We start from the raw sequence: 543222 nt of genomic DNA on the forward strand, positions 1-543222 counted from the left end.
CAATAAACGCAAACACAGACACATAACACTCACATGCATATAGCCATCGACATCTACACAGTCGCACATACATACATACACAAACGCCAAGGACTGACGCTTCCTGCCATATATACTTAAGGATTAGAAATTTACTGAAATGCTTTTCTTTCTGCTTATACGAGAGCCAGAAGTTGGGACATACTCGTAAAATGCAACGACTGCAAAAGAAAAGTCAATGCGCAGTCGAAGTGAAACTTGTCAGTTGCCGTCAATCAGCGGACAGCAGGACGATGTGGACGGGCTTCTGAACCTGCCACCCAAATAGAATAACATTGGGACAGTGGGATTGCTAGTAAATATATATACATACATATTTATATATATGTATGTGGGTGTGTGTGTGTGTGTGAGAATGCCGGAACGGAAAGAGTGCTGCAACTTTTGCTCGTCAGCAACAAAAATTGATGTGCTGCAGATGAAACGCCAAAAAGTTTGCCCTCAGCCAAAATAGAAGGTGGAGAATGGGGAATACGGCAAGAATGAATCTAGAAGCTGAAGCAAAGGCAAAAGATTAAAAAACGGAAAATGTGCATGGCAAAAGAAAGAAAAACATTAAAGACACCAGACAACGAAACGTCCGTCCAAATGCTAAAGACGAAACGAGGTCGTCCCCGAAGGATGGCCAAAATATTTTACTGATTGTGTGCAAACTTCGATACAAACTTAGAGAAGCTAACACAGACTTGCGAGTTGGTGGGGATGATGAGACCGACAACGTTGACATTTTCTGACAATATTTGGTGATTGCACAAGATGCAAAGTGTCAACTGATGGTGCAAAGAGAAAGAGAGTGAATGGGAGTTCAAAGTTAAGTCCAAGAAAGCGAGAGAGCTACAAAAATGGAACGAAACAGACGGCTACAGCGACTGTTGATATAAGAGTAAATAATACAAACTCGACATGAGGCAAGACTAATTACAATATTTTTAAAAGGCATCAAATGTTTTTAGTTTATAATAACAAATGCATTTCTGAATTTATATAAAATTCTGTCTACAAGCAAACCTCACAACCTCGCCCACTCTTACAGCCTATATGAGCACCCTAGCGCCGCACAGTTGGGCCTCTGCTCGGATAGCGTTGCAAAAATACGTTTTTTCATGATCGCGTTTGTTTATATATGCAATCGATAGGAAATACTTCAGAGATTATGAATCCGAAAAATTTTTGAAATCGGTTGAGATTCATGGGTGCTAGAGGCGCCCAAAGTTGAGACATTTTTACTGAAAAGGAAAAAATGATAATTATACCATACACCCATAGGGTGAAATGGTATATTAAAGTCGCCAAAATGTATGTAACAGGCAGAAGGAACCATCTCCGACCCCACAAAGTATATATATTCTTGATCAGGATCAAAAACCGAGTCGATCTAGCCATGTCCGTCTGTCCGTCTGTCCGTCCGTCCGTCCGTCGTAAGAGCTAGAGCCACCAAATTTGGTATGCAGTCTCGTGTAGTATGTACGCTTATCGGGTTTGTTTCAAATTTTTGCCACGCCCCCTTCCGCCCCCAGAATTTACATAAAACTGTTTTTCTTAAAAAGTATAGCAGATAGAAACATCAAATTTGGTTTATATACTCGTTTAGTTAGCGCGCAGAAAATAATTGTTCCAACTTTTTGCCACGCCACCTTCCGCCCCCGGAATTTACATAACTCTGATTTTCTTAAAAACTATGAAACCTACCGACATTAAATTTGGTATGTAAGCTAGCTTAATAGACGCGCAGATATTGACTATTTAACAATTTTGCCACGCCCATTTCCGCCCCCGAAGATTAAACAAAAAAGATTTTCTCAAAAACTAACAAAGCTAAAGTCACCAAATTTAGTATGTATATTGGCTTAGTACCCGCGCAGAATACATATATTTTAATATGTTGCCACGCCCACTTCCGCCTCCATAATTTAGAAAAAACCGATTGGCTCTTGCAATTTTCTGACCATCGCGATCAAATTTGGCAGACTAATAAATCTTATCTATTTCTATCATACTACCAAATTTGATTGAAATCGGACTAGAAACATACAAAATATACGTATGAACGTATTTTGCTACGCGATCCATAAGGGCAGAATTGGCCGTTGGCTAGTGGCGGCACTAGAGTGCTTGTGTGTTTGTAGAGTGAGCGAGATAGCAAATGGTATGAGGCATATTAAAACAATTTAGTAGACATACATTTGGTTTTCGAAATTTTAAATATTTGTTTCACCTGGTGTATGGTATACCCAAGTCGGCGAGACGACTTACTTACTTCATTTTTAAAAAAAATCGCAACTTTAAAACTGAATATTGGGCGATTTCAACAATCGATCTTGGATTTTTTGGTTTTATCTGAAAAGTATGTTCTTTTTAATAGCATGTTTCATTATTTAATTTAATAATTACTTAAATCGTTATTGAACTAGAAGCGTTTAAAAAATGTACTAAATATTGGCATTTTTTGAACTTTGATGGAATAAAACTAGCAAGACTCAACGAGTATCAATACCGGACTACATACACTAGGTAGGTGAAATATTTACCTATCATATGTATATAGTCCCAATATGCGGAGACCTGCGACAGCCATGCGTAAGCCATAAAACTAAGGCAACCTCGCCTAAAAAATGCGCTGCAGGTATAAGGAAGAAGAAGAGCGCATGCGTATTGGCCTGTAGCGTCTTTGTATTTAAATGATGCTTAATGCGTAATGCTGTTTTGTAAATACTAACTGGTTATATATATGCCTTTCTACAATGTTAGATTGCTAATTACCTGCTTTGGAAAAACTGACAAGACAGGTAAATGTTATTAAAGTTGATGAAAAATTTGTCCTAGTTGTAGGTTGGTCGTTTTTATTTCCGTTTACCTAATTGGATGTAAATACATATTAAATACAAAAAGGGTAATACCAATTTTTCGTTCTACCTAGTTAATTAAAAAATATATAATATAAAGAGCTAATTATTCCTCTCGTTTGCGACAGTTTATTTTTAACTTCATAAGTGTAATCATGGAAATACTTCTAGGAGTTTTTTTTTTTTTAAATAATAAAATGACATCTTTAATAACAGGGATAAGTCAAGAGATCATTAAAAGGTTGGCTGTTATCTTGAATGTTAAAAATTGCAAGGAAATGGAAAATGGTAAAAAATTTGCCGAATATACTTCAAAGACTGCTCATCTTTTGACTGAATTGTATCCGCAAAAAAAAACTTACCCTAACGGTACATATGATTTTGGCTCACGTAAAGGATTTAATAGAATTTCAGAATTACAGAAATGTAAAAACAAAAACTACAAAAGGATTAGATACACTAATACATTAAAAACTTCTCGTGTTAGATAAAATTAAGACCTTTTTAACAAGCTGGCTGCCTCTTCGGACCCACTTATTGCATCACTGAGACACGTGCGATCACGAAAGGATTTGGAAAATAGCAACTATAGTCCCGAACTGTTGAGTTTATTAGATACTGATGTAAATATTGAAAATTATTTTGAAGAAAATCAGCCATCAATAGCAAATTTTAAAATTAACCTAAAAAAAAATTTAAAAAAATTTTTTTTTTCTTTTTGTAATTATGTTAAAAAATCAAATTAAAACATTAAAAAATGTTACATAGTCGTCTAAAACAATGAAGAATTCCATTTGTGATTTAAAAAAACCGGGTTTCGATCCATTTTTAAAGGAAAAACATGCTTGGAAATATTTTCTGACTTTGACCTTGAATATTACAGCACCACGAACACCCAGCACTTTTGAGAAAACATTCATTTTGAAGGTATTTTTTATCATATGCTTTTTAAACTTTTGAAATCGCTTTATTGGTTTAGATGCTATGATTTTTGCAATGCTAAATGCCAGAAGGCCCCACTGTGGGCCCCAGCAACCAAGGGACCCCCTGGAGAAAAATGCTTATATGCATAACTTGGCTATTTTTATTGCGATTTTGATCAAATTCGGTACGATGCTGAATATTAACCACAAATTTAAGTATACTGAATTTAATTGCACTAGGTAGCAAATTACGGAACTATATGTTCTTTTTATTTTTAATTTTTTAATTCCGGGGCATGGAGGCACTAGAGTATAAATAAATTATTGCAACTTTAATATACCTTTTCACGGATGTATATAGTTTATTTTGGGGTGACGAATTGTTTTGCAATTATGAATAACCTAGTCCTAACTTAGTTGATCGAATATGTGATGGTAAATAATAGGATAAAACTATGATTTATTGATTTAATTTTTCTTTTCATTTTATCAACGTCTGAGTTCAGTTTTGTTGTTATTCAAACCGGAACTGGAAGCCAAATAACCTTAGCTAAATATGAATTGAGATTGACAATTAATGATTAATCCAATTGCTGCGATATATGTAAATATTCGTATGTGTAAATTTGGCACATTCAATAAATGTGACATTTGAAAAACCATGAGACCATCGACGGTCGTCTGACATGTCAAATAAATTAATTTGTGCAACGAGAAATGTCAAAACTAATTACGACATCGTTGGAACGTCGATTTGACCGAGCGTAACCGCGAAGGCTGACTTATATGGACATACACAAGTGGGAATGGCTGTAGAAAGGTCATCGAGGGCAGACAAAATATATTAATGACGTGTCAGAATTAACATTTCATTATGCGAATTTGTAGTCAAGTTGAAAACGGCTGAATAGTATGTACACATATGTAAGTACGTACAATAGGTACATACATTCGGCCACATGTATGTACATATCTAAATGTCTACATGAATAAAAGAGTATGTATATATGAATTTGAAATGCATCTCTATCAATTGCGAATACCTATCCCTTACTACAACACAGGCAAAGTTTTCATTATTACCCATTAATCTTGTGCTGGCGCCCTTGGAAAAACAGTTCCCAATATGTCGCCTGTCAATCAATCAGCATCCGCTTTCCTGACTCTCTACGACGCCATTCTACTGACCACCAATTCCAATTGATTTCGTCAATTGATTTTAACACCCGTCAGACATCAACGTCAGTGGCAAAGGCAAAAGAGAAAATAAAAACAAAATGGCGTCCCTACAGACTGCATGTGTGTCTGTGTGTGTTTGTGCCATCGTCAGCGTCAGTGACACGTCAATATTTTATTAAATGACATTAAACTGTCTCTATCGGCTTAATTAATTTATTGTTGCTGTATTGTCGACTCACAGATACTTGTGCACATATGAACACGTATTTTCGCACATACATACATACATATGTACATATCTATATCCGTGCGTATAACCCTCCCTATATGCATGTGTGTGTGTGTGTGACATTTTTATTATGCAAAATCAATAAAACAATCTCTCACTCATTCATTCGGTTTTGGAGAAACGTTCCGCCAAATGTTCGGTCATGTCCCTTTTGACACCGACAGGCGATGGCCCCTAGTCCACCAGATATCCTTGCAGGCCGCAAAAAATGTTTTAAATTGTTCAATTAATTTTACATTTTTTTCTCTTTTACCTTGACAGTTTGTCAATCGCAATTGGTCTGCCCCTTGCCGTTCGATGCGGCAAATGAGCGTGCATCTGATCTACTCCATTGAGGTCATCTTCCATCGATTCCAAAAAACAAATTCAGAACTGGTCACCATTGAGTTCATCAAATGTCCAGCACATTTTTTTTGTAAAAGCAAAAATAAAACAAATCAGAGAACCAGGACTAACTTTAGCAGTGCCGAAGTTTGTATACCAATCCAATTTTTTCTTCTTACTCTTCCATTATATACTTTCCCAAAAATACAAGCAGCTGCGAATGTAGCATGCTCTTTTGTCATATGATTATAACACAGCTATATAATATATAATTTAATATATTTAATTTCGATAAAAATTTCTAGACTTATATCTAATTGTAAATGCGGAAGTTAATTACCTAGCTACCTAGTCGTAATAATCACATTACAGCAAACAGAATTAGTATGACCAAATTATCCGACTGTTTCTATAAAGGCTGCATGTATGTACATACATATGTACATAAATGATCCGATGTTCAAAAATATTACACTGTTATTTGTAGTTATGTTATTCACACATAACTTATTTATTTTTTAAAACTAACTTTTTGAGAAAGGTTACTGTTAGTTTCTCATTTCTTTGTATGGTAGCTATACGGTAGTGTTGATTTGATCCAGATATACTTAAGAATGGACAGACATGACTATATGAATTATACATGAAGTAATTCATATCGGCGACTTATGATCCGGATATACTTAAGGACAGACAAACATTACTATATGAATTATACATGAGTATGTAAGTAAATCTTCTCGCCAACTTAGTCGAAACAGGTAAGGTTTCTTTTACGGTGTTTTGAATTGTTGAAATACGATGCAGCAGTAAAACAAATACATTTTTTAAAATTGTATTTAACAAATTAAATTCTGTTTACATGCATTCAAGAAGGATATCTAAGTTACTCAATCACTCAAGCATATGAGCACCATAGCGCTACCACCAGTGAATGGGCAAATGGCCTTATGGAAAAACGTTTATATCAAATTTGAAAAAATTTGGTATGTTACTGTATTTCAATGGATCACTTTACCTACTATATGAGTCTATAGCCTCCGAGATCTAGGTGTTTATACACGGGAACAAACGAATATAGCTAGATCGACCGCATATTGCCTTCCCGCTAACGTATGGATATTTGCAAGGGTATAAAAACTTCGTCGCGGCCGAAATTACGCGGGCCGTTTGGTTTTTGATTTTAGTTGCCAATCTCGTTTTATTTTGATATATACTAATTTCGACAGAGTCGAAGATAGCTCATTGGGTAAATTATTTATAGCCACAAAAGGTCCCATGAATAACCCTTTTCTAGGTCAAACAAAGTTCTGTCATTACCACAGTCTGTTCACTGTTACGTCGATGTTGGTGAAATTCTATTTGGGATTAATATGTCAACGTTTTTTTGTATTAATGACAGATGGAAAACTTTTGCCATGACAAAACTTCTGATGCTTTTGATGTGACGGACAATTGAGAGTTTTTTTTACCTGTCGAAAAGGAATGGATGTCGACCTGGTCGGCTTTCATTTAAGTGGACATGACATATCTTCGAATGGTCGATGACAGGCTGCACTCTTTATACCGGAAACACATCGAATACAGATCTGGAAAAGATTCAACACCCAATTCTCAAGTAAAAGCGTGCGAATTTTTGAATATCATCGCAAGCAAAAATCGGTGTATAAAAATCATGGCATCGACTGTAAGATACCCTGTCAGAAGCCTGAGCTATCTAAATATTCCTTGTTTATTGTGTCTTTTACCAGATATATTTAAAATTGGCGAATATACCAAACAAAAAGTCGAAACAGGTAAGGTTTCTTTTACGGTGTTTTGAATTGTTGAAATTTCGGTTTTCAAGATTTATTTACATGATTAACATTATTCTTCTGTTGTGGCCAATGTCCATTCTTAATCCTAAAGCGATTGTTATAAAAACAAAACACATTTACTTGAACACACACCACCATCAACATCAACATCAACATCATCACCAGCACCACCACAACATATTGTACCTCCACGTACACAAAGCCATAATAAGACCGTCAAATAGTGACGTTGACATTGTCAACTCACTTGTCAAAGGCGCACATCAAAGGCAGACGACAGATATGGTGAAGACTCCCGACTCCTGGTACTTCTCCCGTTTACTTAGTGAATGCGTGGGTCCTTTGTCATTTCCCGTGGATGTGTTGGTGTCATTGTTATGGCTGTGGTTTCTGCTGATGACGCCCTCAGATAACAATGTCGAATGTTTACCGCTGATTAATTCGCTTCAAGTTTGAAAACAAAAGGATTTTTACCCGATAGGCTCACATAATCTGAGCTGGCCAATCGCTAAAGCTTTCAGCGTAATTAGTCCTCGCCAACTCAAAGGACCGATGGGTAAAGCTGTAATATTTGAAGCATGAAGTGTCCTGGGTATCCTGTGTATCTTCTGAGTCAGTAATGTTGTCAACAATGATTGAGTTAGCACATCGTCATTTTGCATCGTGTGGTCACAAATAGTTCTGTGAGTAGAAACTAAACTATACCAACTATAATCAGCCGACAACTGCTTTTTCATTGTCCATGCTGTATGAGCGTTTGATTAGCCAGCACGAAGACTAATCCTTGTCAAATTTTCGGCCTTCTATGGAAATCGCACCCTCTCAAGGCGACACACTTGACAGTAATTGCCCAACGGTTTTCGCTAATGCCCCAAATTGGCTGTTGACGACAAATCTCGCATTCTCAGTAGGCCAGAAAGCACTTCACCTCCTTGGTATGCCTTTCGGAGTCATAGTTAGTGTTACTGTTGTTCTTGCTGATACTGTGTAACACATGGACAGCTAATTATAATCGGGATTCCCATTTGCTGTCCTCGTGCATGCAAATTTTCAGTCCGTGTATTGCTGGAATTAAGACAAAGCTTGATAATAGTAGAGTAAGATGGTAAATAAGATAAATAAGTATGTATACATAATTAATATTTTATCCATATGCTACATATGTATGTTTGAGTTACATTAGACCATTGTCAATTCGCTCCGGGAATTGCAATTTAATAAATTTCAAATTTCCCTTAAAGCATCTAAAAGTGCTTTAAATTTTAACCCAAATTGAAAGTGTATTTCAATGTGGCACAAGACACATTTCCACCAGCCCAACAAGTCATTGAAGAATGCAATCACACACACACACACACACACACACACATAGACAGGGACAGAAAGAGACGAAGACAATCCAAGCAGACATAGAACACCCCGTCGAAGGACTCGAAATGGAGAAAGAGGGCACTCGCTGTGCGGTTGGAAATACACAAACAAAACAAATTGCGAACAAAGTGCGTCTCTCTCGTCCCTAAAAAAATGGAACTAACAGTGTATGTGTGAGCATGCGTGCGAGAGTGTGTGTGTGTGTGTGTGTGTGTGTATGTGAAGTCCTTCTTTAGTATGAGGGCGGATTTATTACGGAGGCAAACGTCGGGCAAGGACAATGAACTTGTCGCTTTCATCGTCACCGTCCTCGTCAGCTTTGAAGTCAAATGTCAAGACGAAGACGAGCATGGAGTCGAAGGAGGCACATTTCGAAGACACCCGAAGGCTGTCAGTCACATAGCGACGGGACAGGGCCCTGGCATAAAGGATGATGGATGAATTTGTGATTTGCAGGTTAAATAAATACGTATCTGGGATGGGTTGGACAGGCTTGGCTTGACTTGGCTGGCCTGGGTTGTGCTGGGCTGGCTTCGTCTTCAGTCCGCTTCAGCTCTTGCTAATGAAGTGATTAGTGCAACGCCTCCTCGTGCAGAATGTACTGCTTCTAGAAAGGGAGACAGAGGAGCAGTTAAGACGAATAATAAATTGGCCCTGCCTGTGACTTGAGCTTTGCACATATTTTCTAAAAACATAGAGACGGAAATAAAACAAAGCACTTTCCATCGATCACAAATATTAAGCACATTTCTTATTAACGCCCTCGCTGAAACTATTCTCCGGCATACAAAACTTTGGCACTCAACTAGGAATCGAATTGTTGAAGAGGGGAGGTGGACGACGGAAGGCACATATGCCATAGATGCAGATAAATTTGTGAAACGTGCATTGGATGAGGCATGGACTGGTTCGGGTACACTGGGTATGGGCTTTTGGGGGCGCTGCGAGCCTAATCAATTCCAATTAGTAGTCCAGCTCTCTGATGTATTCGCTGAAATTATTATTTATCATTTGCCAGTTTCTTATTTATTTCCTCGCATATTTTGTCTTATTTGCTTCAATTCGTGCGTCCATAGCCTAATTCTGTTTGACCATGGGACATGAGCTCGCTTTTGATCGAAATTTTGAAAAATATTGAAATATTTTCATCCGAATTTCATTTTTCAATTGTGTTATTAAGATCAAGACTTATTGAGCGGCTTATAAAGAATTGACAGGTTTTTGCGGGGCGTGAGCGTCATGTAATGGCCCCCAAGGAGGTGGGGAGGAGAAGAGGCAATATGACTGTTGGGTTGTTTCTTGTAAGTTGTTGATGTGGCTATTAATTAATGTGTTATGGAATGACACACCAAGGCAGCCGGGTAAATTTATGGTGATGTGTACACACACCTACACATACGTAATACATATTATGTATGTACATAAGTATGTCTGTCTGTGTGAGCAAAAGCATATTTATGGATTATGCGGGAATAAATCTGAGTTGAGTTTTATCAGCAAGGCAACAGTCCATAGCATAGCGAAATATAAGTGGGGCCCACAATGATGATGGAATATGCGTATTTTTTTAATTAGCTATATTTTCACAGATTTATGAGTGTCCTTAGAGTATCTATGTATATATGTGAGTGTGGGTGGATGTGAACGTGTGTGCGTTTTCGCACTAATGCCGAACATTTGGGGGACTTTTGGGACTTATCTGCAGACGTGCCAGGACCAATGATTTATGCATTCGTTTAATTGAGAAGTTCGAGACTTTGATGGCAAAATCCACAAAGCTTTGATTATAATCGCACCTGAGAAAAAAGTAATTAGCAAGCTACATGAAGGCGAGAAAAATGCATGGAAATCGAAAAATAAATAATTAAGATGAGATAATTCCACATAATTAGCAAATCTCAAGTGATGATTTTCAATTATTATTGGCATCCTCCACCAAACGAAGCTGGACTACCTTCAGCTTGCTCCACAATGATTTTTTTGTGCCCTTTGCAGCAATTTTTTTCGTTTTCTTTTTTCGTCCAAACTTTAGGGCGCATCTTAATTAATTCCTGTTTGATGAAAAACACTTTTACAAATTAATGTAACTGAGGAAAAACTTTTACCTGTCCGCCATCGTCATCATCACGAGTATTTTCTTCTCGTTCTCGTAGTTGGTTCCTTGTCAGCTTCAATGACCCTCTCCCCCACTGTGCTTGAAATCCGTTTTGTCAACTTTTTACTACCAACCTCTTTTCGTTGTCGTTGCCGTTCTCATTCTATTTTCTATTTTCCGTTTTCCCCTTATTCGCTTTCTTTGAGTGAACTCAATTTCTGTTCATAATTTCGCCGTGTGCACATATTGAGTTCGTCCTTTCAATCAAGCTAGGTCGCCTTGGAAGCGACCCAGCAAACAATAGCACGTCCACATCCGCGTCCATCTGTCAGTCAAGTGGCCTACCGTCCATCCCCGCCTTACTATCAGTCCGACTGTCAATTTGAAACTTAACTTGCAGCGCTTACCCTGGAATAACTAGAAGATGAAGGCGAGTGTATATCTCGAAGGGAACTCGCTTGTGAGATATTGATTGACTTTCTTAATAGACTTTATCTCTCGTCAAATTTAAAAAGACCTCTCGATACAAGTTTTTTCAGATTTCAGACAATAGTTTAAATATTAAATTTTAATCTTTCAGCTGGTGTTCTTTTGTGATTGTACGGTATAGAAACTACTTCCAATTTATTAGACGAAGGCCCTTTAGCAACTGCTCGGCAGTACGCTTGCCGGTTAGTGTACCTAACGACCAAGCTGGTGTGGTGTGAGCAAGACGCCTACCTTTATAAGAACTTATATGACCATGACGGAGTCCGATATATACTGGAAACTCTTTACTTTTATAATTAAATATCTCTGTTATCTGTTGTCTAATTGAGATCAAGTTTATCAATTGAAACCATCGGTCCAATTTTACTACAAAAAAAAAAAATGTAATCTAGAAATATAGAAAAATCTTTTTAAAGTAGGCTTAATGAGTAATATGTCATAATAGGCAAAATGAACTTATTGAAGAAAAAGTTTATTGAAGCTTACTTCTGTGAATTGTTTTGGTTTTAGTTAATCATTAATCGTCGGAATTCCTAGAACTAAATGTTGAATGCCAAAAACTAAATATCTACATATTTTGAATAGATTTCGGAACGCATTTACAAATTATCTTTCGTCTCTTGACACAGCTTGTTTTGCGGTCCGTCATTCCGTGTCAGCCACAGTCAAAGCCATCCATCACAAATAGAATCCCCATCTTCTTCTACAACCAAATCCACATCGTCGCTGTCGAAGTCGTTCAATGCATGAATTCGATTTCACTGGCGTCGGATTTGAACAGTTTGATGGATCAACTTGTGCACGTCGTCGTCATAACTCACAACACTTTCGATTCCATTGCGTTCTGACCCATCCGCAAGTCCTTCGCTTTGACATTTGACGTGAGAGCACGTTTGATGGAAGATCTGTCAGGTCGGAGGCATTCAGCCTTGTTCCCACTCACTGGCGGCTGTACGTTCTCTGTTTCAATGTTGGCCAATTTGCACATAGAATGATTGGCGGCGGCTTTTGTTCTTCGACCACAAAAAGTAATACTCTCCTTTGGTCTGATTTATTGGCAATTAATATAATTGAAGCGTCATAACTTATAACTGATAACTCTTAGTATCGTAGAGCCAACCAAAAACATTTACAAAACACCACTAGAAGATTTATAAAAAGGTCTTTATAACCTCTACCCCGAATTTTACTTATTTCCTGAATATTATTTTAAATCAGACGATCACATTGACAAAGAAACAGTCTTGGGTGAACGTTAATGATTGACAGGCCATGAAAAATCCAGAAGAGAGTACAAGCAATTTGATCAATTGAATAAGCCGCTACCCAGCAAGCTAAGAAGCGGTCTCAGTTTGATGAATATACATCACGACAAGGATGAAACCGGGCAAGCAGTGGAATATAGAAAAAAGGGGAATCTTCAACGATGATGATGACGACGATAAGCGTCGGGCCTACAGGGCGTATGCGGCTGGGTTTTCCTGATTGATTGATGACGCATCGAGCGTCGTAATTCATGTTCAGAGTTGAACAATTTGCGTTTGTCTCAGGCCAGAAAGGTGAAACAATAAAAATCCATTGACTTGCTTGTTGCTCTAAGACGACGGCCGTGAATTTTGTGTTTAGGACCTGCGGGAAGTTTTTGTTTCTGTTTTTTGTTTTGCCCCTCCCAAACCTACCACCCACCCATAATCAATGTCTTCTTTTTATGCACATTGTGTGCACAAACACACAGTGAATGAGAGTAGGGCAAGGCCGCATCAGAATAGAAGAATTATATCGCAAAGGCCAAACAAACCCTCACCAGACCCTCTTCCAACCTCTCCCTTCTCTCAATCAGGGGATACGGCTAGGTAGTTCGCAAAAACACAAAGAAAAAAGTTCGGGGAAAATTTTTTTCTGCTGCTCCGTTCGAACTTCCTTGGCGAGGCACAAAAACCTCCGAATAGCAATTTTTTCACGTTTTAATGTTGCCCTCCTGCATCGTCCTTTTTTCTACATACAAACAAACACACATATTCACACATAGAGAATTCTCTTTGGTTTATGTGTGCGTGTGGCAAACGAGCGTCTGCCTGCCGTCTGCCTTTCCCGAGTTCAAGTGCGCCTCAGTCCTCCCTCAGCCCTTCCGTACCACCGGCACACGTTCCATTCATTGAACTCGATGGCAACTTGTTGATCTTCTATGGAATTCACATGCAAAAACCAAGCCAATTTCGCCCTTCATTGGCGTTCGCTTTTTCCTTCCTTTTTCGTCCTGTTTCACTGTTTATTTGGTGTGTACCTTTTATTTCATCTTGCACCAAACTATGCTAAAAGTGGAAATCAATAATCGATTTTTTAAGTGACGCAATCGCAATTTTAATATTCAAATATAAAAGAAACTAATACTAATCTCTCTTTAGGTATATCTATATATATTCAGGCACATAATCCGAGTAATAAATTGTATTAGTGGTCCGATCCTGGTAGCTCAAAAACTTAACCTTTACGTGTGGTAATAAATACGTCAAAACGTTGAAAGATTGATTAAACACCACTTTTCTTTTATATTTTAAGGGGTCGAAAAGAATTTGACCAATTTTATTTTACCATATTACCCAGTATCTATCATAATGACTTATTGTTATTTGAAAAGAAAATTTAAGAAAGCATTAATCTGTGATGCCTTGACTTGAATTTTGTCGTGTGCTTTATTATTTTCGTTTATTTACCAAATCGGTCAAAAACCATACACAATGAAACCTGATCTTATATCAACGGCGTCCACATATAAAAATTTGCGGTTCGCTCATCATCTGTGACAACGGCTTAAGTAATTCCATTGGACATTTCACGCCAAACTGAACGCAGACGACACCCAATCAAAGGGGCATTGCTAATCGAATGAACAAAGGTGCAACGAAATACAGTTTTACCAATTAAAAAAATGGTAACTAAACGAAACAAAAGTTATGCACGGAAGCCGCCTCCAAGAGCGATATCCAGGAGTGTTGGTAATAATTAAATAAGGTCCTTTTCAAATAGCTTGACATTTATGAATTTCCGATTAGGTACGTGGAATTTATGTGCTACTGAAATTTCGGTGAATTAAAACAGGGTTCGAATTACCAAACTTTGAAGATATGATTGGTACTTATTTAAACGAGATTTCGGTGCATCCTAATACAGTTCAACAACTCTCGTATTAATTGTACCATGAAATAAGTATTTTTCTTACCCAAAGGGTGATATTCAATACTAAAGTCGTCATAATGTATGCAACAGTCATTAATGCTTTAATTTTACAGATTAAGACTTGCTATTAAAATTTATCGGAACTCCTAGTTTTCTAACTTTAGAATTTACTTGAGTCATATAATTTTTTAAAACACAAAGAATGCAGCCTGATTCTTAAACACTAAATTTAGTTTTAATCAAAACAAAAAACAAAATCAGAAGGCCGGGGCTAACCGGACCTCGTCAAAGTTTGTAAACCCTTGCAACTTTTCTGGTAACTTTTTCCTTACCGATAGCCATCAAAGTGGAAAAACGTTTTATCTAAAAAGGCGAAAGAACCGCCTACAATCTTAGCATAGGAAATAACGCCGATATTGATCAAAGTGACTGTTTTCCACCGATTGTTTCTATGGGAGCTATATGTTATAGTCACCCGATCTATATCAATTTTGGCATAGTCATTAACAAACATATTAAACTAACAAATGTTTAATTTGAAAGCAATCGCGTCAAAAGTCACGAAGTTATTCAGAAATGTCACTGTTTTCGACCAATCGTTCCTTTAGGAGCTATAGGATATAGTCACCCGATCTTGATCAAATTTGGCACAGTCGTTTATATGTGTAGTAAACTCACCAATATTAATTTTTACGACAATACCTCAGAAAATAACGAAGTTATTGAGAAAAGTCACTGTTCGTGACTTTGCCGTTTGTATGGGAGCTATACAACCTGTGCACTATATACAAGCCTACATGCAATTTCAGCTCTGTAGCTCTTACGGTCTAGGAGTTTGCGCTGATCCACACGGACGAAGAGACGAACGGACGGACGGACAGACATACGAACATGGCTATTTGAACTCGTCTTGTCATTCTGATCAAGCATGTATATACTTTATACGGTCGGAGATGCTTCGTTCTATGCGTTGCACACTTCTGACCAAATTTAATATACCCTTTTTGCAAGGGTATAAATATCAAAGAAGCTATCTTGCCGAAGTTTATATAGCCTTGCAGTCCTTGGCAGTAATATTTTTACTTTTTGAAATTTCTTTCTTTGCAACTCAATTCTTCAATACACAAACAAAACATTATTTCTATTTCTATCAGATTCAAATTTTGGGATCTGAGGTCTTATATCCTATTGGATAATACTATCATAGTGGTAAATTTCATGTGGATACTCCAATTTTTATGAAAATGTTTCTTCTAGAGCTATACTCATAGTGGTCCGATCTTGACAATTTTCATACATTACCTGCTCCGGGCTATATAAGTTCATCCCGATAGCTCTTAAGATGGCGACGTGAAGTTGATTTGCACAGACGGACGGACGGACGGACGGACATACGGACATGGATATATCGACTCAGCTTCTTATGCTATCCGTTGGAATACATCTACTTGCATTTTCCTTACCAATTATATAATTTTGGAAGGCGAGGAAAAATTAATTAGGTCGACGTCCCGGGCAAGCATCAAGTAAAACAACTATTCCTCCACAGTGTGATATTCTGGATCTTGTGGACAGAAATTCATAGTATAAATCGGATAATCCATGAGCTCGCAAATTTGGACGTAATCAAAGTTAGTACCGTCCTCTGATTTGGTTTATCTAGTTTCGACTATTCTCTAAATAGGACATGTATTTGCATTGTATAATGTCTATTACCACTTTTGATCGCCGAAACAAGGAGTTGCAGGCACTTATCTTACCCTTCAAAATGTGTATATTCTTTAGTCTGAGTTTGCACAATAGGAAACAAGTAGGAAACAAACATAAATAACTCAATGATACAAAGTGATCTAATTTGACTGGTAAAATTTGAGATTTAACATTTAATTTAGACGAATACGATATATAAATACTGCAAAAACAAGTACTATTATAAGTTAATACAGACATGTCTTCTAAGCACAAATAAATCGCAATAGCAGTGCAACTGACTATCACATCCATGATAATGTGTGTTTTAGCTTTTAATTTGGCTCCCTTCGCTTTCTGTAGGTTTTTCACTCGATTATACTGAGTCCTCGATGCGATCCATGTGACGAATGGCTGCTACTGACTTGCTGCACTAAGAGATGTCCGAGGCCCCCGTTCGCTGCAATTACACTGCTGAAGGGCTCAACCGCCGCTGGTGACATTTTAACACCATTTTCGGTGCGATGATATGGCATTCATCTTGACAGACATAACTGTCTCTGATGGCTGAGTTGCATGTACCGGCGGATGTTGGACCAACCCCAGCTTCAGCTCTGCTCTCGGACTCACGATAATTTACTCCATCCCTACGTCTACGTTGTCAGTATGTTGTGTTCGTGATGCATTTGCGTCACTTACTTCAATGTTGCAACGCATTTTCAGTCACCCAGGGCACATATATACATATATCCCATACATTTCACTCTGACAAGGACAGGCAGAGAAAACCGGGGCAAAATAGGAGCTGAAATATATTGCGTAGTTGGCAGCTCCTGGCTTCAAACCAAAAAATGTCCTTGACACTTAATTCACGCTGCATTAATACGAACTGAAACTGAATGAAGTTGTTCTTTTTATCAGATACAGTGGGTCAAGAACAGTTTAAAATGTGTTGATCTTATTGTGCGTGTTTATTTACCTCGTCTGAGCATTAGCTCCGTCTATTAGACGGGGCCTAACCAGTTTAATAACACGCACAATTTGAACTCCATGAAGTCCTTTCTTGTTATATCCACCCGAACCAACGGTGCTGCGTACAATGACCACTTTCGAAAATATCATTCTTTCAAATTTAATAAGCACAATTTTTAATTTTGTTAATTTAAACGACAAAATACAAATGATTAATTCAAGAGAGAATAATTTAAACAAACATAAAAATGCAGATATTGATAGAAAAATCAAAGCAATTAGCATTTATCTTATTTTTTATTTTTGTGTCATCCTTTAAAAACGGACCACGGTGCGTCCCACGCCACTATAAATTTAGTCTGGTAACTTGTAACCTCAAAACACTTTCACAGCAATGATCTCTCACTCTCCTTTTGCTTATAGCCCATGTTTTTACAACACTTCTCGCCAAAAACTAAAATGCAGGCAACACATTGCATTCCCATTCTTGTGGACATCCCAAAAAAGCTCGTAAATTACTGGACAATGTGGAATGTACATGGAGAACGGGGCGTGCAGGTCCTTGCAAATATAAACATCAACAACAACAACACTCATCGCTCATGTTGGTGATGATGCATTTTGCGGTCTGTCACACAAAATGCAATTTGACGGAGCTGTGCAAAAACAGTTTTTCAAGCTATCAACCAATTTGGCCACGGCTGCACGCCGACCCGCAGACCCTCTGTCTCTTGCCCCATCGCAGTCTCTGTTTAGAACAGTATGAGCTGATGGTGATGCCAGGCCGCAACTGCCATACGAGTTGCTACTGAATGCCATATCATGGCCAGAGTTTGGGAGGATGACGCGTCCTAGGTGCCAACGATTACCAGCAGCCGTTTCTGCATTCATGGACGCATCCTCCAAACATTTTTCGTTTGCCATGAATTCTTTTTAATACTCTTTTTAAAAAGTTTCGAGTATTCGACCATATATACATACAGGAGCTATTCTAGTATATATCATCAGTGATATATTTCTATCAGACTGCGGATCGTTTTTCGACAACTTGCTGAAAATGCCTCTTAAGAAAAATATGGAAAAGAACTTAGCGATTGGCCAATAATTTATATATACACACATATATTGGCATATGAATATAAAAATTATATTTTTAGTGACATAAATTTAATATGTTTTGTCGGAATCTGATATCTGTTGGCAGTCAAGGGTATTTCACGGACGGCGTTAGCCAGTCCCTCTGTTGGCTGTTATTCCCCTAGCATTTTAGACAGGACATGCCTTCGTACCGTTGTTGTCCTTTTCGGTTTATATTTTTTTTCTAATATTTTGTGTGTGTGTATATGTGTGTGTTTTAGTGCGTTGTCTCCATGTTCAGATGTCCTAGCGTCCTGGCTGGAGTGTGTTTATGTTGGCGGATTCATGTCGTCACTGTGTGAAATGTGTGTGGCAGATGAAGGGGCAGCTCCTAGTAGTGTCTGAGCGAAGTAAGCCCAGGCCAGTTTTGAAATTTATGTAGCGTTGGTGAGTTGGTTATTTTTTGTGTGTTGTGTGTGAGTGTGTGGGAAGAAGCATCATGACCATTAACTGCCACTGTCCATGTCCAATGTCCAGTTGCACATGTCAAAGGCAAGTTCTGCTCCCACTCCCTCAGCTACTCCAGCTGTTGATGTTGATGGTCGTAAATGTCAAATGCGCGTGTTCGTTTGGGCAGTTAATGTCTTTAGATGCTATAACAGTTTTTTTTTCTTTTTATCAATTTTGTATAGTTTAAGATTTGTAGCACATCAAACGTTCATAAATCACTAATCGCAAACAATAATTAAATGGCAAAATGGATTTTATACAAATTACAATAAGGGAGCATTAATGTCCCGATGCTTAAGTTCGCCAAACACTTCAGGGAAGAGTAGTGCTTTTAGCTGACTCAGTGGCCTTTCATGCTCATTCGCAACGGGGAGACGACCATCAATTTATTGCCGATCATCATGCGATGAAACTGGAACGTTAAATCTATAAGACGAGGAAAAGGAAGGAAGTCAGGATGAACTTAACTAGCTTGGAGCAAGCAAATAATTCCGTGTCACAATATTGACACTCAACTGTTACTTATTTCTACTTTGCGTTGCATATGTACACACGTATCCAGTCCTTATGGCTTTTGAAATATACATATTTGAATAACCAAACACTTCACTTGCCCAATAAACCAATTTATGAGAATAGTCTCTATGCAAATCTCTAGTGAACTTATCATAAATATAATAAAACAAGAATTCATATAATGGTGCGAAAATGAAACATCAGGACCAGACGAATACGTCATGAATGTATGACAAAATATTTAATAGGATAATCGTCCCGCCTTCTTTGATACATATATCATTCATCAAGTTGGTATTATTTGTCAATGTATGCGTATAGACAAAATTCTTTGCACATGATATGGGCTACCTCGCATAGAAGCATGACAACCGCACCCAGCGTACATACATCCCTTTCGATCCCTTTCGATCCGATGTTTGTACACCCTTGCAAATATTTTGTTAGTTTTGCTTACCTACAGGTCCCAACTCTGTATATATGTTTGTTTATATGAGAGCCATATACCTTCTGTGTCGGAAAAAATTGCCAGAATAGTTATAGTTGTCTTAGTTTGGTGACAGTTGCATTAGAGGAACAAAATTTTCTTACCACAATTATGTTTTGACCCATCGTCCCTAGGAAAATACTCATCCGATCTTGATAAAATCTTGCATCATTAACGGCTCCTATTAAACTGGCAAATATTTTTATAACTATCGTTTAAAAACTAATGAAGTATTGGTAAATGTCACTGTTCTAAAGATCACTCCTATGGGAACTACACGATATATTCGCTTGATCTTGATGACATTTTGCACCGTCATTATTTGCTATATTCAACTGATGATTGGAAACCAGAATTAGAAAATAGAAAAGATATCGACTGCAGTATAAAGAATGAAGCCCACTTGCAATTTTACCTCTCCAGCTTGAACGATCTAGGAGTAGTATACGTTGGTACAGACGAACAGGGCTGAATGAACACTAAACTAAATAAACTTGATCTTCGTACAGACTACACTCGATGTCTTACAGGCTCCGAGATCTAGGTGTTCATACGGAAGGATGGTCGGACAGACAGACTAGATCGACTCGGCTCTGTATGCTGATTAAGAATATATATACTTTAGGGGTCGGAAAAGATTCTATCTGCCTCTCTACCATGGGTGCAGGCAATAAAAAAGAAAGACAAATAAATATTGATAGAACATTTAGGCGTAATAAAATTTATTTCGAAACGTTAAGCATACATATCATAAAAAATTAGCTTCTTTATTTAAGGGAGTTTAATCGATCCTCCTGTTATCAATATATATAGTTAAAAGAATTATTCTAGAATAGAAACATGGATAAGTAACACGTCCGTAAATTAAAAATTGTCTAACAAAGCCCTTGGACAATGTTAGGAGAGATGACCACCAATTTGTAATAAGGTGAATGGGAGGTAGGTGTAAAAATATTATCCATGTCTGACCTAGTCGACAGTCAGAGATTTACATGTAGAATGCGAAATGCACAATATCCATTCACAATTGGTTATAAGCAACGTCCAACATATTATCCTATACTCGTTTTTTTAAACTCACTGTCTGCTCCAGACATTTGGCCCAAGCAGACTCTACTCCGTCCCACCGTTCTCGTCAAATGACTCCCTTAACTTCAGAACGAAAATGTTACGTTTTTTGGCTAAATTATCCAATTTTGTTCACTTGATTGACTGCACTTTTGATGCCTCTGCCAGTACCATAAAACCTCAATGCAGATGCAACAGCACTCCTCCTTCTTTCCAATCATTGAACCGCTGCCGTCGAATCCCTCTTCATGTTGCTTTACATAGCCCAGAACATGCCAGGAAGCGGCACCAGTTCAGTCTCTTAATGGACTTTCGCAATCAGCTGTCAATGCCTCACCCTGACTATTTATTTTTGCCTCAGTGCCAAGTGTCACCGACTATACAGCGATTCCATCAATCAATTGCTGCGAATTATAAATAACCGAACCAAACTGAACCGGCCGGCCGACCGATTGCAAGTGACTGACCCAAGACATGGCATGCCCGTTCGATGTCCGAGTTCGTGTGATGGTGACGATTTTGAAAAATTGCCAATCAAAGAGAAACCGCAAAGAGTTTCCGTCCCCGCCGCGCTCTAGCTCTCGCTCTTGTTGACGACCCCGAGTCACGTTGCAGTTGACATTTCGCTGGGCAAAAACAAAGAAATGTTTTCTGTTTCGCCTTACCTCGTACTCCCTTTCCCTCACCCGCGGTCTCCGACATTGTCGTTTTATTGTTTTTGATGGATTACACACACCGTTGATAAAGTTGTACAAATTTCACAGTGACAATTGTCAAATGTCAGAATGGCAAATGGTTTTTGGGGCGCACTTTTAATTGCCTTGATTGTTTCTGTTCTAACAAAGCAAATGCTAACCATCGATAACAGACAGAACTGAAATAGTAGCGCAGATCATCTCGGTAAGCATGGCCCCAGACTTTCCCCAATTCTGACTTTTTTTTATGTTCGTCTCGTTTATAGATATCTGAAAAATTAAGTAAGCGGTGGCGTATGGAGAGCATCCTCGACAGAATAAATTTCACTTGCTTTCACTTGTCATCTCTTCAGGTGCGGTGAATCAATCAGTATTGGAATCCAACCCAATTCCCTCTACCGAAATGAGCCCGAATATAGCATGACCGGCAAACCAATTGAACACAAACCTTTTGAAGATATCATTGCGCATTATCATTTACATGAGAACTGCTGTGTACCTACAAATTGAAAGTGTCTCTTTATAATGTCAATGAATCGTCATTGAACTTGAGTGGCGAGCGCTTGAATTCCAAATTCCTGATTTCATCGAACTGCGCCGGATTTCTCCGATTGACAGACATCATGGGGGCATTGTGGTAAAGAAAAATCAAAAATCCGCGTAAGCAAATGCATGCATTCGCACTCGAGTTGGAGTTGAAGCTGAATCCAGATCTCACATAGTCACTCAATGTCATTATCAATATCAACAACATGATTGGACGAAAATGAAAACGAAAAACGTTAATCCAGCCAAGCCAAGGCAATGAATACGAATCGATCTCTCGGTCTTTTGATCGTGTAAACAGAGACGCACTAACCGCACTCAATCAAAAATTTGATTATTTTGATATGAAGGTGCTTCAGACGCTGACTCCCCAACTGACTGATAAACCCAACAGCAAAATAAACACACGCACCTAAGTACCCCGAGCCTATAATAACAATAACAGACCTAGGAATCAGAATCACAATCACAATCAAAACGAGAACAGGCAGCTGCATCTGCATCTCAATCTGCTTGTCAGCATATCCATATCCATGATATTCGTGGAATATCCACTTGAGCGCTTCAATTGAAAGAGAATATGAATTTAATTGCAGAACACAACCATGGGGGGAACGAAGATATTGAAGATTTTTCAAACTAGATTGGGACAAGTCCAGTTCGAAGCTCGACGGTCGAGGAAATGAGAAAATTATCAAAGATGTGTAAAGCACAGCGAGGTAAGTATCGTAATTTGAGTAGACTCGAGATGATTAGGTAATAGCAACTAAACACATTATTCCAGATCCGCCTTCAGCTGCCAGACATTGTTCATTATGAATATTGACATTACGGGATGCTTGTTCTACATTTCACCTCTTCCTTTGTGCATGTACGAATAAATACGTTAGTGGTTAGCAAACGCACCTCTTTGCCTATTAACATTCCGTTCCATCGAAACATATAGGCACACAAAAACATAAGAGATACATAACAAACATCAAGTGGGGGCAACTTGGGATCAACTTGGTATCGTTTTTTCGAATCGATCTACGATGATTATTCGTCTCATGTGCTCCATTGCTGAACTCGTTTCGAGTTACCAGAACCACTTGTTTGAGTGAGTGAACAAGTATGTGACATGTTTGATTTGTTACTTTGATTGATTGATTGCTGAACGCGTTTGCGCTCTGTTGTGAAGTAATGATTTTCGATTTTTTGCATGATGTAGAAATCTTTTGGTCTGATACGTTCCCACAAATAATGACATGGCGACTTTTGCCATATGCTCATGGTATTCACATCGGGCGGCGGCAAAGAATTGGACCTACGGAATTCTGATTGACAACTCACTGTGCGAGCCGTGTGTATAGTACATGCATACATTAGTGCGTGACTGCTAAGAAGACCCAAATATTTAGCATGGTATCCGGTAGACGGTACTCAGACTAATCAACAATGCACCGATATCAAGAGACTTTAACCTCGCTTTCGGTCCTTCTGTTCTCGTGAAATGCCGTCACCGATGCAGTCGATATCTCTTTTTTAAATATCCACACAAAGTTGCAGACTTGGGTCCTCGATACGTCTTCTTCGTCGTGGCAGAAACTCTGTCCTCGTCTGGCGTTATATCTTAACAATCTGTGGCCATAAATAAGCTTAGGACAGTAGAATGTTTCGACACAAGGGTTTCCATGTGGACTTGTTTCGGCTCAAGGGTTTCGCTTTGGACTTGTGTTGCCTGTTGACATACGAGTAAGTGGACAACGGTTAAAAAACGCATTCTCTTTCGGCTCGGTCATATGCATTTTGCAATCTGCTCAAATCACAAATCAAAAATCAACGGTTGATGGATACTCCGGATTCAGTTTACTTCGAATGTTTTGGGGGTCAAATATTAATAAATGGCATAATGCCAGAATCTATAAATTGTTACTATTTAATATTACTGTAAGTGTCCTTTAAAAAAGCACAAATAAGCACAATCTCAATGAGAAATGACGTTAACTTGATCTATGTTCTTCAGAATACAGGTAAACGAAATTCGTAAGGTGTCAACATAAAGCTCTCGGGTTCTCGTTTGCAACTCTTTCTTTGGTAAGACTTGCGTGTTTGTCCCGGAGTCATATCAGTCAAGACGAATCTCCTTGGTCGTAGTTGAACAAGCAGACAAAACAGATGAAAGACTCAAAGTGAGAAGCTGCTGTAGATGTACTCAATGTTGAAAAGAGATAGAAGCAATAAATGAGGGAGAAAACAAGAGAGAAGCCGAGGGATTTTAATTACATATACGGTTGAGCCTGCGATTCAGACTGGGTCTGTGGTTGAGGCTGAGTCTGGCAATTATTTACATTAACACGATCACAACTCAGGGACACTGCACATGCATCATCGTGTTGCGATGACGATCGAGATCTGGAACCCCAGACTCAAATACACATCTAGACAACAACAGTTTCCAACGTCGTCGTCGTCGAAGTCTTGGTTCCTGCCATGTATGCATATTAATTTATTGGAATCATGTTAGTGAGTCGATATTGATACAAATCCATTTTCGATCGAGTTGCTCTGATACCCCAGAATGATCAGCTACGGAAAGAGAGGAACTGGGGAAGAGGCTAGTGGTGCTGAGGCAATGGCAAAAAGGCAGCAAACATTACACAACCGATCAGCTACCAAGTGCAGCTTTTGGTCCAATGTCAGTGGGCAGCTTCTGTCTTCCTCGCCCTCCACTCACCGTGCATTGCATGATCATCGCTCGTATTGAGCGTAAATCGAATGACTATCATGCGATTATGGACGGGCAGGGCAGTGTTGTACGCCAGTCACATGTGAAGATCGAAAGAGTGGTATCGTCGGAGTGACAGCTTCCATGTTTTGGGTTTTCTTTAAATTAACGTCAGTTTGAAAAACGATTGAAAATTAAAAAGTTCAAAAACAAAAGTCAATTTGTCTAAAGAGGATATACCGAATGACTCCAATTTTTATATTAAACAAACAAGAAAAGTTTACAATTTGAACTATTTTTTCAGATTAACCGCGTCGATGTTAAGACTTTTCAGAAAAAAAGTCAGAATATCTGTGGCCTCCTGAATTCTCATGGAAGTGGGTTTGCCGGCGCCGTGACCAGCATTTGTGTATACTCTCAATAAAATTGGATTTCTTTGGAATCTCGAATTGCGCACGGCTTCTTGCAAGGCGGCCGCAAATTTTAAGGAATGCAAAGGACTCACACGGTCATCGTGATCAGCAGTTAATATCAGTGTTGACGGATATTCCGTTTTATCATTCTCAGGGATATGAATATTATGTAGTGGCGAATACTTTAAAAGATTTTCAAAGTGTTTTTTCTCGCTGGGATTCCCATAATCAGAGACCCAAGCGTGCCCAATAGTAAAATTGCAGAATCGAAGCATATCCATGACACCTACTTGAGCCACTGCGGCGCCAAATAAGTCCGGGCGCTGATTGATACATGCGCCTACAAGAAGTCCACCGTTTGAGCCACCTTGTATAGCCAATCGATCTTTGGTGGTGTAGTTTTTATCGATTAAATAGGCTGCTGCAGATTGAAAGTCATCGAAAACGTTTTGCTTATTTAAAAGTCTACCGCCATTGTGCCACTTAATCCCATACTCGCCACCTCCACGAATATTCGGATAGGCCAAAACTCCATCGAAAGTATCGATAAACATTAGCCCGGTAATACCGAACGATGGCATGATACTGTAATTAAAACCGCCATAGCCGTATAGAAGGCAAGGACGTGGTTCTCTATTCTCTCGCTTCTTTGATATTATAAACATTGGAATTTCGGTTGAATCTTTACTCTTATAAAATATCTGCTCTATGGCGTAGTCAGCCCTACGGAAGCCATCTAGCTTAAACTCGATTTCAAGAATAACTGATGGCGGATTATCCGGTTTCTGAAAGTCGTAATGATAAATCAGTCCAGGACTAAGAAACGACGAGAATTGGTAAAATATTTCAGAGAGCTTCTTTTTTCCCGAAAATTCAACAATAGTGCCAATATCCAGATCGAACTGCCTAATTAATTTTCCCGTTTTCAATTCATAAGCTTGTAAAATACTTTTCACATCTCGTATATAACATACCATAAGTTTATCGTCGTGAACACATTTAACCCAGTCCATAACGTCTCTTTCATTTTCAGTTATTACTGTTGACCAATTATTTTCAGCCGGCGCATCAAAGTCAATCGAAATCAGACGATAGTTGGGCGCATTTTTATTTGTGCAAAAATAGACTTTCGATCCTACATTGGTTACGTAGTGATAGTCTGCATCAAATTCTCGAACAATCGGTTTTATTTCTAGTTTGGTTGTTATATCTTTGTCTAGATCCAGATCAGCGTAATATATCAAATTGTCACGCACTGTGACGTGAATAAGCAGTATCAAATATTTACCGCAGTCCGACACTTCAGGTGAAATCCGCCATGCAGGTTCTTCGGGAAACTCCGCGACTAAGGTATCTTTATCTTGACATTCTCCTATTCTGTGGTAGTATAATTTTTGATTCTCATTCTGTTTTGTCTCGGATCCATCGATATTGCCCTCTTGATGGGGGTACTGGGCATAAAAAAAACCTTTATTATCTTTTGTCCATGAGACGTTCGAGAACTTTATACGCTCAAGCACCTCAGCATAGTCTTTGCCAGTTTCAACGCTTCGTATTCGTATTTTGTTCCAATCTGATCCATTTTCGCTCAGGCCATAAGCCATATAGCATCCATTTTCAGAAAACGATTTTGTGGTTAATGCCACTGTTCCGTCATCAGATAAAGTATTCGGATCGAGAAATATTTTGCTTTCGCTATCCAATGATTTTAGCTGATACAGAACACTTTGATTTTGCAACCCCGTATTACTGAAGTAATAATAATATTTTCCATATCTCTTGTAACATCCAAATTTTCGGTAATTCCACAAATTCTTTAGTTTTTCGTTAATTTTTTTCCACTCTTCACAATTTTCCAAGTAGGGTCGAGTAATGCTGTTCTGAGAATCCACAAATTGTTGTGTTTCATCCGCATCCGGATTTTCGAGCCAGCGGTAAGCGTCTTTGATCTCTGTGCCATGGTAGTTCTCTACAATTGTATCTATACGCGCCTCAGGATATGTAGGATTTGAATCCTTTGTGCTTATTCCTGACATATTGAGAGCGCAGGTAATGGATAATTTTCTGACTTGATGTAGCAAATGGAAGTCTAACAATAAAGTCCGAAAAATTAGTTCATGTGTACACATAGGATATACGCTTTTCATTTGATTAAAATTAAACTTGAGCCTCACAATTTTAAATCACCTGACAGATGTTGCCAAACATTTTCTGTTTAGTGTGATTGTGTGTAGAAGTGTTTTAAGCCTACACCTTCTTTAGCATTATTACCCACAACCCCAGGTCCACAACAAAAATCAAACCTACCAGTCGTTAACTATAGCGATGAAGGAAATCTCTGTAAGAAAAGAAACGTATTGTAACAAATGCAATGGTGGTAATGGCAAAGCATCTCTTTAATGTAAAGGATACTAACCGCTACGCATACAAACTTTGCAATAATGGCATCAATTAATATTGAAAGACCAAAGACACTTTAAAAGTGATCTGCAATGGCGTGTCCAATAATTCCATCAATTTCCAACATCTCTTCCTTACGGCTTGTCAAGCTGTGATTCAAGATGGAGCAGGAGTAGCAGCCAGACACTGACATCTTCTGTGCGCCTAAGCATGCTGGGCTTGTCAACAAACCAGGGGCTACAACTCGAAGAATTGGCAGCGAACCAAAGCCAAAACCAGAACCACCAACAAGTCAAAGCGCTGACAGCGACATGAGCGCAACAGCAGCGAACAGCATGATCGTCATTGGGGCTCGATCGAGATAGGAATCCCAAGTTTGTTCATCTTCATCCCTGTCACACACACACACACTCACACGGCACACTCACACAGGTATACACATAGACATAAACGCATCGATCAGATTGCGATCTCATTAAAGCGAATTATTTGTGTTGCTGCTTATGTTCTGGCCCGTTGCATCTCTCACTGCTCTTTGAGAATCGGTTCCTGCTCCTGCAATCGTGATTGTTATCGCTGAAACAAAGTTGTTGCTGGTGGTGGTTGTCGATTTGCCAATCGTTTAGGCCCCAATATCATTTGCCTTCCTCTCTTGTTGCTGTTGGTGTTGCAGGTAAAATGTGCGATTAACGCTTAGCCACCTCCATAATTTATGCCCGTCTCGTTGTCACTTGTTCTGTCACATGGTCTTGACTTACAGTCAAATTTATGCACATACGATTTGCCCAATGCAGGTAAATTTGACCAGAGCTGTTTAAAAATGAATTTCTAGCAATTTTTAATGGGAAGTGCCAAGCAAAGCACCTGAAACAACCAATACCTACACACATATAACATGTTGTGCACAGAATTCCGTTTAGTTTATGCTTCGAACTGAATCATACGGTTAGAAAAAAATAAAGATAGGGCCTTTTTATGCTTAATGCAGCGTTTTCCGGATAACGATTGGATACATGTCTCCCAAATTCAACCAGCGAACTCAAATTTTGTGTTTGCTAAATAGCATTCTCTAGATATGTCATTTGAGGATGAGTTATATTTTAAATCCACGGAGCGCATCAATTTTATCTCCTGTCGTCTCGCAACCACAACAGATGAGATGGCTTTGCGTCCCTGGAGTCTAATTAGGATGTAATTTGAAGGACACGAGTGATGCCCAAGCATCAAACTATACTGCTTGAGACTTGCTGTGACTTATTTCCGGTGACTTTTTTGTGTGGCCTCCCTGAGTTTTTTACCCTTTTGAGTTTTTGGGCTACTATGAGCTCTTACTTTTGCCGGACATTTGCCAAATGAATGGTCAGTGATTTGACGGCAGGGCTCTAAATAAATGAATGAATTAGTTCCTAAGAGAATTCATGGGATTCTGTTGTATGTGGTCGAGATTTGGGACTGTTGATAGATGTGTTCCCCGCCTTGAAATTTGTTTTATTGATAATCAGTTTATTTGGGATTTTCCTAAAAATAACATTAAATATTTATTTAAATTTGAAACTGAAATATTGAACTGTATAGGTGTTGAGAGATTTATGAGTTTGTATCAAACTGTGAGATAAATTACCAACCAATTGAAACGCAAAACAAGACTGTTGAATAAAACGTTGGAACTGTTTACATAAATATGCTGTCTGTAGAGTGGGAAAGCCTAATGCGGCACGTAGAAATAGTCGGTTTCCTAGGCTCTTAATCAATTAAAATATCCCGAACTGCTTTAAGAAGAAGACCAATGTAATTAGATACATACGCAATTTTAGGATCGGAATGTTAGCGACGACTTTTTCTACATAAATGGATCTTTGCGGGAATACATTTGGGATGCCATTGACTGGTTGCACGTGGGTCGAGTCGGAGTACGAAACTGTTGCTGCTGCGCATGCGTTTGGCTAGTTTTCTATTAATTACACTGATTTATGTGTTCATTGTCCATTGTTGTTAAGGTCCACTCACTGCTCGCTGTTCTTGTTGCTGTTGTTGTTAAGCATAGATATCTCAGGTTGACTTTATGATGGTTAACTTTTAATGGCAGACAAAAAGGGAAACAGAAATTTGGCAAAAGCATTTGTTCATTGTTGTCGTGGCCAAAGAAAGTTGATTAACATTCGCGACCAAAAATAAAATTTGGCAGTTTGGGAGCAGCAAGTCCAACTAGATGTCGGGATTTGTATCTAAGTATATGTTTTGGAATCGATGAAACCATTTTCCACAATTTAAACTGTAGTCAACTACAAATTAAGCAATTCTTTCTGGAGTTAGTTTCAAGTTAAAGCATTTAACTTTAAGACTGCGTTCTAATATTCACGTTCCCAAATCGACGTTGACTATACGTATCTCTCTAAGAGTCAATCGACAACTTCTTTTATTTTTATTTAAATTGTTTTGTGAGTTGAATCAAGAACATAACGAATTTGTATTTAAAAATGTGCATATTTCATGAAAAAATAAACGAAAAAGGTAGATCACAGTTTTTTCCAAATTATTGTACCTACATACATGTTGGACCTCTCAATCTCTTTCCCAGTATTTCCCAATCGTTCTCTCCCTCAGTCTGTATCTATTTCCCTGATTACTTCGGGCCTCAGATGCCAACAGATTTGAAACGGATGCAAACCACAGATACACAATCCTTGCGATATGCACGTCTGTCAAAATAAATTTCATGCAAACGAGCTCAGGCAGCAGCAGGCCCGTGAATAAATCAGTTTGTAAACATAAATAAAACAACAGAAATAATTTTCGCACATTTCGTGCATGGAAAATCTCATCCAACGCCGACTCATCGTCATCGTCATCGTCGTTGTTGCTTCTGACAATGGACCAAGCGCGAGAACTTGTTACGATACTGGATATGGGATCATCTCTTGGATTTCGTCAGGCATCGGCAGCAGTCATAACTAAATTTATGACTCTAAACTGCTTTATGGCCATCAAAATACCAAAATTAACGCATTATAAATAATAATTTTTATGATTTGATAAATATTTCTTGTGGATCCATTGAAAATTCTGTGTTTCATTTGAGGGAATGGAAATTTAAATCGCTCTATGCCACATAAGTGCGAAATTCCTGAAGGCTTATGTATGTCGGTGTAAGTTAATTAGGTCTATAAAATGTAAAATTCGAATATTCATTAAAGGTTTATAACCCGAATCGCTTAACTCAATAAGAGCATAGAAAGGGTTAGCCCTCTTTAGTTCACACTAAATGCATAGCTTGAAGTTATCCAGTTGAAACGATTTAGATGTATTGATCAGTAACCATTATGTAAAATCGAAAAGAGATTTCCAATGAGTCATAATCACACTTAAATAACGGACAAACAAACATCAGTCCTACATGCATGCGTTAATTCAAACGGTTCCATGCTGAGGTACATGCAAGCATATGTACATACATACATAGTATACATATGTATATATTTTACATTTAGTATAATGAATGTGTTACTTTTCGAATTCAGAACGTACGCGATTTGTGGTATTTGCTGCTTGTGCTGTCGATATTTGAATTATTTCCATCGCCACTTGCCGTAACCCATCGCCGTTGTGGGCCACTTTTGGCCACAATTGTGGCCTGTAGTGTTGGAAATGCACTTCCGCCCTTGGCCTCCCACCTCCAAATACCCGAGTACTGTTGTTTAAGTTGTTATAGTTCGATCTGCCCATGTCCCCTACCTCTACGCTGAGTGCCTAACTGGCTGTCGATGGGTTTACAATCCGTCAAAACATTTCCCATGGACTAAAGCAACTTCATCATTGGCACTTGCGACCTATTAGGAACAGCTTTAAATAAACAAATGTAAGTGAAGTATGTTGCTAGGAAAATAATGCAATATATGTATATAAATTGGGGAATGATTATACATAGACTATGCGTTGGGCTATGGAGTCACACAAATTAATCTTTGTTGAATAGGAGATAAACTTGAATAAAATTTAGCAGTATATGACCATGTTTTAGTAGTTTCAATGCATTTGCATAGTAAATGTTTTAAATGTCATATATTAATAAACAAACGAACAAATTACTTTAAAAAGATTAACACTAAACTCACACTTTGCTCTGTAATCGATCGACTGTTGTGTTCAACTAACCAATAAGAAGCCTTCTCCGACAAAAAAACCTACTGCAACAACAACAAAAATGTAACAATGCCAGCAGCTTTCAAAAGTTACAGGCTGGCGATGTATCAATGTCGCTGAAAGAAAATTAAGAACCAGGAACAGTGCACCGCGTCTCGTGTTCTGTATGAAGTCACCGCGCCTACCATTGGTGGACCAAAGCAACCATTGTCTGGAGGAAGCACCGGCAAACTGGTAACGGCCAGCCCAAATGTCAACATTTTGAGATGTTCCTCCTTTGGTGCTCCTCTTATTGGTGGAACTCGGTTGGCCATTGTTTACCTCAGTTTGCCCCTCTTCTACATATATGGACTGTTCTCGACGTTGCATTTGTAGCTGTCAACACCGCGTCAACAAAAAAAAAAAACAAAAATAATAAAAACCAATGAAAATACACACACGCAGACGTAATCGCATGCCAAACAAAAACACTCCATAAACAATAATAAACAAATCTTTCAAACCAAGACAAGTATCGCGATCCCTATTCCCATTTTGCGGTTGACCACCCGCACACGAGACGATATTGATTCGCGCGCAAGTCTGTCAAGCACGCTACAAGGTAGATTTCGCATTATTTCCACAGACATATGTAAGAAGCGTCTAGCACCTACCGGCTACAAGCTGTCGAGGCACTTGATTCGAATTTCCATAATTGCATGCCTTTGTCAGATACTTGCACAAGGGCCAAAGACTTGAGGATAGGACCCAGAACTGCTATTTCACATTTCTTTAACAGAGAACTGCGCGAGATTAGGTCTGCCCGTCTGTTGATTAAAAGTGGTAATCAGATTTACTTTATGTATTTCTGATCAGCAGCAACTTGAACTCATCCCATACGTAATATACATATCTATCACAAATCCCACTTATGTTAGAAGTAAGCACACGCGTGTTTCAGTGGACAATCCAATCCAAATAATCATTCATATTCTGCGATCTCCACTGGAGGCCTTGAATTGAAATAGAATTCAAAAACAATAACACATTGTAAAGTTCTTAACAAATTCATATGTGTATTACCATACGAATCCATCTTCACTTGCTATTATATTTATGTTTTGCACTGTAATCTCACTCACTGGGAACGTCTATCACGGCCTGTAAAGCACACCAACTGCTGTGCAGAACGCAGCATTCGATCTTGTAAATTGCATGGTGAGCTGTCTGAGTAAACTCCTACAACACAATCCAGCGCAAATCAACCTCTTCCAAATGGAAGATCCAAACTGAACGCACACTGGAAACATTGCTCGGAGTTCGCGCCTGTTGATTGCTTGAGTGCATATGAGTATCGCTTCAGCTGCTGCTTATTTTAGTTGGGCAAACTGTCAAAGATATCCCAGCTTGCTGCCACTACCAACTTCCCCTTGCCCAACGCTCTCTCCTGCCATGTCTCGTTCCCGCTCGTCTCGCTGGCGATGCCTTTTTTGTTGCTTTGCGGATCGCTTGATTGATGATTTGTTTATTTTGATATGCGGGGGGATATTTCTTCGCGCCCGATCGCCACGGATGAGAAATAAATTTTGCCAATATGTTTGTTGGTGAGTTCTCATTCTTCGTGTTAGATTTTTCTATATAGAGTAGCCAGCAGCTAAGCCACCCCGGCGCGAAAGTGCAAAACTGAAACGGTATTTCTTTTTATACCATACACCCATAGGGTGAAACGGTATATTAAAGTCGCCAAAATGTATGTAACAGGCAGAAGGAAGCATCTCCGACCCCACAAAGTATATATATTCTTGATCAGGATCAACAACCGAGTCGATCTAGCCATGTCCGTCTGTCCGTCCGTCTGTCCGTCTGTCCGTCCGTCCGTCTGTCCGTATGAACACCTAGATCTCGGAGACTGTAAGAGCTAGAGCCACCAAATTTGGTATGTAGACTCGTGTAGTATGTAGAGTGATCAAGTTTATTTCAAATTTTTGCCACGCCCCTTTTCGCCCCCGCAATTTAAAAAAAGCGTTTATCTCAAAAACTATTCCAGCTAAAGACACCATATTTGGTATGTATATTCGCTTAGTAAATGCACACATTTTGTATGTAAAAATTTTGCCACGCCCTTTTCCGCCCCCGTAATTTGAAAAACTTTATTATCTCCCGTATTTTTTTACCTTATGCTCACACTTGGCACACTTAAATTTAATACTAATATCTAGCAAAATACCAAATTTCATCAAAATCGGACAAAAAACAGTCGAGTTATGCATATAAACGTTTTTCCATAAGGCCGGAGTTGGCCGTTGGCTGGTGGGGGCGCTAGGGTGCTCGTATGATTGAGTGAGCGAGATACTAAGATATGCTTGTAAAAAGCATGTGAAAATGCATTTGTTTAATAAAGTTGAAATATTTGCTTTACTGGTGTATGGTATACCTAAGTCGGCGAGACGACTTACTTACTTCATTAATTTATGAATTATAAATTTTTCATTCGATTGGCAAGAAAGTTTTGGCAGCTCAACAAATTGCCACATAGTTTTGATATACAACAGCAATTAAAATCGATCATATACAGCGAATACATACAACATACATTCACTTTAATTTCGAGTGTATCAATCACTGAACTCTGCTGGGGTCGTGTTGATGGAGATTGTTCGACTGTTTTGGTGGGTCGAGACGGCGCAAATCTGCTTTTTGTTATTCTCTTGCAGGAAGGGTATATTAGTTTTGAAGGGCGCAATTTCGACATATATAAAACATATAATTATATTCTTAATCAGCCATGTCTGTCCGTCCGACTGTATGAACACCAAGTTCTCACTGTTGCTACTGTTGTTGCACCCTGTTTGCTGGCCAAGTCCGACACTAATTGCTAAGGACACATTTCTTATGCTTGCCGTCTGACACTGACGCCTTTTTCTCATCCCATTCCTAGAAACAGGAGGCTCTGTGCAAGTCCACTTCGTTGTTGCCTTTTGCTGTTATCAGTGGAATTTTAAAGCGCATCTTGCAAAGCCACAAAAAAACCGAAAGCGACTTGGACATGGGCAATATAACCCCTCCCCTATACGGTTGGATGTCTTGGCGGCGTTGCTAATTCGCTGGCATTTTCTTTATTTTACCCAAATGCGTTGTCCCAACTTCTTGTGATGACCGTTGTCGTCTCTCCTTTTTTCTTTCGGTTTCCTCTTCACAGCTTCAATTGCCGCCTCCACGTTGGCCAAGAAATGGAATTCTTGATATCTTTTGTTTGCCGACACTGACGGTCTGCCTGTCCCAACGCATCTTTGTCCTTTCGTTTCTCTAATTAAAAAAAATAAAATGGAGGTTGGGAAAAGGAGCTGAGTGACCGCACTAATTAGCCTCAAAGCAAGCCACATTTGGTATGCTTTTGATTTGTAAAAGATTTGAGCGCGATTCCAAAAAGAGAGTTACAAAAGGGTAATAGCTGAGGGGCGCGCGGCAAGGTGACTTCAAAATGAAAAGACTTTAAATTGCAATTCCTTCAGTAATTACAACACATGCCTCAATCTCTCTAATTTTCTCTCTCTTTCTCTTTCCTGTTCTATCTGTCTCAAGTCTTATTGCCGATACTATCAATGAACCATTCGGTAAACATGTCACATGCAACTGAATCAATTTTCGAATCAATTCGTATGTATTGTGTATAAAACTGGATGCCATGTCCATCTTCGAGTCATTGTTGACTCTTGCCGTCAAAGACGAGAGAAGCATTATAAAATAACATAAAATGCGATTTGTTCCAAAATTGCAACAGAAACGGAATTGGAAATAATTCTTGTTCTAATAAAAGATACTAAGGGGGGGCCTCCTTGAGAAAGAAAAAATCAAACGCCAGCGCGTTTGTTTCAAACTGCTCCTTTAGCTTCTGCTGATGATGCAAGGATGACGGTGATGGCTTGACTTGGACTTGGCCAACGCGACTCAAGTTGTTGTCGGCTGTAATTAAAAGCAGCATAGCGCTGGATGGAGAGAGTTGGAGCACTGGTGTACTTGTTTGCACACATCGAAATTGCGCAGACACTTGATGACAGTTTCAGTTAAAAAAACTTGTGGAAACACATTCTTTTAAGAACCCAGGGAGGTAGGGAATATGTGGCCAAAGCTGAAAGTATGTAACGAGAGAGAAGACGCTCAGAAACATTTTAATCATTGAAGCAAAACCAACCCACCACCCACTTGCTTACACACGACGGCGACGAATTGCTTTTGACCAGCCATTTGGTTTTCGTTTGCTGTGTCTGCGTCTTTCGAAATTAGCAATAGAATCGAAAATAGAAATCACAGATAGACAAGGACAAATAATGACAAGCCAAAGGTCCTGCTAACGTTTGCTATATTTTGCCCCAAATGTAATGATGTGGGAACGTGTGAACGGATGACGCAAAAGAATCGAAATCAATTAGCCAATTGCACTCAAAGATGCCATAGATAGAGATGTTGCCATTATCTCGACCTACAGCTTCCAATCAAATGCTAACCCTAGACCAAGGTTCTATTGTTGTGTGTCGACCTGTCCGGTTTGATCAGGACATGAACTTTAAGGCAATGTAGACAGCGAACCACACTCATTGCGGTTACTGCCTTCTTGAATTCGAAGTTGGGATGCAAAGTTTAATGTGATGAATATAAACCATTCATTCGTTTGCACCCCAGTTGTGCCACTTGTGTCCAGTTTGTTGTATTTGCTCATGTGGCACATCTTGACCACATTTGATGCAATTTTCATGCACAAAACAACAGCAATTAGAATGGATGAAATGTGTGCTTGAATTATTGATGAATTCATCATTCTATTGAGTAGAGCTAAAAACATTCACATTGTCCAAAGTGTGAGTTTCAGTTCAGGGAGCAAACGGAGAAAGGATTCAAGCAAAACCCCTTAGAGGTCCAGCTGGTCGAATGGTGAATGGGTAATGTATTGCACATCATCATGAACAATGATTTCATGATTTTGTTTTCGCTCTACCTCTATTGCCTTTTTACTTTGGTCAGAGCCCAAGCTAGGGGTTGATTTGGTTGGGCATTCTCCACTAATGGGTCAACCGTCACCCAAACGGGCGTCAAAGTGTCTGTAAATCACCCACAACAACAGAAAAAACCCAAACAAAAATTACAAACCGACTGGAGCGGCACATGGTAATGGACATAGACATTGAGGTGAGGCCCTGGGTCTGGGACAGGACAACGAATACATCATGAAATATCGAGCAAGGGTATCACCTCTTTTTTCGGGTTTTTCTTTGGTTTTTTTTCCTTTCTTTTTTGTGTTGTCTGGCTATCTATCTACCTCACCCGCGTCGCCTGGCCCACACATATAATAAAGAAGGAAAGCACGTAAATTACTCTCGACGGTATAATTTAGTTGCTCACTTCCTATTGTTGTTGCTGCTGTTATTGTTGTTGTTGTTGGCTTACATTGTAGGTATGTATATATGTGTATTATAAAGGCAGAACATACATATACATGCAGAACGAACCACCAAGTACCAACTAAAATTGGTATGTCCCAGAGATTGAGAGTTACCATAAAGCCCTCAAATTCTTTTAAGGAACAAAATCAAGCAATTTCAAGTTTTTCCGTTGTTCTTGTTGGAACTTTGCCCTATTTTATGAATATGTTGTAGACAAGATATGTAGACTTATTTGTCTAATTAAGAACTTGTTCTCTACATTATATATCTTTCGTAAATAGACATTATCAATTGCCACTCTTAGCAAAAGAAGAGAATTCAAAACATCCTAAAACTATCTTGCCTTTAAGCCAGTATACCTATATTAGCCATGATTCACCTTTTAAAACATGTGCCTAATATACCAATTTTAAAACTAAATAGCTTATCTTAGGCTGTAGCCTTCTATCTTATGAAAGTCCACCTTTTTGAGTACTTGGCACTGCAACACAAATATTAAAAGCCGAAAGGCAATATTCATTAAAAATACCCATAAAATGTGCTCAACTTGATGAGCAGGTTTGGTTCTTTCTTTTTTCTCTCTCCTCTCTCTTCGACTCTACAGAATTTAATTCATTGTTCATCAAAGGGTTTGGGTTAAGGCTGGGCCTGGTAATGTTGTCGTTAGCAAAGCTCTGGAGCTCTTGACTGTGTGAACATTTCATTTTAATGCGCCGACTAGCCATGTGAGAGGATGGGCTGAATTGGGGGAGGGCAGTATAAGTTGGCGTTCTGCTTGCTCTTTTGCCCAATGCCCGTCTTTTGCTTCTTCATATTTCGTACTTGAAACGTAATTACTTTAGAAAATAATCGTTAAAAGTAATGGTCTGTATCAAATATATTAAAATATAACGCAACGATGGCGACGACGACGACGACGATGGCGACCATGAGAGCGAGTGCCTTGCCAACGTCAGCAGCAGCGGCGAGGAGAAGAAAAACTGGTATCAAACTGGGCAATGGCAATCGCACTCGTCATGTCAGGAGTCGTCAAAACCGACCCCAGCATTCGTACGTCAAGGAGTACGAATGGAGTCTCCGCTTCATTGGATGCCATTGCACAGTAGCCAAAAGGCACTCGACAAATCTACAACAAAGTGTGCAAGTTGTGCAAAATATTCACTTTTTTGTAGACTTATCCTTGGATCGATATGCGGCACAGAAATAGTTCCAACAAAATAAACATCATTCTAATATACTTTGAACCACTGTGGTTCGCTAGCAAACGCTTGGATGGCACTCCGCTTGGGACTTGGCCATCAGTTGAAATGAGTTTTTATCAACGTCTGTCTGGACTATAGTAGTCAGAGTCGCCGTCACAGTCACAGTCATCGTCATCGTCACCGTCGCCGTCGCATCTGGCAAGGGTAAGGATCTGGGTTCATGTCGGAGGTCCTGGGCACATTAGTGAGCACAATTTTATTGTACCTCTGGTTCAGCTTCTGTTTCTGTTTCATTCATAATATAATATAATTCTCTATGCCCCGGACTCTAGAGTTGACATTAAAAAAAGCAATTCGCGTTCGGCATTTCATCTACAGAAATAGTTTTGTTCTTTTCCCACTAAGACATCGCTTTTATAATGCATAAGGCAATTCCCCTGCCCAGAGGCCGAATCGCTCGCTCTTCTATAGGTATCTCCTCCCCGTACAATTTCTAACTTCCTTTGTAAGTTAAATTTAATTTCTTTTGTTTCGTTACTCGCACGTCATTTGCAAAATGAAATTATTACAAACTGTTTTTCTCGCTCTCTTTTGCCTCTGTTGCCTCATTTGCTTGTCTTTGAGTTTGCTTTTACAGTATCCATTTTGCAATTTCTTTTTATATACCCTTACCCTTAGAAAAGCCAACATAGAATATTCTTCAAAACAATCGACAAATCCACATTCAGGCTTTTGTTTGTTTGTAATGCAAATATAAACCTATAGTACTAGAGTATGGAACTTTTTTGTTCCGAGATATCATTGCGTTTTAAATGGATAAGTACATAAGTCCATCTAGTATTAATAACAATTTATTTAGGACCTTTAAACCAAGCTGTGAAGAGTATTTAAAGTTCGAGGCTCCTAAATCATTTCCTAGGATCTTTTTTCTTGTATGTTTAATTTTTTGTTATTTTTTATGTGCTTGTGCATTTTTCCTTTTCTGGCTTTTTCTCCATCTCGAGCAGTAACAATTCCCGCGGGCATATCATCTGCTCCATCACTGACTTGGGTTTTGCCTCTAACTTACCATTTCACTTGTATTTCTTCGGATTCTTTTTTCATTCTCTTCTTTCCTCTTTGCATTTCTTAATCATTTTTGACTGTCTTAATCTAACTTGTATACTTCGGTTTTAATTTCGAGTATGTTGTGGGTGGGTTGGTCGGTTAACTGGCCCAGATACTATCATTACCTTAACCTCAGTTGTTTCTCAGTTTGGTTTGCAAAACGAAACGAAGTAGGCCGAAGAAAAATCGTTCAATTTATTAACAAAAAAATGAAGTTCTATGACAAGTGTGATCACAAATGAAAATTTGATTAAGCAAAATTGAATTTCATTTTAGGTGAAAATTCAACAAAAAGTTTAGCATTGTTTTATATTCAAGTCTGCTAAAATTGTGATTAACTGTTTAAACTTTAAAGTGTATTTTTTAAAGGTGTGTAGATACAGGATATAGGATCTTTTAATCCTTCTCCTGTAATTTACATTCATAATTGCGGAATGTTTGGGTTTATATAACTACTGCATTGTGTCATTCAACATCGCAAAGGCATCTAATAATTTAGTAAACTGAGATCCATTTTATGGGTATTAATTTCCATTAAAATATCAGCTAAAAACTCTACAGAAAGCCATATTAAGGCCGCGCAACATCGCACAAAAAGTTGACAAATGATAAAGTCAGCTCAAAGTAATTTCTTTCAATTAGGACGATGCTCAGGCACATTTCTGGACAAGAGCGTCGGACACCTCGTCCACTTTTGTTCGTCGCTGACATTGACATAACGCGCATGTGCAAGTAGTTATTTTTCTCTTCCTACCTCCCTATTTCTCTCTCTCCCTCACTCTTTCTCAGGTACGAATCAAATTCGAGTCTCTGATGTCAGTTATTAATTTTGCACATTTTGCGACTTAATGGCAAATTCAAAAGTTGACAGATGTGCGTAATTTATTCAGGTTTCTCTTTTTACACCATGGGCCCATAGCGTGAAAAGGTATATTAAAATCAGCCAAATCAGTATGTTATACATCCCATTTAGAGTACATGTATGTACGAACAATTATGATCTGCATCAACCGGCCCTGCTTATATGATTTTGGATTGTACGCTTCTACGAATGAGCGAGATTTGCCAGATAAATTCAAAATTTACCTACATCCCAATATCCCTTAGACTGAGGAACTGCACAGATCGACCTGACATCTAGCGTTATAATATTTCTACTGGGGATAAGAATTGCAAATAGGTGATCCTTTTGGTGCATGGTATACCGAAGTCGCCGAGAAGACTTAAGTACTTCATTTTTTTTGTTGCAATCTCGTTCTGCAACAGCATTGATCCTCCATGGTGTCGTGGTGGCCAGTTGATAAACGATCCCAGCATTGTGGTGTTGAAAAATGTTGCAAAAAAAGGAAAAATATGATGAGGCCATCATGATGGCGACCGGTGATAAAGCACTCAGACGAGCCATCTCAGAGTGTGTATATACATGTGCATATACACTGAACAGGCTGTTACCACACAAAATGGTGTAGAAGACTTTATTTGTATTCACATACACATATTTGTATGTACATACAGTCAGTGTCAGTATTCAAAAACTAACTCAATTTGTATTTTTTTTATATTCCCATTTTTCGTTTCATTTGAAATAATTTCGGCTTATTCATATTCATTTTGGTATTGCATCCTTTTATTGTGCAGCTCCCATGCAAATTCGTGTAAGACTCTTTTCACCATATTAAAGATCAGAGATGTTGTCCTACCTTCATTTAAAAGAAGAGTTTTCGCCTTAAGCCGAGAGGTAAATCTACTAGTAGCATTTTGTTAGCAAAAGCTTAATCTAAATAGAGAACGCGAATAACAATAAAAAACCAGAGGGCCGTTGCTAACTTTCACCGCGTTAAAGTTTGTATACCCTTGCAACTTTTTTGGTAACTCTTTCCTTACCTATAGCCATCAAAGTGGAAACACGTTTTATTTAAAAAGGCTATTGTTTGCGAAAGAACGGCCTACAATCTTAGCATAGCAAATAACGAAGTTGTTGATCAAAGTCACTGTTTTCCACCGATCGTTCCTATGGGAGCTATATGATATAGTCACCCGATCATGATCAAATTCGGCACAGTGATTAACAGATATATTAAAATAACAAATGTCAAATTTGTAAAGCAATCGCGTCAAAAGTAACTAAGTTATTGACAAACGTCACTGTTTTCGAAAGATCGTTCCTATGGGAGCTATATGATATAGTCACCCGATCTTGATCAAATTTGGTACAGTCGTTTATAGTTATAATAAACTCACTATTATTCGATTTCAGGATTTCAATAACGAAGTTATTGAGAAAAGTTAATGTTCGTGACTTTGTCGTTTGCATGGCTATATAGTGGTCCGATCCGGCTGAATCCGAGATATACAACCCCTGCAGTATATGCAAGCCTACATGCCTACATACAAATTTCAACTCTGTAGCTCCAACGGTCGATGAGGAGTTTGCATTGATACAGACGGATGGAAGGGCAAGGCTATTTGAACTCGTCTCGTCATGCTGTTCAAGAATATATATATTTTATATGGTCGGAGATGCTCTCTTTTATGCGTTGCATACTTCTGACCAAAATTTATATACCCTTTTTGCAAGGGTATAATAAAAGTTTTTTTATGAAATTACATATCTGTGCTTAAAATCTCCCAAAAGTAGTTCTAACAAATGATTAAAGGATGAAAGACAGGCTTTATTTAAAACTTGTGTACCGATCTGTAGAATTGAATCGTTCTTTTCTAACTGATTAGTTCTTCCATTGCTAAGCTAATTACATGTCTAAATTAGCTTTATAAATTAAAAACGGAATAACTAAGAATAATAAAGACTTTTTTTTTAATACCACACAAAGCGACTAATATCTCTGCGATTGACTTAGCAATTATATTGTGCCTATGATAAATAAACCTGCCAAATTATCGCAAATCAATTTGTCCCAGACACAACTCAGATTTTAAGGTTTCAAACCAGTTTCGTCAGACTTGTCTGAATGACAGCGGCAATCACAGAGGTCGGTGGCGGGCTTTATGTGGTATACGGAAATTGTCAGCCGTGGCCAAAGTGTCGACAACAATGCAAATTGCTTAGATTTGTGTTGGACCTCAAAGCGACACCTCGACACCTACGACACTGGGCAGGTCCACGGGGGGGAATCAAAAGCCAATGTCGCAGGGGTAACTATAGCTGGTGTCGGTCCTGTTGTTGAAGGATTCACGATGTGACAATGTCCGTCCTGCCTGCATACGACCATAATGTTGCTCTTTGGACGACAAAAACTACACAAACTGTCGTTACTAAAAAACTGGAATGGGCCACATCAACAGCCATAAACTTGGAGTTGACAATTGTAAAAAATCCAAAGACAGGCACATGTGAGACCCAGGCCCGTTCTGGGCCTGGCCGACTTCAAATGATGCTATAGCAACAACAGTCAACAGGCAATCATAAAATCAACAAACTATGAAATTCATCACCGCTCCAGTGAAAAGGCCTCGCCTCGTTGACACTTCCGCCTGTAGCTGTGTGAAATCTCTCAACTGGATCTGGAGTTGGATCAGGCAACACTCCGCACAGTCCACACAAATGACACTCGACAGGCAGCATCATCATTCACGGCCGGCGACGGGTAAGTGAAATTAATTGCATTGTTTTTGGCCAATGAATTCCTAGTTGCCAGTTTTTGTTTTCGGCTTAAACGCCTTGACGCCTTTTTGTGGACAAACATACAAACGCAAAGCGAAGGACGGCCTTAGTTCGCGTTCCCCTTCCTAAATCATCCCCCTTACCACAATTTGTGATATTCTACAGTTCATCACATGTGATTGCCGCAGTATGTTGCACAAAACATTCAAGTGCACAGTGGGACAATGACTGTCGATATGCAAATTTTTTTTTGCTACATTTAAAAGTTGTTCGAATGAACGTGGTTGTAATTGAAATTAGTTCTTATATCGATTTCATGGATTCTTAAAACGAGTTCGCAATTCAGTAATATGGATAGTACATACATTTGAATCCATTTCCCAATGCTGTCTATGTGCCGTGTGCCGACTGTGCATCACTTCTGACTCTGTTTGGAGCTGCTCGTTCTGCTGCCTGCGCCTCCACATTTCCCCATCTCCTCACCCTACATCCGATTCCCATCCCAGTATTCCAGCTGTATCGCGCAGTCTCTGGCTCTTGCTCTAGTTAGTTACCATCATCAACATGTTGACATGTCTATGACTGGATGTGGTGTGTGACGGTATTTGTGTGTGTGTATGTGTGTGTGACAGAATGCTGGTGTTGGTGTTGGTGTTGGTGTTGCAGTTAGGCGCTAACCAAGCTCAACAGTGTTTATCACTCATGCTTATGGTCTTGTTTTTGCGGTGATATATCACACTTGACACTCATTCATTCAGTTTAGAGTTTAGTGTTTTGGGCTTGTAACCCCCAGGATTGTACCCCCCGTACCACCCACCTATGTATGCTTAGAAATGCTTCCATTTGAATTTCATCACTTTTGAGGCAACGCGAACCCAAAGTTTGCTTTTGCTGTCTCTTGCTTCCTCCCATCCCCATTTGTGTGTTCTCTCTGGCAAGGGCAATTGCATAGTTAACTATCGTCAACATGGTAGGACCTCAGCAGGATCCCATTCTCCGACATTTTCGGCATTTTGGTGGCTTGATAAATGAAGCCCCCCCTCTTTCTGTTCTGCTTGATAGTCGTCAGAGCATCGTCATCACCATCACTGTTGTTCTTGCTTCTCTGTGTGCCTGTTAATTTGTTTATGGATACGGGATGGGTAAGGCTCTTGGAACGGATGGGGCAGCAATTCATTCACTCCCGCATCACTCACATGCATTTTCGACACTGTTTTTTTGGTTATTTGTCTTATTGTTGTTGTCGCTGGTGATGTTGCCTGGTCTTGTTTGTTTTTCAATTGCTTCACAAATGTTTATGCAGATGAATTGTATTTTGAGTTGTGTTTTTGTCTGGCTGAATCCTTTCCTATTTGATGAATGGAGGCAAATGTTTGCTAAGCTTTTTATAATGTGACTGTAAGTTGTGGCCGACTCGAAATAAGAGATATATATCTGAAACATATACGTAAGTTAAGGATAAACGTTGTCTGGCACCAAAACTTGTAGTTGTTATAGTTCTGCAGTTAAACTTTGTAAAGGACTTCTAAGGAAGTCAGAACTGTGGAATTGGACAAATGCCATTACCGTTATTGTTGATTACCAATTATCAAATAACTATAGCTATTGACTCTAAAGTAATCGCCCAAGAAAGGACAACAATATATTCGAGTTTTTGTTAATTACATGCATCTATTTTCGTGAAATTAAATACTTTAAAGTTAAAACCAAAAGTTGATTGAGACCTACTGAGATTGGTTTCAAAATATTAAATTACGCCACGACACCGATTTAATCGAAACCAAGAAGCTAATCTAGATGATTTCACTCTTATAGGTCTCAGTGGATAGAAAATCACAAAAATTGCAAGCGATAAATAATCCAGGAGAACAGATAAATAACCTGCGGCTCTCAGAAAAATGTTGCCCAAAAACTCTGACAGATGCTGTTAACCACAATTCATAAACATTTACACACAAAACTGTTTCGTAAAAAATTGTATAAATGTTAGATAGATTCTATTTAACTTTTCCTCGCTCCTCTTGTAATTGTAATTTATCTTATATAGAGAGGGGAAGCAGAAGCAAATTTGAACGCCATTCAAATTTGAAGTTGTTGTTACTGTTGTTCTGATGCAAAATGTATCTATGAGTTTGTAAATTGTATATGCAAACGTGCATGAGATGGTGTCTAAATTTAACAGTCAAAAACAAATGTTTTGGAAGCATTTTTCATGCACTTAGATGGGGCAAAAGCGGGTGTAGTGCGTCTATGGGAGTGGAGTAAATGTATGGCGCCTGAATTTTTATGGCATTCGGCGCGACGTTGCAACGTCTGGACGCGTCCGTCACCGCAAAGGTGTCAAAAAATTTTGCATGCTGCATTTTTGACAGACGAACAGCATTGAAAAAGAGAGAGGCTAGGGGAGGTACATGATAAAATCGTGCGTCAATTCGATTTCTGACGTTAACCGACGCCTAAACAACAAGAAAAACAACAGCAACAACTCTTTTTATTGCCGAGGTAAGGCTGGAGGGAGTGGAAGCAGTTCCCTGACTCGAATAGAATCGGACGCGGTACATGACATTTGTGGCAGACAATTGGCAGGCAGCAATGTTGCAACAGAGCCACAGTTAAAACAACCTGACTGAATGTTGAGAGAATCGGTGTGAAATAAAATGGAGGTAAAGCCCAAGATAATCGAATGGGGGTATGTCTCACATTGACACATTCGTTGCCTGGGCAATAAAAATTAAATCAAATATATAATAAAACTCACTCTTGGTCTCCTTGCCCCTCTCACAAGGTTCCCTAAGTTCTAGGAAACGTAAGTACATATGTACTACCTACTTTAGGAATATTTAAATTTTGAGAAGCAAGTGATTAAGCTAAATCGACTCGCATAAATATGCACAATTATCTATTTGGAATCATAAAAAAAAAAACTAAAAAATCCCTTCAAATTGTCGATTAGAAAAGAGTATGGGATCACTCCTACACATGCCGGCTCACACACCGAAAATAATCAACATATTATCAACATTCAATTAAAAGTTTAGGAAAACTTTAAAATCATATTAGATTATTATTTTATACAAATTTAATAGTAGGCTCTTAGAAGCATTTTGGTAAATTTTTGGGAACAACTTTCTAAAAATATTTTCTAAAAGTCAGTGTTTGATTATGTAACAGGCCGATGGAAAAAGGAATTGGGTTCCCCAGAAGGTATATATATTTTGGATCAGCTTTAACAGTCGAGTCGATCTAGCGATGTCCATCCGTATGGTGTCGTATAGTATGGAAAGTGATCGAGTTTATTTTAAATTTTTGCCACGCCCACCTTAGCACATATTTGGACTTATAAATTTAATACAGTTGTTCCACTTGATGCATGGTATACCAAAGTCGGACAGAGGACTTATATCAAATATGAATTTCTCAATGGCCTGCTGACGTGTTTTTTCAAATATCTATTTTTATACCCTTGCAAAAAGGGTATATTAATTTTGGTCAGAAGTGTGCAACGCATAGAAGGAAGCATCTCCGACCATATAAAGTATATATATTCTTGATCAGCACGACTTGACGAGTTCAAATAGCCATGTCTGTTCGTCCGTCCGTCCGTCTGGATCGACGCGATCTCCTACTAGGCCGTAAGAGCTAAAGAACTGAAATTTTGCATATAGGCTTGTATATACTGCACAGTTTGTATATCTCAAATTCAGCCGGATCGGAACACTATATCATAGCTCCCATACAATCGTCAAAGTCACGAACAGTGACTTTTCTCAATAACTTCGTTATTTTCTGAGTTATTGTTGTGAAATTAAATATTTATATATTTAATTTACACTAACAAACGACTGTGCCAAATTTGATCAAGATCGGGTGACTATATCATATAACTACCATAGGACCGATCGGTCGAAAACAGTGACTTTGGTCAACAACTTCGTTATTTCCAAAGCCGTTTTTTCGCATACATACATTAGACCATGCAAGGGTATACAAACATTGACGCGGTCAAAGTTAGCCCCGGCCCTCTGGTTTTTAGCCATTTGTGTCTATTTTAGAGTACTAATAGAACTTTCTATACTTACTAAAACATAGTAATACAAGCCCAATATTAGTACAATATTCACTTCACAATATTCACTCTTTATAAGATCAAGAGCAACTTGATATACATATACAAATGTGCACCTTATGTATGTATGTATTTTGTATGTATGTTGTATACTTGACCTATGTATGTACATACATACATATGTACAATCATTTCATATTATAATAATAGATTATAATTAAACTCTCAAAGCATTTCATGTAAATACATATGTACATACATATTTAGGTACATATACGTACAAATATGTATACATATTTTTTTTTGAATGTGAAAACAATGTTGGGAAATGGAGCGACAATTTTATACAATTGCTAGTGTTAAAAGGGGCGTAATAGTAACGGTGGAGGTGTTTCCGGTACGACACAATTCTAGTCCGCAGAGAGAAATGCAAAAAAAGGGACCGAAACCAAAAATGCCAGCTTGTCCAACTTTTGATGACTGACAGCATTTGATTCTGCATTTTGGCCGCAATTGTCAGGTGTCGCGATATTCAAACGCCCGTCAATCCGATTTTATTCAGATTCTATTGGCACAGATGTACTGATATTAATCCACGTTATTAAACAAGGAATATTGAAACATGATTCAAATAAAAATGCAGTGCTCAGGCAAAGTTTTAAACCTGCCCGAACAGAATAGCCCTGTGTATAGGGAGCTTTCAATGAAATGGTGAAAAGAAAAACTCTAACAGAACAGAAGCACTTTCCCCTGCCGTCTTGACATGACGGCTGCGAAACGTGGAAGAAGAAACAGCAACTCATAAAGATGCGTAATGGTTGCCTGCGCACAAATATTGGAAAATAATTAGATGTAATGAGCCAAGAAAATATGTGTGTATTTGCGCGAATTTGTAAAATAGAAAATGGTGTGAAGTAAAAAAAAAGAGTTAGAAAATACTTTGAATGGCAATCAATTTTTAATGCTTCTGCATATATACATATGTATGTACATATATGTATGTATGTATGTACATACATATATAGAATATGGCAACCTGGTGGTGTGATGTCTGGTCTTGATAAGAGGATTTTACCTAAGGCGCCATGCGTTCATTCACATAACTTTAAGTCCGAATAGATATTGTCGCAAACAATATTATTTATCAAAAAAAACTCCTTCAGGTGATCACTCCTACAATATTTGGGGGTTCAACCGGGGTAATTAATAACTAATACATTTTAATACATATATTTCACTTACATAAGCATATATGTACATAGGTATGCAAATACATATGTATGTATCTATACTTATGTTCCATTATTTTTGCTACAAATACAATGCTACCATGTGCCAGTTGGGAAATGACTATTAAATGGACATTTCAACAGGATAACGATCCGAAACATACCAGAAAGATTGGTTTGCATCCAAAATATTGATGTTATGCTAAGGCCACCTCAGTCCCCAGATCTTAATCCGATCAAGGACTTAAGGGGAGATGTTAGGCGGGTTGTGGCAACATCAAATCCATCAAAAAAAACGGAGCTTTGGCAAATAGTTCAAAAGCATGGTCGCAAATCCCCTTGAAGCCTTGTCAGGACCTTATCGATTTGATGATCCGCCGATGCGATGTCGGTATTTAAAAAAAAGGCTATACAACAAAGTATTAGACATTATTAAGTGAGAAGAACTCAAAAAATCACTTTTGAATTAAATTAAACTGTTTTTTTTTTGCCTCCTTTGTAACCACTACTATAATTATGAACAGGCATTTTTTGGTGTATTTGGCAAAAGTCATAAACAAATTATAAAAAACAATATAAATCAAACGGAATCTTATCACTATTCTCATCTTTATATCCCATTCTTTGAAAAATATTAAAAAAAAATTTTAATTTTTAATGTTTAACATGTCGAAAAATTAATTTTAATGTTGCAAGGTGATGCGCTACTATATTTTTGAACACAGCTGTATGTACATAGGTATGCACATACATATGTATCTATACTTATGTTCTATTATTTTTGTCCGCCCGCAGGAACTGTCGAAGAAATTAAAAAAATTTTATGATTATTGATGTTCATAACAAAGTTAAATTGGTCGAATGTAGACTGCTTAGACTTTTTTTGGTTATGCTTAAAAAGTAAGTGGTAAAAGCGACGTTTTAAAACGTTTCGATGTTAATAAGATATAAAACCAAAATCAAGGCTTGCTAATTTTCATAATCGTTCAATGTCACTTTGACCAGTAAATACTTTTTTAAGATTGTCTGTTTTAACTTTTGAAATTAACCACTAACATTTCCATTACGTTCTGTTAAAAAGTGTTTTTGGTCCGCCTGCGAGACATGTATTGTGTCAAATAGTGTGTGCGTCCGGCTCTGGGAGCGGGTGCCCACGGGCACAAATGTTGTATGAAAATCATGCTAAAACTATTAGGACTGTAGAATTCGTCTGGTTACTCTCCAGTACATATGTATGTATAAATGTAATTATTAGTCCCTAAAAATTCATTGTAAGTACATATAAACATACATATGTACATACATACATACAATACAAGTCAAATTAGTTTTTTGCGCTTCTTAACGGCTTTCTTTACAATTGTCCATGCGGTCGCGAAAAGTAGCGCATCGAAGCAACAATTGTTCGGCAAACGAAACACACCATTCTTCCACCCAAAGCGAAGGAAGAGGAAGAATATGAGCGAAAGCAACTTTATTTTCAGTATTCGCGATTTTTGCAATGCGTGTTTTGATGCCACCACCGCACTCCCGCTTGCTCCTGCTTCATTTTCAATTTCAATAAATAACCTTGATTTAAGTGGCGGCGACGCTGGCAGCGTAGCCACCCACCCGCACAGCCGTTTGACCAGCTGCAATACAAACAAAACTTTACACACACACATTCACACAGACAGACGGTTGCCAGACCGGCCCCCACACACAAACACCTGTCACCGAATGCGCTCTTTTCTGTTCTCTCATATTTTTCATTCTCTCTTTTTCTCTCTCTCTCTCGTTTTCTATCTCCTTCTCTCGGTCTCTATCTCTCTTTATTGCTCTCTATCTTTCTGTTAGTCATTGCTCTCTCAGAGTAACACTCACTGCAGCTGTTTCAGTTCTGTTCCGTTTCAAACAAAACTTTTTCTCCTCTTGCATGCTCAGTCAGGCTCATAAATCAAAACAAAGTGCAGCTGCAACGCATGCGTCGACACTCCAACAGCAACAGAAGCAGCGCAGCCAGTATCTCCCTCTCTCACTGAGCACAAACACATCAATTTAATGGGGGAAAACGTCGTCGTCGGCGTCATCCTCTCTCTCGTCTTTTGTATGTCCTTGTGCTCTGGGCCACAACTCATTTTGATTGCCTTCGGTACGCTCTCCTCTGTTGCTCCCAGTGTACCGTTGCTCAGTGTCAAAAAATTGGTCGACAACGGCAGTGGTGAACGAAATCATGTCGCATATTTTCATAGTTGGGTTTTTCGGAAAAAATTCAACAGCAACGGCGACAGTGACAGTGGCAGTGGCAGTGGCAGTTAGAAACTTTTTGGCAGCGCAGTAGCAGTGCAACGTTGAAACTGCAACGTGCGTTTGTTAGCTAAAGTTAGAATCAAATTTTAACGTAATCAGTTTGAGGGAGCAAGTTAACCAAAGAGAAATTCACTATTTAACAAAAAATTCGCGCTAAATATACCCACATACACATACATGTACATAAAAATAAAAATAAATTCTTGTGGCAAGCCGTCAGTAAATCATTAAATTAATAGCTCCACACACACACACACATCGACATCTGTTTTTGTTTTCGTTGGAGCTAAGAAGAAGGAAGTGTGCTTGGAATTGGCGGCAGTTTGACCGCAGCAACGTCGCTTGCAACACACACACTCACATGGAGCTTCGCACATACACACACTCGTACGCGTTCGTCATCAAACTAAGAGGCCTTGCCGCCCCACTCTGAACCCCTACCCCTATTCCTCCCTCTGCGTTCACCACCCATTGTGACATTTGATTTATTTGACGTGTGTGTTTTTGATAGAAGCTCAACACGAAACTGACACACGTTCTGGCACACACTACCAATACCACTACCACGGCGAAACAGAGACGCTTAGTCGCCCAAGAATTTGTGTAGTGGGCAAAAATAAAATACATTTCATATTTGCCCTAAGTGTTTATACTGTGGCAATATTCATGAGAAGAGTCACATTAAGTCGAAACAAAACCAAAGTCAATGAGCGGTAATACATAGTAAAATTTGTTCAAAAAAGCTGTGGAATCAACAACAAGAATCTAAAGAAGAAGAACATAATATATTTTGCCAAAATGATGCTACACGAGGCAGTTATGTTGGAGATCTACCGGCAGGCACTAAGTGCAAGGTGATTATCAAAGGGGCTTACTATGCATACATCATACATACGTATAATGTGCATACATACATACATATATATAATCTACATACATACATACATATGTGACAGAGTGTTAACAAATGTTCGAGGATGCCTTCCTGAACAGTTACGAAATGTGTTTTGTGCTTTTTGTAAAACCCTATACAAACATAAATATGTATATATGTATGTATGTACATTGCTTTTGTTGTTTTATTTTGTTTAAGTGCCCTAAACTGAAATATTCGAGTGGCTAAATATTTTTCTTTTTTTGTGTAATTACTGAGATGAGTCATTATAATCGCAATTGGAAATACATGTACATACAGAATTCGATTTGTAAATTGTGAAACATTTTCGTTATCAAAATATTTATGTGGCAAATATTTTTGACAAATATTACGTAATAATTACAAAAATCAGTCATTTATTAAATTTATAAAATGAAAATTCGTAAGAATACATGAAACATGTAACATTTATACATGACATAGACATTAAGGTTAATCATTAGAGAGAGACTAATTGTTAAAATTATATAGTGCACCAACGTTTCATTTCGTTTTATTTTATGTGTTAATTTTATTTCTTTCCTAGTGAGCTGGCAAGTCCTCGTTGTCAATCCCGAGAATCGAGTGCCTCCGCTGCACCGGGCGACATTCGCTGTCCGTCTAATGAATCGCATTGTTCGGCCAATAACGATTGCCTTACTCCAGCGCCAACACCCACATCAATTACACCTTCTTCACCGCCAGTTGGTCTACCACTGACAGCGACTTTGGCGCCAGCGGCAGCAGCGGCTTTGCTTCCTCCACAATCTGCCGCGATGGCGGCGTACTTGGCAGCCGCGCAGCAGAATCACTTGCTGCTAACGAATCCCTTGGCAGCAGCCGCTTCGCTGGTACAGCAGGCGACGCAACAGGCTGGATCTCCTGGCAACAGAGGGCTAATGGAGGAATCGCCAGCCTTAGATTTCAGCCGAAAACGCACGCATAGCGAAGGAGACGAGGACGAGGAGCGAGAGGATGAACGCGAACAAGAAACCGGAGAAGGTGACACAGGTCCATTAGACCTTTCCGTAAGCACTCGAAAGCGGGAGTTTTCGAGTGGGGATCATGATTCGCCCGTCCGTAAACTTCCTCGTACCAATGACTACAAATCACCACATCCTCCAGCGAATTGGGCACCTGCTTTGAATCCCTATCTGGCCGCAGTTGCTGCAAAAACTAGCAATGAAGTTGCCAGCAAAGCATTGGAAAAGATGAGTGAGATGTCACGATTAGATGCACCTACTTCTGCCAATAGGAATCCCCCTCAATCTTCAGGTGGTGGTGGTGGCCGTCACAGTGCATGGCAATCGCACTGGCTCAACAAGGGAGCCGATGCGGTTAAGGATGTCTTCAAATGCGTGTGGTGCAAGCAAAGCTTTGCTACGCTGGCGAATCTCACCAGTCACATGAAGGAAACGCAACACTGCGGTGTCCAAGTGCCATCTCCATCGTCATCATTAGGGACAACACAAGCTGGACGTCAGCCAACAGTATCGACATCAACCGGCTCTACCACCAGCACAAGCTCCACATCATCATCATCTAATTCCAACTCTTCAAAGTCTGAGCTAAATATGCTAATTAAAGAGACCATGCCGCTACCAAGAAAATTAGTACGTGGACAAGATGTTTGGTTGGGAAAGGGGGCTGAACAAACTCGCCAAATACTGAAGTGCATGTGGTGTGGACAGAGTTTCCGCTCTCTGGCGGAGATGACCAACCATATGCAGGAGACCCAGCACTACACCAACATAATATCTCAAGAACAGATAATTTCCTGGAAGTCTGGTGATGAGCGCGGGGGGGAACGATTACCCCAGAACGGTGCTGTAGGAGCTGGATCATCTTCATCATCGGCACAGGGACCAGCTCTGGCGTCCAGTGTGTCTGCCGTGTTAACCTGCAAGGTATGCGATCAAGCCTTTGCCACTTTAAAAGAGCTTAGTTCGCACATGGCTCAGCAGTCACACTACAAAGATCCGACCTCGTCATCCACCTCGTCTATATCGCCACCAGCATCTAATCCAGCACCACCGACTATTGCTTCAGTAAAAAAAGGAGGCGGTCGCCAAACTCGGAATGAGAAGCGCAAAAAGTCATTGCCCGTACGAAAACTTCTTGAACTAGAACGATCGGCAACCAGTGTGGGTTCCGGGTTGGATTCAGCATTGAAGCCGCTACGGGATTTTGCTGCGGCAACAAAGATAACCTGCGAGAAATGTGGCGGTAAGATCGAAACGGCTCTTTTTGTGGAGCACATACGTAAGTGCCTGGGCGATAGCATTCCAATTCCGCCACGCAGGCCTCCGGCTGAGCGTTTGGCCAGTCCCAGTGCCGGTCCCACAGGCGAAAAGCCACCTTCAGTCTTAAATGCTTTGGAGCAGTTGATTGAGAAGAGTTTCGAATCCAGAGGATCTCGCTTAAACCAGGGTGGATATTCCGAGTCGGGAACTCCTTTGGGCGCCAGCATATTGAAGCGCTTGGGCATCGATGATAGCACCGATTATACTAAACCTCTGATGGACGCCCAGGCTATGCATCTCCTCCGCTCTTCTTATGCAGTACGTGATCGCAGTGCAAGTGAGTCAAGCTCCACAAGCCGTGTCGAGTCAACATATACACCGGATAGACAGCAGACACCAAGACGTACACCGGAGACTCCCATTTCGGCTCCCGTTCTTCCCCTGCCACCACCACCGCCCATTATTAAATCGGAGCCACTAGATACTGAAGCAGGTGAAGCTGATGTTGGCATCAGGCAACAAATCAATGTAAAAAAAGAGTTCGCAATGGAGCCAACAGCTGCGAATCAGCGCGATAGTCCAAAATCGACCAGTGAGCGTTCAAGTATATCTTCGCCCACTCCGACAACGTCAACACCTGCTGATAGTGGTAGTCTGCTCGCCCTAAACACAATGTTTGATCAGCTTAGCTCAGTGGAGGCCAATAACAACAATAACACTGGTGAGTATACTGGTATGGAGTCGAAGATTTCTTAGCAGATATGTATGTATAAGTGGTTTGAATTTTCATTGGCACATTTTACTTCATTTCAAAACATTTACTTTGGTTTTTTTTTGTTTTCAGGACAATACAACCATAATAACAGTTCTAGTAGTAACTCGAAAAAACCAAGAGCTCATCCCTTGGCCGCACTACAAAAGCTATGTGAAACCACGGATCCACCCTCGTCAAATACCCGGAGTGCATCTGCTTCTTCGACATCTGGTGTCAACGGCAACGATTTAGTGTCCTTCAGTTGGGCCTGCAATGAGGCTGTGCTCAGCGCCAACGCAAATAGTGGCATCGATTCCATCATTAAGTGCTCATTCTGTGATACACCCTTTGGCTCTAAAGGTGCTTATCGACACCATCTTTCAAAGGTGCACTTCGTCAAAGATGCGGGCGAGGATTCGCCAGTAGAGCAGTCACCCAAATCTTTGCCACTGGCGTCACCAAAGCGAGCGGCCTCAAGGAGTCCGGCATCGCAACAGCAACAGCCGTCACCATCGCCCACCATCAATCCGTATGAAGAGAGTCCGCAGTCCAAGTTTTTAAAGTACACGGAGCTGGCCAAGCAGCTGTCCTCAAAAAATGCTTAGACCACCTTCAGTTACAGCAATCAGGATTTGGATGAGGATGATGTGGTGGAAACCGCAAGAGGGAATTCTTAAATAATGCTTTTTTTTAGTGTATTGCGTTCCATTCGTTCCACTCCAATACTGATTTCTGATCAATGAGAGAATCTGCAAGTTCTCTATTTCTCTCACCAACATGTTGTTCTTTGCAGCGCCAAGTGATTCCCCTACTTTTGCTGAATTTCCCCAGTTTGTGTATTCCCCTCTTTGAGGCTGGCAGTGACGTCACTTCAATTGTCAGTCCGTTTGTTTTTATTGTTTCCCAATCAGACATAATGCTATCTCAGTCGTTCATGCGCGAGAGGGTCGTCTCTTTGAATTCAATTACCACCACTTTGACGAACTGCTGTCCATCATCAGAGCGGGCGGACGCCAAGCACGTACATACAAATACATATACGAGATTACGAAGAGCAACAGAGATGGTTATAGTGCGCACTGCTATTTGACGAAAAGCGACGACACGAGTTCGTCAAAGTTGGACCAAAAGCAAAAAAGAAACTGAGAACAACATAAGCAAAAACAAAACTGACCCATGCGATTGGATGGAGCAAAGCATGAGCAAAAAGCAACAACAAACCCAAAGTAGGTGGGGTAAATTGAGTTTATTTGGAACCAGTCTGAGTGCAAACATTTCGCTATTGAGTGAGATAAATGCATTGAGTTCATGTTGAGCAAAAATAACGAAGAGACTTGCTAATAAGGCAATTGAGTTTTTATGTCGGGGTTTTATCGTTTTTTAAAGGCCACAGGTTTGACCCAAAAGAAAATAGTGTGCCAAAAATCTACATATACATATAAATATATATATATATATACATACATATATAGAGATACCTATATATATACATACATAGAATTATATAGATCTTTGTAAGTTACTACAAAAACGCAACGCAGTATACGTAAAATTATCGAAACACTATGAAAGTTAACCTCATTTTAATGCATTTTAGTTAAAATATTCGTTAAAAATACATACATATATTGTGCATGTATGTAAATAATCAGCAGATTGCACTTTCCTTCCATATGCCTAAAGAGAAAATTAATAATAAATAAACATATTAAAAGTTACTATACAAATACATATATACTTAAATATAAACATATAATTGTTTCTACAAACATATGCATAAAAACGTGCATTAAATATCTTCTATATAATAATATTAAAGAGAAAGTCAAATCAAAATGTAACCACACCGCAACCTATGTATACGCATGAATTACATTAACTATAGATAATTCAACTTAAGTATGTATGTATGTACACCACATACCACAGAATAGTTTACAACCCAATCCCAATATTAATGAAAAATGAAAAAAACAAAACTAAGGAACTATTCTATTTGACCTAAGAGTATAGTTAAGAAAAAAGCAAAATGGACTCTTTAAAAAAAGATAAAACGAGTGTAAGGCATTCCATAATATTATTATGGAAAAGCCATTATCATTCATCCATACATACATACAATACTTATAATATGTATACGACTTGTATTTAATTTTTGTGATATTATTTTTAAAAACCATTCGCTTCCTTTTCCACCCTATTTAAGATTTAAGAGCAAGTTATTCAAATCAACATTAGGAATATTGCAATGATTTCTCTTCTTTACAACCAAAAATATTCGATTTTAAAAGTGTGAATATTGTGAGTTGTCTAACTTGTGTTAACTGAAGCAGCTCAATAAAAGAATGGCAACTTACTAACACGTTGCATCAAAATCCAAACTGAACATTTTATTTATTACAATCCTTATTGTTGTTTATTGTTTGATTCGATTGACGGTTTCCCGTAGACAGACAGTAATATGCAGTTGTCGATGTAGTGTATTGGCTAATCTACAGTGGCCCTTCACTTGTATGGCTGGCAGTGTTCTAACAAATCCCAGTTAATTGTGAAACAACCCCCCAAAACATGGCATATCAAATTGTAAACTAATATTTGCTAATAAACACGCAGAGTTAATTAAACCTGAATTATGGGGCACATGGCACAAATATGTATGTAAGTGATGTTGTGTGATTGCGGGTGTGGATGCGGGTATGGGCCGTGGATAACACAGGAACAGGAACATGCGCGAAATGTGAACGCGAATCGCTGATTTATGGGCAACATAGGATTAAGACAACGCCATCCAGATACAGATAGGAACTTCATATGCTCTTCATACGCACATCCATACACAAAGAGACGTATCGCCATGTATGCTTGTACATGTATGTATGTATGTATGTATGTGTATGCGGCTCGACGTTGATGACGATCCAACGCCAACAAAATCTCCTCGAAAACTTCAATTGCCAAAGGATTCATTTTCACTTAAAATTTATGATGTGTGCACGCTGTGGCCGGGGAAGGCCATGATATGCCTGAGGGCAGGGGAAGCGAGAGGTGGTCGTGAAGGAGTCTGCCATGTGTGCTGGGTGTCGCATTTGTGTTAAGAGATAATTTTTCGAAAATGTTTCAAACAACTTTTCCCTGCCTTTGCGCCTTCCGCCTTCAGTTAAGTTTCAGTTTTCAGTTTTTGGGCTTCATTGACGGTTTTGTTTTTAACATACAGTCGCGATGCTCGGCTATTTCTTCTTGCCAAGTTTCGCACGGGCCACGGACACCTTTGGGCCAAGAACGGCCCCCAAACCCCACCCTAGTGCTGCTGCTGCCGCGCTTAATGAGATACAAACACATAAATTCTCAAAAGTGTCATGCTTCGTACATAACGGTTTACTTTTTTGCTTTTTGATAAGCGCATGTGTGTGTGTGTGTGTCACATGGAGCGGTAAAAAGACTGAGGCGCCTCAAGCATTGATGACGAAATCAAATTTAAATAACGAATGCTCAACTAATTATAATAAATGGGTCCAATGAATACATACATACCTACATACATATGTGTGAATTATTTGCAAAATTGATATCCCTTACAATGTTACACTTAAACTACCTAGAGCAATAATATATAATTGGGGAGTGAGTTATTATGAAAATATAAGTAAATATGTTCAAATATATTCAGATACATACCTATTTATACATGTATTATATATATATGTACTTATATGTATATGATGTGAGTCTCAAAAACTTTAGACAATATTGGCGTGTGTGGCACGATCCAACGATTGTCTACATTAACATTTTGTCCCTTTTCCTTAACAACTACCGACCGACCATTGTCGACCATTGATCGTCGATTTAATGGATATCCGTCATTTCCCGTGATGGTTTCAACAATCAACAAACAAACGAACGCTTGTAATTCCGAAAGGTCCAAATACAGTAGAATCCGGTTATACCGACTCCGCTTATAACGTCCGTACGGTTATAGCGACTAAAGTTTGATGAGTGATTGGTTGGTCCCAATACAAATTAATATTAAAGGGCCTCCGTTTAGTACGTCTTCCGGATATTACGACGAAAATAGTTGGTCCCTTGAGCGTCGTTATAACCGGATTCTACTGTGTGTTTGGTTACCTTTACGAAAATTACAAACATTAAATCCGATTGAAGATCTATATGCTATATTCGTTTCGTTTGTGTAAAAATACAAGGCCAACTTTAAACTGGTGATAGCGCCACCTGGTGGCCATTAATGAGCACATAATACAAATCTTCTCCGTGCAAAATTATATATCTACATTCATTTTTATATTCAATTATTATTATATTGTTTTATTTATGTTTAAAAGCGATTATCTTATGCCAGTGGCGTGGCGTGGATTTAGGGCGCCGGGGTGGAGGAGAATTTTGACGCCCTCTTTTTTCTAGAATCAAAGAATTTGGCTACTGCAACGCCAAAAATAGTAAAATCAAATAAAATTTTCATTTATTATTGTGTAATTCGAAATTCCTTTCCAGATCTGCCTAAGTATACCACTTGTAAATAATGATAAGATTGTTCTAACTTAGAATTTTTAACTTTTCTACTCTTCTTCGATTGGTTAGGTTGGTTCTCCATTGTTGTAAGTGCAACAAAAGAAAGAAAAATTCATTTGCACTAAATAGTTTGAAATTTTGCCAAACAAAAAAGTCGAAATCTACATACTAATATAAGGTTTTATGCGTGTTTCTCGGGCTGATGTCAAGTTGTAATAGATAAAGAAATTAACATTTTAATTATTATGTTTCAATTGCGTTGCGGCACCCACAAAATACAAAGCGCCAAAAGAAACTCATAATTAACTGAGAGCCCAGTTCAATATTTACCCTTATTTCTTGCCCTTTGAGTTGGTGTTGTTGACTATTTATGGTGAAGCAAATATTTGTTACAGTCGGTCTATTTGGAATATATGTAAGTCATGGCTTCTTCATAGTGAAACAGTTGTTCTAATGCCGCTCTTCTTCTATTATTTTTATGTTAAAGTCCACTGGGGACAAAGTGTGACATAAAAACGGCTGTTTGGTATCTTGTCTTTTATATTGACTTGGTTTATGTACACTTTTCTATTTTATCACATGACATTTATATATGTTTGTGTATGATTACGAAACTTCAACTGTGCGCCCTTTTGATAATTTAGATAAATACATTTATTCAGACGATCTACGTTTGTGCATCAGTATTTGTTTTGGGCCTATTAAGTTGCTATAACTATATACACAAAGTGTTTAAAATTATTATTTCTGGGTCGTTCAATATTATAACTTTAATATCAAGTCAAAGTGTTCAAACTAACTATATCTAAGGTAAGAAATACATAAGATGAAATGTCCCCTAAAATGATTTAGAAACTAATTTCTGTTTAAATACTTCTACTCCATCAAAATAAATCTATATATATGTATATTTGAAAAATGATTTAATAATACGAACTTTCATGCAAAGCGAAATATTTCCTACGTTTGTGTTAAAAGTCAAGATAGGCAACTAAAGTTAACGCCCACCAACATTACGGCGAGAAGAGTCAGCAATAGAAGGGACTAATGAGACTAACACGCAGGACTGAGGACGAGACAAGAAGCGCCTGCAGTGCACAAAGTTTTGCAAAAGTGTCAGAAAATGTGAATGCGATTGTGGGCAAAAAGGAGCGGTCGGAGATTGTTGGTAATGTGCCGAGGTAAACGGCAGTAACGAGATGGATGATATCTAGACGAATGATGCATGAGTCGCATTGGGGGCGGTTGTCCTGGCGTTGGCATGTGGGTGGCTTCGGGGTCCTACATAAAATTCCGACGCTTCATTCGCCAGGATACATGCCAGAATGGAAAGAGCATGAGTTTGGGGGAAGAAGAACGACTTTGCTGTCGCTGCTGCCATTGCCAGTGGTATTGGGAAGGCAAAAGGACGCAGGCGTGGAAGGCAACGAATGAGCATGCAGAAAGAGAAAAAGCAGCAGCAAACATATCCAACTCGAATCTTGTCTACAATAAATCAAATTTTATTACACTTTTCTTTATGCATGCCTCACAGGATATGGCAAGCGTATGGCTCACTGATGAGCACACAAATATATAGAAAGCCACAGACATAGACACACACACACACACACCCACAATTACAAATCTGAGCAGAGATTTTCGCATGCTCATTTAGTGGGAGTCCTTCGAATGGGGTCGCAAAATGGGTGGAATTAACTACAGGCAGTATTCCCTGATAGACATCGTTTTGTATAAAAAATATTGAATGGAGTATAAAGTGTACCTAAATTTAAGTGTGGAATTTAAAAATAAAACAGGAGACACATATATTCCTGCATATTTACAATCCTTGCCACAGTTATTGACAGTTTACCCATCAATGAGTTGATCCATCAATAAATTATGTATACGTAACTTTTAAGATTTTTAGTAGTCTCCCTGTGGGTGTGGATGTGTATATGTTTTTGAAGGAACTTTTGCATTATGGCTGACGGAGACATAAATCAAAATTCCATTACGCCCAAAAGCGCCGCCCATATCAGGAGACACAACCCATGCTGTGATTTATTAGAAGAACTGCAAGGGAAAAACCAAGCAGAGGAAAAAAAGAAATGCAGGAAAGAAAATAGAAGCAGAAGCAGAAGCAGAAGAAGCCGTAACGCGTTTTCTTTTGATAAAAATTTTGAACTAAATCAAAACTTCATTTCACATCGGTGCCATTTCTTGTGCCAGGGCCTCAGTTTACAGTAGAGTTGAGCTACGCCACGCCCCCGCTTCTCAACACCGAGTTGCAATACACAAAAAGAGTAAAGAACAAAATAGGAGACGAGACGAGAAAAGTGCACAACATCGAAACAAGAAATGGCGGCAGAACTAGAAAGTGTAGCCAAGCAGGAAGCGTTGAAACGGGCAAGGAAGGAGTAGGAATATGAGGTGAAATAGTCGAAGCATCCTTCGTCCTTTTCCTCATCGGTGTCGCATTCAGCGACTAACGACGAGGATGCTAGTTGTCCTGCGACTTGACTCGACAAAATTCACTGCTGGCTGTCAGTTCAATAAATCATTTGCGTTTTGACACGCCGCTTCACCCCCTCCGGCTATAAAACTAGCTGCGCCAATGAAAATCCATAAATACAAAAACAAAACGAAAAAAGCAAGACATGGCCACCGAGACGCGACCGAAACTCAGATCCCAGGTTCCATGTGGGATGCACATAAATTCCAAGCTGTAGGGAAACTCTTTGCGTCCTTGTCTCCTCAAGCCAAACGAGGGAGGTCTGGACCAAGCCAGCCAGCAAGTCGAACACGAAAACGTTGCCTTGTAAGAGTCTATAGATCACAGAAAATGTATGGCCTGGCCTGAGACAGCAGGTGGTAATGGAAGGGGAGGCTGAACAGAATGATGATGACGATGATTGCGATTTCGTCGCAAGGACGAGTCCAGCTTCATCATCCAACTTAGAAACTTTTACACACAGCAAGAAGGTATGCCCTTGTGTTCAGATATTATCCAGATATCAGACCGGTTAAGGATATAGGGTATATAGCCAACTGTATCTACTGCTCGACCTAACTATAAACCTTAACGAAATTGCGTACGCTTGCTGCTTCAGTCTATGGCGCAATCTCTGAAAAATGAACAGGTTACCCCAAAGTCTGAAACTCAGAGCTATAAACGAGTTTTCCGGGTTGTATCAGCATCTACCCCGCCTAATGCTGTCTGATGCTGTCTGCGCATAAAGCATAAAAGTTTGTGACATAAATCAAACCCTTTTTGGACATTTATGATCGTAAAGTTGAGAATAAATATAATATTATGTACAAGGCATAAAAATCAACATTATTCGCGAGACAGACGCTGTAATAAATACGCTCAAGTCAAGGCAACTGAATAATGAATACAAGACAAAAAACCTCACGTATACTACACATAAGTCTATCAAGTATCCTGTGTGTATATGTATGTATACGGCATCCTTGCCGTTAAAGTTAACATGTGCCGACTGCATGAAGAGTTCATTTTCATCTACGGGGCGGAAATACATGATTAAATGAAAATATTGAGGTCACAAGATACAAGTGAATTACAATAACCACTACGTTCCCAGGATCAACTGCGTGAGTGAGAGGATGACTGGGTGTTCGGGAGGTTCGTAGGATGTTGTTGTAAATCATTCGTTTAATTACACTCAGAGAACTGGATAAGTCCAGTAGAATGTATGTATCTCAATTTCATTTGTTTTGTGGCAGCCAGCACTTTTCACTTGATTCGGAACCCTTTGTAAATTATATACACACATACATACATACATGGAAACTTGGCAACAAACTTCAATGAAATATTAATGCATAGTGTAAGCAAAATTACAGAAAAAATCTAAAACTAACAAACACACACAAGCAAAGAAAAACAAATGAAAGAATGAAATGCGCCAAGCGACAATTTCTAATTACAAATTCGCCACAGCATTTAACCCGTTTTTGCCGGACACAGTCGTGCATACGTGGAGATAATTTCCATTCTAACTAACACACACACCTTTCCTCAGGACGAGAACAAACAAAATGGTTCGAGGAAAAAAATAAATGGTGGAGGAAAAAGCTCAGCTTGCAACATTTTATGCTGATCCCTGTCAGGCAACAAAACACACATAATCTTCAAAAAGGAAAACAAGCAAGAGGGTGCGAAAGAGAGGAAGGGAGAGCGTACAGAGAAAGCAAACAAAATATTTAAAACTGAGCAAATGGTTTGGGGGAACCTCGGAGCTTTGTCTTTTTATGTAAAGTGCCGGGGGCCAGGCCAGGCACCAAACATCAACCAATAATGCAGACGCGATTATGTCCAGCAGCCAGGAGCAAAAATAGTTACGGCAAGCAGAAGGAAGGACAACCGAGCTCCAAATGTGAAGTTGACGCCAAAAACGAAAACCCACAGATATAGCAACCAGAAAGAACAAAAAAGATTCCAAAGGAAGCAAAAGCGACAAATAAAATAGACAAAAAATAAACAAAAATTAAAAACAAACAAAAAACGAAAACGATGAAAACGACAAATGGGAAGTGGAAAAATGAAAAGCAACAAGAACAAAAAACGAAAGTGTTGCACAATGGGCGTTGCTCCAAGTCTGACACACACTCACAGGACACACCAACACTATCCCCTGATTTATGTCACTGACGACCACTGGCAGGGCGCAGTGAACTGCACTGGCAGAAATAATTGATTAGAAATCAAGGGCTGATGCCCTGAAAAGTATGCTACAATCGAGAGCATGCCTAATTTCTTCTTTAAAAACTCCCAGTACATAAATCTATGTAGTTGGAAATTCTTTTTAAAATCAAATACTTTGATTCAAAAATAATATGTGAAAGTACTCATAGAACTTAAGAAATATCTAATGTATGGAGTAGCCTCCTCTCGGATGGCTTGCGAAAGATTTGAAATGCAGAAACCAAGTTTTTCTCAACGTGGAGGGACTGCGAGGCTAAAGAAAACATACGATGGAAAAACGGGGAGGACGACATTGAGAACTGAGCTCGCTTTCTCGAGTCGGGGTCGGTTGATGCCACTGACGAGTAACAACGAGCAGCAACGGAAACAAGAAAGATCCTTACATCTTCCACTTCCCTCCTCCCCTGCTAATGGATAGCACGGCGCTCTGCGCAATTCCTTTTCTCGGAGTGTCCTGGCCAATCCTTTCCCGTCCCGTTTGCTCGACTCACTGTGTGCACTTTGGATTTCTTTTTGTTTCCTCGCAGCCATTTCGTTCAGTCACTCGACAGCCAGTCAGCGACATCAGCGCCAAGTCTCCCGTTTCTTGTTGTTGTCGTTGTCTTGGTTGCGTCGAAGGACGTTTTGCAGGCGCACCATAGTCCTCCTAACAAAATTTAATACTTATTGTGCTTCGCTTGCTCGCCGCTGCTGGCATAAAGAAACGCAAACAGAATTTATGTTGTGACATTTTAAATTGCGCAATTTTTATGAAATCCTTTTGCTGCGCCTCGCATATCCTTCTGAAATTTACAGCAACAACTCTTGACTGCAACAAAAATGCGAGCGAATTTTTGTGTGGTGTTCTTTTTTTTTGTGTCTTTTTCTACTGACTATCCATAGATCGAAAAGGTATATCCATACATACATACATACATAGGTCGTACTTTCAGTCTTTGTATCCAAACTGAATAATAATAATAATATCTAAATATTAAGAGCTTAAGATTAACAAACAAACTCTTGCAACCATTTATAAGCAAAATATGAATTATTTGTCAATATATAATTAATAAATGAAATGACAGTTGCCCGACAGTCAGAAGACAAAACCTCCGTCTAGATGCAGGGTATCTTAGTGTCGGCCCAATGACTTGTTTTCACATTTCGTAGTTTGTTTCGTTTCATTTTGTCTGGCCATTTCAAGTGCGAGTCGAAGTCCCTGTTCGAGTGCAAGTGCGGCTCCTAGTCCGAGTGCGAGTCCGAGTTCTGGGCCGCTGTCAGAATGGCGTTTATTTATTTTTATGTTTAGAGAGTCGCCATCGTCCAGAAACCGAAAATGTCCGAGGCCAAAGGCGCACCGTGGTTCTGTGGTGCCCGAGGCAAATTCAAAAAACCCACCATGATTTACGATGATGATGTGTTTTGGAACGCTGCAAGATGCCTGACTCTTATGTCTTGCTCTGGTCCAGCCTGATGTCCTGTCCTGTTCTGCCTTTGATGCAGTTGGTAAGAAGCTCTACATATTTCCACAAATTCTTTCAGTTTTTGGAATTTATTTACACTTGAAATTTTAATACCGATCTGGTAGATTATTTTAGCGAAGTTGCATGGTGCAAAAGTACACCTTTAAAATTTTGTGTATTAAAGCAATGAAAAGTAGGAGAGTAACATTCTGATTCAACCCGGCGATTGATCCATTATTTATGATATATCTATGACCCTCTATTCTACTCTACTCTCTATCTATCTGAGGCTCCACTTAAATTGGGTCGTTAAGGATGCATAATTTAAATTTTAAAAGATTGATGGGTGAATATTACATTATACTTATTTACAACATATTTACCAGATAGTCAAAGACCTATAACGATTTCACTTCAATTACCTTAATAACATTTTTACATTCATTTGAAGAACTCCCCTCTCTGTGTGATTGTATGTATGTAGATGTACATATGTATATCTATGTAGTTAGTGAGGCTACTTTTTGCTGTGCATAAAAATTTATGATTATTGTTTTCACATTTTTCATGTTGGCAATATTAAAAACATTATTTTTCACGCGAATTGGCGTCAATGGATGGATATCGAAGGATGTGGACATGTTCTGTTCGTCTGAGTTTTTATTGAAATTCGCTGATGGAAGAAACAACAAAAAAAAAAAAACAGACAAAAATTGCAGTGCTGGAATCGCATTCAATCCACTCATAACTCAGCTCGGCGCCAGGCTATGCGATGCAAGGACATTGGACACATCGACAACCCATTGTTGAAAGAGGATTCGGACTCGTATTCGGCACAATTGTCAGGCAATAAATCGATGTGTGTAGTGGTTGTAAATTTTTGGCGGATGGCCGATGAAAAAGTGCATATTATGCAATTCGACAATACGCCAAACATGTCGTTCGACCTACGCACTCACCTACCCGCCCAATCGCCCATCTCGCTCCCACCCTTTTGGCAAAAACGGAAACGCGCTGGAACAAGGTCTCTTCTTCTTCTCTCTTCTTTGACTGCTCATCTTCAATGGTTTGGCTGGCCCATGCAACGCTTTGCATATCAATGAAAATGCATACATTTTTTTTTCGAGGATTTTCTCTTGTTGCTTGCATTGCCCAATCCGAATCCTGGCGTCCATCAAGAGGCATAAATCAGTTTGCAGTCTAGGGGAAAAAAACTGGCCACACGCATCCAACCGGATGCTTCAGGTTTGACAAAAAACCCAAAGCTTCCAAAAACTGCAACAAGCAAAAACATCGAAAATCCATAAAAATGCATCATAATTTGTGGACATGGTGTCCATTTTCATGGGTATAGTCCTTTCAACCGAATCTTGGGCATGTAGAACAGGGCGAAATTACCAACAAACAGACAAACATGTCTCCATTTCAGATGGAACGGAAAAGAAAATAAAGCATGCGGATATTCGGTATTTTTTTCAATCATTTATACAACAAAGGCAACACCCTCTGAAGGGAGTCTCTATTTTAATCATGACTAACCCAGACGACTTGACTGCACAGCCAGAAATTCAACAGAGCCCATTCACACTTGCAGTTCGTAAGCTCCATATCAACAGTCAAAGTGACTTTAGTCAATTCCCATCAAATTACGAGCACGTGACCAAACCGAGGATCTGAGCCCATCCTCGAGTACAACCATCCTACAGAGGGCTGTTCCCCAGTTGACACGTGGTCCAGTGCAAATACGTAGTCGTACTCGTAGTCCGCAGCTCCGTGGGCTCGGTTTAATAGATTTGCATTTTCCCAACCATTACTCGAGTGCACATAATCACAGGACGCATCATTCTGCCGGGCCGGTGGATGTTAATTTTTGTTTTTCTTCAACATAAAAACAAAAACGGCCGTAAATTTTACTTTTTTCTCTCCATGAGGTTTACCTAGCCGACATTCCGAGAATCAGTGCAGACGCATTTGAGTGCATTCAAGCGAATGCGCTGTTGGCATGTCATACTTGTATTTATTTACTGAATAATGACCATGGCACGAAAAACCTCTGAGAGGGGCATGAAAAGAAAAGTCCGTCTAGGAATATATGTATAAGGAATTATTTGTATGAACACATACTGTACTTCGATGGCTTTATACCAGGAATGAGTGAGTCATACCTTATTGAGAGGCGGAAATGTGGGGGAATTGAAATTTGGCGATCAAACCTTCTTCTTTGCCTCCCCCGTCTTTTAGCCTTCTTTAATTCCACTACTCAAACAGAGCACTATCATACCGACCCAGAAAAGCGGCAGGTGGCTTCTTAGATTTTACAAAACACGGCAAATATTTGAATGTGGCAAATGTCGGCAATGTTTCTTAATTGTTTCTAATTTCTTTTGTTGACTCTACACCAACAAGCACATCTATCCTAGGTGCCGGCGCGAAAGCAACCTAAGGTAACGCTATCTCCTGTTGACAGACACCCACACACATGCCGACATGACGGGAGCTCGTTACCATGTTGGTTTTTGGTTGCTCACGCAGAGCTTCACATTTTAATTGCCCAAGATTGTGGAGTGGGGATAAAGAATTCTTTGAGCTGCCGCTCCAAGCACGCAGACACAGACTTTATACAATAATGGATTTGCCGAATAATGTACAATATTCATACCTTGTTGATTAAGTTTACGATGACTGTACTACTTACCGTATGGATCTTTTTACTTCTACATTCCATTGCATTCATATTTAATCTCAGGAGAGCTGCAAATGGCAGCATTATTGCTTTTGATAACCATTACATCACTTTATCTTCAAGTTTAATCAGTAAATCTAGCCCAGGTACGCTCATAAATATATATACATATGTACATATTATTTTTTGTTTGAACTTTGACACGCTTCACAAACTCATGGGCTTCCATGTATTTTGTCACAATTCGATGAACAGATAAAACCCCAAATCGATCCAAAATGTTCCACAATGCTGAGCTCTGTATATCAGTTGGTTTCCGATCGTCAAAAGAACATGAATTACTCACGCGTGCTTCGGGCTACCAACATTCTGCTGATTTTGACCGGCTACCAGTTGCATTGGTTCGATAGGAAATCTCGTCGGTTTGAAATCTCCTTAATAGCAGTTGTAAATGTGTTTGTTCTGGGCTGCCTATACGCCGCCTGTTTTGCCCAACATTTTAGGCCATCTTCAATGTTAAAAGTGCTTCACGATGTGTCACCGCTTCTGTATGGCTTAACTCGTGTCCAGCTTATGTTGGGACTAAAGGTATTCGCCTATGCCATTTACTCATCTGCGAGAGCAGTGGTCGGGATCAACTCCTTGATCGAATCTTTTCCAGCAGATGGACGCGCCCTAAACAAAGCAGAAAGTATAGCTTATGGCTTTCTGGGCTCCACCCTCAGTGTTCTCTTTGGATTTGGCGTCTATATAGCCTACAAAATGGATTTCAAGTTGCCCCTTCTACAAGAAGCCATGATAGGCATGGCTCTTTTCCTTCCACACCTGGCTCTAGGAGGATCTGTGCGACTTTACTGCATTCTCGCGTGGCTCTCATGCGTGAGATTAAAGCAACTGAAGAGAGAGGTGGTGGAGGAGTTTAGCACCAACTTGAAGAGAGATGAAGCGGACTCGGCGTCCACATCTTTCAGTATCTCTCAGCCACCGGTTACCCGCTCTAATTCAGATGGCCTGGAATTAAAACGAAGGCAACTGGAATCGCTAAGAAACCGATTTAACTTCTTCTTCAGGGACATGCAATTCTCATTGCTTTTTCTATGCACCATCAATGCGAATTGCTTGCTATCTGGAGCCTACTCCTATGTAAACTTCACAAATAGCTGGCATCTTTTGTTCGAAGAGCGGAAACAACGCATCTTCTATGCGGCTAATGCCTCGATTTATGCTTGTATTGGGTGTGACTACATGTGCCTACTTTTGGCTCAAGTCTTGATGGAAAAAGAGGTAGCTATACCTTATTTGTAACTAAGCATTATTATTAACGCTGCTTTGTTTGATCAGCGACTTGGATTTCTGCAAAAGCTGGAATCAGTCCTTGCCCAACGAAGTTCTTTGCCCAAAAGCATACATTCGCTGGCTAAGGGTATGAAGGAGATACTTTTAAACACATTTCAAACCAAATTCTTTTCGCTTTGGCCCTTCAAAGTAACTAATTTTGTCCTAGTAAGTCCACGATTTAGAAACAAAGCTAAAATTCATTTCAATTTGAGTCTCATTTTTATTTTAGCTGCTTCTGCTTCAGTGTCTAACCATAGCCCTGGTCATCGTCTTTCACTACCTAAACGATGAAATAATACAACTAAAAGAACAACTAGAAAGTATGAATGATGAATAATATGAATTATGAATATTTTATATAAGAGTTTCCTTTCCTATGTTCCGTTCCTCTACTAAATAAATTGGACAAAGAATGTAAAATATTTATTTTCATCGTAGCTTTCTTTCAAGTTTAAGACAAATACTACATTTGTGGTATACAATTATGATTATGAATTCTTATAAACAGCTTAGGCCATTAAAATAGAAATGAGTCAAACGTCGATCCGATGAACTTTGACTCGATTACTGACGACTAAAATTATAATCTTACACCACACCGTTTTAACATTTTCTGCGTGATATTTTAGAATCGATGATGATTTATTTGCTCTGATGCTAGTGAAAAGAATATGACTGCCGTTTTGTTTTTGTTTTCGATAAACTTTGCGCACACATACACATGGTGAGGGAAGGAGCCATTAGAAACAGAGGCATCACAAAGTGTACGCCAAGCAGGCGAATGAGCATAATTCGTGTAAGGAAATCTACATAAAATTTACTGTGTCGCTACCACCAGAAGGCCACCCACACAAACGTATAAACAAAAGTGAACAGGGGCCATGGCCAAACCCATGGCAACTCTGTAGAGATGCTGATGAGCAGATAAATTCATTAGGCAAAACCATGTAATTGTTCCACCAGGACGACGGCGCCGACGACACAACAGCAAGGATAGCAAACAACATCCAAGCGATGCGGCCATTTGGCTCAGCTGGCAATGCAGGCTGGTTGCCTTCTGGCAAGGCAGACGGCGACCACAGATCTTAAGTTTTGCAGGGGAGTTAGGGGTTGGAGTCACGTAGCATGAGCCAGAGCCGACAGAGCGTTACTAAATACAAATTAAACAAATCCATAAATAATGTTTAATAATATTAACAAGGATATTAGCAGAAAGTACTCACACATGCACATAAACCGAAAGGAACTGCCACAGATGCGCTCGCTTATTGCAATCATTGTATAACTTTGTCTTGCCTGTTGTCTGGGACTGCAGTCGGCTTGGTTGGGGTCGGCGTTGTTGTGGTTTATGCCTTGCAGTGCTTCTCCGTCCTCTGCCCACCGCTCACGGATACAAGATGTTCACACAAATTAAATTGATCAATTCCAACGACTTAATTCATAAGGTATTTTTCTTATTAAACGGCTACAGTATGAGATTCTTAAATTTAGATGTGTGTTAGATGTAAGAAAATTCCGAGTTCTGTGATGTGAGACATCAGCATTGTCAAGTTACTGCATATTTCTTCTCTTTGCAATTTGATCTTCAACAAGTAAGAGCTTCATTAACAAGTATTCTTGACGCGACTTTTTAGACCTGCCGCTTTTCCATCCATCCTTTTTTTTGGATTTGCCTGCAGAAGCTCTGGCAGAAGACTTTCTAGACGAAGTTTTTTTTTTGGTTTTGCGACGATTTTTGTTGCATTCGCTAGATGATGAATTATAAGTTGATAAGTCATAGGAAGTCGAAGATGAATCTTTGGAGCTTGAAGAACTGCTGCTTATCAAACGTCTCTTCCGTGGAGCATTTATTACGTTGCGCGCTGAAGCACGTGGCGGGCTAAGAGAGGGTGTTCGGGGTCCCCGGATGTGGCTCCGTTGGCATCGGGTTTTCATTGACTTGGAAGTGAAATACCTGCTCTTACGCTGATGGCTTCGACCGCTAGCTTGAGGATCGCTCGAAGATTCCGAACTTGATATAGAAGAGCTGCTGCTGCTACTACTTCTGCTTCTTCTAGACTTTCTTTTCGAATTACGACTCTTCGATGGCATCCGCTCATCAGCGGCTTTTTGATGATGGTTAGGAAGCAATTTTGGGCTTCTTGATTTTCGAAGTGGCGTCGAGGCACGTGGAATTTTGATTTCCGAGACTGAGGTCGATGGTGTTGGCAGAAGGGTAACGCGCTCCCCAGGGGAACTGGGCTGATTCTGCGGATAATAATATGCACTGTTGTTGAAACTAAAAGTCATTGCTGGTGACTCTTGAAATTTTCGATTTAGAGTAGGAGGAAAATAACCCGCCTTTTGCATCATTTGTTTCACGGATAGCAAATTGCTGTCGAAAGAGTTTTCCAAACTGGTCGTAATATTGGAGGAGTACGCTGCCCACGCTGGGAAAAATAATAATTTAAATCTTGTAAGTACAGACTAGTTAGAAATAATAAAATCCAAAGAACACGCTGGTGAAACCCAAAACCAAAAATACGCAATACTTATGAATACAAAGCTACGTCAAGAAAAATTAAAACAAATAAAGATATGCATGTATTTTTATACCTGGAGAATACACTACGGGCGGGAAAGACACTGGAAGCTCCTTCTTTTCAAACATAACATAGTTGCCATAATCCTTTGAGGTGGGGTGCTCGAAACGGCATTTACTGCCCCAAGTGCAAGCCTTGCGTAGGAAAAAACGACAGATATTTTGTGTGTCGAGAGACGTGGCGGTCGACTTATCGTTTTCATCATCGGCGGAGACCTCGCCATCTTCCAGTTCTTCCTTAACGGATTGATTCGACAGCTCTTCCTTTGCAACGATACCGTATTCACCACATTCCCTGGCATTTTCTTTGACTTCGCTCTTTATAAAAGTCAATCGTTCAGAGTTTTCTGCACATTCGTCAATTTCCTCAACTTTATACATCGTTTCTTGCTCGAGTTCAAAATGTTCTTTTTTAACATTTACATTGTTTTGAGACCCATCTTCATTTAAAGTTGGGTCGTCTTTTATATTTATACTTTGAGCAATTTCCGTGGTATTTTCACTCTTATTTTTATCGGATGATATGATCTCACCCTTAATATTGATTAGAATATCTTTTTTTTTTAATAAAGTTTGCGGTTGTTCCCCATCTTCTCGTTTTGCGTCTTGCACGTTCATATTCAGATTTAAATTTTCCTTAGTAGAAACATCAAGTATATCTGGATGTCCATCTTTTTTGCAGATGGCATCGACTTCATTATTTGAAAATGCCTGCATCTGAAGTTCTTTTCCAGTCGCCAAAGCATGCGTATCATCAACGTACTTTTTCTTTTTATTAGGGGATTTGGATCTCATCATGCTTACATCGTGAGTCAAGTTCTGATTTGTGTTTGATTCAACACACGGCGCCCTCAATTTGGTTGATTTTGTACATGAAACTGCATTGTCATTACTGCAAGATGGCTGCGATGGGCTCCCAATTGGGCATTCTTTTTCTGAAGACGACATATTCATTTGCGGAATTTGCAATGTTGGGCTATTCAGTTAAAAATGTTGGTCACACTGTTAGGAAAACTCACAATAAGATTAAGAATTATTTCAAATTTCTTTACCAATTTTTTTGGGGTTTACCAGATGAAAAAACGTTCTTTGCGAATCATCCTTTAGTGCCAGCAATTTTTTTTGTCAAAGCGAAATCTGTTTAGGGTTGCCACTGTTTCTTTCGATTCGATAAAACTCACAAAACGATTAAAGTGATTTATCAAAATGGTAAATTGTCAGGCCGACAAAAGCCGACCAGGTAAATATTTACTTAAGCTACTCGAGTTTTCAGTGTTGAAAAGTGAAAAAATCGGCTAAAGCTAGATTTTATTTGGCGCGTTGTTTGACCGCCCTGGCAGCCGAATATTGTAATTTGAACTATATTTGTTCTCTAAAATCAAGAAATATTATAAACTCAACAATATTTTCGTTTGTTGATAATAGTGCGAACAAATGTTTTAAAAAGCCCGCGTATTCCAGCATCTGGCAACATCTTGCTCGTGGAATTTTTCTTTTTCGTTTGATACCAAATTTATGTAGTTTAAGCGCGTTTCGGGCCCGAGTAGCTTGAGTAAATATTTCCCCGTAAAGAAGAAAAATGATGACGCAAACTTCAGAAAACGGCTAGATTTATATTTAGTGTTGGTAAACGTTGCCAGAGCGTTCAATTAATTAATAAGATAAACTCGCCAACGTTTTTTCTACAAATCTAGAATTGTACAATTATTACTCCATCTGAAAATCGTCATCATTGAAATCATTTTCGACGTCACGTGTCTCTAGGGCATAATAAGAATCACAGCCATCTCGGTAGTAGCGGATCTTCGTGTGGTGAAAAAGGGGAAATTCCACCACAAATTAAGACACACCGCCAAACTCCACCTTTTATCTTCAAACTTCTTTTTCATGACTATTTCTTTTTTTTTTGACGAATAGCTTAGGAATATTTCGATTACGATAGACACTTGCACTTGTCTCTATAAGAGACTTGCTGGATCTAGCACTTTTAGTCTGCAGGCTCGAAATGTTGGGCAAAAATTTTAAGCAAACTTCGATCGATTCATCATCATATTTAAATTCCCATTGAAATTTGAATTTTCTGGTCAAGAAAAAGTCTTTAATGAGCTGCTAAAAGCGGAGTGCAAATGTTGGGTTGTGCTTTAACTACCCTGCAGTACGCGTCTGCGGAGACTCGAGTTTGCGGGGACATGTCCGCTGTCTTGGGGGACATAGCGGCGACACGCTCATTTGAGTTCCGGCGACATTTAACATTAGATGGCCTAGCAATAAGGACAATCGGGACAACTGAGCGACAAAGTCGACGGTATGTCCGCGGATGGTTTAATTCTGCCGACGTCGGTATAGTCGACGATGCGGCGACATTGTCGACCGGGGACATTTGGTACTGTACCTACGAACATATACACATATAGCCGCGGTGAAATAATAGCACCATAGGAAGTTGCGAAATTCAAAGTACGAAAAGCACGCCCATACCATATATTAACCCCCGTGCTCCACTGTTTTTTTTTGTGTACATTGGTCTGTACTCCTTACTTGGTGGTCTCCGAACGAAAATACGAGATCCTATCCCACAATAGTACGTATGGTTTCAACAGATGCAGAAATTTTGAAATATTTTTTAAGCTCTGTTGCTGGCTTAAACGGCTCTTTCTTGCTCTGTCTTACCAGACGGTTGACGAATATGGCGACGTCCACTTTTGGGACAAATTTCTTGGCGTTACTGATCATTTTGTTGGAACAGCCCAGTATACGACCTATTTCGGCCAATGTTTTGCCTTTTTTTTAATCATTTTTTGGATAACTTTCCTTTTTTCATCACTGCAATGCTATCCGCGACCGATATTAAAATAATAGCTATTATTTTTGTTTTTAAACTATGTTTTTCTTTAAAAAATAACTTTTTCTAAACACGAGAGTTTCTCAATGATAATTTTCGCGCAAATGCTTTTCTTCCATGACAATATATGCTTAGTGCTATTTTTTTCACCGCGCTATTTCGCATTCTCCTTTCGATTGTGCTTTTTTGGTCAAATTTGGTATGTTGCTCGATATTGGCAACGAATATTAGTTTTCCAAATTTATTTTTAATCGCATTAGTTAAAAAGTTGCCGAATACAATCGCAAAAATATCCGCGCAGACTGTGGACTCGTACCACATATGTACCAAATTTGATGGCTCTAGCTCCCATAGTCTCCGAGATCTAGTTATTGATACAAACTCAAGGACGGTTGGACAAGGCTAAATAGATATACATATATATGTATAGGGTCGGAAAAGCTTTTTTCTTAAAATATGGTATTTTCTTTTATTTAAAGAAGAAATAATGAACATTTAATTGCCAGAATGCGTTCTGCTTCGTTCGAATGGTGCGAACGTTTAAACATTTTTATTCATACCTAAATACATACATACTTATATGTAAGTATGTAACCAAAAGACTAGAGAAAAAAAATTAAATATTTGAGAACTAGTTTTTCGATATTGTTTTTTCAAATTCCGGTAATTTTAAAATATTTTGCGTGTCGGCAATATGTTGCTGTGTGTGTGACAGTGTGTAGCTCGTATTCAGCCAGACTGGCTATAGTGTTTAGTGTTTATATCATAACATATCACTAAAACGACAGAAACGATCGTTGGAAACTATTGGATTTTATCAATAACTTCAATAATAGGTGCACAAAACTGACAAATATTAATTTTGATGACATTAGCCTAGAAAATAAGGAAGTTATTGAGAAAAGTCACTGTTGATGACTTTGCCGTTTGTATGGGAACTATATGATATAGTTATCCGATCCGGATATGAACCCGAGATATACAACCCCTGGAATATATACAATTCTACATGGAAAATGTTAGCTCTCTGTAACGGTCTAGGACGAGATTGCATTGATCCAAAAGTAAGGACGGACATGGCTATATGACTATATACATATGTGTATTGCTCGTGCTAATTAGAATATATATACACTTCTGACCAAAGTTAATCTATCATTTTTACTGTCGAAAAGTAAATATATTGCGGATCAAAGTGTTGTTGTGCTATATAAAAGCTATTTTATTAAAACTAAATTGGTTCGATATCATCATAAAGATACCTTAGTACATCATCATATTTAAAGTAGGTATTTAAATTAGGAGTCTACCCGCAGGCAGCAGCATCAGCTCCCGCAAAATTACCCCACTAAATTACCATACATACTCGTTCCAATTCTTATTTCCCTTTCCATTCCAAGCAGAAGACGGGGCGAAAACTAACGGTAACATATCACGGCAACTGGAGGAACGAAACAAAAAAGGCGACAAGTGAGATGCCGAAGACGAGACGAAACCCAAACAAGGAAATTGCGCGAAAAGCGCAAACATCAGCAATGCGGTAAAGCAGCTACGGCATTTGGTTGAAAGATTGAGGCGGCGAAGAGGGTAGAGGTGGAAGGATGTCCCACAGGACTTGTAAATAGCAACAAGGCAAACAAGTTAAAAAGTTTTCCTCTTGTTCGCATTGGCATTTCTTTATGCTGGCCCGGGCCCCAACATAATCGTTTCTCATTTCAATGGTGGTGGGGTACCGGCAGCTACCTCGCACTACCCAGTCCAATCCTCCCCAGCAACACCTCACGCTTACCTTTTGTGCTGGCCCGCAATTTAGTTTTGAGCGTAATTTCTTTTAATAGCGCCAGTCGACAGATAAAATTCACCACGACTCTTTACCCCTGAGAACATGAATGAAGGCAAAAGGTGGTGGGATGAGGGAAGGTCAAGGGGTGAACGTGAATGCTGGCGGATATCGCAAGTAAATTGCTTAATTTTGGCCATGTCTCCGAGGTCTCGGGTTAGGCTTGTTTTTGCTTTTGTTTTATTGGAGAAGGTCTGGCAAGCCCCGGAGTCGAGTAGTGGTTGGAGGTTGACGTTGTCGGCCATGACGATTTCATTTGCATTTTATGATAATTGAACTTCATAAATATGTCACAGCAGCATCTTAAAAGTGCCAGCTGTAAGTACACACACCGTTGGTTCCCTGAGATACAGATGTAGAGTATCTTTGGAATCGGAGCAGGTCGGCGACAGTGGGTAGTTGGTGGCATGTGCTTCATAATTATTTTGAAGTGTCGCCATTAATTTGAAATACTTATGTGCGTATGGGCCTGGACCATAAAGTGCTATACTGAATGTGGATTACGTTTACCTTTTAAATATGCTAAATACATACATACATACCATACAATATATGTAGCTAAAAATGTACATACATATATGTACATACATATGTATGTATCTGTGACATTTCATGACATTTTGTTCTTGTAATAGGAGATATTTATTAGGCAGCCATATTATAAGCATATACACATACATATGTAACTAATGGACTAGTTTAACGGGTCATTAAAATCAGGACATAATCGGACATACTGAGGAATTAGAGTTAACCGTCAACGCATTGAACAAGCTAAACTCAATCTGGGTATAAGCAGGATATATGTGGCCGCAAATCCCAACAGCGTCTTAGGCAAGCGACAATGAATATTAATGAGATGTCATCACTCTTTCGTCAAATTAAAGCACACAGCACAGCGGCCCAGAACGGTGTCGCAGTCGAAGACATCCAACATCCTTGCCGGGCTTGTTGTGCGCACATCCTGCGGTAACTTTTCTAATTGTTGCCAGCACAACACGAATAAATCAGCTATAAAACAGGAAGAGAAGGTTGTAAAGGCGAGAACTAAGACACAAGAGGGGCGAGAAACAAGCTGTGAGTTTCCATGGCCGTGAGGAATTTCGGCTATTTGTTTTGCAGTAGTTAAGTCTTCTATCAAAAGGACAATGGCATGGTGGTTGTTCAAATTATTGTTAGGGTTAGGTGAAGTCAAGTCATTTCAAGGCTAAACCCTTCTGCGAAACGTCACACGTCAGCGCACTATCATCACGCTTGTTTACACGCATAATTATGTGTGCCGGTACCGGATTCCGGGAATAGCGCCGTAGACATATACCTTTCTCCTTACTACCATGCCAGAATACGTCACTCGCACCACATCCCATCACCACCCCCACAGGATATGTATAAGACTCCTTGCGGCTTTTGGTCTGGCCTCAAACGCAATTTAATGCCTCGTGACAGATTTCTCACTTGAACCTAAGATGACGGGCCGTGTCACAATTTGATGCTGATAATATGTTAATGAGGTTTGTTTATTTGATTTATATTCCCCTTGTCATTGGGCGAGGAACCACCAAGAAGGATGGCTGTTGTTTATTCAAATCACAGTCAAGTGGAAGTTAATCGCTTGTGGAACTTAATCTCTGGTAAGAATACTTTTCTGTGAATATCAATATAAGTTAATGTAACGCATCCAAAATGTAAGCGGGTTCCATTATCATGAAAAAAGTATCTACATAGTTTAATTGCAGAATTAAGTTTCACGGCAGAACAGAGCTCAAAATTGACGTTCGAGTTAGTAGTCTTGGGCTTAACATTGGACATGAATAGTAATTATGTGTCTTTTTTTCGATTGGTTAGTGTCGTTTATTTATAAGTTCGTAACAACGATTTAGGACTATGTATTCCGCAACACGAACGGAGCCAAGCGAATGACTGCACAGAGAGCAATAAAGACAACAATATTGGCCTGGACTTCTTCCTTCCCTAGCAGCTCTTCCTCGACTGCCTCAATGGGTCGTGTGCGAAACATGTTGATTGGAACTGCAAAGGAGTTGGCCAACTATTTAAATTGAAGCCTCAATTTGAAAAACCACGTACTTACAAATAAAATTTTAATTTTGTACTTTGACTTCGATTGGGGAAGTGTTATGCTGTGCTGTGTGATTGTAAAGTGATAGCAAATATCGAATTGAATAAGTTGATTTAATGAATTTTGACAGACAAATGATAACTAGCTAGAACTTTGAGTCTAACCCATGCGCCATAAGTTCCGGCAAACTAAAATGTCAAGGCGTACGGTTACGGCACTCGTTTTAACCACAAGCCGTTGAATTTCCGCAGTGGTGTAAAAGTCACTGGGACGATGAGAACGACGAATTATGAGCAGAGGCCACTGAGGCTAGGAGAGCGAAGAGCTGTGAGATCAGCAAAAACAAACTGCAATTCGTCCTCTGGGTATTTTTTGTGTTAATAATAAATAAAGGGGATACGGCAAAGCCACCTTACCTCTTTGCTTACAATTTGGACACTCCGGAGCGCATTTTAATGGACGAATGCAGCCGCACTTGGGTCTCGATCCGAAACCAGGCACACCTTTTTGCCTAGTGCATGTGTGACACCAAGCATCCAACTCGCTTCCATCTACTCCTTGCCGCAGCAGAGCGGTGCCCTTGGACCCCACCACCAGCTTGAAAAACAGCATTTGCTCGTCCATCTTTTGATTTAGCACCGACATAAAAATGATTTATCAGTGACATTAAAATAATGCACACTGTGGCGCATTTTATGTGCGAATGGATTTTCGCGCCTTTTTGTGTTCTTTGCTTGGTTGTTGTTGGTGCACATTTACCCCTAGACTCCGGCGCATCCCCGCCCGGCTCTCTGGCCACTAACTCACCCTCCGCTCCCCTCTGAAATAGCTGGTACGTCCGTCGTGGGGTCTGTCAGTCTTTGTGTGCTGCCGTCAGCCGAATGTTTTACGGCCGAGGTGTTTGTGTTGGTGTGGGGTATTTGTGTGTGTTGGCTAGGCTTGGGCAAGAGCACGGCCCCGGGATCCGAGTTGGGGTTGGGGATAGAAACAGGGACCTGCACCTATCCGAACCTTCTGTGCCGAAGCATCATAAATGTAAACTTTTATGCGATTATCGTGCTCTCTTTCCAGCTGCAATGCTCTGCACTTTTCGCAATGTGCAAAATACACTGAAAGCAATTAAAATACATATGTAGGTACATACATATATGTATGTCTGTGGATATGGTCTGGGTTGTAATGTATGTACATATCTCTTTAATATATCGAAGATACTTTGGAACGCCATGATCACACATCTTTCTAGATTAACAATATCGTATCGCCTTCTCATTTTCTAAATGAAAACGAGAAGCCACTCATATGTACATATGTATAATGAATATTCTTCCAGTGTGTGTGGTTCTGTTTGAAATGTGCCATAATTTGCAACCAGAAATGTGACACAGAAGCAGAAGTAGCCGGCAACTGGGCTGGCTATCAACTGGAACGTTGGCTAGGATGCCACCAAAAATGGACGACAACATATGCCCTGTGCGGGGCCTGGCACTCATTAGAGCGGGCGTCCGACTCTCCGCCCTAGTGCGTGTGTATGTGTTTGTGTGTGTGTGTGTGTGTGTGTGTGTTTAATGAGAACAGTAGCAGAACGGGCGCAGGCGCTGCACTGAGAAACAGGTACCAGTAGCAGGCACATGGACATGACTGCACATCTGCAGCAGCCGCTGATTGCCCAGTCCCAATCGCAATCGCAGTCCCAGGACCAGTCTCACTCTGACGCCAGTTGGCAGAGTCAGCATAATTTCCTGATGCTAAATGCCAAACGCAGGACGAGAACAGGACGAGCAACCATCCAGCCGAACACTTAAGCCCATCCGCCGTTTTGCCATTCGACTGACCGACGAAGCTGGGAAGCCAGCAGAGTAAATGGGTGGAAAGTCGGCACGGGACAAGGACATACATAAGTGTAGTGAGCAGAGTGATGGCCACCTCCTGTTTCTGCTTCTGCTCTCCAGTTGTAGTTGTGGCTGTGGCTCTATGTCATTGTCTCGCGTTGGGGCAAGCACTGGGGCCAGGGCAATTTAGAGAAGCACACACACACACACACACACACCTGTTTTTGGGTAATTTATCTCGAAGAATTATTATTTCAAATATTTTGGAACTGCGGAAAGGGTCTGGTGTGAGGGTGACGCACCGAAATAAAAGGATTTTAAAATGGTCATTTGATATGAATTATGCATGTTGGTGCAATTACAGAGACTCCGCCTCCCTACAACCCCAGCCATGGTTGATGCCTTTGTCTGTCTATGATGCGGTTGTCTAACGCTCAAAAGAGGTGGCCCCAGTTTGATTACTTCCAGCGCTCTATACATCGCCCACATGTAATCGGCCTGGGTCGGAGTCCCATTTCATGTTCATTTCGCGACTTGAACTTCATCGTTTAATAATTAAATCAAATGCTAGACTAATATATTCCCTTAATAGCGAGTAACTCATTTTAGCGTATGGAAAACTGTCCAAGTCATGTGGCCCATTTCTGATTTATGCACCAGCCCAACACCATATGCGGAGGATTACGCAGTGGATAGAGCCCAGTTACGGACAGTCATTGGCAGACGTTGAAATCAATTATGGGTGGCATAATTGTAATCTTGATTCATTTCTGCCAGCTAATAAACAGTTTTCAAATAGATCCGAAGAAACATACTAACACATATAGTATCTGTATATTAAAAACAATATGGGTATTCCAATAATATTTTATATTTTAGATAAAAACTTTTCTATATATACCTCCAGCAAATGGTTTCCTCCCTCCTTTTTCTCCTCTTATTAGTTAATATAGTTATTTTTAAATTTTAAGCAAAGTTTTACTTTTCCCTTCTTATTTTCTTTGCAAGAAATTGTTATTGTTATAACTTTTTTTTTTAATAAGTAAACTTAAATGAATTTACAAAATGAAATTTATATTTCAAGTAGCACTATAGAGATCGATTAGAGACAGTGTCCATAACATATATGTAGTTATATACATATAAAGTAAAAAAAACATTTTTAATTATTTCAATAAAAACATCTGTGTCAACAAACCTTTTGTTTTTCTCTACAAACATGTGCTGTTTTGGTCTTTACTTTTTCAACAAATTTCAGATCGAAGAGCTAAGTAAAGCAAACCGGGCTTTCTTGGATATCTAAATTCGACCAGATTTTTAAGTATACAAATCAAAGGGCAAAGTTGACAAAAAAGATTTGTGTTTTGCTTTTGAAACGCACAAATTGACAAGGGAAAAGTAATCGTAAGATTCTTAATTTAAGTCTTAAGTCCATCCGGACATACATATGTATGTACATATGGGTCTCTTTACCCCTGTGAAATGTCGTACAGCTAGCAAAAATAAAGTGAAGTCAAACTTTCACAAACATTTCATATATCCTACATTATTCAAGAGTTTTTCATTTCTAAATTAAAAAAATTATTCCATAAGCGAACGATCTTTTCGAACCAACGGTGTTTTACGAAAAAGTTAACCTCATATCAACGAACCCTCCAATAACCGAACGAGAACACTCATTTTTGGTCAAAAATACAATTTATGTTGATGAACTTTAAATACTGAATCGGAAGATGAGTTTGAAACAAAAGGTGTAAAAAAACGTTGGGTGAAGTCCCGTGTCCATTACAAATTACACTGATGAAACTTTTCAGAATGTTCGGAGTGTGAAGTTCGATATTATTTTTCTGAATTTGAAAGAAAAGCAAGTGAGTTTGAGACAATCGTTTATAAAAGATTATTTTTAAAGCAATCAAAAATGAACGAATTTTCTTTAAATAAATAAACTTTATTTTTGGCCCCTCCAAATTGCGAATAACTTCCTTTAAAGAACAATTTTGTCGGTTGTATTAGTGTAGTGTAATGAGATACAATAAAAGAATTTTGAATTTAATAAGTGGCCAAGAACGTCAAAAGTAATTAGATATAATATTTTTTAACGATTACATTACTAGTTGTTTTTTTTTCTTTTAATAATTTTTGACATTTGAAAGCAAAGCATAACTATCTCTTTGTAATTTTCATTGGGTAAAACAATTTATTTATGCCATTAAATGTCACCTATATACCTATGAAAAATACATATGTAGCTGTGGCGATTTAAAAATATTTCATGCATTCGAGTCTAAGCCATTGTTCAAAAAAAGGACTTTAAATGAGAAAGATTTGAAGGTCACTAAAGAAAATTTATATATGTATGTGCGGAATGAACCTTTTGCTTAACCAACGAAGCTCAGAATAATCAATGAAAAATCAACAAAAACGTTAAAAATAATTGCAGTAGCGCCAAAAGAACTCTCTTCCCCGCTCAGGCAGCGAAGGGGTGAAGGGTTGCAAAAATTGAAAAAGGAAATGTAAAAATAATCGGCAATAAATTTAGGAAAAGTGTCGAAACCGGCATACACACAGACACACACACACTGGGAGTCGGAATACTGGCAGAAATTCGGCCACGCCAAGAGCTCATAGTTCAACGTCCTGTGCAGGCGATGCCAGAGAAGTATAAGGAGCTAACCGGGGGAATAGGGGAGGCTTAGGACAGGGAGGTCACAAGGTTCGTGGCAACCGCATTTATAATAAATTGAATTGCAATAACTCAACTTCAATCAAAAATCATAATTCATGGAATTTGACAGGCCAGAACCGATTCGAACCCTGATTCTCTAGTTTTTTGTGTCCTTTTGGACTTGCAACTTGCATCCGGCGACGACGACGACGACGCAACCGAAAATTATAAATCTACGATTTGACATGAAGACGCGTGCATGTACATATGCATGTATGTGTTAGTGGGTAAATGTGTATGTGTGTGTGAGCTGAAGTCATGGATTTATAGACGAAGACATAAATACAAGTGGACTCAGATCCAAAGACACTGCAAAACATTGGAAAGTGCGCGTGAGCCGAACACGCTCAAAGCCCATAAATATCCTTGTAGCAACTTCAAAGGGGGAGCATGGAGGAGATGCACATTTTAGGTGAAAATAATCACCGCTTCACATGAAATCATTTTACCCAAACCCCGGACAGTAAATGTGATCGGCTCCAAGGCGGACACTACGGAAAAAAGCGGCCAACAAAACGGCTCTTTAGTGAAATATATCCACAGTACGCTCCCATCAAGGGCAAACAAATCAAAAGAGACAATTTTACTTTGTTCTTATAGAAATCGTTTAAATGATTTTTAGCACTGATTTGTGATGAGGAGGCCACCGATTTAGGTTGGCGAAAAGGATACGACTTGTATGTCTGCTTGAATTTTATATAATGCACTGTTCTATAGTTTAAGGTATGAAAGCACTTACGTACATTGTAAACGCATATAAATAATTCCAAGAGGATGAAAATGTATTTAGCATGAAAAGCCTCATATTCGACGATTTCGATACCCTTTAAAAGGGTGTTTCAAAACTCAACATCATACATCTTTGTAAAGTCTTTATAGTCGTTCAATTTTATCTTCAATGTCGAAGCATTTGGTCATCATATATCCAACTCTACCCAGTGCGGATATTAAGGTGAATACGTTGTGTAGGACATTTATAAGTGTAATGGGCATATCTAGAGTTTAGCATACAGAGTGTTTTAATATAATGTTTTTTGCTCCTGTTTGAATGTTTATTTATATGTAGATTTTTTCTGTATTATTGCAAAAAGGACAAACCAAAAGGGACTAGAAGACAGAAAAAGGTGGCGGATGTTTGTCGCCGGATCTACGAATATTTTGGTCTTCCTTTTTTTTGCGTCCTACCAAGTACACAACACCTTTTATTACTGAGCGAGGAAAAAAAGGATATTCAACAAAAGGTCGCGCGGAAGTAATTTACAATTTTGGATGAACACAAAAATAATAAAAATCATATATAAAAGCAAACAAAACTTGCAGGATCAGGATGTGTCTGGTTGCGACGTAAATTGACAAGATTTATATTCAATTAAAACAAGCGCAGCACATTATCCTTTAGCAGAAGCATCAGCGAAAGCGCTGGTGAGTGGAGAGAGGGAGGGAGGAGGGTGCTGTTTTTATTGGCAGAATTTTATGTTTCTTCGCAATTGACAATAAATCAAAAAGTGGTCGTCACATTTCCACATTTGGGATGGCTTTCCACCCCTAAGCCGCAACCGCACACAGCTTTGATGAATGACGAAGGACATGCACATGTAGAACATACATACATACATACATATATACATATAAACATGCACAATATAAAGCGCAGACCAACAGGACAGGACACGACAGGAGCCCAGACACGCACACCGATTGGCTGCTGGCGATGCACACGTCGACGTGCAATAATTTCATGTGTCCTGACGGGCAATGAGCAGAGGAACAAAAAAAAAAGAAAGTAAAGAAAAGTGAATGAGGCAGAGAAGTGTTGAGGAGGCTGTGCTGCAGTCGCCTCATTGTTGTCCTGGTTATTTATGGCCCATTAAGGCAAGCGGCAATTGCACATGTGTTCTTCGCACTGTGAGACCCCACTAGACCCAAATCTCTCCCAACCCGTCCGCCCATGTGAATCCTATTTGTGTCAGTCTCTCTTCAGCGCGAATTGCTCTCGCCTTTAATTGTTTGCCCAGAATAGCACAAATGTTAATAATTATCCCTTGAGCCCATCCTGAATTCGCCACGGAATAACCGTATCATACGGATAACCTTTTGTCTAATAATCATAAGACATATTTCATTTCAAATCGTGTTTGTCGTTGAATTTATGACGACACTCCGCCCACACATGATACTTCTTTTATTTCCATTTTGGCACGCGGAACACAATTATTGCCAGGCTCCACCCAGTTCACTCCACTGCCTATGTATGACATTCGCATGCTTATTTAATTGCCTGGCCAAAGGCTTCGAATGGAGACATTAGAAAAATCTGTCGCCGGCGACAGGACACACATCGCTAAAAATACGACAGTTATCTCGTTCAATGGGGCTGTAAGGGAACATTGAATTGGTAGGACATAGAGGCATAGAGGGAGTCAGGATGGGAGAAGGTGTGTCTCTAAAGTTAGCATAGGAGCGTACTCACACAAATCGGAATCATGCCAGCATGTGCTCCTTAAGTTTATTGAATTCGGAGCGTAGCATGTTGCAATGGCAAGCAACAACTTGATTAAATGAAAAACTGCAATTCGCTGAGTTTTCATCATAAATTTAAGAGCACAAAAGAGATAATTCGAGATGTGATCCCACCAATTACAACCCGGCACTTAGTATGCCCAAATGCCATTTTCTTTGTCTGCGAAACTTCAAAATCATTGCGAAGTGACAAAATAAATAAGGAAGCATATAAATAAAGTGTAAGTTGCGCCACCGAGGGGACACAAGGATGCCAGGCGCAGGACACTAACTTAGTCTCAGCTTGCATTTTTCTGACTTGCGTGGAAGCAGGACACAAAATTTATGCGACTTCAAATAGAATCCTGCGTTATCCTTGTCAAGTGGACAGTAACGAAGCTAAACAGATTTCCATTAAAATAAAACAAGTGCATTGCATTAGATTGTGGCACTTGAAGGAGCACCACAGAAGCGGATTGAGGTTTAGTTTCAAAAAGAAACCAATTTCACGAGTTTATGAAATTGTAGAATTCGTCATATTATTTAGTGATTGGAATAAACTTGACGATCTTTAACTTGTATATCGAAAATGGCGACTAATCAACCTATAGCAATAAGAAACATTTTCGATTAATAAAATTAGTTACAAATCATCTAAAGGGTGTTTTATTTTTATACAATGTACCCAGAGGGCAAAAGCGTATTCAATATATTCAAATCCGGGGTATCCGGACCCCCATTACAACTTTTAATTACTATAGAAGGGATCGAGCTATGCCGAATCATTCAAAAGCCGGAACCCTATTATTATCTTATTTATTTATTGTGCTCAAAAAAAAAATTTTAAAATAACACCAAAGTATATTTTTGCAAGATAGCTCTTACTAAAGAAATTGTCTTCAATTAATTTCAGATATTAACATGAAAACTTTCTCACAATACACCCATATGAATAAGAGAGTTTGCTAAAGTTTGGACATTTTTGTTAAAACGACGTCTGAGGGCGGGTCGGCCCGGAGAAGTCCATAAAAATATTCGGTACCCAGCCATGGAGTTAATGTCATCAACCAGTCATACTGAAAACTTGGATCTTGTCGTCCTGAGCTCCTTCAACGCCAAATGTTTAATTCTACCAACTGAAAAATGCATAAATACCATTTTAATTAGAAAATTAGCTAAAATATGCAACTCACGTTAATCGCATGACGCTTGCCTTGCCTTTGCTTGCCTTGGCTGCGATTGTCTTTGTTGGGAAATGGTTATTGCTAGAAGGGAGTTGCGGGGCATGGCTCATGCAATATCCAAGAGATGCGACAATAACCGAAAGCCATGGAAGTCCTTTGTCGCTTCTCCATCCTTTGCTTTTCCATCTGTGTACCTCTATACTGACACCCAAAATCATTGCCACTCTGGGGGATTCGAGTTGCTCGCTTCAAGCAATGTTTGTTGCGACAAATGCCGTTATAATTATTTATACCGTAAGCACATTTTATGGTGTCGCAATTTTAAAATGCAATTAGACGCGCGCTCTCTTGTTGCAGAAACCTTGCCAAAAACAAACAGCACGTAAAAGGAATCGGAATAGAAATGGAAATGGAATACAAAATCCGCAGAAAAAGGGAAAATTACTCGTAACGCGAACGGGAACGTACAAATGTAATTCTTAATGGGGTTTTGTCATTTTGCCTAAAATGTTATGCAAGCGTCACCAAAAATTGGCCACTTCACTCGTCTCCTCCCACAAAATGAACCCACCTGAGTCACCTGACTGAAGTTCTCTGGCTTCTTTCAGTACCCTGTAGTGATAACATGGCTCAAGCCTACAAGTTGTATGCATTCATACATGCAAATGGGGATCTGCTCGTATTCGTACAGATTACATCAACCAGACACAGAGTTCCATTTACAAACTTTGAAATAAGTAATTTGCTACTTGGTGCAGGGTATTTCCAAGTTGATGTGAGGACTCGGTGTTCGGCACTGTTATTATTATTTTTTGTCCTTTTTCGTTTGGCTCCTGAGCAACCGCTGTTCCCTGTTCCTAACCCAATCTGAATATCGTCCTAGCGACTGGCGAAACGAATCGAACGAGCAACCACAGCTGTTGTTTGGTTTTGTCGTTTTTATCTGTCATTTAGTTTGAATATTACAAAATATGAGTACGTACGTATTACGTAGAATATGTTGGCTTTTCCTAATTTAGTGAAACCTCCATACATAGACTGCAGCTGTCATTTCATTGCGAATCATAATGAACTAGAATGTTTTGATTGAATTTGCATAAAATTGACTTCACTGCAACCTTAAAGTTTTGTATACAAAACTGTCCTGAATCCAATCGTTATATTCACCTGGATATGAACATCCGAGTACACAGTGAGTTAGTTCTTAATGTGAAACTGAAATTCAATTCAAATATGTAAGTAAATTAAATTGCTTGCTCTCGCATTTATCGGACTGCGGTCGTAAACCATTTGCAGCAATTATCTCGCTAAGTTCGCTCGACGCTTTTGGGGAAATATGCGGCAAATTAATATGGCCAAGTACGAAACCAAACCGGCATCACCACCAAGACAAGGACAGGGACCGCGGCTAGGAACAGCACCAAGACCTGGACAAGACGACTTCGCTCGCAACCCTTCTGTTACTGCCAATGAGTTTTTAAGCACAAGTTTTCCTTAATTTATAACGAGGATTACAATAAACAAACTAATCTAAGGCAATAAACACTAAAAATCCCCCAAAAGTGTTGCCGAGGCACTCCTGGGCATTGGCTTTAGTTGTGTCTCATCTTATAAGTTAAATCGCAAAGCCAATCCTTTCGCCTTTTAAATATGCCATTTCCGTTGCGAGATTATTTTTCGATATCGCATGATTCGAGATGTTTACGAGTGTCCAGTCTCCCAAACGGGTAACATTCGTTTGACCATAGCCCCAGATACAGAGACGGGATACAGACGATAGGCATCGGCAATAAGAGGGTATTGTCAGCATTTGGGTTAATGTCCTTGTGTACGTCCCAAGCATTCGATTTGATCCTTTTTTTCTATTAACAATAAATTTGTACGATTTTGCTTCTTATTTTTTTTGCTGTTGTGTTGTTCTTCAACCGCAAAACCGAAACGAGGTGGTTGGTTGTCGTTGCAGGTCGACTTTTTGGTCTAACACATTTAATATTAGAGGAAAGCTTTCCTTTTAATTACCTAAATGCATCCAATGACAAAGGGTGAGCACGGAACCGATCCTGTATCTATTCAATCCCTCACAGTGACAATGACAGGATGCCCATGACCAATGGCCACGTCGAAGGGAATGGGACGGAGGCAGTAGGATGCGCGTGATGCCCGAAAAGAATGCCATTACAGACAACGGTTACAATAGTTAGTGAAGCCATTAGTTCGGAATGCCAATATGCGACAATCACACAAACGCAAACACAAGCACAAGCATAAACACACTGTCCACCGCAAGTACATAAGTGTATAATTGCAAGTGGAGAAAGGAGATATGGCAAGTAATAACTTTGAACATCTTTCCACTAATGGTCCGCCCGCTCCGGTCACTGTGGGGGAATGGGATTGAATCTGCGTGAGAGTCACGGAAACGAAGCATTGGTAACGACACCAACGAAACAATAACAATAAAACAAAGCCCAAGTCCGAGTAACTGAAAATAATTTCAGGGATATTATTGCTAGTGTCGCGTCCCAAAGCATTGCCATCGTCGTCTACAGATGTCCCAAGTGCGATATGAGAAGGAAAGGACACAAGCACATCAACATAATGTCTACTTTACAATGTGGATAAACTTGCAAAGAAAACAAAATCACATCCATATCGAGTCCCTCACTTCCTCCACACCTGACTGGACTGAACTCAATTGAGCTGGACAAAACTAAATTGAACCACATCCCCTCTTTGCAGTTGGCCACTCGCACGCCACGATGCAATAAGTTACGGCTGCCTCCGCCATTACGACGGGCGTGCCGTACCAGGAGCAGGATCAGCGAGCAAGTAGAGCCGCCGGCTGGCCGGAGACAAATCCGAAATCCATACTCGTAAACAAATGCAACTAATCGCCGTTCATGTTGAACGTGTTCACGGCTAGGCAAACGTAAAATTGTGGCCAGTTTCAATCTCATTCTCCCCTTTTCGGTCGTTTTGTGGGGTGGCGTACCACTCCATTTGGCCAAGCTTGCTGTAGATACCTAGAATGGGAGAGAACATTTGTAAGTTTTTGAAATTTCAATATTTCTTGGTTTGCTTTAAGTGTGCTTGGAGAAAAACGTTCGACCAAGTAAGTTTGACATTCAAAAAAATTAAATCCCCTAGAAAAAATATACGTAGACAAATCAAATTTATTATTTTCCATAAGTTGGTCAATTTAGCTGACGCGATGTCTGACTTAAGCAATATAAAAAAACGAAGGCGACTTATTATTAAAGCCGAAGCTTTGGAGGATGGGGAGATCATCGATAATCAAAGCCCCGAAGTTCAATTGGAGCCATTTAGGGGTGGATTTAATGAACAGCAACTGAGCGACGGTACAGAACGGAATCGATGGCAGAATTTGAATGCGCTATCTCGAGAAAACGAGATTTGTCATGCTAATGTGGGCCAAGACGATTTAAATCGCGATTGGAGCTTCCAATCCCACTTGGACATGAAGTCATCTAAGGAGCCCTATTCGACAGAGGTTGATATAAAACAGCGCTCAAAGGTGCGACGCCTTAGCCTGGACGAGCAGCGTGCTGGGAACCAGCGGGAGAACGCCTTTGGACGCCTGAAAGCAATGCGGTATAATAAATTGATGACGAAGCAAGCCCCAGAAAAGTCAAAGATGAAAATCGAGACACCCCAGCAAGTACCCCTAAGGAAGGTGAAACTGAAGGCAACTGATATCTACTCCGACGATTCGAGCAGCAGTGACTATGAAGTGGCCCAGGAGCATCGTCTGGTCTCTACGCTTAATGAACTTAGGCGGGCTGTGCTGACACGTAGCCAGCTCGAAAGCTTTTTAGACAAACCAATATTCGGGGAAACAATTACAAATTGCTTTGTAAGAGTCAATGTAGGCCTGCCAGGTATTCATATGAATCAGGTTTACCGCATATCGCAGATTGTCGGCTTGGAGCATTCGAAACGAGAGTATCGTCTGGGCTCTCAAAACACGAGTTTTATTTTGAAATTGCGGAACGCCGGACAGTATGTGTACAGTCAAATGGATGTCGTGTCCAATCAGCCAGTGACTCAGCACGAGTTTGATGTGTGGATAGGTGCATGCCAAAGGGAAGCTTGTCCCCTGCCACAACTAGCCATCATTGAGGAGAAGCAGAAAGCTATCAAGGAGGCATCCAATTATTCCTTCACAGAGAGAGAGATCGAGAAAATAATACAGTCAAAGCTAAAAGATGGAAAGAAGAAAGTAAGTACTGCTTGTCAAAAGGTGTGTTTGATCATGGAGCGTGACATGGCCGTCGATTGGAATGACTTAAAGACGGCTAACCGCCTGGAGAAGAAAATCCGAACAATGGAGCAAAACTCAGAACCGGAACGCGAACAACGTGTGCGGCCTATTGGGTCACGGCGCTCTTCCCACTTGCCTAACGTTTTACATACAAAGAAATCTTTAACAGAGCGTCTGCCGAAATCCAATGACATTGATCTGGAACGCTATATGCGGCGAAAATATAAGAAAAGTGCTGTTGTCAGTCGCACCCGCGTCGATGCTGAGGAATGTAATGATGATTCCTCAGTGTCTGTGCCTTCTAAAGAGGGGGACAAGAACGGCGAAGATACTGAAAATTACGAGGAACAAAAAATATTAAATCTTTATGAATTAAATGACTTCGAGGTCTTCCTGGATATCAGCAGTCTACGTAAGTGTGGGAAACAAATGTATAAATTTTTAAATACATACAATAACATTATTTTTTAGCTCCACTTAACATAATCCTTAAGGACATCAAGATTTAAACCTTTGTTTGTGTAATGGCCAATGATAGTGAAGACAAAATACCTATGCCCACAGACACACACGCACTCACATTTGTTCTCTTAGTGGTACCGTATAGATCGTAGGTTCCAATCAGAACGCACTTAAATCCTGTTCGAAAATGGCTCAAAATCCGTTCCCTGGAAAAGCACATATGTATGTATGAATGTTTTCTACAAAAAAGCTAATATTGACAACGATCGCTTATATTAGATTTTCAGTGAACTCCAGGCCGACCTCAACTATGATTCCAAAGTTTTGTAGAGGGGGCACTGACAATCAGCGAAATACTTCGAGCGGAGTAATCATTAATAATACAAACAGAAACTCATTCATAGTCTGCACACTGAACCCTCAACTCGTTTCATATGCCAAGGAGCGTTTGTCTGATAGAATTGGAATCATCATAATTGAGGATTCCCACTTCCCATCTGTCCTTGTTCCATAGGTGACAAGGGCATCCACAATAAAAGAAATGCCATTTACTGATGAGTCATCAACATAATTTTTACGATTTTTGCGCCCCATTCGATGAATAAACAAATAAAAAAAACCAACTCTACTCTGGACCGGACCCTGAACCTAAACCTGAACTTAGACTGGGTCTTCTACTTGGACATGGAGTTTAACTAGTTTGAGCGTGTCACGAAAACATTTCGCATGCATTGACTTTTTATGGCCGAACCTGGATCCAGGCCAAGTGCCGCACACCACAAAGTGAGAGAAAGTAAGAAGGAAAAGAAACGGTACAAGTTGGAGGGAGTATATACATGTATGTGTGTGTGTTTGTGTGTTTGTGTGTGTGTATGTGTGTGAAATCAGACAAATAATGCAAAATCATTTAGTTGAACTCCGGCTGCGACTCCATTGCCAACGTCGAAAGTCATAAAATGCCGCACCGAATGAATTTCTCATCAAGTGGCAAGTTGGCACAATTTCACTTTGCCTTTGATGCTAAGGAGCCGAGCACGGATTGGTCAGGCACTGGCCTTTTCTCCTTCTGTTATTCCTCCTCCCTCTGCTTGGCAATCGCGCGTGACTAACGTAATCAGCTCACGTAACACCCGAATGAGATGAGATGAAATCAGCATACGCTCCAGAGGTCGTACTGCACAAATGTGGAATGTGTGTATCTACAAACGGACATATCTTCCTATTCGAGAGTCGCTCCAAAAGTTTTAGAACACATACTCTTTGTCGCTTTTGCCAATATTTTTCATTGTGACGATTTGGGGAACTACAAGAAAAACAATCGTTTAGAAAACTTCAGCCAATTCAACAATCCATCACATTATGTTTGATTACAAATCGTTCAGAAGTAATAAACGATATTTTTTTTTACGGAAACTTTTAAAACCACTCTCGTGTTTTTATATATATCTATTGCCAAAATAAAGCTCTGCCCATTCGACCAACTGTGGGGCATCATTCACTTCACTCGAAAGCCAAGTTAATGTTTTTGCAGATCCTTAACACGCGATACAAGAAGGTATTGGCCTATAACATTTGATGAGGAAATTTAGTCAGTCTGTTCTCTTGCAGTTTTTCAAACCAACCAGGTATCGAATTTAAAACTCGTGAAAATGGCACGTTCATTTTTATTCCTCATTAGTAATGCCGCATAAAAATGTAAAAGAGGGAAAGGCACAAAAAATTCAATGGGAAAAAATTGAAACATCACGCATAAGTTTCATTCTATTTTGATTTTTATGACTGTTTGCAATACTGTGACATTTCCAAGTCCCACCTGGATCACTTGCTAAATAACCCAAGCCAACGGACGAGCAACAAAGGTCGGGGAAAACACAAGATGGAGTTACTGATTGGGAGGGGTATGGTTGTCCATGGCCCATGTCCCATGTCCATGAGAACTAAAGCGGAGAAAATGCCTATTTACGAGCTTGCATGTTGCTGGACACATGGTAATCATATATTTTGGTCATATCTGTGGCCCATAAAACCAGTGTCCTTATGTGCCTGTCAATGAGTTGTTTCATGACATTTATTTCGCTTGTTCCTCGGTTTGGGGTTGGTCTCTCATTTTGTTACATTTTTTCTTGTCTTTTTTTTCTTTTTTTTGGGCTGAGAGCTGCGTGCAGATGGAAAATATTTTAGTGTCCATTTAATGTCCAATCTAAGATGAGCTCGTAACTTTTGATCGACTAAACGAGCCCGCTCGTAGCAAGGTAGGGTCGTTGTTAAGGGGTGGCATGTAAGGGAAGGGATTCGATTCGATTTTCAGGCTGCAGCACGCAACCTACATCTCTTGGGATAATTCTTTAATTTTCTCACTGATGCCCCCACGCTGACTGATAAGAAGAAGTTATTTGGCAGCTATTTGGTTATTTTATTAGTGGATTTTTTGTCGAGATTAATCTGGCCAACAGTAATAAATATTTAATTAGAATCAAAATTACTTTCCAAAGCTTGCTTCACCTCACCTTAGTGGTTTCACCTGTCCGTCTTGGCCCTAATGAAAAGCATCACGCCCCAGTACTAGACCTTGGCGTAGTTTCTTCTGACACATTCCTCCTCCAAAACACTTCGCAAAAGGTGCTTCGTTAAAAATTCGCCTGCGAATCCATTGCTTGGGGAGCCATTCAGTTTCATATATCCATATTTGAAATCCCCAATTCCCTTTTGACGGACGCTGAGGCGGATAATTTTGATTTAGTCACAGGGTTCAATGGATATGACGATTAAACATTTGTTAAAACTGAAAAATCATGAAATATTGTAGCATCTGGAAGAAAAACAGGCGAGTCGAAACAAATATATATACATATGTAGGTATGTAATAATTTTTAATTTATTTAATTTTAAGGTAAAGAGTTGCAAATATAATAAATTTATCTAATTTACACTGAAATATTTATTGGTACCTTCCATTATTGACCATAAGTAGTGTAGAAAGAGCTAAAAGAAGAGGCAAACTTCTGGGAAATGAATCATTTCTTCCGTTTGCTTGATTTGAAGTGACCAATGTAAGAGGAATGCCATGGAGATTCGTGGATTCTTTCTATCAATTTGGTACTAAAATTTTCTCATCAAGTATACTGAATATCTCTAAATCATTTAGTTTGTACAGGAACCCATAAAACTGCGAGTCCAATGTCGGGACAAAGATTTGCTTTTGGTCTCTACTTCTGCATCCGACTTCTCCTGTTTCTGTTCAAGCAGTTTTCGCTGATTCTCTTTAAATTTTTCAATCGGGTCATCAAACTGACGATAGTAGTGGAGGACCTCCCGCACATCGTCAACCTTGTGCTCAGCAATTAATTGCAGGAAGGCAACTAGATCAAAGAGCTGTACATCATCATCGTTACCAAGCCATCGGGACATGACAAAGGTATTGTCGGGATGCAGCGGTGAAGCCTTTCGATCCCAGTCGACTAGAATCACACGGCTTAGGTTGCGATTAAGGCGATTAAGGTTTTTGATGTGCTGTCCATCTACCAGCTGAGTGGCATCTCGGACCAGCCGATAGCGAATGAAGCCGAACTGATCGAGAGCGTCTAATATGGGAAACGCAGTAGTGCCCTGTTCTGAGGTGTACACACATATCTCATAATGCTTGCTGCATTGCTGCAGAAAGTAATCCACACCAGGACGTTTTTTGAAGCGCCATCCTGTTTGATAGGTCCAGTCGGGATGTACTAACACATCGTTTATCTCAAGAACCAGCGAATAGCGTGGTTGAATGTACGGTGGCTCCAACTCATTTGGCAGCAGCTTGGTGGGCAGTGGCTCCTCTAACATCTTCTGGTAATAATGAAGGGATCGCCACATTCTCTGCAGATACTGCTGTGGGTAAGGAAGTTCGCTAAGCTCGTCCTCAATGGGTTGGCTACGTTGATCTAATTCAGGCTTTCCCAGCTCATATACCGCCCAGAGGATGCAACTACTCAGCGTCCCCAATAAAATTGATCCAAATATCTGTCTTTTCCGCCGAAAGTTTCTACCTAATATTTTTTTAGCTGGTGATTCGGGTGAAGGACGTGATGCATCTGGAGGTTGACTAGAAGCCCGTGGCTCACCGTTAGGCTTAGAGGCGGATCCACTCACGGCTTTTGATGTCTTTTTAGTATTACGGTAGCTGCGCCACCAATTCCTGAAGATTCCGATTCTTTTTATGGACCACGTCTCTCGACCGCGGCGGTTTTTATGCTGCAGCACTTTCATCCATGTGCCACAGTTAACCATGTCTGTAACTTGTATAGTCTTTGATCACAGAAATTTTCAATAAATTTCGATGTTTTCGAGACATGATTTCAATTTATCAATAAATGAGTTAAATGAAGTAAGTAAGTCGTCTCGCCGACTTGGGTATACCATACACCAGGTGAAACAAATATTTAAAATTTCGAAAACCAAATGTATGTCTATTAAATTGTTTTAACATGCCATACCATATGCTATCTCGCTCACTCTCCAAACACACGAGCTAGAGTGCTCGCCACTAGCCTGCGGCCAATTCTGCCCTTATGGATAGCGTAGCAAAATACGTTCATCGTATATTTTGTATGTTTCTAGTCCGATTTCAATCAAATTTGGTAGTTTGATAGAAATAGATAAGATTTATTAGTCTGCCAAATTTGATCGCGATGCTCAAAAAATTGCATGAGCCAATCGGTTTTTTCTAAATTATGGAGGCGGAAGTGGGCGTGGCAACATATTAAAATATATGTATTCTGCGCGCATACTAAGCATACATACTAAATTTGGTGACTTTAGCTTTGTTAGTTTTTGAGAAAATCTTTTTTGTTTAATTTTCGGGGGCGGAAATGGGCGTGGCAAAATTTTTAAATAGTCAATATCTGCGCGTCTATTAAGCTAGCTTACATACCAAATTTAATGTCGGTAGGTTTCATAGTTTTTAAGAAAATCAGAGTTATGTAAATTCCGGGGGCGGAAGGGGGCGTGGCAAAAAGTTGGAACAATTATTTTCTGCGCGCTAACTAATCAAGTATATAACCCAAATTTGATGTCTCTATCTGCCATACTTTTTAAGAAAAACAGTTTTATGTAAATTCCGGGGGCGGAAGGGGGCGTGGCCAAAATTTGAAACAAACTCGATAAGCGTACATACTACACGAGACTGCATACCAAATTTGGTGGCTCTAGCTCTTATAGTCTCCGAGATCTAGGTGTTCATACGGACGGACGGACGGACGGACAGACGGACATGGCTAGATCGACTCGGTTTTTCATCCTGATCAAGAATATATATACTTTGTGGGGTCGGAGATGCTTCCTTCTGCCTGTTACATACATTTTGGCGACTTTAATATACCATTTCACCCTATGGGTGTACGGTATAAAAAGAGAACATACCTATGTAATTAAATCAAGCACAGAAAATCATCTTCCTTGAAAATGTGGTGTACGTTTTTATGCCTGTCAATGAGTTGTTTCATGACATTTATTTCGCTTGTTCCTCGGTTTGGGGTTGGTCTCTCATTTTGTTACATTTTTTCTTGTCTTTTTTTTCTTTTTTTTGGGCTGAGAGCTGCGTGCAGATGGAAAATATTTTAGTGTCCATTTAATGTCCAATCTAAGATGAGCTCGTAACTTTTGATCGACTAAACGAGCCCGCTCGTAGCAAGGTAGGGTCGTTGTTAAGGGGTGGCATGTAAGGGAAGGGATTCGATTCGATTTTCAGGCTGCAGCACGCAACCTACATCTCTTGGGATAATTCTTTAATTTTCTCACTGATGCCCCCACGCTGACTGATAAGAAGAAGTTATTTGGCAGCTATTTGGTTATTTTATTAGTGGATTTTTTGTCGAGATTAATCTGGCCAACAGTAATAAATATTTAATTAGAATCAAAATTACTTTCCAAAGCTTGCTTCACCTCACCTTAGTGGTTTCACCTGTCCGTCTTGGCCCTAATGAAAAGCATCACGCCCCAGTACTAGACCTTGGCGTAGTTTCTTCTGACACATTCCTCCTCCAAAACACTTCGCAAAAGGTGCTTCGTTAAAAATTCGCCTGCGGAGATGCTTCCTTCTGCCTGTTACATACATTTTGGCGACTTTAATATACCATTTCACCCTATGGGTGTACGGTATAAAAAGAGAACATACCTATGTAATTAAATCAAGCACAGAAAATCATCTTCCTTGAAAATGTGGTGTACGTTTTTATACCCTTGCAGAGTGTATTATAAAATTGGTCAGATGTTTGTAACGCACAGAAGGAGACGTTTCCGACCCCATAAAGTATATATATTCTTGATCAGCATGAGAAGCTAAGTCGATATAGCCATGTCCGTCTGTCCGTCTGTCCGTCTGACCGTCTGTCCGTCTGACCGTCTGTCCGTCGGTGCGTACGCGTTTTACTCAGCCATCTTAAGAGCTATCGGGATGAAATTTTTTTTGGGAGCTTTTTTTTACCCGGGTGAGATAAAGTATGAAAATCTTTGGGATCGGACCACTATATCATATAGCTCTAGAAGAAACATTTTTGCAAAAATTGGAGTATCCCCATGAAATTTACCAATATGATAGTAATAGATATAAAATCTCAGATCCAAATTTGAATCTGATCCGATAAATAGAACACAAGTTACAGTCAATATAAATCGGTTCAAACGCTGCCGGCAGCGCTGCTTGCTGCCTACTACTGCCATCATCAAATCAACAGAGCACACGCATACACACACAGACGCAACGCTACATGAACTGTATGTGTATGCGTGCCGTGCTTTGCTTAGAAAATGATGGAAGAAGAAAAACTTGTGGTAAAAAGAGAAATAATATTTTGTTTGTGTATTGATGAATTGAGTTGCAGGGAAAGAAATTTCAAAAAGGAAAAATATTATTGCCAAGTATACTGCAAGGGTATATAAACTTCGGCATAGCCGAAGTTAGCTTCTTTGATATTTTCTTTGAATTTTGAGATTTAATCAGGTTTAGTATTGTTATTGTTCTCCTATAATCTTGCCTCAGCAAAGCAGACAGTGACGAGATTATATTAATTATTTTGGCAAGTGGATCAACATTCTTGACTTATTTAGGTACATTTTTTTAATTTTTTAATATCTCCCTTTTTGATCTTGAAAATGATAAGCACATTTAGATTTTTAGGTTGTGGTTGTTCCTGCGTCCCGGTCGCATTCTGATAGTGAGCCTCCTTGTTTCAGGCGATCATATTTGACACTTATGCAAATTATTTGCTTGAGCTTAATTTCACAAATTGAGCTCCCATTGAGGGCTGGACAATCGTTACTTGGCCTTCCTGTTATTATTTAAATGGCGCATTATCAGTGGCTAGCAGCGGACTGGCCAGTCAGCTTCTCGAAATGTCATAAACAATCAAAATCCATTTAAAATTGTATATGCAATTTGGTCACTGTCTACCTGGGCAGGAGGGGCATGTGGCAGCCAGCTGCCGACAGCATCAACGCCTCGTCAATTTGTGTGGGAGGCGATGAGGAGGTGGAGCACGTTACAGCTTGTCCATTGGCTGTCCCTTTCCTGTATGCCACTTGTCAGCCGTGTCCTGCATCCTGCATGTCTGTATGCATGAGTGTGTGTGTGTGTGTGTCTGTGTGTCCTACGCCTGTGTATCGTTGATATGATAATTGGCATGAGGTAATAATCCACTTGGATACGTTGACAATCGTTTATATCGCAATCAGTGTCATGCCGTCTGCCTTCTGTATGGCTGCTGTTTCTACTGCAAATCCTGTGTGTCCTGGCATAAAGTATAATTTCCCAGCTCCATATTCTCTCTCGTCCTCAACGACAATGGCGATGGCAAAGGCAACAGCAACAGCAACAGCAACAGCAACGTCAACGGCAACGACAACGACAAGGACAACGACGACTGCGACGACGTATTAAATAACAATGAACTGCAATTGCCCAACGACTCTCGTAATTCGTATGTAATGCGTGCAGACGCACAGATTTGAGTAGCACTCGTCTGTCCTGCATATCCTTCTCGCCCCAGATTTCTCGCCATCTGCCCACAGTTTGGTGTCCGTTGTCTGCTTGTTTCTTTGTCACTGTTTTGTTTTATGTGCTTCCAACTGGCAATTGTCCTTCGCATTCCAAATAATTTCTGATTTTGGAATTTAACTCGTTGCCTGTTAAATTTAATCACTTTTTCACATGAAACAAAAAACGAAAGAACGAGCAGGAAAGATGTGAAACGACAACCGAGATCAATTTGGGGGAAGTGGCAAGGCAACACCAATTGCAGTGAGTTTCCCAGCAGTCTCTTCATTCATATTTTTTGCACTATTGATACAATTTTTTAATACAGTGCCAATAATAGCCATATAATAAATCCATTCCCTCGTGAATAGTCCCAGCTAAATATTTAATAGATCTCTAATGTGTATACATATGTATATCTTATCGTAACACTGATATCTTAGGATAGGTTAGACAACATTTTTAGAAAGCTACCATTGGTGTTACAGTGGACCCTCGGTTGACAAGCACAATTCGTTCCACCATCTTGTAAAAATGGAAACTTACTTAATGCGTTCCACTTACACTTATTACATGCCTCAACTGTTATTGAACTGTTATTAAAAGGAACTAATTTAAAATGCATCAAAACTTTTTAAGAACTTCAAAATTTGCCACTATATTTTTAATTCAGCTTTTATTGAGAGTAAATCTAATAACACATTTTAGGCAATATGTATTGAACGGACGGATGTCTGAAATGGATAAAGTGAGTTTGGAAAAATTTTTTTTTCAGGTTTCCCCAGATTTTTTTAGAAATTTTACGTGCAATTGAGGTTTCCATCCTTGTTATTAGCCGTTAACCGAAACTTTTTTTTCCAAAATGTCTTTGTTTGAAATGTTCGTTCAGCGAGGTTCCACCGTATATTATTTGTATAGTAAGATATGTATTTCTTCCATAGGTCTTCGGTAAACTTTGAATGAAAATGAATATCGATAGAACATGCAAAATGTTTATTGACCTGTCATAAAGTATATTTACAATTAAAAGCACTTTGTTTCTGCAAAGTCTAGTTCACCCCTCTCTTCCCTTCTATGGCACAGGTGAAGCCGTATTAGACAACTGAGGACCACATTCAGGAATAAGTATAGTGCCGCCTTCAGTGGAGACCACTTGGAGGGCACTTTCCAATGCAAAAAACGAAACTTGCATGCGCAGAAAGCTTCTGGTCCGCGGTCTAAGGAGGGTCGGAGGGACATCCGGCCGGAACCAACGCGCCACTTTTACGCTTGACCTTCTGCTTAGCCTCTTCAGTATGTGGATGCGTGTCGTAGGGTAGGGCGTATGTGGGGAGATGGTCCTACAAAGGCACACCGAATGGCTGAGCGTGGTTTTTTCTTTATGGGACACCGCTGGCGATGAAAGCATTTCCGCATCCGCCAACCAAACCGAAAGAAGCAGCTCTTGTCCACCCAGCTAGAGTCCACTTTAATCTTTGTTTTGTTTATAATTTACGCGACACAACATCAATTAAGTGCTTGGCCGGAGCCGGAAAAGCGCATACCTGCAGCTGAAAAAAGCTGCCATAAATTCTCGCCCCAAAGTGGCGAATGCTGCCGCACACTCTCACATCGTCCGATGTCCATGTTCCTTTGATTCACTCCCATGGTCTACCAGCTGGGATGTGCTGGCACGTAATAACCAATACCATTTTGTATGCGTAGTTTTTATGTGTCGCACAAATCATTTTACTGAATTCATACTGTACAGTCAAGTTTCTGTTTATTATTTCTCATTATAAACATATAAATATATTATAAATGAACCGTCACTGGTAGGGCTTGTTTTATCTCTCAAGTTCAGTTTCAGTGAGATTTTGATTATTATAATGTCACAAAAGTGTGGGTGAATCTGGTTATTAATGAACCTAACAAAATTCTTAGCAATTGACGTGAAGAAAATCAATATGGCTTATGTTTGCCCGTTAAAAAGTTCTTTACCGAAGCTGCCTAATTGGTATTAACAAAACAATTTATGGGCCAAGTTGGTGTGATTTGTTGAAGTGACATTACGATGCGGTAAACGAGCAAGGAGTACCATGGACAAATGATGGTGAGTGCGCCATAAACTAAAGATTGCAGCCTGGAGATGAAAATGGGTTCTGGTAAGTGAGTGGCGTTTGCAGACGTAATTTGTTACACTAAAAAGGGCCATAAGGACATTATACAGCAGCATAAACAAAACTCCAGACGAACCCTCACACACACACACACACACACAGGTTCGCAGATACACATGTACCATTGGTCCAAGGCTCAGTACCTTTAACAAAAAGAACACATTCGCTTTAAGTTTAGTTCAACAAACGTTAATTAATTAATGTTACCATCAATGAGGGATCAGAGAAAAAAGATTTTTATTTCGAATAAAATCGATTTCGATCGATTTCGATCGATCGATTTTTAATTCTATGAAATATCTTTTTTTTAGATCCAGAATGAGATTTTGAAAGGGACTTTAAAATATAATATTTTTTTTTTGTGATACATAGAATCTTAATAATGCTGAAGTATTTTGCTGCTCGACTTAGGCCATCTTCAAAACTCAATCATAAAGTACATATCATTTGGATTGGAGAGTGATTTTATTGTGGTTTGCTTGACTATTAAGATCGAAGGCCTCAAAAGGAACTGCAAAAGGTTTTACATTAATATTTGTATATTAAAAGATAATTCAATGACTTTGATTTTCGCACTGTTTAGCCAAGAAAAATAAAGTAAGTAAGTCGTCTCGGTATACCAAGGACCAAGTGAACAAATATTAAATTTCAACAACCAAATGTATGTCTATCAAATTCTTTTCTGTGATTATTTGGTAATAAGTTTGGTGGGTAGTTTTACCCACCTCTGTAATAATTAGTAAGACTAACATCTCATTTGATTTCGATAGTAAAAAATTGCGTGAGGTAATCGAGACAAAATTATTAAATAATCATAATCTGCGCGCATACTAAACCAGTCTATGTACCAAATTTGGTTACTTTAACTTTGATAGTTATCGAGAAAATCACTTTTATTTCATTTTTTGAGTCAGAAGTGGGCATGCCAAAATTTTGAAACTAACGAGAGAAGCCAGTATACATACCAAATTTCGTCTATAGTAAAGTCTTTAAAAAAATCGGTTTAATCTAATTTTGGGAGGCGGAAGTGAGCGTGGAAGATTTGAATCAAACTCGATCTTCACCCTATGGGGGCATGGTATAATAATGAGCTAAGAAATCAAACAGCTTATTGTTTGGAATGTAGTTATATGTACTTTACACATATGTATGTATGTAGTTTGCAAACATCTACCTCAAAGACGAGAAGGTCAGTTGGACCCGTTTTTAATGCCAAAACTTTCACCTAGAACGGTCTAAGCCAGAGTCGCAAATAATAACAGATCCGTAAACTTTAGAGTTAGACTCTAAACATAAATAGAATAAATAGTTACAAGTAATAGAACTGAACAATCCCGAACTTAGTGGATCGGGCTAATCTGTGGCACTGCTGTTTACGATAGCTGCTTAAAAAAGATGTCACATTTGGAAGCAGAGTTTTAGACTGGTGGCCTTATATGTGTGTATGTATACAGTTAATTGCTATTTTATGCACAGGACGAGGAACTTTTAAAATTAGTTGATCATAAATTTGCGTTAATTGCTAACAGAGATGCACTCGGGATAAATTTTAGCATTTTGATTTCGAAATTGTACATTCTGGTGCATTTTTGACTAATAACGCAAAATGGTTGCAGTGGGAGCGTGGTGGGGGGAATGGAAGCGCTTGTAGCGGTGGGCAGTCGACAGAGTGGGTCACCGCAGGTACTTCTAATCTCATGTAGCCGCGAATATAAATTGTTGCGTACTTCATTTCGGCCAAAATAATAACATGAGTAATTAATTTAATGTATGCCAGCCACATACAACTGGCAACCAAGCCAGTCGGCGGGACGTTGCGACGGGGTTGGAGGGAAATTGGGCACAGAACATTGCGTAACAAATGAACTAATGTTTATTGCAATTGTCGCGTAAATTACAATGCATTGGCAATGCGAAATCTATGCAGAGGGCAGCAGCTGCACTCAAAATCTGGCAAATGGCTGAAATTATTTTGGCCGCGGTTGCTCCAACTTCGCTCTAAATCTCCTATTGCATGTGATCTAAATTTGAAATGTATTGCATATTTAATTCGGTAACGGTTTCTACCTGTACTCTAGTAGCCTCTACCTGCTGTTGTACATCGAAATCCAGTGCAAACACCAAATTCAACTAGCATCACAAGCTTCGGCCATTAATTTTATTATTTTTATTGTAGTACTTTGCGAATGTCCCTTGAAATAAATTCGTCCTTAGTTTATGGTGCGTGAATAAATGGATGAGTGCAGCAAAACATTCATTTAAATATTTGAGTACCGCACCGTGTAACAAAGGGAATGGAACTTTTGTCCATAACACCTTCAGTTATGGGGGGGATTTAACAAATACTTGGCATCCCACGATAATTCTTGAAAATGTAATACATTTTTAAAACTAAATAGCTAAAGCTGAGCTAATATCAATCAACTTGGTTTGCTGCGCAAACAATTCTATTCTAATAAATTTAGACTCTATGACCAACGGCTTAAAAGGAGACGTATCCATTTTGATAAGATTGTTAAGCTTTAGCTCAGCATTTGAATCAACCGGTGGTTGAGACTGGCAACACAATCGTTTCCTAATGCATCCTTCTTGTCCTTGTTCTGCAGGCCAGTAACTGTTTCAGCGGAAGGATGGCACCGCCGGAAGTATTTCCTTGCCTATCCCAGCATCCTGATGTATGATTACGTTCAAAATACACGCACAAAGCATACGCCAAGCCGAGAAGGACAACAGGACAAGCGGACACGAGAGCTAGGTTTGGGGATTGGTATTAGCCAACGAGGCGCATCTCCCCCATTTACATATTTGCATCCCGAAATTTGCACATGTTCAAATCGAGATTTACGATGCCGAAGTGACATCATTAATCAAGCGCCTGATTGGTGATCCTGTTTCTGTTAATTAATACAATAATGGATTGCGTGGAGACTTTTGGTGAGCCAAAGACGACGATGGCTGCACAGGATTTACGAGCCCACCCAAGGAAGAGTATATTGCGTGTGTGTGTGTGTGTGGAAAGTGCGTTAGGAAAAGGAAAGCAAATAAACCGAAAACCAAAATCAACACGAACAAAAAAATGTGCAACAACATTGATTTAAAATTTACAACAGTGAGCCAAAGGTTGCTCTTACATGACCATATGTTGCATTGATTTATCATTAGAAGCCCATGGCGGTGGCCCAAAATGGAAATCTTTCGCAGCTGCCGCTGCCTTGGACACCAAATAAATTGGCCAAGGACCTGGACTGAACCAAGTGAGGGATATAAGCAGAAGAGAGCAGAATGAGATGCTCTTGTTCAGTTCCAGTTCCGAGCACACACAAATTTCAATTAACAATTTTACCCTTAATTTGGCAAAAACAACAAGGGAGGCTAAAACAAACTAAATTACAATTTGGTTAGAAGCACAACCCCCTCATGCCACACCCACACTCCCTTCCCACATCAATTATGATTATCGTCACGTTTTATGAGACGTTTTCTGGCAACTTTATGACTGCGGCTAGCTTGTCAAGCGCCTAAAAGTATGCATACGTATAATGAATATTGACAAAGGATACTCCTCCGGTACGTTCCTGAAAGGGGAGCAGGTAACTATCTTGGTGCCCTGTCATTAATTCATTAGTGGCACGGCTAGTCAAGTCTTTGGGATTTAGTTAACAGACTTATTTGTCACGTCAGTCGGGGTGTAGCAACAGAGAGACAACTAAAATCAAATAACTGGCATTCGGTTGTAATGGGAACTCCCTCGAAAAACGTAAAGAAAAACCTTCCTAAATCTAAATGTGAGCACAGTTGCTCTTAATTGTCTTACACCAAAAAATACAGAATTGAACACAAGCAGATATTAAAAAGGGGTAATGCCAAAGCATTTCAAGAGACAACCCAAAGCCGCAATTAAATTGCACAACAAACGAAATTTCAATTAGCGGCACTTAGCTCCAGCTGCCATAATCCAAAAGCTTCACGTAGAAAAAATATCTAATAACAACTAAGCGATTTTAGAGAGAAAATTAGCCAAAACATTTGTGGAATGAGTCAAAAAGCAAATGGCTTAAACCGCAAGCATTGGACCAAAAAACAATTTCATTTGCAAATGGTATAGAGTTGCATTTCGGTTTGTGATTGTGTTTCGTTTTTTGGCTTTGGTGTTCTTTTTATTCGGCACCATCCTCTTATGCTGCAATAGAAGTGCCTCCAATTAGGGCTTAGTGATTTCTTGATGTCCCTTCTCTCGTAATTGGCATTGGTACTTAGCTTCTGTTGAAATTGTAATTGCAGATACCCAATTAGATTTCATAATCAACCAGATATTGCATTTTCACAAAATGAAATTTGAATTTCACAACGCAAAAATCATTTTTGTTCTTTTCATACCTCAAGGGTGTTCTTAAGAAGGTTGCAATGATTTGCCCCTAGTATTTTGACTTTTAACCTGAAATGCAAAATCGAACAGTTTATTTACGTGGATCCGAAAACTTGTGGTGGATAGCATATCCATACTATACCATACTTAGAGGATCCAAATAATTAATGAATGGCCAAATCCGTTTACCACAATTTAAAAAGATAAAAGAAAAAATGTATCATAAAAGGCAATGAACGTATTGAGCTGAAAAGGCATTAAAAACATATGATGTTCCCCCATTTCAATCCCTGAATCCAACATCTCAAATATATTGCACTAGTTGCTTGAAAATGTCATGGTATTTCGGTAGTCTTTGAAATTATATAAATTAACAGAGGTTTTTTGTTGGTATATGAATCCCAATACAAATCCTATAACTCTTGGGTCTTTTCTTGAATGCACTGAATGTAGTATTTGGCAAAGCCCAGAAAAAAAATTGAGGCTGAAGTAGGACTTTCTGAAGACTTCTGAGAACATCAAACATTCCATGCCATTAGCCATGCACCCGTAAAGTAAGCATGAGCACTAATGGTCGGCTTCCCCTGTTGGGTTTCTGGTACGAACAGAGTACTTTTGCAGGATTGTCGAACATGCGAAACTTCTTGAAGATAATAATAATTTAGTGTTGTTGAAATGACTTTTGACCATCACACACAATTGATACGGGGACCCAAGCATCCAGGCTTCCACACGTATCGTCATATCCCCTGCCCTTCTCAAACTTGGAATGCAGCTCCGTTGTATGTATGATGGTGCAGGCAGTCAAACTATAGGCTAGAGCAGGCATCTCAAAGAAATAAACAAAAACGGGGGCATGCCGCCAATGCGCCACAAAATCCACACATCCTGGCAAAGGAGAGCCACTTTGCATACATTGCAGACAACTTTCCGTTGGATTCCTTTTGTGGGATTTGTGCAAACTTAAAATGAATTCGTAAAAATTCACTCGTAATAATTTCTCGATTTTTGGTAAATTATTTGATTACACACACGTGTGGAACGGCTTCTACGTCGTCTTCCTGCTCCTTCGCTTGGCAGGGCGTGGGCCATAAAGTAAACTTCATCCTCCCTTCCTGGTGCTTTGTGTTGGTTAGTTGCAGCAGTTGGTGCGCCCGTCTCCTGCGGCCCTGCCCCGATGTGCGCGTTCATTCGCAAAAATGTGCAAAACAAATAAAATAGTTTGTGGCATTGGCTGGAAAATGCAGGAGATCCATTACGGTCTATTATGGGCGTCGTAATGCGCGTGCGAAAAATTCTTAAATTTATTTAACGTATTTAATCGTCTTTAAAATTTATTATTAACACAATTCATTTCACCAGCACGTACCTTTAAAGATGTTATCAATATCTTTAGTTTTTTTAAATATCAGTTTTTGATATTGAATTTGACTATAAGAGGCTTACCTACATATGTAAGTCCCAGCTATTAAAAGAGATTTCTTAGGAACTTTTGTAATTTAATTTGTAAATATTTGAACTTTAAGAATTCTCAGTTGGTACTAGTGGAAACACGCAAAAGAGAGCAAAAACATTTGTTTTCTAAAATGAATTTGTTTATTAACCAAATATTTTTCCGACTAAACAATGTGGAGTCTAGAAAGTTGACTTGTCTCTTTGGAATTAAGTGAAGTTTTGCCTATAAATATTGCCTATTTAAATATGGCGCGGATCAGCTTGCCCGTTTGAGCCAGGAAACAGATTAAACTGAGCAGCACTTGCGCTGTTTTGGTTTCCTCTTCCTTCCGCTTGTTAAATATTCAGGCCTCTTCTCGAAGCAAATAACACGCAGGTCCAGGTCTAGGTCGCCCCTTTCGACTGCAGCTTCTCCCCACGTCATGACAGCCAAAAGCACAAACTTTTCGAATCTTATTTAACAAAAAAATAAAAAAAACTGTTGTGTGGTTTACCATTTTCCTGGCCCACAGCGTCGTGTAACAATTTCCGTATCCTCATAGCCCACGCCGTATTACCCGGCGAGACCCGCCCCTGCCCTGCTACCGTTGGCCTCGTCGCATGCTTTCTGCATTAAATAACTTTCAATTTGAGCCAAGAACTCGCGGCCGTGCCTATTAACCGTATGCCAGTGGTCTTTCCTCCCCCGGGGCACCGGTAAGGTTCAAGAAGAGTCGGCAATTTGTGTACTCCGTTTCCGTTGTGTTTATTAGTTAATTTTGGACTAGCTGCAAATACAACTTACGTTAAATAAAACGCCATGAAACTGTCTAAATTTAACTAATTTGTTTGGAAAAAGAAAACAGCTAAAAGCTCATCAAATTTTGAAGAATGAAATGGAAGTGTAAAATTTGAAATATCAACAATGTAGGGATTTTTTATTCTTGGACTTGGCAAACAGTTGCTGTGGTCGCCAGTTGAACTTTGTTCCGCTGATAAACTGTCAGTGGACACAACATAATACAGCACTAGTTAATCGCTTCATGTAAATCACCTTAAACTTAGTTTATTTAAAATTTTGCAATTATGATGGAAATGAATAGACAATTTGCTTTTATCTTTGCTTCAATGACTGGGAGCGAACACGAATCTATGACCATGTGTCGAGGGCGAATATCTATGTACATAAATGAGGTTGTAGCTAAGAATAAGATTATGGGGACAATCAAGCTCGTTCTAAAGACAAGTCAAGAACTAACGACAATGGCTGCGAGATATCCTGTTTAAGGACGACGCCCCTTATTCGCTCATATTTAGCTTGTCGTCCCGTATAGAAAGTGGCGGTGTCATAAATTAAAACTTAAACTTTTGGAAATGTCAAGTATAAAACGGTAAATCTCCGCACACATACCCATACGTAGTTGCCCCACTCACCCGACCGCCTCTTGGAAATGAATTGCAGCAGAAGGAGCAAAGGATCCCATTGAATGCGCATGTTTTAGTTGCGGCCTGCGTTTTTCGGCATAGACATAGAGAAAGTGTGAGTGTATGCGAGAGGAAAAACTATACAGGACACCAAGAAAAAGCACAACAACAGCAGCAACAATAACTGACGGTAAGAGGACCCCAATGAGGACGGGCCTGCTAGTGTGGGTGGGGCATGGATTTGGGCTTGGGCACGGGCAATGTGGGGCTGGTTGTGACTCCACCCGTTTCACATAAATTTCGGCAAAAGGCAAACTTACAGATTATCCGCATTTAGTTGTAAAGGTTCCCCACAAAATGTGTTGTATTTCATTTTGTGCTCCTCTTTGGAAAAGTTTGTCTGTGGCTGTCGATGATTTACATTTGATTTACTTTCGCTTGGACACTTTTTTCACTACTCTTTGTTTTCTCTTTTTTTTCTTTTAATTTTTGTTTTTCCTTATGAGCAGATTGTGGGCGATTTTTCTAGTGTTGCCCATTTGCAATAAATACTCATGCTTGACCCCCAGGAAAAATTTCTAATTTCTAATCATCATAAAATCTGATTATCATTTACATAACTAAGTAACTCTCTCTAGCAACGAAACTTGACACATTAAGCAGCTGCTTGTAAGAGGGGGCAGAATAAACATTTAAGTGAAATTTATGAAAATTAAAAACCGAAACAACTTTTCGGTCATTTGAAAATTTAATTGATCTCATAAATTCTATTCTTTCCTTAGCCTGCCCATAGCAGTTTGAGTTTCAGGAAAGGTAAGCAACAACAATTTATGTCAATTTTCCATGGTTCATACGACGAATGAACTGTAACCGCGAACATAATCAAATTTCCTTGGCGAAAAAGGGAAAAACATAAGTTCTGCAGCTATTTCCATCCCCACCTTGGTCGTTATGAAAAAAAAGAATGGTCTTTTCTTGTGTGTAGACTCGGAGTATTGCTATCCTTCAATTAGTTTAGAGATATTTCTGAAACTTTTCACATCTTAAGGCCATCCCCTTACAATTCAGACAATTTTAATTTTTCTGTCTAGGAATCCATTTCCATATTTTATGTGCGACAAGTGAAAACTTATAACGTAGTAGCTTGTTATGCCTTATACAATTATTGGTAAAAAGTGGGCAATTAGTGGCAGGAACACGTTGATGTTTTAATTTGGTCGACTAAGCTTTATAACGGTCTAAATTGAAATTGGGCCTAACTTAGGATACGCACACTGATAGTTTTTAAAAGAATGTTGAAGCAGTAAGTTTCCCCCACCTTCGACAATCAACTTTTAATTTACTAATGACGCCTTCACGAGCTGCAGTCTATAGTTTTAGGTTGAAAAGAAAATCCCTTAGTTTTGGTCGCATAACATCCCAGCAAAAAGATGATGAATTTGGACACTCAGTGTGAGTGTGTACGAGTTCAGTAAAGTCACTTGCTGAAAAGTTATCAGGGATTAAAAGAGTTGAAGTAAAAGCGCCTGTGAAATCTGCTTCATTAGAGGAAACATACATAGGAGAGAGCTTTGGACTTGCATTCGAAAGATTGGAATCGGGATCAGGAGGCAGAGTCGTGTATGTGAGTGTGTTGTGTTTACTTACCTTGGGTGAAACTTTTTGAAAATCCTAAAAGGAAATCACTTTAGACGCGTCCAAAGAGATGCCGTAAAGTTTCAACCCTGTCACCATGCCCACGTCGGCCTCCCCTGTTTCATCTTTTACTATACCACATGGCCTAAGTTGTGCCCAAGCAGAGGTAGTGTGAACGATTATGAGAAGACTTCCAAAAAGGCGGTGGCCTTCTTGACAGGAACTCTCTCCCAATCCATGCCTGGATAATATTTTAATGTTGCCCCGTAGAACTTTTGAGACATCTTAATTCCTTTCGAGATAAATCAGAAATAAGTGGCGGGTGGAGCCCCTTCCCTGCATCTATTCGATTTTAAATATGTATTTTTATTTACACAATTTTTGGGGAACTTATGCATTTTTATGTGCTGGCGCTTTGTTCGGTTTATCCTTTCATAAATGTGTCCAACGGCCAACTGATTTATGCCACCGCAAGCTGAACTCCTCCAGACTCCTCTGCTCCACACCATAGCTTTCTGACATCCTGAGCAACAAAATAACAAAACATACAAAAATTCCAGAAAACAACATAAAACCGATTGATTTATTTTGACAATGCTACCATGCAGTGTCTCGACCAACGCCACCAACCCGACCATCCCCCATCAAGCAGCCACTACGGCTGCCATTGTTTGTCGTCCTTCCGACACCGACACCGAAACCGACACAGAAAGGGACGCCAACCTCTTCTCCACATGCTCTGTCCGCATTTCGGACCACCAGCCATCACCCAGTCCAACTAACAATCCAGGACCACCAACAAAAAGTTGTCCTCGTTGTCCGTTTTGTAAAATATTTTATTTGCACATCTTTCTTATTTTAATCCTTCATTGCATTCTGTTTGGTTTGGGTGACTCAAGTCTGGCTCTTCCAGGCAGTTCAGAGGTGGGATCGAGTGGGAATGAGCAACATCAGGGGTGTAAAAATGCGGGTTGCGTATCCTCTGAAAGCCATAAAACACACGTTAATTACCCTCAGGCCACCCCAACCTTAGATATCCCAAATAGAGAGAAAATGTTACTTTGCTGTATGAAGAGGAACTTTGAATTGTTATTCTCATGGATTTGTTATTGACGAAACTATAATTCATAATTTTTTTAATTGGATCGACATAGACCTATAGTTCATAGCACGCACTCGATTTCAAACCGTAGATTTTTGACAGATTTACCAATAAGAGTTGCCGTTCATACCATTAGCTAAAGCGTCAAAAAAAGATTGTAATATTAAATTCGCTTTTCTAAATTCGAATGTCCTTAATTTAGTTTACCCGCATAGGAAGAATAATTACTGCTGGAAGACTGCCCATCTCCACTACGGTAACGAGCAGAGTCATCCATGGGAGAGCTGAGAATATGAGGGAAATAATATTTGAAAGATGTCCCCAAAATTGGCTACTGCAACTCACTATAATCCATTGCGCGCCTGCATCTCCCTGATCCGTTTTCTCTCACGGGCCATACCACGGTATGCCGAGGCACCTGACCCCTGATAGGACGACGGATTTTGTCGGTTCACATTGGTATTATGGGAGCCTTCGGACATATTTTCATAGATTTGATGAGTCTGTCCGAAATTTCCAGAGACGTTTTGGTTTGGCATCTCGGGATTTTGCATAACACTCCAAGGCCTGCCACCGTTAATTTCAGGATAAAAGGATTCGGGTGCTGGCATCTCGACGTTTGCGCATCCAACGAGTTGGGCATATGTTGAATAGTCCATCTCCATATTTGAAAACAAAAATTTGGATAAATTAAGAAAAAATATTTTTTTTCTAAAGAATTGCTGACTGGAGAGAATTTAGAATTTACTGATAAAAGTAAACCACATCTGATGTCACCTGACTGAATTGACAGTAGGCAGAAAAATAAATGAACACTTGATTTACAAAAAACAGTTGTCAAACCAATGACAAACAAAAATGTGATTAACATCAAAAGAGCCCAGTCGACAAATATTAATTCAAAACGCAAATCACTCTCAAAATGGAACGTGGACATAAAGATTTGCGATATAAATTAATTAATAAAATGAGAAATCGTTATCCTCCCCGTGATGCTCGAGAAATAATTAATAAAAAGATTGCCCGTCGCAGGAACAGAAGGCTACAAAACATGGAATCAAACAAACACCATGTTAGTTGGCTTTATGCAAAAGACAAAAAGTTGGTTCGGTGAGTAAAATAAATTGTATATTTGACTGTTGATTTTCAATATCCTCAATTTCCCAGCAACCACGATGACGTCGAAATGTTTGACTTAAGCAAGGGCAGCCTCAGAACTAGAATACCTGAAGGCAGCTCCTTTCAAATTAGCATTAGTAATCTATCTTATGCTGTTACTATCAAGGACGTTCACGATCTCTTCTCCAAGTGTGGCCCAATAATTCATGCCAGCCTAGTTTCACCCGGAAAAGCGGTCGTTGTCTTTGATAAACATTCTGAAGCGGTTGATGCTTGCAAAGCATATAATATGCGTAATTTCGAAAATCGCGTTATGATACTGTCTCTCCATATAATACAAAAGTTATAATAAAAATAAACACAAAACTGGAGAAGCAGATGGCCAGAGGCCATCACCCCCAATGTATCACTATGGGGAACAGTTTTAATACTTAAAGCATTTATTAGGTACATCATCCCAAACATTCCAAAAATTTGTGTTAATTGTGAAAATACAAGAAAAGACTCAGTAATACGAATTTCCAGAGCTATGAGATTGGTAGGACATCTGGCCTTCATTTCCGCCGAGACCCGGCAAGGTATAATAGTCACCCCGACCACCGCTCACACGCTGCTGATCCATAGGTGAACTAAAAAAGAAACCGTGAGGTTTTTTCCAAGGTTTTTTCTTGACACTTACTATAGACCGTTCCGCGAGTTCATCTCTTTCAATGCTTTGCTGTATCTCAAAGGACTGCGATAGCCGGGTCCACCAAATGCTGCCGAACCATTCTGACAATTCCTAGACTCGTCTTGAGGCTGAAGACCATTACCATAGCCGCTTTGGTCGGCATAATATCGGGGTTGTCCACCACCCATTTGAGTAACACCCATTTGGTTGTAGCCCTAGAGAAACTCTTTTACAACCACCTATACCTAACCGAGACTTCTACATACCTCCGCAGGTGATGACATGCCATAACCCTCCATAGACTGGTACTGCATATAACCGTTTCCGTATTCCATTTTTAGTTTTTGTACACTAAAATTTTGAATTTTTGAATAATTTAGAAATTTTTGTTTTTGGAGATCTGTTTAGTCCGAAAACGGAAAGATTAATGAACAACAATCGAGCAGTACAAACGCACAATGCCAGAAATGGGAAAGACATACAAGGCTAAGGTAGTTTGATGGGATCATATAATATTTTTATTTTGTCTCCATTCTCAGCCCACTTGGCAAGCTGCGTATTTAAGTATTATTTCACACGCGCCCAGCTGCATATTTAAATATTTTTTTACTATCCCGCTTCTTGTGTTGAATAACTTTTGGTCGAATTTCTAACCCATTCAAAAGGCTTATCTCATTTGCTTCAGCCAAATAGCGGCCAAAGTTTCTTTTAGCCAAAGGGAAAAATAAAAATCGCCATAATGGAAATCAAAGCGATAACCCCATTGCCCATTCGCCGACCCCTACCCGCCCACCCCCCTCGAATGCATCCGCCCCATTTGCACCAAAGTGCAAAATGAATATGCAAACTGCAGACTGAGAACGTCGCCGAATAATTAAAATCGAGAAGCTACTTGCCGACTCGCCTTCTTTCCTTTACAGGATTAGAGATTGCAGAGCACACTTTACGGCGGACAATTAAGTAGGAGAGGCGACTGCCTCGCGTAATCTGTCTGTCGTAATTATGGCGCTGCGGTGTATTTATCTCTGGCAATTAACGCCAAGCAAGACACGCATATATCACCGATTTAAGTACTGATTCGAACTGAGACCCCCCAAACACCACAAGATTGCAGAATTGTATTACTTAAGTGCTGTATACATATCTTTAATGAAAATTCAAGATGTAAAACAGAAGGAAACGATGGGCATTTTATAAAAACTCGAATACATTGCTTATTCAGATGGATTCTGCACAACAATAATGAAGAAGTTCTCCTCCGGGACGATAACCACCTCATGCTTAGAGGTGCGCAGGCGTAGCGATGTTAATTCATTGGTCATGTCTAGGCTGTGAACCATTTTCGAGGCCTTTGACAAGAGATTGCTGACCAAGGTCGCATAGTGCACAGTCAAATTGTAGTCCATTGTCGTTTTGATGGGTATCGCAAACAAGTCGACAATAATAATCCCAACAACATTGGGATAGTTTTGAAAACGTTTTATTATATCCTCGATTTCCGCTGACATTTTAAATAGTATGTGTGAATATTATGAGATTTTCAAATATGTGTGTAGATACGTATGTATGTTTGTGAATGACGTCCATCTCCCGACGTACGAGGTGAAATTGTAAATCAAAATTTGACACCCGAAAATTAAATGTCAAACTATGTGTTCATTTATGTGGCATAAAATCTACATTACTTTTTCGACTGTTAGGATGTTTAACAACTTTTTCTACTAAAATTTTAATAAATTTTTTTTCTTCAAAAATTCTTTCCAAATTATTGGTTTCTTCTGCAAATCCCGGTTTATTCAATCTTTTATCATGGAATACGCCTTTAATGGACTTCCTAACGATAGTGGTGCCTATCATCAAACGATGGACTACGATGGACACATAAATCAGGACCCTCGAGTAAGTTCCATTTCGATTAAAATTAAAGTTGGTAGCCTAGTTTACGATTGTGCTTTTAATACCATGCCCAGAAGTACACGGGCATCCATCAGGTAGCCGATCACAGTCGTTTCGGATTCCACTATTGGCCACAATCAGGATCTGAGAGGTATGAGTCCGAAAATTATCAATCTAGTGCTACGCTTGGTGGTGCTGGATATCGCAGTCCCTTAAGACATGGGCGTTTCATGAGGGAAATGAACTCGCGAAATGGACTATAGTAAGTTTTATGTAGTCTCAGATCTTTATTATTAATTATAGTGTTGTTTTAGCTCTCCACTGGAACAAAGTGGCAGACGCGGTGGCCCCGAAAATTACCATACTTCTCTGCCCGGCTTTGGAGCATTGGAGACACCCACTTTTAAGCCCGGCAACACAAAGTCCCCATGGTAGTGATCAAGAATTGTAGGAATTATTTGAAATTTTTGTTTTATTAATCTCAGAATTACGAGCATTAAACTACATCTATTTATAAATATTCGTTAAGGCTCTATTTAACAAGACCTATTATCTACCTAGAGCAAACGGATCACTGGAAGACGTTTTTACGTAGTAAATTCCATTTTTTCGCATCGACGGCTCTCCACCCATTTGTGTAGATTGCCTCTGACTTTGGTCGCACTGCCATTTATTCTGGTTTCGTGTGCATGGGGTACCCCAGAATCCGCGAATGGAATTAATGGACTCGGCAAACATCTGATAGGAACGAATGTGCGAACAGCCCAGATAGTAGCAACTGCGCTGATACAATCCATAATTGGGATAAAAGGTGGCACTGCCAGTTGGTCGAAGGAAACCAAAGTTGCCACTAGTGTGTATGGACTCGACGTATTTGGCGTCGGTGGCATCAATGCGAAACTCAGTGCTGCGATGTCTGAACTTCGGACCTGCCGGATCCAATGCGAAAATTGTGTTATACTGCTCAGGATGGAGACGTTTTCCAGCCGCTCCGGCTATCTGGGCACCCAGAGAATGGCCGATCAGGTACATATCATCGTAGTTGGCCTGGAATTGGCGGTTTAGCTCCCGTGTGAATTGAACTAGCTGAGCTCCAAAACTTTCAATTAGCTTTACGACTGAAAAGTAGTTAATGTTAGCAGAATTAGTGCTCCAATCGGTCACTATGACGTTATAGTCGCCCCGTTTTAGATAGGCGTCCTTTAGGTCCCTGTTGAAGGAACCACGAGATTGACTCATCCAACCGTGTATCATAATGCGTGTGGGTAAAGAAGCATTATACCCTGATTGGCTCCACTTTTTCTCATTCATAAAATCCATTTCTCGTCCACATTGAGGAAACTCCCGTTTAAACAAATAGAACTGCATTCGAAGTTGTTGCCGATTTGCAAAGGGATTCAAATTTTTTGCAATCTTCTTAAGGAATGGTAAATCGAGAAATTTTCCTATGCCCTTCGGTTGACTGAGATCGTTGTCACATTTGTTCCACATGCCGTGCTGGGCTTCAGCGTGTTCATCATCCTGAAGAGTAACCAGGATATCATCAGCTTCAGGCTCTTCAGAGAAATCGGATCGTAGTCCGACATCATCGGGCAATCGTTCATGTGGATCTGGTATTAAGTCCATAAACTCATTCATCTCGACATCATAATCGCCCTCTATGCCAATTGCATTAGAGCTGGGCTTACCTTGAGCTGTGAGACAGACATTTGTTTATGTGCTTTTGTTCTTTTATTCCCATTACGAGCTTACCTAGTTGTAAAAACAACAAAAACACGGCAAAACAGCTAACAGTTTGCATACTTTTACTTTACACTAAACTAAAATTATTAGATCAGCTGTGATAACCGAAGAATACTTTCAACTCGAAAGGCTACTACACTCTGTTGATCTTAGCGATCTCGTGTGCGGTTTTATATTGTCTGACATCGAGTTAATCTATTTTTAAAATGCTTATAAAATGCAGTGCTACACACTCGGCAACCTGTGTCTAATCGCTGCAGCATCGGTCAGTTGCATCGGCGGTTTGCGAATTTTAATCAGAGGCTTAGCACAACGACGGAGAGGTGCGTCGAGGTGATCGATGAAATAATTTTATTCCGTTACATAGGCTCTGTTTGTTTATGGGAAACTGAGGCTTTACTTATTAATTAGTTCAACGATCCCCCTCACACAGCCACTGCCATTTTGCCAGCACAATCTCTTTCCCCACTTGTTTAGGCAATACCCATTGAGAAGTAGCCGACTAGACGCACTCGTTTCCCATGTAAAAACTGACAATTCCACCACCTTGCATTTGGCATTACCACATAGTGACGTAGCAGGTCTGTAGTGAGACAAAATGTAGTCACGCTTATGGGAATTTCTCAAAGTCATTGGCCACACTCTTTAAGAATTTTTGGCATTTGATTATCATCTCATTGCTGATAATGTCAATGTCTGTTTTTATGTAGTCAATGGGGAAATATCACAGGTAAAGTGTTTCTGATCTAATAATTAGTTGTTTGCGTTTTGTATTTACACATTGTATACGTCACTTACACTGACATGTTTCTATTTAAGTTAGTTATATTTTCAAACTAGCATAATTATATCTATGCAAGAAAAACTATATTATTTTTGGGCTAGAGTTTGCAACACAATTAAGAGGACCAATCCAACCACATCAAAGGTATTTATTCTTAATCAGCACGATGAAGCGATTTTATCTAATCACATAATTCTGTGTGTATCGCCAGTCTTATTTTATGAATGTAATTTCCTCCTAATCGCTTAAAGCTAGTTCGTTAATAAATCAGGATTCGAATCCAAAGTAATGCGTACAAGCCACAAGAAAGTTCTTGCTGAATCCTTTTGCAAATAGTCTAATAGTTTGCAGTGTGTCATTTAGCACATATTGATATGAGAGTAACATTGATTAATAAAGAATAATAAAAAGTCATGTATCATGTAAAGGTATATTAGTAGGTACAATACGGTTCACGAGATATGTGGGAATATTTTAATAACGTGCCTAAAAAATAGCTTACCGCGATTTTCTGGAAAACGGTGCTTAAGAATAAGCGGATTTCACCATCGGGTTCCTTAATTTCAGCTTATTAGATACGTCTTCAAATCGGAGTTTCACTTTTGGTGTCAATTAGTGCTATTAAAAGCAATAATTATTTTGCTTCCTTTTAAAATATCTTGGGCTATAAACTGTGTTTTTCAAAACTGTTATATGCGGGTGCGGGGCCCCCAAAAGCACGTGAACCATCACGTTTTCTACTCCTGCTACGTGGGTGATTTGGTACTGCATATATGTATATGTATATCCGATGCTGATTTTATATACATATATAGTACATATTGCATATATATGTAAGTTAAAGTTGAGTACATATTGTAATTTGTATAAAAATCCCTTGAACGTTTTCTTATTAATGTAGTCGAACAATTATGTAAATTTTTAGAGTAATAGGTAAAAAGAAATATCTCACGGCAGTTGAAAATGAAGGTATTAAAAAAAATGAAGACATTCAAAAAAGAAAAACTAAACTAAATAATGAAAAAGTATTGTACTGCAATTATATAACGGAAAACATCTTTAAGGATGTTTATTTTATTTTTTTTTTTTTGCTTTTCGAATATCTATTTTCACGATATTAAAAAAGGAATAACACCTTTCTTCATCATAGCGGTGAAAAATTAAGTTATGGTATGGTAACTAACAACTAAGATTAATGCAGAAAACTATAGACATTTTTGAAAAATTCTACTCCTGAGATTAACTTTTATTGAAGTTGTAACAATCTACACAATCCTTTTTTACATACTTATGCCAACTTAAAGACGTTCTGTTTTTCAGTATAAGAGCCAAAACCATTCTTTAAAAAAAAGTAAAAAAAAAAACATTGCTTGTGCTTTTTACGTACATATGTTAATAGACAACTTGAAGTAAAAATATCATTGATTCAGGCAAGATCAATCGTTGATGAAACAAAAGCTGTTTTCCAATCGGTAGCCATTTTGTCCTCGATTAATGTGACTGAAAAACTGTGGCTCATATCAAATTTGGAACAGTCTAAAAGTTAAACACTACTATGTGAAAATCTGGTCCAGCTTTCATAATTATCTTTTTTCCCAATGGACACCATGTGGTAGCCACATTACCATGTTGCAGACAACTACATATGTATATCTTGGTTGTATGCATATATTTGAACAAACTGAGCATAACTTGGTTATTGTCCACCTTGTCTTCAAAAGAGTGCACCTTACCGTCGATTTACACGATTGATTAGAAAAAATTAAATCGAACTAAAAATTGTACCACAGACCATCGTTATTTATTTAATTATAATAATGTAATATTGAAAAATACCCACAATTTCAATTATCAGATATGACATTTCACTTTATATTTTTTTTATTAAAAATTATTTGAAATTAAAAATATTAGAATTCATTAGATTAAGTTTTATAAACATTTCCCTGTTTGATTAGCTGATGTGATAAAAAGAGCTTAAGGTATTTACTTAATTTTTAATAAAGAAATCAGTTATTAGTGTTTGGCTTTGTCTATTGTTTGAGTCTTTATAGACCTCCTCAAATCTAGCAAGACATCTGCTAATATCGCGTTTAAATGCCATAGCGGCTCCACATTTGTATCTGTTTTAAAAAAATGGTCTCAAAATTTGCGGCCCAAATCTAAACCTTCACGAATTGCCTTTGCAGTGAATTGAACAGGTTCAACTTCTTCCTTCCTCCGGAGAGGTATCATCGAGCATTTCAATAAAGTGCACATCATCAAGTGCAGTATCCTCCATAACTTCTCGAAGGTCCGTATCAATAAGATCGTCGAACCCTTCTCCTCCAATTGAATTCGCCATCTCTATTATTCCCGAGCCTTCTAACGCCAATGGCAGTTTTAAATGCTATTGCTGGACAATATTTAGCCATATATTTTTCCAGCAAGCGCTGAGGATGTTCAGGCGCATTATCAATCAATAGAAGCGCTTTAGGTGGTAGCCCCTTTTTTTTTAAGTAGCGCTTAACATCTGGCAGAAAATTATCTTTAAACAACTCATTGAAAACGGCTGAGCTGACCCATGTTTTTTCCAGAGAAATAACCTGTCTCTTTGAACACTTTTCCTTTATTTCTTTGCGCATTGTAGCGTGTCTAAATATTTCCAATATGTGGGACTCCCCGCATTATGGCAAAACCAAAGCTCGTAAATGACTGTTGATCGTTTTTTTGACTCAAAACTAACTTGAGTGTTCATATACATACATAATTTAAAGAAGAGACAGTATTACCAAAAGATTAAATTACTTTAATTTAAAAAAAAACAATTTCCGCCTTACCGTTCAAAAATGAATTCGTGTAAAAAAAAAGTATCCCATTGAGCGATTAACGGGCAAACTGGTTACAATGAATCCGAAGCCATGTTTACCCTTCACAATGTCAATTGCTTTTAAGACGATGGACATGTATTTCCCTTTGTACCTAAAAAAAATCCTAAATTGATTAACTGCATGTATTTGGAGGAAATTGTCAAAATACAAACCAGTGCTAAGATATTCCTATGTATGTACATATGTCGGCTATGTTGTTGTTGACAAATCCAGTGATGAGAATACCGTCGGTACTATCGATATGAAAAACATCGATAATAGTTTCAAACAGAAAATTGTGTAGTGTTATCGCACTTTACCAGTTTCATCGATACCATCGATGGATTTGCCAGCTCTATTATAGTCCTCGTAACAATAACAAAACAAATTGATATTGGAATCAGATCAATAGAATGAGCTTGGACGACGTTGTCTATGTCCTCTGCCTGTTAGGGTGCATTGGAGCCGGAAGCTATATAAGAAGAATTCAAGATGAACAACAGCGAAAACTTATCTCAACTGGTCTGGGAATCATAGTCATTGTAGTCGTTTCTGGCTTCCACAGTTTGCACTGTTTCATTTCACTGGCTTTGGGATCAGCATGTGTTCTTTTGGTAGAGCCCAGGTGAATATAGAGTACAAAACATATATTCATAGGAATCTAATTGATAACCCCTTACCCTACATACATGTACATACATATGTATATCCCGTTTGCCCTTCTAGCAAGTGTCACCTTGTCACGTTTGTTGTCATGTTTGGATATTTGGTTTTCTTCCGACTCTTCGATTTCTATCTAAGCATTCCCGGGCATACGAATATGATTCAAATGTTACTTACACTTAAGGTTAGTTGCATAACAAAAATACACGGTATAGAAGTCTCATTTCTTCTGCGTTCTTAAGGTCTCTGGCATAGCCTTTGAAAAAACGGCTTCTTGGAAGCGACTCATGGCTAGAGACGAACAGACACAAAACGAAAACCGAGATGTGAATAGCGAGACAACTATTGAAATTACAGACTATGATGTGGAACTACAGCAGCTGAGCGCTGCCGAGATTCTGCATTACAGCTTTAATTATATTGGAGTGCTAACGGGTAAAGTATAACCCTAGTTATAAACTGAAAAATCGTTTCTGGCATTGCCTTTTGAGATGATCCGGATCCTGTTATATACTTGTGATCTTGTAGAGTACTTTTCCTGCCCTCTCCAGTGCATGGGGGAGGTGGTTTATTTGATTTGTTATTCTTTTTCAGTTACAAATGATTAAGAATTGGGGCAAACGTGTTTTAATTTCCGGAGTTCAGATCCCTATCTCTCCGACTCGCACCGATGGTTGCCTTTATAAGCATAATGATTATAATTATATTGATATTACAACGGGCAAACTTCGAAAATATGTAGATAATTATATTACGATAGACATGTGCAAGGAAAGTCGTGCTATCATCTTGGCAAGTCAAAGTCCATTCATACGTCGAGTGTCTTGATAGTCATTTATTTATAGGTGTAGATTGTTTTCCAACATATACATACATGACCTACGATATATTTTTAATTAATTTAACTAACCCAGGTAATTTTTTTCAGGTCCATACTATCGCTATAGAACATATCGCGATTATTTCGAGATGCCGTTCAAGCATTATGCCCCAAGCGTTGAGTCCACTATTGAAAAGCTTAAATATGCTGTGTTCTACTGTAGTATTTATCTCACTACCAACTATATTTGGCCTCTTGAAGTGAGACAAAGTCTGAGTACAAGTAAAAACATAAATGAATCATTGGATTGTACTTTTCTAGTATGCCCTAAGTGACGAGTTCTACAATGAGCGATCCTTTGTCTACCGCTTGTTATATGTTTGGCCAGTATTCTTCGTTTTCCGGGCACGCATTTATACAGGTCTCACGCTCAGCGAATGTGTATGCACCATGGCTGGATTCGGCGCTTACCCTGAAGAAGCAGATGCTAGCAATGGCGAAGGACCTCGAAAGCGTTATCAGCATCTAAAAAGAAATGCCGAGAAACTTAGCTACAATTTCACCACTATAGTCAACACTCGAGTGCTCGAAGTGGAAAAGTGTTGGACTTTCCGCGAGGGAATGAAACATTGGAACGTATGTGTTCAGTATTGGCTGGCAGTGAATGTGTACAAGCTTTTCCCCAGTAAAAAGTACAGGTTAGTTTATTGACAAAAATAAGTCATAGTCTACTATTAATTTTAATCGCAATATATTTAACTAATCGCTTATGCTAGAACTGGCGCCACTCTGTTATGTTCAGCCTATTGGCATGGGTTCCGACCGGGACACTATTTCTGCATTATGGGTGCTCCATTCTATGTAGCATTGGAAGATATGTGGCATAAGATAGTGAGAAAGGATGCAACTGGCCTAAGCCGCAATGTGATTGATGTAATTTTCTGGATATTTAAGTGGTTTGCGTTTAGTTACTTGGGCACTGCCTTCCTGTTGTCTTCATTTAGTCGCATTTGGCATTTCTACAACTCGGTCTATCACATTGGATACATAAGCTGGTTGGCAATGATTTTGCTTGGATTGTATCTGACAAACTTAAAGAAAGCAGCAGAACGTAGACAGAAACGAAAACTAGAAACTGAAGCTAGTGGAGATAGGGAATCCACTGCTATCAAGGAAAAAGCCCAATAGGCTTTTTCACAATTGTAAACTCCCATGATTTTGTTATATAAACGGCTTTATTTTTATGACAACTTATTGGTAGTTATTTGTTAAAAGGTATGTCATAAATATATGTCGTATAATTGTAGTTTTCATAGTACACATACTTATTTTGTAAAATATATTTCCATAGTCATGTCCAAAACTGTTACTTGACTTAGGGCTCTTTGATTGACTGCTATTGAATTGGTTTTTCCAAATTTATGAATCGCGATTGTCCACTATAAGGCTTTATATACATACATTCTACTTCCAGTGCCATTACTAAGGTGCGTCTTTCATTATAAGCATTTTAAATAAATGATTAATAAAAATATATATTAAAAAAAAATTACTACGAAATTCATCTAAATTAAATTCAAGAGAATAATGAATCAATCAAATCAATTATTAAAAATGCTGTCAGTTAAATAATTATATGTATACATAAGTGTATCTATATATGTACTAGCAGTCCCACAAGACTTTGTTCTGCTCCTGCAATGTTTTTAATTTCTAATTTCTGTGGCCTCGGGTCAAAACTTGGTATTCCTATTTGACTTAAATATATAGCTTAGAAAGTAAACAATGTCAGACCTATATTTACAAGCGATTTGCAATTGCAATTCCAATGTACAGTGGAATTAGATAAATACCTACTTATACTTCAGTGTATCACCATTCTACATCGATGTGCTCAAAAACTTTGGACAATTTTGGCGAGTAGTCGATTGCCTACAATAACATTGTCCATTTTCCTTGACAACTACCGACCAACCATTGTCTGCAACTGATTGCCAACCATTCAATGGATATCCATAATTTCCCGTGTTGGTCCGCTCTGCCGAAAATGCAGATGCTGCAATTATACATTGATATGCAGAATACAACCGTTTTTCTTTATAATTGATGGCCGAGAATTAAGCCTAAAAACTTAGTTGATTTTAGGCTTGAAGTTAATTAATGCGACAATTACTTTGTATAGCTTATATAGGTCCATCGGTCCATACAGAAGATAAAACGGAAACAATTTTTTATGATTTCGGATATTTAAAATCCTCTTCTGAAACATATGCAATAGCTGACATACAACATATTAATGGTCAGTTAATACATCATTTTTAAAAACCTGTTGTTCGAACCAAATCTATAGTTACCTTAGTCAAAAATATTATTATTATAAGATGGTTTTTTATGATTTCGGATATTTAAAATCCTCTTCTGAAACATATGCAATAGCTGACATAAAACATATTAATGGTCAGTTAATACATCATTTTTAAAAACCTGTTGTTCGAACCAAATCTATAGTTACCTTAGTCAAAAATAGTATTATTATAAGATGGTAAAGCACTAAACTAACCGTTAATATTATTTGGTTAGGACAAAAATTTAAGTACATACCTTGCAACGAAGCGTAAAATGTGCCATATGTCCACATGTATAGGCATAGGTATAATTTTTGTAAGTATTAGATGAGTTTATGTAGGTTGTCTTTACTAATGTAAGACAGATTTATTTAGATAGGCGTTTTAAATGCCAAATATACTTGGATGAAATTGTACAAATTTTAATAGAAAATTCGAAATTCCTAACAATAACGATGCAAGAAATCTATATTCAAATTCGAGGACAATGTTTTGTTTCTTTTAAAGGTAATAACATACGGCTTACTAATAAGAATTTACCAATGTTAAATACTCTCTAATGCTTTAAAGAGCCTTTTGTGTCTAATTTTATATATGCATATTCGATACCAGCTCGAATTTGGTCTAAATTCAATACGTTTCGACTTCAGTTTTAAAAATTTAGTTTCATCATGTGCGGGAGCATGGCAAGAGATTTTCTGTTAAGCGGATAGAGGAGAAGCGAGTGTCATGCCGAGGAAGGCTCATCGGTAACCAGAGATAGTCGACGCTTTACATCCTGCGTGGTATTGTAGGCGCCGCAGTGTGCGCACTTAAGGCCGATGAAGTGGAATTTCGTTTTGGACGTCTGCAAAAGTCAATCAACATAGTTATATATCCTGACTATGAAAGTGAAATTACATACCTTGTGACAATCGTTGCAGAAAATGTGCACACGCTGGTTCTCGTATTTTAGCGACACGGGCATGCGCAAGGCCTGGGCATCCAAATACTCCCAAAGTGCCGTCATATCGATCAGTGAGGTCTGACACGTGGGGCAGGTATAGTGACCAGATGCTAACAATTGATCAAAGCACAACTTGTGGAGCAAATGGCCGCAGTCGGGAATATGGCATGGAATGCGGGAAGTATGAATGTCGCCTAAACATACAGGACAATTAGACCGTGAAATGTTCTCAACGCACTGAAAAATGTCAAACGAGAATTTTATAAGTTACTGTGCATCTGAAGTTTTAATAATGACATATTTGAACAGATATTGTAGAATAAAAATTATAGTTAAAATTATAAAATTTAAATTTTAAAAGAATCGCTTGAAATGTACCGAAGATATAGGTCCAAGATCCGGGCTGAAAACAATGCATAATTTCGGCTGAAAGGTCTAAGGGGAGTTGACATTGATCTTACCAGACCGACAGGCAAACGAACGGATATAAAACCGGTCTATATCTTATGCGTTACACATTACTGACCGAAATTGATCTACTCTTTTTGCAAGGGTATATAAAAACAAGATCTGATTAAGCAGTAAAATTACCGGTTCAATACTATTCAGAGCCTGTTACGGATCCACACCGTTTGCATACTTATTATGTATATATATGTAGATCTGGTTGTAAATTTTTGCCATCTCTTGAAATTCGACAACTGGATTTCCGACCGAAAAATCAAAAGCAATTAGTTTGGCAACCGGTTTACCAATGATTTCGCACTAACTTTAAGCTTACTTTGAATGCTTTCAAATTTCGGAGGTCAGTCTGTGCATAGACCTGTGGATTTAGCCTTACAAACTATTGCATTTTGATGTCAGTGTCAGAATTGGTATATGTATATGTAACAACATTCTATCAATATACTATACATACATATGTACAAATAAAAATAACCACGACGTTTAGGAAAACCCCAGAAAAAAAACAAAAATGGTAATTTTAACGAAAACAAGTACACATTTTCGATTCAAGTTGCTTGGGAATAGTACCTTGACACTATGTATGTATGTATATCAGAATGTTATCTACTCACCCTGTGACCATCAATCTTTAACTGTATCGGCAGACACATGTTGCAAACTTCGCAATGAAAGAAATTGTCAGCTCCGCCAATGCGGCAGATGCCGCATCCATGACAATGAAATTGCTGCTTATCCGCATCGTCGAATAGATTGCAAATGAGGCAAGTGTACTTAAAGAATTCGCATTAGTTTTGATAATGGCAATACGCAGATAAAATATACTTACTTTTCCAAAGCGTACTCCACACTTTTCGCACTGCTCCTGGACTTTTTGTCGTGTGTTGCACTCCGAACAAATTAGTTCTGTGAGCGTCTTGCGATCAAAATGATGCGACGTTTCATTTTCATCGTGGCAAAAACGGCACTTGTAGAATTTACTACAGCAGGGCGTCTAAAAATAGTTAAAGAAAAAATAATTATGTGATGCCACTATAGATATACACATACATATGCATGTATTATTAAACTAACACCTTCAAAGCTTTAATATATAATATCCAAGGAACAGGAAATATAAAATAATATAACACAATTATTTAGCGATACATTAGAACCGAAATGGTCGAAGTCTCAGAATTTTAAATTGAGCTGCTAATGAAAGATTGAGTGAGGGATATGGAAACTGTCAAATAAAAAGGGTATCTTCGTGACGTTGGTAGACACAGAAAACAATTCCATTTGACGCCTTTCCACGTCATCCAGGCATGGCCGATTGACTTAGCGTTACTATAAACCCAATTTCATAGCCATTGCACAATTTCACAATTTTATTCAGTGAATCATAAACCTTAATTAAATTAAGAAGAGAGACATAAGCCCTAAGTCAGAAAAAGGCTATGAGGTAGACCAAAATATTTGAACAACAACGCTTCTCACTCAAAAACGCGTCGGTTCATTAGATCTTCGCTAATTAATTACATGAATTTAATTGTTCCGACCTAAAAGCACATGGAAAAAAAAACACGCTTAGAGAATGGGACTGAAATTTCACAAGTTTTGGACCTCAAGACATTTCTGAGCAATCTCTAGAAACGGTGTGACTCAAAACCATTTCTATTTTGCCTAATGTTAGGCAAAGTTTAAGTCGTGATACCATAATTAGTTTCAAGAAAAGGGACTATCGAGCACTTAATCCATCCACGCTTCAGTAGTGAGTATAACGATTTTATTGAATACACATTATCTTTTATCATTATTAATACGCAGAATATGCATACATACATTGTACTCATGTACATAGTTAATACATAGGTACATACTCTCTCAAAAGGTGTACATACATAAGTTATCATCTTAAGTAGTAGGGTGTTAAACATTGCAAACAAAAGTATGCCCAATCATTCTGTCGTTCTAAAAATGTTCTTAAATGTTATCCAAAATCAATATGCATACTTTGTTTCCATATAAGATGTTGTGTCAAAACTAGTTATTCGGTAGCATTTATCGGTTTCGGAAGACAGACCAGGCCAAGAGAAAGAAGAGGCGAAGAAGAAGAGCATAAATTATTCGATACGACAAAAAAAAACATAAACAAAAATTATTCTGTTAAATGCTGAGCTTAATTAGTAAACATTTGATGATCTATCCACTTTTGTTATAACAGATGTTTTGGAATTAATGTGCAAAAGAGAGAGAATATTAGAGTCCTATAATACACAACAAATTGAATAAAAACTACATTTATCTGGATACAAACAATTACGAAAAGTTTAAACTGTCCACATTGTGCCCCACACTGAACCTAAAACTAAAAATATAAGGTCATTTCATGAATAAAGTCATATTGAATATGCATTCTGAACTTCACCTGATTCAATATTAGCCAGCGAATGGTTCTACATATATAAATAATTACATGCGTGCGCACACAATGCCAAAACCCTCACGATAATGGGTCGAAAAAACTGGGAGTGTGCTACAAAACTTACGTGACATTTCTCCAAAATGACATTTACGAGCGAACACACTATAATTATTTTTTGAGAAAGCCGCGGTATGTGCCAACACTCGCGCCTCTACTTTCAATTTTCCGCACTACACACAATTTACACATGTGTACATGACTATCTACATATATTTAGTCTTGATTACTTCATGATTTTACACAAATATGAGAAATTCAAATTCCAGAAATTGAAATACCTATCTCCATTAATTGATGAAACTATTGTAAATAAGAGTTGAGTTTAAATTGAATCACCATATAAATGAATACATGCAAAATTCTTTCATTCCAATTTTGATAGCATTCGAGTTCTTGTAAGCATAAAAACTATCGGGAGACATAAATAGGTTTATAGATATGTACTTAATAGTTGGCACCTATCAATTCTCAGTGCAATTATGAACTTCAACAAAAGCTCCAAGTCGAAAAAGAAACGATAACAACAATTCAGATTTCAGGAACACAAAATGTAGGTGCTAAAAAGGGCAAACGACGACTTTGCGATACCCTTATTTGAAATGTCTTTAAACATCATGTAACATACGTCTTATGCGAACAACCTACCCCTTTATGTCAAGGGTATGAAAAAGAAAATACCGAAAAGGAATGGCTCATTATTTACCGAGATCAATGGAGAATAGAGGTGTTAAATAGCCACTCACTTCTGCGATTTTGCTGCCAAGTATTATTTCTGTGAGAGAATCGGAGTAATTATAATTTAACCTACCTCAGCAGTTGTTGTTGCCAATTGAACTTAAATTTTACGGCCACAAGTCGAAATAAAAGAATTTTAGCTAATGATGCTGCTTCTGTACGTCTTCGGACAATTGGTAAAACAATTTTTTTTTTTTATTTTTGTTTGTTTAGAATCGCATAAATTTTGTTGAAATGTTTAAATTCCCATTGAAAGTGAACACAAAAATGTGCCATAAACACGACAAAGCTAAAGCAGATGGCTTTACTTGCCACATAAAAGTTCCTGATATATAGACCACCCAAACCCAATCATGGTCCAGAAGTGGTCTCAAGTTCAAAACTTTGGAATAAAATAAAAAGAAACAAACGGAAATCGTAACATAGCATCATGGCGAGCAAAATTAAATGAAAAACTGCTAAAGTAAATTGGATGCATGACATAAAGAGGATCGCTCTCTTTTGCAATACTTTTAATTATTTTGCATTACCCATTGTGTCTGGTTCTGTGTAACAATATTTCTGTAAAAGTAAAGTTTCTTATGGATAGACAAGTGCCAAAATTACATTTTATGAATTTTCGTATACCACACGGTATATTTTCGAAACGATCGTATCACGGTTTTTTATCAACAAATATAAGCCAATGCCTTTAATACCTTAGTTGTAAGGTTTATTTAAATTTCATTATGCCTTTATAACTCAATATTTCAGCAGTATAACGCAGCTTAACGGTCTAAAAGGATTACATGATCTCGCCTCGTTGTGCTGATCAAGAATGCACATGCACGGATCTGGAAAATATTTTCGGCGGGTGTCCTATCAGAAAATTAAATTTTTGGGCCATCATTTTCTAGCGGGACATTTTGATAGTTTTAGGATCCATCAAAATTGCTCGACCACTTCGAAGATTCATAAAATGATTAAAAATATTGATATTTCTGGGGGTGTCCACACACCCCAGACTCCGCCCCTGGATCGGTCCAGGTATCTGCTTACATCTACTATCTAAATTTTAAACAGACAATCTTGAAGACTTTTTAGTTGTAGATTGCTCCTTAAACCACAACATTTTAAAAAGTCGCTTTCAGTACTCTAAAATTCAAGCTTAAATAATTAAACGTCTAAGCCGTCTACAATTTTTATCAAATGTAATGTAAAAGTGGATTTACAGAATTCGCTTTCTTTTGTAAGTTTCATCATGTAAAAAGTGCTTTTTCACAATGCAAACTAAGTCAAAGTTTAAGGCAAACAAAATCAATTCGATTTTTCAAACAGTCATCGATTCGACAACCACAGTCCTAATAATGTCTTTGATTCCAAATCTGAAGTTTTTAAATTACACTACATTACACACATTTTCTGGGCTTGTACCGAAGCAAAACCAATGTGCATCACTTGCATATTGGATTGTGCGGCTAATGGAAGGAGTAATATGTACTTTAAAATACTCGTATAAGAAACTGCATTATGTAATTTCTTTTTCCACTTACCACAAACATGGCTCGACGTTTATAATGTGTGCATCCGAAGCGCAATGACTCTGGTGTCGCATTTGCTATATTATTGGAATCGGAATTGTTATTGCAGTTGACGCTGTTGCCAGTCTCGTTCCCGATGAACCGTGAAAATTGATCATGATGGAGCTGGTGCTGTTGTTGCACCTTAAGCTGCTGATGGGTGGAAGTTAAGCCACAACTGGCATTTAGTTTTTTTGAATCCGGGGCTTGTTGCCCAACATTGCTGCCGTCGCAGTATTGAAGAATCGGTGTGGAGTGCGATTTTCGTAATTTGGCCGACGAGTAGTAAGTGGCGATGGATGATATGGAGGAGGAAGAATGTGCCGCTATAGTGGGCGACATAATAATATATGTCTCTTGTTGTTGTTGTTGCTTTAGATGTTTTTCCTGTGGTATCTCAGTGGCTGTATCTGTAGCTGGAGATGCTGATATCGGACACGGATTGTGACCCTCCGACGAGGTCGTTGTTGCTATTGTCGTTGTCACTGTTGCTGACGCCAAATATGAATTTAAATTGACTTGATTGGGTTCTTTTGTATTGGTAAAAATTTGTATATCAATGTTGTTGTTGTTATTATTGTTGTAGCTGTTGCTCAAGTGTTTGTTGCCGTTGTGGTAGTTTTCATTTAGCGATATTCGCCGCTGCCGTTGTCGATTCTTCATTTTGTTACTGCACTCTCTTCTTCCGTCTCTCTCTCTATCTCAATTTGTTTCTCCGATTTTGTGGGTTGCAGCAGAGAGCAATGGAGTTATTTCTTTAATTCGGCATTGAAATAAATTAGTTTTACGACATTCAAGCCCGCTTCGACAGAACTTCTTTATTTCTCTCGTCGATTTCGTTGTATTTATCTTTGTCTCTTTAATTTTTATTTATAAGGTGTAATCGAGTTTGGTAAATACGAATATCTACATATATACATAAATACGCGATTCTTTAGAAGAAAACATTCTTTTGAAGAGATGTTACGTCTGTTTTAATGAAAAAATTAAAATTACAAAGTTAATTACATACACAATTACGTGTTTGTATTCAATTCAACCTTAAATTAACCAAAACCCACTAAAATTAAATTGAAATTTACTAATTTCTAATAGAGTTCGAGTGATTGGTTTTTCAATTACAATTTTTCCTTCTAACTGTAATAACTGAAATAATTTTTAAAACTGTTTATGTAGGTTTTTCATTGTTTTTCCTAAAAAGTAAATGCACTGGATAACATCTAAATAGTTTTATTTTTTAATAGTTTAGTTTGCTTTTGAATGTTTCATATGTATGCAAATTGTGTTTTATTGCTAACTTTTAAAGTGGACAACCGTGTACAATATACATACACTCATGAATTTTAATGGCTGAATTATAACACTTTTTGCATTGCTGCTCAAGTGAAAAGGGGAAGCATGATTCGCAATGTGTGTGGGACACTGTGCAGCGGAGGAACACTTGTTAACATAGTAATATATGTACATATGTACATATGTATGTACGTATGTTTATGTACATACATATACATATATGTATGTAAGTAGCTCCGACAAGACGACTCTGCGCGCAAGACTTTCGCTTTTTCTCATAGAGAAGTTTGGGTGTGGAGCGAGAAGGGGCTGCCAAGGTTTTTTCCTTTTATTATCATTTGCGGTTTTTTATTTGCATTGAGCTTGGTGGAAAAATCATTGTGCCTATACAGTTTTTCGCAATTATACAAAAGGGAGCAGCAGCGCAGAGCCGAACCGACAATAAATATTGAAACTGTGCAAAAATTAAATACACAATGAGATAAAAAGGCCAGCCACCAGCTCTCAAGTTAAAAACAAAACCCCGAAAAACTTGATTTCGGATCATGTATACGCACTGTCTCACAAACATGACCCGAGGAAACTGGATGCATTTGAGCAACAAAGCAAATGAAAGACATCGTATGTACATATGTTATAATCGTTAGTCAATTTTTAAAAGTTTTCAATGTAAATCCCCCCTCGAAATGTTTCTCTATATGTAAACACAACATATGTACATACATACATACATATATATACATACATACATAACTCGATGAGTTTTACTTGTTTCGGAATTTGTTCAAAATCGAATTTTAATTAATTGTCATCTATGTATGTATGTATATATGTACATATGTATATATATTTTATTTGTTAATTATAACGTATTAGCATTAAAAGACGCGTTTAAAGATAAACACACCGCAAAGATCAGCAGCAGCAATTGTCAATTAAATTAATAGAGCGGCTCAACAACAACGAACGAAATTCACAATCCCATCGCCATTATTCCGCCGTCGCGAGCATCCGCCACGAGTTGAAATTTTGAACTGAGGAGCGCGATCACACATGTCGTCACTTGTTGCTGGCAAACGCTCTCGTCTCTTGCTTGTTTCAGGCAACAACTTTCTCTCCAGCTGATCGGCAAGCAATTCGGCTGGTCGCTACGCTATAAACATTGTCTTTCTCGTCTTGGTGATATTGTGATAATGTGTGTATGTATGTATGATCGTTTTGTTATTAGCTTAGCTTTGAAACAAAATGCAATGAATGAGTGAGTGTTAACTTGAGGAATATATTTCGTTTGATGCTACAATATCTGCTTCTAAAATACAACACTTAATTTTTATTTGAAAAGCAGGTTATGTATGTATATAGAGTACATGTGCATATATAATCATATACTTAACCTGCCTATGAGCCTCTGTGGAGCTTGCAGATCAAGTCGCATTTAAAAGCATAGCCGACTAAACTGCATTAATATAATGATAATAAATATTTTTATGATGGTTATTCCCCTAGACTTTTTCAATTTGAACAAATCGCTCCCTTTTATATTGATCGTAATAGCTATCTACGAATTTGAGACGACCCTGATATTTTAGATTCATAATAGTCTTGACCAATGGCGGATGTTCATTGCCCAATTCCAACCAGAGTTTGCCGCCAGAACGAAGGTAACGACAGGCAAGTTCAAACACCAAACGGGCTACTCGCAAACCATCCGAACCACCATCTAGGGCATTGAGGTTTTCGTATCTACAGTTGAAATTATTATTAATAGATAAGCTGGATTCAATGATATCCTTATTTACTTACACTACAACTTCGGGATGTAGGAACTGAAACTCCTCTGTTTTAACATATGGCGGATTCGATATAATTAAATCATATTTCTTATCCTTAAGTTCATCAGGCATATACTTGTCCTCCTCCATGGTGTGGTTGTATACCTTGAAACGTTCTTGTAGCCCAAGCAATTTTGCATTTTCCCAGGCCAGAGCAGTAGCCGCTTTGCTTCTTTCAATGGCAATGGCGTCCACAAAGGGTAACCTATGTAGTATAGACAACGACATGGCTCCGGAGCCACAACCCACTTCCAGCATGTTTACTTGCTTATCATTTTTATAATTTTCTATAACTAATCTGACAAACTCCTCCGTTTCAGGGCGGGGTATAAACACAGTTGGAGCCGTCTTCAATGTGATATCCATGAAATCCCATTCCCCAATAATGTGCTGTAGTGGCATGCGGGCACATCGAGCTTCCAAGAACCTCTCAAAGTCCGACAACTGAGATGAATTAAACTCGAGTTGAGCAAAGTCATCAGGGACAGTATTCTAGAAGCAATAGATAAAAAACAATTAAAATGCATTTTGTCCCTGCCATTGTTGAGTTTGGAAAATTACGAATTTCTTCTTCAAGACATGCGACACTATGCATTTCAAATTAAAATCGGTGTCTTCAACGCCAGCATCTTTTAATTTCTCTCTCCAACCTTTCAAAGCATTTGTCACCGGTAAATTTCCACTGGCGCTAGTGGTATAATTTCTTTTAAGGGCCAAACGAAGTGTCCTTGTTGTAAACTTAAACATAACTTTATCTTATTTATATAATTTACTTGCACTAAAGAAAACCCTACAGCAATGTTTTCTCAGCTGATGTCAATCGATTGTAAAATATCATTATCGATTATCGATAAAAATACAGAATTGGGTTCAAATACGATATTGGGGTACTCGATATTTATAATATAAATGAACAATATTTTTATTCAGAGATGATTCAAAGTACAACCAGCGAGAAAAAAAAAAGCCGCACTTTAAGGTTGGTACAACTTTTACTTCTCTAGTTCGGGGTTCCCCCAAATGTTATTCTATTCGCTTAACTTTAATTTTTGGGAGTCCCGAGATTGTTTTCTTCACTTTGTGACCAATTTTTGAAGTGACAGTTGCTACAATTTTATTTCACGGAGGTGAACGTTAACAAATCGTGCTTAACGGAAAACAGATGATCATGAAATAGCGCTGAAAACTAATTCAAAAGCGAGGACCCGAGCGCTGCCTCAAAGTTCGACGCAGAAAAGGAGCACGATACTCCGAAAACTGCTGCGTTGCCACTGTGAAGCATTCGCCTTTTGTAATTGTATGGGGAATCATTTCAAAATACAAGACAGAATCACTGATTATGCTGCAAAGGATGGTTAATACAGAAAAGTACAAAGAAATTATTCTCAGTGGACTTGTGCCCAGCTTGGAGTCAGTAATATAGAGGGAAAGGGAACCCATATTCCAGGACGTTTCTGCAACTTGTCATCGGGCGCGTTCTTTTAATGGTTTTTAAAGATTTAGTTTCTGATCATTTTATTCATCAAATTTAGCTTTTCACAAACCACAGGTATCAATTTTAATGGAAGAATTAGGTATAGAGTCCTTGGATTGGCCAGGAAACAGTCCCGACTTCAATCCTGTTGAATAAAGTGGTCCCTTATGAGTGCAAAAATAGGAGAGAAAAAACCAAAATTTAATGCTTAAATTGATGAAAACAAAAGAAAAATTGTGGTTTTAGGCCTAACATAGGAATATCTGGAGGCTTTGTATGATTCCATGTCCAATAGAGTCAAATATGTTATCATGGCCAAAGGTGGTACAACCGAATACTATTAAATGTATAACTTAATTTTTAAATTCAATTTGAATTATTTTGAATGTATTGTAATTTATGTTAGTAACAAATAGCTTAAATAATAAACCAAAAATAGTTAATAGTTTATTTAAAATTTTTGTTCTTTAAGACGGTCAAATTACTGAAAGGTCAGTTATGTTGCGTTATTTGACAAAAAAAAAAATTTAAATAAATAACATATATGTAACACTTCAAAATTTGATGTGAAATTGCTTGAACAGTTTGTAATATTGTGCGGATTTTTTTTCGATCTTAGTATATATACACCATGTGTCTAACTTTTCCCACATTAGAATCTTTTCGAACTTTAATTTTGAATGATGGAATACTTGTTTTACATAAGAGTGATCAATTCCATTCACATGCTTACTCATAAATAATGTTGGCAAAAAATTTTGGATATTGCCAACCATATAACCCGATTGAAAGTTCCGCCCCTACCGATCACAATAAGCCAATGTTTTTACTTTAATGTCGGACTCCTCGTCCGATTGCAATTGGCTGAACTCTTACTCTCGAATTTAAACAGAATATTTTTTACTTCATAATAATGATCATCAGCAAGATCATCGTCAAAAGATGCTTAACGCCCGATCCCATCAATGTGTCCGCTGACCAATCGTATCTTATTGACAGCGTCGTGAATCCTATTCCTGATTTATTTAATTTTTTTGATATATACTTATGTATGTATATTTTGAGCCGCTCTCGATGAGTAAAAGATTTTGGGGCCAGAAGCAGTCTGAGTATCTTTATTTTACAGTTAAGTTAAATCGTTATCTATATAAGGTTTTGGATACTTATCCTTAGTCACAATAATTTTAAATATTGAACCCCAATTTGATAGGGGACCAAACGTTTAAAACGATTCGCTGACAGTAACTTGTACCATCGTCCAAAATGTAAACAATCATAAGTTGTCCAGGCGTTGCTTTTCTAAGAAAAACACTAAGTTGTTTCCTTTTTGGTTTCCCAATGTATCCCTATTGGAGACCGCCTTCAGGAGATTATTTTTACACATTGATGTGGGTTTAGTCTAAAACTAAGTTTTAAACCCATCTCTATTGTTTTTTGTAACTATATGTACATAGTTAAACCATGAAACAATAAGATGATAAGTCGCCCAAATATACGTAACAGTCAGATGTAGGTCTTAGGTGTAAACTTTAAATGCATTTGTAGAGTAGAAATTTAGATATCTATCTGTGTACCTGTCTGATTGACTCAACAAGAGAGCTCGAAATAAAAAAAACATTTCTACAAACGTCGTATGACATATAAAAGCTTCATTTAAATACTATAACGTCTCGGTTGCTCCCTGAATCAAAATAATCTTAAGATACAGTTTTTTTAAGTCCTACTGAGCCTTGCTACACCCGAGCATTTTCTGCACATTTGGAAATAAATGGCGAATGTGCGTAAGGATATTATAAAGTTGATCAGCATAAGCCAAATTGATACACCCATTCTTCTCTGTCCGACCGACTGTATGATCTCCTAAGCCTCGGAGACTACAAAAGCTGAGGTCACCAAATTTAAAGTCTAGACTCGTGCATTATGCAGGCAGATCGAGTTTTTTTTTAAATTCGAGATGATCTTAAGCTTCAGACAAAGATTTAAAATTTATCTCAACAAAGCAAAAATAGCCAAAATTGATCACTTAGGTGTAGATTAAACATTTAAGAAAATGAAACTCATCGGATTTAGTCTATAACTACAGATATGAAATTTATAAATTTACAACGTATTTAAAATTATGTATATATTATATATATTAACATAACGATTGCACAATTATTTACCAAAAACAACAAAACAAAACCAAATTAGAAATTTAAAAACATTTTACAAATTTGATTTAAGTACTGCCGAATTATCGTGGGCTTTTTAAACCCTAATTAATTATTGAGGAATCAAAGAAGAATCTTATATTGCAATCAGAGATGTCCGTGTAGAGGATCCCGCGTGTCCCTCAGATAAACAGGACTTGTAAAGGATTTTCCTTCGACCTGCGAGGCGAGATTCTCTCCGGCATATGTGATGAATGGTGAAATCTCACAGACTTCACCATGAACAAATCCGCCAGCATCTTCAATGTATTTCTTGTGCAGCCGATACAAATCTGCCCGGGCCGTCTTTGGGCAATCTTTGCCTGCCACATCAGCATTCTTCAGAGCACTAAACTCTTCGTCGCGTGGCACTTCCATAGCCACAAACTTTTCTGCAAACTCAAACACATCAAAGACGAATTTCTCAATTTTAATGCCATTTGGCTTATCTGGAGTGAGACGCTTTCCGGCATTGTCAACAAACGGAATCTTCTTTTTGGCAACATGCAGTTTTAACTCTTGTTCAAAGGAGCTCCCAATCTTCTGCAGAAAATGTGCACTAAAAAAGTGATTGCAAATGTTGCCGGCACTAAAGGTTAGTCGTCCATCGGAGTTACGCATCTCTGCAGTTTTTGCCGAGATTTCAGAGTACTCCACCACTTGGTATTTTCCATCAACAATAGCGACAACGCCCACAGCCTCGTTTGGGGCTGCCTTCTCTACCACTTTCGCAGCACAATCGGCCTTCTCCTGTACACAATAGCCAATAAATACGGGGTCAGCCACTTTGATAAGAATATTATCCACGCTATGGGCATGCAAATATAGAACGCCGCGTTTCTGCATATCATCCAAAATTCCTTGCCGCTTCATGGCCCTGTATATACCCCCGTTGCCATCCGGAGCTCGAGCCACACGATGTCGCTCGTCCAAAATGATGCGGCCGTCGTATTCAAAACATGGTAATGAGCCCTGCTCAAAAAGCAAGACATTTTCTGATTTCAGTCCAAAGAAGTTGTTGGCCAAGAAATATTCGTAAGTCGGCTGAACTGTATGCTCTGATGTCATTATGTACCATGTGATATGGCCACGTTTCCCAGTTGCATCCTGAGCCAATTCTTCCAGCTTTAATATACGCTCAGCCTGGATGCGGAAAAGAGTTTTCCGTGACTGTAAGCCCACATCGTACATACCCTTGGGATGATCGAAGCCAAGTCGGGTGCCTGCAGAATAAAAAAAAAAGTTGAATAAGTTGAATTTGAAACAAAGAACCTCATTTCAAAATTAGGTTGAAAAATGTAAATTTGCTCCACTCTTGTAAATAATTTAGTCAAAAATCTTATCACAGGGAATTGTTAAAATAAAATCTATAACTGATTGCTTAATACCTGAAAAAAATGTATGAAGATCACCGATAATTTTAAAACACCCGTTTTCGTGAAACGAGTTTTGAGTTTTAAAGATTTGTTACTCACACTCTTAAGAGAGACTTACAAATTAAAGTTATATCAAATTTCAGATATTGATAAAAAAGAATTTAAGAGAAAAAGATTTTAGTAAAGGAAGTAAAAGCAAAAGAAAAAAAACAAAGACAACAGAGGAAAAAAAAACATTCCATTAATTACCACTAAGTAGTGCTGTTTTTAGCCGGTCGACCTTAAAAACATGTTTCTTTTTCGTCAATGGTTTTGCTTTCGATTTCTTTTGTTTACTGTCCGCTATTTAGCATTTAAGCAGGCTTAGCATAAGGCCATATCTACAAAACTACCGGTTTTTGATACATACATGCGTCAATATGTATACAATATACTTCTGTGAAAAGTCATTTATCTGCATCGGTTATCGAGTTACATTCATGTCTTGTTCAATTATAAAGATCTCGGTATTTGTTTCTTAATAAAAAGAATACACAAATTTGTGCGTTTCTCTCGGTATATAGCCTGTTACGTGATTTGACTTTTAGCTATACTCCGCCCGCATAAGACCGGGAAATGTCAAATGACTCCAATTGTTTCAAAATGGCGCTCAAACAAACCAACGAACGAAAAGAAAGGCAACGGGAAACATACATACATCGACTGAACAATGGGCCAGATTTGCGCAAAATTGAAAAGTTTACAAAAAAAAATGACTAAAACCGAGCCTGATCGTCCAAACCGATGTTTTTTGAGACACCATTACGCGTTGAGATACATACTTTCAAAGGGATCACTTATAATTTTTTTAGCGAAATTTCTGAAATCTGTCCCATCGTCAGCCAGTTGAAAGAATGGCTTAAAATCATGGTTGATGTTGGCGTGTCTTGTACGCGGAATTACAATTACAATAACAAGGCAGCTACATGAGAGAGTGGGCACTACCGATTGAGATTGAGGGCGTGTGTGTGTTTGTATGCATGTATATCGGAGAGTCTTGCAGTGAGCTTGCTGGAGCATTTTATGTCAAGTTAATTAGCTTTTTCACATACACAGCTATGCACATGAAATATACAACAAGCCAGACAAATGACTGAAGTTGTTTCTTTATTTCATTTTCAACTTTGCCCACTGCATTTCAAGGCAAAGTGAACTGAAGATACATACATATGTACATACATATATAAGTGTGTATGTATATAAAGTGATTTCAGTATCAAAGGATTTCAGCAAAACATTTTGTTGTTGTTTTGTTTAATTTGCTTACAATGAAGATCGAATTATTCCGGTTTTTGAATTCCATCTATAGTAGAATCTAGAAGAAATTTAATGGAATACAAATTATCTAAAGTAACAATCGCAGAAGTTTGTAAATATAATATAATAGCATTTCTCCTATCTTTTATAAACAAACAGAATTCATGGAATTCTCTTATCAGGAGATATAAACTTTGACTTCTATCTCACTTCATATGTATATATGTACATATATATGTACTTAAATTGTTTCCTGCATTGTATGTATAAAGAACTTTGGTTCTAAATAGAGCTATTAAGAAAACACCTTCCTCTTGAATTTAGATACTTGAATTTGATAATATATGCACAAGTGTTAGGTATTTCCCCAGGTGTTTGCACATTTCAGTATCTACCCTTTCCCCTGCATTCAACTCACCTTGTCCGCCTGCCATTAGCAGCACAGCGACATGTCCATTGCTAATCTGCTGCAATCCTTCATCCCGATAAGCATTTAGTTTCTCGCCAGATGTTCGAGCAATGGATATTAACTTTCCCTCGGGAATGGGCTGCAAACGGTTGTCCAATTTAATACCATTCTCGTTCATTGAGATGGTGGCTCGGTCGAAATACTGTTTGATTTCATCCAGATTCAACTCCTCGATGTCGCGCACCAGATCGGCGCGTTCGTCCGTTGTTAGTTCATGCCAAAACTTAAGTAAATGCTCCTGCCCCACTTGGGTGAGTCGTGAGTGCATTGACAAATAATCTGTCATTGTTGGCTTTGCCGTGGTTGTCGTGGCACCAACTAAAAGATAGTGAAGTAGAGGGGAAAGGTAGTTTAATGCATTTGCCGAGGCCGAAAAGTTCAGTGCAAATATACTTTTCTCTCTTGTGTGTAAATGTCTTGATTGATAATTTGGCAAGTGCGATAAAAAGAAACCAATTCGACCAGCGCTTTCAGAGTCCCACCGAGCGAACCGTTATACGTGGTAAGCAATAAGCGACTGAGCGCCAACCGATCGCCCTCAGTGGTTTTTCTTGCTCAAAAGCATCGTCGGTGCTTGAATGAATGGCAGGCGCGCATGTGTATTGCCGTGTTTTGTGTGCGCCCGTGTGTGTGTGTGTGAATTTTGACGTATTTGCAGGCGCATATTAACATGGCTATGTCCATTATTATGATTTCCTAATGGGGTATATATATTTAAGCGTACTTTTACACCACTTAAGTAACAACCCATCAAAGAAAATATGTTAATATTAGATTTCATTGATATTCGCGTGAGATTGTCTTTTAATATTGTTTCAACCAAATGTTTTCTCAGGTATTCAGCTTTAAAACAGAATGTTATGTTGTTGTAATTCACTGACAACAACGACAAAATATCTTCGAAAATAAAAGTTGCAAAAGAAGGTTCATTGTGTAAATACTCTTGACCACTTCTGTACATATATTAACGGAATTCCCATGGGTATTAATTAGTCTACCTCGATCAGTTCACTTCGATCTTGCTTGGCTTGATCGCCTGGGACTGCTGCAATCGCTCTGTCTTCGGGCCATGGTGCAAATTCAAAATTCGAATGGCCCTGATCAAAAAGCAAACACAAATTTTACAACATGGGACAGGCGAAACTGAAAGCTTTTAACGGAAATACATAGTACAGAACAAATCAATTGCTTAAGTCGGCAGCATTTAATCAGGTATAACTAATGTAATGTCGGTTAAGTCGAAATTCCGCTCCTAGGTTCGACTAAAACTAGTTTACATCTGAGTTGTATACAAGTTTCCATATTAAATGGAAAGGTTACGACTGCTGGCATTTAAATATTGTATAAATATTTATCCATGCATATGAGTGTACATACATACACATATGTATGTACATACATATGTATAAAAAGAACTGACAAAAAGTTTTAACTGATAGCGGGACAAAGTCGAGTTCGTCCGGTTTGTTTAGTTCTTGTTTTTGCCACGACTCTAAATTGCAACACATACATACATACATATGTACATGTAGGCATTCATATAAAAATATTAGGCGCTCTTACTCACTCTTACGCACACACACATACTTTTCAAAACGGAACGAAGTTGTTATCGATACGTATGGCCTTTCCGTTTTATCTTCAACATGGTGTGGGTCGCAGTCGGGGCAAGGGACGTGTTGTTCACTTTCTTATCACTACTTTAAAATTATTTGAATTGTCTCACTCACCATTGCGATGGCGTCGCACATTTATGTGCTTGTAATTATGACCCATTTTGTTTAACAACAAAATTCTCTTACACAGCCACCCACAAAAATGCAACCCACAGGGTCACCCTGTACATCAGCCACTTGCCAACAAAAAAAAACCAAACTTGTTTTGCATTCGCCCTTAATTTGGCTTTCGCTACGGCAACATTTTATAATTAACTTTAGTCCTTTGTCTTTGACTTGTAGTGAGAAATCAATAAATAAGTTAATTTAAGCAAAACGCTCGGAAGACTCGAAGACTACACGAAATCACAAAATAAAATTGAACAAAAACAATAGGCCATATTTTAGGTGTTGGTAAACGGATATCTTATTCAAAGCTGCCAGAAAAAAGCGTTGCCAGACTATATAGTTTTAGTACCGCTTCATTTGAAATTTGATAAGAAAAAACGGGGTAAATACTATGTAAGGTTTTTGTATCAGGTAAAACAAGTAACCTTGTAATACAATTTTTATATGCTTTTAAACCGTTTACGAAATTTGTCGCAAGCAATTGGAAACCATTGTGCCAGTAAATCACTCGTAACATTTATTAAAAAAATAAATACTTGGAAACTGGAAGAAATTACAAATCTTAGGATTTGTAAATTCTTTGTTTTTAGCATTTTCTGTATAAGTTTTAATAAAAAACTCACACTACTAACTGAAGTAAAAAAGGCCTACCAATCACATAACCGGCTACGACCCACATAAAAAGAAAACTAGTTTTTAATACTCATAAGATACAAAGGTGATACTGATCTGATTCAATTTGTATGGTCTTAGCAACTTTGGACACGGAAAGATCTATGAGTTAAATGATATATTTTTGGGTTTTTAAATATCTATATATATTTACAGTTATTTAACTAAATAAAGCATATTTTCTTTTTTCAATTATATATAAGGACGACAACAACAGAAATATTTTCTTTTTGGTATTCCGTTGCATCATAGTGCAAGGGCAAGCAGTAATTAAAATCGAAAACATAGACAATGTTAAATATATGAAGAGGATCAAATAGAAATATCAAAAGGAATTAATTTATGTTAAGATGGAGACACACATCTAAGCCGTCGATGATGTCGTGGATGCGACGTCGTCCAAATTAATTAAAGTCGATTTAGAAACATCGTTGCCTTCTTCATCATGTGCCCCCTCTTTGGGTGGCGGAGCAGGCATGGGTATTGCAATAGTGCTCATTGTGCTTATCATACGCGGCTCAGATCGCGACGATGTAATGGGCAGCTGCGAACTGGAAGTGCTGCTGCTGGGCTTGAGAAAGTCTGGTTGTGGTTGGCTTTGACCAGGACTATGGCTATGACCATGACTGCTGTGACCGCTATGATGTTTTTGCTGATGGTGATGTGAATGCTGGTTATGGTGTTGATGATGATGATGTTGCTGCTGCTGCTGTGGAAATGACTTTGGCAGCTGAGAGTGCCGGCTGGAATCCGTGGCCTTCAATCGCTCGCTTAAAGCCTTTAGAGCGATTTGTCTGAAATATAAATAATAAAATAAATACCGAATGATTATAGCATTATGTTAAAAAAATACGCACGAATTTACGCAATTCGAATTCAAAAAAAAAGGACTCAAATGTTTTAAAAGTTAGATAAATCCATTTTTGTGTTTTAAGAAAACTAAATGAACGATTTTCGACTGTATCTTTTCAATCGAAAGGATAAATTTAAAACACAAATAAGCATACGTGATTTATGCTATGATCGCCAATAAATCACAATTATCGGGATTGCCATATGCCACCCTAAGAACGCTTTGGAGTTGCAGAAGTCCCAGCTCTAATCTTAAATATTACGATTTATTTTAAAATTTTCCCAAACTACTCACCGTCTTCTTTCAATATCATGCGGATCCACTCCTGGCATTTGCACAGAGATCGATGTTAAACTTGAAGTTGATATCGTTCTCAAGGGCGTCGGTGTCTTGACCACGCCTGCGCGTAGGCAACAGTTGTAAATGGGGTTCACCAACATGCTGATAAAAGACTGTGATACATTGGGAAAGAAACTAGCAAATGTGAAGCTTTCAGAGCTATCTCCACGACCATTTGGATGATGCTGATAGAAACGCAAATATATCCAAGATACCAAAGATCCAGAGGCAAACATGGCAGGGTAAGTACCATCCAAAAATCCAATTGCCCAGCATATAATAGCCAAGATGAGAACCGTGAGAGGGACATTTCTAGGGATATAGAAAGGTAAAAAATTATAAATTGCTATAGTCTCTTCATTTATTTAACTGACCTGTTTGTAAGTCGTCCGTAGCGTGTCTTGAAGATTAAATGATCTGGCATGATTTGTCTAACAGCGACACAAATCCCTGCCACATATCCGGCCAAGCCATGAATATGCACATCAAACAATATTGTTGGGTTCTTCGTAATCATATAGTAGAAAAGGTAGTAAATCGTAGTGAGCAGCGACACACCAAAATTGCTTAAAGCAAAGAACTTGAACATCTCAAATTGACCCCAGAGGGGCTCCAGCATCTTTCCACATAGTCCAACGGTGACAACGTCAACAGCCACCTTCACCAATGAAGTGGAATCATAGTAGGAATTCATTAACTTTTAGCAAAATATACACAAATCCATACCTCCCACCAATGCAGTTCAATAAGCCAAAATGTGAACGCGGTCCACAACCAGAATTTCCCATTTGGCAAGATATATCCTGGAGTGACACTTAGTAGCAGAACGGCCATTTCAGAAAAGGATAAAATGTAACCAACAGTAGTGACCAGGCAGATTCCTGTGATCACTGGCGATGTATTAAGGAGCAGGGCTGTCATCTGCTGCCTGAGATAAGGCCAATTTCGGGTTAGCGGAGCTGACATGGCCTTTTCCTTTTTAATTTTTTTTCCTAAATATTTTGTTGTTGTCGTGTGTTAAGTGCTGCTTCTTCCAACATTATTAAAACAATCGGTCATCGACGTTATCGGTACAAACATTCGATAAATTATCGATTTTCGACAAAGGCCCGATAGTTTAGCTGCGTGGAACCAGGATTTGAAAACGGAGAAAACTTTCAAACGTTTTTCTATTGCTAATTCTTTTTTCGTTTAACTTTCGAAACTATTAAAACCAAAAGTCGAAGCAATAGCAAAAATCCGAAATCAAAAAATGTCACAGCAGTAGCAAGAGCTGTGCTGTTTTGTGTGACGTTGTTTTCTGTCAGTTTTTTGCTATTGCTGCTGCTGGGAAGTTTTTGGGTTTCGGTTTTCATGTCCAGCACCCATAGGGGATACCATTAAGGAATGTAAGTAACAGATAAAAAAAAAATTTGAATTAATTCAATTTTCTAAAACTCAGGAGATCTAGTTTGTCGGTGTAAGAGTAAATTCAAAATCTTTTAATGCTTATATTACTGGTTCTAATATTCTATAATGTCTGACATTAGTTGGAGTATAAGCATATAATATAAATCATTTAATGGGAATTCAATTTGTTTATTTCTTTTATGATTCCTTTTATTCACTCTTTGATATTCTCTCGAAAGTTATCCAACTTAAAAAAATGCGTGTTAATATCATAAGAAGTTTTAAAAAACACTTGGTTCATTATATTATACTCTATATTCAGTCTCTTATTAAAAGTTCAAGGTGCTTTATACTCAATACTATACAAACTATCTTTAGCGTTGTGAACAAAAGTTTTCCCGTGATGCTAGGAAATGTTATAATTATGTGAATTCTAAAAAACATTTAACACCGATGAGTTTTGTAACTTTTTCAAAACATTATTATCTGTGGAATCTTCCTATTTCTTTTTAAGTCTTTAGAGACACTTTGCTTTTGACACTATTCATTAATGATTCCATCAGTCAATATTTATCCGCGTGCTTATGTATGTATGCTGACGATGTCAAACTTTGTCTCAATTATAGAGAAATGGATTCATTTAGCCGGCTACAAGCTTATATAAAAAATGTTCAATCCTGCACCAAGTGTGAGGTAATGACTTTGCATTGTACCTTCCCTCAGCTGGTCACTTGTTTTTTACACAGTAGTCCTTTAGGACGTCTTAAAAAAATTAAATTACCTTTCAGCTTACAAAAATCCACAATTCTTTCATAAAAAGATGGTCAAACGATTTGTACTGTGTTAGTCCGTCCGATCTCAGTGTATGGATTTTGCCTTTGGTCGCATCAGACTAGGCTTGAATCCTTTCGAAAGCAGTGCTTGCTATTTGCCTTTGTGTACTTAGTGGACTTGTTTTGATTAACCTTTCTTCTTTAATTAACCGTGGCGATATTGACATTATCTTGTGTTTTGTATATGCGATCGTTTTTACATTTGGGGAAACGATGTTTTATATTAATGAAGTAAGTAAGTCGTCTCGCCGACTTGGGTATACCATACACCAGGTGAAACAAATATTTAAAATTTCGAAAACCAAATGTATGTCTACTAAATTGTTTTAACATGCCTCGTACCATTTGCTATCTCGCTCACTCTACAAACACACGAGCACTCTAGCGCCGCCACTAGCCAACGGCCAATTCTACCCGTATGGATCGCGTAGCAAAATACGTTCGTACGTATATTTTGCATGTTTCTAGTCCGATTTCAATCAAATTTGGTAGTTTGATAGAATAAGAAAAGATTTATTAGTCTGCCAAATTTGATCGCGATGGTCAAAAAATTGCAAGAGCCAATCGGTTTTTTCTAAATTATGGAGGCGGAAGTGGGCGTGGCAACATATTAAAATATATATATGCTGCGTAGATACTAAGCCAGTACACATACTAAATTTGGTGACTTTAGCTTTGTTAGTTTTCGAGAAAATCAGTTTTGTTTAATTTTCAGGGGCGGAAATGGGCGTGGCAAAATTTTTAAATAGTCAATATCTGCGTGTTTATTAAGCTAGCTTACATACCAAATTTAATGTCGGTAGCTTTCATAGTTTTTAAGAAAATCAGATTTATGTAAATTCCGGGGGCGGAAGGTGGCGTGGCAAAAAGTTGGAACAATTATTTTCTGCGCGCTAACTAAACGAGTATATAAACCAAATTTGATGTTTCTATCTGCTATACTTTTTAAGAAAAACAGTTTTATGTAAATTCTGGGGGCGGAAGGGGGCGTGGCAAAAATTTGAAACAAACCCGATAAGCGTACATACTACACGAGACTGCATACCAAATTTGGTGGCTCTAGCTCTTATAGTCTCCGAGATCTAGGTGTTCATACGGACGGACGGACGGACGGACGGACGGACGGACGGACGGACGGACGGACGGACGGACGGACGGACAGACGGACATGGCTAGATCGACTCGGTTTTTGATCCTGATCAAGAATATATATACTTTGTGGGGTCGGAGATGCTTCCTTCTGCCTGTTACATACATTTTGGCGACTTTAATATACCATTTCACCCTATGGGTGTATGGTATAAAAACTATCACATTAGTATATTTTACAGGCATACTTCAACTACTTCATCTACTTTTCGTATATCACTAAATGATATCGTGGTACGATCCGCATAATTTTTTAAACATAATCTTACCCGCATCATAAGTAGCATAAATACCAATTTTCGTTCCAATAGCTTTGCACCGGCGCACGGACGAGAACTCGGACATAGCTATATCGACTCAAATTTTTATGCTGATCAAGAATATATATATTTTGGAAACGTTCCCAATATGAATTCCATTTTGAACGCATTGTTAAAAAAAATTAGTTGATTTCAACATCAGCTTAAGCAATCTGTAAAAAAAATTGTCGGAAAAATTGTTCAATTTTTTGTGCTGCAAAGTGCAATATATTAAGAAGACTGTTTATGGATATTGTTCATTTATAATAACCGAAAAAAGATTTATCAGATATGCCAAGACGAACTCACCCGCAGATCTTATAATGAAAAACATTTTAACGACTGAGAAGAATATCAACAATGACTTCCTCATTTTAAATAATTCAGACGCGAAATTAGGGAGGATGCAACAAGGATATACAAATCTGATGCGTATACTAGACTTCTCAGACAGAAAACATATGAGTTCCTACGAATAGGACATAAAACATATTACACAACAAATATATTCTAAAACAATACAAAAAGTAAATTAGATACGGGAAACTAGCACAACTAATATTCTAAAATATCCTGCTGTGGAAAGGGCAATGAAGAAAGCGATAAAATATATGTAGGAACAACAAAAGGGATAGCTATAACCAGATTATCCGGATACACATAGATCAGAAGCAAATTAAAAAAGTAACAAAGGAACTAACTAAATAAATACAGGTTATTCAAGCAACCAAAATGATCCATAAAAGTAAAATTACCATGGTGTACTTCCATTATTTATTTTAACAATAATTGCTTCAAACTCTAGTTAGCAATCCTGATTCTGAAAGACACAACTTCACCCTTCCCCACAACAAAAAAAACACAATATTTTTAATTAAAAAAGTTATCTAATTTACGTTATTTTGTTGACAGTATTATTTTCAATTTCAATGTACTCTGTGTGTGTGTTGTAATTCAATTTTAAATATTGAATTTAAAACAAACATTTAATTACATTGAAATTCATTCAATTCGCTGAAATGTTCAACTTAAGCAATAACGTCTCACATTTGAATACAACTAAAAACTATTCAAAATCGGAAAACTGAACGAAAAATAAATTTATTTTTTGCTTAAATTGTGTTTGATGGGCGTATGAAGTGTAGGAGAATGGGAACTATGATGAAGTGTTTAGCTCTATCTGCTTAAAACAGCAGTGTGCCCATGCCACCCATTTCGGATTGCTCCTTAACGAAAATCTCAAAGTACTGGTATATGATAGTCACAGCCAGCAGGATACCAGTGCCGGAGCCAATGGCACCCAGGAAATCGGCCATGACCGACAGAGCGCCAATGCAGAGACCGCCGAATGCAGCGGCCGTAGGAATATAACGATTAAGTTCATGGATCATGGAGTTCTCGCGATGGCCCCGCATCACCATGTGCTGTTCCTTGAGCTGTTTGGCAACCTGGCGAAAATAAAAATGTATCAGATTAGATTAATAGTTGGCAAAAAGGCAACCCAAAAAGTACTTACATCCTTGGCTGAGCTGCCGGAGACATCGATCCAAGTCTTGGAGAAGAACGCACAGGAGCCCAACATAAAGACAATGTAAAGAAGTGCGTGAATGGGATCGGTCAAGATGTGACCGACACTCTCTGGCGGTGAAAGATAATAGCACAGGCCACCAATTGGATAGGACCGAGCTGGGCCACCGCCGCCTACATCAGCCCACACTCCCAGCAAGTTGATGAAGAAATTACCCTGGAACTTGACGGCCAACATTTGCGAAATGACATACAAGTTCGAGACCAAGGCGGATTGCAAAATAATAGGAATGTTGGAGGTGTAAAACAACTTAATGGGGTAGCTGCTGTACTGGCCGCGATAGCGGGCGCTCTTGATTGGCAGATCCACGCGGAATCCTTGAAAGTAAATGACTACAGCAAAGACTAGAACCGTGGCCAACAAGTTCATCAAATTGGGCAGATTCTGGCGATAGAAAGCCTCACGCAAGGCGCGAACCTTGTCATTACGGGTTGCCATCAGGTGGAAGAGGGCAATCACTGCGCCCTCGAATTCAGTTCCACGTCCTGTGGTCACAGTGGTAGGAGAGAACGCCTTCCACACGATTGTCTCGCAAATGTTTGTAGCAATGAAAAGTGAGATACCGGATCCCAAACCATATCCCTTTTGCAGCAATTCGTCCAACAGAAGCACAATTAAACCGGCTGCAAACAGCTGAATGATGATCAGCAGGCAAACACCGGCACCAATTTCCGATGGATCTCCATACATGCCAGTCATAACGTAGACAATTGCCTGGCCAATTGTGATGACCATGCCGAACAATTTCTGAGCTCCATTGAAAAGAGCACGATCCTTTGGCGTGTCACCGACCTCAATTATTTTGGCGCCCGCCAACAGCTGCATAATCAGACCAGATGTCACAATGGGTGAGATACCCAGCTCCATCAGGGTACCACGATTGGAGGCCAGAATCACACGAATCCAGTAGAAGGGATCGGCGGAATCGGAGCTCATAATGCCAAACAAGGGAATTTGACAGCAAACAAGAAAAATGAATAGCGTTATGGCAGTCCATAATACCTTTTCCCTGAATTGGATCTGCAAATTAAACAAATGGATAACCGACGTTAAGTAAATATCACCAGAAATATAAAATAATATTAAATATTACACATTTGCATTGGGTTTTCCAATGACCTTTTATGCTCATGAAACTATTTTTTTGTTCTTCTTTGACTATGCTACGTTGACCTACATGCACGTATTGCTTTCGCTGTGTGTACGTCAGTTAATATTTAAACAAAATCAAATCATATGGTAGGCAACAACAACAACAATGACCAATCGGGCACCGAAGCTGACGTTGGAAATTCAGTCGGCAAGCCGAAGTTTGACATTTCCACGTCGATCAGTGTTGCCATCTAGTGTTTTTTCGTATCGAAAAAGTAGTTAGTAGTAGGTATGGCAACAAGTAGCAGGCAGGGAAAATAGGAGTATCTGTGATAAGAAATGTAGGATGAGTTGGGTGGGCATTTGAAAATTTTAAAAGTTATGAATGAAAATCTTATTGAAGGACAACCAAATTGTTTGCCACGTAAACAGAGTGCATAAAACGATTAATTTAATTCAAAATATGGGGTATTGGGACATTTAGTACTTAAGAGTGGCACTTGAAAACGTGCATAAAAATCATAATTAGCACATAGTTTAGATCAGATTTTGCCAATACACATTATTTTCATTGCCCTCTCCACTACTAAACGAAAAAAGGAAATCCATTTGTTTGCGTGGCGCATTTGTTTTTTTTCCGACAAGTGAAAGCAAGAGAATAAAACGTAAGCGATGGTAACACTGGCAGTGGTGACGGTGAAAAGAAACCAAAAAACAGACACTTAACTAATTGGCAAATATTAAAAACATATATATTATACATATATGTATGTCAAAAATATGCAGAGCAATCTAGGAAAGCTAAACACTCCAATGCAAATCGTTTTATCAATATTTAATACTTTTCATACGCACCTTACGCTCCGGCTTTGCAATTTCAGGTAATATACTGCAAAAGGGTTTGATTACTTCGAGAAATTTAACTGCAAATCAATAAACAATATTTTAATTAGACATGGGAAAATAAAGTCTAATAAACTCTAGCAAAAGTCTATGTTGCATTTATTTATAATCACACATGTCAAAAGATTTTTCATTTTTTTTTTTTTGTATACGTAAGCAACTTGAAGACTGATGGAGGGTGTGCTTAAGGTGAGGGGTTGTAAAAACATCACTTTTTCCATTAATAAATAAAATATTACGATTACTTACTTCCCATCCTGATTTATTTGAGTTTATAACCGGTGAAAAACTAAATGCAATTTTCCTTTTAACACTTTCCACACACAAAATTTAGAAAGTTACACTTATTCCCTTTCTTTTTAGTGCGCGTACACGGTGTTTCCGCTTTGAAATATGAGAACCGAATGGCGCCGCCGACCCGAACTAAACCCGAACGAAAATACGACCACGTATGAACTAGAGCTGTGAGTTCCGTCGATAGGTCAATGTTTTTCATTGTTTTTATCGAGCAACTCGCCGTAAAAAATTGAATATTGGCAGTAATAAATTGAAAATTCGCCGCATCTCACGGAACCACTTTGAAATACGAGAACTCTCGCTCTTCAATTCGCTCGGGGCAATAATAATCACAAGGCCGAATTCGCCTAGCCGTTAAAAAAATTGAATATTCGCCTTAAAAAGTGAATATTCGCCCTAAAAACACGAATAGTGACCGCCGACCCGAACAAATCCGAAAAAAACCGACCACGTATGAACTAGAGCTGTGAGTTCCATCGATAGCACAAACACCGATAGGTCAATGTTTTTCAAACGAAACCCGATCAAAATAACAACACGTATGAATTAGAGCTGCGAGTTCCGTCGAAAACACAACCGATATGTCAATTTCGCTTGTAATGTTTTATTTTTAATAATACTTACTTATAAAAATCATCAAAGGTTTAATCCTTGGTCAAAATCATATCAGCCCGTTGAATGAAACTCTTTGAACATACTAGATTTTAGCCTTTATCGGCTCGACGGTTTTTTTATTTTTACATATTTTGTATGGTAAAAATCATAATTGGTAAAAATAAATGCAGCGTTCTAGAAAACTGTACTCCTTTTATTTTCAATCAAACATAATGGTGATATAGATGGGGAATAATCTGGCACTTAATCGTCATTGACCCGAGATTTTGGTAGAGACCTTCAAAGCCATTTTTCTTCGGCAATAGGCAAAATATTTTATGTTTAAAACCCACCAAAAACAAATGATTAATCTATTTTTAATCAAATTGAGATTTGTTTAGTTCAAATACATACATGTCAATGACAAATCGACGTTTTGCTCCGCATACCGATGTAAACACTGATATATGTATGTATGTTTACCAAGTGTTTACTTAAACACCATGGGAATGTGGAATGTGGGAATGTAGCAGTTTTATCTGTGACGCTAGTGCAAAAAGCAAAAATTAATCGACCTCTTAATAGTGTGACTGCACCCAGCTAAAAATATCGAAAAGTGAAATTTGGAAATGTGGCAACGTTAGTCTCTGCATAGAACTCTCCATTAAAAAACGTAGACTAACAAATGCAAAGCAACAACACAAACACGATTGTAAAGCGACCGTAATTTAAGGCATATGGAAAAAACTGTAGTAACGTCGTTGTAAATAAATCAACTGCTACTAAATTCACGGATAAGGGAGATGGCATCAGCCTCGGCATCGGTCATTTATGTTGATTTAAGCTCGGACTCGGAGGATGAGGTATAAAGCAAATAGGGGGTAAATGGGCGGTTGTAGTACAGTACAGCTTATTTTAATTAGGTTTTCTCGAAACTTATAAGTGTATGCGGAAATTCGTGCATGTGTGTGCGTGTGTGTTTTACAAATATATAATTTTTCGCGCTGCTGCGAAGAGCGTGTGCATATCACACATACTCATTCGAATTCACACACACACACATGGACAAACTAAAAAGAGCAAAAAGTGTTGCCAGAGAGTTTAAAGAGGATTGGAGACATTTTCAAACTCTTGCAATGGCAAATTATAAATGTTAATTGCATTTAAGTGGAACTCAATCTGTTTGTGTGTGTGTGCTCAGTGTGTAACCTATGTAAGACGCAATTAAGCCAGAGTGTGAAATGTTTTTATTTACTTTGCACAACAAACTCTACACATAAATTTAAGATTTAACGGATCTTAGTTATCTCTACACTACATCACACACACACATCAACTATGCTTTCTGTGGTTTTTGGTTTAAATTTAAATTTAAATTAAGTCAACAGGTTGCCGCTGAATGTGTCATTAAAGATATTTCTAAAAGAAGCTTTATGTTTTCCAGCAATCACCTCCTGGGCCTAAGCGAAGGCGATTAGAGCAACCGCAACACAAAAGTGCAGGCACAGGATTGGCGCAGGCATTTAGAAAAGCTTTGCCCAACAAATTGGTCAACATACAGAAGGCCTCTTTACCTGGTGGTGGCGGTACTTTGCCAAGTGGATTAACAGTTACGAAACATACGAATAACAACAACAACAACAATAACAGCATCAACAAAATCCCATGCAATGGCAGTTCCGTTAGCATGATTCTACCAGGAGGCGGATCACTTCAAACATCCGCATCAAGCAACATCAAAAAGATTACAAACAACAACGCCACTATGCAAGTAAAGCCTGTTCCCTCTCAGAAAATTGCCTGGTCCATGGCACATAAGGCTCCTAGTCCTAATGTCATGCTGCCGTCGATACCCCGCCACCAGGTGAAAGTGACACCAGTACTGAAGAGCGTTGGAAAACCCAATCTGCCTGCTAAAACTATTCCGTCTCCCGTACAGTTGACATCACTTCCCGCAGTAAAATTACAAAAAACGTTGGTGGTTAACAAGTTGCCCACATTACAGAATTCTCATTTGGCCCCACTGCAGAGAAATCCGCAGACACCGCAACAGCATCCATCACAACCAGCGCCATCCCAACATATTCAGAAACAACAAAAGTCGCCGGCGCCTATCTTGAGTAAATCTCAGCCAGCAACTTCAATCCGCAACCTGAAACAGGGACCGAAGTTGTCTTTATCTAAGACTGCCACACTGAGTCGCGTAGGAACTGGACTAGTGCACGCGGGAAATTTTACAACTAAGCCGTTGGCCAGCTTAACGACAGTCCCGCCTATCAACACCACTAATGTCATGTCCACTGCAGCCCGTACGTTGCCATTTCGCTCCACTAGCTTAGTTCAACAAGCTGCGCCTTCTCTAGCTACTTCTATGGCCGCCAGTGCAGCGCCGCCACTGCGTCTTTTGGCCACGCCGCCTCATTCAGCTGCTGCTCTAAATGAGCCACTCCTTCTAAATCTGCCGCCAACTACCAGCATTACACCCCAACTAACACCAACAACGACTCCTCCGCCGACGCATGGCTTGCCGGTTCATGCAATGAACCAACAACAACAGCTGTCCAAGGGCTCAACGTTTAAGTTATCTGCCCTGCCCGGCGCCAGCCTCTCACCTGTCAGCGTGACGGTTTCAAAGGCAAAACGTATTCAACCTATCACAGTACTTAAAAAATCTGATGAGGAATGGCGAAATCACGTGATCGGACAGCAACAGAAGCTATCTAAGGATCAGCCACTGTCGACGCCTCCTACTATTGTTTTAGTGGAGTCACCGCCGACAACTCCACCCACAGAGAAACCAGAAAGTGAAAGAGCGAGGGGAAAGGTTACAACTCCAACAGCAGCAACAGCCGGAGCCACAGCAACGCAGAAATTAGCCATTAACAAACCAAAAATAATTTCAGGTATTACGTCAAACCCAGTGAAAACTACATTAAAGAAGGAACAGCCAGCGAATCTTGAGAGAAAAAATAGAGTAAACCTTGAGCAAAAGATCGTTAACCTTGTTGATCCCATTGAGAAAGAGCAAGTAAAACCTGAGTTAAGAAAAGAGCAACAACCGCAGAATGATCCTCAATCTAGTGCGAACATAAAGCCTCCGACACAACCGCCACCTTTGATACCAGAATATGCTGAACTTCTTCAGTTAAGCAGGGAAACGGATAAGTCTTCGGACATGGAACGTCTCATCGATATTAAATTAATGAAATACTATAACAATGTTCACGAAAAATTTGTCAAATCTCGAGGATTTCGTAAAATGGTTCAATCAACCATAGAAAAAATTAAATACGATCCGGAAATGATCTACCTACACCTGAAGGGTGTAGTCGATGAATTAAGAGTGCGACGCAAAGGAAGAACTATAACGGCCATAGAGGAAAAAAAGGAAGAGAATACTACAACTGAAAAACAATCCAATCAGCCTTTAGCTTCAACCAGCACCGAAACGTCCCTAGGCGATAAGCGTTTAGATGAACGTGTCCGAAAATTGAATCGTACTTTGTACACGATAACCAAGCGGATTACCGCTTTAGAAGAGGCGGATGTCGATTGGAACGATGACGACGACTCCAGCTATCTTCAGGTGGAGCGATTTAAGAAACGTGCCTGCCAAATATATGAAAAAATCTGTGATCTAACTGGGGAGAATAAGAGCGCGCACAGCCAACTGAAGCAACCCTTTGTCTTTAAAGACACTCCCTATCCCCAATTTAATCGGACTCTGTCGTCGTTTGTAAATCGCATGCAGGAATTTCCAGATTATCACGATGTGCTGCGCTTGTTGGAGCACTGCAACAAGGAAAAGGACCTGGGATTGGCCAACTTCGAAATGAAACGAATAGGTAAAAACAAAAAATACTCCTGCGGAGTCCTTTCACTGCTCTGAACATTCAATCTGATTTTATATTTTTAGCTCATGATGCCTTCGTTAAGGTTGGCCGTTTGCTGCAGGAAAGACGCAAAACTGACCTTTATGAAACTGTTACTCACTTTACGGCAAATGCTAAAGATCCCGCAGCCGCTGATCCGGAGCTTCTGGCCAAGCTGAAAGATAATCAAAAGAAGCAGACTAAAATCAGTGATGTTTTGGCCAAGTAAGTTGCGTTTTAAAAAGACTAAACGATATATTATGAATATAAATGGATTTCAGATATGCGCGAGAGCAGGAACTCACCGCGGAAGAACATCGAGAAGCGCGCCTTAAAGAGAAGCTGGCGAAAGCAGCCCAGAAATCGGCATTGGAAGAGTCCACCACCACAACACACCCCATTCAGGATGACGATGATGATGATGACAAGCCCTGCACCAGTGCTCAGGCTAGAGCAAAGGCCATGAATGGTTTGTTGAAGAAAATGCAGATAGACATAGAGAAAGATCAAATTGGCGAACTTGAGGAGGAGGAGGATGGGGATACCACTTCAGATGATTCCGAAGATGAAGAAGATGTAGATGCTTTTGTGGATAATTTTAAAGAAAACGGTGAAGTGAGTGATGCTGAATCTGAAGCGGAAGAGGATCGGCCCGGATTAAGTGAACCAAAGACAACTGCGGATGTGATAGATGATAGAACGACGAGAGTCAAGACTGATGCTGCTGCTGTTCCTACAAATGAAACGTACGAGTCCATGTCCAATGGCAAATTGAAAATTATGTCTGTATCCAGTTTAAACGCGAGCCTCCATCAGACGAAGACAAAAGGGCCAGAGAAAAAGCCGCTGGAGACAATTTCTGCTGAGATTATCATTTCCGATGAAGAGTCATAGTCGCACACATTATTGACACCTTTTGCCTCTATTTTGTTATAATTTATATTATTTTCATTATGTTTACAGACTATTATATGTACATTGGCCATAGAATTTGCTTTCAGAGTTGTCCCCAACGGATTGACAGATATTTAAATCACAGAAAATTTCCAGCTTTTAAATTTCATATATATTATATATTTTAAAAAAAGTCTTGAGTCCGAAGTAAGGACAACTCAGAGTTTCCTTCGGATCTGTTTTGATTGTGTACATAGAAATACTTAAGTTAAGTATGATGGTAAATGTTTTTCAAAAACAGCTGAAGCATTATTATTAAATCGTACTGTGAAACAAAACTTATCAAGTAAGATTTTATGCATTTCGTTTTAAAGTAGTGCGTGCTGCAAGTAAATGGATATATTCGAGTCATCCTTGGCCGTTTCTTCGATAATATCGAAATGATCGTAATTGTCAAACATTTTGAAAGTAACAGAGAATCCAGCTTTATTCAAACACTCACTAAAGGAGCGGCTTTGTTCGATGAATGTCACGCTCTCGTGCTGAGCGGTTAGGACATACAAATGAGTGTCACCTGCTTGCCAAACCGAAACCTCTGGATAGTTCCACAACATAGGAGACAGAGCTCTCGAATTTGTAGCGTTTAAACCAAGTATATTATTGGGATTGACCTCAGTCAAGGGCCAAAGTTCTCGCAAGTCGTAAACTCCACAGATAAAGAACAATCGCTTTACCTTAAGACGCCTCTCAGGTGTCGTGATATGTGGCACATTTAAAAGTATCGCCAAAAGATGTGCCCCCGCGGAATGACCAGCAAAATGAATCTCACTGGTTTGCGTCTTTTCAGCATAATCGAAGATCCAGGCAAGGAAACTTTTGAACTCCGAAATCAATTCCTCCAAAGTCACTTGGGGGCAGATGTTGTAGTCCATAATAGCAACACGATGATTACGTCGCAGCAATGGTCCCACAATGGAGCAAGAATGGATTTTCTCCAGCATTTGCCAATAGCCTCCATGAATATAGACGAAAAGTGGAGAGCCCGTTGGTGGTGTGGTTTTGAGATGAAAAATATCAACCACTTGCCGATCGTCTGTACCCCCATAGCGAAGATTTTGAATGACAATGCCAGGATCGCTGGTTAACTCCTTTTCATCTGAAAAGGATTAAAGATATGATTGAAAATAATGTCAAGCTTGGAAACCTGTTCTACCTCACGTTGCAGTGTCAGTTGGATAAAATTTTCCTGCACAGCTTGATTGGGATGATTGGAGTTTTGAAATCTTGATGAATGATAACTTGGCAAGTATTCTCGATTTAAGTCATCATTGAGGTCTCGTTGATTGTATAGAGACATGTTATAATCTCTACGTGTCGGATTGGTGATAATCAAATGAAGCAATAAAGCAAACACGAGGTTCAAATAGAATCTAAAAATAATAAGTAAAATTCTACAAAGTCAGATAAGCGTAAATGTTTGTTGTTGAAGCCAAAATGTCTTGAGCTGAGAAAAGTGTAGTATCGAAAGTTTTAAAAAATACCAAAAAAAAAAGCTAAAAAATAATGGAGATGTACTTAGTATTGGGGTTTGTGCCATCTCGATAGGGAAGTTCTTACACATTTAAAGTAAAAAAAAAGATATAACTTTATTTTATACTCAAGCAAATGCAATCTGTATTCAATATTTTGTTTTCACACAGAAGGCCTCTTGATTTTGGGCACAATGTAAACTAATCTTTTTCCATGTCAAACGAAACTTAGACAAGTTGGCTATAAAAGGGTATAAAAACAGACTACACTCTGTAGTCCGTCTGTTGTATTCAATATATTCATCCGATTTTGATTTGGCAGAATTGGATTATTATATTTTAATAAAAGAATAGAAACACTCGCCCAAAATTTAAGTAGCTTTAAGATTCCAAAAATCGTTGGCGTATACTTTAAAATTAAACCATCTTTATTGCTAGGGTATACAAATTAGAGTCCTGCACGAATACACTCATTTGCCTCAGTCTTTCAAATACTTACAAATTTTCCTATATTTGGTTTGATAATATTGCTTCGGAACGAATGAAACGAGATGAAAAGTCTCGAAGTTTTGTGTTTCGTAGTTCCTGAATGTATCAAGTCGAACAAACAAAAACAAAATCAAAGCAAGCCGAAACAAATAAAAAAGACTACAAACGAAACCAATGAATACGGTACTTCTTTCAAGTTACTTGGTACTTCCAAGTACTCGTGAGTATGGTCATACTTATGAAATGTCAATAATTTTCGAATGCCAATTTAATTTCGGTTTTGTTTTAATCGCACTGGAGTAGTTGCAAAGTGTGTATCTTTTTTTTGTGCGTACAAAAATGAACAGCAAAGAAAATCTGCAAAATAATTCGAATAATGTAAGTATGCTTAAATTAAGTTTATGATTGTTGATATTTATGTGTAAAACTAACTAAATGTGTTGTTCTAACTAACTGTGCTGTCCTTTTTTAGTATCAATTTGTAAAAGATTGTATGTATGTATATATACTAAGAGTACTTTTAAAATTAGTTTAATATTCATCTATGTATGTACATATCCAAATGTATAAGTACACTATACATATACATATCTTTTTAAATTAGCATGGAATTTCGGAAAGCTCAGGAGTAATGGAGCATTTTGGATCGATTAAGACCAAACTGCTGACAGGAGAATATAAATTTAAGAAAAAGAGAGAACGGAGTGAAGTCTGAAATACATTTGGTCTGGTCATGGATGAGAATGAAGAAATAGTCTCAGTTTATTCATATCTTCACAAAAAATGTTTGAAAATGTGTTAATAGTTATTGTTAAGATATCATTGTTAAATTTATAATAAAATCATGTTTTATTTTTATTAAATACTGTAAATATTTTTATAAAATGAATTTATTTTCAGATGTTTCATATTATATACAATGAGTCTGCTGTCAGGTACTTGCTTCACAATTCGGTATACCGAGAACGAGCAAGACATTTGAACAGTACCTAGTACTCGGTTCGATTTTCGGTATTTGCTTCTCGATATGCTCGGATTTGCTTTACCGGATTTTTCGGTATGACCTGCTCGTTTAAACTCATTCGTTCGTTTGAGATGCTTGATATACTCGATTTACAAATACGAGTAAGTGTGAAAACGAGTTTCGAAAGTGTAGAGGGATTTCGTTTTCCGTTTCGAATGTACTCGTGCAGGTCTCTAATACAAATTTAAAAATGTCTCTCGGTGTTGGAAAACGTACAGAAAAAGGCTAATAAGGCACTACTGTTTGTCCATATGGTAACGCTAAGTTCGTGGTATATAAAGTCTGGTTACACTGAAATACGAAAAGCCAACTCAGCCAGATTAATAATTTTCAATTTTCTTATTAAACTGAAAAAACACTTAAGTACTAAGCAATGAGCCGAAGCAACGAAGATGATCCGAGCTCTGTGCTGTTTGATGCTCGCAATGAGTATTTTGTAGGCAATTTCATGGGCTCTATTAACTTCGTTCTTCCAGAGCAGAGCACGGCTGGATCCGAACTTTTATCATATATGTATCTCTCATACCTGGCTATAGATTCCGGTCGTATTATTGCGTCCGACATCAAGGAGACCGACTCTACACCCCTCAAAGCTTTGCGCTATGTTCACGAGGCCTTTGAGCAACCGTCCCGATGTGAAGAACTGCTGGAGAAGCTTACTGACAAGGTGGCTGGGCAAGAAGATGAAACGAATATTTGGCATATAGCCACCGCCATTGTCTACTGCTACGATGGACAATTCGAGAATGCCCTGAAGATACTCCACGGTTCAACAAACCTTGAATCCATGGCCTTGTCCGTACAATGTCTTTTACGGCTGCAGCGTGTCGATTTGGCCAAGCAGTTGGTGGCTAAAATGCAGGAGATAAGCGATGATGCCACTCTTACCCAACTGGCTCAGGCATGGGTGGCCCTCAGTCAGGGTACAGAACAGATGCAAGATGCCTTCCACATTTACCAAGAGTTCTGCGAGAAATTTAAACCCACTCCGGCTCTGCTGAATGGTCAGGCAGTAGTTCATTTGGGTCTTGAGCGCTACGAGGAAGCAGAAGCTTGTATACGCGAAGCTTTGCTGAAAAAACACAACGACTACGACACCCTAATCAATATGATGGTCCTATCTCATCTCACCGGCAAGCCTGTGGAGACCATCACTCGCTACCTCGAGCAACTAAGGCAATTCTACCCCAAAAGTGAATTTATCACAGATTTGGACAAGAAGTCCACCGAATTCGACAGACTGTGCCTACAGTATGAGCAGCCAAGTGTGGCCGAGGAGAAACTTGTATCAGTGTAAGAAATTCCAATTATATTCCGATATATACGACCATTAAAATACGAAAAAAATGATTCTTTGAATTACAATAAAAATTTATTAGAAGTGTATTCCTCAATGTTGCAAATCAATAGCTAGAAAAAGCAAGTAGAACGAAAAAGTTTTAAGTTATCAGTTTTTGGGAGGGACAAACTAAACTCACTTTTGTTTGAAACCATATTTCTTGCGCTCGTAAAATAAATCAGTCTTGGAACTGCCCAAGTTCACAATTTTTGGGCAACCATCGCGCTAAAATAGGAAGAAAAGGAAATAACGTTTTATTAAAAATAACTAAAAGCAATTAATTATTTGTTTTAAATATAAATAAAATATTTTAATTTGCATTATTAACGCTGCAGTCATATGGGCAAAGCTAAGGATGGTATTTGACAAGGATGATACGTTTAAAGGGTCTCCTGATCGTGATGGCGTGTTCCAAACAAGAGATGTAAAGATGACTTTAGGTGAGTTTCAGAAGCTTCGGAGTGTGTTTTGAGTGTAATGGAACTCCCAGTTGATATTGTTCAGGAGTCTGTTAACGACATGAATACTTTTCGGTGTCAAGCTGGCTTATATGACATCGGCTTTTTGATATACTGAGCAGTTACACATAAGGACGTTGTTACATTTTCCACTTACGTCTTTTTCTTGAATAGTGCAGGACTTACAATAGTAAGCATCTGAAACCCCAGGTCCGCCACAAATTACGCATCTACCCTGGTACGATCCATAGTTGCATTCGTCACAGATTCTGACCAAAGTGCACGGTCTCACATACGAATCACAAATTACACATTTTCCATCATCTTTCTCACACAGGCGCCCAATGGCTGCAAAAACAATACAAATTATCTTAAACGAATTATCGATCGGTCAACAATGCTCCATACTCACCCACTCCTGGTTGTTTTCGGCAGAAAATTAAATCTGGATGATGTTTGGCCATTATTATATTAATAAGTAAAAACAATGAAAATTCCGGACAATTTTGTTATTTCCTTAGGGAAGCGGGATGCCAATAGAGGTGGGAGGAATATCGATAACACTATTGAAACGTAGACATTTATGAAACATACTTTTTATACCCTTTTAAAACGGATGTTTGATCAGAAGAGTTTGTTAAAAATTTATCATAAGAATCTGATTAGGAAGATGAATATAGGTGACACCAAAGGTAAATCAGAAATAATCCAGTTGCATATAAATTATATTGGACCATTTTCAAAATTAAATTAATCTTTATTTTATTGTTTACTTAGTTGTCTTAAAAATGATCTAATTACAATGGTTGGTAAAACTGCATTTATGTTAACGAGTATGGAAGGGTATAGAAATGTCATCGCTGTGAAAATAATTCCAATCATCATATCGCGATTTGTAACATTAGCGTTTTACAACACTCACATCCACAGATACTTGAATAATTTTTGTTTAATTGCACTTTTTGCATCTTTGTGAAAACTTTTAAATGGCGGATGCTGCACAAAGTGCAACTGCTAGGCCCCTTAATGCAAATGAAGTCGTGGGCAATAGCGTTGTCGGAGGGGTAGGGGTGTCCGTTGGTGGAGTCGGCGTTGGTTCAATACCAGGACGATATGGGGAAACAGAATGGGAGGCTCGAGAGGTAAGCCGCCGATGAATAAAAGAGGATATCCTTTCTTTATCATATTCTTCGCAGTCGCAACGCCAAAGAGAATTGCACGAAGCGCGGGCCAGGGCTACCCAGATGGAAAAAACGATGAAGTGGTGGTAGGTAATGGTGACCTAGTAGGTTTGGATAGTGACTAAAAAACGGCTTTATTCTTGCAGGTCCGATTGCACTGCAAATTGGCGTGAGAAATGGAGTAAGGTGAGTTGTCATGGTAAAGATTTAACTGTTGAATCGATTTGGTCTTCAGTCCTCTAAGAGATCGACTCGAACTAGTGCTAAAGGTTTTTGGTTAACTAAAAAATAATACTAAATTTCATTATCATTAATTTTATACCGTAAAGGATTTATTACAAGTCACCAAAAACAGAAATATTTTTGCAGTTAAAGAACTCAAAAGGTTAATTTTTATAGATTGCCAAAATTTTACAATGAAGGTTTTATGCTGAAAAGTAAAAACCCAAAAAATTATAATGAAAAATACCGAATTTTGATTTTTTTTTAATGAAATCCTATTCCTTCCCTCAAGGTACGCAACGAGCGTAACAAGGCACGCGAAGAATCCAAACAGTTGACCATCAAATTGGAAGTCACTATGAAGGAGGCAAATTCATTGAAGCGCGAGAAGAACGATCTTGAACTGCAGATTACGCAGCTAAAGAAGGAAATGGAGAAGGTGCACACGCTAATGATGAAACACGCCGGTCAGTTCCATCGGGCCGATACTAGTGAAGGCGATGTTGAGGCCAATGGGCGGGATGCCAATTGCTCCCCAGACATCTCTTCCGATGGTCTAAAGAATGTTAACAGCGAGGACGGATTGGTTACCAAAATGTGTAATGATGTTAAAGATCTGGATATTGAGGAGTTTGCCCTAAAAGGCGCCATGCCCAAACATCATTTGACTAATTTGGATGAGACAGCAGCAGCGGCAGAGGAAAAGCGTCTTATACAGCAGCTGTCCAAGGATGATTTTGATGAGGATTATTTGATGCAAAAAATATCTATGCTACAGCTGCGCTTAGAAGAGGTGCAGAAGACTTTGCAGGCGGAGAGAGAGTAAGATTGATATGAGGGAATAATTAAACAAGTAATTCTATTATTTAATTTTAAAGTGAAAAATTGGAGTTGCAGAAGACTATTGAGAAGCTTACCTTGGAGATGCAGGATGTGCGTGCACGTCAAGAGGAGATGCGCTCAGCCAAACAGGAGGCCGTTCGCGAACTACTAACATTGCAGGTAGATTCAGACTATTAATGTTTTCTTTGGTTTAATACTATGCCTGCACTTCTCTTAAAGGAGCAACATCGAGCCGAGATGCGCATTGTTAATAATTCATTGCAGGAGGAGGTTGCAGCTCGTGAGAATTTAGAGAGACGGTAAATTACATTGATATGTGCCTTACTCACAAGACATACTTAACTTTACGGCCATTTTAGTCTTAGCGAATTGCGTACCGAACTGGAGCATCTGCAGGCCGAAAATGCATCAGAGTGGGGCAAACGCGAGCGCTTAGAGTCAGAGAAATCAGCTCTGGAGCGAGATAATAAAAAGTTGCGTTCCGAGCTACGCGATTATCAAGAGCGTTCCGATCGGAAATGTCGACCACTGCAGGCCAACGACGTCGAGTTGCGTGCACTCCAACAGGACCTCTCGGAACGGAATAAAGAAATCAATGAGGTGAAGATGTCCCATTCCAAGTTAAAGAAACTGTTGGCTGAGACCAACACAGAGCTGGGCCACGCTGTGCGACGAGCGGAACAATATGAAGCTGAGGTAAGTTAAATTAAGTAAGTTGTATTTATAAAAAATGTCAATGGCTTTAAAAGCGAACGTCCAAAATAATTGTTTTTGTTTGTTTGGAGAGTTCACGTTAATGTAGTCCCACTGCTTCTCAGTGAACCTAACAGACGGGTTGATTTTTGTGAAACTTATCACCAGTTTTTCTTTTATTGCTCTCACCATGAACATTTAAGAATACAGATTAGCGAGAGGTCTATTCGCTTATCAGCAAGGAATTGAAAGTTTGGCCAAGATCTGCCAGTGGCTGAGGGCAAAACATTCGAGTTATCTTGATTTATAGTAGCTACAATGATTTATTTTAAACACTTTCAGTTATAAAAAGTAAATGCATATTCTCGTACAAACAAAATACTTCATCTAAAGACGCCTCTCAGTTTGCAAATGCCGCGAGACCGGTGATTGCTCGTCCCAGAATTAGGGCGTGAATGTCGTGTGTACCTTCGTAGGTGTTTACTGATTCTAGGTTCATAACGTGCCTGATTATGTGATATTCATCACTTATGCCATTACCTCCGAGCATATCTCGCATCTGTCTTGCAATATCCAGAGCCTTTCCAGCGTTGTTTCGCTTCAGAAGTGATATCATTTCGGGTGTGTGCAGCTTCTGGTCCTTAAGGTGGCCTACGTGCAGGCAGGCTTGTAGACCAAGGGCTATCTCAGTGGTGGCATCAGCCAATTTCTTTTGAATTAGCTGATTCGCGGCGAGCGGACGTCCGAACTGCTTGCGGTCCAACGTATACTGACGCGCAGTTTCCACACAAGCTTCAGCCGCTCCCAGAGCCCCCCAGGCAATACCATAGCGAGCATTATTTAGACAAGTAAACGGTCCGGTAAATCCCAATGCGTTTGGGAGCAAATTCTCTTCTGGAACATGAACATCATCCATCAGAATCATTCCAGTTGGTGAGGCTCGCAATGAAAATTTGCCCTCAATTTTGGGTGTGTCCAGGCCTTTGTCCGAGATTTTCCGATCTACAATGAAACCTCGAAGCTTGCCATCCTCACATTTGGCCCAGACAATCAGCACATCCGCTATAGGAGCGCTAGTGATCCAGGTTTTTGAACCGTTAAGAATGTAAGCCTTAGATTTGCTGTCGTATTTTGCGCGTGTTTCCATTCCAGCTGGGTCGCTGCCGTGATTGGGCTCGGTGAGGCCGAAGGCACCAATTAGTTTGCCTTGAGCCATGAGGGGCAAATATCGTTCCTTATGCTCCTCAGATCCGAAGTCGTAGATAGCTCCCATGGCTAAAGAGCTCTGCACACTCACTGCCGATCGATAAGCGGAGTCGACTCGCTCGACCTCCCGGGTGAGAAGCCCATATGCCACACTGGATACTCCCGCACAGCCGTATCCTTTAAGGGTGCAACCCAAAACACCAAGGCTGCCAATCTCTTCCATTATCTTTGTGTCAAACTGCTCCAATCGATTAGCTATCTTGACTCGAGGCAGCAATTCTGATTGGCAATAACCGCGAAAGGCATCGCGTATGGCCACTTCTTCTTCGGTCAGTTGACTCTCGAGATTAAGAGGGTCCTGCCAATTGAATTTCGGGGCACTTGCCTTAGTGCTGTTGCTGGCCAATCGTCCAATAGTGGATGCGGGACGCCACAATTTGCTCATTTGCGCAATCATTATTCCCTTTCTTCTTCTTGTTTCTGTTTTGATTATGCCTGCTAAAGGCGGCCCTCAAAGCAATGATGTTGTTTGACGTTTGGCGATAAACTGAGAACATCTGAAAGCTTTTAGAAATAAGCACGAAAGCACGAATGTCGAAGCTTTCTGCTTACTGTCTCTCTGCTTCTTTTAGTTCGCTGATAACACTGATCATAATCTGGGCCCCCTAAATTGTTAGCATTATCACATATTAAATACCGACTTGGTGATAGAAACTAAAAGTAAATTCAAAAGATGAGAGCTTTTCAAAATTTCCATGCTAAAAAAATTAATGTGTTCATCTGATTGAAACACAAAAAAATTATAGCCAGTAAATCTTGAGGTCATTTATTGGAGAAGAAGAACAAAAACAATCATAACACTTCGCCAACCACACTAAAATGGGTCATTACTCTAATTTCACACTTAAATAGAAGAATACCAAATTTTCTTGCTTTACGTTTTTCAATTTTGTTTTTTTTTCTTACATATTTCAACATTATGATATTTTTATGGAAATTATGTATATGTCATAGAGGTTCGATCCGATCAAATCAAACTCTATCTCAATTGAGTAAGAAAAAGCTTCAATACCAAATAATAATTCGCAAAGACGGACAAACAGACATGTCGACTCCTTTTCTCATACTAATGAAGAAAAAATTATATTTCTTCTGAGGTATTTCTAAATTAAGTTGGCTTTTCGTTAGACGTTCTCTTCGACAGCTATATGCTATAGTGATCCGATCAGAAGAATTGTCAAACTTGATCTCAATTGAATGCAAGCTTAAATACCAAGTTTTATTCCAGCTTTCTTATAATAGCCATAAATACGCCCGGCCGGACATGTCTATATTGATGCGGCTTCTCACCCTACAAACATCTCACTAAAATTATAATAAAACTTTTCTAAAATAGTTTAGTGTAGTTTAGTCCGATTTCAGGAAAATTCATGTTTATTCACTTGACACATAAACTGCCAAAAATTTGTGTTCCTTAAGAATGTCGGTCTAGCAAGACGGGAGAAAATGTTCCCTTGAAATGATAGATGACAAAAGGACAGTGGCACTTCATGTAATCCTTGTAATTTTATGTAAAAATCCAACATTTCAATGGGTCAAAATACTTTTTAGGTTAAACGGCTGCGACAACGCGTGGAAGAGCTGAAACGTGAATTAGCCGGTGCAGAGGACGAGCTTGATTCGGCAGTCAATCAAGTGCGGCGCCTGCAGCGCAGCAATGATGAGTTGGTTGGCCAAACAGAAGGTTTCCAAGTGCAAATTCAGCACTTGCAGAGCCGGTAAGAATTCTCCTAGATTCTTATGTTTCCTTAACATTTGTATAATACAATAACTAACTAATCTATTGGTGCTGGTCTCGCTAATCTATATTTAAACACTAACCAAAATCTATTAAACTGCCAACATAAGACGAGCTCCAAGTCCACAAATGCGTGGATTGGGCGGCGTCCAGTTGAGAAACAAAATAGCCGTTGAGCTACCAAGCGATTGTTTAGCCAAGCCCAACATCAATGATTTACGTCAGATTTTTGATGACTCTCAGGCGGGACTTCGTAGTTCCCACAATGGCAGTGATGCCGCTGTCCATCATGCAGCCTCAGTGAAGCGGTCTAGTCATACGGAACGAACGCTACTTCAGCAGCAACAGAATAGCGTAACCTCAGCTGCAGCGGCAGCTGCTTTCTTCGATGCCAAGCCCACCCATTTGGAGGAAAACATCTTTGAGTCGAAATCAAGAAATTTGGAATTCGAGCGTGCCAAGCAGAAGTTTGATAATCCACATCCCCATCATCATCAGCACCACCAGCACCAAAGGCAGCGTTCTGTGGGAAATGGTCGATATGGCAGTGCCGGGAGCAGCTCGAGCTCTGGTAATCGGGCCAATCTTGCCTTGCCCCTAAAGTGTATGACCAATGGAAGCAGCCATGATAAAGAGCATCGTCAACAGTCAAGTTCTAGTGTCGGTTATGCTAGAAATAGTATTAATCTAGATGGGCTTAAGGTATCGGACGATGAGGTAAGCTCTCGCCGATGTTTCTTACTAACTTTTTGCTTCCGCTACTCTTGTGTAGTTTCTATTTTATTTTAATTTAATTTATTTATCTTTAGTAAAGTAAATTGTCTGATGTATCCACTTTTTTTCAGACTCCGTAGTTATGGATCAACAAGTTTACTCCTAGATGATGAAACTGAAGGCAACAGTGATTGAGCGTCTGGACAAGAGTAGAATTCACTCGAGTCTAGTTTTATGGTATTATCAGGTAGTATTAAAATATTTTCAGCGTCTTATAAGCAACAGGCTTATTACCGAACTTGATCAGTACGATTCGAAATTGTTCCACAATCGTAGCGCCACTTCTCCATATACCCTATATATGGGCAGGGTGTTTTCCCCTCTTATTTAAGTAAATTCAATTCATTGGAAAATGAAGATACATTTTCCCTTTTTTAAGATCTCAAATCAAAATTTATTTTTCCAACTTTAAGGTTTTAAAAGTTAATCTAAATTGTTCATCTGTGCAGCAGTATTTAATTTTTTTCATGAATTTTTGTCTTGGCTTTGTAGGTATCCAAAATGAAAAAACATTTGCCTTAAACGGCTTTTAGAACTTGCACATTTTAAACTTTGTTTTCTAAAATCACTTGAGTGAAAATTTAGATTATTTTAAAATGATTCTTTATCTTGAAGTTACAAGGCATATACATAGATTAAACAATAACTATAATAACATTCATTCAAAGTATGTAAGAAATTTCGATTTTAGTGCCAGAAGAAATATAATGTATACATATATACATAGAACGATCTTAATATGCTGCATTAAAATTTATATACATCCACATATAAAAATTTCAAGTCAATTTGCGACTTCCTTTTGTTTGACACTTTCTAGTCTTTTTTAATGTACGACTATTTTTTAAACGCAGCATATTTCTATCTAATAATTATGATTAACATTTTAGCAATATTAGCAATACGTTATTACTATTATGTACAATCTACTTAACATTAACTATTTAAAATCGAATACTCTATTTGGAACATATTTTTATTCCAAAAATAAAAAAATCTCAAACTCTACGAATTTTATTTCACTTGGGCAATGATTGGGCCTTTTTCTTCGAATATAAAATTACAGCTTTGTTAAAATTCCAGTGTTAGGCTAACTAAAATTAAAGATTAACAAGTGACCGTTAAATTTCAAGCCATGGTAGAAGCAACACGCAGTAAAAAATTTGTAGGCATCTGCATAGCTCTTTATGTGTCCTACGCAGTCTTTGTTTTCGTCCTCTTGCCGATGCTGCTGCCGGATCCTGTGACAATGCACCGGGCGATCATTGCCTACCAAACGCGGCATTTGGGAAATTTATCGGAATATACGTTGGAAAAGGGCGGGCAGCCGATTCGTTCAATGCTTGTGACATTTCGTGGTTCTGGTGCATTAAGTTTGCTCCATAACTTGTCGCATCAGCCTGGTTGTTACCATCACTATGCTCCTTTGGTGGCATACCACTCCCGTTACTCGGCAGAGCAGCATCCGGAGCAGGCTTTACACGAGCTGGTGTCCCTATATAGCTGTAACTATAATCAGTCGGCACAGTCTATGCTTAAAAGCGGTATGAACTCATCTTCGTTTCGTCGATTCTATGGCGTTCAATGGGAATCTTGCCTGACCTATACGCACGATGTGTGCTGGGATCCAAAGACTATTGAGCATATTTGTAAACTTTTCCCCTTTATTAATATGTCGGTGTATAACTTACGACTGAAGTACTTGGCCGCTCTTCTGGAAAAAAAGGAGTAAGTTTCTGAAGCTTTAGTCCGTATTAAGTAATCCATATGCAAAAATAAACAAATGGAAGGATCTCTTTCTACGAAATATTGCAAATCATTACCTATCAATAGTTTTTTTTTTAATCTTTTTTCTTTGTTATAATAGTCTCAACATTCGCATTCTGCTGCTTGTCCGTGATCCACGGGGTACAATGCAATCACGTTCCGAACGAGTTTGGTGCATCGGCAACCCAGATTGTGATGATCCGAGTATATTATGCAAGGATATGGTCAGCGATTTTGTTATAGCCAAAAAACTGATAGAGGAGTATCCGCTGAATTTTGGGTGAGTTGTTTTCTTAGTTCCCGAACCTTGATCTAAACGGATATACTTCTGTAGAATCATACGCTATGAAGACTTAGCCCAACATCCAGGCAAAGTATTGCCCCAAATATTTGATTTCTATGGTATACCATTTAAACGGAAAGAGGGAAGTCTTACCGGGCATCCGCGCGTTACTGAACTCTCTGATAAGGAGTCGGGGGATAACTCTTCAATGAACTTTTCCGATCAGCAATTCACTAACCATCCGCCTTTCGAATGGATCACCAAGTTGTCAGCAGACCAAGTTAGGGCTATACAAGAAGCACCGCACTGCAAAAAGGCAATGCAAATGTGGGGCTATCGACGAATCAACTACGATAAGGATTTTTCCGTCGACAGTTTCAGCTCGATAATTAGGAAACAGCTTTTTTCCTAAACGACAAGGAAGCGTTATACCGCATGGCTCTAGGACTGAAACAAAGTAAAACAAGAATCTACTCTAAAAAAGCTTAAGTTATCTTTGGAAATAATGTCGAAGTTTTTACTTTAAACTATTGGTTTAAATAAATGTCCTCCCATCATCCCTTTGTCAAAAAACGTAGTGCAATTATTGTTCATACTTTATTATCTATAATGCGTTAGTTGCAATGCATCGATTGTGTCGGATTAATAAAGCTAATTCAGTTGTCTGGATATCAACCAACTTTTGATATTAAGGAAGGTCTATCTTTTAAGATTCCCTGACATTCCATGTTAACCATAACAACACTTGACAGAAAATACAAATGTTTAGAACTAAAACTTCTCAACAATTGGCTGCTAGTACCCCAAAGTACCTTGAAGATCAAAAATATATTTTTGTCTTCATCTCAGATATAGACCAATGAATACTGTTTAAGCTCGGAAACTCTCCTCTGATCCCCAACATACTCCTATGGTAAAAAAGCTTCTTGCAAATTAAAGGAGAAAATGATTAAATGCCGTAAAGGAACTTTAAAAAAAAAATCTCAAGGGTTTACTGATGTGGGAAAAGAATTTGTCCCTAGTTAAGGGCATCCTTAAAAAATCGTCAAAAATAAAAAAATAACGAAACCAAAACCACTTCGAATAATACGAAATTTAAAATGTACTTACATTTTTTAAAGCCTTGTGAGGCACAAAGAACATGGTGCTGCTTTGCACAATCGGTGCTAAAACCTAAAACGATTGCGAAAATAAAAAACTCAAAATTCTATTTTAGTCTTACTAATGTTCTTCCATTCAGCTCGGATTCAGCCAGATCGGATCACTATATTATATAGCTCCCATAAAAGCGGCATAGTCACGAACCGCTATTTTCATAAAACTTAATATTTGACAGTTTTATATACAGTTACGAGTTAAAACACAAATTCTAAAGGTTATTTCGTTAATTATACCATACACCCATAGGGTGAAATGGTATATTAAAGTCGCCAAAATGTATGTAACAGGCAGAAGGAAGCTTCTCCGACCCCATAAAGTATATATATTCTTGATCAGGATCAACAGCCGAGTTGTCCGTCTGTCCGTCCGTCCGTCTGTCCGTATGAACACCTAGATCTCGGAGACTGTAAGAGCTAGAGCCACCAAACTTGGTATGTAGACTCGTGTAGTATGTAGAGTGATCAAGTTTATTTCAAATTTTTGCCACGCCCCTTTCCGCCCCCGCAATTTAAAAAAAGCGTTTATCTCAAAAACTATTCCAGCTAGAGACACCATATTTGGTATGTATATTTGTTTAGTAAACACGCACATTTTGTATGTGTAAAAATTTTGCCACGCCCTTTTCGGCCCCCGTAATTTGAAAAACTTGATTATCTCCCGTATTCTTTTACCTTATGCAATCAATGCACACTTAAATTTGATACTAATATCTAGCAAAATACCAAATTTGATCAAAATCGGACAAAAAACAGTCGAGTTACGCATACATATATATTTTTTCCATAAGGCCGGAGTTGGCCGTTGGCTGGTGGGGGCGCTAGGGTGCTCGTATGATTGAGTGAGCGAGATACTAAGATATGCTTGTAAAAAGCATGTGAAAATCCATTTGTTTAATAAAGTTGAAATATTTGCTTTACTGGTGTATGGTATACCAAAGTCGGCGAGACGACTTACTTACTTCATTTCTTTAATCAGATGATGATATTGTACAAAATATTTTTTTTAAGATGTTTCGCTGTATATCGAAAATACGCAACAAAACACCAAAAAAAAAGCAAGTGATCAATTAGTTGACTCCAACTAAAATGAAGTAAGTCGTCTCGCCGACTTGGGTATACCATACACCAGATGAAACAAATGAAAACCAAATGTATGTCTATTAAATTGTTTTAACATGCCCTCATATTATATGCTATCTCGCTCACTCTACAAACAAACGAACACTCTTGCGCCGCCACTAGCCAACGGCCAATTCTGCCCTTATGGATCGCGTAGCAAAATACGTTCATACGTATATTTTGCATGTTTCTAGTCCGATTTCAATCAAATTTGGTAGTATGATAGAAATAGATAAGATTAATTAGTCTGCCAAATTTGATCGCGATGGTCAAAAAATTGCAAGAGCCAATATGTTTTTTCTAATTTATGGAGGCGGAAGTGGGCGTGGCAACATATTAAAATATATATATTCTGCGCGCATACTAAGCCAATATACATACTAAATTTGGTGACTTTTGTTAGTTTTCGAGAAAATCAGTTTTGTTTAATTTTCGGAAGAAGTTATTAATCAAAGTCACTGTTTTCCACCGATCGTTCCTATGCGAACTATATAATACAGTCACCCGATATTTATCAATTCGGCACAGTCATTAACAGATAAATTAAACTAAGAAATGTTTCATTTGAAAGCAATCGCTTCAAAAGTGACGAAGTTATTGACAAAAGTAACTGTTTTTGATCTTGATCAAATTTGGCACAGTCTATTTATATGTGTAATAAACTCATCAATATTAAATTTCACGACAATAGTTCTGAAAAAAACCAAAGTCACTGTTCGTCACTTTGCTCTTTGTATGGGGGCTATATGATATAGTGGTCCGATCCGGCTGAATCCGAGATGTACAACCTGTGCACTATATACAAGCCTACATGCAAAATTAAAGCTCTGTAAAAAAAAATTTATGTAGCCTCAATTAATTGATCACACGCCACTTTTCCGATTTTACTTAATATTTTAATATTTATTTTAACGGGTATAGGTAAGGGAAGACTAACAAAAAAAAAAAAAATATTGTAGACGTATACAAACTTTTGCGTGGCCTAGGTTATCCCAAGCCCTTTGGTTTGTAAAAACAGTTGTAGTGAGATATTTATATAATGTAAATTGTTGTCAAGCTGAACTTTAAACGAAACAATATAAACCAACTAAGTTATGTTTTAATTTATTAAAGCAAACTAACATAAAATGCATCAATACTTTCAAAGAATAATTTACCAATATACATATTTTAAGTTCAGATTTCGTTGAATATGAATATGTATTGGAAGATGTCTAAAATAAAAAAAAAAAATATATTTAAGGAACATTTTTTTATAATGGGTAAAATGGTCACACTAGACATCTCTATAAGGTATATTAAGTATGCTTCCCTGTTTCGTTAATGGATTTTGGGGCACAGATTTGTCAGTTTAACCACACGAATATTAGAAATATGTGCAATCACAATTGCCTTTATAGAATGGTCAACGAAATTCATAAATGCTCTCATTACTGACTTTTGACAATTTTGTTGATTATGTAAACTGAAATATTGAATAATATATGAAAAGAACATTTTATATTTTGTTGATTTTGAATAAAGCAAGAATAACAGCTAATTAGAATTTTAGCAATTTATTGGGAAGAAAATTTATACTTTGAATTTTAGTTTTTCCGTGAATACTATCGATAGTATCGATGGACGGACCATCGATTGTTTTGCAACACTAGTATGGCTGGGCGATAGAGCTGCTATCGATATTGGCTCCACTCGAAAGTTTCCCCATCGATACTATCGATGGTTCCATCGAAAATTTAAACGAGTTATCCAACATATATATTTTGGTGTCGTTTTTCAATATTACAATGTTTCAAATATTCAAAAAGGGTCAACCAAAAGTATCAGAACTCATGACCAAGTCTATAATGATCGATACGAATTATCTAGCTTATAATTTAACTACTATAAGTTATCCCTAATATAAAAACAAAATTTATAGTTTCAAGATAACAAAAAAGGGTGACTTCTCGTCCTAAGTCCAAAAAACGAAAACAAAAAACTTTTTAAGCACAACAAAACAAAATGCGATTTCCGAACTTATTGCTAATGAGAGGTTCTTATTTTAAAAAAATCAATTCGTTCCAATATCACAGTTATTTAAAAGTAGCCATTGATTTTTGTTAATAAAAACCAATGTGTTCACTTGTTTAGTTTTTAAAAATACTCTCCGTTCCTTCACAATAGCTCCTGTTTTACTAAATGTGCGCTCTGATTCAGCTGAGCTTGCTGGTATACACAAGAATTTTATTGCGCATTGTCCAAGTGCAAATAAATGTTCCTTGTTAATCTGTATTGTAGAAAGTACAATTATGAAAGTTGAACATTGAAACCATCGATGAACATAGACATCGATGTTTTTATTGAAATTTTCATCACTACCATATATTGAAATTCGATATATCGGCATCGAAAAATTCCCATCGACTTATCGCACTCCATCGGTTACATCGATAATATCGATGGTGCCATCGACGGTTTTCCCAGCTCTAACAGTGGGAGAATAATAATAATAATAATCCACTCCGAGAGAGACGGTGGCAGCGCGTAAATAACTGAATTAAATGGACTTATACAATAAATAAATGGACTTGTAGAATTAATAAATCGTGTGAATGTGAATTGCAATAGTGATGTTTGTTAGCTGAGATGCACAGATCACAATGTGGGTGCAGTGGAGCTCAAGTGATTAAGGCATACGCATAAGAAAAAGCTTTCTCTCTTTAATTTTAAGTGTAAAAGTGCAAGGTAAAGTGAAAAAAAAAAAATAAGTTAGCTGCTACGACGCCAAATGACCACTGCGGATTTGGATGTGGATTTGGAGACGTGTGAGCTAATTCCTGATGAGGTCGGCTCCAGGACACGGGCCAGGCAACGAATCAGTTTAAATTCGAAGCGCCGACGCAGCAAAATGTCTCGGCGAGCGAATCTTATTGGGATCTGCGGCGTTAGTAGCTTGTGCATCCTGCTACTAATAGCCACCACCCAGCACCGTCCATTCACTGCCTCCTCGTCGTACCAGCAACAAGGCACAGGTGGAGGGTCATCTGAGAGAGCAGGCGGTGGAGGTTCCATCTCAGATGGTGGCCCGTCAAATTCTCTGAATCGCAATAGTCTCTATGAACGATTTCAATCGCAGCTGTCGGTCTCTCAGACGACTGTTTATAATCTCACAGCCACCATTGTCGATGTCCTGACGGCCCAACGCTCTCGCATTCTTACCGAAATGGAAAACTTTGAGTATCCCCGCGGCGGAGCCGAAAAGTTAAATGACATGACTCCCGAAACTAAAGGCACTCCAGTTCGAAGCATCGTTGTAACCTCTTGGCGTTCAGGTTCCACTTTTCTGGGCGACATTTTAAATGCGATTCCAGGAAATTTCTATCACTACGAACCACTCTTAGATTTTGGCATTAAGCAGATACGGGATCCCGATGACCAAATTTTGGCCGTGCAAAATCTAAAAAATTTGCTCCAGTGCGACTATTCAGATATGCAGGATTACTTGAATTTCGGCAAGACCCATACGTATCTTTTTGAGCACAACACCCGACTTTGGGATGTCTGCCGGGAATTTCAGCGATTCTGTTGGCGCCCCGCCTTTCTAACGCAATTTTGCCGGCTGTTTCCTATACAAAGTATGAAGACTGTGCGATTACGGCTGGCAGAAGCCGAGCAGCTGCTCCAAGATCCAAGGTGAGATTCAAACAGTTTCTTGGTGAATTCTGAAAGTTTTAGTTTCTCATGAAATTGATAAGAAACAGAAATAGTTTTTGATATTAACAAAACACAGTTGAGTTGGATTTATGCTTTTACTAGGCAGGCAGAAGGAAAATCAAGTTTTAATTGTTTATTATTCGTCAAGCAAATTGCTTAAAACCAGAATTTTTATTCCTTATTTACATTTTAGTGCAAGATATAGTTGTGTTGATTTGCTTGTTTAGATTAAAATAAATCCTTAACCACCGTTGTCGTCAGCTCCTTATCAGTGTCAGACTTAGATAAGAACTGTAGTGCGGTTGTTTTTTTGGGTTTTCACCCAATTTGCCGACAATTTGTACTTTTCCCTCTTTTTATACCGCATAATGAATGTGAATCTGATGGTTTTGGATTTCGTCGAAAAACTGTTTCTGATAGCAAGTAACAAGAACATATATACATCTTCCCTTTATGGCTTTAAATGTTTAAATAAAAAATCATTTGGTTTGGAAAATCAAATTCACAAAGGGCATAGATTGTGCTGCAAACAGAGTTTCATTTACATAATTTCATTGAAAATGTAATCCAAATAAAAAGACAACACATAAAAAAATAAAAATCAATAAAATTAGTGTATGGCAATTTCTGGCTAACAAACCAGCAAAAAAGTAAACAAAAGGAAAATGTATTTGATTGATGTGGTGCTGGTAGCGCCTGTTTCTCCATCTCACTCGCACCTCTTCTACTAACTACTTCTCTTTTGTGGTTTCGGTTACATTTAAAACGACGGCTTGTCCGTCTCCGTCTCATTCGCATTTTCCCCATCCTCGCTCTGAGGACATTAGGGATATCTGTATCTTTGCTTTTGTTGGCACACTTGTGTCAATGTTATGCAAAAGATTCCACAAACAAAAATTTCAATCAATGGAAAATGACATTTAGGCAGGGGATGAGATGGGTCTACACACATACAAATACATACATAGATATACGTTTGTACATATCAAAATTAGAATTGATTGAATTTTGGTCGGTATAGCTAGGAGAATGTAATTTATTCGTCGATGTCAAAGAAAAGATTATCAATGATAATAATAGTAATTTATAGTTACCAAATAAACCCTCAACCTTTCGTGGTTTAGGACGCTCTGGAGTTATTTTTGCTAGAGCATATATTTATGATTCCCTTACACATAAGTAAACAGTATTGCTTGGACAACCCAGACATTCCACACATGTTAAGCCCAATGCTTTCTATTTTCTTTTTTACACTGCTTTCTTCCACTTCTTCACACTCTATAAACGAAGCCTGCATAGGCCGATGGTCTTGCGTGAAAATGCATCAAAATTCCGGAAACGTTTTCCAGCACTTGGATCTATGCCTTCACTGTGTTGTGGTGTGCTCAATGGTGTGGGCCATTGCCCTTTCCCCGCAGACAATTTGGGTCAGTGCGCATTTCAAGGCAACGAATCATTCATGGGTGTTTCATTTTGGCTTCTAATTGCCTATTGGGTGCGCCGAACACATAAAAAGGTTGTCTATGAATACGCAATAATTACATATTGAATTATCGTGATTTCTGTATAAATGGATAAGGGGTTTGAAATCGTTTTGTATCAATTTGGTTTAGTTTTTATGATTATTCTTATTATATGTATATTTCCTTCGTATCTTTTCCCATTTTTTCTTCTCTTTTTCTATTTCTGTTGGAAACATTCGGTTTTTGTGGTCGTTGGATTTGAGCCGCTTTTGGCACAAAGTAGATTCTACTTTATGAAAATTGAAACTGCCCACATCAAACCCTTAAACCCCCAAACCCCCCGATGAACGCACATCCACACACAAACACACACCCAACCAGCTTGCCTCAAACTACGAATAGCAGCCACAAAAACCGCAAAGAGTTTTACCCTAGTCGCTTTTAGTTGGCTTATAATGAGCAAAGTGGCTATTAACGGAGAGAAAATGTTTGTGAGCTGCGTTTTTAAAACGGGCCAAGACCCCCGAAAAAACTTGTTCTAAAAACTTATTGCACAATTGTAAACCTCATTTTTGACATGAGATGCCATTTAACTTTTGTCTTGACGGCTTTGACAAAACCAGCACTGAAACCGTCGAGAGATGGAAATCGTGAGTTCAGTGAACGTTCACAGCTGAGAGCGGGTGTCTTTGGCGAACTGAGAAGGCTCCAACGACTTCGACTTGGTCTTGCATTTGAAATCGAAACGGGTTTTGAGTTTGGCTAAGCAAATTTTTGGTACGTGGTAAGCGATCTCTGCGGCGTGTTAAATGGGTGAAAAGCTGAAATAAAATTTGTCTGGTACCAGCGGAATCGGTGACGACGGCACCTACTCAATAGCGACGGGGGCCGGGCCAACTTATCCACTTGACTAAGACAAACTTTTAACCAAATGGCAGTGAAAGTGATTGATTTTTGTTTTCTTAAAAGTACTGGAAAAATTCGCTTTTTTTTTACTCTTACAAAAAGGGTATATACGTTTTGGAAGTGTGCACCGTTTAAAAGAAGAAAAAAGATTCATGCATTCAAGCACATATATGTATATTATATGTATAGTATAACAACTTAACTTTTGGTGTCCTTGTATCTAAATCTCAAATCCAATCTATGACTATGAATTTGGTTTTATAAATTTGAAGTTTGTAGTTGTTTGTTGTATCGAAGTTTGCACAACCACTTTCATACATCGTTTTTGGTGAGCACAGAAACCCTTTCAATTCACCTAAAAAAAGAAAAAAAAAATGCTTTCATGTTTAAAGTTTTCATACGGACGTGGTCAAATGAAAACCCAATGTAAGATAAAAGATTTCTGTCCAATCACTTACTCATGAGGTAAATTTCTTGGATACTCGGCTTAAAACAAAACTGTTCCCCTTCTCATAAAATTTAACTTTCTATTGGTGACTCGCTTCAAGGAAGCAAATAACTTGTATTCCTCAAAAGCGTGTGAAAATTACAATGATTTAGTATCTCAAAGCCCTCATCGATCAATAGATTTATCTAACGCTGCCACAAAAAGCAAAAACAACTAGAGGAGAGAACCAATGTATAAGTAAGCCCTGAAACGCATAGAGAATTGATGAAGCATGGAAAGCCACTGCCGCCGATGAAGCACGACCAAAACGAATGTCATAAACTTACAGTCTACGCTGCATCAGAATGAGCAGTTGCAGCTGATTTGGCTTTGGTTGGTGGTTGAGTTGAGTTGACTTGGAGTTTTGGTTTGAGGCGGAATCGCATTAGGCGATGGCTACTTACAGATTTACAACGCGATGCTCCGACAATAAATTCTGCTGGTAATTGTATACCTCAAAATATGAAGATGAACACAAAGTGGAAGCACAAAAAACAGAAACGGCAAAGAGAAAAACAAAAGCCGAAAAACAAAAAGTTCTTTTCAAGGCTGTCAGCTAAAGGTAATGACTGTTACCATGTTATTGCAAATACAAAATTAGCAACAAAAAAAAAAAGAACAACCAAGAATAGTTTTTGCATTTGAAATAAATTATGATTTGGAGGTGTTTCCCTGTGTCCGTATGTCTGTCCGTCCGTCCGCCTGTCTATTTGTCAGAGTTTAAAAATAAACAATATTATTGTTAACACAAATGAATGGCGATTGTGTGTGGCAATGCCAAAAAGTTAGCACGTTAGTTAATGAGTCTGCGTCGGATGGTACTCGTAACTGCTTTGTAAGTTGTGCAATGAAATCAACTAATATACTGAAGCTGCTCGAATAGTATGTCCATATTGCATATATCAGTGGCTCATTATTTCTTTGCTTTAAATTCTATGACGCGATTAAACTTAAAATATCAAAGAAGCTAACTTCGGCTATGCCGAAGTTTATATACCCTTGCAGTATACTTGGCAATAATATTTTTCCTTTTTGAAATTTCTTTCCCTGCAACTCAATTCATCAATACACAAACAAAATATTATTTCTCTTTTTACCACAAGTTTTTCTTCTTCCATCATTTTCTAAGCAAAGCACGGCACGCATACACATACAGTTCATGTAGCGTTGCGTCTGTGTGTGTATGCGTGTGCTCTGTTGATTTGATGATGGCAGTAGTAGGCAGCAAGCAGCGCTGCCGGCAGCGTTTGAACCGATTTATATTGACTGTAACTTGTGTTCTATTTATCGGATCAGATTCAAATTTTGGGATCTGAGATTTTATATCTATTACTATCATATTGGTAAATTTCATGGGGATACTCCAATTTTTGCAAAAATGTTTCTTCTAGAGCTATATGATATAGTGGTCCGATCCCAAAGATTTTCATACTTTATCTCACCCGGGTAAAAAAAAGCTCCCAAAAAAAATTTCATCCCGATAGCTCTTAAGATGGCTGAGTAAAACGCGTACGCACCGACGGACAGACGGACAGACGGACAGACGGACATGGCTATATCGACTTAGCTTCTCATGCTGATCAAGAATATATATACTTTATGGGGTCGGAAACGTCTCCTTCTGTGCGTTACAAACATCTGACCAATTTTATAATACCCTCTGCAAGGGTATAAAAATAAAAATGCCGTTGGGTCATAAAAAAGTAATGCGAACATACTCTATGTGAAATAATTTTAACAGTTCGTAATTGAAAACTATTTGGCTAAGTCAGAATGAGTGGAATGTTTCAAGATTTGTATTTGAAATAAGAGAAGAGTCGACTCACCTATCCGCTTGTCATTCCCTGTAAGCACTTATATCTCAGAGACTGTATGAGCTAGATCACCCACTTTCTCCCGCCAAATTTAAACTATTGCTATAAAATTAGGTACATCAACACTTGTGTCAAATATGCGAAATACACGAAAATCCTAAAAGATCTAAAAGGACGTTATTGCTTGTAGGAGTGAGCGAGATAGATTTATGGTATATTTTTGCATGGTATATGAATGTCGACGCGACTTAATTGCTTCGTTTTTATTTTCTTCTTGAATGCCATTTTGCAACAATGGTGCAACAAAAACTTGTTTCTAATTTTGGAAAACGCAACAGCAGCTGCAACTTCGGAGCACGCTTACCTTTGATTTATTAGGAAAAAGCACCATTCACCGCTCAGCTTCTGCTTTTTATTTTACTTTTAACAGATAGAAAAACGTTTTTCCTAGTATTTGTACGTTTTTTTTCAGTTTTTCTTTTTAGCAAATTTGTCTCTTGCTCTCACCTTGCTTGCTTGCTTTTTTAATTGCGATGCCGGACTGGGAGATTTCAGAAGACTTTCATTTCATGCCGGTTTCCCTCTCATCCGTGTGTTAATGTGATTTTTTGCAGTGTGATCTTTAGATGGCCGGAGCATTCAAACAAAGTTTTAAAAGAGTTTAGAGGTCTTTGTGTAAATCACTTTCCTTTTATTTGAGTGCTAACTTAAGCATTAAATAATTCTCGAAAATAAAGCACTGTTTTCTGCCATATGTACACTGAATGAACTAGTTAATACATTAATACATGACAACATCGAATTAATTTGAATGACAATCTTATCTTCTGTTCAAAAAAACCAAACTCTTCATTTGCCGATAGTCAATAGTAGGCTGCTAGTTCTCTTTTAAAATAAGAAGGCCTATCTCTGTGAATTACATGCTTATCCCGCAGCTCTAGAATTCATTAATAAAAGTTTTCCCTGACGACTGTCATTAACGTGCTTATATTTGACTACAACATGTTTAATTTATAAGAAAGCTATGCAGCCCAGTAGCTTGAAAATACGAAAATAGGGTTTTAATATGGATTCGATTCAGATGGCCAAATCATTATTACTATTATTCTGTACAACCATCAGTAGTAAACAAATTTCAATTCTTAAAGTATTAAGACAGAGAGCGCCGACTTTGGTATACCATGCACCAAACAAGGCAACCACATGCAAGGCTTTTCTTACAAGTGCACGTGCACATTATCGCACCCAGTAGAGTACAGCTTACGATACTTCGTGGATTGAGAATTAACTAATTATTCGAGAAGTAAGAGGAGGTGGCAAAAGTATAAAAAGTTAAAAATTCAGATGTTAACGATGATTTTAATACGAAACTAAGGCCGAGAGTATATACATATACATACATATATACATCATATACCTCTATATGAGGCATCTTATGGGTGCAGGGTATACAAAGGAATTATGTATTTTTAAATGCAATTTGAAATTATGATATTGAGAAAGGATAACAATGTGAAAAAAACAAAACTTTTCGCGAAACTAAACTGGGATAAAAATGTTCATTTGTGATATGCATTTGCCATTTGTTCGATTTCGATGCAAAGACGACTTATTTAGTTGTGTGATATTTTCTCTAATGAGTCACCATGAATTAATCTTAAAGCCGCAAGGAAATCACATTTTGCTGTTCTCTTTCTTCTGTTATAAAAAAATGTTCAACATACATAAAATGCAGTATGTAAAATGTGTGTTTAAGCCATTGAAAATACAAAAATTCCTGGCTCACCCCTTGAAAAGTGTTTTTTTTTTGCGGACTTTTTGAATTTTGGCCAAAAGAAATTTTGCCCTTCTTTGGCCACATAGAGAAGGCCAGCACATTTCAGTTATTTATGTGGCGTACATTCGTCGGTGGTTTTAATTTTGCTGGCCTTTTCTTGTTTTTTTCCTTTGCGGCTATTGTACCTAGTTAACCAGCTACTTTAGCAACTTTGCCCAAATTCCATACATGCATATTTCATAACTTTGTTTGCGTTGTGCCACACGCAACGGTTCTCAACGGGTAGCGCATGGTAAGTAACTTCCACAACCATTATTTAACCTACATGTGTATATGCTGTGGAGCACCTTCCTTCTGCCTACATGCGAACGGACATCGCCTCATTGTGTTGATCATCATCCTATTGGTAAAATAGTTGTTCTAAATATTTAAGCCATCTTAATCAAAATTTGCATTCTTCTTCTTTGTCAGATACACCGTGTGCAAGCATACGGAATGAGGAACTCAAAAACTTTGAATCGAGAAGAGTTAAAATTGCCAAACTTTCTGTATTAATACTTGAATATTCTTTGATTTACCGAATTTTCCAAATTATAACCCGTAACCATTGAAAGTGAGAAAGTACAAGGTTGGATTTAAAAAAAATTTTTGCGAATCCGATTTTGAAACAATTTTGGCGGTTGTCGATCAGTCGCTTCGAATTACGACTTCCCAGCAAACTATTTAAGTTAGTGCATTGCCCACACTCCGATCTCTCTGCCCCTTTAAGTGTGGATATGTGCATGAATTTTCGACGAAAATATTGAGGCGCGTGTATAAAGAGAGATTAAGAGGTAAAATATAATTTTTGAAGTGAACAGCTTCTTATAAATAGAGGGCTTAATCAAAATCTTTACTCTCCTTTCAAAACTTAAAATCAATGAAATGAGATTGTTTCCCCTTTTCAATTTTAACTATTGAACCAAATGAACAACGGGATGTTAACAATCCAATGCAATGACGTTATAGTCGTTCTTATGCTTTGTTTCATTAATTATAAACACACAATGTGTGTATGTATGTAGTCTTTTTTCATTACTCTTTAATGAACACCGATGACACAGTTTGCTTCGAGTGGGACATGAAGAACAACAGGTACCTAGTGGCTACGTATGGACTGAGGGTTAGCAGCGGGCATCCCCCTCTTGATTTGGTTCCCCCTTATTCTCATGAAGAGTACGTACTTAGAGTATCCTATGCAAAAATAACAGCAACAATAAGAGGAATGGGCATAAAATATCTAGAGCCGTTACAACGGAAGTTTTCTAGTGTTTTTGTTGCTCTGTCTATTTGCTGTAAGCGGATACACAATGGGTGCAAATATGAAAAAGAAAAACACGAAGAGATAGAAAAGAAAATGAAAGAAAAACGATCGCGGCATGACAATGTTTAAAGTTAATAATAACAGAGCAACAGCAAGAAGATATTTACGAGCAAGCAACCGGACCACACACCGCAATGAGCTTGGAAAAATTAAAACAAAAGCCGGTGACGGTTTCACAGTTGTGATGTGATGATTTTGTTGAATGCTCCCAGCTGCCTGCTGCCTGTTAGTACTCCGTGGTACTCTTATAACAATAACCTAGTTAGGCCCAGGCTAAATTGTGATTAACTGAAAAAGACAAAGCACTTAGAAGTCGTCCGAAGCGACGTGTGAACGGAATTAATGAGACGAGACGAGACTGAAAACTTGAGGGTTAGCCCAAAAGAGAAAGTTCCTCTTTTCCATACGATGACTGGCTGAGACTGCCTGTCTGAGTGGCTCGTGGAGTGCTGCAGCCGTGCACAGTGGAACAAAAGAAATTGTACACATTGGTGAAATTTTAAGGTCATAAGTTTGGAATCTGTAAAATGGAGCATCTCCGTCTATAAGGCGCAAACTTCTCTACTTTACTTATAGTTCCAAACCATCGTTCGAAATAGATGTTATTATGACGAAATTGTTATTGATTTTCGATCGGAGGGGACCCAAATTAGGTTCATAAAAAAATTTATTTTAAAATCTAACCATTGTGCGTTGCATGTTGCCTTTTCTCTAAATATGCGTGTCATGACTTGATTTATAGCACGGCTTGCAGTCGAAATGGGGTCCAGCCTCCTTTGGCCCCTCGCCCGTTGGAATGTCTTGAAGTTCGACTCGACTCAATCATTAGCAGTCATGCCGAAAATTGCTCACCCATTCAGTGCTAGATCTTTCTGGCCCTCTCCATGAAGACTTTCGCGCATAAATTAGGCTAATATCTTGGAGGTAGAGCGGCAAAAATAGTGCAGCCAGCAGATTACTGTGTTTAACAACGGGAATTGAAAGGGTGGAGAGAGGGTAGGGTACAATTGGGGAGGGCAGGATATACATACCTTGCACTAATGATAGCCACAAAGCTGACAGCTATGTGGAGGCGGGCCAACTCAGCCATAGAGCAAGCAGACAGAAAAAGAGCCAAAAGGCAGTGGTAATTTACTAGGATAGCTCAATGGGTCCTCGAGTTGGCAACGGGCTTAAGTTGTTAAAGCAGATTTCATTGCAGTTTTAATGTGTAAAGAAACCAACCAAAGGTCAACGATAAAGAAATAAGCTAAAACAGATTTTCAAGGATTACACTTATTAAGATTAATTAACATTCTTAAGATATTACTCCCTGATGTGTAAATATACTCGTATCACAAATGTACAATATCATCACAATCTTGATCCTGAAGTCCAATACATAGACACACATGCCAAAGAGGTATCTATCTTTATTATCGACTTCTTGTAATCTAGGTGAAGAAATCTTATATCCTTTTATTGCCGCGGGCCATAAATCTTTGTGCAGCTCTGACCTTCCTTTATATGTACTCCTGTATAAACTACGAAATGAACTAACTGCCAGCGGGCAAACAAATTGCTTATGCAAGTTCTTTACTGCACTTGCTTCTCGAGGACTCCTGCTCCAGTCTGGGTTGCACAACGGTTACTTATGCAACATGCCGTCAGAAAATGTCGATTCGATTTTCCCTTCCTTTTTTTTTTTTTTAGAAAAAGGATCATTTAAAAAAACTTTCTTCTTACACAAGAACACATGCATAAATAATTGGCCACAGACTCAACTTAAACTGCTGCAACAGACAAAAACAAGGGTTGAAGGCTGCGGCGACGAACTTCCGAAATGTGTGTCTCAGCATGGACCCCACTCCCAGCCAAATGCCGTATTGAGCTTTGGTCCAACACAAGCTGAACACAGGAAATTTGTTTCGCGTTGGATACACTGCACAACAAAACCGGAGAGCCGGTATGTTTTCGAACGTTCCTAAGGTTGTATACCCTGCTTTGCGGTAAATGCACGGTAGGTGCCTAGGCTTCTTTGTCGGTCAAGAGGCAACCCATTACATAAAGTCATTCGATTTTCACATTATTACTTTGAGATTGTTGCTCTGTCTTGATGAAATTTGTCCCATAGACTAAGGCGTTGTACATTTTTCACCAACAAGGATGCACTCTCGTTGCTAGGGTATACAAATACGCCAATATATGTCAAATGTATAAAGCGTAACGATTGCACAGATAAATGGGTGTGAGTCGGATTAAATAGACCAAAAAGTCAAGGTAAAATGAAACTTAAAAACTTGCATTGCACTAAGAATATCTTTATTTTCATTGTAAAAGTAAAAATTGCATTTGAATTAGGGTCATTTTAACTTCAGAAATACATAACATATTGAGCTGTTGAAGGCTTAAAGCCTTTTCTTTTGGCTTAAAGTAATTACACCCATCCGACATATATTCACCTAATACGTATACAAGTAATTAATAAGTCTTTAGACGAATTAACTTTCTTAATAAGATTAAAGTCCATGTAGAAAAGCATTTTCTATTATACACTGTCCTACTACAATGAATATGCAAAGTAATGCAAAATTGCTTTGATGAAGCCAATGTCTAGTCAAGTAGCAAAACTCGAAATACCCTGTACCAAGTGAGGTCAATAATCTTTATAAATCTTGATGACTGACATTCCGCATTGCCTCATCAACACTTTGTTGCCATATTATAATGTGCACACAGCCTTGCTATTTTAAATCTTTATCTACTTACTGCTACAAGTATGAATTATTCATATTTTTTCAAAATCTAACTTTTATTTTATGACTATGTTGATTAGCTAATTACTTAGTCTTGCATATTTCTAATCGCTTTGTTGAAGTTGTTTACATTTTGACAAACTTGAAAAGAGTGTTTGTTTATCGGGATAAAATTGGGTACTTCTATCATTGACATCGGAAAGGTCGGTTCAAAACCTGACGATTTGATCTATGTTTTTTCAACAAAAACAAAAATAGTTTGGACTACAAGCTTTGTTCCAATTTTGGTAAATTACTAAAGTCTTACTTATTCAATAGTTTGAATTCCGGATATTGTCAATACATGGAAATCAGCGGCTATAGCTATGGCTTCCGACACCTACTTTCCATCAAAATACATAAATTAAGATTATATCTCTGCCGATTGTTGATTGAAGGTTAGATGATTCATTATTTCAAAAAAGTTTGGAACACAATCACTGTAAGGGTATGTGGACTCCAGCCCAGTGAAGTCATTAGAGTTTATTTTTTGAAGTTAGTTTGTAGTACTCATTTCTTTAGAAAACGATAAACTCTCGATCAAGTATTTTCATGAGGTAGTTAAGAAACAAAACAAACATTTTTTTAACTGTCTTTTTTTATTAGCAAGTCTTAGTCCATGTAAGGCTTTTGTAAGTAAGTCATTGCATAATGGTTTTTTTATTTACTAACATTAAACGACATATAGGTTTAAGTAACGGCATCTTTTGTTAATATCAGTATCAGTGACGTTTATTTACTCTTTGCTGTATTTTAAACCATTTAGTCCCCTATTCTTACACAGATCTGAAATTGTAATACATTGTATTAACGACCTACCATGACTGTCTTTCTACTAGTTCCTGCTGTTGCGTTGCAAATCTGCTTAAGGGAGTTGCCACCAGATGCAGCGTATCTGTTGCTTGCATGTAACAGCTCCCGATTGAGTTTGCAAGCCGTTCATTGAACTTATAAATATGGATTTGTTAAAACCCGTAAACAACTAACTTTAAAATTTTATATATATTTTAAATTTAGAGTCTCTCTGTTTAAGATTATTCTTTTTCAGAATAAGTAGGATCGTCTTTTGTGTGTATTAAATACTGGATTGTTCAGCATTACTATGATTATAACACAATAAATTAAAATTTTTTTTGAAATATTGCGAAAGACACTTTTATAAGTTCAAGTTTTGTTCTACAATTAGATTCCAATCACAAAGTAAACATAAACACAGAAGTAATTATACCCATTAATTAGTAATTAATAAATGAAAAACGAGACCAAAGGATGCAGCAACCTCGTACTCATCTTTTCATTGCTTCATTATAGTTATCGAGATAGATTCTGTTGCAATGCAACAGACCGCTTTCTAGATTGTTCATTCTGCTCTAAATTGTTTATCTATCGTCTTTTTTTTCGTTTTATTTTGTTTTGTGCTGCGCCTCGACTGGCTGCTAGTTACATTTAAAAACTGTAAATAGTTGCCGCAATAATCGCAATAATTAAAAGCCAAACGACGGCCACAAATCATGAAAGTAGCAACCAGACCATGTGAGATCTGTGTGGAAGGGTAAAGAGAAAGACGGAGGCAAAATAGAAGTAAAGAGGGGAACCTCTAGAATCTAGAGTCTAGATTCTAGAACACTCTCAAAACGGGCTCCCCATTATTAAGTTGTATGCTTATACCACTGCAAAGGTTTTATTAATTTTGGTCTAAAGTTTTTCATAATAAATTGCTTTTCACTTTGAAGGTTGGAAAATATTAAAACAAAAGCCTACCAGGGTATACGAGTTTAGCATGGACAAAGTCACTCCGATGAATTGTGCGATTATCAAAACTTTCGTTTTGAACATTTAATTGAACTATACGTTGGTCCCATTTTAGGAAGTATGTACTAATTTTACGTATTACAAAATCCTGCAAATTAATTATTTCGGTCTGAACTACTAAATTTTCGTATTTCAGGCCTCAGAGAGCATTTGGTAGGTTGGTTTTCGGACTTGTCTTGGACTGCTTAGCAGTTGTTATTTAATAAAATCTGTGCAAGTATACCTAAGTATTCTCGTGAAATATTTCATGTTGCTGGCAAAATAAATAATTGTCAACTTTTGTGGTGTTGCTTTCGGGTCTTATCTCCTCCAATAGACACGTCTTATTTTGTTGGACCTTCTCGTCACTTAACCTTGAGGTTGACGTTCAACGTGATTTCTGCCTAACAACCTGAACGAGATGATGCTATATCGTATCGCGGTCTAGTTCTTTTTCTGTTTTGTGGAATTCGTTCGTCCCCGAATAAAAGAAAACCAAAAATTTTTCGTTGCAACTAACCTTTTAAAATGACAGTTAAAGTTTTGAATTTATTGGTACTGAATCTTTTGTGTTAAGATCATATTCTGAGTGTTTTTAAAAACAAGTGATAAAAAGCAAACAATATGTTAACAAAACAGTAAAATTGCAAAATCTATAAGATAAGATTTCATGGTCTGGCACACACTAAGAACCGTGAAGGAACAGTGCCTTCACTTTGACTACGACTATTAATGGGACGGAGAACCTATAAGTATTGTGTTGATATTTGTCGGCTGGGTCGGCTGGAAGTGGCAGTGCCTGTGGGGGACGAAGCAGGGGAATATCTGCAAGTTGTTTAAATTAGTTCTATTCTAGTGCAATTTTATACGTGGCACCTTTTGTATGCCGCATTCGCGCATTTTCCTCTGCTAGCTCCGTTCTTGCATTGTTCGCCTCTCCTTTCACTCTGGTTTGGACAATTGCATTCGCCAGTTCGTTTTGTGTCTGCTTTTGTTGCGGCACCTTATTCTATTACAGACTCGAGTATGTGTCTTCGGGTAGTTCATATAATTACTTTTCGTCTCGACTGAAAGTCTGATTTTCAAATTATTAAAACGGTGCAACATGATGTTCAAATTGATTTTATGATGTGGAAATTTGATTCGCTTACTGCACCGTTATAGTGCCGCTAGGCTATGCATAAAGCAACAATGATTGAACCAAAATGAACCTTCAAATTTGTGTTAATGGTTGCTCAATGTCCTCTCGACCTTTCACTTGACCTGACTTTTTGTCACAGATCTCCTTGTGGCAAATTGCAAGACCTCAACAAAAAAAACGCGTTCTTTTTGTCCTTAACTGACCTTACTTGTTTTAATCTTTCAGAGTTACCATTGCGTTCATCGTATTTTTCTCTCTGATCCTAGCTATGCAGACTCTGTATCTTTGCGAAGTGCTTTTAAATTATAGTTGTGTTTTGGTTATGATTTTTCCCCTTGTTATAAAATTAGTTAGAAGTTAGTTACTTTTATATTTTGGCAAATATAAGGTGGTATCATCCGTTAAAAAAGGCTTCCAAGAGAAGTATTCAAGTTGACCCCGAATTTTTTGCATTTAGCGCTGAAGGGTATCGTGTGTTTGCAAAGAAAGAGACCACAAAAAGTAGAAATAGAAACCAAACCGTCTAGAAACCAATTACAAAAAGAATAGTTTGCAGTGATCCACAGTGACGTTGATTCCTCTTTCATATTACATTCCAATTATCATTTGCATTTCAAATTCTTGATTGCATTTCCCATAATTGATTACACGCAGGTTTTTGTGAAACATCATCGTCCAAATCCTTACCAGCCATTCATCCTTAGCTTTTATCGAAAGGAAAAAAAAGCCACAAATGTTTGTTGAATTCACTTACAAGCCAAAGTAATACTAAGAAAGAAGGCAACTGAGGTGTGGCACACACACACTCTCACACTGTATGCAGCGAGTGGAGAATAAAAATTTTAAATAAAATGAAATGGAGTGTCAAAATGTTGCTGGGAGTGGCAACGCCCCTCTTATATCCGAAGGTGTGGAATGGGGGGACCACATTGATTGAAAGTACAGCAATTTGCTTAAGAGCAGCGGCTAACGATACGTCGAGGAAGGCGAAAATACAAAGAGAAAGGAAAAGAACCGAATAAAGAAAGGCAAAAAATAAATTGCATTTACATGACAATAAAATGAATGGCCAGGCTCCAAGAGCCCTCAAGTGACGAGTGGCAGGGGAAGTCAGTTAAAAAACATTGTGCCATGTATTCCCAAAAGGTGTGGCAATGCAGATATTATTGGATTCTCAGTTAAGCGGATGTATTAATGTTATTGGTGTGCGTTACTAGCGAATGTCTTTGAGTTTCAGTTAGTTCCGGTGTCTTTATTGGGCCTACAAACCGCTTTTTTAATATGAATCATAGAAATCAAATATCTGAATCAACTATTTTAAACAACTATCAAGTAGCTTAGCGGTCAATTCCGACATTTAGCTATATGATAAGTACAAGAGGTTCAGACGGAAATTTAGAATAGATATGTAAATAATTTTTATATATACTGGTAAATTTACGTGTCAACTAAAGACTAAATTAAAAATCAGTCTACAATTATAAATTAGATATTAACTAAACTTGCTTTCGGGCGAAGGCTTTAACGCAATTCATTCATTGTAAACACGACAATGTTATATATACAAATTTATCTTCTTTTTGAACTTGACCAATTTCGTATGCCACATTTTTTCCTGTTCCTCCTGCGGAAACATCATCGCCATCAACGCACATGAGCTTCGGATTTGGGTAGCACATCAAAAGTGTACCCATTAAGGCTTCACGTCAAATGCACGAGCGCAATAAATTTCCAACACTGGCAGGTCAAAAAATGAAATGCTGGAGAGAACTTCACTGACAATAAGAGACACGTTTCAAGGGTTAGACTAAGGGCACAGTGGTTCTCCGTTATCGATATTAAGTTCATTAATCTAAATGAGTTAAAACGAACAACCGACGACTTTACATCAGCTATTTCTCAGTTTTCAACGGGCTAGACCACTGTGGCATCTTTTAGCTTTCAGGCCACATTGCGGTTTGTTTGCCCAGACCTTCAGACATTGCCTTGTCATATACCAGTATGTTTTCCTTTCACTCTTTCTCTCGCTCGTTTCCTATTTATGTGTGTGTGTGTGGTGTGTTTTATTTCCTTGAAATTTCAGACGTAACACTGTGGTACGACTGTAACAAAAAAGCCCACAAATTGAAATGTGAAAATAAATAAAATTTTATATATGGAACAGAAAAAATAATTGTTCTACGATAACCACATCAAGCTCAATAGTATGAGGACTTCCTGTCGATTTCAAAATGGGCGCATGAATAATACATACATAGTAATATATGTTTGAGTAGGTCTACACTGAGCTACCTTCTAAGTGAGAAGAATAGAATAATTGTTTACTTGGTCCATATATGAAAACAAATCTTACACAGGATTCTCAACATAGTAATTTTGACTGTCGGCTTCAAAATCTGCAAAAATTTTAAGCAGAAGCCTACCATTTAAAGTACTTAGAGCGATAAGAAATATACGTTTTTAGTGATAACTTGGAACTTAATACAAATAAGGAAGGAAGAAATATTTTGTTTCTTCTTTTTATAATATTTATCAGTTTTTGAATTAGGTTGAAGAAAAAAACTGTTCGCAAAAAAAAAATTGAAATAAAAACCAAGAGTAAGAAGAAAGAAGAAAGAGTAAGGTGTATCATTTTCCCTTTATTCATCTAAAGCGAAAAAAGTACTTTTTCTAGGTGGCTCACTCACTCACACATCAAAGTATAAAACAATAATTAATTGACCTCATTAAACTAAGCTATTCGATATAGTCAACCGATTCTGGTCTAGGGTGGGTGCTGTTCAAGAATATAGATATTTTATGGGCTCGGAAAAGCTACGTTCTGTCTGTTACAACACTTAGACGACTTTAATATACCATTTCACCCTATAAAGGTATAAATTATAGGTACATTGTGACCCAAACAAACTAAAACTACGTTTCACAGTGATAGTTCCTATAAGTGCTACGTAATATAGTGAAACTACTTTTGGCATAATTTATTCATAAAAATGGTCCTTTATGTTGCCAAATTATGGGTTCTCTTTTATCCATTTTTGGCACACTGTGCATCGCTTAGTTTTGTTATTAATGAAGTTCCAAAGGTGCTGTTCCACCTTCTCTTTATCATTGCCTCTAGTTTTTCTTCTCCATGTGTCAAGGCTTTTGAAAATCCGCAGTACTATGCAAGTCTTGGTTGCAGTACTGCCCGCCCACTTTTCTCCATTGTCATTCTCTTTTCATCTCAAGACGCTTTTGGCGCTTTTTAGCCTTTCTCTTTTGCCACTCAACTTGGTTTCCAGCCGCATCCCCAAGTTGACTTTGATTGACATTTGCCGTTTGTTTGCATTTGTCGGCACATTTATCGTTGCCTTGATTTTATTTCACATATTGGGTGGTCCGACTCTGAAACTGATCATGCTTTGACCCAGATACGGTGTGTAACGTAAAACATCCCGCAGTGTTATGAGTGTCCACATCTTGAAAACCAACCTTGGAAGTATTTCCATAAAGTCCTTTTTTTGTGTAAAATCCTTAAAAAACATGCACGCTGCGTTATAAGAAATTTTCAGTCGTTATTTTTAAAAATCCTCTAAATCGTGGCAAAAGTGTAGGTGATTCAATTTCTTTTTTCGGATTGTTGCTTCGACAACTAGCTTGCTGGGCGTTGCGCTCAACATTTATGATGATTTGCTTCCATTTGTAGTTTTGCTTCATCAACCTTTCTACATATTTTTTGGTGGGTGTTTTTATAAAGAAAAGAAAAGTAGTGAATTGTGACCCATACATATATGGGAGAAGTGTTTCGGATAGAGCTGAGTGGCAGGAAAGAGGGTGAAGGGCACTTATACTGTCTGCACTTGGTATGTTTGTTGGGCCATTGTTAAATCGATAAATTCCATTTCATTTTGCCCAAAAAGAGTTTGTGTTGTTTTTGTGTGTACATTTCCCATTTTCCTATTTATCTTTTCAGTTTTCAAGATACTTTAATTGGGTATAAGCCTGAAGTAATCCGTTTTTAAAACTATATCTAGAAGTTTAGCCCAGTATACCGCTACGCTGCCTTCTTAGCTAGCTAGTTTACACTTGGTTGGGTTTACATTTCTGGATAATTGCGGTGTGTGCTGAATTTTTAATTTCATCTTTTGGTTATTGTTGGCCACGTTGACGAAATTCATCTAATAAGAAATCAGTTTTATAACTATCTACTTAATTTTATGTTTTATTAGGTTGATTTTTAAGGCTGAACAACACAATGAAAATAGACATAGATAAGTATTCTAAATTTCCTACAAGTTTAGCTGGATGGCTTTTTCATGTATCTATTTTATGTGAGCAACAACGTTTTTCCCTCACTGTGTTTGTCCCATTTTAGTTCTCATTGCTTTTTTTTTTTTGGTCTCACTCTCTTGTTTCTTTTTCCACACGCGACAATTATGAATATTTATATAAATAAACATCCGAATATGTATGTATATATATTTAAGTAAATACATACCTACATATGTTTATATGTACATACCTCGAATGTTTGTCTACAAACAAATTGACTTGCATACATTTGTCTGCCTAATTTGTAACATTTTTTATATTCACAAAATAAACCAAAGCTAATAAAAACTAAATTTTAAAAGCTGTTAACTATGCTTTTAAATTTGAAAAATTATATTAAAACCTGCCAGATGTACATTCATAAATTTAGGAGAGAGTCAACACAATCAACAAAATTTGAATCCCCTTCATAATTCTCCTTTTTTCTAGACAGACATTAATCAAGATTATCGGCTTACGTTGACCTATATGGAAACTAGCGTAATGTAAGCAGCTCTAGACACGCACAAAAAACCTTACCGCCTGTCTAGTGTAAGGTTAATTAGCTAAACATTAACTGCAATTGATCGCCCACATAAAAGGATTCTCCGAAAAGAGAGATCGGTTAATAGATTCCATATAAGAATGTACTTGAATCTGAAGTTATCGATTCAGAAATTGAACTTCTTCAAGGCCTCAAGCAAACATGTTAGCAGCAGAAAGAACAAAAAGTTAACACTTTTGCTTTTGTGATTTTATTTTTATTATTTGAGAAGAAAAGTTATGTAAATGTTGTGCGGTTTAGTTTGCTTTAGTTCGGTCTCGTATTTTTTAGCTTTGACCTCAAATCGTTTTAAGAACATCAGGTTTGTAACTGTAAATGATGGAAGTTCTATTGATTTAGTTTTCATTTTCAAAAATTTATTTATCGCGAATTTGTATTTTTTCTTTTTATTCCCAGTTTTTGTGTTTTTGATCTGCGGAACTGTGTCAAAATGCCGCAAGCTGCTGCAGTAGAACTGAAGTCAAAACACAAAAGTCTTACAGACTATTCGGGGATATATACTACCAGATACCCTGTATTATAAAAGAAAGACCAGAGAGAATATTCTTTGAAAAACTTAAGCGCCATTTCGTATGAACTTCGAAATTAAATGTTGATACAGACGGATGCTGATCAATATGGCAACTTTTATTCACCTTGTTTGGGTGCATTGTATAAAATAATGTTCTAAATAACTAACAAGACTTTATTTGAAAAAATCGATTACACAAAATAATTTTTCATTGTGACTTTCGTTCTGCTTGTTGTACAGTTTATGTAGTCTAGTATACTCTTCTTTATTTTAAAGATACAGGGTACTAAAACAAAAATGATGCCAATAATCTCTGTGTGTGAATGAAAATGTGTTAGATATATACTTATCTACATATATGTATGTATGTATATGCCAAAAAATAACATTGAGCACATATGGGGCCATGCGTCGATGTCAAGAGGTCAACCTAGCCGTGTATAAAGCTTAAAATGGCTCACATTTTTAGTTGTCCGATAAGTAGTAAAATAATCTTAGCATTTTGTTTTTTGCGTCATCGCTTAAACGTTAACATATATTTTAGAATTTAGAGGCAATTTTGATACAACAATAATAAAACAATGCTAATTTTCAAACTACCACAATCAAGTGCTGACGGCAAATGTCACTTTGCATGGGGCTTTAAGGGTAAACAAACCGTGCTTTCATTTTACAATACTCAATGTACATACATACATTGATATATATAAAGTTAAGTGCAAAAACTTCAGTTGTCCAATGTGCTCAACAGACAGTGTATTATACAACATTTTTGAAGTTATCTTTTCTTTATCTTTTCTTTGAATTGCAAACATTTTACTCTTGAAACTTACTTGGTAACTTCGAAGGCAACTTTCGGTATACTTTTATTTATTTATTCAACTTTTGTGCATACATATAAGTATGTCAAAATGTGTCGATTTGTTGATTTCATTTACTTATTATTACTTTTTTTTTTTGGGTATAAATACAAATGAGCCAAGATGGAAAAGTGAAATTCACTTTAGCCTCGTGCAAAATGTTTAAATACTTTTTTTTAGATTTCAAAAAGCAGTTTACAAACGAATTATTCATCTCCCTATATCTTGGAAAGACCGCGTGCTTAAACATTTTAGTCTTGGGTGTGTCGTAATGGATCAGTGTTTGAGTATTTGAAAACTGAAGTAATCGGTAAACAACCACCATTTTTTAAGTGTTTAAAACTAATGAAAAATAATATCATACGTACTCTTATGAGTGCATATTTCAAATATGGAATCCTATCTGCACTGAAATTAATTCTTGCTGATCTCAGCACGTATTACTATCTAGTAGTACTTATATCTATCTACAGTGGCGGTCACGTATTTAAAACGTTTTTTTTTTTTTTTGTTTAGTTCCAATTTTCTCGTCTTCTAAATAACTTAATCGAATAATTTTTTCTGTAATTTGTTGGTTATTGTGTTCAGATTATGAACCGTAAAAATGGTCTTCATAGTTTAATCCGTTTTTTTCACAGGTGCATTTGAACAAAGAGAAGTCCTTTTTTTGGGGGGCATTTATTTAAGAGGTTTTTTCCAAAATCTTAAATATTGAAGATAGACGTTTGAAATCTTCGAAGAAGTTGAAGATCTAGCAAAACTAAGGTAAACTGCATACCACTAATTTTGGATTTAGCCCCAACTTTCAATTTGGGGCCAATTGAAAATCTGAATTTTGTATGAAAATTTTTGGTCCTTTGGGCGAGTCCATTTTACGACACTAATTCATACTAAAGTACTTTTTTTCTTGAACTACGAAAGAAAGTAAATTGAATTTCCCGTCGAATGACATATTTTTCATTAAAATGGAATAAAAATTAGATAGTTTTTTTTGCCTATCAATATGAGACATTTTATGCAAAACTGCCCTTCTATTCTCCGTCTCTTTCTTTTTATGTGCAAAAAAAACTATCTAATTTTTATTAGTGGATTAAACTATGAAGACCATTTTTACGGTTCATAATCTGAACACAATAACCAACAAATTACAGAAAAAATTATTCGATTAAGTTATTTAGGAGCCGAGAAAATTAGAACTAAAAAAAAAAAAAAAAAACGTCTTAAATACGTGACCGCCACTGTATGTATCTCTTTGTGCTCTCTTTCTGTTTAAGTCGTTTTCTTCTTTTTGAGAGTCGATGTGTTTTCGCATTTTGACAGTTTTCGCTGTTATTGTTACTGTTATTATTTTTGCATGCCTAGTTGGCCTTGCATCTGCCATTCGACATTGCTTTCGTCAGTCATTTTTTTGATTACCCTTTCATGTGTTATCTACTAGAGCATTTCATGACTACATTTAAAAGCACAAACGAGTGATTTGATATTATCTACTGCGCCCTTATCTGTGTTTGCTACTATTTTCCCAGATAAGCGCGATCTAAAAGAACATCACTGGTTATTACGCTCCATCTCAATAGCAGATTCGATTTGTGTAACAATGGCCTTTTGAATATGGACTAAGTCAACGATTGGATTTCATTGTTCGACTGTGTTTGCTATCGCCTTAGTACATATGTATGTACATATGTATGTATGTGCTTTGGCTAGTTTTTTTCTCTTAAATATTTAATTTTTACGAGGGTTTCGATAAAAGTTTATACATATAAAAAGCTGTGCGAATCAATGGAAATCAATTTATACAGGTAGCACATACGAGTTGAAATTGTGTGTCAATTGAAACATTTTTGTTGGGTATATTTACTTAATTAATGTCCGAAACCATGGAGGCAAGGCCTCGCATATATGTATATACGTGTGTATATATATATATGTATAACATGTGTGCAATTGTTGATGTTTATTTGTTGCCATATGCCTCAAACAAATTAGCATAGTGTCTGACAGAGATAGAGAAGGAGACTGTAGGGTGCACCGCTATGAAGTCGAAAATGCAGGGAAGGAAGCGAAAAAGCGACGACTGCCTATCTACCTTGCCAAATAAGAATAATGTAGTTCAACCAAGGGAGAGCCTTAGTTGTGGGAAAAGAAATATATCATAGAAAAGCTAGATTGATATCGTAACTTTTGTATATTTCTGTTTGCCAATATATTAACATATAAAACGCACTTTGTAGTGACTTCTATATATATGGTATATTAAAGTCGCCAAAATGTATGTAACAGGCAGAAGGAAGCTTCTTCAGGATCAACAACCGAGTCGATCTAGCCTTGTCCGTCTGTCCGTCCGTCTGTCCGTATGAACACCTAGATCTCGGAGACTATAACACCTAGAGCGACCAAATTTGGTATGTAGACTCGTGTAGTATGTAAAGTGATCAAGTTTATTTCAAATTTTTGCCACGGCCCTTTCCGCATCCGCAATTAAAAAAAAGCGCCTATCTCAAAAACTATACTAGCTAGAGACACCATATTTGGTATGTGTAAAAATTTAGTTGTGCCCCTTTCCGCCCCCGTAAATTGAAAAAACTCGATTATCTCCCAACCTACTTACTTCATTTTGTTAAAATAACGAAAGGAGAGCCCCTTGTGAGCCACTTTAAACAATTCGAAAGTAATACATATACGAACATCACACAAACCTTGTATCACATTCGGAACTCTATCGAAATTAGATTCTCTAATTAAATTGATTGTTATTAGTTATCAGTATGAGAGTTCTATCTATGTACATATGTTTGTTCGGCTATCGCAACTTTTGGTGGCGAACTGCCATTCCATTCAACATCAACCAGAGCTGTGCTACTGACTTCTATCGACTTCTCTTGTTACAAGTATATAAGTACATATATGTATACAGTCGAATACATACATAGAAGTCGAATACTAAAATAATAAAGACGTCAACGACCACGAGTCGCAGCTCTACTGTTTCCGTTTTGTCGTTTTATCAACATTTTGTCGGGCATCCGCTTAGGCAAACACTTTCCATCCATAAAATAATTTAGCAAGTACATTCACAGGCAAAATAAGGGCAAACAGCGGAATGGTAGAAGGGCGAACCATTTTGGAAATTTCTATTTATCAGAATGGAATCATACCCCATGAAAAAGTTAATTATGATTCATGTCTATAGTTTTAATTTGCCTTAATTGAATGCCAATTTATATTCAAAGTCAACTTCATGGCTTCGTGCACACAATCATTATAGTACGCTAGCAAATATGATAATTATGAAATATACAAACTATGGGCACTCCTCCGATTTTGTACATTCGTATTCATATTTCGATATTTTCGTAGTCTTTCCAGTGTGCGAATTGTGCTTCTGGTTCGAGATCCACGAGGTACTTTGCAGTCGCGCCGGCATCGGGTCTGGTGCGGAGGCCAGAAAGACTGTGAAGATGCCCGTTTGGTGTGCCAGGATCTGGTAGATGACTATAGAACAGCCGAGAAGTTGCTCAAGCTTTATCCATCGAGATTCAGGTATGTTCGTTGAGGTATAAAGATTGCATTTTGTTCCTAACTATGTATATCTCATCTTTGTATTAGAACATTGCGGTATGAGGATCTATCCCTGAATCCTTACGACATGACACAGGACATACTGCAGTTCTATGGATTACCCTTCGATCCCGCAGTTGAGGAGTTTTTGGATACACATACTAAACAAAATATTGGCGGAGTGAGTTCAACATATCGTGATTCCAGATCAGCTCCCTTTCACTGGAAACAAGATCTTAAGGCCGAAGAGGTTTGTGTGAATCCGTCCAATTTGTTGGGTATTGCGTTTTAATCGCTAATTCCTTTTTGATTTTTAGATCAAGGAAATCGAGGATGTCTGTGTCGAGGCAATGGATCTTTGGGCTTACCGTCGCATTGTAAACTTTACTAATTTTGCCAGTATACAGCAGAATTTTGATCCTATAATGCTGCCGCCTCCGTTTGCGTGAAGCGCGAACATCAAATAGTGTTAACTGATTTATCAATAGCGATAAATGATAACTAATTCTTCTACTTGGTACATTTTGTTGTGATATCGTCGAATTGAGCGAGCGTAAAGTAAATTGAATCGGAGTATGTTGAATGGGATAATGCAAAGTCGATTTATATATAACCGGCACATCGTATGCTAAACACATAATTAAACACCCTTAACTGAGCATTAGTTAATAATTTACCACATTCGATATACATAAAAAACATACATATGCATATACATACATAAATACATACATATATATACGAGAAAAAGTGCATAGAAGTTAGAAATTGGCGAACTTTGTGTAAAGCGTAAAAATCGAATATCACAATTACACTTAGGCCTAGTATATAAGCAATAACAACAACAACAATAACTGAAAACGTTACCCATAGGGCAACGTATGATGTGGACTTATTTACTTGGCTTTTTCATGTAAAACTTTTGTAATTCCGCTAAAAAAAAATTTTGCATAGAAAACCCAGTGATTTAGTCTCTAAAAAAAAGAGGACTAAGAAAACAAAAAAACCAAAACATAAATACATAGTAATTTAGACAAATTTATAAACAATAAGAATGTTTGGCAAGCAAAACTCTGTGCAATATTTAAACGAATAAACTTGAATTAAATGAAATCACGCTAAAACGTAGACACGAATTTCTGAAAGCAAAATTAAGCTTAAATGAGCAACTGGCACTCAACTCCCTAGGATAAGTTTTTCTAGATATACAATTAGTTTTACAACAAACGATATGTATGATTATGGTTATTTAGTTGTAATTACAATTATATTGTACTATATTTTTTGCCCCAATTATACATTATTAATGCTTTAAGTTGAATTTGTTTCAATGGTTTGTTTAAAACAATCCCAGTAATGTGCATATTAAATTAGCAATGAAATTATGTGAATTGTCTAAAAAGAAATACAAATACTGATAAAAAAGGAAACCCATTAGAATCTGGCAATATTTACATACATACATAACACTTAATAAGTAAATTAGCAATTTAATAAACATGAAATTATCACGAATTCCTTAAAAATTAAATGAGACGATTGTTATAAATTGGGCTTGGATAATGGCTTTTAATGAATTGGTCTCTGAAATGAAGGTATACTAGCTCTCAATTATGCTTCCCAAACTGTATTTGGCCTTGTAAGCAAAAATTGTTCCATTGTGCGTGTACAGTGGCGCCGCACTGCGGTTTACCTGATCAACACATGCGCAAAGCATAATCAAACGGACCGTTATATTCGCATTATAGAATATTGCAACATATAAACATACTTTGAACAACTTCCAACTGCCTAATTAAAAATGTACACACTTTTGTGTAGGCATAGAATAGTTTGCTGGTCTTATTTGATTCAATGAAAACTAATCAATGACAAAAATCCCAACATCAACTACAATTTGCATATTACAGTACTGAAATTTTGGATGTGGGCGTCTGCATTGTAGCAGGCTTAGAAGACTATATATCGATAACAGTGACATTAATCAAAAAGTTGATAATTTTTAAGCATTTTTCATATATGTACATTATTATTCTATGTGCAATACACATAGAAAACAGAAAAACATGTTAAAATAAATAAGCTTTAACTATTTATAAGCTAAATAGGAAATCATAGAAAGATATTAAAGGAAGATACGATAATGTTACTTCAAAGAAGTCTCATAAAATACCAGGGCAATGCTCCAGAATGAATATAGATGCTAACAAGCCAATGTACTGTGTGTACTCTTTTTGTAATGCTGATCAAGAATATTAAGACTTTATATGCCCGGAGATGCTATTTTCCTTGCGCTAAGTAGCCTTCATCAGCAAATTGGTAAGCCACGCCTACCTGTCTGAATGAACACATATATTTCGAAGGATATGAGGGCTATAACCGTCAAACAACTTTTTTTTAAACAGTTGAAGCATTAAATTTGCATTCTTTTATTTGTTCAAAAAGTGCATACATTCAAAAAGTACATTCTCTATGAATTCTGAAGTTGTAAAAACGAAGCTCTTTGTATTTATTAGTCAAAGCTTTTCCCCCACGGTGAAGCAATTCTGAAAGGTAATTGCGTCGGGCATAATGGAAACGATTGTGGTTAACGAATCATTTTTTTTTACAGTCGTAAGAGAAACCAAATCTAACTCTCGTACTTTTCTCGCCCGAGAAAAGGCGATATACTTGTTATTCTCGCTCAGATTTATTGTTAAAACCAGGGGGAAGGGGCTAACTGATAGGGCTGATACACTTCCCTTATCTATAGCCGTCAAAGTGAAAAAAACGTTTTGTCTAAGAAGTCTGATGTTCGTGAATGAACGGCCTGAAGTCTAAGGCTGTAGCAATGGGACTCATGCCATTTCATCGTCTGTTTAGATGACAGCTGTATAATATAGTTATCCGATTTTGATTAAATTAGGCACTGTCATTAATAGGTATATTTAGCAGACAACTGTTAATTTTGATGACAATAATTTTTAATCTAACGATTTATTTGGAAAAATTACTAGTCATCACTTTGTTGTTTTTATAGGAACTATATGATACAGTGGTCCGATATACAACCCCTGCCGTATACAGAAGCCCACATGCAAAGTTTCAGCAAACTTTGTACCCTTATCGGTCTAGAAGGAATTCCAGACTAGACGGACGGACATGGAACTCGTCTCGTCGCAATGATCAAGAATATATATGTATATACTTTATATGGTTACAGATGTCTTCTCCTATGCGATGCACATTTCTAAACAAAATCAACATACCCTTTTAGCAAGAGTATAAAGATTTCAATAAAATAATCGACGACTATTGACGCACTTTTCGGACCTACATGACGTTTTAAAGTCTCTTATCACAGAACTTCAACGTTTTGCAATGGGGGGAAATCTAATGAGTCTCATTTTCCAATCCTGTTTAATACAGCTTAGAGCATTCCAGCCAGCAGTGCTTGATTTATAGAGAGTTTCGCAGGTTTCTCTACTGATATCAGAAAACAGAGGGTCGGGGCTAAATTCGACCGCGCCGAAGTTTGTATACCCTTGCAAGTTTATTTTGTTAATATTTTTATACTTATATCCGTCAAAGTTAAAAAGGTTTTATATAAGAAAGTCTAATGTTTACGAAAGAACGGCCTACAATCCTACCATAGGAAATAACGAAGTTATTCAAAAGTAACAAAGTTATTCATAAAAGTTACTGTATTTGACTGATCGGAAGCTATGGAAGCTATATGATATAGTCACCCAATCTTGATCAAATTGGTCACATCGTTTGTAAGTATAATAAACACATCAACATTAAATTTTCTGACAGAAATATAATAGTTCAGAAATTAGCGGAGTTATGGGGAAAAGTCACTGTTCGTGACTTTCCGACCGTACAGAGCTGAAACAGACGGACGGACGGACGGACATGGCTATTTGAACTCGTCTCGTCGTGCTGATCAAGAATATATATACTTTATATGGTCGAAAATGCTTCGTTCTATGCGTTGCACACTTTTGACCAAAATTAATACACCCTTTTTGCAAGGGTATAAAAAAACTAACTTCTTAAAAGTTAATGATTAGAAGTCTATGTATTAAAAACCAGAGGGCCGGGCTAACTTCGACCGCGTCAAAGTTTGTATACCCTTGCAACTTTTATGGTAACTCTTTCCTTACCTATAGCCATCAAAGTGGAAAAACATTCAAGCTAAAAAGGCTAATGTTTGCGAAAACAATCTTAGCATAGGAAATAACGAAGATATTGATCAAAGTCACTGTTTTCCACCGATCGTTCCTATGGGAGCTATATGATATAGTAACCCGATCTTTATCAAATTCGGCACAGTCATTAACAGATATATTAAACTAACAAATGTTTAATTTGAAAGCAATGGCGTCAAAAGTAACGAAGTTATTGACAAAAGTCACTCTTTTCGCAAGATCGTTCCTATGGGAGCAATATGATATAGTCAACCGATCTTGATCAAATTTGGCACAGTCGTTTATTAGTGTAATAAATTAATAAATATTTAATTTCATGACAATAGCTCAGAAATTAACGAAGTTATTGAGAAAAGTCACTGTTCGTGACTTTGCCGTTTGTATGGGAGCTATATGATATAGTGGTCCGATCCGGCTGAATCCGAGATATACAACCTGTGCAGTATATACAAGCCTACATGCAAAATTGTGTAGCTCCAACGGTCAAGGAGGAGTTCTCGTCGACCCATACGAACGGACGAACGGACATTACTATTTAAACTCGTCTCGTCGTGCTGATCAAGAATATATATACTTTATATGGTCGGAAATGCTTCCTTCAATGCGTTGCACACTTCTGACCGAAATTAATATACCCTTTTTGCAAGGGTATAAAAAAAAGTGGTATTGCTAATAGCAAAGTGATACACAAACAAATAAATAAATGATGTTGTTACATAGCAATTAAAATAAAAACTAACTTCTTAAAAGTTAATGATTAGAAATGAAAAAAAAAAACAACAAAAGGTTGTTCAATTTTAAAAATTTGTGTCGAATGAACACAACTCGCTTTTCAGAGGCCCTTGCTCTCTGAGTTCCAGTAGCAAAATTCTAATTCAGAGGACTGGTTTTGAAGCTCTGACGACCAGCACAGGACTAGCTATATGACTAGCCCATGCGGAAAGATTCCCGTTTAAATATTTTCTAATCCTATTTAATGGAGATGTTAAGAGGCGGACAGGTCGGGATTGGAATCTAGGCTGACCTGGGAAGCGTCCCTGTATACTATCACATCGACGTTATGACTTTTTTACTTTTCTGCCATACCACAGTGAATTTAAATGAAAGGGCTACCGATTTGGCTTCCAAAGGATGTCCAGAAAGTGCTTAAATAACATTTTTTTTGATGCATACGCTATAACCCAGCTATAGTTGGGTTAGTCAAATGCTTATTCTAAACAAATCTACTGTCGGACTGGCACGTTACTGCATCTTGACGGATCAATCCTTGGCTAGTTCACCCTGTCTAGTACTGCAGGAACTTTTTATAAAAATGGCTAATGATATGCATAAATTTCACATAAAAGTATCAAATAAACATATGACTAGCTTATTTAGTGTTCTAAATGGCATTTCATTCAATGCGTTTCGGTGGTCTCTTATTTATATAGGATTGTTTTACATTTTAAGTGAATATTTTTAATGCTCATTAAACACAAAGCTGTCAAAATGTGATGTGTATACACAGCTGTAATGAATGAAAATCAACTATAAAATAATTATGTGTACAAAAAGAATGGAAATTACTAAACCAGGACAACTTAATTTAACCATAAAGAAAATAGAAAAATAGAATAATCAGGATTAAAAATTAGGGAAGCAAACTGTCACATGATAAAGGTCAAATACAAAGACAATGCATTGTCCATTCAGTAGGGCATCTTGGCCGATTTCATTATGCTTCAACCCTCCTTAGAATTTTGTTTGCCGTTCTGGCTCTAAGCGCCGCCTACAAATTATTGCGTAGGTGACCAGCTGAACACCAACTACAGCAACAACAACATGGACAGTTTGCCGAAATCAAATGCCAACGAATGGGCAGGCAGCTAGCACAGCTTTAACTCAAGGCGACGTGTCCTGTTGACGTCACGGCAACAACAACTATAACCACATGGATTGGAACCACAAAGTGGCGTGGGCGCAAAAGCTTTCAGTCATTTCACCCAAGTTTCGAATCAGAAGCCGGTAGCGCGAAGCTTTTCCCATTGAAGAAGCAACAGGAGCATAGACAACCAGTTGAAGTTGAAAGTGCTGACGCCGGCAGAGCTGCCACCGTCGGCGCACGGATTCGGGTTTTACCGCTCGCTATAAAATAAGTCGTCGCCTTCGTATCCATTGCATTCGTTTGTCACGCTTCGAAAGCAAACTAACAGCCAACCAAATCCACCAAAAACCACCAAACCATTCGCATTGTAACGGTCGAATACCAAAAACGAATCGGAAAAACATTCAAAATCAGTTTTCAAACTTTTGCTTTGTCGGTGCGTCGCATACAGCCAGCATACATTTTGTTTGTCAATTAACTGAGCCAATAGCATACTTTTGTGCGCTGCCGTCTGATTGTGAGTCAATTTCAAGCGGGCTTAACTATTTTGATTTTAATTAAAAAAGTTTTTAAACACTTTTTGCGCAAGTTTTGACCAATTTCTGATTGTGCGGAAAGAATTTCAGATAAGTAAGAATTTCGCATCGGAAACAGCAAAAAACATTATACGACGCGTCGCATTGAAACTCAATTTAATTATTGAAAATCCAATTTCGTTTTTTCGCCCTATTAGAGTACAAAATTCAGGTAAGTCAATGGCAAGCTAGGAGACAACATGCGAAGATAATAAGTGTTCATCTCAAATGCAATAAGAATTGTATTTACCCTCGTTAAACTAATTCTATACTTACAAATCCAAAGCCCTTTGAAAGGCAAACAAAACGATTTAAAAGTATTTTTGTAAAAAAAAAATGAGGGAAAAAGTTTTGCAAAAGTAATTTCTAGTGTCAGCACAAGAAGCTCCATATCAAAACGACATCAATAGACTTTTGGGACGCATTTTCCCATAAAATATCAATAATTGTCAATCAATTTTGTTCCTGTGTCTACAAGCCCAATCCCATGTACCAAGCCCTCCACTCGGCGGCTGAAGGACCCGTGCGACACGTAAAAATTTAAGAACATGTACATGCTGGTAATAGCTTATCGTCTAGGATCCATTTTAACCAGTCTATGTACTTTTGTCGCCATAAAGCAAATTAGCAGAGTCAAATTCATATTCATTAGCAAAAAGGAGTCGCGGAAAATATTGTATGACAAAGCGCGCAAAAGGAGAACAAAGGTGTAAAATATAAGTCACCTTAAAAATATATAGAAGGAAGCTCTTTTGTAATTGATGTTATGCAAATAATTTTATTTTTGGCTAAACCTCATTCTTTTTACCTAGTTAAAATGGCATATATAGGCCGTACATTACCTAACCTATCCAATTCTGGCACATTTAATTTTCCTGTGCGAATCTCATTTGTTTGGATAAAATTGCGAAACATTATCATTACCCCAACTTACAAGCGACATACAAACAAACAAGCAAACAGGCACAAGATGTTCAAATAAAGATTTGTGTCACTTGATAAAACAAATTATCGAATTTGTCGGCATGACCCGCTGGCATGTGGTTTCCTACAGCCACGCTAAGGGTATTTTCGTTTTAGGCAAGAGATCAGTCCTACACATTTATAAAAGTGAGCCTAGGTGTAACAAGGAGGAATGCCATAAATCTAATATTGGCTGTAATTTCAGAGATTTAAAACGTTTTTTCAAGTGTTAGGGTTAGAGTCTTTAGTTTTCGTTTTCATGCAAACATTGTTCACATTGATTTAAAGAGAAAAGAGGAAAGAGATTGATTGACTATGGTACAACCAAATATACCCGACATTTTCTGCGGTATTCATTAATGTTAGCTTATAAAAAGCGGAAGCAAACACTCCAAATCAGATAAAATGACAGAGCAGAGACAGAGTCAAGCCAAGTAATTTGAAGAGCATTTTGTTCTTCTTTTGCTTAAAACTTAGATAATAATCAATGGAATAAAGCGCGTCACAATGGCATAACGAAACATTGGGCAAAAGGGGAAAGGACTTTCATTTTGGATAGAACAAGAATGGAGTTTTCGAATGCAATCAGTGCTCATCAGATTATGATCCAGAATAAAAAAGTTTTTCCATTTCTCAGTAATTTTTTTACATTTTAAAGTAAAATTCGAAATGCTTAGAGGTGGAAAATAGAGATAGGAAAATATTGCCAGCGGCTGCGCTTCAAATTGTTCATACGCTGGGTCTCAATATACTAAAGGCTCTGTTCCTTTTTAAGCATTGCTCGTTGATCGTTGATCTTTGATACCATGCACCCATAGGGTGAAAAGATATATTAAAGTCGCCAAAATGTATGTAACAGGCAGTAGGAAGCTTTCCAACCCCATAAGTATGATCAACACCAACAGCCGAGTCGATCTAGCCTTGTCCGTTTGTCCGTCCGAAAGATCACCTAGATCTCAGAGACTATTACACATATTTTGCTTGTAACCCATCCATAACTGTGAATTTCCATCTTTTTGAGAACTTGTCTACCTATTTCTAATTTTAAATTTTAATTTGGTCTAAATTATTTTAGGTAAGACGGGTTGTTTATTTATTTATTTTTTTTTTGATTAGTTATGTGATAGGACTTAGTTAATACGTCAATCAGCTTTACAGCACAGACCAGTCGTATAGTTCTTAGAAAAATAAGAAGAAATATTTATCTCATGTGTTGTAGTTAATGGACTCGTCAAAGGAATATTCCAAACAATGATTTCTTCTTAATGTAAGTTTGAATCTAATCATTGACCTAATATTTCTGTTTATTCCCTTTAGTCCCTGCTAACCAGATGAATTTCAATTGAGTTGTAGTTTATTTGTTTTTCATTCACTGAAGGCTATTTTAGGGTTGAGTTGTCTTTCGTGGAATATGACATTTTTTAAGGGTTTTATTTGAAAGGCTAACTTTGCCATTTAAAATGCAGCACTACTGTTGAGTGTTTTTCTGTGTTTGTGTAGCAAAAGTGCAAGTATTACGGATGTATTTCATTTGCAGTTTGCACTTTACACACCGTTTAATTATTTAATTCCTTAAAATAGTACACTTTTTGATATTTTTAGCCAAGTTGGGGGAAGTTTTGGTCAAGTGACGTCAATAACTGTAAAACAAATAACCTCATTCCTAATCTTACAATTAGATCAGTTCCTAGAGCATTTGTTTGTCACACATTTCCGTCGTTTTGGTATACACACATCCGCCTCTAAAAATTTACATAATTAATTGATGATACGTGCCAGCCAAAAAAAACAAAAGCAAGGTAAATTGCATTCGTTATTATAAATTTGAAATTTTAATTGGTCTTGACACATTATGGCCACTGTTTGTCGGCCACAATTTGCAGAATGAAATAAATCATTTAAACAATACATTTAATTCACCATATTGTAAGGAGATGGGTCTAGTTTATTCACAACTATGTCAACATTTTTTTAAAGAAAGATTAACTGCCTATTTATTCCATCGTGTCTCCTATTAGGTTCACAATCGGGGTCCTTTCATGAATGATTCGATTGTAATATTGTGAAACGCTAAACTCATAAATTCGACAAGCCATATGCATATATTATTGATTAGACTGTGACAAATAAATAAATAAAAAGTATATATATACATTGTATATACATTCGATATTAAACTGATTCACAAATGCCAGCCAGACATACTATAAGTAAAAACATACTATAGAACGAAGGCGACAAGAAGAAGCCGACGGCAAATGTTTTTCCTTGGCTTCCGGCGAATGTCAATGCCACATATTTGGGCCACACACTAGGACAACGAAAATAATCAAATGGAATCAGACTTGGCGGGGCAGTCGTCGGGGGAGGAACAACAACAAGTTAATACAATAAACAGGGCCACAAGCAAACAGAGTGGGACATTTGAACTGCTCACTTATCTGCCAAGCAATAGGAGCAGGCGGGTAAAGCGTCACCTGACCCACACGGCCAGAGCTTAATTAGCCTTTTCCACCAAATTAAACTGACATGAGAAACATAATGAAATGTATTCTTAAGGTGGAAATAGTTTTTTTGTCCCCGTGTGGGCTGGCGTTTTAATTAAGGTAAACGTTTTCTGGCAAAACAATTGTATTTTGCATCTCACAATTAGCCCAACGGCGATTCGCAAAAGTTTCTTATAATTCCTCAAATAATCCCAAAATGATAAAATATGCAAAGATGACAGCCAGAGCCAGGCAAACAATCAACAGGTGCTGACAGGTTTGCCTTTGAATTTGAGATGGAACGGGGAAATGGGTGGAGATGTCGGGTAGGGCAGAACAAGGCCCATACTCCATAGTTGTCGTCGTCGTTGCCGCCGTTGTCGTAGTCCCTGTCGCCTTTGCCATAAATTCTAAGCTGTTTATTAAATTTTCCAACTGGCTCCTGACTGTCTCCGTTTGTCATCCAGATAAGGTATCGGTTAAGGAATTCCAGCTGGCATTCAAATGGCAACTCACGTGTGCTTCGAGCTTTCAATTAATGTGATTTATTAAATGGGATAACATTGAGAGTGGTAGAAAGGATCGGGTATTTTCATGAAAAGGATTACTTTGTGGCGATTATTCAATTATCGCCGAACGAGTAGAATCCGCCCGAATGGCAAACAACGACAACTTCATGATGACTGATACATAAATCAGTTTTTATACCATACACCCATAGACTGAAATGGTATATTAAAATGGCAAAAAGGTATGTATCAGGCAGAAGGAAGCATCTCCGACCCCACAAAGTATATATATTCTTGATCAGGATGAACAACCGAGTCGATCTAGCCATGTCCGTCTGTCCGTCCGTCCGTCCGTATGAACACCTAGATCTCGGAGACTATAAGAGCTAAAGCCACCAAATATGCAGTCTCGTGTAGTATGTACGCTTATCGAGTTTGTTCCAACTTTTTGCCACGCCCCCTTCCGCCCCCGGAATTTACATAAAACTGTTTTTCTTAAAAACTATGAAAGCTACCGACATTAAATTGGTATGTAAGCTAGCTTAATAGACGCGCAGATATTGACTATTTAAAAATTTTTCCACGCCCATTTCCGCCCCCGAAAATTAAACAAAACAGATTTTCTCGAAAACTAACAAAGCTAAAGTCACCAAATTTAGTATGTATATTGGCTTAGTATGCGCGCAGAATACATGTATTTTAATATGTTGCCACGCCCACTTCCGCCTCCATAATTTAGAAAAAACCGATTGGCTCTTGCAATTTTTTGACCATCGCGATCAAATTTGGCAGACTAATAAATCTTACCTATTTCTATCAAACCACCAAATTTGATTGAAATCAGACTAGAAACATACAAAATATACGTATGAACGTCTTTTGCTACGCGATCCATAAGGGCAGAATTGGTCGTTGGCTAGTGGCGGCGCTAGAGTGCTCGTGTGTTTGTAGAGTGAGCGCGATAGCAAATTGTATGAGGCATGTTAAAACAATTTAATAGACATACATTTGGTTTTCGAAATTTTAAATATTTGTTTCACCTGGTGTATGGTATACCCAAGTCGGCGAGACGACTTACTTACTTCATTAATTTAAAAAATGAAAGGATTGATTCTTAAAATAAATTGGGTTGTCCAAGTCTTCCCCTCGGAAAACCAAACGTTTTATTACCAATTTTTTTTTTGCCCTCTTAAAGGTGATGCCATAGTTGCCCCTTTTAATTTTTTATTCCAAACAGCCTTTGGATAGATGACCAACCCGAATATTCCACGACTTTGTAAAAAAAAAGTTTGTATACCCTTGCAAGTTTTTTGGTAACTCTTTCCTTACCTATAGCCATCAAAATGGAAAAACGTTTTTTCTAAAAAGGCTTAAGTTTGCGAAAGAACGGCGTACAATCTTAGCATAGGAAAGATATTAATCAAAGTCACTGTTTTCCACCGATCGTTTCTATGGGAGCTATATGATATAGTCACCCGATCTTGATCAAATTTGTCATAGACGTTTATATGTATAATAAACTCATCAATATCAATTTCACGACAACAGCTCAGAAAATAACGAAGTTATTGAGAAAAGTCACTGTTCGTGACTTTGCCGTTTGTATGGGAGCTATATGATATAGTGGTGCGATCCGGCTGAGTCCGAAATATACAACCCCTGCAGTATGTACAAGCCTACATGCAAAATTTCAACTCTGTAGCTCTAACGGTCTAGGAGGAGTTTGCGTTGATCCAGACGGACAGACGGAAGGACGGACGTGGCTATATGAACTATATGAACTCGTCTCGTCATGCTGATCAAGAATATATATACTTTATATGGTCGGAGATGCTTCCTTCTATGCGTTGCACACTTCTGACCAAAATTAATATACCCTTTTTGCAAGGGTATAAAAACACCTTTGGCTTTGAATCTGAGATTTTTCTGCCATTTTGCATTTTCTAACACTGAAATTTCGAAAAGCTTACAATTAGATAAACAACACGGTTGAAAGAAAAATAACATTTAAAATACAAAATATTTAGTTTTGCTGAGATTGGCAAGTTTTTGATTTTAAATGTGCTCAAACAAAAGTTATTTAATTTAAATTTAATTTTATAACAACACGAAATACTCATTGATTATCCTTTTTGTTGGAAATCTACTATGAAGTAGTGCTTGCCAATTGTTAGCACACAAAAAGTATTGAAACTTTATATGTACATATTTTATTCAGAATACGCTCTTTGTGCAACACCAAAATATTTTGACATAAATTAAGTGAAAGTGGAGCTAAAAAAGGACCAGTGCATAAATCTGCCAGACACTTTCAGTCCTTTACTCTCAACTTTTTTATTCTCCGATTTCTGAAGACTGTCGGCGACTAATGCACTTCATCAACAGCCAACAATAACAGACTGTGGAGAGCTCAAGGAGCTCAAGAAGGACTCAACTATTTATTAAGTGCACAATACGAGGCAAATTGGCTTAGAACGAAATTGGTCAGGACCACGCCTAACTGCCCAAACCACACACAATTGCTGGAAATTAACCGCAAACTGCCATGTAATTTTATTCCTCTTTTTCTTGGAATTTGCTTCTTTCGTTTCTGCAGTTTCACAAACAAATGCGGTCAATATGGAGTCGAGATACAAAGTGCTAGAGATACACACAGCAGAGTACAAGCTAAAAATAATCGAAGAACCTTTTTATTATCATCACGAGAAAGTTGAATTTAAGTGGATTTTCCCCATGATTCGACCTCCAAAATATGGACGTTGGACTTTAGGCAAAAGTTGCTAATATCAAAATATGCATGATATTGGCACAATATGCTCCTCTAACTTACGAGTGTAATAGCTTAATTAGCAGGCCATTTTAATTGTTGGTACGTGCACAGCAATCATCATATACACTATAATTGTCTAGGTTGTCTTGATGTGGGCAGACTTTTGGGCGGGTCGTTAAATCATTTTGATGAGCTGACAGCGACCTGCCATGTCCTTTTGGTAAGTTCAAATCGCCATCGTGCACCCAGTTTAACTCTACAATGGCAAATGTCCTTTGCAAAATGACAGGGGATAATGTGACGTATGTGTAATGTGAAAGCAGCAAAAACCGTATATAATGTATACGCATTGTGGGACAGTGTCAATGACTATTTGCGATTTTACGGTCTCGGTGAAATGCTGATTTATGGCTGTTTTCGTTGGCAATAGTTTTTCATGTATTTTGTTTTATTTGTAGTGATTTGTAGGATAAGATGATGATATATTTCAAACATTCATGGTGTGGTTCTTTTAGACTATTATAATAGGTTGAAATAGGCACCATTTCTGTGTGCACAGCTCATACCCCCAGAAATGTTTATACATAAATTCTACCCTCTTCAGATTCGGTTATATGATATAAACCAACGTCCGATTTTATATTTCCAAATTCATAATCTCACGACTACTTTGTTAAAGTTTACAGTCCTGGTAAATGCCTTTTATGGCAAATATTAGCCATTTTTTCAAAAGCTTTTAAAAATTGCTCGAAAACAGATCCCCTAACTCAAAAGATTAATATGTAATAAGTTAAGTTAATGTTGCCAATTTGAACATTTTTAACAGCGATATTTACACTTTATTCTTTAGACATAAATGATTACAAGTTGACCAATTGACCTAACCGACATCTGACTTTAGTTGTGCCCTGGTCATTGAGAAATGCTTACAAAGAAACGATCCCAAAGGCTGCCTTCCGTTTTTTCTGTTCCTTTCTTTTAAATTCGCTCTAATGAGCCAGCTAAGCACATAATTATTTAATGCCTTCACAAAACTTGCCAACTAACAATAAGAAAAGTCTTGTGCCGCTCTTTAAAGTGAGTGAAAAGCCTAGAGCTGCGGAAATTTATGAGCTGCGTACAACATTTGAATGCTTGAAGCGTTCTTGGCTTAATTACTTGGCAAAAATGTGGCCCAAGGGCAAGCGTTAAGAGCGACTACTGCGTATGAGTGAGACATGTCTAAAGGATTGCCGCCGAGCGACAAAATACTAAATGTAATTGGCAGCAGGTACTTGAATGTCAACGTACCAGGAACTTTGGCAAAGTGTCAACAACATGGTAGAAAAAAGTGAAATTTCATTAGCTAATTAATTACCCGTCCGGTGCGAGTTGTAAAGTTATGAATGCCGCCCAAAATGTATAAATAAATTGTGAACTATAATAAGCGAAAACCCCCTTAATGATAGCAATAATAATTCAAATGGTTGTTACCCAATTGGGCGGCCCAAAGAGGTGCATTAAAATTAGTAGACTTGTGCAAAAGAAAAGGATTGAAAATTAACTTAACAGTTTTTATTAGCATTCATTTCTACTTCCCCATTTCCATTTCATTCATTTCAATTACTGAAATTGAAATCGCCAATCGCAACATTTGACCTTCGCGTGACAACTAAAAGCGGATATTAATTAAAGCTTGAAATTCTGTCAAAAACTAAATTGATGAATTGATTTTATTTGCCAAGCTGCCTCAATCACAATTTCAATTTAATTCCACCCCAAAGCAATATTAATTCTTGATTAGCTAAGCCAGATTTCTTCACTTAATTTCAAGAAAAGGGTCGAAAAAGCGTACCTAGAACTCGTTCTTCATATTTCAGAGCGCAGAATACTTAGAATGCGTATCTGTTTAAGGTTTTAAGCGGCCGCAAAATTCAATTACACACAAATCGAGACAAACGATTGACCACTGTGAAGCCCTGGTGCAAACAATTTATCACACAGAGTCCGAGGACTCTCAGCAAAACTTAATTATGGAGCGGTACTCAACTAGGAAATGAAAACTGGGAGCAGAATCTAAAGCCAGACCCGAAGCAGAAGCCACAGCCAAAACGAGCTTTAGTGTCCACTCAAAACGCCCACAGTTATGCAATGGATTGCAACAAAAATCAAAAGTCTCAGCACCTTTCACATGACTGAATCTGTGGTCCTCGAGTATGATGTTAGCTGGTCCATATACTGGCTACTTTAAGCCAGTCAGGCGAACGTACTCGTAAATCAATCAGGCGCATTGGTATTTTTTAATATCAGAGCTGAGAGAGCTGCAGTCTGCAATGGTTTTTGGGGTCACGAGAAAAACAGTTGCCATATGCCAAACCTCAAGAGGAGAACCGGGGTATTGGGTCAGGTGCAAATGCAGCCTGCAGCATGCAGCACATTTCACATGAATCCCCGAACATAATTGATGGTACACCATGGTAGACACCCAGTCATCCAGTCACCCATGCACGTCATCATTCATCCTCGAGCAAGCCTGTGATTGAAAAAGAATACTGAATCAAATCAAAATAAAAAGAATGACAAATAAAAAAATAAACACCAATCAAAATGTCGGCATTGTAGTCGATTTGTTATTCAAACTGATTTAATCAAAATGTACACACATGCATTCATACATAGGCTATAATCTCGAATGCTCTTTTTTTTCCTGCTTTTATGTGATATCAAATTCAAAACGTGTGAATTCCATTACTGCATGTAATTGTCTGCCAGTAAGCAAAACAAATACTGCAGGACTCTGTGGAAAAACAAGTTGACCAATGTCACAGCCTTGTCAATTAGCAGTAACAGAAGGATTTTCAAGGATATTGAAGGATTGACAACACAACTAGACTTTAAATACGTATATTGTTTTTTCAACAGCGCGTACAACATCGCGATTTGCCACGGAAATTGCATCTCTTTCAAAGACTTTTAGTAATTTTTTTGATTTGCTTTTGTTCTTAAAGCAGATAAACATCTCCTAGTGCTTCAATGGGTTAATGCTCTTCGAAACTACCATCACGTGCATCCGATCAACTCCTCAGCCAGCACCCATTTGAGTGGGTAAACAATTCTGAATCACGCCAAACCAATTAATTGATAAGCTCAAGACTGACGATAAAAGCAAAGAGCATGGCCTAATAAATTTCCCAACAATCGATTACACACACATTATCTGGCTAGATCCATATCTAATCCAAAATGAGTTATCTTATGTAGCTAGGGGTAGGGCCAACTCAAGCAATGGCCCGATAAAGCAACTCGATAATTGCCTCGTTGGGCTACATGTTATTTATTTTTAGCCACACACAAATCATATAGGAGGTCGGTACTTGTATAGTCGTACAATATTAATATAGGTATGTACATAATACTACAAAATGTGAAATAGCTAGTATTTCTCTTATCAGTTATCACAACAATGACGTACATTTTGATATAAGGAGCAGTGGCATGAGCGGCAGCAGCTACTCATCGTTCAGAAAACCAACAAACCAATTAATGCATAATTAATTCAAAACAAAACTTTGCTTACTAGCTTAGTCAAAACTAATTAAACAACTATTTCACTCCATTTATATGTATGTAAACGCAAAGTACATGCAGCTATCTATATTAAGTATGTTCCCTACTAACCGTGGAGCCATCTTGAGGGTGAGGGGCGCAAATAAAGTCCTATATTATTACAATCATTTTTTCCTCGAACGGGGTAAATTGTAATTCTGCCTTTGCCCCAAGGGCGTATTCGGTCCTAATTAACGGACAGCAAATATTTGCCCAGAATTTTCGTTTTCGGCATCCCTTTGATTGACGATGAAGACGATGGCTGAGATACCGAGACCAGCGCTAAAAGCAATTGAATATGTCAATGATTCACAACGAAAGCATTGATTTCAAGCTGTTTAAATTGTAGAATTGTTAAAAATTTATATTATTTAAACGCAAAGACGAATTAATACCATTACCAAATATAGAAAGTCATTTGTATGGCCAACAGAGGAGAGAGCATCTATTCGAATATACTTTCTGAGTTCTAGGCCAGAGCTAAATGTGCCAAGCACTACGATTTGTTGTGAATATTTTTGAGTCTTACACCGAACAACAAAGGACTTACGTAAGCCTCCTAATGTGTCGGCATGCAAATGAAGTTGAAGCCGCCGGCTTGAGCATATTTACATTTACATGTGTATCTTGTTGAAACATGTTTACAGTATACAAATGAAATTTACCCGAGGCTTCTGCTTTCTTCACGAGAAGTCCATCAACAAGTGAGCACATAGGCACTCATATGCAAGTACCTAAAGAACGGAGCGATGAACACAAGAAACATTCAAATTGACAGGGCATAAAAACAGCGGACGGAACGGAATGGCATTATAAGTAAATGCTTTTGGCCATTTTTATAAGCCATTTACTGCCTCGTTGTCTTTGTTATATTGTTTGCTTTCAATCAGCCACATCTACACACACACATATGTAAATATGTATGTGTGCGATAAACAAAGATAGGGGCCCCTCTGTAGCAGCTTATTGGCATCCATATACTTACATATATAGACTATAAACATCTCATTCCCACCGATTGTAATTATTCTATCGAAATTAATGCAATTCGAGTTAAGATCCCCAAAAGAAACAATTAATATGCTCTGTTGTAATTATATAGATGTGGTGGGTGTGAGCTTTGTTGCTTTTTTAATTTTTTCCTTCGGGTTGGGGCTGCGGCTTCTTCTCTTTAAGCCTCGTTAAGTGCGCCTCAAATGCTGCATAATTTTTTGGGGGGCGTTATTTGATTTATGTAACAATTCTTGTGCCTGAATGAGTCTCCTCCATCTGAAAGAGGCTTGGAAGGATGGTCGGTAAGAACATCAGGCGATGGGCGGAGGAGGAGGCATCGTCTGCCACGCTTGATTTATGTTCAAAATAAATTGAAATAAAAAGAAAAAACTGTGTCAAAATGTAAAAATGCAAAATGCTTGACTACTTGCTGGCCGACGAATTGAAATTATAAAGGAAAACATGAGCATTATATGTAATTAAGCAGCTGAAAAGCATTTGGGCGCATTTTCATGGTATTATGAATCGGAATTCAAAATTATAATTGAAAATTGTGATGGCAAGTTGAAAGAAATGCGAACAAAGGCTACAGAAAACTAAGGAACCGCTGTAATTCAATTGCAATTTTTTACGAGCCCCAACGAATTCATTTTAATTTATTAAAATCGGTAAGAAGACACTATAGAACATCCGGAGTTTGCTGAATCTTGCTCAATGTTATTTAAAACTAAACCTAACACCTATCACTACACAGCACTTCAAGCTTAAACTTAAGCCTTTTAAGAAGAATATAATGTTAAAATATGACGCTTACAATTTTATATACCTATGTTCATTTGATTTTTAGCCTAGATTATGTTGAATGTTAATACACATATTACATTTCTTAAGCAATTATCTGAAACGTAGACAAATTCATAGTAAAATTAAACGGACAGACATGGTCTGTCGAATAGATAGTTCTTTTCCAGTACTTTAATCTCGAAAGTAATTAAAACATTTCAATGCCAAACTCTGGTCAATACCAGCCATTGAAAGGGCCTTATAAACGCCATTTACAACTTTACAGCCACTTCAGAGACGACCAAATGACACAAAAAAAAAAAAATACTCCCAGTCCACACACCATCTAACACTCACCCACAGACACACTCACACCCACAGCCACAGCCATAAACAAGTGTATGACTATTTAAAAATGGCATTGCGTGTCGCACATAAAACGGCATAAAGTGGCCATCAAAAAATTGACAGAACATCTAGAGAGACCGGGAAAATTGGAGGAGGGGGGAAAGAAAATGTCGAAAAATGCGGGAAGCTGTTTGGAGAGGGAAATATGCATAGAGGGCGGAGAGGTACAGGAGGGGTGCAGGATAGAGCAGAGGGCAGCCCTCAAGTGCTGAGCTATTAAAATTTGAAATTGAGAAAAACATATTTCGCACATTTTCTACATCGTGTAAGCGCATTATCCCTATATGTAGGTATGGATATTATGTATCCCAATTCTATGTGTGTATGTACGTACTTGTAACAATATTTTCACAGTATATTAAATGCCATTTTGAATTTATGTTGAATTCTTTTTTAACTGCAATTTATTTGAAAATTAACACCGTGTCATAAAAACCGCACGCAAACAATTGCCCTTTGCCCAAAGGGAGAAGCGTTATACAACAATTCATTGAAAATATCAATTATCAAAAGCCATATTAATTACCATATTTATAATTTAATGACATTTCAGCAGAGGAGCTTCAGTTAATGAATCGCGACACTATAATCGCCTCTTTAAGGTTTGATTCGTGGCACTTGTTAACTGTTTTATTCACATTGCTTTAAACTATCTTTAATTATACGTACATACATAAATGTGCAATGTGCAAATCGCGATTTACCCCTCAAGTCTGTGGTCATCTAACAATAAGTGAAATTCCTTGTAGTTCATTAAGCCCAATCGCCAGATTGGCCAAAAGCCGCAAACATGCTTCCAACTCATAGTTAGACAATATTTACTACTATTACATATTAGAGGCAACAATTTGCATAGAATATATTGCACATAGAAGGGGAAGACTCTAGAATCTAGACGACGGTTCACCAAAAGTTTCTACGAAGTGCAAACAAATCTAAGATTTATTCTTCAGCAATTAATCTAAATAAGTTTAAGGAGCATCTGAGTAGAATTTAATATGATTTTAGGACTTCAAGTGAATTCGTAAGTTTATTTGAAGTTTACTCTCTTTGCAGTAGTCAAAAGCGAGCTTCAATAATTGTTAAAGCCAGTTTGTATGTGAAAATTTGTAGTTCCCTCTCTCTTGCAAGTAAGTTCGCAAAGTTGATTACCATTTGCTGTAACTAAAAAATGCCAACAGCCAGCTGTTGAATTTAAAGTTGCATACTTTAAGGCTGCAAGCATGTCAATGCATAAGTAAGAGCTCGCGTTAAACCCTCGAGCCATTAGTTTGGCATGCTTTCTGCTCTTTTTGATGCTCTAACGAATATATGTACAAAAAACCAAACAAAAAGCCATCTTATGGCTAAAAAACGTTGCGTGACTACGGGCGCTGGCGTTTTGGCGCCTTTTTATCTGCTGCACTTTCTGCTATTGACTAACGGTTGCCTAGGAAAACTTTACACTATTATGGACAGTTTCCAAAGAAGTGGGCCGCATGCAGAGCATAGATGCGAAATCTATAACCCTTTAACTTTAATCTTCCGCCTTGTTCTTTTTACCTGAAGGAGCTAATTGGCAAGAGGAAAGCAGCCATAAAGCAGCCAATTGTATCAGCCTCTTTTGACTAGAGTCTATTTATGGAAATTATGAAATTCAAACAATTTTGCATTAAACATTCTTTCGCCACGATTTCCCTCGAATATGCACTTTTCCGCTTTGTACTCACACTTTTTGTGCAATTTTCCGTACTATGTATTAATCCTTTTCCTGTATTTTGCTGGCCCTTTCTCGGTGGCCCTTTAGGTTCGTTTAGAACTTGTTAAATAAGCTCGTTATGGAGTCAATCCTCTAAGGCCCCGGGCATTGTTTTGTGTTCGATAATTGGCATGTGGACGTTTAATGAAATTTCAAATAGAAGCTAATTAAAATTACATCAACTCTGTTGATCGATTGCCTTAAATTACTTGTACATGGATTTTGTAGCAGAAGTTCGTCGTCCAAATTGATTATCATTGTGAATGAGTGATTATTCCAAACTGCGGCTTATAAAACATAGTCAGAAGTCATTTTAATACTATGACAACAACTAGAATTGTCCCCGGGCTTCTTGGGTATGAGAATCCTAATCATCTCCTCATTTTGTTGTGACAAAAGCTGAATTTGTTTTTTTGGGTCGACAAAGAAGACGGTTTCCGCGTGCTCATTGTTCACTCACTCATAACAATCTGTCTGTTCTATTGTGTTGTTCATTTTGCATGCGACTGAGTATGTTCCATTTCGCTAAACGAGTGGGTGGGGTAAAGTCGGCATATTAGCACTTGAAGAAGAACAGACACGCTGAAACAGAAAGTGATTAAGGCGAAGTAGAAAAGCGAAAGGCGCTCAAACACTTGGGAGAAAGCCAAAGAGCACACCAACTTTCTATAATCTAATTTTAAGTTTTAGTGACTATATAAGTGGCTTAATCTGATTCATTTCCAGCGATCTATTAAAAAAGTTAAATATGTCCTCACAGAAGCCAAACAAATTTTACAAGCCGCACAGAAAATCCAACTATTTTGAAGTAAAAGCAAAAAAATCCCTTGTCGCATTTGGTAAAATTTTAGACACACAGAAATCTTAATTGTTGTCGGATTTGTTCGAGTTTGAAAAGGACGATCCGAGCATCAGGATAAAGTTTGCTTACAAAGTTTTCATTCCAAAACACAAACAATATCAGAACAGTTTGAATAGAAACAGACAGACAAACAAACTACCCAGTTCTATCTCTCATTTTCCGAGCTCTTTAAAATTTTAATCAAAGATTGCGTTTAAGTCGGCTCTATTTTTAACGGTGACTGTATAGCTATTTCGGGAACTACCAAGCTCTTTCATCGGTTGACTGCAGACAAAAGACTCCAGAGTTCCACTGCCCAATTTCATTATACCCTTTGAAAGGATATAAAATATTCTTTTTATAAATGGATCGTACTCTCAGTATAAAAGCCTTTGGAAAGGAACTTGGTACCAGGGGAAATTAAGAGAAATACATTAAGTTTAAAGTTGTTTTCGACTGAAATGCATTATCATTTAGCGCCAAAGAAACGATCGGCCTAAAGTTCTTAGTGAGCAGATTGAAGAAACCAAGAGAACGATTATGACCCGTAAAAAACCTTTCAGTATACAGATTGTAGAATTACAAAGTACTTAAATAGTACAAGTACTTGAAGTAGGTATGTTTATTATAAAATATTATAAACCTTGCGTCAGTGAAAACTCGGTCGATTATTAATATTTCACCTTCCCACATAAACTGGAAAACTCTCACAAATATGTGTGTTATGTCTAGTCCAAATAGCTATTTAGCCTATTTAAACATCTTTTTGGGCCCCAAACCGGGACCTGGGCTACAATGTCAAGTCAGGACAATTGCCATTGTTGATGCCAAGCATGCCAAAGGGTGGAGGTAGAAGGAAAAGATGAATGGCAGCGGCAGAGGCAACGCAGGGACACATTTTATTATTATGATGCGGATGAGTGGAAGAGTGAAAGGCATGTCAACAGACATGCAACAGCAAGAGCCTCGCCACTCACACCTTCGTGTGTGTACGGCTTAGTTCATAACAGTAATTCATTCTCATCACCAACAGCTGCTCCCCCAGCAGTAGCGGCAGCAGCAGGAAATGTGTCAGCTGCTTTTTAACTAACTGCACGTGTAATTTTAGATGCACATCGACCATGTCCTGTCATCAGTTATTGCAGAAAGGCGAAAAAAGCACTTTATGCTACCTTTCCCCCAACGCCTGGCACTTGATGACCTTGAGAGCAGAGTTTAACCCACAAGAGCCAGTAGGTAAACTCAATCATAGGCGACACTAATTTATAAGCTTACCTGTTGCACACACGCAGACACCCTCGCACACATTTGAGGTAAGCCTCGAAGATCGAATGAAATTTCCAATCAAAGAGAATTCCCATTTTTCGGATGCCGTAGCCCTTGCCTTCGCCATTGCCGTTGCCTGTGGCAAATTTAAAGCATATTTTTAGCTTTAACCTTACACATTTACCAAATTCAAGGGGTGAGAGAGTGCCGTCGTTGTTGCCAATGTGGATGGTGATGGGCGTGTCACATTTAACAACTTTAAGACACGTTTAAATGAGCAAATATTGACTTTTCTGCCCCAGAATTTCAACAGATTGACCTGCGGCCGGCTGAGTGCGAGTAGTTTCGATTTGGCAACAACTACCCCGACTAAATACAATACCCGATTCCAGTCCCAACTCCCAGTTATGGGTGCTGAGAGAGCCCAAGGCAACCTATTAATATAACTTGAGAATTTCACACGCTTAATTAAGCTATCGATTTATGGAAAGCAACTTTGGCTAAACATTTTTTTCGGGAAAGCAAATTTCCAAGTATATGCGGGATCTGCAGAACAAAGCATAAAATTTAGATTATTATTTTTTGAAATCTAATTTTCCAATCCATACAAGAAATCTATAAATGGTCGATAGTGCTCTCAGAGTATTTTAAAATCACCAATCTGGATTCCATTGGCCCTTCAAAGTGCAAAGTAGAAACCGCTAAGTGGATTTCATGTCTTTTCGTAATGAACTTCACCTAAAAGCAGTACATAAACATTTAGCTTAACTTATTGTTGAGTCATCCATTAGCATATATTTGATTCATACAGTATATATGTATATATACATAGCTACCTAGTCTGATACTAATTTATATCTCTTATTTTATTTAGTGAAACAATGACACTTTATTTGAGTGGTTAGCTCTTTGCCATTCATTTGCCCAAATGCATTTGCATTTGTGTCTAGACAATTGTCAAACGATTTTCTAACCAACTATCTCCATCGCTTGACCATCGAGCATCATTCACTCCTTCGTTCAGCCATTCAATTATAAACACACATGAGAGATTCTGACCAAACCCACTTGAAGTGCTCCTGTTCAAAATCAACAATGGGAGGAAAAGAGACAAGCGAAGACAAAGTAAAAACTATATTATAGCATCGCTACGGGTTTGTTATCTACGAATGTTTGGGTCTCCACTTGACCCGCGTGCCAAATGAAGGAGGAATGGGGATTCGGATTGGGAATGGAATGCATGCACGCGCATGTATGTATGTATGTATGCCAAGTAGTGTCCCGACTAGTGAACCGTATTGGCATTGAAACGGATACTGGGTTTGGGCACACATCACCTTTTCAGCAAATGCCAAGTTTAGATACTTTTTGTCTGTGACAAAAGTTTCAATGAATGGGAATGTGGGTAACATGGGTTTATTTGTATTGATACATATGTATATATGTACATAGTTTTGTCCTTGTTAGGAATGCTAGTGTAAAATTTTTACATAATTCCTAGATAACCTGTCGTGCACTTTCACTAAGCGAATGCTTACACAATTCATGAAGATACATTTGAATACCTACACATCTCAAAGGGAATTCAATTCAATGAACTCGACTCACGTTGCAATTTTATTAATGAAATGTCTCGGAAAGTCTTGACTACAAACTGCTCCTGGTAGCTTTATTAATTGCACACATATGTACATACATATATAGAAACATTCATATGTGTATGTGGGAAATGAGGAGAAGCATCGATCAAAAGTCTTGAAAATTAATTGAATGAGTTTCTACGCCCTCAAGTTAAGCGTCAATAACAATAACTTATGGCGCATGTGGGCGAAGCTGTTACCTTTGATGGGCCTTTCTTCTTGTAATTATCCTGGGCTTGAGTTGGTGTGCGTAGGTGAATTATACAGCAAGTTATTTAGAAGCTAAAGTGTAAAATCTAAAAAACCCTTTGAGACTTCTTTTAGTTTCCGAGTCAATGTGACATGAGTTGGTTGGATTATTGTGCCGATTGCGATTTCCGAAAGAAATCTTGAAACTCAGTGAATAAAAAAATATGTTTTCCATTGAATGTAAGAGCTTAAACTCAACATGAAATGAGCACAGACTTCGATGTTGCCGCCCTCCTTGGCTCCCTGTAGCATTTGCATTTGAAACTCAATTGGAAAGAAAGTGCAACATAAACCAACAGAACAGACTATGAATGGAACAACAGTGTCAGCTTACAGTCGGTACCCAGCAGAGCTTACCCGGGCGAAGTAACAGTGGCCATCTACTAAGTGCTTAGTGAGAAATTTGCGCAAATGAGAAGCAGCCACGTCGATGACAGACCAAAGCGAATACAGTCCAGAGAAAACGAGAACTGAGAACCTAGATCCAAGTCCAAGCCATTCACCTCTTAAGCCCAACTGCATGCCACATTACAGTTTACAATTCAGCCAACTGACGCTAAAAATCACCCCCCTCGCCCGCACACCCCACAAACAAACACCCCCGCTCATCCCCTGGGGCGAGGCACACCGAGTGGCTCGAAAATCCCCAGCAATTTGTCGCAACAACTCGCATTACATTACAAAACGATGTGCAAATAGAAACGGGAAGCAAACGGAAAGGCACCACAAACTAAAGGGATTTGGCCATAATGGTCGTCCCAAAGTATGCTATGGTTTTACTTGGTGTTTGGCAAGGCTTTATTTCGCTACTTTTAAATACCGCGCAAAAATCCAAAAACAAAAGAGCGAGATCCTGAATGGCGCGAACTGGAGTGGGTTGGCTACTCAAATTTGCTGCATTTTTGTTGCTCCAGTGCTTTTGGGTGCAATGTTTGGGTTTTCAATTGCAGCGGACGCATCCGCTTCGGGGCTGGGTAACTTTTGTTCTCTGTATATCCCCGGGCGTTAACGCTTTGAACAATCAATTGATGATTATTTTTATTGTTTTAATTGGGCTTGTCAAAGCAGTTGACCTTCTGCAATTGACAATTTTCAATTGTAATTGGATTTTCTATCGAAAACTCCCACCGCATAAGAGCGATGTAGGAGTGCAATTATTGCACTTACGAGGGCTGCTCTAAAAGTTGCGTAGAATAGGCTTATCTAATTTAACAAGCAATGTTTCAGATCTTGACTGCCATGAACAGTTTGATGTCTTGGATATCGTGTAGACATTCAAACCTTTGAAGGCAATTTACAAAATATGTTCTGTTTATATTCCCATTAAAGCCATCTAGAAATTGCCATAATTCTGAGCGTTTTCATATTTTGCTTTTGTTACGCTGCCTCTCAAGAGAAATGGTGCATAAATTGATTAGCATTAGCCCGAGAATGTGCAACAATAAAATGTTTGCTAAGCTGCCCATTAGCCGCATTACAAGAGTAGCAACAAATCATGAACAAAAAACAAACCAAACCAAAAGCCCAGATATGAGGCGCCTTGTGGCTCTTACGGGAGTTCCCAAGTGCCGTCAGCAAAAAGAAGAAAAACCTCATGTTTGACTACACAAAAAATACATTTGTCTGTGCGTACATTTCGGAGCACGTTCAGGCCCTTCCCCCAGCGAGTAACTTGGTTTCCCCCTTTTACAAAAATACTCGTATACAGTCGCATATATGAATGTACTTACATATTATGTAGATATATACTTACATATAGATATATACTTGTATATCCTCTGGGAGCTGTTCTAGTTATTTCCTTTGCCAGCTGAATCATGTCGCTGTTTTTTCAAGTCCGAAATGAAATCGCGCGCTCTCTCTATTAATAATTCAAAATGTCATAAATGATAATTAAAGTTTTGTGTATTTCGTGGAAAACGAATTTAGTCAAATTCAAAAGTCGCAGCTGCTGCATCTTTGGGTTTCAATTCGAACGTAGAAATGTGGAAATTTATCTTGAGATTTCGACTAAAGAAAGGAAGAGCGTACCTACTCAGTCCGGATATGAATGATATGGAAGAATGGACGCTAATTAAGCAGCCGCAATGAGCGAAAGAGTGAATAAAACAGATTTTAATTATATTTTCTAAATAATTGCGCTGGAGTGAAAAGGAATTTCATTCGTTCCCGGCCAAGTCAATTATAAGAAACGCCTCAAAGCAGACTAGTAAATTTTTTCTTTTGTTTGTTCTTTAGTTGTTGTTGCAAAAGATTTTTTCGCCCCGAGGCTGAAGATGATGACAGCAACAACAATATCAGTAAGAGTGACTTTTGTCATTTTGGTCATGCAAATTGTAGGCGACACTTAATTTCATTTCGCAAATACTTTTGCATATTTTTAGGCGTGACTGACTGAAGGGTTGACATAGAACAACAGAACAACTTAACAACAATTTTAAATTGTTTGAAAACTTTGCAAACTGACTGAGAAACGCACAGTTGTTGTAGCAAAGGAATGTTTTTTAAATTAACCCAAACGCAAATCTTTTCTTCCTTCGCTTAACCTCGATTTCTATCTTCCATTCAACTTTAAGATACTTTAATTTCGCGTTTTTGGCATACATACATAAATACATAAGCCCCTCGACTACATAGTAGATTGTTTTGATTAAAGCTGAATAAATAAATAGAACTACGCCACATTAGCAAATAATATGAATGTAAGGCAACTAAATAATTGGAGTTTGGTACATTTTTGCTCCTGGAGGACTTTTCGTTCATTTATTCTCTTCTAGTTTCCAACATAACGAGTTAGACTGAATGACACGAGGACGAAAACATGCATCTAAACAAAATATGTTTTTTTATGTTGGTATTTGTAAAATCATTTATGTAATAACAAATTTGGAAGACATTGTATAGCCTTAAAATGAGAGAAACCCGTCTAATTCTGTTAATCGAAAAATCAATTTTATACATTTTTTCACATAAAAAATGATTTAATTAATTAACAGCTGCTTTCTTGGCAGTTTACTGCGAAACTGTCGCTTGTTTCACGCTTCAATGTACAAAAGATGTTAATGGTCTTCCGATTATGTGACAGGCCGACACTTTACACAGGAATCTGCTCGTTGGGGATTGCCAACCAAGAGAATTTTATGCGGACTCAACAATAAACTGAAGTTTTGGTATATTTAATTTGCCAATTTCGGACTGGTGGGTCAGGCAGCTCACAACTGGTAGCAACTTCTCGTAAGCTGTCACAGGGATTTGGTCCATTTGATGGCGTATGTAATTACAGCGTCGACTACCGCGACTCATCACTAGGCGATTGCAAGTTTTGTTCCCGCTTTTCAGGAAAACAGCCAAATAAAAAAAAGGTCAAAGGCAAACGAGGCCAAGGCCAGTAGAATGAAGGCCCACTAAGCTCTATGTCCACCAGTGCGATTTGGAGTTGCGAATTCGTATTGACAAGCCCAAAAGCAACGAAACTCACAAACCTGAAGGTCGTGCATTTCAAAGAAAAGGTTCTTTTAAGTTGAAAGATTTGACAGCAAACTTAAATCTAAATGATGGAAACAGTTCGTATTTTAGAAGTTGATGGAAAAGCGTCTTATTATTTCAATACTGATCTATACCCTATCTGGGGAAATTATAATTATGCCACATGGTTTGTCTGACATATAAAGAAGAAAAAAATTGGAAATTTTATTTAATAAGAAAAATTTTTACAGAAAAACATAAAAATCTCTACTTCATTTCAAATAACGTATGACGTGTAATAGGAAAATATAAAAAAATGAAGTAAGTAAGTCGTCTCGCCGACTTTGGTATACCATACACCAGTAAAGCAAATATTTCAAGCATTTTCACATGCTTCTTACAAGCATATCTTAGTATCTCGCTCACTCAATCATACGAGCACCCTAGCGCCCCCACCAGCCAACGGCCAACTCCGGCCTTATGGAAAAACGTTTATATGCATAACTCGACTGTTTTTTATCCGATTTTGATCAAATTTGGTATTTTGATAGATATTAGTATTAAATTTAAGTGTGCCAAATTTGATTGCATGAGGTAAAAAAATACGGGAGATAATCAAGTTTTTCAAATTACGGGGGCGGAAAAGGGCGTGGCAAAATTTTTATACATACAAAATGTGTGCATTTACTAAGCGAATATACATACCAAATATGGTGTCTCCAGATAGAATAGTTTTTGAGATAAACGCTTTTTTTAAATTGCGGGGGCGGAAAGGGGCGTGGCAAAAATTTGAAATAAACTTGATCACTCTACATACTACACGAGTCGACATAAAAAATTTGGTGGCTCTAGCTCTTATAGTCTCCGAGATCTAGGTGTTCATACGGACAGACGGACGGACGGACGGACAGACGGACATGGCTAGATCGACTCGGTTGTTGATCCTGATCAAGAATATATATACTTTGTGGGGTCGGAGATGCTTCCTTCTGCCTGTTACATACATTTTGGCGACTTTAATATACCATTTCACCCTATGGGTGTATGGTATAAAAAAACAAATACTACGATCAGATTCATTAAATTGAGAAATAAATAATAGAAAAATAAAATCGATTTCCACGTGCATCCGTGCATCCTATTTTGGTTTTTCTTTAAATGTGTCTTTGATTTTCTTACAATGAGTTGTTGTCTCATCGATCTGTTGTAAGAAAATTTGAAATCAATTACTTTGGTTTCAGTTTTATATAATTTTGTGAAATATAATCGCTAGGGATTTGAGCAGTCGAGCAGCTGCCTGGCCGCATAATCTTTGGAGCATGGGACAGAACATGGCTTATATATTTTTTTATCAAATTCCCTTAGGAATTATAAATTTAAGTAATTGTGGATGGAGCTATACAACTTGACTCTCATTATCTTAACACAACCACTAAGCTGATTCTTAAACAAAAACACTTGACTTGACTTCGACTTCGAAGGGAAGAGGGGCCGAGCGGCTTACACAATAAATGAAGGCCCACTTTTTGGCATTCATTTGTAATTAGGGCATAAATTTCAATTTCACGCTTGCCACAACAAAAAGACGGACAACTTGGCCCCCTCTTCCTTGGCATCGCTCCCATTCTGAACTGTATTTAGAAAACATTTTATTCCGGGGCCAGGAGCAGCTGCCCACACCTCGTGGCTGCCGTCGATGGGGCATTATGTTAATGCCTTGCCGTGAACAGCAAACGTTGCTTGTGTTTAAGAAGCTGCTTTATCTACGGTTTTCAATAAGTTGTCCTTGTCGATTTATGGGCGTACTTTATAGGCTTTGGCTGCAAACAATGTGTCGTTGGCTGATAAGTGCAGGTGCAGTAAATTAGACAAATTTCTATCTGAATTCAGATTTAAAATGTTACTTTCTCTTCAAATGAGCCTGTGCGAATGTTTGCCAAAATCTCAAACCAAACGCAAAACTATTTATTATTTGATTTGGCTTTCACTTTTGGCCTTTGTCTGCAGACAAAGTTGATGATAGTCTAGTGTTTATAAATAAAGCCATCATTGCCATTATTATTATTATCATTATTATCAACGTGCACGTCCATGGTGTAGCCAATGTCGTTCCTTTGCGTGCCATGAAGCTCAATGGGATAAGCGTGGCCAGCAGCAATACCACCAACACCAGCAACTAGCACCACACCAACACAGTTTCCCTCCAGGATCGTCTTGCGGGTGAAGCCTGAGGGCGAAGACGAGGTTTTCAATACCGTTATTGGCACATCGAGTGCACTTTGTGACAGCTAGTTGGACGTGGGCCAGACGAAGGGTGGCAAATGGAAATGCTGAGATTAATTGCAGCATTCTGTTGATTATGACGGATAATGGGGCATGGGCATATATCAGGCATGTGAAAGACATGTAAATATGGTTCTAAAGGCAACGTGATGGAAAATGGTTTGGCCTTTCCATATCTATATGTAATACAATACAATCCCTGATCGTCTGCTAATATAATATATTTTCATTCCTCTTTTGAAGCCTTGGAATACAAAATTTATTGGTATCTTCCAAGTTATGAACCATTTTTCTTTCAATTCACATAACGATCACACAAGTACATTGTGTACACATGGACTTAGAGTTTAATAAAATGTATTTTGTGCTGCCGAATAGAAGGAAATTTATTTATAAAACTGTGTGGGTTAAGACTGTCAGACTTACTTCGGCCGTTGCGTTCCTTGACGGACATATTCCCTTTACCCGGGCTGTATTATATAGGGTCTTGGAGGCGTTTGCTCTGATGTAGACAGACTGACATGACATATGAACTTGTCTCGTCGTGCCGATAATGAAAATATACTCTTCATGTGGTATGTGATATATACGTTGCCCACTTCTGGTTAATACAAGGATAGAGTATTTTTTTATTTTTTGGAAAGTGGACCTTCGAAAATGTACAACTATGCAATAAATTCGGATCGGATTTGACTTTATGCGTTAATGCAATTTTCTTGCTCTATGAATCCTTGATTTCTTTATAACCCGACTCGTAACGATTATGTTTAGACCCCGAGGATACATTTTCCTAATGTGCCCCTGTTTAACCCTGAGCTCCACATTCCACTGATGAACAAACTGTTGCCACAAACAAACTTTTTTCCAATGTAAAGCAAACAGTTGCTTCCTGTCAAAAAGTTTTGCCAGAGATTCAAAAGAAATAGAAGAGAAAAACAACATATATTATCTACTGCAGATTACGAGCGGGGCCAAGTCATGAGTTTACAATGCTCATGCTTTCATAATGAAAAACATGTTAAAAGATGGCAAACAACTTACAGTTAAGCTGATTTACCCCACCCCACCCGATCCACTGCTCGTACACACACGCAGATTTCGCTTTAACATTTTCCGCTTGAAAAGGTTATTAGACGCCCTAAAAAAGACATCAATTGTTTCGTAATTTTAGACATTCTTCGACTCGCAAGGATACACAAGGATGCACGCAGGGCGAAAAGTATACATTTTGTTAGATTTTTCATAAGCCCATTTCGGAGTGAGGATGTGAACTGGCGTCAACTCCGTCTGAGCAGCATTTTTGAAGTGGATATTGATGAATTTATATTGGATTTGGCTTGCTGCTGCCAAGCTTGCCTGTCCCGCCCGGTGTGGGCCTCTGTCACTCTTTTTGGCTTTATTTGAGCTCTGAGTGCTTATTTGTTGTTATTTGTAATTTGAGTTTCGTTTTTTGGTTTGGACAACAGAAATTGATGACCCATGTGGTCTGTCGACTTTCAACTTGGTCTGCGCCTGGCTATTAATTTTAGGTGAATGCTGACCATGAAGCCAAAGTCTTAAATTAAATTGCAGGGGCCACGTGTCATTTTAAGTTTGATTCCAAGATTATGCTGAAATGGAATAAAAAGAGATTATGCTAACCTTATATATGTATAAATATACTCAGTAAAATGGAACTAAAAGCCGTGCAAGAGGCTTATGTAAATGGCTTTAAAACGGGGAAACTCCCAAAAAGACAGGTCCTTCGACAGAAGTATGAATTTATTGTTAGTCATTCTCTTTTGTACACCCTTGTACATGGGGTATATCCTTTTAAATCAGATATATAACCAACATACAGAGGTTTCGAATATATTTAGGATAAATCATCGTTCAAACGAGCCGATTTTAATCGTGTGCCAAATGTTTTCATAACCTGTGGATTATCTCGTATAAGAGTACCAAAGCATAAATAATCATATTCTTTCCTTTAAAAATTGTCTTATTAAATAGCTTAAAAAGTATCTACAAGTCGATCATTGATAGTTTTCTTTCACGTTTCTATTTGATTTGCTCACCGACACATACTTATTGACATTCCAGATGCTCTTGTTGTCACTACACAAAAAAAAACGCACAAACAAATTGTGGGGATAATCCTCCGTTCGGTCTCCCAACCCAAATATCCTCACCACTCTAAAATGAAAAGCCATCGAGAATGCTGTCGGGGATGGCTTTTCTTCTTTGTTGTCGCCTCATTCGAATTCCGGTTTTCATCTTTTTTTTGGAACCCTGGGACATCAGGCCAATCAATCAAAGCGAAAAAGCTTTGCATTTTTGACAATCAAGTCAATTTTCATGATCAACTTTAAGTTTTCGGCCGCCTTTTAGGGCAACTTCAGGTGACATACGAACACATGCATTTTCCCCTAGGCGCCAAAACAATTTGAAAAAGTTAAAAATGTAAAAAAGAAAACATAAACAGAAACCAGCAATTGAGACTTCCAATTTTCATGCTAAACAACAAACGAAATTACATTCATTTCCGGCCTTCCGGCATCACGTAGCCACTGCCCACAAAGTTTACCAAATTTCCAAACTTCCGGAACGACAAAGTTTCCAAAGGCTAATCGGTGAATAGATGATAGGGGTAAGGGCAAGACGTCAACAAAAACACATTAGGAAGCGTTACTCTGTCCATAATTGGATGAGAAACAATTTGTTAGCATTGTGCATTGCGAGAAAAGAGAAGTTCATTGCGGCATACTTTTGACGAAAGGTAATACACCCTTTTTGTAAGGGTATGATAAGAAGAATTCTCTATTTTATTGAATCTATCAAGTAGGATGACTGCTGACTTCCAGAGAATTCAGAAAATATACACAAGAAAGTACATATGTACATATATTTTCGTTTATTTATAGAAATATTTTATGTCTTGAATTGAAAAGGTCAAACAACGAAGGGCTTAGAGACAACAGACTTCAGCTGGGGTCTTCAGTTTTTTTCCACTTATATTGCAAATAATTCATGAAGTGGTAATGGAAATTAACGTAAGGGCAAACAAGTAATGGTTCCCACGATTACAGCCTAACAACAAATCAATAAAAATGCAATTTCAAAATGCCTTGACTTAGACAAGAAGTAGACAAGAAATAAAGGACGTGTCCTCGCATGCATTCACATTGATATGCAAAAGTTGTGGTTGTTAAATAAACCCCTTTGACATTTTATTTTATTTCTTTGCACTTTTTTGCTGAAACATCATAAAGTAGAACAAGAAAATGTCAATTGAATAATTTATAAGTAGGTGGGGCAAAAGGAATAAGTCTTGAAGCTAAGGCGGGTTCCACCTTAAACAAGCCGAGGCAACAATGTGCGAAGAGCGAAAACTCTTTTCGTGTTCTCCGGGAACAATAACCATGAAACGAGTATGGGAATATGCACTTCACTCGCAGATACAGACGGGCGGCACAGACACTCAGACAGACGCCTTTTATGGAATGGGACGGAGAAGATGTTGCTGCTTTTGTTATGCTTAGGTAGCAGGCGGAAGTGGAAAGTTAAGCCTTTTAAATGCAAAAGCTAAAGCTAGAGACTTACCCACTAGCTCATCGACATTCTTTTCTTCTCGGGGCGTTAAGTGCATTCGAAATATTTTGCTTAGATCCATGCGAGTTGCAAACGTGATACTGTGCGTATACGTGATGACAGCGTGTGCGGAAATTAAGTTGAAGTGTTAATGCTGAACCAATGATACCAAGAAACCCAATTAATATTAAAGCAAAAAGTAGGTTAAATGGGATAACCCCCAAAAATTAAACAAATGAAAATATTTGAAAAATTAAATAGGTAAGTTTGCCAAATGAACGCAACTTCGATTCGTTTGAGTAAATTTCGCTGTTCATGTAAGCAAAATAAAATTACAAACAACAAATAAGTTAATTCCCTTGCCACAATGTGATAATATGCAGCTTCGTTATATTGTTTACTCTAGGGAAAACTCACCTAAACTTTGGCATAACTTTACCAAATCACTATGCATGGCTTTCCCCCTCCCTAATTTTCTTTTCGCCATTTCTTTCTCCGTCGAGTCCAACTGCTATGGCAAAAAATATATATTTTACCATCGCAGCCAGCAGTTACCCGTGTAATAGGAAGAGAGCAAGTTGGAAAAGGACATGTAATCTACATTGTATGCCACTCTTGCGCCTACACTTATACACCAAGGAGTGCGTGAAATGCATATAGTTTGTTGTCCTCAATGTGTGAAATGCTAGAAATGGTGAGGATTGTAAATTTAAGGCGCATCTGTGACTCCCTTCGCTTGCGATTTAATTGTTCAGTAACGTAACAGCACAGGCAACAACAACATCTCGTTCTGTAATAAGTTTAAAAAAAGAATAGACAACAAAAACAAGTTGTGATATTTACAGCCAGCAATTTGCTCTCTGTTTAAATGCCTGTCAAAAACTACCCACAAGCTTTTTGCCCAGGGCCTATGATTAACGCCCGAAAAAGTAGGCAACGCAAAGCCCACAAAATGGCAGCCACGGACAACAACAACAAAATTTCATCAAATATGTTGATAAAACACAAAAGATTACGCTTAGACCAAAAGGGTCGTCGACAAAGGGCCAAGGGACCTAATGTATTTGTCAAAACGTTTTAATACCATGTCCCATGTCCAGGACCTAGTCTCGTGTCCAGGGGGACTATAAAGCTAGATGGCTGCCCAGTTTGGGTCCAGCGTTTTTGTAACCATTGTCCTTCATTCCGGCCCTTCTTATCCATCTATTGCTTCTTCTTGTTGGCCACAAATGACCTTTTTCGCACAGCCAAATAAAAATTGTTAAATAAAAGGCAAATAAAAATGTGTGACACACGAATCAGAGAGTGAAGAGAAGCAAACCCAATAGCAACCTGTTGTGCGTGTGTGTGCACACATGTGTGTGTGTGTCTAGATATGGGGAGTGTATGTATGTGTTTATACATGTAGGTGTTATATGTATTAGTTTTCCAAATGCCGCAAAATAGGCTATTTAAACGTCACCAATGTCTTTTTACACTTCATTGGCTATTCGTTGCCAAATCACACTAGCCAACACAAATTTGTGCCAACTTATTGGGCATTCGTTATGGCGATGGTTTGTTTGTAGTCTTGTGCATTCGATTCTGTTCAATTTGGATTGAACAATGTGTTAATAGCTTTGCTTATTATGTGCCAATCTTTCACTGTTACACTTCAATTTTCTTGTCATGTTCAATTTGCTGTTGGACAGGGTTATTGTTCTTTTTTCCTGTTGTATCGAAAATCCTACTTAAGGCGCAATGCCCAGATGCCAGGACAATGACTTGCCTTTAGCTAGTGTTATCGCACTGTAATATCGCATAACTCATTCGTCATTTATGCAGAACAGTCGGTCGGATAGACACACGCACAGACAGACAGAAAGACAGACGGACGGACGGACAGAGAGGGAAAATCAACAAGAAGGCGATGATAAATCACTTTCAATTTTGACAAACGTCACAAATGTCGCGTTGCCTAGGAGCACATTTCATCACCCACCCACACACCCGCACCCACACACATTCAGTTTCTAATATTACATACTGACTGGCCAGGCAATTGGATGATACTTCCGTTCTTGGGCAATGCCAACAAATCATCTTCAGCCAGACATTTCCGAGTTATCATCATTGACGAAGAAAACGCACAAAACGCAGAGCAAAAAAGAAAATTGAGTTAGACCAAAATTTTTTGGGTGGGTGTCATGATTTGAACATAAATTTCCATAAAAGTGTAGGATTGTAAGCTAATCATTTGATGCCAATTCTAAATATTTAGTGGATTCACCCAAATACGATTCAGTATACAAGATAAACCGCCCAATCATGAATGAATGAAATTCAAAACATACAATTGAAAAGTGCTTAATAGCTTTGTAATAAATTTTAGAAAAGTAACTTTTAAGTGTTGAATACTGACAAAAAAAAAGCATCTCCAGTTTGGTTTTTCCTTAATCAAAATATAACACAGATTAACATTATTTACTATATCATTTTATTTGCAGTCTCTCAAAAAGGATCATAATGTTCCACTTCAAGATACAGCAACTTTATGTGGGATACGCATTAGCATTTTTCAGCTTGACCCTAATGATGCTTCAGCCATCTTCCGCTGAACTAAAAACAAATGCAGGTGATTCAAATGCATCCGACATGTCATTAGAACGAAATTCGAAACTTTTGCAACCAACTTGTTTCAGCTCCTATAAGCAATCTGTACGACAACTTGCTGCAGCGTGAGTATGCCGGTCCGGTGGTCTTTCCCAATCACCAGGTGGAACGAAAGGCTCAGCGTTCGCCATCGTTGCGTCTTAGGTTTGGTCGCAGTGATCCCGATATGCTGAATAATATTGTGGAAAAACGTTGGTTCGGCGATGTTAACCAAAAGCCGATTAGGTCTCCTTCATTGCGTCTGCGATTCGGACGGCGAAGCGATCCGAACTTGCCGCAAATGCGGCGCACCGCCTATGATGATCTTTTGGAACGGGAATTGACATTGAACAGCCAACAGCAACAACCGGCGGCATTCGACGATGCGGTCGACTATGATAGTCTCTATGAAAGAGTTGTGCGCAAACCCCAGCGCTTACGATGGGGACGCAGTGTACCCCAATATGAGGCACCCCAGCTGGATAACGAGCAGGTGAGTCTTCACTAAGAGAGGTCAATTCAGAGTAGTTTCATCCCAATTACCTAGAAATATTGGAACTTTGAAATGTAATTTCCTTTGATTTGATACTTATTAATTAATTGCCTCTTCTTCAATAGTTGGAACGCAATGAACTATACAATTCCCTTTTAAGTTCTGAAAAGATGCGTCGAATGTTGATGGCCCTGCAGCAATACGAATCAGCTCCCGCTGACCTCAGTGATACCGAAGAAGTCGAAGATGATCAAGACACTTCCGAATTTCAACGCGAAGCTCGAAAGCCAATGCGATTGCGCTGGGGCCGCAGCACTGGCAAGGCTCCAACCGATCAGGGAAAGGTAAAATTTAGTATCGATTTCGCTCAAGAGACCTTACCCAACTCATCCAATCCATAATCTACAGCACACAGCAATGGGAGCTAGCGATGAGAATTCACCGACCGCCTCTGCTGCCAAAATCCACAACTAAGCTGAATGCATCTTCTGGTTACCATGGCAAGGATTTCGAGATCTGATTAATTGCAAGCAAATGTAAAAATTGAAATGCCAAAATAAGATTTTAAAATTGAATGACGGAAAGAAACCCTAGTAGAATGTAGGCAGGCAGACAGCGGTTAAGAGCTTGGGCTAACATATATATATAAATATATACTTTTACATATATATCTCTTATATATATATATATATCTACATTTACATATATATCATTAATGTCTACTGTTTAATTTTGTGCCGCTTTTAGCTGCAGAGAAAACACATTGTTCCATAAACTTTAACAGTGGCCAGACACACACATATACACAATTGTATATCTGAATATTTTTCGAAAGTTAAAAGTGAGTATTATTTTTTCAAATCGCAGCTATATCCAATATTTTGCAAAGCGTTCAATTTGAACAAAAAATCTATTTGCTGAAAATTCTTAGGTATTTATTGTTTAATCGACATGCTCAAACACACAAATCGCAAAAATGTCGCCCAAAATCTCAATTTAACTAACAAATAAATGTATGTATATAAAGTTAGCGAAAATTTGTTATAAATTCAATTGATGTACTTTAATGTTATGATCAAAAGATGAATGTTTCAAAAACATTGAGCGAGCGGCCCCCGAAAGGTGTAATATCTGCAACAATTGTTAATATACATATATTTCATTGCCTAAAATTATACATATGTACATATGTATGTATGTATAGTACCTAAGGTCCGAAAAATGCTGCTATATAAAGGGTTCGAATACGAAATACTTTTCTCGAGCCTTATATTATTGATTTAGTCGTTCTTTCGAAACAAAAATGTTATTAATTGATTTTTCGTTTGAGTATTGTTGATCACGAACCCATTTATGTAGTCACTTTGAAGCCCAGGTACAAACTATCTATATATTACTTATACTACGATATTTGTCTACTATACATATTGCAATTTTATTGGTGTACTTCAACAAAAAACGACGATAAACAAAACAAAAAAAAAACCAAAAAAAAAGAATGTTTGAGGCTCTTTTTGTATATTTAATTTACACCATCATTGAAATTCATTTAACTCAAATCTTGATATATACGTATATACATACATATAAAAAAGAAATAATTATAATTCTTATTAATATTGTATTAAAATGAAATTTAAAGTACCAGAAATGCAAGAGATGATTTGGTCAACAAAAGAGCGGTCAGCATTTTTAAGAAAATTGCTGCAGCAGTTTCCCCACGAGCGACATCCAAGTATATTGTATGCATATATATACATATATATATTTGAAATGAACTCACATAAATGTAAATACAAAACAAACGGAAATATTTTAATCTATATAAAGATATATGCTAAATAAATAAATATTTTATGGTGAAACTCTGATGGAGTAAAAACCAAAGATGCGTCCTTCAATGATTTCAGTGTGCCACATGGGTAAGGACTTCAACAATATTTTTAACAATCACTGTCATTTGGAACACGTTTACTGCACATTTAGGTGCATATAGAGAGCGCGCTTAATGAACTATTTAAAACTGTCCAACAATTATGAACTTTAAGTCCTGAAACCCCAACCCAACGAAACTCAACCCAATTAAGCTACAAAAGTGAGAAAACCAGTTAGGATAACAACCATGAAAATAAATGCAGAACAAAAAGTCAGTCAGTAGGATGTAGAGTACGGCAGAACAGAAGGACAAGAACATTCCGGGGATTGTAATAGCTAAAGACAAACAAAACAAACAAAAAAGAGGACTTTAGCTCTCTGCTTACCACCTGTGGTGTTGCCATTAATTCCCCACATTTGACTCAATGTATTCTCAGATAATTAACATTTCAGCTGTAAATTGCACTGAATACAGTAAACTCTGGCATATAAGGTATTGTCAGATAATTGTCATTTCAGCTGAAAATTGGATTGAATACAGTAAACCTATGTATGCATATTAAGAAGCTGGAAACGAAAAAGACGACAACGACAGTTCACTGTACTTACTTAGCCATTTGTGACAGAAACATTTTTTGACTTTATGGTACTAAGGTAAGTATTATATGAGGTACATATAAATTTACATCTAAATAAAACATACATAATTGCATTTAACATTAACAAAACAGCGAAATGCACTCATTTAGAAGATTCCCTTATTTGTTTACAGCGAAATTGGCCAACTTTTTGAAATTAACTTTTGAAAATGTTGTAATTAAAAGCTAACCCCAGGTAAATAACGAACAAGGGCATAGGGTATTGGGTATTAACATTTAACTTTCAACTTTTGTTTTCACACTTGTGCTAATGTCAAAAGTTGTATGGAGCCTGTTTATATGTTATATGCTATACATATACGTGTATATGCATACATATGTAGCCAATGTTACTTAGTACTTGGCAAATATTTATGCAAATAATATGCATTTACACATACGCTCCTCCACACTCACATAAAGAGAAGCAAATGTTGCTGCGCCTAAAAGCGTTCTGTAAACACAAAACTTTTTCTTCTGCAAATGTATCGCACACACACATATGTAGCTATTCAACGACTTGAGACTGAGACGGCACAACAAACAAAGAGACAACATTTTGTCCCTTTCCTCTTTTTCTTCCATGTGCTGTAACTACGCTAATGTGAATATGCAAATGAGATAGCAATATCCAAAAGCAAAGCGAATGCTAGAGTTTGTTGCAAAACTAAAATCATACTTGCGGTACTCTTGGCGACCCAAGTTCAAATCGATGCGACCGTTCATTTTTAAGGGTGAGGTAGAATTTTAAAGCCCCAGAACGAAGCACACTTTCGACAATTTTTTGTGAGGAATAATCTGTGACTATTTCTTTTGGGCTATACATATTGTTAATTGACATTTAGAGTATCATTGGTTATAATTATAAATTTGAACTCTACATATATATATTTCGATCCGTGGCAGCGGATATATCAAAAGAAATAAGAAAGCCCCTTATGTACAAACCCCCCTGTGATTTAGTAGCCAAATGATATTTCCAAAGATGCACACGTAGCATGGATACGTAAAAACATCCTAAAAACTATTTCCCAAATATTTTTTGAAAATTCTCACGTAGGACTATTTATTTTGCACCGAATTGATGCAGTGGTGTATTCAATCTTTATTTTATATGGAACAAAGTACCATAACAGTTCACTCTCAAGGTATAAGTAATAAATTGGGATGCCCTGGGCGAACATTATAATGATCTACACACAGCATTCATACATACAGTGAAACATGTACATACTCATTTTAAAAGTAAATTGTTCGTTATTGTTTCATTTCAGTCAATCAATGAGGGGACAAAAAGGATTATGATTAGTATTGATATTGCCATATTGAAACAAGAGCCAACCATCCTTTTTATTAGTACGACATTTTCGAGAGTTAAGTAAAAACGTAAAACAAAAATAATATGATGCATAGTGTAAAGTTTTAGGATATCAGATACATTAAAATTATACAGTGTTATTCGATGCCCGAATTTAAGCATTATACAAAGTTGCAAGACGATGAGACAAAGAAGATGGAGAAGGAAAACAATACTGGGCTTTAGATACATAGAATATGTTTAAGAAAAGTACAACTTCTCAACAACGCGAAAATAATTACGGTTCGCCCGAGTGGTTCTTGTCCGCCAATTGGCGGATTTGAAAGTCCTCTAAATTTTCTTGCGGTATAAGTCTCAACCGGAAATCGTTTGCCAAATGGAGAACGGCGTACAGAGCAACTGGCTCGGACAAAGAGTCCGACATTTTAGCAGTCAGCAGATTCGGTAACTTGTCATAGATTTCCCTGAAACTCGCTATACCCTTGTCATAGTCCTCCGTCTTGTGTCCCGGATGTGAGGGCATGGTGTCTGCCAACAGGTTCGACTTTTCAAGGAGTTGCTTCTGGATTAGAGATTTACAACTGCGTTTTAGGCTTTTCATGTCAATGACTTTGGCTCGCTTGGCAAAGGGAACAACCACTTTAGTGACCTGAGTAGGAGCTCCCTCGAAATCAGTAGCTATCTCAAGGACCGTGTCATTGCAGATATTGGCGTGCGGCTCGCCTGTTTGGGTACCGCTTAAGGAGATTTCTATTGGGCTTTGTTCTGCTCTTACACCACCAGCTAAGTCGTCGGCCTGCATGCCACTCACTTGCATTGAGGTAGGCGACTGTGGTGTATCTGCCATAAAGTGATCATTGTCAAAGAGCTCCACATCATTATCGTCCTGATCCAGTGCCCCGTCCAAGTCTATTTCCTCTTCAACAATATCCGGTTGGCCAAATCTTCGACTGAGTTTCTCACTGGGAGCCAATTCATACTGATAAAAGTAATCTGGCAGAAAGGAGAACTTTAACGGTAGCGTAAGCCGTCGTGCATCCCATTTTTTCTGATAATTGACTTTGCGCAACTTAGTCTGGGCATCCAGGGTTTGGAAGGAAGACTCCGTGCTGTGACCATATTGAATTGATTTAGTGCGACGTGCTTGGGCAAGACGTGTTCGTTGATTAGAAGCTCTTGCAATGTTGCTCACACCGCTCTGACCATTCAACTGTCCAAAAGTACTGCGGGGACGATTTCGTTTAAATTTCCAATGGGATGGACCTGCCCAAAACTGTGAGATTTGATCCATGGGCCTATAAGAATATTCCAACTTTGAAGACCCATCTACTGGACGTAAATCATCGATTAGCACAGATTTCTTGTGCAGATTGCGGCAACGATTTAGCACCGTTTGCTCCTCCTGTGTTAGTTCATCCAAATCGTTAAAGTCTACCACATCTAGCATTGTGTTTGGAGCAGGATCCAGTTCTGGCAGGGGTTCACATTCTGCATTGATGTCAAATACCATCGACAGATCTTTTGGATTTTCATAAAAATCACAATCATCTCTTCGGTCATCAGTCTCATCGTCATCATCTACAGGAGTCTGTACAAGCTTTTCGCTTGGGTTTGGAGCATCTGTTATGTGGTAGCCGGTGTGCAAAGGGCGTAACTTCATATGTACTACGCGAGGCAGCAGTTTTTGCAGCCAATCCGCACCCATAACTAAATCCTCTGATCCACCTGCTAAATTTAATCGCTCTGATTTGACCAATTCGTCATATTCTGGCAGGTCTTCCTCAAGGTCCTGGGAATCCCAGTACTTGTAAGTGGTTCGCAGTCGCAGCTCCGAATCTCGAGTAGGCAGAATGTTGTGCATCAAACGATTTGAAGCATTGATAGAACCCACTGTGGAATTCAGTTTACCAAAAACTGGATCCTGAAGAGGAGCCGTGTCCAGTCGGGCATTGAGAGTCTCCTTGTTTTTCGTTACAGTGGAAACTGCCTTGCGTGCCTTTTTCTTAGGCTTGGTGACGGGCGCATTACCTTCTGCTTGATGTTCTTCATTATCGGCGTGTTCTCCACTACCATCGCCGGCTCCGGCCATGGTCTCGTCTTGTTCTGCTGCATTTATTTGTTTCTGTGTTAGTGTCTTAGCACTTAAACCCGCCGACATTCGCATGGCGTCCAGGTAAATGGAATCCACACGCAAACCATATACTTTAGAGCTAGCTTCTAAAGATGATCCGGCCATCTTAAAGTTACTTAGCGTCTTGTGATGGCGTTCTAGCAGACTGGACAACGTATCGATTAGCGATAAATTCCAGGCATTGTCTTTACTTAATTTATTTCCATTAAAGATCTCCAGGCAATTGCGAATTGTCTCGTTCTCTTCGATGGACTCGCCGGGCCCTACGCTGGAGCGATGTTGCATCTGGATAAGGGTGCGACGCCGAGCCTCTCTCCTTTCCGACTCATCATCGTTGGCATTGAGTGTGGTTATATCGGAGACCACAGAGTCCCGCATCCTGTCTTCCCTTCCTCGTTCAGCAGCTCCATCTCTGTAGCTGCCAACGGCCGATCGACGCAACGGCGTCTCCGAACGCGGCAGTGTCATGTTTCCTTTGAATTTGAATGAAAGTCTTGTTGAAGGCATTTTGTTTTACAATCGGTGTGTCTTACTTACTCGAGTTGATATTAATTTTATAAATTTAATAGAAATTGTTATTTTTTTGTTGCCTTCTCTTTTCTCAAGCCGTTTGGCTTCGATGTATTGGTGTAGTTGTGAATACAATTTACAGTTGGTTTCAAAATGACGCCAATTGTCCAGGGATGGAAAAACTAATATTGGTGAAAAATATCGATTACTGTTGATAATAATAACGAACAAGCGACAACAACAAATCGTGTTGGAAACTATTCTGACTCAATTTTTTTGGATTTATAAAATTCTTAAAACTTGTTATCAACATAGTCATGAGATTTTCAAAACTTTGATATGTGTAAAATAAAATTTTTGCGCGTCTTGAGGCCCCGTAAACACGGTCTCATCTCTAGGTTGTGTGGGGATCTATCGATATTTTCGCAAAACAAAAAACATATCGATGAATTTCTAGCTAGTGTTGGCGGCACATTAACACATTCACACTTGCGTAGTTGCAAATTACTAGTCGGGGATCGAATCAGATAAATCAATGTCGTTTTTGTTTGTTTAATAATTTGTCAAACTATTTAATCGTTATAAAATAGCTGGGTGTAAACGAATAGTAAATGTAGGCCAGCCCGAGGCGTCTTCAAAGGAAATAGCAATTCCGGCCTGAATGTGATTGTATAAATGTCGTAAGAGTGTGTGTTTTTCTATGCGTGAGAAAGTAATAACTGCACATTGGATAAAATTGCGCAGCAAAACTGAAAAGGATATACAGTTAGAGTTCTATCAATAAATATGGCTCGCGATACTCAAGGCACCCAAGGAGCCACACAAAGTCAGGCATCCAATATCTGGACACAAGTGGAAAGCCAGCCCATGGAAACAGTTATATGGGGCCGATTATATGGCAAGAATATCAAGATCAAGTCCCTGGGTACGCGTAGAAAATATAAAATTATATATACGAATTCGTCCCTGTCGATTGGTAACCATTGAATTTATGTTCTGTTATGTTATTCTGATTAAAATTTTCTGTTACATTTTTGCTTTGAAACACTAACAATTCAATTATACATACATACATACTTACAGATTTAAACAACGAAGAATTCACTGCCGGAAGGGGAGAGTCCAATGATCTAATCCTTACACTTAATGATTTGCCGGAGAAAATCCTGACTCGTATATCCAAAGTGCATTTTATAATTAAGCGAGATAATTGCGAGCTAACCAATCCGGTGTATATTCAGGTAATAATCAATTAATCGATCATAATCAAAAGTTAAAGCTTAAATTATAATATTAAACTCCATGCCCTTAATCTTAACGTTCCAGGATCTCTCACGAAATGGTACTTTTGTGAACAACGAAAAAATTGGGATGAATAAGAAAAGAATTCTTAAGAACGATGATATAATATCACTCTCGCATCCCACATATAAAGGTAATACTAAAAATAACAAGAAGGATCCCATTTTTTAATATCACCCACACTTTGAGTTATACGCGTTAAATAACTAGCATCTTCTTTGAGAAATCCTGTCTATGCTTTCTATATTTATTTCTACCTACCCTCAAATTCGGTAGGTAGGTCCTGATATGAATTTACATTTATGTATATTTTCAATTGTATATTTGCACCTGTTGTAGCCTTTGTGTTCAAGGACCTTAGCCCGAATGAGGCCATAGGACTACCCGAAGAGATTACAAGAACCTATTATATAAATCGCAAGCTGGGCTCTGGTGCCTATGGTTTAGTGCGTTTGGTCTATGAGACTCGCACCTGCGAACAGTTCGCCATGAAAATTGTTAAGAAAAACATGTTAACCGGAAGTGCGCAGCCCACATCCAACCTTAGTGACCCAGAACGTGTGCTAAACGAGGCAAAGATTATGAAAAACCTCACGCATCCTTGTGTGGTGCGAATGCACGATATCGTGGACAAACCAGACTCTGTATATATGGTGCTTGAATTTATGCGCGGCGGAGACTTGCTTCATCGCATCATCAGTAAGAAGCTGCTCTCCGAGGAAACTTCGAAACTATACTTCTACCAAATGTGTCAGGCTGTTAAATATTTGCACGACCGAGGTAAGTTTTAAGCAAGATTTAAGTACATATGTTAAGATGGGAGTTCTTTTTTTTTAAATAAGGATTCTTGTTTGTATAAATATACTTGCTTTCTTTTCTTTAAGGCATCACTCATCGGGATTTGAAGCCGGACAATGTTCTATTGGAGTCCAATGACGAAGATACTCTTCTGAAAGTATCCGATTTTGGCCTAAGCAAATTTGTTCAAAAGGATTCGGTAATGAGGACACTATGCGGCACTCCGCTCTATGTGGCGCCCGAAGTCTTGAGTACTGGCGGCAGAGCTGCTTATACCAAAAAGGTGGACATTTGGAGCTTGGGTGTAGTACTCTTCACTTGGTAAGCATTTATTATCGTCGTTTTTGTTTTATCTTATTTATTCATTTTGTGTTGGCCAGTCTAAGTGGAACACTGCCCTTCTCCGATGAGTATGGCACTCCAGCTGCCGAACAAATCAAAAGGGGTAAGTTTGCCTTTAGACATCCTGCCTGGAAGATGGTCTCGCAACGCGCAAAAACTCTAATCAACCAAATGCTCATTGTGGATCCCGAGAAGCGACCCTCAATCGATGCCGTTCTGCAGTGCTCCTGGCTTAGAGACAACGAAATGTTTCTCAAGGCCAGGCGGCTAATGAAACTAGATCACATGGAAATCGAAGAAGAGGAGAACAATTTCCTTGAACCGCCCACCAAGCGATCGCGGCGCTAATCAATGGATACGTGTTTTAATTTTCTGGCAAAATTAAGCAATTGCTAAAAAATAATATATATATACTCAAGCACTGCTTGCATTAACATTCACATTACACAAGTTCAACATTTAGTTATAGAATTAATTCTTACATTACAATGAGGTACAATTACTTTAAGTTATCCGTTAATTGTTTAGTAACTAAACATGACTCTTGTTATACCGTATAACTTTTACAAAAAAGAAGAAATATTTTTGGACCCCATAGCAAATTTGCCTACGGTTTTTTTTTTTTTTAAGAAAGATCAAATATACTTTTGAATTATATTCATAAAGACATGAATTTATTGATTTGTTTTTCACACAGAATGAAATGAATTGTATACTCATTCTTAATTGCAACCTTCAGAAATTCCTCTAATTTTATGTAAAATTTCAGAGTCTATAATGCAAAGAATTAACCCATAATTGGGGATTCTAATAAATTTAAGATTATTTTGTTAAACTGCTCGTTCCTTTGAAAGCTACCCATATCATAGCACAAAAACTAAAGTGCCAAGATTCAATCATTATAATTTTGCCATATAACCAAATGTATTATCTTGAACAAGATTGTGTGTCCATGACATTGAAACTATTTTATTATACATGTGTCTGCTATAGAAAAGTCATACAATCAACACCAAAAGATACGATGTTATTTCCATTTCAGTTAATTTCAATTCCCTTTTACATTAAGAATATGTTATTATAATTATCCCAAAAAGGAAAACGGCTTGTTTTTACAATACATGCAATGAATGCAAATTTATCTTGAAACAATCAGTGATTATTTTAAGTGGCATTAAAATTTGAAGACTTGAATTCACGTGTTATACCAAATAAGAACCAGAATAACTCAATTAAGTTATGATTTTTGTGTTAGTACAGACAGAAGACTATGAATGTATCGGTCTATCCAACATTCCTGAATAAATCTTTATTTCAAATAAAAATAAAAAATGTAGTTTGTATTACTGAGAATATAAGTCAAGAATAATAGCATAAATATATTTTTTGAATGTTTGTCTTGATTGACGCGTTTCGTGGATGCCTAGGATATTCAATTGTAAATTCTGAATTTTGTACATTACAATGTTGTTGCATTTGTCGCATTCATGAAATTTGAAATACAATTAAACTAAACATTGAATGAAAAATGCATAAAAAAATCGTAGAAAATCACATAAAATGGTCATGCCTAGAAAACGTCCTCTCCTTATATCTTATGCGTCATCATTTTCCGGCCATGTCCAATTGTGATAAGCGTGTTATTGTCTGTCCAAATGGCGTCAGTGAGCCGCGAATGTGTATCCTGATGGGAGTAGACAAATTCGAAATGATCCTTTGCATGAGCAATCTTGACAGCAGCTGGCAAATTACTCATAGCAGCCAAATGAGATCTGTAAATCAGAATGGATAATGCCAATTAAGAATAGAAATGACCATTCCCTTGAGCGTCGCTTACCCATTGATTAGGAGGCGAGAAACATGGCCAGTATCAAAAAATACTTTAGTCTCCACTATTTTGCGAGGCACACGTATATCTAGGGAATGAACCTGACCATCGAAGTCGCCGAGATACACATAATTATCTCCCTGCAGCTCTGTGGGACCAGCCCAAGCGGCACAGGTAAAACTGAGCAAACGCTGAGGAGAATCATCGTACAGGCATACGGAAGAGGGTGTTGAGGCACGTGCATCCCATAGTCGAGCAGAACCCCCACGATCACAGGTAACAAACTCTGAAAAGCTGGTAAAGGGCGTGGCCAAGCCTGTTAACTTGTCCGTATGAGAGGAGCTTGAGTGATACGAGCTTGTCAAGTCTGCTCCTGAAAGATCCCAAACCTTGAGGAAAAAAGATTTATTTGAATACAAGCTTTGCAGGTCTCTTACTTGCTTCTTACATTAATAGTACTATCCGAAGAGGCGGTCACGGCCTTGCGCCGGTTGGCCCTGAAGACACACAATTGAGATATCGGTGATGGATGAACAGACATTTCCCCAATCAGAAATAGGCAGTACGGAGCCTTGGAATCCCTTACAGTGGAGTACGTTGACCAAGCCTGCAACCTAGTATCGCCGAGAGCCACGAACAGCACATCGTTATCCGCATACCTCACTATGTTGACTGTATTCTCGGACTGCAGCTTAAAGTCCGCATTGTCAACCGATATGTGGCCAAGCTGGCTTTTAGTGTATCCATAGAATATACCCCACCACTGAGGCCCCTCTCGTCGATTGGTGGCTAGAGCACAATGCTCCTGGTCGTTGATGGTGATGCTGTCCCAGCACTCGTGTAATCGAGGGGAAAGATTTTCAAAGCGTGCATTTAAATCGGCTACATTCAGGTTAGGGTATTCGACATTACCAGCCAACTCCTTGGCTGGCGGAGGTTGGTGTGAGGCAGGCGTACGATAAACCACAGAGCTGCGTTGTGGAAACATTTTAGATGATGGAAGGATCGGGGCTAGGAGATAAAACAGAAAATAGGACTAGGCAAACGGCGTGCCGGGGTTTTAGAGATGGACTAGAAACAAATATTTATTATCGATAAGCTATCGTTCATTACACTAGACAGCAGATTTTTGCACCTAGCTAAAAATGAGTTTTTCATTATATCTCAGAATTATCCGAAATTTAAATTGCCGCACCCGGACAATACGTAAGTATTCGTGTTTGAACATTTAAACTTATGTACAATGTCCGATGCAGCATTTTATTTACGGTGATCGAAAAAACTATAGCTAGATAGATATGTTGGTAACCCTTTATTTGAGAAACAATACCGCTAAGTAGACTGCACTGATTATCAGCTGTGTTTAAAAACCAGTTGTTTTGTTGTTGCGACCCAAGGCAGTCGAACGTTACTTTTGAGGAGGAATATTTTTCTTGTTAATTTGAACATTTTTGTGTCTCGGTCTTGGCTTATAATAAATAGAAAATTTGTGATTTTCCTAAAGGATTTTGATTTAGGATGCCACCCAAGACTTACATAAGAAATACTATACTAATAAATAACAAAACTAATTGCTCATATAATTAAAATACAAAAAAAAAAAAAACAACGAACGAGAAAAGAATAAAGTGCATTTTTGCGTGTATTATGCAAAGTGCAACATAAACTGAACCAAAAACAAGAATAAAACAAAAATAACGCACAGCAAAAGCAAAAGCAATAAGAATAAGTGCCTTCTGACAAATCAAATTTTAATTTACCGCGCGCGATTTTTCTTTGTTCATTAAATTTAAATTAAGTCCACCAACAAAGACGACCTCAAATGGGTGGGGGCGGGTCGGTTGCTGCTGCTGGGGGTGGTGGAGGTTTATTGGATATTTATGCCATGGCCTGGGAGCATTTGAGACCCGGAAGTTCGCCCGTAGACTGGTGTGAGGGGAATTATTTAATTTCATCAAATATAGCTGAATTTGTGAATACGGTGCGTATGTGGAAAATTCTTACCTGCAGCTGCAATTCTACATGCACACATACATATGTACATACATATACATATACACAAACGTGGCTAAGCCTTGACCTTTTTTGTTGTTGTTGTCGATTTTGTTCTTTTGGTTGAGATAGAAAACTGAAAACAATAAGAAAAGATGCTGATGAAGGGGTGGAAAATTGCAATTCGCAGAGGCGACATTTAGTTACTGGAGTCGTCTTATCGTTCATAACAATTTATCGTTCAACTCAAAGTTCGTATATTGCAATTCAAAGCTAAATTACGCACTTTTCTTTCAGTTTACGTGTATTGAATTTCCGTCTACCCACCTGCAAAAGTGAACACATGAATTCTACGAGTTCTAGGAAATAGAAATTATGATATATAATAGACATACATATGTATGTATGTATGGAGCATTTCTTTGAAATGAAGAATATGTATATTAATCTTTCGGTTAATTAAACTAAACAAAATAGTTCTTTATCATTACAAATTTAAGTTGGGAGCTCTTTGCTGTCTATTTGATTGCTAATCCAAGTTGGAATATATAACATTACACTTGCATTAAGGTAATGGTAATGTAGGCAGTTAGCTAATAGTTAGCTTTTACCTATTCTTCGTAATGAAAATGTTCAACTTTTAATTGTAATTTTTGTTGTTGTTGTGAGTAATCATTAATGTCAACAGTTGAGAATTGCTTAAAGCGCATTTTAGAGGCCTTTGTGTTTCCTTTATATATACATATGCACACATACATACATATGTACACCCATAGAGATTTTGCTTCAAACAGGGTTTTGTCAATTTAGGAGTTAATGACCTCCTGGCAGAGTCATACATACAAACACATACATATGTCACAAGATCCGCTGAAATCAAAACAAAGATGCTATGTACACATATAATATTTATGTATAAATAGTTGTATTAATGTTTATGCACATATATTATAAGATTATCAACATTTACTGGCCTTGCCTAGCCCTAACACTTTCCTGTGTTATCAATTGCGTTTTCTTTAATTGGAACACGAATATGTAATACATGGTCTAATATGAATAAATGATAATTGTTTTGTTGCCAGTTTTCCCTCACTCATAATAGTAGAAATGTAAATTACTATTAATTCAAGTGAAAAGTTTTTAAAAACTATGACACATTATAAGCTTAAAACACATGTTGTTATATGCTTTTTTGAACATTTTAATTTATTTTCCCCTGACTAGAATCAAATTTAATCATATTTAGTCAATGGTTAACCTTAAGCTTCTTCGAGTGCTTCCAGTCTAAAAAGTTCACTTGTACCCACAGATCTCACCTTTAGAGTATGTATTTTTATGCTCATATTTATGTGTGTGTTCGGTGTATTGTTAAACCACTTTGCTTTCCTTGACCTCTACCGAATAGGGTAACATAAAAATTCATGACAACTAGCATAGAAACAAGTGATGAGTTGCTTTCCCATAGATGTGGATCCCAAATTGCGGTAACTGCTGTGGGTCTTGTCTTTAGGCAGTTGGAACTATTATTTTGCTGCGGAGTAGAAATTGATTTGCGTAGTAAATATGTGAGACCATCATTAGACATTAATATACATATCTACTATTACTTGTGTACACATACGTGATATTTGTGTTTTATGGCTGTTCCAACTGTTTTAATTATTTTGCTTTCTCTTTGTAGTTTAGCAACGTTCTTTTTATTCTATTACCGCCAATATTAATCATGCTTTTCAAGGAGTACGGACGCTTTGTCACACCTGGCATACATGTGATATGGGTCCTATTAATTGTCGTTGGACTCAGGTACAATAATAATTCCCTTATGCTTACATACATAAGATGTTTGTTAAAAAAGTGACAGCGTTACTTGAACCAATTTCTCTTTATTCTGGTTTGACAATTATTCATTACAATTTGCTTAAAACTCGTGAATTTTTCCGTGTTTCGACCAATTGTAAACACTGCTTCTTATAAAAAAAACCTCCTGACAATTCGTAGATCACAACACTTTATACATTTTAGATAATTTTGAAAAACACTTTAAACATTTTGTAAGCAAGTCGTAACAATATCGTAAAGCACCTATGCCTGTTTTCTAAAAATTATGGTCATAAATTTCGGTTGCGTTTTCCTAAAGGATCAAACTAACATTTTATAAAAGAAAATTTAATAATTTACATGTGCCTAAAGCAAAACTACTTCAGCAGTTTCAGCGTCACCGGAACTAAGATACTAAAATGTTTGAAATGTCACTTGTTTTTAACTCACATTCGTTTTAGTTTGTCCTTTATTCCATCTTATAATTACAAACATTCAAAAGAGAAAATGTTAGTTCTATGTATTTCCATGCGACACTTAGTCTGATTGGCCAACTGCTCGATGAATTGGCCATTCTCTGGGTATTTATGGCTGCATTTTCCCTATTCTATCCAAAAAAATACTACCCGAAATTTGTAAAGAATGATCGGTGAGTAGACTGAGATATGACACTTTTAATGTTAGTTAATTGCTTTATTCCCCTTTTAGTAAAACATTCAGTTGGTTCATGCTAATATCTGCTGTTGCCGCAACTTTCTTATCTTGGTGGAAGCCCATTGTTAATGCCTTTGTACTCATGGGCATGAGTGTCCCGACAATGTTAATGCTCTACAGGGAATTGCAGCGGTAAGTGGTAACCGAAAAGTAAAGATACATAGATAAATTAGTATTAAATTGATACCGACAGAAGACTTTCCTGTGATTTCGTTACCGTCACGACCCCCGTAAATTTATCTAAACCCATCAGTCATCCACATTATCGCCGAGTTCTTTGCTTTATCTATTGGGACATGTGTAGATAAGTGATTTCTGGTCCTCGACGATGTGGTGAAATTTTGTTTGTCTAGGCTTATCGTTGGTATTTACATTTGTCATAATTGACGAGGGTCCAAATGATCAATAAAGTGACGAGGTGGGAGTCTGAACCTGCGGTGAATGGGATCGATCATAGTTAGTGCACGAATGTTAAATAGATAACCTACTTCTGTATTATTTTATCATAATTATTGTGATGAATTGGGTTTCAATCTAAGGTTTCCATTCTCACTATTTTTACGTAAATTAACGCTCTTCAATGCTCGTCAATAAAATTCCTATTCTTGCAATCTCAGAACACCGAAAAATAATCGTGAACTGAAGTAAAGGACAAGTGAGATGTACACTTTTCCGACTAGTGTAGGCAACTAAATACATATATTTTAGCAATGATCGGTCGTGAACACAGTTTTAATGCCAGTGAAGTGAAAGGCAACTGAGTTATTAATATCAAATTCACATTTAATTAGCTTTATGTTTTTATGGCCATCTCATGCTACCTCGCTCACTCTTACCACGATCAGTTTACCCGCTAAAACGCATCGCAGTTGTCAACCAACTGCACCCTTTTGGTGTCTGCCAAACCAAATAGATATTTTTTTTAATGACCACAACGAAATGAGTTTATTTAGCCCTGTCTGTTCTTCTGTCCGCCCGGATTGAATCAATACTGAATACTCCATTGTGTATCTGGGACTTGGGCGGATCATGGGTATGTTGAGTATGGGTATGGGTATTAATACTTCTGAATCGACAAAGCTTCATTTTGCGTGTTTACAATTCACAAAAAAACGATTTGCACTATCTACATCTGTGCCGGTACTACAAAGAGAAAGTTCGCACAAACATTAATTATTTCTTTTCGTACAAATACTTTGGGACAGATTATGTTTTTTTATTCATGTATGTATATTCAGTTAGGTTCATATAAAAAAACGACTTTGAATATATCCACTCTTCCCGTCGGGGTTATGTTCCGAAGAACTCGACGCAAAATGAATAAAGATTTCCTATGGCAAACCACGAAAAGATCGAAGAACGGTTCCAGGCTTACAAAAAGGAGAAAAAAATATAAAAAGAAAAAAAAATTTCAATTAAAACCAAATAAAATAACCTATTCAATTGATTTATAAAAAATAAAAATAGAATTAATCACTGTAATAAGTCCAAATTGCTGTTGTTGTAAGCCACCTTTTTTGCTCCAATTTCAAACCCTTCCAAAAAGCGAATGTTAATTTTTGACAGAAGGATGCAACGCATGGAAGGGAGCATCTCCATCTGTCCGTTCGTTTGGATAAACCAAAACTCCTCTTAGGCCGTAAGAGGTACTGAGATGAAATCTTGATCTTCTATATACTGCAGAGTTGTCATAGCGCTTCGATAGAAACTCCGAACAGCGACTTTTATCAATGACTTCGTTATTGTATGAGCCATTATCATGAAATTTAATATTTGTGAGTTTAATATACCTACAAATGACTGTACCATATTTGTGTAGGATCATGTGTAACAGTAATTCTTTTCAATAACTTTGTTACTTTTGATGCAATTGCCTTAAAATGTAATGTTTTACAGTTTAATAAAGCTGTTAATAATATTCCAAACTTCAAGATCGGATGACTTTATTATATAGCTGTCCTATAAGTTAACCTTAAAATAAGTAGCCGCATTGCTCCAGTCTAAGATTGTAGTCCATTCTTTTGCGAACATTAAACTTTTTAGGTAAAGAAAGAGTTAAAAAAATAAACTTTACAGTACAAGTTAGCCTAGGTGGTTCTAAAATTCATTCCGCAGTCAGCATTTTTTTTTTTTTTTAATTCCCAAAACAAAATAGGGATTCGAATCATAGGTTTATGGGATTCGAACAAAGCGAGATGTGGGTGTTACGTCATTGTCAATTTAGTGTTTTATTCACATTCCGTCCGAACACACCAAAGTTTGTATATCCTTGCAAGTTTTTCTGTTAATTTAAGTTAAATTTCCAAAGAAGCTCTGAAATTATTTATAAATCGTTGCTATAGGAGCCATATGATATAAGCACCCGATCTTCATGAAATATAATCGCATCCAGTAAAAAGTAAATAAAACTGACTGAAATAACAATAATAATTTGGATCCAGTACCAAAGAGTTACAAATAAGTATTTACACATGTGGTTTTGATTTTCTTTATATAAACAGGCGTTCCAATTGTTGTTCAAATTTAGACACTCCTATATACATATGTACATATACAGTTTTTGACGCTTGGGACTTATTTTTACAGCTTTTATTCTCCTTTAAAAATGAATCCATATGAACTGAACTGGATACTTACACAACAAAAACACGTAATTGTTTCTCCAGATGACAAATAAATTTAAGATTTCTGCTTTCTTCCTAACAGAGTTCGTGATGAGAGAGTCTATCGTCTAGGCATTCGATCGACGACAGTTTGGGCCGTTGCCGTGTTTTGTTGGGTGAATGACCGGATCTTCTGTGAGGCTTGGTCAGCAATCAATTTTCCTTACTTGCATGGATTTTGGCATATTTTCATCTTTATTGCTGCCTATACAGTATTGGTTCTTTTTGCCTATTTCTACGTGGAATCGGAACTACCACAACGTCAACCACTGCTTAAATATTGGCCGAAAAACGAATTTGAATTCGGCATACCGTTTATATCGATTAGAAATCCAGGTAAGACCCTGCGCAATACGATCTGAGCGATCTAGCAGAAGTCAACTCAAAGTAGAACAATATTAAATCAATGACACTAACGTAAACGCAAATGCTTTAATAATCGTAAAAACATATTGTATATTAATATTGTAGCACACATTTATTTATAACAGTTAACTAAATTTTTTAACAAATAGTTGTCCAATAATATTAAGCAATTGGTGAGTCGGATGATGGTTGTAATTGATTAAGTCTGTTATGGCCATAGAATTAAGGTTTCTTGTTACCAAAAAGATTTAAAAAATGTAAGCCAAAGACTAGTTTGTTAGTCTAAGCTCACGTATAATTAGATAGACCATATAGAAATGTTATGCATATCCACATTCTCAAAATGAGTTCAGTCAAGAAGTTGATTTAGTTGTTGATCAAGCGACAGACTGTGATATGTCACGACAATTGGTTTATCCAATTCTTCCAAACTTACAAAAATAATTATAATACATACTAAGAATTTTCCTCTTGTTTTTGAGTTAATTCAGTCCGACTGCCTTTTACTAAAAAAAAATTATTGTGCTCGACTAATCTTGGCTGAACTGATTTCTTAGTACTTACTCAATTTTTACTAACCAATCTAGCATGTTGTATGTAGTTTCTCACACTGAATATTTACCTAATCTGCTAACTTGACAACGATGATCCCCTACAGATTCCAAAGATTGGCAAATCTATTGCAGCCTGTACATGCAGGACTATTATGACCACAAGCTAATCAATCGGAGAAACTAAAATAACCAATGTATTTTAGATATATTTGTAAAACATAAAAACCTACTGCTGCTACTTCAGAAACATTGATATGCGCATCGTGTGATAAGCAAACACTTATGCTAGAACTTATGAGGAATATTAAACATTATAGATTTATGTAGAATCCTGACCAGGCCATATGGAATACACCACAAAGTAGTTGTTTAAGAAATGCATATGTTCGTAAGATAAATACAAAATGTACTGAGATGTTAATATATAAATTCGTTTTTTTTTAAATAATAAAAAATGTTTTTGTTCAAAAATGAAGTAAGTAAGTCGTCTCGCCGACTTCGCTATACCATGCACCAGGTGAAATAAGTCTTAAACTATTAGACCAAACAGTAAGGATATGATTGTCCAATTTTTAATGATAATTGGTAAATTAAACTTCAATATTATTAGAGGGTTTTAAAAAAGTTTATTTTTCCATTAACAAAAGAAAATAACAAAAAACAAAAAAGGAATAAAAATCAACTGTCAAGAAAGTGTTTACACAACTAAAACTATTATTTCATTATAGCATCTATGACTTCTCCCAAACGTCTATTCATCGATTGGACCAGGTTTCTGACACATTCCACTTGGTTATTTAGCCAACGGCCAAAAACAAACCAAAACACCCAAAATCTGGGAGCTTTTTGATATCTTTAACAAATTTCAAATAACCTCGATCTGCATCCAGAGCACATTCTAATTTTGTTGGCTCTAGTTCCTCCGAAATCTAAGTGTTCATACGGTCAGATGGATATACATAGCTACTTTTTGGGATCGCACATTTTGTCGAATTTAATATGCCATTGCCTTATGGATGCATGGTATAAGCGTAACCAAATACAAAACAAAACAAATATTTGAAATTTATAATAACAAATGCATTTACGTATTTTTAAAAAGTTCTGTTCACATGCTTTTTACAAGCATGAAAATTACGAAAGATAATTGAGTTTTTTCACATTACAGGATCGGAAAGGGCGCGGCAAAATCTTTACCCACACAAAATGAGCGCATTTACTAAGCAAATATACATACCAAATTTGGTGCTTCTAGTTAGTATAGTGTTTTAGAAAATCGGTTTTATTTAATTTTCTGTGGACGGTAGGGGGCGTGGCAAAAATTTGAAACAAACTCGATAACTGTACATACTATGTGAGACTACATACCAAATTTGGTGGCTCTAGCTCTTATAGTCTCCGAGATCTAGGTGTTCATACGGACGGACGGTCGGACATGGCTAGATCGTCTCGGCTGTGGATGCTGATCAAGAATATATATACTTTATGGGGTATGTTACATACATTTTGGCGACGTTAATATACCATTTCACTCTATGGTATAATAAAGCTCTCATCAGAAAAATTATATTTGAGCCAAAAAATAACACCGTAAAAATCTAAAAAGATTTTCCATTTTTTCTTGGACTAATATATTTTACACAGGATTGAGTATAATAATATTTTCAAATTTTATTAGCGAACGTTGCTTCTTTCACTAATTTGCGGACGCTTTTCGGACTATGACAACAAAATATGATCTTTGGAGTTGTAAGCCGTACTTGCCTTTCCTCCTTTCGTCCAACTGGTTTTTAGTTTTGAGGTAGTAGTATGACCTAATAGCAGTGCTATATGTCTTTATATCTATATCTATTTTTTGCTCAAAACATTTATAAATTTTGTTCATGGTTTTGGGTTTTATTCAAAATTAATACATTTTGTAATTTAGTTTTACAAAAACTAGCTTTTGGAAAAACCAATTTTAGTGCAGAAAAATCCGGTCCGACACTTTCTATAAATTCGGGTATTGACACACTTCAGTGCATTATCACTGCATTAACATCCGATCCTTGATCGGATTATAGCTTTCGATTTCAATAATTATCTATTTTTGTCGACTGAATTAAGAAACTCATTGCAATAAGACTTAACATGCGAAGGGCTTTTAAATTCTTTGCCTGAGAATTGATGCATTCGATGTTGACTTTTGCGATATTGATAGTAGCAAATATTTCAAACTGACTTATGATTTCAAATACTTTACACGGAAAAAATGGAAAAAACTGAAATTTCATTTATTTTTTGCGTGAAATCGATGATAAAAAGGAATGCAATCAATTGAATAAAAAAAAATTTTTTAAATTTGTAAAATAAAAGTCATAACAATTACAGATCCTGATAAATATGTATTTGTATATATAGTGTTTAAAATTTAATTCAACATAACTCCATATATATGTACGTATGTACGTATAAAAATCTATATACTTGGTAATTCGTATAACTAAATATCTGTTTTCTACGAGCATTGGTCCAAAATTAGCAAATTCGTCAGGCAATGTGTTGAAGTAGGGCGGAATATCGCCAATTCTCTCGTTAATCGGAATCCGATGATATGTTAGTACACGAGTCGTGGGCTATGCGTTTGTTTATGGGATTATAGATACCGTTTAATAAGTAAGGACCACGATAGGTAATAATGTTCTTTGGTGTCTCATGAATTTTGACCTCATAGAGCAGCTCCGGTTTCTTAAGCTGAAGTCTTATGTTATCCCAAATATAAACGGCCAAGTTCTCTGTGGTGCTGGGCTGAACGAACGGAATGTTGAAAATACATAATTAGAAATATACGTAAGAACCCTTATTTTTTATTTGGTTACCGTTTTTGCAAAGTATTCCACATCCTTGTCGAGATTCTTGTGATCCAGACGCTTCATTATGACCGTCTCAATGGCTTCTTTCAGTTCGGTTATGTTCAAGACCATGCCGGTGCGGGAATCAATTGGTCCTCGTACAGTGATTTCAACTAAAGGTGAAATGTAAAAAAAAAACATCGTCAAAAACGAAAGGTATAAGGAAAGTTGACTAATCGATATTGGGATTTATTATAGTACTACATAGATATTTTGTAGTATGTAGAAATATCGGTTCACGATATCGATGAAGCAACTAATAGTCGCACATTGAATCTTTTTTAAAGAAGCCTCCGTTTCTATTCTTCTCTTTCGACATCATCTAAATACATACACACATTTATAATGATTGCCTTCGAATTGTATTATCAGTTTGTTTATAATTAAAATACTTTTTAGATTTCTTATAAGCGCTGAACTTGAACATGGTTTCTTAGTGATAAGCGAGCTTGTCGGCCAAGGTTTTTATGGTTAAACACATTCTTTCTATATCAAATATCCAATACAATTTTGTGGGTTCTACTTGATCAATCCGAAACTCTTGTCATACGATATGCAATGAAAATACAAACATTGACTAAACCAATTAAGTCGCTGTTTAGAACTGTATGCGGATTTTCAATGAATGAAGATGGGACACATCTACGTTTGATAATCTTCTCACCTGTATAATTGTGTCCATGCCCATGGAAATTGTTGCATTTGCCAAAGACTTCCAAATTTTCAGCATCGCTCAATTGGGGACTATTGATGAAAGTGAAAGTAAAAGTAATTCCAAATCAATAATTCAGTTTATTCTTTTAATTACCTATGCAAACGATGGCAGGCACTGAACGTCTCGCGTCGGGTCAGGAATGCAACAGGTTGCTGAGACATTTTGCGTTTAGGTGATTTTAAGTCACTTCTCTCGGAGCGGGAGTTGATGCACGTGAGAGCACTGTTTAACAATTAATAGAAAACCTGCTTTTAATCGCACGTATTTATGTGGATTTCGCTGCAATTCAACTTAGGGTTACACAGAGTGCTTAAAGGAAGGTGAAGGCGGAGGCCACGACTCATTTAATGTGAACGCCCTCGATAGGAATATCTGAGTTATCGATATGTCGAACTATTACGATAACAATTACACTAAAAAATGAGCGCTGAGATTGAGACAATTTAAAAGCGAAATTGCGACGACTTAATTGAGGGGATTGTCCAAAAGTCTAACAAATATAGAGAGTGACATACATACCTATATTTAGATGCCAATCTAAAATTCTTCTTTAAATTATACACAAGAAACAAGTGATTGATACATTTCGTTTAACATTTTTATTATCTGTGCGAAAAATAATTAAACTAAGTGAATTACATAAATATTGCCTTTAAGTTTTTATAATATATATACAAAAGGAATTAAATACAATTACAGCAAAGTCAATGTCAGAACATATAGTTACATACAAATCACACAAAGGTTGGAATTCAATTACTCAAACTAAACGTGTCAAGTTTACAGATTTCCTGCCACACATATAAGATATTTCTAAATGTTCGATGCACTTTTAAGGCACATTTATCTACGCTAATTCTGTTATTTCAGCTTCTTATTTAGGAATTATTAAATTTCTCATCGCTAGTCAGAACATTGTACGCACAGCCAAGAGCCCAAGAGATTTCATGTCCATCAATTTTTTTGTAAAGCTGAAAATGTAATTGAATTATTATTATTTACTAAAATTAAAATGTTGGTTATGTTGGTTACCTTAATCTTTTTTCCTTCGTTCAGACCGAATCCTTCGCGCAATAGAGTAGATATAAAAGTTAAGTCAAAGCACATAAAGGGCTGCTCATCATTAGGTATGGCGCAAATCTCTTGCGCCTTTTTGCGATATGCCTCGACGGTAGTTTCACCGCCCGCCAACGGATCAACGAGTCCCGACTCTATTGCCCGCTCAAAGTAGTAGCTGAATGCAGCCACTGTGTGCTGCTTGAGAGTGAACGGCTTTGGCTTTACCAATGGCATCACCTTACTCTTGACTAGTTCCAGGCAAGCCTCAAAGTCCACCACGGGTTGCTCAGCACTTGATTTAATGTCCGCTGCTTCTCCCTTACCACTAACCTTATACTGAACATTGCCGTACGTCCAAGTGCGGTTTGCTATAATGGGATTCACACACGCACTCTCAATGATTGTGTCGTCCTTTCCATAGCCATGGGTGAACACAGCATGGCGGGCCGCCATCAATCCCAAACCCAAGTAGCTATGGGTGAAAACATTGATCTTTTTGCTAGAAGTTACAACTTCGTGCATGAATTTGTCGTATACTGGGACCTGGTCAGGATCAGTCGGAGAGAAGGTCACTTGGGTGCTGCCGCCACCGAGATCCAAGGCAGCTGCCTGATTGGTCTTCGACAAGCGGCCCAATAGGAAGTTCACGGTGAACCAACTGAAAATGCCTTCATCTGTCCCATCCATAATCTCTACAGCATCCATATCGACACTGAATTCAGATTTGGCAAATAAATCACGAACAGCATTCAGTAAATTCTCCGCTTTACTAGCCGGAAGAAGCCGCAGTCCTGCTGTTGCCTTCAATACCAATGGTGTGGACGACCAGTGCTCCTTGGGTATGAAAGCACGAGCCTCATCGAGTAGCAATTTAATAGAGTGTGCTCCCTCAGAGGGGTTATCGGCAAATGAGCTGAGGCCTGGCTTGCGTTCCTTAAAAAGTTCCTCGTACAACACTAACTTATTATCTAGGAAACTACGATTAAACTTATACGCCAGGACACGCGAACCCGTTGAGCCAGCGTCAATTATGGCAGCATATTGAACCTTACTATATCCTAGCTTAGTTGCCAGACGAGCCAAATAGGGACTGGCATTCTCCGAGATACCTGCAGTGGTCGGATCGTATTCGTTGTCAACATGTAGTGAATGTTCCGGTGTCGGTTTCGGTTTGGACGGCATCACATTCACATGAAGGGAGTCATGATGATAGGGCATTGAAACAGGGTGAAAAGTGGAAGGTTTCGTTAGTATCGGCTGATGTGAAGGATCAGGTTCGCTTTTATGCTTAATTTTATACAAATGATACACACCAAATACAAAAAGTAGGAGCACCACGGACACAACTAGACATAGAAATGACAACTTCAGGCCGCTGGGTCCTCGTCCTCCGGTGACACCACTTCCGCTTCCGCTGCTGCCTTTACGGCGATTCCCCGCTGCCGGTTTATCATCAGTTGCCAACTGTATAAAAATAATCAAATAACAACGTGTCAATGTCAATATTATGTATAGTTTGTTTGTTTTCATGATATTTTCTACCAGCTTGTAGTCGTATTTCATATTTATGTTTGCATGGATCACATTCCAATTCGTAGGCAACACTTGCGCCAATTGTTTCGTTTTAATTAAATATCTTTAAAATCTTTTCTCATCATAAAATTCGACAGTTAAACACATAATCTCACGTCGTGTAGATAAATTCGTCATAGACGTTTAGTGTGGCAGCGCCATGTAGATAATGAATGAACAACCGCTTGAAAGACAAAACGTAATATGCATGTAACCAATTACAATACGAATAGTTATTGCCAATTACAAGTAATAAGCAAATACATACGAACAAATTGATAACTATTGCTTTAGCCAATATTATTACCAATATTCGGATGAAAAATGTCTGTTATTTTGCTCAAGCATCAACCATCCACCTAAATTAAAAAATATAAATTATTCCAACACAGAGTTAAGAACCCTGACTAAATAAATTAAATTCTTATCGCCACTAATAATCACTTGTTTTAAAATTCCGTGTTTATTTCACACTTTGCATACAAATTGCAGTCAGATTCCAAGCCCAAATGACAGTCATGTCGAATTACACAAATTTTTGAGAGATATCGAAATATTCGAACCCAGTAGCCCAGCTAAATTATCAAGGTAATCACCTTCTTCTGAACGATAAGATACGAAAAGAAACTTAGTGTCACTAACCACGTAAAGCAATACTTAAGCCGTGGGCGATCTTTTAGCTTGATTAAATATTAGTAGACGCTGAAACCACAAACAAAACTGATGAAATTCCCACTATTTAAACAAATGTTTTACCCCATTAACTAAAAAGACAACCAATTATTATCTATTGAGGTAAAGCGTGAGGGGGAGGGTGGTATTCTCGTCATTGTTGTTGGCAACGAAATGTTATATTCTTTTTTTATGCTGGGCATAGCAATTTAATTTGAAAATACCAGAAGAATGTGAGAATCGAGACAACTGCTGCACTTCATTGATCAATATATTAATTAGCATTAAAACAATAAGAGAAAAATATAAATGGACAAATATGGAATATGGAGAAGTAAAAATACATAATTTAAACCTGGTCACAAAAATAAATGCAAATTACTAAAAGGTCACATTGTACATACACACATATGTATGCGTGCGATTGAAATTTAATTTTCTGATCGATTAATGAAATTACTGTGGCAGATTGTTACACTAACGGAACTCGTTGACAATGACCTTGGGGTGGAAGCAAAACAACAAATCACAGTGGAACAACGTTTTGCGCCAAGAAATTAAACTTTTTCATTATATAAATATATAGCAATTTCTGTCTTAAACGAGTCTGAGATCAGTCTCTCGTAAAATTTATCTGTCAGTTAAAAACAGTGCCGCTAAATTTGTAACACATTAAAAATTTTTTATTTTTTTTGTTCAAATGTTTTTTTTTTCTTTTTGTACCAATGTGCAAGCTGAAACGACCTGACAACCGGCCGGTCATACACGCAGCAAACAAAGTATTTGTGATTTCACAATTTTGTTAGTTTTAGGTAATTTCCTTGTTTTTAAGGTTTAATTTCACCTAGCCAAAATTACCGGCATAACAGTTGTAACATTGTTTATATTGTTGGTAAATTTCCAAAGATAAAAACATTGGCACAGACATTTGTACATATGTATGTAAACACGTTCATATGTATTTTTGTTCTTGTAATTAACTTCCGCGTTTATATGTGTATTTCTTAAGAAAATTAGCATAAGAAGTGTAACTTGTTTTTATCCATGCTTACCTTTCTTTTCCTTAAATCGGTGGTCGTCATTGTGTTAGTGTCCCGTCCCGTTAATACCTTGAACTTTCACCCGTCGTTAGAAAATGATCGCCGTCTTTGCTTTTTGTAGCGTTTTATACCCATCGCACCCAGTGTTGCCGAATCAGCTACTTTGTAGCTAGATTTGGCCACTTTTTAAGGCCGATTGCTACAAAAATTTTAAATCAGCTATTAGCTACTAATTTAGCTATTTTCAAAAATTCAATGTTGTGTTTATTTCATCGATGAACACCAACTCATCATTTTGAACGCTTTCATCGCTTTCATAATTAGCCTTTCTATATTTGAAATAGTTGTTTCTTACCTTATATCCAAAATAGCGACTAGCACCGTGCAGTTCATTCTAAATCCTACCTAAAGATTGGTAAAGGTCAAGTCTTTATAATTATAAGGTAAATATTTACTTAAGCTAGTCGAGATGTCAGTGTGGAAAAGTGAAAAAATCGGCTAACGCTAGATTTCAGTGTTGGCAAATGCTATTTTTTATTTGGCGCGTTGTTTGACCGCCCTGGCAGCTAAATATTTTATTCTAAATTATAAAATTAAGGAATATTCCGCTGCGCTGGCAGCCGAATATTGTATTCTGAACTATATTTGTTCTCTAAAATCAAGAAATAATGTAAACTCAACAATATTTTCGATTGTTGAGAATAGTGCGAACAAAAGTTTCAAAAAGGGCGCGTATTAGAGTATCCGACATTTGGCATCTGGCAACACTATCTCAACTTCTTTTAGCCGGAAAAAGCAACTTTTAGCTATAATCCCGCTAAAAACATGATTTTTCTTTTGGTAATTGCACAAAAACTACATAATAAGGAACGTAAGTAAATATTTATCCTTCTCCGTATTTTCAACATTTTGCCATTTTGTATTGCAAGTTATTATATTGCCTTTTTTAATTGTCTAAGTCGTCCACTTTAATAAAAAGTTAAAAGTTCAATAGTTTCTTTCTTGGCTCGCAATACTTTTTTGACCGAAAATAGGTCAATTTTATTTACCACTTCAAAACTATCTGAAATTCTATAAAAAAAAAAACAAACGATTAAAAATTATTTTGGCATAAAATTTAATAATCCTTAACTTTTTTCAGTTTAGTAGGTGTATTAATCCTCTACAAAAATTGGTACATTTGATTCGAATTTGCGATTCTTTTAACGTAAGATTCAAAGTAGCTATTTAGCACATTTAATAAGTTAATTAAAAAAAAAAAATGTTTTCATTTTAGCTAAGGAGCTAAGGAGGATCAGTGCGATTAAAAAAGATTTTAAGCTATTTTTTGAGAAATTTTAGTTCGAAATTTTAAAGTTAGCTATTTTTAGCTACTTTTAGACCTCGCTTTAGCTACTTTTGCTGAAAAAGTTTCGGCAACACTGATCGCACCCCACACAACATGCAACAAAAGAGCGCAGTTCATGCAAAAGAGTCCCCAACTTCGAACAAAAGAGTAAAAATCGTGAAAAATAGTACCAACATCAGGTAAAGGAGTCGAAATCGAGCAAAGGAGTCCAACAAAAGAGTCGAACATGCAACCTTGGAGTCGAACATCGTACAAGAGAGTACGTATCAACAGCAAATACTGGGAACTGAAATCCCGCCATTTTGATCCCCTATTTTAAAAACTGGTCACACAAGCGATAATCAATGCCTCGATAGTTTGAATTTTTCGCGCGCTACAATCGAGGTGAAGTCGGAATGAAGACAAACCCAGAGGGCTGGGGCTAATTTGAGAGTTTTTGTTACTCTTTCCCTACCTACAGCCGTCAATGTTGAAAAACAATGTTCTATCTAAAAAGTCGAATGTTTGCGAAAGAACGGCCTACAATCTTAGCATGGGAAATAACGATGTTATTGATCAAAGTCACTGTTTACCGCCCATTGTTCACTTCTATGGTAGCTATATGATATAGTTACCAGATCTGAATCAAATTAAGCAGTCAATAAAAACTATGTTAAACTCAGAAATATAAATTTGTATGAAAATTATTTCAAAAGTAACGAAGTTATTGACAAAAGCCTAAAACAGAGACCGATGATCTCTATGATATTGATCTATATTGATCAAATGTGGCACAGTCGTTTATGGGTGAGTTAAACTGACTAATATTATACCAATAGTTTAGAAAAAACGAAATAGTAGTACGATCCCACTGAATCCGAGATATACAAATTGTGCAGTAAATATAAGCCTACGACTCTGTAGATCTTACGGTCTAGGAGGAGTTTGCGTTGATCCAAACGGACGAACGAACATGAACTCGTCTCGTCGTTCTGATCAAGAATTTATATACTTTTATTTGGTCGGAGATGCTCCCTAACGTTTTTGCAAGGGTATAAAAACATTATGAAAATTAGTACCAATATTAAGCTTGAGTCACATTTTAATAATATTAATTTTTGACAAAATGGAGAAAAAAATTCGAAAAATACCCTTTAAACTAAATCCAATTTTTGAAAATCCCAACTAGGAGTTTAGATTGTCTTTGACATTTCGGAAGTTGCATGGTTTTGAGGCGCCACAGTTTAATATAACATTGATAACAATTTAATTAACCAGTTCTCTCCTATTCGTCCCATCAGTAATCAAATTGTCACCGGACAATACGTTGAAAAAGAAATCGTTTTAAGTTAATTTTGAAGATTTACAGATTCTTTTAAATCCGAAGGCCATCGATAAAAAATGTATTCATTAAAAAAAATCAATGTAATAGTGGTTCTAAACCTTTTGTAGTCTTTGCAAACAACAAAAAACAGCAGGTTGTTACATTCCTGCGCTTCTTCGGACAGCTCTCCAATTGGTAAGCATTGATAATCTATTTAGTCCTTTTCATAAACCGAAAACCCATGTACCGTTGGGGTAAAATAGTCAGTAATTACACTTATGTTTAAAGTTTTAAGTACCAATATTTTGAATATTTATTTAACGGTTCTATATTTAGTTTAAAACCTACGAACTTTCGTAAAAGTTATCATTAATTCGTACCTCCTAAAATGTCTTAACTTTTGGGACCTCACAATTATTAACCCACGTTAAAAACATTTCGGATTCATAAATTTTCAACACCTAACAATGAAAACATAAGAGCAAAAATAATTTTTCTAAAAGCAACCAATCTATACTGAATATTAAAAACACAAAACACCGCAAAGTTCAATTTTAACTACACCCTACTAATTGAAAATTTTTTTTCGATTTGGCTTTGTATAACGGGAGTTGAATATAACGATATATAATCTTATAAAGCTATTATGCAACATTTGAAACATTAATACTATATATTATATTTGTATAGGCGGACGATAAATTGGATTAAAATGGGAATTATGTATTGTCTTATAATTTTAATGCTTGATGAGCGAATTCCTATATAATTGAGCTATTATTTTAACTATTTTGTTTAAAAAGGCAACATGATAACATGCAATATAATACCTGGCAAATGTTGAAAATACGGAAAAGTTCTGGGCCGAAGTTTATAATTATAAAGACTCGACTTTTACCAATCCATATAAGGAGTTAGCGAAGTAGACCCCCTCTTCAGTCAAGTGAACTTTATTAAACCTAAATTAAGAAATTGAATGAACTGCACGGTGCTAAGCTCTACTTTGGCTATAAGATAAGAAACAACTATTTTAAATATTTATCTACATGTTAATATGAGAGTTGACTTATAGATATGGATTACGCCGACAGGGAAAATGTTGTTTCCACGTTCCGGCAAACTGCCTTAGAAAAGCTAATTATAAAATCGATGAAATAATAACAACATTGAATTAAATAAATTGGATTTTTATTAAAAAAAAAAACTTCGCTACTTTTTAAAGCTATTTTCTAAGAAATTTTAGGTAGAAATTTTAATGTTAGCTACTTTTAGACCTCGCTTTAGCTACTTTTGCTGCCAAAATTTCGGCAACAAAGTTTAAGGCGAATGTTCAATTTTTTAAGCGAATATTCAATTTTTTAAGCGAATATTCCATTTTTAAAGGCGAATTTTCAACTGTGTCTACGACGAATATTCAATTTTTTAAGCGAATTTACACTTTTTTAAGGCGAATATTCAACTGTGTTTACGGCTCGGGCGAATTCGGACTTGTTGTTGTTGCGGGGGAGTACCAAAACAAACGCCGTTCGAAAAGGTCGGACCGCGCGCGTGGCGGATGTATTGCCAAACATAAAAAATCGGCTAATTTAAGAAAAAAAACTACAATTACGTGTGTAATTTGCAAATTCATATCGATTTTAAATACAATTATAGGTGAATAATATTTAATTTTCTTACCGTGTTCACAAAAAAGGTTTATTTGCCGTCTCTTTCACACTGCAAAGGTCGTTTATTGTTTGCTCATGTGTGTGTTTGTGTTCGTTCATGTGTGTTTCGGAAAGAATGATAATGTGAGTGAGACGAGTTTTAAAGGAATATAGAAATACTGCATAAAAAGGTGCATAGCTTTTGTTAGCTGCACAACAAACGTAAAGTAAATGTTAATTTTCCTCGACGAATAACGAAAGATAAAATTGAAGGTTATTCTTCATCAGAGTGAGTGTATGTGAGCATGTGTATGATTGCAAATGTACATGTATGTGTCTTCAGCCATTGTAAACAAAAAAGCAAGTGTTAAGAGCGAAACGAGAGAGCTAGTCAGATAGTGAGTGAGATTGAGAGAGTGAGCGCATGAAGAAAACAGCGCATAAAGCAAACGCTGAAAATGTCAATAAACTCTGTAAAAAGGTGAGGAAAAACGCAACAAGAGTCCAAGTCCATGTCGGAGTTGGTGAAAAATAAAACCTAAAGCCAAAGAAAGCAAAAGAAAATAAAAAGAACATTCGCTCTTCACACCTCTTTCGTCTCCACAATCTATCTATATCTTTCTCTCTCTCTCTCTCTCTCTCTCTCTCTTTCTCTCTCTCTCTCTCTCTCTCTTGCTCTCTCTTTTGCTCAAAGAAAGCTCGAATCGTCGTCGTTGCTGTTCTTATTGGATAAACGTTGTAGAATTTCTGGTTTTGCCACCAACTTCCGCATTTGGTGTAATGCAACATTTTTCATTTGTTGCAGTTTGTTTATTTTATTGTCAATTTGTTGTCTTCCACACACGCACACACATACACACACACATGTATATATACAAGCATTATGCTCATATAAGTAATTTACCGTTAATAATTCGCAGGTAAAAGAAAATGAATCAAAGTAACGGCCTGAATAATTGTTTGTGCAATAAAATTGTTTAACCTTGTGTCTTGTGCGTTAGAAAAAGAAAAATTGTGCAAATAGTTAAAATACAAATTTTTGAAATAACATTTTATGACAAAACAACAAACAACCAGTATGAAATACTGTTATTACTCTCAATTTAAAATACCAACTGTTTGTTTTATTTAACTTGGGAGAGAGACGAAGAACAACTCGGCAACAATTTATACGAATATCTACATACCCTTGCGACAACCACCCGCAAGAACTTCAAGAATTAGACTGATCAAATAGAAATCAACCTTCAATTGGAATATAAACTATTTTTTAACATTTTGTAATGGTAAGTTCCATAAAACATAAAATAAAACACACAAATGCAGGGATAAAAGAGAAACATTGCATATTTAAACCAAAAATACATCATTTGACTCTGATTTCTCAAAACCCAAATATCTTTATGAACAAAAAATCGTAGTTATTTCTTGGCTATTATATTAAGATAATGTTTCGCAAATTCAAATTGTCACTCCAGCTTTTGTTCTTTTTCCGCCAACTCCATTTTAACACATAATGACCCCATTTAGGCTGATCAGTTATTCAGGCCCAGTTGAATTAGACTTAACTGCATTCGGTCGTAAAAGTAAAAATACTTTCGGTGTTTTCTAAAACAAGATCGGATCGCTAAATAATACAGCTCTCAAAGAGCGAAATCGGATAGCGGAAATGCATATTTATACCTATGTGCCATGTCCAATTCTTCCTTTGGATTCAAATGGACAAGTTTAAGCATTTACATTGCGGTTTTATTAGCCAGAACCAAAAGGGGTATAACCAAAACTATTGGCTTAGAAGTCAAATAATTCTATTCTTCTAATAACCTCTTACTTAAAAAGGACAAACTGCTCTCGGCCTGTCATTTTTGGGAAACCTCCTTTTGTTTTGTGAAAACGCGTTAAAATCTCCACACGTCGTATGCTACATCCATTGCAGAGCAGAGTTGGGAAGAAAAGCAGAATTACAATAATTTAATTAACGCCCAAATGTGCAGACGCCAAACCATGGTCACGTCGGTGGAGAAGGAGAAAAGAAGTGAACCAGTGAAATGTAACAGCACCGTCATTGCCTTTGGCCATTTTTTGCATGAGCCGTGGCTGCTGCGAATGCTGAATTCTGATTAGGGCTGACTCATTCATCGCATTGCAATGCTATGCAACGAGGTTTCATGGACAGCAAACACTTGGCCATTTTGGGCCACCGGAAATTAAGCTGATCAGAAGTGGAGTGAAGTGAGGTGACGTGATGTGAAGTGGCAGGGGAGTAGTCGAGTCTCTTGCAATGTACCTACAGTATTTAACCGATACATTTCTGGCACGTTTGAGCCCTACCACGCACACACACACACTCACACACATTGGCCATGCCTCTGTCTCCGACTCTGTTCCATTCTCTGCTTACTCTTTTCCTTTTCTGCTCCCTTTTTCAGCTTGACCCAGAAAATCTTTAAGTAGAAAACCCGAGCCGAGTCTCTTGGTCGATCCGTAGGTGTATACTCTTTAGTGATGGACGAAATATGCGATTATTACAGCTAAAAGAGACTTACATATGTACATATGTATGTATGTATATTTTGAATGACCGTATTTTGTCCGATGTCTTGCCAACAAAGAAAGCAAGCAAAGCTTTGCCTTTCCTGAGCCAGTATAGTTAAAGTACCACTGGCCTTTTCAATAGAACAATCGATAGTTTTACTTCTCATTATATTCCCTTACAATCGTGTTTCATTTTCATTCATTGCATTATAATTAGATACAACAAATTAATTTTTTGACTTTGATGTTCAACAATGCAGTTTATTTGACTTGAAATCACTTTGGGACAGATTGTTGGATCTATAATAATGATTATGTAAGCTGTAAATAAAATGTAAATTCGTATAGGATCTTTGGTGTTTCTGTGTCAATCAGGGATAACGAATTGTGGCCCATCTCTAAGCGCACTTTCATTTCCAGTGACTGCAATTTGTGACTGTTTCCTCATAAACCATTTTAAATGTTGCCTCATTATTATTTGGACTACATGGGCTTGCGGTTTTTGTGTTTATTATCTGCTGCTGCACTTTTTCCTCACTCACTGCCAACTGGGTTTATGTGCGGTGATCCTCGCTTTTATCAAGTCGAAGTCATAGTCAGTCGATGAGTTTTGTAAGATGATTGGCTATGGCGGTTTGGTTTATGGTTTAGTTCTTGAACTCTTTTCGATGTGTTGTCGAAGTGAGATTAGCTTGAAAATGTTAATATATAACTTACATATTTCGAAATTTAACTTCAAAGGAAAAAGTAATTGATTATTTTTTACGAACGACAAGCTCTATCCCATTTAGTACTGCTTTCTCTTCGATATCGATTATGTTAGCCAAACAATACTTACCATATGGGTATAATTATTTTTCCTTCTGGTCATATCTCAATGTCAATCTTCAATTGCAACAACAACAAAAACCTCGCTGGTTATAAACCGGTTAAAGACCACACGGTCCCCCACCCAAAACCCAGTAACTCCGTTTACAGCGCAATAAATTGGTTACAATGCTCCTTTTCAAAGATCTTTGCGTTGACTGCTAATTAGCAGTTAACAATTGCAACATTGACCTCCTCCTTCCACTGTTTTCCGTAGGTATGTGTATGCAGCTTTGTTCTATTGTCTGAGATCAAAATGAAAAGATATAATCATAGAGCTGCAGGTTTAACTTGCTGCAACCTCACCACAAAAATGAAGATGACAAGGGGCGTTTGCCGTTTGGTTGGCAACATTGTTGCTAGCCGCTTGTGTGTGTGTGTGTGTGTGTGTGTGTGTAGGCAACTGCTACAAGTTTACAAAACATGATCATTTTGGCCAATTTCTGGTGCTGCTGGATTTCGGGCCAAAAGCGCAAAACAAGTTGCTTTTAGTTGCAAAATGTTGCTAAAGCTTTTTTTCTTGCCGTTGACTTTATTGTGTAATAGCTGGTAGCCATTTTATACCGTACACATGTATATACATATATATATTCTTGATCGATCCTGCAGATTCTCCATCAGATTATTATTACATACAGTTGTCGTTGCCTATGTTTTTTAAAAAAAGTAGTAATAATTTGTATAAAAATACAATAATTAACAACTCCAGCCTTTTTATGATTTAGCATCAAGAATTAATGCAAAAAAAAGCAGAAAAGAATTGCGTAGATTTATTTATAAACATTGAAGGTCAGCTAATAAATCCTCGCCACATCGAACAAGGCCCAATAACAAATTTATGACCATTAGCCAATTAAATTTATGCAAAGAATAAAGAGAAGATGCTTGGAAACAAGAGAAATCGATAAAAATCTCATCAAATTAAGGCAAAACTATAAAAATTTATTGGCGCACTGATTGGTCGGTCGGTCGGTCGGTACGAGATGGAGCTCCATCTCCAGCCTCAGCTTCTGCTTCAGGTCTGGAGCAAAAAGCCAACTTGAAAGTTGCTGACCATAAAAAAAGTTTCCTTAGAAACTATTCTAATGCGACGACAAAGAAAAAAGAGTTAAGAAAACATTGAACCGAACGCCTTAACTTCGTTTCTCTCTTCGGCATTGACTCCGCTCTGCTCCACTCCCCATCGCCCCCGTCGTCGTTCCCTCTAGCCCCCATAGGCCATGCGGATGACTAATCACTTGAAAATCGCCCCCAGTTAGTTGTTGTAGTAGTTGAAGTTGTTTTGGGTAGGGAGGGATTTGTTTGGTCTTTGGTTTTTGACTTTAGTTTAGTTTAGCGCCCTCTCCTACTGTTGCTTTGCTTGCTCGATTGGTTTCACTTTAGCTCCACTTCTTCCCCTCAAGAAACGGGTTTTGCCACCCCCCTGCTGCCATTGGTTAAAGTGACGCATGGCTCAAAGAAAGAGGAGTTTGAGTTGCATTTAAACTAAAGATGTTGCACCAATGAAATGACGAAACTGACAGACGATTTAACCTCTCGCAGTTCGAGTGCAAAACAAAGAAAACAGCAAACCAAAACTCACCTATCACTCCGGAGCTACTCCAAACAGGTGTTTATCAAACTGTTCTATTGACTTATCTGCAGACGGAAAAATATTTGCTTCAACAAAATGTGGACTTTTGTTGTCATAATCGGCAATTAGCTGAGGGGTGGAGAAGGCCCCGCTGCGTCTCATCGTGATGAGGCATTGTCTGGGCCGTGGCATGGTTCTCTTAATGGCGGCACACCGTAAATCTGGCATCAATGCGAACTTATGTATGTACACACTTACATACATATACATACATAAATGATTCATTTTGCTTAAAACGTGGCGCAGAAAATCTATAATATGGTTAGCTCTCTTATTCTCTACCCCCCTCCCTTTCTCTATCTCTCTCTCTCTCTTTCTCTCTGTATGTCTATGTCTCAAGGTCGTTTGTACTTATATTGCTTTTTATTTGTTTCTATGCTCGAGTAATTTGTATATTTCCTGTTTAAATGTGTTAATTTATTTGATATACCAAATTCTATCTTTAATCTTATTGCGAATACATGTACAAATATGTATATACTTATATGCATATGTATTAGTATTTACTTGTACATAGGCATAAACAGGGACAGGGCTAACAGGGCGTGGTCAACCTGTTTAGCATTGTAGCCCAATTATATGATATGACTGATTAGTTCTTTTTTTCAGCTTTTTATCATCATATTTGGATTGTGATTTGACAATCGGCTAAATAGGTCAATTAGATATAGACTTTTGATGTTGAACAACAAATTATTGGTAGTCTGTATAAGAACATATATTCATTTCGATACATAATATTTTTAAAAAAAGTACCACCTTAAAATCGCATTTGACCTTAAAAATAAGAATAACATGTACACAATGCAATACATACACAGCCACACACACTCAATTGGAGATCAAAACAAACCGCTTTAAAACTCCCTGCATTCCTTCTCTGGTTGCCTTGCCCCACTCCCCAGACCCATGGGCCTCTCTGAATAAGACATAAATCCTTGAAATTATATGCGGATCTCACCTCTGGTTTTCGCAAATCGAAACGCGCGTTGCCACACTTTTGTAGGAATCATTTGTTGTTCATGTGTTGTTGCCCGTCTTTTGATTTGTTTTGATTAAAGCGAACCTTAAATGCGTTCGTGAAACATAAAATGGTCTACTTGTGTATACCCTTGAAAAAGATTATTTACATTTTGTTCAGAAATGATCAACGCATTCTTCTACAGCAACAACAGAGACAATGTCGGTCCTTGGATCAGCATTCCGTATCTCGGAGTCAGGCGGATCGGAAATGAAGGAAACCATCTGTCAAGAATTCAGTTTCAGTTCAGAATTTCAGACCGACCAAACAACAATTTAGTTTGCGATTAGTTAAACTAATATTGCATCTTATTTGGACCGTTGGGGAGTGTATACAGCAATTGGCATAGCCGAAGTTTTTTGTTGGATTCTGGTTTCTTTTATTTTTTTTTTGCTTTACTGTCTGCGCGGTTCTCCAAGCATTTTCTGTTGGAAGTTTAATGTGATGTAGTGGGCTCGTTTTGAAGGACATTCGTTTAATTTAGGACCTGAGAAAACATATTTTTTGATGCGTTGCTTATTGTGGCGTCTCCTTTTTGTTTTCTCTTCTTGCTAAACTGTACATAATCATAGATACATACATACATAAGTAGGAGTTTAGTTGAACAGGGATGCACAAGTGACGGGCTCAGGACTTGTGTAGGAATCGAAGTCTTTATTTTTAAATCACTGTTAGTATCTGGATATCTGAATAACGTAAACGTCCAGCCAACAACAATTGTCTTGGTGCCATAGTGACTATGACATTTGACAGGCAACAGTTTGAAATAAAAGAAGGGCATCAAATGGCTGGAGGTTGTAGAACTCAACGAAAAGAGACAATAATAATAATAAAAAAAAAGAAAGCACTCGTAGAATGAAAAAGATCATTGAACACATTTGCAGGGCACAACACAAACCAGACACAAAGAGCTACGAAACATCAAACATGGGGCACAAAAGAAAGGCCAAATACGTTCAAACATTGGTTGTATGGGAGCAACCAGCACAGCGTTGGCAACAGAACAAAAAAAAGAGAATAAAACCAACAACAGCGACTTGTTGCCAAGACATACACACATAAAAAGCGCGGGGAGGGGGCAAAAAACAAATACAACAAAACGTCGACGACGACGACGACGATGAAGACGACGACAACTACAACGAAGAGGAAACGTTAACCAAACTACGAAAGAGAAATGTGGGAGAGAGAACAAGAATACAAGTAACACGTCATGCTGCTTGCCTTTGGCTCTCCCTTGCTGCTAGCTTCCCCTTGTTCGTTCCCTGGTTCAGCCATCTCTTCCCAATTTTATACACTCAGTCTCTTTCCAATGCCAAGAACAAGTTGTAAATGAAGGCAGCACCAGACTACGATAATGTTGTCGAAGAAGAGGAAAGAACGGGCCAAAGAACGCAACTGACGCACTGATGGGCAATGGGGGATGGAGACGGGGAGAAAGGAGGTAGAGGTCATTGGCGGCCATTGACTTTGTCTCGCCAGTGACCTTGCCCGAAAAATGGCGAAGTAAAGCGAAGAAAAGAAAAAAATCAGGAGGCAGCTGGAAATGCAATGCACTCACACTGAGAACAGAACGGAATGGGAATGAGAATGAGAACAGAGATGAGAGAGAGAACAGCATTGAAGCTGGTGTGCACGATGCAGCTGTTGACAAAGCAAACTTTTTTCTGCAACGGAAATGTCTTGGCATGGGAATAGACAAAACAAGACAAGAACTATACGAATACATACATATGTACATACCTACATATGCGTGTACATCCCATGGGCACAGGGCCAAGGTAATAAAACGGTATTTTTAGTGGAATCAACTGATGGTTGAAATGAACTGCTACAACATAAGTGCATACTTATGGGTATTGGACTAACTACTACTAACAGGTGATAAATTAGGACTAGCATGGTAAGGTCTAGGATTTTGCTTGCATTCTGATTAGCAGAAGACTCTTTCTTCTTTCCATTCCAAAACCTTTTAATTGATTACATTGGTAAACAACACAGCTCACACAATACTCGGGAAAGTATCACAATACTAAAATTGTCAAAAATAAATGTTTCACAAACTTCGTAAGTGATTTTTATACCCTTGCAAAAAGGGTATATTCATTTTGGTCAGAAGTGTGCAACGCATAGAAGGAAGCATCTCCGACCATATAAAGTATATATATTCTTGATCAGCATGGTGAGAAGAGTTCATATAGCCATGTCCGTCCGTCCGTCCATGAATCCGGTTGTATATCTCGGATTCAGCCGGATCGGACCACTATATCATATAGCTCCCATACAAACGCCAAAGTCACGAACATTGACTTTTCTCAATAACTGAGCTATTGTCGTGAAATTTAATATTGATGAGTTTATTATACATATAAACGACTATGCCAAATTTGATCAAGATCGGGTGACTATATCATATAGCTCCCATAGGAACAATCGGTCGAAAACAGTGTCTTTTGTCAATAACTTCGTTATTTTTAACGTGATTGCTTTCAAATTAAATATTTATACCCTTGCAAAAAGGGTATATTAATTTTGGTCAAAAGTGTGCAACGCATAGAAGGAAGCATCTCCAACCATATAAAGTATATATATTCTTGATCAGCACGACGAGACGAGTTCAAATCGCCATGTCCGTCCGTCCGTCTGGATCAACGCAAACTCCTCCTAGACCGAAAGAGCTACAGAGTTGCATGTAGGCTTGTATATACTGCTGGCGTTGTATATCTCGGATTCAGCCGGATCGGATCACTATATCATACAGCTCCCATACAAATGGCAAAGTCACGAACAGTAACTTCGTTATTTTCTGAGCTATTGTCATGATATTTAATATTGGTGAGTTAATTTCACATATAAACGAGTGTGGCAAATTTGATCAAGATCGGGTGACTATATCATATAGCTCCCATAGGAACGATCGGTGGAAAACAGTGACTTTGATCAATATCTTAGTTTTTTCCTATGCTAAGATTGTAGGCCGTTCTTTCGCACACATTAGCCCTTTTAGCTAAAACGTTTTCCCACTTTGATGGCTATAGGTAAGGAAAAAGTTAAAAAAAAGTTGCAAGGGTATACAAACTTTGACGCGGTCGAAGTTAGCCCCGGGCCTCTGGTTTACTGTAATTTTATGAATCGAGCAACCAGAGATAACCAAACGATATTTTACATTTTTTGTTACGATGTTTTAAGTATAAAAGAAAAATGAAGTAAGTAAGTCGTCTCGTCGACTTAGGTATACCATACACCAGTAAAGCAAATATTTCAAATTTATTAAAGAAATGCATTTTCACATGCTTTTTACAAGCAAATCTTATTGTTAGTATCTCGCTCACTCAAGCATACGAGCACCCTAGCGCCCCCACCAGCCAACGGCCATCTCCGGCCTTATGGAAAAACGTTTATATGCATATCTTGACTGCTTTTTGCCCGATTTTGATTTGGTATTTTGCTACATATTAGTATCAAATTTAAGTGTGGCAAAGTTGATTGCATAAGGTAGAAAAATACAGGAGATAATCGAGTATTTTCAAATTACGAGGGCAAAAAGGGGCGTGCCAAAATTTTTATACATACAAAATGTGTGCATTTACTAAGCAAATATACATACCAAATATGGTGGGTCTAGCTAGAATAGTTTTTGAGATAAATGCGTTTTTTTAAATTGCGGGGGCGGAAAGGGGCGTAGCAAAAATTTGAAATAAACTTGATCACTTTACATACTACAGGAGTCTACATACCAAATTTGGTGGCTCTAGCCTTTACAGTTTCCGAGACCTAGCTGTTCATACGGACGGACAGACAGACGGACGGACAGGCGGACATGGCTAGATCGACTCGGCTGTTGATGCTGATCAAGAATATGTATACTTTATGGGGTCGGAAAAGCTTTCTTCTGCCTGTTACATACATTTTGGCGACTTTAATACACCATTTCAGTTCTGAAAGACTTTTGATTCAGGATTGTTTCAAAATAAGAGAACTTGCAGAATCAAATTGGCGTGGTCTTATAAATCGATGACACCGGCTAGCATTTACAAAAAAGTGTTCCGTTTCATTTAATCATAAGGGTGCAAGCGGGTACACTCACACTCTCCACTATCACCCCATGATACAGGGTATAGGGCAGTCCCGTCCTCGTTTACTGGTGAACAATGTACCGACTGTAATGTAATTTAGAAACTTTGGATAGAATTAACTATAGTAGTTCGTAAGTGTAGAGTTAGTACGCTTGGTTAATAGAAAGATGCAGCCAAAACTATTTCGAACTGGATAGAATGATTTAGGAAATGCAAAACTTTTGCTCTTGTTTTAGCTGACGCTATCACCAAAAATCATTGATCGTAAACTGTCTTAACAGAAAACAAATTTTGTGTTCTATGTACTCTCTGTGGAACATTATATAAACATCTGTAGATATGCACCTACTACGGCTATTGCTATTACTAGCATAGTATATGATCACATTGTAAGAGACTGAACTTATTGTTTGTTTAGACTGCCTAATAACTGCCCTGATCAACTGAAACTGTGTATGTGTGTATGTATGTACATGTGCCATAACCAATCGTTCCACTTTGACGATTACACAATCGCATACACACTTGTAAAAATTGCAACCTGCCAAAACGGTTTCGTCAATTCGAAACTGAACCTCAGACCAAGACTCCGAAAGAGCCGAAAGAGCCATTGGGTTGCATCTAAGCCAAGTGAACAGACTTCAACTGAACAACGTATTGCGAATGCCAACACGCACAACCAAGCGCAGAGTGAATTGCACTCAAAACACCAGTAACAGCAACAACAAAAACAACACTGCTGGCTAAATGCTGCCGATCGGCAAATGCAACAACATGAACGGCAGCGCAACAGCCTTGTTCCACAACCACTTGCAATAAATATTTTTGTTGCCGTTGCAGTTTTAGTTATTTTAAGTAAGTATTGGTTCGTCGTATTCTCTTGTATTTTGCACGTACGCGTCGTCGTCAACTTGGCTTTTGATATTAATTAAACGCACGCAGACCAGCGAGAAAAAAAGCGCACACAAACAGAGAACCCCAGAGGCAACTGCAGAACGAGACCTGCAACATTTGCCCACCCAGCAGCAGCAGCAGCAACAGCAAAAACGAGTTCCAAGAGAACCAGAAAATACCAACTTCAAACCGAGCAGTGTTCAGGCTTAGAAGCGAAAATGTACATACATACATACATACATACATACCTATGTATGTACAAAGGTAGAAATGTATACATACACAGACATATATATATGAATACCTAAATGCATACATAGAAATAAAAAATCAATGTGTGAGCCATTGGTATCGTGGCAGCGCGTCGTCGATAGTGGGCGACCTATGTATGCATGTATGTACATATGTATGTGGTAAGAAAGCGACACTGAGAAAAAATGCATATCAAATGCAACATGTCGAGAGTCATCAGAGACTATCCCTACAAATTAAGTTCTGGATTTCTCCCAGTGTATTTGCCTCGTCCTGCTTTGCATGCACCGCTGAGCAGTTGGCTTTAATGACTCTTTTTAAGAGGGCCTTTTGCCTCTTCTGCCTGTCGAATGGCAAACCAAACCCAAGAGTGGCTATTGGAGCTCTCTCGTCATGGGAAAGCACCAGCGAGACGAAGTGCCTACAAGTCTGAATACTTATGTTACGACTAGTCCATAACACGATAAGTTGACTCTTTGAAAACTAGTTCTAATATTAATATATTTTTCAAAATAATAAAATGTTAGCTAAAACAAGTTAAAGCTCAAAATAAAACTTCTCTTTGGGGTGCCAATTGAATCGAAAAGCTTAAATTTTTGCCATGTATGTATGTATGTTTGTATAATAAAACCACCAAAGTCAACTGCGACAGCAACAGCGATATGACTTTTATATACATATGTTTTAAAGAACGTTCAAACGACCTTGAGGAGGAAGACTCTCAACAACAATATTAACAACAGTTGGAAGTAAGTTAAGAAAATGAAAACATATTATAGATAATACAAATTGCATATTGAATGTACTTGTATACGTTCCTACCTATGTATGTGAGTCTATAAATAAATAAAAGATTTCTCTCTCACTTTTGTTGTTTTACCCTCATACGCCCACTCGTGGTAGGCGTGGTTGTGTTATCTTTTGTTGATACTGATTGTGGTGACGTGGGTGAAGGGGTGAAGGCAACCAGATAAAGCCACCGACAAGCATTGACCAAATGACAATCCAAAAACAAAAAAAGCAATAAAAATTCATTGCGAGCAAAGTTCTGCAAATTACAAACTATAAGGGAGTGTCTCTTTCGCACTTTCAGAAGCAAATGAAATTAAAACAAATTCAAAAGGCGCAATCGTATCATTTTCTATTTGTGTTTTCTACAGTGTCGCAAAATTTGTATATGAAGAAATGGATGGAGATACAAATTTTCCCAAACTAAAACTGTCTGCTGCTCCACAGCATAACACATTGGCACAAGCTACTAGAGTAAAGTCACCCCCGACAATAGTAATATAAAAATATATCAATCTGCCCACAAACCTGGACCTTTGCCGTCCTTAAACAGCTGTAATTCCTTTATTGGTCAATTCGTTCAAACAATGCAATAAGGCCAAAGAGTAAGAGAGAATCATTCCTTAATTACAATTACAAAGGCGTCAGAGCTACAGGCTAAAATAGACATATACAACATAGAAAAGTTGTATAATCATTTGTGCATTATTCTTCGTTACTCTAAGATTTTTTTCTAGGGCAATGTGCACCATGGCGACGCTGTCAAAGTTGTCTCTTACGCTGGAAACTTGTTCTAGTCAATGCACTCTAAAAAATATATTCGAGTTTTTAACGGGCAACCGAAAATGAACGCGGTTCAATTCTGATCAAGATCACATAATACAATTTCCTTGAGAGTTTTTCAAGGACCTCATGTTATCTTAAAGGAATAGTGTAACGACCAGTAAATAAATATTTTTGTGTACATTTCGAGAATACTAAGAAAAGGTTATTTGACTAATCAATACATGAAAATTTCAGTGCATTTAGATTCATTTATTCTACCGGTTTGTGTGGGTTTTTTAGTTTCCACTCATTGATTGCAACTAGCAACAGGACATCAACGCACCTGTTAAAAAACAAGTTCTTTTAGATATCTTCTTGTACAAGTCTGGCACGTTGGAGCTCTTCCTTGTCGTAATGTAGTGTACAAAAATAGTATGAAAAACTTTTATATTTATGTATATATTTTAATCTACTGTGGGTCATATAAGGTCCATATGTGAGCAATCTACATATGTCCATAACCAAATAGATAAATAATAGAAAATTACGCTCAAACATAACTTGTTGCTTGGTTTTTTTGTAATCATTTTGCCATTTTGCTCTTTTGCATTGTGTTTGCCATTTTCCATAAGCAAACTTCTGTTGCACATTATGCTAATGACTGCAGCACTCTACTTACCCAGCTGTTTGCCTGGAGTTCACAATGACGACGGCGCCTGCAACGGAGGAGGTGATTAATCAAATGCACAGACAAAAATGTGGCTTGTTGGAAATCCAATTTGCAATTTGCGTTTGTTGCAACTGTTAAGATTGGGGTCTCATTTCGGGAGATTACTTAGCAGCCTTTGTTTGTTGTGGAAGCGAAAGGTGTTAAAGGTGTGTGATCACGGCGTCTGAAGCGTGTCAAAGTATAAACCTTCAGACATATGGTTGCTCATGCTCATGCCAAATCGATTTCGTACCCCCCCCCTTTTTCGGTGTGTTTGTCTAGCTGACTTACTTTGTTTTCCCATCCTGGCCCCAAATTAGGTAGATATACCCACCCTGTCAACAGGACAGCTCCCAAACGGCTCTTTGCGCTTTCATGTTACGCATAATTGAAACCATCTTCCTATTCAGTGGGCAGTAGAGATCCTTCTACCACCAACTTGGCGTGCACCGCATTTAATATCCAACCCCGAATATCCGTTGCCGTCACTGTCGATTTTGCCCCACAAAGCATGTCAATGTCATGAATAATATTGACATGGATTTAACACAACGGCAGACACAAACGAGTCGACGAGTGCGACGCCATTTTGTTGATTGGGGGAGCAGCAGCGCATTTCCGCAATGGGTGTTATAGAACATGGGTATAGACCCATAGAACATGCAACAAAAGAGAAAAAATGTGAAGGTCAACCCCTTTTTGGGTCCAAGCCAAGAGTTTGGAGTTTGTGGAATTAATGCATGTCCATACATACACACACACACACATACACATTCGCATAGACGAAGTCAACAGCACTTTGTGCTGATATAATCGATAAACGACAGACAGGGGGCCGGGCCCAACCCAACCCAACCCCCATCAGAACGAACAACATTCATTGTCTCCGTCCTCAAACGACGCACCACGCAGTTGCACACTCTTGGTTTTGCCTTGGCTTGAACAGAACTAAGCTAAACTCTGGTCTACTTAAGTCGATTCAACCTTTATAGTTCTTTGGTAGTTAGTTTTGCTTTTCGGGGCTTGCCAAGTCTCACATGTACACAAAAAATCAACACCGATACAGGAAAGTAAGGAATTTTGAAATGTTTCTATTATTTTCTACTGTAGGTTTTTCGAACCACTTCAATTACGACCTCTTCGTGCAAATCAGTTCTTTAGGTATTATTCTTGATGTCATTCAGCTCAACAGCTTCTAATTATCGCTTTCCCTCAAGCATAAGAATTAATTTAGCGCGGTGACGTACTTATAGAACTTCATTTTTGAAAGGCACGACGACAAAATATCTTTTAATCTATCTGAATACAGTGTTAGCAATTTCTGCAGGGTTTGTATATCTCGAATTCAGTCGGATTGGATCACTATATCATATAGTTCCAATACAAACGGCAAAGCCACGAACAGTCAATAAAATTGTAGGGCGATTTTGCATGATTATTCGATTTTTTACAGGTATTGGCCTAACTTCGACCGGGTTTTTTGTTAGAAATCTTACCATAGGGAATAACAAAGTTATTGATCAAAGTCACTGTTTACCACCGATTGTTCCTATGGAAGCTATATGATATAGTCACCCGATCTTGATAAAATTTGGCACAGTCAGTCATTAACAAAACTATAATAAAACTGAAAAATGTTTAATTTGAAAGCAATCCCGTCAAAGCTAACGAACTTATTGACAAAAGTCACTGTTTTCGACCGATCTATACTTATGATATAGTCAACCGATCCGTGTAACAAATTCACCAATATTAAATACCTAAGAAAATAGAAAATGCTAATAAAGAATATATATACTTTATATGGTCGGAGATGGTTTGCAGGGGTATAGATATGTCATTCGACGGGAAATTTAATTCAATTTCTTTCGTAGTTTAAGAAAAAAGGTATTTTAGTACAAATTAGTGTGGCAAAGTGGACTCGCTCTCAGGACCATAAAATTCCATACAAAATTCAGATTTTCAATGCAGTTATGCAGTTTATCTTCTTCTTCATAAACCCAAAAATTGGGGTTTCTTTGTTCAAATGCACCTGTGGCAAAAACCAAAATATGTATCTAAGATGACCATTTTTACGGTTCGTCATCTGAATACAATTACCAACAAATTAAATCATTTCATTAAGTTACTTAGGAGCCGAGAAAAACAAAACTCAAGTCAAAAAAATTGTCATAAATTCGTGGTCGCCACTGTTATGGATCAGTGTATGTCCATATGTCCATATCCTTTTTCCTGTTTATTTGATCTAAATCAAAGATAATTTAAAGGAGATTGACTTTAAGATTCGAAACTATGTACATACATATGTAGTTCAAGATTTTACCCAAGTCGGTGTGGCGATAGATTCCACCTTATGTGTGTTACAGACCTGATGTAGGTATTTACATACACCTACATACATATGTATGTATGTATGTATGTATGAGCAAACTGTATTTTGTCGGAGAAAAGCTTTCTTTTTATTAACTTCCGACTTAAAACTGCTGACCACTTATTCTTTCTTTATACACATGTGCTTGTATTTGACGGATGTTTGTGTGTATCTCCACCATTACTGTTTCTCTCTTTTTCTCTCTCTTTGTTTTTCCCTCTTCAAACACACCCACACAACCATAGCTGTGAATAATTCTTGGCTTGAGGGAGTTTTTTTTTTAAATAAAACAATTTTTGTTTATTTTCCTTTGTGGCTCAAATTCTTGCACGTTGCCTCTCTTTTTCACTTGCGGGCGTCAGCGATGTAGACTGTTCGCGCATGTGTTGCGTCTTTTGTGTGAATGTATGTGTGCGTCTTCTTCGTGGCTTGCTTTCATCGTCGTCGTCGTCGTCGTCGCCGACAGTGTCGTTGTCGTGGTAGTTGTTTTTGTTGTTGTATGCAAGGTCGTTTGCGTACAAATTTCAACATTATTTGAAGGTCGTCCTTTGCGCCGCGTTCTTTCTTTCTAGCTCACTCTCTCCCACTATTTATATACATATTTCTCTCTTTGATTGCATATGCATTGAAAAGATACATATGTATGTACGTACTTACACCCATACATACATACATACATATATAAATTTACTTATTCTAAAATATTAGTCGGTGTTAGTTTAGTTTAAATACATATGTATGTACATATGTACATATGTACAGAACTGCAAAGAAAATGTAAACCTTTTGGATTTCTATTGCTCCAAGGTGTGTGTGTGTGTGTGTTTTTTTTCTATGTGGCTAACGATAAAATGCCCACCAAACGATGTTTGGGTTATTGTACCTTAAATTTATTATAATTCCAATGGCTTTTTGCGTCTCTTCGATTTCTTTTTTTTTTTTTTGTTTGTTGGTCCAAGGGTCGTTGACATTTTTCCTATTGTTATATTGTTTAAGCTATTGTTCGTGGTCATCTCCATCCACATGCTATTGCTGATAAGAACCGGCGGGTTAGAGCAGAGGGAACGAGGAGAACAAGCTCCATGTGACTCTGTGACTATTGCGGGTGTGCTTCTTTCGCATTATTAAACATGGCATTCTTTTCAAAAATAGGCCTAATTTAATGCTAGCATAGTATTTACTCTTTCGATGCCAAGGTCGTCACTATGTCATTGACCCTAATATACTGTACTTTTTTTTGGCTGTTGCTAAGTCTTTTTCTACTTTTACAGAATTTCGTAGATATTTTACCTACCTCATTTTAAGCTAATTAGTATGTATGTTTGTAGGTATAAACTTTTTACCTAAAGTAGATGCAGTGATCAGATGAAAATATAGAAGATATATGGACATATCACATTTTTTTTCAACGATATTGTAAACCGATTTCCACCGAGCTTGAGTTAGATTGAAATTATTATAATTGTACATAATACATACATACGTACATAGATACATACTTAAATGAATGTGTGTGTTATGAATCACAAATTGTGTTGCAATATATTAATGCCATAACCGTTTCCTTTTCATATCTTTACAGTTTTACAACACAATGGAACTGCATCAACGACATCTATCAAATTTTTACAAATTATATACGAAATAAGTTTGGGGAAATTGACGACAAAAAGTCTTGACTGAGAATTATTGCAAGAACGTTATCTTAGAATAAATTACTTTGCACCTGCAATTGAGAGACGAATATGCCAAGCATGTCCAGCATCAAGTCGGAACAGTGTACGAGTACTCCGAATTCCAGTGGAAGCTATCAACTACCTGTTAACATGTCCCTAGGAGCAACAACATCTGCAGCAACCGTATCGCCATCCACGAGGCATAATGTTTCGGTGACAAATATTAAATGTGAGGTGGACGAATTGTCCACGACAAATGGCAATTCATTGCCTATTATAGCCAACTATAACCATGGAAGTCTGCGAATACCATTATGTGGAGGTGTGGATAAGGCAAACAACGGCGAGGCGGAATCCGATTCAGAGGCGGAGTTGACAAACATTGAGAATCTAAAGGTGCGGCGACGTGTGGTAGGCGGCGGAGCAATGTCGTCGTCAGATAAGAATGGCCCACGACCAATGTCCTGGGAGGGCGAGTTGAGTGAGACGGAGACCAATCAAACAGAGGAAGAGGTGATGGAAACGGAGACGGGTGGACAGAATGGATCGTCTACGGTGATAAAGAGTGAAGCTAGCAGTCTGACGGAAACCTTGGCTACCGTGTGCCCCATTAAAACCGAGCTGGAGCATATTGCCGGAGAACTGAAACCTCATTCCAGTAAATTAACTCCAGGCTATCCACTGTGCAAACTGAAATTGGCCCCCACACAGAGTGATCCGATTAATCTTAAGTATGAACCAAGTCTGGGTGGAGACAATTCTCCACTGTTACATTCGCGTAACAAGTCCAACAGCGGAGGACATTTACCGTTGCCCGCCAATCCCAGTCCGGATTCAGCCATACATTCCGTCTACACGCATAGCTCCCCCTCCCAATCGCCCCTAACATCTCGGCACGCCCCCTATACGCCCTCATTAAGCCGAAACAACAGTGATGCGTCGCACAGCAGCTGTTACAGCTACAGCTCAGAGTTCAGTCCCACCCATTCACCTATCCAAGGACGACACAATCCACCGAGTGGCGGCTCCATATTTACAGGCGGAGGCGCAGGTCCCCCCCAGTATGCCCAGCTGTATCGGCCACTCAACGTCGAAGCAGAGGCTCAAAATCTATCAATGGATGCCAATAGCAGCAGCGTCGATCCCACAGGCTCCTCCAACTCGACTCTGCCGGCCTCACCGGCTGGGATCTCGCGCCAACAGTTGATAAACTCGCCGTGCCCCATTTGTGGCGACAAGATCAGTGGCTTTCATTATGGAATATTCTCGTGTGAGTCCTGTAAGGGCTTCTTCAAACGCACTGTGCAAAATCGTAAGAACTATGTCTGTGTTCGCGGTGGACCCTGCCAAGTAAGCATCTCCACACGTAAAAAGTGTCCGGCCTGCCGCTTTGACAAATGCTTACAGAAGGGCATGAAACTGGAGGCGATTCGGGAGGATCGCACACGGGGCGGTCGCTCCACTTACCAATGCTCCTATACGCTGCCCAATTCTATGTTAAGTCCGATTCTCAGTCCAGATCAGGCGGCGGCTGCGGCGGCAGCAGCAGTAGCCAATCAACAACAGCAGCGGCTCCAACATCAAATGAATGGATTTGGCAATGGATCAACATCCCTTCCAGCTAGCCCGAGTCTCGGTGTCACCCCCAACCCCACCTGCATCAAAACGGAGCAAACGGATACCTTGTCGACCAATCAATCTCCGCGGACAGCAAGCATTCCGGCGCTATTGCAGGTAAGATATTACCACAAATAATAACCGAGTCTATCTAACCGTACTCTTTTGCTCAATTTTCTCATTTTTTTTTTTTAGGAAATCATGGATGTTGAACATCTGTGGCAGTATACTGATGCCGAACTGGCTCGAATTAATCAGCCGTTGTCAAGTTCCTGGTCTGGATCTTCATCTACGTCGGGGGGCTCTTCAAATGGAACTGGTGGACCAACGTCAAACACTGCCAACAATGCCCAACAAATGACCAATCCACTGCTGGCCAGTGCTGGTCTCTCATCAAATGGCGAGAATGCCAATCCCGATCTTATTGCTCATCTGTGTAATGTGGCCGATCACCGACTATACAAGATTGTCAAGTGGTGCAAGAGTTTGCCTCTGTTTAAGAATATTTCGGTGAGTTGAAAAAGCTGGCTTCGGTTAGAGAGAATTGTTTTAAACTCATTTCTTGTTTACAGATTGATGATCAAATCTGCCTACTCATCAATTCATGGTGCGAGCTGTTGCTGTTCTCCTGCTGTTTTAGATCGATTGATACGCCCGGCGAGATAAAGATGTCGCAAGGTAGAAAAATTACACTGGCACAGGCAAAGTCCAATGGTCTCCAAGTAAGCACTAGGTTCCTTTGATTACTCTTAGATGCTTTAATCCTACATTGTCTCCTTTTCTTTTGACTAGGCCTGTATAGAACGGATGCTTAATTTGACCGATCACTTGCGGCGTTTACGCGTCGATCGATATGAATATGTTGCCATGAAGGTAATCGTTTTACTGCAATCTGGTAAGTCTAAATGAGTGTAGTCTGCTGCATAAAGAACCGTCACTTAGTTCAGTCTACCTTTCCTAGATACTTCAGAGCTACACGAGGCGGTGAAGGTTCGCGAATGCCAGGAGAAGGCATTGCAGAGCTTACAGGCTTACACACTCGCCCATTATCCAGACACACCGTCCAAATTTGGGGAACTGTTGTTGCGTATTCCCGACTTGCAAAGAACGTGTCAGGTGGGTACTTCACAGGGAGTAGTTTTCCCAAACTCATTACCAAATAGCTTACCTGTTACCTTTTGCTATTCCAGTTGGGCAAGGAGATGCTGACGATCAAGACACGGGATGGCGCTGATTTCAATTTGCTAATGGAACTTTTGCGTGGAGAACATTGACAAATGTTCAGAACGACAGTTACGCACAACACACACACAAGTTTTATAATTAGTATTAGTATATCTATTTAGATGTTAAGCGCTCGATGTGTAAGCTCTAAAATCATGTGCCTAAAAAACCAAATCCTCAGCAACAACAATGCCCAAGCAATTGCTGCTGACTTGCAAGCAAATAAACCTACGCGCAAAATTGCCAAATTTTTAATACAAATAAAGAAACTACTTTTACATAAATATAATATATTAGGGCCATTGTTGGTGCTGTTGATTTGGTAAAAGTATATAGAGTTTTTGCTATGTATACATATATACTGACTTTATGTATAAAGTAAACTAAAGCACACATGGAAAATGAAAAGACTAAGAAATGTAATATTTAACAAAATAGAAGAAACATTGATAGAAATCAAATTACCATTTAGCGAAAACGAAGAGAATGGGGAAAATATTCCAGCGATTTTTATACTACTTTTTTAAACGAAAAATGCCAAAACCATTTGGGTTTAATTTATCACAGAGAGCTGCTAGAAGTTTCTACCAATATATATATACATTAATAATCTATATATGTATTATTATATATACATTATAAAGCATAGATTTAAATCCCTTTTTTAAATGTTGTAGCATTTAGTTTTAGTGCAATTTCACACAAACACACACACACACACACACACACACACATATGTATGTCTACTACCCTTATGTATATAAACGAAATGTGCATATTTATTTATGTATATATTCTTGTATATATATATATCTGAATATATATACATATATTTGAAAGACCACTCGAAGTTGCCTGCTGGCAAAAACTATTCCAGTGATGCTATTTGTTGCATAAAAAAGAAGAAAAGGAAACAACTAAGTGAACAGAAAACAAACTACATAAATCAAATTTATTCTTTTGTCATCATTTATTTTAACTATATATATTTTTTTGATATTCATTTTCTTATTACTTAATAGCTGAAGAAAATCCTGCAACAGGATTTAAAACATTTAAATTTTTACATTTACAGAAATGAAACAAAAAATACATAGGCCCTAGATAGATGTCTAATAGTATGTGTGTTTGTATCTAAAACTGTAAACTTCCAGCCCCACCAGCAAACAATTAAGCAAAAAATACAATTAAAAAAGCAAAAAAAAGAAACCGAAAGGTAATTCCAATCATTAAACTCACAAATAATCCCTGAAAAGTAAGGTAGACAGGCTAACGTTAAATGGGATTGATTAACTATTCTGTTATTGCCCCGCAAAGACGATCAGGATTTAAGTCCGAGATGTCTTGGCGGTTCCTGTCACCATCTTCTTCTGCTCGTAAAAATAAAATAGTTAAATACTAATTTAAATAAAATAATTATAAAAACTATTATCTACTACAATATTACCACAAACCATAGTTAAATACAATTGTCAAATGGAAATCAAATCAAAATTAATTTATATTTATCAATGTACATGCCTCTCCCCAAAATTGTTTTCCTTCCATCTCATACAACAAATTAACCCACTTCCAGCCATCCAAACTCAAGTAGAACTAATTGTAAAATTTATAAGGTTTCAAAACTTTCGAAAAAGTTTTGCCAATATTTTTCTACTTAAGTTATTCAGCTTAAATAGTTTAAATAGGCAATCAAATTGTAAACTATGTAATTGTGTTGTCTTGGTTAGAAAAAAAAATGTGTCATTTATGTACTTGAGATTTTGGTGGTTGGACTAGCCATTAATCGTTCCATTAATGCAAAAATTCAAAAAGCGTTTTGGAACACTGCATTTCATTCGTCAACTAAATGTAATAAACTGAAACTTAAAAAACAAGAAAATGAAAAACAATTAATCGCAATTGTCAATGCAATATTTTGTAATAAATATTTTTTTCCAAAAACATGTTTTTAATATTTTGTGGAATATATGGCTTCTATGAACTTAGTCCAAAAATCGGAACTGAAGTTAGATAGTTGGAAACACACACAGTATCTTCTATACATTTAGACATACATTTTTAATACATAAAAATGTTCAAAAATCTGTGTAAGAGGCAGACTCGAAGTTTGTATACCCTGCAAGTTTCCTAAAATGTTGATTTGAAGCCATGAATAAATGAATAACCAAGAAAGGCAAATGCTTAGGCATATCCTATTTAGTATATTTTGATTTGCAGTTCGGACTAATTAAAAGAATAGTTGGAGAAGGATCGTTACTGAAACCATTATCTGTTTGAGCTTTGACTTAGATGACAACTGGTGGCCTTCGAACAGGATCCGTACATTCTGGAATTTCCGCAGGACGTATCTAGAGTGTCACAGGGACAATCGCATGAATAAGGCATATTGCAGGGTCCAGGACATCCATTATTAAAATTATACGGCATGAACCCTGTAGGAAAGGAGCAGCAGTAGCCCGGGCTAAAAGAGTGGTAAAAACAATTCGAAGCAAAGAAAATGAATGAGATAAATGATGAGATCTACCTCAGTTGACTTAAAGGATAACACTGTTGGAAGTCCATTCCACAGCAGAGATCCCCAACAGCATAGATACCATTCGATGGAGCTCCACAGAGATCACCACATAGTCCACAATTTGCAACTGCAGGTGGACAGCCTCCGCATTCTGGGTGCTGATAGCAAGGATTGGATCCACACGACTCTGTTATGGGCATGCCGGCCCCGCCCATTCGAATGCAGCCGCTGCGGATGCTACATCCTGCACCGCCACATGAATTGGGAAAGTGATTAAAGTTGTTGCCCCTACAGCCAATTGGTTGGTAATCCATCGAGTACACCGTCTGACTTTGAAGCACATCATTTACATACCCAGAGCAGTAGCAAGCATTGTTGTCGGGACTAATATTATTAAGATTCAATGAGCCCATGCCGGCCGCTGTTCCTGATCCTATGCCCAAACAGGGCGGTGATGGCTGTGTCAGACAATTGGGGGTACACGTTGGAGACACTTGCTTAAATTTCCGCAGGAAACTCTCTATGTCCAAACAATTGGTAGCACAGCTGCAACAGTCCATGCTCGTAGGGGGACAACCACAACTCCCAGAGGAGGAGGTGGATGGACAGCAACTGTTTGTAGCAGGACAACCATTCAAAAAATAAGGCGGCAGGCACCCGCTCGTTGTTGGTGATGGAATAGGCGAGCAGGAGCAGTCGTCACTCCAGTTACTTTGTTTTGTTTGCAGACTTCCACCCACACAGCACTGCACTCTGTCCTGGCATAGAGAATGTGTTCCACAGTCCGACTTATTTATACCATCTGGCATGATTAGGCCACGATCCTGGTAGCATCTGTTCTCACTTCTGGATGGATTTTGGTGAATGCGATCGCAACAGCAGCATTCTTCGGAGGATGCGCTTTCAGAACCTTTGGAATCCATGTTAGATTGGGTGGTGGGAAGTGTCGCTTCAGTTAATGGCTTGTCTTTTCTCATGCTCTCATTGGAACCATATGAACAGCAACAAAAATCTATTCTTTGGCGATGATTTGATTTTGTTTGGTTGGGGGGTGTCAAGAGAGTTTCGTTCTTACAGCACTTAAAGTAAGTTTGCCCTGGGCATTGATCATAGTTTCCCATGTAGTCTGCAGGATATGAACTCATTGGCTGGGGAAGAGGCTCGCAATTGCAGTTGTCAACTCCATAGTTTCCCATGAAGTTCGCAGGATATGACCTCATTGGTTGGTGAAGAGACTCACAATTGCAGCTGTCAACTCCATAGTCTGGATCTGGTTAAAGAAATCATTGAAATGTATTCTATACAAACAAAACCGCATATACCAACATTCAGCTTGGTAAAAATCGCAATATTTGCCACTTCCATTGTCTTTATTTATAATTTGACCCGATGCAATACGAAAACCGGAGCTGAGGAGAAATAAAGTCAATGTTTCAGCCAAATCAACCAATTGTACCTACCAATTCGCATGGCTATGGTCGTGTTGATTCTTTGGCAAGCTACCACGATCTTTTGCTTCGGGGTGCTGGTGACGGAGTTCACGAATTTTGTCCCTTACCTTCTGGCCTATCAAAGTGGATGTGGATGGTCTGTAGGCATCAACGTGATTCTTTAAAGTCGTTATGGAGGTGTTGCTTTTATTTTTGTCTATTGGGATGGTTGGTGGCAAGAAGCAATGTGTTTCGTGTTTGTAAGTCTTATAGACATCTTCGAAACTGTTTATTGTTCTCATGGTTCTCAAGTTGGCCTCTTCTTCTTCTTGGGTAAGAGAGCCGACTTCTTGGTGGAGACCAGATAGAGCCATAATTTTTTAATTTTTTCCCCTATACTTAATTAATCCATAACACTTAACAATTGAACAGGCCGACAGGTACACAAGACAAATTTTGAAGGAAAATAAAATAAAATATTAAAACAACAACATAATATTAAGACACTTTTTTCAAAACGAAGTTTCATTATTAGAGCTAACGTTTTCAAATCTGTAACTGACCTTTACCAGTGTTGCCTAGTTAATAGAGTTTTCCATTTGCTAGCACTGTTGCGGAGCCGTTTTAACAATTTTGATATTGCAGCCCTGGAATCTGTATATAAGCAAGTAAATAATATCTCGAACCGCACTATATTGTCCATTGTTTTATTCAAACAAATTTTAATTAAAATGAATACAAATTTGGTACTCGGCACAGTCAGATCATTCTGTTTAAGAAGTAGAGGCAAATGGCAAGTGCCAATCTCAGGCTCTGTACGACAATACGGTGAGTAAAAAATGCGAAAGAAATTTCATGCATTTCATAACAACTACTTGCCGGCCAGATGGGAAAGGGAAAAAACACATGCCTTTCGCTTTATTTATGTTTTTGAATTGGAATGTTACAGCGTCTCCACCGAAGCGTTTTTACAAGAAAACATCAGTCCTGTGCACTGACAATGGCTATGAGATTACCTTGGATCATAGAAAGCTGAAGACACCGAAAGGAACCCTGTTCACGGTTAAAAGTGAACCTTTAGCCATTGCAGTGGCTACGGAATTCGACAGCCAAAAAGAGCACATTGAACGCTCAAGGATGCACTTGTCTGCGTTGTGTTTCACCGCTTTGGATAATCCCAACAATTTATCAAAACTTGATATGGTTAATTACTTGTTGAACTTCATAGCCACAGATACGGTGCTATTCCAGTATGATGTGTGTGCTGGTGGACAAATTAATGTCCTTTCTCTTTTTCTCAATATTGTCAATTAATTAAAATTTACTTATTTTTAGGATGAACAGGATCTGCAGGATTTGCAACACAATGAATGGGATCCGTTAATCGCCTGGTTCAATCAGCGTTTCGAGACAAATCTTCAAAAGACTATGAACATAACTCCTCCACTAGTTACCGACGAGGACAAAATAAAAATTGCCAAACACTTTCAGTCATATAATTTGGAGACATTGCACGGTAAGGATAACTGAATATCATCAATGTTATTCATGGGATCGGTAATTAAATTCTCTCGCCTTTCAGGTTTTATTTTTGCTGTAGATACGTTGAAATCAATTGTACTGGCCTGTGCTGTTATAGAACAGCAAATCCCCGTGGAAAAGGCTGTGGCTCTGGCCCGTCTGGAGGAGGAATATCAATTAAAGTTTTGGGGTCGTGTTGAGTGGGCTCATGATCTAAGTCAACAGGAACTACAAGCTCGACTGGCGGCTGCAGTGCTTTTTGTTCATTTCAATTGCTCAGAAAATTTCATTAAGGAAAAGCTAATATTATAAGAAAAAAAATATATAAATATATCTTCCTGTTAAACCATTTAGTTTCTAAATATATCTGACTTGATCTGATTGCTCGATATTAATAGAGTCTTCATTGATGGGTGGCATTTTTAATGCCATCCCATATAATGTGTATATATACATGTATAGTTTAGTTTTCATTTGCCGTATTCAAAATATTGGATATTTTAAAATTCTAATTAGTGTTTCAACGGCTCCCACTATTTTTAACAGCCTGTTTGGGATGGTTTCGTGTGGTTATCGCACTTTACCAGCAATCGATAGTATAGACGATGCCATCGACGGAATTCTCATCACTAGTTGTGAATTTGTTAAAGCGTTCGGTTCGCATCCGTGTGTTTTTGGCTTACAAAAGATTAGCAATAAAAAATATTGCGAGCAATAAAAAGAAGGTAAAAGTCAGGAAAAATATTAAAATAATATGCAAGTTGTCGTGCCGTGTTTGAAGTGTGAATTTGTTTTGAGAAAACAGATATATATGTTTGAAATTGTGGGTGTGTGTGTGTGTGCGTGTGTGGTGAAAAATCTTAGTTCAAGTGCTGAAAAAATTTAAATAAAAGATGAAAATCTAATAACGACATCAACAATGTGTATTAACGAAGAAAACGAAAAGATGCGCAAGAAAAACCAGTCGAAGAGGGGGGCTGGGGCACCACCTACAGTCTCTCTCTTTCTCTCTCTCTTGCTACTCCATTTATGTAGCTTGCTCTCTCTGCTCGAAATAGAAAACCCAACATTAAAAACGCAAGCAAAAGCAACAACATTACAACTGCAATTAATTAAAAAATTGAAATCTACATAATTTTATAGTTAAATAAGAGAAATTAAACGACACACCTTGTTGGTGAAACGAAAGAAGGGGATCCAACAGTTTTTGTTGCTGGAAAATCCATTGAAAAGCCTCCTCGGCAAGTTGCTCGAAGGCTGCTCGGTTCGCTCGTCGTCGTCGAGTAGAACTGCCCTCTGGTTGTTGTTGTTGATTTTGCTGTGCTACTGCTGCTTTTGTTGGTTTTTGCAAAAAAAAAAAAAAAAAAAAAAAAAAAAAAATAAATAACAATTGTATCTACATATGTGTGAGTGCCTATTAATTCTGTAATATTTCTGTTTTCGCCTTTGAACAATTATCAGCTGTGACGCCGAAGTCGACTTCAGCTTACGCTCTCGCCCACTAAAAACAGGATAAAGGTAAACTATGGTCAAAATGGCACATACATAATTCCGATTTAACTTTTGTTTACTTCAAAATGCATAAATATGTTATTTTCGATTTCATATTTCATTAATTTTTATTCTTGGGATTTCCAATGGTCAATCAGTTTCAGATAATGAGAGATACATGTGTGTATATGTATGGATTTAGCTGCAATTCTGTGGAACTATGGCAACAAATTGCATTTTATTTCTGTTTGCATTTTTCCGGTGAACTTGACTTTCTATTATATGTTGAATGGATATACATACACACACACATACATACATACATATGTATTGCAAAAGTGGGGAATTGCTCACTGTGTTTTGCCTTTTGGTTTTGCTTCTAAGCGCCCCATTCAAATCTTGTTTAACTGGTTCGGCAAGAGCTCTCAGTGCTCTCTTTCTCAATCTCTATCTCTATCGCTGTCTCTATCTATGCACCTTAACTAGCCCTGGGAATTGGGTTGTACTTAGTGCTTTGACCTGAGCCCCCCTCCTCCTCCTACTTCTTCTACCCACACTTCAATCATTGTCATGAGCATACGAACAAAATTACAACGTTTTGTTTTTGTAGCACATTTGCTTTATCTCTCCAATTGAATCCGTTATCCTATCTTTAGTCTTTAAAGTTTGTAGACCAAAATAATTGAGCAATTCAATTGCCCAGACTGACTCCACCTCCATTCTTCCGGCTGGAACACACAGATTTATGTTTTTGTATCTTGCATCCCTCTTTTTCGGTTGTAGAACTGGCGAATTTAAATCTTATTGGCCCTGGGTTAGAGGCTCGTGTATCCACCGATACACGAAATTCTTTGGCACTTGACAGAAAAAGAGAAATGTTGATTGAAATTGCGTCCATCCACAAAATTTGCAACAAATTGAATGCTCAGCTGCGGCTCAGACGCCGATGCCTTCGAGCCAGTCGCTCCATAATAAATTGGCATAACCCAAACAGGCATAACTTGTGGATGATGCCCTGCAGCTATTTTTAGAATTATTCACAGTGGTCGGTCGAGCATATGGAAAATGCTGCAAAGCTGCAAGGATTGAGAGTCTACCGATTAAGATAGGATTTCATCCAAGTAGATCCTGGACTGGAAGCCAAGTTATCAAAATCTCACCATCTTCTCTGAATCTTATTTCTGTACATAATCCGAACGTGCTTAATTTTTTACTTGAAACTATTTTAAAAAGCTTCTTTGGCGTAACGTTTTCGTTTTCCACTTATATCACATAATCATTATGAAGCTTGCCTCATCTTGTGTGTGCCTTGCCTTAAGTGTTTCCGACTTCCGACTCTGACTGTTGAAGAGAGTCTCTTTGCTGTCACGTTATGTTACGGAAAGGAAACGAAACGAAACAAAATGAAAGGAAAGGAAAGGCAAAACAAGTGGTTCACCATAAGGACCACCAAATAGTGAACCACCCTGTTTCTGGGTTTGCTTAAATATTGATTTTGTTGTTACCAACAACATTGTAATGTTTAAACCAAAACAAATTAGTTACAACTAGTTTTTTACGCTCTCCAATGCGTGTCGTTTGGATAAAATCAACCTCACTATACATTCATCTGTTTCCAGGAATTGGTTTGGACTTTGAGCAGCTTACTTAGGGGGAGGGAAGAAAGAGTGGTGTGGAAGGGAAGATAAAAAGGAGGGTTTCAGTAAAATCAATTATTTTGTTAGTGGGCCAACTTTTGGTTTCAGAATATAGCACTAAAGCGGGGCGCTGACCTTTCGAATTCCTCGTCCCGCAACCCATTGCCTCCCTCCTAGTACCGATTCGCATATCTGGGAAACCGCCTTCATTTCTTTTTTAAGTTTATTTGTTGTTGGTTTTTCCCGTTTTCTCAGTTTATTTTTAGTTTCTTGCCGATGATTTAACAAAGAAGCGTGGCGCTTGGCCGGCAGCGAAAAGTGCAAGAAGTGGAATGGGAAGGGGGTGGGACTACAACTACAATTTAAGGCTACAATAGTCATCTGAGAAATCGAAAATTAATCCGTTTTGATTGTTTGCTTCCATTATTAACCATCTTGACAGATTAGCCGATTTACATTCGCTAATGAGATTGGTTAATTCTGTTTTGGAATGTTTAAAATTCTACGAAATTCACCATAAAAAACACATTAGAAATAAACAGGGAAAAATAAAATTAAGAACTTGAAATAAACAAACGACAATATCAATAACATTAAAAAAAACGAAGCGAATCCATTAAGATAACCATGGACGGATCTGGAAATTAGTTGGAGGGGGTTCAAAATTGGATCGCTGGACGTACAAATCACTCGGATCCGGCCATATATAGAGAACCTGTAGACAAGTAAATTTATGAATGGTCGTCTTGTTAGTGACGGGTGAAGAGCAGAGATAGCACAAAAAACAAGGCAGTCCCACCCCCTCCGAAACTGATAAGTCTCTGACACGACCAAATCGAAGCAACATGAAATTAAGAACTATAAGTATGTACGTACATATATAAATTTTATGTGGGTGAGTGTGTGTGCGCAGGTAAGAAAGAAAGGCCTCTTCTAATCGTAGGCAACTTGACTATGTGCATACTGATAAGATTTCATTTCTTTCTCTCTTGCTGTCTTAACCAACCCAAACGACCTTGGTTAATAAAAACAAACCCAGTCGAAGCGAATCGAAGATAAAAGAAACCAAAACCCAAAAAAATGCAAATTTACTTGGTTAATTAACTAACCAAAGAGAAGGAAACTCTAACAAATATTTCAAGTTATTCAAATGTAAATCGAACATTATTTTTCCTCTTTGTGTGTGTGTGTGTTTGTGTTTACAAAGATAACAAACTTAAATATTTTATTAGTTTCTTTGACCTGTACGAGGGAGAGGTTACCTATGACCTATTCCGGTATAGAAACCGTCCAATAAGTATCAGTTGATAAGTCAATATCTACAAATTCGGGTCAATATCACTTGATCTGGAGACAAGAATTACATCTGGGTAAACTCTCTCTTTCTCTCTACCTCTCACACTCTCTTTCCACATTGGACTTTTCCGCTCATCTTCTTAAGTTGTTTTTGGCGGAAAACAAAAACTTGTTTTTTTCCTGATCTTTTGTGTGCTGCTTTTTCATCTCTATTCTGTTTTGCTTTTCGGTTTAGCGGTTCTTTGTTTGAAGGTTATTTATTCAGTTTTTGTCCAATTGCTCAATGTTTAAGGTTCTCGAAGCATAACAAATATTTTGACGGTGTTTTTAGTTTACGCAAATGTTTCCTGCTTGTAATGTTAATTTTTTTTGTTAAGTTCAAGTTTCGAAAGATTAAATTAATTGTATGTATAGTATGTATGCATGTACATACATGTATGTATGTATGTATATACTTATGAACATATGTATAGGTTTAAGTGCAACCCGTCAGAGTTAAATCAGAAGCAAGTTTCTTTTCTAATATCATTTTTTTCACTTCTAAATTCAATCCCAATCTCATCAACTACTACTACTCTACTCAAGTTGTAATATATGTATCTATAATGAAATCACTCAGGCACATTGCACTCCCAAAAACAACTCCGCACAGTCATTTTACTGAACTTAATTAAAAGGCAAACGACAAAAATAACATCACGGGTGCCCAAGGCAGGGGACAGCGGCAGCAGGCAACGTCCTTGAGTTGTGTGCCCTCTCTCCATCTTCATCGCCGGTTTCTGCTGCACTTGTCGACGCCACGCCTCTTTCATGCCAGCCTCCGAACGTACTCGGAACGAAAACTTGAAGTGAACTGGCAGCAACACGCAATATCAAATGACAGAGCGGAGAGACCGACCGACCGACCGCAGAAAGCTAAAATCGTCATCATATTTCGCCACTTGAGAGCAGCAGCAGGTCTTTGTCTCCCTTTCATCTCTGCCCCGCCCGTCCCCCGCCCACATGATCTGCAGCAACTTTTGTCTGGCAATAAATTTGAACAGTTTTCGATACTGAACAAAACTGATGAAGTTAGCGAAACGATCCGTCAAAATGGATACATGCTACAGGGTATAAAGATGTATTTAATTAGAGGGATCAAATGTATATATGTACATAGAAATTATAATAACTTTTAATCTCTACTTACTTCTCTCGAATAGTTTAGTTCAGCGATAGACCTTCAGATGAATTGATTTCATTCGGATCGCGTTCGACTTACTTTTCTCTTAGCCTTATTTTTAATTTTTTATTCCAGTCGCATACACAGAAACTCATTTAAAAATAGACCAACCATTGAATGTTTCTTTAAGATTTCGACGTAAAAACAAATTCAAAAAGTTGTATAAGTTTTTTTTTCTTTCGTCATTTGCAACGTCTGAAAGGGAAGCGAACGATTAGCCTGTGTCTAGACCGAAATACATAATCTGCTTTTATTGAAACGATAGACCTAGAACGGAGATGGAAGATTGTATCCTGCAGCTGGATTGGTTATTCCAGCTTTAAGCACCAAAAAATCGATTTAAAGTCCCTTATCAAATCCGTCGACAAATTTGTTCTGTGAGAGTATTCATTTGAGCCACGAATATCGATTCGGTGAGTCCCATTCGAAGTGGTATATTAAAGGCTTTCGAATGTAAATACAGGTAGAGTTTACACTAATAATTAGTATTAACTATAGAAGAGACTTCCTTCCTTCCTTCTAAGCGAGAATTAATACAAATTTGGATGTATGAGGACGATGAAACATGAGAGGGTGACGTTGTTTGTCACCTAATTCATTTTGTTTTTCCATTTACCAATTTAATTGATTCCTTATAGCTTTCCTCTTGTCTGCCCCCCTCTTTCGGAATAGTCTAATAACCCTGACATTATAACAAATTATAAACAAATAAAAGTGCGCAAAATTTTTATGGCGCTTCATCACTACACCTGAACACCCACCTAACCGCACATAATCCGGCAGCCCCCACCCCCCTCCACTTGGCCTAGTCATCCGACTTGTCTTTCACGTTGTAAAAATTATGCCGAAAGTGCGTGGCAAACAGAAAACTTTGAGGCGCCAAACGAATCAACAACAAAAATGTATACACATCCCGTGCCAAAAGAATTCGCTATGTTGCCTTCTCTTTTATACACTTGCACAAAGGATATATTCAGTTTGGAATGAAGCAGTTCTGAGTACATAATGCATGGCCCGATGTAGGCCGACCTTTGGCATTCCTTCTGTCTTACTCTCGCTACGGCTCTGTGTGCTGGAAATTGAAAAACATTAGACAAAAAGCTGAAAAGGGTACTCAAAGGTCGGTGCGACCGAAGCAAGTTCTGCCCTCTGTGTTTTCTTTTGGCTTCCGTTTCGGCATTAATTTCTGTAATTTTGTTGACAATTTTGTCATTTCCGTTGAAGTGACTTGGTTTGGCTCTTTTGTTTGTTTATATTTGCACTAAAAGTTTGCGTCTAACTTGTTCTCTAGACGCTGCTCTTGTTGTTGTTCTTTTTTTTCTTCTTGCCCGATTAATTTCGTTTATCAGTTCTCGTTTTAGTGGGGAGGGGTGACAGTTTGTCATGGCGCGTGTATATGACTATCGCGGGGGACAGAGAAGGGAACGGAGCGAGTGAATGAGATCGGAATGAAAAAAATACTAGCCAAACATTTGGCAATTTATTTTAATTTATTTTGAATGAAGAGAACTTTATGGCTTTCAAGAGTTTGAGTTTCAGATTGAAACGAACATATGTTGGCATTGAAAGGTTTTCTGGGATTTTCTGTGCTGTTAGTTCAGAGCATTTAATAATGTCTGCTTGAATCAAGCTCAATAGCTTCATGACATGATTAAGAATGCTTAGTTGATGTCCACTCAACACTCGGTCAAGTTGTTAGACGAATTCTACAAACTAAATTAATCTTTTGCTTTAGTTTTTCTTATATATTTTTTTGCTTTGAGTCGTCACACTGGGCAAAACTTTATTTTTCTACTCATGGCCAGCAAAGTTTTTTGATTAGTTAGAGTCGTTTCTTAGCTCGAATGCCAATTGAATAATTTGCAGACCGCGAAACAAACAGAACAAAGTTATATGGCTCGTTGGATGTTAAAGATTTCCCTCAGTTTTCAGGCGAACTACGACAAAAAGGCAACAAAATTAATCCAAACCAAACCGAAATGCGGAAGCGCTTTAATTTAGAAATTTTCTGCCTACGGCTCAACTAGTTAGTTTAACAAAATAGTCTGTCTGGTTATTTAGCAACATTCCCACGTCAGACAGACAATTGAAATTGACAAAAAAAACAAAAAGTAGAGGCAAAAAACTGAAGCGCAGTTGCAACCGAAACGAACCGAAAACAGTTGTTGGCATTGTATATGGAAGCTGCTGGATACTCATGCACACACACACACACACACACACGCACACACAGTGTGAAGGCTGAATGAGTACATCGAAATTGCATTTTGGGGCTACCACACACTCACACAGGCACACACACACCAGTTGACTCGAGTTCAGAGTTTTGTTTTCTACTGTCAATTTATTCAGCTGGGGGATTCCCTGCCCCCCCTTGCACGTTTTTTTTTTAATTTTGGTTGACATTTTTAAATGATTTTTATTGGTGTCTGTATGGGGTTTTGACAAAAAACGTTTTGAGAACCTCGTGGGGCTTGTGCTCCGCATACTAACCAAGTTAAAAACCTTGGCCCTGACTTGGATATGCACATGAACTGAGATGAAAAGGAGTCTTTGTTTCGGTTTAAAAATTAATGAGCCAACACAGATCTGCGTTAAATAATGTCTTTATATATTTAAATGAAATTATGCATGATGACAGACATTTAGCATGGAAGTGATATTAAGATTATGTCCATTTGGAGCGGTATAACTATTTACAAAGGAACACTTGTGAATAATATGATTACTAGTTATATACATACATACATATGATCAGAATAATTAATCTTCAATGAATTCAATTTCTATCTAAAAGACCGGATAGAAGTTGTCCTATCTCGTCCTGTCATTAATTAGGTCTTTACTTTGTAGCGATGACAAAGTTTTAAATAAAAAGCCAATTAAAGAAAGGCAGAAAGGCATTAAGGGGAATAACTAGGGGGAATCGAACTCTCCTCTCCTGTTTTGTCATCGAATTTTAAAATTCTTTACCTACATGATTGCTATAAATAAAATATGTGAACATATATACATATACTTGTAAGTATACATATGCGTGTGTGTGTGTGTATACATATTAAACTCATTTCAACTTCCGTCTGCCATTCGATATAATCTGAGCACACATTCCATCACATTCGTTTGCTGCTATAGTCTTTTAATTAACAGCATCAAATGACACAGACAGTCAGAGAGATAAGGAGAACTCTTCACTTTCTACACTTTCATAAATAGTTTTGGAATTTGTTGATTTATTGACTTCAATTTTTATACCTTGTAGATCTGAATAAATTAATGATAATCGACACATGTTACGAAGTAAAAATAGACAATGAAACAGTGAGGATTATTATTTATTTTTAAAAATTTAATCTCTTTTGATTCCATGATGTCCAAGGTGGGAATATTGCCAAATCGAGTCAATATTGTGGGACTTAAAAAAGGTTCGATGAACAGTAAGTTGGGCGTGCGTAGTGTATGGCAATATCGGTGCAATTTGGGAGACACTTTCGAGTTCTAATTTCTAAATTTGTGAGAGTTTTCTAAGATTAAGCGTTGAGAGGAATCTAAATTAACTTAAATCACGTTTCAGCTTCTATTTCCCTCATGATATCTGTTTTCATTGGCGAAATCGTCGGAAATACAGAACAAACAAGTTTGACGAAGTGAAAATCGTAGAAAGTTCAAGTACACTGAGTCAGAGATAAAAGAAAAACTTGAAACAATTGTCAGCCAAGTGGCAAAAATGCCAATTAATTATTTTCTTTAACAACAAAATGAGTAACTTTATTGCTACACTTTCATTTGTCTTAAAACAAATTAAACAAACAAACAACAACAAAGAGATAACCAAAAAAAATCAAGACGAAATGAGAAACACGTTAATAATGTACATTGTACATTATCCACTACCCACACAGATCTCACTTCCCATATCGGGCGGGGGAGGTGAGAAGAGCGAAGAGAAGGCACTATTAATAGGGAATTTTATTTGCCAATTCGTTCGGCGCATCTGGGTTTTTGGTCTCTATATATTGTTGATCAAGAAATCGCACAATACTTACACACAAACTTATGATCATTTGTGATTTTGAAATTCTTTATTGTATGCTTTGCTTTGCTTTGGTTATTGGCCTTTTTTCTCTCCCAACTTCTTTTGTTTGGGCCAGTTTTCTGTGTCAGTTGTCAATTTTTTTTATGAAATTTTTTATTTTGGGCTGTAATGACAAATATTTGCTGATTTAATTGTAATGGATAATTGCAGTGTCTTCATTTTTACTAAATGAAATACTTTTGATTAAAAACAATTTTTTGTTTTTTTTTTGTAATTTTAAATGAGGCGTAAATTTTAATTACGCTGAGCTCGCACTGCTCTTTGCCATGAAAAAAGTAAACTTAATGGTCCCTAAGAATTTGCAAACACTTTGTAAAAAGATATAAATTTTATATATATTTATATGTGTACTTATCGCTTTTCCTATTATTTTACGAGATAGATGCAGAAACTAAAGTCAGTATTCGTTAACTTTAAAAAAGAAGTAAACTTTGATTTACCCTGTAAAGGTAATTTATTTAGATGTAGAGGCTATCTCTCTCTTACTATTCGCAGGGCATATAAATTAAAGGGTGCCTTTCTTTTATGAACTCTTTCTAAGTGTAGAATTCTTTTCAGTGTGGTGATCCCCATTTAAGGTAAACTCCAGAAGTTTCTTTGACAGCCGACGCCAATCTTATCACCTTAAGAAAGTGTCAAATGAAAATTATCAAACGATTTTATAGGTATTGTTATTCTAGCCTTATAAAATTGCACTTAAGAATTGGAAACCAGAACAAAAAGATAAAGCATAACACGAAAAACATTGAACAATAACGGAAAGCCACGGACAAAAAACCATTTGAACCACGTCTACTACGTAAGCGACTTGATAATGAACGATAATGAATATATTACATATATGTGGATACATGCACACACACGGACACACAAATGGATAGATAGAGCAATCGGACAAGAAACCCATACACACACATAAGTAGCTATTCGAACAAAATCTACAAGTGGCATAGAGTTGGACATGATTAATGCTCCTCAAGTTAGGAGATAGAGCGGAAGTCAATGTACGTATGTATGTAGATACATACATGTAGATATGTATGTGTATATAGGTAGTCTGCCAAGCTAATGAACTTTACTTGGACAATTACCTGAGCAATAAGCCAAATAAATGCAGATTTGCAACTGTGTAAATAATGAGAGTATTGAAGGGGGAACTCCATATCAAAGGGACACGGGACATCCGAAAAACTACATATATATTACCGACAATGAGGCACAATTATATATATACATATGTATATATACATATACATCCATATATACACTTATAAAGTTAAAGCAAACATCCGCTTTAAGAAGCAGATGTTCCCGCCTGATTCCAGCTGCAAAGAATCTTTTTTAAGAACTCAATTCTGATAATTATTATTGTCGCTTTAGGGTATAAATATTAACAAGGCAGTTTATTTTTATCAAACAGTTTAATTTTATTCAAAAATTAGAGTGCCAAATCAATTAGTGCCAAGGAACTCATCGTACTTAATACGGGAAAGGCTACAGGCCAGATTTTTCCGTTGTATACTCCCTTTTGTTAGTCAAAATAAAGTAAGCATATGGTATCTCGCTCACTCCAACGGCAAACTCAGCCCTTACGGCCCAACTAATGGAAAACGTTTATTCATTCACATAACTTGGCTAGTTTTCGTCGATTAATGTTATTTACTGCAATTATTGTGTCAAATTTGATTGCGATAGCTAAGATAGTTTTTACAGATCCCATTCCAAAGTTTATACTCAAAAGTACATTGAGCGGTTGAAACAGCTTCCTTCTCTGTTTGGCTCAATTAAGCGGCCAAGATAAGCGAGATTTCAAATTTTATACAGAAGTAGCGAATTTAATTTTCGTGTCGAATGAAATAAATTCGATTAAAATTGAATAAATATTAAAATAAAATACTAAAATAATTGCTAAAAACACGAAGTTGTAAATAAGTATGATAATAACACTATTCATCTCATTCACCCCTAAGTTCTTTTGTAAGGCATTTCTCCCACTTTATGACTAAAATTTACTAAATAAACACTTCAATGATTCTTCTTTTTTGTTTCTTTAACTAATTTAATGTATGCCCAAACTAATAAAGAAAGAAAGAATTTATAATTGAAAAATGAATCTGAATTTGCCCAAACCCAAGTATGCAATAGATAGCTTATACATGTACAGTCGAGTCCCGATAATTCTAAATGGTAAGGCAGTGTACACAGAAATTCATATTATCGCCTTTTTCGATTTAGAGGGTTACAAGTTATCGGGACTCGACTGTACCTTATTATCGTATGGGTGCATGGTATACAAATTGATCGAAATCTGAAAGAGAAACAAAGAGAAATATGAATATTTGTAACTACTTTCAAAATACATAAGCGTATTGCCTAATAACAAGGCTGGACAGTTAAAACAAGAGACTAAACCCAAAATTTGTCTTGCTAATGACGGTGACTTAACGAACGATAAGCATTAAAAAACAATTTGAGTTTTGCACTCTGTTTTGCAACTCAAACCAGTAAGAAAATTTCGTATGTCCATATGTCGAAAACTAACCGATATTCCTGTGGATATAATGGTGTAGGATAGTCACTACTGATACTTCAGATGATAAATAGTAACATGTATAAAAAGAAAATAGTCCCCCATAGAAAACCAGAGGATGTCGATAAATATAATATATTTCCACTGCTTAAAGTTGCTGTTTCATACTGAACATTACTGACATTACATTAACATTATTTACTTAATTTCAGTAAAGAGCCTTTGCAATACTCGGTTAAAGTTACAAAACGAATTACATTGAAAGCCAAAAAAAAAACATATTTTTTTGCAAAGCAAATTGAAATAAAACTAATTGGGTCGACTCAAACCGGGATCCTGTGCACTCAATTTATTGGTGACTGTAAACGTTGCTTTCCATAGCCCCAAATGTTCAAAATGTAGCAAAATGAATGCACACATCTTGCCATTGTACGTAATAACTGACCCCTTCCATTCGCATTCAACGGAATGATCGTAAAGGCACTTTATATACACACAACACACACAGGCAATGCACTTGTATTGAAAACACTTTTCCACAATTACCCAATAATAATAATAACAACTAAAAAGTGTTGCAAAATGGGATCGTTTGATTGACATGGAATAACCAGTTATGTCATTTATGTGTCAAGAGAGGCGGCTCCAAATCTCGGCCGGCGAAGGCTAGTCTCGGTCTCTATCTTAATTTTAAAGCTGTGATTTACCTCGTAGCCACAGCTTGGATCAAGCAAATACACATGCATATATGTATGCACATGTTTGTCTATATACAAGTGCCTATGCGTGTGTGTGCGTGTCACCTCAATTATTCAATTCAATTTTAATTTGAACTGCCACAAAAACCTCGCTTTGTGTTTCGCCTCGTGTCGCAATTAGAATTTGTCGTGTTGCCATGTTCCGACGAACTCTAGATGGTAGGGTATCCGAACTAAGTGAAACCAATACAAAAATGGTTTTTTTTTCCTGTTGAACCCTATTTTAGTTTGTTGTATAATTCCGATTCTTTGTCTGTCTGACTGGCTAACTATCTACCATTTCCCTCAATGTTATTGAAATTAACACATGCCATATTTAAAAATACACCGCCATTTATTTGTTACCTAATCATAGTATTAGTAGTTAGTATTCGCATTGTTTATTTTATTATTCTTTTTATTTTTCATTTGCATATGTGTGTGTGTGTTTGTGTGTGTACACAATTGTGCTTTTCGTCATATTTTAATAGCTCTCAAAGTTAGACACTAAAATCAAGAGATGAATGATATGTATTTGTATACTCTACCACTTCTCAAGATCACTCGGTGTGAGTATTCGAAACGATTATTTAAATGATAAATGAAACTGAATTAAAGCACATCAAGTGGACAATTTCATTTAAATGTAAAAAAATTCGTTGTGATCATCTTCTATTCAAACTCAATCAAATTTTCCACATTGATCTTCAAATTGAACAAATATCTCATTTCTCGCGCACAACCTTCTCTAAGAGCAGAATATTGGCTTATATAATAATATTATTATTTCACTTCCTGTTCTCTGCTCTGCCAAATACGTAAAATACTGAAATAAAAAGTGATTCAATATGGGAGAACAATAAACGCAACAGACTGTGGGAGAGTACCGATTCCTCAGTTGTTATGCAAAAATCACTATAATAAATTTCAAATAAGCTAACTTTGGCGGTTTCAAATACCCTTTTCCATTCCCATCTTTAATTCCTTTAATAAACTTCCCAGAATAAGTTTTATTCCTTAAATACTGACTGTTTCCTTTGAAAAAAAAAACTTTCTCGATTATCTCAACTGTCGAACATATGCGCCTCACAGAAAACAGTTTTAGCCTTTTTCGGGATGTTAATCTATCGAAAAGCTCCTGTTTCTAACTGTGTGATTGCCAAAGTCAAGTGGGCTGAGACTAAATAGCTCTGTCTTTCTTTTGTATCTAATCGTCATTATTTGAATTGAATCAGGAATTTTTCACTTTTAAGGAATCTCATCTACGATGCTTCTTATCATCGGCTTTAAAACTCAAGTTTTCACTGACACAGACTAATTTTAAGGTTTAAGGTCAAGGGTATCCAATAAGTCAAAATATATTCTCATGAGAACTCGAGTGCGAAAGTAATTGAACGCAGCCAATGTAAATGACATCATCATCGTACCGAGAATGAAATATTTTTCAGATATATATGTATATGTATACATACATATCTGACTTTTTCACTAAGCTATATGATACAGCACTCCGCATAAGGCCAATATTTTAACAGGTGTGTGTGTGTGTGTGTGTGTACTTTTGTCAGCCAATAAAATTTAACAAATAAATTCTGAAGAATGCACCTAACAAATTTATAACAATTTTTGAATGATTTTGCAATATTCTCCAAATTATCGTTAAAAATATCTTAAAATGTGCGGGCTGTTATTTCAAATTTAAACCTTCTACAATGTCAAGGAATAGTATATGACAGGAAGACAGTCTATCAAGATTAACTTTTTGAGTAACATTCACATCGGTCAAGCAGATTTTTTAAAGAAAACAAAACCACTAACCAGTAGCCGTTAATTGTCTAGACTTATAGTAGCAAAAGGCATACCCACGCAATTGGCGTAAAATAAACAGATTACTATATTTCCATCGGATTTGAAATTCATATTTTTCTAGCCTTTGGAAATTATTTAAACTACATACTGATATGTATAATATTTCAAAGTTCAGCTAATGAAACTGAAAACAGAAAATTATTTAAGCGAAAAGCTTTTACATGTTTTGGGCAATCAGCCGTAATTAAAAATAATGGAAAAACTGAAAACAAAGTTAAAAACGAAATTGAAATGTGGCATCAGCACGCGAATTGTTTTCCACGGTGCGTGCATTTTTTAAACTTTAAGTATTGTTTCTTTTGTTGTTTTTAGTACAAAACTCAGCGAACCATTAATTATTTAAAAAGTGAGTTTGCCATAAATATCTGTAAGCACCAGAGCACTCTTCATAGTCGGGGTCAAGTGCATTGTCCAGAATTTATAACAGCAACAAAATCGATAAAACGATTATGATTTGTCTGATTTACCATATATTATGGCTTCAGTCTCCTCTTGGTGTGCAAACAAACACAAACATAATATAATAAAGAATATTTTTATGCAGGTTATCAGAATAAATAAATGTCCGAATTCCTAGCGCCTAGAGGGCGTGAAATAAAAGTTATGTTTACAGAAAGAGATGCCTAAATAATGTTAAGTATTTCATATTATCATCGAAGTCACTTCTTCAACACTTCTACCAAGTGTTTCAAAAGAAGTGGTTTCGAGAAGTATCAGTGGCTCATCGGGATCGGACTTTTATTTAATCGGTGATCAAGTACAATTAATGAATTTGTATTACTGATCACAAATAAATACATTCAGCAGCGAGAAATATTTACCTCCAAGAATAATTTATGAAATTTAAATATACACTGATTTTAATTTTCCCCTCTTTTTCCATTTCAGGTAAGCCTTCTAAGTTAATGTGAGCAGTAAGTGCAAATTAAAATGTATTTCATTGTACGAGAGAAGTTGCTTTTTTTTATCGCATGCAAGGTCATTCAATGTCATGTTTGGTTCGTTTGCAATTTTCCTGTTGTGTGGAAAAGCGAAAACTTTGTTTTTATCTAATTTCACCATTAGGCCTTAAAGTAATTGATTTTCAAGTGGCTTGTGCCAGGAGTCATAAACGAAGTTTTTAGATTATGATAACCTTCGCGTCATACTGCGACCACATTTTGATAAGAACGACGACAAATGTCCCATTAATTGCACATACTGTGGGTCTCCACTGACTCATAGAACATACACGACGATAGTTAGTCATACACATGCATCTTTATATAGAAATCTAACATATGTGGACGAGATTCCATAATCTGAAATGTCAGCTGCGAATCCCTTCACATATTCGCATATGGTAAACTATGAGTAACGTGTGGATTCCGCCCATATACATAGTTGCTACTTGACAATAAATTCTTTTAGCTAAGGCAAATATTTCACTTTCACATCAGAATGTTGTAAGTACATAAAAAGGAGGAATATGTGGATTCTAGGCACCTTTCATGTCTTCCGGCAAATGCTTATTTATTTAAACACAAATGCGATATATTCATGATATGCGGAAATTCAGTTTGGCCCACTCGTCGTATGCAAAATGTGGGCGGAATGAAATATGTAAAAAAAAGTGAAACCAGCTCATTAAGGAGAATTTCTTAATAGAGAGCAAGTAAATAATTAGCGCTTTTCCAAACAACAGGCAATGAATTAACAATTGTCAAAAAACAATAGCAATTGGCCCCATAATTAACAATTGGCCTACAGACCGTGAAGGTTTTTCTACCTTGCACTAAAATGGTGAAATGGTATATTAAAGTCGTCAAAATGTATGTGACAGGCAGACCAAGGCTTAAAATAACAAAGTTGTGCGTATAACTGATTTTCACTTTGCGGGCCATAAGGAAAAGTTGGATCGAGCGAGATTGCAACATTTTTTTTTCATTATCATGAGCTGGATAAGATGAATTTTTTTAAGATCATATAAGGAACAGCCAAAAGAACAGTTCTTAAAATAAATATTGATTTAGTTGGATATTTAGGGTTAGCTATAACCGATATGAATTCCTCAAAAGTCTAGCCTAAAAATAAATATGAAATAAAACAAATTTCAAGTACTTTACATGTTTTACGTGCCGCATTTTCGGCAAAGTAAGCTATAAACCATAGCTCGCAAATAACTGTTAACCGTTTCACACTGTCGCGAAATAAGTGTTCTTCACTGAGACTTTGAGCAAAAGGTCTGAGAGCAACCGATTGGATTGTTCGTAAATAAATTTTGCTCGCGCTCAGTCGAAGAGCACTTTTTTCTGTTCTCTTTTGCTCTGCTCATTCCGAGACCGTTTGCTTCTGAACGACGATTCAAAAAGTCTTTTGCGCATGTATGTGTGTATGTCAAGTTTCGTGGGTTTTATGCGTCAATTTGCTTTGTGAGTTTCGATTGAGCACAGTGATTTTAACAAAATGGGACGTGAAACTAATAAAAAAGTGCATCAATTTTTTCAATTTGATGCAGTAAGCAAAAAATCAGTGTGTAAAATATGCGACGTGAAATTAGCTGGCATTCATACTACAAATTTGAAACGCCACTTGACAACTAAAGTGAAATTTAATGTTGCAATTTTACACAACGTACCACTGTGCATCGAAAAGAAGACAAATACAGTGAAACCTCGATATAACGAATCTGAGGGGGATCGCAAAATTATTCGTTATATCTATTGATTCGCTATAGGTACTGAAATGTAAAACCTTAGTCCTTTCAAGGGACTTAACAAAAAATTCGTTATATTGGGTTTTTCGTTATAACGAAGTTCGTTATATCGAGGTTTCACTGTAGTTGAAAAGACCGTTTGCGTTGAGTTTTTCAGTCAATCGGTCTTTTGGTGAGCCTCACTGTGTGAGCGTGAATCGTTTCACTCTTTACGCGCTGTTCACTCAAAGACCGATAAGCAAATTGCTCAACTGTTAGCGCTCAACCGAAAACCGAATCGAAAACAACCAAAGGGTCTTGCTCAGAGCGAGAGCGAGAAAGTATGATTTTTTTCGGTTGTTCTCGCGAACAGAGCGTAAGGAAAAAAACGGTTAACAGTTATTTGCAAGCTATGCTATAAACACATTAATTATATATCTAGTTTCGTGGTAAAAACAAGAAACCTGGAACAGGTCTCCATTTGCCGCCTGCTAACAACTTATCATATAAATTATTAATTAGTCTAGGTTGAGTCACGTAACCGATATCTTGCTGTTATTATCGTGTACCTATTATTACTTATATTAGCAAATAAATAAATAGAAACTGATTAGTACATATTAGATAAACATTCATTCTGATGCCCTGTCAAGATTAAAATATGCCCTTGGTAAGGGAGTACTCCAGTGGCTCCGTTCATTGACTCATGTCACTTCAATCGGCACGATCGTAACTTAACTAATCACAATACTCACTTCCATTCGACTTCCCCACTTCTAGTCATATATGTATGTAACTAAAAAAGTTGAACAATAACTTGTTGGCTTTGCCACTTTTACACATTTTAGGTTACATGGTTACAAGTTTAAGTCGAATTTTTCAAATCCCAAGGAAAAGAACATTATCCTCTATAGTCCTTTCTCAAGTTAAGAACTTCGCTATGTAACTAGTTTAATATATATATGTATATGTATGTATGAAGTAGAAAAGTCCACAAGCTGCACAGGAGGAAATCGTCAAATTAAACTGCAGACGTGCCGCGGCGTTATTCAACGGTAATTTAAAAGAAAATCTGAAAGAAAAAACGCTCAGAAAAAGCAATTTCATTTGCATTCCCAGTCACGTACATGGGCGACACTAGCGAGACAAATAGCAAAAACAAATAAAACAAAATTGTATGAAAAATAAAAGTAATAATTATTTATGTAAGTCGTCTACGGCCGACCTAGAGCATTTCGGGTTTCGAAATTAATTTGTTGCTTCTATGCAAAGCGTTGACCAGACCTCCAGAAGCTCAGTTCAGCTGAACTCAACTAAACTGAAATCAGTCTCGTCCGGGCGGATGTTAATGCAAATTGAGTTGGGTTTGGGATTTTGAGCGACCTTTCAAAATTAAACGGAAACAGAATAAGCGATTTAAATTGAAAGTGTAATAATTTAGTTTTTTCTCTCGCTACATCGACACAGTTTTTGCTGTTTATTGATCGAATTTTCAGTTAGGCCCATGTTGTGGGATGTCATTATCTTTATATAGTATAGAAAGATAATAAAAATGCAGTTTGCTGGTCACGCAATGTGCATTCTTAATATAGAAATTGCTCGAATCATTTTTAGATGAGAGTAAGTTCCAGTTAATCCGCCTTAGTGTATTCAGCGCAATTAACTCGAAAACGACATCAAAGGTCATTGATAATTGCAGTGCACACCTTCGATTCAGAACACCCTTTTAGGCCCTTTATTAAAATTGTTTCTATTTGCCTATATAGTAGGTACATATGTATGTAAGTACTTTTCCAATCTTTTAAATATAGATTTCTATACGAGCAAAGATTTTTAATGTGTGAGCACACAAGAACAAGAACAAAAAATAGATTGGTGCAATGGACTTAATTAGTGGACAATGAACAGGATTTGCCTGATGCCAGCGGTTTCACTCACGCACGGGATACTGAGTGACACGAGAAAGAGAAAGAGAGATAATTTACTGATAACAATATAAAAAGTTTGTTTACATTGACACAACTAAACAGATTATATGAAATGAAAAAATCACGAGCTTTGGCCCGGATGAGTTTACTTTCATTGGGTGACGTTTTTCCCCTTTGCCCCCCTAGCTTTCTCCCTTCGATTGAAACCATGTTATGATAAGGCGCTGCTGCCCTACCCACCGAGTAAAGCAGTTGATAAGTATATACATACATATATACCTATAAAAATATGTAAAAAACAGATTAAGCAGAGCCGCCGAATATACTCACAGGGCCGGACTTACCAATACCGTTTGTGCTATTAATGTAAACTATTATTTGTAATTCAGAAAGAATCAAATAAAAAAGTATACCTAATTAAATGTCTACTTCCTGAAATTCGACGGACTTCAAGAATCTACTGACCCGGACATTTGCCCTAATATCCCTAATGTAAATCTAAGGCTAGTCTCCGAGTGCTACATTTAAATTTGTAAGGTTATCAGTGAGCCACGAAGACGGAACTAGTCAATCTTGATAGAGTTCAAACGAATAATATGCCAATATGTGTTTGAGTTACACGTACATACCTACGTATGTTTATATACATACATAGATATGCAAAAGTATCTAAATTTCACAGAAAATTAGAAAAAATGAACATTAAATTGCATAAGGTGTCAAAAGCCACAGAAGTTGAAAAAAAACTCAAGAGTTTCTTTTATATATAGTATTTACTACCATTTCTTTTATTATTGCTCATACGCAATGTGAGCTGACGCAATAAACGCCAACAAGCCACCAACCCCCTATTGAGATACACATACATATACATAGATATATGTATGTGTACACTGTCCATACATGGGAAAAAATATATAGAAGGGCTTCCGTTGACCCTGGTCCCCTGGTCAATAAGCTAGCAAACGGCGAGTAAATATAGTAAAAAGAGCAAATACAACAATATATGTATGTTCATAAATGCGTTATTAATGTGAGGCGAAACGCGGGTGAAACTCATGTAAAATACTTTAATGCTTTAGGAGAAAGGAGAAAGGACTACATAGTAAACAGCAAATATTGGCAAGTGGAGGAAATGTTTAAAATATGTTTAGTAGATTTTGAAAAGACAAATTATAAGGAGCCAAGGGAATAACAATTATTTTACCACAAGATCATACGTTGTAGTCGTATGTATATGTACAATGTCTCAGTTTGAATGTTAGTAGTAGCCTAAATGTAAAATTTCAGCAATGCGGACAATGCGATTAAGTGTAATGAAAAGGAGTTATATAGAGGAGTTCCCATCTCCATTTGGATCTTTGTTGAATTAGTTAGTGTGGTCTGACTTTGTTGTGCTTTAGCAAATTTATTTTGTTACTCTTCCCTTTGGAGGAAATCGTTCAGTTAGTTTGGTTACTTCAAAGTGAACCCGAGGGGGTTGTCTTGGCTGCAGCTGCTTTACCGAGTTATATTTATCGCAATTCCTAAATTCAAACCTTATAATTTATCCTTCAAAAGGCCACTCTCCCAATCCGGAAAGAGTCTTATTCACATATGTTTGAGGAATTTCTCGCTTAAATACTCATATATGTATGTGTTATTTGGATAGTTTAGTAAATAAATAGTTTTGAAATTTCTATAAATTATAAAAAAGAAAACAAAAAAAACTTTGAATTCAGTCTATAACAGATAACGACGCTTATAATGTGCCATTTAAAGTAATATTCAAATATTTAATATTTAGTTCGAATCTGCTTGCATGGAAATGGATTTTTTTTTTAATTTAACAAAATGGCCTGAATTTTAAATTTAGACTTTGCTGAGTTAGGGCAATACTTGTGCAAATTTTGAAAAGTCACAGATTGGAATTTAGGTTTTCCCGTAGTGAAAAATCGGTAATTCCCAGTTCATTGTATTGTTTCGATGATGTAGGTTTTGGTTTGCACATTTCATTTGTGCTTAATTTGCAAAAACATTAATTTTAATTTTAGCGCTAAGTATTGCCAGCAAATGATCTTGGCCACACACAGATGACGTTGGCTGCTCATTCGGGCCACGTCATAAACTGTTTAGCAATTCGCAAAACGCAATTTCATGAATTTCTGTATGTGTTTACCTAAATCGCAATGATGATGACGTTTTCAGCCGTCCCCGTCGCGGCTCCGCCACGTCCCCGCCCCGTCCCCGTCTCCTATCCTCAGGCGCGCCTCAATGCTGTTTATCTGAACTGTCTGTCAGCTCAATGTATGTATATTTATACGTATGTACATATCTATCTGATAAGTCCGAGTGCACATCAATAAACATTCGTTTGATTTGTCGGAATTCGCGCATAAAGAACAACATTGCCGCGATAAAAATAAATTATTATTATCGGTTTTATTTCTATTTGCATTGTTCTAGTGGGTGATAAGTTGAAATTGTTGTTCCCATGAGGCGGCAACAGAAATAGGGACACATATTCCCCGTATTACTTTTTTTTTTTGATAAGTGAGTGTTAGTCGAGCTTTGGCCTTCTTGGTGACAACACATAAAATACACAATTTTTATTAATAAATCAGTGTAGAAATGTGTAAAGAATAATTGGTTTTGGATACGATTAATAAGCCTCATAGACGAATCATTAAAATTAGCACACAGTTTCCTTTCATTTCCAATATGCTGAATGAGGCGTTGCTAGTGTTAGTCAACTCCTTATATATCATAATAATAATTTTTGTCGGAAGTGTGAAGCATTGTCATAAGGTTGTTGTCAATATGTTACATTATGCATTGCCAAGTTATTTTTTGGTCCTATACCTTAGTGTTTCCGCTTTTTACTGCAGACCCTTGGGCGTTTTAAATGTAGATACATGTAGATTAAATATATCAACGTCTTAAGAGGTCTGGATATATTTATCTGTATGAACCTTTAGATCTCGGGAAGTATTAGAGCTACAGCTATAAAATTTGGTATGTAATTTTTTATAGTGACCGCTGATTAAGTTCCGCCTGTCGTTCAAAAAACCATTTGTCCAAAAAACAGTCTGAAAGAAATCAAGTTATAAGCAGCGATTTTGTCACATACATTAGGCGACTTTAATATACTATGCAATACCATGGGTGCATGGTATAACAAGTATGTCATACTGTTCAACTGTTGAAAATATACTGAAAATACTTTGCAAATACTTTGAAATTTAGAAAATATTTTATGAAATCGCGAGATTTGAAGCTTCAAGTTCAAATTTATAACCGCCGGTCATAAATTTGTGTCTTCAATGACGTCACTAACACATTACCTCGCGCTGTATTTTGGGCATATTGCAGGCTAACTACGCAGCCCGTCTTCTTTTGTGGCCCAATGCGGGTAGGTTGACACAATTACCCGCACTTTCGAAAAAGCTTGGTTCAATGTTACTCTGGAGACAAAACCTCATTAACACTCTTCTGTGTAGAAGCAGGAACAGGTTGGATGTTGGAGAAATTAACTTTACACGCTTAACGACAAGAACTGACGAGTGCGTAATGAGTGCAGGTATTTTATCGTTGTCGTCCTAATGAACGACCCTAGCACTCAATGGTGACAACGTAATATAATAAAAAGAATCCTCCTGTCGAGGATACGGTTCTCGAGGGCACTAGAGTTATGTATTAAAAGCCTGGAGGAAGTCGAACTGGGATGACGTTCTGAATCAGGTCAAAGGTACGCCATAGAAAGGTCACAAGCATGTAAAATCTCTAAAAAGTTAAGCAAATAACAAATAACGATAGATTGTTCAACCGCGCCCTCCAAAGTCGGAAAGTCATTTTCATTAAAGCTTCGACTGTCAAGGTCAATGTCTCAACTTGCCTCGTATCTCGCATCTCTTTTGTGTGTGTCTTGAGGTACTTCATGTCCCAGGCAAAACGAAGAAATCACTCAAGCAGTCGTCCGTATTTCAATCAAGACACGTGTTGGTGGCTGGCCTTTCGTTTGAACTTTGCCAAGTCGTTGTTGTTGCTACTCAATATGCTGAGACTGAGGCACTGCAGGGTTAAGCTGTCGAAGAAATGTGAGAGTCATCGTTTATTGCATTGGTCTCACAGTGGACCCTAGCGAAAGCACGAGACATCTTAATGTGGCCCATTCCCATACCCTTTTCTGGGACTTAATAGTGATAATAAAAGCAATGTCTCACTTATCGCCAACTCGAAATTCCATTCAGCTTTGAATTCATCTATTATCAATGCCCTAAGCATTTGTATACCCTTCAGTTTCTATGAAAAATACAAACATTGCGACAAATTTATAATACCTTTGAGAAGGGTAGAGAGAGCCGAGAGGGAGACGAAAATGGAAATTCATTGCGACATGTGTGCAACAGCTGCAGCGCTTTTAAAATAACGGAAATATACTTAACTCATATGTGTACACATAAATGGATAAGCCGGCTGGGCGGGTGAGGGAAGAAGAAGGGAGGAAAAGAGCTTAGCTAAGCACTTGTTGCCGGGAGGTGGAATCTTTGGGATCCTCTTGGTATGGGAATGACATTCTTAACTCGTATGGCTTTTCCTGTCGTTGTGTCTTGGGATTCCGCCTTCAACAATGTACTCGCAGTAATGTTGTATCGGTATAACCGATATTCGTACCGGTATTTAACCTGCTAAGATTACTCTTTTGAACAAATATTTCGAAGATTTACTTCTAGAATGCATTGTGGCCTGAAATAGGCTCAAGAATAATGAAATAAGTAAGTCGTCTCGCCGACTTCGATATACCATGTACCAAGTGATCTGTTTAAAATCTATAAGTCTAAATTAAGGTATATCAAGTTATTTTTACATGCAAAGTGTCTATAAGGGTTAAGAACTAAACCTCGTTTAGTTTTGGCGTTTAAATGGGATATAACCGAGTGAAATAAAAAAAAATAACCAGAGGGCCGGGGCTAACTTCGACCGCGTCAAAGTTTGTATGCCCTTGCAATTTTTTTGGTAACTCTTTCCTTACCTATAGCCATCAAAGTGGAAAAACGTTTAAGCTAAAAAGGCTAATGTTTCCGAAAAAACGGCCTACATAGGAAATAACGAAGATATTGATCAAAGTCACTGTTTTCCACCGATTGTTCCTATGGGAGCTATATGATATAGTTACCCGATCCTTATCAAATTTGGCACAGTTGTTAACAGATATATTAAACTAACAAATGTTTAATTTGAAAGCAATCGCGGCAAAAGTAACGAAGTTATTGATAAAAGTCACTGTTTTCGAAAGATCGTTCCTATGGGAGCTATATGATATAGTCACCCGATCTTGATCAAATTTGGCGTAGTCGTTTCTATAGCTATAGCACGACAATAGCTCAGAAAATAACGAAGTTATTAAGAAAAGTCACTGTTCGCGACTTTGCCATTTGTATGGGAGCTATATGATATAGTGTTCCGATCCGGCTGAATCCGAGATATACAACGCCTGCAGTATATACAAGCCTACATGCAAAATTTCAGCTCTGTAGCTTTAACGGTCTAGGAGGAGTTTGCGTTGATCCAGACGGACGGACGGACGGACGGACGGACGGACATGGCTATTTGAACTCGTCTCGTCATGCTGATCAAGAATATATATACTTTATATGGTCGGAGATGCTTCCTTCTATGCGTTGCACACTTTTGACCAAAATTAATATACCCGTTTTGCAAGGGTATAATAATCAAGATCCAAGATTAAACAATCAAAATTTCGAAGAAATCGTCGTGTGGCTCATGGAGAAGTGAAATCCCAGTGCTATTGCTGCATCCCTGAACTCCCCTTGTGATGCATTTTTACAGTTTGTTTACAGCACTTGTCATCAGATGGCGCCGGCTGTTGTTGTCATTGTTACCGTTGCCTTCGCCATTTGATTGCCAAGTTTTCGCGTTGCCACAAAGTGTCTTCATCAGAGGGGGCCAAGCAAATGGGTGAGGAGGAGAGGGAAATGTGCACACCCAAGTTGAATTAAGCAATATTATATGTTATTTTTATATTAATACCCTTGCGGAGGGCTCATCAGTTCGAAATCAATTTCATGCTCTCAGTATTAAAGCTATTGGTATGAGACTTTGGCAATTGAAACAATAGACAGGTTAAGTTTTTAGATTGGGCAGATCGGACTGCTATATTTTAAAGTATCTTAACTGTATTTGGTACTTAGATATACATTTCTATTATATTCTGAAATAAACAGATACTGCGACGGGAAAACAGGCACAAACGCTCAAAGCTATTTACTGATACGTGCATACGTATAGCACTATATTACGAATCAAAGGGCATACAAGGAAGAGCCTAAATAAGTAGAAAGAGACAACTAATCGTTTTTTATCTTTATGCAATTCTGTAGTATAATAACATAGCAAGAAATAAAGATCGACAACTGCAAGGGTATAAAATCTTTGGCATAGCCAACAATTTATTTGCTACGTCATTGTTGATAAATGAAGGAGGAATTGTTTTCAGTTGTTTATTGTTTATTTAATGTTTAAAATAAAGGTAAATGCGACAATTTTCGACTCGCAAACTGCAAGTGAGAAGGAAATGCCGAACTCTTAGCCATGCTGAGTCTCTACTCAGCGAGAGAGAGAGAGAGTAACGGCAGTCCTAGTAGAATCGAAGGAATAAAGTTCTCAAACCGACATTCATTAAATAGTCATCATTACAAAAGGTTAAAGAAAAACTTCTGCTCTACGAATTTTTATGGGCGAGAGGGTAATTGTGATGCGGTCGACCAGAAAACACGCTTATGCAATAGAAAAACTTAGAGTCCCCTTTACAAGGGTAAAACAAGTTCGGCAGTAGTTGTTATTACCATTTCGCCTCTAGACAGTTGTTTAACTTTAAACATGCGGTGTGTTTTGTTTTTGGGTGCGGTTACGAGGGTAGAAACTACCCTGAACAAACTAGAAAGAAAAACAACCAAGGCGAAAACGAAAAGTCAAGTGCGTTTACTGGATTTAACAGGTCCGCGATTTCTCCTACGGGTGTAACTGGGTTAATGGATTGCTATTCTGATTACTTTGACTACCGAATTCGGTTGAAAAGGGGCATGGCTATTATGGCATAAGGGGAAAACCAATTCACTTGGCAGATAATTGTGCTCGATGTTCTTGACATATTCAAGTGATTCAAACTAAGGTAGTATGTATAATAGACAAAGCCATCGTAACTTTAACAAATGAAAAATATATCCAAGTTCATTTAGTCATTTTCCATTTTTGTTTTTGGCGCGCAGAAATGGAACAGAAAGACTGCATGACAACAGAGTTTTTCCAGGCGTTAGTCACTTGGCTATATCAGACAATCTTTTCACCGCTGAACGTAATTACTTAAAGCCAAAACACTGGCCAACAAATTAGTAGTTTCAAAACAAGTAAATTAATTTTTACTTGCGTGTAAATTGACTAGAAGCTTTCTAAGATTTTGCCAGTTCCACCCACCCACCGAGACACCCTACGAGGATCGCCTCAATTAATAGGTTGTGAGTATGTACTTATCAGCCAGTTTAAACAGAATACTCCAGATAATGGAGGTTTATGTTAAATTTGTGCTGCGTTAGTCATACTTTGCCATTTTGGTTGCTGCTATTTTGTTTGCCATCAGTAGGAAAAAAAAAAGAAAAACAGACCACACACAATCTCAATTTTTGTTGTTTTTCTTCTTTGTTTGTATTTGTCTTTTTGTTTGTTTTCCGTTCATCTCAACTTTGCGAATAATTTTTCATTCTTTCTTTTATTATTTTTTTTTTTTTAGATTGATGACTAATATTATTAGTTTGGGTTTTTTCAGTTTACGTCGGTTTTTTCTCGGAAAATTTATGTATAGTATACTAAAAGAAATTTATCAATTCAACATATGTTCATATATCATTTGAGTTTCATTTGACAATCGTCAAAAAGGGAAATTGTGCAAATGGTTAAATGTTTAATGAAATTAACTAACCTATTCAATGTTAATATCTAAGCCGGTTTCTCTTTCCTTCTTTGGCTTTGACTCATTGATTGGTTTCTGATTCTGACAATTTACTCTCTATTACGGAGTTTCTACTCAAAATACACAAAGAATAAAAAACACAAAAACAACTACAATATTGTACACAAAAAAAAAAAAAACAAAGAAAAACTACAACAAAATATACATACAACGAAAATAAACGTATATTTTATTTGAAGCTTACACTTTTCATTTTGTTCCGAATCTAATTTCATTGTTTTCGTTTCGTTCTGGTTGACAGTTTAAGGCGTGGCACCACCGCCAACCCACAAAGATGGCACTAAAATAACAGCAGACGACGTCCAAAATTAAATAAAAACAACACAAAAAGGAAAACTAAAGCAAAGGTTACTCTACATAAAAGGAGAAAAAGTAAAAGTAAAAGTTTTTAACAAAAACGTCGAAGCAGACAGACATCGAGTGGTCGCCCCGAGTCGCTTATAGGATATTGCAGACCAATTTCACCTTCCCCGTTAGTGGCAGCGGAAAATAGCCACGGATTGTTAGACAGAATTTTATGACACTTCTTGGGCCTAGCGCCCCTGGCATGGCCTTTATGATGAAAAAGAAGAAGTACAAGTTCAACGTGGAAGTGCAGCTGCAGGATTTGGTCGAAGTGGCCCTGGTTAATGAGGTCCTTTTCGCCAAAATACGTCTACTGGATGGGGGTTCCTTTCAGGAGTACAGCAGTCGGTAGGTTTTTTGTCCGTTTATCGTACGTCCTTGTCCAATGCAACTCTTTAACTCCTTCCATGCCATTTTAGGGAAGAGGTGCGCAACCATCGGGTTGAATGGAATCGCAGCTTCGAGTTCCCCTGCAAAATGAGTGCAAATGCTTCGACTGGCGTCCTTGATCCCTGTCATTTGCGCATATCCATACGCAAAGAGATGAAGGGCGGACGCAGCTATTACAAACTAGGTTTTATTGATCTAAATCTTGCCGAATTCGCCGGCGCTGGCCTCACCTCACGTCGCTTTCTACTCGAGGGCTACGATTCGCGCCATCGCCTGGACAATTCCATGCTGAGAGTAAGCATTAAAATGCACATGCTGAGCGGTGATATACTCTTCAAGGCGTAAGTACCACAAAACAGATAACAAGTCAGTCCTGCAACCTTATGGCATCCCTTCTTCTCCGTTACAGTCCCACACCCAACTTGAAGAGCAAACAGAACAAACCATCCACAGACGATTTGGCCAATGCCGCCACTGGAGTTGGTCTACAGACGCCAACGGCAACGGCAATGCCCAGCATAGGTAGCGGCAGTGGAGGTACAGCCATCCCCCTGGGCGGAAGTGGAGCCACATTGGGTGGCGTATCCAGTTTACAATCGGTGCCTGGCACAAGACCAGTATCTGCCGTAAGGGAAGAGGGTATGTCAATTGACTTTTTTGAGGGAAATACATTGTAATCTCAATGCGTCGTCTGCCTTGTCCACAGAACTGGATGCACAGGCTCTGATTTCGGCGATTGTGACAGATTCTGGCCTCTCGGAGTCTTCAGAGTCGGCAGTCACCCTGACTACGGATAATCTACAGCAGCATGCCGCCTCTTCCTATTCGAATGCTACAACGCCACTGTCCCAGGCACAAGCCCCACCGGGATTGGGCATCATTGGTAGCAATAATTATGGTACCACGGGAATGACAGTTGGTGGCAGTGGCAGTGGCGGTGGCGGTGGGGGCAGCAGCAATATTAACACAGCCACCTTAATGGAAATGGGTCATTCCAGGAATTCCAGTAATACTAGTCAAGTGAGTGGTTCACTAGAACTAAATGAATGCAATAATCTTCAATTGTTCTATTCATACAGATGTCAAAGGGTTCGGGTTACAGTAGTTTTTCGCACAGTCAACATTCGAGGCAAAGTTCCGAGGGGGACTCGGGGCATGCTAGGTAAGTGTCACACCTTTTGCAGCTTTATAGCTTTTAGATTCATTCTGTAAAAAAAATCGACTAGGCCTATCTAATTATTTCTACTTTTTTTTTGTTTTTGCCAACAATTCGAATATGCGAAGTATCAAATATTTCACTCTTTTGTTGATTATATATACATATATGCTCTAATTAAATAATATGCGCTATATATGCTAAAGTTCCTAAATATCTTATAAATCTGAAAACGTATCTAAACAAAATGTTTCCTAACAAAAAAGAAAAAAAAAAAATCATAAACAATGAACACAAACATCCACTCAAATCTAACCAAACAAAGAAGCTCGCTCAATGTTTACTAAAATCTAGTATATTATTTACTTTCCTACATAACAACACGATTACTCGATTTCTTTCACCAACACACAAACAGACACACACAAAACACTCACACAATCACGAAAAAAACCTTTTCATTTACTTGAATATCGATATTTGATTAGTTTTAGTTTTATAATTTATATAAATTACATTCTTCTGTTGATCTTATGATAAATAAGTTAATTTTAGTTATACTCTGAGATATTTACCTTCTCAGGCGGCGTTCAAACTGTTGAAGTTGAGATCCATTCTGTGGCCAGCAAGGTCCTTTGTATCAATGGCTCAATGCTTTTTGTAGATTTTTAAACCCTTTTTTTGAAATATTTTATTTTAATTATTAAGTATCTTAACTTCATAGAAAGGGAAATTGCCCGAGCTTTTTTAGATTTATTCCCGTGTTTCATCTAAAAACTGTCTAGTTGCACTTGCCATAAAATGCATCTGACTTACATATTCAAAACATGCATTTCATTATGTTATGCAAATGTAGTTTTCGAACAACACCAACAACGGGGCGAAGGGATGCTGCAAAAAGAGGCAACCAAATTTTCATTGCAAAGTTTAAGGTCAAATGATGACAAACGGACGGATATACACTACTGTCAGCTAACTCACGTACATTTACATGTACACATTCGGACACGTTTCCGTGCAGTTGTTGTTTTGTGGCAGACCCGCTGGCCAACTGGCTGGCTGGCTCCGGTTTCCCTACCGCTGCCCTTGCAATGTCGGATGTGGAATGTGGGGTGTGGGATGTGGGGTGGGCAGCGTTTTGGCTTGTTGGCTGCAGTTCAAAATCTCGTGCCGTCTGTGTGATGAGTTATGGGAGGACCAATTCAGTAGGACGGATGGAGCGGGGTGTGAGCTGTGAATGCACAATATGAAAATTGTTGAGGCAAAGCAATGTTTTTGACGCTGATGACTTCATCAACTGGTTGGCTGGCGTCATGTGGGGTTGCTAAGTTTTTTTTTGCCTTCTTTCTTTGTTGAGGTCAATCTATATGGTGCCTTTTGACCTTTAACTCATTCACTTCATTCAGGAGAGTTGGGATTCTAAACTTAACCTTAAAATTGTATGTACTACTAATGTTTATTATACGTTTATTTATTAACTTTTGCATTTGGTTTAGAGGTTACTTTAAGACATTGAACATTTGACATTGGGATTATTTTCCGGCGTTATGGTAGTTTTTTTAATTTAATTATATTTGTTTTAAATATGGTTTGTCTAATTTAACACTATTCTGTTTAACTTTCTTTCTAACAATTTTATTTGTATATAACATCGGGTAAACGGCCAACTAACATAACCTTCGAATTATTTCAAACGAACGTTGACGAAATCAAAAACACCACAAACTATAGTCGATTTAGAAAATCCGTTTCTCTACTTAATAGACTCAATCAGAGAGCAATTAATGCCATGAAATTGAGCATACCAAGTATGCGTCATCGTCAGCAGCAGCAGCAGGAGCAAGAGCACGAGCATGACAAGGACCCACCTCTCATAATGGGCACAGCCAGCAGCCATCACCACCACCAACATCATACGCAAACAAATCTGAGTCTGACCACTACCATTGAGTATGTGAGCGAAGAGATGCTCTATCAGACTCCAAATGCCACAATGAGTGTTGGCAGCGAGCAGGTGAATTTCGAGGACTTCCGCACACCGCTGGCAGAGATGCCTATGCCACAATTGCTAGCCCATCCCCAATCTGGTGGATTGACGCCCTGCTCGACATATCGCAGTGCCGGATCCCCATCGCATGCCGCGTCACAGTATTACGATAGTGGAGAGACAAGTGAAGCCGATGAGTACCTGAACGAGGACTCGGCTGACAACGATTCAGGACTCGAAGAAAACTATCACACGCCCCGGGTGGCCAAAATAAAATCCATGGAGAATCTGTCCATATTGGAGATGGAATTTCACAAGGCATCCATGGAACTAGATCGCAATTCGCCACGTCGCCTCAAACAATTGGCGGAACACGCTCAAATACCCAAAATGAAATCCCTTAACAATCTCTGCTTCGACGACTATTCCGAGCAGGCAGTGCGCGAGGAGTTTCAGCGCATACGCGAGCAATCCCTGGAGGAACGTTTGCGTTTCCAGCAGCATCACCATTTGAGCTACGGCCTACGCAAAAATTCGACGGCATCAAATGGCTCCTCTGGTAAATTATTTGTGAAGCACCAGCAGAGTCACCAAAGTCATCATCACCACCATCAGGGAAAGGTGGGCAATGCCAAGTTCATAGGACAAGATGGGAATGACAGTCCACAGACGACGACGACGACACCACACTATCCCATTCAAAAGATGCGTTCCATGGGCACGATCCCCGATGTGGTTAGCGAACGAATCGAAGCCGATCCGTTCCTCACGCCCACAAGCGAAAGGAGACCCAGCTTTCCCCGACTGATACAGTCGGCGGAGAAACCCGCTCTGGGATCTAGTTATGTGAACCGTTTGCTCACCTACGATGTAGTCGATTCGCCAGCTGTGGATTCCTTTTCCAACTCGGTGGCATTTATGTCGCGAACCCCCTTCGAGCGAGCCTATCGGCGTAGTATGTTGCACAACACTGCCTCCACACCGCTTCAGGCTACCCAAGAGGCTTTTGTAGTCCGGCCACATTCCACGAATGCTGCCTACGAGCTAATGAGGTGCGTCGCGCTTTTTCATTTTCATCTAAACAATTAAAAAAAAAAAAAAACTTAAAAAACGATCAGTTAAACTAGTTCAGTTCTCAACTAGCGAGTGTTATTCGTTAAACGTTACTCGTTACTCGTTAGACTTCGTTAGTCCGTGTTTTGTTATGCAATACGTAGCATAAAGCTTATCTCAAGTCATCAATATCGCGTCCTGGTCTTGGTCCTGTTCCCCATGCCTTTGTTCCCTTCTTTTGTTTTCGTTCTCGTTTTTATTTAACATTATCATTTGTTTTGTTTTTGTTTGGTTTTTTATTGTTGTTTTGTTTTTTTTCGTTTCGTTCAAGTTAATACTAATCATATATTTGGTACGGCCTGGCCCAATGCTATGCCGTATTGCTTTTAAGCTAAGACTAGGCTATGTCTAGAGGGCTAATCTTAAGCTATCTTGTAACTTTATTCTTAACTTATTTTGGGATAACCCTAACATATGGATTACACTCGCTAATTACACCACATTCGGTAGATCTCACCGTCCAATCTTTAATACGGGATTGCTTTTACTGCATTTCAACAGGCAGTTACACACTTAGAGAGCCTTTAAACCCGGCCTTTCACTGTGCTCGCCCATTTAATTTTTTATGAGTCTACTGGGCTTCGTTTCTTGGCTCCTTTTGACTGCACATAAAACAATCAAACGATGTAGAAACCAGTTACCCTTACCTATACGGAGATGTCCACTCAAGATGGATACATACACGTTGAAAGGAAGCTTTGAGGTCATCACATGCAGCCAGAAACTGGGGCAAGGATATGACCAGAAATTTGCTGGCCCCTTTGCCACTTCAATTTAGCTCTTGGTCTTCTATGTTCTGAAAATTTTATGAATTTCTCTTTGCCCTTTGGCCCCTCTCGCACATTTTCGTCTAATTTCATAGAGCAATTTCAATTTTAATTTGAGTCAAGTCTGTGATACAAATTTGCATACAAGGTCGCACAAGTAGAGAAAAATTGAGACAAAGAGAGAAAGCAGAGCAGAGTAAAAAGCAAAGTGGACTAGACGGCACAGAAGAGGAGTGAACAGAGGATAAATAAATTGTTATTGAGCGAATTCAAATGCTCGAGTAAGTGATTTGCCATCAAATTGTTGTTGCCTGTCCCCCCTCACACGGTAGAGAACTGTGTGGGCTTCTGCCCCCCCACTGAGAATAATGGGTGGGAATTCCACAGATAGAGAGAAAGAGAGAGCCAACAAGCGAGTGAGCGAGCGAGAGTGAGAGGTCAGGGTTATTTCAATGAGCATCTGAAAGGCAATACATATTTATATATAGATTGCGGTGGAGCCAAATACAAATCACGGAGATTTGATTACCATCAAATGTGACTCTCGGGATTTATAGTATTTCTATATCAAACCCGATGTTTGCTGTATACTTGTCCAAAATTTTGGGGAGTTCTTCAAGGGGATTTTCTGTTCATCTTGACACGTTTAATTTTACTTGTGTTACGTTAAAATTTTAATTTTTTTGTTGTACCAATCCACCAAATGAACTTTACACAAACACCCAACACAAAAAACAGAAACAATATTCAAAGAGATACGTATATGAATATATGAACGATTCCCCCTTATCATATATACAACGCATAGATTGAAATCAACTGCTAGTCAACATTTTTGGTTTATTTCAGTCAATATGTTTATCTATCTTTATACATCTTTTCGGGAAAAGTACTTTGACTATTTAATGTTGTAAATATTTTGCAAATGTTTTCGTTTCTTATTATCTTCCTCAACAACAAACAAAATACAAATATGCCCCGCTGTGTCCTTGTGTGTCTTTAAACACCAAATCTATGTATTAAAGAAGTTTAAGTGGTGTTCCCCGGCGCCTTTTCGATGCCAGTGGCAGCAACCAGGGAAGCAACAGTGTCTGCAATAGCAGTAGCAGGTCGCAGCCAGGAGTCGGAAACGCAGGCTCGACCCTGGCCACAACCGGAACTTCCTATGTGCTAGTCTCGAATTCGTCTCCATGCGGCACTTTGGCCAGCATACACTCCAATCATTCGGCTTCCTCCTCAAACGGGAGCAACAGTAGCAGCAGCGGAGCTGTGATTACCTTCCAGTGCAATTCCGCTAGCGGGGGCCACGATACCGCAGATGGGCCAGCCGGTGTGTATCCATCTCAGCAGCAGCAGCAGCAGGTGATGACAGTCGGTTCCCCCAATGGCCATGGCAACAGCCCTCGGTTGGGCAATGTAATGTCCGGAGATGCCCTTAGTTCCTTGGCCGCCAGTCCGACAGACGCCTGTAGTATACGCTCAAATCCGTCGGCTGCCTCGCTGCTGCTCTCTACCTCGGCTGCGGCAGCAGAGGCCTCGGCTCTGACCTCGGCAACCACGATGTCGATATCGGGGGCAACGTTGTCACCACTGGCCACTACGCAGATCATACGGCGCCCTAGCATCACCATGATGTGGGTTCAATTCACGTTTCCCTATTAGAAATCCTTTTGCTTGTATTAATGGTTATTTTTTAGTTGGTGTCCTACTGCTAAATGGATTTATTCTTTGTCACTCCTTAAGTGCCTTCCGTTTTAGAAGATATACATACCTATATTCTATATTCGGTTCCATGAATTAGTGTTGAGGTGGTGTTGCACCACCAAATCATTTGTACATAAACTTTGAATATCATTTCATTGCATTCATTTTACTTTTGGGTCACACCTCGATCGATTTATTGTTACAATTGTAGAGTAAATCCCCAAAGGGACAAACCAAGTTGCATCTCGCGATCATTTTTAATCAATTAACTATGTATTTACCTAATTGACCTAATGCTATATATGAGTTTAAGTTTTTGTATTTTTTTCTTTGAAAAGTTCTCCTTGGATTATGTTTCTAAGTAAATATACGCAATTATATTTTCTAATAGACTATCTCTTTCCTAAGATTTTTGTTCATTTCTAGCAGTGTTTTGTCCTCCATCCGTCTCGCAATCGATTGTACGATCGGTGACTTGCATGGCATGAGCGATCAAAAGTTTTTGCCCTTCCATTTCCTTTTTGTTTTTCATTTTCTTGTGTGTTGTCCTGCACGCGTCATCCAGCATTTGTTGTTGATGTTGTTGTTTTTGTGTTGTTACGCTAGGAGATAGCAAATCACGGCGAATACATACAAATGTCCCACACGCTATATCAATAGAGTATCACACATAATGCGCAACCTGTATACGCCTAGTTTTAAATGCCTTTAACGAAAAGTGATACATTGTGACCAAGACTCTAATTTCTTTGCTTGCTTTTACTGCCACAGGAATCCCAGTTCCGGTTCGTTAGTCATAAGTGAAACAGGATCTCTAGATCGCACGAAAAGCAGCGGGGAAAAGCGCAAGAAAGGAGCCCTCGACGATGGACCACGCGTCTCAGACAGGGTTGAAGAGACGCGAGTCAATCCCAATTCACTGATCGATGAGATTTTGAAGGACACGAAACTGGATCAGCTCGAGGAGTCGGCAGAAAGTGAGTAGATGCAATATGGCAAAACGAATTGAATAATTGATTTCTCCTGATTGTTATAGCCTCCGGACTGCAGCTGTATATAGCGCGCGATGGAACCGCCTCCTTGGGTGGCCACGAGGTCAAGTCCAGTGTGCGGGCGGGCGCTCTGAAGCAAGTGGTTATGCAAGATCGAAGATAATAGTGCCCAATCGAGCTGGAGCGTCTGGACTCGCATCCGTTTTTGTAAAATGTAAAATGTGTATTAGAAGACTAACGACGACAATTTGAGCGGCATTAGCGCAAAGTGTAACGGAACTAAATAATTTAATTTATAACAGTGTTTAATTGCAAACTAAAAGTGAGAACAATATATACATAAATACATACATACATATATACAAATGTAGGCTATATAGTATATACATAATTATGTATGTATATACATATACATCATATATATAAGTAAATGAATGGCATGTCAGAACACTACACTATTATAAATGTAAAACCGTCGTATGTATGTTTAACTAATTAGGTACATATATTTGCGCAATACCAATGTAATATTGTATGTATTAACAATGCAAAATGCAGTTGTGAGCGAATTGTGTGGGATTAACCGGAAACTGGCTGGTTAAGCTTCCTTTTTTTATATACTATACCAAACGTTCTTCTTTTACAAATTGAAACGGTTCTCCCACACATTTGTCTATGCTATTAAATTAACACAATCCATGTCGGGAAACCAGAAACAGAAACTTCAAAAAGGAATAAAACACTTGAATGTTTGCCACGTAGTCCAGTTAAGCAATTGTAAAGTGTATCCTTGTGAGAATAATGTCGATGTGCATTCTGATTTACGGCTTCCAATAGATATTCCGAAAAAAAACCAAAAAAAAAAACCATTTGCAAATTTTGCTAGCTCTGATTACAATGAATGTCACAAACATTGCTTCTAACACATTTCAATTAAGCAAGTTCTCAATATCATCAAAATATACCTGCCTAAGTATAGTAGATACATCCAATTAAAAAAATTGGCTAGGCTAAATCGATTCGCATTCGATATTAATTACCGCACATCGTAAAGTAATTTTGCGTTTTGAAGTGAATTGAGTTAATTTAACAATTACTACCAATTTGTATTTTTATTTCTTTTCGTCTGGTAGTTAGCATTTGAAATTGTTCTCATGTTCTCATTTACCACATGCCGCAAAGAATTTTTGTGTATAGTCTATAGCTATTCATTCAGCAAAACTCATTACCATTATATTTGAGTGGAAGATCTATGTATAAACAAATAAGTGGCTTGTTTATTTTTTGTATGATAGCAACAGATACTAAAATCAAGCAAAGAAATGCAATTAGTTCTTAGCTATAGTTTATGTTAATAATATGTGTGTATAATTGGTTTAGTTATTTTTCGATAATTTGTAAAAAGTGAAAGTGAAACAGAGAATAAAGCAAAAATGTTTCAAGGATAGCTTTAGAAAATTGTATATGAAAAACCACAAACATACAAAATACTAATCATATACATATTCATATATATGTGAACGATTTACAATTGTCAGTCAATTTGAGTCGCAAAAGCGTTGTTGGGCGAAAAAGCTTGTAAGTCGATTAACACTTGCGATAGTTACTGCGATTACAGTCTTTGAAAACTGTTATCAGCTTATATTCAACTGACATCATAAACCGAATAAAGTAAAGGTAATTCTTAGATGGAACAAAGCGCCCAACAGCATTTATTGCAGCTGACAGGCAAGTTTTTGTGCACATTTTTGAGCTGAACAATTGAATGTTGAAAATAAATGATTTGTGAAAAATAATTACGAATAAAATATAAATTACAAACTTGTGAATCAAAACTTTTTCATTGGTTTCAGTCCACATAACAAATTCAATTCAAAGTCACCAATTCGCTTTATTTTTCAAAGATGATCCTTAACAAAACGAAGGTATGTGCCCCCGGCAGCTGTCAGAACGAATGATTTGGGATCGAATTTCATTTCCGGCAGTGTCCTCGTGCATTCCTCCACCCGATAGTTTTTCAATATGTGAAAGAGTCCAACTTTTATTTCCAATAGACCCAACAAGGTCCCAATGCAACCTCTGGGTCCAGCACCAAAGGGTAAATAGGTCATGGGTGTGTGCTGTTCCCGTTGTTCTGGGGAGAAACGTTCAGGATCAAAAACATCGGGATTGGGCCAATACTATGTCAAAGAAAGAACATATGATGAAAGTGTCAAGCAATGTGTCTCATGGAATACGGAATCAAGAGTACCTGGGCATCACGATGTAGACCTAATACAGATATGTACACAGGTGTACCAATTGGCAGGCTCAAAGGTGCTCCACATTGCCAGGAAGACAGATCGTAGCCAGATTCAGCATTGCAACAGCGATCCAGAAAAGCAGTGGGAGGGTACAAACGCAGTACTTCATCCACCACTTGTCGTAAATATGGCAATCCACTGATGCAGTCGTATGTTATTCGACTCGCTTGACTGTTATGTAACGCCCTTTTTAGTTCGTCTCTTAGTCGTTGCTGAATGCTTGGATGCTTTGATAGCTCGTACAACGCAAAGGTGATGCTGGAGGAGGATGTATCAAAGCCAGCCAATAGAAGGAACGCCGCCTGGGCCACGAAAAAGTCCGAGCGATGGACAATGCTCTCCGGCGGATGAGTGCGTTTCAGCTGCAGAAAGATGTCAATCAAATCGTGTCGAAGCTCCCCACTTGCCTCTCGCTGGGCGAGCACAAACTCCATTGAGCGACGCATAAACCGCTCGTATTCATCCGAATACAAATGGGTGCGCAGAGTACGGGAAAAGCGCGGGAAAAAGAACATGGTGAACAGATGAATCAATCGCTTGGGTCGCGGATCGTTGACCTCAATGCACATGCGACGAAACTCGGCTTGCGGTTGCTTCAGACTGTGCGCCTCAATTCCAAAAGCCAAGGAGGCAATGATGTCTGTGGTAAAGAGAGCACACATTTGTTTGACTTCCAGTTCCATGCTAGTATCGCCACCCATTTGAGTTTCCATATACGTTTCAAGCGTAATTCCAATTTGACTTAATAATCCATACATCTGGCGCACTTTGCTGACCGAGAAAAACGGGGCAAAGATCTTATGGGTTTCCCGCCATGTCTCGTGTTTGGCAAAGAACAAATTTTGTGCTCCCATTGTGTCCCCAATGGGATCAGTCGTCTCAAAGCGGCTGGAGAAGAGGGCAAAGTCCTCGACCAAAATTCGCTTTATGAGCGCCGGCTCACGAAGTAATATTGCATGATTATGAAGCACATGCATTCCCACATAGGCATGTCCACGTGCTGCCCTACTCCCGTAAAGTTCCTTAAATTGGTCCCCAAAGCAGCAGGCACCTCTCAACAAGCGCCATACATTCCCCAAAAAGGGCGTGACTGGAATATAGGGAACTCCCAGCCGCTTCCAGTAGCCGAAGTGGCGTCTATGCCACAACCAAACGAGTAATAAAAGGAAGAAGCCACTTCCACTGATGGCCAGAAAGCAAAGAATCAACAAACCAAAAATGGCGATCAGAAGAAGTAGAAGCAACACGATTATCATTTTAACAGTGAAAACGATGACAGTCAAGAGCCGACTGAAAAAAGTTCATGGACGTTGCAGCTTTTTGCATTGATAAAGCGAAAGCTTTACCCCTCCAACAGTGCTACTCCCCTTTTATGTTCAACTGCATCATCGCTTAATCAGACTGTCCATGCAGTTACCCGCAGCCACTTGACCAAAGAAATATTTACAACCTACGCTGCTGCAATACCCTACAACCTGAACTAGTATACTTGTTCTCTAACACCAATATTATTATTATAAGTATAGGATATAGTTGCTAACTATCAATCTAACTATGTTTTACAAGCACTGACAACTAAGGCCTTCGGCGTAGACGAAAACTACATCCATGCAGTAGCCTGGGATTCGAACCCGGATCCTCGTTTTTCATTTGCCTAAAAATATATATACTTTACAGGGTTGATGAAGTTATCCCTTTTCTTATTACAGTCTTACGCTCATTTTGAGTGTGAATATTTCCATCATGACTTGATCAGATATACAAGCAACTACACCAAGACAGATCTGGTGTAATCTGATAACACCGTAAGGTCTACCGTCCATTATTAGCATTCAATCCGTCTGTATATCCGTCAAACAAATTTGAAAATTTGAATTTTTGGATAACATCTTTATCACTTTGACGCCTTTAGGTAAAGAATGAGTAATAGAAAACTTGGCCTAGGCCTGATTATCCTGGCCATCTGACGACGGTTAAAGCAGCAGTCACAATATATTGGTTTTATTTTAAACACAAAGCCGGTATTAATTATTGGTTGAATAAGTCAACAAAAGTCAAAAAAGGAACTTCATCAGTTTTCAGTTTTATGCTTAAATCAAAGAATAACTTTAACTACAAATTTGGTCAAAAAAGTATGCCAGCTGTAATAACTGCATATTTCTAACTTCACGCTCCTAAAAGTAGGCAAGCACTTTAAAGAACACACAAGTCATGTCAAAAAATTGTAAAATCGTTTATTAATTTTACACTTAAGTTATAAATTTAGTAGGCACAATATTAGCTGCAACATACTCATAAAAAACTTTGAATCTGTCTATAATGATTTTGTACATTATTCCTAGTTCTGCTGTTGTTAGTCAGCAAACAAGTCAAACAATTGTTAAAGAAATAAAACCGAATTAAATAAATTCATATCACGAGCCAACAGTTAGGATCCGTGCAGATTGGGATGTTGCCCGCTTGTGTTTTGCAGCGCCTTGGCAACCTCTTCTTGGAGTGTGCTGGGTGGATCCGACACAATGTCCGTATGCATAGATAGGTACTTCAATTTGTTCGTTACAGCTAAAAAACAATTTAAGAGCACAAAGAAACTCAATGTCAGCGAAAAAGTCTCGATGCAGAGCACGATAATTATGCCTACCGGGTCGAAGATCTATAAGTGAGCAGTGTTGATCGACCCACAGAAAAGCGGTTCGTCGTAGTTCATCTAAACTAGCACTAGAGACAGTTGAGGTGTACGAGGCCAGAAGTGGTTCCAAAATAAGACCCAGCTAAGAAGAAAAACATATCTCTTGGTCATTTCGGAAACATTTAATGGACTTCAAAGTACTTACAATCCAAAACTTCCAATCGTTCATGGTGTTGTAGCGTACATAGATTTCATAAAGCTGGCGAACATGCTCGGTTCCTTGTCTCGTCACTGGAGCTCCATTTGCTGGTAGAATTGAGTGAAGGTGCCTAGAGAAAAAAAAGTTTGTTTAAAATTAAAAATCAGTTGTACTTAGTTTAACGCATTGCGTCCGAAGAATATTTCTACATAGCCGGAACTACTCTGCTTGTGAATAATGTTCTACAAGCAAGTGGTACCCGCGCTTAAAGTACTATAAGTGTAAATAAAAGTCGGTCTTACGTAAGCGAATTGTTTAGGGCGTCCCGTTCCATTCGCAACGACTCGATCTTGTCCTTAAGGACGTTACGTTCCTGTCGCAATTGCTTAATGTGCTCTGCGCCCTTCTGCAACATGGCTGCCTTGCTTAGCTTGGCATTCGGATTCTGCTGCAGCTGTGGTATCAGTGAGTGAAGCATATCGAAACCGTTTTTGATATTGTAGCGCCGCTTCTGCTCGGCATGGATGTGACCAGCGCGTCGCTGTGTGTCCCTGGGCTGATATTTGAGACTGGCCGAGGGTGACAGGGGAGAGTCCTGAGAATCGAGAAAGGAGGAATCTGGCGAGAGGCTCAGGCTACTGCTTAAGTTGTTGCTAGATGGCCCGAAACTGAGCACTTTATTCTGAGCAGCTGCTCCAGGCGGACTGTGCAGTGTTGGCACTATAGCAACGGGTAATGAGGCGGACTTCTTTGGGGATTGTTGTTGTGTGGATACGGGCACCGAAAGAGGCGTGGCAGCATATAAAGATGGATTGTTGTTACTGCTGTTGCTACTGGTGGCTATGGCACTGGCAGAAGAAGTACTTGGCTGTGAGCTATTGGCCACGGTTACCGCCTGAAGGCGTGTATCTGTCGGGGAAAAGGTATTCAGTAATGGCAATACAACTATTGAATGAAGATTTACTCACTCGACGTCAGTAACTGTGCCAGGGTGCTATTGAGCATCGGATCGCTAGTGGCCTGTTGCATTTGCTGCGTGACCAACAGGTTGCTCACACTGTTGGAAGTTGTTCCTCCACTAGCTGCGGCCATCACCGAACTATGTTGTTGATGCATTGAGTTGCTGCGGACTCGAGACTTGCTTTTGGCGTGATATTTTGGCACGGCGAACGGTTGCTGTTCATGAACCAACTGCCGTCCGTCGGGCAACTTGTTCAGGGAGACATTTAAGGGCAGACTGTTGGAGCGGTGCATCTCTTTCGGCAAGATGGTGTTTGGTGTAATCCAAGTGGCCGTGCTGACAGCTGAGGGTTGTTGTTGTTGCTGCTGCTGCTGCTGTTGTTGTAGCAGACTGGCCACTGTTTGTTGTTGTGCTTGATGGGGATTTACCGACTGTTGCTGGCGCGATAACTGCAGCAATTGCTGTGTACTTAAGCCCAAAGGTAGCGACTGCTGCATTTGCAATTGAGGTCCTGAACCATCCTGTTGCATGTATCCTTGTTGCTGTTGCTGCTGCTGTTGTTGCGGCAATCGTGGGACATTGAGAAATGCACCAGTCGATGCAGATTTCTTAAATTGCGGATAGGGCTTGTATCCAATAGAGGAATTGTATGATCCACCACCACCACCGTCGTTGAGCAATGACAAAACATCTGCCTGAAGTGGTTCCACCTTAACACTAAGTTGTTGTTGTTGCTGCTGCTGTTGCTGATAATTATCGTTAAAATTGTTGATGAAACTGTGATTATTAAACGTGCTTTGTTGTTGTGTGGGAAAGTGTTGCTGTTGTTGCTGTTGCTGCTGGGGATGTTGCTGTTGGGCGTGAAACGAACCCGACTGTAGGACAACTCCGCCAGAGACATGCTGCTGCTGTTGTGTCTGCTGCTGCTGTTGTTGATTCTTTTGCTGCTCTGCGAGCATCTGCTGATAAAGATTGGTTTGGTGCAAAGTAGGCTGTGCCTTGTCATAGTTGTGGGGCTCTCTGCGGAACGGGCGCTGGCTTTTGACAATGCGTCCATTGATCACACTCTTGCCGGGAAAAGTGTCGCTTTGTGAGCAGCGATTGCTGTTCTCGCCAAAGTGTTTTCCCGCATGCAATCGACCGATGGATACATCCCCCCCACCTATCAAATGGGCGTCATTAGATGCCTGGTGCTGGGATTGTCGGGCCACCCCAAAACGCTGCTCCATTTCACCATACGCCATGCTGTTGATGGGAGTATTCAGCTCTAGCATATTAGCGTCCACCTGGCTGACACTAGCACTGCCGCTGTTGCTGGTGACCACATCCATCATGTTGCTGTCGTGGCTGTAGAGTGTATGCGGGGCACCTACAATTGCGGGCAGACAGTAGTCGTCGTTCTTGAGCATCTCGGCATCGGTACCCTCCTCGGGCACGGGTGGCAATCGTGTAGTGGGGAGCAAATCTGCCGTAATTAACGGTTAAAGATTCCTTCATTTCGATATTTGACTACACTTGGATGTCTCACCTGAGAATGTAATGTCGATATCATCTAAATTCGGTTGCAATGGTCCCAGACTGGGCTGTATAAAGTCTGCTATGCCCGCACCCCTGGCTGTTTAAATTAAAATGTTTCGTTAAACACATTTTTGGTAAATTGGCTAATTGTGACATACCAATTTCCCTGGAATCCGGAAAAGGAAATGGTACATTTATGGCCGAAAACAATGTGTCTGTTGTCCAGTCGTCTGGCATTAAGTTTCTATCATTTAGCGGTGACCATTCCAGAAAGTCCAATTCGCTTTTCTGTGAGGGGAGTGGAGAGAGAGAGAGAGAGAACAATTGTTTAAATTATCTAATGAAAAAATCGTATACATATTTCTGGCTAATTGTGTTTACTTTCATCGAATAACCGCTCAGTTTAACTCACTGCGTCCAGTATGCAGGCCGCGTTTCGGAACTTTATTAAATACCAGCGATACCTTTCGCTGGCCCCAATAGTTTTCAACGCTGACAACAACTCGTACGAAGTGAGACACAGTTGGATCTTTTATTTGACCATGACCCTGTTACATGCGACTTTAGGCTGCTCGGCGTATTTTATTATCGCCTTTTGGAGTGAACCTTATGAGACATATTTAACCGGTGTAACCAATCATTATGGCCATATTCTTGGTCTTTTTGAGCCATTGTCGCTCAATGTGTTGATAGTTTGGTTGTATCTGCACAAATATCGTCAGATATTGTTGATTCAAAGACTGCTCAAACTGTCAATCTTTTGTAAGGATCTAACCATTCCGCGTTGGATATTTCGCCTTTGGCTAGCTTCAATTTTGCTTTATATTTCCGCTAATCTTAACTACTGTTGGACAAGTACTGCATGGTGCAATGATCTTTATGACAAGCTCTTTGTAGTGTCCTACACTCTGCGACAGATATATTTCCATTATCTGGTATCCCTTTTCATGGCAATTGTTCACGTAATGAAACACATTATGCGTACTCATCGACACGCTTTGGCGAATAGTTTGATATTGCCAATACCCGAATTGACCAAAATTCTCTTTGTCACTCTGGGGAGTTTTGATGAAATCCTATTTCTGTGTGAACTGCAAGTGAATGTAATATATGGAGGACCACTCACGCTTCATGTGCTCTACGCTATTCTGAGTATAGCTGCGACTGGTTACAAATTGTCGCTGAACCGATACCGCATTCGAAGTATTTTATATGAAATTATGTGGCTACTACCGATCGCCACATATACAACATTTTGCCTTGTCTGGAGTAATCGACTGCAGGAGGAGGTAAGTGAATCTCCCCTTAATTGACTCCTATAATTGCTATGCAGAGCAGGGAACTTTACCCTGGAGTCTAAGGCCAAGACAATAGTTTGAAAGTCAACACTTTCAGACTTGAGTGGCAGTCGTTTCGCCACATTACTGCGATGCAGACTACTTTGAACGCGTACATAGTAATCCTTCGTTATTTGGGCCTCACCACTGCTCGATATGAAGAGGGTGGTTTCTATCAATTAAAATATACGTGGTTCTTTGTCTCCATCCACTGCGTTCTGCAGTTCACATTACTATGGAACGTGTACTACATTTTGACCGATGTCTTCTTGGCACTAGTCGACACAACAGTTTTTATACAAAAGTTGATTGCTCTGACGGAGTCCGCTTCACTAATGATAAAGCTCTTCTGGATGCTTATCATGCAGCGGCGTCAATATAGTCTCCTGGAAGCTCTCCAGCGACTCTCTGTAAAGTTTGACACAATGTTTCTGCCTCGATGGATGTTATTCTGTTGGATTGCTGCCACTTTGATTCACATCCTGAGCGTCGTTTATTGGATTATCGCCTTTGTGCTCGAGCCAAGTCCGTACAATCTGTTGCCATTGGTGACATATCTGGGACACTGGGTTTACTGCAACTACATCGTTACTTTTTACATGGCTATGGTTCATCGAATAGCTCAGATATTGCGGTGCAATTCTGCGAAACTGGCCCAAGATCTAGGCAAGAAAGGTGATCAGCTGAAAAAGAAGGGCGTTCTACGACATCTGGGAGTGTACGATGAAATCATGTTGCTTTGCTCAAGCCACATGAATGTCATATATGGACTACCAATTTGTGTGGACATGTTCTATACAACCATTGCAATTACCTCGAATCTATACTATGTGTGGCTCTACGGGCTGGAATTACTAGATTCCTTGCAAATGTTTACTCGGATTGGTACCATAACAATATTTATGGTAATGCCGCTTTGGTATAATAATTTAAATGACGAGGTAAGTGCCATTACCCACAATCAAAAAAGCTGTGACCACATAGAGCAAGCTGTTGTCTCTTAAGACCAGCAACTGTTGAGACGCTTTAATAGAACTCCACAGGCATTGGCTTCTCTCGATAAAAAGAACCTTTTTTGTATACAACAACCACTTAATGAAATTATTTAAAGCCAGTCGAATTGAATATGTTATTTTGATCGACTTCTAAACGAATTATTTTGAACATCTATGGTTTTAAATCAAAAATGAAGTAAGTAAGTCGTCTCGCCGACTTAGATACACCATACACCAGTAAAGCAAATATTTCAACTTTATTAAACAAATGCATTTTCACATGCTTCTTACAAGCATATCTTACAATTAGTATCTCGCTCACTCAATCATACGAGCACCCTAGCGCCCCCACCAGCCAACGGCCAACTCCGGCCTTATGTAAAAACATTTATATGCATAACTCGACTGTTTTTTGTCCGATTTTGATCAAATTTAGTATTTTGCTAGATATTAGTATTAACTTTAAGTGTGCCAAATTTGATTGCATAAGGTAAAAAAATACGGGAGATAATCAAGTTTTTCAAATTACGGCGGAAAAGGGCGTGGCAAAATTTTTATGCATACAAAATGTGTGCATTTACTAAGCGAATATACATACCAAATATGGTGTCTCTAGCTGGAATAGTTTTTGAGATAAACGCTTTTTTTAAATTGCGGGGGCGGGAAGGGGCGTGGCAAAAATTTGAAATAAACTTGATCACTCTACATACTACAGGAGTCTACATACCAAATTTGGTGGCTCTAGCTCTTACAGTCTCCGAGATTTAGGTGTTCATACGGACAGACGGACGGACGGACAGACGGACAGACGGACATGGCTAGATCGACTCGGTTGTTGATCCTGATCAAGAATATATATACTTTGTGGGGTCGGAGATGCTTCCTTCTGCCTGTTACATACATTTTGGCGACTTTAATATACCATTTCACCCTATGGGTGTATGGTATAATTAATATTATTGTTCAAACAGTTAGAACAAATAGTGAACAATCTGTCGATATGTATTGATCATCACAGAAGTTGTATTTATCTGATCTGATTAATATTTTATGAATTTTCCCAATTGCACAATGGTTCGAACGATGGTTTTTATGGCATAACCTCTAATTGAAATAGGAGACTATTGAAACTTTCCAAGTCTAAGAAGACTTATTTAATTCTATTTTACGCAACATTGGTAACCTAATTAAATTTTCTATAAGTCATAAGACGTAAAACTACACACAGACATACAAACAAAACATTTCGAGAATTCCCAAAATATAAGGTATTTTAAATTGCGTCTTGCATACCTTAAGGTGCTAATTTACCCCAGGATGCATTCCATTTAATTTGTTTGGGTGATGAAACAGTCTCAATACCTTTTATCTTTTGCAACTGTTAACCCCTTCGGTTTTGCTTTGATCTCAGACTATTTAGTGTCCCCTAATGTCATCAGGAAAGGATGGAAAAAAGTATCTTTTGCTACTCAGGAATTTGAATTTGGTAAAAAATAAAAGGAAAAATTTCCATAAGGTCAACCTTACTTGCGCAGTCCAAATGAGGATTAATTAAGAAGGCCCTATTCACATTTTTAGATGAACCAGAAAACGAAGTCTAATAGAGTAGTTGGATTTACACCATTTTGGTCCTGAAAACTCTGTCAAAGTTAACCTTAAGTCGGCTAGACCCCAGTTCTTATTAAATTCAAACGCCAAAATAGATATTCGGTGAAATGTCGCAATTTCAAACTCAATACTCGAATTCGGATTGGGATTATGTTGATTTACTCTTGTAAAATTATAACTGATTTCCAGTCTGTTTTCAACAAGGTCAAGTCCGCCAATATGTTGTCACCAAATACCAATATTAATTAACTTTCGTCTTTAATGATTGGAAAAATCAATATATTTTATGGATACGCCAAGTCCCGTTGATCTTTCGTTGAGATAAGCACTTTATTTTGCATCGGAAAATGAAGCTTTTAAATTAATTGTGACAAACCACAAGGCAATACTCCATGGGAGCATCTCTAAGCAATTTGATTAAGTGGAAAACTGATGTCTGATAAACACAATTATTGAAACGTTGAGCAGTTCTATCCCAGTGTCAGTGCTCAGACGTCATCGCAAGTTTAGTGAAACAAGTGAATTTACGGGTATTGTTTGTCTATTGAAATGACGCAAAGGCAAGTTCCGATTTTACGGTTCTTGCACTATCAACGCTATTTGGGATTAACAGACCTAGAGTATTCCAGCTCGCTCTCCTGCTACCAAATCAACGCAAACTGGTGTTCGTTGGCCATCCAATTGGCCGTGCATGGCACTCTATTGTCTGCCTTCTTGGCCACCATTACGAAATCGATGAGCTATTTGGAGACAAAGTCAAAGACAGGCGACATTTTTGACCATTTGGTAATTTTAGCAGCTCCTGTGACCCAAACTCTGGCAAATTTCTGGTTTCACTGCCATCAGGAAACTCAGTTAACTCTCGTACAGCGCTTGGGCCAAATAGCTGGCCTCTTACATGTTGATACCTTGGCTTTGAACGAACCACGCCGGTTCTTTCGTCTTTGGCTGGGTGTTTGTTTCTATTATATTTTCAATGTGCTAACATTTGCGATAAGCACTTGGATAGAGAAGCCCTTTTTGTCCCATGCTTTGGCCCTTATTGGGTTCACTTTGCGTATGCTTTGCTCCAACTACATAATAACTTGTTATGCTTCTTTGGTGTGTGTGCTGAAGCAGTTATTTCAGGCTCAGGCAAATCAACTGAGTGATCTAGTAACTAGAAGTTCCGAATTCGTATGTCTAAGCAAAATAGCAAACAATTTGCGCACACACGATGAGTTGGTTTTGTTAAGTCAGAGAGAGATGGTTGAGGTCTATGGAGGCACATTGCTCTTTCCCATTTTATTCCTAGTCTTGGATGCCACATCCATAATCTATGCATCCACCCTGCAGTGGAGGCATACCCGCTCATACATGGCGCAAATAACCGTTTGGCTCACACCGTTAGTTCTGTATCTAAGCATTCCGATGGTGATCAATGACTTGGCTAATCAGGTGAGTGTCTCTCCTTTGTTCGGAAATCAAAACAACTCCAAGCTAATATAATCAAGCTAATGGGGGCATTCTCTGGAAGCTTCACTTGGCTGGCTTCAATTTAGTGTTAGTAAGACCACGCCATGAACAAGTTGGAAATCAGTGAGCTCTGTTCGTTCTATCGCATTTGCCGCTATTTGGGCATATTCTGTATTCACTACAATTCGCAGAGGGAGCGCTATCGGTTGCGCCGAAGCCTCATCTGCTACCTTGTGCACTTTGCCTTGCAGACCTACTTAGTTAGCTGCATGGTTATTTTGGTGATATATTGGAAATGGTGTTTCAAGAGTGAAAAGACCACGACCGGGAACCATTATGACCGTCTTGTGCTGTTTCTTGCCTTATGCATGCAGTTCGTGCAAAATGCTTGGCTGATTTGGCTTCAAGGTCCCCATCTGCGAATCGTCCGTCAATTGGAACTGTATCGACGCAAGTATCTAACTCATATGCGGCTATCGCTGCCCAAACGCATGCTCTTGATTATTGCAATTACCAATATGCTATACTTGATGAACTTTCTGAAGAGCTGTGTCTTGGAGTGGTTTGCGAATGCCTCACGTCTGTTTGTCTTTAGTACACTGGGCTTTCCCTTGCGGTGTCTTATTACTAGCTTCACAATGGGCACCTATTTGGGTCTGATTAACATTGTTTATCACGTTCTCCAATGGAACCAATCACAAATGGTCGTAATCGTAGAACAACTAAGCCATCCCAAGCGCAGCTGTGAGACCATCCTCCGCCTACGCTGCTGTTTGGAGTTATACGATCGATTGGTCCTGTTGTGCAACGAGGAGATTAGCTTGGTGTACGGCTTCATTGCATGGCTATCGGTGTTGTTCGCTTCGCTGGATGTCACTGGCATTATCTATCTCACTATGGTTATTCAAACGGATAAGTCTCTGGGCGAACATTTGCTGTTCAATATCATTTGGCTGTCGCCCACCCTGATGACCTGTGCGGCGGGCCTCATGAGTAATCGTGTGGCCATTCAGGTACGTTAACCCATATCAATCGGACATATCGACTCACTCCGTTTGTTGATTAAGTCTTGAGATAGTATTTATTCTTTCGTCCGACCGCGAGTTCCTTTAGTTAGTTAGTTGGTTAGTGGCTCCGGTCATGTCATGTCATTCGGTGCTGAGCTGCGCGTGTATTTGGTTAGCTTGAAGTGCCTCGGGTTGCTTTGCATAACACATGATGCATATCGTACCCATGCATCCGATAACGATAACATCCTTGCACTGGTCGGTCTTCTGCTAGCTCAGTGCTGTTCAGTCTTCGCCCTGAGCCGCATCTTGGCCACCCCGCAACAGTTTCAAATGCAGGAATACAGTCATGTCGGAAACACTCACATGATAATCAATTATGCGCTTGCCTGGCTAACTATGTCGTTGATCTATCTCTACTTTTACATCCGGCGTCGCCGCTTTTTGTTGTTGGTTTCATTAATACTACACCATTACCGTAAAGACCTGCGCGGGTGCCATAGAGCGTGTTTTCGTCGTAACTACTTAATATACGCCGGACTAAGTGCACTGAGCGGATTCATGTACCTCAAGGCCTACACTCACGCCAAACTGGAAGCTTTACCTCGTTTCCTGTTGGCTTTTACATACACCTTTAGTTTTGTGCTGATAGGAATTGTAGTGGTTTTCTACAACTGTCTAGTTCAAGTTCTGTCCAGCCTTGTGCGTCGCTACAACGAAGATCTGTCCGACGCTGCCACCACAACGATCCCGTCTACAGCAGTGTGGCGCCTGCGTCTGGAACAACGAAATCGGCTGATCTGGGTTTGCTACGAGCATCTGAACCGTGACTTTGGCCTTGTGATGGTTTTTATTATGGCGTATATACTGTTCTCGGCACCGGCTGCCCCGTTCTTTCTAATAACTATGGTGTTCGAAATAGACAGACGTATGGGGCATGAAGATATGTGGCACGCCTTGGTTACCACTATACTATGGAACATGCCCTGGAACTTTGCTCTGGTAATGCTATTGCGCACGGATGTTGTATGGAGAGAGGTAGGTGGTAGGCCCCGGACAATCCCATGCGTGAGGAATTTGTCACTTGACAGACAGGTTCAATATTTATTTAGTCTCATGGGTGTTTTGTGTCATTAAACAAATTAGTTAATAGGGCTTAGATTCCTTAGCACTTGCCGAAAATTGAATTCTCTCCAATTAATTAGTTGATTGGCATTTGTACTAGCTACTTTATTTTCAATTATTATTTACAAGCCATATGATTTACTGAAGAGCCCCTGCGTCCAAAATATTCTTGGGCTGATAGTTATTGCCATTATTGATGAAGCTGTCGATTAATCAGCTGCAGCACTGACTAAATCAACAATATAATGTGCACCAATTAGGTTGATTAGTTTGGTAGCTGCTTTCGTTGGGATAGGATGCCCGGAGGGCAGTATTACGCCGGCCAGCATGTCCACCTGTCGCGATCTACGTTTGTACATTCAACTTTTGAACGCGTTGGGAATGATGTGTTGCCAACTGGATGAAGGTCCTTGTCTGGTTACAGCGACCCCACGTTGCGAACGGTATGCCCTAAGCTATACCATGGGAGTGATAGCGACGTCCATGGCCTGTTTTACCTATGCCCACATGGAACCGCAACGTTTTTACATGTTAATCTACAATCGAACGGGAAACTTTTACGAGACAGTTAACTTTCGATGCACGTGCCTGGTCCTGATTCTACTCTACGTGTGCCTGTATTTTAGGCGACGTCGACATGTATCCTTGGTGCAAATTCTTTTGACACTCAATCGGGAATGCCTCTCATCTGGCTTAGACCGTCGCTTTCTCAACAATCTAATTCTCTACGGAGTTCTTTTGCTTCTATGCTTCGGAAACTATTTGAATGGTTACTGCCATGCCGGAATGTCGACTTCCGCCTTAACAATCTATGTGCTGGTAAACACATATGCCTTTGTGGTCCTGTGTTTGCTGCTGATCTTCTTTGTGTGCCTGAAACAGATAATGGCCGGTGGTCTCCTCCACTACAATCAGCAGATGATGCTGGGTTTCGCGAGGCCTAAGTACATCAGGGCCTTGAGGGAAAGGCAAAAGCTTTTAGCACTTTGTGCGGGAGAGCTTAACGAGTGCTTCGGGTTGTTAATGCTGCCCATTGTGGCTCTGGTCTTACTCAAGATGCCATCGGGCCCTTTTTATCTAATAAGCACTGTGATGGAAGGTCAATATGGGGATTCAGTAAAATTTACGGTGATGTTCTTAACTGCTTCTTTCTGGGATGTACCCTGGTTGGTAATCATGATCTTGATGCTAAGAACTAACGGGATTACCTTAGAAGTGGGTTATAGGAATACCCATATGTTGAATTTAAATATCCAATTTCCATCTCAAACGTTTTCTTTTCCAGGCAAACAAAACAGCCAAGATCCTGTCGAAAATCCCACGGACTGGAACTGGCCTAGACAGAATGGTACGTACACAAGGCAGGAACTTTGGCATTTATTTTGATTTGATGCTTTTTTTGCTAGGTTGAGAAGTTCCTGTTAAAGAACCTACGACAACAACCCATTTTAACGGCCTATGGATTCTTCGCTCTGGACAAAAGCACTTTGTTTAATGTACGTAAGAAAAATTACCGCACCACAAACTAGTCAATATATTTATTTTCCAGCTCTTTACGGCAATCTTTACGTACATGGTGATTTTGGTGCAATTCAAGGAAATGGAGAACTCTACCAAAGCCATCCAAAGAGGGACAGCGGCAGGACAACAAAATTTCACCCAACAGTAAAATGGATTATCTACTTACTGAATCATATGTCAAGCAGCCCGTTGCTTTCGATCTATAGTTTTTGCGCCATTTTCTGTATTCAGCCTTGATGACAGCCGAATGTCGTTTCCAATACTTGCCCTCAAGTACAACGGTCTGTGGGGGAAACAAATGGGGAGGGTAATTTATTAAAATCGGTTGAATAACCCAAACAAAAACAAATATTTAATAAGTATATAAGTACACAAATGTACACAAAGATAGACAGATTGAACGTATTCCAACTTAATTATATTAAAACGTAATCAGTAGTTAAGGCTTACAAACGTCAGAGATTGCGAAAGAGTGGGAACACTACACACACCTGTACCTATGTGCTAAGTACACATCGATGTATACATAGTACATACCTTGCACATCTTGTCTAGCGCCTCCAACTCGCGCAGCGCACTTTTGTTAACTGACTCGAGCATAAAGCAAAGTCAATAACTAAGCCCCTTAGACAGGTTCCTCTAATCAGAGTAGTTGTCAAAAGCGTTTGGAACATACACTAACAGAAATCGATGTCTGAACTCTTCAGAAACAAAAATTGACTGCAACCACTGAATACTGCATCATTTCTTCGAGTGTACATATAGCGGCCGGCCCTCCAAATGTACTAAACTTTCGCACAAAAAAAGAAACTTGTAAACCCGATAAGATAAATCTTTTACTGGGTACAGAGTCGAGTAAAATTTTTCTTTTGCCTGTGCGTCGAGGGTCTCAAGCTCCTACGTTGCAGATAAAGCGCTCTCAGAGGTCTCACAATAAAAAATCACAGCCAAGTGCAAATTATAAAATGGGTGTGTTTTCTTTCGGAGGCTCTCCCTGCTCTACTCTATGTGTTTGTGTGTGTTCATATGTCTTTAAGTGCAGCTATATTTAATCGTAGTAACCGTTACTTGATAAGCTAATTAAATGATATTGTAAGAGGTGTGTGAACAGGGTTTACCAGGTAAACATCGAATCCTTTTAGCACGTTTACATTTGCAATTAGCCGAATTGGTAACATCTCTTTACCAGAGCAAGATCATAAAAAACATTTCACATCATAATTTGCACTACTTTTATAATACGTTGAAGCTTTGTTCGTGATTACTTGCGACGTCGCTTTCTTTGAGCTATTTCTGTATGAATTGTTTCGCACTCAAGGTCAAATACCCCAATAATTTTACTCCCGACCCAAGTGGCTAGTGTGACAATACAATGGTTGTTCCCTATGCTGGTACTACAGTACGCACACATCTACATGCAAACGTTTCGAGGAAGTATCAATCTATAAATAAGAGTGCTTAGCTGGCAGGTTATTATTAGCTATCAGTGCAAATTGTCAGATCTTATCACAAGCAGATGTGGTAGAGGGAGTAGAACTAGCTGCTCCATAACTACGTGGGCGATGTTTAAATATCTCCCAGTGAGTTGGTGGGCTAATCTACGATAATCATCGAACGATGATCACGCATTAGACGAATGATACCACCATGTCCACACGCCACCTCTGCTGCGTGGGGGTTCTGTTAAGTATTTGGTTGCGATAATTAAAAAATGAGGAGATCCCAGCCCAACCGGGTGGAGCGTGTTTCCATAGTGAGTCAGCTGTATTATTACTTGGTATTTGGCTGATTATACAAGTCGTACGCATTGAGCACTAAAGCAATCCAGCTTATGTAAAAATATAATCAATTAGGGAAAAGGAATTACGCAACATTGAAAGATTTCAACAATGAAATGCATTGGTAACCCGCTATGGATAAAAGTTCCACAAAACCCACAAAAATTAGGTCATAAAAAAAACGTTCACACGGCCCAATCTATTTTCGACAAATCGTTCCAATGGAATCTATATGATATGGTGGTACAGACGGGCAGAAAGGCAGACGGATATGTCTATACCAACTCGTTCTGCAAACTAAGGATATATACATTTATATACTTTATATTGTCGAAGATGCTTCGTTCTATGCTTCACATTTTTGAGTAAAACTAAAACAAATATTCCTCTATTTGCAATTTTCACTAGACTCGATTTTGCAAAGCAACTACAAATACGACTTTAAGCACGACAGGACGTTTTTCAAATTTTACTCAGGGTATATAGAGAGTTTTTTTGATGGGGGTCATTTATTTTCAGGATGTCATCGGGATGACAGAGTGAGTTTTGATTTAATAACCAAGGCACAGCCAAGTTTAGGTTCTTTAATATTTTTGTTCATCGATTTTACGTTATCAATTTTTCAAATATATTCCGTTTGACTGATTTTCACTGTTCCCGATTGCCGATACTTACTTGAGGATTACTGTGTATGTCAACGTCCAGCGGCGATGCGAATTGACACACCGGTGTTCTGCGCTTTTGTATAACTGAAAAAAAGGAAATATTCTTATTAACATCGAGAACGCGCCAAAAAGAAAAAATACAAATACACACATAAAAATGGAAAAATGGAATTTTAAAGCGTGATAAGATTTCATGAAGAGATAGTGTTTTGTTGCTTGAGAGAGATGTTAAGTAGATGCCACCAAATGCTGTGACTACACGTGTGGGTCTTGCTTCCCAGTCTCAGATGTTGTTCTTTGTTGGTTTAATGGGTTTTTTTTTTTTTTAATTCATTTATTAAGTGATAGAAATATATACAAAGAAGGAAAGGAAATTTGGAAAAAAGTTTGCGAGGGGAAGTAGCTTGTGTGGTACTGCCAGCGAGGGTATTGCTTCACACAGGCGTGCTTCCACCCGCTTCCTGCTCTCAGGTCATTCGACTCGACTCAGCTGCTCCACTCTGCGGAGCTCAGTCATGGCGATAGCCGCGAACTCGTTGAATGCCTCCCAGTTTTCCCTGCGACGAATCATCATTGGGACCAAGTTGGATACCGTGATTTGCTCCCCGAGTTCCGCCTCGAGGTGTTCTCTCTCGGTTTCGAAGCGTCCGCACTTGAAGAATATGGTTTAATGGTTTAATGGGTGATATTCATGATTCCAATGGTTTAATGGGTGAGATATATTGTGTGACGTGGTTCAGACTCATTTCACAACAAGTCAACAATAATTAAATCTACACACACAAATTAGTGTATGTTTGTGTGTACATACATACATATATCTACTGCATCTACACACTTCACATAATATAAGCGACGAAAATAAATGGGCATCAAAGCTATATTCGCTTTCAAATGCTAGACAAACAGAATCTAGTTATGATATTGCTGGCACCCTTCGACAGGGGATTACGTAAATAGTAAGATGTCTGCACACTACAGAGCAAAAAATGCCTAGGATTCACATAAGTATCCTTTCGAAAAGGAGATAAGTATTTGGCAAATGTTTTCAAACACATCTAGATGTTTTTTCCATTGTCCAGGTGATGACGCTGGGCCCAGTAGGCTCCAAGCTAAGAGTCAATACGCAGCCTGGGGCCATAAAATACATTTATAAGCACATATCATATATGTATACAATTATAAAGTATAAGGCAGGTACTAAAAGTCAGACAAGAAGTAGGTAGGCTTATAAGATATTCTTTTTGTTCATTATAAATAGACCTAAAATTTTCCATTTGCCTTTGTTGCCGTGCCTTGTCGCCCATTGGAGAGATAATCACTGCCGCCGAGCTCCCTGCTCGACATTGTAACGCAGCGCTGTTGTTTTCTCCCTCGCACAAATAATGTAACGGAAAATTTTCAAATTTAAAAGAAAAAACTAAACTAAACAGAAGTCCGAAATCAGAACACTTTGGCATTGTGGAAACGTAGGTAATACTTTAAAATTGCTGATTTGTAGTTTTTTTTTCCAAGCTAATCAGCAAACAACGAAAAAAAAACACTTGAGCGCCGTCTGCATCACCTTTTATATTGAGTCTGAAGTGAGTGGGAAAATTCGACCAGACAGACATACTAGCCGAAGAAATAGTATTGGCAACTAAGACAATTCGTATACAGCCACATGTATGTACATATGTATGTATACCTCCATGTATTACAATTAAATTGAAATTTAAACGAATTGACAATGTGAAGATGTCAGACCGTGTGATAAGGTGCTTGATAAGAAGCAATACGGGAAAGTGCGTCGCAATGTTGCTTGGCAACGCGAAGCGTCCAAAGTGGTACATAGTCTAAACCTATCTTGGATCACACCAGAGTCTTTCCAATCTAGTTTCAAGTCTTACATTCGGTTTTGTGCTACATATATAAATCCCTGCTAGAATATCAAAGTCAAATCTATGAATCTGTGAACGGGAGAATGAGTAATACACTGGTTCGTACACAAACCAAATGATCGGACACGAACGTGAGGGCTTTGAAAGCTTTTTTTGCTCATCTAGTATGGCCTTCTAATTATGGTTCCCTCTCCACTCACCTCTCCGCCTTCCTAGATAAGTAGGGTTAGGTTTATAGCCCAACCTTAAATAGACTCAATCATTTATGTTTCAATACTACAAGAAAATTCAGGTTTGTAGGGTATTTTAGAATCGGCGATACGAATTCTTCGTAGCTCCATCGTGATAATGAACTTACACGTGCAGGGTTTAAGGAAATAAACTTTAAAATTTCTGAATAGTTTTTAAAAGACTGCGTGAGCAAGTTAAATAAATTATTACATTTGAAGATCATTTAAAGAGCAATACATAATGGATTATTGAATACTTCCATAAAGCAAATATCTCTATGAACTCTAAAGACTTGAAAAGCATCATGTGATCTAATAAAGTGCTCCAAAACAAAGTTGAGTTATGAGTCAAGCGAAAACGAATAGAGTTCAACTCATTCGTAAACGAAACCAAGTCAATAAGCAAGTATAAGTTCTCGTTCAAAGTACAGTCGAGTCTCGATAATTCGTATTATCACTAATCTTTGTTAAAAAGATGCTACCATGTAGAAGTATGTGAATACTTATCAAAATGTTTATTATTGTGATTCCGTGACAGTTTCGGTATGATTAAAAATATTAGCACAGGTTGTAATATGCAATTTATGTGAAAGTTAGGCACAGTCTTTAGAGTTTACGCATGCTGATCTCAATACAGAAACAAAACTAAACAGAAGTTATATTCATGTGCAATGTAAGATTAATTTGTATTTCATAAAATAACATCACTCACATTGCATATGCCAGCAACGCCAGATGACATTGTTCAAGCGTATTTTGTCCTTCCAACGCAAACGCACTCCTTTGAAATGATTCCATTTGGGTGAGGTGAGTTTTTGACTGCAATGAAAAATAGTTTATTAATTAATACCATCCTTGCTTTTCTTATAAACTATCGAGAATATGATAACAGCCTACTTGAGATTGTCGTCGAAAAGTTTTAAAAGTGTGTCAAACATTGACTAAGTGACGATTACACTGGTCTACAAATTTTAATTGGGTAAGTATGAAATTAAGAACCACAACAACATGAAAACAAACAGTCTAGTCATTTTGCGTTATAATTTAGAAGTAACGTCATGCGGTTTGTGCCTTTTTTGATTACTATTGAAATTGATATAAAATCCCATGTTTGACTGTTTGACAGTGGCCTTGAGAATTTACTCGGACAGAGAGGGAGAACTGGGGATGCTCTGATCCTGATGGAATTTTGCTCGTCAATCTTCGCAATAGCGGATGATAAATTAATTTAAATGTGCAAAGAAAGCAAATCAAAATTTGTAATTCATATGTTGGTAAAATACCCCTATGATAATGGGTTATACCTTTCGATATATGAAAATCCTATATTAATAACGGTTTTCGAAATAAAACCACTTTTTTTATATAAACTGGCCCATTTTTTATGTAAACTAGTGTTATCAGTTCCATAATAAATTATTAATTTACCATTAAAACAAATAGATTTGTTTATAAATAAAATAGATAGGCAGATTATAAGTCTAAAAATAGACTGGCCCCATAACCCTATAAACAAAGGCATAATCTTCGGTAGGAAAACGGAACGAACGAAGCGAAAAATCGCAAATAAAAGAAGCGCAGTAGGTGTGAAAGTCGTCGTCTGAATACCCTGCAGTTCCTAGGTGTTCACCTAGGCCACTTACTCCAAATGCTCCTACAAACCGAGTCAATGGGCATGACTTCCAATTTATTTGGCCTACTAATATACGCCTTAACAAGAATGTTGCCCGACTTGACGTTAATTAAGAGGGGGTATTGCTATACGGAATGGCGACAACAATAAATCCATCGCGTATTAATATCAATCAATCGACGTAATAAACACCAACACATAATCAATAAAGAGAGATATGCAATAAACTGTTATTAGTATTATCTATTCATTTTGTTTTTCGTGGTGATTCAGTGGCCGTTATTAAAATAGTATTAAGTGCATTTTCTGTTGTTGTTTCGCTTACAGGTGTTGTACTTAGTTCACACCCTCAAATTGCACAACAAAACACTCAAAACCTCTTGAATGGTTAACCCGCTGCCCCCCCTGAATCGTTATCTCAACTATCTATCTATACATCTACATCCCTTTCTACATCTCTTTAAGTAATGACGTTGTGCCATTGACTTCCTGTATTTATTATGACCATAGTAAATAAAACTGAAACCGATTATTGGCAGAATTCCAGTTGTTACTATTTTGTCTAAAGGGAAATTCCGCCAGCAACAGACGACGCTGCGTCATCACCATTAAAGATCAGTCTGTCTGTGAGCTCTTTAACATAAATCTGTCTACTTATTTATTCTTTTTTTGGATATAAATGGAATATTTAATTTTATTTTGACTGTGGTTCAAACAAGTTTGTTTTTTTTTGCTGACGCAAGCATAGAAGAATTGAACAATGCTCTATATCTAAATAAGCCAAAAAAAAGAGAAATAATTCTTTAATTTCAGATTGCAAAATTTAGAGACACATTCATGACACAATTGCTACAAGAAAAAACTCAAAATATTACTTTTAATTTATTTTGGTATTTGAAAAGAAAGGGTAACACGGTGTGGCATTATTCATTACCATAATCGGAAGATATGTAGAAACTTGTTTTTTAATGTAAGACAGATACATACATAAATACAGAAGTTAAATTTTTAAAATTTTCGAATTGAAGTTGGCTAACAGTCTGTACTAACATTTTTCTTATAAATAGGATAAGGACAGTGTTACGAACTCTTCGAATAACTGTACTGTGTGTGTTTTGCTTCCCTGTTTTGTTTTTTGCGCATTATCTATGCAAAATCCGACAACACATCGTAGTAGTTTGTTTAATAATAAATAACACATACAAGCATTAATAAAACCAAGCAAATCTGGCTGCGAGCGGACAAGTCCTGCTGTACCGTACCATGGGGCATGTATGCGGGTTGATAAGAGCTATCTGTCTGATAAGATGTGGCCGTAAAATATGTTAAATCGCATGCTGACAAACAAAACAAAGAGAAACAGTGAAGAGAACATGGCGCTAAAAATAGATGGGGGAATTAACGAAAAAGCGTCGTATGATACTTTGATGACTAAAAGTCTGAATGAACCATCAAAAGGCATGGAATCTAAACGAATCAACGAGTCAAAATAACAATAATTGGGAAGACAAGTGTTGATACTCTGCTTCGCCAAAATTTGTTTTAAAAGTTTGTCAATTTGTTGTTGTTGCGGTTAATCGCTTTTTTTTAAACAAGTACGTGCAATATTAACAGCTCTTATTTGGTACAGAGATTTATGGTGACTCTTTTCCCGATGGGATGGCGATTCTGATCTGAATGTTTGGAATAAAATGTGTATACAATAAAAACTTAGCTCTTTGGACTGGTGGACTGGTTAGATTGTATTAATTTTTTGCTCAAATTGCGGCTAAGAGTTTAAAAGCGAAAATAAAACATTGTTTTCAAATTATTTGGTGTTGACGTCTGCAGAAATGGGAGACCTGTTGCGGGTCTCTGTTACGGGCATTTCGTAGCAGGGCGAAGTTTTGGGACCAAAGTAACCCGAGCGGCAGCGTCGACGTTAGCGATTATGCGACCGCTGTCCAAGCTTTTTTTTGTGTTTGGTTCGTATTTTTGTTTTTGGCCAGTTTCATTATCACGCCTTGTGCTCGTGAACAGCAAGCGGCAAATGGGAAACTGAAGTAACCTTTCGTTTGGCACGTGTTTGTCGGTTTCACTACTCACCTGTACGCCAGATTCATGCACTTGAAGAGCTTGGTGAGGGAGGTCTCAATCTCTAGGTGGGAGGTGATCATGCTCATACTGCTTTCATCGCCGTCCTCCTGGTCCATGCCCGAGCGCGGAAAATGGACAACTGTCTGTGGCACGTAGAGCTGAACGTCGCGGCAGGTATTCGGGGGCTCGCCGCCTTTGTCTAGGCTAGGGTCCTCGGGATCGAGCATTTTGACTTCGCCATCATCTTCGAGATCATCTTGTGCCTCCTCTGCCTCGAAATGTGAAACCATAAATTGACCCGAATGTATGGATTCGCGTTCGGCCTTTAGCATGGCAGCGGCGGCAAGTTCAGCGGAAGTGCTATTCATGCTTCCTAGAGATCCGCCAACAATCAAGCCAGTGAATGAGCCTGGTAAACTTCTAGACGTGTCCGTGTACTGGAGGGATGAGAAGCTCTGTGGAAGCTGATGCTGCTGCAGCTGTGGATGTTGTGGATGCTGTTGTAGCTGCTGCTCGGGCTGCTGGGGGGTATGCTGATGCGGAAACATTTGGTTTGTGTATGTATTTGTTCGTATTTGTGCGTATTTGTTCAACATCATTTTAATTTATAGCGGGAGGGGGGACTTGGGATTGAGGCGTCTTTGTAATAACGCTTGAATTCTATAGTTTTTGTTTGTGGATTTTGTTGGGGAATTCATTCATTCTGACGCGGCACTTTTAATGGTTTTTTAATGTTTCTCTCTCATGGCAATTAACCGATTTGCTTTGGGTATTTTCCACCGAACACAGCTAAAGAAAAGGGTTTTAGCCACAATTAGATACAATTTTCGTCACTTTTATTAATAAATCCAATTCAATTAGCTTATTTTTCTTCGAGTTGAGAACTTTTAAAGATTTTTCTAATTCGATTAACACTTTTATTAATATTCTTTGGCTTGTATATGCCCAAAGTTGTTTTTCTATTTTCAATATAGTCTAATTAGCGATATTTTCTGCAATTAGCGCTTTGGTTTTTCAATTAAACAACTAAATTTTTGGTTTTGGGAATTGAGAATTGTTCAAACTTTTTTCTGCGTTCAATTTGTAACGGCAAACACGCCCCGTTATATGCGTCACAACAATAATAACAACAATCGTGTACGCTCACACATTCATACAGGCAGCGCAAAAGAGAGAAGATGAGATAGAGTGAGAGTGAGAGATGCACACGTGTGTGTAAGACGTCAGTGAACCTCCTTTTTTCCTCTCTTCCAACTTTTCCAAGGCAATTGCTGATAATGAAAATTTCAATTACTGCTGTCGGCTATTCCGTCAAAAGGCACTCACGTCAGCACGCGCCAAACTGTTTATTAAATATTATGTGAAAGAAGCGAAGACGCGTTACTCGCAGCCAGAACGTGAGGGCTTTTTCATTTCACAAACGGAACTGAACTGATCAAATGAACGGAGACCGAAGCAGAATGAAACCTGTGCGATTGCAATCAAAACATTGAACAGCTGATGGTTCTCCCTATCTCGCTCTTTGGTGCCTTTGGTACTCTCTCTAAGTCTGCCTTCTCGTTTACTCACGCTGGTGCCTTATCAACATTGGAATTTTCTGTGAGCGAACAAGACAAACATATGTACATACATGCATACAAAAGAAAAACACACACAAAAACAAAAGCCACAAACCATACAATCGTTTTCAGTACCAAAACAAATCGATTTAAATTTCACTAAAATGTTATTCAGATTTTCTATATTGCTTTTAGGTTCCAATTGTATTGTGCCATTTGGCCATTAACGGTTTTTGCGGTGCAACGTGCACTTTTGACCTCTACTCTGCCTCCTTTTTTTCTATACACAAACACACGGACACTCAACACACACATAGCCACGCGCACTTGCGTTGCGTTGGGGGTTCGTCGTTCTGGAGACGACCCCAAATTTCATACGTCATTAGCCCGAAGCGAAGAATGCTTTATTCCAAAAATAACACATGATAACTCTACTCAATGTACTAAATTAACCACGCATTTCCACCCATTGTCTCATCACTTCTTTTTTGTAACAAACTGACTTCGATAAATCAACCAAACAATCGATTTGTATTATTTATATGTTGTGGCCAGCAGGGGATATCGAATAAAAATGATATCGATACTGGATAGTGTTGGTAGGCGGTTTAAAATATGGGAAATTTAAAACAATTTAAATTTGTGCAATTTCAAATTCCTATTACTGGTTCAGCAGATTTCGTAAATTAAATCAACAGATTTGTTAAAATCGATTTTATTTACTTTTTAATGAGACTTTTTCTGTTACGACGATGTTTAACAGCAGTGCTGTAAAATCATCGATGGACCGTCCATCGATATTTTTGAGTCCGATGGTTTTAAATATCGATAATGTCAATGAGAATGGCTCTAATATTTAAACTTGCTAAATAAAACTTTATGGATACAATGAAATTAAAATATTTTCTTGTTTCATGAAAGCAGTACTTGTATTTGATTTTTAACTGAAAAAAAAAATGATGAATGATTATTTATCGTGATAACGTCAAAAGAAAACATTTAGTTATTTTTTACATTGACTACTTCCCGGACACCAGTTTAAAAATATATGTGAGAACTTTTTCGTACAATAAAGTTTTCTAAAATGTGGAACATTATCTCAGACTTATTACCATTAAGGTAGTTTGTCTTTTTTCATAAATATCAAAGTCTTGACACATGGATCGTAATGTATCAATGTAAAGTAACAAGAGGTCGTATTCTCCATACAGCAGCTCTCAGCACAAAATGATTGTCAATGAACTTTCGTTTCTGCTTGATGTCCAGCAGTCTGAAGTTGTTGAGCAATATTCGATATTATTTAATTTGATCTTTAATTACAGGATCATATCATCATACATGGGTAAATATTAACGTAAGTTACTTGGGCCCAAAACGCGCTTAAACTACATAAAGTTGGTATTAAACGAAAGGGAAAAATTCCACGAGCAAGACCTCAGGTGCGCCTTGGCGATTTATTATGTAGTTTTTGTGTAATTTACAAAAGAAAATTTATGTTTTGGCGGGATTATAGCTAAAAGTAGCTATTTCCGGCAAAAAGAAGCTGTACAATTTTGGGATGGTGTTGCCAGATGCCAAATTTTGGATACTCCAATATGCGGGCTTTTTGCAACTTTTGTTCGCACTATTCTCAACAAACGAGAATAGTGCGGCTGCCAGAGCAGCCGAATATTCCCTAATTCTACAATTCAAAGTAAAATATTTGGCTGTCAGGGCGGTCCAACAACGCGCCAAATAAAATGGCATTTGCCAACACTAAAATCTAGCTTTAGACGATTTTTTTTTTACTTTTCAACACTAAAATCTCGAGTAGCTTAAGTAAATATTTACCAAAGTTGGAACAATCATATTCTGCGCGCTAACTAAACGAGTATATAAATTTGATGTCTCTATCTGTTATACTTTTTAAGAAAAACAGTTTTATGTAAATACTGGGGACGTAAGGGGCGTGGCAAAAAATCCAATTAACTCTATACATTTACATACCCCACAAGTCATACCAAATTTGGTGGCTCTAGCTCTTATAGTCTCCGAGATCTGCGTGTTCATACAGACCGACGGACAGACGGACTTGGTTAGATCGACTCGGTCGTTGATCCTGATCAAGAATATATATACTTTATGGGGTCGGAGAAGCTTCCTTCTGCCTGTTACATACATTTTGGCGACTTTAATTTACCATTTTACCTTATGGTTGTATGGTATTCAAAAAAAAATTTTAATCTGCTCGTTGTTGAACTACGGCTCATCTGCTAGGTTCTGAACTACGGCTACGTATGAAAATTCGTTTAATTTTTTGCTATTGCTATTGCTATAGCTTTTTTAAACGTCAAAAACTATAGCAGAGCATAGCATTTATTTTTAAACCCTTGCAGAGGGTATTATAAAATTGGTCAGATATTTGTAACGCACAGAAGGAGACGTTTCCGAACCAATAAAGTATAGCCGTGTCCGTCTGTGCGTATGCGTTTTAATCAGCCATCTTAAGAGCTATTGGGATGAAATTTTTTTCGGGGCTTTTCATTACCCGGGAAAAATAAAGTATGAAAACCATCAGAATCGGACCACTATATCATATAGCTCTAGAAGAAAAATTTTCATAAAAATTGGAGTATCGATATAAAATTTACATATGTGATAATATTGGATATAAAACCCCAGATCCCAAAATTTGAATAATCGGATAAATATAACACAAGTTACAGTCAATATAATAATCGGCTCTGCTCCCAGCTCTGCGGGCAGCGCTGCTTGCTGTCTACTACGTCTTTCGTCATCAACAGAGTACATGCATACAGACACAGACGCAACGCTACATAAACTGTATGTGTACGCGTGCGTTGCTTTGGGAATGAGGGAAGAAGAAGAACAAATTGTAGTATAAAGAGTAAAATTGTTTTGTTTGTATATTGATGAATTGAGTTGCAGAAAACAAATTTTGAACATATAAAATTATTATTACCAAGGACTGCAAGGGTATGTAAACTTCGGCATGGCCGATGTTAGCTTCTTTGATATTTCGTAGTTTGCATTTGACTCTGATCCTGCTCTCGTCAAAAACGGGAGCGGTAGCGAGGGGAAAAAAAATACTACGGAGTTTCGTAGTAATATTAAACGCTGATTGTATGTATGTATGTAAATACATATATTAACCCTTCTGCAGTATTGTATACAATGGAAAAAAAGTACAACTAAATAATTCAGATAATATTTTGTTTTCAAACAGAAAGCAAATATACATATTTAGTTTTATTCGTGAAAATGTCATAAAAAATCGTTCTATGAGATATTGAAGTTCTGCAACAAACCAATTACAGAAATTATGTTTTGAGCACATTTTTCGACCGTTGCAAGATTTATTAAAATTTTTCCGTGAATGACAAATGTTCAGTGTTGCATACGCAAATATCAATAAAAAGTCAATTGAAAAGACTGAGAGGAATGTCTCTTTTGGATGGTGAAATTAATGGTTAATTTTCGGCACAGCAAAACCTTATGCACCATCACTCAAAGATATATTAGATGGTCAGGGATGCAGACTCAAAATTTACGTAGGGTAGCTCCAAAATCGATGTGTTTTTACGTAGCACAATTTTGTTAAAATACGTAAAGTCAGCAAAAAAAGTTTAAGTAAACGAAGGTTTTTTGACAAAATTTGATGAAAGAGTGGCTAAAACAAAAGTAAATGAAATGAAATGAAAATGAATGTGCTTATTGTTAGATATAATTTATTTAATATTTGGCAACATAAAACTCTTGAGGTCAATCCATTTTAACATAGAAAATAAAAAAAAACCCAAATTCATAAAAACAAACAAAAAACTAAAGCCAAAAAAGTTTAAGTAAACTTAAAAAATCTTAGCTTAATGCATATTAGTATTTAGTTGGCCCTCCTTTTGCAGCAATTACTGCTAGGAAACATCGATTCATACTCCGTACTAACGGTTTGGTGTCATTTTCGACAATTTTCTCCCACTCGGAACGCAAAACCGAAGTAAGAGTAGCTTTCGACGAAATTTAATGTTTCCCGATCCTCTTATCCAACAAATTCCAGATATTCTCAATAGGATTGAGGTCTTGTGATTGTGGGGGAGTGTGCAATTGCTTGGTGTTGTAAAGCAACCATTCCTTCACAAGATATGACGTGTGTTTGGGGTCATTATCTTGCTGAAAATAATATGGACCCTCACTTAGATGGAGCTGAGTGGCGCTATCCTTGGGGTTGGCCTTCAAAATTCATAGATAATGATGCTTGTCCATTTTAGTATCTATAAATACTAATTTTCCAACACAACTCGCGGCGATACATCCCTAAACCATGACATTTCCGCCTCCATGCTTCACAGTTGGAGTCAAATATTTCAGTTGTAAAGCAGCATTGGGTTTTCGCCACACTTTTTAAGCTCCATCCGACCCAAAAATGTTAAATTTGGATTCATCACTCCAAATAACAGAGTCCCAAAAATCTGGCTCGTTTAGATACTTTTGAGCGAATTCTAGTCGTTTTTTCTTATTGACCTCAGAAATCAACGGCTTCCTACGAGGAGTTCGTGCGTTGTACCCTTCCCTGTGGAGCACATTTTGAACAGTTTGCGGATGAACGCTTACTCCAGAGGTGAGAAATAGGTCCTCCTGTATTTTGGGTGCCGACTTTTTTCGATCACTCTTTATTGTACTGAGAATTTGTCGCTTATCTCTGGCACTCAATTTTGAAGGTCGGCCTGATCTTGGCTGAACCTCAGGGCTAGCTGTTTGCCCATACGATTTTAGTATTGATTGAACACTAGTGGGTGGTCGGCCAAACACTCTGCCAATTTCGGATACACCTTTACCCTCTAACAAGGGAAACTTCAGGTATGCGAATCACCGATTCGGATGAATTTTGGATATGTTGTAGAATACCCCGTCATTTGAAGCTGTGTGAAATATTTCGGCACACTACTCTATATTTTCCTAATAAATCGCCTTTAAAGTTATAGCTTTGGTAAACGCCGAGTGGACTACAAGCAACTCGACGGTGTAAGGGGTAGAGGTCCTGCCTAAAATCGACGAAACTCTGTTTCAACCCCGGCAAGAAACTAGTTAGGTTTGGGTTTTCAGTTTTTTTTTTGCTTGTTATACCCTTGCAGAGGGTATTATAAATTGGTCAGATGTTTGTAACGCACAGAAGGAGATGTTTCCGACCCCATAAAGTATATATATTCTTGATCAGCATGAGAAGCTGAGTTGATATAGCCATGTCCGTCTGTCCGTCCGTCTGTGCGTATGCGTTTTAGTCAGTCGTCTTAAAAGCTATCGGGCTTAAATTTGTTTTCGGGGTTTTTTATTACCCGGGAAAAATAAAGTATGAAAACCATCAGGATCGGACCACTATATCTGAATATAGCTCTAGAAGAACTAGAAGAAACATTTTTATAAAAATTGGAGTATGCTATGAAATTTACATATGTGATATAAAACCCCAGATCCCAAAATTTGAATGTGATCGGATAAATATAACACAAGTTACAGTCAATTTAATAATCGGTTCTGCTCCCAGCTCTGCCGGAAGCGGTGCTTGCTGTCTACTACGTCTTTCGTTATCAACAGAGTACATGCATACAGACACAGACGCAACGCTACATAAAGTGTATGTGTATTGCTTTGCTTTGGGAATGAGGGAAGAAGAACAAATTGTAAAATAGAGAGTAAAATTGTTTTGTTTGTATATTGATGAATTGAGTTACAGAAAACAAACATGTAAAATTATTATTACCTAGGACTGCAAGGGTATATAAACTTCGGCATAGCCGATGTTAGCTTCTTTGATATTTTAATAGTTATTTTTTGTCTAATAGCGAAATAGGTCTTTTGATGATTTGTAATTGGAAACATTTTTTATGTATGTATGTTGAAATTATTATAGATGCAAATTATTATAACCATTATCCAATAAACATAATCATTTGATTTATGTAATTCATAAAATATATTGATATTAACTATAAATATTAAATATTAGTCTCTTTTCACGTAGACATGTAGATCTTGTTATGGGCCAAACAAATAAATAACAATAATGCGGTTATCGATGGTGCTGGCTTGTTAGCTAGAAAATTAGCTGGAAATTTGGCGGGAAAGAAACAAACAGAACCGAGCTAGTTCTGGTAGCGGTTCCGGTTCCGGGAACAAATTTTAAATTTTTAGGAAATCTAAGAGCTCTAACCATAGAACACATAGATGGGACAAACTCATGATTTTTTGATTGCAAACGCTAGCCTAGTCATGGAACCCCAGAGAACTTCGGGAAAAACCCGAACGTTCGTACTCTCAATGAGAGCGTAAAGTGGGGAGAGGGCCAAGCAGCAACGAAAATAATTTAGTCTAGCACAGACTACAGAACGACGAAGGCAGGCCTATGTCGCTTGTGATTTCGTTCTGTCTATGTATGTGGTCGGTACATGCTCAGGCTTCGTAGTGTGTGTGTGACGTGAAGTTGTACAACATCGCATTTCAATCGCTCGCTCGACCAAAATTTTTAATTTTGGTCAAATCAGCGACAATGCGAATAGGATATGCCCCTGTGGAAAGAATATCAAGAAATATTGCCATTTGCTTCGTATGTATCCCGGTGGCTGTACCGATAGAGTGCTCGCTTGGTGATGTGTTTCGGGGAATGTCCCTGGTTCGATTCCGAACTCGAAATCGTCGGCTTAAATAAGGATTTTTTCTATTTTATAATATTGTTATTTGTTTTGTTGATTTTTTTGTTTCTTTATTTTTAATTTTTATTCTATTTTTATTTAAAAATAGAAAAAAAGACTTATTGGTCGGTTTCTGAGTTTTGGAAAAAAGAGGAAGAGGACACAGAGAAAAAAGACAAAAAGCTGAGTTCTAGAGGGCACGTGGGAAGGTAATAGTCAGAAGGAAAAAAAAAGACTGAAAAGTGCGTGTGTCTAGACGGAGCATCTCCACATCCTTGAGGGTCAAGAGTTACCGGAGAGTCGGAGGACGGACACCCACAAAAGCCAGCGGACAGCTAATTCGACAGGATCCAATCGGCCACACAGTCCTACTTTTCATCTTTGCTTTTATATAAATGTTCTGTTTTCTTGAAAGAAAATTATAAAAGTTCCTGGCAAAACTCATGCAATGAAGAGACAGAATTTTTACTTTAGTCTCAGGTGTCGTTTCGCAAAGGTTTACAAAAAATTCAATTACACAAAAAGTAAGAGAGATATCAATATACAGTTTTTTTTTATTTGAAAGATAATGATAGTTAATGAAATCAAATTAAAAAATATTTTTCGTTGTTGTTGTTGTATCGGTTGTTGTTGTAATTCGTTTTAAAGTTGACGAAAAATTTAAAACATATGTAGGCCCATGGTTGGGACGATTTTTTTGAGAACGGATTATCTGAAAGAAAAAGAAATGGAGAATTCATATCAATACTTTTCATCTGATTAAAAAAATTGACAAACTAACCTTTAAATGTTGTGATTTAACTTGTGTTATCATTTTAATGGCGTGGTCTGATCAGGACAAAGCTTCTAGGTACGCCGGAGCTTCAAAGGTTTGGCTGCATCGAAGACCATACAATTTAATAAGCTTCCCCCCTCCGAGCAGTCTTCCAGGGACATGATGGGCATCATGGAAACAATATGTTTCTCATTTGGTCACTGTTGAGACTCTTCAACAAGACCTAGTCCCTGATCTTGAATATTTTGCGTAAGGTTTTCGCAATGGCTTTCATAAAAGCCGAAACCAGACTCAAATTAGACACGTTTACGAAGCAACATTCTTATCGAATATTTGTTAATTGCTCAACGTAGCTCTCCTTGCGCAAGGATGTTTTCATCACCACTTCCACAGTGCAAAACAAATTGTTCTCTTTGGCAAACTTTGCCAAAAGATGTGTCGTATCGAACACCAAATGGGGAGGCTTAAATGAGCAGAGCTCTTTTATATCGTCCATATATCGATTTTTATATCGATCATATTCATACGCGCCCGATGTCACAATGGCCACCACATTGCGTCGTACATCCGGTGGTATTTCCTCCGGTACTTCCAGAATACTCTCTGCGGTTTCCTCCGCATTGATCATCTGAAGAAAACGCCAAATGAATAAATTTTTGACACCACTGTATCTGTATGTACTTACATATTCGTCGGATTCCTTCTTCGGAAAGGTGCTCCGCGCACATATCAATACCTGGTCCTCAGTGTCCAAATCTGTCATGTACATGACAAAGATCTAAAAAGAATTGGAATAGATTGCAATTGGATTGGATCGGATTACAATTACCTTCCTTATGGACATATGGTTGGGCGTGATGCTAGAGCTCGTCCAAGTTTAGCGTATACAAATTTTGGGGCTGTAACCCCATCAACGCATTGGTATTAAAATATGCGTATCATAAAAATTCGTTCCTCCAAACTCTCGAAGAACATGGGCTGTACTTCTTTGCTCATGTTCCCGAGGCCTGGGAAAAAAATCAAATTAAATTTAAAATTTTTAAAAGTAATTAAATCCTCCATTGTTAGCGCGGCTTGTTTTTTCTCGTTTTGTTTATCGATATACAATATTATTGGCGCATCAAGCTTGGCGTCTGTTTAGTTTATCGATATCGATATACTTACATACACAGGGTGGGCCAAAAGAAGTTTTTAGTTAAAATAAAAATAAATGTTTATTTAAACCTTAAGAATTTTATTGGTCAAACATTAGCATTATTTAGAAAAAAAATGAAAATGAAACATCGGATGACTTCTTTTGGCTTGCCCTGTATTATTGGCGCAAAAGCACGCCAAGTAATCGATATCGTTATCTAAATCCAAACAGAAAACAGACCAAACCAAAACCAAAATGCCTATGTGCAAGTTCTGTGACGACGAGTCTACAAGACTATCAAATATAAAGCGCCACGTGGAAAAAAACACGTTGGCGTCGCAACGTCCCGAAAACGCCTGCTCGAGGTCTGCCCCAGCACATCGGGGCAGAAACCTCGACAGGAGACGACAACACCACCATTGTCGGGGATAGTCGGAGATAGCCAGAAGCAGCAATGTGCTTATCTGGCTCAAAAAGGGCTAATTTGGCGTTCACGGCCAATAAAGAAGAAAGTCTTTTTGGAAAGACTGGCTCCCGTTAAGGACCCCGAGGACTTCTTGAAGAAGCAGCCAATTTGCCTCTTCACGTAAAATTTCAAGTTATTAATAATTTAAAATTACACAAAATACAATTATGAATTATCTTTTTCAGCATGTTTCAGTCTGTTCGGAAACATTCTGGTGGCTGGGGTCTCGTATTCCAATGACGATATGCAAAACTTTTAATGCTCTGTTTTACTACAATTCCAGTCAAAGGAATACGAGAGGATTCAGAACTTAAAGACCCTGGGTATCCCTGATTGGTTCGACAAAGGCCAATTCATCGGATACCACAACTTTAACAGCCACATGCCCCGAAAGACGATGATTTGTTGTATTAAAGTGAATGGAACAAATTTTTTTATATTAATTTTATTATTTTAATGAATAAGTATGGATAAGAATGTCAAGTTTACTAAAATAATTTTTTTCGCCGAGTTAGCAGGTCTTTTTTTTTGGCAGCTGACTGCCAGTGCTGAGGCTCTGCCAGATTTCTATTGTATTTCTTGTAGACAACGATGAAGCAGAACATATCAGCTCAGATGAGGAAAATAAGAAACAAAAAGGTCTAGACTTGGGAAGTCAAAAGTTTGGACTTTTTTTACAAAGTCCAATGACGGTAAGTCGGCGAAGTGTCTTTCGTGCGAAAAAGTGTATAAAACCAGCGGAAACACGTCAAATCTCTTTGATCACATGAAGCGTGTGCATCCAACAATAAACGTTGGAGATTTACCGGCGACATTACCAAGGATCGATGCTTTTGTCACTACAAAGTATGATGCGAATTCTCGTCGAAAGGGGGAATTAGATACGGCTGTAATGAAGTACATTGCTACTGACATGCGATCATTTTCAGTTGTGGAAGACACTGGCTTTCGAAGTATGCTTAATGTGTTCGATCCAAAATATAAGTTGCCATCGCGCAAGACTTTGAAAAATGTGCTAATGGCTGAACAATACGAAGCAAAATCCATCAAATTGATGGCAATATTAAAAAAAATTGATTATTGCGCAATAACAACGGATCTATGGACGTCGTTGGCCAATGAAGCATACATTACAGTAACATGCACATTCATAACAAATGAGTTTAAGCTGCAAACTGCCGTACTTCTACAACTAAATTATTGTCGGAAACCAATCACACTGCACAAAATATCAAGGACACATTGGAAACTGTATTTAACAAATGGAAGATTTCGTCGAAAGTAGTCGCAATAGTGACAGATAATGCTGGTGCGATGGTTAAAGCGTGTGATTTACTTAAAATTCGAAATATACCCTGCTTCGCACACACAATAAACTTAGTTGTGCAGAGCTGTCTTAAGCTAGATTGCTTAGCGGATATACTTACGAAATGTAAAACCACTGTCATATATTTTAAGTCCAGCTCTACATCATACAAAAAGCTGAAAGATTACCAAGATGGGGACATTAAATATAGTCTAAAGCAGGAAGTTCCAACTCGATGGAACAGCGCGTATCACATGATACAGAGAATTTTAAAAACGCACGAGGCTATTGGAAAAGTTTTCCTAAACACTTCAAAAGCGCCACAACCATTCACTGTGGACGAACTGGAAATATTATCCGACTTATCAAATTTATTGGCGCCATTTGAAAGTCATCAAATACAAATGTTACCATATCTTTATGCATACCAGTAACTTGTGGTCTTTTGCACAGTCTTGAGTCAACTAAGACGAGCCTTAAGACAAGTGAGGGTGTAGCAGCCTGCACATGTTTATTGGAAAATATATTAGCGAGGCTGTCCAAATATGAAGAGCGTTCTTTGCCACGAATCGCTACTTTGATGGATCCGCGATTTAAAAAACAAGGGTTTCGTTCTCCATTCAACGCTTCGCTATCTGAAAAGTTTTGGAAAACGAGATGACTATTTTTCAAAATTCAACAGAAAATTTTGCAGTCCATTCAGCAGAGCCACCAACACCAGTTCAAAATCGGCAGTCCCTATTTACTTTTGTAAAAAAAAATATTGAAGATTTGCCGAGGACTAAACGATCCGACGCTATTGTTGACCTCCGACAATATTTGAATTTAAAGCATTCGGATGAGGACGTAGATCCCCTACAATACTGGAGGGTAACTATAAAAATTTGCATCAAACATTAAAAAAAATATATATATATATAAACAACGTTTCTATAATTCCAGTATAATGATTCTAGTATAAAGAATCTGGTAGCTAAATTTCTTTGTGTACCTGCAACATCAACAGAGTCTGAGCGTATGTTCAGTAAGGCTGGGCTAATAATCAGCAACAGGAGAGCTTCGCTTAAAGCAAATAACCTGGATACTCTTCTATTCCTACAAAGAAATGCTTGGATAGAGTGATTTTTTGTTTTGTTTTGAATTTGATCTCATTGAACTGTGAAAACTGACATAATGTGATTTATTTTTAATTTTTTTGTTTTTTTTTTTTTGTAAAACAAAATGAAGTTTATTTTGATTTATTTTTTAAGAGAATTGATCTCATTAGATCATAGATGTCTAATGACAAATTGTTAATTTGACTTTTTGTAAAACGAAATGAAGTTTAATTTGTTGTATGCCTTAATAGAGTTGATCTCATTAGGCCTCTTGAAAACTGACAAAATGTGCTTTTTTTTTTTGGTTTTTTGGAAAACAAAATGAAATTTAATTTCCTAAGCAGATGTTACTAAATACATGTTTAAAATAACTAAAAGTTGCTTGTAATTTCATTTTGCAAAGTCAAATAATGGGCTTAGAACAAAAACGATAGTATCGATAGTATCGAATTTTTGCTCTCAAAACATCGAAAATATCGAATGGGACCACTATCGATAGTTTCCCAGCTCTAGGCTCTGGTATATATCGATTCGATGGTTATGGGAAGGGGGAGGTAACTTGCCATTTTCGATGTTTTGAATGAAAAAATTCGATATATCGATACTATCGAAATATTTCGTTCTATTATTTTCATTTGAATTTAAAAATAAAAATGTTTAATTTTATAATGTATATATGAAGAGTAACAAAAATGAAGCGAGTAAGTCGTCTCGCCGACTTAGGTATACCATACACCAGTAAAGCAAATATATATGCATTTTCACATTATTTAAACAAGCATGTCTTAGTATTTCGCTTTCTCAAGCATACGAGCACCCTCGGAAAAACGTTTATATTAACTCGACTACTTTTTGTCCGATTTTGATTAAATTTGGTGTTTCGCTGGATATTAGTATCAAATTAAAGTGTGTTATTGCACAAAGTAGAACATTACGGGAGATAATCGAGTTTTTCAAATTTCGGGGGCGGAAAGGGGCGTGGCAAAATCTTTATACATACAAAATGTGTGCATTTACTAAGCAAATATGCATGCCAAATATGGTGTCTCTAGCTAGAATAGTTTTTGAGATAAACGCTTTTTTTAAATTGCTGGGGCGGAGAGGGGCGAGGCAAAAATTTGAAATAAACTTAATCTACATGCCAAAATTGGTGGCTCTAGCTTTTACAGACTCCGAGATCTAGGTGGTCATACGGACAGACGGACGGACAAGGCTAATTTGACTCGGCTGTTGATGCTGATCGGGAATATATATACTTTATGGGGTCGGATAAGCTTCCTTCTGCCTGTTACATACATTTTGGCGACTTTAATATACCATTTCACCCTATGAGTGTATGGTATAATTTTAGTACTTTGTACTTTTATAACTTACTACATATATTGCTTCATTGCAAACAGTTTTTTCATACTTAATATCAAAGGTAACAAAAATTATAATACTAACACAAACGTGCAAGTTACAGTCAAGTATGCATCATTGGATACAGACGTCCACATGTCAGTGGTTATGGCACAATAATTGGATTTGCATCATCACATTTTTTAAAGTATTCCTTGATGGTAACTTTTATCGCGGGTCTAGGAGCTTTATAAAATTAATGAGTCCTTCATTTTCAACAACGGATAATGGTCGCATATCTGTTGAAATATACTCCATAAGCGCCATATCCAGCTCCTTTTTACGCTTGTTTGAAGAATCATAAATCGCGCTTACGTAGCTATCGATTTTGTTAACAGGTGTTAGCAATTCATTTATTCGCAGTGTTGGGTGTATATGATTAAGGTGGTCAAACAAATTGGAGGTATTTCCACTTGTCCTATATAGCTTACCACATGAACGACACTTTGCCAATTTACCATCATTAATTCTTTTAAAGAATTGTCAAACTTTAGATTTGCCAATACGTGGTTTTTATACCCTTGCAACAAGGGTATATTAATTTTGGTCAAAAGTGTGCAATGCATAGAAGGAAGCATTTCCGACCATATAAAGTATATATATTCTTGATCAGCATGACGAGACAAGTTCAAATAGCCATGTCCGTCCGTCCGTCTTGATGAACGCAAACTCCTCCTAGACCGTAAGAGCTACAGAGCTGAAATTTTGCATGTAGGCTTGTATATACTGCAGGCGTTGTATATCTCGGATTCAGCCGGATCGGATCACTATATCATATAGCTCCCATACAAATGGCAAAGTCACGAACAGTGACTTTTCTCAATAACTTCGTTATTTTCTGAGCTATTGTCATGAAATTTAATATTGGTGAGTTAATTACACTGTGCCAAATTTGATCAAGATCGGGTGACTATATCGTATAGCTCCCATAGGAACGATCTTTCGAAAACAGTGACTTTTGTCAATAGCTTCGTTACTTTTGACGCGATTGCTTTCAAATTAAACATTTGTTAGTTTAATATATCTGTTAATGACTGTGCCGAATTTGATAAAGATCGGGTTACTATATCATATAGCTCCCATAGGAACGATCGGTGGAAAACAGTGACTTTGATCAATATCTTAGTTTTTTCCTATGCTAAGATTGTTTTCGCAAACATTAGCCCTTTTCGCTTGAACGTTTTTCCACTTTGATGGCTATAGGTAAGGAAAGAGTTACCATAAAAGTTGCAAGGGTGTACAAACTTTGACGCGGTCGAAGTTAGCCCCGGCCGTCTGGTTTGTATTGTATTTGTATCTATGTATTTAAGTGGTGTGAAAAAAACACCCATCACCTTATATTTGTTCGCTATCGATAGTGGATAAAAAAATATCGATAGTGGCGCAGAAAAGTAATATTCGATACCTCGATAGTGTCAGCTCTACTTGACAGTATCGTTCCCAAATGAAACGCAAAAAGATCAAAATATTTTCGTCCGAGGTTTTTGCATTTATATTAACGTGAAAATGGATTTATAGTTTGTGCGCAAGCAACAAAACACCGCACTTAGGTGCCCAAACACAACAATTAAAATGGAATCGTATACACTAAAACGGTAAGTACTTTAAATTGCATCCGTATTTCGCAATTCGTCACCAACACATATACACGCTCCTCTAGTTGTTGCAATTTCGTATTAGTTGCCGTTATGTGTGTCGGTAGTTGTAATGGGAATTAGTGAAAATCAATTCTTGTTTTTGTGCCAACTCATGGTAACGTGGCAAAAATCATACAAACTTGGACACTGCGCCGAGAGACTTTTGGGGCATGCAACAACTACTGGTTCCAAAAAGACTACTGGAGAAAATGGCTGACGCAATAATCGGGGAAACTGAGTCAACCTTTGTGCCACAGGCTGCAACACGTGCAATAAAGTAAGAGGAAAGAAAGAGAGGGAAAATGAAGAAGCAAAACAACAATACAAATGACTCACAAATATAATGCCTTTAATAAAATCCTCTTATTGATTACATTCTGATCTTTCTTACTACTTTTGTCCTGTGTATATAAAATCTTGCAATATTTTTGTACCATAATCAGAAGTCAAAGTGTTGTATAGACCTAAGCAGTGGCATTAAATATATTTTGTACGAAATGCTGCCAAAACAGAGTATAAACAAGCAATTTTACCATATGTTTGGATGACAAATGATTGATCAAATTGCCAGAATAACAGCTAACTATATGTATTTCTTAAGACCTTATCTTGATGACAATAGCAAAATAAAATAAACTGATTTCTGAAGAGACAGACAGTTAAGGATTTTGATTTAATAATGCCCTTTGTGAAGCCAGAAAACAAAAGTTTATATGAAAATTTAAGCATTGAAAATTAGGTTCTAGTTTAGTTTTAAAGTGCAACTAAAATATATTTCATTTATTAATTTTGAACAGGTCATCAGAATTATTTATCACAACTAAATTGTTTGCTCTTTAACTCCACAGTGCCACCATGGCATCCTCACAACAACAAGAACACCAAGCTCTACAGCAACAACAACAATCATTGACATCAGTTGGACCGGATTTCATCTATTCAATATATTGTATACTAAGTTTAATTTCTGCTTCTGAATATGGACACAAACACATCAATTCTTCTGACCATGGAAAGCTTGGATTTGCCCAGAGATTTGTACTGGGATCTCAAGCAGGAGACTCCCTCCCCACGATCTGCGGTGGCCAGCGAGTTGTTTGCTCTCAATGAGACAACAACTAGTATCACCGACTGGATCTATGACGATAACTTTGCAAATGGTGAGTGTGAGAGTCATTTATGGTTAACTCGAGTAAAACTTTATCGAACTAATACTTTTTCAGGCATTACTCTGATTGGCGATGTTGAAGGTAAGGACCCAACGGATAGTGACTCGGCGGAAATCTTAAGGGACGAGGATTTTGTTGTGGAGTTTCTTGATCTGAAGAACGGAGGCAAGTTTCACATAATATGCTAGGCAATAATCATACATTTTAAACTATATAAAAAAGAATAGCATACATGAAAAAAATTTGCGTTTTTGTAAGATAATTTGCTTTGTGTAAGAAACTTTACTCTACTTTTTAAGGAAGATATATTTTCATTAACAACGAATCAGGTTGCAAAAGTCATGTCTGTTCGTCTGTCTATCTAAATCAACACAAAGTCCTTCTAACTCTAGTGTAATTTTGCATTGCAAATCTCGGATTCTGCCGGATCTGACAATTATTCCATATATCCATATATTGGATCAATTAGTTGCTTATTTTTCAAGCAATTCTCGTATTTCAATATTGTTAGTTTAAAATATTCTTACTGCTAAAATATACCTATACCATAAAATCTTGGTCATGACGACAAGCTGCATTCTGGTTTTAAATTTCAAACACACATCAATACATATTAAAACATTAAAGCAGTTGCGGAATGAATTCTTGACTAGGTCGAATTTCGATACGTTTTTTTTTTTTTTTTTTTTGACATAATTATTATTACATTCCGCACCGCATCCAATTCCAATCTAATTGTAAACCAACAACAAATAAACTAAATGAAGTAGGAGAGTTTTCGCTCCGATATCGGAATATGATATAAATTTACAAAATAATACAACTTTTTTATATTTTTAAGACAAAATGGATGTATCTAAAACATGTTCACATAGTCCCATTTTAATCCCTTATTGTAAAAGGAAATTGTTAAAAGCTGATTTGGAAACGAAATCAAATTCCAATACTTTTCGATGAACTGCTTCTATCCAAAGACAAAACCTGAACTATAAGTCTATTCAGATGTGGCATAATATATATAACAAATATTATATAAGCCTTAGATAAATGCAAGCGAACTTTGATCGTCTGCAAAAAAGTAAAAGAAATCGACGCTAGACGGTAGTAAAAAATGCTGACTTAATGATTGACTTAACTTGCCAGTTAAATGTTTTACTGAATTCGCTAGAAGGGGGTCTGCCACCCATCACAGTCATCTTTTAATAATGTTTCGGATATTTTTCGAGTCGAAATTGGCACGCATTCAGTTCCAAAGTTGAGAAACCGGATCAGTTGTCGTATTTCTGTGATGATTTTGTCTGTTTACATACAGTTGGATGCTCATTTGTGTTGTTGTTTTCACCAAGATCTCCAATCGCCGTAATTATTGTTTATAAACGTGGCCAACAAGCTGCGCGAGACGCTAAAAATGGCCCTGCCAAAAAGAGTAATGAAACTGGAAGCTAAACACCCTGTAATTCAGGGCATATTGCGAGTGCCAAACATATGAGTTAGGTGAATTCAAGTCAAGAACAGTCAGCCAATTTAGTTTTAGCTGCACCTGCCACTCTGGTTAACTCTAAAGAGACCCTGAAGTACAGATCTTATGACTGAGACGGAAGCAAACTGTAGGTAAAGAGTATATGGAAGTCGACTGTAAGACGATGTGTTGTTTTAATTTTGCTCTGATCACGCACTCAATGAATGATCTGTTGGTTCTCTCTGTCTCTTCGACTCTCGCTCTTTTTCTGTTGTCTTCGCTGACAACTCTTGGGAGTGCGGTCCAGCTGATTTCTAATTTGTTTTGGGGGAAACTAAAAGCAAATGCCCGAATCAATGGCCGTAAAGCTTGAAAGGCTTTAGGTTTTTAATTGAAGGTTAAACGTTTTTGTTTCAAGCATTTCCAGTTTCTAAAAGTGATCAGAAGTTTAACTAAAACTGTTCATAAAGTATAAGAGGCAAATTTAGAGTACTTAAAATGTCCAGATATTTTAAGCAGTTGATCCCTTTGTGTCTCCTTTTGGGTTTTTAGTTGTTGTATTTGCTTTAAAAGACGTGCCCCCTGTATATTTTAAGGCTTGGCACGTTTGGGGTTTTTCAGGGATTCTTTAAATAACCTCTATCTGTAAAAAGAGGCAAAAATAAGAGAATCCAAGTGGTAAATGGATGTTACTGTACCTCTCTGTTGAGAAAGAAACTGTTGAGAATATATAAGCAATATTCTCTATCATCATCAAAATTCAAGACATAGCAACAGTTTGATGCATCTATCTCAGGTGTCTGAGAGGTCAACGTACCTCGATCAGATTGAGTTTCCGTTTAAGCCGATTCCAATGTTTGTTTATTAACACTTAATTTGGGGCAAGTTTTAAAGGAAGATTGCAATTCTTTGGGTGATTGCTTTTCATAATGCAAAGTGTTGATAATCTCAAACAATATATGTAAACCAAGGGACAAGACACAGTGGATTAACTGTTAAACAAGTCAATTCTTCGAAATTTTAGTCTATTTATGTGATACATATATGAAGTCCATGTGATAGTACATACCGCAATATATATACCTATAGTAATTGGATACAGACAAAATAACTCCGACCCACTGATTTTTATTTTCATCCTGATCACAATGTGCAGCTGTAAGTCCGTTGGCTTCTCTCGCATCTTAAATCGGGGCTCGTGCTGTGAACACTTGTTGATAGCACTGAATGCTCAGACACACACACACACACACACACACACACACACTTTGAAGCAGACAAACAATCTCGACTTGAGATTGATCTCGTTGCAGGGCTCTGAGATACAATTCGCTCTTATTCGCTCGCTCATCTTACGCGTTCTCTGCGATACTTGGCCAAGGCAAAAACCTCAAACAGTTGTCGAATCGAACTCAGTACAAATTGCTACTCTGACGCGTGCACTTCAAAAATACAAAACCCAAACTGAAACTCGACTTGAATTTTCAACAACAAAAACAACAATCGACCACATAACAAAGAAACTGGCTAAAGCATAAAAAACGATATTAAAATCACGTTTTGGCGTTTTGAATACGCGAAAATGGGCGGATAACCAAACCTTTAGCCAATTCGAAAACTAATTGCAACTTTCATTGGTTTAGTTAAATGATTTAAATTCTAATTGTTTGTATTATTGCCCAAATAGGCAATAAATAAAAAGTGCACGGACTTCTGAGTGCCATTCAAACGGTGTACAGAACTTGTCGGACCCAAACAAAAGGGAATATTCGCTCGAAACGGCGTCAAAGAAACCAAGAAAACGCGTTCGTTTGAGGCTATTGGCTATTGATCAGTGTTAGCCAACTTCGACATTTATGTAGCTATATTTTCGGAACAAACTGATTCGATTCTGATCCGAAAGGACTTTGTGAGCATGATACCACACTGTGGATACCGTTACATGTGGAACCGTGAAATTGTGATCAATTCGCAAAAGTTGGTGAAACGACGCTAAAAAGAGACGTGACGCGAGTGCAGTAGCTCTGATCGGACCACGGCCACGCCACACCCATTTTGCGGCAGCAGTTGATCTAGGATCAGAAAGAAAGTTTATCATCTTTTGTTTATCTTCTTTTTTCAATCACCTGACACCGGGCACCACGTGTCTTTGTGCCGTAGACTTTGTGTATCTTCAAAATGTTTATATTTGTTAATAATATTTACTTGGCTTAAGTGCTGTAAGCAAAACTTGCAACAACAATTGAGATTTAATACTTGGTTCAAAATTTGCTCTGTGATTTTTTGTATGTACATTTTCTTCTGTTGCAAATATATAATATTATCATAAATAATTTAAAAAGCGCATCTCGTTAACATAACTCTTAGTGCATTTTAGTAGGTATTAGTTTTGTTTTATACTTATTAGTTAAGGCTAGAATCGCTCTTTTTAAACATATATTTCGTTACGAATTTCGTTGTCTTTTTATGATTTTATATACATATTACTTTTCGTACTGCCTTATCCGTATTTTTTTTTATTATTAATTTGCTTTGAAACTTGAGAGCTTTTGAATAACTGCTGCCGCAAAAATGAGCACTTACATATTTATGCAACAAGCCTATGGTTAGTATAATGATGAATCCGAAATCCAATTATAAATTAAGTATCCTTATGCTGCCCCAAGTAAAGTCTGCAGACGTATATCGATAACTCACTCAATTGTACATGAAGACAGCTATTTAAATCTAGGAAAGATATCATAGAATGTCTTTTTGTATTGACGCATGGCGAAATGATTAAGATGATTCCTTGGGATCTTTTAAGTACTCGTATCTTAGCTTATCTACAAAGATGCAATGAGGAAAGTTGGAAGACATAATCTGTCCGCTCTACTTTCTACTTTTCTTTCGCGCTGAACCCAAATGAACTGTGCGTTGTTTGTCTCTTCATATTGATCATCTGATTGACCAACAGTCGGACCGACGCTGCACCTTATCAACGCATATTATTGCTTTTCCAATAACCAATTTCCAACTCATCATCATCGTCGTCATCCACATCATCATTGTTCAGAGGCGGAAGTAGATGAGGGGGATGGGTGCAGAGTATTGAAGGGTCGGCATGGGTGGGGTGGGGTGGGGGAAAGTTGTTTTCACAACTTTATTTTCTTTCTTTCACCGCACCCTCCTTTGTTTTGTTTGCCAACTGCTAAACTCTTTTACGAAGACTTTCAAAGTCTGGATGTTACTTAAGATGACTTTCCGGTCAAGCGAGTTTACCTCGCTTTCAGTTAAATATTTATAAAACTCATTTGCATGAGGATTGCTGACTGGCGTCTTTGAGTGTTTGCTTTTTTTTTGTTCTTAAAGATAAGAGAATATTTTGAGGACTGTGAAAAGAACTAGTCGAAATCTGAATATTTGGTGATAATTCCAACAACTCTCTACGGCCTTGACCTAATATACAAATCTAATTATTCTATTCTTTTACATACACATACATACATCTGTGTTTACATCTTGTTCCTAGCACTATGACGAACTAAAGAAAAACACAAAAACTTCCCAGTGAATGGGAATTTTACTGAATGCAGTTTCCTTGTCGCACCTAATATTTTTGTATTGAGCGAACTAACTTAACTAGACTCTATATCAAGGTTGTTTTTAATCATATGTCCCCATTAATAATTAATACATTTCATCTATAGCAACGATACTGTAGAATGGCATTGTGGTTGTCTCTCGACATTTGCAACATTGTAAATTCCTCATTTATTATGATTTTTTAATCAAAGTTTCAGCCTACATCTGGGGCTCTCAGCTCTAGTATTGCGTAGTATTCACGCTTGAATAGAGGGCAAACAACATTTAATGTGCGTAGAGACCTAAATGAAGTATTTTGCTCTTGATTTGAGGACAATGGAGAACTGATTAATAATCTCCAACATCGGAACGGAAAGTCGATGGAAATTGGGGAATCCATTTCGAAAATGAGAATTTCTTTCCCTCTAAGCATACGTGTAAATTGTTTTTATTTACCGATTAGCCATGTAAAAAAAAATTTTCCATTGTCGTTTGAGTAAACATTTTAATAAGATATTTAACTTGCTGTTGCTGTCGTTATGTGTTACTGGGCGTGGCTGCCGCCTGTGTACTGGAAAATGTTGAAACGAGATTTTATGTAAATCAATTTATTGCAATTACAAATTGCTCTCTGTATTTTAATGCCCTCACTGTGTCAAAGTATGCAAATTTCCTACAGTAAGAGATACATGTGTGATGCATTTCCAAATTTGGAAACTATATTACGAGTCGACTCTCAAATGAAGCGACATTTATTTTGAGAGTTCCCTTGTTTAAAGGATGCAAGGATAAGAACAAGTTTAAGTGCATTTGCCAGATTATTACTTAAAGTAGCTCTGTTAGGTAAACTCAAGTAAACATTGAGAGGGCATACAATGTTCGGTCTGCCTTCATTCTATTATTTAAAAATTTTCTTATATTGTGCGCACCTGGTGGAAAACTTGTTATGTTAATGCAGAAATCAAGCTTCACCAAGTGGGCAAGAGGAGAATGTGTAGCCTATTCCAAGGTGTCGGTCAATTCGTTACACCTTCAATTCAATAGGTTTCGAATGTTGTTATATGTATTCGCTCTCTCTCTCTCTGCCTTTTTCTCTATATCTGTATATGTATGTTTCTCTCGCATTTCTGTCTCTTGCTAATTTTGCAACTGATAACCTTTCCCTTCTCCCAATTAGAAATCAACTCTCCTTCTCAGTCGCCAACGCAGAAAAATGTAATCAAATCGATGTCGATTGCCTGCGCTAATTTCAATATTTGTCGTCTGTCCCAATCTCTCTCAGATGTATAAGCAAAACGTTAATAGAAATGAATTGAAAACAGAATTGAAGCTTGCCAGACAATTAGCCGATTTGGCTATACCCTGTATCAATTTCAATTTAATTAATTCCAAATATTTGATTTGCTAAAATCAACTGTTAACCAACTCTTGTGATAAAGAGAGAGAGACCGGCGACTATACGCTGAATTTATATAAATTTACTTTATCGCATAGGGTACTATTCCGTCTGTCTGTTACATACAGTCTGACAACTTTAATATACCCATTTATTGATTGGGTTCAGTGTATAACAATAAATAAATGAAAATTATGCCAGAATCGATATGTAAATGGTTCCAAAACGTCCTTCACTTAAATGAAAACGAGTTCAAATTGTGAGAACAAAGCGCCGGATAGACAGACCAATGCTGCGTAGTTTCAAAAAGCCCCTTCAAAAAATCGTGGCAATTTAATCAGTGGGAAATATCTTAATTTAGAAATGAGCACAGTCGATGGATGTCTTTTATTTACGGTCTTGTAATAACTTTGGGTTCTCTCTTTGTTTCACCTTTCAGAGTGCCTTTTGGACCAAAAGGATGCAGTGCACTACATCGAATATCAACCTAATCAATATCAGGCTCTTATTGACGTAGTGTCCCAACCAATTATACCCACAACTAAAATAGAAGTCTCAGCGCCGACCACTCCAGCACCATCGGCTGTAGTTTTCCCCCAACAATGCGAAGACTCCTCCGTAATATTGCAGCAATTGACGCCGCCACAATCGCCTCCCCAATTCGATGCCTATCAACATCAACAACAGCCGCCGCTCGTTAAGGCCGAGCAAAAAGTGGTAAGTGAACTAAGAGCACCTGCTTGGTTGATGATCTTATTTGAAATTATGTTGTTCTTTACCTAGTTACCTTATGCCTCTGATGCTACCAACTCATCGACTTCAGCTGCTGCCAACAACTTCCAGTTCAACAACTGGACGGCGGGCAGTGAAATCGATCGAGAGAGCCAACTGGTCGACGACATTGTGAAACTTCGCGCCCAGGAACTGCAGTGGCAACAAATCAACGATGACTGCGAGTCACAAGCGTCCTCATCGTTGGATTGCAGCAGCAACAACAGTAGCATAGATGAGGAATGGCTCCCAGAACAGAACAGCAGTGCTCAATCGTCACCAGCTCACAGCGCTGGCGAGGAGTTGTTCCAACACCAAGATGGGGACTTCGAATTGGAGACGGACGTGCAAATTAAGACACCCAAAAAGCGGACTCGAGCCTATGGCCGTGGCGTGGAGGATCGCAAGATCCGGAAAAAGGAGCAAAACAAAAATGCCGCCACACGCTATCGTCAAAAAAAGAAAATGGAAATGGAGAATGTTTTGGGTGAGGAGCAGATCTTGGCCCAGGAGAACGAGGCTCTTCGTCGTACTTTGGCTGATCGTCGCCATGAGCTCCGCTACTTGCGTCAACTAATCCGTGAATTTTATCAGGGTCGCAAGCACTAAACATAAGAAACACTTTTCAAGTTTCAATGCCTTTTGCAAAAATATCGTTATCATAGTAAGAAGTACAATCCAAGCCCCTTCCCTCGTAACTACCACAGAACATCGTAATCCTCCCACATGAAATAATACAGTCCTCTTTTTTTTATCAACTTGCTTGGACACTGTCACCTATAGTAATTGTAACAGCAGTACGTCTTGACCCGCACTTTTGGCGCTTATGAAAAGCTGCAAAGCTTCGAACCCTTTCGCCAGTGTGGGCCAATGACAAAAAAAAAACACCTTTTAAAGCAGCACTGGCCAGTGGGTCATACCTTATCCATGACACCCATAACTTGCAACATAAAAAGATTTACGAAAACCTTTTTGTTTCAATCCTCCAAATAAGTTAGAAAGCAATACCCAGTGCTCCATCTGCTGCAATTGAACGTTTCCAGGCAATGTTTTTATTATTCTTTCTTAAGCAATAAGCATCGTAATACAAAAGTTTGATTTTATTATATATCAGCAATAAATCAAAAGGGTTTTCAAAAAACTTCTCTACTTGTTCATTTAATTTTCAGCTCTTTGCGAGATTAATTTTCAATCTAGTTAAACTTGCCTGCCCACTTTACGAACAGGAGAACACTACTTCGTTCCCTTGGTAAGGCTGAAAAACTTCATCAGTTCACAATCAACAAGTTATTATCCTTTACCAGCCAACCCTGTAAAGTTTCACCGGCTCCCACATATGAGAAGTGGATGACGTAGATATAATCGGATTATGATTATGTCTCTGCGCGAGTTGTTGAATCTAAGTTGGGGCGGGAGTGGATCCCAACTCGCCCACTTTGCACACATGACGTTGGCAGAAAATGCATTGAAATTAAATCAAACATCGATTGAGAACAGGGCAATTAATTGAAAAATATTGAGATTGATGCTGGAAAGTGGACGAAAAACGAAGAAAAAATACGCTGCAAAAGCAAAACAAAACAATCTCTCAGATTGAGTTTGGGTCCACTTTGGGATTTGCACGCCAGGACATTTTGACTGATGGGCCGACGACGTGAGACATAAAGTTGACTCGCCTTCCTTACGGCGCCATTTTCACTACTAAACTAAATTTTCCACATCGTTAATTTATATTAATATGATTTCTGTGTCAACGCTCGATGCGCATAGTCTGGAGGAGCTAGCCCAAGAAGAAGACCCGGTATGACGCCCCATGGAGGTCGTGTCGCCGTCGCCGTCGCAATATTTATCTAAATTGTTATTTTTCACACTCACACGCAGTTCAATGATTTCGTGAAAATTACGTTTGGGACTTTGTGTTTGCTCGCTCGTCGTTGCCGTTGTCGCCACCGCCACCGCCATCGCCGCCTGTGCCGGAACTTCATCCGTAGAGCGAGTCCGACAGCGAGACCAAGGAACAGCACCAAGACCTGTGACTTTAAGCGGGCCATTGTATATTGGCATGAAATTCAATTTTCCCCCATTGTGTTAATCCTGTTATTAGCTCGCGTTTTCGCTCCTGAATCCTTTTTCGTGCTTATTTGTTCAATGTCAAAAGAGCGACTTAAGCGACAATCTTCAGGCCTAAGTAATCCAAGTGAACCGGCATACAGGTCGAGAGCAAGTATTGGAATTTAAGGGGGATGTTCAAGCCTTAACTCCTAAGGGTGAGTGACTTTTTCACTCAAATGAAAAAAGCCTTAAATCAATATTTCGCTTTGCGTTAACAAGTTGATTCAAAAAGGATATAAGAAGAGTAAACTTATTCTCATTTAATAAGTGTATCTTCGAGACTCAAGGTTAGATTAATTTCAAATGTTTATGTTACAAAGCCGATTTACGGTTACAACGTTAGATATACTGTTTATAGTTATAACGAAGGTTGGCTTTATTTTCATTTAGGTTATTTAATGTTGTCATCTGCTGTCATTTTTTAAAAACTTTTGCAACTGAATCTGGAAACATTGCATTCTTCTTCAGCAATCTACAATTTATTAACATTTATTCGAAAACGTTTAAGTGATTTTTGATTGGGATTTCAAAACCCTCGCCTATTTAAGATTTATTTAGAGAGAGATGTCTCTACATATCTACAGTGCAACCTCGATATAACGAACTTCGTTATAACGAAGAACTCAACATAACGAATTTTTCTTTCAGTCCCTTGAATAAACTAATACTATAACTAATACCTATAGCGATAGATATAGCAACAAACATATAGCGTCTGGATGCTGCTGTCCAGAAGTTTGAGGGCATTATCATGGGTTTCTAACCCGGAGAGGTACCGAATGCCATACCTCCGGATCTCGCACTTAGCTGACAGAATGTTAAGGTTTCTGTTTACTTTATCTCAAACCTGTATTGCCTAGTTTCATTGTAAGTTAGGAGCATGAGGTTGATTCCCACAGAGGAAATGGTCATGTCGACTTGTCTTTTCATGCCGATCAAGAATATATTCATGGCTATTTATCTGCGACTAATTGTATTACATATGTACCATATCCATGTAATTATCTTTTCGGGGCTCAATTTTGTATGTCTTTTTCCATATATAAATACAGTTATAGTAATTCGATTTGGCATATTTTAGTACTTAATCTATGGTTATAAAAATTGAAAATAAAGGTTTAAAAAACAAAAATACAGTTCTTATGGTGGCAAATGTACCTATGGCCATATAACGGTATAATGAAATAGCTCAAAAATCGCAGGCTAGTGGTAAACCATTACAGACATTTTTTTGAAATGTTGTAAGATTAGTGTATTCCCATGTGTAGATGGGTGTGGCATAAGTCATGGACACACAATACACTTGACAACTATGAATGTATGATTGTATATTCAGTCCCCATCGGAAGCTGCGAAAGGCATGAGAAAACTGCTCTCTGTGGCTAGAAAGAAATCAACGCCATCGTTAAATTTAATTAGGCATCAAATGACCATACAGCCGAGCTAAATCAAAAACCAAATGGCCTGTAAGTGACCCGAGTTGTTGCCTCTCTATTGTGGGCCGGGGGCCTGGGGAGCGTCGGGCAACACTTTAAAACACAATTAAAAGTCAAAACGTCAAATGGCTGAAAATGGAAGCTGGTGGGCAACCCTCCAAGGACTTCATTTGCAAGTCGTCAGCGACGCCAGCATGGCGCCAAGTCGGTGGTTGGAGTGGGGGAGTCGGGGTGGGAACATGACACTCTTTTACATAACATTTAACAAAATTATAATGAGGGGATTGAAGTTTAACCCCCGGCAAATGTTAATGAGATGATGTGACAGGATGATTTTAGTTTTGGCGCAGTGTAGGCAGTGTATAACATGAGAATGAGCCCGAGACTATGTGGTTTATGTAATTGTCGTCAGAGTCACTCGGATGACCGTGACTCACTCATCTAACCGTATTAGGCCATCCATTAGTGCAAATTTTATTACCACAGAAAAACACAAAGCAAGAGCAGAGAAGATAATTCGCACAGCACTAACCTTATATAATTATCTAGATTCAAATTGGTTTATCACAACATGAAGACAAGAGCTTCCTTGGATACTCATAATTACCAGGAGATCGGAGAGCGGTGAGCAAGGAAATTAGTAGGGGTCAACACCATTACCAGGGGGCAAAGTATGTATCACATTAAAAGCCCACAACTACAAGTGAAACATCGTCTTTGTCAATATGAATCAGACTAAGTATATATGCTAGTTGTGTTCTACCTAGCCTAGTGGATGGAGTAAAGGTCCATCATTGCATTCGCTCATGGCCACTTTGCTTCGACTTCAGAGGGGTTTCTCATTGTTCTCAACCCTTTAACCCAGACATGGTCTTTGCCATTGGAATAGCAAATTCATTTGCACTTTGCTGCTTTTGGGAAATCAAATTCAATTCATTTCAGCCAATTTTTATGTTTTCGATACATGCGGATTTTTATGGCATGTGCGGAGCAATCGTTTGATTTTTCTTTTTATCTAATCGCACAAATGGCATCGATGGCTTTTCTCTTATCTCAGCCCGCAGACGCAGTACGATTTCACACATTTACACCTTTGTGTCCATATATGTACATATTTATATAGAAAGGTATGCATTGTATGTATGTATGTACTCGCCACCCCAATAAAAATAAACTTAAATAATATCTAAACAATACTAAAGAAGCGGGTGCAATGCGGTTTACTTTGGCTTTTGTCCAAATGCGGGCCAATTTCAATTAAATTAAAATGCTTACAACTCAAAGTGCTGAGCCAAAAGGTTCGTAAAGGGGTGAACTGGCTACCAACATCAGAGCTAATAAAATGAGCTCCCTCTTCGTATGTATACGATAGAAAGGTAAGTATGATTCAATATAATTGGGTTGGTATATTTAGTGTTAAGTTAACGAATGAATGAACCTGGGATATTTTCGTGTAACCTTCTGTTAGCTATATTTACACATAGTAAATGTTAATGATCTGCCTAAGAAGTTTCTTCCTTTAATATGTGGAAATCTGTAAACTTATTTTTCTTTAGCATTACTAAAGATCAGTGTGAGCCTCCTTTTTGAGTCCGTGCAAAATGTCACACACATTTTGTGGTCTCGCTTTTCCATCGTTATCAAGGGATAAATTAATTGAAAGATATGTAACTTTCTCCAATCGGTAAATAAAGTGTCCTTTACTCGGATTACCTAAAACTTCAGAGTCTTTTATTATTTTCTTTCTTGGGGAACGGAAAATATACCCTAAAAAATTTATATTACTTTACTGATAAGATGTGAATGAAATTTTAGCAATCAGTTTCCAGTTTTTTGGCTCAACACTTTGGTATAACTTTAAACTTTAATTCTATAACTTTGGCATTTGCGTATCACTTTCTTTATCTCTTTTCTCTCATCCAATCCTCGCTGCCCTCCTGTTCCACAGACATAAACCAAATGCAATTTCACGGCTATTTGAATGGGGCCAAATGCAGCAACAAACGAAAAAGAAACCCTGGTTTTGCCAATAATGAAATAAATGAGCGCAATTTTCAATTTGCCACGCAGATGAGCCACAAAACAATGTGAAATGAAGTAAGAGGCTGGGTGATGGCGATGGGATGGAACAGAAAGTGCACATAAAGTGCATTGTGGGAGAACTTAAAGTTGAGTGTAAATACTACGTCACACAATGCCATACCACAGCGGTGTGGAGGGAGGGGAGAACGACATGAAGTACGCAACATGTGCCACAATTAGCGGAATTTTTGGTGAGCAGAGCAGAGTAAGTCGAGAGACGGGTGGAGAAGGACTCTTTCGCATATCTTTGGCATTTACACAAAGTCCATGGTACTGGTAGTGTACGTGACATTTAGGCAATTGGCCGTTTGGAAGTATTTCAAGTGGTTGCAGTACCGAGGGATACTGCCTGAACGAAACGCGATTGTAAAAACATACACTTAGATAAATCAAACTGAATATTTGGCACGATTGCTGAGCTTGGGATTTCACAATTCATATGTTTTTTGCTGTGTATAAACTGAGAGCGGCTCCTTTTTTCATCCCTGCGGCGAAGCTTCACAAATGTACATTTAATTAGCCCGTTTTCTTCATTCTTACATATATCATGATTTGTTGACAACTCTCATTCGAAAGGCTTCAAAAAGACATCCTCCCTCCTTATGTCGCTGGCACCATAATCATCAACCCTCCCCCTTGTCGCATCTTCTTCTGCTTGGAGTCATCCACTTGTTGAGTAAACAAGCAACAAAAACCAAAAATGAGAAAAATCGCGTCACTTGAATCCTTAGAAAAATCAAAAACAATTAAAGTTTGTTCAAGAACAACAACAAGCAGAACTCATCAGCATGCCACACACACACACACGCATACACACACACGCATATGTGGGTAAACATGTCCTATTTCTATCCCTTTCCCTATAAAACCGCCCAAAACCACCCACGCACACGTACAAGCGTTCGCACACACACACACGGACACTATAAACAGATAACGTTGCCTACTTTCCAGCGCGTTTGTCGCCAACGCAAACAACGTTCTGTGTGACGTCGTTTGACGCTGAAACCTCAACCATCCCCTGTCTCTCTTTCCCATTTTGCGATTTCCTTCGCCATCGCCCTTGCCGATAAATAAATTTGTACATTTGGTGTAAATGTAAATAGATTGCGCTATGTGTATGTGATTAAAGGGTGGCCCTGGGACGGTCCAAGCGGCGCCACTCAGACGCCCAGGCAAATCCTGAATCCTGCATCTTTCTCAAACTCCCATTGTCATCATCGATCCCGTTGTCGTGTGCAAAAATTAAAATATTCATGGATGTTGGCCTTAGTTTAGAGTGTTTTGAGTGGGCAGATGTAAAAATTTCGAAGAAAAATGCGATCCAATTCAATATTTTGTTCGTCTCCTAAGCCAAATTTAATGGAAATTTATTTTTGAAATCGCCGGTGTATTTACTTGAAATTACCAAAGACTCATTAACTGGAGTCAACAGGTCTTCAAAGTCATAGGCAGACGTCCAAAGTCAGCTGCCATTTCTTCCTCTAATTTACATAAGAACCTCCTCATCTGCTTGCCAATGTTAAGGAACAAAGTTCTGTCAATTGCAACATTGGACAATGCGCCATCAATAACAATTACTTCACCAAACACTTAGAGAAAAGGTGTTTGATTTCACTTCTAACTTGTAGAGTAAAATGCACTCAAAGAAGTATTTTCTTTTTTTTCATGTAAAGCAAACACATAAAATACCTACAAGTGTAGCTTGATGAGGTTACAGTAGTTTAGTTACTATAAATAATAAAAATGTGTTGTATCTTTTATTTCGACTGCAATTACTTAAAAACGCGAGAGTCCTGTTAAACATGTGTGAATTTCACTTCAAAGAAAGGGAACATTAATTTCCGATTCTAGCAAAATAAATGATTCACAATTTACACTCGTAACTCTGCTGATACGCAAATGCCCATGGTGAACTTTCGTTTTTTATAGTGTAACAAGGTAGCGTCAGGATCTAGGTGCAAATGACCATCGGGCCATCAAAGTCAGGACATTCCAATTAATCCCGCTTCATTGACTTTTTTCGCCACGCACGCATTATCGCACTCTGTTTCTGGCTCGCTCGTAATTTAAATGCTAATTTGTTTATTTTAAAAAAGAAAAGTAACCTGAAGTTTTCTGTTACGAATTTTCATAATCACGAATCAGGCGGAAAGACGTAAACTTTTGATTACATTAACATTGTAAAGCAGATGCCAGTTGTGACGTATGCACGCCCGACTCCAATACTCGGTTATTTTTTTTTTGGACGTGTTATGCTTAAATGCATCCGCTCTTCCCTCCACCCGTTTATTCGCCTTTGCTGCTGAAGACTTTATTGCAAGAAAAACTTTTTAATGACACCAATTAGCACAGCTCTCGAGGCAGTGGTGCACACATAAGCCACACATCCAGCCGCATATCCTTTCACATACAGATGCCTCCCTGCTTCTGGCTCGTTAATTCAAAAATGTGGGCTATAAACTCCTCTCGTTGGGTCTTGCTCTCGTTTGTTACGCGTTTGCCGCATTGAGTAAATAATAATTATTTCTGTTTTCAATTGACGTAGAATTATGAGGAAGATTTTAAACAACCTCTGTGCGGTTATCAAGTGGCAGGACACACGTTAAAGTCGAACTTTAAGTAAGCGCAAGTTGTCAGATTTCGAACGCCTTGAGAATGTATTCGAATGTCCATGGGATTAAAGAATATAAAAACCATGACAATAGTTTTTAACCAGTAAAGTAGAATGTAATGCAAAAGTCAAATGTGTATTGTATTAGGAGTTAATGCCGATCACAGATGCATCCTAAGACAAGCTGGGTTTGTTTATTTATTTATTTAATTGTTAAGAGAATTAATTCTAATTACATTATGTAGTAAATCCAGAATGATAAGGCATTCAGGCTATAGGTTACTTTTCATTCCTTCATGTTCAGCTTATTGATTAATTTTTTAAATTTTAATATGTTTGAATGGTTAACCGCAGAGTTCAGTATAATTGGAGTAGTTAATTTAGTTAGAAAATTCTGTAATCTGAACGAAAACTAATTGTTAATAGTTTATAAATAGAAATATGAGGCCTTTACTTTCTTTCAGATTTGATAACACCATTCCAGGCATCGTCTCGCTCGTAGGCAAATATAACAAGGAGCGATTATGTGGGCAAAAAGTACGTCAGTAGTTGGTTCTGGGCTCGCATAATAAATGTAAATATGCCAACTAACTGACCTGACCCCCAACCTCATGTGGGCGGTTGCAGGAGATGCGTGGAAAGGAGATGCGAAAAAGAGGATTGCTTGTTGCGGTGATCAACGATGGTGAAGCAGCTGAAGTATGTTGCTGTCGGCCACCGGAAAGGGACAGGCGATGACGACGAGGACATTTTGCTATTGACATTTGACAGGCCGCGTGGGTCTTGCAGCCCCTGGGGCATGGACGGGGTGGAGAGGGGTTTGAGGGCAGCTGTTTAACTGCCTTCTCTTCACTTTTTATTTTTGTACTTTACAATATTTCTCTTTCAGTTTTAGCATTCTTTCTGAAATAACCGCGGGTGTGATTTCGACCAAAGCTAAGCAACGGGGTGGACGGGGGATTATGCTGAGGGCCTTGTGTCGTGTGATTAAATTTGTGTCTTAAACGTGTTAAAGTCCTCCCTGCAGCTTCTGCTTAAATATGCTCGTCGTGTATACATATTAATGTGGGACAGAACCTTCTTTTGATTGCATTATAGACGTTGCCTGAATTTGACTAGAGATTGCGGTTGCCAGGGATTGATGGAACCGTAAGGAAAGAGATTGCGTAAAGTGGAAGCTATTATTAAATAAAATGTTTTTTTAAAACGATAATATAAGTAAAACGTTCGTTGTGCAGACCACAATGTATAGGCAAATAATAACCGAAAAGGTATGCAAGTTAAAACTACAGAATATGAGTCTAATTTATAATATATGCCTTTCTTGATTACTCCGTACAGGGGGCCTTTCCCTCAGCTCCTTTAAACTGGGATACTAAATTTATAGTTCGTCATTACATAATTGAAAAAAAGTTTATGCATATACATACGTACATATATCTCGGAGGCTGAGATCAGGAGGGACAAAGACTAAAATCCTTTATATTAAGGGTAAACAGTATTTGACATCCAATTTTTTATGAATTTCAGATAGAGTTTATAGCTAACTACTTGTTAACTCGTTAACAAAAACGGTTTAGTATCTAACAAGCCTTTTTAAAGTCTTTAATTCCTTCAATAAATTTGTATTTATTAGCTCAAATACTTGTATCTTAAAGGATTTTTCTACATTATGCGATGTTTCTTAGTAAAGTAGGCTCTTCGATGGATGGTTTTTATGGCAGATATTTGTTATTAAGATCGAATCTGGCCAATGGCCAATATTCTACTTAATTATCAATTCAAATCGAGGGTGAGTGAACACAGAAAGACAACGCGTCCGATCAGGAATATGTACATATATAGTTCATCAGGTCGGAAACGTCTTCTTCTATATTATGAATCGATTAAATGAAATGAGAATTATAAATTCAATTGGAACTATAATTGATGAGTGAACGTGAACCTTTGTTATATGGCACATGGCTTACCCTGTTACTCCAGAATTTGTTTATGATGATAGCTTAAATGCTCTTCAATCGTTTTTCTACGGTTATCTTATTTGGACCATATGATAACTTGCTATTACTTGACTTAATCTTAGGACGATTGTTTATAAAAAGTTAGATTAGTTTTTGTGTGCCTACGAATTTAAAAAGGGAGCTAGCGACATTTTTAGAAATGACTTTCCCTTACCAAAAAAAAAAACTTACGATAGCTTTTTCTCAATCGTCCTTTCGTCCTTTGTTGGTCTTTTTTGTGCGTAACCACAACAAAACACACCAAGTCTGTGTAGCATATATTTGTTTCTCTGGTTTTACTTTTGTGTGAGCGATGCTTGTCGAGAACAATGATCGGTTTAATATGTTAAGGGTGTAGTCCCACTAGTTGTAGACCAAAAGCCAACACCCTGCCACAGAATTAACTACTGGGGCATAATCAAAAGGCTCCTTCAGCAGAGAGTTGCCTACGCAATTGCTAGATGCTATGGTCGGGCTTTGGCCTTCGTTTGCTCTATGCCTTTTTTCCTGTTTACTATTTCCACATTGAAGGAAGCAATTGGAGCCATTGAAGAAGAGCGAAGGCGAGCAACCCATCTCTTGCTATCGTGTGATTTACATAATGTCCTTGTCGACAAGGCGCGTCCCCCACCACCTCCACCAGCACCACCACCACTCACCACTTGCTAGTTTAAAAATATTAACTGTCAATTTGTATTTGGCAACACTTGACTGAAGAGGCATTTGCGGAGGCATTACAGGGTGTGCGGACTGCCAGAGAGGCAAGAGCTTTGCACTTGATGGCGAAGTTGACTTATTTTTATCCCGTTGACTATGTGGAGAGACTTCTCAATAAATTGACTCTGAGTAAACATTTTACCAATTCTTTGGGGTCTTAAACCAAAACATGGCAATTGATAAATTTAAATTTGTCAATCCTAGAAAAGCAATTTCGAACTATGTGTAAAAGTTTGCCATATTAACTGAGAAAAGAGTACACATTTCACAGTTTCAGAGAAAATCATGAAAAATCCTTTAAGCCACATCAAACAACTGCAACGAAACAATTTCTCCTGTGTGTAAACAAAGGGGAGAAAAATATAAAACATACCACATGCAACTTTAAAAAATAATAATAAAGAAAAAGCAAAAACGAACTTTGCTAGGCAACATTTTATTATCTGACAGACAATAAGTTTATCATCAGATAAACCAAGCCGCAGCCGATAAGGATATGAGCCCAGAGTGATAACAAGAGTGTGGACAAACAGACGATAATAATAATAATAGTATACAACACAGTCAGTCGATTCGGAGTTAGTAACACAAAAAAGGAAAAAAAAATGGGACGGAGTGGCAGTTAGACACATAGAGAAAGGGACTAGATTTGGGACTGGGGCAGGGACATAAGTCAGTCAAAGTCGAATGCAGGCTAATCAGCCAAATGGGGGCGCAACCCTAAGTAACGGGCGATCTCTTCCCGTTGGTGCCCTTACATCTGTATTACCCCCCTCTGATACGAAGTTGTGCCTCAGCACGTGGTGTACATGTCGAGGAACTCCAAAACACGAGCCACCCCGTGGTGGGTGACTGCGGTACGAACAGAAATGGAATATGATGTGTGGCTGCAATGTGATAAGACCGGAGTTTTTGATACCCACTAAAGGAACAGATGTGCTACTTGGTTAGCGCTTTGAAATTGTATTCCGAAATTTCAGATTTCTTTTCAGGTTTCTAAACATCTCTGTAGCCCAACCAAAGATTAATAAGTTTGTAAATTGAAGGCTCGAATTCTATGTATGATTATTAATGAGAACTCAAAAGTCGATGATGAGGCTCTTTGAATGCTATGATTCTAGCTTTCTAGGCAGCTTATCGAACAAGGGAAAAAGTCGCTCACTCACTCGAATTTTCACTCACAATTTGAGCCCTGAGAGCAGTTGTTCATTCGTCAGTCGCCATCGGGGCATTCGTGTGGGTGTACCACCCCAAACTCAGACCATCCTTGGTTTGACTTGTTGCTCGGCCTGCTCGGCACGTCGGCGAGGCTTGTGATTCGCTTTTGGGTCTGGGAACGACGGCGAGTCGTCGACGAGTCGCGATGATGCAGTCCATTCCACAAGTGGCCGTCATCGTCATCGCTTCCGCGTTTCCGGTGCTCGACGTGTCAAGTCAGTTTGGTAACTTATCCCAGCGCATTTTGGTCGTCTCTACGTTTTTAAGAAAGTGTTATACTTTAAGATTCTAAATAATATATACAAATAGAAATATGATAAATATATTACAAGTTCGACAAGTGCATAAAATATTTACCAAAAATGTCAAAATTTAATGTGAAAATAACTGTGAAAGATCTATTTTGAAATATTGTGAAAAGTGAACAATCACGCAATTATTTAAATTGTATTATATTTGGAATTTTGATTAAATGTAAGTTCTTTTAAAAGTTGGAATTACATTAGCTTTAAATAAATTGTTTTTGTTTGGTGAACTCAAAATAAATCGACAACTTTGGTGAGAGCTGTTTGCCCATCCAATGTAATACTTACCCATTTTGATGAGTCAAAGTTCTTATTCTTAATCTTTTGTCTATCCCCCAAGGAATCAGTCCACATATACGCACTTCAATCTATACTAATACAAATGCCATTTCTACTACCACTAATAAAATATATGAATGATGACGAAAACTAGTTCAATATACTACTGTTGTTGTTGGTGTTGTTTTTTGTTCCACTTGTTACCTCAGGCATTGCTTTACTCGTATACTTAAGCACTCAAACAAAGGCGCTGAAATGTATGCTTCGTTTTATTTTATTTACTAGAAAGCATAATAAATATTATACAAGACCAGGTGCTTGTGGTAGTGCTCTGTGTTAAGGCATGCTGGCCATGTTGGATTCTCCTCCCAAGGCGCACTGCCCCGCCAGACAACAGAAGCTGCATTTTCAGTGTCAGCTGCAGGTGAAGCCTGAAATACAAATAGAAGATGCCATATTTTGCAGAGATCTCCATTAAGGTCCATTCGATGGTGACAAATCGGCGACTCATTGTCGGTTGTTAAGAGAGAACATTCTGCTGGCTACAACAAACTGCTCCATTACATAACATGTACCGAAGGCAACGGTGTCAGTGTAACACAATAACCTTATTTTCCTCACACCCATTTCAAAGATTGCGGAAGTGGGCGCAATAGAGGAAAGCACGTGACACGATCAATGAGTAGTGCAATTGCAGACATAGAATCGTCTCAAGCAATCAGGAAATGGCTTTTAGTCGGGACGGTGCCATCTATCCTTTGCCATTCCTCATTGATCACGAGTCACGTTTGCATCTCTGCTCGGAAATGCCGCTGTGCCCTTTAGCCGCTTGTGTTTTGTGTTGTGTTGCTTGTACTCTTAGTAATTTCTGTTCAACATTTCATTTAAAGACGAAGAGTCATAGAGAGTGCAGAGTGGAGCCCAAGGAGCTTTTCGTCGTTAAATAATAGCGACACTTTTGTTTCACTCAACGGCCACAACAGAGATGGTGGCCGCAAAGTGCGCGTTTTCTATTACAGCTTACAACCATGTCCGTGTCCACAAGTCAGTGCTTTAAATGCTGCACGCTGTTCTTTTCCGGTCAAACGCCTGAGGCATAACCATAACAACGCCACCAAAGCGATGTTTTAGGGAGGCAAGGACGAAGCAACAATTGTGATTTAGAATTCAAAGTATAGAAAATAGCAGCAAAAAGAGCAATCCGTTCACAATGCCCCTTGACCCCTGGTGCCGGAACAGAGCAACAGGCAATCAGAATTTACCATAGTGAATCAAAATGAAATGTTAAGGAATCGTTCCGTTAAGAGCAAGAGTTAAGAGTCATCGAGAGTTCTTAGCGGCGACATCACAATACCGTTAGCACATCAATTACTTTTAATTGACGTTGGCATTAATCCCATAATACTATCTTTACAAATACTGACGAGGTACATACGTGGAATTTTGTGCGCCAAACTAATTTACATGCCAGAGCAGTCACGTGTGTGCATAGATAGTGATATCGGGACAGATAGCCCATATTGATTGGAGATAACCAATATCGAAACTGACACACACAAATGGATCAACTCAATGAATAATATTGAACAAAAGCACAGCTGTTAAAGGCGACAAAATGAGCTGACAGAAACCATTGTAATTAATTGAAGTTATATATTATGAAGACAGCTTGACAATCGAACTGATTTTTGACAGGATACTTTTAGAATGATAAAATATTAGATTCGAACAAAATTAATGCAAAGAAATTACATGTGATAATAACTTTAATATTCTTTCACTGACTTTGATTTTCTACCTAAGCTTCTACCTGGTCTAACAATAGATTGTTCGATATAGAAATAGAGGTGTCTATTTCTATTTTATTTCTTAGTAGCTAATAGCAAAATAAGTTAATATCCTTGAGTTCAGCTAGTCATCGTTTAGTATCTATTATGATTTATTGTGATTAGAATTTGTCATTTAAATTGAATTTTGTGACTTCTCGTACAGTCGCGTCTAGCCTGGATACACGTACAATGATGGATGCAACGCAGTTAACAGAGCTAATTGGTAGTCATGACTTCATGCAGCTTCAGCAACAACTTCATCACAATAACAACAACTATAATACAGATGGACATAATGGGCTATCGCCGGAATCGGCGGAACGAAGTTCGAGACCCGTCCGTCGAGCAACACGAAGAACTTCACAGGTGAGAGAATCGAATCCTTTGCTGTACTAGATCTCTTCAATCTCTCTCTCTCCCTCTCTCTCTCCTTCGTTCGCAGTTAAGCAATAATACTTACGATCTGGAGATGACCGATTCGAGTTCACAAAGCGACGACACAAGCGGCGGAGGTGGCAGCAGCAATGGGGGTGGGAGTAGTACCAACAATAACAATAATGCCAACCTACAAGGTAATTCCCAGAGCAATGCAAGACCCTCGAGCCGGACCCGCCAACAGTCTAGCCTTTTACCGAACAGTGCAAACTCTTCCAACTGCAACGGAAACTCAAATTCCAATTCGAATCGGCGCCGGAAAGGAGCTTTAAATGCCAAGGAGAGGAATTTGCGTCGTTTGGAATCGAACGAAAGGGAGCGCATGAGAATGCACAGTCTCAATGATGCATTTCAGTCCCTGCGAGAGGTGATACCCCATGTGGAAATGGAGCGGCGTTTATCAAAGATCGAGACACTAACTTTGGCCAAGAATTACATAATCAATTTGACGCACATCATACTGTCCAAGCGGAATGAAGAAGCAGCTGCCATGGAACTCAATGGCGGAGCAGTGGGTGGAGTCCTGCTCTCCAGTTTAACCGCCGAGGCCAACGGAGGAACGAACAGCACTGGCAATCCCACCAACGCCGCTTCCTCGATATGCTTTGATGACGCGTTGGCCAATGGTGGAGGTGGTCCTGTGGCCGGTGCGTATGATTGTGCGATTTTGGCTGCCACAGATGGGAGCCTACTGATGCAGAGTCTTCAGACGCCGCAACCAATATGCAATATGCAAACGCCACTAGATCAGCAACAAACATCCCATCACTCAGCACATCATCATCATCAGCAGCAACAACAACAACCGCAGCAAACTATGCATAGTCATTCCCTAATGGGACCTACGACCTCACCCAACCTAATGCTTCCCCAGCAGAATTCTCAGCAGCAGCAGCAGCCCACGCTCTTACTCAATGGCTCACCTACAGTTGGAGGAGTGGCTAATGGCTCAGCAGGACCTTTTGTAGATGTCAATGATAATTTCGATGAACCATTTCGAGAATTTCTATAAGAACAGCGAAGAAGGCTTGCATTTTGGTCTGTGGTAAATGGATAGAATTTAAAAAACAAAAACACATAATATTTAAGAACCTTTGGGAGTGGAATGGCATACAGTAAGACTTAATTGTGTAACTTAGTTCCAGCTCTATATATACATATACCTATATATTTATATATAATATATACAATAACTTTACCGGCATAGAACTCACCATAACAAGTATATCAGCAAATTATAATATTAATTCATAGGATTATTAATACGAGTTTAGCAAAAAGTTGAGTCTTAGGTTTAAGTCGTACCATCAAAATACACATACTGCAATTATCCATGTTGTTATATAAAGCTAATAATAATCTAAGAGTCGAGAAACGGACGAATGAAACACCAAACGTAAAAAAGTGTAATTAATGCTAGTAACTGAAACTCGACCCAAACCTCTGCGAGTGGATATATGTATGTATGTAATACATACATACATAATTGGCAGCAATAGCAACAAAAACCGAAGGCATCAATTAACGTTAAATGGCAACCCTGGCGACACTAAGTTAATTTACCACCCATGATCTTTTTAATGCACTCGAAATTTACTATAGACGTAATGCTGCTGCCAATGGCGAAGGCAAGGACGAAAAGCACAGAGCGAGAGGGAGAGAGAGTCGGAGAGACGACGACGAAAGCGAAGAGAGGGCAGCAAAACAATTAACACACAACGCATTGAAATTGGCACACTTCCGTTGTGGGGAGAGTGGCCCACTGTATTTGGCTGAGCGGTCGACAACAACGAGAGAAAGATACAACAATGGGGCGCAGTGACGTTCTAACGGTAAACAGTAATAAAAATAACAGCACCCAGTGGGTAGACGCATGCAGACACACACACGCATAAATACATACATACGTGTATGTGTAGATGCTTGGGTCTTAACAATAATTAAGTGAAAAATAGTAGTTAGGGTGGATGTCACCTCTTAAGCTTGTTGATTATGTTTGATTAGTTGAGATTTGGTATTCTGGGTTAGTCGGTGTGGCCGGCTGGGCGAATGTTTCAATTCCATTTTGCAGGGCCCAGCCGGACGGAGCAATACAAGAAACAAAATGGTAGCGAGTCAATCTAGTCAAATTCTGTTCTGTTGAGCAAAGAAAAGGGAACGTAATGAATAAAAAATTTCGAAAATCGATTGCAATATAGATGTTTAGTATGTATTTGTAAATGTTCCCCAAACCAAAACAAAAAATCAAGTCTATTATATATTATACTTAATACATTTATATGACAAAATACTAAAATAAATTGAAATCGTCTTACTCGTATTGTAAATAAAGTTAATCCTGATCTTAACTTATTAATGAGCATTTGGTGTGTACAACAATTTGACGAAGATCCCTATATGAGCATATGTACATACGTTGATCAATTCGTGAATACGTTTACTCTATCTTTGTAAAAAGATGCATGACAAAACGATTAAATAAATAAAACAAAACTTATAAATACTTAAATGTTGTTTTATGCCGGATACGGATACGGATGCATTTTGTTGTGGATGAGTTGATGACCTTATGGACAGATGTACTTGGCTAGATTGATTCTGCTGATGATGCTGACCAAAAACATGTCTACTTAATGGAACTGTAAGAGGTCCATTCATTCTTAGAATCTTCCCTTATAGGATCGATTACCACGATTTATTAAAAACAAATCAAAAAAGCTAAAACTAAAACTAAAAACCTATTACAATTTCATAGGGATACTCGAACGCCTTCACCTATTTTTCGTATGTCACTATTTGGTCGACGCAGGTAATAAAAAGCACAAAAAATTTCATCCCTATAGCTTTTAAGATGGCTAAGTAAAACGCATACGCACCGATGCACAGACGGACAGGGCTATATCGACTCTGCTCTCATGCTGATCAAAATCATAAATATAATTAATGGGGTCAAAAACGTTTCCTTTTGAGCGTTACAAACGTCTGACCAATTTTATAATACTTTTTCCGAGGGTATTAAATTCTAATTACAACTTTCATAGCTTTCGAGAAAACTAGGTTTATACAAATATCGTGGGCGGAAGGGGGCGTGGCAATATCTTGATCTGCTTGCAGGTTGGACGGGACTATATTGCGAATTTGGTAGCTATAGAGTTAATAGTCTTCGAGATCTAGGTGTTCAAAGAAAAAAATTGATCAACTTATGGGGTCGGAGGATAAGCTTCTTTAATATAAATTAATATATAAAAGTGTATATAAACAATCTGAATTATTAATTTTAAATTCATTGGCCGATAGAAAATTAGTCACGGCACTAAAGTGTTTATGCCTTCAAAAATATCGTAAAATGATTTAAAATTTGTCGATTTTAATTAATTTACATTTACCCCTTCATATAAATAGCAGTTAGAGATGAATCTATCTTTAATACTAATTTAATCAATTAATGACGTAATGAAGCATTTAATGAAGATTTTAATGGATATATTTGCTTCATTTCTTGGCTATATATTGTACTGATATTAAATCCACCCATCTTTCTTTTAGCAATAGTATTTTGAATATGGCGCCTAGTTGCTTATAAAAACGAAGCATCTGGCAACGCTATTTTGGCAGTGCTACCAAAACTGTTACAGCAAAAATAGCTTTTAAAATACCAGATTTAGCTACAAAATAGCTGATTCCACATCACTGGTGGTTCGCGAATATTATATTTTTTTTAAGGCAAATACTTACTTTTTAAGACGAATATTCACTTTTTTACAGCGAATATTCAATTTTTAAGGCAAATATTCACTTTTAAAAGGCGAATATTCTCTTTTATTTTTGGGGCAAATATTCACTTTTTTAAGGCGAATATCCAAAATTCTAAGGCGAATATTCCCTTTTTTACAGCTCGGGCGAATTGGGATTCTGATTAGAATTCAAAAAACAACACAACGTTTGTCTGTCGGTGGCACAAGTCTGTTTTAACAAGTAACGGCTAAAGTTGAATTGAACGCTGTACTGGAATTGAATTGGTTCGTAATTATTTTGATTTTGTGTGCATTAATATTAAAAAAGTTGAATAAAGGTGAAGACGCTGGTTGTTAACAACCCCATTTCGCCACAGATAACAAGGTATACGTGTGTGCGAAAGGGAAAGGTGTGTGCAGTTATTTCACTGTCTTTCTGGTTCACCCCCTGCTTCCGTTCCACTTTGCTGTGGCCTTTTGTCTTGCTTTTCTACCTGTGATTTTTTTTATTTTTGTGGGGAAAACTAGTTGAATGTATGTACATACATACATACATATGTATGATTCCACAACTGAACTAGAAATTCCTTCTTCAACTTCTGAATATTTAGAAAATAATAAACAAACGAAAAGTTGTTGCATACATAAATTTATAAGAAAGTCGTGTTTGTGTTTGTGTGCCTAGTCGCCTTGTCTTGCCGCTTGAGTTCTCTTCAGTTTATTAACCCTTTGATGCTGCTGTGGCTGCTGCTTTGTTTGGACTTCCGAATTTATTGTGTATTTTGACACTTTCGTCTTTTGCGTTTTAATTTCAACTCCAATTGCCCCTTTTCCCCAGCGATGTATAAAAATAGCACAATGGTCAGTATAATAAGAGAGAGGGAGAGTATTCCTAGCTTATTCCCGTTAGCCATGCCCACGGATAGATTTCCGGAATTAGTTGATGGCACGCAATGTAAGCGTATCATTATGCACACAAACACACACACACACACGTGCATATTTGGCCCCACTTGGCTTATTGACGTCGTCCAGTTCTACTAACCATCATCATACCACTCCAATTTTGTTCGTGGCCCCAACTCTTGAACAGTGGCATGTATGGTGGGAATGGGGAATAAGAAGACAACAAATGCAAGGCATATAGGCATTCAAAGTGGTACAAAAGCTTGCGAAAATGCAAAAATACAGTTACGTATGGATACGTGCACTGACATACTCCTCCTATGCATTAATCATAGATTTTCAGTTGTAATGTAAAATGTAAAAATCAGTTGAAGAGTCTACATTCCAAAGCTGGTAACTCAATTTATATACCTATTCGATCCTGCTCGAATTTGCGAAGGCAAATGGGCAAAAACATTCGATGTTTTTAGCTGGTTACGCACCACTGTGCCCACACATGTACATACACATTTGTATGAATGAATGTATTGACGTACCGATACCTACATATGTACATATGTATATATGTATATATATAAATCCAAGGCGTTGTTATCGTTCGTTTACGCGTGAGTGGATGTCCTGCATATTCCGTCCCTTTTAAGCCACGCGAACAGGTGAAACTTTTCACTCGCCCTGTTTTTCCTTCATTTAATCAAAGTGTCCCAATAGCCCGATACGAGAGTCGTTAACAACTTGTATTGACACAATTTCAAATCAATCGATTTTGTTGCTAGCTTTTGCCACATAAGACACTCTTCTTGTCCAGCTAATTGGTACAGCGACCTTTCCTAATTGGAGAGTTCATGTGATCGTTATCATAATTTGTTAGAAATCAAGAATAACTGTATAGTTGTGGTAAGGCAGAGGTCAGTGCAACTGTTATTCATAACTTACAATACATATATGAGCGACTCGAATTTTAGATTGTAATTCTCCAAAGAGAATAGTTTTGTTTTCATTACAGAGTTTCCTGTACTTGAAAATAATAGTAAAAAATATTATGTATTCAAGTAAAAAAGGAACAATTCAATTTAAATCTGAATTTAAATTATGTTATGGTCTAATTATATTACTAGTTGGATACTTGAGACTTGTAAATATACATATGTATGTAGATACATTTCAATTAGTTTCATAACAAAGGCTCTAGATATCTGGATCTCATAGGAAGATTATTAGCTTAAGGTTAGCAAACTCAAAAGAAAAAGTTTTTATACTGAGATGTGCTTGTAAAAAGCATCTAAACAGAATTTTTTATAGATACATAAATGCATTTGTTTTTATAAATTTGAAATATATTTCGTTAACTGGTGAATGGTATACCAACTTCATATATGAACATTTATACTTACTTCATTTCTAACGTTCTCTGGAAGCTATGTATTTGATATAGTGGTCGGATCCGGCTGAATCCGATATATCAGACGGTCTAGGAGGAGTTTGCGTTGTCCAGACAAACGGAAATGGCTATCAAAATTAATGTACCGTTTTTGCAGGGGTATTATTATAATGTAGTCAGGGTTAAACACTTTCAAAAATCTGCAAGAAGAAAAGGATGAACTGAAGAACTTCTTTACTGTTAAAAAGAAGTTTACTTATATCGAATTGGCCGTAATTACGAATGCATGTTCAAAATGCATGAACGTCTTGACTGACACTGGATGTGTAAGCCAGTGGGATAGACATATTAGCGATACAACCTATGTCCAATTTCAGATAACGGTGAATCTTCCCAATAAAAGGGACCACATTTCCCAACCTTAACCACATTTGGAATAATGCTGGCAATCCACTTAATGTCCCTATTTTTGGGATGACATGTTCCTTTCCTCAGTCACTCAGTTGCTCACCGAATCACTTGTTCAGTATACTCAGTTCATTTCTTCAGTTGACTCACTGAGTGAGTGTTCACTCAATGCGACCCAACCCGTAGAACAAGTTAATTAAAATTTTTAACCACCATTTTAATTAAAGTTTAGCAATACCTGTAATAATATCTATTTTAATTCGGACTGAAAATAGTTCATAAACATGCGTATGAATATTTTCCACAATTCAAACTATGAGGGCGGTAGCAAAACTTGCCATTGGTTGTTTGTAATCCTGGCCCATAGCCTAATCTGGATTCAGTCTGATCGTACCGAACAAAATCTAATCTAGCAAAATGCTAACCAAATTCGTCACTGTGACTGGATGAATACAAAAAGATTTTGAATCAAACATGTAAAATTTTAAAATGAATCACTTCATGCAATTAAATAAAAAACGTTTCAATAAAAATTTCAACAGAGTTCCTTTCCTTTTTTTTTTAACCTTATGTTTACAAAATGATTCTAAATGGGTCATAGCTGACAACCTTTTAAATTGGCCTGATCCATTCATAATGGTCCCATTAAATTAAGGGATCAACTTTGATCAACTTGTTTCCAAGTCTTATGAGTTATTGTAATTGGCTATGATCGATGCGATCATCGAATGCATGCGAATATTCTCGATAGAATATTAAATGCTGAAGAGTATTGTTTACATTATAAATGTGAATTTTATGCTGGAATATTCGCAACGTCTGAATGTTAACCGATTTAATGACCTAGGACAAATAGTCACATTATCATTTATTAGTATAATTGCAACTGTGGACTACTTTTTGCAAAGTTTATTAAAAATGTAAAAGCATGTCCACAGCAGTTTCGTTCAACTGCACCTCTTGGGTTTCATCAGGTCTTATCGATTTAAAGAGAGCATTCGTTAAATCACACACCAAAGGCTGGTCGTCCTTGTAACTAAAAATATGCCCTCGCGCCCCTTGTTCAGCAATAAAATGTAATAACAACTAATAATGCGCCTAAAACTAGGCCACGCTGAGAAAGGAAAAGTGGACAGAATGCATTCACAGGTTGCCGCCTTTCGTTCGACATGGTGCTCCAAGAGAGCGAGGGAGAAATCGTAGGGCTAATCCCTGGCCAGACATGATGGGGAATGGCAGCAATGGAGACAAACTTGCGTGTTATGATTTTGGGGGTTGGCTTGGGAACACTTGTATATCTTTTGTGCTTTCATGTGTGTGGACATGTGGTTGTGTGAGTGTTTGTTGTTGACCATTTTATTGATTGATGTGTGGTCGCTGGTCAATTGATTCATATTTCATTTTTACCCTTTTTTACCCATTTGTTTTTGCAGAATCAAAGCACAAGGCCTAGCGACACGAAGTTCTGAAAAAGTTTTGGCTCAAAATGGCATCCGGAGGTCTGACATGTGTCAAGTACATAACATTCTTTTGCAACCTTTTGTTTGCCGTGAGTACAGCCCGACAAAACATAAACGCTTCAACTGTACTTACACGTTCTTATTTGTTATCTTGTTGCTTCAGCTGACTGGATTGCTCATCTTCCTAGTCGGTGGCATGGTCCAGTTGAACTATGCTCATTATTCGAACTTTGTAAGCGATCACATTTGGACTGCGCCAATCATACTGATGATTGTCGGCGCCGCTGTGGCCATCATATGTTTCCTCGGCTGCTGTGGAGCACTGAAAGAGAGCAGTTGCATGATTCTTAGCTTTGCCATTCTGGCCGTGGTGATCTTCCTTTTCGAAATTGGCCTCAGCATTGCCGGCTACATCAAGCATTCGGATCTGCCCCACCTGATGGAAACCCAATACAACATGACAATGAAGCATTATAAAGAACGAGAAGATTATCGTGATGCCTGGACCTTGCTGCAAACAGAGTTGGATTGCTGTGGCACCTACGGTCCCAACGATTGGGAGACCATCTTTCCGAACAAGACTTTGCCAGCCGCTTGCTGCACCATCATTAACTTGAACGAGGCCAAGGAGTGCACCGTGGTCCATGCCGCTCAAGAGGGCTGTCTGAAGAGGCTGTTGAGTATTTTGGATTCGAAGACCTTAATATTGGCTGGAGTAGTCTTGGCAGTAGCGGGTATTCAGGTATACTTCACTCGAAATTTTTTTGGGCATTCTTTAATGGTTTCCTTCGTTCACAGCTGCTTACCATACTCTTCGCCTGTTGCTTGTATCGGTCGTTTCGCCGAAGCTACGATCACGTTTAGGACTCGAAGCGATGATCCCGTGTGTCGACTTTAATGAATTTTTGTAGTTTGTAGATTTGTCGTATGCATACGAAATATCGTTGTCGTCTAAGTAAAAGAACAAACCATGTACACATTATTACACACTTATAACGAATAACTTATAAACTCAACATTGATATCCCTAGCAAAGTGAACTGAGGATCAACATCTCAAACATTTAACATAGCTCATTTACCACTATCGTTCCCAATATTATTATAAATTGTATTTAGTTTTACAACATTCCCTAGGCACATTCCCCAAATCGTACATGTACGATACATATTCATGAACATGCCATCAATTTGTCTTTTTTTGTTGATGTTCTCGTCACGCCCACTTGCCAATAGTAGCTCTCATACTCACCCTCATATACGTACGTAAAACCAAACAGGTTATCAACCTCATCCAGATTTCATAAATTCCACAAAAGCGTGCAAGTGTCCTTGTAACAACTTTTATAAGCATTTAGAATTTATACATGAATGTATACATTAACTTGTAGTATGTGTAACCCTAGCTGAACCAAAAACCAAAACATATCCCACCATTATATATTCGTTTTTAAAGAAGCTATATTATTATCCTTTTATATTGTATATCATGTAAACCCAAAAATATTTGTTATCGCCACACAAGCAATCTGTACACAATTTAAAAACCATTGAAGATTGATATTACCAGTTGTTTTCACAAGCAATACACTGCAAAGAGGCAAATGAATACTTGGAACCGAATCCAAAAACTGTTTCAAAGTCGAATTTACAATTTTGAATCGAACAATTTACAAATATTATAGATATCGTATTGTATGTATCTTGAGGCTTTAACTAATGCGATTTTATGGACGATCACAAATATAAATTAACAATTAATCAATGTGTTACACAACAAGCATAAAGTAAATCCAAAATTGTCGTAACAAATTAAGCAAGTAATTATATAAACATTTGTGCATTTTTTGTATTAAATAAACAATTTTAAATCAGATGATGTGACCATGAATGAGTTCTTAGACACATGCCACATGGCATATAGATAGTTATCATTAATATTCATTTCAATCCGTCTTGTTATATCTGTATAAATACTAAAGGGCTATAAACATTGCCAGCAATTGAAGATGTAACCGAAGATTAACTATGAGTGGCTGATCTTAGGAATCAGACTATATACCATGTATTTATGTATACATTTTACTACTGAAATGCGATCCCTTGCCGTGGACCATTGCCGTATACGGCCATCGTTACGCTTTTGTATTAGAAACGTTGTTAGGCAAACGGTTGCCTGCCAACCAAGTGCATACCAAATCGTTATTGTTTGTTCAATAATAAAAATAAACAAAACATAGCAAACGGCTGCCATTGCGTCAATGGTGAATCGTTAAAAGTAATTCTAGAATTCACGGTGAAATCAGTGAAATCGACTTAGAAGATATGTCTAAAAGTGGTGGGACTATGGCGCGCAAGGAAGTGACCGGTTTAAATCGCATAACCGCCAAAGGCCTGAAGGAATTGTGCAAACGAGACAAATTGTATCAAACGCCGCGTTTGAATGACGTGCTATATCTGCACTATCAAGGTACATTGTTTAAACAATTCTTGAAGGAAGTTGTTGCTTATGCAATGATGTTTGAACTCAATTTCAGGGTATCAATACATTGAATGTCTGGAGGACTACACAGAGCTAAAGTGCCTGTGGTTGGACTGCAATGCCATATCGGAGATTCAGGGTCTGGAACAACAAAGCAAACTGAAATGTCTTTTTCTGCAAAACAATCTCGTTACTACGATCGAAAATTTAAAGTATTGCCCCGAGCTGGACACGCTTAATCTTAGTTCGAATCATATTCGTAAAATTGAAAATATTGGATGTGAGATTCTGCCTGTGTTAAATACTTTAAATATTTCTTCAAATTATCTGAAGGATAGTGAAAGCTTGTCGGGTTTAGTGGAATGTAAAACCTTGGCTGTGCTTGATCTATCTAATAATCGCATAGACGACATCTTGGTGGTGAAAATATTCGAGCAGATGCCGAATTTGAAAGTCTTGGTTTTGCAGGGAAACCCTGTGGTTTCCCGAATTCCCCAATATCGAAAGACTTTGATTCTGGCTTGTGTATGTAATGGGTTATGAGAAGCTGCCAAAGGTCCGTATTTTATTTTATTTCCTTTGATTTTACAGAAGGAACTAACCTATTTGGACAGTCGTCCAGTATTTCCGCGTGATCGTGCTTGTGCTGAAGCCTGGTAAGTAAATAAAATTCCTTATAGTTCTAGAATTGATAGAAATGATACCATACATCCTTGAGAAACACGTAACAAGTCAAAAGGGAGTGTTTTTGACCTCTAATCATCATTAATACCCTACATAGCCGGATCTCTAGACCAGACGACTTTTCTTTCTTTCCAGGAAACGTGAAGGATACGAGGGTGAACGAAAGGAAAACAATCGTTGGAATCGCCAGGAGCGCCGTAAAATGCGTGATAGCGTCAACTGTGAGTACTTTTTTTTTTCCAATGCGTGGTTTGATTATTAAGTTTTTAATATTTCGTTAAGGCACTATTCGTATGGGGAATACACATCGTCCACCCGATCAACAGGTCCCATATCTTATGTCGAGTGATTCGGAAGCCGAAGAGGCAAAAGATAAATGCGCGGAGAATAGTCGGAAAAAAGCTGAATTGGAAAATAGCACTGCCGATGATATATGGGATGAGGTTTCAGGAGAACAAGCGAAATCGGAGCACGGCTCGACTAGCTCAAGTTCAGGTGCAGAAAATGCGAGCGCTTCGTCGTTCGCCGATCACATGGCAGAGCAATTAAGTAATCCTCGTGTACAACGCTTAGAAGGTCGTCCAAAGGTTTTGTATGAAGCTGAAGGAGGTGATATGGAAAGCATTGAAAAACTTGTCAAGAATACGGATGCTGAAAAAAAAGAACTAGTTGAAATTGTGAAGGAAACGATAACGGAAAAAGATCATAGTGAAGATTCTTTTGGCGGGGAAAGTCTAAAAAGGAAACGCATCCTTATCGAGGAGGGAAAACTAAATGAAATGGATTTACAACCAAAAAAATATAAAGTAGAAGAAAATGTTGAATGTGAAAACAAAGAAGCAACAGATAATAATACACCAGCTGAACTTAAAGAAGTATGCGATGAAAACTCAAAAATTGAAACAAATGTGTCTTGTAAAACACCCGTGTCTGAAATTACAGAATTAAATGAAACCCCCTCGGAAATAAAGGGACTTCCTGAACTGAGCAGCGATTCAGAGGGTGATGATGGTCCGGAACTAGAGCGAACGTCCCAGGCTATTAAGGCAATCGCTCAAGACCACAGCATTGGCGAACAAAGCCCCACTCCACAGGATATTAAATCTAAGCTCATAGACGAAATGTACAAAAAGTTTGAGTCCGAATCTCTTGCAGATTCTGAATCCCTTGACAAACTTACGACTGACTTTCAACTTGAGGACAGGTTCTGTTGTGAAGATAACAATCCACAAAGAACCGTCTCTCATTTTGACAATGAATTAAGCTTACTACCCAAGTCCTCTAACCAATTGGAATTCGATAAAGTCTGCCTTGATGCAACTGAGAAATGTGCTCACGATATGGAAGAAATGGCTAGCTATTTGGGGGACGATCTCCAAGAGCTAATAGAAGCTACAGACCAGGTAAGGGGCACGGTGGAGTCCCCCGATGATCCAGTTGAAAGCGATACAAATGAGAGTGGAGAAGATCAATGCGAGGCGGAGTCGCGACTGTTAAATGAGCAGCATGAAGAGAGACGTAAGAAATTTATCGAAAGGCATGAGGCACAGAAACAAAAGGAAGATAAGCTCAACACATCGGCAGCCGACGAGGGTGCAAAAGAATGTACGACAAATAATGACGAAGATCTAGATCTGGCATTTGCAAAAGCTTTAGACGACGCGACAGATGATGTACCAAAGCGGGTTTTCGGTTCGGGTCACGATATACCCAGCCATCAATGGCCACAGGAAGAGTCTATGCGTCAGTTAAGTCTATCACAGAATGGCAATGATAACTATAGACCATCAATATCTGACAGTAGTGCGGAGGCCGCTGAGAAGATTTGTATTCAAATGGAAGGCAAGTTGGCTAAGGAGGAGGAGTCCCTAAGAAAACTTTTGCAAGAACTCGAAAATGAAACTGAGGCAATGTACAAAATAGAGTCGAATGTTGAGTATATAGAAATCGTAACTGTTGTAGATTCAGAAGCAGCAAAGATCTGTCAAACTCTTCTTTCCGATGTAATCAATGAGATAGAATATAACGAACCCAAATGCTTGGAGTTCGGTCCTATTGAATCAGATGACGAATTCAGTTACTCGACCCGCCCAAATGTTGAGAGGGCAGTATTGCCCGAACTAGAAGATCCTGCTAAGGGAAAATCTGTAAGGGAATGCCTGGACGCCTTTGGGGATTTTTTAACACATGTATCAGATCAAAAGAATCCCACGATGTTGGGACGTAAGAACTCAACGTGTGCGGAGAAAATTAGAGCAGCCAAAGGGCTTTTGTCGTCCCAACAATTACACGAGTTTAACAAGGATACCCCAGAGAGTTTGGATGCGCAATTGGCTAAAGAGGAGGAACGACGTAAACAACGGGTGGCCGCATCTGCTGCTCGCTGCTACGCCCAGAAAGAAAAATATGATGATACTTTGGATGTGGTAGATAATCGTTTAATGGTCGTAAAAAAGGACACTGGGGAACTGGAAGAGCTACCCGCACCCCCAGCGCTAGTAAGTGACAGTGATGACGATGAAGACTACGATACGGCCAGTGAGGAACATTTCGAAGGCGACGGCAAACATGTATCCAGAGGCATCTGGACAAAGCCGTATGAGCCGAAGCCTCGCAAGTCTGCTGAGCATTTGGTAGCCGAGGCAATGGAACGCAATCTCCGTAATCAGATAACCGATGATTTTGATGTGGAATCAGAAGAATTCTATTCTTTCCCCACCGAGACGTTTGGTTCCATCGACTCTGAGTTCTTCCAGAAGCTTGATTTGGAGAAGGTGAAAGTTTTCGACGAAGTAGAAGCAGCTACCGAATGCATGCGTAGTTACAACGAACTTAAGTCCTGCATGAAGTCCGGGTCCACTCAGCTGGAATTAAGTAACGAAGAACGTGAAATGCTTCAAGAATTCCTACCTAAGGAAAATGAGGATGAGAATATGTCGGAAACAGCCAAAGCTAAATTGGAAGAAGAGAATGATCTGCTCAGAAAAATGATGGAACGCATGAAGGAGCAAGAAGAGCGAGAAAGACAAGCGCAAGCAGTGGCAAGCCTTGACGAAAAGGAGGAGAACTCTGCCCAGTTGACTGTGGGCGGGTGTAAGCTGTACGAGAGGAATAGCCAAGCAAATGTCACTGCAAGTAACGAACAGACTGAAAAAGTTACGGAAGCGATCCCAAACTCCGTGGAGTCGAATGTAATTTCTTTATCAGCGCAAGATGTGGTCAGCGGGGATAGTGATAAGGAGGAGGAATTGCAAGATCCCATTCCGTTAGGTGATCAAACGAGTGACTTAAACAAGTCCGAAACCAGTGACAAAGCCAAGCCTCGCCCTCACTCAAACATAGATGATGACAATAGGTCGGAAGGCTCTACTGACTGTGAGTCAGAGGAGGAACCGGAGCCAATAGCCGTTGTGGAGCCTCCTAATTTACCCGATGGTGTGCTTAAGAGATATTTTTATACGGACTGTGAAGATTTCCATCAAGTGCTGGAACTAGAAGAGGCGGAGAAACGCGATCTTTCCCAGCTTAAGAATGCGTGGAAGGATGATGACTCCAAGAAGGAAACGAAGCAAAACCAGAATCAAAAAAATGCCTTGCCAGTCGGTGCAGAAGATAAAGACTCAAAGACTGGGGACAATGGGCCAAATGATTTCAGAGAAGATTCAGAGTCACATCCATTACCCGGGGATGACATATCTGAGATTAAGGAAAATGCTAAGGCCAAATGGGCCAAGATAGCTAAGAGATTGCATGAATTTATAGATGTTGAGGGTATGGAGAGGCTGGAGAAGCAAGATTTCTGTGAAAGCAATGATGAGGACAATGACAACGATGAAGACGTTTTTAAGGAGTTGGTTAAGCTAAATCCTCTTGGGGGAACACAAGAGCCAAATCACACTGAAGAGGGGGCAAGTGGGGACGGAATTGAGAAAAGTGTTCCGTCAAACACCGAGCAATCCAAAAATTTGATTAAGCTTGACTATTTTGAAGCCCCAGACCCAGAGAAAGAGCTAAAACAACTTAGAACCGAGCAAATTGAGTGCAATTTGGAAATATTAAATGATGATGGAGATATTGTGGTCCAGGAGCTCGAAGTGGAAGCACAGGTCACCTATGAGTTACAATAATTTTATTAAGTATGTTTTGTTTTTCTAATCTGCGTTTACTTCTATATTATTTGTAAATCTCAATGAGTAAATTAAAGAACATTCCAAAAACCAACAATTTCCGACTAATTATTGATAAGCACTCTAAAGCATTGAAACCAGTTCAAACCGCCCGACAGAAAGTGGCTATAAACAAATTAATAAAAAAAAGTGGCAAACTAGAAAAAAGATTAGCTCGACTTTTTCTTTGCCCCCGACTGGACTTTATATCAAAATTGGCACATCTCGAACCACTTGAAACCGGTTTCCAGTTCGTGGCGAACCGGTTTCACTTCTGTTCTGTTTATTTCCCCAGAGCAATATATATAGAGGGCAATCTCATAGATTGGGTCCCTAGGTTATCGATAATCACTGATTATGTCTGACTTTTCAAAGTATAAAATGTGTCGTCCCCAAGGCAAATGGAATGAAATAGAAATGCATGAAATTTCACCACAAAGCAGCTGGCCAATGCGTGCTCAGAGATTAATATAATGTTTGTTGTTTCCAAATCCATGTTGGGTAGCATTCGATACCCCCCCAATAGACCTTGTCAACTAATTCTCAGATTCTCATTAAGTGGTCCGATGTTTATTTTTGGGGGCAGGTACTTGCTGGGGTCTCTCTCACTTGCTTCACAGTCGTGTTTCTTGCAATAAACAACTATGGGAGAATTTTGGGACTACAAAGCTCACAGAGATAAGGCAATTTTTGGTAACACTTGACGAGCTTGACAAATTGAAAACTGGTTTGCAGCGGTTATACCCTTTTATGGGAGGTGTGACAAAAATATAAACAAATTTCTGATAAAATTATTTAATGTTGCTGTGATAATCTTATCGAAATCACGTACAGACGGGACTCATATATAGTTGGCGATTGTTGGGGTTTCGGTGAGGTCGTTGTTAAATTTTTAAATAACTGTTCAGAAGGTCCCAAATTGCATCAAGACGATCAGATAGGTCACCATTGCAGTGAAAATCTGCAATTAAACGAATTACGATTCGGATCAAACGAGTTCCCCTCAAATTATAATACCCACCGACATGAGCAGACCATAGTCAATGTCCATAAAACCTTCGGCATTGATGACTAAGGGATCCTGTTCCACCTGCATTGAGAATTCGACCACCAGAGCACTGTAACCCTGATGCACGGACTGTTTTTGCACCTGCAAAGCGCAGGACACACCACGTATCTGGCTTCCAATCAGCTCATGCTAGGTAAGACATAGATACTTATACACGGCTTTCTCGTCAAGTCTTTGGGGATCACTAAATCAATAAATTCACCTGTCGCTTACAGAACTCTCCACTGCTGCAAAGAGCAAGCATCAGCGCGAGCTGTGGCATAAAGCTGGCACAGCTTATTCCTATATAGACATAGCTGTAGGCATCGGAAAGAGACAAGAGTGTCCAATAAATATTAACTGTAGAGTCCAAGAACATGACTACGAATATGAACAGCATCGACCATCCATATAGAGCATTAAATCGGTTGTAAAGGCCGTATAGCTCCATGTACGCCTGCTTTAGACTCAGCAGCAACTCAACGGAAGTGAGTCGTTGACAATCCCCTTCCAGGATGCAGTTGTATCTCATCTGGCGACAGCTGAGTATCTGCTGCAGCTGCTGGCACAACAGTTCGGCATGGAAGGTCAACAGCTCGGCATTGATCAAGAGTAGAACGGTCTGACATCGGTTGATTAGCACCGATCCTAGGGAATACAAGAAGTAACCCACATAACTGTTGGTGATTATTCCCATGTATATCCCTGGGATCAGCGTGAAAATGCTGGCCGAGCCCAGAAAAAGTAGTTTTAAAGAGCGCATTCTGGGTAAACTGTTTGCTGGCACTTTGACTTCGCGTTGAAAGCGCAAGTTCAGGCTTTTAAGTTCCATACAAAAGTCGTAAAACTCCTCGTATTGAAACATGGCTTGAAGCAATATTACCGAAGTGGTGACCATATGGGCAGTGAACACTATATCACTGACCAGTTGCGAGACAGGCAGATCCAAATCTTTCAGCGGCGCCGACATGGCCAGAGCATAAGATAATATTTGCACCAAAACAATTGCAAAAGTGTACAACTTCTGCGCCAGTTGCCGAGAAGGTTGCTCGGCCCACGGCACCAGTCCTAGGACTCCAAAGTACTTAATCAAAGGACTAAGGGTGTATACCATGTTGCTTCAGTAGTTAAAATGCGACTGGGACTTACTGAAGGACTGATGAAATATTGCAGATGACCCAAAGATCTGTACTAAAAGATAGTTCATTAATTAGGTAAATTAGCTTACTAATAGAGATGGCATTTAGTAACACAACCTAAAACTTAGTTTGATATGATTAAGCAAAATTATATATTAAACATAAAAGGTATTTTACAATCGAACCCAGACGATGGAATTAAAGATTACGCTATAATTGAGAATTCTCGATTCTTTTGGCTACATAAAACATCATGGCTTTAATAAATCTTTTTAATATCGTTCAAAGTCAATGGAAACCCCAGCAGACGGTTTACCTGGTTGTATTACTTCTGTTTAGTAAGCGCATCTGGAGGTAGGATTACCACTTCAATCTGCCTCCCATGACTGATCATTTCCAGCAACTTTTGGGGCCTGGGCTGCAGTTTGTTATTGATAAGAATTCTTAATGGCTTGCCATCGATGTTATTTTGACTTAATTATGAAATATATGTATGTACATACATATGTAGGTATTAAGGTATGTCGCTACCTAGAACTACAATAATAACAATTCCCCAGAGTGTTTAGAAACAGCTGATAACGTCAACGATTGTGAATATGTTGTTGACGTTCCAGCGGGGTATAAATAGGAGACCGTCACGTTCGCAGAGGTTCAGTTTCTAGTTTGCCGGCTAAACGTTCGCATTTAAATAATAATAATTAAATTCAGTGAAAAGTTAATCGTAGCTAATCAGAAAGCGATAATCAAAGAGTGAATTAAATTCTGATTGATTGAACACACAACATTATAAAGCACGGCGCGACCAAGTGGGCAAAGGAAGTGACAATTATGACTGTTAGTATTTTTAGTAAAACATTTATTTACTCACAGAGAAATTCGGTTTGAATTTAAATTTCTTTGTAGATTATTCAATAAGTTATGTAAAGAACGCAAGATCAGACCCTTCTTCGGCCCACAGGGGAAATGTATGAGTTTATAATTTTCCAACAATAGTCTTAGCTAGTAACTTATTACTATGTACCTACCATTTGGCTTATGATTATCGCTGTTTCCATTTCGTAGTGTCATAGGTTCAATTCCGGGATGCTGTCAATTGCCAAAAGCTTATCTCACATAACTTTAAGGTGAAGGGACGTTCTCCTCAATGTCCTGCACAGAGACCGATTTTGGGGTATAAAAGACAACCTCATTTGGTAGGAAAGGTCTTCTAAAGAAATTCGGCACCAAGTGAAGAAATCAACGACCTACCGTACATATAGTGTAAAGCTTATCAAAGTGTTATCACTTGGAAATAAAATATATAGGTCACCGGTCGATCTATCATTTTATTTATGGCGGATTACTAGTTCGATTCGATTTATAATTGTTACAGTCATTGAAGGATATAACCAATTAAGATATACAGTGCTGAGAGTTAATTAAACTCTTTAATGTATTGTTTAAAAGAAATTGAATATGATTGTGATTTTATTATACAAATATATCGACAAGTGTTTGGTATGAGGAGGTCAGTTAGGCCATTGTCGAATGTGTCTTGTGGAATGTTGAGTTATTTCAGTCGACGCAGTTAGAATAAGTCTAAAAAGTGACGAGTACAAAATATGATTTGGTTGAAAATTACATTAGAAAAGTAAAGTTAGAAAAAAAAAATGAAACTGAAAAACCTCCGCGACAATAAACAAACCCCGATCAATATTAATTTTTTCTTTAATTAATTTTCTTATAGTTGAAACTACGCATAGCCATTATTGGCCAAAGCAATTTTGCCTCTGATGTTTTGGAAATATTTTTGGAACGCTCAAATATTGAAATCGTTGGAGTCTTTACCATCCCGGATAAAGGAAATCGCGAGGACATCTTGGCCACCACAGCAAAGGCCCATCAAATACCCGTCTTCAAATTCGCCAGCTGGCGCCGCAAGGGCATAGCCATACCGGAAGTTCTAGAGCAATATGCGTCTGTTGGAGCAAATTTGAATGTCCTGCCATATTGCTCTCAATTTATTCCAATGGAGGTGATTGACGGCGCTGCCTTGGGCAGTATCTGCTATCACCCGTCGATTCTGCCAAGGCATCGTGGTGCCAGTGCCATCTCGTGGACCTTAATCGAGGGAGACGAAGTGGCGGGCTTTAGTATATTCTGGGCGGATGATGGCTTGGACACGGGTCCGTTGCTTCTAACGCGTCAGACCAATCTTGAGCCAACAGACACGCTGGACACGATTTACAAGCGATTCCTGTACCCGGAGGGGGTTAAGGCAATGGGAGTAGCCGTGGATTTGGTCGCTAAGGGGGAGGCTTACAAAATTACACAGACTGAGGTGGGAGCCACTTATGATCCGGCCATGTTTAAGATAGAAAATCAAGTAATAAATCTGGGACAAACAGCGGTACGCATTTGGAACTTCATCAGGGGCTTGGACTCGGTCCCAGGAGCCATAGCCACGGTTGTTCTCAACACTGGAGATGAAGTGGTTGAAGAGCAAGTGCGCCTATTCGGCGCTCATCTATACTCGGCCGGTCCAGTGTCAAATGCGCAGCCCCTGCGTCTGAAAGGTCTCTCTAAGCCAGCTTTGGTTCATGAAGGTGGCCTACTGATTGAGGGAACCGATGGAGCATTTGTGAATGTGCGTCGACTGAAACGCGGCTCGAAGGTTATTGCCGCCAGTGATTGGTTTAAGCAGGCGAATCAAGAACCCATTAAGGACTTCACTGAAGACGAGCTGTCCAAAAAACATGCTCTTGCTTCCATTTGGCAAGCGATTCTCAAAGACTCTATCGAACCATCGACCGATTTCTTTGCTGCTGGCGCTGGGTCCATGGATGTGGTGCGCCTAGTGGAGGAAGTCAAGGAAACGTTTGACGTGCCACTAGAAAACGAGCATGTTTTTATGGCTCCTGTTTTTGAGGAGTTTTTCGACCAGCTCGTTAGGATCTTACGCCAGGGATCTTCGTCTACTGGAGGAAACCGCAAGCAAGTGCCGTTCAAGGGTTTCCTTCTTAACGCAAATAAGCGAGAGATTCAAGTCCCAACCCAACTTTTTGTTAATGGAGAGTTCGTGGATGCTGAAGGCGGACGGACTCTAGATATTATCAATCCTACAGACGAAAAAATACTAGCCAAGGTGGCTTGTGCCTCTGCAGCCGATGTGGACAAGGCTGTTCAAGCAGCCCACAAGGCCTTCTATGGAGCTTGGAAGCAGGTTTCGGCCAGACAAAGAGGCCAATTAATGCTTAAGCTGGCTGATCTTATGGAACAGCACAAAGAGGAGCTGGCCACGATCGAATCTGTGGACTCTGGAGCTGTCTATACTCTGGCCTTAAAAACTCACATCGGCATGTCCATTGATGCCTGGCGCTACTTTGCCGGCTGGTGTGACAAAATCCAGGGCAACACGATTCCTGTCAATCCTGCACGGCCAAACAATGTGCTAACATTCACTCGCAAGGAGCCAATCGGGGTATGCGGGCTTGTAACGCCTTGGAACTATCCTCTGATGATGCTTTCCTGGAAGATGGCTGCCTGCATAGCGGCTGGGAACACTTGTCTAATAAAACCTGCCCAAACGTGTCCTTTAACAGCATTAAAGTTCGCCGAACTAGCTGTTTTGGCTGGATTCCCACCGGGTGTAATCAATGTTCTGCCTGGCAAAGGCTCAGACGCTGGTCAGGCTGTTGCCGACCATCACCTGGTACGCAAATTGGGTTTTACAGGATCCACTCCCATTGGCAAGCACATCATGAAGTCCTGTGCAGACTCGAATCTCAAAAAATGCTCTCTGGAGTTGGGCGGCAAAAGTCCTCTGATCATATTTGCAGACTGTGACCTTGACAAAGCAGTGAAGCATGTGAGTAGTCCTCTCGGAAGCTTTCAACTTCATTTTTGATATTGTTATTCATTTTTGTTTGATTAGGGCATGTCTTCGGTGTTCTTCAACAAGGGCGAGAACTGCATAGCAGCCGGCCGTCTCTTCATTGAGGATCGAGTTCATGACGAGTTCGTTCGCCGTGTAGTCAAGGACCTTCGTTCCATGACCATAGGAGATCCTTTGAACCGTTCGACTGCCCATGGGCCACAAAATCACAAGGCCCACTACGATAAGCTTATCGAATTCTGTCAGCGGGGTGTCGAAGAGGGCGCCACCTTGGTCTATGGCGGCGGACCCGTGCCAAATCTCAAGGGCTACTTCTTCACGCCCACTGTTTTTACCAACGTGGAGGACGACATGTTTATAGCTCAAGAGGAATCTTTTGGCCCCATAATGATCATTTCGAAGTTCAATGCCAGCGACGTGGATTCTGTGATGCATCGGGCCAATCGCACTGAATATGGCCTTGCCAGCGGCGTCTTCACCAAGGACATTAGCAAAGCCCTCAGTTTTGCCGATCGTATAGAGGCCGGCACCGTTTTCGTGAATGTCTACAATAAGACCGATGTGGCAGCTCCGTTTGGTGGTTTCAAGCAGAGTGGCTATGGAAAGGATTTGGGTCAGGAGGCTCTTAATGAATATCTCAAGACCAAGTGTGTGACAATTGAGTATTGAGAGATATATATATAGCAATTCAGATATTTTTGTATGGCGAGTGACATTGCATTTAGTCCTAAGTATTACCATATAAATACTCGTAATTTTATCTATTCAATAAATACAATTGTATTCAAACTTGCACAATCAGAATTCGTGATTATGATTGGCTTGTCAATCGATATTTGCAATACCAACAACAACGACGACAAGGACGCTAAAAATGTCCTTAGTCGGACTTTCACGAATTATGTGCGCTACAAAATGAGAATGCGGCATATTAATTAAGGACCATAGTAAGTCGAATACATTGCTATAAGAAGATAGCCTAGTGAAAAGAAGGTAAAGAATCACAGCGACATAATTGGCCCTTGGTTATTAAGGATGCTTTTAGGACTTAGATAGGACTTTGACAAGTCCTATCAGCCGAGTCAGACAAAAGACGAAACTCCCACTACGCGCTCTTTTCAGGCACTTAAACTTTGCCATTTCTGCGAAAACAGCCAAGTAGTTATAACAACTACTTGCAGCTGAAATCCTCCATATACACACATCCCCTGTTAGTTGCCAGCAGGACAATTATAGCATCTTATGGTTGGCAAAAGTTTTTGGCAACCAAAGTGGGTCAAATTGCTTGGCTCCTCCCCCAGTTCTGTAAATGTCTCTTTCTTTCCTTTCCTTGAATAGTTCTACTTGATTTCATTCCTTTATCCTGACAAACATTATTTAAAGGCTTAAGGGCTCTGTAACCTTATTTCGACTATGCCCATTGTTGTTGGGTATCCCATTCCGGGCAGAACAATTTTCCAAGCTTTTCACATTAACTCGGCATGTTTGAAACCTCAACTTCCTCTCCGTTTCTTTCAACATATATTTCTCTCTCTCACACACACACACACACACAGAGACACACTTACACTCTTTGTTTGCCGCACATTCTGTAATTGAATTAACGATACGGTTATGTGCGTTCCGTGGTCCATTGTTATTTACTATTCGCTTGGCGTCAATTTATGCAGCATCCTTTAATGTGTGCGTCTTCTACTTGTCTCTGGTTCTAATTTTGATTGATTTATGTTAATTGGGGCTTGACAACTTCAGAAAATGGCAATAAACCCCGTGAAGTATGTGTCTACTACTTTGGACGTATGTATTAGACAATGTTTATCTTTGATAATTAGCATTGAATCCGTAATAAATATGATAGCTAATGCAAGAGCTAGATTCGAGCTATTATAAATACGATTTGTAAATTATTCATTGGTATCCTTATAAGTTCATGAAGAATAGAATGCAGTACACTTCCTAAGAAGTGCGTTTCTTAGTCGAAGGATAGCATGACAAGGCGTAAGGGTGGGATAAAGAAAGACTAAAAGATGTCAGTTAGTTTGTAAACTTCAGATATAACCAATCCCCCATTATCAATACTTTTATAACAATGTCTGGGACCCAGTTGTATAACACTTTTTTCGACCAAACTCCAAAATCAGCTGAGAAATGACGTAACCAAATGGTGGGGAAAAACTCGGAGACGAGCTTCCATTTTCCTATTCGGCAAATAAAAAGTTGCATCACGTGGCCCAAAACTCAGTTTTTCGCCTCTCACTTCGTATTTTTTTCTCATCTTATTTGCCAATACTCCCGGCAACATTCAAACTAAAAAAAACGTTTACAAGCAAATAATCAATAATTATTATATTACAGTGAGAGAGCCAGAGAGAAGGGGCAGAGAGAAAGAGTGAATGGGAGTGCGCAAGACGTGACGGCGAGTATTTGTGGGAATTCGCCATATTGGAAAGTCAATACGCTTGCCGCCTCCTGCGCCGATTTAATTAAAATGGATTCGGGAAGAGCGTAGCGCATGAGCTCCACCGGACGCAGAGACAAAGACAGCGTGCTAGATCTAGAAGTAAAACGAACTGCCAGATGCAAGTGAGTTACTAAAGTTTGAGATGCATTAAGGAAATTTAGCCAGTGCATCTGGCAATGTTTCGAGTCAGATTAAAGCGCAAGATTTTGGCTGTACTTAGAAATTGTGTGGAAAAAGTAATAATTTAAGGGGCAAAATTAAATGAAATACTTTTGGTTTATTCAATGCTGATCGAAAGGAATCGTTTTCCGTTCAATTTTTTATAGATTTAATTTGGGTATATTTTTGGATTTTTGTAATTATTATCGTCTGCATACTTTGACACGAAAGAATATAGTTTTGTAGCCACTAAAGGGAATTGCAAATCACAGCTAAAGCCGACAGAAAGCTCTTCAAACCATCCGCATTTGCCCACCCCCAAGCCACCCACATTTCAGTCACTGTCACACAGGCAATTCCAACGGCAATGGGCAATGAGCGAACCCAATAGCAAAGCCGCGATAGCGCGAAAAAAGCTCCGACACAGGCATTTTTCCACGCAAAGCTTTCTCCGTCACCTCGCCCATCACCCCTCACCACTCGCCCCATTGCCACAACCAAATCTCTCTCCAGCGTTCCCTCTCCATTCGCTGTATTAACACCCATGGACGGACTGTTAACGACGGCAACTTCGGCAGCGCCGAAGTCCCGCCGACGGGTTCGATTCCCAGCTGCAAGTGCTGCGGCGCCGTTAGGCGACGTCGACTCTGGGTTGGCACTATCATTGGCGTTTTAACTGTGGACGGTTGCTACTCGCATTCGCTGGCGGATTAACGGCACACACAAATATATATATGTATGATATACAAGTTTACATATATACATATGTACATACAATTGTACATATTAATTGAAACATTAATACAAACCATGTATTCTTAACTGAAATTGGAGAAGAATATGCCCCATTAAACAACCAAAGATCCAAATAGTTGTGTTGTGTGAGAGCAAATTATCAAGAGTTAAAAAACGGAACCCTCCTAGTTATGTAAAAAAAAATCCTTACCGAAAAACGAGTGAAAAGTGTCAAAAAAATATATATTAAACTAAAATACAGTGATATAACAAGAAAAATGCATATACATATATAAATTGTGGGAACATTTTTCGAGCTGATTACGTCGACGAGAACGAGGACATCACAGTGTGTGTGTGTGTGTGGTTGTGTGTGTGTGTGTGTTTGGGGGAGTCTGTGTCTGTGAGTGTCCGTGTGTGTGACAGGCACAGCCAAGAAATCCTTGTAAAACTTATATACATACTGAAATTCGATTTTTTTTCCGTTCATCTTTGCTGCTACTAAAAAAAATATAATTCTAACGAATTCCGATGAGAAGAAAGTAGAGAACACTTATAAAAATAAAAAATATTTGTTTATATTTTATATAATGCAGTTCATAAACGTAGAATATAACCTTGAGATGGACCTCTCCGTAAGTTATGGTATAATGTCTGCCCTTTTGGGCCAGTTAAAAATCTATATGGCAAGCAAAAACTGGACATATTTTTTCAGACTTTAGCACGTTAAACCATTACCATGCAAGTTTTTCCAGTTGTACAGGAACTTTCAGATCGTAGTTGTTTGTTGGTTTGTTCCATTGGTTATGCAAGACACGAATAAGTTGTGTACAACAAGTCATGGGCCGCTCTGTAGTTTCCAAAAGGCAAAAGGAAATCAAGCGAAGGCTGTGCTTGGCCTCACAAAAAAGGACAACGTTTACGATTCTCTTATGAATCCTCGTAGCGAAGTCCAGCAAAGACTGTAGTCAGGCAGGATTGGTTTTCATTTTTCGGAATGAATGTTCTGAATGTTTAAAGATTCTGAAATAGATAATAATGGCATATGCGAAAATACGGTGGTTCCCCCACCCCCAACGCACATACATTCGCACACTTATAAGGGATATATCTATTTTTCGCTTTCTCTATATGTGCGTGTGTTTGCATGTGTGTGCGTAGCAGCCACATTGCCTACATTTCTGAGCCATGCCCTTTTACTAGGCATACGCCGCTCATGCCCCAGTCCCGGCCCCTCAATCAGCATAGCCACAGGCAGAAGCCAAGCCGCAGCCAGAAACAGAACAGAACCAGAGCCGAGTCTCTTGCGCGTTGCGCAATGTAGGACGTCGACAGTGACGTCTACGTCGACTGCGACTGCGGCCGAACAAGAATGTAAGTCAAAATGAGACAAAAAAAAAAAAAATGAAGAGTAAAAGAAAAGAAAAAATAGAATTCAATGATAACCGCTTGGCATCGTCAAAATCATCATCAGCATGTTGCGAGGGGCATCACTTCAGTTCCCCCTTTGTCTGCTCTTGATTAAAAGTATGTTGCATGCTTTTGGGCGTCAGCTGAAAAATTGGAAAAGGACTAAATGCAACACAAATTGGGTAATTCGAAAACAGACTTACCTCCTGTCTTTTCCTGCCCCCAACATGTGTGTATATGCTTGGCTCTCCATTTCGCCTCGATTATACACCCCAAGAGCCTCTTAGGACCCTCATTAAAATGGCGCCCAGCTGACAACATTTTTTTATGTTCTGCCATCAAAAAAGTTATATTTCCGTTCGATTCCAGAGCTGCAACAAGACAAAAAAAAAATAATAATAATAATGAAAAGAAAAAAGAAATAGGAAAACCTTCCAAGCTTAGTTCCAGAGTGGCTCCCGCTCCCTAATTTATAGCCTCGATACCTCTCTGAAACTTTCTCTCTATCTTTCACTCTCTCTCTTTCTCTCTCTCTCTCTCACACTGTCTCTCTCTCTCTCTCTGTGCGCATGCCTATGCCCAGAGTAGGATAGACTTGTCGAGGCTTTTTCCATGCTCCAGCTTGAGATTACATAACAGTTGGCAGCAGAGTGTGTGGCAAGAAATCTGGCTGGTGAGCAAGTGCACTTTTTTTTACGTAAATGAAGACTATAGAATTTTTTTTAAATCGTCCCAATCGTAATTCCTTTAAATTAAATTGTTCAATTAAAACACAAACTAATTAACAAGCCAAACCATTTAGAATTCAAAACCTTTGAAAGGCAAAAATTGATCCATTGAGTGTCCTTGTGACTCAAGACAAAGAAGAAACAAAGTGATACGAACCGAAAGAAAAAACCTGCGCCGTCTTGCAACAACAACAGAAAACGAATCCAACAAAAACGAAAACTGAAAATTGCAAATGCGAAAATAAGTCAAGTCAAGTTTATATAAGCAGCAAAGAGAATGGGAAATCGTTAGGGAAAAGCTTTGAAGGCAATACTTTAAATCCTAAAACAATATCAAGTTGATCCATAACTATATAGTTATGTTAAGATTACCATAAGAACTCCTAACTGTATCTTTTCTCTCAAAAGATATGTAATTATTCATTAGCAAAACCTTTTTTCTTTCAGTACGGAAAATTTAGCGCAAATCTAACCAATATACTGCTACAAACATTCCGATAAATCGAAACCAACCCAAAAACAAAAACCAATTTAAAAAAATGTTGTACCAAAGCAGTTGATTAAGAAAAACTTATAAAAAAACCAAAAAATAAATAAAACAAAATCAATACCAATAATTACATTTATTAATAACATAAATTAATATTCATAAAGATAAGGCGTTCAATACTTAATCGTAAAGTTTAAGCAGCAGCTTAAACTAAAGGAAATACCAAAGTAGTTTAAAACTAGCTTTATTGAAGAGACAGGACACCCTCCTATCCAATTTAACCCAAGTGACAAAAACAAGGAACTAAGAAAATCAAATCGTAAATTCAAACACAAAAATGGCCGATAAGAAAATTGGTGAATATTATGCGCCACCGCCGAAAATGGGCAAGTGGGAGGGTTTCAAAAAATTCATATGGAACAGTGAAACTAGCCAATGCCTTGGACGAACCGGTTCCAGTTGGGGTAAGTACATAATTTTCCATATTATCTTTATCATCATATATCACACAAAACTATCACCTATAATTTCTTGTGGGGCGAATCAAAATCAGAGACAATTCCCGAACAAATGCGCATACGCGACGTATGACAGGCCACTTATATTCCTCGTACCAACATTAGATAGATCATTTGAAGGGCGTTTATTTATTGGTCTATCTATCCCCAAACTCATTCGAATTTAAAGGTATGTCTGCGCGACTGAGAGACAATTGATTTTTGTTATCAATATTTGATCAATTTGATCAAACTACAAAAACAAAATCTTGGGTGGGGCTAACTTTTTAAGCCCTTTGGCTATCTATAGATTATAGATCGGATAAACTGCTCAAAATAGCTTGGTTTATGTCCTAGATATAGGGAAAAATTTAAACAAAATTTTATGCACTTACAAATACACTTAGAGTACGTACTTTCTTTCTTGTAATTTGTTGTACATTTTTTGAAAAATCTTTGATAGCATTTACGCTCACAATGCATTTTTTCAATCTCACTCATTTTCACCATCTCGAAAATCAGTCTAGGATATCGATCCGTGTTGAATACATTTACATGTTGTATGCCTTTCTCTGTTGGAAAAGTCACGTACTTTGCCCTTTCCAAATTGCCTGCACCCCACAAACTAAAAATAACAGTAAACGCTGCGTTCTTCCCCTGCAACCCTTCTGCTCCTACTAGCCTCTCAACCATCAGTAGCAGCAGGCCGGTAATAGTCATCGAAGCTCCTACGATTGCATAACAATTATTGAAGGCGCCAGCAACCCACAAAAAAGAAGAAAGAAAGAAACGCTTTTGTAATGTTTACAATAAAAATATATAATTTCCATAGAGCAGGGCAAAGGGATAGCGAAGGGCGAAATGGGTCGGTCTATGACTAATCGTTTGATTTCGTGTGTAAACGCCATGACAACGGCCAAAAAAGACGACTGAAAAACACACGGAAGAACAGGCAAAAGTTTTGTCATAAATATTTTATGGACAAAAGCCCACAAAGAGAAATTTTCGTGCCTCTTTCCGAAAGTTTATGATATCTCTCTTGATTTCCAGATATAGCAGACACAATCGACAATGTTGATAGTCGTTATTGTTTATTAACGGCTTCTGCTGTTTTCGCTGATAAATGAAGGCACTTTGACTAATTGGATGAAACTATTCCGATATCTCAACAACGAACATAAAATCGGTTAGGTCAGTTACCATATCGAGAGCTTCTATGCGAAGTAACAACGACATCATTCTAATATATGTAGCTGAAAGTTTACAGAGAGTTATGGAGTCGTAAGAAATGATTTTCATCAATTTGTGCGGTACGTGTTATTTTGTGCTTTATTGATATTGGATTCTTGCTTGCCAATCAATTGAGCATTCGCACACACAATGTGACTTGTATTCCCCCATCTCCCCCTCCCGCAATCGTTCCGTTTACATGTCAACTCTCAATCTTTCAATTTCATACTCAAACTGTCTCTGGCACGTGCTGGCTTGTCTCCTGGTTTATTTTTAGCAATTTTTGTGTCTCTCCCCCTCCGCAGAGCTGGTAAATTTTTAATGAAATTGAATTTTATGTGCTGTCGCATCGTATGACAAGATTAGCAAACAGACTGATGTGAGGCTGTAGATTATGGATATAAACATATACATATATTTGGTATCCTAAAAACCGATGATATCGATCAAGTCATTCTACCATGGAGTCAAAGAAAAATACCTTATAACATCGGTCCCTGGATACTACATTCATTTTCTATAAATCAAAAAGAACTTATAAAAACTTGGCTTTATCAGAAAAGTGTTACTCATTCTCACATTCTTTGGACCCATTTCTTCTGGTAGTTTTCTCTTCATTTATTCGTGTCTTAATTATGTGCGTTGTAATTAGTTACAGAGATTTTCTTTACAGCTCCCTAGGGGGGATTTGCTGTCAAGCCTTCATAAATCTCGGAAGGCCGGCTAAGAGGCCTCCGTTAAACTAAGCTCTTGCGTTTAATGTCCGGCACTAGGACTTGACTTACGGCCGGGCAGTTCTGGGCTTGCTCTAAACTAACTTCGCTCGTTCCACTAACAAGAGAAAAAATGAAAATCTTCTCGTATTTCCTTTGCCATAGAAGAAATAAAAGAGACGTAAGAAACTTGATATGCAATGGAGGGAAAATATTTTACCATAATATTAAAGAAGTAATGGCGGTAGCTAGGTGGAAGGAACTGGCTCGAGGGGGGCAAGGACGGTCGGGGTAGGAACCTAGCGTGTTAAGTGTTTAACTGAAGAAGCAGCACAACATTTTTGCCCCCTAAGTAGGTTAGAGACAAAAGCAATCAAAAAACAACAAAAACAAAAGACAAGGCACGCCCACATTTCCAGCAGTGGGCGGCACTTGTCGCTGGTTACTGGAATGAGGTTAGAATTGATTTTTTCTGTGTTGAGCTTTCTAGTCAACAATATCTCTTCTATGCAGGTACCTAGTAGATTTCTGGGTAACTCTTGAGGTAATTTCGGATGGATATCCGATTGAAATTTAAATGAATCACAATGAATCACAGAAAACATTCGAAATCACAGCCACACTACAATCTTTTCAATTAAAACATCAAGAATAGCATCTGGCATTCTCAATTATTGACATCAATTTGCCTATCGCCATCCCATGAAATGCCTCAAAGCAATAAAGACTCAATCAGAGAGCAGCGTAGAACCATTTGCACTGACCTACAATTACGAGGGCAGGCTGACAAATAGTCAACATTTCCTTCAGCTTGTTTTTCTAAGACTCAAGTGAAGAACTTTCACATTTGAGTGAGAACTGTTTCCATCTGTTTCCCGCCCACTGACACTCAAATTGAATGCTAACTAATATGTCAAAATGCTGCAAATAGTTGCTGTAATATAAACTCATGTACAAGTTACATCTATATATCATCCTTGTCGGCGATGCTAAACACTTTGCACTCGATGGAATTGTTCACCTGCAATTAGCAAAGGCTTCATACAAATAATTACACACAAAACACGTCAATTCTAATTTGTTTGATGGGGAAAACTTTAAAAGGAAAAAAACAAATGTAGGGAAATCAATCCGAATCACATAAGTACGCAATATTATGAGACTAATTGAAAGGGTGCGTCGTTCAAAAACGATTCAGACAATATCTCTAGATGGATTTCCATCATCCGACTTTCAATTATAGCAATATATGTATTGTGTATGATTTTGTGTCATCTCATGGTTTTGCTTCGTGCTCATTTCAATTGCAGAAACTGCACGAAATATTAAATTGAAATGTTGACAGTTTTCCATGCACAACATGAAATGGAAAGATAGAAAATGATAGACATTTTCGGTATTTTATTTTTACATGCATGCTTTTCCACTTGACTGGTCTTTGACATTTGAGAATATTTAAAAAAGAGAAATATTTCAGAACTTTTGCCTATGACATTCGATTAAAGTAGTTTTTCTTACACATTTTGTGTCAATTCTCCAAATATTGTGTGATTTCATGGCGGGTTTACATTTTATTCGACTGATCCAGTTGCATAATTTGCATACGACTAATTGGTTTTGTGCGGTTTTTCAACAGACAGTTTAATTTGATGTCATATTGGTTTGTTTGTTGGCGGTTGTTTTGCTCGCCATTGATTTAAACTAATTAGAGAGCATTGATTGCAGGTTGCTGGTGTTCGAAATGACTATGGAGAAGCTAAAGTGACCGTGTGAAAATTAACACTAAACTATGACATGAATCGTTTAGCAATTTGTAGCAATTTCACTTAAATTATGCAACAAAGTTTATGTACAATTACATCGATCATGAACGGTCTAAAAGAGCATGGGACTAATTTTAAGTTTATGACGAATTAAAAGTTATTTCTCATATTCAAATACTACTCCTAAAAATGTTTGGATTTCACATTTCGATTCCAAAATCAAATCAATGAAGGATACAAACAGTTTTTAATGTATGAATCTTTATTTTTGAGCCATTTGCCAGATAAATTTTAAATTTGCAATTCGCAATGCACGATTGGTGAAGAAAATTCTTTTGAGTGTCGTCCGCATTTATGGCTCGGTGCTTGCATCGGTCTATGTGGTATATGTATGATGCCTGCGGCGATGTGAATCCTGCTTTTGACAGTTGGATTTTTTCTGGTTTCCACTTTTTTTTTGTATTTTTTGTGTCCCGCGAGTATGTGGTCGTCTGTGGATCTGTGAGTATGTCCAACTGTCAGAATGTACACCGAGAAACATGGCCAACAACCTTCGTCTCTCTTACTCCCTCGCGCAACAAGGTGAAACTGTAGCTGAAATTAAAAAAAAAGGAAAAATAATAACGTGCCACAACAGAAACTGGATGAATGAGAGAGAAGAATACAGAGGTAGACAGAGAAAGAACGGGGTAGAGTGAGAGAACAGCGTGCAGCAAAGTGAAGAAAAACTCTTCTCTGGTTACATTATTGTGTCATAAAGTGCAGCAAATGTCAAAGTTCAACACGGAGAAACCGAATGAGCGAACTAGAGATAGAGAGAGCACGAGAAACACTGAGAGAGTGAACGAAACAACTACTCCGCGTGAGAGAGCGGCCCCTGTGGCGTATACGTAACATCTCCCACCAGATGGTCTCCTCCTCCAATATTGAATTCTGTAGCATAAATCAATCGGGGCCCCAAAAGACCCGTAAACTGCAACAAAAATGAAATGAATTTGTAATTAAGATTCTCTTTTGGGAATCCATATATGTACATACTTCTATATGGGTGTTCGAAATGCTGTAGTTGGATTGTTCTGAATGTTTAATCGTAGAAGAAGCTACGAATTTTGATTGATTTATGTATTCGTTTGAGTCACAAGAATGACAAATCTTTGAAATTTAAGTTTGATTTTATCCTAGACATTCAGATTAGCAGATTTAATATTGCAGCTGCTGGTTTGTGGTATAGCAAACTAAAATACCACAGTATCCCTCGCCGCAGCCCACTTCAGAAAAGCCGCAGCGGCCACTAAAACCAGAGCAAGCAGCTCGTTAAGTGCAGAGACAAAAACTCACACACACACACACACACACACAACAATAAAAGAAAATTTGAATAAAAAGCACACACAGCAAACTAGTGTCCACTCTGCCCCATCCCGTTGTTAACCCTTGAGTTTGGAATGTTTTCGGTGTTGCCAAGCAAACATAAAGTTTCATTTGGCTGCCAAGAAAGAAAACGCAACTTATGTAAGAAACTTGGATGGATTCTTAAATTTATCTTAAAAGAACTTAATATAAAGCCACAAAGGAAAATCGCACGAATATTAAAATGTCAGGCTAAAAATATGAAAAGGAACATAAATTAAAATAGCACACACATTTGAGTCCTCAGGGCTTGTGTCCACCCCATTGCTTGTGCCAGTGCGAGCGCTCGGTCCCACGAGGACACACAAAGACCACAGAAACTAAAGCTATGTGACGTAAGTAAAGTAGAAAATCTGATTTTTAAGGCTTTCCCGTTTTTTCTTTCTGTTTTCTTTACCCTCAACTTTTGCTTGGGCACAAGCATAATGCTTCTCAAACTGTAGGCACCTATATACTCGTTTACAGTACACAAAAGCGAGCTTTTTTCAGGTAGGGGTTGGTGTGAATAAGAAGAAGCAGGAAGGCGCAGGCGCTGAAGGCGCCTTGAAGAACGGCAGAACAATTCAACAATTAATTGACTTTAAGAAAAACGCTAAGCAATATCATAAAAGCTAAAAGAGAATAAAGTGAAGGTTAAAGGTTCAAAATTCTTAGTCGAAAATATCGAAATATTCATAATTGAATGAATGCATGAGTGATATAATATCCTCTGACTAAATTAGTTAATAGTTTCAATTTATAATTACACTTTAGCTGATCATTTTCTTCCATTATCCACATCGAATAGTTGCTCGAATATGCCTTCTCTGTTCAGAATTTTCCCACACACAATAGCGTCCATGTTGTACCTAATTTCTGTAACAATGATTTATGGTCAGAGATAAATGATTATCGCAATGTCAATGACAAACGGTTTGTCGCTTTTCTCACCATAATTTATTTCTCAGCGTCGTGGAGAAGTATATGTCTCTTTGAGAAAATGTCAAAGGTCACTGCGAAAATGAAAATGAATGTAAAAATAGTAAATGCAAAACGAAAACCACGATTAGAATAGAAAACAAACAAAACACAATTTTCCAACTGCAGACAGTAAGATGGAGGCATTTCCGGTTCGTTGTCCAACCACTTGGGTCCTCTCAATCACTCTTAATTAGAAAAGGGAAATGTCAAAACGACAAACTATGAGAGTGAGAGTGAATAGGGGAGAGGGCGTATTTTTACTTCAGCCCCTCACACTTTCAGTTATAAAATGTCAAAAGTCGGGTGTGCTGCACGAGAGAGAAACAAAAAACCAAAATAGAAAACTTCTATTGAACTTTCACAAAATGCAAGGGCAAAGTTGGGGCAGGACAGCGGCAGTTGTCTTCCAGCTAGTTCAGCTGCCAATTAACTCACACACTCAGACGCACACACGCGTTGCCATGGAGAAGCCCTTGGCTATTGTCTAATTGACATTGAAGGCTGACAGGTTCTTGACGGAAAAGTTAATGAAAGGATATACAAGGGATACTTTCTTATATGTAAATACGAAGCCATCTCACAGTTGGATAAAAGAATGGGTTCTTAACAGGAATGGCTAAAATTTGGCACTGCGGAAATTGTATAATTCGGATCGAACTCCTTTTGTGCACAGCCGAGCTGGAACGATCATAAATATTATTATTATTAAAGTATAGGATATAGTTATAAACTATCAACCTAACTATATTTTACAAGCACTGGCAACTAAGGCCTTCGGCTTATTGTTAGACGAAAACTACATCCATACACTAGCCTGGGATACGAACCAGGATCCTCGTTGTTCAGTTGACTAAATGACTGGGCCACTTAGACAACTCATCTACCGAGGACTGCCGATCATAAATATGAATTCTTTTATTATTAAAAAATATTTATTTTACCCCTAAACAAAGGTATCACCATCACTTTGAAGTATGTATGTAGTATAAAGTAAGGGCAAATCATCGAAAGTGCCAATTTTGACATTTAGCACAAAAGAATGCCAGTAAAATCGGAATAGAAGTTTTTTTCTTCTTCGTTTCTGCGGATTCTAAAAGCGGTTAATCTTATAGTTTTAAACTAATTTATCACATATGATCTAGTAGAGCAACGAGGAATTTCAGAAATTTCTTTGGCTGAACAAATGTTTCTACTATTATTTTAGGATGAAAAAGAAAGAGATGCAGAATAGAAAGGCAGGTTTGCATAAAAGTGTCCCTCATTGATAGGCCAAATAGGTATTTAATTTTCATCCGATTTTAATGAACAATAGACGGGAAATTCAATTCAATTTGTTTCCTGGTTAAAGGGAAAGAGTACTTTAGTACAAACTATTGTTTGCCTCGCCCAAGTCCAAAAATTGTCATACAAAACTCAGATGTTCATTTGGCTCGAATCGAAAGTTCTTCCTAAATTTGTGGTATGGAGTTGATCTTAGTTTTGGTAAATCTACAACTTCTTCAAAGAGATCATGCTTCTATCTGTAATATTTAAGATTTTGGCAAAAACGTCTTAAATATATGCCCCCCACTATATGTACTTTTCTATCAGTGATCGGCACGCAACACACGCAAGGTTAGCGTAGCGCTGAAAGTGTGTGTGTGTGTTGATACAGCCGTTATTTTCGTATTTAATTAAAAAATCCAATTTTGGCAATCATTTTTATTATTATTCTTTTACTTGGGGCAACAAACATATTTTGAAAATGGTTTTCAACAAAATGGGAGTGGCATTCCGCCCTCATGGTAAAAAAAACGTATTTTGCCCAAATAAGTATGCTAAACAAATTGATAAAGATAATATTTTGTTATGCAAGCGAAGCGAAATGTTTAGATTTCAAGGTCAAGAATCAAATATACAAGAAATGTTCTTGGAATTGGCCAATACCATCATTGCCATTCGTAACATAGACAATTTAAGCAATCAAATTTCTTCCGTCGGCAGTGCAATATATGCTTAAAAGTTAAAGTGGGGATTTGTAGATTTGTAGTTCTTTATATTTTATAAAGAATTGATTATTTTACTGCATAGTCAAAGTTTATACTTTATGCATTCTCTTATAACTCTCCTCAGAGCCAAGACTTACATCCATTTCGAATTTTTTAAACAAATCTACTAACATTTAGTCTCAACCGAACTTATTTAATTCTATATTACAATTTATCACAAATGTTTTATAAAGAAAATAAATGCACTCAAACTCGAGCAACAATTCAACAGCCGTTGATAATAATTATTATGTATTCTTTATATGCAAATAATTCTATTTAGATAATGAACGGATGGGATTCGAAATAACTGGACGATTAGGGCTTTAGGTTTAGTTTGGTGTCTATGGATTCCTTCTTAGTCTCGTGCCAGTTGATGGCGTTCCTTGCTATTAAATTTTAATTAGCCAGCCAAAAGGCGGCGGCAGTCGCTGGCTCCGCTTTGTTCAGAATATTAATTACCAGGGCGGGGCATATCGCAAAATGTGGCGCCCAAAATGTGTGGCATATAAAAACAACTTAATTACTTTTGACTCGGTAGCTCTAATGAATTATTTATTTATTCCGTAAGCGTATGGTCGGGTCCGTCTATCTGTAGATAAGACACCCACACCCACACACACGAACACTAAGAACACAGATGATGTTGATGAGCTTGTACTAACTTTGCTCGAAATTTTCTTCTCTTGCAGCAAAAATTCTACTATTCTATATTATATTCTATGCGGCGTTAACCGGATTCTTTGCTGCCATATTTGCGGTGTTTTACCAAACATTGGAGAGCGATAAGCCCAAATGGATGTTGGACAATGGTTTAATTGGATCCAATCCAGGTTAGTATTTGGAAGATATTAATTCTAGTTACGCCTCTTGTTACCGGCCAAAAGTCAACGAAATTGACGACCGCGCCCTGAGAACGTAGATCCATATGGGCTGGATATGTGTGTGGTTTAAGCAAAAGAGAATGAAAAACCCAATTTAATTAACTAATTGGATGTTGAGTTGACCATATAGAAGCATGGAGAAGATGGGAAAACCAGCTGGGTCGGACAGACTAGAGACAATCAATTGGACTTAAGCCTATTGAAAACTCTTTTTAATTTCCTCTGTTTTCACTTTGTCTTCTCCAGGTCTTGGCTTCCGACCAATGCCACCAGAGGCGAATGTTGAGAGCACTTTAGTTTGGTACGAATCATCGAAGAAAGATAATTATAAGTATTGGGTTGATGAAACTGCACGATTTTTGAAATGTAAGTAAAAACACACTTTTCTTCTATTACTGCTTTTGATTTTTGATCAATAACGTTCTGCGTGAAACACTTGAAAGTGGTTATTGAATTTTTGTTAACTTTTATATTTTTTGCCCATAAAAAAGATCACAGTAAGTGAAATATGTTTTTTGTTTTGGTTATCAAAACATCCGCCCTAAAGTATGCTATAAAAAGTCTTGCCAGACTAAAACTTCCGTAAAACTTACGCATTTCCCTCAATTTTATTGCCATACCCTGAACTCTTTAGTTTTAGTTGAAATTCCAAATTTAGTTTTAATTCACTTATTTTTTAACCGTTAAAGTAAATCGTTTTTGTTGATAAAAAGCAAGATAATAATATTTGAACCACTTCCCAAATGACAGCCTACGAGGATCTGCCCAAAAAGAATCAAGTGAACTGCTCTTTTGAGCAACCACCACCCGAGGGTAAAGTATGTGGCATTGATGGAGCATCCTTCTCGCCCTGCACCTTGGATAATAACTTTGGCTATCATGTGGCCAGGCCCTGCATATTCCTCAAGCTAAATAAGGTAACATCGGATTGCAAATCCATTAGTCGAATGCACAATTAATACTTTGAATATTTTCCGGCAAAGATTTACAACTGGGTGCCGGAAATTTACAACGACTCAAAAAATTTGCCCAATGACATGCCCGAGGAATTGAGGCAGCACATCAAGGCAAAGCAGAGCTTGCGACCAAATGAAGTAAGACACATTACAAAGGAGTCGACCATCTAGTGCAGCTCAACTGATCGATAACACAATCTTTACACGAATTCTTTAAAACTCTTTTCGCAGACTGGCGTTGTTTGGGTATCCTGTGAGGGCGAAAATCCCGCCGATGTTGAGAACATTAAGGCACGCGACTATTATCCACGTATGGGTTTCCCGCATTTCTATTTCCCGTTCAAGAACATTGAGGGCTATATACCGCCAATAGTTGCCGTGCAGTTCACCGTTGAAAGTGAGTACTTCTGTTGCCTTAAACCATTTTTATTTTTTCGATACCCAATGGCGTTAATACTACGAGCTGATTGGAGGGAATGAAAAATTCTATGTATGTGTGTAGTTAAACACAAATTTAAACCAATTGAGATTAACTTAAGATAAGCAGATAATAGAGCGAGCAGATAGAGATAAAATAGAGCAAATAAAAATGGGACAGAAAATACTAGAGCTCAAATTAAATTCAACTGGAAGTCCTTTCCATCTCGGAAGCAACTCCGAGTATCCAGCAAACAGAACTAGAAAAGCGTTTACAAAACCCAATTTCACGGCACAATAAACATTAATAAAACCTTTGTCTGCACCAGTGTGTTTGGTGGGAGTGCATAAAAACAAGAAAGAAGAAAAATAACGCAAGGAAAAAGGATTCGTGCTTCCTTTTTTCAATAGAATACTTTCTAAGCCATTAAGCCGCTTAGGGAACAATTATGAATAAGTGTAGGGAAATGGGTTGCAAAGTAATTCAAGAAAAATTGTGTCTCTGCGTGTGAAAGGATGACTAAATTTACAGGTCATGCCATATGAATGTTACATATAAAACAGGTTGAAACGGACACAAAAGGAAAAATAAAAAAGTGATAAAAATTCGGACTAAGGCAATGTTAAAATTAATATGTTATAACGTAGCACAAAAAACAATGGTCAAAGTTAATTTAACAAAGCTCCAACAAACTAGACAAAAATGATTGTCAAAAAACGGGAATATACATATGTATATACCACACATACACATAAATTCAGTATTTCCTGTGAGTCCTGTATCCACTAGAAAACACATTTTTTCATAGACAAGAACACAACTTACTAACAAAGGAAGTACCCAAGGTAATAAGCGCCGATTTAGTTAAAGGATATACCAATGAGAAGAGCTTGTCAAGTATTTATCATCTGTCAAATATCTCCAGTGAATGGTCTATCTAGGGGCGCTAGATGCAATTAAATTTGAAGAAATCAGTTATGCTGAACTGTCATGCTTTGATTTGATTTGATGCAAACAGGAACTTGTTGCCAGTGCTGAACTCAGAACTCCTGTCGAGTAACCCCTGCATCTTAGACAATTTTTAGGAGTAGCTGAGTTCTTGTGACCTTGATGTGAACTTTACAGTTCAAACGTCGTTCAAGGGTGAGGCCCTGGTACTTAACCTTATCCACACTCGGAAGAGTAGCTGAGTGGGGCAGTTCCATCGGAAAATTGAGTTGTCGTGGTCAAAAATATTCAATGTCTACCGTGTCTTGAATTTCAGTCATCAAAAAAGTGACATGCTCTTTGATTTTTGCCTTGTTGGAAACACATTTATAATTAGGAACCACAAATTTATACACCGCCCTCGTTTACATACATACATACATACATATATGTATGTAGGCACTACTTCTACATACATATATTACAAAAGAGTATAAATATGTGTGTATACAATGTGCGCTTTTATATAACAGAAAAGAAAAGTAAAAATACTGAATGTAAAAGTTTTACAACACAAAAAGGTAAAAGGCTGTAATATAAGAATATGTGAGTGTGTGTTCGAATAATAGAGAAATGGAAGGATTCTATGCCAAGAACGTGCAAATATATCAGTTTGTTTTTTCATAGGCTTACTTTAGTCAGTTTTTAGGTCAGAGAAGAGGCTTAGTTAATATGGCTCCCTTTTTTGCATACAATTTATTTCTCATTTTTATGAAAGCGCAACACTTCCGCTTCCGCTTGAGCAACCCACAGAACTAAAGGACAGGGCAGAGGACCTGCTTCTCTGCTTCCTGCTGCCAAGCAATCAAAATGAGATAAGAAAACTGGGTAAAACGGATGAGGCGAAATTGGGAAGAGGACAAAATTACAAAAGATTTTCAATTTTCTCCCACCTCGGAGACAAAACAGATTGAAAACCAAGAGGGTGGACTCTACAATTATTATTTTTCTTTGTTTTTAATTTGCAATGTGCAATCGGTTAAATAACAGATAGACAGGAGCTAGGAGCAAGAGGCTTCTGCTCCTGGAGTAGCCCTGGAAAACCTCAGAGCAGTAATTGCGAATACATCTTTTGTCAAAAAAACCCGAAACAAACTTAAGTAAGCCGTATTACCGACTTTTCGATACCATGTACTAAGTGAAACAACGGTCAACCGGCCTAGTGAAAAACGTTAGGACAGATAATGGCTATAAGGCAGACCCCTTTTCGTAAAATTATTATAGCATTCATAAGTATAGGCAAATCTGCATGGATACTACACAATTTGGTGGATCTGGATCTAAAAGTGATCCAGATGTCTTGAAACTGAACAAGAATATACATATGCACTTATGTACATACATATATGAATAGTCAAGATAAAGGCCGATTCGATGTTGGTTAAATTTAGTTATTTACTGATATTAATAATGCATTTTAACGTTTCTTTTTAGCTGGCGTCTTGATCAATATTGAGTGCAAAGCCTGGGCCCGTAACATTAACCATGATCGCTCAGATAGGAGAGGATCCGTCCACTTCGAGTTGATGGTGGATTAAGAGAAGCAACATGACGAAGGTGAAATGGGAAGGACAAGGAAAAGGGGAAACGAAGAGGAAAGTGGAATAAAAATGTGAAGCTACACAGAAACAAACCCAGACACCAACACAACCAGATACACACACACAGACACACACACACTCGCGCGAAAGTAAGATGAAGAAAAGTTAGAAAGAAGAAACCCCAAAAAGTAGCAGCAAAGCAAAGTAAACAAAAGTTTAAAACAAAAACCCGAGATACAGCAACAACCAAAGAGAAAACATTAACAAAAGCTACAAAGGAAAAGCAAACAAAAAAAAAACATCAAGAAAATTATGAAAAAAAGGAGAATAAAAACTAGCGCTAACTAAGCAAGACAAATATGTTAATGATAAAAAAAATGAAACCCAACGCTACCTTAAACACACCCACACATACACCCACACACACACACACACACACACAATTACACAGGATATAAAAACTTAATTTGTTAGGAGAATTTTATTTAGTTAACGATTTAGGCAAAAAAGAACAAATGACGAAATAAATTGCAAAAAAAAAGAAAGAAACAAAAAAATCGGCAAGTCACATAATTTAGCGCAAATATTGTTATATTATCAACATAAAAAAGAACAAGCTAAAAACATATACAAATAAATCTACAGCAAATTTAATTGTTGTTAACAAATTCTTTTCGTTTTTTGGTTTTGTTTTTTGTGTGTATAAAAACAACATATAAACGACTAACAGCGCAGCGAACAACAACAACAACAAAAAAAAAAAATAAATAAAAGCAAAGCAGCAACAAGAATGAAAACATTAAAGAAAATGAACTTATTAAACACAATTTATATTTATAACAGATGAACTATTGCAGCATCCGAACAACAACAACAAAAAGAAAATAATAATAATAAATATAGACACCCTATATAATTTGTTTAAATTTGTTATAAATTTAAGCAGGCAACCTAAATCCAGCATCAAAAAGAACAACCCCGATATAAGGATATAAAACAAAACAGTAAAACCGAATAAAAAAAACCAAAAAACAACATAAATAATTGTAGATTTTAAAATAAAACAAAGAAAAAAAAACGAAAATTAAAAGCATAAATAAAACATATTTAAAAATTAATACTCTTCACTTATTATTGACGAAAAACCAAAAGATCATTAATGTGAGAATTGCATGAAAACAAATGGAAAAAAGAATGTCCCTCCCCCTCTCCCTCCCTTGAAATATATATATTACTGAGGCAAAATAAAATTTATATAGCTGAAAGGTAATAGAACTAAACAACAACCGAGTAACTAGTCACAATAAAAGGGAAACAACATAAATTATATTAAATTATGTACACCGAATAAAACAACAACCTGGTAAATAATTAATTATAATATCAATGAAGTTCAATCACGACAATTTTTGATTTCAATAATTCCTTCAACAGGATGAGCCGAAACAAGCAAATCCATTTAACCAATTAAATTATGTATTTTCCCTTTTTCCCTTTTTAAACTCATTTGTTTCCATTTTGTGGTTTTGTTGTTTCATTAAGTACTCACAATTTGGGCCTCAGCAAACTATTAACCAACTCTCAAAAATCTCTCTCTCAACCACCAAAAAGAAAAGAAAAACCAATGATAAAGTAACGAAAACCAAAAGCTTAATATGAAAGTAATCCCCCTTTTTCCATCCAAACAAAAAAAAAAAAAAACTATATACATACATATATGTATATGTATAAATCCAAAAGTAAAAACAAAAACTTAACTAACTAGAGTAATTTGTAAGAAGCGAAAGCATAAAATGTTAAACAAACAAGAAATAATAGTTTAATGGATAAAATGTTATAAATAAAAACAAAAAAAAGAAAATACATAAATATATATTATAAATATATATATTATCATTCAATGAAACTTTGCTTAAAAACTGCAAACCAAAAATTAAATACACACACCCTCACACACACAGACAAACACACAATGGAGGAGGCCTCTGTTCTAGGTCAGGTTCAAATTTTTATTGACAATTGGCGTTTCGACAATTTCCTTTCAAATTCTCCACTTCTTCCCTGGCCTTACTTAAGTGCATTTTGATTTAAAATAACTTTTAGTTATTAACCAAGATATATTTTTAGCAAATTTCAAACACGCAAAATAATAAACGACAAAACCAGTAAGGAAAACAAATTGTTTAAACCACAACCAATGCCCCCCCTCAACCATCACCCTACCCCGAAACATAATGAAAAAAAAAAGAAACAAAACAAAACCATACAAAACAAAGGAAAAAATAAAAAAATAGTTTTCTAAAATTTTTGCTAGTGCATGTTTTCCTATGACTAAGCTAAATAAAATATAAATTAATTAAAACAAAAGCAAAATTAGATAAGTAGTCTAATCTAATACAGCTGCAGTTATTCCCTTGATCATAAGGGAGAGATCGAAGATCGATGATCGCAAAACTGACAAACGACTACGTTGTTCGAATCAATTCAACTGAACTTCATTGTTTACTTTACATTTTACGCACAAAATTTTGTCCTTCAGTTGCTATTCAAGTCCCGGCAAATGTGTTCCCAAAACCGCCGATAAATATTAGTAGATTATATAGGGTAATAACGAAATAAAACATAACTAAATGAACTAATAACAAATTCATATATATAACAAAAAATATAACAAAAAGAACTGCCACGTAAATGTTTGACCCTCTAGCAAGTGTATGAAAATTGGCTAAACTAAAATATTTTCTTTGATTTTGCAACTTTCGTTTCCCCCTTCTTTTCATTCGATATATGTATCATCACTCTGTCGAAAGGATATCTAAGATCCTAGGCCAATCTACAACTCGGTAACCCGCGGTAATTCGCGACTTCAAAAGTTGAAGCTCTAGGTTTGTCATTGGCCCTATCACGATATATATCTATATACAAATGTATGTATATAGATTGAATGTTAAACCAATTCGTTACACCCTCGGAATACTTTAGCAATACTTTACGCTCTTTCCCTAGAGTCGGCGGCAACCTTACTAGCACACAATTTAAAAGTATAAATTATATATATATTTAACAAGCATATATATGTATAAACTGCCATTTTTTACACAAAGTGTATGTAAAAAAAAAAAAAACACAAAAAAAAACAAAAACAAAAAGCAAATACCAAAAATATATAAACGAAACAAAACCAGGAGTAAAGCAACAAAAATCATTTCTAAACGAAACGAGAGTCGAATGACAAGTTTTGAGGTTGACTAAAACGAACGATGTAATTAACCCAGGCAACAATAACAAATGCTCATTGTTTAAATTGTTTTACCGGAACAAAGGACGCAGTGAAATCCCGGAATCACTTGTCAGGAATTCATTTTTGAATCACTTCTTCTACATGTTCTCCTTCGACTTGTCCTTTTAGTCACCACGGCCCACGTTGGGCGCCAAAAGTCAGCGTAAAGTTTGCTAAAAAAAAAGATAACAAAAACCATTCCATGCTTTATCAACTTTCCGATCAATTCAGATCCGGTCAGTTAGGATCTCTCCCCCGTCAGGAAAACTGCGGCAAATATACGAAAGAAAATAAAAACTATGTAGTAAAAAACGATAAATGAAATATATATATATATATATATATATATAAATATATGTATATGTTGACTTCATTTGCATTTGCATTTGGTTTTTAGCAATTATTATGGCAAAACATTAGCAGCATTAGAAAAAAATAAAAACAGCAAAAAGCGAAAAACAAAAAACAAACAAAAAAAAAAAAGAAACTCATGCAAAAAGTGTATTTATTCATAAGCTAACATATAGGAATTAAGGCATATAACATAAAGTTACATATATATATGTATGTATGAAAAAATGTTATATACGGAAATGGTATCAAATATAAAAAAAAATTAACAATTAAGTATGAATTATTCAGTTTAAATTCTGTTCGAAAGAAAGATTCCCAAAAACCATTCCTCCAAAATTGAATTACTCCCGTTTTTAATTTTATTGGTTCATTTCTTGTAATTTTTTGAATTTTCTTTTACTTTCTATGAAATAGTCTCTGGCAATAAAATTTGATTCGTTGAAATTTTCCAATTCAAGTAAAACACGCCTAAAACGAAAAAGAAAAAATAGGAAAACCTAACATGATTGCTTTAATTTAGGTTTAAAAACAAATTATTAACAAAAAAGAAACAAAAAACCTTCATTAAAAATCATAGTAAAACTAAATAATGTGTGTGTAACAAGAGAAGAAGAACAAAACAAACACTGCTTTTGTATTATTTAAGTTAAACTATAAAAAAAAAAACAAAAAAACAAAAAAATAACAAAACCAAAACCAAAAGGTTAAATATTAAAAGGAAAAAAAAAACAATAAAAAGAAACCAAATATAAGCTGTAATATTAAACAAGAAAATGAACTTACAAGAAAACAAGTAAAGTAAAATAAAACAAACCAAAAAACGATAAAAAAAAAAAAATTAAAAGAACAAAAAGCTACAACAAGAACAAAAACATTGAATAAAAAGGCAAACAACAAAGTAAAACAAAAATACGTCGTGTATGAGTAACGAAAATGAGAAAAATGTTTGAAAAATTTTACTGAATTCAATAAAAATATTATGTTGATATGGAATTAAGTAATTCCAAATAAACAACACGAATGCGTTTTTATTTTTATTTCATTTTTTCAGTGCCACTTCGACTTGTCGACATTCAGGACCTTTGTTCAGACCGCAGAGACTTCAAGTTATAAAAATCTTTTCCTTCATTCGTTTCCAAATTCTGTTCATTAGATTCTATATGGCGTTGCAACACATTCAATTCGTTTCCAATTTTAATCCAAAATTCATTATAGTTTTTCGTACTTCGTAAACAATAATTTTTTTTCGCAACAATTGATGTACAAAAGGAGGCGTTGTTTAATGTGACCAACATTTTTTTCAGACTAAATGTATAATAGCTATAATGTATTCCAACTTTGAGAATTGCATTTTCATTTTTCTAAATTCTAATTCTGAGGTGAGGAAGACGTGCAGACGATCAGGGTGAGGGTCCGACAGTACCTTTGACACCAAAATTTGCCTTATTCACGAGTCTTTTTGGGACATTTATCCTGGGTATCGAGTACCTGAGTATCGCTATGAACAAGAAAAGGCAGTTGTGCTTGAAGTTAGCCTTAGGGATAGCATTCGTGCTTACTAGTTATTCACTTAAAAGAGATGAACTAAGTACTAAAAATGTTAAATTTGTTAATAAATATATTTAAGTCAATTAGAAGGCGTATAGAAATACTTTTACCTTTGATTAAAATCATACAAGAAACATGGAAAATATACGAATGGTCGTGTTTTACTAGGCGGTCTATAACGCCGGAGTTGGACGATATAGCAATTAAAAAGACATATGTGTGTACAATCTGCCATCTGATACGCACTGCTTCGAAACTTAACTTTTCTCCATAATGTGTCTGAAGCTCTGTCCTAATAGTAAGTGCACTTTATTAGGCCATCCATCTATTGGTAGACTTTTCCTTTTTTACGATCTAGGACACCGAAAGTTTTCACGGTCGAATGAGAGCTTGCTATTCTATCAGTAATTTGCCTATAAGTCATCCCTTCCTTTACCAATATGTCAATAACGACTTATTGTTCACTGCTCAATTGCTTATATTTTGGCACCATTTCGCTATTGACTCTCAGAAACAACTGCCTCCTGTGTGACGAAATTTCAATGCCAGCAATGCCTGATGAAAACTTATGATCTGAATCGGAAGAAGAGATTGAAATAGAAAATGTTCAAAAATATTTGGTGAAGCTTAAAAAAAATGTTGATATTACATAAGTTTTTGAGGAAGTTTGTAGTGTGGATTATTATTATTGATCTGATAAAAATATGTAGGTTTGCCTTATGCTTAATGATCATTACTTTATGTAAAGACTATTTTAAGATGAATAACAAACATTCAACAAAAATGGAAACATTACGTAAATGAATAAAAATTATTTTCTGTTGACAAAATTCATTTAAAATCGTTATGCAACTCCAAAGAGCGGATGTTTATTTTTGTTATATTAAAAGTGAAAGGACGAAAGGAAGGCGTGAAATTGGTTAGCACAACGCCAAAGTATGCTTGTAGGAATGATACAGGAACGTTTTCAGGAGTTGCTTCACTGGGTGCATGGTATACAAAAGTCGACGAGGCGGCCTCATTTTTAAGAAAAAGACTGTAAGTATTTGATTAATTGATTTCTTAATTTTATAGTAATCAGTAATTATGTATGTTTAGGTTAGTAGATGCTTTTTAATGGCTACAAACTTTCGAATGCCGTTAATAAATCCTTGTCACTAAGTATAAAAACTGACAAGGGGCTCAACTGTCAAAAATTTTAGTTTTTTTAGATCAAAATATACATATATACTTTATTGGGTCCGAAGGAAGAAGGAAGCTTCTGCCTGTTACATACATTTTGGCGACTTTAGTATACCATTTCACTCTATGGGTGCATGGTATAAAACATCTTCCAGGTGTTGGAGCCTTAAAAATTTAGTACAAATGTCGTTTGATGCTATCCTAATCAATTCTTTAATATTATAAAAATTGTCTTTATGTGAAAATTTTCACTTAATTTTACAGACCAATTTTTTTTACCTTAACACTTTTTGTGTGAGTTTTTTTATGTATAAAAAAATGGTATTTGTGACTAAAAATAAGTGTTTGCATTGGTTATTGGGCCGAAGAATCTGTTGCTCTATAAAAAGTGTTGGCCCATTGGAGGCGTTCGGAAGAAGAGGTTTTACTTTACCATAATACATTACTTCCATGGCATCCTGAAGTAGATGAGTTATCTAAATGGCCCTGCCATAAAGGCAACATAACAAGGAGAATCCGTATAAGTAGTATGAGGTTTATTACCAGGTATTGTATGTATGTTCATTATTTTACACGTCAGCGCCCTTTGTTGTGGAGCTTTGGGCTAATTCTTGTCAAGTAAATGTCTGTACATATATGGTAGACGCAATTGGCAGTATCAGTCGTCGGAGTTTTAAAATAATTTGCAGCAGCATCTCCACAGTGAACGCTTTGTTGTAATTCCGCTCGTCATCTTATATTTTCATCTCTTCAAAATTTAGTGTGTGGCCGATTGTGGCACAGTGGGTCAATGATGATTTGTCTCTGTTGAAGTTGATCGTCTAATGGTTTGATTATTTATATTTGCAACGATTTTGAGCTGTTTTCAGCGGATGCCAAACGTTTCGGTGAAGTCTATCATTTAGAACCGAAAAAGGGAACTACAAATATATACACTTGCTAATTTTGTTGATACTCTTCCTCCACCTATAGCCATCAAAGTGAAAAAAGTTTTATCTTAAAAGTCTAATGTTCGCGAAAGAACAGCCTACTATCTTGAAGGAATACGGCGCATGTCGCATGCTATTTTATTGGATGTTTATATGACAGCTATATTACAAAGTCACCCGATTTTGATTAAATTTGGCACAGTAGATATATTAAACTGACATATCGCGTCAAAAGCAACGAAGTTATTGATAAAAGTCACTGTTTTCAATCTATCGTTCCTATTGGAGCTATACGATGTACTCACCAGATCTTTAGCAAAATTGGTACAGTCAATAATAAAGTCACCGTTGGAAAATTTCAAAACTGTAGCTTTATCGGACCTGTAGGAGATCGCGTCGATCCAGACAGAAGTACAGATTTGGCTATATGAACTCGTCTCTTCGTGCTGATCAAGAATAAGGAAGGACTTTTTGACCCATTCAATATGTTTATACGTTCCGAAATTGTCAGAAAAAAATAAAACGTAAAAAGAAGTTAAATCTAGCCCTAATTAGAATTAAAAAATTTTCTAAAATTTTATCTGACTCGAAAATGCGACATTATACAGACTAACTTCTTTTACGACACACTGTGCCACCAATGGCCGCACATTAAATTTTGAAGAGACGCAAATATTAGATGGAGAGTTACAACAGAGACAACTATTAGATCCAAATGCCACTACATTCAAGACTAATACAGCCAACTACTCCCACATATACAGACATTTACCTGGCAAGAATTAGTCCATGACTTTACGACAAAGGGAGCTGACGTGTAAAAGTATTGTACATATTAATAAATGCAAATATTGTACAGCGCGTTTCAAACTGTTAAATGTTTTTGTGCATTAGTGTATTGTAGTACATATGTATATTCTATTGCCAGTGCAACGGAATTAAAAAATAAAATGAAAATCTTGGGCTTGAGCTTCTTAGAAAACCTCACCTCAAGCCTGAAAAATCCAAAATTAAACAAAACAAAAATGGTCAAAAAAATAATAAGAGCAGTTTTTGCCACATCATTAAAACAAAATGTAAAAGAAAATTATTTAAAATGTCCACTCCAATTTTCATTGATGATATCGATAAATTCGAAACCTGCAAGTATCGATAAATTTCTAGCTGCACCGATAGAAAGTGTCGTGACATTAAAAATGAGCGAGTCGATTGACTGCCAGCTGAGTGACAACTACAAAAACTATTAAGTGCCATTGAAGAAAAAAATCAGAAAAAAGTACTAGTTAGAGAATATTGTTTAACATGTTTGTCAATAAAATTGTGGTCTGCACGACATTGCTTCTATTGAGCAGTGCTGGTAAGTAGAAGAGAAAAAGCGGTAATATTTTGTGGAAAACTACGCGACGACCCCTGCACCCGCACCCCTTAAACTGCGACGCAAAAACCTGGAAAGGTCTCTTTGTTCACAACAATTTTGCTGGTTCATCGCAATTTATTTATTTTTTTTTTAATATTTGTTGTCTCTGTTGCACTCACGTAAGCCGTTGTGTTTGTGTGATATGATATATTTATGTATGTATATATGTACATATCTAGAAGGCTTCTGCTGTTGTGGGTTGAAATCCAGAAAAAGTTCAGCAAAGTGCAAAATAATATGTAATCTAGGTTTGGATACTGAACCTTCATTGCAATTCCCTAACAAGATGGTGGATGGAAAATACAGTTTCTTTAATTTCTAATGCTCGCCCCGCTCCACCTCTTATCTAACGGCGCCTACCTGTATGCAAAACTCTCACACGCACACACAAGTACGTTGTACATGGGAGAATGAGCATGAAACGCATTAAACGGTTACCCTTCTGGCCCATTCCACCCATCCCTAAATGCAGCAATCTCTTCCATCCCATGTATACAGCTTGACATTTTTTTTTACTTTCTTTACACACTATTATTATATTTAATTTAAATCGTTATTTCATTTGTTAATTTATTCTCAAACTCTCCACCCACCCATTGGCTTCGTATTTCCCTCCTTATGATGCGGGACGTAGCATAAGGCATCCCCCTCTGATAACTAGCATGGATGGTTCTTTGTCCAAACTGGTTCCTATGCATCAAACGTCAATGGAAGTTTCCAATTACTTGTGGTTTATAGATTTTACAACAAATATTAGCTAATCTTTATCTGCATTAAATACATATGTACATATATGGCTGTACGTACACTAATTCTGAACAAAGACACAAAATGTGGCACAAATGTACATACATATGTATATACATAGATTATGTATTGTTATTATTCCTCGCATTTGTACATACATACATACTTAGATATATATGTACATATACGTATATTTAGTTTTATATTAATGGGTAAATCACAATTCAATATGTTTCAAGTGGCAAAATACATATTTTACTGATAAGAATTCTCTTTTCATTTAGATTCATACACATACAAACAAACATACATATGTACATAACTTTATGCCTACGGATTTTTTAAAAACCGATAGCTAAATCGAATACTGCGTTAGGGTGCCTACAATTGTTTTTGCCAGTTTTCGATAAGGTACATTCCACAAATGCCGCAATTCGTATTAAATGATCAGTTGAGTTGAAGGAAAGGTTTAACTAGTTTTCATCAGTTTTTGTCCACATCTTGTCAATTGGTTGTGATACCAAAACGAACTTTCTTTTTATTCTCAATCAATAAACCACATAAAAAATTTGCTTATGCTGATGTGAGGTGACAGTGTCAGGCTGTACTCAGTGTACTTTGGGGTGATAATTAATTTATACTTATTATAATTTTTTAACTTTGAAATAAACGAAAGAGCTTTAATTTTTTATGCAGAGTAGAGAGACTAAACACATTGTTGCTTCTCTTTGAAGAATTTCGGACTAAATTTGAATACATGTATGTATATATCAATTCAGAGTATATGTACATTCCTTAAATTATCGAAGTTTATTCTTATAACATGCCTCCTGTTGTTGCATGTTCGAGTCATATAAATCCTATTTTAATTTCATTGCATTTTCCTTATTCTTTTTTTTTTTGCTCTTTGAGAAATTGCATTATACATATGTATGTATGTCCGTGAGAGAAAGTCCCGCCCCCATCGTTGTGTTTCCGTCTGTCCAGACAGACGCTTAACTTGCATTTAAAGGTCATCTTTGGAAGACTGTAAAATGGCATTGAACTAGAACGGGTGGTGGCAGCGGCAAGGGTCGGCCGGTGAAATGAATAACCGCAGAGGGCAGAGTCCAGATTACCTATACATATGTGTGTATGAATGTATATGTATATGTGTAGACTAAAACTGCTTTAGCAACAAATTATTAAATTAAAGTTGAGTCATAAAAAAATTCATTGTTTTGGTTTTGTTTTGTTCGTTGCAATTTCGATTCAAGTTTTAAGAAATAACGGGGAACAATAAGGGGGCCGACTAGATAAAATTGTTGACTTGTTTCGCTCAATAACACTTGAGGGATTTTTTATCGGATGATACCCGCATGACGATGGGAATTGCTTCCCTATATATTTATATACATATGTAAATTTCCATTTATATGTATATTTACCAAACAGTATGTATGTACATACATATGTAAATTTATCAATGTATGCCGATTTATTCGTTCATTAAAGTCCCTTTAATTTCTTATTACTCACTCGTTAACTTTTCGGTTTATCAGTTTGTGAAATTAATCTAGAAAATGACTCACGCTTACTTCGACTGAGTTTCGCAATTCGCAAGTAGTAAAAGATTAAAAATCCTTGCCCATAAAGCGCAGGGATGCTAGTCTGAACTCATTTAAGGGTAAAGTAAATACGTTCAGTTCGGTGATATTGTTTGTATTAATTATAATGAGTTGAGGTTATTCATTCACTGAGGCTTTTATTCTATTCTATTAATCAAATGTATGTATAGGTTTTTACCAAATTCTTTTTAGTTTTAGGCCTCTTTTATTAAAATCATTTTGGAACTGGGACTATCTAAAATAAATATTTACAAAATCAGTAAGGTTTATCTAGTCCACCTGAAATCAGTTTTTTGGAATCTACCTAAAGGTTTCAATTGAATTTAAAACTCTAGGAATCCTAGTTAGATAGTGTATCATTATAAATATAAATAATTGACAAATGAATTCAAAATAATTAAATATTTCTTTGTTTAATCTTTTCAGTTCATTCGCAAATATTGTTTGGTCTGAAAAATAATGGACCAACGCCAGCGGCTATCGATGGGCAGGAGGGCTCGCCACCCAATCCATTGTCAAGCAGTAGCAGCACCACCTCAACCACTTCCACAACAACAACGAGTACAGTAAAGCCGAGCTCCTCCACTTCGACCTCCACGTCGACTTCGACTTCGACTTCAACATCAACCAGCACTGAGCCACCAAAGACCACAACCACACCAGCTCCAGTGCCGACCACCACCCACGCTCCCCAACCTTATCCTCAACCAACAGCCGGCACTTGGAATGCCTCCTGTATTCTCCTCACAATGGCCACCCAATTCAACTTCACCTATACGAAGAAGGGTAACTAATATACTTACAAACTGAAATTAGCATTTTATTACAATATTCTTTCAATTTATGTACATAGATGGTAACACCACTTATGGTCTGACCAACATACCTAGCAATGCTACTATTGGCGACCACATCTGCGACTCAAAAACAAGTCAAACGATTGTATTGAGCTGGGGACCTACATCATCTGTACATTCATTCCTGATGCGATTCGAGACAAAGAATTCATCTATTGTGCTAACCCAGATCTATATTACTTTCGCTTTGAACGATGAGGAGTATCCGGATGCAAAGGGTATGTGTGACAATTTCCCGTGCAGAGTGCATGATTTTTCTGTAGGAAAAGTTAAAGATAAGTTTGGAACCGCGGTTTCAATATGAAATGCACAGTTCAGAAATAAGTTTAATACATGTGTGCTTAGCAAATTAATCTTTCTATGTAAGTCATGTAATTAATTTAAAGTAAGGCATTGGTTTAGGATCTTTTTGCTATAGATTTGGAGATTCGAGTCAATTAAGTGTTTTTCTCATTTAATCTTTTATTTACAGCCAACCAGACCATTCAACTGCAGCGTACTCGACAAGATGATTTTAGAACACCAGAAAAAATGTCATATCACTGCACACGTCCCCAGCATTTCAATCTGACCGAGACCTATGGCAGCCAGAATACCATTGGGGTACTTACAATCAGCCAGCTCCAAGTGGAGGCTTTCCGACAGGCTAATGCCACCGGATTCTCCTCCGTTCACGATTGTGACAGTTCTGAGACATCGGATGTGGTTCCAATTGCCGTGGGCATTGCCCTGGTCGCCCTGATCCTTGTCGTTCTCATCTCTTATTTGTGTGCACGTCGTCGATCAACTTCGCGTGGCTATATGAGCTTCTAAACTAAGATCAGTAGGTAACGGGAGCATAGGGACGTAATTAAAGAGAGGACAACGCGGAAGTAGAGAGAATTGTAAGATTGATTTTTGATAATTGGCAAGTACATCATTTATATATATATATGAATATGAATATATATATATATATTCGTTTTCGTTTGCTTTATGCCCAAATTCAGAGTGAAGGAAGAATATCAGAATGGTTTTGTTTATCAAAAATCTAGATAATTGTGTATATGTCTGTGTCCGACTTAAATAAGTGATTGTATTTTCTTTTTTGTTTCGTTAAGACTCATTACGTACATTTTACTCTTTTACTTTTTTGATCAAAAGAGTCGGTTCTTAAATACATAAGAAACAATTTGGAACCATATTATTTTACTCAATCAATAATTCACGTCGCATCCAATGAATGTGCAATGCGAAAAATAAACAGATATGCGAGGAAAAACAGGAAGAGGTGAAAACGAACGACTGGGCTCCTAATTAATAGAAAGACGTTAGTTAACACATTATTTTCCGCTCCCCAAAAATAATAATTATGTAATTGATTTTAAACGATCAATGATATCAGTTAAACCAATAATTAGAACCACAACAAATTTATGTATTATTATTGGCCTTAATCGTGAAATAAAATAATATGATATGAAAAAATCTTCGAGTATATGTATAATTTTATTTGATTTCCATTTAAGTGTTAAATCTATATGACAGCATGTAAAAATTCTTCAAATGGGCAGCAAACTCTCAGCGTTCATCTCAGCATCATCGTCCGAGTCATTGCTCGGCTGAGATCGATAAATTCCAGTGCGAGGACGTTCTGCTGGCGGGCCCAAAGGATCGTATTGTTGCACTGATTTACATGAATACAGATTGCAGATAAGGAGGATTGTGAGTGACAAGTTATTTGGGTCATTAGTTATTTCACTTACCCGAATAAGAACTGGACGAAGTCTTACCAAAATGCTCTTGGCCATTGTAGTTGCTTGTTGCTATGGTGTGAGAAATCTCATTATTCTCCAACAAGCGTTCCTCATTCGATGGTCTTAAAGCTAAAATAAAGCATGCCTATTTCATATTTTGCTCAGAATAAACAAACAAATGGAATACGTACCTCTAATCCGGTTACTGGTGGCGGAGGATAGGCGCTGCTGCTGATAGCGTTGCTCCTGCTGTCTCTCCTGTTGCTGCTTATGGAGCCTAGCATAGTCCAGGGAATACCTTTCGTGTAGTTCGCTCATGCCCAAGGATTTGCTCACCTGCATAAGGGCTCGGACACAGGTCATATTATCTGGGAATCGAGCGTAGATTTTCTCAAACATGCCGAGATATTGTTTGGGTGGTAGATAAGAATTCCGAAAGCAGCTTGCTATGCGCAACATCAAATTTGGATCGTTGGGATCGGCTAGGACAGCGCGTTCGTAATAATACAAAGCCTTCTCCGTGGCCTGAAGTTTTATGTAGTACGATCCAATGGAGCTGGCGATATTGATGTCACTCATATTGATGCGATAGGCCTCATTGTAATATTGATTCGCCTCCTGATGGTCCTGTATTTGCTCATACATCGAGCCAACCTTCTCGAACAAGCGAGAGTCCACGTCCGATGCCGAAATCCCCAGGACCTGGAGGTAGGCCTGAAGGGCACCCGGCGAGGGAGTGGACTTAAAATTTCCGGTTCCCTGACTAAGTCGTCGCTCTTGCAACTTCGCCAACTGATAATAGACATGACTGTGTTGCACCGAATGCGGCACCATCAACTGAGACTTGAGTAGCTCGAACTTTTCCTCAGCCTGCTCGTAGTCCTGCTCGGCTAATGCCACCAAACCCAGATTGTAGTTTGCCTCAAAATTTGTGGGCTGCAATTGCACGGCGCGATGCAACTGCTCTTTGGCTGATGCCAGATTCTGCTTCTGAATTTCCACAATGCTGGCGTTAACCAGGGCTAGAGCATTGGTTTCCAATGCTCCCAACTCCTTCAGTTGATTGAGGCAGTGCGAAGCCATTTCGAGGTTACCAAGCTGTAGGGAATCACTTAAGTAGGTCTAAACTCTTTCCGACTTTTTAAATGTTCCAGCTGAACTTACGTTTATGTAAATGAAACTGAGATTGGTGAGGGCACTAGCCGTCATCGATCCTTCGCTCTTTCGGTCATACATTTGAAGTGTTTCGATGGCCTGATTGACATCGTTTTGCCTTAGATAGACCAGAGCCTTATTCAGCTCCATTTCATTGGCCAGCCATGATAAGTTCGAAGTTCTGATTACCTCAATGCACCAGTTGTAGCCTAAGAGAAATGTGGATAAAATATTGAGCTTGTTGATCGATGTAATCGGTATCTCACCATCGTTATAGTTCTCCTCGATAATAGGTGAAATGAGATCCACAATCATGGTGATGCTACGCTTCTCAACGTTTCTTTTCTGCTTCGTGTAGGTAGCCAACTCGTCAGTCTTTAAGGCCTGTAAAACATACCGACGGCTCCGAGCTTTGCCCGAGCTCTGTGCGGCAGATTCATGGTTTTTGCCATATGTGGCACTACCGCCAGATGGGCCAGTGCCGGCCTCAATAACAGCCACTTCAGCAGCAGTATCGGCATTCGCCTCGTTCTCATCCTGCTCTGCATCCTGGCCGGCTACTGTTTGTCCCTGCAGCTTTATTATATTGTTCTCATTCTCCAAGTCACTGTCACTCTCCGCCGGCTGGACATCACACAAAATGCGAAAAGTATTTTTGATCTTCTCCACATCTCCCATGGCATAGTAACAGAGTAGCAAGTGTATGCCATTCTTAACATCCGCCCGCTCCGACATGATGAACTCAAAACTAGAAGCCGCATCGGCATATTGGCCCATCCGCACGAATAAGACTCCGATATTTTCGGTAATTTTCAACCGCAATTGCTTAAGGTTATTGGGTACGGAGTCCAATGCCATGCGATACATCTTTATGGCCTTTGGATAGATGCCCATTTTGTGATATATGTTGCCCATATTGAGTTTCAGCTGATTGACATGGGGAAACATTTTGTTTTTGGTCATAATGCTGTAGGTGTTAAGCGCCTCAATATGCATCTCATTCTGTTCATATTGCTCAGCCAGATTGAAGAACACCTAAGATAACACAATGGAAATGGGGAATCCAACAAGTTACTACACCTACTTACTGCATAGGTAAGATCAAAATTGTGAAACACATTCTCGCCCTGCTGATCCCGAAATCGATGCAATGTCCGATCCAAGGAGAAAGCTTCTTTGGCTTTGTTTAACGAATCGGAGAGTGAAGATTTGGTTTCGGCCGTCGAAGGCGTCCTACGAGCAGCCAGCACTATGGACGACTCCAGAAGTTTGACTATCTTTGCCTCTAGATTCTTGTATTTGATTTGAGGACTGTAAAGGAATTGCTAGTCATTGATTCGGTACAAAAGAATGTCCCTGTCTTGTCCAACTCACTTGACCTCCTTGGCTGCATCTATGGAGGCGTTAGCCGATGAGAGCGTCTGTTGCTTGGCCTTCTCTAGGAAGAACTGATCGAATTTTTGTCCAGCAGAGCCCGCACTGTTATTAGCCGCGTAACCCACAGCCCTCACAGCGGTAGAGGGTCTGGCCAAAGAGGTTTTGTCAGCACCTCCTCGACTGCTAACCAGATTGCCTCGCTTTTGGAAGAGTCGATTTCAATTGAAATTGCTGGATAAGGCTTTTCGCGTTATCTTACCGAAAAGAGCTGTGATGTAGGAGGTCTTGGTCTACCAGCCGCCGTTGGTGGTGGAGGTGGAACCGACTCACTAGGATTCCCAACAATTTTATCCTTGGCACTCATTTGGAAAAATATCAACTTTGCTTTACTGACCAATAAAGAAAACAAGTATTGTCTACAAGGGGTTGCTCAATGTTTTGGTGCAACGTTGCCATGGAAATTCTGAAAAACAATTTCAAAGACCCCTTTTCAACAACACGGTGGTTGGCGCGTTAATAAGCGAACTATTTGGCCCATGAAAGACTCCCTTGTTCGAGTTTTAAGTTTCTCTGATCCTCTATGACAGCAATAGGTCCCCAAAATTTACATAACTTACCCAACGTAGCAACTGATTATTAGAGTGTCATGTGTTACTCCTTTGGAAAGGTTTACATTTTGCCTCCATCTGATTATGAATCCTATATGCAATATCGACATAGACAGTATGGAATGCCAGAAATGGATGATTGATGTATATAATAGATGTCGCCAGCTCTTTAACCTTGAGCCGGTGGATCCATTTAAGGCGTGGTGGCATGATGATACGCCGTCAGTGTACAAATCCGATGTCCAAACCATGACTGCATACGATTGTCATAAACTGAAACGAGATCTCGGGCGTGAAGTAGCAGAGGTGATTCCCAGGCCACACTTGACCATGGAAAACCGCCCTCTAGGAGACATAGTTTCTCTTTTGTGGTTCCTAGTACTGGTCTTAATAGTTGTTATCATTATCATTATCATGTGCGGGTGTTGTCAATGTGGTAAAGACTCTGAAGAGTTCGCAAAGGAACCAGAGAACCCACCAGAAGAAGGAAAGTCACCAACACCAATCGAAGAGAAAAAGAAACAAAAGAAAAAGCACACCGTCAAGGGTTGGATGCGTCATAGATGTCGTCCCATATTTGTTCACAGTGAATCAGCATTGGAGCGACAGAGATCTAAGCGGCAGCAGGAAGATCGCGCTCATGCGGCGCATACCCAAAAAAAGATAAAGAAATGGACAGTGGAGCGACAGCACGCTGCTGAGGAAGCTAAACAACAAGAAATATCGAGAGAAGAAGGGGAAAACAAAGTTTAAATCAGCCAACAAAAAAGAATTGATAAACAATGTTTCCGGAAGAAAATTGAATATATAAAATTTCATCAATCCTCGAAAGAATAGGATCATCTTCATGTGGCCAAAGTGTCAAACGACCACAAAAAAGTAAAACATCGTTACGGTTTTGTTTTTTGGATTGTTTTAAACAATTTTGTTGGATATCATTCTTGGTGGGTTGAAATTTCGCTTGTTTATCCCACATATGTAGATCGGAGACAGCTTGTTGATGTTCATCCTTATCACAATACACCTGAAGTGCAGATGGCACTCACAGGGATAGATTGATAAGAAGCCGGTGCTCACTCGCCAGACATCTGTGACCTGTCTAAAAAAAAGAATTAGCCAAACGAGAGATAATGTCAGAACAAATGATAATTATAGTATTCAATTTGTATTACCACTTTAAAAATTGACCTGAGCTGTTGTTGCTTAGACTTTAGCTAACAGATTTTATTCATCGGGACAGTTTTCATTATAAATATTAATCTTTATTTGTTTTATTGAATCACAATGAATATTGCTCTCTTAGAGTTAATTTGTTATCAAAATTTGTTCTTTAGCACTCCAAATGATATTTGTAAGCAATTTGTACATTTATAAAAAAGACTTATATATTAAAATACAAATTGTTCAGCGTCTAGGATTCATTTGTAGTTCTTCACTAAATTAAATACAAGCCACTAAAAATGTGCGTACTGTAAAGTTGTTCTTCGTTTAAAAATCATTTTGGTTTGTAAGGCTAAAATTTGTAAGTCACTTCTTTGGTTTCTTGATTGCATACAGCGCCTAAAGTACAGTATTTTGTTTTAATGCGATGAAATGTATTTGAAAATGTCTTTTTTTCATGTATACCTATAAAAAGTTAACCTTTATAACAAGCTAGTGCTCAATGTCTGTATATATTGTATAAAAGGCTCACTCGAACTGTTTTGTTTCTTTTTTTGTTAGGATTTAAAGCGAGATCAAAAATATAACAACAAATTTAAAACTTAACATGCAAATATGCTTAACAAACATTCTTTTTTTTTATAGGCATCAGTAGCTATCTTAAAAATCTTATCGTTTAAACCGTGTTGTGCAAAAAATATAATTTTAGTTTAGCTTTAGTTAAGGTTAAGGCTGCTTTGGTCCAGGATTATGTTCCCATATATACAGTCGTCCACTTGGGGGTAGCAAAGCTAAGTGAGTTTCTTGGCCCATTTCATGTCGTCATCGCGTGGCTTGAGACCCGTAAAGTGCTCTATAATCAGCTCAAAAGTCGACCAGAATCTGCATTACAATAAGTTAATTACAATTTGGGCATAAATATGTATATTTTTCAACGAACCGTAATCTTTCTAGTGGCCAATTCAACCAGCCCGTAGTTATACAAAAGTAAGTTTCGTGCGGAGCCACATGATGAATGCGATGATGTTTGCGGGGCAGAATAATGTGACAACTCTGTAGGAACAGCACCCATCTGGGAAGTCCCCAATAGGTGTGGGACCATTTGTGAATCTGAGATGGAAAACCAATTCAATCTATAAAATCATGACACTATGAATGCGATTTATTGCTTACCTGATTTGTCATGACCACAAATATGGAGCAAAGAAACACATACGATATCCACCCAAAATTAAGTTGAATCTCAATCGACGATTTGGCATAGAAATAATGGGCCAAATAGCCTAAGATTGGAATGCCAACCATGAAATTATCGCCGTTCGTTTCAATGAAATCGTGCCTTGTGATTGATGTGGGATCTAGATGATGCTCCCGAAAAGGACGTAGAAAATTCTGCAAAAGATGGATTAATTTAGTAATTATGGATTTTAATTCAAAACGTATCCAATCCACCTTTCCTATCAGCGGCAACTCCACAGAGCCCCACGTATCCGCAGCCCAGTGCACTACACCAGAGGCGAAATCGGCTGTAATGATGCCACACAATGCCGAGACGAAGGCCACACTGATGCGTTCCCAGCGCATGTGTTTGAGTATCAATGTCAAATTTATGATCATCAGGCCAATACACGTGTAGACGCAAATAATTTCCTGAGCTCGTTTACCTGCAGTACATTTATAAAATAAACTTTAGATAACCCAACAATTTTCAGGTCGTCGATCAAAAAATCGATGACAAATTGCATGAAGTGAGTAAGTCGTCGCGCCGACTTCGGTATACCATCCACGAGGTGAACAAATATTTTAAATTTTGAACACCAAATGCATGTCTATTAAATTCGTTTTACATGTCTCATAGCATATGCTATCTCGCTTACTCTACCACCGTAACACCGTAGGTATTACAGAAGTCTAAGTATCAAATTTAGCGACTCTAGCTCTTACAGTTTCCGAGATCTACATAAGTGTTCAGACGGACTAGATCGACTCGGCTGTTTCACCCAATGGGTGTATGGTATAATTAACTAATTGTAAATCGTCGCGCCAACTTTGGTATACCATGCACCAAGGCGTCTGTTGTCAATTCGTCTGTCCCAAGTTTATATCATATGTATGGACGGACAGATAGACCAAGGGACCGACCAACATGGCTAGATCGACTCGAATCTTGATGGCGATCAATAATAAAACCAATTATATCAGTCTATGGGTGCACAGTATAATTATAATTAAAACAGTACCAAACAGTAAAGTGCTTGCCCTCTTTTTAAAGATAAGTGGGTACAATTGATAAAATCCCCACACATTTTTTCGGAAATCAGCGATCAATAGATTATAAAAATAACATTGGGGAGCTCTTAATTATTTTTAAGGCTTCTTTCTCAAATTGAGTCACAATAAAACACATTTCATTCTGACTTTGATTTGAATTTGTGGTTCATGTTTTCTTGTTGGGGGCAAAAAATACTCACCTGGACTGTACAGCGAGGCCAATTCCTGTGCACCCTTGTTCTGAGGGCCCCAACGTGGAGATGTTGTGGTTGCTGCGGCTGTTGTCGTATTCTTGGTTGTAGTGGCCTCCGCTGCTACCACTGCGTTGTGGCATTCCATGGAGGGATCCTCTTCTGTTGTTGTGGGCGCTGAGTTGCCATTTGGATCATCCTCGTACATGGAATTCGCCAGGATTTCCTTATCACTCTTGGCTGCCATTGTCTGCAAGGGAAAGAGAGCAACTACGTTAGAATGGACAACCTCAAAGCCTTGACAGCTGTCCCCGAATGAAAACCCTGGGTTGAATTCAATGTCAGGCCACCAATTTCGTCTGTGTGAACTTGTCCAGATGTATTTTTACCTCGAACCCTTTTGCATAATTAAACAATTTGATGGGAAAAACCCAAGGTGAAGACACGGAGCAACAATGATTTAAAGACTTCTTTAAACGCTCTTTAAAGTTTCCAGGCAACGGGGAAACATCTCATTGACCTCTGCAGATGTTGATGTCATTACCTTGAGACTGCACTAAACTGACTGCTTTTATACCATCGCTCGAAGCGTGTCACGCAATATTTCGGGATCGTGGAAAAGGTGTCCCCATAGAACTATGGAACCGCAGGAACCTAAATGAGCTGTCATTTTTGGAGGCGCGGCTTAAAGCTACCTTAATTAGGCAAATTGGTATTTAAATTGTGTTGTAAATGGTGGAGCATGGTAGAGTTCTCTGTTCTCTTTGAGGTAGGTTGAGGAAATTGTGGAAATAATATATATGTATATGAACAAATTCCTGCGCTTCGATGGAAAATTTTGTTGTGGCAACATGAGTAGTAAACATAAACTGTGCATTATTAGGCTGAGGACTATTGGAATTTATTATTTGCGTTTATCGCACTAGCAAAAGGACTTAAAAGACTGTAGGTGGGGAAAAAGGTTCCCCCTTGACGCCTTTTCTTAAGACTCCTTAAATATTCTCATAATAGTTAGACACTGAGTTAAAAGGAATTCCTTAATGATAATTAATAATTAATGAACGGCTTACTTTTTATGTAATTATATTAATTATGTCGATTAGAATAGGAAATTTTAGCTTAATTATAACTATTGGGAGGTCGGACCCCCATTTCGTGTGTTGATGTGAAAACACATTAATCAAAAAACTGGGCAATCGACTTATGTATTGGAAAAATGAATGAAAATGGAACTGACAGGCACGCGTTGGCTTCTCACACGTAATGGTTATGCGAAGGACATGAATATGGGGGAAACGAACCCCATAATCTAACGGTGTGTAATTCTCCCACAAATAGAAGTAAAGAACGCAAACACATCCCCCATGACGTGCAACAGCACAGGATAAACAAACTAGAAAGGACAAAAAAAACATTTTCACAAATAAAACGGTGATTCAAATTTCAGAAATACATACAAACATACATACGTAAATGCCAAGTAAAGAAAGTGTGGGCAGGAAATATCAGAGAAAGGAGAAATTTTAGTTTCGACTTGGGTGACGCCTTTCCAGATCCTACCAAATGTCCTGCGCCCTTTGCCATAGAGCATTTGCATTGTAATACAAAGTTGGTACAGATAAATCGACAAATGCACAAATTCAATTCAGAATTGTTCCTTAACAATTGCAGAATTAATTGTCTACATGGAAAACTTGTCACAATTCACTTAATCAGCTGTTTCTCGATTATTTAGGTGGGAATTCCTACGCCCTACCATAAAACTGATACGCTCCCTAATAAACTGAACAAAAATGTAAAGGTTTTGCTTGGCTCACCATGAAGCTATTCAAGAACCTGTATGTAACAACGAGTTACAATTGTATTTGTTAAAGCGATGACATAATGTATGTAATTATTTTATACAAAAATTACACATTGCTCATATGGAATGCATTTTAAGAGTAGCCCGTAACCACTAAGTTCCATATATCTAAATATCATCTATGCGATATCTCAAGACGAATATCTGTAAAATTGGCTGTAGGTACTTAAAATGGATTATTTGCAATGTTAAATTATTCAAAAACTAAGATAAAGCTCTATAATCTTCTAAATAAGTTTCTATAATCTTCTAAGTAAGTTTTTCCAAATTATTGTAGCCACCTAATTAGAGATTATAAACACACACAGTAAAAGCGTTTTAAACTTTTTGATTTCTAGAGTATTTCGGTGGTCGATCAAGCCCTAATGGGAATACGTTTTGTTTGTACGGCCCAACAGGTATTAATTTTAGCACAACATAACGACGATTTTCGTTCGTATTTGTGTGAGAAAGGCGCCAAAGGTAAATAACAATTTATTACACGAAATGCGTGAAGAGACACTCCAAAACTTTCGTGCTGCACCCTCGACACCCTTTCGCCCTGGTGAAGGATGCCACGAATGACGCTGTTTTTTTTCATTTACTATTTTTTGTTTTTAATGTGTTTACGTTGGCTTTACTCAGCAGTATTTATAGCATTCAGGTTTTACTGTTGTTTTTGGTCGTTTTGCAAATTGATAACAAAATTCTAATGTGTGACTTGCATACACACACAGATGTACAAATGTATGTATGTACATGGTGCACGCCTGCCCGCCCGTGTTTCTCATCGCCCCCGACCGCTCTATTTATAAAAACAAAAAAAGCTTGCTACAACACCCGTGTGACAATTTGACTCACCTTTATAGCAAGTAACGGTATTTCTTGAGGCCGTTATTGTTGCTAGTGGCAGCAGCGAGTCCTGCAAAGAAAAAAGGAAGTAGCTTGAACTAATGTACGAATGTAAATAGGCAAATGTGTAGGCCTATTTTACATTAAAACAATTAAAAACCAAATGACCCATCTATGTATGTCTAGCCAAAATATTGATTAAAGCCAAAGAAAATTTCAGGCATGCACGCAAAGCAAATGGGCAACTGATCCTAAAACTAACTGGAATACTACACACGCTGAGCTTCGTCCACGACTCCTTCTAACGGGGCAAGAAAGTAAATAAACACTGTTTTTATTCACGTGATTTAATGCTCTGCCCCCACCACTACAACAACAGCACAACAAACACCCAGACGACGAATCTCGCGAGAGCGTCTGCGACCACAACACTTTGACCGTGCACTTCCGCCTCGCCAAAGAAACTAAAGAACCTACATAAATCGGCGGTCGGTGTATGCGAATGGATGTGGGTGGATGCCCATTGAGCTTTTGCAGGTGTTTGCGCATACTCACGGTTTCAATTCGTAGCTTCAATGGTTTCTCAGTTTTCAATATTCTTTTGTGCAAGAAAATTTAATGAAAAATTTAGACAACTAAAGACAAGCATGACTAATTTGTAAATGTATCTTTAAGTTATTCATTAGATTGCCTACACCTTGTAACGGAATAGTGCTAAGGGCCTCTAATCGAAAGTAAATGTTTGCCATCGATAGCAAATTGAGGCAACGATAACTTGTCATCTGTTATCAGCTGTTCCTGTCGGCAGTAGCTTGTTACCTCACAGCAATTTATTAGAAATTTTGACATAAAATGTTGCCGATGGCACGAAGTATTCTCAATGGACTCGTCCAGATAACTCGGAGTAGCCGCGGCGCTGCCTTTCATACATCCAGCTTAATGGGATGTAAAGCTGCTGATACTGAAAGTAATAACACTGGAGACAATGCGGATACGGATGCCGATGCCACCGAATCGAGCACACAAAGCTCCGTTCCAGATGTCAATGATCGCACAAAAGTTATTCCTGTAGAGTCGTCGATACGGTATCTGAAGAGTGCGGCATATAAGCAAACCTATGGCGATGGTTTCGTATGGTCGCAATACCGGTAAGGACGAAAACTATCCCAACTGAAATCAATTATTGTAATGAACTTTTGCTCTCCATCAGGCGTAACCACAAAGGTATGTATGCCCCACGTAAGACACGGAAGACATGCATACGCCAAGGCAAAATCTCCACTGGTAATCCCTGCCCCATTTGCCGGGATGAATATCTGGTATTAGATCATCGCAATACGGAACTGATTGATCAATTCATATCCCCACACAGTGGTGAGGTTTTGAGCTATTCGAAAACGGGTCTGTGCCAGAAGAGTCATTTGCGCTTGTTGGTTGCCGTCCAACGGGCTCGTGATTACGGTCTACTCACCTATGATGTACCATTCAGAGAATACGATTACAGCGAGTACTACGGCCAACCAAAACAGAAACAACAAAAGTCTTGAAATGTGAACAAAAAAAAACTTCATTAATTTTCTTTATTAAAAAATATGAATAACGCTTTACTTTTGATCGATTAATTTTGGATTTTGTCACTAGCGTTAAATATAAAAGTAAAATCGGTTTTAGAAAAATTCGAAATGAAAATTGTAATTTTATTAACAAAATTAATTGAACAGCATTCATAATCAACATATATGTAAATGTATACATTAACATTGTTCCAGTGACTTAAATCTAGAACTAATTACAGATTAGTAAATGGGGAAATCTGGATCCACTTTTCTAGTCCAGGCATGGAGCCCTCCAATCAGGTCACGAATGGAATGGTCGGGAAAGCGGTTTCTCATATGCTGAACGGCAATTTGTGAGTCATTACCGCGCCGACAAAGCACTATAATGGGCAAATCTTTGTTTTGCAACTCTACGGCGAAACGCTTCAGATAACTATCATCCAGAACCTCCGCCAAAGGCAAATTAATCGCATTGGTGGATAGTTGGCAAATTTCGAATTCTGCTGTTGACCGAACATCGAACAGTAGATGTGGCTGGGATTCCAGTTTGTCATGGTATGTTTGGACATCAAGGCGCTGGTCGGACTCAAGCAGCTGCAAAGGATGATCCTTGTCAGTGGCGTGCATACCACAAAACAATTCGTAGTCAATGAGGTCGGTGATCAGCGGTTGAGAAGAGCATGCATGGCAATTGGAACGCTTAGAGCGGATGCGAATGTTACGGAACTGCCCTGTGGTGCCGTCAAATATAAGCATTCGTCCGGCCAGAACTTCACCCAGACCACCCACTATAATTTTAATAGTCTCCAACGCTTGTAAACTGCCAATGACTCCTGTGACAGCGCCCAAGACGCCTCCATCGCCGCAATTGGTCACTGCCTCAGGTGGTGGGGGCACCGGATATATGCAACGATAGCAAGGCCCCTGAGCTCCATAGTTATAGACTGTCAGCTGACCGTCCATTTTAAGGGCACTGCCTGAGACTAGAGGTTTGCGGAAAATCACACAAGCATCGTTAAGTAGGTATCTAGTGGCCACATTGTCGCTGCAGTCCAGGACCACATCGTAGGAGCGCATTATGTTTGAGGCATTGTGGCTATTTATCAACTCGCTATGACAATGTATCCTGCAACTCGGGTTTAATTCGAGAAGCGCAATCCTCGCAGACTCCGTCTTGGCCATCCCACAACGTGCCTCTGTATGAAGAGTCTGACGATGAAAGTTGCTACGCTCCACCTGATCATAGTCTATCAGGCCCAGGTAGCCCACGCCTGCAGCTGCCAGATACTGAGCCGCTGGACAACCCAATCCACCCATGCCCACTATGAGAACAGAACTATTCTTCAGCCTCAGTTGGCCTTGCACACCAAAATTTGGCAGAATAAGTTGCCGGCTGTAGCGTGCTATGTCATCATTGGTGAGTTGAGTCTGTATCGTTCCAGTGTTCCTCTCGCCGCCTTCATCAGCAAGTCCATCTCCATTCCCGCCACCATTTGCCAGTGCTTCCTCCAGTTCACGTAGACTCTGTTCTTTCTTGCAAATTGCAGATCGAAGATCGGCTATTTCCTGTCTGAGTCTTGATCGTTCGTTCCGCAATGCCTCAACTCCTAGCATTTTGTCTGAACTCTGCGTATTTAAAAACAAAAACAATTCCAAGAAAAAGTTGGGATTTTTTGCCACTATTTACACAAATAGTGGTACATCGTGTACCACTATTTACATCGAGTCTCTTAAACAGACTTTCCTCAGACATGTTGAACAGTGTGATCTGTTTCTGTGCGCTACGATTAAAATAAAAAATAATATTTATTAAAACATAATTTAATTTTTTATATACAGCATACAATGGCACACACACACATTTTAAATATGTGCAATTTCTGGAATTCAATTAATCAACAGGTTTAAAACACGCGCGGGCTCGATTTACCGCGTACAGGGATTTCTTTGCCTTTTACTGGGGCATCACTTCCTTATACTGGTTTTAATTATTTTAGACTTTGCGCCAACCCAGGCATATAGCAAATAGACTTTCATATAAAATATTCGCTTTTATCCTGATTTTGCGTATTATAAAATTAAAAAGTAAAAATTTGTCGCGCGAGAGAGTAGTACAAGTTATTCAATTTGATAAGATATAAAAAATTATGTTGAAATTGTATGCAATTTGGGGTCAATTGAAATTCTGAATTCGGCGAGGCCGTTTTACGACACTAACTTACATTAATACAATATTTTTTCCCTTAAAATAGGAAAGAAGTTTAATTAAATGTCTCGTCGAATGATATTTCAACATCAGATACAAATTAGACAATATTCAGTTCCGAAAAATAGGGGAAAAAAAGGTAAAAATCAAAAAATTAATTACACAGTCGGCATAAATATTTTGACGAAATCGTTTTGAGACTAGTTAAGCTTTAATCACAGTGCATACTAAAACAAAGAATCCATAAAGTTTAAGCGATCCTGCCCAATCATACTCATTGCAGCTCTCAGATCTGTATGTTTTTTTGACGATAGTACGTTTTTTTTATTTATTACAGGCGTTTGGCTCGCAGTTTGGCCTAAATCCTGTATTTTAGCTTGGTCTGGAATTAATAAACAAAGTGTTTTGTAATACATGATATTTTGATTGTATTGAAATAAGTACACATAGGTCTAATTGAAAACACCTACTTAACGGAGGATGGAGCATACGGTTCCATTGTCTTTTTCGAATATCTGATGGATGGAGTCTTTTTAATCTTCTCCTTGTTTAATCATTGACAAGCTCGTTTGCCATTAGGGTGTTGTAGTAACTTGTCATGGTGCCTCCCTACCATTTTGCTGGCAATCGAAGCAATGTAAGGAATGTCCAGATCGCAGTGTAATGTGCTTCCTCGTACACACCAGGGTGCGTCTGTCATGGTGCGCAAGGCCATATTTTGCTTGACTTGCAGGCGTTTTATTTGGCTGTGTAATGCTGTCCCCCAAATTTGTCTACCATAGCTCCATGTAAGTACAATTACAATTATACAGGGCCAATTTCCATCTCTGGCTTAAGCCGCTTTTATAATGCAGACACTAGTCTAGTTTGGTCATTCTGTAGTTGTGCTTCTTTACTAGTGTAGTTATGTGGGGTTTCCAAGTTAGTCTTCTATCAATGGTCATTCCCAGATATGTCGCTTGCCTTGTTTTTGGCATTGGGAGTCCTTTGTTAAATACTTCGTGGCAGTTTTCTCTACGTAGAGTGAATGTAACGCTTTGGGATTTATTTGTGTTAATTCCGATTCTCCAATGTCTGGCCCATTCTTGGAACTTATTTAGATAATCTTGAAGCTTGGGAGTGCAGTGATATGGACACTGTGATCTTACCAACACAGCAGTGTCGTCGGCAAACGCTGCCAAGAGCATGTCTGTTTCGATTGTACTAAGTTCATCGTTGGGCTTAGGTATGTCGGCTGTGTAGTTGGTGTATAAGATCGGCCCAAGAACACTGCCCTGCGGAACACCGGCATTCACACTGCGTGTCAATGATAAGGTTTTATCAATTGACACCTGGAAGGTTCGATTCTCTAGAAAGGACTCGATTGTTTTGAATAGTGGCTGGAAAAGAATTGACTGGAGTTTTGTGAGGAGTCCCGTATGCCACACGCGGCCGATTGCCTGTTTCACATCCAAAAACACAGCTAGACAGTATTGTTTTTCTTCATAAGCTTCCACAAAATGTTGCACGACTCGGTAGATCTGCTCAGCAGTACCGTGCTGACCTCTAAAACCAAATTGATGGTTTGGTAATATATCTTGGCTATCCAGCTCCGCCAATATCCTCGTTAAAAATATTCTTTCGAATATTTTAGAGAGGACTAGCAGAAGACTGATTGGGCCGTATGATTCAATAGCTTCGACAGGTTTACCTGGTTTTGGGATCATTTTGATTTCAGCGTGCTTCCATTATTTTGGTAAATACCCTTCTTAGCGAAACTCGTCTAGCGAATGATGCTCCTCCAAAACTGTTTGGTTATGATGCATATCCAGCAAACTTAATTTACCAACGATATGCAAAAGGTCGTGTGGCAGTGATAGTAGGAAAGGGTCCGCCCCATTTTTCTAGGAAAGCCTATATAAGTATATATTTTAATATATGCTATATCTAAAATATCTTGAATCTTATTTCTCAGAAATTCTTATTAAGTAAAATCACAATTTATTGGTGCAGTCGTACTATATGTACATATTTGCCCAATCCCCCTATTTTAGCGAGCTAGAGCGGCGAAATGTTGGAAACATATTTTCCCGCTGTAGGTACCCTCACATTTTGGCATTTTTCTCGAAAACGTTACGCTCTTGGGTATTGGGACTGTGACAAACATATTCCAGAAAGTCTTCCAATGATTCTGGCATTCAATCTTCATTGTGCCGTGTTGTTTGAAGCTAGTTTTTGCCCGTTGAAATCTATCTATATTTTGACACATTTTGTATGTGGAAAATAATGGTTGGTTCATAAAAATGCAATTTTCTCGAAAACTGTATGAAACCGCATAATCAAACTTGGTGGGGATATAAATAAATAACTGGGGTATAATCTGGCATTCAATCTTCACTAAGCCGTGTTTTTGGAAAGAAGATACACGAAAGCGGAAAAAGGAGTTTTTCGCGGAGAAATTGTCAATACATGGAATGCTCAAAGACACCCAAAACTGAATTAAAACAAAAATTTCATCTATTCTTTATAATTTAAGGCTTTATTTTCTTCAAAAAAGTTAATAAATAGCTGAAAAATGAAAAAATAAAAATGCAAAAAACTTAAGAGGGTTAACAGAGGACCATCGCTAACTCGAGTTTAAGAGTGTCGCTAACTTGACGGACATACATTACGCAATACTATCAGTCATTACGCAATACTGGTCACACTTGCTTTTTAACTTCCTCTTTTAATGTGAAAACTTGATCTGTGTGCATGTGCTCCCGGTGTTGCAGTGAAAAAATAATCGAAGAAATTAAACTTAAACAATAGAAAACTATTAATTAATTATTTATTTTCATTATTTTTGTATGTCGAAAATAAAGTTTCTTCCTTGGCATATTGTAATTTATTATTAAAGAAGAAACTTTTTTTTTGTAATTTCCGAAAAATAAATGGGTATTATTCTATAGAATGGCCGACCAGCTAGAAGTATTTGAGGCGTCTTTGGATAGTAAGTACAAGTATGTGTATTGTTTATATTACATTCTATTTAATAACATAAATCTTATTTATTTCAGAAACTGAAACTTCCACCCAAACGGGTAGGCAACGCAACTCTTTGGTTAGTAAGTTTTAATTCTTATAGTAACGATAATAATTTCATTTCAGATAATGATGTAGTGACGCAATCCATGGACTCGCAGCAACTGGATAGTATTCTGGCTGAGATAGCCGCGATAAAAGATGAGATGGCGGCTAAGTCGATGCTGATCCGATATTTAGTGGAGACCACCAGGGTCAGTCACGAAGCGCAACCGGCGGCATAGCTTCTAAATAAAGCTATTTGAAAAACTTAAAAAGCATTTCATAGCAAATTTGTAAAGCTTTAAAATGAATATTTGCCAAGAGATATGGGGTATCCGTGATGTTTTAATATTCAATATTTTTAATGTTTTTCGATTTTTAAACATAATTAAACCAGTTTGCAACTGTTTTGGTAACTCTTTCCTTACCCAAAGTGGAAAAACGTTTTATCTAAAAGGCTAATGCTTGCGAAAGAACGGCCACCAATCTTAGAATAGAAAATAACAAAGATATTGATCAAAGTCACTGTTTTCGACCGATCGTTCCTATGGGAGCTATATGATGTAGTCACCCGATCCTGATCAATTTGGCACACTCGTTTATAGGTGTAATAAACTCACCAATATTAAATTTCACGACAATACCTCAGAAAATAACGGAGTTATTGAGACAAGTCTTTGTTCGTGACTTTGCCGTTTGTATGATATAGTGGTCCGATCCGGCTGAATCCGAGATATACAACCTGTGCACTATAATACAAGCCTACATGCAAAATTTTAGCTCTGTAGCTCTTACGGTCTAGTTTACGCTTGTCTCGTGCTGATCAAGAATATATATACTTTATATGGTAGGAGATGCTTTCTTCTATGCGTTGCACACTTCTGACCAAAATTAATATACCCTTTTTGCAAGGCTATAAAAACCTGCAAGGACATGCAATCTTCGGCGCAGCTGAAGTTAACCCCGGCCTTCTGGCTTTTAATTTAAATTTCATTAATTTTGTTTTTATTATGGTTTCTTTGTTTCTGCTTATTATAATTTCGCAAAACATTCTCCGGCGGCTCATCCGGAATGGAATTTCGGATATATTCTGAAAAGAACAAAATTTAACAGGGAATAAAGAATGCACAATTTATATTGCTCACCTAACAAGACTGGCAATTTGACACAGAAAACTTTTCCAAAGTTCCTAAACTGCTTTAGCTTATAGGCACACGGTAAAATTTGTCTTGGCTTTCGGACAAATCTCATAAAAGTTTGCAAATAATGATGTCGGCTTCCTGGAAAACTCTTTTGGAATGTACATTTGGAATTCGGCATCGTTATTAAAGTTTCGAATATTTTTTCTTTGTATTACCTCTAGTTCAAAAATTAACACAATTCAACAAGGTCCATGCAGTCGGGTGGTATTGGGGGTTTTTCAAACGCAGACTGAAGTGATGCGACGGATACTTTCTATTGCGAAAGTCTTCATCGGAGATTATTTCAGCAGTTTTAGTCCTAGATATTCGGTATATATATGTACGTATTTATAAGCACATATTCAGTAACGTTTCAACTAAATTGAACCTAAACATAATATATTGTGTGTATGCAAATATATAAAAGAACCCTTTTTCAGCACTGTATTCAATGAAAAAATAGTAGAATTAATTATGTAAACAGTTCAGATTATTGTTTGTTTTCGAACGTGAATCAAAGTCATATATGTAGTTTTGTGTTTAAGAGTTTGATGCCGTTGAAAATGTCATACAAAATCGATATTTGACAAATTCAAACTCTCCAACGAACATTCTCTCCAAAATTGATTTAAACTTTGTTTCATTCTGTTTGTTTTTTGCCATTTATCCATCTCCAGCAATAAATCTAGAGAGTAGAAAACATTTTTGATTTTTATCCTGGGAATATTTATTTAATAATTATTGCTGTTTAAGGAAAGCTAAATAATTTATATTATATATATTGTAAGAGATAATGTCTTTTTCTCAATGTTTTCATGAAATAATTTTCAACTCAAGCAAAAAGGCCGGTTCCAGGAGTATCGGTATAATCGGCATCTACTGTGTTTGAATATTGAATATGCCGCCAACATTCAACTATAAATTTGGTATCTGGTAACGCCATTTGGCGTACTTTCCAACAAAATCTTGAAACTTGGCCACACTACTTTTGCCGAAACAGCTATAACCCTGGTAAAAACTTACGTAAATATTTGGTAAATATTTACTAAAGCTACTCGAGATTTCAGTGTTGAAAAAAAAACGGCTAAAGCTAGATTTCAGTGTTGGCAAATGCTATTTTTTATATGGCGCGTTGTTTGACCGCCCTGGCAGCCAAATATTTTACTCTGAATTAGGGAATATTCGACTGCTCTTGGAGCCGAATATTGTATTCTCAACTATATTTGTTTTCTAAAATCAAGAAATATTGTAAACTCAACAATATTTTCGTTTGTTGAAAATAGTGCGAACGAAAGTTTCAAAAAGCCCGCGTATTCGAGTATCCGAAATTTGGCATCTAGCAACACTATCTCAAAATTTGTCAGCTTCTTTTAGCCGAAAATACCTACTTTTAGCTATATTCCCGCTAAAAACATAATTTGGCTTTTGTTAATTACACAAAAACTACATAATAAATCGCCAAGGCGCACCTGAAGTCGTGCTCGCGAAATTTTTCTCGTTCGTTTGATACCAAATTTATGTAGTTTAAGGCTGTTTTGGGCCCGAGTAACGTAAGTAAATATTTACCCTTAACCAATTAGTTTATCGGAAACGAAACGATACACTGTTATCGAAAGTTAAACAGCTCTAGTAGGCAATGACTTTCAGCTTTCCAACTTCTATAAAAGCTGGAATAGGACCAGGAATACGTTCATTCAGTTGCTTACCTTCAACACGCAAACATCTAATTGTATTTTCCCTTTTATTTTTAAACCCACTTTAAGGGATTTTAATCCTCAAACATTTCCTTGAAGCGTTTAAGAGCAGAACAAAATAGCTCAAAAATTGTTGAAGCCCACTTAAATTATTGATTAAAACCCAATTTTAACTCAATATGCAACATCTGGGGGAGATGTGCATTCTCGAAATCGTGTGCAAGTTCGCGAGAGGCTCCACTAACAGCGATTTTCCTTAATTTTTTGAATCCCGTTTAAACAAAATATTTTATAAACCAATATAAACTCAATATACAATATACAATACAATTTCTGCGGGAGATGCGCATTCTCGAAAACGTGTGCAAGTTCGCGAGAGGCTCCAGTAACAACGGATTTTCCTTAAATTTTGTAATCCCGTTTAAATAAAATATTTTATAAGCCAGGTGAAACATTATCCTCATCCGAATCCATCTCCTCGTTCCAACGGCCCAATGACTTTTCGGCAAGGTACAATAAATGATTGCTCATTTTTTCAATAGTATAGCCGAGGTCTGCGTCAGTACTTGCATATTTAAAACAATTTTACACAAGGAGTATATTCGGAAGTGTACTAAATTAGAGTAACGTCAACTATTTTTCATTTGAACATTTGGTTCCTTTGAGTTAAGATTGCTTACCATTCGAATTTTTTCTTCGGAGGAGACATTGGAACCAAAAAACGCCAGAACTATTGAGTCTTCGGCGAGGTACAATAAATGATTGCTCATTTTTTCAATAGTATAGCCGAGGTTTCCGCGTCAGTACTTGCATATTTTAGTTATGTCTACTATTTTTGATTGAACATTTGGTTCCTTTGAGTTAAGATTGCTAACCATACGAATTTTTTCTTCGGAGGAGACATTCGAACCAAAAAACGCCAGAGCTATTGAGTCTTCGGCAAGGTACAATAAATGATTGCTCATTTTTTCAATAGTATAGCCGAGGTTTCCGCGTCAGTACTTGCATATTTTAGTTATGTCTACTATTTTTGATTGAACATTTGGTTCCTTTGAGTTAAGATTGCTAACCATACGAATTTTTTCTTCGGAGGAGACATTCGAACCAAAAAACGCCAGAGCTATTGAGTCTTCGGCAAGGTACAATAAATGATTGCTCATTTTTCAAATAGTATAGCCGAGGTTTTCGCGTCAGTACTTGCATATTTTAGTTATGTCTACTATTTTTGATTGAACATTTGGTTCCTTTGAGTTAAGATTGCTAACTATACGAATTTTTTCTTCGGAGGAGACATTCGAACCAAAAAACGCCAGAGCTATTGAGTCTTCGACAAGGTACAATAAAGGATTGCTCATTTTTTCAATAGTATAGCCGAGGTTTCCGCGTCAGTACTTGCAAATTTTAGTTATGTCTACTATTTTTGATTATACATTTGGTTCCTTTGAGTTAAGATTGCTAACCATACGAATTTTTTCTTCGGAGGAGACATTTGAACCAAAAAACGCCAGAGCTATTGAGTCTTCGGCAAGGTACAATAAATGATTGCTCATTTTTTCAATAGTATAGCCGAGGTTTCCGCGTCAGTACTTCCATATTTTAAACAATTTTTCACATGGTTCAGATCATGGAAACGAGCCTCAGTAGCGTTTGTACACTTGAACCATGTTTTAATGTATATTTTCACCAAGAAAATCCAAACATCACACAAACCATTTTCTTCCTTTTTTACATATCGTGGCGATACGGTAGTATTATTGGACTGCATCCAGACTTTTTTTATACCCTTTCAGAGGGTATTATAAAATTGGTCAGATGTTTGTAACGCACAGAAGGAGACGTTTCCGACCTCATAAAGTATATATATTGTTGATCAGCATGAAAAGCTGAGTCGATATAGCCACGCCCGTCTGTCCGTCCGTGTGTATGCGTTTTACTCAGCCGTCTTAAGAGCTGTCGGGCTGAATTTTTTTTTTCTGTGCTTTTTATTGTCTGGAGCAGATCAAGTATGAAACGTATCAGGATCGGACCACTATATCATATAGCTCTAGAAGAACTAGAAGAAACATTTTCATACAAATTGGAGTATCTCTATGAAATTTACATATGTGATAACATTGGATATAAAACCCAAGATCCCAAAATGAATGTGATCGGATAAATATAACACAAGTTACAGTCAATATAATAATCGGCTCTGCTCCCAGCTCTGCCGGCAGCGCTGCTTGCTATCTACTACGTCTTTCGTCATCAACAGAGTACATGCATACACACACAGACGCAACGCTACATAAGCTGTATGTGTATGTGTATGCGAGCGTTGCTTTGATTTTGGGAAGAAGAAGAACAAATTGTACAGTAGAGAGTAAAATTATTTTGTTTGTATGTATATTGATGAATTGAGTTGCAGAAAACAAACATGTAAAATTATTATTACCAAGGACTGCAAGGGTATATAAACTTCGACATAGCCGATGTTAGCTTCTTTGATATATATTTTTTATTTTGTAAAATATTTATTTATCACAAGCCGACAAACTAAATACAAATATCTCGTCAATTTTATTGCTGAAAAATCTTATGAATAAGCTGACTTTGAAAACAGGGATGCATGTTATGAATATTATTTGCCTCAATAAAATTTTTAGACTTTTCGACTATTCAGTTGGCCCAGTCAAGTTGGCCCAATGTGCATTTGTTCAACATCTGTACATCAGTAATGATGTAATCCAGCATGGCAGGAATGGTTGAACAAGGACATCAAAAGTGCAATTGAAAAAAGCGACATGGCCCTGTTAAAATGACAAAAGTTTAACCCTTTGTATCGCACGGGATCCGATTTTGATTCAAAAGTTAGAATAAAAAATACACTATTTTTAATTTTCCAAATTTTGGATTTAGAACGTTTTTATGAGGAATTAAGGATTTGTTGCATGAATGCATCAAACATGTGTTGGGTGAAAAAAATGCCTACAATTCTAAGGGAATTTTTTCTTTATGTGGATGTTTTTAAACTATTTAACATAAATTTATAGTTGAATTATGTTTAATTTAGATGAACGTTTTAAAAACAATGGTTTTATTTATTTCTCGCACATTACTTGTGAAAATTCTGTGCAGTTTGGGTACTTGTACCCTTTTCGCTTTTCTGCCCAATTAGGCAAATGTCCAACTTCATACTGCCGCACCATTTGATTAGGTTTCAATCAGTTAGTTAGTATCTCAATATCGACAATATTTAGCCGAAAGTCGGAAGAACCACAAAGTTTAATGCGTAATACATCCTTGCGAATTGCTGACAACCAATTCTAGTAGATGGTGAAAAATACGAACCTACCACTTCTTGGTAAAATTTTGTATCTTCCAGTTACGTTGTCGATTAAATCAACGCCTCCCATATATCCTATTGTATTGTGCACCTGCAAAGGGACGGTCAATCTCAACATATTCTTTTTTGGCTTTGTTGAATCGACAAACTTTGTCCTTGGGAAGTATCCCACTGTTGGCCAATTTCTCGGCCAGTTACTAAATTGTTTCCTTGTTAGGAGATTCAATACATAATAACTTTCCTTGCCACACAATTTTTCCGAAAAGATTAGTCGACGTTATTCCGTTTGTACATATATTTGCGTTCGTCGCATTAGAGTTCTCATGGTACAGTAAATTCTTAAAGTTATATGCTACGAGAGAGAGCAATTCAAAGTACAATGTAATGGGAAAAGCAAGAAGATCAGAATAATTAAATTAATAAGTTTAAATTCAGGATTTCTCCTCCAACAACCGCCATAGGTGGATGCTAATGATATGATTTTATTGTCCAACCACGATGTTAGTGATATGTCAACAACGTCGAAATCTGCGATGTCGCAGAGTATGTACTCAACAGACATACCCCGTGGATGTGTCATTAAAGTAATACTATCAAGTGCATTGTTGTTTGGGATTCTATTTCTTCGTATATTACCCAAAGCCAAAATTCTTTAACCGCCAAATATTCAAAAGAAGCAATGAATTGAAATAATTATCAAAATAAAGTCTAAAATTCTTGCCTGGGCACTTCTGGTCATTCTGACAGGTAGACTCAGAGTATCGGACTACTTAGACATGTTAATAAGAATGTACTTTCAGCTAATTCTAGTTACTTTTATAGAAAATTTGGAAATGCAGTCACTATATGAAAACTTATAAGATGTATCTTGGGTATACAAAACTTAAATGACTACACATTTTTTTTAATATCAAAATTTAGATCCTGATCAGGAACAGAACTACATTCATGCTGAATCTAAAGCCGCCTTACACTTTAATTATTTACTGCATCGAGTAATCCTTTCCGCCATTAGCATTTCTATTTTCTTTAGATAACTTTGGAGGCCCAAAAGACATTCACAAAAGAAATAGAAATAATAAGAAATAATAGATATAGTACCTAATAATCATTAGTAGTACTATTAAGTAAATTAATATTCAAGTATTCATAAAAATCAATATAGCATGTGGTTAAATCTTTAAATTTCAAATCCTATCAATTTGCTCTATTTTAAATGAAGCCTAATAATCTTATTTTTAGCCTAACTAACACATTAATAAAAAAGTTGTATCTTTGCAGTGCTAGGAACAAATTAATTCAAAATTTATTTATTTCAATTTCAATTTTCCGAAATAGTAAATTTTAAATCCTTAGGTTTAAATTAATTGATATGGAAATAAATAACATTTAAAATAATTTTTAATTAATTTGAATTTTAATGGCTGTCATTCCGACACAAGAGGGTTTGATAATTGTTAAACACCGGAAGTTCACATTTCATAAATCCTTATAGTGATTAAAAGGACTTAACGATTTGTCAATTCTTTCGTGGCTTGTTTTCTATTCCCTATTTTTTCTTATTGTAATTTAGTATTCCATTTAGGTAAATACATATGTAGGTAAACATCTTTAACCTTTAACTTTACGTCATTGCCCATTAAATTAACTCAATTGCACTGAAGTATAACAATTATTATTATCACATTATTATGTGGATAAATTTCTGTCAATTGTATTTCGAAATAATAAACATTTTTTTTATCAACAATCTATTTGAATTTGCCGCAAAAATTTATGGCGCCAATTTTTAACCAGAAAATTTGGTATCTGGCAACTCCATTTGGTGCGCTTTCCAACATTGTCGTAACATTTGGCCACACTATTTTAGCTGGAAACAGTTAGATTCAGCTATTTTTAGCTTTAATCCCGCTAAAAAATTCAATTTGATACCAAATTTATGTAGTTTAAGCGCGTTTTGGGCCCGAGTAACTATAGTAAATATTTACCAAAACTACGAACTACGATTGTTCTCGTTGAATTTTTATCTTTCTTTTGTTACTTAATTTATGTGGCTTAGAATAATTATTTACCAACATATTTGTTGCAATCGGCCTTAAAAAGTAGCCAGATCTAGCTGCAAAATAACCGATTCGGCAACACTGCCTCTACGACCTACATATTTTTCTGCCGTCTCTGAAAAAGCAATAGATTATTGGCGAAGTGAACACACAGAATTGTAATATTTTTAGCACAAAGCAGTCCCGTCCGCCAGTTGAAGTTTGATTTTTCCGATAAAGCCATTAGTGCAATTCGATGAAGTGACACAAAATGAAAGTAACAATCAAGTCATGGACAGGAGTGGCATCTTGGCGCTGGATAGCTAATGACGAGAACTGTGGTATTTGTCGCATGTCCTTTGAAAGTACTTGTCCAGAGTGTGCTCTACCCGGAGACGACTGTCCGCTGGTGTGGGGCGTTTGTTCGCACTGTTTCCATATGCACTGCATCGTGAAGTGGCTGAATTTGCAACCATTGAACAAACAGTGTCCCATGTGCCGACAGAGTTGGAAATTCAATATACACTAAGAGAAACGAACGAAGCGAAAGGAGAAGGAGTGCGATTAAGGACACAAGGAAAAAAGAAAACACAAGCAAGCAAAACAAAACAAAAAAAAAAAAACATACAAGTAAAGATAATTCGATTTAATTGACAAGAAGAAAGAAGTAGAAGAAACATAGCCAAATGATGGAACAGCAAAGCGATCCTCCCCAGCAACACACTTTAAGCGGTCTGCCGCCACTGCCAAAAAGCTTAAGTACTGCCGCAGCTGGCCCCCAATCGTCGCCAGCAGCTGTTGCCAGTGTGGCGTCCTTAACGGCCGCCACTGGCGAACTGTATTTAGGACCATCCACATCCACTGCGGCCGCGGCCAGGCAGCGCAATCATAATGGTCACGGTCATGGTCACAGTCAGCGACATGGCAGCCTCTCATCCACCCAAGAATCGCTAAGCGACAGAGAATCTGTACACAGTCGGGCCTCCTCCACCCACAGTGCGGGCAGTGCAGGAGCAGGCGGCAGTGGTTCTTCCACCATAGACAGCCAGTTGGCGATTCTAAGGCGGGAAATGTATGGCCTAAGGCAGTTGGACTTGTCGCTACTGTCCCAATTGTGGGCCCTCAATGAGTCAATACAGGGGTTTCGGGTATTCCTGCAAGAGCAAGAAGCCATGTCGCCACCCTCACGATCGAGAACTCCCTCCGATGCCAATTCATTGTCATCTGATGAGGATGATGATGGTAGCTCCTATGCTCCAGTGCCAGTGGCGGCCATAAAAGTCAATGAGCAGCCGCCTCTATTGACCAGAAGCATGGCCAGTTCACCTGGAGCAACTGTGACAACAGGAGCAACTACTAAATTGGCAACAGGCTCTATTACTTCCCATGCATCTACCAGCTCCACTTCTGGTACCTCAGGTTCCTCGTCGGCAGCTTCATCCATGGGCAAGCAATTGCATCACCATCAGCATCATCATCATCAACAGCAGCAGCAGCAACAAAGGCCTGCACCGCCACCAGCACCTCCAGCACAGCACAAGGCACATCCTCAGCTGCCGCGCATTTTGCAACAGAGAATGAGGCAGGCCCCGCCCCCACCGCCACCAACACGATCCAAAGGAACTGGAGGAGGAGCTAGTAGTAGCAGCAGCAACCACAGCATCAGCAGCGTAAATCAACACCAACATCATCCGCATCATTCGCGACCCGTATGACAAAACCCGTTCTTGGACTAAGAAATACTTTGGCCCAAGAACAAATCAAACATTTCCGGGAAAAAGAGTCAATTAGACATTTCTCCAAAAGTCAATTTATCGAAAACAGAAGACAGAAACTGAATCCGAAACCCGAAAACCTAAATTCACACACCAATTGTCGTTCTAAATTGCTTGCCATGCTAAAATATCTCATTCTTCATATTCAATACCAACAAAAACTATACTATCGTGATTGTTCTCAATTCTGATTCGGAATCACCCCCATAAAGATTGAACAAAATCCCAATATTTCGACATACAATTTTATATGGCTCGGCATTGCGAATCGGAATTCAGAGGCACGTATCAAAAATTTATCAGTATGTAAGGAAAAACCGAATTCATTCGCGTTGAATAAAACCACAAAACACAACAACAAATTGTATTCAATAATAATCTCTAAGTAGTAAAGGATAAGATCCTGCTATATGGCATATTTATATATTATATTATATTATATTATATATACATATATATATTATTCGATTTTGTATAAAACACCCAACAGCTGCAAATAATACCAGATATTCCGCATCGTATTCATACAACTAGTTACATTTATTTATGTTCCCAAAATTATTTGTTAGATCCTATACACCTAATATTAAACACTATCAAAAAACAAAACAAAAAAAAAAGTAAAACAAAAGAAAACTATTATGAAAAAATGTTCCACTCACTTAGCACTAACCAAAACTAAACTCTTGGCCTATATATATCTTGCTATCAAAAAAAAAAAACAAAAAAAAAGAATATTTATACGAATATATATATAAATCATTTCAAAATCTGCTTATAAATGAAATAAGATGAAAATATTTTACATGGAAAAGTGTGAGCCGTTCATTTAATATTTCAAAATGTTGACGTCAACACCTCGAATAGAATTACTACATTTTTGTGGTTTCAAATTTCTAGATTCCATTAAGTTTCCCTGCGATCCGCACCATACTCGAAAACATAACAATTGTTCAACTAAATCATAACTAATCTAGAACTTTTGTTGGAATATAAAACAATAATAATAAAATGCAGACTCTGCGTTTATTAGAGATTCAAAGTACACCAAAAGATCTGTTAGTTCAATAAATCATTATATAGATTGCATGTAACGGCTGAAAAGAATACACATTATATATACCCAACCAACACATCACATCAGATACATACAATTTTTACCATATTCCAGAGTGATGGCTAACATACAATATTCCAAATTTTTGCATGGAGAAACTAAGAGAAATATCATACCCGAAAACTAAGAAACTGCAGATATCACTACACATAGATACATACGAGTAAACCTAATCGAAAATTTGCAATTAATGAAATTAATTCCTAAAAATCTAAATCGTTTTTGTGAGTTCTGTTGTAGTTTACGAATTTTCACTAACAATAAGAAAATTCTCAATCAATTCTCGTCTACCCACACACCAGCTAAAGTTGACATCATAAAAGGAAACACCTTGAACTGAGAAACTCAAATTAATAAGTAAAGTAGTTTAACGAACTCCGTGTTCAGGCTTGAAAACCCCAAAAATAAGTACATACATATATACACTTACACAATTTTGAGAGCTAAATGCTGTGTACAAAAAAGGAAAATCGAAAAGCATATAACCAAAATTTACAATAACTCAAATACTAATAACAAATGTGTGGGAATGTTTTTTTCATTCGGCAAGTGAAAATTGGAAATGACAAACACTGGAAAGAAAACTGCAGAATTGGAAATATCGTTAAATAAAAAACAACAAAAGTCTATTGTATTATGAAAGAAACGAAACAAATGAATCGATGCAATAAATATCAATTTAAATATCATTATTGGTCATTGAAATCGAGTAAAATGTGTAAAATGTGGAGTCTTGAATTGGCGGGAACTGAAGCTGCTTATAACGCATATAGATATTCGATCTGGTTGAGCGAAAAAAAAACATTATTTTATACTTTTCCTAGATACTCTCTAGGCAATCATTTAATTTGTCCAAAATATTTTTATAAAAATTGGTAATTTTTCTTATGACTCCGGTACATTCACTTAGAACTAAGTCAGTTGATTCCTTATGTGCTAAAAGGTCCGCAGCAGTCAGATGGGATTTCTGAAAGGGACAATTATTATTAGTATATGAAATTAGTGAGCAACTGTGAGGACTGATATCTCGAGAATCAATTTAACTGAGATATCGACCCTTTTCGGGATGGACGGGAAAGGTTCTTTAACTTACTGTTTGTCTCTCCCCAACCCAAGGGGACGCCAAGCCGACTGTTCTCCTGTTTAAGCCACTGATAGAGGGGCTCAAAGTATTCCAAGAGGGCAGAGGGATTCATTTCGGTTTCGCCTGTAAATTCTTGTAGAGCGTCCTTCCAATGGATTGAGTTGCCCAGCGATAGAAATTTACTCAAAGCCTTTCCAGCATCCTTGCTACCAAAGATGTCACAGTTGTCCAGGGTAAGCCGATTGTCCGTCGAGCTATATTGGCCAGCCAACTGACAGAGAGCCTTATGGAACTGGAACTGAAATATGTGGGCGGCAAAGTACCTCAGGTACTCCACATCGGCGTCTATGTGATACTTGGCAGGGGGGTCGAAGTTCTTGTCGGAACGATTGATTGGCGGTTCGATACCACCGAACTCGGATCTCATCTGCCAGAAGGCACAGTTCCATTGAGACTCATCCAGTTCATTGCGGAAAACGGCATATCGATATTTGTCCATGGTGTAACCGAATGGCAGAAAGGCGATTTTCGTGAGAGCCTGTTTGAACAGCTCATTGATGCGGCTTTTCTCATCCAACCGCCCACTGCCTGTGAGACCGATACTCTTCAGATGCTTTGCTGACATGACGGACAGGGCGATGACATCGCCCACGGCTTCGTGAAAGCCCGGGTTGGGGGCTCCCCGGTAAACAGCCGGCTGCTGTTCATATTGGAGGTAGTATTGAATGTGCCCCAGCTCATGGTGGACCACATATAAATAGTGTGTATCCAATTCGGTGCACATTTTAATGCGTACATCGCTGTCCTGATAGAAGTCCCAAGCGGAAGCATGGCACACTATCTCGCGGTCTTGGGGTCTTGTGAGGACACTTAAGTTCCAGAAACTCGGGGGCAAGGCACGCATCCCCAAGGATTGGAAGAACTGATCGCCCAGTTCAAACAACTTGTTGACCGTGTACTCTTGTTTCTGCATTTCCGACTTGACGTCGACAAAGGGTTTCTCCGGATACGGCGTGAAGAGATCGATCACCTCGTTCCAGGCCTGACCCCACATATTGCCCAGCAAGTGCATGGGTATGTTTCCCTCAGCGGGAACCACATCTTCGCCGTAATGTTGCCGCAAACGATAACGAACGTAACCATGAACTTGCCGGTAGAATGGTAAAATGGCTTTAAATGTCGCATCCAACTGCCGCTCGAAATCGGGATCTTCGTAGAAATGTACCCAATAGTCGGCATAAGAGCGATAACCTATATATGTATGTTTGAACATAGACATGATATATACAAAAGTACAAGAATATATAAATAGAAATCGAATCGATTTGTTGAAACGAATGAATTGCATAAGCCACCGAAACAAAAGGAAATAGATTCTTCTGGCCAAATCAAATTTTCCTCCATATCGAATGGAAATTTGATTTCCAAATTAATTACTAATTAAAGGGTCACTAATGATCTCATCACTTACCATTTAGCTGGGAGGCTTTGCGTGTGAGATTCACATATGTGGCGAAATTCTCCCGCTGAGGAGTGCCCGCCTTGTCGTACCATTCTCTCCAGTACCAGGCCAACTCATCCGGATCCCGACTTTTCGATAGACGCTCCTGTATATGCGGTTCCAGGGTGAGGGAACAATCGCTGCGATTTTTGTAGGAGCACACATTGGTGGTCGCGTAATTCGACTGCATGGAGCTGATAGCATTTTTGAGAGTCAGATAATCCTCGGGATTGAGGGCGGCGGAACCCATTTCGGACAAGAGACGCGACTGCCTTCTGATGTCGGCATCTGATGATTGGTCATAGTCGGATGACTTAATCTGCTCGGCCAATCGTTTGGTCTCCTTAGCATTTTTGGCAAAAATCGTAATCATCGCCTCACGGTTCGCTTCCGTGACATTCGTATTGTATGTGTATGCAGCCAGGAACTCTTCGTTGTACCGCTGACGCAGTTGCTCATTCTCATGCTGAAAGAATCGCCGAGCATCGAGGACAGCTGCAGAGCAAGTATTGCTATTGCCCAACGCCGAATGGGGTAGCTAAATGATAAATTTCATATGATATCAGAGGTTGGAGGACTGACCAACTACTCCACAATTTCACTTACCCCAGCCCAAAAGACTGCAAGCACGAGGCCAAGCATCAAAAATGCATTCATCTTAACCCAGACGCTGACGATGATGATGCTGCTGCGTCTGCCACTCTATCCTCTGCCTTATCAGTTTTGCCCTTTGAAATTTATAGTGCCAGACGGTTTATTTTTAGTTTGAAAGATCCAGAGTCAGGTACGACGATCACCACCGCTTCGAAGATGTTGCTTGGCTGCTGTCGGGCGTCTAAACAAGTGAGGCCTACTCGACGCTCTTTATATTCAAGTTGTTACTCCGAAGACCCAAGCAAGCAGAGGCAGTGGCGGTGGCTGAGCCGGAAGGGGGTCCAAACCGTATTGAACTCAAGTGGCGAATGTAAATCCGACTTTAATTTTTAACGAAATTTTTGATTCAACCAAATAAAACAAAATACAAAATCTTTAAATAAATAAAAAATCGAGTATTACAGCCGGAAATTGACCGAGCACTCCGATTTTGTGTTGAAATCTGTAAAGTCTACAAAGTAAAGCGATAAAAAAGTTGGTTGTCTGTAAAGTCACTTTACAAGCGTTGAAGTTGAGTTAACGAACCCATTCTCGTCTCCGAATTATCAATATTTTGAAATATTTAACAAAGTAAGGAAAAGTAAATTAGACCAAACTCAGAAATACCGCGTAGATGTTCTAATCTTAAAATCGATTTTTCTGCGAAATTCCTTGTGTAAATCGATGTGCGAGTAATAACAGAGCATTTTTCTGACTGTTATCGAAATCAAATGGTGTTCCTATTTACTATGTCCACAAAATACCCTTTTGTGAACCCCTTTTTCAGCTAATGAAGTCTTCACTATTCCTACATACATATATTCACTTAGGTTATTTAAGAGTTCGCTTTTTTTTCATTCAGTCGAATTTCATTAACTGGATGTCACTAAACATGTTGTCTGTATTTTTAAATATTTGAATAAAACGTATTAAGTCAAAATTGCACATCCTTTTACTGATTTCGACTAACCCCTCTTGAGTGAAATACCCCAGACGCCACTGTATACATACATATGTTCAAAGATATCGATTTAAAAAAAAAGAGACCTGCGCTCCAATTGCAATCAAAACTTTGCTGAAACTAAACGCTTGGAGCACCTGCACATGTTCGCAGAAATGTCGTCTTCTTTCGTGTTTATCAATCATTTTTGTTGTTATTTTGGGGGGAATTCGTCAGTGACTGCCCACTGTAGAAATCAGCTGTTCGAACAGCTGTTCTCGCTTGTTGTAGCCGTAGTTTACGAGGATGTCCCGTGATTGTGATTTCTTGATTGTAGGTGGTGGTATAGCCGGTGTGAGCTGCGCCGAATCCTTGGCCATATGCTGTCCTTCGGCCAGCATTCTTCTGCTCACCGAGTCCAGCGTGGTGAAGAGTGTGACGAATCTGGTTCCCATAGCTCGTTACTTGCACAAATTCGATGTACAAGAGCAAAATATATCAGACATTCGTGCCCAGTTTGAGACTCATGTGGATCAGCTGGAGTACATCAATAGCAAGGAGCATTGGGTTCGCACCAAGAAAGGATTGGTTATCAAGTATGGCTACCTCTGTCTTTGCACCGGTGGATCACCGAAACTGTTCAACTCTGGAAGGGCGGGCAAGGAGCAGGAAGATGCATGTGTTATAGGTATACGAGATACGGATTCGGTGCGGGAACTGCAGCAAAGATTGGGTCAGGCAAAGGAAGTATTGATCTTGGGCAATGGAGGCATTGCCAGTGAATTGGCCTATGAGCTGAAGGGTGTTGAAATCCACTGGGTAGTCAAAGACAGTCACATATCAGCTACGTTTGTCGATCCGGGAGCTGCAGAGTTCTTTGAAGTGTCTCGACGTGAAGTTAAAGACGACGAGGAGGACGATAAAGAACCGCCAACGGAAACAGCCGTGAAAAGAATAAGATATAGCGAGATTGTATCCAGTGAAAACGATGAAAGCAAGCAAAAAGCAGCTTTGGGTCCCGACTGGCATAGGAGCTACAACCTGCGTGGTGGACTTGTTAACCAGGGACGAATCCCTCCCAGGATTCACTACAAATGTCACATAGATGACTATTGTATGCATCCTGACGGAAAAGGTGGCCTACAGATCAAGCTGCGGCATGAAGATGGCCATTTCGAAGAACTAAATTGTGATTTTATAGTCTCCGCCACGGGAGTGCAACCTCGCCATGACTTTGAGACAGATCATTCCTTTAACATTTCACAAGATGGTGGCATTTGTGTGAATGAGATGATGCAGACCAATCTCCCAGACATTTACGCTGCGGGGGATGTTTGTACTGCTACCTGGTCGCCGGCTCCTCACTGGTTTCAAATGCGTTTATGGACACAGGCGCGGCAAATGGGTTCCATGGCCGGACGCAGTATGGCTGCAGCTTTTGAGGGAGAGACTATCTACCAGGACTTCTGCTTCGAACTATTTGGGCATGTAACACAACTTTTCGGCTATCCTGTGGTTCTATTGGGACGTTTTATTGGCCAGGACCTAGGCCAAGATTATGAGCTACTTGTCCGCTGTACGCGTAACAAAGAGTATATCAAATTTGTCCTGCAAAATAATCGCCTAAGAGGAGCCATTCTCGTGGGCAATACAGAGCTGGCCGAGACGTGTGAGAATCTTATACTAAATGGCATAGATCTGGAGCCCTATGGTGATGATATACTCAATCCCGACATTGATATAGAAGATTATTTTGATTAAAAATTAAATTTACTTTTAAATGTAACTATTTTCTTAATTCTAGATGTGGTTTGCAGCTGCTTTTTTGGGCTTTTGTCATTTCAGCTTTCCCTCGTTACCTAAAGGAACAAAATTAATTGGATTAAATAACTGCAATGTTTTCTTTGTGTCGCGCTTCTAGTTTACTCACCCACGTATTTGATCTCATCGAAAGCCTTGCGAGCCTTCTTCAGTTCTTCGTTCATGGTGAGTAAGTCCTTGACTCTGGCATATTTACGTTGATCTTTACGGACGAGAAATATAATATCCTCAACCTGGACACGCCCGGTACGTCCGATTTCCATAGCGCGGTGCGTGGTCTCCGCTATATACTCAATTACCAAATCCTCCAGCAAGTCCACAGTCTCGGTATAAGGATTCTTGTCATCGCCAAAGCCGAACATCATACAGCGCAGCTCCTGAGAATGTAAATGATTTGAATTTAGTAAACAATTGTGGGATGGAGGATCAATATGGGACACCTTGCTGAACAGACGCTTCCTGCCCAAGTTGCTGCCGGCCACCATTTGCTCGTCCTCATCGTCGAATGGAAATTCTCCGCCTTCAAAAGTCTCTTCCGCAATGTTGTTTGAAGCCATTTTAATATATTTTGGCTTGTATTTATTATTTTAATGTTTTTATAAAGTCCGTCGATAACACCATTGAATTATTATCGATTTAGTTCAACTTCTTCGCTCTGGTGTAAATTCGCCGCAGAGTTTTTTCGTTGCAGATCTGCTAAATTTAACAGCATCATCTTGGAGCTCTGTTAATAAGTCTGTTACATTCAAAAAACGAATAAAATATTGAGCTATATGCTACGATTATTACTGAAACTTATTAAAATCATCATATTGGTAGCTTTATTGAAATTCAGAAATAATATAAAATATGTTTTGAAAAAGCGAAAATATTCTTTTACCAATTTAGTAAATTTTCATAAATTTTCGTCTTGTGATAAGCCAATTTACATAAATTTTTTTTTTGGTTTTTTTTGATGGTCACAGATCAGAGACGCAAGACAGATCTTTAATCAGCAAAAGGTCAAAGAATTGTCTAGGTTTTTGGGGACCAGGCCTAGGCCAACTTCCGAAACGAAAGCTTTTGCGAGTTTGTGAATGTATTGTATATAGGCACCTGTGTATTTGTTTCCGCCAGATTGGCGTTATTGTTGCTGCTGAAGTTTTGATTCGAATTCAGTTAACCGACGGCTGTTGTACCTCTCGCATGTGGGCGCGCGCGGATCAAACTTACTCGGTGTTCTTCTGTCATATGGATAAGTGAAGTTTTTCATGTAAACAAATTAATTATAATAAGTGTATACATACATACATACATGAAATAAATCAAATAAAGCAAAAAGCTGTTCAAACAAGTGAAAAGAAAGTGATTGCAAGGTAAATGTGAAAAAGCCAAGAGTCACGAAAAGGAGGCCCATTTGCAGGTAAAACGGATACGGGTAGAGCCTGCCCGACGCATGCATTTGTCGAAAATTTTGTTTTGTGCCTGTGTAAAGTGAATGTCTTTTGAGACAAAAGTAATGAATTATATTGAAGAACCTGTAATTGAAAACGCACTTGAAACACAAATAATCATATGCGAATACACACACACACACACACACACAATCCATACACTGTGCAACACGTTGTTGACCCTGAAGGCTTCTCAAATGCCGCGTGATTTTTCCAAGAACAACGACCGTAGCAACTTGAACGTGTTCTCCAAGACAACTTGCCCCATTACCCTTCCTTCCCTCCCTCCCTCGCCAGCTGTTTATCTCTCTGTCTCTCTTATTATTAAATGCCAATTATTTAGCATAAGAATGTATGTTGGCCCCCTTTTCCCCCCTCTCTCAACACAAAAATCACCGTTGTGTCTGGCGGCCTGAAAAGGAATACAAATATATGCGGCTTCTTTCTCTCTCAGGGTTTCATTCAATCCAGGTTTGGTCATCTCTCTCTCTTGACTTTTCTCGAATTCTGCGAAATTCCTTCACACACACACACACATACATATGTATATTGGTGTGCAATTAAGTTTGATTACAAATCAAATGTGAAACTCAATTTTAAATGTGCGATTTTATGCGATTTAGCCGACTTTGCCTTGTCATGTGCTACGGCAATAAAAGTTGTTAATAACAGCAAAAAAATACATACAATTAGAAAAGGTACACATTCATACATATGTACATATGTATGTACATATACGAGTATCTAGGTATGTGGGTAGAAATACAGAGATGTCTATTTGTTTTTGAAATGGTCAAATTTGTATTTAAAGTCGAAAAGCTGGAGAATTATTCATCCTTTTCCCATGAAATGTTTAGAGTGAATCACTGAAAAAGTCTCTAATAACAACCAACAATGGATGATTCAAACGATCTCCTTTTATGTAGTGCCTATTCTCCTTTTCTTTAGAAAAAAATGAGGGAATTTCCAAAAGGTCTTTCATTTTAAAATTCTGTTTTTCACCATCGTTTATATCTAGTCGATTATCTTTCCTATCTGAAACAGCTTAAAGCTGCATTGACGAAATTGGTCACACGACTTTTGAAACGGGCTAACGAACGGCATCATTAGAAACGACTAAAATTGTCAGACACTTGTCGTTATTGATAAGGCTAAGGGGCTCTAGCAATCGCTCAGTGTCGGCTGTAAACGAAAACAAAACAAAACAAAACCGAAAAGATATTTAGCAATAAAGTGATTTAGTCCCCACAGAATACAGATAAAACTCGTCAAGATTTCTGTTACCAACAATGTGTAGACTCACATACTTACATATTTATTTATATATTAAGTATATATTTTATATTGCTTTGCTTTTAAGGAAGCTTCTCAAACGAAACGTGTAATGAATGATTCAATAAATGACTTTTTAATACGCCCATGACTCACCCTTTGTGTCAGCCTTTAAAAGGCGGAACTGTAACTCCGAGATAAATATCTACCTACATACTTATTAACCGATTAAATGAGAATTGTCTATAACACAAAGCGTTCTGTGTTCATTCATAAATTGGAAACATTCAATGTCATGAGAATATCCCGATCTATGCAGTTCCGCGATTAATGGAACAATTCTCTTGCCCAAGGTGTTTCATCTTACCCTTCCTATGGGTCCACATCCACTAAAGTGCTTTATAGATAATTGATAACAAAAACACAATTTAACAGGCTTTGCTAAACTAAATACCACTTGAGTACTTCATGTACAATCGACAATCATATAAAAACAATTAGAGACCCACAACTGGGTGCAACAACAAAAGAAACAACCTCTAATTACATCGGGTACGAATAATACATAGTCGATAGGGTATAATAAAACCTTTTTGTAAACTACGGCTTCCGATTATACACAGAAAATTCTAATCAGCTACTATAAAAACGCGTTTATATACTATAATCAAAAGTGATTTCTGATTTGAGCTCTAAATTAATTCATAAATCAAACATATTCTAATAATAATGAAGTAAGTAAGTCGTCTCGCCGACTTTGGTATACCATACACCAGTAAAGCAAATATTTCAAGCATTTTCACATGCTTCTTACAAGCATATCTTAGTATCTCGCTCACTCAATCATACGAGCACCCTAGCGCCCCCACCAGCCAACGGCCAACTCCGGCCTTATGGAAAAACGTTTATATGCATAACTCGACTGTTTTTTGTCCGATTTTGATCAAATTTGGTATTTTGCTAGATATTAGTATTAAATTTTAGTGTGCCAAATTTGGTTGCATAAGGTAAAAAAATACGGGAGATAATCAAGTTTTTCAAATTACGGGGGCGGAAAAGGGCGTGGCAAATTTTGTATACATACAAAATGTGTGCATTTACTAAGCGAATATACATACCAAATATGGTGTCTCTAGCTAGAATAGTTTTTGAGATAAACGCTTTTTTTAAATTGCGGGGGCGGAAAGGGGCGTGGCAAAAATTTGAAATAAACTTGATCACTCTACATACTACACGAGTCTACATAAAAAATTTGGTGGCTCTAGCTCTTATAGTCTCCGAGATCTAGGTGTTCATACGGACAGACGGACAGACGGACGGACGGACGGACGGACGGACGGACGGACAGACGGACATGGCTAGATCGACTCGGTTGTTGATCCTGATCAAGAATATATATACTTTGTGGGGTCGGAGATGCTTCCTTCTGCCTGTTACATACATTTTGGCGACTTTAATATACCATTTCACCCTATGGGTGTATGGTATAAAAAGCCAATTCTGCTAGAAAACTTTTCAAACTTTTGGCTTTAAGTTTACCATTCCGATTTTAGTTCAATTACTTTGGATCTCGCTTGCTAAAAGTTGGATGAAAACAGTTTCCAAAAGCAAGACGCTAATCTCTCAAGGTCCCAAAATAAGTTTAAACGAAGTTTAAGACAGTTCTCTCGTTGACTTTGGAATACCATGGATCAAGCATATGCTATCTAGCTCACTCTAGCGCCGCCACGGCCAACTCTGCCTTTATGACCAACCTAGGACAATAGGATTATACGAATAACTTCTTTACTTTAAGGCCAATTTTAAGTTAGTTTGGAAGATATTGGTAACAAATATTAGTTTGCCAAATTTAATCGTTTTTTATCAAATTATTAGACTGTTGATACTTATTAAGACTATATACATATACCTTATGTGATCGAAAAAGCTTAATTTTCCCTAATACATACACACTCTAACATATCACTTCACCCTTTGGGTGCATGGTATAAATTTAGAGTTATCTCTACTAGTTGAACAATAACTGAATTGGTCACAATTATTAATTACGTTTTGTTTATTTAGAACTTAATGTTAATACTATTCTAGAATGCCAATATTGTGATTATAGATTGGTAAAATCCATCCAATCTGTAAGAGTCTGTTAAGGGGTATCCCAAGATACACATGTAGTATCAGTGGCGGATTCTCGGGGGTAAATTGAGCCAAAGATTTTAACTCCAAATGCTTGACTTTCCACATCAAAATGTTGAGTTAAATCCGTTGAAAGTTTTACTTAAGTTATTTGTCACCTTTTATTCTGAAGATCAGTCCAAGTAAACATTTACTTTTTTCAAAATTTACAATCTGAACAATAATTTCGAATCGATAAGATCTTAAGCCAATAGTTGACAAATTAACATCTACCCATTTACTCAGATATTCAAGGAGCTGAAGAACTTAGTTTGAATGTGAAAATCATTGGCATGGCATTGGGTATATCAATAGAAAGGTCCTTTTATCCTTTCATTTAATATATTAGTCTGTCATTTTAATCAATAGCAGAGAATGATTGTAGAAGCTTGCTTTTGTGGGGATAATTAATCCCTTTCGAATTTTTTGGAGTCTCAGCAAAATTAAACCAGTTACATCTTACCATTGCTCTACAATAGATAAAGATCGGTCATTTAACATAAAAATACTTTCGATCAAAAAAACTACAACAAATATGTTGCAGATCGATGATTTTATTGATAAGTAAGCCACAAAAATTGACAAGGAAATCAATTATACTATGATTTATTATTAGTATGATTAAATTTCTATTTGGAGAAAAATTAATGGTAGGGGTAAAAAAAACTTAAATAAAGATTGTAAAATTAAAAAAAAAACGAGTTATTGAAATGACATCTTCTACAACTTAATAAATTAATTTTTGATTATATAATTATAAAATATCAATAGCAAGTTTTATTGTCCGTTTATGAGCCAGGTTTTTTTTAGATTCCATAAAAAAAAGGTGGAGCTTGGAAAAAGTGAATATTTCATTGTAAATTTAATTTCAACACGATTTTTTCCCAAATATTATTGAATTCAGCAAGAATTAGTCATAACACTTTTTTGTCGAAACAAATACCCATAATGTTCCCCGAATTCCCCTGGGTGAGTCCCTTGAAAAAATGCGTAATAAAGCAAAGTCAAAAGGACCATTTATAGTTTAATGAGTATTTATTTATTTATAGAACAAGCCAGATGAATAAGCACATAAGAGGATATTATTATTTAAACTCGCGTCAAAGGCCACAGAAGCTTTTACTCCCTAAGATTATATGGGCATAATACTTTATATTATCACATATGTATGTACATACATACATATATCGTTTCTTTCTTTCTTTTACTTTTACTTTCTTTTCTTTACTGATTAAATTTCTTAAATAGTAAGCTCCCAGGGCTGAAATTACAAAGAATTGAACGTGATGGTACTTTCAAGTTAATTTTTATTTCCTTCTATAGTTTAGTTATGAATAAGAAAATTTGAGGGTGACATAAAAAAGGAGGCCCCCAAGTCGCCTCCAAGTATACCAAAATGTACAACGCGATAGAGACAAATGTCAAAGAATAACATAACTTTCAATAGCAAAAACTGTATCAGTTTAGATCTATAAGTGTAAATCCCTTCATATTCCTTCATCATACTAACCCTAAATATTCGTAAACGACTCGAAATAGGTGAGAGACAAACAGAGATATATGTTTGTTAATAGAGAACATAATACAAGTCGTTATTTTTAAGACCTGTCGCATTTAATTTGTAATCTATATTTGAGTCAATAAAAGAGTCCCATGTAACTGTTGGATTATATCTTAAGTACAATTTTGATTTAGCATTTTGCTAAATATTGGCTTTACAAAGCAGTGACGCCGCTGTCAGTATATTCTCAGCACTAAGTGTAATGTCTAACAATGTATGCACAAGATGTCCTTCGCAGAAAATGGAAGAAGTGCACGATGCAGTTTTCTGTCCCAAAGTTCACAATAAAATTAAATAATTTAAATGTGTATAAGTTGATTCATGACTAAATGATGGACCAAACCGAAACTCACTTGTCTTGCTAAAGAAAGGCTGCTAAAAAATCACACTTTACTTAGAATGATGTATAGCGTTAGCTGCAAGAGGATGTACCCTCAGGATGGGATTCCACATATTTAACTTTGTAAATCAAAATGTAAACGTTTGATTCGAACTACTACGTATAGTTAATGCTAAGTTGAACTCGTCGACTTCGGCATATCATGCACCAATTGGAACATCTGTTTCCAAATTACAAAACCAAATGTATGTATGTACAATGTACACTTAAATATCAAGCAAGCAAAAAACTGCCAACTCCGCCCTTTTGACCCAACTACTGAAATCGTTAAAATTTATATCTTGGCTATTGTAGATCCAATTTTTATTACATTTGGTATGTTAGTAATAGTTTGAGAGATAATATTAGAAAGGGACGTGCCAAATTTTTAACCAAAAGATCTAGAGATCCGAAATATACAGAGTGACATGGCTAGACTGACTTGTCGACTTGATTCTGATCTACTTTTAGGGCGACAAAAAAGCTTCTATCTTCTTGTTACATACAACATGGCGACTTTTATGTAACATTTTGTCTGATGGGTAAATGGGTAAAATAAAATCTAAGTTTTGAATGTTTATTTTTGATTTCCGACATATTTCATTAATATGAAAATATTTTAAATCTTGATTGTATGTAAAATGCAAAGGAAAATCGCTCTATTTATATTTTTCAAACTTAAGTCAAGCCTTGCATTTAGCCCGGCTTCATTCATTCATAGCTACGATTCCCAACTGGTTTCCTTTTATCTGTCAGTATAAGCCCCGAATTTTGTATTAGATAACACTATAGATAGATTTTTACACAAAAATTTAAACATTTTGACTAAAACTTGGTACAAGATAAAATTACACATTTGATGCCAACAACAAACAAATTTCTATTTATATATAAATTTTCCAAAAAATTCTGCTGATTTTGAAGATTTCAGCAGATAATTTTTGTTATTATTATTGTTTACTTACTTCTTGTTATTGATCATGTAATTGCGCTTGGCAAATTGACTTATTCACACATCGCTGAGAGACAACTCAATATTTGCCTTACACTGTAAGTTGGCTCCAGAATTTCTACTCATTGCATTCCCCCTTCAATGGACGAGGTGTCAATAGCCGTTGCCCCTCATGGCCCATGCCGTGCAATGGCCCCATTTTGGTTTCTGTCTTTTTGTTTTTGGACTGTGACAGTTTCAGACACGACATCAAGTCAAGTGGTTTTAAGTTGGTCGCACACCGATCGAGTTTGAGACTTGGAAATGCAATCGAGCAAGTTTTGCCCGTCCCCTCGCAGTTTACTTCGCTTTTCCACACCAGCCACTAACCCCTCTTTTAGGCAGTTGATTGAAAACTCCATTCTGGAATAATTTTAACTGTTTTTTTCCAGTCCCTCTTCCTTCAGAGAATAAACGCACGCGCTTCGATCTCTGTGAATCTAATAAATTATCATATCGGTCTTAATTTTAGCTCGTAAATATTAGAATGCTCGATTTTAAAACTGTTTTGCAAACACATGAACTTTTACTAGTTAGTCGGGTCTCCAAATTGATAGTTTATTTACGGCTTTCGAGAGCAATTTATATAAGTTTTTCATTCTCCATTCATTGTTTATAAATTTAGAAATTGTTGTTGAATTTCTACTTGAGATGTAATGCAATTGGTTAACCGATATACACATAAACAAATGAAAAATCGTGTGAGTCGAGTTTGAATTTCCACTTAGCGGACTTGAGACGGAATAATAAATACTAAGTAGTTAGCTTTAATAATAATTCACACAGACTATGTAAATATTTATTTGTCTAATTTAGAAATTAATCGAGGTGCATTGAAATTTTACGTATTTCTTCGTTTGTAGGGGTTTTTTGTAATGCCAAAGAGGAAAAATCTTTGAACTTGCTCTTTATTTTAATATTCCTATTAAATCTTATTCGAAAGCCTTTCAAGGCATCTTACTTATTTCATTTTCATAAATTCCAAGAGAAATATACTTAAGCTTCAGGGTATATAGATGTCGGAGCGACAAAATAAAGCGATCAGTTGAAATTACTTTTTTGTACTTGGGAACAAGTAATTTTCCCAGTGCACGATTTAAGATAATCTTTAGACGATGTACATATATGTATGAATGTATGTATATTTATAATTTTGCCACAAAACTTGTTTGCTGATCATAAAATATGAACTGAGAGACTGAGGCGGAGCTATCAAACTGAGGAGCTCTGTCGAACAAACAATTAATAAAGACTTAACAGATTTGAGTTTCAAAACTGGAAATACCGAAATCGAAATGCAGTTGCATTAAACCCATAAATTTGAATGTTTGCCAACAATCCGAATTATGGGAAACTAGAAATTGTATTATGCCCGATAGACAATTATTAGTTGTGGGCTTTATCAAAAAGAATTCAGCGCTTAGCCCATGCAACGCTCGAGTGACTCCCTGAAATCGTAAACCATAATTTCACTTCATTGTTGTCCGTCCGTCTGTCTGTTTTATTTCTGTTTTGTTGTTGTGTGTTAACTGTACGGAAGTAATTTACCAAATTCCAAATTCGCTTGGCCATGCGATTTCAGTTAAGTTCAAAGGCAAAACAAGTTAACTTCGGCCATGCCGCCAAATAAATACCCTGTAAAAACGACTCAGAATAACATAAATAAATAGTTGGCATGTGCTAAATGATGTGATATGATCAATTGATTTTGATTTAAGATTTAGAATAAAAAACTAATCAATAATCTAATCAAATCAATATACCCTTTCTATGTAAGGGTATGAAACCTCCATTTTTAAAAAGGTTTCAACTAAATGAATTGGCATTTTTTTTGTATTTTCGACAAAACTTGCAACTCGCGAGCTTTAATACTCATTATCTCCGAGATCTTTATCGGCAGATGAATTAAAAAAAATCAAACAGCAGTTTTTTCGCCGATCGAACGAAATAAACTGAATAACACTGACTAAGCCAATTCAATTCTGTCTTTAGGGCGAACCATTTGTCAATTATTTGTTGCACAAACAAATGTTTTTCTTGATTCACGGATTGTGAGAGTTGCTTGACTTGTCTCAAAGCTAATTGCAATTTATGACAATTGCTTTAGCATAAATTTTTTATAGCCGCTAAGAGAAAAGTGGGCCCTTTCAGATACATACCTACACATGTACATATATACATATGTATATATCCAGGTATATAGTATATACCTGGAGTAATTTGCTTATCATTAACGTAAACTATCCGTAGTGTATATTTTCCAACATCAGTTTTGTAGTTTTTTTCTTAATTAAACTGGATCAAGAAATATTAAACATTTCAGTTGAACTAATAAGTTAATAGGGAGAGAGGTAATAGAAAGCAAACTACCTATGAAAAAAGATAATAAAATATGTTCAGATGTCCTAATTTGCCCAATCAGAGAGCTTCTTTATATTGATATAAAGAATTTATATATGTACATACATATGTACATATATTTGTAGTCTGTCATTGGTTAAACTTATTGTTTATCGCACCTTTTCAAAAGATATGTTAAAGATACATATGTATGTATCTATCAACATTCGAACAAATCAGAGTGGGGTAAACAATGCTCACTTTGCTGAACATCTTCACTTGTTATTTGATTCCAAGTGAGTCAAGTCACTAATTTTGTTCAGTTGCTTACTTGTTCAGTTACTTAGCATAAACATTTTCAATATTATTTTGATACGTCCATATCCACAAATCCACGACACTTTTAATGTTTACTTCTTTGCTTTTTGTAACACATAATTTATAGTCGTCTTGAGAAATGGGTGGTCTTATGAGGTGATCTTATGAGCTGTGTACTGAAAGTTGTCCGTATGAACAACTAAATATCAGAGACTATAAAAGCTACTGTCACCAAATTTGGTATGTACATGTACATAGTCTTATATATTTGAAAAAGGTGTTTCACTTGGTGAATGGTACATCTCATATCACAAAGACTCAACATAGTTTTACAAATTAAACTAGGTATCCCAGAGAAATCAAATTAGTCCAAATTTACACAGTTAGAAATGGCATGTAATAAAATAAATTATTATGTACATATAATACTGTAACAGGCAGAAAGAAGCTTTTCTGACACCATAAAGTGTACATATTCCTGATCAGCATAAACAGCCAAGTCGATCTGGCCATGGATGTCCGTCCGTCCGTCAGTCTGTATGAACATCTCGACCTCGAAAATTATAAAAAATAGAGCCACAATTTTTTGTATGTGGATGTATATCGAGGTTTTATTTTAGGAGACTGTAAAATCTAAAAAAGTAAAATAAAAGTAGTGTATAGCCGAAGCACAACCAAGTCTAATTTCATTACAGTGAAAATTCGATTAACCGATATTTGCTTCGACGTGGAAACTTTGCGAACTTATGCAAGTACATGAAAATTTTTGGTGGTTCCTAGGAAAGGGATTAACTTTCGCCATTCATGGAGTCCATAGAATTTCTATCATTAAAGTAGTACGTAATATGTTTATTTGTTAAATCATTGAAAGCCGAAGTGTGGAACTCGACATTGGTCAGTGGTAATCACAATAAAACCTCCGTGTTCCTCCAGCGGAACCAACGCTGAGGTATTACTTCATGTAATTTCTTGGAAATTAACAAATTCTTTACACAGAAAATATCTCTTAATTTAGTAGAAGTGAATTTTTCACGTTTATTCAGAATGTCGCATTTTTAGGCTATTAAAATACATAAATCACAATCCATAGCCAAAAGTATTGCTACTAAATGCAAATACGCTTTATACTAAGAATAGTGAAAATGAAGTAAGTAAGTCGTCTCGCCGACTTGGGTATACCATACACCAGGTGAAACAAATATTTAAAATTTCGAAAACCAAATGTATGTCTATTAAATTGTTTTAACATGCCTCATACCATATGCTATCTCGCTCAATCTACAAACACACGAGCGCTCTAGCGCCGCCACTAGCCAACGACCAATTCTGCCCTTATGGATCGCGTAGCAAAATACGTTTATACGTATATTTTGTATGTTTCTAGTCCGATTTTAATTAAATTTGGTAGTTTGATAGAAATAGATAAGATTTATTAGTCTGCCAAATTTGATCGCGATGGTCAAAAAATTGCAAGAGCCAATCGGTTTTTTCTAAATTATGGAGGCGGAAGTGGGCGTGGCAACATATTAAAATATATCTATTCTGCGCGCATACTAAGCCAATATACATACTAAATTTGGTGACTTTAGCTTTGTTAGTTTTCGAGAAAATCAGTTTTGTTTAATTTTCGGGGGCGGAAATGGGCGTGGCAAAATTTTTAAATACTCAATATCTGCGCGTCTATTAGGCTAACTTACATACCAAATTTAATGTCGGTAGCTTTCATAGTTTTTAAGAAAATCAGAGTTATGTAAAATTGAAACAAACTCGATAAGCGTACATACTACACGAGACTGCATGTTGGCTCTAGCTCTTATAGTCTCCGAGATCTAGGTGTTCATACGGACGGACGGACGGACGGACGGACGGACAGACGGACATGGCTAGATCGACTCGGTTTTTGATCCTGATCAAGAATATATATACTTTGTGGGGTCGGAGATGCTTCCTTCTGCCTGTTACATACATTTTGGCGACTTTAATATACCATTTCACCCTATGGGTGTATGGTATAAAAAGGATGTATGATTGAGAAGTTGGAACAAAATTGTATACTCCGATGAGCTCTAACTCTAACACCTGCCGCTGTTCGTTCAAAATTAGTTTTCAGTGTATCGGTTTGATGATTTTGTTGACATAACCTGTATAAGACTCTTTGTATATCAATTGCAATAATAATTTGATCGTCCGTTGCACTGGAAACCCACCTGTAACCGATCACTCTTGTCAGCCAGTTGACTATAGTTTTTCGTGTTTCCACGACTGAGTGTTATTGTATAACAGATAAATCAGGTTCAAAATGCGCTTCACGCACAAAACGTGTAAGTGCCAGCAAATTGCATTACAAATTTAATGACAACGAAAGAAACGACAGCAAGAAAAAAGAGACAATGGACACTATTAATATCACAGAGACGAATAAAAGGGGGAAACACAATACACTGATTGACATTCAATTACATATTGTTGGGGCACATGGTTTTCGAAGCGATTCGTCGAATGGTCTTTAATGAGTTTCCAGCCATGATGAATTTCGTCGAAGTTTTGTCAAAACCTCTCAATTGATTGGCTTTTTAGTCGATTCACATGATGCCGATGATCTTTGAATTGAATAATGTTTGGCTGAATGATAGCTTGAGTTAGCTTTGTTTGTTTTGTTATTATACTTCACACCTCTGAGACCTGAAAGAACGAAGTGAAACCCACGGCTACTTATCTGCACTCAGAGATTACGTTCTAGGTAATTCACTCTAAAGCCAGATAAACCAAAGTGGAAGAAGAACAAAAAGTCAGACGAGTTTTGACACTTTAATAAAACTAAATTTCCAAATCGTTTAGATATGTATATGTAGTTATGTATGTACATATATACATACATGCATACGTAAATAGTACGAATGGCGTTTTTTAAATTTGTAGGGCAAAGAAATCCCTCATAAATTCCAAAAGACATTAAAAATCAATTTACTTATCAAAGCGATACAATTACCTTATCGGCCTGAGTTTACACAAAAGACATATAGATAAGCAAATTTTTGATTAACTCAAAGAATACTTATACACACATGCATATATACTGATATATATATATGGTTTAATGCTGAAACAATTGTTTTCTTAGTCATATTTAAAAAATCCCTGGTAATTCAAACAATTAACTTAAAAAGAAATGCTGCCCAAAAGTATGCTAAAAAATGTTTCTTATTTCCTATCTTTTACCTGTGCCGTTGGCTTGGGGAATGTGGCCTCAATTTGCAGACTCTTTAGCGCCTTATCGTTCAAAAGTGCTAAGTGTACGCAAACAGCAAACACACACACACATGCACACAGAGATACATACAGAACACTCGCATATTTGTATTTTTGTCTCAGTTTGCTTGATAAAAGTTAAACGGATTAACAAAACAAAAGTTGAAATTGCAACAAGTTAAGCAAAGCTTGTGATTGCTGCCTTTGCAGGTGTGTCACATTGTGCCAACAGGTTACAGTGGGACAAGGTTAAAAATAATTTCAAAGGAATCAACACAGTGCATATATATGTACATACATAACTATGTATGTATGTATAAACATTGTTTCCTAAATGTTACAAAAAAGACAGTGATCTTCTTTCCTATTGCATTGACCACTTCAGTTAAGTTACTTTTAGATACGTATTTTATTTAAAAAAATAGAATTTAAAATTGTTACCAATTTTACCACTGTGCATACAGTTACACCCGAAAAACAGAGAGAATATTAAACTGAGACCACAAAATCAAAAGAGCAAGGGAGCGACTGAGAGAGAGAGGGAGAGAGAGAGATACTAAGCGCCTTTGAGAGAAATCTGGCGAAAGCTTTTCGCTAAGCGCTCTCTCTCTTCAGCTTTTCTTCCCTCTTCTCCAGCCTGCCAAAATTCGACACTTATCATAAAACATGCTCGATCAATCACAAATCACTCTCACAAATCTCGACCTTCTCTAAAAAATGAAAAAAATTTCAAACTGTTACCACCGACCGACCCGACTCCGGCACCCGTTCAAAGCTTGTGCGCGTGAATGAATTAATCGAAGAGCAGAAGAAGCCCCCAGACCAACAATATCAGCTCACTTTTATCACGTATTCACTCACTCACACTCACGCACACACGTGGCTTAAAGAGAGAGAGAGAGAGCGCACCGGCCTGGCTATCTGCGATATGCCAGATACTCGTATTTTTTGGGGGGCTTTTTAGTTGCCGATAAAACGTCAAGCGGTCGCCACGCTCCAAGCTCCTCCTCTACGCTGCGTCACAAATCGACAAAGTTGCTGAAAGCAGCAACAACACGAAACACTTTTTTCGAAAACGAGTCACAGGCCAGCAATATAAATGTAATTTTCTTCAACAGAAAATTAAATCAAAAATCGAAGCATTTCGTCACAAAACAACAACAACATCGAGCGAAACAAATAAAACAAAAATCCAACCTTATCCAAGCCTTGCGGAGCAACTGAACAAAAATGTGCCGCTGCTTTCAGAAGTAAGTAGTAATCTTTGTTGTTTTTGTTTTCTGTGCCTTACAAATTTGTTTTTTCTTTCCCCACATTTTGCTTGACTGACACTTTAAATTCGAACGGTTTTTCAGCTGTTGGGAAGATTGTTACTGGAATTGCATTGAGGAGCGCTTCTGCTATGATGAATCGATCGGTAAGTTGAAATTTCTTACGCTCGTAGATGACGGATACCCAACTATACAAGTAAATATATAAATATACATATATGTATGTATGTATGTATGCATGTATTTAGATCTCGAACGCACAATGTTGCGCCTTGGGGTACGGGTACGAGTTCGAGTACGACTTTACGTGTTTGGCATTTGCAAACAGGCAGAAGAGAGAAAAGAAACTGATGTTTTTTGAAATTGAATATGGAATATTTGCGACTTTTTTTATGGTCGATCAATACACCTGCTCAAGGGCAATCGATGTGGAGTATTGCGTATTTGGTTTTTGTCTTGCCACAAATGGAGTTGGTATGGGGTTCTTTGGAAATGTGGCCAACACTCTATCATAACAACGAGCTAGAGATATTTAGATAAACAATATGCAATGTTTATTTTGCGAAACACGAGAAGGAAAGTATCTGTTGAAGGTGTTGCTAGTTAGAAACTGAAATAGAAAGGAAATTCTGTTTTGGCCACTCAAAGAGATTATAAATAAACACAACTTTAAGGAAGGGTTTTTTACCTTTAGCGATAAATTTCATGATGCAGAAGATTCTAGAACATATTAAAGAGGGTTTTTTTTCAACTTTTGCTGATTCATGATTTACTAGGAATCATGTTTGACTTAAAAGTCGGCTTACTTATAGTAAAGTCATTAGGGTAAATTTATATTATTTTTAGGAAGATTATTAAAACGTGAACATGTGAAACTAATTGTTGAGTTTTCCATTCCAGCCAATTACAATCCCGAGGACGACGAAGACTTTTTGGCATCGCAGAAAAATGGCACCATAATTGGACGCATTCAACCCACTGTGGCGGATAATAACAATTTGCTAACCGTACCACAGCCCATTTGCGATCAGCCAATGCGACGAGGCAACTCCGGCCTGGGTCTGGGACTGATGAGGTACTAATTGCCAGGTTAAATATGTATAGTCGTTCTTTTTTTTCGCACATCTTTGTGGAGAATCGAATAGATCATTGGACAGAGAGTGGAGAGTGAAGAACTGAGGCACTGATTTAGTGATAAATTGAAGCTCGTGTATTGACATGCAATTTGACTTATTTGACTTATTCATTTGCTTTCCTCCCTTTTCTGTTTTCTTTCATGACAGTGGCAAGAACCACGAGGAGGACTTTCGTCGCGAAACACAGACAAACGTGCCCATGCTGGGTCCGGAAATATTGGCCGTGTTCGCCAATTCCCAGATCTTCCAGGACCATCAGCCAACCAAACTGAATCGCATCAGCACCAAGACATATTTGCCTGGCATCCATTCGCCCAATAAGGAGATGCCTACCACTCCACGATTGAGTGATCAGGACCGACTGCTGCGTCGCCTGGAGGGAGGTGCTGGCCTAGGTAATGACGTGGGTAATAGCCATGGCCATGCCCATGGCTCGGGTAGCCATGCCCATACACCCCTTTTGGGTGGCAGAACTAGTGGTAAAAGTACACGCAGTAGTAGCATTGTCTCCAGCGGAGTGCCCAAGGTTAAATTCTACTTGAGTTGAGATATTCAGATTCCGAGATAGATTGAGGGTTGTTTTATAGATACTTTTCTGCAGTATTCATGCCAAAGATATGTAGAACGAAAAAGGGGATTACGAACGGAACGACAACGAAACCTCTCGACGCAAAATGTGACTTAATACTATTTACTTAATTTGCCAGTAAGTGTTTTTTTCTTTTTTTATTTATCGAGTGAAATCGTCGTGTAGGTCAACAATGAAATTGTTTATTTTCAGCCTTTTTAGTATTACTTGTATTGTAAGTAGCTCCACCCTTAGAGCGCCCATTCGCCCCCTTTGTACTTACATAGTTTAGTTTTAAGTCTCCTATACACTACACATACATATGTATACACACACGTATTTCGTCATGGACTTTGCTTATAGACCTTGTAATTTGTAATCATTAGACCTAGTTAACGTATATTAGTTGATTAATTTATAATGTGAGTAAAAAACAAAAGAAGCAAATGAAAAAAAAAGAAATGCTAACAAAATATTATCAACACAGAAAACTAAACAAATCGGTAACAAAAATTAATTCCAGCTGCTGTCGATCGCTGTGAATGTTCTTTGGGTTCATAACTTTGACATTCTATATGCAAAAATTGTTCGTCCCTTAGTCATGGTTTTCCTATCTGACTTATTCGCCGTTTTTCATTTTGTTTGTGGCTCTTTATTTATTTATTGTTTAAGTGCAATTACTTTGCCTTGTTTGCAAATTGTATGCATTACTCAACAGTTTCAGATTGACTAATTGCTTGAGATCATTATATAATTACATATCGGTTACTAGAAATGCATTTAACTTATGTGTAATGGATGAGAAAAATGTACAAACTACATCAAGCTGCTGTCCAGCTGAGCTCTCGTAATCGTCGGCGGTTGAAAAATGTTTATGGAATTCATCCAATGGAAACCGTTTTTGGCCTTAAGTACATGGCTCTTTGAAAATTTTGAGTCATACGAGTTGTTCAAGCTGTATCAAATCGATCTTCATTTAGTGGAATGCCTTTATCCATCTCTCCGTTTTGTGATATTTTCAAAGAAAATAAGTTTAACTAGTTAGTTTGCGTTGATCCATTGAAAACATAAAAGCATAAAAATTGGCCCATTTTACTCCTAGACTTAATTTATAAACTCTTGTTTTTGGGAATTAAATCAATTTTTACAATCAAATGAAATGAAGATGATGAACAATTAAATAATTATTTATTGAAATAAATTCCAAAATTAAATCAGCTTTCAATATTTTGTATTCAATTCACAGACAAAGTCTAGATCACTTAATCTGGAAAATTAGCTTTAGAGGTTTCAAAATAATCGAGAACTCCATATAGCATGAATATTGAATATTGTTCAGCATTACCAGCCGAATGACTGTAGCCACGTCCGTATGCTTGTCCGTCCGAATCAGATCAATTCTCTCAGTTAGTTAAACAGCTAAGAGAATTATTGTGGGAGTCTTTATTAGAAAATTACTCAGGTCAACAAAACTTCTGCGGCAAGGACCTCATATCGTCATTTAGGGTAATTTGGGGTTTGTAATTCTGAACATGAACTTGATTTTGTTTTGTCTAGTTTCTGAGGTATTAAAAATAATTCTACCAATGTATTCGAAAAATGATCATTTTCTGCAGGTTGGAAAGTACATATGTAGATTCAATACAGTACGAATAAAAAAATGTTTCAAATCTAGAGGCGTTTTGCCTTTGCCACATTTTTTTAACGTTACTTATAATCTATTAGAAACATTTTCAAAGAAATAAAATTTAAAAAAAAACCTTCTTTTATATCTGGTTAGTTTACGACCTTTTTGAAATTTAAGTCAAGACTTGCATTTAAGCCGGCTTGAGTTCAATCTTCCAAAAGAAGATTATTTCAAAGGCAACCCAAAAAGGTGAGCAGACTGTCTGTTTTCTGTTATTTTTTAAACAATTCTTCACATTCGGAATCAGCGACTTCTAATTACTCTAAACAAGGATATGAGGTCCTTTCCGCAGAAGAAAAGTTTAATTTTTTTGCCTGTATTCTTTTTATGTATGTAAAATAATGTAAAGTACTCCTTTATATTGTTTACTGAATTCACAGCTCTACATACTTACATATTAGATTGAGTGAGACTGAAAAAGAGACTCCAAGGATATACTTTGCTTTACAATACAATTGTTTGTATGGACAAACATTTTTGGTCAAAACTCACAATCAGATTTTATCTTTATTAGTAAGATTTGTCTAGTAGTAATTGTTTTTTCAAACTAAAACTACTTTGCTGAATTACCATAGTCGTCCGATTCGTTCTTACATGTTAAATACAGATGGGAAATGCTATAGAAACTCAGGCCTTTTGGCTTACATTATCTGCACATTAAACATCTTGCAGAATACACAAATTCTTATTCCTAAAGGATAAGAACATACCTCTGCATTTGAATATCTTAAAGAATTTAAATTCTGAATTGCACCTGTATACATATGATAATTTGAAAATATTTCCATTGCGGTTTCCACTCGCAAATTCAGGAAATGAACCAAAAACGAATATGGAATCATACGATCCGAGTCTAAATTTAATTAACAAGATTTTATTGCAGTGACGCAGAATTTGTCTTATGTACATAATACTGGTTATCGGCCCAGGGGAGTGGGAGAGGGTCATAACATTTGGCGCTTCTTTTTGTCACCATCTGCTCTGGAGCTGGCTCCCCTGATCATCTTCCCCACTTGCGTCACTCCAGAAATGGCTTATCGCAAATGATAAAACCCGACCGAGATCAGCGAGACGATGGCCATTTATTGTTAGTATTTATTTTTGTTTTTGCTTTAACCCAGAAGCGTTTTATCATAATTCTGTGCATTTAATGAGCAAATTAAGCAGTAAATATACTATACTAAGGGTCTAATCAATGATGGGGCAATGACAATGCGATTACCCACATCATTAACTCGATTCGCAGTATCGAGATTCCCGTATATAAAATTGTTAACAACAAATAAACAGTAAGCTCACATCGGAGAGTATAATGTTTATTTCAATAGGTATTCCACATATACATATGTATGTAAATATATGTATGTACATATATATGTACATAGATAGGTATTTATACAGTCAGGGGAGCAGATAATGCCAGTCCATGTTACTTATAATCAGGTTGTTTCTATCGAGTCGTTCTCGCGACTCTCTTTGGCAAACAGTTCGGAACGGAAAATACTCGCAGCACGTAAATCAGTTTTTCTTTATTTTTGTTAGCTGATAAAAAAAACCGAAACCATATTTGTACCTCACTGATAAAGATGACAAGAAAGCGATTTCGCTTCGGCTTCTGCAATTTCGCATTCCACGACGTTGGAGTCGCTGGAGTCTCTTCTTAAGGGGATCGAAACAGACAGCTCAAGAATATATTCAGATCCTCTCATCGGCCTAGCAAACATCGCGTCAGCGTTGACATCATTCTTCTATCATTCGATTTGCTGGCAATGTCAAAAGTTCTCAAAAAAGATCTAAACTTGCGAATTAAGTTCCACTTGAAAGAATTGAGAGTTTACAACTCTGCGAACTAGGCATATTGATGTCAGCATGGCAAAATTGAAGACTGTGAGTTTTGATTTAGGCGATAGTCTCAGTAATATATTCGACAGGTATCAATCAATTTAAAATTAACGATAGGAAGCACTGTCTCTGCCAAAATGTGACACAATTCAATTAAAATCTTTAACTTTAGTCATAATTTCTTTGTCGTCGCGACTAAGGGAATGTTACACTTAAAATTAACACTTTATTAAAGACTCCAAACTTTATATTTCATCTTTGCAACAAAAACTATTCAGTGTGTCAGGTTCTGATCAAATTTGTCATTAGAGTGATGAAATTTTAGACTTAAGGGACATATATGTACATTGAGATACTTCATGAGTAAAGGAATCGTTATCAGATACATTCTCAGAAAACTTACGATCATGATTAGATATATTAAACAATAGGTAGGCTATCAGCTCATTAGTATGTTAAAAATCTATATATTGCACACCGACTTTATATAAAAACGTATATTATGTATATCTGAAATTTCGTAGATCGATTTGAATGATTTGTATCGTTAATACTTAAATACTACCTTAAATCCAACTTCCAGTAGTTTAACAGACTTCATCTGCATATATACTGGGATTTAGCCGGCTTGAGGTCAATAGATCTTACTAATTTATAAGATTTTTAACAATAGGCAGTTTGATTACCTTCAAAAAAGTCGAAATCTAGACAAAGATTTCCACCTACGCAAATAATTGAGTGAAACTTTTTATATCCGTCTTGAACTAATTTGAAAAGAAAAATTGAAATGAATTTAAAAACAATTGCTCTTTGATACACTTACTAAGTTCTTGACATAACCGAAATGTATCTTAAACCTTTTCATAAAGATAACGCGCTTTGACACTTTGGAAGTGGACGTTGTGACTCTTTTAAAAGTGTCACCAAATGTTTTACTCCTCTTACCTAATAATATGAGTAAAACATTCCTCTTACCTAATAATATGAGTAAAACATTCCTCTTACCTAATAATATAAGTTAAACATTCGGTCCATCTATCCACTAGACTTGAGAGAGGGAACTAAAAAGAGTTGTTTACTAAACTGAACAACTAAGCATGTTCTCTTCCAATTGTTCTTTTTTGCTCACTTGTTCTTTGTTCACTAACTAAAAATCACAAATTACATCAAATTATATGAAAATCAAATACGCTGAGCAACTGAACAAGTTCCCTGTTCAGCAACAATCAGTTGCTCACTACATTGAAGTCAGCCAGTGATCAAAATGAGTGAGTTGACTCACTTAAAAAAAAAAGAACAAGTGAACATGTTCAGCAAAATCAACAGTAATCTAACACTACTATACCAAAAGGGTGTCCGATTTAGGTAATTTCCTTTCCCTTTAATTGGGAGCTAGAAAAGAGCTAATAGAAATGATCCCATTAGGAACTATGAAAATCCGTCGGTTTCTAATCATTAAGTAATTAATCAGACGAAGACACAGTTTGTTAGAATTGGTAATCCCCTCAGACTTCGTTTTTAAGAATGTTTTAAATACACTTATTTAGTTTAATGTCTAAAAGTTTTATCTCACTTGATGCACAACGGGACACGGCCATGTCTATAAAAACATGTGTGTACATACATACATTTGTATATATATTCTATATCTATTGTATATCTACATACATATACATATCTTAATAAATTTACAGCTTCTGTTTTGTTGTGTAGAAGATAAAGAGGCGAACAACTACTTTTGTTGTTGCCATTTTCTACCTTAACAACATTCACTTATTCATCACGTTTTTTTTTATTATTATTTTTTAAATGTTTTTGTGCTGCTGGTGAATGACTCTATAATTTACTAGTTCAGTGTATACACTGGGCAAAAAATATGTGTTTTATTATCTTTTATGGCATTTCAATGTGACGATATCCGTTCAACTGAACGCACACATATGTATATATGTATGACGGTTGGGTAATTTACCCACGTCATGTCAGCGATCACGTCGATTTTAATTTTATAATGCTAATGAAGATTACGGCCGACTGACTGTCCCGATTCCCTATACCCATGACGTTGATTTTGTCGAGTTGATGAAATAGAAAAAAGTCTTTATTAGACTTTGGTCACAAAAACTAACCCAGTCACCAATTTTAAACTTTATGTTTGCTTGACAATATCGTGAGTTTGGATGTATTCAATGTATCCACGAGTAATCTGAATCTTTTCCACACTAATCCCTTGCTGCGAGGCCAAGTGCTGGCCATATCTGTCATGAACTCTAGTTCTTTATCTTGTTTGCCCGCAAACTCTTTTATAGAATCTGTTTACAGTTTTTACAATGAACAAACTAAGTTTCGAAAGTTGCTCATATGTATTTTCTCTCCCCATTTCTTATAGATGGAGACTCGACGGACTCTAAGAAACCAGAGGCATCTTCGCCAGAAAAACGAATCACCTTCACATTGGCCCCCTCTTCGGCAGACAGTTCGCCAGAGGGAAGTCAAACGTTGTCACCGATGAAGTTCGATCCCATTGCCGAAGAGAAGGAAGGCGACGATAGTAAGGATGAGGTGATATTGCGGCCGCGCCTTATCGATAGGCATCCCCACTTGGCGGCCACTCCCAAACGCATCTTGCGCTCCGCCAAAAGCGTTCCCCACATGAATGTCCATGCCAGTGAAACGGATATATTTGCCATCACGGGAACCATAACCAGCAGTCAGATCAGCATGACTCCCGAAGTTCCATCCATTTCGTTCAGCAACTTGCCCAAGAACTATGAGGACACCCCGACAATTGAGAAGTACCGCGTCTCTCAGAGCCTGTATTCCATTCAGACGGCGAACGCTGCTCGGGCCACCCAAGATGATTACTCCATGCCACGGTATTTCCGCCGATCGGCCATGCTCATGACACAGAGCTCCGAAATGCTGGCAGGCTCCAATTCAATGGGCTCCATCTCCACACAGACATCCGTGGCAACGACTTCGGCCGCCTCATCCAGTTCCAGAGATGAAATACGTCGCCCGGAGAAAAACAAACGCCTGCAAATGTTACGGGGAAATTTGCCTCCATTGCTCATCCATTCCGTCTCATTCAAGCGAAATAGAGACGAGGCCAAACAGGTCGACTAACGAAAAACTACTGGACTAACTGTATACCTATATATGTACATATGTATATCCCTATTTTTAGTTCGTACTTAAAGAGCAAATTGTTTATTGTTGTATTATGTAAATTTTAAGTTTTACGTTTAGATCGTTTTCCCTGTAAAGTCCTTTCAATGACTGTGTGTCATGTTTACTCCCTCCACAGTATTTCCATGTACTTATACATTTTGATATTAAATAAAGTTCATTTAAAATTTAAAAGAAATGGGGATACTTCTAAATGCAAGATCAAGGTTTCAAGGTCATATTTAGTTATGTTATAGTTTTAGTCACACTAATCACGTTTTAAGTCACTAGTTCAATAAAAACCCAATTTGAATTATTAAGAATTTAAATTCATAGTACCGATTTATTCTTCAACGTCGTGCCCTCTTAAATGATCGACTTATCCCAGCGATACATCAACTTCCTTCAAATAATTTTCTCGTTATCTGCCTTTTTTAGACGTCAAACATCACTTTTTTTTCCGTAAATTTTATTTACCTAGGTTGGTGATAATCAAAAAGCAGCTTTTCTGAATAGGCTATGAAACTTCATAGCATAGAACTCTTGGACCGAAAACTATTAATAACTACGTAAAATGACACAAGAAACAAAAAAAAAATCACATCTCTCCCCGACGGGGAATTGAACCCCGGTCTCCCGCGTGACAGGCGGGGATACTAACCACTATACTATCGAGGATGTTGCTTGTCGATTGCCAAATGCCACACTTCAACACACTGTAGATTTTTAATTTCAAATTCTTTATCTCCTAAGCATAATGTGTAAATCAATATTGATCTTTAAAACATTTGATAAATGTATCCAATGTCGAAAAATTTACTTCTTACAAAAGATTCAGTGTAAGATTTGTTCTATACATCGGAGTCGTAACTTTCAACAGGTTTTTTTTTAATAGTTGCAACAACGTATATCAATTGCATTTATGTAAATTTCTGTCAATATTGTTAGAAAAGAACAAGCTTGGTTAAATACAAATTAATAATAAAGCTCATGTTAAATTTATGCAAAGTCTGAATTTATTAAAATTGGGTTTATTCAATTCTTTTATAATAAGTTTACATATGTACATACATGTGTGCAATTAAGGGAAAAATTATAAACAATATTCCTTTCTATCAGAATTTTGAAGCATCTGGGATGTTTTCCTTTTATACCTTTGGGGCATTATATTAAAAGTTCGCAAAACTATAAATTTGTTTAGTAAAATTTTTATATTGCTTATATACCATGCACCATTTACACCCACTGCCGCCCCCAAATTGAATAAAACTGATTAAAACTAGAGCCACCAAATTTGGTACTTAATGTTGCCCCCACCTCTGCCTCTAAAAATTAAACAAAACCGATCGCCTCCCGCACTCGAAATCAAATTCATTACATTCATTAGTCTTACTAATTTCTACATGCCTATCAAATTTTATTAAACGCGGACTTGAAACAATTTGACATATGTATGTACATACGTATTAAAGTATTTTACTAGGTGATTCATAAGGGCGGAGGTGGCCGTAGAAGTCGGCGAAATGACTTACAATTAGTTACTTCATTTACATATGTTAGTTTTTTCAAAATATTCATTTATATAATTCTATTAATCCTTGTTATAGACTGACTAGTTTTCCCGAATTAAATTTAAGATTATAAGATTAAAATCACAACATTTAAAAAAAAAAACGAATAAAACAATTTTAATAGGTTTTGAAGAACTATCCAAAAACCCACTAAATTTGTATTTTTGATTAACAATAAGATAAAAAAATGTAAGTTTAGGATTTTTTTGATTAATTAATTTTGTAAGATTAAAAAATTTAAAAATAACAATTATTTGGGATTTTTATTACATTAATAATTTACTATAAGAATAATAATTTACTGTTATTTTTACCATTTATTATAAAAATCATAATTCCCAGTTGTAAAAAGCCAATAGCATTACAATTTAAAATTCTGTTCTAAACTTTTTACTGAATGCTTGTAACAGTATTTGGACCGGCAGCCATCAACATCCTCGATAGTATAGTGGTTAGTATCCCCGCCTGTCACGCGGGAGACCGGGGTTCAATTCCCCGTCGGGGAGAGGTGTTGATTTTTTTTTTTTAATTTCTTTTGTAAATATTAAAAAGTTTAATTTTACAAAAGTCAATTTATTAACAATGTGATTTTTTTTTTAAGAAGCTTGTACCTCCAGTTACAAAGAATTCTAAACTTTGCATGCTAAATAAATTCCCACACCCGATGAGAAGCAGAAGATTTCTTTATAAGGTATTTTTATGTCAGTACTTAATGCACCTAAAGATTAATAACACATTTCCCAATTATTTTAATTACTAATAATAAACACATATTATATGGCCTCCGAAATAGAGTCTCATAGGGACTTACCAGACAGTTGACATTTCACCTGTTGTGCTTGGTATAAAAAGACATCGTATGGACAAATTAAAAAAAAAAAATTAACATCTCTCCCCGACGGGGAATTGAACCCCGGTCTCCCGCGTGACAGGCGGGGATACTAACCACTATACTATCGAGGATGTTGATGGCCGCCGGTCCAAACGCTGCTATAAGCATACAGCAAAATTTCTAGAGAACTAATACAAAATCTTGCTTCTATTAATCAACTCAATTTATTGATAATTTAATTTTTAAATTTATTTATTATACATTATAGTTATTGCTGTAAGATTTTGTAATGGAGGCTAGAATTCCATTATTGTTTTAAAAGATTTATAAGACATTTACTACAGAATCTCAGTATGCTTAAGTTTGGTATTTGGCAATCGGCAAACAACATCCTCGATAGTATAGTGGTTAGTATCCCCGCCTGTCACGCGGGAGACCGGGGTTCAATTCCCCGTCGGGGAGAGATGTTAATTTTTTTTTTTAATTAAAATTTTTTTTTACATATATGATACGGTTAATTTCATGTAAATATCGATCTCAGTCGCGATAGCTTGAGGTGTACGCATGCCAAATCGCATCATCAAAAGTCAAAACAAACAGCGACCCGAAACGAAAGCAAAATTAAAAGAACAATTGCAACTATAAACGGCACCGCGATGTCGTGAAAAGCCATACAAAGCTCTTCTGTTTGGATTGGATATATTAGACCCTACAGTAGTCAAAAACGACCTGGTTAATCTAGGTTTGCAATGTACTGATGTGAAACTGGTTCAAAGGAAAAGAAGAGACAACAGCAATATTACAATGTATGTGGTTTTCTTTGTCAAAAAAAAACCATAACACTAAACGAGTTGAAAGAAAATTATTCAATCATTAACCACATCCGAATATGGTGGGAATATCAAAAACGCCGCTCAAATAAAATAACGTAATGCTACAAGTCCCAGATGTTTGGTCACGGTTCAATAAATTGCAATCATAATACCGCCGATTGCAAGGAGACATCTTATGTTAAGTGCACAAACTGCAGCGGTGCACACAAATCTAACTGCCCAAACTGTCCAGCGCGGATAAATTACATCGGCGACAGAGGCCAGAGACAATTACGTTCCGTCGCAAATCCCATTAAAGCACCCACACTACAGATGATCTCAAACTTGGAGCAGTATCCACCACTGCACTCGTAAAAACCCTCAAATCCCACATGGGTAAGACCCGCAGACCCTTTGGCAGCGAGTAACCAGGATCTCTTGACGTTAGAGGAACTAAAATCACTAACACTTGATCTTATTAGAAACCTTAGAAATTGTAGGTCTAAACATGATCAATTCGAGGTAAAACCCTCGCTAGCAATTAAATTTATTGTATAATAATAATATGGCTAACCTACTAATAGTTACGTGGAATGCCAGAGACATTAAAAACAAAAAAGACGAACTTTTTAACTTCCTAATCCGAAACAGTATCGATATCTGCTTAGTTACTGAAACTTGGCTAAACAGCAACATTATAATTAAGCACAGGAACTTTTATGTTTACAGATATGATAGACAAAATTTCAGAGGTGGAGGCGTGGCAATTATAGTTCAGAAAAGTATTCACTATAGTCTACTCCCAGTTCCAAATACTCAAAGTATAGAGGCAATTGGAATTAGCATTCAAGATAACACAAGACGTCATATTGCAGTATATTGCTTTTTCCAGGTGGGAGGTCAATCTTAGAAAACAAGCAAAAATTTTCGGCCGACATGAGATTGTTAATAAACTGAAACGGGGATTTTGTACTAGGTGGCGATTTTAATTGCCGGCACAGAAATTGGGGCTGTTGTCGGGCAAATGCTTGCGGAAATTCACAACACGACATTTTAACCACAGACAACGTCAGTATCTCTTTCCCGGCTGAGCATACACACATTCCTGCCAGTAGAAGAAGTCAGGCATCAATCCTAGATTTTTTTCTTACAAATTGCCCCGCAAGTATTACCACCACAATTGTCATGAACGATCTTGGTTCTGATCATCTACCTGTCAATACCACATTTTGCAGAAATGTCCGCAATTCTAAACCGTTTGGTTTCGACATGAAAAAAGCAAACTGGAGGAAATTTGACAAAACCGTTTCATTGCTACTGACTGATCGCTATAAATAACACTGAGGACTTAGATAATTCTGTAGCTTTTTTTAATAATGCCATACACAGGGCTAAGATCGCCAGCATTCCGCAAAAACAAATACGAAATACAACAAAAGCCTCGCAGTATCCAACAGCTCATTAGACGCAGAAATAGTCATCGCCGCAAGTCGCAGGTGAATAGAAGCATAGACCATTTTACCCTGTACAAATGGGTAAGTAAGGAAATAAATAAAGAGATTGCCAAATTCAGAAACGAATCTTGGAATAATCTCCTCACCTCGCTAGACCCTGGTGCTTCTCCCTTTTGGAATCTTTCAAAAGTGCTGAAGAAAAAGCCGGTCGATATTCCCATTCTTAAAAACAATGCAATGATGTACACTACCCCAGTCGAAAAGGCAAATGTATTAGCAGAAACTTTTAAAGTCAACCATATGCTGACAAATAACCTTAGTAATCCATCGACCATGGCTGAGGTGAAAAACTTCGTCGATTAATTAAACTCATGCTCTCCAAACCTATCCGAAACGTATTTAATGAAACATGCGTTTGTCTATCATCGAAACACTTAAAAACAAAAAAGCAGCGGGTCTAGATAACATAGAAAATATATGTCTAAAAGCATTGCCTAAGAAGGGGATAGATTATCTAACAAAAATTATGAACGAATCCCTACGACTCTGCTATTTCCCAAAATATTGGAAAGCTGAAAAAGTAATCTTCATCAAAAAGAGCAAAAAACCAATTTGGTTTTCGTTAGGAACATAACACGACTCAGCCCCTTGTTAGAATCAATAATATTGTCAGATCAAACTTTCAAAGAACCAAGTCCACTGGCATGATTCTGCTCGACATAAAGGCAGCTTTTGATTCAGTCTGGCACGATGGTCTGTTGTTTAAGTTAAATCCGATGTCAACTCCTCCAGAGTTAATAAAGCTAATTCAAAGACTTTTAAAAGATCGTTCCTTTAAAGTGCATATAGGCGAGGCTGTTGAGACAGCTGAGACAGAATTTCCTGAGGGAAATTGATATACATAGGTGCTGGATGTCCACTAGGCTCTTGCCTGTCACCGATCCTATATAACATATTTACTTCTTTATCCTGTTATAAGTAAAAACTCCAAACTGAGCATAGTGAAAATGTATCTATTCAGATCAATATTTCAAACTGTACTATTCTACGGAGCACCGGTCTGGGCTGATAACGCGAACTGTCATGTTAAAAAACTTCAAATTACTCAAAACAAATTAAAATGATTCATAATCTGCCGTGGCATTTTTCCACAAGCGCACTGCACCATAGAGCAAATGTTGAACTAGTGGCGGTGAGACTTGAACGTGTCCACAATAATTTTGAAAATAGATGTTTGTATTCAACGTATTCTCATATAAATATCCTAGCATAATTTCTGGTTTTAGTCGTAAATTTTATCTAAATGTATATTCAAGGGGTTTTTTAATTAAATTTTCTTCCCAACTTATCTCATAATACATGTATTATAGTTAAGCATCAATGTCTAGCAAATTATTATATATTTAAGTAGAAAATGCCCATGCAGTATGAACTCTTAAACCTTAGAATTAAACTCACACATATCAAATGAATAACATCGATCTGTTTATAAATAATGTACTTTTATCTTATTTCTGCAGGTTGCAATAAATGAACATATGTACATATGTGTGCAATTGAAATTATTATAATATATTGCCATAAAAAATCTGATAAATTCTAACTTACTACATATTTTCAATATTTATCAGACAGGAGAGTGACAAAGCAACTTACAATTTTCAAGTCCTAAAACTCCTTCAATTTTAATTAACAGACTACTAACTATCAACTAACAGCATGTTAATAAAACCAATATCAAATGTTATACGACCACACAATACAAAAAGCACATAATAATATCCTTAAATTTTTAATAAATTAAGCCAAAAAGTACACAAAAAATATAAAGTTCTTACCGCAAATTAAACCGAAAGATACTTTACAAAGAGTTAATTATAAAAAATGAAATATTTATGAATGTAAGTTTTGATTTTCTGAATTTGAGAGATTGCTGTGTGAAACTCTGCAGTTGAATGAATTGCCCAGTTTCTGCCGTTAGTTTTATTTTTAAATTTTGAGGCGTTCGTTTGTAATGTAGTAGTGGTGGGTAATTGTGTCGATAAAAATAATCAGCTGAGCTTAGAAGTTCGATAGTTTAACTAGTGTAACCCTAGCGAAGTGGCATCATGCGCGATCGCATACATTGGTCACACTCTTTTCTGACGAACTTCCGCCCTGGCTAGACGCCTAAACCACGCTGAAAAAATATAAAAATTTAAATCTGAAATCTTCTCGGCCATCAAGCCGAATTATTAATTAAGTACTAATCTGGAGCATATAGGACAACAATTATTGTGGAGTTTTGTGAATCTTATTATCGTATTTTTTTTTTTGTGGATATTTATGTATTTGGAAGTGTCTAATAAATTCTTTTGAAAACTTAGCCCTAATTGAATTGAATGTTGGAAACCTGAGCAAGGAATTTCATATTTGAGTTTCGAAAATCAGCCACAGATATTTTTGAGACACCGTGGGCTCAAAAGCTGCACACCGTGAAGGGCACAGAGACATTTCGACAAAGTCAACTAGCTTGGAATAGCCGCCCGAAACGGATACGGGCAGAGAAAGTTTCTTCGTTGAGGATTGAGAGTCCCTTAGACCGAATTTATTACATAGGAATGCCATACGCTTGATTTAATTTAAACATTTTATTCCTAAGTAAGGAAAAAAGAAAGCGAGTTCAGTGTCAAATAATTTGCAAGTAAGAATAAACTCTCTCAAGTACAGTAAAGCTAAAAGAAAATATCAAAGAAAAAGAAAATTGCCAATCATTGCTGAAAAATTAAAACGATATTAAGAATCGCTTTTGACTTTTTTATTTATAATTAATATCGTAATTTAAGTTGGAGACTTCCAAATTCCAACACGTTTTTATTTTTTGAATATCTATAATTTTATATACATATATCCACCTTACAATTAAGATTCAACAAAACAAAACATATTATCCCTAGTTTGGCTTTTGGATGCCTAAAATGATCCAATTATTTAATTTGATTACCGTATATTATAGCAATGATCATTTCAGTTTAGTCAAATCGGATTATGTTTCCGATTTATTGAAGTATTTTGGTATTCCGTAACCCTTGTGAATAAATATCATTTTGTAATGTTTGAGTAAAAGTTGTGTGATCTTCCTTGTAGCGAAATGTGAGCGGTGAGCTGAATTTGTGTTGGGATTTTCCAAAATCTATAGCTATAGCTATAGTAACATCCTCATAGCTTCCCTATTCGTGCGATACTAATATACTCTTTTTCTCTATCCTTCTAGTTCATCTCTTTTGGTGAAGTAATTTTGTAATATTCGTGCTCTAGGGACTTTGTTTTATTTTATGTACTACGGGTGTATTCAGTAATGCTGGTCCAATTTGTGGTACTCTTGCCCATCATAACATTAGACCGGACCTGACCTCTTCTTGGATCAAAGAAGATTCTTTGACTAAGAGGGAATGTACATGATTCCGGGTTGTGTACATTACATGAAGAAGAATATAAACTCGTGTTTTGCGAACAAAATTAAAACAAATGCCTTTGAAATGACATTGTTGAATTCAAAACAAAGCTAATTTTCTGAATACGGGCTACAAGCCACAGAAAATTATTAATACAAAGTTGAATTAGATAAAAATTTAATTAAACAATGTGTTTAAATTTACATCGCATATGCTTTAGTTTATGTTATGGAAAGAACGTAAGAAATTCATAATAGACTACCTACGGGAGAGTATTCAAATATGTTAAATAAACGCCCTTTCAGCGCGCAGACTCACCCGGCAGCCCACTAATTGTAAGAGAGAGCGAACCACTGGAAACGAGACACGAGAAAAAGAGAGAATGAGTGTGTAGCATTGTTGCTGGAGAAATAGTGGGAGTAGGAATGTTGAGTTTTCTGTTCGTAGCAGGCTCAGAGACGAGCAAACTGTAAATAACAGACTCAATTATGAGTCTTAACATAGGTGTTTGCCTCTGTAAGAGGGTTAGTTCAAAGGTTTGCACATGTGGGGGAGGGTATTTTCGTTTTGGTCATAACAACACATGGAAACAATTTGGATACGAAACATGCCGCTGCCCGTATGGATGAGTGAGAGCGAGAATTGTTTTTGTTTGTTGCTGTGGTGCTCTCATTCGTTAATGAAACGCTGGCCGAAACGGTTCTCGGTCCGGTCCGGTTGAATATTTTCGGATGAGTTTTGCCGTTGAATCGCCTTTTTCGTATCACCGATTTCTGAATGCAATTTGCATTAACATTAACGCAGTGAATATATAATATAAATCGAAACAAAAACCACAGAATAAAGTAAATTTGCTCTAGATATTTAAGTGCAATTGTGAAGTTTTTTTTTGGGTAATTGCCAACAATTCAATTACATATTCAAAGTGCGACGAAATATAAAATTCAAATTGGCAAATTTATTAAATTGGAATAAAAGTGAATTGATTTAAACGCACAAATTTTCTTAAAAGACGTACTAAAATAAATCAGTCAATTACGATTGTTCAGAAACAAAACAACAAATAGAAAATTTCGGCAATTTTTCCAGATATTTTTCATTGATTTTTCGACTGGCGCGCACACCTCCTGCCACATACAAAGGAGAGGGAAAGAGAGATAAAGCCATAAGGAGAGAAGTAGAGAGAGAGAGAGAGCGACTAAGATGATGTGTGGAGGGGGTAAAGAAGAAGTGAGCCTGCCGCTTTTATAGTCTGTTTTGGTATATAAGCTCTCTCACTTCACCACTCTGTCACTACCTCTCTCTCTTTTTTTCTCTCGCTCTCTTTCACTCTCGTAATATGGGATTATCCTTTTTTATATTTTGTTTATTTTGTAGGCCGCTGCCGTTACTCTCTGTGGCTCTCTTTCTCTGTGCCTTTCATCCGCTCTTTCTGGTTTTTCTTATCGCATCTTTCTTTTGTGGCTTTCATTCGTTTCGCTGCATTTCATTTCACAATGTTTCAAATTGGCCACACAGAGAGCTCAACAGAGAGACAGATAAAAAGCGAGAGACATAGAGAGAGAGTGCTATATGTAATTTACTCTCATTCCGCTCGCTCTCTCTCTCTCTCTCTCTCTGACACACACCCCCCACGAAATGTTATTGAATCCTACTGCTGCTGCTGTCTCATTGCAGTCGTTGTCCTTTCGGCGTGTGCGTTGCCAACCAAACAAAAAGGAAAAAACCGAACATTTTTCATTTGTTGTCATAATAAGCGATTCGAAAAACAATTTAGGCACTCTGCTAATAGTTCTCTTTCCCTTCTCTGATAGCATTTTCCATCAGTGCATCGCCAAAATCCAGCATGATCAAATAAAACACACACATTTTTAATTGCATACTTATCGGAAAGCAACCAAACTACAAACTAACGAAATAATCGCCAAAAGTATCTTTCGGTTCGCGTATCTTTTCGCCCACACCCCCCTACGTCCGCCTTGTATCATCGTTGTCTATCTCACTATCCATTCTATATACATACATATATCTATTTAACCGCGTGCGTGTCTCTCCGAATCTCCTTTGTTTGTGTGTGAGTGTGTGTGTGCCCGTGTATCTGTATCTGTGTTTTTGTGTGTTCGTGTGTTACATCTGTACATATGTACAATATTTGTCGTCGTCCTCGTTGTTGTTGTTGTATTTGTCGTATTAAATAAATTACCACGAAAAGAAATCAAAGAAGAAGAAGTCCAAAAAAAGTGAAATAATAATATAACAAATTTTGTGTTCTTTGGTGTTGTCTCGTGTAAGTGTCTATATATAATTTGTTCTTAAATACGACAAAAAAATAAAAATAATACAAAAAATTTATAAAACATCCGCGTCCAAATCATCGATACGAATCTTACAACAACCTTAAACTAAAAACTACCAATACTGCCCAAAGCAAAAGGATCACCGGAATATATTCAGATTGAAAGATCTTTTCGAAAGGTTCAATTGCATTTCAATTGGGAATTGAGCGGTTCGGTCGGAAAAAGGTAAGTTTTGTCAATTGATGGAATCCGTTGGAGTGGTGAATATTGAGCTTCTAATGATAATGTTACTGGATATAGCGACTGAGATTCTCCTTGTTAGGTTTCGATTCAATTCATACTTCTGATTCAAATTATTTGTAAATTACCTAATTTTCTAGAAGGTACATAGATGCTTTTTTTACCCTTATGTATTATAAAATTGCTTAGATGATTGTAGCGTAGAAAAAAAGTCGTTTTCGACCCCACAAACTTGATCAAAATGAGAAGGCACATCGAAATAGCCATGTAGTACAACAATCAAACTTGGAGTTCTTATTGCCCGAGATCAAGTTTGACAAGTAGTTGAATCGGACCACTATAACATATAGCTGCCATAGAGATCATCGATCGAATGGCCTACTTTAAAATAGAAAAATCTTATTAAAGTAGGCTTAGTGAGAAATTTCTAATAATTTAGTAAAAACTAATAAAATAATAAAAATTACGATCTGATCTAAATGAAGAATAAGCAAATATTTTGAAGGGTATACATGACATGGAGATGGAAGTTGTGCAGCTTTATCGTGTCTTTGGAGACGAAATTTTCAGTCTCTGGTCTAAAAGGCTGGTCAGGGGGCTTACATCTTTTCAGAGGTCATTACCTTTTCTGGGTTTCCACCCTGCAGCGGTATGGCTGACTGACGGGAAATTTAATGAAGGTTTAGACGATTTTTAAATGGGCCGCACTATAAAGGTCTTTAAACATCGGCCAAAATTAGCTTAAAGTTTCTAATTGTAGAATGGTATAAAAGTGGAATTCAATGAGCATGTGGTTGTTAAATCTGTCAATTATCAGGGAGTTGTAGTGGGGTTCTCTTGCGATGTTTTCTTAGAATTAGTGACTGTTGAATTTGTTTCTTAAGTTTCACAAAGGATATCGTATCGTTAAATGAAAGTTTGTTTTGCATAAATTGATGATATATTGCAATACTTAAAAACTGAAAGATTGTGGTAATCACATGACAATTATTTTGTTAAGGTCAAGTAACTAATAGTGTGTATTGATTCAATTTAGATATGAATACGTTTGAATAGTTCGAGTTTTGTATAGATATAAATCTATGCTACATTTGGGTACTTTGTACTATATTATAGGATTTTCATAGTGGGAAAATGAAATATTAAATATTTATAATAAGAATTCCTTGTGGAATACGCATTATGCTTTTCCAATCCACTGTAAACATACTTATAAACATGTATTCAAGTATGAAGAGGAGGACCAATTCATTAGTGTCTTGGAAATGAATAAAATACACAAAGGAAAAGGGGACAAACGATTGCAGACGACATATACGGATATTGGAAACTCGACGTTCCGACTGACGATGTTTGTGCGAGTGACGTTGCGTCTCTACTGCTTACTTAATCTTGTTCTCCCTCAATGAGTATTCTTTATTTTGTCAGACGCTAATGCGTTGTCCAGCACACAGAGCACAAACTGACAGGAGGACATTTCTAGTTGCACGTCCAAAGGATCGAGCGTAGAAGTTCTCCTGCAATCTGATATTTGCCTAATGCCCACACGATTCGCACGAACGACACATGCAAGAGCCAGTACGAGTGTGTGTGTGTGTGTGAGTGTGTCTGAGTGTTTGAGTGTATCTCATTAGTAGGTTCCGGTACGAGTCTAGTTAACCGAAAATAGCAGAAAATGCATTTTGCAGACACAAGACACCAGACATCAGACAAAACGCTTGTCAGCGGCACATCCTACAAAAGTATCTACAAACGCACACACTCACACACACACACACACACACACACACTCCAACACATGGGGAAAGTCAGCAGGAGATAGACTCCGAATTCGACTCAGACACCGCACACAGCGGAGAGGAGAGCAATTTCCATTTGAAATGTAAACAAAACATGTTGTTACCCGCATTACGATAGAAAAACCCAAAAGAAGAACCGCCCGCAAAGCCATTAAAGATTCAAACTCCAGATTAGACTACAGTGGTAACTGCTTAATGGTGATGGCAAAACATTTGATCAAGTGGCGCCTCCTTCAGTCATGTTTGACATCTACACTATCGCCTGAAGAACCTGAGGCAAGAAGTTTAGCCACAGATTAAGTAAACGCATTCCAAACTGAATGCTGTTTCAATACTCACGATTTCGGATTTATTAGTGTTGTTCCACTGTAGTTTAAGGGCCTGAATCGCTGTCATCCCATCATCGCTTCTTACTCATTATAGTGAAGCCTATTCGCGTTGATATGAACAAACAGAGACTGACAACAGGGTTCGATTATTCTAAATGTCGTAATTATTGTTGTCTTTCGTTTTCTTCTTTATTCTGTTTATTTATCGAAGATTCCATTGGGCTTATGACTAAATTAGTTAACCGATTTCACAGTTGATTTGGTTCTTTGACTATGCAAATGCTGCTGATTCTATTTTCTTCGATCTTATCTTATTTCTTATCGTTTCTTGTTTGTAGGCTGCTTATGTTTCTCTCCATTTTATAGATGGTTGTATTTCAATGGGTTGAAATAATCATTATTAACCATCAGATGATCTCGAAAGGTGTTTGTCAAATGCTAATTTGAGAATCATTTGCATTCGAGCTCCTATTCAAAGATACGACTATTCCAGAGTATTCATCACAGTCAATATTTGCAGAATAATCTTCGATAATTAGCCAAAATTAATACCCAGTCCCTATTGAAACGGAGCCTAATAGAAGTTGGGTGACGACAGGGCTCCTCTTTGACGCCCGCTCCAACGCTGCGCCAAGTGTGGCCACCCTCCCGCCGATCCCAATTCGTATCTCTAAGCTATGCATCTAAGTATAACCAAAGAAGCCCGTATGTTTTGTATTATGTTACACAAATATTTAAGCTGTCTTAAGTAGATACAGCGAAACGCGTTTAAGATATACAAATAGAAACGGAGACGAAGCAAGAACAAGGCAAGGAAAAGCGCAACGATAGAAAAGTTACATTAGACTTGTGCGGGTGCTACTCACAGTAGGAGGCAACACACACACAAACACAGCACCTCCTTGACTGCTCTACCCCTGATACCCTTACCCACTGCTTCAAAGCCAAAGCCAAAGTCGTGCAAAAAGTTATCACTACGCCAAGATGTAACCAGACGGGAGAGAACGGGATTTAGTGTTAGTAATTGCAAAATTCTGAAAAGGCTAAAACTTACTCGGAAAAATGTAAAGCCAATTGGACTGCATTGTTTTTGTTCGTTTTTTAAAGTGAATGGAGGGAATTTTTAGATGGATAATGGTGAAGAATCATGTAGTATTTGCATTCAAAGAATTTGGGTCTCTGAATTGGCCAATTGGCTTAGTGACTTAAAGGATATTAAAGTCCAAAGTTTAACCAGCAAATATTGAATATTGCAATTGTGGTAATTCAGAATACTTGCGAATTCCTTGGCTTGAAAAGAAGGTTTATTTGGATCATGGCTATGGCCAAATGGCCAACCCTGGCGGGACAGTCACAGGCCTTGACTGTGTTTCTTTTTGTTGGGTCTCTAACTTAGTCTTAGGTCCTCTTTCTTTTCATTTGCTTCGATTTCTATTTCATTTTCCATTTTTTTTCGACAATCTCCATGTGTGTATGCTATTTGTACAAGTTGTCTGTTGATGCTCTGCTTTTCCATTGATATGCGTATCGTTTGCCGTTTGTCCCCATCCCCTGCCCATCGCATTCCCACATTCCTCCCCTCCAATCCGACTCACACGCCCCACTTACCAAAGAGGCAAGCAAATACAATTCAATTCAATTTCTACGATTTCATCTTGGAAAGAGTTGTGGTGCTGCTTGGTTTGGTGTGGTTGGCCTCTATACCCTCTTTCCTAAGATCGGATTGAGATACATATGTTTATGTAAGTGAAACTAAAGGTTAACTTATGTCGTTGGGAAAGAGTATAGCAAAGTCGGCTATTTCAGTGGGTTGTCAGGAGCCTTAGTGTTAGGAGGCCACTCAAGCCAAGTAGCCAGAAAAAAAGCAACTCTTTAGCCAAGATATGCTTGTATGTATGTGTAATTGTTGTTTTGTTCCTTCGTATGCAAATAAATTTCAATGAATTCATGAATTATTTTGCATTCCATTTTACGACCGAAATCCCATATTATTATTGTTGTTGTTGATGTTTTTGTTGCCATTATAATCTTACAAATACTCAGTGCAGTTAGTTTTATTCCTCCACAATTTATGGCCTAAGAAAAATCGATTGATTTTTCCTCTACTTTTTTTTCCTACCGTTCTTTTCATTGTTTGGTCTTTGCCATTGCCATTGGGCGTTTTCTAATCAAGATACACGAGTTGAAAATGTCTATAGCCACTGTATTTGTATGTGAGAGCCTTTTCCTTTTTCTTTTTGTTTTGGTTTTTGGAAGAGATAATGCCAATCGTAAATGTTGCCTCCTTGTGGGTGGCCATTGAAATCTGTTTGGTTTTATGTCCATTCATATGTACATACACATATGTACATATGTATGTGCACTTTTTGTAGTTTTAACAAATTTCAATTATTAAATGGATGTGTCCTCGGGCAACGGATTGCATTTTGAAACGAAATAAAACCAAGGGAAACAAATTTCAATTGACTTTTACTTAAAGAGGAAATGGCCATTTCGTTTTTTTTCACGTTTTGTTTTTGTTTTCAATTTCCTCTATATAAAAATATAAATGGCAAAAGTCAAAGTAAAGTTAAAGTAACTTTAACTTTTGCAAATTGATTAAGATTATTTAAATGTTTATTTATGAGTACTTTAACTCATCTTATTAAAAAAGATTAAAAACTCTTGTGAAACAAAAATATGATAAAGTAGGCCCTTCCATTAATCCAAACATGTCATCGCTCAACTTGTGGTGAAATTCGCAATGTCCTTGACTTTTAATTGTTCTTAAACGCGCATTGCATGAAAGTGTTTTAAGAAAGAAAATGATCTTAAGTGGACCAAAACACATCTTTGCTAGAATTTTTAACGTTTATCTATGAATGCCATTCACTAAATACTGAAAAAACATACTAGAACATTGCATGAGTACATATAATAACTAAGTTAGTCACATTTTCCGATCCTGTTTGAGGTTAGCTGCAAAGTTTCGATCATTCCAGTCAGCAGTGCTGCATCAGAATGAGTATTATCGGAGGCTTCTCTACTGATATCAGAAAAAATAAGTTGTGTATAAACAAACTTCTCTGAGCTGCGAAATGCCAATGACTCACAAATTCAAGACGTGACTCTATTTATTGTTCGAGTATTCAGAACTTTGGGAAGTTCATAGAAGTGAACTCATTCAAACGAGTAAGGTGAGTTGTCAGATCTTTCAAAAACGGAATCTTATTCTGATTTTATGGACCAATATACGCTTTTTGACTCAGCTTTTGTTTTTTTTATGCGAATATTCGAAAAAATTCCATGCCCATTCCCACTTGATCTTCCTCCTGCTCTCTCACTTACCCTCCCCCTTACAGTGGTTGAAAAACGTTAATTCTCTTCGCAAAAGAGATGTTTTTTTCTCACCGATTGATACTTGGACTTATTAGACAATGCTCCAGACAAGGGGAAACAACTAACCATTGATCGATCTCATCGACCTCAGCCCACTGTGCGGCTGTCTTTCCCTTTGTCTCTCTTCGTGGGTGAGCCTCGGGATTGGAGTGTCAATGATAGCGTCATTAAATCAATCATTTTTGGGTAGTCAGCCACTTGCGAACTTAATTTGGTCAACACCCAAGCCACGCGCTCATATACAACATTTATATACATACATAAGTGTGTATATGTGTGTATATGTGCATACATATGTATACTTTTTTTCGCTTCACCTTATTTAGTTTTCTTTTTTTAGTTTGTTATTAATTTTGTTTTGTTTTGCTCGGTGACAAGTAAAAATGATTATAATTACACTAATGACACACACACGCACCCATCGAGTGGCGACTGCCATTTAATTTGCCTAATGAATTTCGCAGGATATTTATAGTCAAAAATTAAGGGACATGGCCAAAGTGTCAAAGATGTGTGTGAATTATGGTGGAAATTAAAATTGCAAATCGTTGTCCAAATGAAATGTGAACAATTGGGGAATATATAGAATACAGATGTGGTTTATTATACACCTTTTTCATCCAATATCAATCTATTAAACGAACTGAGTTCTAACATATCAGTACAGTAAGCCCTCGGTTAACGAACACCCGGATAACAAATGGATTTTTTTGGGAAAAAAAGTTTCGTTTAACGACCAACAAAAAAGTTAGAAAGAAATTTCTGTCTGTGTTAAGCAAAGAAACAGGAAAAATCCCGGATATACCTTATATTTTCTTTCAAACTCTTTTTCCATTTCAGTCATCTCCTTCCGTCCAATATGTATTTAGTTCCTTAAAAAGTGTTTTCACGTTATATAAGTGTTGTTTGCTTTTAATAAAAGCTGTTCTTAATTTACGTATTTTGCGAAATTTTCAGTATTATTATTATTTTTAAACGGTGTATTATTTTTCAACCTGGAAAATCGTTTTACATTGATTCATATAGGAAAATTGGATTCGCCTAACGGACAAGAAGCTGGAAAGTATTGTGTTCATTTACCGAGGGTCCACTGTACTTCAGAACTTTGTTTCCATTCTATCTAAAGATCAGAATAAAAAAAATATGTATATAAATTTGTAGCTGATACTTAAAACTGTCATAGAGTACCCATGATGACCTGAGACGGTTATTCCAATTGTTATAAACAAGTTTAACATTATAGTTTAAGCAATTTAATAGTTCGTTCATTTAGAACGTTCATTTATACAGTCTGACCCTGTTCATTCACTATTATTATATGATTTTCAGATTATTTATAAACAATTTATCTAAGCTTTAAAACATTTTGCACAATTATTAACCCATTTTCGATGAGATGGTTTAATTTTAGTTGTTGTTTGTGTTTGTTGGCCATAAACAGGTTTCGGGCTAATTTTGGGGATGTTTGTTAATCGTCACGCAAAGTGTACAAAACAATAAACAGGACACAACAGGCGGCAATCATTAAATTAACAACAAAAAATTTAGTGTGAATGTAAATTACAAGGAAAATTGGAATGTTTCGTAAATTTAATTGAATAGTTTAGAAATCGTTTGATTAATCAACTACTGTCATTTTCGCTATTGCTTCTCCAAATTTGATCAAAAGGTTCAAAAATCGTTGGCCATCTTTAAAAGCCGTACATCTTCCGTCGGTTTAGAGATCCTTTAAATGCTCTAAGTCTATTTGAGTTTGCAACGAATAAAGGAAAAACAAACAAAAGATGGCAATTAAAATTTCCACTTAATCAAAATCGCTCAATGACTGCGTAATTAAAATATTAATTAAATTATAATTAAAGTTTTTTCGATCCTTCATTTTAAAGGGCCAAGTTAATTGCACAAGAGAAAAAAGGAAAATAAACGTCGTTTTTTTTTGTTTTTACATATTTTCTCTCTGAACATGAAATGTTTATATACATTGAATTGCTAATTAAACTCAAAAACACAAACTAGGCGGTAAATTAAAATGACAAATTACATAAAAGCGACCAAACAACAACGGCAATAAAAAGAAAGCCGCAGAATGTTAAAATTACACATTTTATTTATTTGCATACATTTGTAATGTTGTTTAATTCTATTTTGTGTTTTCATACTAATGGAATTTGATTTCCTTTCGTATACTTTATTAAATTATTTATTTAGTCTAATTGATCGACAATTTCGAGTATAAATCCTAAATGTAAAACTGACATTTTGGCTTGCCCATCACAGTCTAACATATGTATTGCACATAATGTAAAATCAAAGCCTACTAACCGACTACTACTACTACTAACTTGTAATCGCAAGTTAATTGTTTATCAAGAGATCGACAAGGGTTATCCCAGAGACTTGAAAAAATATCGTTAAAATATTGTTGCCATTTTCTAAGAATATATACCTATTGATCCTTCTTAGTTCTTGCTGTATAAACCCTTTGTTAGTAAGATACTAAGATTCTAGTTACAGCCTTTCCTCGCTACAGCAGCATTCGACTAACTTTTGCAATTTTCGATGGGACTGTGATAACACTATGTAACAAGATTTTTTTCCATACGTTGTAATTGTTATTTCCTAGTCAGTTAGGTTCCAAAAGTATAGAAAACAGATGTTGTCCCAAGATAACTTTGCTTTTGTGACCACGGCAGGGCTTTTTTGAAAAATACGTTATCGCCTATAGTTACATGTATATATCACTATGTAACAGAAATAAATGAAGTAAGTAAGTCGTCTCGCCGACTTTGGTATACCATACACCAGTAAAGCAAATATTTCAAGCATTTTCACATGCTTCTACAAGCATATTCTAGTATCTCGCTCACTCAATCATACGAGCACCCTAGCGCCCCCACCAGCCAACGGCCAACTCCGGCCTTATGGAAAAACGTTTATATGCATAACTCGACTGTTTTTTATCCGATTTTGATCAAATTTGGTATTTTGATAGATATTAGTATTAAATTTAAGTGTGCCAAATTTGATTGCATGAGGTAAAAAAATACGGGAGATAATCAAGTTTTTCAAATTACGGAGGCGGAAAAGGGCGTGGCAAAATTTTTATACATACAAAATGTGTGCATTTACTAAGCGAATATACATACCAAATATGGTGTCTCTAGCTGGAATAGTTTTTGAGATAAACGCTTTTTTTAAATTGCGGGGGCGGAAAGGGGCGTGGCAAAAATTTGAAATAAACTTGATCACTCTACATACTACACGAGTCTACATAAAAGATTTGGTGGCTCTAGCTCTTATAGTCTCCGAGATCTAGGTGTTCATACGGACAGACGGACAGACGGACGGACGGACGGACGGACGGACGGACAGACGGACATGGCTAGATCGACTCGGTTGTTGATCCTGATCAAGAATATATATACTTTGTGGGGTCGGAGATGCTTCCTTCTGCCTGTTACATACATTTTGGCGACTTTAATATACCATTTCACCCTATGGGTGTATGGTATAAAAATTGTAATTGTAAAATGTAATTGTTATTTCCTAGTCTGACAATGAGATTGTCCTGCTGACAAAAGCAAAGTTTCCGAAGAATATTAGGTGGTTTCCATACTTTTAATACATAACAGACTAGGAAATAAGAATTACATCCCAAGGACTGATAAATTTGTTATTTTTGTTACATAGTGTAATCTGTTTCTTCTGTATGTAGTATTTATAATCAAATGACGAGCAGGCTTTAAAAATTATTGTATGTTGCAGGATGAGCAATTGAGGGAACGATATGAAACCTTTTTCCATTAAATTGTTTGGAGCAAAATATCACATTTGGAATTGAATAAATTTGTATGTTTTATTTAGAATTAATGTTTTTTTTTTAAAACTCATTTCTGTGTGTAGGCGTACCTTTTTATTTCGGAAATTCTGACAATATGATTTTCTAAATGTTCTTAACCATTTGAACGCTAATTCTAAAAAAGGTAAAGGTAAGGTAATAAGAAAGATGAAAAACCTTTTTTCCAGAAAATAAGTATTTCCCTTTACTTTAAACTTTATGTTTCATTTCAATCTAACAAATTTATTAATTTCAACCAAATCGATATAAATTGAAATTTAATAATTCGTGATTTTGATTTCAAACTGCAACTGAAAGTTCAGTCAAAGATGTTTTTTATGAAAAGAAAAGAATAATATTCACTTTAATTTTACTTTTTCTTCATTTCTATCGATATAAAAAATTTCGAATTTAGTTGACTTTACGAAACTTTAAACAGTTTAGCGCAAAGTCTACTTAAGGCACTTGGGAACTGTCAATAGTATTTATATTTTATAAATGTTTAAGTTTCCGAAATCATTTTCACTCTGCTAAATTGTTGAGTCTTTCCTAAGAATAGTTATCTGCGATTGTTTGCTCGGTTGTTTTTCAAATGTTTCATGTTTTGTCCAGTACAGTTATTCACATAATGTTTAGTACAAATTTTTCATACTGCATATGAAAAATAAGAACGCAAATAAAAAGCAGTTAATATTTTTGAATAGAGGCATGCAAGGCAAAAAACGAAACAAAAAAAAAGCATGCGATAAAAAGGCTCAAAATAAATAAACGCAAATGCACAAACACAGAGGCAGAGAGGGGGAGAGGGAGAGAGAAAGAGAGCTAAAGGAAAATTCGCTGCAAAACCATAAAAACCAAAGAACACAAATTTCCAGCAATTAAAAATTCAATGTTTGCAATTTTTTTACCCCCCATCCTCGCACACACACACACACACACACATTCAGGGAGTATTTTCATGGCGTTTTGCGGGTTTACGGTTCAGACTTGGTTGTGGGCCAACCGGGTCCGGGTGTGGGCGAACATTTCGCCATTTTTATTGATATTATAAATTATGGTTTTAACGAATTATGAAAAACCTTTTTCTGCATTTATATATACGTTTGTATATATGTATGTACGGTTGGTTTTTCAAATGGTTTTGGGCATTTACTTTTCCATTTTCCATTCCGTTTTGGTTTATATGGCGTTAATCGCAGGAACAGATACGCGAAACGCATTTTCTGGACAAATTAAATGCAGTTTACTGCAAAAAAACATAAATCCAGTGAAAAATGGAGAGATTAAATTTTTAAAGTAGATTTAAGTGCATTTAACTTAGCAATCGCCCATTAAATAAGTACAAGCTGCTTATTTTAATCCAAGACTATGGCGAAACAAAAAAAGTTGAATAGAAAAGTAGATTCTTAGGAAAAACGAGATTGAACGAGTTTTCACGCACTTGATTAATCTTATTATTGATAATTTATTAAATGAGTTCATCGAGTCTTGAACTTCAGCACACATTGCAAATGTGAAGAAAAAGAAAAGTGATGCCAAACATCTGGAGGCATTTAAGTGTTCATTTTATTTAGCATGTGAGTAATGGACAAACTTTTTCCTTTTTTTGTTTATTTAGGAAATTTACATTTTCAATTTGAAATCTAAATTGAATGTCGTCGAAATGGAGCAAATGAAGCTATGCTAAGTTCTGAGCTCTAACTCAATTATGCTCAAATTACTAGCTCGAAAGCAAATGGTCGTCCGATCATGGGTTAAATGCGGTGGCACAGGCCTCGAGGCGGAATTCGTTCCCCTTTTTGCAGCTGTCGCATATCGCGCTTCGCCGATGAGTGCACTTTACGGAATATGTCCAAGTTTTTCGGGGTTGATTTCCTTTTAACCATTATGCAAATGTCTCTGTGTGGCATTTGGGGGTTGCACCCCTTCTGATATAAAAAACATGTTAATGATGCTTCTGTCAAAAAACGAAATTCGTCTCATTTCTGTTTTCAAGAGCTCTACGAAATTTCATTAGGCATTTTGCAAGCGTTGATCATTTTCATGCCGCAGGTTCTTGAAAATGAACAAAAATATGAATTCAGCTTGCCGCAGGGCATCCTGAAACATCATACAATTACCAAGTGGAATACATTCTGTGGGTTGGCTTTTAAAGAACTAAATTTGGCGAGCAACTTTTCCGGTCAAGACGAAAAAAAGAAGGGAGAAGTAAAAGAAAATAAAGATAGGAAAAGTCTCAGCAAAATGCGAAACTTTTCTTTTAAAAAGTTACATTACACTGGATGACACTTCTTCTGAAATGGGTGATGGGGCGATGGGGGTGGACGGTGTGAGGTTAGTTCTGTTGGTCAGCACTCACCCAATCTTGGCCAGATGCTACTTTGAGAGGAGGAATGTCAAAAGTGCAACGGCGGCGAAAACTTATTTATTTTTTCCACATTTCGCAGCACTTGACTTGGGGTATTGAAGCTACCAAGTTCGACCGACTCCATGCATCTTCGTTTGTCCCATTCGAACTGGTCGGGCCACACTGTGGGCAGGCGGCGCTACTTGACAAGTTTGAAATTTCAATTAAATTCATTTGAACTGCGGCCAGTGGTTGGTCGGTTGGACGGTTTGTTGGTTGGCCGGACTCTGCGGCCGGTAATGAGTAGAGGGCAGAGCAGAGTCCCATCTTATGTGATGCCTGGGAAATTGCATTGTTGTTATTGTTGCTGCTTGTTTTCCAGTGTGTCTCTCTGCACTGTGACTCTTGCGGGTCGAAAAGCTGGAGTCAAGGGGTGTTGACATTACCCTGGTTCAAAACTAACTTTGAAACATTATGAGCAATACCAACTAAGGGGTAAAATTAAGCTTAAGAACAATTTGGAGCAAACCGTAAGTTTATATACCTTCTTTCTTCCTTTGAACTAAAATTTCGCATGTTTTTCAGCATGTGTAGTACCACGGTGCCTCTTTGTTCCCTGTGCTGTAGACGGGTTGGGGTCAAAAAGGTGCGGCTCAGTTGATGACAACTTTGGTTGCCCTCTTCTCCCTCTTTGACCCCACGGCATGTACAATAAAGTGGTGTGCAGTGTCCAGATTGGTCAAGTGCAGTTTCTGTTGTTGTTGTTGTTGTCGTCGTGAATGATGTTGTTGTTTCAGTCGCATTTCTTGGGAGGATTGCGTGGGCAGGGAGCAAATTGCAAGCCGCCGAAACGGAAAATGTCTTCATCTTCATCAATCAAAGCCCAGGCATCTGACATTCAAGTCACTCATGCAGTCACTCAGCTCAATTCAATTCCCAGAGACTTCTCTCTATGTTGTCGTTGTCATTCTGGTTGCTGTTCCTGCTCTTGTTTTTGTTGCTAAATTTCAATTACAACTGAAAACTACTAAGTACATCAAGTCAACTTTCCAGCCAGAGCCCACTGGACACTGCACACAAAACTGGTCATCATCAGTCAGAGAATGTTGCATTCATCATTTTGTGTGCCCATAACTCCTGCCCTTGCCCCCTGACCCTCCCCAACGCCCTGCCGCTGACCCAGTTGAGGAATGGATCAGAAAGTTGACATCAACCAAAAGTTCGAAACAACAGTTTAGCAACACAAAGTTAGTAAGTTTATTAATGTTATTCTTGTTGTTGCATTTGTTGTCTAAATTTTTTGAATTGTCCGTCCGTCTGTCAGTATGAGCACCTAAATCTCGGAGACTATAAAGCCAGAGCCACGGAAACTATAGGAATCAGACTTGGCAGATTGATTTTGTATTGTAATGTCTTTCTATATACATAATTTTATTAAAATCGGAAAGTATGCCTGTAAGAGTGAGCTACGAAGCATTTGAAAAGAGTTTTTAATGCACATATTATGTCTAATATATATTGCAAATAGTTGATTCACTTAGTGCATGGTATACCGATGTCGATGCCTCGTTTTACTGAATGAATTTTGTTAAATTCCAATAAGCATATAGAATCTGTGGTGTGTTCCATATATATTTTTGTTTACATAGCTAGAGTTGATATTATTGAAACAAAGCTTGTTTATACTGCATCAACAATCAGAAAATTATCATAGACATCTTTATTCTTTGTAAATTTTTGAAAAGCATACAAATTGACATGAGTATTTAAGAAACCTCCCAATCGATCCAATGTCAAAACCCCTTTGGGTTCTTGAGACATTTTTATGAAAGGGTGGGACTGGCTACTTATTTTGTGATCCAATATTGGATTACGCGAATAAAAGAGTTGCAGAAGAGATCAAGTTTCGTAGGGGCAAAGATGCCCCAATAAGAGGTTTCTTATCGGTCACCTACCAAATATCTCCAAGCTTAACAAGGCGACGTAGATTTAGTTGAGTTATTAATAACAGTTTAATTTTTTTGGTAAAAGGTTGCTACATTAAAAGGTTGCTTCTTTCGTTTATAGGGCCTAGAGTGTTTTAGCTTGATATAATGCATGCCTGCGTACTATGGATTTGCATACCTGTTAGTTAATCCAGCTATGGCCGATTGCTAAACTTAGTAACTATTAAGCGGCTTACATTCTGCACAAATTTCCTTGCGGTTCTGGTGGTCAGCGGTGCATCTCGGCCTTCCACACCTTCACCTAGTGATTGTGGTCACTCCTGTCTTGGTCTCCCATCTACCACATCCACGTCCTTTCGTCTAGATGCTGGCACCGCATGGCGTCCCATCGTGCGTCATTGCCGCATTTCCTACTACGTTTGCTTGTCATTTTGGATAACTGACAGAGACTGAGAGGTGCTTGGGGGTTCGGGTGGGGCTTCTGCTTAATTATTACGGCATAAATTATCCATTGGTCTTGAGATGCTGCGTTGAAGCGACTGCAGCATCTCGGCATGATTCACTTAAGCCTCGATTTGCATACTAAAGAGGCTTTTGTTGGCCGAATGGAACGTGCACTGCACCAGAGATAACACACATAATTCTCAGCCTTTGTTTGTAAGAATTTATTTAAATTTCGATTCGGGCTTCGCTCTTCTCTTGGATTCTCTGTTATCTTCTCTCCTCTCTGCCATTACATTCGATCATTCTACTCCTTCTTTTGTGTTAACTCTTCCATTGCCGCTTCCATGTGATTTATTGATTTTCTCGCACTTTGGAAATCAATTTTGTTTCGTTTCATCCAGGCTTTCTTTTTTCTTGTTGTTTTTTTATTGTTATCGCTAATGGCAGCCAGTTGAGTTAGGTTACGAGGGTAGGCGCCTCTCCTATTTCATTTTCATTGATGAGTGCTGAGTGAGACTCCCATACGAGGCGAACCGCCTCACAACTGGAATCGAGTCCTATTTCTGGCTGTCTCTTGTCTGATGGATTAGCCGTGGGAATTTCTAATTTCGTATGCAAGTGGTGTGTCGGCTTTTGTATTCTTCAATACACATATGTATGTACATAAGTGTGTACATATATCCTAAGTAAATATGATGGGCAATTTCGTTTGGTTCCCTTCGTCACTTTGTTCGTCTTTTTAAGGTTCTGCGCGTGTGTCATTAGGGAAATTGCAATAAAGACGACGCCTTCCCACTTAGGCTTGACGCATTTTAAATGAAATTAAATGATGAGGAATAAGTGAATGTGAAAAATACATATATGTACATACACTCATTTACACATACATACAAATATTTAATTCAATTCTTCATTTCTTACAATTGCAGGTAAATTTCTTAAGCGGATGCTTCACATAAACAAACAAATTCGATGAAGAAAAGAACATGAATTTCCACCATCCTTTTGATTTAGTACATTTTTCTAATGGGTAAGATCTGATCTGATCCTTGCACAATAAGTAAAACCACACTTAAAGTCCGAAGAATGTATTTTGATGCAAAGAAGATTGAATAATTGATAGATTGGTTATAAATTGTTAAGAAGGTTATGGATCATAGACGAAAGGTTTGTCATCCAAAGTTATAGCTAAGAGAAGTAGTTAATGGTTATCCTTCACTATGTACATTGTATTATAGTGTAGTTTATATGATTCGGTTTATGAAGTTAAACTAATGGCTAAAAGTTCTTTTTGGTAAAGATTTTTGGCACAGTCTGTCTACATAATTTTCTCGTAAGTCTCGACATGGACACGTTGAACTGCTTGCGGCCAAAAGCCAATAATTATGACCACTTTTGGTCACTCTCTCTGATTATATGTATTGAAAATGCCTTAAAAGCCCACAAGCACTTCATCACTGCCACCGGCTGAATTCGAACTTGGCTATTTTTAATCCCATTTTTAGGAAATTTAATATTCCAATATCATTTGAAAATAAATATGAGTGTATTCAAGGGGACATTCACTTTTATGCGAATTACGTGGCTAAACTTTGAAACAAACTTCACTTCACTTTCTCATATTTTGGCGATTTTAGTATACTATTTTACCCTATGGGTGCATGGTATAATTGTCATAAAACTATTTGAAATTATAATTCTATTTTGTTTTATGGGAAACATAAAGTTTATGACTTTTGTCTTCCAGTTCTTTCATTCATATATTGCACATGAAGATAAACTGAATGATTAACGAGGCGACCGCTTTAGAAGGAGGCTAAAAATGGATGCAAAAAGCTAAAATTAAGTTAATTTTTTATCAGATTTACTTTTGAGTGAGAAGAAAAGTATTTATTTATATATTTCGAACACAAGGTTTCGGCAGAGGACCCAATTATAAATACTTTTCGCCTTAGGTGGCCAAATACCTTTCAGGCATACCCATAATCACACACACACACACCTGTCCACACATTTGTATTTCGACGGCTCTTAACTTCAACATTTCCCAATGTCACACAACTTGTGGGTTTTCGCATTTTCTCATATTCCAAATCCAGTTGTTCATTGATTGAAGCTAAGGACTCGCAACTTATTGGCTTCGATGAGAAGAACCAAAACCAAAACCAAAATAAAAAAATGAGGAAAACTTCAGAGCATTCATGAAATGACAAGAGAAATTCCACTCATCCCCGCCGCCTCCGCACAACACGAGAATCAGATTTAGCAAAACGCAAAAAATACTGAAATTCCCATGGCACGCGCTGGCGACACTTTCCAAGAAGCAAGAAGAACATTTTCTTTCATTTTTTTCTTCGTTTTTCCTTTTTTGCGTACGTCAACTGTGTGGGGAGGGTGTGTGGAGAAGAGTGGTGGGTGGGGCAGAAGACACAGGCGGCATGGTAGAAGGAGCACTGGGTGGCGGGTGGGGGACGAAGTCAAGGGCGTGCGGTTCTTGCATGTTGTGAATTTTTGTTGTGTTGCTGCTGAGGCACATGCCACAGAGAAGGGTAGTAAAAGCGTACCGTTATACAAACATTACATAAAAATATTAAATTTATGATGCAATAAAAAAAAGAGTGTTAAAAGGGAGAGAGGACAAAGAGAGAATGCTAGCAGAGAGCGAAACATGCGTGTGCGTGCGTGTCAGCAGGACAAAGAATTGGACTAAGGGGAGGAACAACTTGAGATTGGGCCGCCCTTGGGGAAAAGTTTGAAATGCAGCAAGGAGAATTGTGCATAATGAAAACGATACAGAAGAACAAGCAGGAAAAACAACATGGGAAAACGCATGCATTTTTAATGAAGATGACCAAAGCCAAACCCAAACAACACAGCTGAAAACGGAGCAAACTGGACCAACCAGTTGGGTATACGACATCCGTTCCACCCCTCGGAACGATCTTTGCTGTCCATATCAATGACTGAACTGTTTGCTAAGCCCTTAACTCAAAGATAATACAGGGATGTTGTCTGTCCGATGTCAGAGACAACACGAGGACACCGGGGGTAGTCGCTGGACGAGAAACTCTCTCTCACTTGGCCAAAAAAGAAAACCGACAACGAGTCTCACTTTCCAAACACACAAAAAAGTCACACGCCACGTCGGCTTATATTCGACTTTTGACAGCCTTAAGTTGTGCAAATTCATGTTCCTGAAATTCCGAATCCAATGAGCACGTGCCACTGTCTCTGCGAAGTCTTTTTGATTGGATGAAACAAGCACACTCACACACAAACACACAGCCATCGTTCTTTGGTCAATTATTAATAAACAAATTCAAAGATACATATTTCATAGATGTCGTTTGATATTTGAAAAATGTAAAACCATATTAAAGACAGTCCAAAAAGAAAGAGATACAAGATTAACCAACTTTTAAGAACTTTAAATGGAGGAATATGATATCACAAGCATTCTTTTTTCTCTTCAAGTAATTGAAATAGAAAAGTGTTTTAAAAAGATAAATATCATAACAAAGAGTTATCCCATTGTTTATCAAAATGAACGATTGTTTATGAAAATAAAGCTTCTTTTTGTCGAAAGGTTTCTTTAAAATTTAAAGTTTAAATCAATCAATCAGATCTTTTGTAGTGCTATCTTGTCAGTTAGAATTAAGTGTGCAGGTCGGATATTGAAACACACTAAAATTATTAATGGCAAAGCTGAGCTAAGCTAAACTAAACATGGTCAACAAAGATGAAACTAAATATTGTGTGGTGTGGCACTAAAGATACCCAAAAGGTCTAACTGAAGGGTTACAAGTTTGTACGATTATTTAAAACTATCGATAGTGGATAAATTATATTCTGGATTTTCCATAGTCTACACTACAATACCTTAGTCCTCCGAAAATAAAGGACCGGATTCGTATAAACTTTTATAACGCAAAGATCTTTCTTTCTTAAAATAAGATATAACTATACTCCAGAAATATGTTTATATATTGGTAGTGATGTTAATAAGCTGCTTTAATGGTCTGAATCCACGATTACGACTGGTTAGTCAACAGGACGGGTATTCCAAATACATACATCGTACACGTTACAAAAAAAGATATCAAAATTACTGCGCACTTAGCCTGGGTACAAAAACATCTTATATCATAAAGGTAAAAACGACAGGAACAATGATGTTGGTGCACTTAAAAATTCAACAAGCGTACTAATTCCTTTACGACCTTCTCCCCATAAATCAGCTGACGGGAAAGAGGAACTTACGCACACACAGACACACTAGTATAGCATCAATCAAACCATCAATTAAATTGAACACAATCATCATCATATTTCATCACGAATGAAGAAGACGATGACAACAGCTCGATGTTTGACTTGCAAGACCCACAAAATTTGTACAAATAAAGTAAACGAGCCGAATAAAAGTAACCAAAGAGCAAATAATAATTTATATATGTATAAATGTTTTTTTCTTTTGAGAGGGGTCAGGTCAGGAAAATTGTAGACAGGGTGGAGCTGGGGTGAGGTACCATTATGTCACATCATAAACGTCATGGACACATTTTGTCCGGTTTTAGTGCGACCATAAAAATTGTTTTTGAAGAGTGCAAATAACAAACAAAACATAAACGCGGCATATGAAATACAAAGCAAAATGTTGATACCCTATAGCCAACACCTTATAAAATATCCAAGGTTTGGACAGATCGGTCCAACGAGCAGATGAAATTTGAACTCAAAAGGAAGGAAGTGAAGGCAGGAATCACTTGATGGAGAATATCTAGAGGTCGACTCTTTGGACAGAATAAACCGATTATGTTTCTTTTAAAGCGGGGTCAACAATCGCAGACAGAGATAGAAAATGCGGCACATCACATGCTTTTCCATAAACCAGGCCAAAGGGGAGAACGAGAGAGACGGGCAGTTTAGGGGAGACGCCACCACCGGGTGGTGGCCACACAAAAGTCATAAATCACTTAATCACATAATTAGAATGTATAAAAATTGATTTACGAGATTTTGAATGCGAATTATTATTATTGTTGTTGCTGTTGTTGTTGACGTTGGCCCTGCACAGTCGCGTGTTTACGATTATTTAGTAACTATCGCAAACAAGGAAGAGTGGGCAAGGGGTTGAGCGGGAAAGGGCGCTACCGTGTTATTGGATAATAGTTCTCATTCTGTGCATATGTAAATAAATCAACAAAAAAACCACAGTGGAACTTGCAGTATCAACTATTTTGATAATGTGAACTTAAAACTTGAACTGACTAGCATAAATGTATATGTATGTATATGTACCTATGTATGTGGAATATATCGATCGGTTCATTTGTCATAGTTCAGAGGTTTCCACTGTTGTTTAAAAAGCTCTAGTCAAATTAGGACCACAATTTTTTCTCTCTCTCGTTAGAAAAAAACAATTTTTTATTTTCCATCATTCAGATGTGTGTGTGTGTGTCAGTGTGTACGCTTGTTTCCTAGGGCACGTTTGCGCATTGTCACGTTTTGAGAAAAGGCAAAATGGATGGTGGGGGGGATGGGGGGACAAATGAAAAACAAAGGCCCTTTTGCCTCGCCGCTTCACCAGGCACTACGTGTTCTGCTTTAGCCAACGAGCTTAACGCATTCCCCCTCCACTCGTCTTGCCCTCCACCATCCGAATGTGTGGCATTTTGATACCATGATTTATGGGATTCAGCGGAGTAACGAAGGAAACCCTCTCAACATTAGCAGCAGCGCAGCTCTTTTGCATTTGATAATCCTATAAATTTGCGTATGCTTCTGCTTCTCCTTGGGAAGACAACTGACGGACATTTGACTTTGTTTGCTTTTGGTTTTAAAATGCTCATAAATAATATTCGGGGGTGCCATGAATGTGTACCTATGAATGAATCGGACTAAGCGCTTTAAACCCATGAATTGTAATTAATTTAAAAAAATCTGATTTCATTCATTGGATTTGCCTATGCTATGGGATCAAAGCTGACCATTTTTGGTTTGTTCAAAAAGTTATGACCATTATTTGCAAAGATCCCCATCATGAGTCCTGCCGACAAAAAGATCAGATCTGACAATGAGTTGCGAGGTCTTCTTCACCTCTTCCTTTCATTGAGTTCCTTATGGACAGTGTCTTGTCTAATGCTCGAGTCTATTCGGTTTCTCGATTCTGTTTGTGATAGAGCTTTATTTTGGAGCACAGGATTTAAATTTAACTAATGTCTCTGAGAGGGATTTACATAATTCTTATGCCACATCACGTTTACCTCGAACTCTCCTTTTGGCTTGCATTCTTCATTCTTCTTTCCTTTTCGGTTTTGTTGTTTTTGTGTGACTTATTTTTAGTAAATAATAGTTAGTTATTCTATTTGCTTGTTTTCCCTCATAATTATTATTCCTGTTTCTCAGTGTTGGCAGCTGCTGCCAGCCAGCAAGGAGCGCTAATGCGTCTTCCTTTTCTGCAGAACCAAAAAGCTTTTTAAGTTGACACAGACAGAAACACAGAGAGAGACAACAAGTGAGGCAGTGGGATGGAGAGACTGAGATAGAGCGCAAGAGGAACAAGAGGAATTCAGGCTTTTCTTTACCATCTCCCATTTTGTTTGGCGTGGATTAGCATAATGCTATTTATTGTTGTACTTTTGCTTGTTCTCATTCTCCTTTTCCCTCTACTCCCTCATATTTCTCATTTCCAGTTTATGTTTCCTTTCCACTTCTTGTCTCTCTCTCTCTCTCTCTCTCTCTGTTTATCTCCCTCCCTCTAGTGTTGTTTCTGCGGTTATGTAAATAAATTTTCAACTTCCACTACTGCAACTGCAACTGCCTCAGCTTTTCTTTATTTATTTGTCTTCTTGTGGGGGGGTCAAAGTTTTTCTTTACTGCTGCTTCTCGCTCAATTCATTAATACGAATTTCACTTACAGCTTGAGTTTTCCAATTTACACTTGTACACATGTAAATTGATGTCCGATGACAAAACGAAACGGGAAAGTTTTTTGAAAGCATGAAGTCCTTGTAAGAAGTTCTGTCTGCAGTTTAGAACCCTTCAAATTTTCATAAAACACGGCTGAAATCAATTCTCCTTATCCTCATTAAAAAACAATCTCATCTTATCCTATTCAGTTTTGCGCTTTCAAAATGGATGACAAAAACCAAAATTATATATTCCTATGAAATCTGCATTTGGACTTTGTGGATATATGCATACATACATATGCATATGTACTTTCAGATAAGATGGACTTTAGAGCAAATGGAATCAATGATTTGAATATAATTTATTAAACATTCAAACATTTCTTTGTGTCATATCAAATAATTCTACATTAAATATATTTTACACAAAACACAAATTTTCTCTTAATTGAATCATATAAAGTTTGATAAGAAGATTTCATTAAACTAAATTATTTAGTAATTAGTTAACATGTATGTATGTATCTACGAATCCGGCATGTGTCATTTGACAAATCTATGAATTTTGATAATCGATCAATGTTATAGGAATTAATAAATGAACGAAAGGATATTAGCATATTTTATATAGCTAATCACTCACGTTTGACAGATTCTTATCCCTTAGTTAAGCCTTTTCTCTTTTTGGGAACTTTAATATATCCTCTCACTCTAGATTCAAAGGGAATAACACATTTCACTTTTTATTTAGAGGGTAACTTTTCGAATAAATTTCAATCCGAGTGTTATTTGCAATCATTTCCTATGAAACTAAAGTGATATTGTTTATATGATTTTATCTCAGAAAAATAAGTGTCAATAACTAATGAAGTTCGCGCTTAAACTTATCCTAAATCCAAACAAACAAGGTTGAGCTTAAACCGTCTAACCTAATCCTATAATGGTTTCTATATACATAAAGTTCTGTTAACAAATAAACAAGTTAACGATATTTAAGTAAATAGAGAATATATTAAGTGCACTAAAAAATGTATTCCCATCATGTTTATGCTGATTACAAATCAGATATCCCTCGACGATGCATGCAAACCGCAAATTGTCATAGCCAATACATCAAAATTTGCATGGCAAAAAAAAAAGCATAACAGTTTTCACATAAATTCCAATTAAGTTGCAGCATAACTCATGGTTAGGCAATGGGCAGGCAACACACACAATCACACACACAAGGACTAAACATGTTAAATTGTCATAAGCCTTAAAAATTCCATTATGATTATTTGCTCAAGTACCGCCGAAATAAAGAAGAAGAAGTGTAAGGAGAAGGACAGGGATGGGGGTGGGGATGGGGATGGATGAAGAAGAAAATGATGATGTAGTAGTAGGGACAGCAACAAGAACAAGGAATGGAACATAAAACACAAACAACAACACAAGATGCTTGACAAGATAAGGAAACAAAGTTTTCTAAGCGAATAAATCTGTTTGTCCTGGTGCCAGGATCCCCACATATTCGCACACACACACAAAAACACACATCAAAAGTGCTTATAAAAATTGTAAAATATTTTCAGACACACACACACACATACGCTCACATATGTAGATACACACAAACACACACACACTCATGAAGCTAATAAATGAGAAGTTTACGCGACGACAAACAGCAACAAAATCCCATTTTACAAGGATATATGAAGTAGGAGAAGACCCACACCCAAGCCCAGGCCAGAAAGCAACAAAACAAAAAAACAAGAAGAGATATCAAATCAAATAAAATGAGAAACAAAAGCAACCAAAAATCGCTGCAGGATATGCAGACAAGACAAACAACAAGTCACGAAAACGACGATGAAACAAAATGAAGAAAAACAGCGTCGAGCCGCAAAAAACGAGAGAAAAACCAACACAAAAAAAAAAGATTTGCAACATAAATATTTTCATTGCAGGCAAACGATATATAAAAATGTTGAAACACACAAAAAAGGAAAAAAAAAGAAAAGGACGAAGTAAATTGCAGAGAATGCCGCATATTAAGAGTTGTTGTTGCTGCTTTGTTGGTCTGTTGTATTCGAGGCAATGGCAAACGGCAGCCATTTTGCAAACTGCAACAAAATGGCGGCCACAAACAAATTGCATCGCCTGATGAGTGTTAAGTGGATGTTGCTGGCGGCGGATGCGGGGCCAGAGGTGGCAAGAGATTGTGATGAAATCACAGACCGTCAGTCAAGCTTTTGGCATCCTATACCCACGAAGGGTCCATTGGGCAACGACAAAACGTGTCTATAATAGCCTATATACTCTTTATGAATGTATTAACTGACCTCTGCAACTAAATTTATATTTGATTACTACATTCAACCCTTCGATGAAAGTCCAAGAAAACCCCAAGAAGTTGATTATACATATATGACAAGGAAAGTGCCAAAAACAAAATGTAATCGGTTACACCCAAACAAAAAGAGGACAAATATCTCTAAGGTGATGATTAGTGTTAACGTTGAGGCCAATTATGTGATAATGGGTATCTCGGATTCGAGTCAAAATGTTGCTCTTAACATTCTATGTTACATGTTATCTTTAATATTATTTTTTGAGTGATATGCGCAATGCATCAGGCTCAGAGTCAGTCCAACGCTCAGGGCTTGCCTGTGTCTTTGTTATGGTCCTAAAATGTTGCTGTTGTTATAGTTGTTGTGTTGGCACATACGAACACACTTGACATATTCTCCTGCTCCATGGAGGGAGTTTCGAGGCATTTAATTTTTGGTTGCCAGACCCTAAAATCGGCACACACACACAGTCACACACGCACACACACCGCAAACTCTGTCAACTGCCATGTAATGCAATTGCTTTATGGCGAGTGCGAGGAAAGTTGAAGGACATAGTGAAAATGCTCCTTTAACCTTATGTGTTTGTTCGGAATACTCTGTGAGTAAGGCAAAATCATTTTATGTCTCACAAACTTTAAGAACGTTTTAAAAAATTTAACTTCTAATATTTGAAAATGAAAAAGACAATTCCATTTCTTCTCTATGTATGTATGTATGTATGTTATCATTTACAGAGTTGGCAAAAATGTTGCAATGGAACCTTCTCGTCTCTGACCCAAACCTCTCTTCAGTCTTTGGTCACCTGTGCGCTTTGTTGACGTCATAATTAGAACACAGTCGACACCTACATACGCATGAGTTGAGAACAAATTGCGCTGCACTTTTTTACCTGCTTTCGCTCATTCTCCCTCTAGTCTGCGGGTCACCTGTGTGCAGATTTATGATACCAAATAACCCCGTTTTCACCTGCAAAACCCTTCATGTGCTACATTTCTTCTCATTTCGTGCTACATTTTAATTCTCTCGTTTGGACTGATGGTGATGATGAGGACGACGATGATGGTGGGTGCCGGTGGGTCTAGGTGGGTCACGTTGGGGGCAAATTGTTGCTGAAAAACTCATTAACTGTGCACGCTACTTGGCACCTTGTTGTTGTTGTTGTTATTTTTTTGTTCTACGGTTTTTTATTCTCATTTCATTTCTTTCAATTTGTGTCCGCTTCGCTTCGTTCTGCCGTTCATTTGTTTGCCCGCTTTCTTTGCGTGCAACGACGACGACTCCGTCCGTCTGTCGTTTCTCTGCTATCATCCATTTTTATGGGCGAAGGTCGCCTTCAACTTATCTGCATGGCAAACATTTCTAGGCATTCTTCAAAGCGCCACCCCAACGGGGCGTGGTGGCCCAGTGCGTAGGTATTTCTGCCAGTGTGTTTTTGTGTGTGCACACACACGATTGCACAATAAGCCGATTTGAGTATAGACCCCCATTAAATCGAGCACAAAATGTATGCCTGCGAAATTGCAAACGAACGAAAGAGAGCAAAGAAAATGTTCTTAAAGTTTATTAAAAGGAGCTATGTAAATGTGCGCTGAGGAAAAAGGCATGTGTGTCGGAGTGTGTGCCTGTGGTAAGTGGGTGTGGGTGTGGGTGAGATTAGACTTGTTATCATAACAAAAAACCTTTACACGCAGATTTTCAACAAGGAAATCCAAAGCATTCAATTTATAAATAAAATACATATAACAATAAGTAGTTCAATAGAATGAATTCCGATCTTGCAATAAAGATTTTTAATTGGTTAGAAAGTAACATTAAATTCAAAATAACTCTCGAATATTTTGTTGGGGGAATTTTCTTTTTTTATTAGTCTTAATGATTCTTTGGAGTATTGAGAATATCCCCCCATATGTTATTCACATACTTTCGGAGACGTTTTGGCGTTTTTTTTGTGAGGCAATGTTCTCGTCACGTTTTTAAACCGACTGAGGTCGGGTATTACAGAATTACATTTACTTCGAGTTTTTGTTGCCGCCAAAAGGAATGCCTTTTTATACCCTTGCAAAAGGGGTATATTAATTTTGGTCAGAAGTGTGCAACGCATATAAAGTATATATGTAATGGATTTATTTGTATAAAAACAAATAGAGAGTTTTAATGCTATATCAGTTTACAAAAACAAATAGAAAAAACGAGTTCAAATAGCCATGTCCGTCCGTCTCTCAGTCCGTCCGTTCTGAACCAGCGCAAACTCCTCCTAGACCGTCAAAACTACAGAGCTGAAATTTTGCACAGGTTGTATATTACGGATTCAGCCGGATCGGACGACTATATAATAACTCAATAACTCAATAACTTCTCAATAACTTCGTTATTTTCTGAGCTATTGTCGTGATATTTGATATTAGAGACTTATTACACATATTAACGTCTAAGCCAAATTTGATCAAGATCGGGTGACTATATCATAAAGCTCCCATAGGAACGATCGGTCGAAAACAGGGACTTTTGTCAAAACCTTCGTTATTTCCTATGCTAAGATTGTAGGCCGTTCTTTCGCAAACATAAGCTTTATTAGCTTAAACGTTTTTCCACTTTGATGGCTATAGAAAGAGTTACCAAAAAAGTTGCAAGGGTGTACAAACTTCGACGCGTTCGAAGTTAGTCCCGGCCCTCTAGTTTGGAGGCCGAGAATTTGGCTGTTTTAATGAAAAATAAAACCCAATTTCAATAACTCTTTACATTTTCAAGTAATAATTTGTTTAAAAAAGGGTCCCCATTAATTAGTTTCTGTTCATAAAAACTGTTCCAATTGAAATTTGAAAAAAATTCGGTTCAAAATATTCTATTAATTATTTGTCTATTTTTCAAATTCTCTCTTTTCAAATAAACAATATTGACTAAACAATTATGTCAACATCGTAATTACAACTGTAACTAATTTATTTTTCGTTTTGTATAAATCTCTTTGCAGATATGACTTTAAAATCAAAGCCGAGCAAGTTATTTGAAATGTTGCGAATGATGAATAACTGAGACTAAACAAACTCAATGTTTTTACGAACTTTGTTACACAAATAAAAGGAAAAGGATAAAAAAAAACAAATTGTTAAACAAGAGAAAAACAAATACAAAGTATATGTAGACATACATATATATATATACAGATATTTGTCATATTTAAATTGCATTTAAATTGTAAGTAAATAAAAATGCAGTAAATAAATTAAATATAATCCATGCTATATACACGATCCAGACCACAAGAACAAAAACATCATCAATAGCAGCAACAAAATAAAAATATATAAATACCAACAAATCGAATAAAAAACCAACAGCAA

General features: G+C 37.8%; 62 protein-coding genes, 4 long non-coding RNA genes and 4 other non-coding genes across 95 annotated transcripts; 35 read left to right on the forward strand and 35 right to left on the reverse strand.

Annotated features, from left to right (window-relative positions):
• Window positions 1-25033: 25033 nt before the first annotated feature.
• On the reverse strand, window positions 25034-27420 carry LOC6646766 (prolyl endopeptidase). The gene has a single exon (XM_002069330.3). It carries the CDS (start codon window positions 27371-27373, stop codon window positions 25106-25108), a length of 2268 nt encoding a protein of 755 aa, XP_002069366.2. The 5' UTR covers window positions 27374-27420; the 3' UTR covers window positions 25034-25105.
• A 23528-nt stretch (window positions 27421-50948) lies between these two features.
• On the forward strand, window positions 50949-55940 carry LOC6646702 (protein tiptop). The gene is made up of 3 exons (XM_002069331.3): window positions 50949-51552; window positions 52162-54578; window positions 54702-55940. The coding sequence occupies exons 1-3, from the start codon at window positions 51497-51499 to the stop codon at window positions 55214-55216; spliced, it is 2988 nt and encodes a 995-aa protein (XP_002069367.1). The 5' UTR covers window positions 50949-51496; the 3' UTR covers window positions 55217-55940.
• A 12354-nt stretch (window positions 55941-68294) lies between these two features.
• Window positions 68295-69655, forward strand: LOC6646703. Its single transcript, XM_002069332.3, has 2 exons — window positions 68295-69264; window positions 69548-69655. The coding sequence occupies exons 1-2, from the start codon at window positions 68314-68316 to the stop codon at window positions 69653-69655; spliced, it is 1059 nt and encodes a 352-aa protein (XP_002069368.2). The 5' UTR covers window positions 68295-68313.
• A 60-nt stretch (window positions 69656-69715) lies between these two features.
• Window positions 69716-73085, reverse strand: LOC111519121 (zinc finger CCCH domain-containing protein 18). 2 transcript variants are annotated; one of them, XM_047010822.1, is made up of 4 exons: window positions 72971-73085; window positions 71914-72901; window positions 70542-71747; window positions 69716-70468 (listed from the first exon to the last, which is right to left on the reverse strand). In XM_047010822.1, the coding sequence occupies exons 2-3, from the start codon at window positions 72851-72853 to the stop codon at window positions 70870-70872; spliced, it is 1818 nt and encodes a 605-aa protein (XP_046866778.1). In that variant the 5' UTR covers window positions 72854-72901; window positions 72971-73085; the 3' UTR covers window positions 69716-70468; window positions 70542-70869. The 2 variants fall into 2 exon arrangements, with proteins under 2 accessions (XP_046866778.1, XP_023033954.2); XM_023178186.2 differs by having other exon boundaries at window positions 71914-72875; window positions 72952-73085.
• A 5321-nt stretch (window positions 73086-78406) lies between these two features.
• On the reverse strand, window positions 78407-78773 carry LOC26529921. Its single transcript, XM_015177550.3, has 2 exons — window positions 78671-78773; window positions 78407-78609 (listed from the first exon to the last, which is right to left on the reverse strand). Exon 2 carries the CDS (start codon window positions 78596-78598, stop codon window positions 78464-78466), a length of 135 nt encoding a protein of 44 aa, XP_015033036.1. The 5' UTR covers window positions 78599-78609; window positions 78671-78773; the 3' UTR covers window positions 78407-78463.
• Window positions 78774-87847: 9074 nt separating this feature from the next.
• Window positions 87848-88743, forward strand: LOC124460275. Its single transcript, XR_006954197.1, has 3 exons — window positions 87848-87877; window positions 87936-88133; window positions 88195-88743. It is a non-coding gene; the product is annotated as an uncharacterized LOC124460275 (long non-coding RNA).
• Window positions 88744-89993: 1250 nt separating this feature from the next.
• LOC6646704 (RNA polymerase-associated protein Rtf1) lies at window positions 89994-92265 on the forward strand. Its single transcript, XM_002069333.4, has 4 exons — window positions 89994-90010; window positions 90089-91592; window positions 91652-91864; window positions 91922-92265. The coding sequence occupies exons 2-3, from the start codon at window positions 90110-90112 to the stop codon at window positions 91687-91689; spliced, it is 1521 nt and encodes a 506-aa protein (XP_002069369.2). The 5' UTR covers window positions 89994-90010; window positions 90089-90109; the 3' UTR covers window positions 91690-91864; window positions 91922-92265.
• Window positions 92266-94532: 2267 nt separating this feature from the next.
• On the reverse strand, window positions 94533-96007 carry LOC6646705 (mitochondrial import inner membrane translocase subunit TIM50-A). The gene has a single exon (XM_002069334.3). The coding sequence runs from the start codon at window positions 95909-95911 to the stop codon at window positions 94784-94786; it is 1128 nt and encodes a 375-aa protein (XP_002069370.1). The 5' UTR covers window positions 95912-96007; the 3' UTR covers window positions 94533-94783.
• Window positions 96008-111732: 15725 nt separating this feature from the next.
• On the reverse strand, window positions 111733-112562 carry LOC26530060. Its single transcript, XM_015177552.3, has 3 exons — window positions 112120-112562; window positions 111982-112058; window positions 111733-111910 (listed from the first exon to the last, which is right to left on the reverse strand). The coding sequence occupies exons 1-3, from the start codon at window positions 112437-112439 to the stop codon at window positions 111879-111881; spliced, it is 429 nt and encodes a 142-aa protein (XP_015033038.1). The 5' UTR covers window positions 112440-112562; the 3' UTR covers window positions 111733-111878.
• Window positions 112563-112595: 33 nt separating this feature from the next.
• Window positions 112596-113322, forward strand: LOC111519116. Its single transcript, XM_023178173.2, has 2 exons — window positions 112596-112884; window positions 112942-113322. The coding sequence occupies exons 1-2, from the start codon at window positions 112697-112699 to the stop codon at window positions 113240-113242; spliced, it is 489 nt and encodes a 162-aa protein (XP_023033941.2). The 5' UTR covers window positions 112596-112696; the 3' UTR covers window positions 113243-113322.
• Window positions 113316-114020, reverse strand: LOC6646706. Its single transcript, XM_002069335.4, has 3 exons — window positions 113830-114020; window positions 113573-113778; window positions 113316-113522 (listed from the first exon to the last, which is right to left on the reverse strand). Exons 1-3 carry the CDS (start codon window positions 113896-113898, stop codon window positions 113399-113401), a joined length of 399 nt encoding a protein of 132 aa, XP_002069371.1. The 5' UTR covers window positions 113899-114020; the 3' UTR covers window positions 113316-113398.
• A 668-nt stretch (window positions 114021-114688) lies between these two features.
• LOC6646707 (dynein light chain roadblock-type 1) lies at window positions 114689-115189 on the reverse strand. Its single transcript, XM_002069336.3, has one exon. The coding sequence runs from the start codon at window positions 115069-115071 to the stop codon at window positions 114778-114780; it is 294 nt and encodes a 97-aa protein (XP_002069372.1). The 5' UTR covers window positions 115072-115189; the 3' UTR covers window positions 114689-114777.
• A 41-nt stretch (window positions 115190-115230) lies between these two features.
• On the forward strand, window positions 115231-115979 carry LOC6646708. Its single transcript, XM_002069337.4, has 3 exons — window positions 115231-115462; window positions 115534-115721; window positions 115774-115979. Exons 1-3 carry the CDS (start codon window positions 115373-115375, stop codon window positions 115892-115894), a joined length of 399 nt encoding a protein of 132 aa, XP_002069373.1. The 5' UTR covers window positions 115231-115372; the 3' UTR covers window positions 115895-115979.
• Window positions 115980-116008: 29 nt separating this feature from the next.
• LOC6646709 (phospholipase A1) lies at window positions 116009-117264 on the reverse strand. The gene is made up of 2 exons (XM_023178182.2): window positions 117212-117264; window positions 116009-117153 (listed from the first exon to the last, which is right to left on the reverse strand). Exons 1-2 carry the CDS (start codon window positions 117258-117260, stop codon window positions 116009-116011), a joined length of 1194 nt encoding a protein of 397 aa, XP_023033950.1. The 5' UTR covers window positions 117261-117264.
• Window positions 117265-119914: 2650 nt separating this feature from the next.
• LOC124460179 lies at window positions 119915-121120 on the reverse strand. Of its 2 annotated transcripts, none has more exons than XR_006954119.1 (3): window positions 121009-121120; window positions 120806-120947; window positions 119915-120706 (listed from the first exon to the last, which is right to left on the reverse strand). It is a non-coding gene; the product is annotated as an uncharacterized LOC124460179 (long non-coding RNA). The 2 variants fall into 2 exon arrangements; XR_006954118.1 differs by having other exon boundaries at window positions 119915-120710; window positions 121009-121119.
• Window positions 121121-121186: 66 nt separating this feature from the next.
• On the forward strand, window positions 121187-123624 carry LOC6646710 (lysophospholipid acyltransferase 7). Its single transcript, XM_002069339.4, has 6 exons — window positions 121187-121460; window positions 121562-121682; window positions 121741-121933; window positions 122427-122578; window positions 122640-123016; window positions 123095-123624. Exons 1-6 carry the CDS (start codon window positions 121249-121251, stop codon window positions 123504-123506), a joined length of 1467 nt encoding a protein of 488 aa, XP_002069375.1. The 5' UTR covers window positions 121187-121248; the 3' UTR covers window positions 123507-123624.
• Window positions 123625-125014: 1390 nt separating this feature from the next.
• LOC6646711 (RING finger and CHY zinc finger domain-containing protein 1) lies at window positions 125015-133322 on the reverse strand. The gene is made up of 6 exons (XM_023178181.2): window positions 133036-133322; window positions 130809-131804; window positions 126904-127068; window positions 126689-126847; window positions 125568-125846; window positions 125015-125510 (listed from the first exon to the last, which is right to left on the reverse strand). The coding sequence occupies exons 2-6, from the start codon at window positions 131496-131498 to the stop codon at window positions 125391-125393; spliced, it is 1413 nt and encodes a 470-aa protein (XP_023033949.1). The 5' UTR covers window positions 131499-131804; window positions 133036-133322; the 3' UTR covers window positions 125015-125390.
• Window positions 133323-133383: 61 nt separating this feature from the next.
• LOC6646714 (MTRF1L release factor glutamine methyltransferase) lies at window positions 133384-134769 on the reverse strand. 2 transcript variants are annotated; one of them, XM_002069341.3, is made up of 3 exons: window positions 134522-134769; window positions 133932-134452; window positions 133384-133871 (listed from the first exon to the last, which is right to left on the reverse strand). In XM_002069341.3, exons 1-3 carry the CDS (start codon window positions 134705-134707, stop codon window positions 133631-133633), a joined length of 948 nt encoding a protein of 315 aa, XP_002069377.1. In that variant the 5' UTR covers window positions 134708-134769; the 3' UTR covers window positions 133384-133630. The 2 variants fall into 2 exon arrangements, with proteins under 2 accessions (XP_002069377.1, XP_046866529.1); XM_047010573.1 differs by having other exon boundaries at window positions 134611-134667.
• A 2730-nt stretch (window positions 134770-137499) lies between these two features.
• Window positions 137500-142803, reverse strand: LOC6646715 (UDP-N-acetylhexosamine pyrophosphorylase). Of its 2 annotated transcripts, none has more exons than XM_002069342.3 (3): window positions 142498-142803; window positions 140717-141085; window positions 137500-138849 (listed from the first exon to the last, which is right to left on the reverse strand). In XM_002069342.3, exons 1-3 carry the CDS (start codon window positions 142541-142543, stop codon window positions 137735-137737), a joined length of 1530 nt encoding a protein of 509 aa, XP_002069378.1. In that variant the 5' UTR covers window positions 142544-142803; the 3' UTR covers window positions 137500-137734. The 2 variants fall into 2 exon arrangements, with proteins under 2 accessions (XP_002069378.1, XP_015033029.1); XM_015177543.2 differs by lacking the exon at window positions 142498-142803 and adding an exon at window positions 141161-141254.
• A 546-nt stretch (window positions 142804-143349) lies between these two features.
• LOC6646716 (transmembrane protein 115) lies at window positions 143350-145442 on the reverse strand. The gene is made up of 4 exons (XM_002069343.4): window positions 145142-145442; window positions 144790-145073; window positions 144371-144727; window positions 143350-144017 (listed from the first exon to the last, which is right to left on the reverse strand). Exons 1-4 carry the CDS (start codon window positions 145379-145381, stop codon window positions 143588-143590), a joined length of 1311 nt encoding a protein of 436 aa, XP_002069379.1. The 5' UTR covers window positions 145382-145442; the 3' UTR covers window positions 143350-143587.
• Window positions 145443-149170: 3728 nt separating this feature from the next.
• On the reverse strand, window positions 149171-152096 carry LOC6646717 (protein transport protein Sec61 subunit alpha). Its single transcript, XM_002069344.4, has 4 exons — window positions 151918-152096; window positions 151621-151688; window positions 149602-150693; window positions 149171-149533 (listed from the first exon to the last, which is right to left on the reverse strand). The coding sequence occupies exons 1-4, from the start codon at window positions 151922-151924 to the stop codon at window positions 149270-149272; spliced, it is 1431 nt and encodes a 476-aa protein (XP_002069380.1). The 5' UTR covers window positions 151925-152096; the 3' UTR covers window positions 149171-149269.
• Window positions 152097-153222: 1126 nt separating this feature from the next.
• LOC6646718 (daxx-like protein) lies at window positions 153223-157663 on the forward strand. Its single transcript, XM_002069345.4, has 4 exons — window positions 153223-153422; window positions 154004-156404; window positions 156476-156656; window positions 156713-157663. Exons 1-4 carry the CDS (start codon window positions 153363-153365, stop codon window positions 157323-157325), a joined length of 3255 nt encoding a protein of 1084 aa, XP_002069381.1. The 5' UTR covers window positions 153223-153362; the 3' UTR covers window positions 157326-157663.
• LOC6646719 (kynurenine formamidase) lies at window positions 157611-158835 on the reverse strand. The gene is made up of 2 exons (XM_002069346.4): window positions 158544-158835; window positions 157611-158481 (listed from the first exon to the last, which is right to left on the reverse strand). Exons 1-2 carry the CDS (start codon window positions 158680-158682, stop codon window positions 157694-157696), a joined length of 927 nt encoding a protein of 308 aa, XP_002069382.1. The 5' UTR covers window positions 158683-158835; the 3' UTR covers window positions 157611-157693.
• Window positions 158836-160635: 1800 nt separating this feature from the next.
• Window positions 160636-161742, forward strand: LOC6646720 (coatomer subunit epsilon). Its single transcript, XM_002069347.4, has one exon. The coding sequence runs from the start codon at window positions 160741-160743 to the stop codon at window positions 161662-161664; it is 924 nt and encodes a 307-aa protein (XP_002069383.1). The 5' UTR covers window positions 160636-160740; the 3' UTR covers window positions 161665-161742.
• On the reverse strand, window positions 161721-162709 carry LOC6646739 (PHD finger-like domain-containing protein 5A). Its single transcript, XM_002069348.4, has 4 exons — window positions 162577-162709; window positions 162322-162512; window positions 161846-161931; window positions 161721-161777 (listed from the first exon to the last, which is right to left on the reverse strand). The coding sequence occupies exons 1-4, from the start codon at window positions 162626-162628 to the stop codon at window positions 161771-161773; spliced, it is 336 nt and encodes a 111-aa protein (XP_002069384.1). The 5' UTR covers window positions 162629-162709; the 3' UTR covers window positions 161721-161770.
• Window positions 162710-163056: 347 nt separating this feature from the next.
• Window positions 163057-169438, forward strand: LOC6646740 (coiled-coil domain-containing protein 102A). 3 transcript variants are annotated; one of them, XM_002069349.4, is made up of 10 exons: window positions 163057-163306; window positions 163361-163431; window positions 163492-163531; window positions 163860-164389; window positions 164446-164569; window positions 164630-164709; window positions 164770-165106; window positions 167921-168087; window positions 168218-168824; window positions 168953-169019. In XM_002069349.4, exons 1-10 carry the CDS (start codon window positions 163151-163153, stop codon window positions 168959-168961), a joined length of 2121 nt encoding a protein of 706 aa, XP_002069385.1. In that variant the 5' UTR covers window positions 163057-163150; the 3' UTR covers window positions 168962-169019. The 3 variants fall into 3 exon arrangements, with proteins under 3 accessions (XP_002069385.1, XP_015033031.1, XP_046866793.1); XM_015177545.3 differs by lacking the exon at window positions 168218-168824 and having other exon boundaries at window positions 163060-163306; window positions 168953-169438; XM_047010837.1 differs by lacking the exon at window positions 168953-169019 and having other exon boundaries at window positions 163060-163306; window positions 168351-168479.
• On the reverse strand, window positions 165403-166860 carry LOC6646741 (glutaryl-CoA dehydrogenase, mitochondrial). Its single transcript, XM_002069350.4, has one exon. It carries the CDS (start codon window positions 166764-166766, stop codon window positions 165504-165506), a length of 1263 nt encoding a protein of 420 aa, XP_002069386.1. The 5' UTR covers window positions 166767-166860; the 3' UTR covers window positions 165403-165503.
• Window positions 169439-169875: 437 nt separating the features above from the next.
• Window positions 169876-171508, forward strand: LOC6646742. Its single transcript, XM_002069351.4, has 3 exons — window positions 169876-170609; window positions 170749-170928; window positions 170983-171508. The coding sequence occupies exons 1-3, from the start codon at window positions 170017-170019 to the stop codon at window positions 171341-171343; spliced, it is 1134 nt and encodes a 377-aa protein (XP_002069387.2). The 5' UTR covers window positions 169876-170016; the 3' UTR covers window positions 171344-171508.
• Window positions 171509-175690: 4182 nt separating this feature from the next.
• On the forward strand, window positions 175691-201524 carry LOC6646743 (carbohydrate sulfotransferase 4). Its single transcript, XM_002069352.4, has 4 exons — window positions 175691-176885; window positions 200009-200191; window positions 200258-200459; window positions 200527-201524. Exons 1-4 carry the CDS (start codon window positions 175981-175983, stop codon window positions 200656-200658), a joined length of 1422 nt encoding a protein of 473 aa, XP_002069388.1. The 5' UTR covers window positions 175691-175980; the 3' UTR covers window positions 200659-201524.
• A 5051-nt stretch (window positions 201525-206575) lies between these two features.
• LOC6646745 (short neuropeptide F) lies at window positions 206576-238170 on the forward strand. Its single transcript, XM_002069354.4, has 5 exons — window positions 206576-207013; window positions 236877-237004; window positions 237072-237514; window positions 237640-237858; window positions 237923-238170. Exons 2-5 carry the CDS (start codon window positions 236896-236898, stop codon window positions 237986-237988), a joined length of 837 nt encoding a protein of 278 aa, XP_002069390.1. The 5' UTR covers window positions 206576-207013; window positions 236877-236895; the 3' UTR covers window positions 237989-238170.
• Window positions 238171-241326: 3156 nt separating this feature from the next.
• On the reverse strand, window positions 241327-244128 carry LOC6646746 (condensin complex subunit 2). The gene is made up of 2 exons (XM_002069355.4): window positions 244014-244128; window positions 241327-243949 (listed from the first exon to the last, which is right to left on the reverse strand). Exon 2 carries the CDS (start codon window positions 243942-243944, stop codon window positions 241623-241625), a length of 2322 nt encoding a protein of 773 aa, XP_002069391.1. The 5' UTR covers window positions 243945-243949; window positions 244014-244128; the 3' UTR covers window positions 241327-241622.
• A 312-nt stretch (window positions 244129-244440) lies between these two features.
• LOC6646756 (ovarian-specific serine/threonine-protein kinase Lok) lies at window positions 244441-247101 on the forward strand. Of its 2 annotated transcripts, none has more exons than XM_015177546.3 (6): window positions 244441-244962; window positions 245070-245227; window positions 245313-245421; window positions 245628-246068; window positions 246173-246407; window positions 246467-247101. In XM_015177546.3, exons 1-6 carry the CDS (start codon window positions 244773-244775, stop codon window positions 246774-246776), a joined length of 1443 nt encoding a protein of 480 aa, XP_015033032.1. In that variant the 5' UTR covers window positions 244441-244772; the 3' UTR covers window positions 246777-247101. The 2 variants fall into 2 exon arrangements, with proteins under 2 accessions (XP_015033032.1, XP_002069392.1); XM_002069356.4 differs by having other exon boundaries at window positions 244442-244911.
• Window positions 247102-247705: 604 nt separating this feature from the next.
• Window positions 247706-249331, reverse strand: LOC6646757 (protein valois). Its single transcript, XM_002069357.4, has 3 exons — window positions 248705-249331; window positions 248266-248645; window positions 247706-248200 (listed from the first exon to the last, which is right to left on the reverse strand). The coding sequence occupies exons 1-3, from the start codon at window positions 249242-249244 to the stop codon at window positions 248017-248019; spliced, it is 1104 nt and encodes a 367-aa protein (XP_002069393.1). The 5' UTR covers window positions 249245-249331; the 3' UTR covers window positions 247706-248016.
• A 315-nt stretch (window positions 249332-249646) lies between these two features.
• On the forward strand, window positions 249647-256787 carry LOC6646758 (alkaline ceramidase). Its single transcript, XM_002069358.4, has 6 exons — window positions 249647-250237; window positions 251933-252054; window positions 252584-252718; window positions 252778-252915; window positions 255490-255782; window positions 256471-256787. Exons 1-6 carry the CDS (start codon window positions 250079-250081, stop codon window positions 256548-256550), a joined length of 927 nt encoding a protein of 308 aa, XP_002069394.2. The 5' UTR covers window positions 249647-250078; the 3' UTR covers window positions 256551-256787.
• Window positions 252742-253532, reverse strand: LOC124460244. Its single transcript, XR_006954174.1, has 3 exons — window positions 253272-253532; window positions 253001-253215; window positions 252742-252897 (listed from the first exon to the last, which is right to left on the reverse strand). It is a non-coding gene; the product is annotated as an uncharacterized LOC124460244 (long non-coding RNA).
• A 1943-nt stretch (window positions 256788-258730) lies between the features above and the next one.
• LOC6646759 (6-pyruvoyl tetrahydrobiopterin synthase) lies at window positions 258731-260324 on the reverse strand. Its single transcript, XM_002069359.4, has 4 exons — window positions 260066-260324; window positions 259922-260001; window positions 259225-259370; window positions 258731-259153 (listed from the first exon to the last, which is right to left on the reverse strand). Exons 1-4 carry the CDS (start codon window positions 260131-260133, stop codon window positions 258941-258943), a joined length of 507 nt encoding a protein of 168 aa, XP_002069395.1. The 5' UTR covers window positions 260134-260324; the 3' UTR covers window positions 258731-258940.
• A 221-nt stretch (window positions 260325-260545) lies between these two features.
• LOC6646760 (ectonucleoside triphosphate diphosphohydrolase 5) lies at window positions 260546-264440 on the reverse strand. 3 transcript variants are annotated; one of them, XM_002069360.4, is made up of 4 exons: window positions 264328-264437; window positions 262345-262495; window positions 261005-262140; window positions 260546-260943 (listed from the first exon to the last, which is right to left on the reverse strand). In XM_002069360.4, the coding sequence occupies exons 1-4, from the start codon at window positions 264355-264357 to the stop codon at window positions 260851-260853; spliced, it is 1410 nt and encodes a 469-aa protein (XP_002069396.2). In that variant the 5' UTR covers window positions 264358-264437; the 3' UTR covers window positions 260546-260850. The 3 variants fall into 3 exon arrangements, with proteins under 3 accessions (XP_002069396.2, XP_023033940.1, XP_015033028.1); XM_023178172.1 differs by lacking the exon at window positions 264328-264437 and adding an exon at window positions 262574-262707; XM_015177542.3 differs by having other exon boundaries at window positions 261005-262495; window positions 264328-264440.
• A 5209-nt stretch (window positions 264441-269649) lies between these two features.
• Window positions 269650-289502, forward strand: LOC6646761 (nuclear hormone receptor FTZ-F1 beta). Its single transcript, XM_002069361.4, has 7 exons — window positions 269650-269898; window positions 286107-287934; window positions 288013-288327; window positions 288390-288539; window positions 288610-288712; window positions 288779-288933; window positions 289008-289502. The coding sequence occupies exons 2-7, from the start codon at window positions 286270-286272 to the stop codon at window positions 289089-289091; spliced, it is 2472 nt and encodes an 823-aa protein (XP_002069397.1). The 5' UTR covers window positions 269650-269898; window positions 286107-286269; the 3' UTR covers window positions 289092-289502.
• Window positions 289503-291222: 1720 nt separating this feature from the next.
• LOC111519119 (guanine nucleotide-binding protein subunit gamma 4-like) lies at window positions 291223-293494 on the reverse strand. 4 transcript variants are annotated; one of them, XM_023178180.2, is made up of 5 exons: window positions 293020-293494; window positions 292886-292968; window positions 291914-292829; window positions 291569-291847; window positions 291223-291505 (listed from the first exon to the last, which is right to left on the reverse strand). In XM_023178180.2, the coding sequence occupies exons 1-5, from the start codon at window positions 293361-293363 to the stop codon at window positions 291310-291312; spliced, it is 1818 nt and encodes a 605-aa protein (XP_023033948.1). In that variant the 5' UTR covers window positions 293364-293494; the 3' UTR covers window positions 291223-291309. The 4 variants fall into 4 exon arrangements, with proteins under 4 accessions (XP_023033948.1, XP_023033947.1, XP_046866643.1 ...); XM_023178179.2 differs by having other exon boundaries at window positions 291569-292829; XM_047010687.1 differs by having other exon boundaries at window positions 291569-292829; window positions 293118-293156.
• Window positions 293495-293625: 131 nt separating this feature from the next.
• LOC6646721 (ATP synthase mitochondrial F1 complex assembly factor 2) lies at window positions 293626-294899 on the forward strand. The gene is made up of 4 exons (XM_002069363.3): window positions 293626-293817; window positions 293939-294246; window positions 294325-294505; window positions 294572-294899. The coding sequence occupies exons 1-4, from the start codon at window positions 293721-293723 to the stop codon at window positions 294820-294822; spliced, it is 837 nt and encodes a 278-aa protein (XP_002069399.1). The 5' UTR covers window positions 293626-293720; the 3' UTR covers window positions 294823-294899.
• Window positions 294900-295129: 230 nt separating this feature from the next.
• LOC6646722 (protein FAM102A) lies at window positions 295130-330830 on the forward strand. 6 transcript variants are annotated; one of them, XM_023178194.2, is made up of 11 exons: window positions 295130-295235; window positions 295972-296028; window positions 322258-322709; window positions 322781-323092; window positions 323161-323390; window positions 323458-323771; window positions 323831-323913; window positions 325639-326946; window positions 328800-329408; window positions 330250-330455; window positions 330515-330830. In XM_023178194.2, the coding sequence occupies exons 3-11, from the start codon at window positions 322534-322536 to the stop codon at window positions 330631-330633; spliced, it is 3357 nt and encodes a 1118-aa protein (XP_023033962.1). In that variant the 5' UTR covers window positions 295130-295235; window positions 295972-296028; window positions 322258-322533; the 3' UTR covers window positions 330634-330830. The 6 variants fall into 6 exon arrangements, with proteins under 6 accessions (XP_023033962.1, XP_023033956.1, XP_023033958.1 ...); XM_023178188.2 differs by lacking the exon at window positions 328800-329408 and having other exon boundaries at window positions 295131-295235; XM_023178190.2 differs by lacking the exon at window positions 328800-329408 and having other exon boundaries at window positions 295131-295235; window positions 325648-326946.
• Window positions 330831-332341: 1511 nt separating this feature from the next.
• LOC6646723 (probable cytochrome P450 6t1) lies at window positions 332342-334046 on the reverse strand. The gene is made up of 2 exons (XM_002069365.4): window positions 332722-334046; window positions 332342-332650 (listed from the first exon to the last, which is right to left on the reverse strand). Exons 1-2 carry the CDS (start codon window positions 334027-334029, stop codon window positions 332369-332371), a joined length of 1590 nt encoding a protein of 529 aa, XP_002069401.2. The 5' UTR covers window positions 334030-334046; the 3' UTR covers window positions 332342-332368.
• A 941-nt stretch (window positions 334047-334987) lies between these two features.
• LOC6646724 (carbohydrate-responsive element-binding protein) lies at window positions 334988-357010 on the reverse strand. 3 transcript variants are annotated; one of them, XM_023178198.2, is made up of 11 exons: window positions 355400-357010; window positions 352394-352500; window positions 349582-349655; window positions 347295-347411; window positions 338239-338368; window positions 338091-338177; window positions 336570-338027; window positions 335904-336510; window positions 335608-335731; window positions 335415-335544; window positions 334988-335335 (listed from the first exon to the last, which is right to left on the reverse strand). In XM_023178198.2, exons 1-11 carry the CDS (start codon window positions 355987-355989, stop codon window positions 335202-335204), a joined length of 3558 nt encoding a protein of 1185 aa, XP_023033966.1. In that variant the 5' UTR covers window positions 355990-357010; the 3' UTR covers window positions 334988-335201. The 3 variants fall into 3 exon arrangements, with proteins under 3 accessions (XP_023033966.1, XP_046866789.1, XP_023033967.1); XM_047010833.1 differs by lacking the exon at window positions 355400-357010 and adding an exon at window positions 352579-352634; XM_023178199.1 differs by lacking the exons at window positions 349582-349655; window positions 352394-352500; window positions 355400-357010 and adding an exon at window positions 347666-347689.
• Window positions 342549-347296, forward strand: LOC6646725 (gustatory and pheromone receptor 39a). Of its 2 annotated transcripts, none has more exons than XM_023178201.2 (4): window positions 342549-343457; window positions 346893-346955; window positions 347014-347103; window positions 347157-347296. In XM_023178201.2, exons 1-4 carry the CDS (start codon window positions 342570-342572, stop codon window positions 347274-347276), a joined length of 1161 nt encoding a protein of 386 aa, XP_023033969.1. In that variant the 5' UTR covers window positions 342549-342569; the 3' UTR covers window positions 347277-347296. The 2 variants fall into 2 exon arrangements, with proteins under 2 accessions (XP_023033969.1, XP_023033968.1); XM_023178200.2 differs by lacking the exon at window positions 342549-343457 and adding an exon at window positions 345607-346822.
• On the forward strand, window positions 343580-344507 carry LOC124460267 (gustatory and pheromone receptor 39a-like). Its single transcript, XM_047010780.1, has one exon. The coding sequence runs from the start codon at window positions 343580-343582 to the stop codon at window positions 344495-344497; it is 918 nt and encodes a 305-aa protein (XP_046866736.1). The 3' UTR covers window positions 344498-344507.
• A 7260-nt stretch (window positions 357011-364270) lies between the features above and the next one.
• LOC124460283 lies at window positions 364271-365326 on the reverse strand. Its single transcript, XM_047010819.1, has 3 exons — window positions 365093-365326; window positions 364414-365035; window positions 364271-364344 (listed from the first exon to the last, which is right to left on the reverse strand). Exons 1-2 carry the CDS (start codon window positions 365174-365176, stop codon window positions 364730-364732), a joined length of 390 nt encoding a protein of 129 aa, XP_046866775.1. The 5' UTR covers window positions 365177-365326; the 3' UTR covers window positions 364271-364344; window positions 364414-364729.
• A 5910-nt stretch (window positions 365327-371236) lies between these two features.
• LOC6646727 (activating transcription factor of chaperone) lies at window positions 371237-380949 on the forward strand. Of its 2 annotated transcripts, XM_015177547.3 has the most exons (5): window positions 371237-371407; window positions 372298-372609; window positions 372673-372783; window positions 379477-379754; window positions 379821-380949. In XM_015177547.3, the coding sequence occupies exons 2-5, from the start codon at window positions 372429-372431 to the stop codon at window positions 380415-380417; spliced, it is 1167 nt and encodes a 388-aa protein (XP_015033033.1). In that variant the 5' UTR covers window positions 371237-371407; window positions 372298-372428; the 3' UTR covers window positions 380418-380949. The 2 variants fall into 2 exon arrangements, with proteins under 2 accessions (XP_015033033.1, XP_002069405.1); XM_002069369.3 differs by lacking the exons at window positions 371237-371407; window positions 372298-372609; window positions 372673-372783 and adding an exon at window positions 376634-376682.
• An 11482-nt stretch (window positions 380950-392431) lies between these two features.
• On the forward strand, window positions 392432-395987 carry LOC6646781 (protein dimmed). The gene is made up of 3 exons (XM_002069370.3): window positions 392432-392461; window positions 394564-394766; window positions 394843-395987. The coding sequence occupies exons 2-3, from the start codon at window positions 394590-394592 to the stop codon at window positions 395845-395847; spliced, it is 1182 nt and encodes a 393-aa protein (XP_002069406.2). The 5' UTR covers window positions 392432-392461; window positions 394564-394589; the 3' UTR covers window positions 395848-395987.
• Window positions 395988-398748: 2761 nt separating this feature from the next.
• Window positions 398749-404599, forward strand: LOC6646782 (CD63 antigen). The gene is made up of 4 exons (XM_002069371.4): window positions 398749-398854; window positions 402698-402813; window positions 402888-403466; window positions 403523-404599. Exons 2-4 carry the CDS (start codon window positions 402751-402753, stop codon window positions 403586-403588), a joined length of 708 nt encoding a protein of 235 aa, XP_002069407.1. The 5' UTR covers window positions 398749-398854; window positions 402698-402750; the 3' UTR covers window positions 403589-404599.
• A 398-nt stretch (window positions 404600-404997) lies between these two features.
• LOC6646783 (dynein axonemal assembly factor 1 homolog) lies at window positions 404998-410110 on the forward strand. Its single transcript, XM_002069372.3, has 5 exons — window positions 404998-405193; window positions 405261-405730; window positions 405797-405861; window positions 406025-406110; window positions 406172-410110. The coding sequence occupies exons 1-5, from the start codon at window positions 405049-405051 to the stop codon at window positions 410014-410016; spliced, it is 4611 nt and encodes a 1536-aa protein (XP_002069408.2). The 5' UTR covers window positions 404998-405048; the 3' UTR covers window positions 410017-410110.
• A 786-nt stretch (window positions 410111-410896) lies between these two features.
• LOC6646784 (putative gustatory receptor 39b) lies at window positions 410897-412217 on the reverse strand. The gene is made up of 3 exons (XM_002069373.2): window positions 411327-412217; window positions 411077-411253; window positions 410897-411016 (listed from the first exon to the last, which is right to left on the reverse strand). Exons 1-3 carry the CDS (start codon window positions 412215-412217, stop codon window positions 410960-410962), a joined length of 1125 nt encoding a protein of 374 aa, XP_002069409.1. The 3' UTR covers window positions 410897-410959.
• A 712-nt stretch (window positions 412218-412929) lies between these two features.
• Window positions 412930-416912, forward strand: LOC6646785 (cytosolic 10-formyltetrahydrofolate dehydrogenase). Its single transcript, XM_002069374.4, has 3 exons — window positions 412930-413079; window positions 413972-416092; window positions 416159-416912. The coding sequence occupies exons 1-3, from the start codon at window positions 413074-413076 to the stop codon at window positions 416786-416788; spliced, it is 2757 nt and encodes a 918-aa protein (XP_002069410.1). The 5' UTR covers window positions 412930-413073; the 3' UTR covers window positions 416789-416912.
• A 2488-nt stretch (window positions 416913-419400) lies between these two features.
• LOC6646786 (sodium/potassium-transporting ATPase subunit beta-2) lies at window positions 419401-436156 on the forward strand. 2 transcript variants are annotated; one of them, XM_047010543.1, is made up of 9 exons: window positions 419401-419475; window positions 422060-422566; window positions 431395-431535; window positions 431833-431952; window positions 432078-432083; window positions 432337-432503; window positions 432570-432680; window positions 432774-432939; window positions 435382-436156. In XM_047010543.1, exons 2-9 carry the CDS (start codon window positions 422440-422442, stop codon window positions 435483-435485), a joined length of 942 nt encoding a protein of 313 aa, XP_046866499.1. In that variant the 5' UTR covers window positions 419401-419475; window positions 422060-422439; the 3' UTR covers window positions 435486-436156. The 2 variants fall into 2 exon arrangements, with proteins under 2 accessions (XP_046866499.1, XP_002069411.1); XM_002069375.4 differs by lacking the exon at window positions 432078-432083.
• Window positions 436157-440079: 3923 nt separating this feature from the next.
• Window positions 440080-442973, reverse strand: LOC111519122. Its single transcript, XR_002724252.2, has 3 exons — window positions 442286-442973; window positions 440781-441243; window positions 440080-440713 (listed from the first exon to the last, which is right to left on the reverse strand). It is a non-coding gene; the product is annotated as an uncharacterized LOC111519122 (long non-coding RNA).
• Window positions 442974-443976: 1003 nt separating this feature from the next.
• LOC6646787 (lysosome-associated membrane glycoprotein 1) lies at window positions 443977-448876 on the forward strand. The gene is made up of 4 exons (XM_002069376.3): window positions 443977-444138; window positions 446979-447338; window positions 447406-447627; window positions 447882-448876. Exons 1-4 carry the CDS (start codon window positions 444084-444086, stop codon window positions 448220-448222), a joined length of 978 nt encoding a protein of 325 aa, XP_002069412.1. The 5' UTR covers window positions 443977-444083; the 3' UTR covers window positions 448223-448876.
• A 2-nt stretch (window positions 448877-448878) lies between these two features.
• Window positions 448879-452041, reverse strand: LOC6646788 (intraflagellar transport protein 88 homolog). The gene is made up of 8 exons (XM_047010909.1): window positions 451937-452041; window positions 451675-451877; window positions 451389-451611; window positions 450567-451335; window positions 450310-450509; window positions 449337-450243; window positions 449155-449274; window positions 448879-449075 (listed from the first exon to the last, which is right to left on the reverse strand). The coding sequence occupies exons 1-8, from the start codon at window positions 452039-452041 to the stop codon at window positions 448951-448953; spliced, it is 2652 nt and encodes an 883-aa protein (XP_046866865.1). The 3' UTR covers window positions 448879-448950.
• Window positions 452042-452331: 290 nt separating this feature from the next.
• Window positions 452332-453624, forward strand: LOC6646747. The gene has a single exon (XM_002069378.4). The coding sequence runs from the start codon at window positions 452370-452372 to the stop codon at window positions 453036-453038; it is 669 nt and encodes a 222-aa protein (XP_002069414.2). The 5' UTR covers window positions 452332-452369; the 3' UTR covers window positions 453039-453624.
• A 424-nt stretch (window positions 453625-454048) lies between these two features.
• Window positions 454049-459270, reverse strand: LOC6646748 (plasmanylethanolamine desaturase). Of its 4 annotated transcripts, none has more exons than XM_023178177.2 (7): window positions 459159-459270; window positions 458613-458673; window positions 455918-456158; window positions 454899-455110; window positions 454620-454838; window positions 454387-454556; window positions 454049-454328 (listed from the first exon to the last, which is right to left on the reverse strand). In XM_023178177.2, exons 3-7 carry the CDS (start codon window positions 456153-456155, stop codon window positions 454238-454240), a joined length of 930 nt encoding a protein of 309 aa, XP_023033945.1. In that variant the 5' UTR covers window positions 456156-456158; window positions 458613-458673; window positions 459159-459270; the 3' UTR covers window positions 454049-454237. The 4 variants fall into 4 exon arrangements, with proteins under 4 accessions (XP_023033945.1, XP_023033944.1, XP_002069415.1 ...); XM_023178176.2 differs by lacking the exon at window positions 459159-459270 and adding an exon at window positions 458881-459043; XM_002069379.4 differs by lacking the exon at window positions 459159-459270 and adding an exon at window positions 458866-459043.
• A 105-nt stretch (window positions 459271-459375) lies between these two features.
• LOC6646749 (28S ribosomal protein S18b, mitochondrial) lies at window positions 459376-460286 on the forward strand. Its single transcript, XM_002069380.3, has 2 exons — window positions 459376-459751; window positions 459814-460286. Exons 1-2 carry the CDS (start codon window positions 459456-459458, stop codon window positions 460148-460150), a joined length of 633 nt encoding a protein of 210 aa, XP_002069416.1. The 5' UTR covers window positions 459376-459455; the 3' UTR covers window positions 460151-460286.
• On the reverse strand, window positions 460275-461806 carry LOC6646750 (adenylyltransferase and sulfurtransferase MOCS3). The gene has a single exon (XM_002069381.3). The coding sequence runs from the start codon at window positions 461771-461773 to the stop codon at window positions 460400-460402; it is 1374 nt and encodes a 457-aa protein (XP_002069417.1). The 5' UTR covers window positions 461774-461806; the 3' UTR covers window positions 460275-460399.
• Window positions 461807-473748: 11942 nt separating this feature from the next.
• LOC6646752 (anaphase-promoting complex subunit 11) lies at window positions 473749-474178 on the forward strand. Its single transcript, XM_002069383.4, has one exon. It carries the CDS (start codon window positions 473921-473923, stop codon window positions 474176-474178), a length of 258 nt encoding a protein of 85 aa, XP_002069419.1. The 5' UTR covers window positions 473749-473920.
• A 148-nt stretch (window positions 474179-474326) lies between these two features.
• LOC6646753 (histone-lysine N-methyltransferase SETD1A) lies at window positions 474327-477230 on the forward strand. Its single transcript, XM_002069384.4, has one exon. It carries the CDS (start codon window positions 474336-474338, stop codon window positions 475362-475364), a length of 1029 nt encoding a protein of 342 aa, XP_002069420.1. The 5' UTR covers window positions 474327-474335; the 3' UTR covers window positions 475365-477230.
• Window positions 477231-477348: 118 nt separating this feature from the next.
• Window positions 477349-480137, reverse strand: LOC6646754 (angiotensin-converting enzyme-related protein). Its single transcript, XM_002069385.4, has 4 exons — window positions 479733-480137; window positions 479097-479664; window positions 477635-478876; window positions 477349-477508 (listed from the first exon to the last, which is right to left on the reverse strand). The coding sequence occupies exons 1-4, from the start codon at window positions 479781-479783 to the stop codon at window positions 477471-477473; spliced, it is 1899 nt and encodes a 632-aa protein (XP_002069421.1). The 5' UTR covers window positions 479784-480137; the 3' UTR covers window positions 477349-477470.
• An 834-nt stretch (window positions 480138-480971) lies between these two features.
• LOC6646755 (pyridine nucleotide-disulfide oxidoreductase domain-containing protein 1) lies at window positions 480972-482485 on the forward strand. The gene has a single exon (XM_002069386.3). The coding sequence runs from the start codon at window positions 481006-481008 to the stop codon at window positions 482458-482460; it is 1455 nt and encodes a 484-aa protein (XP_002069422.1). The 5' UTR covers window positions 480972-481005; the 3' UTR covers window positions 482461-482485.
• On the reverse strand, window positions 482448-483154 carry LOC6646728 (transcription initiation factor TFIID subunit 13). The gene is made up of 3 exons (XM_002069387.4): window positions 482961-483154; window positions 482630-482897; window positions 482448-482558 (listed from the first exon to the last, which is right to left on the reverse strand). The coding sequence occupies exons 1-3, from the start codon at window positions 483075-483077 to the stop codon at window positions 482536-482538; spliced, it is 408 nt and encodes a 135-aa protein (XP_002069423.1). The 5' UTR covers window positions 483078-483154; the 3' UTR covers window positions 482448-482535.
• Window positions 483155-497378: 14224 nt separating this feature from the next.
• LOC6646729 lies at window positions 497379-506106 on the forward strand. Its single transcript, XM_023178184.1, has 5 exons — window positions 497379-497485; window positions 497591-497652; window positions 498407-498581; window positions 498790-499037; window positions 505129-506106. Exons 1-5 carry the CDS (start codon window positions 497466-497468, stop codon window positions 505863-505865), a joined length of 1242 nt encoding a protein of 413 aa, XP_023033952.1. The 5' UTR covers window positions 497379-497465; the 3' UTR covers window positions 505866-506106.
• Window positions 506107-506513: 407 nt separating this feature from the next.
• Trnad-guc lies at window positions 506514-506585 on the reverse strand. The gene has a single exon. It is a non-coding gene; the product is annotated as a tRNA-Asp (tRNA).
• A 1327-nt stretch (window positions 506586-507912) lies between these two features.
• On the forward strand, window positions 507913-507984 carry Trnad-guc. The gene has a single exon. It is a non-coding gene; the product is annotated as a tRNA-Asp (tRNA).
• A 385-nt stretch (window positions 507985-508369) lies between these two features.
• Window positions 508370-508441, reverse strand: Trnad-guc. Its single transcript has one exon. It is a non-coding gene; the product is annotated as a tRNA-Asp (tRNA).
• A 259-nt stretch (window positions 508442-508700) lies between these two features.
• On the forward strand, window positions 508701-508772 carry Trnad-guc. Its single transcript has one exon. It is a non-coding gene; the product is annotated as a tRNA-Asp (tRNA).
• Window positions 508773-543222: the final 34450 nt, after the last annotated feature.

The sequence above is a fragment of the Drosophila willistoni genome (assembly GCF_018902025.1).
Source record: "Drosophila willistoni isolate 14030-0811.24 chromosome 2R unlocalized genomic scaffold, UCI_dwil_1.1 Seg167, whole genome shotgun sequence".
Taxonomy (NCBI): domain Eukaryota; kingdom Metazoa; phylum Arthropoda; class Insecta; order Diptera; family Drosophilidae; genus Drosophila; species Drosophila willistoni.

What these genes read in the sequence shown, in the direction of transcription:
- LOC6646715 (XM_002069342.3), bottom strand. Translation starts at nt 142,543, where the DNA reads ATGGGTCATAATTACAAGCACATAAATGTGCGACGCCATCGCAATG. An exon ending in TGTGCGACGCCATCGCAATG is followed by an intron (nt 141,086 to 142,497) that starts GTGAGTGAGACA and finishes ACTATCTTTTAG; the next exon opens with TTGGTGCCACGACAACCACG. An exon ending in GCTAATGGCAGGCGGACAAG is followed by an intron (nt 138,850 to 140,716) that starts GTGAGTTGAATG and finishes TTTATTCTGCAG; the next exon opens with GCACCCGACTTGGCTTCGAT.
- LOC124460267 (XM_047010780.1), top strand. Translation starts at nt 343,580, where the DNA reads ATGAACAAGTTGGAAATCAGTGAGCTCTGTTCGTTCTATCGCATTTGC.
- LOC6646747 (XM_002069378.4), top strand. Translation starts at nt 452,370, where the DNA reads ATGAATCCTATATGCAATATCGACATAGACAGTATGGAATGCCAGAAA.
- LOC6646755 (XM_002069386.3), top strand. Translation starts at nt 481,006, where the DNA reads ATGTCCCGTGATTGTGATTTCTTGATTGTAGGTGGTGGTATAGCCGGT.
- LOC6646784 (XM_002069373.2), bottom strand. Translation starts at nt 412,217, where the DNA reads ATGGTATACACCCTTAGTCCTTTGATTAAGTACTTTGGAGTCCTAGGA. An exon ending in GAGAGTTCTGTAAGCGACAG is followed by an intron (nt 411,254 to 411,326) that starts GTGAATTTATTG and finishes TGTCTTACCTAG; the next exon opens with CATGAGCTGATTGGAAGCCA. An exon ending in ACTATGGTCTGCTCATGTCG is followed by an intron (nt 411,017 to 411,076) that starts GTGGGTATTATA and finishes GTTTAATTGCAG; the next exon opens with ATTTTCACTGCAATGGTGAC.
- LOC6646757 (XM_002069357.4), bottom strand. Translation starts at nt 249,244, where the DNA reads ATGTTTCCACAACGCAGCTCTGTGGTTTATCGTACGCCTGCCTCACAC. An exon ending in CTTCGGATAGTACTATTAAT is followed by an intron (nt 248,646 to 248,704) that starts GTAAGAAGCAAG and finishes TTTTTCCTCAAG; the next exon opens with GTTTGGGATCTTTCAGGAGC. An exon ending in TCTCGCCTCCTAATCAATGG is followed by an intron (nt 248,201 to 248,265) that starts GTAAGCGACGCT and finishes TCTGATTTACAG; the next exon opens with ATCTCATTTGGCTGCTATGA.
- LOC6646783 (XM_002069372.3), top strand. Translation starts at nt 405,049, where the DNA reads ATGTCTAAAAGTGGTGGGACTATGGCGCGCAAGGAAGTGACCGGTTTA. An exon ending in AGACTTTGATTCTGGCTTGT is followed by an intron (nt 405,731 to 405,796) that starts GTATGTAATGGG and finishes TTGATTTTACAG; the next exon opens with AAGGAACTAACCTATTTGGA. An exon ending in CGTGCTTGTGCTGAAGCCTG is followed by an intron (nt 405,862 to 406,024) that starts GTAAGTAAATAA and finishes CTTTCTTTCCAG; the next exon opens with GAAACGTGAAGGATACGAGG.
- LOC6646708 (XM_002069337.4), top strand. Translation starts at nt 115,373, where the DNA reads ATGGAATACGCCTTTAATGGACTTCCTAACGATAGTGGTGCCTATCAT. An exon ending in ACATAAATCAGGACCCTCGA is followed by an intron (nt 115,463 to 115,533) that starts GTAAGTTCCATT and finishes TACCATGCCCAG; the next exon opens with AAGTACACGGGCATCCATCA. An exon ending in AACTCGCGAAATGGACTATA is followed by an intron (nt 115,722 to 115,773) that starts GTAAGTTTTATG and finishes GTGTTGTTTTAG; the next exon opens with CTCTCCACTGGAACAAAGTG.
- LOC6646704 (XM_002069333.4), top strand. Translation starts at nt 90,110, where the DNA reads ATGTCTGACTTAAGCAATATAAAAAAACGAAGGCGACTTATTATTAAA. An exon ending in CCTGGATATCAGCAGTCTAC is followed by an intron (nt 91,593 to 91,651) that starts GTAAGTGTGGGA and finishes ATTATTTTTTAG; the next exon opens with CTCCACTTAACATAATCCTT.
- LOC124460283 (XM_047010819.1), bottom strand. Translation starts at nt 365,176, where the DNA reads ATGTACATGACAGATTTGGACACTGAGGACCAGGTATTGATATGTGCG. An exon ending in AGAAGGAATCCGACGAATAT is followed by an intron (nt 365,036 to 365,092) that starts GTAAGTACATAC and finishes CGTTTTCTTCAG; the next exon opens with ATGATCAATGCGGAGGAAAC.
- LOC6646740 (XM_002069349.4), top strand. Translation starts at nt 163,151, where the DNA reads ATGGCGGATGCTGCACAAAGTGCAACTGCTAGGCCCCTTAATGCAAAT. An exon ending in GCGAACTACTAACATTGCAG is followed by an intron (nt 164,570 to 164,629) that starts GTAGATTCAGAC and finishes CTTCTCTTAAAG; the next exon opens with GAGCAACATCGAGCCGAGAT. An exon ending in CGGAACAATATGAAGCTGAG is followed by an intron (nt 165,107 to 167,920) that starts GTAAGTTAAATT and finishes AATACTTTTTAG; the next exon opens with GTTAAACGGCTGCGACAACG.
- LOC111519121 (XM_047010822.1), bottom strand. Translation starts at nt 72,853, where the DNA reads ATGAATATGTCGTCTTCAGAAAAAGAATGCCCAATTGGGAGCCCATCG. An exon ending in GCCCGTAGTGTATTCTCCAG is followed by an intron (nt 71,748 to 71,913) that starts GTATAAAAATAC and finishes TATTTTTCCCAG; the next exon opens with CGTGGGCAGCGTACTCCTCC.
- LOC6646754 (XM_002069385.4), bottom strand. Translation starts at nt 479,783, where the DNA reads ATGAATGCATTTTTGATGCTTGGCCTCGTGCTTGCAGTCTTTTGGGCT. An exon ending in CAAAGCCTCCCAGCTAAATG is followed by an intron (nt 478,877 to 479,096) that starts GTAAGTGATGAG and finishes ATACATATATAG; the next exon opens with GTTATCGCTCTTATGCCGAC. An exon ending in GGGTTGGGGAGAGACAAACA is followed by an intron (nt 477,509 to 477,634) that starts GTAAGTTAAAGA and finishes TGTCCCTTTCAG; the next exon opens with AAATCCCATCTGACTGCTGC.
- LOC6646707 (XM_002069336.3), bottom strand. Translation starts at nt 115,071, where the DNA reads ATGTCAGCGGAAATCGAGGATATAATAAAACGTTTTCAAAACTATCCC.
- LOC6646710 (XM_002069339.4), top strand. Translation starts at nt 121,249, where the DNA reads ATGAGCTTGGACGACGTTGTCTATGTCCTCTGCCTGTTAGGGTGCATT. An exon ending in TTATATTGGAGTGCTAACGG is followed by an intron (nt 121,934 to 122,426) that starts GTAAAGTATAAC and finishes AATTTTTTTCAG; the next exon opens with GTCCATACTATCGCTATAGA. An exon ending in ACTATATTTGGCCTCTTGAA is followed by an intron (nt 122,579 to 122,639) that starts GTGAGACAAAGT and finishes GTACTTTTCTAG; the next exon opens with TATGCCCTAAGTGACGAGTT.
- LOC6646750 (XM_002069381.3), bottom strand. Translation starts at nt 461,773, where the DNA reads ATGCTAGGAGTTGAGGCATTGCGGAACGAACGATCAAGACTCAGACAG.
- LOC6646760 (XM_015177542.3), bottom strand. Translation starts at nt 264,357, where the DNA reads ATGACGACCACCGATTTAAGGAAAAGAAAG. An exon ending in CCGATTTAAGGAAAAGAAAG is followed by an intron (nt 262,496 to 264,327) that starts GTAAGCATGGAT and finishes ATTTTTATACAG; the next exon opens with TTGGCAACTGATGATAAACC. An exon ending in ACGAAGGAAAAAAGATTAAG is followed by an intron (nt 260,944 to 261,004) that starts GTAACCAACATA and finishes TTACATTTTCAG; the next exon opens with CTTTACAAAAAAATTGATGG.
- LOC111519119 (XM_023178179.2), bottom strand. Translation starts at nt 293,363, where the DNA reads ATGGCTCTATCTGGTCTCCACCAAGAAGTCGGCTCTCTTACCCAAGAA. An exon ending in CGATTTTTACCAAGCTGAAT is followed by an intron (nt 292,830 to 292,885) that starts GTTGGTATATGC and finishes TTCTTTAACCAG; the next exon opens with ATCCAGACTATGGAGTTGAC. An exon ending in TATCCTTTAAGTCAACTGAG is followed by an intron (nt 291,506 to 291,568) that starts GTAGATCTCATC and finishes CCACTCTTTTAG; the next exon opens with CCCGGGCTACTGCTGCTCCT.
- LOC6646720 (XM_002069347.4), top strand. Translation starts at nt 160,741, where the DNA reads ATGAGCCGAAGCAACGAAGATGATCCGAGCTCTGTGCTGTTTGATGCT.
- LOC6646742 (XM_002069351.4), top strand. Translation starts at nt 170,017, where the DNA reads ATGGTAGAAGCAACACGCAGTAAAAAATTTGTAGGCATCTGCATAGCT. An exon ending in GCTCTTCTGGAAAAAAAGGA is followed by an intron (nt 170,610 to 170,748) that starts GTAAGTTTCTGA and finishes TTGTTATAATAG; the next exon opens with TCTCAACATTCGCATTCTGC. An exon ending in GAGTATCCGCTGAATTTTGG is followed by an intron (nt 170,929 to 170,982) that starts GTGAGTTGTTTT and finishes ATACTTCTGTAG; the next exon opens with AATCATACGCTATGAAGACT.
- LOC6646706 (XM_002069335.4), bottom strand. Translation starts at nt 113,898, where the DNA reads ATGGAATACGGAAACGGTTATATGCAGTACCAGTCTATGGAGGGTTAT. An exon ending in GCATGTCATCACCTGCGGAG is followed by an intron (nt 113,779 to 113,829) that starts GTATGTAGAAGT and finishes GAGTTTCTCTAG; the next exon opens with GGCTACAACCAAATGGGTGT. An exon ending in AACTCGCGGAACGGTCTATA is followed by an intron (nt 113,523 to 113,572) that starts GTAAGTGTCAAG and finishes TTTCTTTTTTAG; the next exon opens with TTCACCTATGGATCAGCAGC.
- LOC6646721 (XM_002069363.3), top strand. Translation starts at nt 293,721, where the DNA reads ATGAATACAAATTTGGTACTCGGCACAGTCAGATCATTCTGTTTAAGA. An exon ending in CGGTGCTATTCCAGTATGAT is followed by an intron (nt 294,247 to 294,324) that starts GTGTGTGCTGGT and finishes ACTTATTTTTAG; the next exon opens with GATGAACAGGATCTGCAGGA. An exon ending in TAATTTGGAGACATTGCACG is followed by an intron (nt 294,506 to 294,571) that starts GTAAGGATAACT and finishes CTCGCCTTTCAG; the next exon opens with GTTTTATTTTTGCTGTAGAT.
- LOC6646739 (XM_002069348.4), bottom strand. Translation starts at nt 162,628, where the DNA reads ATGGCCAAACATCATCCAGATTTAATTTTCTGCCGAAAACAACCAGGA. An exon ending in CCGAAAACAACCAGGAGTGG is followed by an intron (nt 162,513 to 162,576) that starts GTGAGTATGGAG and finishes TTGTTTTTGCAG; the next exon opens with CCATTGGGCGCCTGTGTGAG. An exon ending in GCACTATTCAAGAAAAAGAC is followed by an intron (nt 161,932 to 162,321) that starts GTAAGTGGAAAA and finishes TTCCTATTTTAG; the next exon opens with CGCGATGGTTGCCCAAAAAT.
- LOC6646781 (XM_002069370.3), top strand. Translation starts at nt 394,590, where the DNA reads ATGATGGATGCAACGCAGTTAACAGAGCTAATTGGTAGTCATGACTTC. An exon ending in CAACACGAAGAACTTCACAG is followed by an intron (nt 394,767 to 394,842) that starts GTGAGAGAATCG and finishes CTTCGTTCGCAG; the next exon opens with TTAAGCAATAATACTTACGA.
- LOC6646711 (XM_023178181.2), bottom strand. Translation starts at nt 131,498, where the DNA reads ATGAAGAATCGACAACGGCAGCGGCGAATATCGCTAAATGAAAACTAC. An exon ending in AACGTCGAGCCATGTTTGTG is followed by an intron (nt 127,069 to 130,808) that starts GTAAGTGGAAAA and finishes AACTATTTTTAG; the next exon opens with ACGCCCTGCTGTAGTAAATT. An exon ending in TCTGCAACGATTGTCACAAG is followed by an intron (nt 125,511 to 125,567) that starts GTATGTAATTTC and finishes TGACTTTTGCAG; the next exon opens with ACGTCCAAAACGAAATTCCA.
- LOC6646756 (XM_015177546.3), top strand. Translation starts at nt 244,773, where the DNA reads ATGGCTCGCGATACTCAAGGCACCCAAGGAGCCACACAAAGTCAGGCA. An exon ending in GAATTCGTCCCTGTCGATTG is followed by an intron (nt 244,963 to 245,069) that starts GTAACCATTGAA and finishes ACATACTTACAG; the next exon opens with ATTTAAACAACGAAGAATTC. An exon ending in GGTGTAGTACTCTTCACTTG is followed by an intron (nt 246,408 to 246,466) that starts GTAAGCATTTAT and finishes TGTGTTGGCCAG; the next exon opens with TCTAAGTGGAACACTGCCCT.
- LOC6646758 (XM_002069358.4), top strand. Translation starts at nt 250,079, where the DNA reads ATGGGTGGGGGCGGGTCGGTTGCTGCTGCTGGGGGTGGTGGAGGTTTA. An exon ending in TTAATTGTCGTTGGACTCAG is followed by an intron (nt 252,055 to 252,583) that starts GTACAATAATAA and finishes AGAAAATGTTAG; the next exon opens with TTCTATGTATTTCCATGCGA. An exon ending in AAATTTGTAAAGAATGATCG is followed by an intron (nt 252,719 to 252,777) that starts GTGAGTAGACTG and finishes TTCCCCTTTTAG; the next exon opens with TAAAACATTCAGTTGGTTCA.
- LOC6646703 (XM_002069332.3), top strand. Translation starts at nt 68,314, where the DNA reads ATGAATTACTCACGCGTGCTTCGGGCTACCAACATTCTGCTGATTTTG. An exon ending in AAGTCTTGATGGAAAAAGAG is followed by an intron (nt 69,265 to 69,547) that starts GTAGCTATACCT and finishes TTTTTATTTTAG; the next exon opens with CTGCTTCTGCTTCAGTGTCT.
- LOC6646728 (XM_002069387.4), bottom strand. Translation starts at nt 483,077, where the DNA reads ATGGCTTCAAACAACATTGCGGAAGAGACTTTTGAAGGCGGAGAATTT. An exon ending in GGAAGCGTCTGTTCAGCAAG is followed by an intron (nt 482,898 to 482,960) that starts GTGTCCCATATT and finishes TTACATTCTCAG; the next exon opens with GAGCTGCGCTGTATGATGTT. An exon ending in CGATGAGATCAAATACGTGG is followed by an intron (nt 482,559 to 482,629) that starts GTGAGTAAACTA and finishes TTGTTCCTTTAG; the next exon opens with GTAACGAGGGAAAGCTGAAA.
- LOC6646729 (XM_023178184.1), top strand. Translation starts at nt 497,466, where the DNA reads ATGTGCCGCTGCTTTCAGAA. An exon ending in ATGTGCCGCTGCTTTCAGAA is followed by an intron (nt 497,486 to 497,590) that starts GTAAGTAGTAAT and finishes ACGGTTTTTCAG; the next exon opens with CTGTTGGGAAGATTGTTACT. An exon ending in CTGCTATGATGAATCGATCG is followed by an intron (nt 497,653 to 498,406) that starts GTAAGTTGAAAT and finishes TTTCCATTCCAG; the next exon opens with CCAATTACAATCCCGAGGAC.
- LOC26530060 (XM_015177552.3), bottom strand. Translation starts at nt 112,439, where the DNA reads ATGGAGATGGACTATTCAACATATGCCCAACTCGTTGGATGCGCAAAC. An exon ending in CAGGCGCGCAATGGATTATA is followed by an intron (nt 112,059 to 112,119) that starts GTGAGTTGCAGT and finishes TCATATTCTCAG; the next exon opens with CTCTCCCATGGATGACTCTG. An exon ending in TAATTATTCTTCCTATGCGG is followed by an intron (nt 111,911 to 111,981) that starts GTAAACTAAATT and finishes TTGACGCTTTAG; the next exon opens with CTAATGGTATGAACGGCAAC.
- LOC6646766 (XM_002069330.3), bottom strand. Translation starts at nt 27,373, where the DNA reads ATGAAAAGCGTATATCCTATGTGTACACATGAACTAATTTTTCGGACT.
- LOC6646716 (XM_002069343.4), bottom strand. Translation starts at nt 145,381, where the DNA reads ATGTCAGCTCCGCTAACCCGAAATTGGCCTTATCTCAGGCAGCAGATG. An exon ending in TACGGACGACTTACAAACAG is followed by an intron (nt 144,728 to 144,789) that starts GTCAGTTAAATA and finishes CTATATCCCTAG; the next exon opens with AAATGTCCCTCTCACGGTTC. An exon ending in CATGATATTGAAAGAAGACG is followed by an intron (nt 144,018 to 144,370) that starts GTGAGTAGTTTG and finishes TTTATATTTCAG; the next exon opens with ACAAATCGCTCTAAAGGCTT.
- LOC6646749 (XM_002069380.3), top strand. Translation starts at nt 459,456, where the DNA reads ATGTTGCCGATGGCACGAAGTATTCTCAATGGACTCGTCCAGATAACT. An exon ending in TTCGTATGGTCGCAATACCG is followed by an intron (nt 459,752 to 459,813) that starts GTAAGGACGAAA and finishes GCTCTCCATCAG; the next exon opens with GCGTAACCACAAAGGTATGT.
- LOC6646727 (XM_015177547.3), top strand. Translation starts at nt 372,429, where the DNA reads ATGGACACAAACACATCAATTCTTCTGACCATGGAAAGCTTGGATTTG. An exon ending in TGACGATAACTTTGCAAATG is followed by an intron (nt 372,610 to 372,672) that starts GTGAGTGTGAGA and finishes ATACTTTTTCAG; the next exon opens with GCATTACTCTGATTGGCGAT. An exon ending in TTAAGGCCGAGCAAAAAGTG is followed by an intron (nt 379,755 to 379,820) that starts GTAAGTGAACTA and finishes TTCTTTACCTAG; the next exon opens with TTACCTTATGCCTCTGATGC.
- LOC6646741 (XM_002069350.4), bottom strand. Translation starts at nt 166,766, where the DNA reads ATGATTGCGCAAATGAGCAAATTGTGGCGTCCCGCATCCACTATTGGA.
- LOC6646722 (XM_023178194.2), top strand. Translation starts at nt 322,534, where the DNA reads ATGACACTTCTTGGGCCTAGCGCCCCTGGCATGGCCTTTATGATGAAA. An exon ending in CGCCCTAGCATCACCATGAT is followed by an intron (nt 329,409 to 330,249) that starts GTGGGTTCAATT and finishes TTACTGCCACAG; the next exon opens with GAATCCCAGTTCCGGTTCGT. An exon ending in GCTCGAGGAGTCGGCAGAAA is followed by an intron (nt 330,456 to 330,514) that starts GTGAGTAGATGC and finishes TGATTGTTATAG; the next exon opens with CCTCCGGACTGCAGCTGTAT.
- LOC6646785 (XM_002069374.4), top strand. An exon ending in TTGACAAAGCAGTGAAGCAT is followed by an intron (nt 416,093 to 416,158) that starts GTGAGTAGTCCT and finishes TTGTTTGATTAG; the next exon opens with GGCATGTCTTCGGTGTTCTT.
- LOC6646788 (XM_047010909.1), bottom strand. Translation starts at nt 452,041, where the DNA reads ATGAGTGCCAAGGATAAAATTGTTGGGAATCCTAGTGAGTCGGTTCCA. An exon ending in CGAGGAGAACTATAACGATG is followed by an intron (nt 450,510 to 450,566) that starts GTGAGATACCGA and finishes CATTTCTCTTAG; the next exon opens with GCTACAACTGGTGCATTGAG. An exon ending in TTCGTCCAGTTCTTATTCGG is followed by an intron (nt 449,076 to 449,154) that starts GTAAGTGAAATA and finishes CATGTAAATCAG; the next exon opens with TGCAACAATACGATCCTTTG.
- LOC6646782 (XM_002069371.4), top strand. Translation starts at nt 402,751, where the DNA reads ATGGCATCCGGAGGTCTGACATGTGTCAAGTACATAACATTCTTTTGC. An exon ending in TTTGCAACCTTTTGTTTGCC is followed by an intron (nt 402,814 to 402,887) that starts GTGAGTACAGCC and finishes TTGTTGCTTCAG; the next exon opens with CTGACTGGATTGCTCATCTT. An exon ending in TGGCAGTAGCGGGTATTCAG is followed by an intron (nt 403,467 to 403,522) that starts GTATACTTCACT and finishes CTTCGTTCACAG; the next exon opens with CTGCTTACCATACTCTTCGC.
- LOC6646748 (XM_015177541.3), bottom strand. Translation starts at nt 456,155, where the DNA reads ATGGCAGCCAAGAGTGATAAGGAAATCCTGGCGAATTCCATGTACGAG. An exon ending in GGCCTCGCTGTACAGTCCAG is followed by an intron (nt 455,111 to 455,917) that starts GTGAGTATTTTT and finishes AATGTACTGCAG; the next exon opens with GTAAACGAGCTCAGGAAATT. An exon ending in TTGTGGTCATGACAAATCAG is followed by an intron (nt 454,557 to 454,619) that starts GTAAGCAATAAA and finishes TTTCCATCTCAG; the next exon opens with ATTCACAAATGGTCCCACAC.
- LOC6646725 (XM_023178201.2), top strand. Translation starts at nt 342,570, where the DNA reads ATGACGCAAAGGCAAGTTCCGATTTTACGGTTCTTGCACTATCAACGC. An exon ending in GAACTGGCCTAGACAGAATG is followed by an intron (nt 346,956 to 347,013) that starts GTACGTACACAA and finishes TTTTTTTGCTAG; the next exon opens with GTTGAGAAGTTCCTGTTAAA. An exon ending in ACAAAAGCACTTTGTTTAAT is followed by an intron (nt 347,104 to 347,156) that starts GTACGTAAGAAA and finishes TTTATTTTCCAG; the next exon opens with CTCTTTACGGCAATCTTTAC.
- LOC6646786 (XM_047010543.1), top strand. Translation starts at nt 422,440, where the DNA reads ATGGCCGATAAGAAAATTGGTGAATATTATGCGCCACCGCCGAAAATG. An exon ending in TATTCCTCAAGCTAAATAAG is followed by an intron (nt 432,504 to 432,569) that starts GTAACATCGGAT and finishes TTTCCGGCAAAG; the next exon opens with ATTTACAACTGGGTGCCGGA. An exon ending in CGTGCAGTTCACCGTTGAAA is followed by an intron (nt 432,940 to 435,381) that starts GTGAGTACTTCT and finishes GTTTCTTTTTAG; the next exon opens with CTGGCGTCTTGATCAATATT.
- LOC6646705 (XM_002069334.3), bottom strand. Translation starts at nt 95,911, where the DNA reads ATGGTTAACTGTGGCACATGGATGAAAGTGCTGCAGCATAAAAACCGC.
- LOC6646753 (XM_002069384.4), top strand. Translation starts at nt 474,336, where the DNA reads ATGATGGAACAGCAAAGCGATCCTCCCCAGCAACACACTTTAAGCGGT.
- LOC6646718 (XM_002069345.4), top strand. Translation starts at nt 153,363, where the DNA reads ATGGCATCAGCCTCGGCATCGGTCATTTATGTTGATTTAAGCTCGGAC. An exon ending in GCTCGGACTCGGAGGATGAG is followed by an intron (nt 153,423 to 154,003) that starts GTATAAAGCAAA and finishes TATGTTTTCCAG; the next exon opens with CAATCACCTCCTGGGCCTAA. An exon ending in ATCAGTGATGTTTTGGCCAA is followed by an intron (nt 156,657 to 156,712) that starts GTAAGTTGCGTT and finishes AATGGATTTCAG; the next exon opens with ATATGCGCGAGAGCAGGAAC.
- LOC6646714 (XM_002069341.3), bottom strand. Translation starts at nt 134,707, where the DNA reads ATGTTTAAGTTTACAACAAGGACACTTCGTTTGGCCCTTAAAAGAAAT. An exon ending in ATGTCTTGAAGAAGAAATTC is followed by an intron (nt 134,453 to 134,521) that starts GTAATTTTCCAA and finishes TATTGCTTCTAG; the next exon opens with AATACTGTCCCTGATGACTT. An exon ending in CTACATCCCGAAGTTGTAGT is followed by an intron (nt 133,872 to 133,931) that starts GTAAGTAAATAA and finishes TTTCAACTGTAG; the next exon opens with ATACGAAAACCTCAATGCCC.
- LOC6646759 (XM_002069359.4), bottom strand. Translation starts at nt 260,133, where the DNA reads ATGTCTCAGCAACCTGTTGCATTCCTGACCCGACGCGAGACGTTCAGT. An exon ending in GCCTGCCATCGTTTGCATAG is followed by an intron (nt 260,002 to 260,065) that starts GTAATTAAAAGA and finishes TTTCATCAATAG; the next exon opens with TCCCCAATTGAGCGATGCTG. An exon ending in GCATGGACACAATTATACAG is followed by an intron (nt 259,371 to 259,921) that starts GTGAGAAGATTA and finishes TTTCACCTTTAG; the next exon opens with TTGAAATCACTGTACGAGGA.
- LOC6646702 (XM_002069331.3), top strand. Translation starts at nt 51,497, where the DNA reads ATGATGCTACACGAGGCAGTTATGTTGGAGATCTACCGGCAGGCACTA. An exon ending in CGGCAGGCACTAAGTGCAAG is followed by an intron (nt 51,553 to 52,161) that starts GTGATTATCAAA and finishes TTTCTTTCCTAG; the next exon opens with TGAGCTGGCAAGTCCTCGTT. An exon ending in CAATAACAACAATAACACTG is followed by an intron (nt 54,579 to 54,701) that starts GTGAGTATACTG and finishes TTTTGTTTTCAG; the next exon opens with GACAATACAACCATAATAAC.
- LOC6646723 (XM_002069365.4), bottom strand. Translation starts at nt 334,029, where the DNA reads ATGATAATCGTGTTGCTTCTACTTCTTCTGATCGCCATTTTTGGTTTG. An exon ending in GTCTACATCGTGATGCCCAG is followed by an intron (nt 332,651 to 332,721) that starts GTACTCTTGATT and finishes TCTTTGACATAG; the next exon opens with TATTGGCCCAATCCCGATGT.
- LOC26529921 (XM_015177550.3), bottom strand. Translation starts at nt 78,598, where the DNA reads ATGTTTCGCACACGACCCATTGAGGCAGTCGAGGAAGAGCTGCTAGGG.
- LOC6646761 (XM_002069361.4), top strand. Translation starts at nt 286,270, where the DNA reads ATGCCAAGCATGTCCAGCATCAAGTCGGAACAGTGTACGAGTACTCCG. An exon ending in GCATTCCGGCGCTATTGCAG is followed by an intron (nt 287,935 to 288,012) that starts GTAAGATATTAC and finishes TTTTTTTTTTAG; the next exon opens with GAAATCATGGATGTTGAACA. An exon ending in CAAAGTCCAATGGTCTCCAA is followed by an intron (nt 288,540 to 288,609) that starts GTAAGCACTAGG and finishes TCTTTTGACTAG; the next exon opens with GCCTGTATAGAACGGATGCT.
- LOC6646752 (XM_002069383.4), top strand. Translation starts at nt 473,921, where the DNA reads ATGAAAGTAACAATCAAGTCATGGACAGGAGTGGCATCTTGGCGCTGG.
- LOC6646717 (XM_002069344.4), bottom strand. An exon ending in TTGCAAAGCCGGAGCGTAAG is followed by an intron (nt 150,694 to 151,620) that starts GTGCGTATGAAA and finishes TTTAATTTGCAG; the next exon opens with ATCCAATTCAGGGAAAAGGT. An exon ending in CCGGCAGCTCAGCCAAGGAT is followed by an intron (nt 149,534 to 149,601) that starts GTAAGTACTTTT and finishes TATTTTCGCCAG; the next exon opens with GTTGCCAAACAGCTCAAGGA.
- LOC6646719 (XM_002069346.4), bottom strand. Translation starts at nt 158,682, where the DNA reads ATGTCTCTATACAATCAACGAGACCTCAATGATGACTTAAATCGAGAA. An exon ending in TATCCAACTGACACTGCAAC is followed by an intron (nt 158,482 to 158,543) that starts GTGAGGTAGAAC and finishes AATCCTTTTCAG; the next exon opens with ATGAAAAGGAGTTAACCAGC.
- LOC111519116 (XM_023178173.2), top strand. Translation starts at nt 112,697, where the DNA reads ATGGAACGTGGACATAAAGATTTGCGATATAAATTAATTAATAAAATG. An exon ending in AAAGACAAAAAGTTGGTTCG is followed by an intron (nt 112,885 to 112,941) that starts GTGAGTAAAATA and finishes TCAATTTCCCAG; the next exon opens with CAACCACGATGACGTCGAAA.
- LOC6646743 (XM_002069352.4), top strand. Translation starts at nt 175,981, where the DNA reads ATGACCACTGCGGATTTGGATGTGGATTTGGAGACGTGTGAGCTAATT. An exon ending in CAGCTGCTCCAAGATCCAAG is followed by an intron (nt 176,886 to 200,008) that starts GTGAGATTCAAA and finishes ATATTTTCGTAG; the next exon opens with TCTTTCCAGTGTGCGAATTG. An exon ending in AAGATCTTAAGGCCGAAGAG is followed by an intron (nt 200,460 to 200,526) that starts GTTTGTGTGAAT and finishes TTTGATTTTTAG; the next exon opens with ATCAAGGAAATCGAGGATGT.
- LOC6646709 (XM_023178182.2), bottom strand. Translation starts at nt 117,260, where the DNA reads ATGCAAACTGTTAGCTGTTTTGCCGTGTTTTTGTTGTTTTTACAACTA. An exon ending in TTTGTTGTTTTTACAACTAG is followed by an intron (nt 117,154 to 117,211) that starts GTAAGCTCGTAA and finishes TCTGTCTCACAG; the next exon opens with CTCAAGGTAAGCCCAGCTCT.
- LOC6646787 (XM_002069376.3), top strand. Translation starts at nt 444,084, where the DNA reads ATGTTTGTCAATAAAATTGTGGTCTGCACGACATTGCTTCTATTGAGC. An exon ending in GCTTCTATTGAGCAGTGCTG is followed by an intron (nt 444,139 to 446,978) that starts GTAAGTAGAAGA and finishes TAATCTTTTCAG; the next exon opens with TTCATTCGCAAATATTGTTT. An exon ending in CTTCACCTATACGAAGAAGG is followed by an intron (nt 447,339 to 447,405) that starts GTAACTAATATA and finishes TTATGTACATAG; the next exon opens with ATGGTAACACCACTTATGGT.
- LOC6646745 (XM_002069354.4), top strand. Translation starts at nt 236,896, where the DNA reads ATGTTCCACTTCAAGATACAGCAACTTTATGTGGGATACGCATTAGCA. An exon ending in TGAACTAAAAACAAATGCAG is followed by an intron (nt 237,005 to 237,071) that starts GTGATTCAAATG and finishes AACTTGTTTCAG; the next exon opens with CTCCTATAAGCAATCTGTAC. An exon ending in CCCAGCTGGATAACGAGCAG is followed by an intron (nt 237,515 to 237,639) that starts GTGAGTCTTCAC and finishes CTTCTTCAATAG; the next exon opens with TTGGAACGCAATGAACTATA.
- LOC6646746 (XM_002069355.4), bottom strand. Translation starts at nt 243,944, where the DNA reads ATGACACTGCCGCGTTCGGAGACGCCGTTGCGTCGATCGGCCGTTGGC.
- LOC6646724 (XM_023178198.2), bottom strand. Translation starts at nt 355,989, where the DNA reads ATGATGTTGAACAAATACGCACAAATACGAACAAATACATACACAAAC. An exon ending in TCCGGATTCCAGGGAAATTG is followed by an intron (nt 338,178 to 338,238) that starts GTATGTCACAAT and finishes TAATTTAAACAG; the next exon opens with CCAGGGGTGCGGGCATAGCA. An exon ending in GCCCTAAACAATTCGCTTAC is followed by an intron (nt 335,732 to 335,903) that starts GTAAGACCGACT and finishes TTTTTTCTCTAG; the next exon opens with GCACCTTCACTCAATTCTAC.